The 576,716-nt window shown below is 38.7% G+C and overlaps 1 protein-coding gene and 1 long non-coding RNA gene across 8 annotated transcripts; one reads left to right on the forward strand and one right to left on the reverse strand.

Moving 5' to 3' along the window:
* The first annotated feature begins 9,372 nt into the window (after positions 1–9,372).
* MYO16 (myosin XVI) lies at positions 9,373–395,496 on the forward strand. Of its 7 annotated transcripts, XM_062619175.1 has the most exons (36): positions 49,006–49,023; positions 62,057–62,132; positions 124,060–124,320; positions 148,763–148,833; positions 152,233–152,376; positions 178,184–178,292; positions 190,930–191,054; positions 194,090–194,215; positions 210,001–210,076; positions 211,418–211,571; positions 218,264–218,414; positions 225,620–225,730; positions 227,886–227,951; positions 231,365–231,492; positions 240,848–240,953; positions 244,467–244,584; positions 252,091–252,238; positions 278,719–278,830; positions 282,329–282,446; positions 283,267–283,338; positions 283,946–284,087; positions 292,616–292,688; positions 299,123–299,275; positions 299,872–300,072; positions 310,258–310,333; positions 312,001–312,170; positions 317,018–317,098; positions 317,350–317,555; positions 337,343–337,445; positions 349,429–349,525; positions 354,439–354,685; positions 356,512–356,819; positions 358,608–359,807; positions 375,966–376,124; positions 381,108–381,199; positions 395,109–395,496. In XM_062619175.1, exons 3-36 carry the CDS (start codon positions 124,098–124,100, stop codon positions 395,340–395,342), a joined length of 5,700 nt encoding a protein of 1,899 aa, XP_062475159.1. In that variant the 5' UTR covers positions 49,006–49,023; positions 62,057–62,132; positions 124,060–124,097; the 3' UTR covers positions 395,343–395,496. The 7 variants fall into 7 exon arrangements, with proteins under 7 accessions (XP_062475178.1, XP_062475159.1, XP_062475200.1 ...); XM_062619194.1 differs by lacking the exons at positions 49,006–49,023; positions 62,057–62,132 and adding an exon at positions 9,373–9,420; XM_062619202.1 differs by lacking the exons at positions 49,006–49,023; positions 62,057–62,132; positions 395,109–395,496 and adding exons at positions 98,219–98,718; positions 382,810–383,036.
* LOC134163921 (uncharacterized) lies at positions 387,319–389,207 on the reverse strand. Its single transcript, XR_009964912.1, has 2 exons — positions 388,661–389,207; positions 387,319–388,332 (listed from the first exon to the last, which is right to left on the reverse strand). It is a non-coding gene; the product is annotated as an uncharacterized LOC134163921 (long non-coding RNA).
* Positions 395,497–576,716: the final 181,220 nt, after the last annotated feature.

Below are 576,716 nucleotides of genomic sequence, written 5' to 3' on the forward strand. Positions count from 1 at the left end.
GCTTTAGACTGAATGCAAGATGCGGTGAATAAGTTGAATTCAGCCTCATACATTATTCACAGGGTCTGAGCTAACATGATCATTTTTTTCGTTAAAGCCACTCTAAATAGCACAGCTATTCATTTTAGCACTGTTAATACAATAAAGATATGTTAATATGGAACATCAGTGTCTTAAATGTCTGTTACTATTCTATCAAATCTGTATGTTTAAATTATTTTTTCTGTATAACCTCTTTTCCAAAGTCTGATACTTTCTACTTAATTTTTTAATGATTCAAAATACATGCAAATGCAGCACAAACTGGAATAGTTTGTTGCACATTAAACCCTGTTGCACATTAAACCCAGCTCTTTATTTCTTACGTCAGTCTTGTATTGAGAGGAAATAATTAATGGTGAAATCCTTGTTAATGGATGGCCTGCTGACAGGTCTCCTGAGTTCACCTCTGCTTGCTTGCAGGCCAAAAACCTCTCATTTTTAATGTCTGTAGCCTTCCTGACCAATTTGGATACTACAGATCTGATTAATTATTTGGTATGCAGTAACCCTGGAGGGTCTAATCAGACATGAATGTTGTGGTAGGACAAGTATATTCCTTTTTTCTTGCACATCATAGTGGCTGTACATATAATTGTTGTGGTTTAAGCCCAGCCGGTAACTCAGAACCACACAGCTGCTGACTCACTCCCTCCCTGCTTCCCCCCTCCTGCTTCTGGAGGGATGGGAGGACAATCGAAAGAATGTAACTCCCATGGGTTGAGATAAGAACAGTCCAGTAACTAAGGTGTAACACAAACCACTACTGCTGCCACCAATAATAATAATGATAAGGGAAATAACAAGGGAAGAGAATATAAAAACAAAAGAGGAAAATGAAAAGAAAACAATAAATGCAAGTGGTGCACAATACAATTGGTCACCACCTGCCAACTGATACCCAGCCCGACCTGAGCAGCAGTCTGGGCCTTCTGGGTCACTCCCCCCAGTCTACATACTGGGCATGACATACTGGGGTATGGAATACGCCTTTGGCTAGTTTGGGTTAGGTGTCCTGTCTGTGCTCTCCTCCCCGGCTTTCTGTGCCCTTCCTCAGTGGCAGAGCATGAGACTGAAAAGTCCTTGATCAGAGTAAGCATTACTTAGCAACAACTAAAAACATTTGTGTTATCAGCACTGTTCTCAGACTCAAGTCGAAAATACAGCACTGCAGTAGCTACTAAGAAGGAGAAAAACAACTGTTACAGCTAAACCCAGGACACCAACCCATTTCTGTTTTTTCCTCTTGCCCAACTTTTGCCTTTTCTTTGAACTCTGCTCTGTTGAACACTTGTGTGCCAACCTTTCAGGATTAAGCCCTTCCTACTTTGAAGTCCATTCATAATTCTGCTCTCTGCATACAATCTGCAGAGTGTATCCATCTGGCCTGCTGTGGGTTACTTGTAATGTAAGCACTGGTCTCAAGAAACATTCAGAAACTGATTCCCACATTCATCTTTGCTTTTCTCTCTGTTGCTCTAATACACAACGATTTGTCTTCTGCTGGAGGCACAAACTCTGTATGAAATACTGTGAGATTTCACAGGCAGTGTCTGTTGTCTCTCTTTCTCCCCAGCTATTCACTTATCTATTACCTTGTTCATCTAATGTCAGTTCATCTAATGTCAAGTCATCCTGTTTGTGAAGTACTTCAACTGGAAAAGTGGATTTGGAAGCGAGATGACAGTATCTGAGGTCTGTATGCATTTGTGTGTATGGCTTAAGAATGTAGTTGCATTTCTTGGGTTAGGGTAGAGGAAGGGTCTATGAGCACAAAGGGTGAGATACAGAAATAATGCAACAGGTGTGAATGAAATATGTGAATGTGTTCCGATTGTAAGGTCTTTAATGCAACGGTAGGTTCATAAGCATCCGAACAAATCAGATACAAATCAGATGCTTGCAACTGAATGATAAGGGCTAAAGCAGGGTAAGGAGAGTCAAAGATGACTCAAAATCATCTCTGAAATTCCAGGCCTAGGACAGTCACTTCCATAGCTAGCTTACAGTGGTGTCTAAGCTACATAACATCACATCTGTAGTCATCAAAGAACTGTTTTGGTTGGTGTGAGGAAAGCTGAGGGGTGTGAAAATTGTGATGGCCTCAACTGACTAAATTCAAAACTGACTCAGGATTCCCAGCACCCAAAAAATCTATTAGGCCACCTTTCCAGATGTCTTGTACTATGGAAATTGAAGAGATTAAAAAGTGTGGTTTCATAACTGGAAGTAGTAGAAAAATAACTGAATGCAATAAGAGATTATCATCATTATCACTGTTACATTTTGTCACCTGTGTGTAGTGGTGAATGAGACTGATTCTATGTGCTCAGGCAACATAAATAATACATGTTTGCAAAGCTGATGAGTAAACAACAAAAAATGATGTATTTGATACTATTACTTCTGCTCATTCATCTTAATTCTGTTAAAGTAGAGGTAGAGTCACTCTGTTTTGAACTTGTCTTGTTAAGAGATATAAATTATGGTAGCCCTCAGTAGTATAACTACAACTGCATATATATATGTATCAGACAGTATCTTAATACTTAAAAAAAGATACAGCTCTCTATATATATTGTTGTGGGTTTTTTTTTTAAACCATAACAGTTCTAAGCAATAGGTTGTAGAATATCTGAAACACCTCTGTATTTGCAGTAGACCCAGCGCAGAGAAGTTTGAAAAGAACCTGAGGTCTACCTTTGATTTTAAACAAAGTAGGAAAAATTGTATTTTAGCCTTTAAGCCAGACAACCAGATGTTACAAATAGTGCCATTGATAAATAACCAGCATGGCAGGGTAGAATGATGGAGTGTGAAGAACTATTCTTTGTATTCTTCATTGAAACAATCCTAAAGTTTGAATTATTATTTTGATCAGGTTTGTTTCTTTCTGTATAAATACAACAAAGACTTGCCAAGTGAAACTAAAATTATTGTCAACATTCTTTGAAGAACAGGAAAATAATTTATCTTTCATAATCCTTTGTGGCAGCTGTTGGTGAATAGCTATTTTCACTGCCAGGTACTCAATTCATCATAATTTAAATCTTTGTACTTAACCTACTGAAACTTGTGAAGCATAGAGCTTAAAATCGCATGTCTTGATTCTGCTGCATCTCTAAAATGTAGCTTGCAACTCAGTGGAGATCCCACTGAAGCTGATCTCTGTGTGAAGAATTTGTGGATCCAAAGCTGTGGTCAGTTCACCTACCCCAGCTTTCTAACATCATAACCAGGAAAGCATGTGAGACACAGAATAATTTGAAGGTTTCAAGATTTTCTGGCTTTTGCATTGTAGTAAATATGCTGCATTCTTTTGCGGATTAAACCCTTATGGAAAAGGTAGTGAGCAAATAAAAATGAAAGCGCTACCTGACAAAGAAGCCATCTGTTCTTCTGCCACAATTAAAAAAAGGAAAAAGTTTGAGTTACTTGGATGGCTTGGACACCGTGTCTTCTCAGTGTGCATATATAGTGCATTTAAGCTCACATCAGAGACCTTCCTGGTTGGCACTGGCTAAAGACTCTGTGAATATGCTGAAGATATGGGCTCCAAGAGGCAAAAAAGAAAACGCAAGCTGCTGAAAACAAAATGTTAACGCTTTTGTAAATCTGCCAAGTTTTTCAATATAACTGCCAACAGTTTGATGTTCAGAGGAACTCGGCAGAATTGCTAACATGCATGCTGCATAAATGGCTATTCATTAGAAAGATGGTGTAGTTTATATGTGGCTGCTTTCTTTGGCTGGCTAATATATCAAGTATGGTACTTGTTTTGTACTGTGAAAAACTTTCTCCATTACCATAGTAACCTCTTGCATGTTGGCGGAAGCTGATGTCATTCATGGTATTGTTCATTCTTAGTGAATTGGTCCTCAAAGTGCTAACAAGTTCCAGGGAGATAAAGAACACTAAGTATGCATTCTGGTTAAACATGCTCTAACCCTTTCAACTTACCAGGTCCTGGAGATACATAGGTCCATATATCTGATATACACACATACACATATTTAGTTTCTTTAGTATTGCTAAAGAAAAGGTTAGAATGTCACATTTGGCTAGCATGATTCTGGAGTTAAAGAGTGAAGGCATGAGTCCTCTGTCACTCCCTTTTTATTCTCTACTATCTCAGCATTACAGGTAAGCTCATTTAAGGAAAAACAGTTTAGTCTCTTTTTTTTTCTATTTATCTATTCACCTAAAGTTACTCCATTCTTCATTTTAGTTGTTTCATGTACCATGGTGCAGTTTTCTCTAGTTGGTTCACTCAGCTATCTCTACCTCAGGACAGCCATTGAAAATGGCTTTGGGAAGTCTGTGCTAGAGTTCTTGGGGCACAATAGTGATGTGGTTCACCTGGACTATGTCAGACCATTGTAAGAGTTATGTATTTTTGGCATTTGACCCATGTTTTTCCAAGAGCATGGCCCAGAAAAAGCCTCAAACAAAACAATGTAAACATTCAAGGAATGTGACCTGCAGAGTGCTGCCATGTGCCATGTGGCAGGAGAGCACAGATGATTTTAAATACACTGGTTTTGCTGAGTAAGCTGCTTGATTAGGGCTCATATTTGTAATACAGTTTGATATTTTCATTACAAAATAATATACTTACAAGTAACACAATGGAAAAAACGTGGCAAGTGAGGTCAGACTTAAAGTTTTATAAATTAGGATCATGACTTTTTTGGTCTGAAAGCATTTATAACCTGTATTAAACTGATGAAATATATAAGGAAAGGAATATCATGAACACATTTTTAAAGATTCAGTATTTCTGAAAGGCCTAGGGAATGAAAAATACCATACTACAGACTTCTTGAGACATTAGAAACACTCCCTTTTCTCACCAGGATGTAAATAAAACCTTTGGAAAAAGTGGAAACAGTGAAGTAAAAGATTAGCTGGCTGACCCATGGAGAAAAAGAAGCATGTAGGACACTTGCTATGTGTATCAGAAACACACATCTAGTTTGTAAGTCTGCCTCATTCAGGATAGGGGTTAATCCTCATTGGAGTAGTGAGGAATAGATCTTTTTGCTTTAACTGGCTACACTATCCATTTATCATCTCTGGTAGTATAAGAACGTGCAGGTTATTATTCACTAGAATTCACTGATTGCATGCTTCTTGTCCTCTTGAGAAAGCCTTTCCTGACAAAATGTGGTTTTGAACTGGTAGTATTAAAGAACTGCTTTGGACTCCAATGAATAAAAAGTTCCTCTAAAAATGCCAGTTTCTAAAAATGATTGACTAAGAATTTAAAATAGATGGAGCCACAATGTAACTGAATAAAAGCTAAATGCAAATATCCAGTACCTTGCATTGCTACAACAGTCATGGAGCTAATGTTTTTCAATCTTAAAAGCAAATACTTCTGTGACCTCATCCAGTATGTAAATCACTCAAACAGTCATAAAAATGGTAAGAATCTATAGAAGAGTTGTCTGAAAGCAGTATTTCAGACACAAGTCTATAGAATACCTAAATGTAAGTTTTCTGAATGATTACTCCTGCCAATTCTCAGTTCCCTTTTTTCCTGATGTTTCTGTGGCACTGCATGACCTCTCCTTTAAAGATAATAGCATATCATGTAGGTATTCCACAGCAAGCAGTAGAGAGCAATCCTTTGATGTGTATATCCTAGGTCACTTTCTTCTCTTCACTTACTTCATCTTTTTGCATCACCTACTATGTCTGTAGCCATTAGTAGATCATTTATTTATCTGTCAGTTTATTTTCTTTGACTTAACCCATTCACTTGTGTCTATGCAGCAAAATGGGAATGCCTTCAAAGCTAGAAAACTTTGTGTGGGTTCATGCCATTGTTTGTCATGATTAAAAATATGCCCTCTTCCTTTCCTTGACTCTAATCTTCTCTTATCCAGCTTCCCCACTTCTTTCTGAGAAAAACAACAGTTTTAGATGTCTGTCCTCACTTCACCCGATGCAATCTGCATGAACAAAGTGTCTCCCAGCTTTCAGGCAATGATTCACACCTCCTACCTAAGCTTCTAGCTGTCAAACTACAGAAGCTTTCCTTCCACAAATGACTATTCTGCTAAATAAGCAGCCAACACAACTAAGTAGCAGGTGTTGTAGCTGCATGGGACAAGCAAAGACAATGTCATACCCTTATGTCACCAAGGTACATAGCTGAAATTATATTTCTGAAAATAAATATTAAGTCTAAAACAAATACACATTGAATATATCCCAAAGAAAGTGTAGGATTAGCATGGTCCTTAGTTTGAATTGATCTGGAGAAAATATTAATCAATTTAATAAAGCTGAAAGAGTGAAAGTCAATCCACTTGAACAGGAAGGCAGCCTCAAAACAACCACAAAGATTCAGTTCCTTTTCCTATCAAACAGAAACTTCTGAGCTGCAAGGGGGAATGCTGTTCATATTAATGCCATTCCAGTGGCATGTTTAGCATTTTGTAAAGCTCATGCCATGGGAATTTCTATGTCTTCTTATAGATGCTCTCTGGTCTTTTACTTGTTAAAATACCCAGTGGACCCACATGAGAATTTCCCACCAGTTGTAGGTTACAGAAAGGAACTGATTGACAACAACTCCAAATTATTTCAAATTCCTTCTGATTTGGATGTTCATTCCCTGAACTTACATATAATGACATGCTCTAGGTGAGAAGCAAGGAGCAGTGGTTTGTTTGAAGGTGACAAATCTGATAGCAATTTACATTCATAACTATCAATAAAAGAATGAATGAATGAATGAATGAATGAATGAATGAATGAATGAATGAATGAATGAATTGCAATAGCATGCTTGGTAGACTGCACACAGGTTGGAAATGATACTTAAGTCACATTCTGCTCATTTTGGAGTTTGAATAGATGCAATTAGCACCAGTGGGTGATCTTAGCTCACCATTACAAAGGTTTCACCCAAAATTAATACTTTTTGTTCCAAGTCACACAGAGTTATTTCTACAGTGAACATTACTAATGCAAAATATCTGTGGTGGAGAAATTTTTTGTTGCCTTCTAATTTGTGGCTTTACAAAAGTTGAGTTGTAAATGTTTTTACGTCAGCAAACTAATGAAAAGTAAAAAAAAAAATCTTCATATACATTGGATATAATGGTAAACTAACCTTTTAGGTCTTTTAATAGAGGAAGAATCAGCTTCAGAAGCAAAAGCAATATTAATATTTTAATTAAATATTGCCACTTTAGTGGAATAATTCAGCATTTTATTAAATTTTAGAATGACATTTTAATATGGGCTGCCTGCTGGAAGATGGTATGCTGACACAGGACAGTGCTGTGTCCTGCAAAGACACCTGGGCTAGCTTGGGTACAGGAACCACCACAGACCCAGCACTCCTGCTGAGACTACACTGCAATACAGATGTACACTGCACATGCTGTCAGTGCTAACGTTGAGAGCTTGGTACATATTTCTCCCTGGCACTGAAGTTTGGAGCTAGAGAATCAGGTGCAGAAGGAATGATCTGGGACACTGGGGGAATAGGAAGTTTAATGCCTTGCTCCAGCAGCTAGCATGACTTCTTCAAACAAGAAGTGAGGTCTTCCCTTTGCCTGGCAGCGTGTCCTAACCACAAAATAACAAAATGTTTCTTTCTCTAACAGTTCATTTATGCCATGCAAAGTAGGGTAGTATACATAGGCAAAGCAGATTTAAGGTCCACTCTCTTCCGAGTTCTTCCTATGTAGGTGAATTCCACCAGACAGTTAAGTCAAATCTGTGGCTGCCTGCTGCAGCCCAGGGGCACTCCCCATCTTCTCTCACTGGCACCACAGCTGCTCTCTGCTTCTTTCTCATATACCCAGCACTGACTCAGAAAGCCTGTTCAAGCAACTGAACTAGCTATGAAAAAAAGGTTTTGTTTCTTTCTATTTTGCTCCAACAGAAGAAGTGTCAGTAGCTGGACTTCCACCTTTAGGACCACAGATACCTCCAAAACCAGCTTAGCTGCACTGTAAAAGTACACTCTTAGGGAACGAAGTCTCCTTCTGTGGCATCTAAACCTTTCTGTGCTTTGTGTAAGTCACTTAGGCATGTTAAGATTTAGGGGCTTTTTTATCATAGCAGTGCTCCTGGTTCTCTTCTTCCAAAAGCTAAAAAAATTAATTGATCGTTCATTTCACAGTAACGTAGTTCTTAATGTTTTGTAACTTATTCAGCTTTCTCACTCTTGAGAAAGTCTTGCAGCTTGCAGAGATTTTACTGTACGTTTTGTCTCAGGTGAATCTCCACGACTTGCAACACAATTAGCCTTGTAAATAAACTTTTGGATGTCAGTGTTTGCAAGAGTGAGGCTTACCTCAGTACTACAGGCAACAATTTCCATTTGACTTGAAATGGTTGCTTTTAAGTAATAGTCTGATGTGTAAGATAGAATTAAGATACTTCAGTTTTGAAAAATGAACTGTAAAGAGATATGGATCTAGTAACTGAGGTGCTTTATACAGCTACTGTTTCATTTCCATTTCCGATGCCTAGCCTCTAGTCCCTTAAGGAAGGTGACTTTACAATAAAAATCCAGATGACACAGAAGTCAAAGGAAAAAAATACGCATCACAGAAGACTTCTAGGAAGTCCTTTCTACCTGAGACATCACTCTTTCTGGACTGAATGAAAATCAATAGGAAATGACAGATCTTACATATGAAAGTTGCTTACAGAGCTCAAGTTACCTATCTTGTAACAACTGATTATTTAGTGTTTTATCAACAAGCAAAGAGCCATAACAGGCCTGCCTCAGCCCCAGAGAGTTTCAGACCACTTTCTAAGAAAGCTCTTCAGCAAGACACTAAGGCGTGCACTGAGGCTTGAGGAAAAAGGAAATTGGATACTCCGTCACTGTTAGGCCAGAGGGCAGCCAGAATTCAAAGTCAAAGAGCCAGAAGACACCCTCTAGGCATTTAACATGCAGGAGGCTGAATGAGGGTCTAAATTTTGCTTCCTATATTACATGTCCCTAGAATAAAGCTATTCTGTGAGTACATTTCCTAAACAAGCACCTCAATCACAAAGCTAGACTAGGTTCTCCTTTTCTTTAGTCCTCATAGTTCCTTCACTCCTGCTTGTATGGCTTCAGCTTCCAGGCCCAGGAAAGAGTAGGCACTGCTCCCAACCTCCCCACCTGAATTTAATCTGCCTACAGGGACACTGAACGTTCAGACATTGGGTACTGAGACCCTAAAACTTCAGGTGAAGCTCATTGTGGTCAGGTTCATGATTGGCAGCTTGGGGTTCTCTGAAAAACTTGAGTGAATTCCAGAAGTGGGCTACTTGCACTTTGAGCTTTAAATGAGGCACAGGTAACCAACACTAAGTTGGTGAAGGTATCATCATCAGGAACTGTTCAAGACTCAGTGAGAGGTAAGCTAATACAGAGTTTATAGTCATTCATCAGTCTCAGAAAATAAATGCATTGGTGTGAATCAATAGATGTGTATGTTAGCTAAAAGTTAAGCAGGATTCTCACCTGTTCACACATGCCTTACCAGCCAGTCTCATTATTTGATAAGATGGCAAAAGACTTTTCCGTCACCAGGATTTGTGGCTTTGCTGCCTTTAAGGTTCTTTTGCAAGATTTCTTCTTGCAGTGCCAGCAAATACAGCACTGAAGCAGCAGAGTGTGAGCAAGCTGCTTATAGTACTGAGAAACAGATGCATGCAAGCTGCATGTAGTTTCCTAACTACAAACCTTGTAAGAAGTGCAGGTTTTGCCTCTATCTCACCGGGTGATAATTACGACGTTGCTAGCGTCTCTCTTTTGTTGGGTATTACGTGCCAGCAGATAATCAAGTGGGCCTTTGTTGTGCTGAGCTACATCCAGACTACTCCAATCCACACGCCTCCCCTCTTTCTTAGGGCAGTTCACCGAAGGGGAGGGAGAGGGGCGGACAACGAAGGTCGAAACCCAAAAGAGCCGCGGCGTGTCCCGCGGGGCTGCGTGAACACCGGGCGCGGCTGGTGGGGGCTGGAAAGGGCGGCACAGGGAGGGGTACGAGAGGTGCTCTGCGGTGTGCCCGGACGGGGAGTTGGTGCAAAGGGAGGGCGAACCTCGCTTGGACGACCCCTCCGCCCTCGGGGCGCCCCGCCAGGTAGTGGGGCGGGGCGGCGCAGTGAGAGCCGTCCCCCGGCTGCCCTGGCGCGGCCGGCAGCTGGGCAGCGCACCGCATCGCGGGGAGGCGTCTGTGAGAGGCAAGTAGGGAGGAGTGCCAGGGAGGCAGGCGGAGGCAGCACGGCGTGGCTCTGCACGGCGGAGCTGGGCGCACCGTGCTGCGAAGATAGACCACAGAGAGAGACTGCAAGTGTGCCGCGGCGCCGGGCCACGCCGCAGCCTCCTGTCGCCTCGCTTCGTCGTGCCTGGCACCAGCGGAAAGGAGACAAGAGGCGGTTCCCCCCGCCGTCTGCCCACGGGCCGCGTCCTCCGCGGTAAGAGCCGCCCTGGGAGGGGTTTCTGCGGAGCTGTCGGCACATTCTGCGGAGGGTGGTTTTTTGTTTTGTTTTGTTTTGTTTTTTTTTTTTTACTTCCCCCCCTCCTCTTTGTTTTCTCTCTCTGTCTGTGTCCTGCCCGGGGAGAGGCAGGAGCTGCCAGTGTTGCGGGTGGGGAAAGGTTGATCCAGTGGGTCACCGAGGTGCTTGGTTCAGTCCGCTCTTACTGTGCGCGGAAGTGAGAAAACTAACACAGGGTATGTGAGGTTTGCACTTTTCCTCACACCCAGCTCCTTTGTGGGTACACTATGGCGCTCCCCGAGCCTCCCGTTCGGGCGGAGAGGCTGATGCAAGCCGCCACCCCGTCGGTGGAAATCAGCGTTGACAGGATGAGAATTTTCAGCTAAACATTTTATTTCATTGGCCGTGTCAGTCGGTTAAATCCCGGTGTTGTGTGGGAGAGCGCCCACCGAATAGGTAAAGGAAGGGTGAAGGGCAATGCCGTGTGCTACGCTGGTTTCCATCAGCCCTCCTCAGGTGGGTCCTCGGCCCGTGTCCTCCTTAGCTGGAGGGATCCTCGAGCCCGCGTTTCACAGCAGGCGGGTGAGAGCCTGTGGGTCTTGCGTAAGGCTGGATACAAAAAAACCTTGGTTTGAAAGGGCTGCGGTTGTTGGCTTTTGGGAGCTTGATGGCTTCAGAGGCTTGCTATGGGGAGAGATTACTTTTTCTCCTCTCTGGGAAGGTACTGACTAACGTGCCAGAATAATGCAGGAAGAGGGGAGCAATGCAATTTAAGTTCTTGCACAGTGAGTTTATGAACTTTCTGTGGGAAACTTTGAAACAGGAAAAGTGAGAACATCAACCTGCAAAACACAAAGGTCAGCCCTGGAGCAGTGCAGGGGCGGAGTGTGATCACAGACCAGAGTATCCTGCCGTGGGTTGTATTTGGGCAGAATCCCAGGTAGATCATGGTTTCTTGTCTCCTTTTCCCACATCTTTGTAAGAGAGCATTTCTCCTGTTGAGCTCTGTATTCTCCATATATTCTGCTTATAGAGCCCTGTCTATACCAGTGTTATCAGTGTGTTGTACCAAAACCAAGCAGGCAGTGCTGTATTAGTAGTTTCTTAGGTGGTGCTTTACTTTGGGAATAGTGTTGTGGATGTAAAACCATTCCCTTTTGTGGAGAACAGACTAAATTTAGACTTCATTGCCAGCATCTGAGATGTGACCCAAGGGTAAAAAATCCCAAAAGGCCAGGGAAGTTCATTACGTATGTATGTATACAGATGTGTGTACAGTAGGTTCAAAGCAGTGGGACAAGTTCCCTTGGTTGGACTGTCGTTGCACAACAGCAGGGGTGCCATTAAAAGTATTGGTAAAAACCGGGATTAGGGTGATTGGTAGAGCAGAGCTCTGAACAGTTGCTGTGATTTTGTGTTGGAGCAGCTGTAAATCACATTATACAAAGAGAAAGCCAGTCCTTGGCCTCAAGAGATGACACAGGTACAGCAAGCAGTAACAGGAAGGAACAGAGGGCAAGCCGTTTGTCTAGTATTATGTAGGTTAGGCCAGAACTGAAAGTTTCCAGACTGAAACTGGCTTTATATATTCTGTCTTTGTTAGAATACTTTTTCATAATGAACTTTTTTTTTTTCCAATAATGGAGTAATTTTGCAATTACTAGCAATAATGTTTGATGTACAGTATGCAGAGCACGTATTTAATGTGGAAAATGAATAAATGTTGAAGATCTTCAAACTGGGAGATCAAAATGCTTCTAACTGGAAGTGCACAAAATTACTTGAATAAATCTACCTATGGTATAGTGTATTCTTTAATTGTACGGTGGTGATTAAATGCAGCTTGAGTTCCTTGGGATTTGTAATGCTGGTTGACGAAACTGACCATCATGAAACACTGGTTTATTGTGCTGCTTAGAAATAGCTCTTGCATTTTGTGCTAGCATGATGTTACTTTAAGTAGTACCATTATTTCAAACCAGTTTAATAAGATGAAAAGCATTTGGCGTTCACTCCTCTAAAACAACATTTTAGTGCTAAATTCATATCCTTGCTCAAAGGTACCTATAAAATACCATGCTTATGTAGGGTGTTGAACCAAGAAAAATAGACATCTGGATTAAAGCTGTCTTAAAACATTTTTGTCATGAAGCGACAATAGAACAGCAGTTTAAACCACACTTTTCCGCTTTTGGAGGGGAATGATTTCTTCACCTTAGACATGGAAACTGACCATGTAATCGTGAGGTAAGTGGCCGTAATAAATGGGATGCTTTCATGAGATGAATTACGGGTTTGAACATGAGCCTCTTCATCTCACCTGATTGTCCTAACGAGTTGTTTTAGAGTGATTCCCACGTGTTTCTTTCACAAAAAGATGTGCTGAAATACACAGTTTGAATATATGTGTTCACACACAGAGTGTTGTCTTGTTCTATTTTGAGATACAGCAGAAAATATTCTTCCAATCTGAATAATGCTTTTATCCAGATTTTCATGAACATGACTTTATCTAGTTCTGTAAAAAAGGTCACAATAGCAAATTTCTCATCTGCCTTAAAAACCCAACCAAACAAAAAATCCCAAACAACAGCCCACAACAAAACAAACCCCAAACAAGCAGTATGGTCCAAAGACACTTTGTACAGTCAGTACTATCTCAAGTAAAGCCTGCATGTTGGCTTGTTACTGTCTTGCTGATCATAGCCTAGCAAACCTCACTTTCATGTTCTCGTTTTTTTTTCCACATGGTCTTCTTTGTGCTATAAACTGTTAAGGTAATTATAGCTAATGAACACGGGAAAATGCTGTCATCCAGCACAAAATTAGCAATAACAGGGAATGCAGTTGATGATGTCTGGAAATACCGTGTTGTCTCATGCTGTCAACAACAACAGCTGCTGGAGATACTTGCCATTTTGTGGGCCAGACCTGCTGGCTTACGACTCTGCCAAGTTCATGTGAAATGCAGCTTGTTGCATCTTTCTGAAAAGGACAGCAGATACTTTTTCAGCTCAGTAAGGTGAAAGAACCTTCCTAGCAGACAGCTAACTCTAACCTTTGCACTTAGATTTGTTAATTTTCCCTAAGGTGTGCGCTTCATGTGGTGCCAAGCCTAGCTCTTCATTTGAATTGTTTAGCTTCTTATGAAACATGTCACAGCAGTCAAATAAACATCAATATGTGTGTGTGTGTGTATATATCTGGCTAGTCACACAGCCTTTTTGTGGAGTAATTGTTAATACATCATGCTGTGTTTCATGCCTGAAAGTGTGTATATTCCTGGCCTGTTTTATTGCACATACAGAAGAGGAAGGTTAGATAATGGATTTTTGGTTTTGTTCCTTCTTTCTGAATGTTTCACTTTAGAATGTCACTCTTGCTAATTCTGGGAACTGTTAATGCAAACATTATGTCTGTTTGGTCAGACAAAGTTTTTTTTTTTTTCTTCCCTAAAGTATTTGAAAACATGGAAGTAAGCTGTGAAACCTGAAGTGTATGACCAGATCTTTATTGTTCCAGTGCTAGGTCTTGGCTAGTGGGTAAGCTGGTATCTGTGGTCGTCATGTTTTCCCCTAAATTACATCCTAAATTCACAATACCATTCAGAGAAAGGCTTTTATTTTGACAAAACTTGATCTTTCTGTCAAAACACCCAGGACAGCTCTGGATATCTCCAGTATGAATGAATATTTGAATACAGAGGGTTGGATGTATCCACTGGAAGAGAACTGAGGTTATTGTAAGTTGCAGTAGGGGAAAAATAATAGATACATAAAAAATCATTACTGTGTGGTGCTTCAGGAAGAGAATGACTGTGTTTCTTGTTTTGTTTTGTTTTCCTAATGGATATAGCAAATACATATGTTTTTCAGGGGTAGTTGCTGTGGTATAAAACAAAAGGGGACATTAAAAGGTGGACTAAATGAAAACTAAATGATACCAACAATGAGGCCTCAGGTAAATGGCTTCAGGGTGTTTGAAATAACTGTGAGTTTTGAATCATACATAGAGAAGTAGCTGGTTATTTCCAGACATGCTAAAAATGCGTTGTCCCTCTTTGGAATAAATGTATGTCTAGGGTAAGGTATCAAATCTTAACTTCTAATGCCCTTAAAAAGATGGGAGAGCAGCACATGCATTTTCAGCAGCGCAAGGGTGACACCTGTGTTGACTCAGAGATACGGGCACTACGGTAACCAAGTTGGTATTTCTGTTGCTTTTAGGCATAAACTGCTCTCATCTGAGCTGGTGGGAGAAATAGTAGGTTCTGAAGAGAAAATACAAAGTCTTTCAAAATGCAGCCTTTCCTTTAGCAGCTGAAAGGTATTTGAGGTTACCCAGCAAATCACTTAAATCTTTTTCTTCCTCCCTTGGTGAAAACTGCTAAGATGGCACAACTGGGTTTGTTGTGGAATATGTCTGGCAATGAGGGGCTGCTGCTCAAAGATTGTCTAAAGGTAACTGGGCAATGTGATCTGAGTCCGTAGAGAGATACTGGAAGCTAGCTCTGTCTCAGAGGCATGCATGCAAGTATTCCTTGTAGGCATCTAAAGTATGTTGCAGCCCTGGCACAAGCGTGTAACAACCATACCAGGTAGTAAATTGAGGTGACTGAGAAGATGCTGTTTGTGGTTCAGAAGACAGTTTTTGTGATGGTTGATGTCATAGTGGGAGTGAGATGTTCCATACAAATAGAAATTCTTTTGTCACATGAAGCAGCGTTCAGTGGACTTGAAATAAACTGGTGCAGTGCTGCCAGAAAAACAAACAGAAAAAAACACCCCAAACAAAACGCACCTAAAAACCCCAAAATAAAAGTGGTTTTTGTTTTGTTACGTAAAGAGCATTGCATCTGCTCTTCTGAGATCACAGGTGACTCTGGTTTGACATTAGAGTAAGATACAAAATGTTTGGAAAGATTATGGGATGCATGAAATATCAATATAGTTGTGGTGGGTTTTTTTGAAGAAGTATGTGTCAAGTAAATGGGCTATAAAGGAATTGTAACTGTTGCTGTTTGTAGCAGTAGTTTACTGTGGAGCAATTCTCAATTGAAATGCCTTTTGTGTCAGGTGCTGTTTTATTAGGTGTAATAAACAAAAGCATCTATTAATTTATTTTAGGGGCTTAGAAATACCATGTAGGAGGAGGGAAGACAGGATAGTGTTGATAGTTTTATATTTTTATGGCATCAGCAGCTAAATCCCATCATGGGAGCTTAATTTGAGCAAGTGCCCAGGCTGCCTATGTAATCAAAGGAGAGAGATGAAATGACCTGCTTGTGGTAAGTATCTGAGTGTATGGCCACGACTCTCTGCTATGCCTCTCTGATGTCGAAGAAGATGGGCATAGGAGTCCTTGCCTGTACCTGCACAAATCAAATGAGGTCTCTTTCCAGAAGAGAGTACTGTGGGTGCTTAATGTTTCCCTGGTAGTGTCCTGGATGTCAGCTGGAAGGGAAAGTTTGGGCAGTCTGTCTGATCTAGCTTATAGATAAAAATGCAGTGTGTCCTAATTAGGAGGTTTATTTAAGGAACATTAGTGATTTAACAGCCTGACCTAATTGCTCGTAAGCTTCTTGCTAATTTTGTAGTTGGCACTGGAGCAAGACTTTTTACGGAAAATACACCCTTAAGGAAATCAGAACCACTAGCTCCCAGTACTCAGAGAACTTTATTTCTGTGACAATGTTCTATAGACAACACCTATAAGGAAATATTGCTATTTGTTCTATTCTTACATGATGGCAAGCATGGATAATGTGCCAAGTGTTTGCAAAAACCTATTATAGTCAGTTCTCACAACCAAAATGACTCTGGCTTTAGAACATCCATCTGTAGGATTGCGTTCTGCTCAGGTATTACCTAATAGAGAAAGTGTGCTTGAATCACTTCATACCACAGTTATCTCTGGCCTTCTAAGGGTGAGGAGAAGGGCTTGGGGTGTAGCCAGGGTGTGCTGGCTGTGTGCTCTTGCACTTTATAGCAGTCAAGACAGCTTTGTATAAACATAGATGGTAAGGTGCAACTTGAAGCAGCCATAAGCCCACTCTAAAATGTAGCATGGCCTTACTGTTCTTGTAGCTTGCTTCCAGGTAATCTATATAGCATGTTTCAGTGGAACAGAGAACTTGGTAGAGAATATCCTGGCGCATGAAGCAGGTGGTCATAGAAGTTCGCTTCTCAGAGAAGGTCTCTCAAGTATTCGCTTAATTTTGATAAGCAGACTTGATTTTTCCAGGGACTGATAAATCTGACTGATCTTTAGCTCTGGAAGGTAGTTTATGTTTTGCAGAACTAAAACCTAATAATTTTGCTGTTTTTTAAATACTAGGGTTTTGATGGTTGTGAAGATAGGGAGCTTTGTAGCCAGTCTGGAGTAATGTAATATAAAAAAGGTCTGGAGAGAGAGATCTGTTCATTAGTTTAATAGATGCAGCTGGAAAAGAAACAAACAAGCTCTCAGGCTCAGAATACCTTATTCCCTTGTTGAACTGATGACACAGTTGAGCCTAAAAGCTTGTAACTTGTTTTTATTGCACAACAATTGCGGTAGGCTTTTAAACTAATCTTTTTTGTAAAAGAAAATGGCTTGCCTATAGGCGGAGCTGCTGTGTGCTTGGGGGCCACTGGGCATGGATATGTGTGTTTTAATGCAAAAACAGTTGGAGTTGCTTCAGCATGTGAGATTGTGTCCTGGGCTCATGATTCCTCAGTCCTGTCACATTTCTTCCTTTCTCAGCAGGAAATGCTTGTCTACATCCCAGTGTGCCAACACAGCCATATAAAGAAAAGGATACAAAAACACTGCAAGCTACTCTGCTTCCACTTCCTTCCACAGATGCTGTTTTTGATGTCAAGTGGTCCAGTACTTCCTTGACCCTTTTCACTGAATGTATTTTAGTGTCAAATAAGTTGGCTCTCACTTTAGTCCCAGGTTCAAGTCTCCTGATTGTTCGCACTGCATATATGCTAATTAATTCAGTATCCCTACCAGAGATAGAGAAGTATTTTCTTCTGAAGAGGGGTGGGTGGGAGGGGAAAAAGGCATTGTTGGCTGTCTAATTTGTTTCAAGGTCTGCTCTGGACTAACAGTATGGGTACAGACCTTGCCAAGTTTGGCTTCCTCTGCCTGGGACGTTTCTCTAGCACTCTCCCAGGAGGTCTTCTGACCTTAACTGCCCTCTCATGCCTGTGATAGAAAGAGCTTGGAAATACTACTGAGTGTCAGATCTAGCTGGGTTTTAATACAAGCACTGCCAGAGGAGAGATCCTAACCCCAGTGGTGGCTGTTCCTTACTATGCAGAGGAGTAAGTGGGTAGTGACAGCATCAGTAGTTTTATTCCCATTCAGTATCAAGTGAGATTTTGGCATTAAATCATCTTTTCTTTGCTTACAGACATGTTCTTTTCCTTCATGTGAAAGGACATGTGGGCACATGCAGCACACAGGAGCTGAAGGGTACTCTAATAGTCAAGTATTTAGAGATCAAACCTGTTCATCAGGGTGGGGAATACTCTCTCAGTGAATAAAGGCTGAGGAAGCAAAGATGGTTTGTGGTAACTTTCACCCACAGAGACTTTATAGCTTCACAATATGAGCAATTTTTATTTCTATATTTTGTCTGTTGGTGTAACTACTACCCAGGCCTTCTGAATTTATGCTTGTGTTCGTACTTCTTTGTTGCAGCTACTGCCTTCCAGAATGCTGAGGGGTTTTTGTTCTCTCTAAAAAAGTGCTGTTTTATTCCTTGGTATGGGACTTCTGGATTTGTGGTTGTTTTCTGCCCTCCCTTATAGTCTAACAGAGGATGTTTGAGGACAATGTTACATCTACTTTACAAAGCTTTAATAAAAGGCATTGGATTGGGGTAACTGTGCAGTTGTTGAAGAAAGAGGAATGCTGGGCATGCAGAAGAAGAGCCTGCACCAGCTGCACAGCATCACTGTGGCTGCTGCTGCTGAAGCTGTCCATGGGCTGCAGCACCCCTGTGTTTCTCTGCCCCATGGAAGTTGTGTTCCAGAAGACCTGAATACCCGATCAGTAAGTATCTAGTTACCAACAGTGCAAACAGGCAGATTAAGGTGGTTTTACTACGTTGTTTGTATAGTTTTCTAAAAGTGGAAACTACCACTTTCAAGCTTTTTCTCCTCATTAGTTTTAAATGCAGCTAATGCAAGTAATGTCTGACAGAGCAGTCAAATGTCCTCATTATTTGATGAGGATGTTGGAATGCAGTAGCACTTCAAAGCCTTCAGGGTTTGGTGGCCTAGGTCCTGTACAGATGTGTAATAAATAACAGTCCCTGCTCCCCAAAAAGCTTTCTATCAGATGATGAGAGAAGAGCAAGGGCAAATTAGGTACTGTCTACAGGGACAAATGAGATAGCAAATACAACTTAAGCCGGAGGTGTTTCATTAGCGAAGAACACATTTCATTTCTGTTTTTCTGCTGTATATAGTAAGCTGTTGTCGTGGTTTAAACCCAGTCAGGTAACTCGTTCGCTCACTTCCCCCCCTTTTCTTGCCCTCCCCCTGCTCTCGGAGGGACGGAGAGGAGAATCGAAAAGAATGCAACTCCCACGGGTTGAGATAAGAACAGTTTAGTAACTAAGGTATAACACAAATCACTACTGCTACCACCAATGATAATAATGATAAAGGAAATAACAAGGGAAGAGAATACATCATCTCACCACCAGCCGACCGATAACTCGCCCCCCAAGCCCGACCAAGCTCTGACCGATACCTCCTCCAACCCTGCAGTCCCCCAGCCCTTCCGGCTAACTCCCCGTTACATCCTGGGCATGACGTGCTGTGGTATGGAATACCTCTTTGGCTAACTTGGGTCAGGTGTCCTGTCTCTGCTTCCTCCTGGCTCCCCCTCCTCCCTGGCAGAGCATGAGGCTCACAAAGTCCTTGGCCAAACCAAAACATCGCTTGTTATCAGCTCTGTTCCCGAACTGAAAGTCAAAACATTGCACTGCACCAGCTACCAAGAAGGGGAAAAATGACTGCTACTGCTGAACCCAGGACATTATCCACCCCTTATTCCATACCATTCACGTCATGCTCAGATCCCACATTTTCAATATACCATCACTCTTATCTCGGTGCACTCTTAACTTAGTGCATGGACCAGTCCCTATAAAGCTGCTGAGTCCATCTGGTCCATGATGTCAGGCTCCATCTCTTGTAACAGTCTTCCAGAGCAGGAGAGACTGTGTACAGTGTTCACACTCGTGAATAACCTGGGCAATAGTGTCCATTGCTAAGTCCACCCCTCGATCATGAGTCCATCTCTGTGTTGCATCTCTGCTCTGATGGCCTGAAGTGCATTGGGCCCACCAGGCTCAAAATAATTCACTGTCCCCTTCAGCAGTTTCTGCAGCTTGTTGCTGGGGACTCCATACAGCTGCCTTCCATCTCCGATGCTTCCAAAGCACTGGAGGGGCCCAGTGGACTAGATACTTGCCCATACTGTCCCACACGCCCTGCCACTCATCACTGTCCAGCCTTGGAGAAAACCTCTTGGTCCCCCTATATCCTCGTCTAACCCCAGACAAGACCCAAACCTGACTCTGCTTAACTTTTGAGATCAGACAAAATGGTTGTGGGTAGCACACAGTCTGTGTGTGTGCCAACATGCTGATCCCCATCACAATCAGCAGGCAGGTCCCAAGGACACCCAAAGGCCATTCAAAACCTTCAGAACTCTCACACGATGCTGCTGTACTTGTCACTGGGGCTGGTGTAGCTGCTGTGCTTGCCGGCTCTCCCACCGCCAGCTTCTCTTTTCCTGAGTTCAGCTCTTCCTCCTCTGCCTTGCTGGGAAATGCTGCGTGGTCTCCTGCATCCTCCTGGGGCTCGGCGGGCGGCTTCCGGGAAATGCTCTCGGCCGTCGCGGGGCTCGGCTCGGCCGCGGGGCTGGGCTCCTCCGCGGGGCTGGGCTCCTCCGCGGGGCTCGGTTCCTCCGCGGGGCTGGGCTCTTCCGCGGGGCTCGGCTCTTCCGCGGGGCTCGGCTCCTCCGCGGGGCTCGGTTCTTCCGCGGGGCTCGGCTCGGCCGCGGGGCTGGGCTCCTCCGCGGGGCTCGGCTCCTCCGCCGCCTTCTCCCGCTGCTCGGCAGCCGCCTCCTTCTGCTCCTCGACCGCCCCGACCTCCTCCACCGGCAGCCGTCCCCTCGCGGCCTCCGGCCCCGCTCCCGCCGCCGCTTGGTCCCCGGGGCCGCTCTCCCGGGCCGGTTCGGCTGCCGCCGGCTCCCGGGGCCGCTCCCCCTCGGCTCCCCGCAGCCTCACGAAGATGGAGAGTAGGGCGAGGGCCAGGGCGGTGAAGAGCAGCCGGACGGCCAGGTACAAGTCCACGGCCACGTCCGTCCCGCCCTGCTGCTGGAGCCCGCCCGTATTACAAGCCATTGCCATAAAGCACAGTGAGACAAGAACCTTAGCCCAGGCCCCATACTTGATAAACACTATCACAGCAAATACCGGCTCTACGTAAGTTACAACATTCTGAAGCTGTGAGATCAAGCGAAACAACTCTGAGACCCAATAAATCAGCATTGTGACGAGTGACTATTAATCCAGTCAAATCTGTCGTTATCTCAACCCTTCGTGCCCCACGTTGGGCGCCAAAAAGAATTGTCGTGGTTTAAACCCAGTCAGGTAACTCGTTCGCTCACTTCCCCCCCTTTTCTTGCCCTCCCCCTGCTCTCGGAGGGACGGAGAGGAGAATCGAAAAGAATGCAACTCCCACGGGTTGAGATAAGAACAGTTTAGTAACTAAGGTATAACACAAATCACTACTGCTACCACCAATGATAATAATGATAAAGGAAATAACAAGGGAAGAGAATACATCATCTCACCACCAGCCGACCGATAACTCGCCCCCAAAGCCCGACCAAGCTCTGACCGATACCTCCTCCAACCCTGCAGTCCCCCAGCCCTTCCGGCTAACTCCCCGTTACATCCTGGGCATGACGTGCTGTGGTATGGAATACCTCTTTGGCTAACTTGGGTCAGGTGTCCTGTCTCTGCTTCCTCCTGGCTCCCCCTCCTCCCTGGCAGAGCATGAGGCTCACAAAGTCCTTGGCCAAACCAAAACATCGCTTGTTATCAGCTCTGTTCCCGAACTGAAAGTCAAAACATTGCACTGCACCAGCTACCAAGAAGGGGAAAAATGACTGCTACTGCTGAACCCAGGACAGCTGTAATTAAACTAAATAGATCTTAATGTTTTAAATGCTATAAATATATAGGATTTTTAAGGTCAGTTCAGTGCCAGTGAGTAGGACAGAATTTCGCAGCTATCCAAGAGCAAGGGCCACAGAACATACAGTGCCCTGGGAGTGGAGAAGGGAAGGGTAATGTTGGTCTACTTTTAAGGGACAAAGCAGTGATTCTGGTCAGGTTGTCTGCTGATCTGTCAAGTTGTGCATGACCCTTTCATGAAATATAGTGACTTGCATGGCAGATTTGTCCTCCCTAGTTTAAGCACAATGAGGGTGACGGGCCACAGCAGCTTTGCATCATTTTGTCAGATCTAGCAATCACAGAAACCTGCATGCTGCCAAGACAAGCACTATGGGCCCTTTTATCACCTACCCTTGAGTCTTGATTCAGTGCAGCGTCCTCTTCTTCACTGTGGATGAGAAAGTCTGAAAGGGCAGTGTGAGGTTGTGGGGTGCTGTGGCTTGCTGTGCACATTCCAGAACGGTTATTTGTGGTGTTAAACAGGCTGGCAATTTGGAATGGTGAAGGATGGGCCTGGATGTTTTCCTGTATCCATGCTTAAGTGTTAGCTGATCTTGTTGGAAAGGAAGGACAGCAACGTTGTGTGTCTGCTGTTGCAGCATATTTGCTGAGCTCAGTTATGGATGAAGCTGTTTCTCTTTTATTTGGTCCTGCCTGTGGGCTGGCTGCGCACATGTGAATTCCTTCTCAGTTCAAACACATCAGTTCTCACAGAGCTTGCTGCTTAGGAGAGGCACATCTAGTTCACAAAAGATACAGTTTTGGTTATAGAACATGAGGTTGGACCCAAAGCCCCATGTTGGTGGGGCTAGAAAATATTTGTGTAGTTCTGCTGCTTTCTGCATCTTTCTTCTATTGTTTCTGCATTTTTGGCTTTATTCCTTGTTGGTAAGGTGTCAGCAATTCATGGATACACCTGTAAGAATAAGTTAGCAATGACTATTATTTGGTCTCGTTTTGTTGTCACTCCCTACTTTCACAAAAGCTTATCAAAAGAGGTCAGGGAATTTTATCAGGATCAAGTATAATACAAAATAGCCTTTTGCTTTGGTGTTTAAGCACAGAACATGGTGGGAGTTCTGCTAACCTGGGAACTGGCGAGACTGAACAATTTGTGACACTCTATGTATAGTATAATAACAGATTTCAAATTGCTCTCAAACCCCTTCATTTATTCTTGCTAGTTTAAAAAAATCTCTGGGTTTGCAGATTGTTTCATATTGGCACTTGTTAAATTTCAGCCAATGTCTGACAGCTGAAAACTGCAAGTGCTGTTTCCAGCTCCCAGCTGATGCAGCCACTGGCTACTGATGACCTTTCCTCTTCCACAGACATAATGGTTCGGGAGTGAGATAAGGTATATTAAAGGAAAACAGAAAGAAAACCAATCCCGGTCCGTACTGCCCATCCTTCATTTTGCAACTTCTGTGGCTGTTTTTGTGAAAATGAAGGCAGTGACCAGTTGTGGTTCTTTGCTTTCAAACCACATTTAAATGTCTTTTCAGTATTGTTCTTTTAAAGTGCTGTCATGACTGCTGAAAATGAAGACATGAATGAAGGCTAAAGTGCCTGTCAATACAACAAAAATAAATAATTGTAACTGAGATAAATGGCTAAACTTATTCCTGTTAAAAGTTATTTCTAGTATGATTTTTAGTATTATTCCAGTAACTAGTGTTGGATCAAGGATTTCCTTGGATTAGTATATTGTGATCTTTCTTCTTTCCCTCACCCCCTTAAATGGTGTGGCTTCTTCCTGCAGGGACTTGATGGCAAATCATCTCAAGTCAATTTGTTAGTTTCCTAAGCAGTGCTGAGCAGACTGTAGCTGTTCTCATTAGCTTTCTTATTGCCTAATTGTCAGCACAAACCTCTTGAGGACCTGTTTGTAACATGAGTATGTCTTGATTTGTTTAATATACATTTTTATCTAGTCGTGGGGATGGCATTTAACTGTGCTCTGGTTTGTGAATCCTTTGTGAATTAGGCTTAAGTGACCAAAATCAATTGAAAATGTCTAAAGACTTAGTGTGATTGACGGACATGGCTCTGTTTACAGACTGACTAGGTTTTAAAAGAGTTCAAGGTTTGCTCAAGCAGCAGGCTACAGGGTTATTTACTTCTAAGGAAAGAATTTCTGTTATCTGTTCTTTATCAGCACATGCTGAAGCACACTTTTGTTCTTTCTTCGTTTGTGAATTTAATGATACTGACATAGCAGTTCAGAGCAGCTTACATGATGGAAGACTGATACTGTAGCATTCTCTGATGTTGCTTTGGTAGCTAATTTCTTCTGGATTTTCTTTCAAAAGGGTTCTCATTCTGACAGCTGATACTGAGGTCTGACCTGTTTAGTTGTTCTGGAAGATGCTGGAAATTGCCTTTTTTTGGCTTTTTTTGTTGTTGTTGTTTCTTTTGCACACCCACCCCCCCCCCCCTTTTTTTTTCCCCTTGGTGTAGTCACAGCTGTAGAAACTTGCTAGATATTTCTCAACAAATTGGGAATTAAGCACACTAATTTCCATGGACTGGGTATTCTTGGGGAAAAAAGTAATGTAATCCAAGAAATGAGAATCCCTTAAAAGGACTGACAGTCCTTTTAAACAAAGAGTACTTTCTTTGTTTATTTTCCCTACAAAGGGCAATAGCTTATATTGCTGCAAACGTGTTTTAAGGTGTTCACAAAATCAATTTAAGGGGTGAAAAATCCTGAGATTATCTATGGAATTGCTTGAGCATGTAATAGTCAAAATCTGCTTTAAATATTTTATCAAGGTAGCACTGATAGTTTCACTGTGAATTGTGTATATCCTGGGAAGGTGAGAGGATTGTTTATTGATAAGTTCACTGAACCATGCTTAGTTAATGCACCAGTGGTGCATCAGAGTCAAAGATGTATTTAGGCTATATTTTAACTTAAAATGAAAGTATCAATACTATAAATATGACTAATGTACTCTGGGATGAGGTTGGCCATCTTCTCTCAATTCTACCTTATGGCATGGGAAGAGAGCAAGTGAAAAATGTGTGTATGTGGCTTTTTTTGTTTTGTTTCAATCACAACATTGACCAGCAGCACTTTGAGCCTTTGTGCTCCAGAAAATGAAAGCATAAGCAGTCTATACTTGTGACATGACAAATGGAGCCACCATTTCAATCTCCCCTAACATGCTAATCACAGAGCTCAGTCAGTGCTGGAGTGCATTATACCCCCATCACATAAGTTAAAGCATTCATTGGTGCTGGATATGGCTTCCCCCAGTGCTGCTTAAGACTTTTCCCCATTTGTAACTGTGACAATATAGATTTGGGTTGGAAGGGACCTTAAAGCTCATCTACTTGCAAACCCCCTGTCAGGGGCAAAGGACTCCTTCCACTAGGCCACGTTACTCACAGCCTTGTGTTTATCATCCTCAAACACTGAAAGGTCACAAAAGTCCGAGTATAATTCTTAAATGTAGCAGTATATTTTTAGTGTGTGCATCTGTGTTGTGTGTACACATATAGATGTGTGTGTGTATGTTTCAGATTAATATTTCCCAAGAAGCTGGAAGTTATCCTGTAATACAAGTAAGTTTTCTTAATTTTAAGAAGCAGGTGATTCTTAAACCTTAGCAAGAGTACCATCTGCAGTCAAACTTTGTAAAGTCTGCACTTTTCTGGCACATTCATATCCAGTAGGAAAAGGTACTGGCTAATGCTGTCTAGAAGGCAGAGTGACCACCTTGCATAAATATTGCTGTCTTGTATCTGGAGCTGCAGCATTCAGTTAGACATGCTGATTTGGAAAAAAACAAACCCCAGAAAAATCTTGTGCATGCACTTTCCCAATTTGTCCTTGCTTTTCAAGCTTATTAACTCATTAAGTAGCATTTAATGAGGATAACCACAAAGTAATTAATTTATACAGTATGTTTATTGCTTACCTAATGAATTTATGTATTAAATTTAGAGTTCCTTAATGAATATGTTAATCTGTTTTTATACTTTGTATACATTTTGCTCTTCAAACAAAAATATTTCTTCAAGGACTTTATTCTAGTCTATGGATTGTCTGTAAGAATTCCACCTGGTTTAAGCATGGTATAGAGTTAAGTTTTCTTAGAATGCATCCTGCCAAACATCAAAGCTTGTGAAGGTTTTTGTCCTGCTTTAAGTGTTTGGCAGTGTGTTGCACCAGGGAAAAGCTGTCCTCAGTTACACTGGGAATTGTTGTTTTTCCTAGTAAATGGTAGTTGTTTGACGTTATGTTCCTGCTTTGGGAGGCTGAGGAATTGGGTACTCTGGTATGATACAGAAACAATCTATTTGTCAGTAAATAGTTGTATTGGTTGTACGTATCTACGTGTTGTTAGTGGTGGGACTGCAGGGTTGGCCTCTATGGAAAGAGACCAGGAGCTGCCCTGTGCTGAAGACAGCTGGCTCCCATGGACTAGCTGCACCCACAGCTGAGCGCCTCAGCCAAATTGGTGGTATCTCTATGAACCTAAAGTTAAGAACCTCTGCATACTTGAGAAAGGCCAATATGCTGCACAGCAGAGTGAGGAGGAAAAAAAGTGTGAGACCCAGGTCAGAGAAGAAGGGGGAGGAGGTGCACAGCATTGGAGCAGAGACTCCAGTGGGAGGGACACTGGTGGAGCAGGTATTTTCCTGCAGCCCATGGAGATCCATGCCAGAGGAGATACCCACACTGCAGCTGTTTAGGACCCCACATTGGAGCAGGTTGATAAAGCCTGAAGGAACTGTGACCAGTGGAGCACCCCTGCAGGAGCAGGTTTATCCTGAAGGACTTCAGCTTGTGAGAAGGACCCAAGCTGGAGCAGGGAAAAACCATGAAGAGGAAGGAGTGACATAGAATCATAGAATAGTTAGGGTTGGAAAGGATCTTAAGATCAAGTTCCAACCCCCCTGCCATGGGCAGGGACACCTCACACTAAACGATATCACCCAAGGCCTCATCCAACCTGGTCTTGAACACTGCCAGGGATGGAGCATTCATAATGGAACTGCTATTGATGACCACAACCCTGCATTCCCCATCTCCTTGCAGAAGTGGGTGAAGGAAGCAGAAAAGTCTTAATGAAGGAATAAAATGGAGCCTGGGAAGAAGGGATGTGGGGAGGTGTTATTGTCCGTTTCTCACCATTCTACTCTAATTTACAAGGAATTAAATTAATCTTCCCTGAGTCAAATCTGTTTTGCCCATGTTGATAACTGGTAAACAATCTTCCTGTCGTGACCCTTGACCTGTTGAGGAGGGAGGATGAGAGAGTGGCTGGGTGGGTGGCTGCCAGGTGGCTGAGATCAACATTGAGCAGTAGTCTATACAATAATTAAATCATAAATACATCATAAATACAAAATCCCCTAATCTACAACTGAACTATCACATTAGGAATCTATTAAATTTTATAGTTTGTCGATCCACAATATTTAAGGAAATAATAAGTTGAAGTGAATACAGGGTTTTTTTTTTTTTTTCTGATTTTCACAGGCTTAATACTAAGAGTACTTAGCCCATGCTAATATGCAGTCATTCAATTCTTGGACTTAGCTTTTAAAGAATTAATTGTACTAATTTGTGGTTATAAGTGACATGCTTAATTCAAAAAGGAATAAAATTATTTTAAGAACATAGAGTACAATAAAGCTAAGTGTACTATATATATAATCATGACAAAAATAACTGGTTTAGTGTTGAGAAGAAAAATGTGTGAATTTGCAGCATAAATGTATTGGTGGCTGGTTTTGCAATTGAGGTAATCCTGTATTTTGCCTCCAGATTGTAACCTCTCTAAAAATAGGAGCTGAAGTCTCTGGTACTGAAGACAGTACAACCAAAATACTCCTGTGTATTTGTGGACATGTGTTTAATGCATCTTTTTCCCTTGAAGGAACTTGTTGCTACATATACAAATTGTGTGATAAATTGATGTGCAGCATTAAAACATTGTTCTGGAAAAAGGGTACATTTTACTTGATGTAGTCTCACTTTTGAGGTATTATTTGTAGTAGTTTCAGAATAAATGGGAACCTCAGCTATGTGGTCAGAGAGAAGTTTTCTGCAGCCCTGTGTTTTTTGCATATTGCAGCTAAGACTTAATTATTCATCCTTTGAGGGGCATCATACTGATCTTGACTTAGTCTATTATGTTGTCTGTGAATATCTGATGTTAATTGAGTCCATCAAAAAAGCACATTAACTAGTATAATTTATTCAATATCTCCTTAACAAAGAAAATTGTATTTATTTAAAGTAATTTAAAAGAAGCAAAGGCTTCCCCCTCATTAAGGAAGGTATTTGCAGAATCTTGGTTCTTCTCTAAGCACACAGAAGACTGTGGTTTATCATTTAATACCTTATTTTGTTGCTGTGTAGAAATACTGCTTTGTTTTAATTGCAAGCACTGTAACACAATAAATGCTGTTCATTTTCTGCGAAAGGACTGTATGAATGGTTTCATAATGTACTATACGGCAGAAAGTAACAAGTAAAATCCATTAAAAATAGGATGAACTGCAGAATTAAATTCTGTAGCAAAACCTTTTCAATTGAGGGAAGTCTGTCCTTTTTTCATGTATAAATTATATAGGATGCAGATACTAACATTTTAATTGCCAAATTACTCCCTCTTCCCATCTTTCCTGTATGCAGAACATCCCCCTGTACTGTGCCGTTCCTACTAAAACTAGCAGAGTTGACAAACGTTTATGTAAACACAGGCACAACTGGCTTTCATGTTATGGCTTTGGCTCCTAGTGACAGCGCTCTCCATTTTGACCAGATTTTGTAGCCAATACATTAACCTTTACAGGTTTCCTTTCATGATTTTCTTTTCATGCCAGTGATGGGATTAAGCCATTCATTCTCAGTTTGGATGCAAAGTAAATACTGTTAGTATCACCTCTGTGAATCTAGAATGAATGGCATTGCTCCTAGTGCAGTTTTGTTTCACTCCAGTATAAATCAACGTTGTACCAGTTTAGAGAAGCAAAAGCATTATCTCAAAAGTGCTTTTACTTGTAATACTCGTTATGTAATAAATAGTAATATTATTAATAATTCTATAATTAGAAGTCTTGTAGGAGTGCACTGAACTTGAGATAAATGTTTTCTTGGTATGTACATAAAAAAACTTATGTTTAGTTTAAAAGTATAAAAATCTACTGGAAGTGTAAAGATCCATTTATAGGTAAAAGAAGCTGTATCTTGGGCGTGCAGAATTGAGATGGGCTCCTTCCTTCTGCCTCGTATGTAGCTCACCATACTTTTACAGAATTCCCAGTTAGAGCATTGACCAGAGAATTTATTGATTAATGTTTATACACCTCTCTTGTGATGTACTTTAGGGGTAAAAGAGGATAGACACTTTAACTTGGGAGGGGTAGCAAAATAGGAGTACTGAAGAAGCAGAAGTTGTATGAATAGATACCTAATCACAGCAAAGCTGTCATACCAGTGGTTCTCATAGACAAAATTTTAGTCATACTTTTTTTGTGAGCAAGGAATTTTGTCCTCAGAAATGGAAGCAAACTAAATATCATAAAATACCAAGTGTTTGCTGTAAAATAAGTGTCTTGTCTTTAATGTGAGAAACATGAATTAGGAAAACTCTGTTCAAAGTGGATCAGTTGCACCTCCTTAAAAACGGTGTACAGAAGGAAGAACCATGTCTTTTCTTCATTTGAGCTCTGCTTTGTTTCATAAGTCACTATTTCCTAATATTTCCTTTTGTGTATACCTAAAATAGAAAATAGTGACTATTTCATTAAAGATTTGTAATAATGAATAAATTCACTTTGTAGAAGTATGGAAGAGATTTTCTGTCTCTGGAACAGACATCTTAAGAGCTATTTACCAGTATTCTGTATGCATGTGTGCTTCAATCTTTGATTATTCACAGTTATTAGCAATACATACTTGAAGCCTGATGAAGTACTATGCAAAAAGACAATCTTACACTTCCAGAGCAATGACTTTATCTGCTTAATGAAGGCAGGGTGTAATCTTAGCATGTATTTTAGCACTGTTGCTATCTCAGCATTTCAAAGTGCTAGTCGTTTAATTGTCATATGTTCAGTCTTTCAGTCCCTGAATTAATATTTTCAAAATCTGAAAGATGTTTCTATGTGTCTGTGTATATAAAAAGTAAAATATGTACATGTATATATAGCATATGAGTGTTAGTCATTTTGATTGCATGAGATGTTTCACAGAAACTTTCAAGAAAGAATCCTTTTTTTAGCTACTAGTTTTCTGAGGGCTGCTTGCATATTTTTCGTAGGGGCACTTGCTGCCTGTCTTTTGAAAGTACGGTGTTGACCTTTGATACCATACTTAAGGAACATAGGGCTGGGTTGTATCAGTGTTACTGATGCATCACATGGTAAATCAAAAATTAGCACCCACAGCTGTTGCACTATGTTTTGCTTGCTTATGTTCATAATATGCATGTAATATGCAATATAAAAGGATTAAGAACAGAGCTGTACTGAGCTTGCTTGGGTTCCTTGTTGAACATTGTAGGAAAGTATTTTTTCCATCCTGCGTATGCTGTAAGAGACTGAAAAAAAAAAAAAAAAACCATGAGGAAGAGAATTCTTCAGCTAAAGTGTCATTTTGTGTGGTGCCAAATAATCAATTGGAAAACCTAGTACAGTTCTCTTGTTTGTGGGTTTGGCTTTTGCACCCAATGGTTTATGAAAATGTTGATGTGAGGTTTAAAGGGGACGTCATGCATGTGGGGCCTCGGCATGGAAAGAGAGATAGCATTTGCAAGCTGATGAAATATATTCCTGTGGACAGCTTAAGTGATGCCACCTGTCAAGGTAATGAATGGAGTATTGTACTTAGCAGGAATATTACAATGGCTACTGTATGCAGGGATGATGTTTCCTAAATTGAAAACCAGGTTTATTAATGGTGTTCTTATAAAGACAGAACTAATCTAGGATTCTGTTACCGTATTTAATTAACAAGTCAACCATTAAGGATCCATGCAGTTCAGCTTCCAAAGTGAGTGATGATCAATTTTTTTGCTGTGTTCGCAGCTATGAAAAAGGTGGTTGCAAACCTCAGAAAGCTAATTCGGAAACATAGATCAATATTTCATTCTGCCTTTTGCCGATGTTAAATTTGTAGAAAGAAATGTTCACATATTCCTAAATCTTGTTTATGATTTAAGCATCCTGCTTATTTATTTCTTTGAAAATATTATTCTCTGCCAGAAAGACTGTTTAACCTGATAATCTTGTGTCTGGGAAATTTCTTGGAAGTAACGGGCCATTCAAAATGCGACATGTTGTCTCTCAAGTCTTGAAATCTGTAATTCATAAATTCCACGGTATGAACCAGGGAATTGATTGCCAGTTTTCCTGAGGAGAAGGGCACCTGTAGTGCTAGGAGCTCAGCTGTGTGGCTCTGGTTTAGGTGACTGGAAGCTCTCTCCACAGACAAGCATGTGAAGGGAGACAGTAGAAGTGTACTGGACTGTGACAAGTACAACAGCAGAGACCAGTGGCTGGAGTGTGGTGTGTGACCCGTGCAACATTGTCTTGAAACATATGTAGTGCCATGACAGCCAGCACAGATGGCAGGAGTGCAGAAGGGAAACCTGATGGGTAGTCTGATTTATCCACAATTGCCTCCTGTCCTTTTGTTGTGTTATTAGTGGTATACCCAGGAAATGGAACAATAAAGACACGCACTGGGAGGATATAATGGTTCAGCATTGAAAAATGTTAATGAAGTGCTGAAAAAAAAGCTTTTGGGAGTGAAGTGTTCGCATATCAATAAATTGCCTGTTTAATAGGAAGGGTTCCCTAATGTTAATGGGTCTGGTCATGATTTAGTGCAAAAGGTGCTGTCTTTGAGCTATAAAAGCAGGAAGGGAAATGAGAAGGAAAACATCCATTTCTTCTGTATTTAAAGTAGATGTTAATAGACTTTATGAGCTGTGAATGCAGTGGACAAAAGAAGGATGTATGAAGTGCTATAAAATAGATCCCAATAGATAAATCTAATGTTTAAAGCCCAGGGGAAAAAAAAAAAAAACTGCATAAGTTGCAAAATTTCCTGTTAAGTGACTCAAAGAAAAGATAGGGAGAAATGTCTGTAGAGCTGTATGAAGCCCTGTTTGTGCTGGAGCTGTTGTACAAGGCTGGTGCCTGGCCAGCTTTAGTCAAAGCAGACTAAAAGCTCTGACATTTGGCCAGAGTTCATTGTTGGGTAGCTGAGATTATCCCAGCTACGTTATCACTAGTTATCCAATGAGCTGCTTTAGGATCCTAAATATTGTAATAGCTTCTAAAAGATCATCCTTTTACCCATGGTAGTAGCTTAATGTAGTAGACAATTTCTTCTGCAAGAAGAGACCTCAAACCTGTTCACTTAGCTGGCAAGTTCTTCTTCTGTCCTCCTGCATCACAGTCTGAACTGTCCATCTTTCCCTGCAAAGCTAACCTTATATACAACATTGCTATCCTGTTTTGCTGGACCATATATGCAAGAACAAATGTATGATGGTGCAGCAGAGAAGAGTTACTGCATGGCCTGAAGTTACATATCTTTCTTCAGTCTCTTTGTTAATTTGTAATGGCATATAAGTACAAATTCTTTAACGTGCTTTTCCCGTAACAGCGGCTGTTTCCTTCCAGCGTGTATTAAGTTATTCTGGAGATCAGACACTTGTTATTTGGTTCTCCTATTTTGTTTTTTATTTTAAGCGCCCCATCATCATGTGGTTATGCCTCTAGCTGTAGGCAAAACCACAGAGCTTGCTTGGGGAAAGGAACCGTAGCTGCCTTGCTTCTTTCTCTTTTCCATTATACACTGTATTAAAGAAATCACACCCTTCACTATCTATCCTCTTGTGGAAATACCTCTGAATGGAGATGATACTGAATCCTGGAATAGAACTTTGAGCGTACATCTTTATGATGCACAGGGGTATCTCATACTGTGGAACTCGGCTGATAGAGGAAGAAGGCTGTGTATTATTTATTTTAGAAGATAATGGGCTATAGCAGCTAAAGGGGAAAATCCTTACTACATGGTGTATTCAGATGTAATATTCTCCTTATCGTCATTCTGAGCATTGAATAGTTCAGCTAAGCATATGGAACTTGCAGTGAAATGCCACCCAAAATAATCTACAAATATTTTATGATGCCTCCTGGCCAACTCTTAGACAAATAGAAATGGGTGCAGCTGCAGCAACATCTGTTCTTATGGCTGTGAAGTGCTCTGATGCAGATTCAATCCAAAAAGCTGTCCCCCAGCAAGGTACCGCATACAGTAATGCAGCATATGCATATTAGCCTTCAGTCAAAACAGAGCTGCTCTTCATGCTGGAAAATGATTTGATTAATAGCTTAATTTTGTGCAAGTTAAATACGTACTGACTGACTGTCACTGACCCTAGCTCTAAATATCAATCCGTTTCTTAGGTTAGATCTCCCTTGTAAAAGGTCAGGTTTTGCTGGCTGACTGGTTGCTTCCTTCCAGGATTAACTACCAGTGCCTAGGGAGAAATGCAAGAAAGCTGAATCCCAACTTTTCTGGTCTCTCCAATGTGGAATAATAAATAGGTTTGGAAAACCCAGAGAACTTCTGTAGTTTGTCTCCCTGCTCCAAGGAAAATAAAATCTCTTCTTATTTTTTTCTCAGCTGATATTTGTCTAATTGTGCAGAAGCTGTGAACTTCAAAGCAGGACTTCTAGGAACAGAAGCTCACTGAGACAAACTGTAAATCTGGATGGATGTGACTGCATGTGGTGCTTTGGGAAACATGGGCCAAGGGAAACTCATGGGGCCACTGAGGGACTGCTGAGGGGGAGCTCAGTGTGTTGGTTTTGGCTGGGGTAAAGTTCATTTTCTTCACAGTAGCTAGTATGGGGCCATGTTTTGGATTTGTGCTGGAAATGCTGTTGGTAACACAGGGATGTTTTAGTTACTGCTGAGCAGTGCTTGCACAGAATCAAGACCTTTTCTGCCTCTCACCCCACCAGCAAGCGGGATGGGGGGTGCACAAGAGTTTTGGAGGTGATATAGTTGACAGTTGACCCCAGCTGACCAGAAGGATATTCATACTATGTGATGTCATGCTCAGCAATAACACTGTGGGACAGTTGGGTGGGACATCAGTTGCTGAGGGACAGGCTGGGCATTGGTCATTTAGTAGTGAGCAGTTATTTTCGTTTGCATCGCTTGTCTTTTTATTTCTCTGTTATTTTCCTTTTCATTACAATTTATTATTATTATTTCAATTATGAAGCTGTTCTTATCTCAACTGATGGGTTTTCTTACTTTTACCCTTCCAATTCTCTTCCCCTCATCCCATTGTGGGGGGAGTGAGCAAGCCAGCTGTGTGGTTCTTAGTTGCCAGCTGGGGTTAAACCACTCTACTTGGGGGCTGAACTTTGGTGCTTGCCTTGCTCCCTGTCAGCATGGTTAGGGGTTACCTGAGATGTAGATCCAGTTGAAAGGATTTGAGGTGGGTGAAGCTTTAACCAGACATTGAGGTGTTTTTAAAGTCTTCTTGTGATGAAAGCTTCACCTCCTTATGCTAGTGATTTTCTGGACCTTTTTGCTGGTAATTTAATTTAAAAAATTACAATACACTTGGTTGTCTTTTTGAATAATAGGCCTGCCAGCAAGCAGGTGTGAAAAGGCTGTAAAGGATGTAGATCTGAAGCTGTTAACTTCTTGTTAGCACTTATTAGGTCAACAGGAGCAAGAAGGATATGCAGTTAGCAGCAGGGTTAGTACAAGAATTTGGTGGTTAGTACAAGAATTTGGTAGATAGTACTGTGGATTAGTTGTCAAACTGATGCTCTGACTCAGTGTTAGCATTTGTTGTGTAGGAGGTTCCTGTGTCAAGTTGTGTCACCAGCAATGGGCTTAGAGTTAGCATTATTAGCAGTTGCCATCAGCTTGGTGTCAAGACTGTGTGTGCATCTGTTACTGTCTCCATCCAGTGGTAAAACTCTCCCACAGGATAAGCAATCCTGTCTCTCTCATCTCTTACTTTCACCCATGCCTCCCTTGGGTAGGGAAGCTGAGCTGATAGATTTGCCTTGCCTTGCCTTTAACCCCATGCTAGAAGTACGAGTTCTGCCTTGGCGGGTTTCATGCGCCAGGTTCTGCATGTGGGATAAACTTGGAGAATCTGAACCTGCAAGTTTTGGAAATCCACTGCAAAATCAGCACATCAACTCAGCATCAACAGTTCTGCAGAGGGAGTCTCTTCTTTTGCTTAGTTAAGCATCACCATGTATTCAGTGGAAGAGTTATTGTGCAGGTGCATGCTGTTCTTTGAGTAAATTCATTTCCTGCTAGTTCTGTGAATACTACATCTCGGAATGTGAAGAATTATATTAATTTGGGAATTTCTTTTGCTTTTCCAGTCTCTTATGGCAGGTAATGTTTGACTATGGAATCCTGTTCCATTTGCATTTTTTAATTTGTGCACTCTTTGATTACCAAAAATTTTATTATTGTTTGTATATCTAATCCTTTTTTGCTGTTTCCAGAATATGTTCACGTAACTGAATTTGCACATATTAGTACTAAAGCAGGAGCCACTAATTTAACAGTTACATTTGTTGTCTTGTTTTCTATTCCAAGATACTTGGTTTTAGTACTCAGAAATTTGCTTCTTGGACTTCTGATGTGCTGCTCTTACCTTAAGGTTTTTGGACGAGAAGGAAAATTGAGGAGAGGAGTTTCAAATAGGTCTTCTGTAATTTTGAAAAACAGAAGGGTGAACTCTGTAATATTTTTTTGGTCATTCCAGTTGTGCACAAAGGTGTATAAAGACAGAAATGGAGGCAGCAATAGGCAGGACAAACCCTTAAAAGATTTGCAATATATAGTCTTGTTTCACTAACTGTAGCATCTTTTATGAAGCTTTTTCTCATAGGGCTTAAAGTCCTAAGGAGTGATGAACTACCCTTAACGCTAGGTAACCTTTTTGGGAAACAATGGTGATCAGCACCTTTCAGCATTGTTACTCAAGAATTTTTATGTGGTGTCGAGACAGCAAGGTAGGACAGCTCATATTTCCTGACTTAATGCTCCTCTAATCTGTCTACTACCATTTTTATCTAATGGGAAACCCTCCCTGCTGCCAAAAATGACAAGCTTGCCCATTCTTCTTCCCTTAATAACTGCTCTAGGTTTATGCTTGAGCTCTGTTTTTAAGTATCTGACTTATTTCTTGTGGAATCTTGATCTGATTTTATTCTATTATTTTAAAATAACTGTTTTCCATCATCATTGGATCTCAGAACACCATGCTATTGGCTAGCTTCCTTTCTTAGTGCATTTTAATGATACTTTTGTTGCCAGAAACAGAGCAATACTATGTTCTCATCTAACTGAATTTAAAACATCTTTTCACTGAAGGTGTTACTGTGCTTTCAGTGTTGTATAGAGCCTCATGCCAAATCTAAGCTCATGTCCTCTTAGCCTGAGGAAACCCTATAAATTCAATGTTAAACCTCCTACTGATTTCAGCACTAGCAGGATAAACTGATGTGTTGAAGAGTAATGAATGAAAATGCACAAACATATCCACAGTGTTTCTGTTTGATTAGCTTAATAACCTACTAATGAATGGTTTGCAGACATGTTTTATTCCAAAAGGTCATATGTCACAGTTAATTTTTGCTCAAGGTGATAAATGATTGTCATGAAAAATCACCATTGTCTGTGTTTTTCTTGAGAGCAGTTTTGTTCCATTCTTGTAAGTATTTGCAATTAAATAAATGTCTCCATGCAGATTAAAAATTGTGATAATCCTAGATGAATTTGGGACTGGCCTTTTCTCCAGCTCCTATGCTGCATTTAAAGTAATGTCATATTGATGTGAATCCTTCAGTAACTTCTTACAAATATATTTGTCTTTTCCATTCCAAATTTATTAACAGTACTTCTCCAGAATCAGTGAAGTTACTGTTTTGAGGAAGGTAGGACCTGGGTAACAGACACATGTATATAGTAGGGGGGCATATACCCATATATAGGTAGAATGCGGGCAAGAGAAACCCAGAAGGCATTTATGGAGCTCTTCCTTCAATTTGTTTTACCTGCATATAGTATCATATGCTTGGGCTATCCTGGTCTCTAAAAACTTAGAACAAGGCAGTTCTTCAGTACACTCTCTTACAAGATTCCTTGAAGGAAAAGAGTAGTTTATTCATACAAAACAAAATTTTTAATAGTGAGGTCTAGATGATGATGAGCTGTATGAGTTGCCTTGGTAACATAGTGCCTTTGAAGTCTTATGCCTACCTTTAAGACTTTAGGGGAGAGGGAAGGAAATCGAAAAGTTATCATTATGCAGAGAAATGTCCATGTCTTTCAAAGGGAAAGAACTTGCAGGGAACTTTTTGTTTCTCTGAATTCTAGGAGATCTTCCCCTCCCTGCCTGAAGTGGACAATAAAAGCTATGGTGATGCTGGATCCAACTCTTGTGAAATGAGGTGCTTGTTTTCTTTTGGACAAACCAAAATCTGTCCCTACTTAGAACAAAAAAATACAGTAAAAAATGTGATCGCTTTTGGTTACCATTTAACGGACAGATCAGGAATCATGATCTAGTATTTCTTTTTTGTAGTTGAGGTGTAGAAGGAGAATCACCAGCTCTACTGTATTTCCTTTCTTTTACGAGGAGCCCTGTTGTGTTTAAAGCACAAGAATCAGTGGTTCACCCGTGGCAAAAAATGCTATATTTTGTGAAATTTGGGTGATTTAGTTTGTGGTGACCAGCTGTGTGCTCAGATTTATTAGCAATTCAGGAGTGTTTTCCCAAGGAGAGCCTGTGTGCATGGTTTCCCGAAAAACTTTTCAGTTCATTGGTGATGAATTGTTAGGAAGACAGATAGAAACACAAGGCTTTTGTGGAGCTTTCACTGTCTTCTCAAGAAGCCTAGCAATTTAAAAAGTTTAGGAGACTGACTTCAAAACCAGCATTTCTTCACTCCCTCTTGTGCAAATAATTGTGTATTAAGGATCTCCTTTTGTGTTAAATTGTGGAGTGTAGCTTTAAAAACTTTAGCAAGGTTTATTCTTGTCATGAGGTTGGAATATAAAGAGTTGGCTATGGCTAACAGCAGGATATGGTTTCTGAATATGTGAAACTATACACAAGAATGAAAGAGTTTAGTTAAATCCAAGTTTGCATTTTAAATTACAGTTGTGCAATAGAGGGAATGTGAATTTTGTTTCTTTTGTCAGCATTGCCTTCTCAGTGTTAGAAGATAAGGAAACAATGGAAAAAATAGAACTTTTCACTTAAATGGAAAATAGAGATGAGACCGCAGAAGAACATGTCTTGCTTAATGCCATGGAGATAGAATGCAGCAGTTGACAACCACATCTCAGTGACTACACAAGTCACAGCCAGTTCACTGTGTTGTGAATTTGATAGGCTGTCTAATGTTTCCACGAAGTGCCTGACCTTTCAGTAAAAACAGATTCTTTTGTTGCTCTTCAGGAAGGACTTGAGTCAATATGTCTAATCAATTTTTGGTATTTATAGGTATCAGATAAGGAAGGCTGTTATCAGTAAAGTGCTAAAAGCTGTCTGTAGTGCAAGGAATTTGGCTTGGTAAGCCTTCCTGTTTCTAGTTTTGGGGACTTTCTGCTGTGTAGAAGACAAACCCCAAACCAGCTGGATATGTTAAATAAAGAACTATGGAGGATTTAAGTTGCTCATGTGTGTTGCAATGCAGTCACAAAGTTAGTTGGACCCTAGTGTTAAAAAAAACCCACCGTCAAAATTAAACTCTAATGAAAATGCATGTGCAAAAGCATCCTATTGCTTTTGTGTTTTTTTTCTTTTCTCTTAGAAAAGAATGAATACTGTACAATAGTAGGAGACAATTATAACGATCTTTGATTTATTGGCATCTTGCTGAAACAGATAGTGAAAAAGAGAATTGGTGTAAACTGCTTATGTTTTACGATGCCTCACTTTTTATTAACTGATCTGTAGGTTCACTCCTGCAGAGAGGATACCTTCTGAGTTGGGAATTAATCTGATATAATTTGATTGCTCAGTACTCTTATCAGTCTTTCCAATTGCTCAGCTGCTGCTGTATATTAACAATTGCTTCCTAGCCGTGTCCGTTATTCACCTCCTGGCTTTGCTGCCTGGCTTTCAGCTGTCTGCCACTACAAGGGCTAAATGGGTCTATTATGTAATACGAATGCCAATTTGCTCATCTCCCCAGAGCAACTGCAAACAATATATGGGCTTAGTGTTGGTATAGCTATTTCCAAGCAATTATTATGTATTAGTAAAATCATCTTTATGGGCTGAATTTGTTTATGGAGTAAAGTTGAATTCAACTGTTGCCCATCCTGGTTAGATACTTCACAATTAAACTCCTTATTTTTTTTTTATATATAACTGTGCTCAGAGCAGATTTGTTACTTAAAATCAGAGGGGGTGTCAGATGTGATTTTTTTGCAAAATTATTTGAATAATATTTTCACCATATTTCATCTGTGGATATTGATTAAGGTAGATTAAAGAGATGCCAGACATACTAAGCACATCATAAGGTACAATCAAAATCCTGCAGCTTTAGCATGGTGAATCAAATCATACTACCTTTGCTATAGCAAAGCTGGATGAGCTTATATCAGTGTGTTGGAATCAAAGTAACAACTTTACTACATGAAAGCACAAATAAAAATATATATTTGATAAAATTCTAAACAGTCTTTGACAGAAACACAAGGAATGAAGCTGTAGGGAAAACCAGTAACCATACAGACGAGACAGCCCATTACATTATCTATTTCAGTCGTATTGAATGCCATGTATTAAGACTCCTGAAGAAAATAAGGCTTGGTTGTGACAGCTCTTGGTTTTCATAGATGTTTTCATAATTGTAACAGCAACTGATAACTCTTCTGTGTTTAGTGAGCACTAGATGCCAAATATACTCGTCATTTTCAAATATATGAGGAAGTAAGTTTTCTCAGACTCAAATTAATTTGACATATAAATAAATTTCCTAAAACAAGCAGTGTAAAAAAAATACTCTCTCATTTTAAAGGCCTGTTGTGAATTGCCAAACAAATGTAAAGCAGTGTTCCCGTTTCTTCGGGTGTTTTGTGAAGACGTGAAAGTGAAGTTTTGAAGGACCTGATCAAGGAAGGATCAGCGTGACTTTGCGTAGTAGCTTCTAAAGCTAACATGATTGTAGTTGGAAATATGAAAGTAAGCGCTGTGTGCTCATTCAAATTTGTTAACCCGTTCATATGAATGAAGTCATACAGATACATAACTGTTTTGACTGTGTCCCAGACAAGCTGTTCTTTAATATTTAGTATTATATAACTCGCTAAATGTATGTAATGTAGTCATTAAAACTAACAATGTGATGGGTACAGGATCTTCCTAATCTGAAGAAGCCAGAGGTGCCACAACCCTTGTAAAAGTTGTTCCTGTTTCACTGAATTGAGCTGTTTTAAAAATTCTCATTAGAAGTCTTACCTAGTCCTTGTTATGAAATAGAAATCTGAATCCCTCTTTTGTAATGTCTTTCTTCCCTCTGATTTTTTTACCGTAACAGAGTGTATTAAAAATAAAGTTATTAGATATTTAAAAGACTACACTATGCAGTGATAGTAATCTTTGATAATATAATAAATACCTGTTTGCCATTAAAGGCAGTCTGCTATCTATCTGTGTTGGCTCATCTTAAGGAAGAGAGAAGGGTACAATCAATCAAAAATAATATAATGTCATAGCAATACATGTCAAGCCTAAAGTAGCAACTCTAATAAAGATCTCTAAAAACAAGTAAAGATATCGCCAATTGTTTTACTGGGCTTATTGACTTGCAGTCCCTCCATTTTCTGCTTGCACAGCTTGCCTGATGAGACCTGATGATTGCTTATGTTGGCATCATTTTATTTGCTGACAATCCATTTGTCTGTCTGAATCACCCATTTTATCAAGGTAATTTTCTGTTGTTGCAGTGCTGCCTGCTGATTTATTTATTTTATTTGATTTTTAAAGACTGTTTTGAATGCTTTTATTCCAGAGTGTTTTACAGGTCTCAAGGGATATTTGCTGGTTTTTACAGACTAAACTCCTGAGTCTTAGCAAGCCAAAATTCCATTTGTACAGAGCTGAGCCTCTGCTGTGAGAATATAAAGGTGCATTTTAAAGGAATTATACATAAGGACTGGAATCTTTATGTAAAACTGGAGCTGTCATTCCTCTCATTTGGATTAAATTAGCATAACTAAAGTTGAAGCTAAAACCATGTTGTATGACCTTTTTGTTTTAATTCAGAGCAATCCGACTGGCAGCGCATGTGGCAAATATGACTGGATATAAAATGCTTCTTGAGATGTGGCCTTGCTCAGAGGAGGAGAAATGATTCCTGGCACTGCATGAAGTCCAAAGCTGTGACTGTGTAGCACTTGACAGTAAGGTCTGTGAAGTACCCACTATATCTTTGGATTTCTGGCCCTGGGAAATGCCCAGTCTGGAGAGGAGACCATGATAGTTCCCAGAAGGTGATTTCTGACCCTTAGGAAAAAAAACAATGTGCTATTGCAACTCAGTGGCTGTGTGTGTTGGCTATGTGTGACTTGTTACAGTTGAATAAGTAACTAACATATTGCTTTTATTCTGGAAGTTGAATTGGTTTTGCATGGCAAGGTTTTGATAGCAGTGGGTGCTGCAAGAGTGGCTTCTGTGAGAAGTTGCTAGAAGCTTCCCCCCTGTCTGATGGAGCCAATGCCAGCTGGCTCCAAGATGGACCCACTGCTAACCAAGGCCAAGCCCATCAGTGATGGTGATTGTGCCTTTGGGATATCATGTTTAGAAGGTTAAAAAACTGCATGTGGAGAGAGAGGAATGGGACTCTGTGCAAACTGAAGTTGCACCTTTGTTCATGTGACTGCAACTTTGATGTTTACTAAGAACTTTTTGCCCTGATTTCCATATTGGTGAAATGGAGGACTAGGTTCAGGTTCAGACCTGTAATAAAATTCCTGTACCATGATCAGTTGCAATTTCCTTGTTTAACTTTCATAATAACACTTAGGAGTAAAGTAATTCTTACTCAGTTTGCTCAGTAATTCAGTTTAGTGCAGTTGCTGAGACCTAGGGAACAAAAGGGAAGTGAGGGTGGGTATTTCAGTGTCTTTTCTAAACCTTCATGTAGATTTAGTTTAGGCTGTTAGTGATATTTAGATTTGGTTATTGTTGAGTTGTTTTTTGTTTTGTTTGCACATTTATAGTTTTGGGATTATTTAAAGGTTAAGTATTTACATAGAAACTGTACTGCTACTGTACTATTCCATGTTTTCCAAAATGAGTCCATGGGACACATGCCTATGGGAATGATGCTGAATATTTTCACATATTCATGCCCCGTTTTTGGCCATGAATTCGTAGTCTGTGTATGCACAGATAGCTCCCATCTGGCCCCTACTTGAAGTCCTTCAGAGGAAAGCAGATAACTGTGCTGGTATTTGAAGATTAAGATTCTTTACTGAGAGGATGAAGGGGATGGCAGACAGCAGACCAGTTGCTAATGTTTCATTTTGCATAGATGCCATTGCAGTGTACTAACCAAGAGTTCCAGCAAAGGTCTATACATTGATTTTGTACCCAGATGAAATAACCTCTCACACTGGGCAGAATGTAATTTTTCTTTCAACACCTTTTTACAGCTTTTTACATTTGTCAAAGAGAAAGCTAAATAAGAGAATTAATATTGCAAATTACCCAAAAGCATAGAGCCATCTCAGATTTTGCTAGAAGACAACCACTGCCTAGCTACTTGCACTACTGTAAGCATGGTCCATAAGCAAAAAGGCACGGTTTCCTAGTGGTATGTACAGGTGGTATGAATTCATTTTCTTCTTTAGTCCCTCCCCCTATTCCCCATCTCCCCTGTTTCTCCTGCAGCCCCTCCCTCACAAATGAAAACCAACAACAAAACAACAAACCAACAGCTGGCATCTTAATGCTGTCATTTGAAACTATTTTTGTAGAATCATTACTGAATGCAGAGTACTTGCATCTCCTGGAATTTGGGATAACTTGTTTTGGTTGAGAACAAATCTAAGCCAAGTTATAGGAAATAGTAACAGAAAACCTTTTGCCTGTTCTGCACAATAAATGCTGCTGTTGCTGTGCTGGAGCACAACAGAATTCACCTTATAGCAGTTTCATAACTTGTGTTTGCTTGTTGGAGCTCATAGTCAGGAACGGAAACGGCTTTTAGTCAAAAATACTTTTCTCCATGTCCCTTCTGATCCACATCTTTTCCTTTATATAACCTAAGGAAATCCCAGACCAAAACGCTGGTTTCAGCTCCACTGGAGAGGGAAATTAAAGCCCTTGGTTGCTAGTCCATGCAGTAGTTTTGTACTACATTTAGTACTTTTGTGGTACATCTCTGATCACCAACCTTAGTGTTTTACAGCAACGTGGCAGTAACTGGAATTCTGACTGTGAGGCTCGTGCTGTCTCACTGATGTGTTTTGCACTTAGCCTAAGGCAGAGAACAGCATTTAACCTTTGAGTTTATGCACAGTGGTTTGAAACAGGGGGGATGTAATTAGGTTGTAGAAGGAAGTGTCCTGGGATGTTACTGCATTCGGATTTCAGTCCTAAGGTATCACTGATCTCCATTCTGCTTTCCTGTATTACCTGGGATCAGACCTTCTGTGTTCTATGTGACTTGTCCAGGAGTGTCTGAGGGCAAATAAACTGCTTTTCACAAAAACCTTTTTTTTGGTCAAGCCGTGGTGCAGCCTAGGTCAAACATAAGGATATTTCCGCCATGAGTAAGCACGGTTGTGAAGCAGTTAGCAACTTGTGAAGATAAAAGAGTCAGTCAATGAGAGTTTCAGCTCCCACTCATACTACTGCCCTGGATGGTTGCCTGCTCTCCTTGCTGTGATGCAGATCTGTGTTTGGGGAAGCCCTGATTTGCATAGTATAGATGTGATAGACTTTAGAGGCTTTAAGGTCTCTGTTGTTTGCTGCAACAGAGATCCTGCTTTTGTTCTGACACTTTTTTTTTTTTTGTTTCGGGTTTTGTTTCATACAAATGGAGGAGACACTGCCTCCAGTTAGTAACTCACAGCTGCTGTGACCCCCCACTGTTTGGGGGGAGGTTGTGGAGGCAGAAGCTGCTGGAGGATCTCTCCCTGCTATCTGACTGGCTCAGCCATCACTGCACCTCTTCCAGGGACAAAGCACCATCCTTCTCCCTTACCAGTCACCAGCCAGTTTGCTGGTGGGTTCCTGGGATGGCATGGATCGCCATTCCTGAGGGGAGAGAGGGCCTCCAATCCCTCCAGGCCACATGTTCCAATGGGAAAGCTTCTTAAATTGAGTGCGTGCTAGCACAGTCTGATCTTTGATTTGCATATGTTTGCTTGCAATGGGCAAGAATGCTAGTGAAGCCCTGAATTTTTGCTGTGTGAGTAGTACTGTTTGTTTTTTCTGGTTGTTCAAAAACGCCCAGATGCATTAGCTGGAATTTATAATAAAATATAGCCTGGTTTTAAATTTGCGGCAGTAGCTAATTTTTACGATTAAGCTAAGACCACTACAAATTATATACTCTGAGGGTCATGATGAAAGATTGTTAAATGCAGAGATAAAAATGGTGATGTTACACCGGTGGCTTACTCGTAGGGAGCCGAGATCAATACACATTGAAAAATTACTCTGTATGTACCAGGCAGCTATTCACCATACACTGGGAGGTGAGCAGCATTGCTTGGCTAACATGTTACCATGTTGCAGAGTTGCTATGGCAATATCAAACCAATGAATAAACCACATCACAGAGACAGGGAGGTGAGTAAGTGTGAAATTGATTCTGTGGAACACAGGAATATGTGGGAGCCAAATTGGTCAAGATAAAATTTCTGGTAGGAAAAATCTATTTCTTTTCACACTTCCAATATTTTATTATAGTGACTTAAAAAAAAAAAAATCTGAATTATAAGTATTTTTCATTTGATGTTACGTGTTTCAGCATACATAAAGCATTTAAGAAATGTATCTATGCATAATGGATATAGCTAAATGCTAAAAAGTGCATGTTTTTAAACAATAAAAATAATTGGCAGTCATAATTCTAGGTAAGTTAAATTAACTTGAGTGTAAGTTCTGTAATCAGCTGGAAGCTAATACTGGAGCATGCTTTCAAATACATAAGGCTTAAACTTGTTCTTTATTTGTTAATGTGCAATATAGTGATACAAGCCACAGAAATGGTCTAGAAATAGTATGCATTTTGAATAGCACATAGATATAACAAAAGACGTATCTATGCTTATAAATGGATTGCACAAATACTGATCATGCTTCATTGCCCTATTTTGTCAATTAATGTGACCAGTATTTGGAATGTTTTTGGAAGAGTGTAATTTCTTCTTTCCAATTATTTTAAAACATTCTGTGAAAAGACAATTATACCAAAATGTGCTATCAGCAGTATATTTGTGTTACCTAGGGAAAATAAAATGCATATCAGACATTTTTAATTAGGATTTCTGTTTTACTAATTCATCTCAGCTCAGTTGGACAATCAAGTGATGGTAAAGCTTTTAGTCCTGAAAGGTCCTGTTGTAGAGGACTAGGAAGTTGTTTTGTTGTGTGTGAGTTATAAAATGTCACACATTGATATTTGTTTGTGTAAGACATAAATCTGTTTTTAGAACACTTTTTAGGCCATCTGCTAGTTTTAGGCAGGAAGAGTAAGTACTTCTGTGAGGTTCAGGGCTTGTAGTTCATATGCTATTAATTTGATCTAAACTTGCTGTTTGTTTATAGCTTAAAAAAAATGTGATGCCTTGCATGAACATTTTTGTTTCATCTGCATCCCCCCAGTAAGTGTATTTTCCTGTCCAAGCCCTTTTTATTTTATTTGTTCATGGAGAAAGATATGTATGGTGGCAATGCTAAATTAAACAGCATTAAGTTAAATTTAATTTTATTTTTTAAGATGCCAGAATGATTTTCTCAGACACATTCAAGAAAACTAAGAATGTAGTTTGTCCAAAGTGCTATCGTGTCACATAAAAGCCACTTTGCTGCTGCTTTGGTTTTTTTAGTTTGAAGCAGAACTAATTATCTTAATTTATTTACAGAGCAGAAACCAATATTTGTTTGTGTTAACCCTTTTGTCTTAGATTTTAGAGAACAGTATTTGCCAAATTACTGGCAAAGAAGTTGCTGACCAGTGCTTTGTCCATTGGGATGGAACAATAAGGCAATGACAAACACAGGGTGAATGTTGGCTGAAAATGGAAGATTTTGTGATTTGGAGTTTTTAAGATAGGAATAAAGCTCTTCTGTGGCACAGTAACATCTTGAAGTCTTTCAGTTCAAAGAAGTGGCATGTTTTCCTGCATTTCCCTGCAAGTGTTAAGCTCTGACTAAAGAATGTTCCTAAACTCAGTTAATGTGATGGCAAGCAGCTGCATCTCCAGAGATTGTTCATTTGTATTGTTTTCAGATGTGAGCAGAATCCTCAAATTAAGCAAACCTGGATAGATCAAGGTTAAACGTGGAAATAAAATTAAAAAAAAAAAGGGGGGGGCCCAGGAGCTAGTTCATGCTGTAAACCATATATGCATGAATTCTCTGTCTTCATTTGGCACTTACTGTTCTAGCTGCATGAGACTGGCCACGCATCAATACCCAGCATGGGCTTTGCAGAGCAAAGTTGTCATGGTTGAAGCTCTTGCCCACTGTGTGGCTCAGCTCTCCTCTGGCTATGCTTATTGGGGAGGGACTCTTTATTAGGGACTCTAGTGATAGGACAAGGGGTAACAGATTAAAACTTAAACAGGGGAAGTTTAGGTTGGATATAACAAAGAAATTCTTTACTGTAAGGGTGGTGAGGCACTGGAATGGGTTGCCCAGGGAAGCTGTGAATGCTCCATCCCTGTCGGTGTTCAAGGCCAGGTTGGACAGAGCCTTGGGTTGACATGGTTTAGTGTGAGGTGTCCCTGCCCATGGCAGGGGGGGGTTGGAACTAGATGATCTTGAGGTCCTTTCCAACCCTAACTGTTCTGTGATTCTGTGATTGCAAGGCTGGTCTGCATGAGATCAGGCACGCAACTGTGGCATAGTGGAAATGTTATCTTTGAGACAATGTGCTTTCAGAAGAGGCCTGTTTTCCACCTACTGCTTTGACTTCCTCAATTTTAGTGCATGTGGTGCCAAATGTGCAGAAGATCTGTTGTTGGTTTGAAAGCAAAGGAATGTGTATTCCCAGGCCTGTCTTTTAGAAAGCCTGCTTATTAGCAGATCTTGGTAAGTAGCCCAGTGTGTGCACAACCACTGTGTCACTGCAAACAGTGGTTTATTTCCAAAATCCTTAGAAGCTGTTTTTAAAACCCAAGTTCTTAGCGAGACAGATGTAGCTAAGAAAAAAGCCTTTGGGGCAGGGAAGGAAGAAGTATCTCTTTAAGTAGGCCAGAAATATACCCCAGATCAAGTGGGTTTCTTTTCTCAGCAAAACATATTGTTTCCCCTTCAGCTTTTTATTTCAGCATTTTCTCCTGTAAGATGAAGTTACTTAGGTTGGCTGCCCTGAGTGAGCTAGCCAAGGTAGCTTTCTATCCCCATCTGTGAGTGGAAAAAACTATATCAAACAGTGGTACCTCCTCTTCCTGCCCTCTGAAGCAGATGGTGACAGGAGTTCATTTTGGCAGAAGTGTGTATCCAGTCTTGTATCATCTTAAGTGCTGTCTAAAGTGACAAGTGCCATATGTTTCCTCAGCAGCATTAGTGTTCCTGGCTGGCAGCTCTCACCATTGCAGTGCAGTGCTCAGAAGTGTAATGTAACAGCACGCACAGAAATTAAAGGATGCAGGTTAGGAGAAATGCAGCAGGCATCCACTTTAGGTAACCAGTAGGGCTAGACACCATATGGCACTGGAAATCTATGTCTCCCTGGACTGCTTTCAGGTGTGTGATACCCTACACTGTGTAATTTCATGCCAGCCCTTCCAGTAAAACTCCCAGGTATGTGCGTAATGAAAGAATGGGAAAAAGTGCTGACTTTAACCCAGTAGCTAACGACATACAGAGTCCAGAAAATCCTGATTCGTACACTCTGCAAGGTTCAACAGAAGGGAAGTGTCATTTTCAGTAAATTTCTGTTTGCTTTCTTTTATACAGATATTGACACTTGCGTAGTCTTGTCCCAGTCTCTTTTCTTTTCCACTCACTGTGTCTGACCTTTCTTCAAAAAATCCCATGGGCTGGCAAGGTGCCACTGGGAACAGCATGGATAGTGCAGTACAGCCCAGGGAGGATAAAAAAATGGGAGCATGTTCAGGGCAAGTGGAATGTTTTATAATTCTTCTGAATAATATGGCTGTATATGCCGAAATATTTTCATAAGGTTGTAACCTCACTGGATAGGTAGCTTTGTGCAATAACAAAACTGGTTTGTTTTGTCATAAGGCAACATCAGGTTTGCTAGAAGCCCTTGCTTATGTGTAAGTCATTGCTTCTTACACCGTCAATCCTTGTATTTTCACTCGATTTTACTTTTTGGTGTACAGAGAAGGGAAACAAAGGTTAAGTCTGACCATGAGAGTTGTTTTTGGTTGGTTGGTTTGTTTGTTTTTGTTTTTTTTTTTTTTCCCCATAGAAATGGTACTATCTCAACCTGTGTAAGTCAACAGGCTGAAATCAGAATTATAATAGTGTGCTGTCGCTTTTTATTTACCTTACCTTAAGGGTAAGGGACCCAAGCTTTATATATTACAAACATGGGAGAGGTTTACCATACAAATGTGGTGGACTCCAGTAGACCAAAAAGCAGAAAATAAATAAATTGGTCTCCATATTCATTGTTAGTTTGATTCAAAAACCCTAAAACAGTAGAACAAATACTGTGTCCTTTAGGGTTATGTTCTTACGCGTTTGCTATGCCTGTAGTTAGCAGTGAAGTTGAGGTTTTAACTGTCTTCCTCTGCTACCTAAACATTTTGTGCCTGGTTGTCTGTGAGAAAGTCACTGTTTCCTTTCAATGCTGATGAAAATAGATGCTACAATATCTTTTCCAAGAGTACACCAAGATCTAGGTAGAAAGGTCCCAGAGAGTGCTTCACCAGGGCAGAAGCCAGTGTTTGACCTGTTTTGGGTTTTTTGTTTTTTTTTGTTTTTTTTTTTTCAGCTTTCCTGACTCTTCACTATACTGAGCATTAGGGGAGTCTGTCTTTTTGGTGAATGGTGTAGCAGGTATGACCAGGATTACTTGACATTAGAAAAATTGCAGGATATGCCTTTGCCAGATCAGGAGTCTTGACTCTAATCCTGTATGATTATCAACTGTTTTAATTACATGCTGATTACATTTTCACTTTACCATTTACATTAACTATAGCAGAATTTACTTCTTGCTTTTAAAGTGCTATGAAGTTTTGCTGTTGCGCTTAAAACCTTGCCATATTCCACATAATTGCTTGGCTGAATCTGTCTCCAGTAAAAATCATATGGGATTTTTGGATTTCTATGCAAATTAAGTGAATGTGAGCAGAGCTTTTCCTAGGAGATTCAATTTGTCATCTATAGGCTTTAATATTTATATATACTGAACACTCCAGTCTGTGAACAAAGCTGTGTCAGTTGAAATATATTCTATTCAGTAGAACAGGTCATTGCTTCTAGTATAGGTCACTGGTGAGAAGTTGCTTTCACCACAGAATATGTATATACTTTTTAGAAGCATGTACTAATAGGTTAGTTGGCATCTTTTTAATTGGAGTAGGCAGTTTTCTTTGTGGTATTGATCAGAATTTCTAGGATTATTTCCCTCTAACAGAACTTCTGGCTGCTTTCTATCTACTGTAACTTCTGAGTTTACAGCTTATGCATGAAGTCCTGTCCAGATAAAGATGCTGTAATGAGCTGTAAATCTCTGGAAGATGAAACTTTATGATGAATTTCTTATATTGACGGTTTCACTGTAGCATGTGGAATTGCAATTTTAAACCTTAGGTTAAACAAGATGTCCATAGATGTTCATTGACCTATGCACTTCACTGCTGGGACAGAAAGTTATGGCTAATTAGAGCATCTTAAATTTTGAGCATGTTGTAATTCTTTCAGAAGCAGCTGGGCATTATAGTCCCTTCCTTGTGCACCTAAATAGGATTTTGAAATACACAAACATTTCATAGAAGAGTTTTTATGGAAATTACTGTTGCTGTTTTTAAGGCTTCACAGAGTTTTCCAAATTCTGTGCATTCTTACTAGTACTTTGGACACGAGCTGGAAATGTGCACTTGCAGACCAGAAGGCCAACTGTATGCTGAGCTGCATCAAAAGAAGCGTGGCCATCAGGCCAAGGGTGGTGATTCTGCCCCTGTACTCCACTCCAGTGAGACCCCACCTGGAACACTGCATCCAGCTGTGGGATGCACAGTACAAGACAGACGTGGGCTTGTTTGGGGAGGTCTAGAGAAGGTTCATAAGAATGTTCAGAGGGATGAAACACCTCCCTGTGAAGGAAGGCTGAGAGAGTTGGGGTTGTTCAGCAAGGAGAAGAGAAAGTTCCAGGGTACACTTTATTGAAGTCTTTTAATATATAAAGAAGGCTTGTAAGCAAGATAGAGACTTTTTGTCAAGGCCTGTAGTGACAGAACAAGGGGCAGCGGTTTTAAACTGAAGGAGTTTAGATTAAAATTGGACAGAAGTAGGACACTTTTTACAATGAGGATGGCGAGACACTGGAACAGATTGCCCAGAGAAGTTGTGGATACCTTATTCCTGGACCTGTTGAGGTTAGGTTGGGTGGGGGATTGAGCAACCTGACTGAGTGAAAGATGTCCCTGCCTCTGGCAGGTGGATTGCTCTATATGATCTCTTAAGGTACCTTCCAACCCAAACTGTTCTGTGGTTCTATGATTCTGTGACCCCCTAGTCCTGATTATTTTAGCTATGGAAAAAGCAAAATAGTTACTTCTAACCCTTGTGAAAGGTATTAACAATGTAGTTCAGTAATTTGGACAACTGAATCGGCTACTATGTAAGTTGGTCACTGCATCTGGGGAAGAAGTGCCTCTGGAAGTTGCAGTACTAGAGCAGAGTAGCTTAAGAGAGCAAGTACTCACTGAGGTTGTTCATCAGTGATTTATGTTCATCTGGAGGTATGAAAGGGAAGTTCCTTTGTAAGATAACTTTTGTTGTTGATGGTGAAGAAAAATATTATTTTATTGTGTAAATATACTTTAGGTGCTTTTTTTTTGTATTCTCCCTTGTCCTTTTGTTTTCTTAGGGCATTGAGTCTGCATCCTTCTGCACAAACTGACTGTAGATATTGTGAAAAATCAAAGGATGGGGATTGATAAAGAAGGTAGGCAAACTAGTTCTGAGGCTGAAATAATGTAGCAGAACACAATTCCCCCCCAGGCAAATCAAAATCAGTGCCAGTTTTTCTTTCTGAAAGTTGAATGGTGAGACACTCAGGAGCTCTTCTACTTCCTCCATCTCCCCTCTCCCTCCAATAGAAAAAGCTCTTCATGAACCCTTCCCTAGATCTTGCATCCTGGGAGATCTAGTTTAAATAGGAAACTTTAATCAGAACTGAGTAAAATGCAAGATAGTAATCATATTTTCCTACAACCTTTCCTTAAGGATAGTAAGATTGTGCCTTCTTAAAATGAGAGAATCAATACTCATTTTTCACAGAGATGCTCATCAGGAGAAATCTGTTGTGGCTTAGAAGCATAGTCTGGCAGCCTGCCCTCTGAACTCGAGAAGGCATGGCACCATGCCCAGACTCTTTTTCTCAGGGCTTCAGCTTTTTCACATGGCTGTGCAAAGCCAGTCAATGCTTTCTGCTAACCTTGGTTCTCCTGCTGAAGACCCAACTGTACTACCTAGAGATTTCTGTTCTTTTCAATTTAGAATTCACTCCTGCTTCTCATTGTCAGCTTGCTTCTGTAGCCAATGCATCTTAGCATCTTAACCTTCTTAGAGAGGCTGATGTTCTTAGCTCATCTGTTGGATGGCTTTTCTAACCTTGTACTGCTTTTTGATGAGCCTCAGGTAGGGAGTAGCTGATCCTTGTGTAATTGCTGTAGTGGTGGTCTCACTCGCCTTATTATAAGCTCAGCCATTCTGGAAAATGTTAAATGATTGGGTGCTTTGGTAATGCATGCTGTCTGAGTACTTTGAATCAGATATTTTAGATGGATTTAGTTTGCTATTAAGTGACTGGATTACCAAAAGTTTTAATCATGCTACAAAGGTGACCTTTCAAAAATATTATTTTTTAATTCTTGTAAAAGGAATTAAGCTTTCTTGGGATTCTGTTGCTAATGAAGAAAAGGATTAACAGCAAGCAAGGAGATGACACTAAATAGTAGGGAGAATACCATACTACGGGCATTTTGGAATGATCCAATGTGGATAGTCAGACAGAAGACAGAACTTTTAAATGTAGCTGTGTTAGTTGTGTTAATTTCATTTTCAAAACAAAACACTGAAAAGATGCTATAATATTGGAATTTTTAATAGTAGTATATTCTCAATCTCTATAGATGGTAACTTTAAAAGTAGCAAAATATATACTATGTGGTATGAGCTCTGCTCAGTAATTCCAAGAGGAAAATATGCAGAGTTGATGTCAGCTAACAAAAGGTTTGTCATGGACTCTTAAGCCTGCCTGATGCTGCCAATCCTGAAGTATTTTGTCTTGTCTTTTTGCAGTACTTGTGTGATATATCTTGTGAGTTCTAGGCAGGACGCAAAGGCAGGTGGCAGATACGTTACTTGACAACATTCATATATCATATTTTCATTTGCCATATTTCATATGGCAACAGAAAGTGGAATCAAATAGAACAAAGACTTCAATTCCACTTACAGGCTACAACAAACAAGAACTATCTCATGCATGTCACCCTGGGAGAGTACAACATGAATTTTGTCTGGTCTGCACTAGTAAAGGTCTTGGAGTCACCATCAACAATTCCCTGGTATTATCATCTTAGTGTAGCAGCACCAGCCAAAAAGGCTGTTAGAATGTTGGGTATCATTAGGAAGGGTATTGAGAACAAGACAGAGAATGCCTTCTCTGTATTTTGCTGAGGTGTACAACTCTGGTGTGCCAAAATTGGGAGTTACCAGGATTTGAACAAATTCCTAGTTAATGCTGAGCATTGTATGCTAGAAGGGAACCTGGAAGGAGCAGCTTCAAAGTCCTTCGGCTGTGGAGCTACTTAATAATTGACTGTCCCATAGATGCTTTTTAGGAATCAGCTGACAGCATGGACTTGAGCACCAGCAATGTGGAAACTAAACAAGGGTTCTTTGCCCTGTGTGTGATACAACACTCATTTGCTTGGTTGAATCAATGTTATTGGCATCTTATTATTAATAAAACTAATTTTATAAATGGAGGAGAGATGCTTGAAACTAAATACACAGGTGTTATGGGTGGGAGACAAGAAAGGGGTTTTGCAGCATTTTCATTCATGGCATCTTCCTTCAAGTGGAAGACATAGCTCCAAAAAAGTGACTGAGTATGATTAGCTGAAATATCTGCCTTTATTAGTATAAGCTGTTACAAATGTCTCAGACGAGCAGCTACCCTCTCTGGTTCTTCGAGACTTCTGCAACCATATTGAGATATTGATACTAATGTTGCTTCTTGGTTTGGACGCAGGCCGTACAAGAGACTTTATGCCTTTAGGATGAATGTGATAGCTGAGCGTATCCACTGTATAACATTATTTTGTTCAACAAACTTGAAATCTGGTGTCAACAAGCTTGTCTGTATCAGAGACAGAACTTGTGGGGTGATGTAAACTACCTAGAGATCTCATAGCTGTCACAAACTAGGGATCATCTTTCTCAGTCTGTGTTTGTGAGATCTTGTTCAGCATAAAATGTGGAGGGCAGTCAAGAGCTGTCCTTACCTCCCCTTCAGTCGCTTAAAAAGCAGCAGGCTATTGAGACTGCTGTTCTTTTTGCTATATCACTAAGGCAATTTGCTTATTACTGCCTCCTTTCTACACTCTTGGCACACACAGCGCAAGTTCTGTTACGACAGGGTTGTAAGCAATATCTGCATATTTTCCCAATGTGATCATTTGAGTCTATTGAGATCTGTTTTTTACTTCTGAGTTTTTAGGAAAGACAATAAATATATTTTTAAAAACCTAAATAAATCCCAATTTTACCTATGGGACATAGAACTGGAATTCTGTCCCTCACAGTTTCATTTTTCTTGCTCTTTTGGGACCTGTTTCAAGATACTAACAATCCATCGGGGTTGCATACACAGTAAAAGAATAAAATCTCTAGTATCCACTGAACAATGAGATTATAACTTTATCTACTTGCTTTAAACCATGTGTAAATGAAGCCAGTGTTTTGCCGACACTATTCACTTACTGCATTGCTATCTCATTACAGAGACTAATGACGTTAGAGTCTTTTTTGCTTGTTTTGATGGAGATTTGCCTAATGATTGTTTTCTAACTTTTCTGTGTTTTATTCACCAATAAATTATTACTTGGTTGCTGTAGACAAACAGAATCCTTATTCCTCATTTGAAAAGGACAGTTTTAAAATCATTCTTCTTTCTGTATCTGTGTTGGTTTTTTAATTTGTTTAAAAGGAAGTACAAGAGGAAGGGCATACATTACATAAGAACATGACTGAAAGCATGCAATGCTCATGTGAAGAAAGCACGGAGAACTAAACTAGATTGTCACTCAAGCACAGGCTACTTTTGAACACTGAAGCTGCCACGGCAAACAACAGAGGATGTATTTAGGGCATTGCAGTGGTCCATGACTGCAGTTCTCAAAAGAAACTGTGAAAAGGAGAGATGCATAAAGCTAGTGAGCAACTGTTTTCAGTAAGGACTAAGTAAGTATAAATGCAAGAAAAACAAGGTTTATTTTAGTATTAGCATGAGTAGTTTTCATTAACATGCACTTCCAAGTAATATACAGGTACCATCACTAGGCATATTTCTCAGCTGGGAGATCGTAAAGTGTCCTGTGTGGAAGCTAGAAAAGGGGAAGTTTGATGCTCATGTGGTTGTGGGGAAAAGGAGCTGACTGAAACTGGCTTATGGCTACATTTTTTCTCCTGACTTTACCCCTTCATGGTAAATGAACATTATCACAAAACAAGTTTTTCAGGGACAGGGTCAAGCTGGTGGCCAAAGGAATCATTGGAACTTTGGCAGCCCGTAGCTCCAGGTCTTGGTCTCCCCTACCCTGGTGCGCACAGGCTGTGCACAGCTGGTGGTGTTCTCTGCGTATGTGCTCCCACCAGTGAAAGCAAATGGCAGCGGGCTCCTGTTCTGGCCTGGTATAGCTGCTGTCCACACGCTTCACTGAAGGTCTGTGCTAGCATTCCTCTTTTTGCCTTTCACCTGCATAAAATCTGTTTGCTCACGTGTCCTGGAGGTGGGTTTTTTCCTGCAGAACAGAAAAACGACTGCATGTGCTCCTGTAGTTCACAGAATTTGGGACATGACTTTCCTGCTATGCCAGCCAGTGCTCGCTACCAAAATGCCAGCTGAAAGGCACATAGCCAGTTGTTTGCTGAAGTCTGTCAAAGTCATCTAGGACCAGTTTTGTGACTTTCTGACAAAATCTTTATATGGTCTGACTTTGATAACTTTGGATGAGAGGCACCAGCCCCTCAGTTACGTTGGCTGAGCATATAATGATGAAAATCTAGGAAAGCATCAGTAGAAGCTGGTGGAGCATGCCTGCACAGTCCAATAAAGGTACCAGCAGAACAAATGCCAGATTTTGCATGTGCAGGATGTCATAGCACATGTAGTGTCCATGCTGTTTTTCCAACTGTCTATTATTTTGGTATCTTTACTTTGTGCTGAGACTTTAAAGGTCATAAAGAATGGCTAAATCCTTTTAGACAGCTGTGTACACATCTGGTGCTAGAGAAGTAATTGAAGTCATAGCTACCTTTCCTTAGAGCTGTTAGCTGAGCTGTGTGGTTTTATATAAGCTTTGGGGGAATACCTTGTGTTGTGCTAGAAATTGATTCTAAATCTTTATCATCTGTTTTCTGCAAAACGTAAAATCTTAAAAGCAGCCAATACTATTTTGTAAATGTTAATTACAAAGAGTTATCGCTCCTTTTTCTGTTCTGTCTCTGAAGGAGGAGCTGTAAGCACATTTAGTGTAAATAACGTAGGCTCACAAGAAAAGGAATTTTTCAAAATCTGTCTTTATTCTCCATCTCTTAACAATTAAGTGGCTTTAAATTAGAAACTTTGTGCAACTGCAGCACAATGCAGTTGTTGGGGGAGGGACAGTGAAGGATTGTGAATTGTTTTGTGTTTTATACTTCTTCCTGCACTTCTGAAAAATGATATGAAATTTGCTTATCCTAGGTTTCAGTGCTTGCAAGGTGGCCTGGTCCTTGCACTGAAATTTAGCATAACATAATCCTAGTCATAAACAGATCAATTTCTTCCTCAAGCAGGAGCCTTATATTTGTAGAATTACAGTATAAAATTTTGCATGGGTCAAATGTTCTGACTTGCCTGTTATTGTTTCTGTTTTAAACCTCTGAACTTCTTACCTCAGTTACATGTACATGGACATGTCTTAAATGAGTTTTCTCTCTTTTTTTTTTTATGTTGTTCATTGAAATTTCTATTTTCTGTTTTGTAGAAGTAACTGGTATTTGGAGACAAACATGGTTAAATGTGACATAGGTTACTTCAGAAAATTATCACCATCTTTCAAAGGATCCAGAGTACCTCACACTGGAAAAGTCTTTCCATTCTGAGAAACGCAATATACATGTGATTTTAAAGTAGGCATTCAGCATGGCACTTATATTGCAAATTGTATATCCCTAGAGTTTGTCATCTTTATTGAGATGAAAATTCCAGTTGATAACAGTTCCCAAAATTAATTCAATATTTTTGATACAAAGGTTATTGTATCAATTTATTTTGGAATTGCAAATGTCATTCGATTAGATTGAATACCTGGATAGTTTCGTATTTTCGTATGTTCAATTTTCCAGTTTCACTGTACATTTCCTAGCTTTTTATTGCCCTGTGCTTACTCGTATATTTTAGACATCCATGTAGGTTTTGTGACAAGAAAGCAACTGTTTTGAAAATACTTGAATTTTTTTCAGGCCATTTAAATATGCATACCCAACAGCATTTGTGTGTGTGTGTGTGTGTGTCCACCTGTGTGAAAGAACTCCTGCGTGGAATACAGCCTAAGATGTATTAGTTGCTGCTCCTATCTCCAGCAATGGTATGAAGTTGCTATTTAAGAAGGGAATATAAAACCAGGGCATATGTCCAGTGATTACTTTTCTAGGGCTCCATACAGGTCATAGTACCTGGATACCTAAAAGCTAATCATTGACATATTTTTTTTTTAATCCCTCTTAGAAATATTTCTTTAATCTCATTTACTTTTAGCATGTACAAAATCCTGTGACAGAAGTTTCCAAAATTTAATAACATGACATGGAAAAAACACAGTTTAACTTCCTATGTGATACTTAAGGGCACTGCTTGTTTTTTATTGTAGGAGAAACAGTAAACAATATTGTCTTTTTTTACTGGTATGTGCATATTCATAGAATCATAGAACTGTTAGGGTTGGAAAGGACCTTAAGATCATCTAGTTCCAATCCCCCTGCCGTGGGCAGGGACACCTTATGCTAAATCATATCACCCAAGGCCTCGTCCAGCCTGGCCCTGAACACGGCCAGGGATGGAGCATTCACAACCTCCCTGGGCAAACTATTCCAGTGCCTCACCACCCTCACAGGAAAGAATTTCCTTCTTATATCCAACCTAAACTTCCCCTGTTTAAGTTTTAACCCTTTACCCCTGGTCCTGTCACTACAGTCTCTAATGAAGAGTTGCTCCCCAGCATCCCTATAGGCCCCCTTCAGATACTGGAAGGCTGCTATGAGGTCTCCACACAGCCTTCTCTTCTCCAGGCTGAACAGCCCCAACTTCCTCAGCCCATCTTCATACGGGAGGTGCTCCAGTCCCCTGATCATCCTCGTGGCTGTTCTCTGGACTTGTTCCAACAGTTCCATGTCCTTTTTATGTTGAGGACACCAGAACTGCACACAATACTCCAGGTGAGGTCTCACAAGAGCAGAGGAGAGGGGCAGGATCACCTCCTTTGACCTGCTGGTCACACTCCTTTTGATGCAGTCCAGGATACGGTTGGCTTTCTGGGCTGCAAGCGCACACTGAAGCCAGCTCATGTTCATTTTCTCATCAACCAACACCCCCAAGTCCTCCTCCTCAGGGCTGCTCTGAATCTCTTCTTTGCCCAACCTGTAGCTGTGCCTGGGATTGCTCTGACCCAGGTGTAGGACCTTGCACTTGGCATGGTTAAACTTCATGATGTTGGCATCAGCCCACCTCACAAGCGTGTCAGGGTCCCTCTGGGTGGCATTCCTTCCCTCCAGCCTATCAACTGAACCACACAGCTTGGTGTCATCGGCAAACTTGCTGAGGGCGCACTCAATCCCACTGTCCATGTCAGCAGCAAAGATGTTGAACAAGACTGGTCCCAACACCGATCCCTGAGGGACACCACTTGTTACTGGTCTCCAGCTGGACATTGAGCCATTGACCCCAACTCTTTGTGTGTGGCCATCCAGCCAGTTCTTTATCCACCGAGTGGTCCATCCATCGAATTGATGTCACTCCAATTTAGAGGCAAGGATGTCGTGTGGGACAGTGTCGAACGCTTTACACAAGTTCAGGTAGATGACATCAACTGCTCTATTGCTGTCCATCAGTTCTCTAGCGCCATCATAGAAAGCCACCAAATTGATGAGGCAGGATTTCCCTTTAGTGAAGCCATGCTGGCTTTCACCAAGCACCTTGTTGATTTTCATGTGCCTTAGCATGCCTTCCAGGAGAATCTGCTCCAAGATTTTGCCAGGCACAGAGGTGAGACTGACTGGTCTGTAATTCCCCGGGTCATCCATTTTCCCCTTCTTGAAAATGGGGGTTATATTTCCCTTTTTCCAGTCATTGGGAACTTCACCTGACTGCCATGATTTTTCAAATATGATGGCCAGTGGCTTAGCAACTTCATTTGCCAGCTCCTTCAGGACCCGCGGATGGATCTCATCAGGTCCCATGGACTTGTGCATGTTCAGATTTTTAAGATGGTCTCGAACCAGTTCCTCTCCTACAGTGGGCTCAAGGTCTTCATTCCCACAGTCCCTGCATCTGCCTTCCAAGACTTGGGTGGTTTTGTCAGAGCCTTTGCCAGTGAAGACTGAGGCAAAGAAGTCATTCAGAACCTCAGCCTTCTCCAAATCCTGCGTAGCCAGTTCTCCTGAGAGCCTCCTGAGGGGGCCTACATTCTCCCTTGTCTGTTTTTTTTTATTTGCTATGTACCTGTAGAATCCCTTCCTGTTATCTTTAATACCTCTAGCTAAGTTTAATTCTAACTGAGCCTTAGCTTTCCTAACCTGGTCCCTAGCTTCCTGGACAACATCCCTGTACTCTTCCCATGCCACCTGTCCTTGCTTCCACTTATTATAAGCCTCTTTTTTCAATTGAATTTTCCTCAGGAGCTCCTCATCCATCCAAGGAGGTCTCCTGGCCCTCCTGCTGCACTTCCTTCTGGTTGGGATGCAACACTGCTGAGCTTGCAGCAGGTGATTCTTGAATATGAACCAACAGTCTTGGGCCCCCCTGCCCTCTAGGGCTGTATCCCATGGAACCTTACTAAGCAGGTTCCTGAAGAGGCCAAAGTCTGCTCTTTTGCAGTCCAGGGCAGTGAGCTTGCTCCACGCTCTTCTCACTGTCCTGAGGATCTCAAATTCGAGCATCTCATGATCGCTGCATCCAAGGCTGCCCTGGAGCATCACATTTCCAACCAGCCCTTCCCTGTTGGTGAGCACGAGGTCAAGCATGGCACCTCTCCTTGTCGGCTCCTCTATGACTTGCAGAAGGAAGTTGTCTTCTACACAACTGAGGAACCTCCTGGATTGTTTGTGCTGGGCCGTACCGTCCTTCCAACAGATGCCAGGGTGGTTGAAGTCACCCCTGAGAACAAGGGCCTGCGAGCGTGAGGCTTCTGCTATCTGTCTATGGAGTGCTTCATCCACAGGTTCTCCTTGATCAGGCGGTCTGTAACAGATCCCCACAGTAATGTCTCCCATAACTATATTCCCTTTAACTCTGACCCACAAACTCTCTGTGGGCTGCTCACCTGTCCCCAGACAGAGTTCCATACTCTCCAGCCTATCCCTAACATAAAGGGCAACTCCCCCTCCCCGATTGCCAGGCCTGTCTTTCCTAAAGAGCCTGTAACCTTCCATTCCAACACTCCAGTCATAGGAGCCATCCCACCATGTTTCTGTGATGCCTATTATATCATACCCCCGTAGACGTGCACACATCTCTAATTCCTCTTGTTTGTTCCCCATGCTACGGGCGTTTGTATAGAGGCATCTGAGCCGAGCTCTAAATGAAGCCAGCTCATTGGCTGGAGTGGCTGGGATATCTCTACATTGCTCCAAGCATTTATTATAGGTTCTGGTAACTGACTGGGTGTGTTGGAATGGAATGATGCCCCCCTCCCCCAACACATCTAGTTTAAAGCCTCCTTGACCAGTCTGGCAAGCCTCCTACCAAAACTGCTCTTTCCCTTCTTTATCATCAGACCAGCTCCACCAGCCCCCATTAGACCCGGCCTACAAGCTTGGCTCCGGTGTTCAAGACACCCAAACCCCTGACTATGACACCACCCTTTTAACCATTTATTAACCTGGCTAATCCTCCTAGCTTTTTTTAGGTCCTCCCCTGTATCCTGGAGAATTGACAAAAAGACTACCTGAGCTCCAGAGCCCCTAACCACCTCTCCCAGGGCTCTGTAGTCCTTCTTTATGTTCCCCAGGCTACTACTATCTATATCCCTAGCACCCACATGTATCACCAGGAGTGGGTAACAGTCCATGGGACTTACTAGAGGAGGCAGCCTCTCTGCCACATCCCTGATCCGTGCCCCCGGTAGGCAACACACCTCCCTTGAGACGGGGTCTGGCCGGCAGACGAGTGTTTCTGTCCCTTTCATTGTAGAGTCCCCTACTACTATGACCCACCGCTTTTTCCTAGCAGCACCAGTAGAGATCTTCTTTACCAGGGCATCAGCCGGCTGTTTCTGGCTCGAGTGCGCTTCCTCATTAGCCCCCTGCAGGACAGCAAAGCGGTCCTGCGTAGGGACAGGGGATTTAGGGGGAAGCCCCTTGCTTTTGGTTGTCCTTTTCCTTCTTTTGTTGTTTCTTTCGTCACTAATTCCCAGCTTCCCAGGTTAACAGCCTCCTCCTTTCCTTCACGAGGTAGAGGTGAAGCTCGAGGCCCCTGCACAGTTTGGGCCGGGAGCAAGCATTCCTGCTTACTCTCAGCTTCCCTGACATCTCGCAGTCTATTAACAGCATCCCGCAGCTCAGCCACCTGCTGCAGGAGGGCCTCCACCAGGGCGCGCCGAATGCAGCCCTGCCCATTGTGCACCATTCCCTCACCAGACCAGTGCAGGCGCCCTCTACACCCTGAGCTCTGCACTGCAGCCTCCCCTCTCATCGGCTCTGCCTGGGTGCCTACGCTGGCCACCGCCGGGGCAGCCAGCGCAGAGCTCCCGGACCGGGCCCTGGTCGTACGACGGGCGCTCACCATCCCGCTCGCCTGCCCGCGCAAACTGCTGTGACCCGCTCTGGTCGCTCGCGTTCCCTGGGGCAGGTTTTTACCCAGTCAGGGCTGGTGCCGCTGCTCCTGGCTCCGCCCCGTGTGAGTCAGCTGCTCCCGTCAGCTGAGCTGCCGGCTCCTGGGCAGGTCCTGTCGAGGACTCGAGGCTCCCTCGGTGGCTCTTGTTGCTCTGAGTTGAGGCTCCTGGACGCGGATCTCCCCCCCGCTCCGGTGTTGAAGGCATCCTCTCTCGAGCCACTCACCTCAGCAATTCACAGTGTCTTTCTCAAAACAGGTATCTTACCCTGTTTTATTCTCAGTATTGAAGTTACATTATACTTGGTTCATATGCACCTTTCCTTTACTTTCTGTAGTTATGCTATATTTGTGTGTTTGGAGTGATCCAAGCTGCATAGAGTAAAAAAGATGTGAATGTATTCTGAATTTATGAGTGTGTACTACTAAAACCCACAATATTAACACAAATGTAAGTACATTATTAGCAGAAAATAGTGACTTAGGTACAAGAGCCTAAATAAGCATGAGTAAAGCTCTGATCCTGTGATTATGTCCACACAGTCTCCCCCAGAAAGACTTGGTGGTTCTCAGTCAGTGGATGGCAGAAGCTGGACCCAATTACGCTTAAGAGGCCAGAGTGAGTTATGGCTTTTGAATCTCTGTATCTAAGTCTGGCCTGATCTAGGACTACACTTAAGGAAACATTCAGTAGTCTAAATTTGATATTGTTGTGGGGGCCCATTTCAAAATGAATAAAGAGTATTGCACTAGGTGTATAATTTATGTGAGGTTCCATATGCATTAAAATTTTTAAATTTATGTGTTAGAAACTAGGTTTTCCAAGCAACTGTGGCCACCTTGTGGATTCTGCAAAAGAAAATTATAGTTTATTTTGTAAGAGAGTATCTAGGTCAGTTTTGATAGTTACAGACTATTCTTAGTGTCTTATTGGTCCTGGTTAATAACTTTCATTCAACACTTCTTTCCTGTTAGAAGTGTATTGTTGTTAGTAGGTGTAGTAGTAGTAGTACTGCTGCTGTTACTTCTACTACTAAAACTGTGAAATACCTGTTTTCCATTATAAAGCTACCATTTTTTCATCTAAAGATTCTTGAAATTGGTAAAGTTCTGCTGGGAAGGGGGAGGAAGGAATTATTTCCTGATGCTGTAGGTGTTCATATTACGTTTTTCTAGTATCTCCTTCAACTTCTTAAAAATAGATTTCTGGGCAAGAACACAGTGAAGGTGTGGTGAATTAACCTTGTCTGTCTGCCAGATGCCCACCCAGCTGCTCTTTCACTTGCCTTTTTTGACAGAAAAGGGAGAAAATGAAACAAAAATTCTTGTGGTTCCAGATAAGGACAGGGAGATAACTTACCAGTTACCATCATAGGCAAAACAGACCTTGATGCCAGCAGCCTGCCCCTCTGCCAGCACCTTGCTATGTAAATCCAATAAAGGAGGCAAAAGAAGCTTTTAAAATAAAGCATAGAGCTGACATAAAAATAGTTATGAATTAGCATTAACATATAAAAGCTTGAAATGAAAGATTTCCAAACTCAGTTGGTTAAAAGCTGGTATTGTCAGTCTATGAAAAAAAATCGTTTTTTTTTTTTAAATAAATTATGTTCTAGACAAGCCATGTAAAATATATATGCGTTTTTGTCACCCTAGATCCAATTTGGAAATGCTTATGTACAAAGTTTTTATTTATTTTGAAAACATATACCCTACTGAGATTCCACATGGTTGCAATCTTTTTCCCATAGCCACTGCTTGGGTTAAGAGCATCCCTTTGAGAGGCTCTGCTCTGAGACTCATTTCTGAGCCAAGGAGCCTGCAGGGAGCCCTGAGCAGAGACTCTCTACTCAGAAATCAGAACGTGTATATCAGAAAGTATGTGGGTCCTGCAGGAGAATAGTTCTGTGGGAAAATTAAACACAAATGGTAACCTTTAATAGCTAGCTAAATAAAAGCTAGAGTGAAGTTCTTCTCTGGAAGAAGAAGAAGAAGAACTTCTTCTAGAAGAAGGGAGAAGTTTTTCAGAAGACAGAGGGAAGATTCTGTAGTTCATCTGATCAGGCAGAAGAAGCCTGCAAAAGGACAGAGGCTTTCTGTTTTTGCAGACCAGATGGTTTCCCTGTTTGGTCTTGACATTTGCTTGACTGGATGTAGAAGGCTGTTTACTGAGTCAGTTCAACTCACCAAACTGGTGGTTAGCTAGCTGGTCCTAACCCCTTAACCCTAGGACAAAAACCACAACAATTTTCTGTGGTATGAGGACAGTGTGTTGAATCACTTCAGTAGAAGCTCAGTAAGCATCTGAAATGGTCCAGTGTGATACTACATTACTGGGATAGGGAACAGGGATTGTGAAAAGCAAGGGAAATGAGGCAAACCAGGATATTCCACTTCCAGTGACAGTCTACTTGGCAGGTGTGGTCTCTTGCAGCATTTAACTCTATACCAAGAGGGGCACAAGCATGTGTGAAACTTCACTTGAATAATGGATCCTCAAGTGTCTCAGGTTGTGCAGCCAGAACAGGTTCCTCCTCATGTGTGGGGCTCTCGGAGATGAAAGGCCTCTGGACAGTCAAGATAACTAAAAGCTTCAGGATCTCTGGCACTGGTCTGGTACAGGATACATAGTGGGGATGTCCAAATTCTCTGCTCATGGCTAGGTACCTGAGCTTAAGAGATGTTGGTACTCCAGGCTTCCAGCCACCTACTGGCAAGTCAGGCAAGATTTCACTTCAGTTCTTAAAAAATCCAGAATGGTTTATTAAGTCAGATCAGATTCAGATGATTGCTGTTTCAATTGTGACTCTTGTTTTGCCAGAGGATTGGAGTGGCTCCATTTCTAACAATAAAAGTGGGTATTCATAAAGCCACTGTGAAGTGGCAGCCAAACTGGAATAGTGGGGCAAAAAATAGGTTGAAGATGTAATCTGAAATGATTATAAAAGCTGTTACCCAAAAGAAATTGAACAAGGTGACACATGTATCATGTATCTTACTTCCCTGTGTGATATACTTCTGTCAGTGGTGTACCACAGTGGTGGGCTGTTATCAGATAACGCTTTAGTAATGGAGATCTGTGTCTTGGTAAGGGCAGACAGATACAAAGCAACTCATCAACGACTCAAATAGGATGCTACATTAGGGGTATACCAGGAAAGGACATTTAGGGTGGGTTGTTTTTTCATGGTTTTTTTTAAACTTGCAGTATACTGTAAATTGAAAATCTCAACCCCAACCATTTTTTTTATCAAGTTGTTCCTTTTGTCATTATCTGGAGTCTTGTTTGTAAAACCTGTATATTTTTGCTGTTTCTTAATTTTATTCCTTTATGTCCTGCTGTTATTAATTTAAATGATTATTAATTCAGACTCACTTGTGGTGTAGAGGCTTTTCTATTAAAAGTTAACTGTATAAACATGCCTAGATCCAGATCCTTCTGGATGCAGCAGACATCATTTTCCTTGAATTAAAACCTACAGTGTAGAAACAGCATTATCAATAGAAACTGATGTGGTAGATTCGTCTTTATTGGTTCCTTCCTTGTGGTAGATCAGAGGCCTACATGAAACATTCAACATATACGCAAAATTCCGTTAATACTAAGAGAGTTTTTTGGTACAATATGACCTTTCAGAAAGTTTGTTATAAATGCAGTGGCAAGCAGTGTTAGGAAGAACATTGAAAGAACGGTGTGAGATAGTAATCACAAATAATCGTAGGGTCGTAGAAAGGTTAGAGTTGGAAGGGACCTGAAAGATCATCTAGTTCTAACCTCCCTGCCACAGGCAGGGACACCTTCCAGTAGATCAGATTGCTCAAGGCCCCATCCAGCCTGGCCTTAAACACTTCCAGTGACGGGGCAGCCACAGCTTCTCTCGGCAACCTGTTCAGGTGCCTCATCACTCTCACAGTGAAGAATTTCTTCCTAGTATCTAATCTAAATGTAGTCTCTTTCCATTTAAAGCCATTCATCCTTGTTCTGTCACTACATGCCCTTGTAAAAAGTCTCCCTACAGATTTCTTGTAGGCTACGTTTAGGCACTGGAAGCTGCTCTGTGGTCTCCCTGGAGACTTCTCCAGGCTGAACAAGCCCATCTCTCTCAGCCTGTCTCTGTAGGAGAGGTGCTCCAGACCTTGGATCCTCTTCATGTCTCTCCTCTGAAACTTGCTCAGGCAGGTCTGGAATCTGCTTCACAAACAAGCTATCATTTGTTGGTATGCTTTTGTTCCCAGTGTTTAATGCTGCAGGCATGCTTTCTGCTCCTTCTTTATTGTACTTGTGATAAACATAAATGTATTGGCTTTCGGAAATCATAGGTGTGGTTATGTGGATATAACTGTACGAGTTTACAATAACAGAAACAAAACATGCTAAAGACACAAGACAAGTTAAAAAGGTTCAGATCTCTTGATCAAAATGGAGTCACATAGCAAAAGAATTTGTAAAGGTAAAAGGGGGGGGTGTGAAGCTTGATATAAAGAAAGCTAGTGCCTGGAAAACATAGAGTTAAAGTACTTTTTAGCTTAACTTAGGTTGCAGAAAGAGAACAGTGTTTATGTTGTAAGTCTGTGGAATGTAGTGGCCCCGCTAAACATGAGTTAATTGTTTCACACTAGTCTTCTAAAGTAGTTTTAAAGAGCAATGTTTGTGTTGTAAGTCTGTGGTGAGATAACAGGATTTAGTGGCCCCACTAAACATGAATGAGTTATTTCACACCATCCTTCTACTTACCAGTTAGTTTAGAGACACAGCCTCCCAAGCACCTGCTAGCTTGGGATACTCCTTGTCTGCCCATCCTGCAATAAATTTTGCAGGAAGGTCACGCTGTTTAAAATCTTTGCTAGTTATCAGAATAATTACAGATATAGCTGGTTGTGTGATTACTGGGGGGTCCGACTGTGCCAACGGTGAAAAGTACACAGTGAGGAAGACTGCTTACTTCATCTTGAAGACCCCTACTCACAAGAGGAAGACTGTTTACTTCATCCTCAAGATGCCTGCCCACAATCACTGCAGAGCAGTGTGCAGACGCCAAGAGGAGGAGACTTATGATAATAAATTCTTGAAGCTAGTTACAATATCCTCTGCCTATATGCGGGAATTATGAGTATGTATGTAACTAATGTAATAGTGAAAGTATATAAACATGTAACAAATGCTAATCACTCGCGCCTCTGGCTACGGTCATGCGCCCAGCGCTGTTGCTTTTGCTTTATTGACTTTGTCCCTTAATAAAACCTTGTTATCTCGTTTAGAGGTGTGAGTTCATATTTCACATACTTTAGTATTATGCCAAGTTTTCTTTCTTAATGGTAGTGTGTTTCTAATGATTTACCACAGTTTTAACTATGGCATGATTGTCTTTTATTCAGGAGGTTTGGGAATTTTGCGCCCAGCACTGGATATTTGTGTCTTCAGTTTTATCTTTCGATCACTATGGACAGGAGCCTATAAATGTTGCCAGTTAAGTGGAAGATCTGAAAACAGTCTGAGGCAGGATGTATGCTAGCACAATGCATTTGGAATCACCTTTGGAGGGGAAGGGGAGAGTATATCCTTTCCAGCTTTGCATTACATGGGATCAAAGGGAGACTCTGAAGAGGAATCCATTAGGTCCTACTCAGTAGAGAGACCATATAAGGCTCAGTAAATGCTATGAAAATAGCTGAAGGCTAAGTGAGTAACAGGGGAAGAAAGAATGCTTGCCCTGCTTTTACTTTTTCCTAGACTGATGGCCCCAGTTTGAGCTAGGTAGGGGCTAAGTAGCTCAGTACAGTGGCAGTGACATACCTTTGTGTCCCCAAAAGAAGCAAGGTCAATTATGAAAGGGTAGGGATAATGATTCTTCTTATTCCTTAGAGCATGCTTTGTCTTCCATGGGTTGTTCAAAATGCAAATTTTTGATTAAAATTATCCACTAAAGTTGTTCTTTGTTAGAACTTTCTCAGAAATCTTGTTAAAATAATGTCTGCGACTCTGCCTACCTTTGAGCATTTCACTCTAAGCTTCCCCTGCATAAAATCCCTGTGTAATTATTTCATTTTGTTAAAGGTGACTGAGGTACAGTGAAATAACACGTCTGAAGTCATGCAGGAAGTTTGTAGCAGAGTGAAGGAATTAAGGAATTGAAGGAGTATTTAAAATAGTTGGAACTCGCTCTGTTAGGCATATGCTTATGCTGTACATAGCTGTTAGTCTGCAGTTCAGATGCTCGCTGAAGCAGGCTTCTGGAAAGAAATACTGATGAATGAAGTGAAGATGCCTAATTTAGTCTCAGGCAGAACAGGAACTGCAATTAGTAGAATTAAAACTTTAGATGACATTTTCTGAAAAAGCAAGTGGTATGGAAAATATACTCCCAAACCTGAAATTATTTTAAAGGGGAGCTTTCAAACAAATGGAACCTTACTTAAAAGCATCAATCCCTAAGATACTGTCCAGGACGACTGATCTTAAAGGATGCATTCAAATATAGAGGAGTGCAAAAATGCCCACTTTTATTTTTTTTTTCATGCTAGCCTTGAGAGAAGTCTTTTGCTGAAAGATTGAAGTCCTCCCTCCAAAAAATATATGCTTGTTGGTTGTAAGACAAATACCAGCCTGGAAGCAAAGCAGTTTTCTATAAAAATGTTGGTGGAGAAGAAAAAGTGTGTAATATATTATACATAAATGGCTTACATTCCTGCACACTGAAATGTAGCTCAAGATGAGACATGAAGCAGTTTGGAAGCTCAGGTGTACTCATGTCTCTTCAGATTCTTATTCTTTGCAGCAGACCTGTTCAGTGGAAAACAGGATGACAGTAATAAGGATCTCAGACTGTGGAGTCCAATGTTTATCCTTACTTATCACTGTTAAATAAGAGAATGGAAGCAGTGAAGCACAAATTCTCAGCTGATTACATCTTTATTGACAGCTGAAGAGAAAGATGCCTGTGCCATTAGGAATTGATGCTGTAGTCCCTAGAAACTTTAAGTTTGTTGTGAAAAACAGCAAAGGGAAAAATAAAAGCTGACTGTGGCTTGGAATTCCAGACATTGGCACCAGATGATGAAAATGATACTATGCTTAATTACAAAACTGGCAGTGAACCAACACTAAGATGCCATTAAGTCATCTTTATGTCTCGGTACTCTAGACCTTTGTCTCACCTGCGTGTTCCTACAAGTCTTTGGATGTAGTTATCTGCACAAATACTTTGGCAGTGAGGTAAGCTTGGGTGGTAGGAAATGGAGGTTGAATGAGGCACGGCTTGTCAAGCTGTTGGTATTATGCTTGACTGAATAATTCTGTGTTGTAGCATTCCCACAGTCCTGCTCTCTTAATTGCTTAGGTTAGCAACCTGGCTAGAATACTCTTGTCATTCCTTTGGTAAGCAATATAGTTGAGTTTATTCCTGTTGGGAATGGTTATCGTAGACTCAGGTTTTATCCCATTGCATAGTAAGGTTGTAGCAGAGTTGCTTACCCAGACCCAAGTGCAAGCACATGCTTCTATGATCTGCAGTTCTGACATAGTCTCTCTATTTGCCTTGATAATTTAATCATTCCTTCACATATGAATCTTGTCTTTTGCCTAGGATTAAGAAAGGAACAGACAATAGTAACTGTGGACAAGAGGCACAGACAGTAAGGCTCGTGTTCTTTTGCTGGGTTCTTTCTCTGGAGCAGTTGTGAAAAGGTTTTCCATGAGAGTTTTGGATGATTGCACAATAGAAGCTAATTCTGGGGGAGAGGAGGGGCAAATTACAGTGTACTGTTAAATCAAAATGAAAACTCTCAGGAAAGTGGATTTTTAAGTTGCTCCCTCCAACTTTCTTTTTAGCAACCCTGTCAAAGTGTTAGGCTGTTTCTTTACTAATTGGGCTAGTTTATATCCCAGGTCATTAGCTTTTCCTTGTCACTGACATTCATGTACCCCATGTTCTTCTGGCTAGCTAAACATTTAATCAACTATGTTTCATTAGTTTAATGTTACCTTGCTTTTGCTATTACTGTTTTGCAATCATTTTATCAAAATGTCCAGGGTTAGGTAAACTTGAGACCCAGACCTCATGTCGCCATTCAAGAAGCAGTCAATCTTTATACCTCATTTAACAATTATGCAAGGTCAATCTCTATTTTCCCAATTTAGACAAAGCTGTTTTATACTATTTTGGTAGAAAGTAAACAATTTGTCTTGTAGTTAATTTCTTTCCAGTGTTCATGTTCTCTTCTGTTCGCCCAGAAGTCAGAAGAGGACTATGAAGAGCTATGCCTTTGAAGAGGCTTTTATTAGAGCTAATTAGGATTTGTTCTTGCATTGTACAGGGGCTTTTGAGTGCATCAGCTATAATCCAGGCACTGTGTGAAGTTAGGTTCTGTAAGGCTTGCTGTCTCAAAGTGACTGTTGGCACATAGAAAATGATAATAAATGCTCTTTCCTGTTGCATGTAGTTTTCTTTTAAGAACCTGTATTGGATACTATGAAATGCTGCCTATGTGTATTTTTCTACCAATTGATTTTTTTTTTTTTAGCTGAGCAGTACTTTTCCTCTTTGTTTTTTTCTTTCTATATATGACAAATGAATATCACTTTCGTGATTTTTCTGAAAGATACACTAGGATTCTTGCTGTCTTCACTTGGAGCCAACAGGGCATGTTTCATTCTTAAGTGTAGAGCTTAGGCTCATACTTTAAAAAGAACAAAAACAGATTTAAAGATGTTTCCCATAAGCTTGCCTGCTGCCATTTTCCATGGCAATTCATTAGCTGCTAGGAAAATGTAAATGGGCCCTTTGGAGCTATTATTTTGACAGCCTTATGCTGGAATTTTGTCTTAACTTTGCATTTTGTAGCACTTTTATCTTACACGGATGTGGTTTGGCGTATTTTAAGGTTTTGTGGTTGCTTTTTGTTTCAGTAATACTTCTAGAAAAATAGAAAACAGCCATTTGTCACATCTTTCACAAACCCTTCCCTCCCTTTTCTTTGTTTTAGATAGCAAGCTAAAGAGCTTGTTTTCTTACTCTGGCTTACAACATTCACTCAGTTGTTGTTTAATAAAGTTGCATCTAGATGATTTTTTCTGTATGTAACCAGAACTTTAAACTCGCTAAATGTAATTGGAAAAGCTTTGGAGTAAGATTGTTTCTGCAAAAGTATTTTTAATGAGGGAAAGGATTTTTTAAAAAAATATTTATTTATTTATTTAAAATTCTAAATAAAAACTATTTTACCTGTTCTATTTTTTTAACTTTCTGTAATGGCACTTATCAAAGAAGATGTGGGATTTTATGTATTTGTGATTCTTTAAATAGATTTTTAATACAGGTATAATAGCGTTAGCAGTGGTGTTTGTGCTGCAGCTCAGTTTAGAACTTGCAACTCTTTCAAAGCCAAAACTGCTTTCTCTTCTTCTTTTGGCATGGTTGTACAGACCTAGTATTTTTTTGTTGATAAAAAGTGTTAGAAATGTGCCACGGGGTGATTGTAGAATGCTGTGGAACTGTCACTGGGGCAGTCTGGGGGTCATGCTGTGTTTCTTTGTTTTGGTTTTAATTTTCTGTTCTTTTGAGTACTCTCTGACTTTGGCCCGTCGTATTTTTTTTTTAAACAAGATGCAGGCACTAGGCTCTTTCAAGCCAAGCCAGGAAAGTGGTTCCCAATGGGAATATATGTGTTCTGTTTAAACCTACTCCTCCAGAACACAGTAAGAAGATCACTTCTACTACAATATTTCTTTCAAAGTGCTAGGAAGTTCATAGTAGGCTCATACCAGTGCTTCAACATTATCTAAAAAAAACCCCAAACCCCAAAAAACCCACAAAATCAAAAACCCGAAAAAAAAAACCTAACCAACCAAACAAAAAAGACCCACTCAGAACTCCACCCAAGCTAAAATAAACCAACCACAAACCCATACAAGCCCACAAACCCAGAATCACAGAATTGTTAGGGTTGGAAGAGACCTTTGGAGGTCATCTAGTCCAACCCCCTGCCAAGGCAGGACCACCTAGAGTAGGTTATGCAGGAAGGTGCCCAGGAGGGTTTTGAATGTCTTCAGGGAGGGAGACCCCACAATCTCCCAGTTTCTTCCTCATGCTTAGGTGAAACTTCTTGTGCTTTATTTTATGCCCTCTGCCCTTGGTCCTGTCGCTGGGGACCGCTGAAAAGTGTGGCACCAACCTCCTGGCACCTGTTTTTGAGATATTTATATGCATTAATGAGATCCCCTCTCAATCTTCTCTAGACTAAACAGGCTCAGCTCCCACAGTCTTTCCTCATAAGAGAGATGCTTCAGACCCTTGATCATCCCTGTGGCCCTCTGTTTACCCTCTCCAGTAACTCCTTGTCTTTTTAATGTATTTTTAAATGCATGAACATTTGTTGGAGAAGGGGGAGCTATTGAAGCTTGCCATTCTCATACAGCTTCATTGTGATTAGAGTTGTACCTTGCTGCTGAAATTGCATTTAAAAAGAAATCACTCACCTTGGTTGCTTAGTTGATGTATTTCCTTCCTGCCACGTACTTATGCAACATTTGAGTTATGAGGTGTTAAATCAGTATGGCTTTCCCTTTCGTATTCAATCTTGTCAGGAGAAAATTTTGCTAATCTGGGGAGTATCCCAAAGGGAGAGAAGAACAAAGCACTGATTATTTGAAACACAGAATCAACAAGGCTGGAAAAGACATTCAAGATCATCAAGTCCAACCATTACCCTCAGGACTGCCAAGTCCACCACTGAACAATGTCACTAAAGGCCTTAACTACATGTTTTTTGAACACTTCCAAGAAAGAGTGATCCCACCACTTCCATGGGCAGCCTGTTCTAATATCTGATCAGCCTCTTGGTGAAGAAATTTTTCCTAATATCCAGTCTAAATCTTCCCTGGCTCAGCTTGAGGCTGTTACCTCTTGTCCTGTTGCTTGTTACTTAGGAGAAGAGGCTGACTGCTACCTCACTACAACCTCCTTTCAGATACTTGTAGAGAGCAGTAAGGACCCCCTGAGCCTTCTGTTCTCCAGACTAAACAGCCCCAGTTCCCTCAGTCATTCTTCATGAGATTCATTCTCCAGGCCAGCTTCCTTGCCCTTTTCTGGACCTGCTCCAGCAACTCAGTGTATTTCTCGTTTATTTTCCCCACTTTTTTCCACTCTTTGTCCTTCAGTGTTACTATTTTCCATCTATGATGCAGGAAAATGTAGTATGGTTAAAAGATATTTGTGGACTTTGAAGCACTGTGTTTTTTTTCTAATTAATTTCCAAAACAACCTTTTGAACCTTTAGGAGTGACTTTCCTGCTGTGGGAGACAGTGCAGCACTGGGCAAGGGAAGGGAGATGGGTTGGGGTCCAGGGATGCCCAGGGAAGGCAGGATGCACCAGGATTGTTGAGCATCAGCTTGAGGTGTGAGGGCTGGAAGACTGAGTTGTGTGAGGGGAGGTGTGGACAGCTGTGATGCCAGTGCAGGTGCCGAGGCAGCTCATAATGTAGGAACGTAAAACCCACCTAGCAATCTTCTTGCATACATACATAGGCAGAAAGCATTTAGATGAATCTTATAAAATATATGAGCCCTAAGAGGCCTCGGTATTGCATATATATGCATCTGGATATTTCTACGATCAAATTCAAAATTGGCTAGTTATAGGTATGAACTCGATTCTTCCCTCCAGTATCATGTTTTCTGTTTGGTCCACCTGAACAGGAAGACAAGTCTTGGTATTTACATTGTTAAGGAATAAAAACAGTAGAGCAAATTCACTCTACCTCTTTACTTGTATAAATGTAGACTAAGTGGAATTAGAAGTATATAATGAGGTGAATTGAAGCTTACAGCTACATTATATCATAATCTTCTGGTGGCCGAGATAATTGGAGGACTTTTCCCCAAGAACTCAGGATTTCAGCGTTTATTTCTGTGCTGCTATAGTGTTCCCAAGGTGCCCTTGTGGGCAGTCATCTATACATGTAACCTGCCTCCTAGGAACTGGGTTTAGGGAGATTATTTAGCATGTCTCAGGGAAAATTTTCAGTGCACCTCTAGTTTACAGCACCTTGTAGAGGGCACTTGACAGAAGAATCTTTCCTGCTGCACCCAGTTGTCTGATGTGTCAGGATAGGGATGGTGGTAATAGTGTAAAGAAGCAGCTCACAATTTTTTTCTGTCAGGATTGTCGCTGCACAGGCTATCATGGCTTTTGCACCAGGGAATTAGGGATTTAAGAGTGCACAGTAAAAGCAGTACGATCACTGGGTACTAAGTGATTGTATTATTACTGGGCACTGCTGTGAAATACGGAGCAGTCGCAAGAGCACTCTAAAAGTAAATATGAAGCAGGTCATGCTAGGAATACTTTCATAAGGTAATCCCATTGGGTTTTCTCCTGCTGGTAATATTTTGGAGAGGAGTACAAAAGGAGACTGTTTCTCAGTATCCTAGATGTGTTGAACAGAATTTACCTGCTGTGAAGCCAAATATTCAATATATGCCTTAATGGTCCTCTAATTTGAGCATAATGACTGTAATACTGACAGCAGCTTAAGTAGGTAACCCAAAGGAACTTCTGTAAAGATTTCATCATTATTAACTCATTTCTCATTAGCCATTGTGTTGAATTATTGTGGATTGAGATTTGCATTGCAATTTACAAAATACAAATGGAAAATAGCTAGCAAGCCATCTGACAAGGAAGATCTATCACTGCATGAGAATTAAAATCAGCAAAGCAAATGACATGACTTGATGTAGCTGCTGACCTAATGTTCCTTCAAGCATCTGAGAAGCATGATAATTCCAGAGCAAACACAAGTGTGTGGCGGTCTACATTATGCATAGTTTTAGATCACCCCTCCCACATTTTAAAAATACTTGACTGGTTAACTTGCTGGCAGCAGAGTTTCAAACACTGTTTGCCATGACAGCTGTTTGGAAGCTGTCTCTGTGGCAGGGATGAAACAGCCGGCTTCTGGCAGGTTGGCAGTAGGTCCTGGCAATGAAAATGAACTAACAAAGGGGAATGACCACTCAGCTCACAGGATCCCACGTGCTAAACCCTCATAGCTGTGTGGTAGTTAACACTTGGTGCTGCATTGTCTGCTAGCTGAAGAACGTGGAAAATGCAGGTTAAATTTTAGAAGCAGGCAGAAGCCCAGAGTTGATTGGATTTGGACATGTAGCAGTTGTAAGCAGCTGGTCTGCTGTGGTTTAAGCTTATTATGTTCACTTTAGTTTAGCTGATGCTTTGTCCTTTTTTCGTTTGACTTCATTGTGTTACCTAGCCCACTGTCTGTCTTTGGACTCTTAGATTTCACAGCACTTCGGGGCAGAGGCTGCTCTTCTCTCAATGCTTTCAATCCCTGATAGATCCAGGTTTTGATCACTTAAGGCCCCATTTAAAATGGATATAACTAATGATGTTTAATAATAACCAGCTTCTGTAGTGCTTAAGTGTATTTTTCTCATTCTTCTGCCATGTTGTGTTTGTTCCTATGAATATTCTTTCACTGAAAGCACTAGGATCTTTTTATAACCTAGAGCATACCTTTGGAGGCTCACAGGTGTGGAGAAGTCATTACCAGGCAAAAGTTAAAATCTAATGGATGTGTAAACAGACTGCAAGCTTAAACATCTGATGGGATACAGTGGGGGAAAAAAGGCTGCAGGTGGCTTGTAAAAGGGGCATGTTCATAGTCCCAAGTTTCAGTTAAACCCTATCTCAAATTTTGCAGTGATTTTCATTTGAATGTGTGATTTCACTTGCATCTGAAAATGATATAAATCAGAAAATAAGCATGTCAGCTTGCATTTTGAACAGACTTTTATATTGTGTGAGAGAATGCCGCAGGCTTTAACACCCTGATAATCCTGTTCAGGGAGTGAGGAAGGGTAGGGAAAATCAGCAGTCTGGAATGAATTTGTAAGAACACAAAGTGACTCCTGCAGCTTTTAGTTTAAGTAAGCATGAAAGCTAAAAGGCTGGGTTTGGGATGCTTTAGAAAAAGCAATAAGTAGATTCTAAAAAAGAAGTGAAACCCAAGCCACACTAATGTGGAAACCTGACAATTTTGTAGCCATCTTGCAGACACTGCTCCCAGGAAAATATCCTTTGACTGTAATGCTTGTACCCTAAATGGGAAGAACGGTGCTAATGGTAGGCTGTATTGAACTCTAATATAAAGTAAGCTCTTGACTGGCAAACTGTTTTCTACATTGTATTTTTATATTGGTCTTGGGATAATTTCCTATTGTTGCATTGCATGAGGAGCCTAGGTATTATTCATACAAATAGAATTTCCTTGTCTGTCTGTCATGGTCCATCATCTTTTTCACAGTAATACTGGAAGGGATACAATGTCTAATGTCATATTTCACTTGTATTTGTTTTAATTAGAAGAATCCATTGGAATTTCTATTTTGCAGGAAATCGTTCTAAAGAAACTACACCTTTTAGGAACAAGCACTCCACAGAAGGGATAAAATTATTTATGAATAAATTAATTTGTTCAGTTTCTATAGGAAGTAGCAGACCCAAGATTAAGGTTCTTGGCTCAGCCCTTGTCTCCTGACTATCCCAGGCCACTTGTCCATTGTCATCTCTAGCAGGAGTCAAGCAGTCCTGGGAGCCGGGGCCTCGAGCACAGGGAACTTCTTGAGATAGTGACCTACAAGTCGCTTCTGTGGCAGGGCTTTCCTGGAACTGCAGTCCCTAAAGACCTCAGGATTCATGATGTGGAGGCAGTCCAGATGGCAGGACTGCCTGGAGACACTGCAGGCTTTGTTCCCTTTCAGGTCACCAGCCAAGCTGGCAGGAAACCTGGCAGACTTTTGATAGGACCTGCTTCTCTTGCAGCCAAGTCACATGTTGGTGCCCACGCTGTTGTGTTCTCGTGTTTTATTGTGTTTTGACCAGAAATTATATTTCAGATCTGAAAACCTTCCCCAAAAAAAAGGTTCACTCAAATATGTAAATTTCCAAAAAAATTTTCTGATACCAGTGAATTAGCATTGTGCCCCAGTCCCTATCCTACTCATTTTTATCCTGTTGCTAGCATGGCCTGCTTCATGACAATCAGCTACAGTACTCCATAGGGAAATGCCAGTTCCACAAAATCCCTTTAGGTCTATTTGGAAATTAAGCAGGACATAAAAGCTGAGTCTTATGCTCACTGTACAGACTTACATCTGTCTAACATCAAAATACTGTCCCTTCATGGTAAGGCTGAGGTAGGTATGGCTTCTTTTTTACTCTACCTTAAATTTTCATACAAAAGCTAACCCTCATTTTTCTCATTTAACTTACATGTGTACTTTTTTCCCTCTTCCCTATATTTATTTTTTTTTTGATTCTTGAGACATGAAACTACCTCCACTTGAAGTTAGATGTCAGCCCTTTACTTGTATAAACAGGCTGCAAGACATGGATTTCTGGAAACGTAAAAATTTGTTTATTTGTTTATTTTCCTGAATGCTAATGCAATTGTAGAGGTGATACAGTAATCATGCAGTTTTGTTTTTCTTGCAAAGAAATATGAGGTTGCCAGAGACTGGTAGTTTCCTTTTGTGAAGTTGTATTTATAGAGCTATTCATGTTGCTTGGTGGTGCTGGGATGGTTTGCCAGAATGGATGTTGGAAATGGATTTTATTCATTGATAAAGAGTTGAAATAGCCAACTAACTTTTGACTAAAACCTATACTGCAAAAAGAGGTGATTGGCAACATGTTTTAAATAAACTTCAGAAAGATGACATTGGTGATGACTATTTGACAAAGAAAAGGATTGTTTTATGCAGCGTGATTCTTTAGTCTTTGCTATGTCAGAGACATTATAAATTGTCATGGCAGCTATATTTGAAATCCATTCTTACTTGCTTCTTAATCTTTATCTTATGTAAACTTTGTAACCAGGCATCAGGATTCTGGGTACTTTTTTTATACTACACTATTTAGAGAATATGTGATGATATACCAGGGGTTTAAGCACAGGTCTTGTTTCTGTCTTAACTTTTATATTATTTAGAAATCCTTGCTTGAGAACCACTTTCTTGCTGACATGGGCAGTGAAAATGCAGTTTCATAAACTAGTTTGTAAACTGTTTTGAAATTGGGCAGGTGAACCTTATTGGCAGCTTCTCTGGTCAGACTTAAAGAAACACATCTGACACGCTCCTGGAAAAAATGCCCAGGTGCTGCAAGTTCCCCCTCACACTGTTTTTATTCATATCCTTAGTATCCCTGGACTCAGGAGAACACCCATATGTGAGCCCACCTGCCAGTAGCTTCAGTCTGATAAGGAAGTCTTGGTCTGCCTTGGGAATACTGAAGTAGTCTTCAGAGCACCCTGCAATCTACCCAGAAATACTGAAGTGTAGCACAGCATCTCTTTACTGATTTGGCAGGTCTCCTGCTTTGAAGGGAAGACTCGCTCTCCCAGTCCCTGTCCCATTTTCCTTCCTTTGGTGCCTGTATTTCAGATTTTAGCAGCATCATAGCCTCCCTCCTGTCCTAGGAGTAGATTTCCTCTACCAGACCTTGCTGGTATGGTTCCATTTCCCAGATTTGCCTGGCACACAGGATCCCAGAGTTGAGGACAGGCTATGACTTACGGCATGTTCCACAAGGTAAAACACATCGTGTCACTGCTGCCTCAGTCCTTTCATCACCAATTTTGTGGGATCTCTGGGTGCACATCTTCATTTACTTGGAAAGATGAGGAGTTTGATATTCCTTCTGAGTTTACCCCACCTTTAGCAACACATTCTCTGTCATTTAGCATGGTCATTTCTATCTTCCTCACTGAGCCAATGTTACTGATCAAGAAAGATGATGGTAAAGGACGTGGGGGGGTGTGTGGTGAATAAAGCACTAAATGACACCAGAAGGTTCTGCAAGATAATAGGCCATAAGAAAGCCATCTCCTCATCATCTCTCTTGTACCCTAGGTGTGAAACACATTTTAGGTATCATCTGCAGACACTCACATAGTCTGGAAAGGTGCTTTCAGAATTTGCTGTAGGTGGCTGTCACATGCACTAATCGTACCAAGTGGAAGATTGTGACTGCTATGAATACACATTGTCCATGTTGTGAAATGTCAAAGTTGTGCCCTGTACAGATCTGGTCAGCTAGTCCACTAATCCCAAAGGTTTCCATATTTTCAGAGCAAGTTTAGTAGTTTCTCCATCTCAGAAGTGCATTTGTCTGCCTACTTTGATCCCAGTTTCCTAATCCAAGGGATGTCTGTCCCTGTACCTTCTAGTTCTCCTACTCTGTGTTAGTTCTCAGCATCTTGGTCTTCACATAGCTTTTGCTTTTACATAATGACATTGTCTGCGCTTGCTAGGTTTGAATAACATAATGGAACTATCTTCAGTAAGCCATTTTAGAAACCTTGCACTGGATCTAAAACCCACTAGTCAGGGCAAACCTTTTCATGGCTCTTTAGTTAACACTGAATCGGGCTTTTAGTAATTATGTTCTTAAATTAAATGTGTATTTGAAAAGTCAGAAAGCCACAAGGTTATGTTATAGGAGTTGCTGTTTGTATCACCAAAAAGTTAAATAACTTATTCAGTTTAAGACTAGTTATCTAATATAGTTTACACAGAGCATAACTGGTGTCCTGGTAATATCTTTACCCCTTTGATTACAGAGCCTGACTTTGCTGTCCTCACATACCCAGATCTCCCATTACATCTGAGGGAATTTCACAAAAGAGACCTCATAAAATAAGGGCATTCTTAAATATATATTCTGCTGTAATACTTTGGTTATAAGATGACTTTGATTTAAAAAACTATTTGATAGAAATAAAAACCTGATTTTATAAGAACAAACATTGAAGGTTAATTTCATCTATAAAGAAACCGCACAAAGTCTTACATGTAACACAAGATCCACCTAATCCTATCAGCAGTCCATGTTAGCATTGTTGCCTTATGTTTAGTGCTATAACTTATTTGATTTAGTATTTTCCTAACTCCAGTCTACTGTGCGTAATACTTCCAGGCATGCTTTCCATGATGATATACTCTAATGAAATAATTGCCCATGTATTTTCAGTATATCAGATTTTCCTTTCTTTAAAATTATTTATTACATATCTATTAACAAGATTGTCTTACACAGAACAAAACCTAAAAATGACTTCTCTGATTTTTACAAAAACGGCATCCTAAAAAGTATGAGTTTAGTGATCTAAAGTACAAAATCCAGACTGGATTACTGCAGTCACTTATTTGCTACCCATCTAAAATACTAGCTGCATTTTCTTTGTTACTGAAAAAATCGAAGAGTTTTTAAACAAAGAATGTAAGTTGTTCTGCATGTCCTATTTTACAGAGGAAGCACAGGGTGTGACTTGATAACACAAGCAAGTTTCCTTCCAGGTTATTTGACACTTTCAGCTCTGCCCTCTAAGTGTCCTCAGCCCTACTTTATAACCCGAAGAGCTGAAGCCACCTATTTCAAGAAACACAGCTCTTTCATTCAGCATTTACCTCTGCTGCTTTCTCACATGCTTAGCTCCCTTCAATTCACAGAGACTAGGAGAAAAAAGGTCAAAACACTATAAACCAACACATTTGCATTTCATTTCTTTGCACTTCCTGACTGACACTGGTGATATCTTTAAACCTGCATAATGTAGTTGGATTTCATGAATTACTATTGTTCAGTGTGAAGGAAGAATGTTTTATCTCATGAGTTACAACTGCATGAACATTGGAAGGTTGCACAGGGCAATGATGTCAGAGGAAGAATTGTCTACCTGACTAGAAGATTATTAATGGCCTCTGATAAGAATCACAAATGATGCCCAGATATCATTAGGAGAAATCTAAGAAGGAAAGAAAGACATGGAAAAATCTGGAGTAAAGGAGAAAAAAACATGTATGAGCGAGAACTGATCTTCAACATGTTGGATCAGAATCAAAATGAGTTTGTGGTGGTGTATTTTAGGGCAGAGATGTACTGTTTGGTGGGACTCTGAATTCATCAAGCACTTGGGGCACCAAGGTAGGACGGGTTGCAGCGCTGATACGCTTTAAAAGCTATCAGCTTCAGAGTTCTGCTAAAGCTCTGGCAGCATGACAGCATAACTCATTCTTTCTTGCTCTTCAGAGGCTGCAGATACTTGTCTGCACACATACAACAGTATTGGTGACAGTGAGGCAGAAGGACTATAGCACGACAGCACCGACTACAATCTCCACAAGTTCTCAGTACAATTCCCCTAACCGTTTGCACTGTATTCCTTAAGGAAAGAAAGAATAGAAAACCAGAAATTTCACAATGAATTTCAGGAAAGATGTGCGCTCACATAGAAGGTTGAATGCTTCAGAGCAAGGGCTAGAAAGGTGATACTGTCAAGTGTTTCAAGCCCAGTATGCTTTTCCTGTCGATTCAGATCATATCCATGAAATGGAAAATACCCGTTATAGAAAAGGAGGCAAATAATATTTTATAATTCCACTTCAATTCTGAATAATTTTTTTTTTTTTCAGTCATGTGGCTGGTTCAGAAGGGAAGTTTTCAGTAGATTAACAGCATCACAATCTTTGTACACCTAATTCATTTATGTATATTATGCCTGCTAGAAGTAGTTCCCTATTCATTGATTGCTTTCAACATCTTGCAAATAATGTCTTATTGATAAATTATGATCTCTGTATAATGTGATGTTAGTTCTTCAGTGCTCTTGACATTTTCACGTGAACATATACCTTCAAACTATTTTCACATGAAACTTTGGTGTCAGTTATGTATCTATTTTACTACCAAGCCTTGACATGTAAATCTTATTTGTGAAACATCTGTCCTTCTCAGCTGCAGTTGAGTAGCAGGGATCATCTGAAATAGCTAAGCTTTCCTCACTTAGTTTATCAACAAAGCTGCAAGGCTGTAGAGAGTTAGTCAGTCTTTTGTGCTGCCTTTCAAAACTTCAGTATTAACATAGTTAAAATGTCTTCCTTGATGGTTATTATTTCTTTCACAAGTAGATCTGAACAGCAACTGGAAGGAATATAGTGTAGCTCTCACACTGATTTTCTTCTTGAATACTTTGTACTCTATAAAAAAGAACACTGATGTTCTTTGTGGTGTTCCTGCAAAGGAATAAGTACAATTGGGTCATCCAAGAGCAGTAGATGGACCATGACATTACCTATTCAAACAGTAGCCTCTGTGTGTTTGCCAGCAAATCCTCTCTGTGCACAACAAACCTACTGTTTTAGCAAGTTACACAACAGATTTTGTCCTCAGAATTTGTTTAAAAGTTTCCTTGAGAAGTATGAATATTTATAAAAAGGCCCAAAGAAATACAGAAAATCAATTGTAGAGATGCTCACTGTTAGAAGAAGAGCGTGTTATTAACTTAATGTACTAATCAGCAGGAATATTTCACAAGCGCCCCTCTTGGTACACAACCACACAGTGAGAGGTCAAAACAGCTAGGCAGAAGGGCTGTGTTTCTGAGCAGGGAGGAGCTGCCTTCTTCTTTGGGCTAAGAGGTATAGTAGGATGCGAATAAATATACAACTTAGTAAAGCTGGTATAAGATCAGAGTGGGACCATCATCGTTTGGATTCCCTGCTTTATTCTGGAAGATTTTTAAGAGAGATTTTATAAAATGAAGCTTGGGAAAGAAAAAGGCTATTACCATGTGTAAGGAAATATCATGCAAATAGTAAAAGTCGACATTTAGTTTCAGACTAATGCATGTTAAAGCAGCATTATCTTCACCTCACTGTTATCAAAACTGTGGTCTTCTCTTCCATAGATTTTCATTAGAGAGAGGAAAAACAATGTTTTTCAATCAGGACAGACACTGATGCTTCAGCTCAGCAGCTGCAGCACTCCTGTCCTGTCCATCACCAGTCTTATTTCAATTAGGCACAGCTCTGCCCCTCTTACCCACTAAGGCTTTTCCTGGCTGGTCAGTCCTGCCTTCTGTGTTCCAGCCTGCCACTGCTCTAGGAGGTATCTGATAACAATGCACCTACATCTTACAGCAAGATTTCCATCAAACATCATCATCAGGGACTGATAAGCTATCACCTGCCTACAATACAGAGAGTAGGACTGTGAGGCAAGGGCCTAGAGATCTCTATAGAATCATAGAAATAGCTAGGTTGGAAAGCACCTTCAAGATCAAGTCCAAACGTTACCCCAGGACTGACAATGCCACCACTAAACCATTTCACTGAGGGCCTCATCTACACTGTTTTTGAACGCTTCCAGGAACAGTGATTCCACCACTTCCCTGAGCAGGCTCTTTGTGAAGACATTTTTCCTAACATCCAGTCTAAACCTCCCCTGGAGCAGCTTGAGGCCATTTCCTCTTGTCCTCTTGCTACCTGGGAAAAGAGACCAGTCACCTCCTTGCTCCATCCTCCTTTCAGGTAGTTGCAGAGAGCGATAAAGTTCCCCCTGAGTCTTCTCCTCTCCAGAATAAGCACCCTCAGTTCTCTCAGCCATTCCTCATCAGACTTGTTTTCCAGGCCCTTCACCAGCTTCACTGCCTTTCTCTGGACCTGCTCGAGCACCTCAATGTCTCTCTTGTAGTGAAGAGCCCAGAGCTGAGTACAGGATTCGAGGTGCGGCCTCACCAGTGCTGAGTGCAGGGAGATGTACTGATTTTCTTCTTGAATACTGCTGTCCACACTGTTTCTGAAACAGGCTGGGATGCTGTTGGCCTTCCTGGCTGCCTGGGCCCAGGATGGCTCATGCTCAGCAGCTGTCAAATCAGCACCCTCAGATCCTTTTCTGCCAAGCAGCTTTCCAGCCACTCTTCCCCAAGCCTATAGCATTGCATGGGGTTGTTGTAGCCCAAGTGCAGGACCTGGCATCCTCTCTGCCTGCCCCTACTCTGCTTCTGCTCTGCTGGGAGTCCCTGTGGGTGGGCTGAGCCAGTACCTGGGGGCTGCCATCCCCTACTCTTCTCTCCCCATGGCAGCTGCCCCAGCCCATGAGCAGCAGGGAAGTGGCCAACTGGAGCTGGACTGATGGATGTGCTCATGAGATCCTTACAGCTGTCAGCCGGCCGTTCACCCTTCTCTCTGGTTTCTCTACCCTTGATATGTCTGGAGCAGCTGGCGGAGGCACAGAGTGAACAGCTGCAGATTTGCCTTTCTCTTCCATCATGGCATCTCAGGGTGTATTCATCAGAGCAGGACTGGAAGTGTTAGCGTCGAGACAAACACATAACCACCGGGATGGTTATATGAGGTGCTTTATTGAGGTGCCGGGAACCAGGGGTACGCACCCAAATCTGGTTCCGATTCCCGTCACATCGCGTTCGCAATTTATAGACTAAAAATTTCGTAACTAATACATATTCAACACAGATTACATCATTGACTAATACATATGCATCAAAGATTGCTACATCAATCTATTACGACATCAGCCTCTTCTGTGCTTGCGCCGCCCCCTCTGGTGGTCGCCCTGATGAAGTAAGGAGTCTTCCTCAGGTTGTCCTTTTCACCTTTCCTTTACTTGGCCAGGTCCCAATCGTCTTCTGGACGTTAACATTCTCTTATCTTCACCAGGATGCTTCTGGTATGCCTTTTTTGGCTATCTTAAACTTAGATTCTGCTTGGGTAGAGTTTTACAATACATACACCTATACTCCCCTCACCATATGCAGTTATGTTAGCTCTTGCCACCAAGACTACCATTGTATCATGTAGTTACAGAGTAACTATGATACAAAACGGCAAAGTTACAATGTCTTCTATTATACAAAGCCTCACTATTGATTTATAAATTTCTCAAATATAATCACTTTACTATTTTATATGATTATTTTATTGTAAAAACTTCACTCTCTCTAACAGAAGCGGTACACTTCGAGTGCCTTCTCTCTCTTACCTTCACTTCTTTGATACTGTCATCCGCACTGCTGATTGTGTTCTCTAACACCATTTCTTGGCCATCCTGCCAGTAAGATAGGAAAAAAGGTGCTATCAATTCTCTAGGACATAATATGAAGAAGAGCCATAAGAGTACAATACAAACTGCCTTAGATCAGAGATTAACTATAAATGACCAACATTTGTTGCTTAAAAACTGGACTTTAAAAAGCCACTATTGGAAAGGAATGCATTTCTTTGTCCATTGTCTACCTCTGAGGGTATGGAAAAGAATTAAGAGAAAGAAAAAGGTCTGTGAATAAGGTGGCAGCTTCCAGCTGTTTATCTCTGTCAGTGGGCTATGGATTATTTATTGCAGAGAAGTAACTAGTAACTCTGCTTTTAATAGCTGAAATGAGAGTGCACCTTGCTCCCTTCATGTAAAAAAGAGCATTTTAAACTATTCAGTCTGTTTTCCACTCATCGTCATTGTTTATGGTATCTCAGAGAGCATCTTGGTGAGCGGCAGGACTCTTTAAGTTTACAGGTGCAGAATCGCTGCGGAGCCGGGGGGTGCCAGCTCATCTGAGAAATAACGTGAGGTAGCTATTGTACAGCTATGGCTTGTAGCAATATATTAGCTTATGCTGTAACTCAGATGCTCAGTACAGAGTCCTTTTACCTCCTGTATTAAGGTAAATGTCATTTTTACTAAAGTGTTTCAGTGTTGGCTAACTACCTTGAAATCATTTGTAGTTTAAGATAATTGTAAATAAAAATATTTAAAACATACAAAATAGGTTATAGTTTCAAATATTTATGCAAAAGGAGAACAACAGCAGCAAAAGCAAAAATAGCCATTTATTTTGTTGCTAGAAAGTTGAAGTCTGAAAAACCTATTTTCTTCTGTCCAGCTGAATTGCTGCAGACCTCCTGCGCTGTGTGATCAGGGGCACTGTTTTTTGGCCTTATGTTTCAGATTGTATTAATTGGATTGCACCCTTCCTGGTGAGAAATACCAACTTTTAGTGCCTGTTTCTTTTAAGGTCCGCAGGGATCACAGTTACGTTTATACCTGTTTGGAGTATGACATTTATCCAGGATGTAGGTCCTGAACTCTCCTGAGATAGAGTGTCCCTTTGGCACATCAAGAGCTGTACACTTTGCTCCATAGGTCTATTATCAGTAGCTTAACTCAGTGGGGAAAATCTTCTTGCCAGTCTTGTCACCCCCAGTCTCATTGTGAAACATCTGCATCCACAGAGTCTTATTTTTCTATCACCTTTTAAAGTGATGAACATATTTGATGCCAACACTGAAGTGGGATTTTTGCACACAGCTAATTTACCACATGTTGACTGAGACCAGGTACAAAGATGTTTAACTGCTGTAAGATGAGATACCTACAGGTTAACTGGTCTCCCAAGTTACTTATTGAAGGACCCTGTTTACTTACTCATCAACCTGTGCAACCTTTGAGGTATTCTAATTATACATTTTGGACTGAACCATGGAAAACTACTTACTACTTCTGTGTTATGTATGGTATCCTGATCAAAAGGAGAAAGAAGCTAGAGGCACACCAGAAAAAAAAAAAAAAGTTCTTCATATCACAAAGCTTTGGACCTTTCCATATTATTAATAAAGCTGTGTGCTCAGCCTTTATAGCTTTTTTCATGTTTAAAAAATGTTTTTGAAATTTGCTTCTGATGATTAAATGCATCCTAATATGAAATTGTCTTTAGCAAACACTCTAAATATGTGTTAGTTTCAGACACTATAATTAGGTTCAACAAATGCCAACATTTTTTAGCAGATGTGATTTTTTTTCTCCTTAAAACATAAGGAACTGAATTCAGTAAACCCATGTTAATGCAATATTCAATTTACATAGACAGAAGACCCAGAAGAACTGATAGTAAAAAGTGATGAGCCATATCCACTCTTGACTTCAGCCAAGGCCATAAGATTAGACCTAGAGCTGGCGACATTAATCCCACTAATTTCTCTAGTCAAATTAGCATTACCTATTGCTATGTTGTCCTTGAATTTGACAAAAATATGTTGATAATGATAAGGGAAAGAGGTTTTGAAATGGCAAAAATATTGAAAAATGGGTAAATGCATAGTCTCCAGTTAACACCAGGTTCAGCGGAAGCATTTGAAACATGTTATGCAAATTAGTCTTGGTGTGCTATGCATAATTGCCAATTCTTTTTTTCCAAGATAGCTCACTTACATCATTTTCCAGTAATCTTAGGTCATTCACTTTAAAGGATTTAGCTTTGAAGGCAGTGACAGAGCTGCCGATTTTTGAGGTTAAGATCTAAGAATTCTGAAAGAATGGTTTATAGTCAGTGCCAACTTGTGTGGCTTTCTTTTCTAAGAATTTACAGCTTCGAGTGGCAATCCTTGGAGATTTCAACGTTATGTGTTTTGGCTAAATGGTGAAGGAAATAACTTCTCATGCAGTTTGTCCTCTGCTGGGATAGCAAGGTGCCGAGGAAAACTCTGCTATAAATGAAAGCAAAATCACCCCACCTTATAGATTGATTGGAGTGGTGTGATTTACCCTGCTGGATAATTCTTCTTTATAGACATGTTTTACCACATTATGTTTTTGCATTTCTGTTTTGCTACCTTCTCTGTTGTCCCTTGCTATTTGAAATAAAAGGTAATTACTATTGTATTTCTAAGAAAAGAATATTAGAATAGTAACTACTTTTCTAATGCAGTGTTTGATTGAAAGAAGTGTTCATTTGAAAGCAAAGAAGTGAATCTTCTGTTTCTTACAAACATCCAGCCATTCCAAGTAAGAAAAGAAATATATTATTCTGTAAGAATAAGTTCCATGGGTTTTCAGATCATTGGGGAATGAAATAAAGCATGACATACATTATTATAAAAAAGCTGGGTACCAGCTATCAGAATTTTCAGCAAACTTAGACAGCATACTGACAGTATAGCTGCTCCAGTGGTATGTGCAGTAACTGTGCAAGGCTGCCTTACTCTCTTCTTGCTCATGTGTAAATCAGGTGCTCACTGAGTTGAGGAATTTTGTCTTTGTTTTTCATGTTTGTACAAAACACAAATCTGACCTGAATATTTTTTTTTTTTTTTTTTGTATGAAGGAGCTGATTATCAGGGCATCTTGTATTTATTGATTAATCCTTAGCACTCTCCACATGATTCTTAGTCTATGTTTGCAGATCCTCCTTTATTTCTGTTCTTACTGGCATCTCAGCTGTGTCCTGTTCACTGCCTGTATGGAAGAAGTTCTTTTCCTTCTTTCCACCATCTTTGACTTCTTTTGTTTGTAACCTCACTGTCCTTAATTTGACCTCAAATAATTTTAATTATGTTGATTTACTGCTTTTTCAGTGTTGCTTGGATATCCCTATAAATCAGTGCCTTTAACAGTCATGTCACTGTGCCTGTTTTCCTGTCTTCTTTATATACCTCTCTCCTTTTCCATCTCCTTCCCCTAACAGCTGCCTAATTCTTGTCAGCTCCTTATTTATTTTCTGCTAATTTGAGAATGAGGTGTAATTCTTTTATGGTCATGCTGAGTGCAGTAAATTCTGCATCTCTTTTGTGTTCACTGGTTTATCTACTTGTCCATGTCATCTTCAAGCTGAATAATAGTCTCTTGTATCAAAAGTTCTTACTATAATACACTTTGATTTGGTTATCATTTGCATCAGTTCATACTCTCATCTGGTCCTTGTGGTCAGAATGACGAATTCCTGAAACACTGATGCAAACAAAATAAAAAGGAGGAAATAAATAAATAAATGCAGCCATCGGAGACTGGAGAAGGTGTAGAGTCAGAGAGGCTGTCCCAGCTGCATGTTGCTACACTGTGCACATCTGTCAGCACTGTCAGTTTATTTAAATGGCATGTATTTTTGCACCCCTTTCCTCTCTGAAGTCCCAGTTTTGTTCTGTTCTTCATTTATAAGAAAAAATTGGAAGCCAAGTATGCATTAACAAGTTAACATGTAGGATTGAGTGCAGAAAGGCTCTGAAAAGGAAGCAATACTGTATTTAGTATGAGATAAAAAGGACAGTAGAAAGATCAGAAAACAAAACAGGTCTTGGGTAGCCCTTTTGCTTAATTTTAATCTTTGCATTTCAGATTGTTTCTTATAATTTAATAATATGCCATTTTGATTACAGTGTATAATTGAAACTATTATGTACATCAGAGTACTTAAGCTACCTAAGGAGGGCCTACAGGAAAGCTGGATAGGGGCTTTTTATGTACACACACAGTACACATACAGTATGCTAGAGATTGGAAGGGACCTCAAAAGATCATCTAGTCCAATCCCCCTGCCGGAGCAGGAACACCTAGATAATGTTACACAGGAATGTGTCCAGGCGGGTTTTGAATGTCTCCAGGGAAGGAGACTCCACAACCTCCCTGGGCAGCCTGTTCCAGTGTTCCGTCACCCTCACTGAGAAGAAGTTTCTTCTCAAGTTTAAGTGGAACCTCTTGTGTTGCAGTTTGTACCCATTACCCCTTGTCCTATCATTGTTTGCCACTGAGTAGAGCCTGGCTCCATCCTCGTGACACTCCCCCTTTATATATTTATATACACTAATAAGGGCACCCCTCAGTCTCCTCCAAACTATAGAGACCCAGCTCCCTCAGTCTTTCCTCATAAGGGAGATGCTCCACTCCCTTAATCATCTTTGTTGCCCTGCGCTGGACTCTCTCCAGCAGGTCCCTGTCCTTCTTGAACTGAGGGGCCCAGAACTGGACACAATATTCCAGATGGGGTCTCACCAGGGCAGAGTAGAGGGGAAGGAGGACCTCTCTCGACCTACTAACCACCCCCCTTCTAATACCCCCCAGGATGCCATTGGCCTTCTTGGCCAACAATTCCCTATTTAGCCAGTGGAAGAGGAGAGTTTACAGGTCATGGAAGGAGGGGCTGGCCACTTGGAAGGAATATAAGGCTTCTGCTAGAGGATGTAGGAAGGCAGCTAGGATGACTAAGGCCTCCTTAGAATTAAACCTGGTGAGAAGGGTCAAGGACAGCAAAAAGAGCTTTTTCAAATACATGGCAGACAAAACTAACACCAGAGGCAATGTAGGCCCACTGATGAACGGGATGGGTGCCCTGGTGACAGAAGATACAGAGATGGCAGAGTTACTGAATGCCTTCTTTGTCTCTGTCTACTCTGCTGCAGGCAGTCCTGAAGAGCCCTGTACCCCTGAGACCTTAGATGAAGTCAGGTCGACGGAGCGGTTTGCCTTAGTCGATGAGGAATGGGTTAGAGACCAGTTGAGCAATCTGGACATCCATAAATCCATGGGTCCAGATGGGATGCACCCGCGGGTGCTGAGGGAACTGGCGGAAGTCATTGCTAGACCACTCTCCATCATCTTTACCAAGTCTTGGGAAATGGGAGAGGTGCCTGAGGACTGGAGGAAAGCAAATGTCACTCCAGTCTTCAAAAAGGGCAAGAAGGACGACCCGGGTAACTATAGGCCGGTCAGCCTCACCTCCATCCCTGGGAAAGTGATGGAACACCTTATCCTTGGTGCCATCTTAAGGCATATCAAGGATAAGAGGGTTATGAGGGGCAGTCAACATGGCTCCACCAAGGGGAAATCATGCTTGACCAATCTCTTAGCCTTTTATGAGGAAATAACACGGTGGATGGATGATGGCAGAGCGGTGGATGTGGTCTACCTTGACTTCAGCAAAGCATTTGACACAGTCTCCCACAGCATCCTCACAGCTAAATTGAGGAAGTGTGGTCTGGATGATCAGGTAGTGAGGTGGACTGTGAACTGGCTGAAGGAGAGAAGCCAGAGAGTTGTAGTTTATGGGGCAGAGTCTAGTTGGAGGCCTGTAACTAGTGGAGTGCCTCAGGGGTCAGTACTGGGACCAGTATTATTTAATATATTCATCAATGATGAGGGAATTGAGTGTACTATCAGCAAGTTTGCTGATGACACTAAGCTGGGAGGAGTGGCTGACACGCCAGAGGACTGTGCTGCCATCCAGCGAGACCTGGACAGGCTGGAGAGTTGAGCAGGGAATAACTTGATGAAATACAACAAGGGAAAGTGTAGAGTCCTGCATCTGGGCAGGAACAACCCCAGGTTCCAGTATAGGTTGGGGAACGACCTGTTAGAGAGTAGTGTAGGGGAGAGGGACCTGGGGGTCCTAGTGGACGACAGGATGACCATGAGCCAACACTGTGCCCTTGTGGCCAAGAAGGCCAGTGACATCCTGGGGTGTGTTAGAAGGGGGGTGGTTAGTAGGTCGAGAGAGGTCCTCCTTCCCCTCTACTCTGCCCTGGTGAGACCCCGTCTGGAATATTGTGTCCAGTTCTGGGCCCCTCAGTTCAAGAAGGACAGGGAGCTGCTGGAGAGAGTCCAGCGCAGGGCAACAAAGATGATTAAGGGAGTGGAGCATCTCCCTTATGAGAAAAGACTGAGGGAGCTGGGTCTCTATAGTTTGGAGGAGACTGAGGGGTGACCTTATTAGTGTATATAAATATATAAAGGGGGAGTGTCACGAGGATGGAGCCAGGCTCTACTCAGTGGCAAACAATGATAGGACAAGGGGTAATGGGTACAAACTGGAACACAAGAGGTTCCACTTAAACTTGAGAAGAAACTTCTTCTTAGTGAGGGTGACGGAACACTGGAACAGGCTGCCCAGGGAGGTTGTGGAGTCTCCTTCCCTGGAGACATTCAAAACCCGCCTGGACACATTCCTGTGTAACATTATCTAGGTGTTCCTGCTCCGGCAGGGGGATTGGACTAGATGATCTTTCGAGGTCCCTTCCAATCTCTAGCATACTGTGATACTGTGATACTTGAGCATACCCAGCAATTCCCTATTTAGCCACACAGGTCTCCTGGCCCTCTTCCTTGACTTCCTACGTGTCGGGATGCTCCGATCTTGAGCTCGGAAAAAGCAATCTTTGAATGCCAACCAACTATCTTGGGCCCCTTTACCTTCAAATGGCCTTGCACATGGGATTTCCCCTAGCAGTTGCTTGAAAAGGCCAAAGTTTGCCCTGCTAAAGTCCAGGGTTGCAATTCTACTTGGTATTCTCCTAGTCCTACCACACAAGATCCTGAACTCCACCATCTCGTGGTCGCTGCAACCAAGGCAGCCCTCAACCCTTACTGCTTCAACCAGATCCTCCTTGTTAGTGAGGATGAGATCCAGCAGCGCTCCTCTCCTGGTCGGCTCATCCACCATTTGCAGGAGGAAGTTATCATCCATACACTGGAGGAACCTCCTGGACTGTGGCTGGGTTGCCGAGTGGTCCTTCCAGCAAACATCAGGGAAATGAAAATCCCCCACGACGACCACAGCCTGTGACTGTGAGACCGCTCTCAGCTGCCTCTAGAAGGCCTCGTCAACTTCCTCACCCTGATCTGGTGGTCTGTAACAGACACCCACAACAGTATCCCCCCTGCCTGCCTGCCCCTTAATTCTCACCCACAGACTCTCAACTCGCTCGTCATCTGTCCCTGGACAGAACTCGGTGCATTGTAGCTGCTCTCGCACATAAAGAGCAACCCCACCACCTCAGCTGGCTGGCCTGTCTTTCCTGAAAAGGACATAGCCCTCCATGACTATATTCCAGTCATGTGAGCTGTCCCACCACGTCTCTGTAGTTGCCACCAGATCATAGTCTCCTGACTTAACACAGGTTTCCAACTCCTCCTGCTTATTTCCCATGCTGCGCACATTGGTGTAAAGACATTCCAGGGAGCGAGCTGAGCACACCGATTTCACCCTAGGATTATAGGAAGCCTCCCAGTCTTTGTCAGTTCTGGAGTGCTGAGGCACTTGTAGAGCAAGTAGTGATAGGACAAGGGGGAATAGCTTTAAACCAAAAGAGAACAGATTTAGGAAGAAATTCTTTCCTGTGAGGGTGGTGAGGCACTGGCACAGGTTGCCCAGAGAAGCTGTGGCTGCCCCACCCCTGGCAGCGTTCAAGTCCAGGTTGGATGAGGCTTTGAGCAACCTGGTCTATTGGAAGGCATCCCTTCCAACCCAAACCATTCTATGCTTCTGTGGTTCTATGATTGTAATTGTCAGCACAATAAAAAATGTCCAATATTCATCCTGTGTCTACAGAACTCCCCTCAGTATCTTGTAAATCCAGTTAAAACTTAGATCTAAGGTTTATTCTATGCTTGGTCTGCAGAATGTAGTGCAAATGTTTTTATTTGGGTTGGATTTCTTGGATGTCATGATTGGCTAATTTAAAATACAGTTACTTCACCACCCTTTACAAATCTTCAACATCAATTCTTAGTTTTTGTTGTTCTTTTTTGTTTCATTTATTTGTTTGCCTTTTGAACACCTACTAGTAGAGTTATCTCTGAGATTACTAATTGCCACACCATCCTTTTTGTTATCTGACAGTTGCAGAAGAGTCTAATTCGGTCACTGCATTCTTCAGCTTTTTCAGCTGTTTGGGTTACTTTTTTCTAAATTAGGAACACGCTTTATCTTAACTTCCACAGTCCTTTCAAGATTTCTGTAATTATACTTCAAGATTTACATCGTTGTAATAACATTTGCTCCTATAAAGGATGTACAAATTCCTCTGTTTTATTCTTAGATTTTTATCCATCCTCTAGAGTGGTCATTATTTGTCTCCTGGTTTTAAAATTATCAAAGAAATTAGGAAAGAAAAAAAAAAAGGATACAGTGCAGTGAGTCATGGTGTTTGATAATTGTCAGGAGAATAACAATGCACTTTTCATGTTAAACTGAATTTTTACCATTGTCTATTTCTTTACTAAATATTGTAAACTTAAAAACCACAGCCTTATATTATCGTGTAACAACTCTTTATATGGAAATTCATGGTTGTTTTTTCATTCTCTCTTGTGTCTGGAGTTTGCGATGACTGTCATGTTTTTCTGTTTATCATTTTAACATGTGTCTTGATAGTTTCTTTTCAGTCCCCTAAGGAGCTTTTTATATAAAAAGTCTGCAGCTCCTCTTTGACATCCTTCCATCAAGTCTAGTAAGAAATCTAATTTTTTTTTAAAAAGTATATACAGATTGTAATGAAGAAATTCATTATTGAGTCACTTCCAATTCCCAAGATGGGACTAACCATATATGAAGCTATTGGGATTTCTTTCTTGTATTTAGCCTTGTTATTACGCAGTTATGGGCTGTCCTACCACAAGTGGTAGCTGCTTCATCTTGTCCAGTTAAGAAACTTCTAGAGAGATTTACACCCAGCCTAAAAAGCGATATTTTTGGGTATGGGAGGAAGCAGGTGGTGCTCTCAGATGGCACATACCTTCTCCTGGTTATTTTGCAAACTTCATCAATGCTGGGTAATAATGTCCTGTGATTTTAATTTACTGTTTCCAAGCCATTAAAAAGTCCACCCATATGCATTTAGTTATAACATAAATGGAAGAAAAAGGATTTTTTCACTTTCCTTATTCTTTAAGGGTTTGATCCAGTGGTAGAAGAGTGGGAGGAAGATCACCTTCTTCATGAAAAATCAAGGCATTTGCAGTGAAATGGGAAAGAAGGAAAGTGGGCAAAGGTTGGAGGAAGAGAAGAGGAAAAGTCATCTGGTTCTCTGGGAGTCAACCATACTCTGAGTGGTTGAGTGATTAGATTTGGTTTGTTGCTGCTATAGATAGAACCAAACTCATCCATTTTACAGGTCAGCTAATCTGAAAATTTATTTGGAAAAACTGCTATGTCTTTTTTCTGTTGTGATGCGTGTAGAAAACGTTAGTCTAGAATCCTTCTTGCTAAGTATCTACATATGCTATGGTTCATCCTTAGCTTCCTGACGAGCATACAACTACCAGGTGTTATTTGAAGAGTGGCCTGTTGACATCTGGATAGCATGTCCAAGGATTGATTGCTAAGCAGTATCATTTGTCAAAATATGTGAGTAATGTTAATGTTACTCTGCATCCCATTCTTTTCATCTGCAGTCTTAAAACCATAAGTAATGCAATAAAAGTGTAACATCTGAAGGAATATAGCAAGCTTTGTTGTACTGAATGAAAAAGGCATAAACAGGGAGCATCTGTCATGTTTTTAAACCCCATCGTTACGGTGTTTTTCTCATTATTCAAATTGCTGGCAGATAGTTCTGCATTTCTCTGTCAAATCGCACAGTTACATGTGAATTATAAAATACTAAGATGATAAAAATATTAGCTGTTCAGTTGCTTGTGACACCCGAAGACACTGGCAGAGCAACAGAATACTTACATGACATAAATACAATACAGCGTGTCAGTTCTTGGCAGCAAGACCTTATTTTAAGCAGTGGGGTTTTTTTTGTAAGTCATTGTAGGTTATTTCATAGGTGATCTTTCTGAGACAAGTTTTGAGCCTTGAAAATTGAGGTGTGAAAGCAGTGTCTACCTTGAGATGATGATCCATAAATGTATGTTTATCATAAGGCAAATAGCTATCCTAGTGATGGTTGACCAATTCCAAGATTCCGTTGGATGCTGGATTTGTACATAGCATGAAAATGGCTGTTTTCTTTCTGTAGGGAGAGGTGGCAAGGAATTTTTCCAGAAGAGGTAAATGTATCTGCTTTTCTGACCTTGGTTCTGTTTCCTCTCTGGTTTTGGTAGGCTGTACAAAATCAAATACATTATTAAGTGTTTTATCACCAGGTTTAATACTAGCTCAGTCTTTTTTCACCAGGCCAAGTACGCTTGTACCTTATTGTAGACTTAAACACTGGTGTGTTCTTGAAGCCAGTGGGGTTGTGAATGAAAATGTTTCTATGTTCCCTAATGTTCAGATAAAGCAGTATTATAATGTACTTGGGGCTTGTCCAGATATACATCCATAGTTTACATGGTTGGATTTTAAGTGTTGTGTATATCTTCTGGTGTTTGGGTTTTGTTTTTTTTTTTCCCAGAATTCCTTTCTCGTTGCTGGAGTTCAATCAGGAGAAAATATGTAACCATGACTAATATCAGTTTTCTTGTGAATAAGCAAATTGTATTATTTGCCTTGTAAAATCACTGACAGCAAAATATTCCCTCCTTTGGGCTCGTATCAGAAACCTAAATTTTTCTTTTTGTTCTCATACTTGAAATCTTTGTTTATGGCATGGACATCTGCCACTGTGAGTGCAGCAATTTCTTTCTCTGTTCTTTCTCTCTTTCCATCCTAGCAAAAGGTTGCGGTTGAAGTAGTTTGTCTTTCCAACATGTAGACCAGATTTCTTCCTTTTCAGTATTCCTATTCTGGCTTCCAAAATTTTGCTTCAAGTTCAGCTGCTACTTTTCTCAAGGTTCATCCCATCTCTGCAGTCACAGATATCCCTTGTTCTCATTTCTCTTTATTCTCCATTTCATGCTACTTACTCTGCCTAATGTTTTCATTTGACCATAGGTTTATCTGGCACCTTTCCTCCCTCCTCATTTTTGTGCTGCTTTAATGCTGCCCTCCAATGTGTCAAAACTTCCTGCTGACAGCAGTATACAGTGCTGCTTTAAATGCATCATAAAAAATTTCTTCCTTATATCCTTTTTGAGTTTAAAACCATTACCCCTTATCCTAGTTCAGCGGACCCTACTAAAGTATTTTCCCAATCTTTGTTATAAGCCCTCTTTAAATACTGAAAGGCTGCAATAACGTCTCCCTGGAACTTTCTCTTCTGCAGGCAGAACAACCCTGACTCTCTCAGCCTTTTTTCATAGAAGAGGTGTTCCATTCCTCTGATCGTTTTTGCAGTCCTCCTCTGGACCCACTCAAACAAGTCTGTGTCTGTCGTGTACTGGACACACCAGAGCTCAATGCAGTGCTCCAGATGGGGACTCACCAGAGCAGAGTAGAGGTGGAGAATCAGCTCCCTCAACTGGCTCATTCTGATGCAGCCCCGGACAGTTGGCTTTCTGGTCTGCAAGTGCACACTGCTGGCTCATGTCTAGCTTTTCATCCACCAGTACCCCTAAGTCCTTCTCTGCAGGGCTGTTCTCAATCCCTTCATCCCCCAGCCTTTATGGATACCGGGAGTTGCCCTGACCCAGGTTCAGCACCTTATACTTGGCCTTATTGAATTTTCTCTCATTTCTTGCAGGATGAAGTATGCAGTCTAACTCGTCATATAAGTACTAAGTTTCATCATCCTAAATTTTCACTATGGCAGTTCAGTAGATAAACACATATATTATGATCTCAAACGAGACATCCAAATACCTTTTCTCTGCATTTTGTTCAAGCCATAATCATATATACTTCCGTTTCTCTTTATCTCTCTTCAGCAAAGCATCCTTTGTCCATTACTTCCATTCACCAGTGTTTACCAAGAGTCCTCCTAGTTCTAACCATTGTGGGCTGGTGGAAGCGTGATGGTATTAGACATGGCAGTTTGTCTGCCTGACAGTACCACCAGAGATGAACCTGTCAGGAATGTCTACACCGAAAAGTATTGCTCAAAGGGCTTTTTGTGACATTACTTGACACTTGCTCATGAACTATGACTAACATTGCCTGTTAAAACACTGTGTATGTTTATTTTATAAGTCATATGGCCCATACTGGCCTAGTGTTGTACAGTTGTGAAAGAAAATCTGGATAGATTTAATTACTTTGGACTTCTGAGCTTTAGAGTGAAAAGTTTCCCTGGTAATGTAATTACTGTATCATGGTTTATAGAATTTATCTCTATGTCTCCTGGTTATTTCTAGTTTTTTTCCGTCTTTCTTTTGAAAAACGATGTTTTTAGGGAAAAAAAAAACAAATAACCTACCTAAATAATTAGTTTTGCAAAACTATTACTGTGAATATTATACCTAAAATCAGATTTTAAATATGTGGCTGTTTGGAGCTGAGAATTTTCACCTAAGGGTTTTGATAATAGATCACTGGAAGCCTGTGAATATATATCTTTCTACTATTGTGGGAACTTTGCAGAGTAGTTAATAGAATCTGAATTAGTAATCTTTACTAATGAGTTAGACCCTTTTCCCTTTGTAGTCCCTTTAACACTTTGTAGCTGTTAAAAATTGTATGTGTACAAAACAGTAGGTAAGAACCTTTCAGACAAGTAAAAAATTTAAATATGGCTAGGCTATCAGTTTCCCTTCACAAGAGTTCTCAGTGAATGTGGTAAGCATGACACATAGTAAACAACATAAATTTTCTCTGAGCACAATTTTCCTAATTTCTAAATTCTATTTTATAAAAATATTTCACTGCAGTTCTGTGGTAGTTTCTCAAAGAAGTAGCAACTAAATTCCTGGGTGACTGTTTTTGGAAAATTAATGCATGAATTGTTCTCGGAGGGTAATACAGCCTGGGTATTTAAAATACAATGCAGGTCTGTCTTTTGTGTGCCCTTAATCTGAAACTGGGTAATGCATCAGTATACATTGTCTCGTTATTCTGCGATCTGATAAATAATTGTATGGACTTGTTCTTAGTGATGCATTTTCATAAGCTTTTTGTCTGACAATCAGTGATTAAAATATCATTAGATAACATGCACGTAATCATCATATAAACCATGCAGAGCTTGCACATTCTTTCTTCTGGCATAAGCATTCCATCTGTGAAAAAGATGCAAATGTAATACAAATAAATGACAAAACAAGAACATATCAAGGAATGTACACACAAGCATGTTTCCTAGCTTAATTTAAATGAACCCATGCATGAACCAGGAGAATCTGAAGATGGCTGTGGGCTCTGTCCTGATTTTTACCTTTCAACATACTGAAAAAATGGTCTGTGATGCTAAAAGGTGGTTATTTTTGGCAACCTGTATCAATTTCCTATTCACACAGCAACTGGTGGCAACTAAAAATAATCCTGGTTTAGTACAAGCTAAGAATCTGGTCACATTTGGCACACGCACAACATGCACACATAAAATTTAAGATCCCCTGTTCTGCTATTTCATTCGAGCCTCTCATCAAGCTTAGTTTGCTGCCATTTGAAAGCTATTGAAAAGCCATTAACTGGCAGGATTGTGAGAGCCGCAGTGCAGCTGCACACCTCAGTGCTGGAAGAACGTGGCTGCAAGTGCACACCAATTAAATCTTTCTATTCCTGGTGATGTGGGATTAGGAGCTGTGTCAATCAATTGTGCTACAATAGCACGTGCAGTAGTCATGGTTCAAGACGCACAGAGGTTTATCTTAACGCCAGCAGACGGGTGAGGATGACTTGGAAGCCTTTGCAAGATCCTGGAACGGAAACTACATTGAATAATGTATTCTGAGGTATACTGGATACCTGAGGAAGGGCTCTAAATAATGCATTTTCTGGGCATGACAGTTGCAGCAGAAAATGCTGAAACCTGTAGCAAGACTACAGCCTGAGGTGAAAGAATGTCTCATTACCATTTTATCAAATGCTGTAAGTAACAAAATGGCTATTTTGATTTTAAAACTGTCTTTTTCATTTTCTGAGATGTGTCTTTTCAATGCATATGCAAAAAGTCGAAGGCAGATGCTGCATGATGTCAATGTGGTAGTCGGAAAGGGGAGTTGTTACTTTGCATGTGAAAATGCAGGCAGAGCACAGCGTGTCTTTTTCTCCTCTGTTCAGAGGCAACTTCATTGTGTGATAAAGCTCTCATTCTGAAGTTCATACTGATCAGCTTTTAAAACTTTTGTTTAAATTAATCACTGAAGAAAATTATATTAAAAAAGAAGTAACATGTCATCCATAGCATTATGTTACAGGCGCCTGTCAGGACAACCTTGGTCATGGCTCTTATACTTTAAAAGGGTAACACAAATGAAGATAGCCTCATAATTATGAGCACATCTCATCATCTGTTGTAAATCAAATGTTTGTATCCTTTCCTTAGCATAATATTTAGCTATTTGGTGTGACAGACTTAAAAGATAATAATGAGCTTTTAACCTTGAATCATTCAAGCTACCTCCTTAAAGAATGACATTGGATCTATGCTACATTTATTTGCAGAGCAAATTGTTAGCAGCATTTTCTTTTTCTTTTGGCTTGCCTATCACAGCAGTCTTCCTAGCTGCACATTTTTCAAGCTTTCTGGGTTTGCCTTTTAAAGAAAGCATCCAGGGTCTGAGTGGAAATTGATCGTTTTACATCAGCTAATTAAATTATTATGTAGGTACTTGTTTTGGGCAGTGAGTAGCAGTTTGTTAACCATGATTATTTTTACTGCAGGACTTGGAAAACTTCATATTTCTAGTGATTATGTCACTGTTTTTACATGACAAATAGCGATTGCTGTAAAAGGTTTTCTTTAATGACTGAGGTGTACCAAGGACATTTCTGAAACTATTTTTTGAATACTGTGTTACATTTAAGAAACAAGTTCCTTGATGTTTTAATGTGACATTAAGGTGCCCTGGAGGTATTTTAGTAATTCAAGGAAAAATAATTTATGAGGGTTTCCTCTTTTTTTGGGTTCAATGGGACTTGTGCATGGAACTGCTTTTGATACTGGTGAGAGTTACAAGCCTAAATTCCCTGTTCATGCAGAGAAGCACAGTTTAGCTTTACTGCATAGTTTTAAAGGTGCATTCTAAGAAGTCTTTGAACTTGTCATGAGGTTTGTTAACTGCAAATGAGGAATTTGGTGCATAATAAATATCTTGAAGATATCAGAAAAGTATTGTTCAGTCTTTATTTGCTTTGGAATTACTTCCTTAAAGTGAAACTGCAGCAAATCTGTATAGGCATATGTGTGTCTGGTAACATATTAAACATGTAACTCTACAATGAAACTATAGGTTCCTTAATTGGAAAGAGATGAGAATGACTGTGAGTTTCTCTTGTTAAAAGGATGCAAATGATGACTAATTGGAGTGTTCATTGCATTGGTTAGAGGGCATGAATGAAGGACTGAGACATAGCAGAAGGAAAGGTGAATGCACGACCTTATCTTTGGTAATATTATTTCCTTTTTTCCAAATTTGGAATTTTGTAATTGGTGATTTCTCACTAAATCAGGGTATTTTACCACATAGCACTTTTCCTTCCAAGTAGTGTGCTTTAGAAGACAATGGTGCTTGTTGGCTGTAGCTTGCCAGAAGGGCTTTTTACTGCCTGTGCTTCTCCATATAGAATAGGCAAAAGTGCTTACACATCCACATATAATTAGTGACAAAGAAATACTTCCTCTGTGATCCTCCTGAGTGTTACCATTTGACTTAACATGCCAGTAGTGTTGCTGATGTTTGTGTCTGGCAGACAGCTGGGATCAGATATTGGGGTTTATGCAGGATGACTGCACCAGTGATGTTCTGAGAGAAACTGAACCTCATAGAGGTTGGGATTTGACTCTTCACACCCCACTTTGTTCTTAATTCATTTCACTGATGATTTCTGTATCAGAAAGGAAAGACTTGGAACCAGAGGATGTGTGTTTGCAGAGCACTGTCTCTTGGTCCGCTCTGGGGAGAGAAGCATCTAAAAGATATAAATTAATGGCACTTTAAAGCTAGCATTTTATGAACTGTAGTGCTGTGTGCCTGGCCTTTGAAAGCGCTTTCACTTTGGTTTTAATCTCTGCAGAGATTAACTATGGAGATCTGAGTTTAGAAAGGCTGTAGCTTTCTCCTGTGTTTTTAGTACAGTTTTACTAATATTTCATCTTTTCAGTGCACTGCTCCCACAAGGAGGCTGCAAAAATGAGATATACTGTCACCATCTTGTTGTAGGATATTTCAGGTTGGAAAGTTCCAACCTTGAGAGGTTTTCTGTCCACCCTCTTGCTCTAAGCAGGGGCAGCTGTGTAGTCAGGCCAGATTGTCTGGGATCATGCCCAGTAAGGTCTTTCATCCCAGTTACACCCTGGAATAAGGTAAGGCCTGTTGCAGCCATCGTCATGTAGTCTTCCGCTGGCAGCAATTAAAGCACAAGTTGTACACATGTCTGCCTGTTTGAGCAGCTCATCTTGTCACTGCTAGTGCCCATCTCCTTTTAGCAGCCAGGTATCTCTGCCAAGAGCTTTCCTTGTCTGTGCTTAGTAGCTCCTCCTTGTCAGACAACTAGTGCATGTCATTTAGAAGAGAGAACAGTGGTACATAGGAGAATACCACATTATCTGCCAGCTGCTGGGTACCATTTTATTTCAGTGATTTGTGTGACAGACTGTACAAGTGAATGTAATTTTGCAAATTAGGCAGCACCTTGCTGCTGTCTTCTCTCCCTTGTATATCTAGTTATGACATAAATAGCATCGTTTACATGTTATGGCTGTGCTTTTCCAACTGTGCTCTGGACTTCCTCTGAGTGATCTGCAGAGTTAACTAAGAAAAATAGTACTTCAATCAGGAGGCTTATATTCTTTACTCTAGAGTCTGATTTCTGCTGCAAATGCCGTAGAGGTGCATAAATGCAAACAGAATTAAAACCTTGCTAAGGAGTTATAGTCATGCCAGCTGCAAGTCTGAGCCAAATAAATTTATCCATATATTAGGATCATCAAATCTGAACATCAGAGTCTACCTCCATTCTTTCTGGATTATCTCCATTTCTGATTCCTTTATCTCCTTTGTATGAATTATGAAACACTGAATTGTGCTTTGTTAGAGAGCAATGCTTACAGAGATCTGGGATTGAAATACTAATTAGGTGTTTATTGGTGAATTTAATTCAGGATTTGAAACAATATGAAAGAAATACAATGTTCTCTCCAGCATCTAGCCCTTGTTACCTTCAGCATCTGAATACATGGGAAGGATTGTTCACGAAGAAAATTAATTAAGGCAGGAGATGCACTGAAAGATTTAAATTTTGGTATATCCCTTTTTGATATCTTGTCATCTGTACTGATTTATTCCCTCTTTGCTCCCTCCTAACCATAGTAATAAAAAAAGGTCCTTATATGATGGGGGTCTTTCCTTACACTAAAAAAACTCAGTCTTGACTTTAGTCTGCAATGCCAGAGACTTTAATCATACACGTCTTGAAGGGCCAAAGCCAGCAGTAACGTGCTTGCAGATGTCATCTTGAGTATTTTTCACACTAATTCACAGATTTTAAATAAAATTACTGTAATATTTATGAATGAAATAAGAGTAAATTCTATGGATTATTATGATTTCCATTTTATTTAATTTTATCCCATTTTTCTGTAGCTTGCCATTTCATTGGATTTTTTTTTTTTTTTTTAATAAGATTATTAACCACTAGAGCTCTCAGCATAGTTGGATGAGTGTTTCACCCATGGTAGTGTCTATCCCTTTTCAACAGGCATTAGTATGTTGTAGGATACTTTGGAGGAAAGAAAAATACCATCCTAAACCCTTGTTTAGCAGATTAAATTCAGTCTATGTCCTTTTCCCGAGGGATTCAGCCCTTCTCACATCATCCAGTCTTCTGAGGCTCCAGACGTGCTAAAGCGATTGCTCTACCTGAACCTCGTACAGCTTGGAAAGGTGTCGGGGGATACATTAGTTTTAGTTTACAGAGGATGGGGACTTGAACTTGATTCTCCCATGGATGCAGGGGCAATACTGTGGGTGAAACATCACAGTATCACAGTATCACAGTATGCTAGAGATTGGAAGGGACCTCGAAAGATCATCTAGTCCAATCCGCCTGCCGGAGCAGGAACACCTAGATAATGTTACACAGGAATGTGTCCAGGCGGGCTTTGAATGTCTCCATGGAAGGAGACTCCACAACCTCCCTGGGCAGCCTGTTCCAGTGTTCCGTCACCCTCACTAAGAAGAAGTTTCTTCTCAAGTTTAAGTGGAACCTCTTGTGTTGCAGTTTGTACCCATTACCCCTTGTCCTATCATTGTTTGCCACTGAGTAGAGCCTGGCTCCATCCTCGTGACGCTCCCCCTTTATATATTTATATACACTAATAAGGGCACCCCTCAGTCTCCTCTTCTCCAAACTAGAGAGACCCAGCTCCCTCAGTCTTTCCTCATAAGGGAGATGCTCCACTCCCTTAATCATCTTTGTTGCCCTGCGCTGGACTCTCTCCAGCAGCTCCCTGTCCTTCTTGAACTGAGGGGCCCAGAACTGGACACAATATTCCAGATGGGGTCTCACCAGGGCAGAGTAGAGGGGAAGGAGGACCTCTCTCGACCTACTAACCACCCCCCTTCTAATACACCCCAGGATGCCATTGGCTTTCTTGGCCACAAGGGCACAGTGTTGGCTCATGGTCATCCTGTCGTCCACTAGGACCCCCAGGTCCCTCTCCCCTACACTGCTCTCTAACAGGTTGTTCCCCAACCTATACTGGAACCTGGGGTTGTTCCTGCCCAGATGCAGGACTCTACACTTTCCCTTGTTGTATTTCATCAAGTTATTCCCTGCCCAACTCTCCAGCCTGTCCAGGTCTCGCTGGATGGCAGCACAGCCTTCTGGCGTGTCAGCCACTCCTCCCAGCTTAGTGTCATCAGCAAACTTGCTGATAGTACACTCAATTCCCTCATCATTGATGAATATATTAAATAATACTGGTCCCAGTACTGACCCTTGAGGCACTCCACTAGTTACAGGCCTCCAACTAGACTCAGCCCCATAAACTACAACTCTCTGGATTCTCTCCTTCAGCCAGTTCACAGTCCACCTCACTACCTGATCATCCAGACCACACTTCCTCAATTTAGCCGTGAGGATGCTGTGGGAGACTGTGTCAAATGCTTTGCTGAAGTCAAGGTAGACCACATCCACCGCTCTGCCATCATCCATCCAACGTGTTATTTCCTCATAAAAGGCTAAGAGATTGGTCAAGCATGATTTCCCCTTGGTGAAGCCATGTTGACTGCCCCTCATAACCCTCTTATCCTTGATATGCCTTAAGATGGCACCAAGGATAAGGTGTTCCATCACTTTCCCAGGGATGGAGGTGAGGCTGACCGGTCTATAGTTACCCGGGTCCTCCTTCTTGCCCTTTTTGAAGACTGGAGTGACATTTGCTTTCCTCCAGTCCTCAGGCACCTCTCCCGTTTCCCAAGACTTGGTAAAGATAATGGAGAGTGGTCTAGCAATGACTTCCGCCAGTTCCCTCAGCACCCGCGGGTGCATCCCATCTGGACCCATGGATTTATGGATGTCCAGATTGCTCAACTGGCCTCTAACCCATTCTTCTTCGACTAAGGCAAACCGCTCCATTGACCTGACTTCATCTAAGGTCTCAGGGGTACAGGGCTCTTCAGGACTGCCTGCAGCAGAGTAGACAGAGACAAAGAAGGCATTCAGTAACTCTGCCATCTCTGTATCTTCTGTCACCAGGGCACCCATCCCGTTCATCAGTGGGCCTACATTGCCTCTGGTGTTAGTTTTATCGGCCATGTATTTGAAAAAGCTCTTTTTGCTGTCCTCGACCCTTCTCACCAGGTTTAATTCTAAGGAGGCCTTAGTCATCCTAGCTGCCTTCCTACATCCTCTAGCAGCAGCCTTATATTCCTCCCAAGTGGCCAGCCCCTCCTTCCATGACCTGTAAACTCTCCTCTTCCACTTGAGCATACCCAGCAATTCCCTATTTAGCCACACAGGTCTCCTGGCCCTCTTCCTTGACTTCCTACGTGTCGGGATGCTCCGATCTTGAGCTCGGAAAAAGCAATCCTTGAATGCCAACCAACTATCTTGGGCCCCTTTACCTTCAAGCAGCCTTGCCCATGGGATTTCCCCTAGGAATTGCTTGAAAAGGCCAAAGTTTGCCCTGCTAAAGTCCAGGGTTGCAATTCTACTTGGTATTCTCCTAGTCCTACCACACAAGATCCTGAGCTCCACCATCTCGTGGTCGCTGCAACCAAGGCAGCCCTCAACCCTTACTTCTTCGACCAGATCCTCCTTGTTAGTGAGGATGAGATCCAGCAGCGCTCCTCTCCTGGTTGGCTCATCCACCATTTGCAGGAGGAAGTTATCATCCATACACTGGAGGAACCTCCTGGACTGCGGCTGGGTTGCCGAGTGGTCCTTCCAGCAAACATCAGGGAAATGAAAATCCCCCACGATGACCACAGCCTGTGACTGTGAGGCCGCTCTCAGCTGCCTGTAGAAGGCCTCGTCAACTTCCTCACCCTGATCTGGTGGTCTGTAACAGACACCCACAACAGTATCCCCCCTGCCTGCCTGCCCCTTAATTCTCACCCACAGACTCTCAACTCGCTCGTCATCTGTCCCTGGACAGAACTCGGTGCATTGTAGTTCCTCCCACACATAAAGAGCAACCCCACCACCTCAGCTGGCTGGCCTGTCTTTCCTGAAAAGGACATAGCCCTCCATGACTATATTCCCATCATGTGAGCTGTCCCACCACGTCTGTGTAATTGCCACCAGATCACAGTCTCCTGACTTAACACAGGTTTCCAACTCCTCCTGCTTATTTCCCATGCTGCGCGCATTGGTGTACAGACATTCCAGGGAGCGAGCTGAGCACACCGATTTCACCCTAGGATTATAGGAGGCCTCCCTGTCTTCATTAATTCTGGAGCGCTGCCCCACTGGGGCAAGCCCAGCTACAACCCCATCCCCCTTCGAATCTAGTTTAAAGCTCTCCAAATGAGCCCTGCTAATTCGTGCCCCAGCATCCTTTTGCCTCTGTGAGACAAACCTTACTCACTTGTCATTGTCCAGACTGGTGCCCTATAAAACCAGCTGTTATCAAAGAATCCAAAGCCCTGCCTGTAGCACCAGTCTCGAAGCCAATTGTTTATGAACTGAATCTTCCCATTCCTTCCCACATCATCAGTGGAAGATGGAAGGAGTGAGGAGAAGATCAGCGATACTTTCGTGTCAGCTTTTGTATTGTGAGACAGCCTGTGAAAATTTCATCTGTATTTCAGCACAGTGAGTTGCTGTAGATTACATTGAAGAAGAAGAGAAGAAGAGCCTGATAAGAAAAACCGGAGACCCCTACTTGGTCTGCAGTACAGGAATCTTTGGCGTCTATGGCAGTGTGTGTTTATGATGTCCCATGTAACAGTGGCACATAGCTGCTCTGTCACACAGGACAGTTAGTAATGACAGGACTAGCAAAGTCTTCAAAGTGTTTTCTGCTTTACATGAACAGGATTTCTTTTATTCCAGAATTGAGCAGGAGGTAGTATTCATTTATTTAGTTCATTTTATGGTGTTCCAGAGAATTCTTATATCCTCTTGGACATGCCTCCTGCCTTAAGGCGCAACAAAGTAAAAGTTATTCAGGTGGTAGGAGGAGAGATGTAAATAGAAGCAGGATATCTGTGCCAGTTGTTATTCAACAGCCATCCCTTTAGTTTAAGTTCGTATTTCATAATGGTGTCAGCTAACTCTTCGTGTCATGATTTATTTCTGCAATAAGAGAGCTAAGTACAACATGGCTGTAGGGAAAACTTCTTTTTCCTTGTGTGTTCTTGTGACTCTTTGAACTATGGCATGAGGTTAAAAGATTATTACTGACATGAGATGCCCAGCATGACTGAGAGACACTGCCTGTTGAAAATGAGGCTGTGAGGAAAAAGCAGGAATCATCTTTCCTGGGAGTCCAGAAAGAGAAAAGAAGCATCTATGTGTGATGAGCCACTGCTTGGGAGTTTTTAGATCCTGTGAAAATCCATAAAGCAGTTCTGGGGGAATAAATAGATTTTTGAGGAAAGGTGTTTGTTTGAGAAGCTTATACCATAAAATACAGAAAAAGAATGCTAATACAGTGCACAGTATTTCTTATTCCATTTTACAGACTGAATCTGATGTATCAGTAATATATAATGCAGACTTTAAAAAGAAATTAGTATGATTATTCAGATGTTATGAAGAATATCTAAAAAATTAGGCAAAACTGCTTTTTAATTCTGCAGTCAAAACCAAATGGCTTTTATCTTACCAACCTTGATACAAGTAGAGACACTGATAAAACATTTTTGATTCTGTTAAACTTTTTATGTCATAGAGTCATAGAATAGTTATGATTGGAAAGGACCTTAAGATCATTTAGTTCCAACCCTCCTGCCATGGGCAGGGACATCTTACACTAAACCATGTTACCCAAGGCTCTGTCCAACCTGGCCTTGAATACCGCCAGGGATGGAGCATTCACAGCTTCCTTGGACAACCCATTCCAGTGCCTCACCACCCTCACAGGAAAGAACTTCTTCCTTATATCCAATCTAAACTTCCCCTGTATAAGTTTAAACCCATTACCCCTTGTCCTATCACTACAGTCTCTAATGAAGAGTCCCTCTCCAGCATCCTTGTAGGCCCCCTTCAGATACTGGAAGGCTGCTAGGAGGTCTCCATGCAGCCTTCTCTTCTCCAGGCTGAACAGCCCCAGCTTTCTCATCCTGTCTTCATATGGGAGGTGCTCCAGTCCCCTGATCATCCTGGTGGCCCTCCTCTGGACTTGTTCCAACAGTTCCATGTCCTTTTTATGTTGAGGACACCAGAACTGCACACAATACTCCAGGTGAGGTCTCACAAGAGCAAAGGGGCAGGATCACCTCCTTTGACCTGCTGGTCGCACTCCTTCTGATGCAACCCAGGATACGGTTGGCTTTCTGGGCTACAAGCGCACACTGAAGCCGGCTCATGTTCATTTTCTCATCAACCAACACCCCCAAGTCCTTCTCCGCAGGGCTGCTCTGAATCTCTTCTCTGCCCAACCTGGGATTGCTCTGACCCAGGTGTACACCTTGCACTTGGCATGGTTAAACTTCATGAGGTTGGCATCAGCCCACCTCACAAGTGTGTCGAGGTCCCTCTGGATGTCATTACAGTATCACAGTATCACAGTATGCTGGAGATTGGAAGGGACCTCAAAAGATCATCTAGTCCAATCCCCCTGCCAGAGCAGGAACACCTAGATAACGTTACACAGGAATGTGTCCAGGCGGGCTTTGAATGTCTCCAGGGAAGGAGACTCCACAACCTCCCTGGGCAGCCTGTTCCAGTGTTCCGTCACCCTCACTGAGAAGAAGTTCCTTCTCAAGTTTAAGTGGAACCTCTTGTGTTCCAGTTTGCACCCATTACCCCTTGTCCTATCATTGTTTGCCACTGAGTAGAGCCTGGCTCCATCCTCGTGACACTCCCCCTTTATATATTTATAGACACTTATAAGGTCACCCCTCAGTCTCCTCTTCTCTAAACTATAAAGACCCAGCTCCCTCAGTCTTTCCTCATAAGGGAGATGCTCCACTCCCTTAATCATCTTGGTTGCCCTGCGCTGGACTCTCTCCAGCAGCTCCCTGTCCTTCTTGAACTGAGGGGCCCAGAACTGGACACAATATTCCAGATGGGGTCTCACCAGGGCAGAGTAGAGGGGAAGGAGGACCTCTCTCGACCTACTAACCACCGCCCTTCTAATACATCCCAGGATGCCATTGGCTTTCTTAGCCACAAGGGCACAGTGTTGGCTCATGGTCATCCTGTCGTCCACTAGGACCCCCAGGTCCCTCTCCCCTACACTGCTCTCTAGCAGGTCGTTCCCCAACCTATACTGGAACCTGGGGTTGTTCCTGCCCAGATGCAGGACTCTACACTTTCCCTTGTTGTATTTCATCAAGTTATTCCCTGCCCAACTCTCCAGCCTGTCCAGGTCTCGCTGGATGGCAGCACAGTCCTCTGGCATGTCAGCCACTCCTCCCAGCTTAGTGTCATCAGCAAACTTGCTGATAGTACACTCAATTCCCTCATCTAAATCATTGATGAATATATTAAATAATACCGGTCCCAGTACTGACCCTTGAGGCACTCCACTAGTTACAGGCCTCCAACTACACTCAGCCCCATAGACTACAACTCTCTGGCTTCTCTCCTTCAGCCAGTTCGCAGTCCACCTCACTACCTGGTCATCCAGTCCACACTTCCTCAATTTAGCCGTGAGGATGCTGTGGGAGACTGTGTCAAAGGCTTTGCTGAAGTCAAGGTAGACCACATCCACCGCTCTGCCATCATCCATCCACCGCGTTATTTCCTCATAAAAGGCTAAGAGATTGGTCAAACATGATTTCCCCCTGGTGAAGCCATGTTGACTGCCCCTCATAACCCTCTTATCCTTGATATGCTTTAAGATGGCACCAAGGACAAGGTGTTCCATCACTTTCCCAGGGATGGAGGTGAGGCTGACCGGCCTATAGTTACCCGGGTCCTCCTTCTTGCCCTTTTTGAAGACCGGAGTGACATTTGCCTTCCTCCAGTCCTCAGGCACCTCTCCCGTTTCCCAAGACTTGGTAAAGATGATGGCGAGTGGTCTAGCAATGACTTCCGCCAGTTCCCTCAGCACCAGTCTCGTAGCCAATTGTTCATGAACTGAATCTTCCCATTCCTTCCCACATCATCAGTGGAAGATGGAAGGAGTGCGGAGAAGATCACTTGAGCCCCAGACTCTTTCACCATCCTCCCCAAGGCCCTGTAGTCATTCTTTCCCTCCAGCCTATCAACCGAACCATACAGCTTGGTATCATCAGCAAACTTGCTGAGGGCGCACTCAATCCCACTGTCCATGTCAGCGACAAAGATGTTGAACAAGACCGGTCCCAACACTGATCCCTGAGGGCCACCACTTGTTACTGGTCTCCAGCCGGACATTGAGCCACTGACTACAACTCTTTGTGTGCAGCTGTCCAGCCAGTTCTTTATCCACTGAGTGGTCCATCCATCAAATTGATGTCTCTCCAATTTAGAGACAATGTTGTGTGGGACAGTGTTGAATGTCTCTCTCTCTCGCTCGCTGCTTCACAGTATAGGTGCAGGCCAGCAGGAAAGAAAGGAAATAATTTGCAACCTGTGAATGCTAGAACTTCTGTACCAGCTATCATACTAGATTTATTTATTTTTTTTCTCCAGTTTCTGGGTTCATGTGGCAATGACAGAAACTCAATGTTAATTTTTCTTAATTTGACCTAATGTTAAACCTTGTCTAAATATAAAAATGTTAGAAATCACGATCCTGGCACTGGATGCCAAGAAAGAATTAAAAAATCCTTTAAATTAACAACTGTTTTTAGACATAGGAAGTGATATTTAGAAAAATGTATTTTGGGCTGGCAGTAGCCCAGTCACCTTTGCACTCTTGTAATACTGGTTGTGTACTAATTTGTCAAGTATGCCTCCAAGTAAATAAAACTTTCTTAGCAGTAAGAACTGACAACAATTTTCCTAACAGTAACAACTATTTAGAATTATTTTCAGTATATTATTATTATTATATTAAATTGGTATTTGGAAAAATACATTTTGAAATAACAGCAAGAGGAGCAATATTAACTTGGAAGATTGGGAGCTGTAAGATTTCCAGTGTTGTATTCAACCAAAAATAGTTTCTATTTATAATATTTTTGATGGAAATTACAGTTATCCCAAAAATAATGTTTATGTCAGCATTTTGTTTCCCACTGTAAAAGTCTGTCATGAGAGAGAAGCATCAGCGATTTTTGTGGAAAACTTTACTGTGAACTTGTAAGGAAATTGTAAAGAAATCTCTTCAGCTTCTGTTATTTGGAGTGTTTTTTTTTTTCTAATATAGGGATTCTGACAACAATAGAGAGGTCTAGCCACCCTGAAAATAAGATGAACAAGATTGTAAAGCTCAAGGTATCATATTTTCTTACCATATTGGCACAGCATGGGTGAAGCTTCAGAATTCTGATACTGTATTTTTGAGAATAGAGAGCAGCAAACAGTCCCCAAGCATCTCTATTTCCATATGTGGAAATGTAGTAATATATCCACTTTTCCACACAAAGTTTGTGAAATTTTGAGGCTAAGGAACATATTTTCGCGCCTGAAGTAACATCAGCTCCAAATAATCACAATTCCTTTTCTTTCTTTAATTTTAGACAAATTAACATGCTGCATCATGGTAAATTTTGCACAGTTCATAAGTTGTAAAATCAAAGAAAAAATATTTGTGGATAATGAAATGAATACCTGCATCAAAATTAACATGGTTATTTTGAAGCAAGTCAGATTTTAAGTTGAAGTAATTCTAATTTGTTCTCTAACAAATGGAAATAAAGTCAACACAAGCTTAGTTTGATTTGGAACAAATAAAGAGTAATCCTAATGCAAGTTTTTAATATGTCATAAAGGAGAACCACCAATTAAAAGAAGTGTGATTGTTTATTTTGAGTTATATTTTCCAGTTGTTTACTTCCAAGCAGCTGCCTTGAGTGCAAACAACAGCAAAATAAGACCTGCTAGACAAAAATCTTCAAGTTCTAATATTTTAACTGCTGCACATACCCTGAGGTAACAGTCTGTCATAACTTGCAGAAACACAATGCAATTAGTATTGCCAAATCTGTTTGCCTTTCCAGTGCTATTGTACACTGAAACGCGGCTGTCCATGACAAGTTCCCCCCATGTCTAAGGTGATTTCAGAGAGCTGGGATGTAGTCATTTTAATCTCTTTTAGGCCCATGAGAATGGTAACTGGCAAGGATTGTGGGCAGGAGGGCATAGGGCAGAGGTGAAAGAGCGTTTGGTCATTCATTACCAGTTTTTTATGCCTCTAGAATACAGATCTTCCTGAAGGATTTCCATTTGGAGGTGTGCTTTACTTTTACTTCATAGTTGATTTTAAAACAGAAAATGTTATTCTTGGGAAGAAGAAAAATGTTGAGTCTGATATCTTTGGCCATAAATCCTATTATGAATGTCCCTCTATGCAGTATGACTTTTCAGAAGAGATTGAAGTGATATTCAGAACATGTATACAGGCAACAGATCTGGGCCATAACACCTCAGGCTGGTGGAGTATTGCAGTGGTCCCATTCAGTGCAAATCCTGTTATGAAGTATGACATATAAAATATATATGGGACCTTGTGAAGACATTACAGAAAATTGAGCAATTTATTAAGGTCATATTCTGAAAGCTAATAGACTGCTTTTAAATGTTATTCTTTTACTATATAAGGAATCCAAGCTTTGTCCTGTAAAGGTTATGTGAATGTTGTCATCTAAGTTGAGGAGAAGGAAGGAGGGAGGCAGACATGTAGAAATTTCCTCTTTTTTCAGTCTTTGTGGAAAGTGTAGTGTTGTCTTCCAGTAGTTTATTGCAGGAGACTCTAGGAAAACAATATATACCTCATACGTTTATGTGAAACAAGAAGTTTTATATTCAGATTGTAGAGGAAATGAGTACCTTGCTCTTCAGGTGCTTTGTTCTGAACCCAGTTACTTGATTTTGTTAGATGCAGTGCTAATAATGTTAGTTACAGCAGTAGTATGTGTAAATCATATAGACAGTTGTGAAAAGTAAAGCTCTTAAGGCAGTCTAAATGATATACTTAATTCCTCCTAATATCCAGTGAATATATAGATTTATTGTGGTTTTGAGAGACGCTTTTTCTGTCTTATGAACAGTAATGTTGGAGCTGCGATAATTTGTTTGATTTCTGCTTTCAGGTCTTCAGCAGCTTTGAAGTATCTTTTATGTTTGTGTAGTTATTTCTCAGTGAAGGAACTTGAACTGTCATGTAGACAGGGAGTCCATCCATTGACACTGCTATTTTCAGCTTGTCAGGTGAAATGAAGCTGTTCAGTTTCTTCTTAAGACAAACGGATCTCCCCATTTTAATTTAACCTAGAAGTGATATTACTGTACATGTTCACAAGCGTTACAGTGATTCTCTGCACCCTTTTTATGTTCTGTGAGCCCATACAGCTGTGCTATAGTGTTACATGACCCCAGCTATAATGGTAGATGGTAGATTGTGAAAGATGACCTTAACAGACTGTTGTAAACTCTGCTGTCAGGACAGCTGCTCAGCTTGCTTGTGTTTCACTTATCCATGAAGCTCCAGCTCAGACTAATCAGCCATCCTTGCTAATCTAACTGTAGCTCAGGCTTACTTAGGACGTACCCAGTAATTGTACCCCCAACAGAAGGGAGAGAAGTCTTTCAGATGCCAGTGGTGTATTCTTCCCAGTTGGTTCTCCACTTTACTGGAGGGTTGTCTTTGCAGGGCCATTCAGAGGTGCCAGAGCTCAGTGAGTGAGCTGCCCTGAGTGCCAGAAACATTGAACTGCTTTTGGTGGTGCTTTTGTGTGGCTATCCATCCAGTACACCAAACAAGGAATCTTGCGGTCTTACCTGTTAATGCCATCCGTGTGTGTTATTTTTGTCTTGGTACTCTGCCTAAATTTACACTATATTAAATTCATTTTAATTGTTCCAAATTCCCTTCCTTTTTGTGCTATATAACCTTTCTTTTGCCTTTTCACCCTTCAAATTTCTGTTAACTTGTCTTTCCTTAGTCACTGCTTAGCTAAGCTATGCATGTTTAATTCTTTTCATCTTTCTTCATAAATCAGTCCCTCAGGCCCCAGAATCATTTGTGATATTTTCTTTTGAACTGCTCCAATTTGACTGTCTAGAATTGAATGCAGTATTCCAGATAAGTTGCCTTTCTGCATAAAGGAGGAGGGCCTGTTTCCAGTCCTTTTGCTATTTGAAAACTGAGATGACAATCCCTTAATGTACACTGAACAGTGACCAAAGGCCTATATATTAGCTCTGCTGCAGAATTTTTGTTAGTGCTGTACCGTAAACTAGTTTTCCATTTGCTTTTACTTTACATTAATCTCTGTAAAGTATTAGATTGCCTGTAGAACCACAGTCCACTTGGCACAGGATTTCCTTTCCTATGTGCTTGACAGTCCTTATGTTTAGGTCTGTGAACCACTGTTTCCCTTTTGGCTTTTGACTATTTGTGATGCATGATACTGAATATCCTCTTTGTCTTTTTTTTTTTTTTCAACTAACTTTGCTGCAAGAAGGCTTTTGCATATTTTGGTTTATGTATTTTTCTTTTGGGTTTTGTGTAATTCTCATCTGGTGTATGCATCATGATCCCTGGCATATTTACATCCTAAATAGTGATACCTGAGAATGTCTGTGATGAAAAAACTGCCCCAGGTTTTGAAACAACCTGGTTATTTTTTTTGTTTCTATGTTCAGACCTTAATTTATAGTAAAATGGTTGGTTGGTTCTCCTGCTGTTCCAACTTTCTCAACACCTTTGAGGTGCAATGACTGTGATTTTTGGCTTCTTCTCACTGTGCACCTGAGTGTTAATTCACCCTTCAAAGTTGTTGGTGTTTTTCATTGCTTATTGTGATCTCACTGTCTTTGCTCTGTGTAACAAACCCTTTATATTACAGTGTCATGGCATGAAGAATTTTCCACTGCATCTATTCCTAGATCACGTCCTCCCCTGCTCTCTGTCCTGTATGTGAAAGTGTGGACTAGAGATGAATGTATGACTACCTCTCCATTTACTGCCCCGTGAGGAAATAAGTCTTATCTTCACAGCTTAGTTGAAACTTCAGAAGTTTTGCATTGCAGCCAAATAGACAGCCAGGTCTGTGCAAGGACTGAAAGGAGAAATTATTTCTTTTTTAGAGCTCTTCCTTCTTGTCTCTTTTGTTGTCATTTGGCAAACCTAGATCTCCTTTGCTCTCATTGTACCTTCTGATTTTGAGCTTCTTGAGTTTTATTTGGTGTTGATGTGATTTATAGCAATTTGGATTATTAAAATATGACCACATATGCTAATGTTATTTTCTCAGGCTTTGTGAGTGACAAGCCTTAATAGGTGCTTTGTATTAATCTAAGAGATATACATTATTGCTTCTGGAAATCCTAAATAATGAGTGACATAAATACATACATCCAGAAGTGAACAAAACACTATGAGGTTTAGCTCAAACAGCCAATTTTGGTTTTCTTCTAACTGCTGTCTATATATATATTAAAAAAAAAAAAGTGTTATTTTGACTCAGATGACTGCTGCTTTCTGATTACTATAAACTTGCTCTTCAGATCTTGACATGGAGGCTTAAAACTTTTCTTAAAAAAATAAATACATGCTTTAGGAACAGTATGTTTTGGACCCACACACACATATAAGCATATTTTGCTTTGATTTTCCTAAGAAAACAGTGTCTAATTGTTACTTGTGTGTGTGCACGCATATCTTTTAATTTTATTTCCTCTCATAATTTCCTGACCCGCTACCTGATTGTTATTTAGCTTGCCGGTTCATTTTTTAACAGTTCTGACTAGCTCTCTCTATGGCAAAGGCTACAGATGGTATCTAGAGACCTCTCCCAGTAGGGTGGTTGAAACTCATCCAAATTATGTGCTCTGTGTCCTGCCCGATCTTCAGTCTATTTCAAAAGACTTTGTAGCCTCAAATATTGTTTCCTGCCTACGCCTACTCTACTACTACTTACTAGAAGAAATACGAACACCTTTGGTTTTATATTGTAAAATTCCTTTCTGCTGTGTTGGGAGTGTAGTCTCCAGTTCAGACACTGAAATTTAGAAGGCATAAAAGAAGTTAATTATGTCTTAGAGCACAACAGCATAGCATGACAATCACAGGAGGATCAGGACCATGTGCTATGCAGTCTAGATATGTTTTTTTGCTCTGCATGAACCTTCACCAAGCAAACATGATCCAGTATATAACATTTAACTGGTGAGCCAGAGATTGCTTCTTGCCCTTCTTCTATGCACTAGAATAGAGGTATCCAAAAGAAACTTTTTTAAAATTATTTTTTTAAATTTTTTTTTAATTATATTTTTGATCTTTTCTTTTCTTTTTTTTTTTTTTTTTTGGTAGGGGCATATTGGATCCCAAGTTTCATGGACCAGTTCCTCAAAAGCATTCCTTATAGTTGAGAAAAGCAGTAGGTAGTGATTTTTGGCTTATTGTCTGGACATTGGGAGTATGTGGAGATGGTACAGTACAGCCCTGAATCCACATTGAGAGTAGACTTTCATGTCCTAAAGGCTCAATTATCTTGTATATTAGAAGAGATGAATGAGTTAATGTGTTTTACTAATCGTGGATGGTATGCAGTCTTTTCAGTTAGAAACTCCAGTGCTCCAGAGCAAACAATGGTGGTTTAGTTTTGGGTTTTGATGTTTGTGGGAGAGCTTATTTGAATTATGCTGTGGTTTGTGGGAATCCAGGCTGCACCTGTCTCATCCTCCAAGGGAGTATAGGAGGATGACAGCAGTGTAGATAATATAGAGTTAGCAGCTTTACCAAAAGAAACAGTATGAAATGGAGCAGTGTCTGTTCATTTTGCTTACATTCTTGTAGTTTCTAGATGTGATACACAGATTAGGACTCTGGGATATGTACAGCTCCTCTCAGACCATTCAGACCAGTGAGTTCCCTGTGCTTCAAGGCAGGCAAAAGAAAATGATATTTTTTTTTTTTCTTTTTGTAAAAAATGGGGAGAACCCCTTATGCATGTACTTGAAACCTGTGTTTTATTACTCTGAAGGCCAATGCGTGGGTAGGCAGTTTATTATTGAATAGGCTGGCACACAGTTAATTACTTTTACCTAGAACATAAAATATCCGTATGTTACAGACTGCTACATGACATAAATCACAAATGACAATGCAGAGCCCTCTGTTATATTGAATTCATTATTATTCAGGCTCTCTTCTATCACTCTGAAGACAAGATCCCAAATTGGTAGATTCTTTGATTTAAATATAATATATTTTTAGAGAATGCTGCTGTAACTTCACTGAATTGCTGATAGATAGATAATAAAGTCTATTGGAAGGCCTGTAGAGTTGATTAATAGTGTCTGATAAGTAACTTTTCCTTGGTATCAAGCTGGAAATTGATTGCAGTTGTGACTGCTTACCAGTCTAGTCACATAGAAAGGCTCTCAAAGAGCAGCATACAGGAGTAGGGCTTTATAAGAGGATGGCTGCTTGAATGTGCTTAGGATGTCTCTTCAGTACAGAGTTGGATGTTAAACAGGAAATGAGGAAGCTTTGTGTATCCTGTCATTTAAGAGCCCCACCTTTGTAATTACACCCAAAAGAAGCTTTCTGGAGCCAGGAACAGGAGAAGCACATCAGCTCCTTTATTGAAATGTAACTTGTTCTCAGAAGACTTGGCATCAATTGAATTCTTTGCATTCTTTACAAGGTAAATAGTTTACATTTATATTGTTCCCTTATGATTATTTGCCTGTGGGGTGGGGAACCAAGAAAAAAAGAAAGGATTAGGTCCATCACTACAGTAAGCAGACCACTGCTGACCTGATGAAAATGCTTTAGCTGTTAAAATCAGGCTGAGTAGTTAGAAGCATTGCACTTCAGTTACAGCTTAATAAATGTAATGGAGATGCTGTTCAAATGGTAAGTAATTTTTCCTGTGCTGAACAAACGATTTTCAAATCTAAGTATTTTGATACAGACCTTAATGCTGCAATTTGAGATGGATTTAAATTAATCTAGTCCTTTCTATGGGTAAGAAATACTTCTTTTTGAAACTGGAAGATCAGTAGACAATACATAATAACTTGATTTCTGAAGAAGGCACCTCTAAAAAATGCATTGATCTGTGGGCCAGACACTGTAATTTCAGTTAGCCTATTGTATTTGTATCGCTGATTTCATATGGCATTCATTTCAGCTGCATAAATACTAATAAATTAATATTTGTAATGAAATATATTTAAATAATATGCATTGTTGGTAGCAGAAAATCATCATGTATAGTAAAGTAATTGCATACAACAGCAAAGCACATTATTAAAGGGTCAGGGCTCTAGTTTCTGGTCTGATTTCTGTTATCAAACTTGTGGTGTAAATTAATGCTGTCTTTGGAGCTGGATGAAGCTGCACTGATTTCACCCTCCGTGTGTCTGGGTCTGTAAGTGCCAAAGCACTTGCTGCTCACTGCATTCTTTTCCCACATATCTTTGTTAGTGCTGTGAATATGTTTAGATACCCAGCTTTGAAAGTGTTGTGTAATAGTACAGTATTTATTAAAAAGATTTTGGTTTTTGTTTTTATCTTTTTTCTTTTTTTTTTTTTTCCATTTAATGAATGCTAATCTATTTAACAGTTTGCTGAAGTTGTTGAAACCTTCAAATACTTTATCTTTCTGAAATTCAGGATGATTTCAGGCATCTTAATTAGACTGTAGGTGTTTAATTGTAGGTATGAAGAGGGACTGATACCATATGTTTAGCAAGAACAGACCAAGATTGGAGCTGAAGTGTCAGAGGACCCAGGCTAAAGACAGTGTATGTTTAGAGAGTTTTTTGCCCTTTTTCCTTTATTATGATCAAGATGCTTAAAGAGTATTGTTTAGGTAGCAGTCTCAAGTAGATACATTCTCAGAATCTTAAATTGCCATTTTTCCAGGTAATTTAAGCCTCATACGTTTTTTTTCTATGCTCTTAAAGACCGTAGTCCTTCAAATACCTAGAAGTTTAATTATTGATTGTTTAAAATATCATCAAAATCAACATGAAAGTTTACAAAACTAGAGGTAAGCATGTGTCTTGTGTTTGCAAATTTGTAGTTTTAAACATTATGCACCATAATTCCATGTCACCTTATTTGAGATGCTTGCTGCATTAGGCAGCGTCAGCAGTTTGGTTGTGTGTGTGCCTGCCTTTGATGAAGAGACAAGCGTTTTAACTTGCCATATTTTGCAAAACACACTATTCCCAGGGTCCAGGAGTACTTCTCTGACTCACAACATATATCACATGAGAAGTCAAAACACAGTACGTATGAGCACAGTTGCAAACTTTTTTGTAGTGCCTGTGTGCACATGTATATAGGCATCCAGCTTTACATTGTGGAAATGCCTCCTTGACATGTGATCCAGATTAGACAGAAGTGTAATTACCCCCAGGCAATGTGAATTATTCTCTGAAGTGTGTTTTTAGGATAACTAGACTTCCAATTTAAATGCTAGAGCAAGTGACTAAAGTGACATAAGCCATAAAGAGATGGAAGTATAAAGTTCTAACAGTGTGGTTTCTGAAGAGAGGTATGGCAAAATATTTTTACATACTGTAAAGTTACTTGGGCGCAAATCACCTGCAGGATATGGAAGAAAATGCCTGTAGTAATCACATTCTTCTTCTCTGTTTATGTCCCATCATCCTTTCCAAGCTCTTCATGTTGTTCAGGATCTAGTGCTTGTAGTGCCACAAAACAGTCCTTCTCACCTTCACAGTGAGAACCAGTGACAACTCAAAGTGAGCAGTTCCTTTTTACTCAGAAATTTCTTATACTGAAATCAAGCTCATAATTTATGTTGTAATGCAATTGGCACTATGTCCAGTTGTGAGTAAATTGCTACAATTTTATGAACAGGGTGTTTTGTAGCAATTCTTTTTCTAGTGATCCTGGGTGGACCCAGTCAGTGAAGCAGCAAGCATCCTTGAAATATTTTTTTTCCCTTTCAGTTGCAGTGGTAGTGACTTCCTTCGTCCTATGCTAGTTAATAAGTAACATGATAAAGGGATCTCTGGTTTTGATATTTCAGTGTTTCATAAGGGCTTTTATATTGTGTACTTACACAGAAGATGCAGACCTTAAAACCAGATGCATACCTACAGTTGTGTTTATTCTAGTCATTTTGGTCCAGGGCATCTCATAAAATAAATACCCTTGTAAGCTTTTTCAGTGTTTTGATGGAGACACTACTAATCGATTATCCAGTCACAGTGACCTTATCAAATCACTGTACATAACTGTAATTTATCATAGACTGAAGCAAGAACCACGTGAAATAATCTTCAAATATGATATCTTAAGTAATGAGATATAAACTCTTATGCAGATTGTTTCAGAAGGCAACCTTTTTCCCTACCCGCAAACCTTTTCTCATGTTAACACACTGCCTCCTGTGAGCATACTCAAAACTAGGTCTGGCTGAGATAGTGTTTTCTATATATCTTCTGAATGGGTCCCATACAAGGTTCTTGTATAAGTTCAATATGCTGGTTTGTGCTGGTTTTCTCATACGTGGGAAAGAAAAGGATGGACAGACCTGCTACACGTTACCCCTTAGGAGGCTTTTAACAGCTTTTCTTTCAAGCCTGGCTGTAGCTGAGTTGTCAGTCTCTATACAGCAACAGTTTACATCTGCCTAATAAAGTTGTGGATTTTAGCAGCTATTTTTTACTGGAGGTCGTCTTTACAGTTGAAGCTGTGGCTGCTTGTTGGCAGTGCTCAATTAGGACAGAGTGGTTGGCGTACTTTGAATGATACAGTTTAATCCTGAGGATTGGGCTAACAGAAACTTTGGGCAATTCAGCAGAGGAAGTGCATATTTTCATGCCTGAGACAGACTAATCCTACGCATTCTTACAGGCTGGGAACTGACTGACTTGATCTGCAGCCCTGCTGAAGAGGATGCAGGGGTTACAGTGGACACAAAGTTGAATCGGAGCCAGCCCTGCATGCTGGTTGTAAACAAGGCAAACTCCATAGTGGGCTATATTAGGAGGACTGTGGCCAATAGACTTAGGGAAGTCATTGTCTGCTTGTACTCAGGACTAGTGAAACTACACCTGCAAGTATGTGTGTAGTCTTGCCCCCCCCCCCCCCCCCCAGCATAAGATAGACATTGAGGAAGTGGAGTGGGGGCAGCAGAAGGCTACCAGGAACATCACGTAAATGACAAAGCTGAACTCTTCTTGGTAGTGACAGTAGTAACCAGGGATAAGGGCCACTGAAAAAAAAACAAGTCATTTTTGGTAGGAGGCAACAGTGGAACAGGTTACCCAGAGAACTTGGAGAATCAGTTGACAAGAGATTTTCAAGTCTCTGATAGATAAGACGTGGTTACCTGATCGGATGTCACTGATTAACCCCCTGCTCAAAGTGGCACTAAGTGATCCCCAAAATTTCCTCCAGAAGCATGTCTATAACCCTTCTGGGTTTGAGTCCGTCTCTCTTGGGGTAATAACCACGTAACTCTGCCTCTTGTGCCACTGGCAGTTCCCCATGCTCAGTAGGTCGCCACTCAGAGCAGAGATCTGCCTGGTTCTAAAACTGGGACTGAATGTTACATGCTTTAATGATTAGCATCTGAAATATTAATTCAGAGTTTGCCTTTGTCTGCATCTGTACTATGTTGTTTAATCCAGGCTTAAACAAACAAGGCTGCTGACCTGCAGCTATTGTATCTGTAGTCAGGTACAGATCTCATCTGAGATGTATCAGGTTCCAGATTTTCTGAGAGAAAAAAATCCCATCTGCAGCTCAGTGCTTCTCATCTGAGACCAGTGTCCAAGTGCATTAAGAGTCTTCAATCTGCCTGAATTGTTTGACCTTTCAAGTCTGTTGTCAGGGAACAACATCGATTTATGGCTAAGACTAGAAGAACAGCTACAATTTTCACCCTCAGTTGAGTTTTCCAGGTATAGACAGCAACTTCAGTTGTAGCCTGTCAGAGCTCAAGTATATGGCTGCTGCTTCTTCCCTTCATATAAGAGAAGGAGGGGACAGAGCTCTTGTAAAACTCTTGTACAGCTTAGCTTTATTGTCAAACATGGTGTAATGCAGCAAGTTGGTTTTCCCTCTTGAGACTGTGAGCCTGACTGACAGGCGCTATACACAGAAGTGTTGGGGTATAGTCTTACAAGCTGGAAGTACTGTGTGGGCTTAAGGGATGGGTACTGACATATCTTATACAAACCAGAACAATTCTGATAAGGAAGATTTGAAGTTTGTTCATTCCCTAGTCCTGTTGTGAGAGAAAGGAGATGCAGTCACAAACTGCCTTGGCCTGAGGAGGGTCTGAGTGTACATCTTCTATTTGATTGAATTCTCTGAACACTGGGACTGAAGTGCAGCATAAAGTTACATCTTCTGCAGCTTTACGGAGCTACCCTTTCATTTTGTTGTCTTTTCTGACATGTGCTCAGAAATGAAAGATATCATTTAAGGTCAAATGGAAAATCTTGTTACACAGAAGGAGTTGTTGGCTTTTGACATGCAAAAAGAAAGGGTTTGTGTTTTGGCTTAGTGCAAGCCAATACTTGTTTCCATTTTTTTTTAGTTTGACAACTTTTTTTTTTTTCCTAAGAAAAGAACAGAAATTATAGGGAGGGAAAGGATAGCCTATGTTGAAAGAAGTTGGCTGAATATGACATCTGGAACTGTATTTTTTGCCTGCTTCTGTCATGGGAGTTTCTCAAGAAGACACTCTGGCACTTTCTGTATAGATGTATGCTCCTCAATTTTGGGAAGTCTGGTTTGAGAACTTGGGTTCTAATCCGTAGTGAGTACAAATATAATAGAATACAATATATAATTTATAATAAAATCATGTAACAATATAATGAATAAAAAGATAATGTAATAGATATAACTTACAGAGCGATGGACATTCAGACCTAGGAGTACCACTTTCCCAATATTTTATTATGGTATTATGATACATAATAGTTTATAGAATACCATGCCTTTAAAGCAAAACAAAAACATTTAAGAAAAGAATATAGAATTCTTGGACACCCAGAACTAGTGATTTAAAAAGAAAATAATTATCTTTCAGTTCTTCAGTACAGAATGTAGATAAGAATGCCCCTTTATCCCTTGCTTTTTAATAAAAATAAATAAATATTTTTGAAGCTTTTATGCACTGTGATAATGTGAGCTTTACAAAAGACTGTCAAGTTATTAATTATGCCTTCAGAGCATGGTTTGAATGGTATTCAGTAGATTAAACATATGTTAAGCATCAAGCAGAAAAGAAAGTGGTCATTTAGTCAAGACTGCTCTGCTAGTTCCCTGAATGAGGTAGAGGTCCTTTGGCGGTATAATTACACACTTGGAATTGCACTTGCAAAATAAGTAAACAAAAGCAGGCCTAATTAAAATTGCACAGTAGTGCTTAATTTGGTATTTAGTGCCCAAGGTGACTTGAGTCTACATCCCCTTCAAGAGCTTTTCCATCGAACTAAGAGAAAAAAACCTCATCTGGACTGCTGACAGTCCTTAGAAATTACAAATTTGGGCACCTGGCTCCCACATGAAGAAAATTTAAGTATGTAGATAAAGTAGAACATGAGAATCAGAAGTGATCTGGTACCCCGTCAAAGGGTCTTAGGGCAGGTTAGTGGGTACATCATCAATTGATGTGGATTCACATCCAAGGACTCTAGCAATAAAATTATCTAACAATACACTAGTCCTCTTTTGTAAGAGAACTGTCTCCTGAAAAGCAGCTAGCAGCATGTTATGGTCGTCTTTCTCAGTGGAAAAGTGAACATATTAGAGAAAAAAGATGTTACTGCATCATCAGTAAATATACCAGATTTAACAGTAACAACAAAAGAGGAATCTAACTTCAAGGTAATGCTACTAATGTTAGGATTAACTGAATCAAAGACACATTTGTGATTGTTTTCCACATGAAGATTTCAGTATCTGACAGTTTCATCAGAAGATTGCATTTGGTTGGCTCTAAACAATGCAAAAAAAAAAGAAAGAAAAATAATCTGAATCTGAAATGACTTTGATGTTTTTAATAGATAGTTGCCTGAGTACCCAGTGCATGCTAATGAGCTCATTATAATTATGATGATTTTTCTTCTCACTGAATAACAGGAATTTTATAGCCTAAAGCAAGATGAAAATTAATAAAAAGGAAGGGTGGGCATCAGCAGTGGCATTTCCCTGCAAAATAGTCTCTTGTTTGTAACCAAATGCAAGCCACTTGAATTACATTATTTAGATATTTTGCCCATCCCACAGCTGAACTTTTGCACTTCTTTCTATTCACATTTGTTTACATGAACTGAGTTAGATTTTTAAAAAGCATCAGTGGTTTAATGAAATTAGTTATGTGTTGTTTCTAAAAACTAAATTATAATGGTATATACTTTGTAGTCAGCATTGGTCAAGTAGGAGGAGCTCACATGATAGACTTACATGTAGTTAGGACAAAAAAATTGGTGGAGGTTTCATGTCACATGCTGTTGCATGAAATAAATGTGTTCATCTTTAATTTCTTTCAGGCTGTTTCCAGCTATGTAATGTTTTTCGGTCCCATGAGATGGAAATTGAGCAGTGCTTGCTGGAGTCCCTCCCTCTCGGCCAGCGGCAGCGGCTGGTGAAGCGGATGCGCTGTGACCAAATAAAGGCATATTATGAGCGAGAAAAAGCTTTCCAGAAATGGGCGGGCTACGTGAAGAAACTGAAACATGGAAAGAATCGAGTTCATTTTAATCTTGCTGATATGATACGGGATGCAATCATACGTCATGATGATAAAGAAGGTACTCTAGTACTTTTGAACTGATACATTCTTTCTGAATAGTAAAAGTTTCAGAGGAAAAGCTCACCTGTCTTTAGGAAAAATACTATTTCATGTGATAGCAGTCACTCTTGTAATAGAATATACAGGCATGTATTGCATACACAGTTTTAGATTGTTACTGAAATGAATAAGGTGTGGAGAATAACCAGAAACCTAATGAATTTATTCTGAGGTTACTGTATGTATAAACGAATATATTTCAAAAGCAGTAAGGGCTATGATCATCATTACGAGTGGCCTCTTATAAACCTACATGAGCCATAGAAAATTAGTTTCTCAATTTTAGCCAAAATCTGGAGTAATGAATGCTACTAGTGGCACTGGCCTGGATAGAGCAATGAGACGGTGTTGACCCATAGTCACACCAGATGGTGATTTATCTTTCTGGTGGTGAAATGATGTTTGTCCTTTTGAAACGTGTACCCAGATTTTAGGGGTTCTGGTTTTATCTTCCTGGTGGTGGTTGAATTCCTGGGGCAGCTGATAGTAATCTTGCGAAAATCTGATTTATTCCTCAAAAGGAAACCAAGCCTTGCAGTGAGGATCTCTCAAGTTTTAGAAGTCCCCAAGAATCCCCATACTGTTGTGTGTGAGGGAGGTAAGAAAAGAGCTGATTCAATGCTTTTAGCAACCCCTGTGCAAACAGATTTCATGCCAGCTCTTTGTAATCACATTAACACAAAACTGTCTGAATATAGGAGGCTCTGAAATGGAGTCACATCTCACAAATGAATTGGCAAGTTTATGCTAATTTTTTATCAGTTTGATAAGGTATGTTTTTTTTTTTTACTCACTCCTGAACCTTAATTTTAATGGGCATTTGCTCTAACTGTGACTGCTTATCATTGAGGTATAGTCCTATACATTTAGATCTACCCAGGAAATGAATCAAAGACTTCATCCAGTGAGTGCCCAGGGCATCATTTATAACTAAGTTACAAATAAGCTTCACAACCTTTTCTTCTCTCTCCAGTGTGTAGAAGTACAGGGATTATAAGTGAAGATATTCTTCCTCCTTGTTCCCATAGCTCCCAACATTCTGTAAAGCCCAAGCATAGTACTAGCTGTAACTCCTAGCATGCTATAAAAGTCAGATATTTGAAAAATGAATTATGAAAAAATGTAGCTTTGTCGTGGTTTGAACAACACGCGTTTAAGCAATGTGTTTAGAAAACAAAAATTAAAAAAAAAAATTGAAACTCATCGATATAAAAGCTGCTCTCCTACTATTGTTTTTGAGTGGAACATCCAACCATGATTCTTCAGTGAATACATCTACATTAGGATTTCAGCTTAAATTAGACGTATGCTTTTGTAGTAAATATCATATCCATTTACTGTGTTTGGACTTGTTTTATGGAGCATGCAAACTAGTTTTTTTTCAGAGAGAACTGAACTGGAAGATGTGATCTGGAAGCACACCTAGTGCCTCTGAACAGTAATGGGTTTTCAATCCGTACATCCAGGCTAGACATAGGCTGACGTAACCTCTGCAACAGCTGTAGCTGGGGAAGTTGGGCTTTTGGCACTATCTGTTTCTCTTTTTTATTTATTCATATTTCAGCCATTCATTCAACATTCATCATTCACATTACACATCACTATTTCCTAATGGGTATATAAAGCCAGTAAGCTACTTGTGATAGATCCTGGTAATTGTGCAGAGTATCCTCCATCTCACTGCAACTTCACATCAGCTTTATCGGTACAACTTGAGTAAATACAGCTCTGATGTGAAAAAGATCTGAATCCTTCCCTTCACTGGGTCCTAAGGCAGAAATGACTGCGATATAAGGCTGCAGAGGGGAATGAGCACACATTTGCTCACTCTTTGAATGTCACACCATTGAATGTCACCCCCTGCTTTTGGTGAAACACCCTGGGGGACTGAGAAAAAGAGATTGTAATACTGGGTTAAGCAAACAGAGGTGGGAGACAGGTTTTAACAGCCTGTCAGCCTTCCTCTCGTCTTAAAAATCCTTGTCTGGTCTTCAGGATCTGTCTTTTACTGTACAGTGTGCTCAGTAATCAAGAGCATTCCCAAATACAGTCAGTCTGAATATAGGGAACAAAGTCAGTAATAAATATGTAAAAAATGCTTCTCCTGGAAAAGCTGAGCATTGAACAAACATTTTAAACCATAGCTCAATATAAGTTAGTAGCAAAGAAGTATCTTAACACGAATTAATAATAATAATTTAATGCCTTAGCGTAAACCCCTCTCTGCTATAAGAGATGAGTTATCCTGTGGAAAAAAATGGGGTTCAGACTGATCTAAATATTGTGTATTTTGTAATAAATGATGAAAGTGATCAAGATGAGAACTCAGCAAATCTTAAAAAATTCAGGTTTTTCTAGTCAACATTATCAGCAGCAGGGTATTTTAATGCAGTTTGAATGTCTTTAATTTTTCAGAGATAATTTACTTTTGAAACTAGACATTCTGTTTCGAATAAGATATTTGACAAGAAGTATAAAGGTGTGGTACAACATATTCAGCACTCAAATAGACTAAATTCTATTAGGTGACACATTTCCTTATGGGCAGTTAATTTTGTGAGCTTGAAGTGCAATGGCTGTAAAGAGATTAATTCCACTCAAAGTGTAATATAATTCACCTGGCTGTGAGTAAGCCTGATGCTGCTGTTCAGGATGTATGGGCAAACTGTAGTGTCCAAGAAGAGAACCGTGCTATGTGGATACTTTAAACAGCTGGATACACATAGTCAATTTTGTGATGAGACTGTAAATGTTATTGTACTGTTTTTGTGATCCTTTGGTTCAAAGTGGTTTTAATTCCTCAAGCTTCACAGCTTTCAGGATGAGGGGGTTTTGTAAAAGAAACCAAAAATCTCAAGGCTAAAATTCAGGAATTCATACAATTTTCTTCCAGTTTTACCCTTGGAATAGGGTATACAGAAACAAAATCACAAAAGAGTAGACTCATCCACAACGAACTGCCACTGGGCCATTTTCTTCCATTTTTAGATGTATGTAGGAATTGCTTGCAGATCTTGGGCTCTTAAATGCAGTTCTGTGCTTCCCACAGTCTTTAAATTGAAGCACTTCCAAAGTCAGCTTGACTGCCTTGTGCTCCTCTGAGACTGTTAAGCAGAGTCCTGTTTGCTTATGAATCCTGGAGTAGTTTTACTTGGTTTGGGGTCTGATCACAAATAAATCTGTCACATACACTGCTTAAGTAGAAACTATGAATACATTGCATGAGCTCATGGACGAACAACATAACCAGGAGTAATTATAAAAAGAGATTAAAAAGGTGGAGATGAAGACCTCTGAGAGTGATAAAGCAATGCTTACATCTGAACAGGTTTGAATGTAGCTGGCAATAATTCAACAAGAAAAAAACGTCCATTCTATAGGCGTAAAATACTGCTAGAGAGATCTTTTACAGTTCTATGAAAGGAATCCAAAAAGTGTAATATGGAAAGTGGAAAGAGGACACAACAGTAGAAGGGGATAGAAGTAGCTTCCAAAGTCAAGTTCAGGGGCTCATTTCTCATGGTGTATCATAAAAGATATAGACTGGACAGCACATTTTGAAATGGTAAGAAGCAGTGGGGTTTGGTAGGTGTGATAAATTGGATACCATGACTATCTATAAAGATAAATTTATAATGTGGCTACTGCAGACACGTTTCACACCTGAGTCTGATTGGAATTTCACTCTTACAAATTCATTGTCTTTGTTATGAATGAAGAATGCAATATGTCTTCTCCAAGATTACTATAGCAGCTGCTACGGGGCACAAAATACATCTCTGATAATGCATGCTGATAGATGTGATCATTAGTTTGCATTAAAATTTATTTTAAAATAGGCTTTTAGAAATTTTTGCCAGTAACCTGCTTTGTCTCAAGTTTAGAAATTAAATATATGCTCATCATATTTCTAAAATATAAAAGCTAGCAAAGTGCTGCATCTTTGCTTTGCTTGGAGGCATTTAAAATTATTAATTAATAATTATATTTTTTTAATTAGTGTTCCTAACTAATACTTAGTCTTATATCTGACCCAGGGAGATTGAAGAGAAAACTTTCTTTTCCTTGCAGTTTCCTGCAGTTCCTCTTTTTAAAGCTTTTTAGTGCTTTGGTGGGGCACATTCACCCACAGTACTAACAGTGAAGATTTTGAGAGATTCTGCAATATCACTCTGTGTCGTCATGTATAGAAGCAGAAGCTGGTGAATAAATGAGTGTACTGTGTTCTGATGCTGGTTTTGTATATCTCTACTGCTGGCAAGGGGATACATGTAGTTCATTTCCCTTTAAATCCTGTATAGCTTTGTTACGTGAGATGTTAAATCCCTATTAATAATGGGCAGCAGGATATTTGTCCCCCTGACATCAGTCATATAATTTTACTGCAAACTGGGAGATGTAGCCAAGCAGACTTCTGCATCGCATTTCTTGCCATTATGAAATAGGCATGCTTGCATCTACACTTTGCATGGACATGGACTCTAATAATCTTCCCTGATGCGCATGCTCTAGTATTTGCTGAGCCTGCACATCAGCTTAGACGCCTGTACAAGCAATTAGGAAATGAACTGAGTGAATCTGAGCCTGAGTTTCCGATTCAAATATGAGGTAGTCGTGCTGAACAGATCTTGGTATTTTGGCCTCTTGACAATAAGGGATAAGCATCCTTCCTGAAGTAATGATGGAGTTCTTGCCACTGACAACAAAGAGAAAAGGTGGCTGCTTTGAAAGATGTAGTTTTTTTTGACCATGAACTGACAAATAAATTTGCCATAATGAAAAGAGTAGCAAAAAGTGAATGTGACAATCCTGTATCTAGCACGGGGGAAACTAAAGCACTGGGTTTAGTTTCAGTCATTTTTTGGTATATACTCTAACCCAGCCTTTCAGACATCCTGCAACATTACCCAGATCACATGACTTTCAGGAATTCTGCATATGTAGTATCTTTTGTTCTGAAAACTCTTAAACTGTAATGTAGTCATGATGTATACCAAAAGGTCTGCTATGCTGACAGTGTGGAAGGTGAGGGTAGGAAGTCCAGAGATCCATCAACTCAGTCTTGAAACAAAAGGGGTACTCCTGTGAAAATCAGCATTTTAAAAGGGAAATGGAGATTTCCTAAACCAAACTTAAGCCTGCTTCCTCCTCTTGAATGGCAATACGCTGATTCTGTGGCAGCATTGTGATTCTAAATGGCCACAATAACAAAGTGAGTATTAGCACTAATGCTGTATCTGTAATAGTGATTCTTGGTCCTTTCAGTGGAGGTTGAGCCTGATTCTGTTTTACTCAGTCCTCTGCAACTCTGTCTGAGCTTCTTCCTACCCCTGCAGAACTACCGGGCTGACCCTTTCCCTTTAGTCTTACTTTGCCTTCTCTCATCAAGGGATGCCTTGAAAAGGTGGTTTAAAAAGCAGAAGATACCCGTATTGTACCTTCTCTGTAGGTACTTCCTCTTCTGAGGAAGACCTCCCAGGACTGGGGCCTAGGCCCAGCAGATTGACTGCAGAGTAGCTGCTTAGCGCAGGTTAAAAGCCATGGATCCCATCTCACTCTCCAGCCTGTGATGTCAATCTCTCCAGCTATTTAAAAGATTTAATGCTATTGTGAGATTTGGTAGTATCATGATATTTGAGAGGATTGGAGTATTCAATATAAAGTATTATTAGTTATTTTTCATAAGCACTGTATAATGTATAATATTATGATAAATTTCAGTTACATTAGTTAAAGGGTTTGTAAGGAAGCATAAAAGGGGGTACAGGTGGGGCTGGTGCTGAAGTGCAATTTGCATCTTAACTTTGGGTTATAAAAAAGGCGCAGGGGAAGGCAAAATCTGTTCAAAAGAAGAATGTGTCTTTAATTTGGGGTGGCAAATGAACTGACCATTAGCTTTCAATAGTTAGGAGAATGTGTCAAAGATGTAATAGTGACTGTTCCTATTCACAGAAATATATATAAAAACCATTTGAAATAGAACTGAAGCTGAAACTGAGCTGAAATAAACCACGTTTGTTATTATTTCCTTGCAGTTTCTGAATCTTCTAACTGACTTCTTATTTACAATAGGCTTGCTTATGCTTTAGTGTTCTTCTTCCAGTACAAACAGCTTGGTTGGTTAAGACAAGTTGTTCTGGAAGAAAGTGGGTTACACTGTCTGTGTCTGGCAAACATATATCAGGGCAAACTTTCTGATTCTCAGATCAGGTTTAAGAGATGCCAGCAGTCTTTTTAAAGAGATGGAAGAACTACAACACAGGCAGTAGTGGCAGGTTTGTGAAGGTAGGACTCCATTAATGTGAAGCCTGTTGTCAGGTAGCGGGAAACTGGAGAAAGAGGCAGAGACCACCATGAGTATGTGAGGTAGACTAGTCATCGCAAACATTTGTATAATTTAAGACGAGTGGGAATATATTCAGTTAATCTGTGTGCCCTTGGGATTCTGACTTTCAACCTACCTTTTTAGATGTTCAGTGACACCTCTTTTTCCTCAAATTGATTGAAGGCAGCTTTTATGATTTTGCCTGTTGCATGTGCTGGGATAAATGGTTAGAAAGCAAGGCTCTGAGAAAGCACAGCAATACCTTGTTTTTAAAATTCACTAAAGCCTTGGATGAGGATTGGCTTTGTGTGTGTGTCAGTATTTCAGAGGCATCTTTGCTACTAAACAGAAATGAAATATATATATATAAGTTTACTAAAGACAGACAACTGCAGTAATAGAACAGATTTACAGAAAGATAATAAAACACATTATTATGCTTAATATTTTGGGAAAAGGTGAAAAATAGGTGTAGCATAAAATCTCCCAAGTTGGGTCTTTATCATTAAATCAGAGTTTCCTTAAATTAGTCGAAAACCAAAACAATCTTGAGTTAAAAAAGGGTGACTCTTGAAAAGAGAAGGACCTCTGTGTGAAAGTTCAAATCAATTCTATGGCATCCCAAATGACAAGAACCCACTCTTGTTTACTTCCACCTTTAAAAATCTGCATGCCTTGCTTAAGATTAATATTTAATGTCTCTGTCTTTTCATTCCCTTTTCCTCCCTAAGGTACTTTAATTAGCATTTCTTTTGTATAATATTTGTCTCATCTAGAGCCTTCTGAAGAGACAGGTGAAATTTTATCAGTGATATCATGAGAAAAATTAAATGCATAGGGTATTTTTACTAGATGTATAACCTTGTTATATGTGTATTACACCAAGAGCATAAAGGCCAGAAATATAAATGCAACTGGTGAATCAAGATTAGGTTGTGTAATCTGAGTAGTTTTTCTCAGTTTTCTGTGCACTCTTTCTTAGGAAACCTTCTCACTTTCACCCATCATTCCAACCCTGAGCAGGATAAAATGCCAAACAGTTGCAGCATTTTTGCATCCACATGTAAACCTTCATGAGAAAAGAAAGATGCCTAAATGGAAAATTGAAATCGTGGGTCAATCCTCGTATTAACAGGAAATAAGATGAATTACACCAATTAGTAATTTGCTGCATAGTGATATCATGAAGAGGGACCAAAAAAAAAAAAATAATCAGTTTAACCTTAGTTCAGTTTGAGGAATTTAAAACAGCATAGTCAAGAACATTTGAAACAAAACTACAGGACAGTTAAAATGTATCTGAGGGATTGCATATTCTCTGTTTCCTTACTTTAGCATGCTTAGTCCTTTCTTAGAATTTAAACCACAAATAGGTTTCTCAGGTTTTATAGTGCTTTGTTTCAGGATTGTGTTGCTATTATTTAATATAGTTTAGTTTAAGATTGCTATTTACTGTCACTCTAAACTTCACATAAACCTCTTTTCCCTCTCAACCCTCCCCCACCCCAGGAAAGTGCATACATATAATAATAGGTTGGTTTGCCCATACAGAGCTATTTTGGATTTTACAATTAGTTTCCTTTGAATTGGAGGAGAAATCTGTACGTTAGATGATAATATAAATTTGACTGTTGGCAAATGTTTATTTACTAGGAACTACTGTAAAAGAAATCACAATACATATGTATGATAATTTGTACTATTTAATATTTATTGTCCAGTCCTTAAGAGACATGAACACTAGGCACTGAATAGTGAAGTCAAGAGACTATTCAGAGCATATGAAATAAATGAAGTACATAAAACTTTGCCCAGTCAAGGCTCTTGGAAAGAATGAAAAATGTATATTATAAATTAATACATCCACAAGACGGACAAAAACATGCATTCTGTATTGGGGATTCCTGTGTCTGTAACACTGGAAGACACTAAAAGCTGACTGTCAGACTTGCTGCTAGTGATTCAATCAGCTCTGTATATAGAAAAATGAAGCATCACTCAACCATCTTAATCTACCCAGTGATGAAGAATCTGTTTCAAAGGCCTGGAAGATAGAGGCACATTTCAAACCAGAGCAAGCCTTCAATTCTATAGGTTCAGCATGGTCGTTAACCTTGTTTAGCTCCATGTGTGCTGAATTCAGCAACACAAGGCGTCTTTTTGTTATGATGCAGGGAAACATAATGCCTTTAGTTATTGGGTAACAGATGTTAAGTAATTAAAGCATCCCATTTCAAAAGCAATCATAAAATCACAGGGAGATGAAATTTGAATATATTTGAATCCCTACAGGATCCATATGTGCTTTTAGATTTTTTTGTCCATGTGTTACATTTTTAGTAATTTGGTAAAGCTGACATGAGAACTGGATGTTAAACTGGTTTTTGGTGATAGAAGTGTGTATGATTCCTAGTATGCAACACTTATTTTTTTGGAAAAAAAAATAAAACTCACAGAAAAAGATATCAAAAAAGCAAAGAATAGGCTTGATAGTGTAGATTTTATTCTCCCTTTTGTTCTCCCTGTGAGCTGCCTAACTGCAGGAGTGCCTCTGTTCCCTGGCTGCTTTTCTCTTAGCACTGTAGTCCTCCTGCATTGTTTCAGCTGCAGTTTTTGGTTTTGTACATGCCCACAACTAACTGATTTGAACAGATATCCTCTACCAAGTAGGAAAGGAAAGAGAAAGCATTCCTCCATTTTGGGTCTCCTCCTAAGAAGTGCTGTTCACACCAAATGTAATTAATCTGTCTTACCATCAAATGGAGTTAGAGCTTCCTCCTTTTCTCCATAAAACTGAGGTTGGAGCTGTCACTCACCCATTTCTGTTACCCTACAGGTTGTTTTGATAGCCTTTTTAGGTCTATGCATTTCTCTTTCTCACTGCTTCTTCTGTTTTCTGCTCTCCCTGGCCCCAAACCTTAAGTTTCTCAAGCAGCATCTGGCCTGGCATAGCTTTCTCCTGGAGAAGGGGCCTGAAAGCCAAGTTGAACCTAGGTGGTCTTGCTTATAGTATAATAACCTGTAGAAAGTTGACTGTATAGTAAGCTGCTGTATGAAAACCTTGATGTCATCGTCTCTGCTGCTGTGTCTTGAAAACAGGAGTATATACTAGACTATTTGCAGTCCTGTTTCACATATTTAAGCTCTGAATAAATCAGGGTGTGTTTAAAGTTAGCAATTCCCATTTGTTGGTTTTGGGTATCTCAGAGTTTACCCTGGAGGATTTGTTGATCACCTGTCTGAAAAGTATGTCTTTTTCTTACTAATAAACAGAGTTTCTAGAAGCTTAGCTTTTGGATTTTTCTTTAAAGCACAGGTTTTTAAAATGTAGGTGCCAAAATGCTTGCTTTGTATGTAGGTAAGTGAATCCTTGAGTTCCTGTTGCAGGCAAGAACACATTTGGCTAACTAGAAGTCATAGTTTTAAACAATGCCTCAATTATAAGTGTAAAACATAATATTTATGAGGAAATCTTTGTAAAAATGCACAATTTTTCCTAAGAATTTTATGTATTTGCTTTTGGTCACATTTTCAAAATTCTCAACTATTTATTTTGGTGAACTATGATACAAAACTTCTCTTCAGTGGGACAAGTCTGTATGCAAATTATTCAAGACTTTGCATGATCAGGGTCTAATTCGAAAGGATTTCACAAACTAAAATGTCAAGAAAAAATATTCAGAAGGGTGTTACCCCCACACAAGAATCCAGCTCTTTAAGAGTATAATCTGGTCTGAAGAGATAACCTTTGTAGACATATAGAATCATGTATCTGTCCTTTTTTTCATTTGAAGCCTATCAGGCTCCTTCGTAGTTCCATGTTTGTGTTTTTCTCCATAAGCCCTTTCTTTCCATGCTATAGTAAAAAGTTTTCCACTTAACCATGCTCTGGCACCCAAAAGCAGCAAAAGATACAGCGACCCTTCACTCATAAAATCACTACCATGCCAATATAGGATTGTTTAGCCATTAACAACCAACAAATTGGCACCTGGCATTCTCCCTATTCATTTCAAAGGGGATCCACAGTGGGATGCAAGGCTATAAATTGGCAGCATTTACAAGCCTATTCTCTCAATGAAAGATGGTGTCCACTGAGAGGCAGGTACTGCTGATATTCCCTGAATATTATTATAAGTCGCACTGATTAAAAAGGAAGATTGCTGAGATGGCAGAAGATCCTAGTATATACTTGTGAAATAAATAGATTGCAAGAACAGGATCTTTTCTGTCCAATTTGTAGTTGATTTGTTCTTCAATGTATTTATTGTACTTCAGATCAATTTCCAATAATATTTCAGTACAAAGGGGAAACTTCTCTGTATTCATCTTTCAGCATCACTTTAAAATGTTTTCAGTTCAGTCAGAGCTTATCATGGCAATTAAGCTGTGAAACTACAGAAATCAATAGAGAATAGCCTTTTCTATTTTCTTTAAAGTGTCTTGGATTTTTCATTTCAATTTTAGAAGCCTTTTTCCAGCAGCATATATGCTTACTTTGTCACGCTGGAGGAACATTAATAAAATGGAATATTTTAGCATAAGGGGAAAGACATTATTTTGTGATTCCGCAATGTATGGACTTGATCACAGTTTATCACTGTGATATTAATTGCTGGATTGAGAAGAATGCTCAGAGGTTTGAAGTGGAATAACTAAGTGGAGTAACTTCCTCTAGAAGCTCTGAAGGTAGAACTAAATTAATATAGCCGATATAGCCAAATGCAGCAAATTATTTTTAACTGCTAAGTCTGTCTCTTTAGCATTTTTCTGTCACTCTGTTCTTTCCTTCTGCCTGAATTGTTGTACCTTTCCCAGTAAAAATACCAATATGTCAGAGGCAGAGCCAAGTTTATTCGTATAGTGCCCACCGTTTTTTCTTAAAAATTCTTAACAAAGTGTATATTCTGCTTAGTATTTCACTCATCTTTCTATTCTCTGAGACATGAATTGGAAGATTGTTTTTTTCTCAGTATACTGAGGTGTCTTCTTAAGTCAGTACGCAAGGCTTTTTAGCTGTTAAAACCTTTTGCACTTCAAGCTGACAGTGAACAAGCTCTATAGGTGTGAGAGAAATGAGTAAAATGGTTATATGGAATAATGAATAGGCAATTGATTTTTCTTGATTATTGTTAATCACAGCCATCACTGTAACAGGGTATCATAGCAGAGGAACTGAACCTTGTAAGAATACTATTAATGAATCTAAGGGAATGGATATTTTAGCTTGTGTTTCTGTGTGAATTGCATCCAGGAATGGAGGTGGGAAGATGAACCGTTAAGGTGAAATTGACAATATTTCTAAATGTCCAGCTTTACACAAGGATTTTAAACGTATGTAAAAGGTTCAAGGTAGAATGCAGCCCCAGACAGTCAGCCTGGGGCTGCATTCTGCTTTTTTACTATGTTTCTTTCCTATGACTCTCTATCACAATGTAGTGGATATGTGACCATGAAGCAGTACACATCATTTTACAGGGCAGTGAGATGGTTGCAGTGGGCAATTTCTTACAGTGTGCACCGTTTAGGGTTTGTTACATTCAGAGTCTAAAGGCAAACATAACAGTTGCAGAATTCAATTACTGAGCTCCAGATTTTAGCAGTCACATACTGTTGGCATATAGTGGTAGATTGTTCTAGACTTCCACATGTACCCCTTGATAGTACAGAAAATATGACTTGAAGTGTTCTTAAAGCTGGAAGCATCTGTGTGAAACTGAAACTACTGCTTTGCTTCTTAGTCTGCTAAAAGGGGCATCCTATAAGAGGGCACTAGCTATCAAACCTTTTAATAATCACCTTCTGAACTTCACTGGCTTCCTGTATGGGATGAATTTTAGATGATGCTTGCTTTTAAACCTTTCCCTAAAAATTCTATGGTATAAATATTTAGAATTATATAAGTTAGAGAAATTGTGGCTGCTTCATCCTGGAAATGTTTAAGGCCAGACTGGACAGGGGTTTGAACAACCTGGTCTAGTGGAAGGTGTTGCTGCCCATGGCAGAGGGTTTGGAGCTAGATGGTCTCTAAGGTCCCTTCAAACCCAAGCTATTCTATGACTATGGTAAGTTGGACAGAAAAAGATGTAAAGGTGCTGACGTGAGCATTAGTTTATCATCTCACTCTATCTCTGTATATGTTATATACATTCATGTTCTCCTGGATTAGTCCACGTCTCTGTCTGTATTGGTAACTTAGGTAACTTTCTCTATTAGTAACTTAGGAGCTTCTAGAGCAGGGTTCTCCCTGGCTTCTGCCTGGTTTATGTGTCAGGTGTGTAGATTGAGTGAACGAGAAAATGTGGCATTGTGTATCACTTGAGAAGCTTGAGCCTCTGTACTTGTAGCTCATCACCACAGCCCAAACCTACTGTGTGGCTCCATATGGACATGGGCTCAATGGTATTACTCAGAACTCGGAGGCACTCTTCTGTCAGGCGTTGTGGTATTGGTCGCTCCTTTTCCTTGTTCCCTTGTTCACATCAAGACTGCTGAATTCAAGAAGTTGCAAAATCAGTCAGGCTAGAAGGAACCTCAGAAGGTCCATAGTCCAACACCATTCTGAGTTTTGGAGAGGACTGAGCTAACTGGGGTATTGAATTAAGGCAGCTGTTATTATGGTAGTGCAAAAACAAACTAGGCAAAGCAGTTGTTCTCCACAGAGAGGTTTCTGTGGGGAACAATTGATAATTCTACTTCAAAGCCAAATAAAAATATCAACTTGTATGTCAGACTTTTGCTTTCCGTAAGCTATGAAAAACACATGATTATACCATGTGCTGTGTGAGTATAATTTTGTCCTCTCCATGCTGGCCTGTAACTGCAATCCATACCTGTAAAATCTTAAATAAAGCATAAATAAAGCAAAATTTGCTTTGTGGTTTACTAGTTGCACCAGCTTTGGCATGATAATTTGGCCCTTGTAGACACTTACTGGTGTCAAAGAAGAGGTGTTGAGTATTAAATATGAGGCAGAGGGTCTGTTTCTCCTACATCTCATCCTAGGTTCCCCAGATCCTCAAATGCTTCACAGGTAACCAAGTGTAGGTTTACCCTACATAAAATTGGTGTGCAGGCTTAGCCATCTGTGAGCATGGTGATACTGAATGCAGAACTGTTTTTGCTTCACATTTGTCTCTTTGCTTGGAAGCTGCATTTAGATGAACAATTACAAATTGTCATTTCAGTCCTCTGTGTCCTTGAATGATTTTTGTATTTCAACTACTGAACATTGAAATTGTGTGAAGTCTATATTGCTGCAATAGCCTTACCTCAAAGCAGACATATAGAAATGTTTTTCTTTGCTTATTCTGAGGTGTTTTAAGAAAGTGGTAGTCACAGGCTTCACTTTTCTGCTGTGCTGGCTTTATATACGTGATCTGTCATCCTTAGCATGATTATATGGTCATAGCTAATTTTTTAGTCTTTTTGTTGTTGTTGGCGTATTGGTAGTGGTGGTGGTTGCTGTCACTGGTGTGGGGAAATGAAGCCAGAATGCAATGAACTTGCAAGCATACCGAAACAGCTATAGGATGAGTGACAGAAGAATGATTTCCAGGAGGCTGAGCTTGTGCAATCAGCAGCACTGACTGGAGGAGATTATATGGACCTGTCTGTGGGCAATTTGTGCTTCTTGCTGGTCATCCGGGTCATCCATCAGATATAAAGGAGACTAATAAAGATTCTAGTATCTATTAAAACAAATTTAGTTCAGACAAGACCCTTATTAGTGTTATTTAGACGCTTCATAGTTGCCTTACAGTTGCACCTTTGTTGTAGTCACCACTGATAAAGGCACCTGTGCAAAGAACACACATCAGTCAAGAGTAAATGACAGAATTTGGGCTATCCTGTCAGAAATGGACCAAGCCTACAAAAGTTGTGTTTTATTATGAAATGTGACAAGCCAGCCCTTTGCCAAGTGTGAAAGAATTCCTTGAAGTTTGGGAGTTTGGAAACCAAGATGTGAGAGAAAGTCTAGCTGTATGCCTCAGACCCTTCATGTCCCTGTACTTTGGATAGAAAGAGCTGACTCAAAATTAGAGAAGAATAAAGATTTGGAGACTATCAGATATAAACTGCTTGTATTACCACTAAGGAAAGTATAATGCATGTCAAGAGTGCAGCTCCCTATACCAGCCCATGTAAGGCTGAGGGCAGGAGTGTGTGTATGGAGGCATGAACCAGAGGAAAGCAGCTCCGATTTTGACTATGTAAACATCCTGTGAAAGGTGGTGCCTGAGCTGAATATGTCAAGTACTGAGATATTCCTGGAACCAGACATTTCCTACATAGCTCTGGTCACTCATATGCCACATAGAATCATAGAATCAACTAGGCTGGAAAAGACCTTTATGATCATCAAGTCCAACTGTTACCCCAGGACTGCCAAGTCCAACTGTGTCACTAAGGGACACACCCACATGGTTTTTGACACTTCCAGGGATGGTGATTCCACTACAACCCTAGGAAGCCTGTTCCAATGCCTGATCATCCTTTCAATAAAGAATTTTTTTCTTAATACCTGATCTAAACCTCCCCTGGCATGCACGATAATTTTTGATTAATGCACAGATAGCTGGTGTCCCTAGTTTATTCTATACTGCCTGGTTTAAGTTTGTGCCCTTGTGCACACACTAGGATTTCTGCTATACACACAGAATCCAACAGCCAGTGGCCTACAGCTGGTAATTAGTACCATTTAGCAGCTGCTAAGCAGGATAATAGCCTGTTGTCCTTGAATATCTCTAAGTTGTATTGACTTGCTTACAGGGCTACTAAACCAGCTGGCTAAAAGTTGCTCTTCATGGTGTGAGAGATAAGAGGACTGAGTCTTGCTTCATATGGAATATAAGTCAGCAGTAAGTTGATTTATGCCAATTAAGTAACGTTGGCATAGATAGGATCAACACACATGATGGGTGAAACAGAGGGAGTGTACAGTCTATTCAGCAGAGTATTTGTGATATATGCTAATTCTTTAACTTTTGCTGTTACATTAGGGAAAAGCATGGAATGGCAATTGTTTTTAAATGAAGCTGCTGACCACAGAATGAGTCATTTTGCTGATGTGTGTTTTAGTGTTTACCATTTAATGACTATCAGACTGGAATCTTGCAAAGTCTCAAGTGAATTTAACATATGTAGTAAAGTATTATAAAGATCTGAAACATTCAGTTCTACAAACATTCTAACACAGTCAGGATGTCTGTAGCAGATAAATTAGCTTTAGAATTGCACCAGTAATTTAAAGAGTTTTCAGATTTACATATATTCCTAAAGTGAACGATGTGGGGTGTGAGCTTTTGTAAAAACTGACTGCAGCTTGCTGATGATGTTCTTGGTGGTTTTAGTCACCTTTGTCAGGACCACCAGGAGAGCCCACACATGGGAGACAGATAAAATATATGTACAGAATGCAGTAGATGACCTAAATGCTAAGATATTAGGTTCCTTTTTTTGGTCTTTTAAAACTTGAAATAAATAACCCACATGAGCTAGCTGGAAGTGAAAGCTGTGAGAAAAGCCATATTTAAGTTTACTGTATGATCAACTACTTTCCACTAAGGTTAATTTTAGAGTGTTCATCTTATGGTATATTTTAAAAAGCTTTGTTTTTTATTGTAATTTTATCCCACTACCGGAAATTTAGAATTCAGTCAGCTCTGTGCTGCCGGTTTTTGATGACACAGCTATTTTGGCCTGGGAAGTAGCTATGCTGGCAAAACCCCTGCTGTGCTATCAGCTTTGATGATAGAAGCAATATTTTTAGCTAAGCATATGTTTTTTTTGTGAGGTGGTAGTGAATCATTTGAGCAACAGGTCTAATAGATACAAGTCTGAGTTACAGTGAGGTAAAATCAAAGCTTTGTAAGCAAGTAAGACAGACCTTACTACAGCTGGCCAAAGCTCTAGCTCTGGAAGAGTTAATTCAAAACAGGGGCAAAACAAGAGGTCACCACCATTGCCTAGTGACTTGGGCTTTCCCTTTGCAAGCAGTATCTTTGGGCCATAGAAATGAAGGGCTGTTTCCACTCCTCTCTAAATTACTTTGATTTACATCACTGTTTACAAATACACTGCAATGTATTTGCAGGTAAATTATATAAATTAGGGCTCTTCTATTTGAAAGAGTAGCTATACAGCAGGAAGGAGTTGGAATGCTGTGAACTGAAAAAAGAAATAAAAGAAGACTTTAGGAATAAATATCTGTCCTGGGAACAACGCTGATAGCACCAACGTTTTTAGTTGCTGCTCAGTCATGTTTACTCTGACCAAGGACTTTGTGAGTCTCATGCTCTGCCAGGGAGGAGGGGAAGCCGGGAGGAAGCAGAGACAGGACACCTGACCCAAACTAACCAAAGAGGTATTCCACACCACGGCACGTCATGCCCACTATATGAACTGGGGGCAGTTACCTGGAAGGGGTTAGATCTCTGCTCGGTTGGCTGGATATCGGTCAGCGGGTGGTGAGCAGTTGTATTCTCTTCCCTTGTTATTTCCTTTATCATTATTATTATTGGTGGTAGCAGTAGTGATTTTGTGTTATACCTTAGTTACTGAACTGTTCTTATCTCAACCTGTGGGAGTTACATTCTTTTGATTCCTCTCCCCATCCCTCTGGGAATGGGGGGGAAGAAGGGGGGAGGAGTGAGCAAGCAGCTGCGTGGTACTGAGTTACCAACTGGGCTTAAACCATGACAATATCGCACAGAAAAAGAGAAATCAGATGTAGCTGTTAGGTAATGTGACCCACTTATTTTAAAATCGTGTTCCTCTGAAATAATTTCAGAGTCTACACTGTTTTCCATGTGAATACCTGTCTTTTCAGTGTCTTAAAAAAAGATGCTTTTCCTGCTGTTTCTGAGCTTAACTCAGGTGTGCCACACTGGGCTGTTGGTCATTGTCACTTTTTCATGTGATATAAGGCTATAAATTAATTTGTATCACTGTGCTTTGGCACTGTAAGAGGCACACATTAGCATTATTTAGGCTATTAGATTTGTGGCCTTAGTATTTTCTAGTGTAGGCAAAGACTACATTAAAGTTCATGTATATAAAAATTAAACTGAATGAAAGCAGGCGAATGTGCTTGAAGGAGTTTTAAATTTAGCAGTTCCTAAATAATCATAGTCCCTAAACTCATAAATTATTCTGGTTGTCTCTACAGTGCTAGAAATATCTGCCTCACTGAGGGAGCTGTGACCCTCTCTAGAGATCTCACTGAAGTTTGACTTAGTGTCTGTGTGGCCTGGAGACACAACCGTTATTTTCTGTGTGGTTTCCCAGTTCAAGTTCATCAGATAGCAGGAGGGCTGTGTCCTTGCCCTCCAGAGTGACTGTGCTTAGGCAGGAAGCTGCCAGGGTTGGTGGATGCCTGGGCATGGACATATAATAGTTGAGGGTGCAGGGCCTGGTGGGAAAGTAGCAGAGGACTGGGCAGAAAGTTAAGGGACCTGTCTTGTCATGTGCTTACGTGTGCTGCCTGAAATTCACTTCCACAGAGGAGTGATGAAGCCTCTCAACAGCTTCCAAGCCTGGGGTCTGATAAATTTCTGCACAAAGAGAATATTGGATAGGACTAACAGGTATTTTGATCTGGGCCTAACATTAAAGCTGGGAGAGGTGTCTTCTGGACCTGTCGCACTACCTCTGTCAGTCTGTTTCTTTGGTGACTTGGTTTGTTTCTTTTAAAGGTAACACTGAGTTGACTGGAGCTCAGGAATCAGCCTGACAGTTCACATCACACTTTTAAATGCAGCAGAGAATCAGTGGGCTTGATTGCTCTGGGGTCATGATAATCTGATTCCTGGGTGCCTGAAAAAATTATGAACTAGGGGAGCTCTGCCAGGGAAGATGTCAGCCCTATCCTGATCAGTGTTTTGTTCAGACGGTGATGAGTATAGCTTGGATATGTGAGGCTAACATTCTCAAATTCTGCCAGTATGGATAAAGTAATTTTCCTTTCTTCATTTCTGCATTCTGTGAATGGTGCACTGAGCTGTCCAAATGGTGTGCATATTTCGTTTATGGTTTGTTGTCTTTAATCTTTATGCAGCAAAGTTGGGAATTTATTTCCAAGAATTCTTCAGAAAATGAGAAGATAAGGTTTGAACGTGTTTGACAGATGTTGCCAGTGATAACTGGAAATATCTGAAGGATGGTAAAAGAAGTAGGATTACAAATTAGTTTTTTGAGAAGTGCATTAAGGGCATGACTTCTCTGAATAACCACTCTCAACCGATGGGTAGAGCTTGCTTTGACAGGAAACAGCAGCTATTATACTAGAAATGATGTGGTAACAGTATTGCTACTACAAATGTGTTTGTTAGGTGAACAAGACAACTTAAAAGAATGATTAAGTTATCAACAGTGGTACTTGGAATTTTAAAATTTAATTTTAAACTAATCATAGCAAAAGTGCAAGGTAAATATTTTTCTAAAACTGCATTAAACAAAAATTTATGACATTTTACTTGACTTCATTTGCTTTTCTGATTAAGAATAACTTACCGGAGACTGGCACTCATCTGTTCTTATACACAACTGAGTTGAATAGCCGGTTCCTCATAAGTGCCTTCGGTACAAGCTGAAAGTACAGTGACGACTGAAGAATAAGAAACAGCTACTAATGAGACATGAAGATGGCAAGAATTCTTAGTGGGACATCTATACAGAGTTTAAGATGTCAGCATTGGACAAAAGGTCTGACTGTGGAGGGAGTAAAGGGCAAAACATGACGCTTCTGTAATTGGTGGAAGTGGAGACTAGAAGTATGCATCACTTCTGTTGTCCAGTGGTTAATTTCATGGTCAGTTTATGCCTGAACTGCTTTCAGCTGTTGCTGAAAGTGGTATCTACCCTGTTCTCCCTATTCATACCCATTGCCCAGTGCCAAATTCCCAGATTGTTGATCTAGTTGAAAACTAATCTTTGCCTTATGCCAGCGACAGGCAGGCAGCGGAGTTATGCAGCCTGAGGCAGGAGAACAGGATAATCCATTACAGCAGCAGCACAGTCTTAGCTAGGCTTCTGCAGTAAGTCATGTTTCTGCATATAATGAACAATTCTACCAGTTACAGTTATTCATGCTAAGCTAAAGAGAACAAAAATAGATATTAAGAGGAACAAAGTTTACACTAGCTAGCTGCTACTCCCCAGAGGAATGATTAATAGAAACATATACTGGTACTGTATATCCAGCATAGCAGATGGCCAGTGATTAAGTTTTACGTATGCTTGGTACTTTTTTTTCTTCCCCTTCTGTTTCTACTAAGCCTGGGTTTGCTGTGAATGCAGCATTGCCCTGATCCTAAGTTTGCATTAGCATCAGTAGCTGATCACTGGTGAGTTATTGATAGCCCTGCATCCTCTGAATTCACCTTCCAGGGTCTGCTGTCACTTCAGATCTTTACTTGCAACATACAAGGTTTGGATAGCTGTGGATGCCAGTGTAGCTAAATGCTATTCAACATAGCACAGCTAAGTACTAGTTATTCTGTATATATCGAAATTGTTAACAGCACAGTTACACAAAGCTAAATGAAACTAAAACATGCCAGGTTAATTGTCACTTTGTCATTAGCCAGTTGCTATAACAGCTAAACAAGCCAAGACAATCCCAGACTTACAGCCCAAGTCCCACATGTAAAGTAAGTGCAAGACCTGTGGCTGGTAACAGGCACCATACTGCCTTTACTGGATTATAAGGCTACATAGTAAATTGTAATGTAGTCAATACAGTCAGTGAAGTGTGGAAAGCTATTCAGCTCACAGGAATCATTTAGTCAAAATTGTAAAATCAGGCATACGTAAGAAGCTACTTTGATTATTATCTTTTTTAATGATGAGAGTTTATAACTCCAGTGCTTCCTAAAACACCTTTTATGAGATTAGGTGTGAATTTCTACTGTAAGTAGTTGAATGTTTTGTGTGTCAAATCTAAAAGTCATCAGAGAATGTATGGACCTGTTCATACACACATAGGAAGGGCTTGAGAATTTACTGGAAATTCCACTTTTTTATTTTTTCCTAAGTAAATGTCAGCTTCCTGCCTTCAAGCTTCTTTACAGACTCCTCGTCTTTTCTGGAGAATTCTTTTCCATGAAAGAGTACAAATAAATAAAAATTTTAAAAGAAAGTCTTGTCAGAACTGTAAAAATTGCATTAACTAAGAGCTACAGCATTTCTGGAGACCTGTGACAATCTATCCTCATTAGGCAATTCATCCCAACTGCTAGCATTAACTAGAATAGTTCTATCAGAAGGAAAACATGAACATAAGGTGAAGATTTTCTCGCTGACTAGTAAAGTCTTAAGTGAATGACCCAAGTGAGTTGCATAGTAGTGTGCGGGATTCTGCTTCTGTGATCTTCTTTTCTTTATTTTCTTTTCTTACTGTGTTTTGGGGTGGGGGGTGGGGGGGGCGTGGGGGTGGTGGATTCAAAAAAAGAGAAATGTTTTTTACTTTATATACAGAGGAATGTAGCACATAATCTTGATTCAGAACAAAGACTCTTGCCCATTGAAACGAGTTTGCGTATCTTGTCCTGGTAGTCTGTGTGACATGAATTTCCTTGAAGCAGGGACTAAGCTACATGCAATAATGAGGAAAAATAAACCAAAGAGAACAGAGCTTTTATCCATGTGCCCTAAGTTTTTATGATAATTTATGATCATAATTATTTAATATTCTACTTTAAGATTGCAGTTTTCATATTCTTTATGCTGCAATCTTGGTCTGCATTTCTGCTAAGGGGAAAAGAAGTAAAGTGAAAACATTCTTAACAAATTTCTATCTCAGATCTAGAAATGGTCTGTCATTTTTTAGTTTCAACAGTAAGGTTGCAAAATGGATCCAAAAGGCGTTACTTCATTTTGTACAAGTTCTCTATAAGAACCAAGTCTCTGGGGGTTTGGTGGGAGGAAGAGATTCAGTAAATAGTCTGTGTTTTCTATACCCTTTCTGTCACTTGGTTGCTATTTTAGGCTTCAGATTAAATTATTTTGGAATATTTTTAGAAATGCAGTTTCCCAATCCTATGACCTTCCTTTGTGTCCTAGTCCTGCCAAAAGAGAGGTCTACCCAGAAGCTGGATTTGGTGATCCCAGGACTTTCAATGAATGAGTTTTTCTCCATGATCCAACAGGAAACTCTGCATTTTATTTTTTTATTTTTTTGCTGGGGTTATTTTGTGCCATTAGAGTCAGTTCCAAGTTGCAGAAGCAGCCAGAGGAAAATGATGTGCAAGTCCTTTTGTTAATGAGGGAAGGGAATAGACTCTTCATTCACTCCTTAATCAGCTTATCCCACCTTGTAGAAGCACAGACTGAGGATGTTATTTAATTATCAGCCTTAGTCAATCTAAGACTTCTTCCACCCAAACGCACTGTGCTTGCTCTGCCTCCACATGATGTGTGCATTTCTATCCTCTGTGCTGGTGCTTAAGGAGCTGTGCAGTCAGCCACCTTGACTGGGTTGAAAACTGACCTTGCCAGGAGAAAGAAAAAATAATAATAATAGTAAAAAAGATTAGACTTATTGGTCCAGTTGAATGTGTGCTGCATAGGTTGAGAGAGATGGCAAAAGAGAAGAATAAGCCATGCAGTGGATAACATGCCTTCCGCCTTTTCACAGCAGTGCAGTCTGTGAGAATACACTATAAGGACAGTGTTTTCAGAGAGTCAAATGCTTTCACTGATGTAAACAGTTAAAGCCAGAATTATGGCAGTTTAGTAATTTCTGAAAATTACACCTTTAAGGACTATCTGCCTTGATTCCCATGTTTGCAAATGAGACTACTGCTGCAGGTGGAACCAAGCCATAGTAATTTTTATTTTTTTTTTTAATCCCTGAAAAACAGGAATGGAGGAAGGGGAAAAATTCGGGGTGTTAATTTGGTCAGGTGAAATCCTGATGTGATTGGCAGAATGAAATTACTTTTGGAGCCTTAAGAAATCTTATGTGATACAGCATTCATCTTTTGTGGCCTGCTAAAAAAATGGCATAACAGGGGAATATTGAAAATATTAACTCTTGAGGTGGATGTAGTTGCACACTTACTTAGGGAGGAAGGATTTACAATAAGATCTTTACTCACTAAAACCTGAGGTAGAGGAAGCATGTCCATATGTGTTCAGCAATTTAATTATTAGAAGAAGGAAAGAACTTAGTTCTGAACTTCTGTTTTTACCAGTCTTTGTCTGGATGAAGTCAGTTGTGTACTTTAGTATTGGATTTGTGGATCTGAGAGCAGAAAGAAATACTTGCTTTTTTTGTTGTTCATTCATTTTTCCAAGGTAGTGAAAATTTGTAAATATTTCTCCACCCTCCCGCTCTTCTTCAGTACTTTTCATCTTGGTTGGCAGATGTTGTACAGTTCATTTATGTCATGTTACTTAATGTTCCACTTCTACTTTTGGAGGACAACAGTGACTTCTAATAGTATTTATTTTTCAAAGTGGCATTTGCCAGAACATTCAAGTCTTTTACAGTTGTGTAAATGAAAAGTTGCAAAACTTTCTGTGAGGAGAAATAGGTACTATGGAACTATGTATAAAGTATGAATTTATACAATACTTTAGATTGATGTTTGATTTTCAAAGTTTTAAAAAGAGCAAAAGATTAAATTATTTAACTATTATAAGTATTTGTCCAATATACCAGTGTGTTAATTATGTGTGAATTATTTAGTAATGGTGATGACAACACTTTCACTTAAATTTTACAGGCTTGCAACCGTTTAGCCATATTTTATTTCTTAGGCTGAATTTTTTTAGGGCACCTGGTCAACATTGCTTGTGTAAATTGACAATATTTGAAAAGAAAACTGACTCCTTTCAAATAGGTCAGCTGAATGTTTGAATGCTGGAAGAAGTTTAAATGTATAGTGAAAAATGGAGTTGCAAGATATTTCTAGAGAGAACAAAAACACATAGAAAAAATGCATGGATAAGGAGGACATGGTGTACATGAGTCTCTTGACAGATTCACAGAAGTCAGAAGAGACTTGAGACAGATTTGTGGCCCTCCTGTAGGACAGACACTGCAGTGGAACACATTTCTAGGGAACTCTGAACTTAAACTTTCTTTGCAGACCTTTGCACAACTCCATCCAGGAATTTTAATTAGAAATTAAAACCAGGATTTCCAGATGTTGGAGGTAAAACCACCTGTGTTCTTACGCAGGAAACATTATTGGCAGTTATTTTCCTGGAGGGAGGCCTTTTGAAAGGGTCCTTCGTACCACTTTAGTGAAGACAGAGTTGCAATGCTGGTGCTGATTCCCCTGATAACATCTGGCATTGCTACTGTGCAATTTTGTTCCAGGAATGAACGCTGGTAGCATGAGTCAGTTCATGCTTTGATTCCAAGTGAGAAGGTTATAAAGGCAATAAAGACCATGGGGAAAAAGTGCTGATTTTTCACACTTGAGTGAGCACCCGTATGAAGAGTAGTGGTTTTGCTTGCCTTTATAAGCCTGTTTTGATTTCAAAGGGGTTTAATACATGTAACTGGGAGTGGAGTTTGATTCAAATATAATTTTAAGAATTATGCTGCATCAGTGATCTGACAATGAACTAGAAAGGTGAAATTGAGTGCAGATCATTTAGGTTTGGCATTATGATTAATTTCAAGGGATTTAGATTATGAACACTGGTTTCAGTTATTTACTAAAAAAGCCAACAAACCTCATGGGAACTCTGCAAAGTAAGATAAAACCAGTTGACTGTGATTTTGCTGCAAAATGGATTAGTCAGGTGATTGTGACCTTGAGACAGGGTCTCTTCTCCAGCTATCCCCTATGTACAAACTGACAAGCTCATCTGTCCGCTTGAGAAGTCCTCGATACTGTTCATATTTAGCATCATTATAAACGGTTCTTTGCTTCCAGGCTTAGCCATTAAAATAGACGAGATGGGAAATGCTGACATGATAGTTTTGCAAATGTTATCTGGGAGGTTTGCATAGTTATTAAGTCTCTTAATGAAGATGATGAAGAATCATCCTATTAACAGCTCAGAATAAGGTATATTGCTGCATTAATTCTTGTTTCTCTTTTCTTTGATATTTCAGTGCTACGGCTATTGAAGGATGGTGCTGACCCTCATATGCTTGTTTCCTCAGGAGGCTCCTTGCTCCATCTGGTAAGAGTGATTGAAGATTGGTGTTAGTGACTACGGATAAATATGGTGGGATGCTCAGTAACATGTTGGGCACATTAACAAAAGGCTTAGCAATAACTTCTTTATCTACAATGCCCTCCACAGTCGTTATGACTGCATCCAGCTATGCATGTGGAATACGTGGTCATTTTCAAATTGCTTATGAAAGGATGGATCATGTCATAGGAATGGTAACAAAGCAGAATGAAATGTTTTATTTAAAAATTATCTGTGCAGTAAGAATAAAGGCAATATTGCTTGATTCTGAAGATAGAATTATGTGGTGCAGAGATTCACAGGTCCTGTTTGAAAAACACCACATTGTAACATTTTTCCTTTTTCTTTTTTATTTCATATTTTATTGCACCAGTTTCCTACATGTGGATACTTAACACATCTGCATTTAGTTTATCATTATTTGCATAGCAATTTAGATAAAGTAACTGTATGATAAAAGGAAAATGGTTTGTATACAATGACCAAAAGAGAAGCAAGATGTAAGGGCATGGGGAGAAAAGACTGACAGGCAGAGAGAAAGAAATACTGCAGAGGTAAAATTCTGGCTTTGCTGAAGCCAGTGGCAAAACTCATCAAAAATTCTTAAGTCTTATGATCCTTTATTTTGGTCTATGATGCTTCATTTGCAGACATGTTTTCTATTTGATGTGAAATTATTTCAAGATATTTGGATCCGACTTTGTGTCACAGTGCCGCTAAAATAGATGTGACTTCTGAAATGTGAGCATATAACAGATCCAGTGAAAAGTCTGCTGGCAGAGTGTTTTAGAACAGTAGGATTAAGTTTCTCATAGCATGTACACAAAATAGCGCCATTTCTTGATGAAAAAAAGAGATCCTAGAGTATTACTGGACTTCAGCACACCTGTAACCATGCTCTTGCCAGATGTTGCATTTCCCTTATGTAATTAATCTGTGTTTTCCGTATTCCGTGGCTGTCCTACTTACCAAGGACTTTTTGGCAAGTAGAGGCTTAGGTAAGGGAAGGGGGCAGAAATTAGTTGGAACAGAGAAAATTTAAGTTCTCTTTTCCCTAATTATTTGCCTACTGCAAAAATACTCACTCTTTAAAAATGTAGCCCATATGAGCTGTTATCTTTGGGATTCCTGAAACTGAGGCATCCCAAGTCTTAATCTGTGCTGAAAGCCCTAGGAAACAATTCTTATCTTCAGTGTGGCTGATGTGACATCTGTCTCACAGGCATTTTAAAACAGAAGAAGGAAAATTCCATCTGCAGGGATTTTAAGTTGCTTTGTTGTAGATCAGTTGATTACACTCTTTAACTGCAGGTAAAACCTGCAGTGGAACTGTCCTTTTTTAGGTTTCTTGATCTGCATCACTGTGACAATCAGTATCTATCTGCTGGTACCTGCTGCTTCCCAGGCATGCACATGCTTCAAAAGGAGGGGAAACTTCCTGCAGTAGAAATACGCAATAGAGAACTCTGTGTAATCTACTACCTCAGTTTAGTCAGAGTTACTTGTAAGTACACATAATTGCAGGTAAATGCTGGTCCTATTGGAGGTAGGGGCAAACCTGGTTTCAATGAAACTTGGATTTGACCCCAGTTTGAGAGCAATACAGATAGAAGAAGAGAGTCATGATACAGGGAAACAGATAAGCCAAATCTGGTTTTCTGCAAGGACTGAAAATAGTAATTTAGCGTGCATCTTAATTATATTTTTAAAGCCCACTCAGATCCATTCTAAGTACTAGTTTTACCACTGTAATTCTATACATACATACATACAGCTGCTTTTGCAAAGGGGAGCTTAATCCGTGTTGTAGTATGAATGTTTTTATCTTAGAATTAATGGAAAATAACATTTATCCTCACATTTTACTTAAAATCTGATTCATTATATAATTCCTTTTTCTTTTTCAATTTCTGTTAACTTCCAAAATGTGAACTATTTCTATTAGAAAAAAGAAAAAAGTGCACTTTATAAAGATTCTATTGCAGTCACTTGTAGATAAGTATGGTTGAATCTCAGGGAGGCCGTGAAAGCTTCAAAGGTGTTTACTGAACTCTCTTTGCACTCCATGAGAGAAGTAAAAAAAAAAGATGCCATGGTGTAGTTCCACCTGTGATACAGACATAACCACATAGTTGGTGAACCGTCACTTGCAAGTTATCTGCACATTTCAGTATTAATTGAAAGAAATCATTGTTAACACCTCGGCATTTTTGGTGCAAATAATGCCACTTAAGTCTCTTGATCTCTCAAAGGGCTGTAAGGTAGAGCTCAATGCTCAGCTCCCAGCTCTCAGCAGACATCTTTAACAGCAAGCTGTGACACTGCTGACCAAAGCTCAGGATGCTGAAGCTGCCCCAGGTCTATCTCCTTCAATTTTAGACATATTTGAAATTCCAGGTGTTGGATGCTGAGGTTTACAGGTGTGCAAAGGTTGGAACAGATGACCCTTGAGATCCCTTCCAACCTACTATTCTGTGATTTGTGCAGTGTATATTGGTGCTTTCTGGGGCATGGAAATATTACACAGCTTTAAATATTGGAAGAAGCACAAGCATTAAAGATTGTATTCAAAGCATCTAAGTATCTAATACAGAAAATTAGTCTCCCTGTAACCTCTCCCCAGTGGGAAAATGGAGAGGATCTTTCTCTAAAGAGTTACTGAGTTTTTATGTTAGGCCAGAGTTAGGATCTTAATTTAGGTGCCCTGATTGTGTTTTGAATTATCTGTAAGTGCATCCATAAAAAAGTTCAGATGTGACACAGGAGTTAAGCTCGAAGCAGTGGCTAAACCAGTTTATTCTCTGCCAAAATTAGTGACCTCCATTGTCAAAACAAAGTACAGACACACATATGTGTGCAACCACCCTGCCTCCAACACCCTTAAGCGTGCAGCATATTTATCTGTTAGAGAGACTCGGGTAAGAATCAGTGCATTTAGAGGACTGAAAAAAAGAGTATGGAAAGGTGTGTTTTATTGCTGTCATCTGGAAAAAGGCGGAAGTTCTCATATGTGGATATATGTATGTGTGGGTATACTTAGATGCTACTGCTCATTATGTGATCATCAGGCACTGATGCCTGTGCACTGATTTGGAATTAGAATATTGAACAGAAAGACTCATTTTTACCGTCGATTTCGGCAAATTTCACACAGTGCTTTTTCAGAGGGAATAAGGGATTCTGTGAATCATGCACATGGAACTTGTAGTCTCCATAAAAGTATTTCTATAGATTCATCAGCTGTTGTCCCCTACAAACACAGAAGTTTAACGACAATGCGTCATCTCCTCAATATAAATGTTATATGGAGCAAAAGTTGTATCTGATAAATTCAGTTGTACACTGAATAAAATGCCATCCCTAATTTGCTCTTCTTTCTTCTAGTGTGCCCGCTATGATAATGCATTTGCTGCTGAAATTCTAATTGACAGAGGAGTAAATGTGAATCATCAAGATGAGGATTTTTGGACATCAATGCATGTGGCCTGTGCCTGCGATAATCCTGATATTGTCCTGCTACTGCTAATAGTAAGTGAAGCAATCCAGTGCATTGTGTGCTTGAAAAGAAAACAGAATGTAACACTGTAGGGTCTGAAATCGCTGTATAAATGCAATATATTGCTACTAATGATATCAGGGAAAGCATATATTGTGTTTCTTTGTTCTTTTGACATTGTTTTGGTTTTCAGGATATTTAGAAGGAATTTTTAGGCCTTCAGTGAGAATTAGAATATAAATGTCAGTGTCAGGTATCTCATGTCTCTTCCCTGTAGTCAGGAACTTATATGTCCGCTAAACACTTAGTCCCAAATGAGTATTCGGATAACTTCTTTTCTCCTTGTCACTTTCTGTTAAGGATTGAGTTTGTAGACTTAAAAAATTTTCCTTCATAAAAGCGAGTATTCATTGAAATACACTGTGTATTCATAAAGAAGCATTTGTGGACATGGTCAAAATGAGGCCAGTTTAATATTTATCAGAACAACTTTGACTTTTTGAGGCAGAGTTTACCCAATATAGTAATAGTTACGGCATTCAGCCTTTGTAGAGAGCAGCTTTGTTGATGCTGCGTTTCCATTCCCAGGATCACAGCCTCTAGTTTTATACCATGATAGGAATGAAGCTCTTTCTCCCAGTTCATTTTGTATTGCTCTTTAAAACAGTAGTTGCAGAAACAGCTCACAATCTGATTGATGGTTTTCTGATCTATAATTTTTAAATTTATATGTTTTTAATCCTTTTAGTCCTTGCAAGTAGATTGGCATTTCTTAGCATGCTTATGATGGTATTTCAATGATACAGGTAAAATGGAGAAACATTTTAAAAGATTGTATACTTGATAATAGCTTTCTTGAAGTCACTTTGGGAGATTATCTAGTCTAGTCCCTTGTTCAGACCAGAGCCAGCCATAGCAGCCTGCCTAGGACTATATTGCCAAGGATATGAGGCAAACTCACTTGACAGCCTGCTCAGAATTTAAACAGAATTTCCTGTGTTTCAGTTTGTGCCTATTTTGTTTTGTTTTTTCACTGAGTACCATCTTCTTTACTCTCCTGGTCAGGTATTTAAACACATTGATAAGACCCACCTGAACCCTCTCTTCTCAAGGCTGAAGATTCCCAGCTCCCTTAGCCTCTCCTTGTATGACACATGCTCCAGTCCCTTCATCATCTTTCTAGCCCGTTTGCCGGACTCCAATATGTCCATATCTTTCCTTTACTGGGGAGCCTGCAACTGGTACCTCTCCAGTGGTGGGCTCTCACCAGTGTCTAGGCCTGCTGGCAATGCAGTGCGAGAAATCTGTAGCCCTCTTTGAAGCACAGGCATGCTGTTGGTTCATGCTCAACTTGTCCTCTAGGTCAAGTCCCCAGACGTATTTTGTGTGGGAAGCTGTCTAGCTAGATAGTAGAAATTACTAATATCTTCCATGATATCTGGATTTTATGCCTAAGAGTTTTCTCACATCCATTTGATTGAATAGTAGAGGTCCAGCCTTGGAAGATAATTTTCTTAGCTTTTTTGTTAGAATTATAATTAGGTCCAGTAAATGTACAATGTAATATGTATAAATCTGATTTTCTGTTCTTAGTGCTTAAAATAGTATTATTGACCTAACCACAGTCATCAGGTATGTTTGGTAGGAGTATCCCATTCTAATCATTGTCACTACTCTTGGCAAATAAAGGATAAATTTCCAGAAGGTGTGTCCTGGGTTCCGCAGTAGCAGTCATGTTTTTCCTTTGTGTTAACTGGTACAGTGCTGTGTTTTGACTTCCAGTTTGAGAACAGTGTTGGTGAAGCCGAGCTGACAACAATCGAGGTCCGTGTCCGTCTTCCCCCCCTGCCTCCCCGCACCGGGGCTCTCCCCTTCCCCGCTCCCGGAGGAACGGGGAGGAGGATCGAGAGAGTGCAACTCCTACGGGTTGAGACAAAAACAGTCCAGCAACAAATCACCACCGCTACTATCAGCTACAACAACGATAAGGGAAAATAACAAGGGAAGAGAATACGATACCACCGGCCAAGAGAAACGAGCTCCACCCGGAAACCCCTGTCCTTCCGGGTCACTTTACCCCTCACCCCGGGCATGACGTGCTGTGGTATGGAATACCTCCCCGGCTGTGTCTCTGCTTCCTCACAGCCTCCCCTCCTCCCTGGCAGAGCATGAGCCTCACAAGTCCTTGGATAAATCAAGCAATTCGGCTTCACCAACACTGTTCTCAAACTGGAAGTCAAAACACAGCACTGTACCAGTTAACACAAAGGAAAAACATGACTGCTACTGCGGAACCCAGGACAAAGGTGATATTTTATCTCTTTTTATTCCCTTGATCTGTTCAATGTACATACTTTAGAAGCCTGAGTATCCTTTGGATTCTGTGTGTATTCCTAAATGATAAACAAATTGAAACAAAGAGATTCATCTATAAAAATTCTTGTAATGTCAGGAATTTTCCGAAATACTGAATGCTGTGTTGTTGTTGACATTAATAGGAACAGTAGGGGCTATACAGGACACTTTCTAAAATTTTTCCTGCTTGTTATTTGCATGAAACCCAATCTAATGAAAACTTATTAAGCATTTGAACCTACGGTTATATCCAAAATTATTTTCCAGCCCCCATCATTTGAATGTTGTTAGATTTAGTCCCTGTTTATTACATGCTGACTTCTGAGGGTTCTGAGTATCTTTGGATAATTTGGGATAAATAGGTCATCTGATGTATTGAAGGTTCAGTAAGCAGGGATACATCCATATGGATTTTTGCAGCTAGTGTTTGAATTATCTGTATTATTTGCAATAACTTCTGATAAATTTGCCCACATTTTAGGTGATCAGCACTTTTTAAGGTAGAATTTCCTTGACTACATAAAAAATAACTTTATGTTTTCCCTTCTGGAGTGCGAATAATAAATAGAGTTCTGTGGCAGAGAAAGGAAATATTCTTAGGTAAGCAGTAGTTTTGGAACCATAACATTAATGCAATCTTTAATAACATTTGACAAAGTGAAGATGGAAATTGAGGTTGGAGGGAAGTATTTTTCACAACTGTGAACTGTCTTTGTGTGAGCGTTTAATATTAGGAATTACTTTGCTTTGAGGTTAGAGTGTTTCATGGGCCATGTCTAATGTGTAGCATCATCCTGGGTAACGCTACTATGTGCTACAGGCAGTTTCTATTATACCACAGTTTTTAGTAGGAAGACAAAATACTTCATGTACCCTCATGAATTACTTTTAAATCTTTCTTCTGGACTGACTTTAGAACATAGGCCATATTACCTGTTTTTAAAGATGTGAGCTAAAAGGCAGTAATATGGTCCTTTAATTGAGACATGTGCAAAGTCTGATTCCTGGAAAACTGTCACAGAGGCCAGTGGAGGTTTCCTCAGTAAGGACTTCCAAATATTTCCTGAGTTAAAAAAAAAAATAAAAAATATAGGGTGCATGTAGGTCCCAGAAGCCTATGAATGAACTTAATTAAGCATGCCCGTTTTCCGGTTTTATCCCACTTTTGGTGATCTTTACATTTCTCTGGCTGAGACAAGATGGTGACTTGTCAGTCATGAGTTTAGCTGTGGTAACTCACTATTTCTGTCCTCTGGTAGACAGCAAAGACAAAAGTAGAGCTTGTAAGCTGAAATGCTTTTCACTGAGAGCTAGGAGGGGCTGTAGCTGTTTGTATTGTGGTAATCTGCTATTGTGTCCTGTTGGAAGACTGTTGGATTTATAAGCACTGTTTTTGGAATAAATGCACAATGAAAGGCTTGAAGCTATTTCTTTCCATTGCAACATTTTACCCAAGGTGGTACAGCTTTACAGGGACATACTTACACCTTCTACTTTTTATAGCTGTCAGCAAGATGGGAGGACATTTGAACAGTACAGCAGGAAATGCGTCCCATGTCTGCTAAATAGAGAGCCAGTGAAGAATTTGCCCCCAAGGCAGCAGCTAGCACATGAGGAAATGTAGAGATCAGAAGTAATCCATAGAGTTCTGGTTGCCATACATGCAAATGAGGTGGTAAAGGTCAGATTCATCAATCCTTGCCTGACTGCATCAGTATTGGGGGTCTTCCTCTTGGAATAGGGGACTGCTTCTGTGGATATTGTATGAAGAAGGCTCCTGTAGCCCATTGAGAAGAGTGCTAAAGTGTTTTTAGTTTAAGGGCAAAGATGATGGGCTTGTGTATATTTGTACCCACATGAAATCTTCAAAAGAGGGTGAAAAGCAACCAGATTTATTAGAAGTATCTTCTCTGTATTGCCTCACTGTCTTTTGAAGGTTCAGGACTAAATGCACTGTCAGCAGTTCTTTCTGCTTGGGCTGTGTTCCTTTTCCATCATCTCTGGACACATTTCACCATCATATTTTGCATTAAATGCCTGTACTTGTTTTTATATTGAATTGAAATGCTAGATAAGATTCGTAACTTCACATTTAAAGTGCTTTGTCCTGTTGAAAACACTACCTGAGTTACAGAATGCCTAAGCACTGGTACTTCGATGCTGCTCCTGCTTTGTTAGCTGGAGGAAAGTGTTTAGTCCACTCTGTATCACTTCAAATGGTTGTAGCTTTAAACTGGTACAAACTACAGGCTTCTTTATGACTTGTTATACTATAATTTCAATGTCACAGGTAGTTCATCACTGAGATCTAGTGCTGGGCTCACATATAGCAAGTTAATAGTTGCAAGTTTTCTTTTCTAATCTCTTTGGTTTTTTTTTTTGGGGGGGGTGATTCTTTTCCCTCTTCCCCACTCCATAATAGTCATGGATACTTTCGATGTTGATTGACCTAAGGTTGAAAGCAGCAAGGAAAAAGAAAGCAGGTGAGAATGCATTTTTATAGTGTAATTCACTTTATTTTACAGCATCTGGAAGCACCTTTTAGTGGGCAACATGAATGTAATGTTCGCACCATATGTAATGCAGATCCTGTCAAATGAAAGTAGGAAGGTGGAGACAGTATTCTAAGTGTTTGTATAGCACTTATCATAGTGGAGATTTATTCTTTCATAGACCTGAAAGCAAGACTGTAATAAAAATGGCAGTTAATTAACTGGAATGGCAGAGAGCAGTACTGTCCTCGGGAATTTTTACATGTAGATAAAGGAAAACTGTGGAGTAGAAAGACATTCTTAATATATTCTTTTTACTGACCTTACTGGGAAAAGCAAATGTAACCACTGTTTGCCAGCCAATTAAATGTGTTTCATTATGTGCTTTTTGGAACCTAGATTTGAAGCACAAAATCTGATTCTGTCACAGAAGGCTAAAAGTACAATACTTAGCAAAATTCAGGCTGAATATTTTTTCTCTTCCCTTTTTAAGAACGTAAGAAGATCTGTGCTCAGAATTGTACAAAAGGGAGTTATACTCAAATCATTTATTAGATTTACAGTTGCCAAAAGTAGATGAGTAGTGTTAGATTATTTGAACAGTATAACACTATCCACTGTATGTGTAGTCCAGATTTTTTGATCCACCTTTGCAGAATTTTTTATGCCACTAGGATAAACCCTGTGGCATGACATTGATGGAACATTAAAATTCAAATAGGAGGAAAATAGGAGGAATATAGAGAATACCAGATACTTTCAGTAAGACTGAAATATCATTTGCCCTTTAAAGACCTCAATATATTATTACTTAATATTTCTTCAATTTAGGGGATAACTTTTACAAAAATGGTAGCATCATGGTATAGACCCATCACAATTTCATATAGAGAGATTTGAAAACAAAAGAAGCTTATTATAGGAGTTGGTTTTGCATAACATTAAAAGGCCATCTCTAAGTGTTTCTATGATATTTGAGTTAGTTTTAGAAGTGTTTTTGTATTTTGTATGACACGTCTGCTGTTGATTTTAATGTACAATCCCTTTTCCAAAACCAGATGTAGTTTTATTGGAAAAAATTACAGGAACAGATTTACTGGTGGGAGTTGAAGTCTTTGGGTCTGTAACTCTCAGTTGTATATCTGTTTTGTTGTTGTTGTTTGCAACTGCATCAGACTATTTTAGCAAGCAGAGATGAATCATCAAAAGGCCGTTATCTTTAGAATTTAATGAAAGCTCTTTAACTTTCTCAGTTTCAAAAACGATTGAAGCAAAATTAACAATTGATTCCTCAAAGAAAGTAATTCTGCCCTCCCACTCCATCTGGCTCAATATGACTTCCTCTATTGAGTCAATGTAAGAGGAAGTGGTAAAGGGGAGAGAATGAAGAGCAGTTAGAGGTCAGCAGAGGTCAGTGGATAGCAGTTTTAAGTACAGAGGAACACGTGGCCTGAAAAAAAAGCAAATTCTTCCTCTTTCTAGAGGCAGTTACTGATGTCTGGTTGTTGTAAGAAACTTTAAATAGAAGTTTTTGTATGAAAGCTGTGGGTATCTATTTTAACTCACTCTCAGTTTGCAGAGGCTGGTGGATGTGTGATGAGTGTAAGAGGGGCCTTCCAGAAAGTGTGTACTACTGCCTTACATCCTTTCATCATTGCTGACTGAGCTAAGATAGAACCAATCTAGGTTAAAGCTGTTAATGAGTTGCTGAACACCAGATGTCAACACTCAGAGGAAATTATAGATTATTAGTCTTTCTCCTTTAAGACTGGAAAAAAAGGATGAAGCTAGCTAATGATGCAGCACTAAAGGTGGTCCAAGGAGAGATAAGAACAGAAGCCTAAGTGGGTACAGCGGCTTTGGAAAGCATTTTGTCTTTGAGGACTATCATGAGAGTAATGAGGTAGCCTAGTAAACAAATAAGTATAATACGAAGAGGAAAGAACAAACGTTGGAAACTTCAGCTTTGCAAACTTGACAAAAGAAATAACCAATGAAATGAAATCTGCAGTTCACAGTACAAAGAATTCTAAATCATGGGATGAATCAGTCTTTTTGCACAGCAAGTAGTCACAGAAAATAAAATATTCAGGCATAAGACAGTGATTTTTGCCTGAAAAGTTTGTAAATACTTCTTGGATGGCTAGAAATCACCAAGAACTCTCTGATAACAATGGGAGAATTTAATCTTTCTGGCCTCACAAAGAGAAGTTAAGCTTGCTAGTAGAAACATTATGAACTGTAGGAACTGGCTAACAGTAGCACTACTCAGTACTAATTTAAGATGAAATATAGCATATTTACAAGAAGATAGAACTTAAAAGGTTTATCTTGTTAAAGAGGAGGAAAGTGAACATGAACAATAATCAAAACATTTACTTGCCAATAAAAATTAGAGGTTGTTAGCCTGGACTATAAGTTGGTGGCCTGGCTATTCTTTAATACATTTCACTGATGGGAATAAGGAATCAGTCTAAGAGGAGACATGATTTTAAACAACAGCAGTAAAAACTACACACAAACACTCCTCCAGGTGGTGGCAGGAAGTACTTGGATTTTGATTTTGGAAAACGTTTGGGGTTTGGGGAGAGTCTTATGACATACAGCAGTGCTAGTACCAGCAGATGTGTGTAATTTGGAGTGCTTAGTACCAGAGGATTTCCAGAAAATAAATAATTCCTGGAGGTAAAAGGGAGTTACACCTGTTAGGAAAAATAACACCCCCAGTTTTTGCTTGAGCAGGACAGGACAGATATGCCAAGAGGTGGACTACATGTGCAAAGATGGGGAATATTGAATCAGATTCACTTCAATTCTCTCAATCCCTGGAGAAAAAGGATGAAGGAATGACAAGGTAATGAAAATCTGGGTTTTGATCTTCAGTAAGCATAGTTTTGTAGTAAGATGATGATGACGGTCTGGGTATGTTCCGCTACTGGAGGATATTTGTAGAAGTTGAGATTCATTCCTTATGCCAGGTGGTCTCTGCTTGAATCAGTGACACAATTACTCTGTGAGTTGCTCTTTGGAGTAGCTAGAGAATATGAGGAAACCTGTTAATTAAATTAGAGAAGTGGAAATCTGCTTTATAGCTAAGAACTTAGAAACAAGAAGACAAAAGCCTACCTAGTAAGAGAGAAACTATGGGCCTGGGAGTTACTGGGGTTTCTTCAGGACTGGTGTTAACAATGCTGTTTCATTTAGAGTTTTCAGTGGTAACCTTAGGAGGAAAAATGGGAATATGATAATGAAATATGCCGATGACAAAACTGCAATGCCTTGTTAATTCTGGTGAGGATTAGAATGTTGTGCAGAAAGAACAGGGAATCTTTGAAGACTTCAGTAATAAAAAATGGGTTGAAATTAAGTGTACAAAGTACAAGGTCATGTCTGAATTCTGAGTAACAGGCATTTCTGTGATACAGTCAGGACTAATCAGTCGGAAATAAGGAAAAAGACCTTGGAGCTTTAGTCAATTGTAAAATGATTGTATGCTACAAACGTGCAGCTGTCAGTAGGGAAAAGACATTCTTGGATTTGTCAGAATGAAAATGTTTTTGGTAGAGAGGGAAAAGTGTTTCTACTGTACAAGGAATGACAGCCTGCAGTTAACTACATACAGCCATGTTCAAGAATGGTAAATTGTACCAAGGAAAATTGCAATTATAAACAGGAGAATAGAAAATCTGTCCTATGAGAAGGGGCTAAAAGTATGTTTAATGTTAAAAAAAAAAAAAATCAAAGCAGAGAAGTTGTAAAAATTTCTGTAAATATATCTGGATAGAGAAGGAGGTAAAGAGAGCTATCAAAGTCTGAAGTTAGTTCCGGCATGAAAACAAATGATTACAAAATGTCCAGGAATATACTTCAGATGGAAATTAAACTAACTTTTCTGAATGATAGGAGGCATAGTTTGGAAAACAGTGTTTGATGCAGGAGTAATAGGGGACAAAAACCCCAAACCCCTAATTGGCTTTAAAATTGATCTTAATGTTGTGAATAAGATTATATGTTATGTGGTTACCTGCATTATCAAAGTAATGCCTCAGGAGATTCATTCTAGTATTACATTCTCACATGACATCTGTTCAGAGGGCTGAGTAGATATAATTATCCTGGTTGTGTGCTTATGATAATAAAGTAACATGCGGAGGATATTAAAAACTATATGTTTGTGGAAAAACAGCAAATAGTGTTCTGTGGGGTATATTTGATGCCTATCAGATTACAGCTAAATTTCTATGCCTGAAAACAAGCAGAGAAAAGTTTATGGAATAAAAGAATTCAGAAAGATAAGTTAGACATATTAACTATGAGGAAAACATTAGTGGTTTTCAAGTTTTTGAAATAGTTTTGTTCTTATTAATATGATGTTTTCAGATATTTGAAAAGAAAATGCATAATGAGTAGTATGAACTCAAGGGGGAAAAAAAAAAAAAGGCCTGTTTGTTTTTTTTTTTCCCTCAGGAAAAGAAACCCTAAGGCCACAAAAAATCTGGTAGTAAGTTGAGAAAGGTACTTAGAGCTGTAATTAATTGTGTGCCTCAGCAGTATTTGTAAGAGAAACTGCAGACTGGTTCATAAACCTGAATGTTATCTCAATAAGGGGTATGAAAAGGCTGATGCATGAGAAATATGAAGGAGCTTGATGACTCAGGGAAACAATTAAAAGAATTACAAAAAGAAAATAAAAATGCTGTAAGACAATCTTTTGGTGACATTTGCTTGAAATTACTTAACATTTCCTATTGAGTTCCTCATTCTTACTGGCTTTCAGATTTTGCCAGGAGCTATACAAATATAAGAAATAATTGGAAATAAGGAAATTGTAAGGTCTAGTGCAGTGGTCTTCAAAGTGGATGCACACATGAGGACGTGCACAAGATAATTCATTTAAGGTGTTAGAACTTTTATTGTTATTTTGTATTAAAAAAAATAGTAAGAAGTTAAGCTTTATTAATATTTAATATACATACTGTTGCTGGCAACCCTTACTTCATCCATAGGTCAGAGGATCCCATATTATGAACAGTAGATGAGGTGTCCTGTGGGAAGAGTGGGTGCTTCAGAATGAAAAGGTATTGGCAGTGGTGCTCTCACTTGTGCATCCACTTGCAACGTATGCATAGAATCATAGAATGATTCATAGAATAGTTTGGGTTGGAAGGGACCTTAAAGATCATGGGGACATTTGCCTAGCCAGATCTATGTCACTATATCAACTGAAGGGGAAGGTTGCATTCCTCTTTATTTAGGCGCCCTTGGAAGTTATGGAATGTTCACTTCAGATGAGACTCCTTCAGTTGTTTCTCTTATCTTCTTTCCTTAATTTATCATGTTATTCACAGCAACTATAATAAGCCAGAAATGCACATCTTGCCTTTTGAGGTCTGTCACCATCACCCTTTCCTTGAGGCTAAGAAAAGTTAGTATGTCACAGAAAATTGCAACATGTCCAAATTTCTAGTAAAACAGAACTATGGCAAGGGAGGAAGGGTGGTATGAGTGATTCCCAGACTGCAGACAAATCTTGTCAGCTTCTGTCTTATAAAAAAACCCAAACAAACCACCAAACCCAAACCACCAAACCAACCAAACCCCAGAAACACAACCAACAATAAAAAAGGACAGAAGGGTATTTTTTCCAGGTAAGTCAATACCATATTATTTATTTGAGTAAAGCTGGCTTGCAGTGTTCAGAACCTCATACCAACAGCCCCTCCTCCTCAGTCTTATATGGCTTCTTGTGTGATTTCATTTGGGAAACACTGAAATGAAATATCATATTTTGTAATGCATAATTTAGAAAGGCTTGGGTGCATGAACTTATGAAAATGGAACCATCAAATAAATCTTCATGATTTCTTGAATTTCTGGATGAGCTAGTAGGGGAAAATGCAGCACTGATACAATTTATCAAAAATTCAAGGACAACTTATCTTGATATGCCACCATAGAGATAGATGTGTAAAGTCATTGAAAAGAAAACGGCTGCAGGAAAAAACTGGCTTACATACTGAAAGCAGATGGTTTAGGTAAATGTATCAGTGCAGAGTTAGTGGAGGTAATAAATGAGGTGACATGAGGGTCAGTAAAAGACTTATGTTTGCATGTGTTTATGAAGACTTTTCAATTAGAATAGGAAAGCTGGAGAAAAACATTGACTTCCCAAATCTATAATTGGTGTAGACAATGTGTGAAAAGGCAGGTAATTCAGTTCATTGCAGAACAATGTAAGATAATGAGACTGTGATGCATAATAAGTGTAGGAGTTAAAGATAGGAAATGAAAAATAGTGGAAAGTTGAATGTAGGGGATTTTGTTTGGTTTGTGTTTGATAATGACCTTGAGAAAAATGTGATTGCTGTATGCAAGGGTGAAAGGCTAAGAGGATGTTGGAAGATGTGTATAAAAGCTGGAATATGAAACCACAGGAAAAAAAGTAGCTTTTTATACAAGTTCTGAATAGCAGTTGCACTTCTAGCTGTGTAGAAATCAAATCAGACTTGCCTTTATCTCAAACGACTCTCATTAGAACTGTAATATATTGCATCCTTTCAAAACACAGTACATCGTTTACCCAAAATGTTAAAAGATGGGGAATATTTGTTGAATTAAAATAAATATTGCAAGATTACAAATATTGCATTTATTGAGAAGAAGGATGTTCATTAAAATTCTGAGAATTGGAAGTTGGGAAAATTTATCTTTTGGGATGAAGACGAGAGAATAGTAAGGGAAGGATTATGGACAAATGTTTCTGAGCAAGGTGATAGGAAGACGACAGGTGTCTATCACCACATCATTTACTGCTAATATTACACTATATGAACAGGAATAAAAAAAATCTGTCTGATAAACAGATGAATGCTTGATGGGCTAGCATAGCATTATGCCTTTAGAGTATGTTTCAATTAGTCTAAAATTCTGATGCTTTTCCAATATATGTATTAATTGATTGAGAGCATTTTATGTAAATAAACCTGGAATCATATGTTTGAATAATAGATAAATGTTGTCTGTAGTTATTCTTGCATTGGTAGGATTTATACGTGTACATTTTCCTTTTCATATAATAAATGAGAAAATTTCTCATGAGGTTTGGATTTCCCTCATAGCTGTTTTAGGGAGTAATCTGTTTCAGTCCCACACAGCAAGTTACTACTTTTTATGGCTGGAATTTTTTGATATCTGCTGCACTTCACCCAAGCACAAGAAAATAATAAGGTAATCTGCTTGTCTGGCAAGTTCTGGAATTGCACACTGGTGTTATGAGAAGCCAGTTCGGTACTAAGATGACTGGCGCACTAAACTTCCTAAATACATTTGGTATTTCAGAAGATGACTTATTTGTAGAGTGTATAGATTTAATTACCAACCAGCAGGGCAGTGTCACCCTGTGTGCAGATTAAGCTGCTATGTGGTCCCTTCCCTGTACACTAGGAATATGCTGATGTCAATCAACACAATGAATCTGTCTCATAACAAAAATGCAAATTAACTGAGTTAAATTAGCAGTTCTATACCCTTTAGTTCCTTGCATGAAATTAATGCATTTATCTTTGCAGAAACGGTACAGTGTACACAGCTGTCATTTATTAGGTACTGTTTAATCTTTTGCTTTTTATACCAGAGACGTAGTACAGGCTATTCTTTATTTATACTGTACATATATATACATTAATGTAGGCTTTAAATTTTTCTCTGCATTAGTAAAATGGTAATATCGAATGTCATGCCTGAAGTAGTGCTATACTTCTGTGTACCATATATAGTGCTTTACTTCCATGTGCCATTTGAAGCACATTTAATTTGCATATCTATATATCTCTATATCTATATATTTGTGTGTATGTAATCTCAAGATAGACTGGAGAATGAAAATTCAGACATTCAGCATCTGTATTTTCCAGGTTGCACAAATACAGTCATGGATGTGACAGTGTGCACAGATGGTAAGAAAAGAGCAGCTTCCCACAGAGAGGGAGTAAGAAGACCATCATGTTAAATGGCATCTTCACTTTTGCCCCTGGTTAGATTTTCCACCATTTATGTTCTTTCACATTGAGCCTGGAAGCTACCAGCTCCTCAAAATCAGCTTCTGATCTTTACTGAGCCATCAAAATCATCTACCTTTCTTTGCTGCTCCATGTGGTTGTTTTGTTTGTCCTGCTTTCAACAGTAGTGGGTCAGGGTCGGAAACCCTTTGTGTGAAGCTACTAGGCAGAACTTTCTTCAGATGTTTTGTTTGCAGAGCGTATGTGTATGACTGCCTCCCCATGTATATAAACCTGCATATATACCTCCACGCACAACTTAGTAGGAAACATTATAGTAAAATATGTTGTCCTGTTTTCCTGTTTGTGCCCTGTACTTAGCATACTATAGTTGATAGTCAGAGGATGTTTCCCATCCCCGTTTTGCCTGCAGTAAACTGTTTCTTACTAACTGTCCAATATTGTACACAAATTACAGTTCTTACTAGCCCTAGGGAGTGATCTTTTCATTTCCTAAAATATGAGATTCGGGTGACCGTATGTAATTACAAGCTTTATCACTGGTTGTAAAGTAACTTTTAACTCTAACTGTAGCGTCAGATTTAAAGATTTTTTGACAGGGAATTCTAAAGGCTTATTCCTTGCTGTGTGAAGGAGGATTTTCTTCTATTTGTTCTAAAATTAAAAGGCAGTAATTTCATAAAGTGACCTTTTGTTGCAGCATTATAAGACAGGGACTGATCATTTTTCTGTGTGTCATAATTTTTAATGATTACAATTAAAATAAAAATGAAAAGAAAGTGTGTTCCTATACTGTTATCAGAGGCATTCAGTGCTTGAAAAATTTAATTTTTTTTTCCTTAAGCTGTGCTAACGATGGGAAGTATGCAAGTCCCATGTGCACAAGCAGATGGGGAAATTGTAGTCTTTAGTCATCAGTGCTCTTTGAAGTTTCCTTTCTAATTCCCTTTTCTTGCCAAATAACTTGAGAGCTGGCAGTATCAAGTCAAATAGCCATCCTTCTGTACTTCAACCACCCTTTTTGTTGACCTCGTTCGGATCTTTTGCATTTTTGCTGCAGTTTCTTAAAAAATAGAACTGAATGCTGTTGTAGGCAAAGAAGAACTTTTCTTTGTGCTATAATGTCACACACATAGGTTTTGCTATAATTTCTTTATTGTCACCTCTTTAGTCTACCTCAATTTTCATTATAACTTTCTCATTTCGGTGAGAAAATATATTCTGAGATTTCATCTGATTCTTTTTCTTGATTTAAAAGAAAATGTTTTGGTTAGAAAAAGTTAAAAGTATGTCTTAGCTTATTTTTGTGATGAACCGGTCCATTTGATTTGTATAATTATCCCAATTAAACTTCTTTTTTTCGTTTTCTGCATTCTAAGCATAAATAAGCAAGAATAAATTCATGCTTTTAGCACCATCCTGATAACACTAATGCCTCATCTTTTTGTCTCTTTTCTGAGAAGCCCTCACTCAAACTATGCAACAGGTATTTATACCCAGGAGGGACCTCCAGAAAGAAACACAGATACTGGTTTTTTTTCTCATGTTTGGCTTTGGAGATAAGAATCATAGATATGTAAATTCTTGAATAATTGCTCTGTAATATAATACTTTTTTATTAATACAAGGCAATTTTTTGGCAGGTAGACTATTAAAATATTAATTTAAGTTAAGCTAAGTGTGTATCTTCAGTGCAAGATTGGTTTCTGTAATTTCTGTTTCAATAAAGCTTATGTGCAGAGACTGGAGAACTTGATGTTTAAACTCATGACTATGTGGGAACCCACGTACTGAACTTGAACATGTTTTGCCCATGGTCCAAGCTTGCTTATGGAAACCAGTGTCGCATCAAAAGAACTGTTGGCTCATTTGCCCTACATTGTGGCTAACCTCAGGTGTCCCATCATTCAACTCATATCTAGCCAAGAAGAGTAAGAGAAAAGGTGTTCTTATAGCCTCTTTCCTCACATTTAAAAACGGAAGTGATTGCATATGAAGAAAATACAACAAATTGTACGGCGAAATTTGGTCATGTATTTGAGCTACAGATCTTGATTGTGTTAAGAATGATTACCTTAAGTTGCTGGAAAAATACAGAATGAAGTATGGAAGTAAAGAAACAAAATGAGTATAACAAAAATAATTCTGTCCTTCCAATTTCTAATCAGTCTAGCTGGATGATTCTGTGTGTTTTCATATATTTAGGCAGGACAAGAGGGGAAAAAAAATAATTTTCTTGAGGTAAAGCTAGGTCAAGGAAAGCAGACTTTTGCTTAGAAATTAATATCTAAAATTCCAAGAAACCTTGGCAATATATGCTAGGAATCAGAATATGAAGAACCACCATTAAAGTTGACTCGCCAACTAATTAAGATCCAATTTAATACCTGTATGCATTTAGAATTCATAGAATTTATGAAGTTCCCAACTCTTGAAGAGTATTGTAGTGCTAGGGCATGGAAATTGTAGTAACTTGGGAAATGTGCATTATTTTTTATTTGATAGCTTCGTGGTTAGTAGTTTTTAACTTTTCATCTTCTATCTGTATGTTTTGTTGTAATTTATTTTAAAAGATGTTACTGAGAACATACTATGTTCCTGCAGTGTTATCAGAAGTGTTCAGTACTGGAACTGAGTGGGATTTTATTTGCCTTTTACATGCCTTCAAGCTGATGGGTTAGGGGAATTCAAGTCCTATGGTGCACAAACAGATGGCAAAATGTTGGTCTTAGTTTTCAGTCATCAGTGCTAATTCTTTTATCTTCTGGATGCATCAGTCGAACAGACTATGCCTGTCAAGGAATCTGTAATATGTGCCATGACAGCCTTTATTTTTTTTTTTTTTTTAACTACTGAAAATCTTTTGCATGCACTGACATTGCCTACTGTCTATTAGTTTAAGGAAAAAATGCCTTATTCATGAATTAAATGGTTGTCAAAATGGTTTTGGATTTTAATGATTTTGATGATTTTAAAGTACAATTTTTATTATTTGTGTGAAGTAATTCAACAACCAAGAAGTATGTTTTCAAATACGTTTGGGTATTTCTGTAGGCATTGGTGATCTTACATGTGTATATCTATATGATGCTATTTATAAACAGCCACTATACTGATGGATTTCTTTATCCTTTCTTGACCAATGTGTCACAGAGGCTAAGATGGCTGTGATTTTTGGAATACTATAATGTTCTTATTGCACATTGGCATGTGTCCATAAATCTCTTTGACCATGAGTTGCATATTCAGATTTTGGTGCCTGTTTCCGCAACATGGAACCCAGAAGTGCTATGAATTAAAGAACTTGTATCTACATGGCACCTCAAATACTTTACTTACATAAGGATGAGTGAATTTCCAGCTCTCTTTGTATGAAGGTTCCTTGACTGGTGTAGCATGTAGCCATGAGGGGAAAAAAGCAGTAATATTAATACAAATGCATATATTTTAGCAATTATATAAGGGTATTGACATAAAATTTTCAGCACTGAGTTACCTCCTGATTTCCTTTAAAATATCTTTTTGAAGATATGCGATCTTTCCTCTTCAGTTTATTTTATGTGCCTGGAGAGCACTTACAAGGCTCTGAATTCAGCTTTGGTTCTGTAGACTGTGTTGTCACAGACATAAGGGATTGAGCTTTGTGTTTGTGTTTTTATGATGTGGGATCAGGCGTACCAAAATGAATTCAAACCTTTACTTGTATCAAAAGTTAAGCTCATCCAGATGGCAGACAGTTCCTGCTTCTTGTGAAAAAACAATTTTGGTAATGTGACAGGCATGGGTTTATAGACAGTAGCAACTCCTACAGAGTTTAAAGCCCTGAAATATGATAAAGGTTGCAGACAGATAATCATCAGTATCTTTCCTCTGTGAAAGGTGGGAACTCCTGCTTCAAATCATTTCCAGGTATCCATTGCCTCAAGGTTATGGAAGATGTCCTGTACCTGTTGCACTGGGCCAACCCAGTTTACAGAAACTGTGCTCTCAGCAAGTCCATTTAAAAGGAAGTGAGAAGTTTTTCCGTTTGTTTTAAGGAAAATTTTGTTTTCATGAATATTCCTTACTATTATGCCCTACTATGGAGGAAATCAGCTAAGCAGGAGGATTTGTTCCCTGAATTTTCCCTGTAGCTACACAAGCCCGTGTAAGGCATGCATGGAACATTTGTTAGTGTATCAAATTGCAACCGTGATAGGTGCAGTTGTTATTTTGATTCGTGATCCACAGATTTTGCTTCTAAACTGATGTATGGAGTTTGGTTTTTTTTTCAGATTGTTTTGCAAGGAGACACTCTGGAAAGAAAGAAACACGGTGTTTTCAATTTGGAAACTTTGCATTATGAGACTGCTGTTTGCATTTCTTCAATACTTCTGAAAGTTCATGTTTCAATAAACAAGAATTCACTGAGAAAAGCCTATTATTTTGGAAAAGATATGTCTAGGTCTTGTATCCATTATGGAGGTTCATGGGGTAGTGGTGTTTGGAAGTGGAACTTAACTACCTGCGAGTAACTCGAGTGCCTGGGAGAAGTTATTGTTTATTATTTATAAAACATAGTACTTTGAAGCTCAAGTCATTGTCTTGACTTACTGAAATTCCCACTTAGTCAAACATCAGGCGTCTCCCCTCAGGCTGCAGTGGTGGAAACTGCCCTGAAAGGGATGAAGAAATTAAAAGCGGCTTTTGTACAGCTGAAATTTCTATTTATTTGTTTTCTTTGAGATATATAAAAGAAAAGAGGCTGCTAGGATCAACAGTATAGCAAGTGTCCCTATTTGGGGAATTGTTTTCTATCAGTCCCACTCCTGTTTTCTATAAAGAGAATTTGTTGTCTTTTTTTTTTTTTTTCCTTTTCTTTTGGCAGGCTACATTAAGGGTCATTAAAGCCAAAACAGAAGCTAGAGCAGCTTTGAGGTGATTGTACTGTTTGCCATGGACTCTACTGGAACATACATATCTTTATAGATGGCTTATAAACATTTGTGGTCACTCTTCCATTCTCAGTCAAGCCCAGGGAGAGGAGGAATAAAAGTAAAAATTTAGAAATAGGTAAGGTATATGACAGACTCTTAGTCCTGAATCTGCTTGGGGGATAGCTAGCTTTTCATGGGCTTCTTTTGACCTTTTGTTCTGAAAAAGGAATCCTTACTTTACTCTGGAGTTGACAGAAATAGATTGGCTGTATCCCAAATACCTGCAAGAATCTGCATTGTCATGGGGAAGGGGCTTCCTTAAAGATTTATGTGGAAAAAGTTAAAATGAAAGTATCAGGACTGCAATCAGCATTCTGAGAGACAATCTGTAGATTTAGTAAAATAGTTTCTAGATCATTCTGTACAAAAAAAGAAAAAATAAAAAGAGGTAACTCGGCATTTGTCTTCTCAGTTTCCTTCTTAGTAACCTGGATTACAACCTGAACGGGTAGGAGAACTGTCAATGGAGAATCTGTAATTGTAATCACTAAAAACCTCATTTATTTTTTTTTTTCCTCCAGCTCTTCTAGTAACTAAATTGTTATTTCTGTGAACCGATTTTCTGCCTACAGAAAATCTGTTGTTGAAATGAGTTGGAAGGAAAACATGCTTTTGAACTTAGAGCAGCTGTTCAATCTCATTTAATCTTTTATTTTGTTGCCTGTGGTTTGCTAATGTGTAGAAGTCTTTAACTTTTTTGAGCCCCACCTTGAGAACTGTTCCTATTCTGCTTAGCATCGTAAAATTGTGAAAAGTGAAATCCAGTGCTGATGACCTAAACCCCAATATTATGTAGAGCAGTTTTACCCTTTGTCCTGGGTTCAGCAGTAGCAGTCATTTTTCTCCTTCCTGGTAGTTGGTGCAGTGCTGTGTTTTGACTTTCGGCCTAGGGAAAAGAGCTGATAACAATGATGTTTTGGTTTGGCCAAGGACTTTGTGAGTCTCATGCTCTGCCAGGGAGGAGGGGAAGCCGGGAGGAAGCAGAGATAGGACACCTGACCCAAACTGACCAAAGAGGTATTCCATACCACAGCACGTCATGCCCAGGAGGTAACTGAGAGTTACCCGGAAGGGCTGGGACTGGAGGGTTGGAGGAGGTATCGGTCGGTGCTTGGTCAGGCTGGGGGGGGCGAGTTATCAGTTGGCTGGTGATGAGGTGTTGTGTTCTCTTCCCTTGTTATTTCCTTTATCATTATTATTATCGGTGGTAGTAGTAGTGATTTGTGTTATACCTGAGTTACTAAACTGTTCTTATCTCAACCCGTGGGAGTTGCATTCTTTTTAATTCTCCTCTCCATTCCTCCGGGAGTGGGGGGAGGGCAAGAAGGGGGGGAGTGAGTGAACGAGCTGTCTGCCTGGGTTTAAACCACGACACCCTTTCACTTCATTAATTAATGAGAGACAAGTCCAAGAGGAGCCAGAAAAAGAGGGGCCAGATTTCTGGGGTTTGGTATATTGAATGAAAATTTATGTAAGCCTTTGAGGTTAGTGAGCAGGATTGTGTGGCACCATGAAGCTCAGGAGCACGTGATTTTCTGTGTTTCCTTGTTCACCAGCAAATAGAGCATTATATTTCTTTTTAGTTGATAATATATAAGGGCTTTTGGAAGAAGGTACCATTTGCACAGTAACCATGGTATACATGAGAGCATGCACATGTATGCGTGTAAACCTTGGACATCCTTCCGTGAGCAAAACCTGATGTGAAGAAATAGGTAACAAATGGGGGAAAACAGTAAGTGAAATGCCACAAATGTTTGGTGAAGAACTACGTTTAGTCATGGTATACTTACATGGTTAACATCGTCTTATAGAAAGGAACAGTTGGTAAATCATGTGGTTATATTTAAAAAATGACGCAGAAGTGAATTGTCCAATCTGTTACTGAAAAGAAATGGTACCCTTTCCCTTTTGGAAACAGTGGTTAACATAAAAGAGAGAAATACTGTGTCAATCTTGGTACATTTACATATGTAGAATATTTTTTTATTTTTATATATATATATGTGTGTGTGTATGGAGTATGTGGAATGGAATAAAAATAGATTATGATTCTATGATTACTAATACAAATGTAAATAAGAGTAGAAATAAATACCCAAAAGTCGGGGGGGGGGTGGGGGGGTGGGGGGAGTTTGAAAGGTGACTGCACAAATTGCACATGACTAGCATACTATGGAGCACTCAAGCCACAATAACAACTGTGCGAAAGCCTGTTACTAGGAGAAGACTTGTTTTTTTTGCATAGCAACGAGTACATTAACAAGACGGTTATTTCTATCACTGTTTGTTGGGGAGGGGTTATGTTATCCACACATTCCTTGTGCTGTATTTTGTTTCTGATTTCCTTCATTAAGCAATAGATCATACTCAGATTTCTGGATTCTCCCTGGCTTCCACCCAAGACATATAGATGCTGACTGCTTCAGAAAGCAGTTCAACCAGCTGCCCCTTGTGAGCGCAAAGTTCCCTGGGTGCATAAACTGTAGCATCCTAGCTGGGGAGCTAAGCAAGTGGTGTTATCTAGGTAGAGACATGCCCAAATCCTTCCCAAGTCTTTGGGATACCTCAGTAAGTTAGATGTCTTCTAAGAATGTCTGAATCAGTTTGCATTGCAGTCCAAACAGCTGTGATGGTGTTATGTTTCTGGACGTACAACCAAGTGATTAGAACTCTGTCCATGAATGTAAGAGTGGTTTGAGTTGGCTGGAGAAAGTCTAAACCCACAGCCTCAAAATGCCTTCAATTATGTTCTTAAAGTGTTGAGAGAATGCGTTTTTTACCTATCCTGATGAAGTTAGGGTGCTGATACATAAAATAATTTGAAATTCAGTGGGACAGAAGGAAAGGTACAATTTTAAATTTGTAAAGAAGGACACATTCTTCAGAATGGAGATTCCTGGGTCCTTATTCTTTTTCTAGTAATGGTAGGTAGATATATTTCTCCTTTGGGAATCATGAGATAAGATGTATAAGAAGCACTGGGAATAAGAAACAGCAACAAGGATTATAAGCCAATTAGTAAATAGCACTGATAAAGCTACATCTGTTGTATAGAAGAAGAAAGTTTTAAGACTTTTTAAAAAATCAAATATTTAATTAAAGGTTTTCCCCTTTACATGTTAGAGTGATTTTTAGATTTCAGTTAATTCTTAAAAAGAGGAGCAATTTATGGAGAAAATAAAATATAAATTGTTTGCTTGTGAGTTAACAGTATTATTAGGCTTCCCAAATGTATAAAGGACATATAAATGTATATAGGATATAGCTACAGAAACATAGTCTTTAGAGTTTGTAACTGCATTTATAATACTCTTGCACTTGAGCAAAGTTGCAGTGGTGGCTTATATAGGGACAGAGCACTGTAAAGGACACTTGCTATGCTAACAGCTAGAGTCCTCTAATCACAGTTCACATATGATTAGATGATGAAATTACTATTTGTTTGTGAATTCTCACAAATCAGAATTTCCAGTAATACTCAGACTTCAAAAGCTATTTGGTTCTGTCCCCACCTTCTGGAACATTATTTAGAAAGAAAATGTTCAGCTCCTACTGTATCCTCATATGCAAAGTGATGTTCTTCCCTGTACTATTCCAAATTAGCTAAAACTTTAGCTATACAAAGATCTGATCATGGGAAAAGTTACAGTGAGCATGTACGTTGTATCATACACTTTACAGTGAATCTGAACTTATTCATTACTCTTCCGCTGAATGGGAAGTCACCTCAAACTACTTCAATTTTGGCAGCAAATGGGGGTATGCACTAGATTGGTACTTTGAAATTGTTCGCGTATAACCTACCTGATGTTATGTTGCTCCTGAGCTCAGTACCTAACCTGTAACATGACCAGTTTTACATGTATGTGAAATTAAGTTTGTCTAAAATGAAAAAGTTTGACTCAGTTTGTCTAAAATGAGAAAGTGTTAGAAATTCTACAAATAGGTAGGCAGAAATTAGAACAGGATTAAAAAATGTACAGTAAAGTGATCCTAAGACAAATTGAAGTATTTTGAATCATCATTTCTGGAATCAGAAGGGAAATCTTACCTCCTTTAACTAGCCAAAGGTATTTTCTCTTTGGCAGCAGGCTCTGATTTCTGGTTATATGGGGACAGTGTGCAAATCTGGCACTGTCCACTCAGTTATTATTGATCACCAGAGTTCACTCTCATATGCTTTCTCTATGTATGGATGTTGTTCTGCATAGCAGAGGTGCACATTTTGCATTCTGTGTATTAAGCTCTGGGAACATTTTTAATAATATATTTAAAGATATTATTTCTGCAGTCTTTCTAAAATGGGAGCAATTTATCATTGCAGACATATTTTTCTCAAATATACTTTTGTATTTATGGGATATATTGGGTAAACTTTTGCAATATATCTATCTTTTTATTAAGAAATGTCTTGAGAATGAGGGTGTGTTGAGAATAGGTAAGCCAGTAACTTTTCATGTACACTGAGCACTGCATGCAGAATTCAAGCGGGTGGATAAAACATTTGAATTGCAATTGAACAAATACAGAATTGCATTTTGAATATAAGCAAGGTATGCATTAGATTTTGAAACTCTAATATCAGTAGCCTGGGGACAGTATTCCTCATATCTTCTTCAAGAACTATGAACAGAAACCTAAAAACAAAGTAGGACTATAGTCAGATAATCTGAATTCCATCTGCATTTCTATTTGTATGTGGGCTTCTTATTTTCTGGTGTACAAGGCCATATATGTAACAGTAGCACTTAATTTGTTTAGCGCAGTTTTGACCATCTGAATTTGAACTAGTGCTGTAATATTTGTGACATTTGTTACCTATGACATATTCTACATCTTTGTCATGCTCTGTTTGTACTCTTGGTTGAACCTGCTGTTTTTCTGCCTCTCTTTTCTGCCTCTCTTTTTCTGCCTCTCTTTCATTTATTCTGTTCTGACCTCTACCAGTTACCTGTGTGAGCTTCTGCCATGTCTTCTGCCACCTGTGGGATTGCTGTCTTGTCTTTAATTATACAAGTAGATAAATGGGGAGTTTGCATTATAATTAGAAAAGAAGATTTCAGCTCAGCTTCCATGACTGGCTGTAACTAGCTGAGAGATGCCTGGGAATAAAAGAAATCCTGAGCAACTGAAAAGTGTGTGTCACATTTATTATCAAGTAACTTCCCATATATCACAGGCAAATGTCTTGTGTAATATACTAAGGAAGGGAAATGCAGTGGAATTTCCCACTTTTCTATACCTAGAATGACTTGCTTTCTAAAGGGCACTGGAGTTTGGTACTGGGCATAACCTGCATAATGCTGGCAGCAGGTGGCTGCAGGCAGGGCTGGAGTGAAAGAACAGCTGATGCAGAAACTGAGCAGAGGGCCTGGGGGTAGTTATGACTCTGGAAAGACTGTAGTGAGTGAAAGAGCCCATGCCAGAACAGTGGAGGAAGAAACAAGCTGGTGCCAAAGAAAAGGAACCTTGATGTGCTGACCCCAATCTCCCACATTGCCCAGTGCAGGTGTAGTGTGCTGGAGACAATGGGATTGGAGATGGGAATGGGAGGAACAGGGTCTGGAGAGGAGTCCAAGTGTAATTCTCCAAATGTTTGCTTGTTTCTATTTCTTGGTAGAAGAACCTGTAATTAGAAGTTTGTTAGTTGGCCAATAAATTAAGTAAAATTCCCCAACTCAAAACTTGTTTAATAACCACCGACAGACTTTACAAATCACAGTGTTTGTGGCTATTCTCATAACATTTGGTAGAATTCTTAAAATTAGGTTTGCTGAAGTCAGATGGGTCAAACAGCCTTCTCCAATGAGGTGGCTGGCTTAGTGGGTCAGGCATGAACTGTGGATGTAATTTACATCTGTTTAGTAAGGCTTTTGACACTGCCTTCCATGGCATCCTCATAGACAAAGCATGTGTTAGGTAACTAGGCAGTGAGATGGATTGAAAACTGGCTGAGTGGATGGGCCCAGAAGTTTCTGATCAGCAGCACAAAGTCTAGCTGGAGGTGATTCACTAGTGGTGTACCCAGTGGGTTAATAGTGGGTCCAGTCGTGTTCAAGGTCTTCATTAATGGATCTGAACAGTGAGATAGAGCACACCTTGGGGTAAGTTCACAGATGATATAAACCTGGGAGGCAGGGATGGTACACTGTATTAAAAATGCTTATTATTAAAACCCAAATATTTATTTTAAAGCAAGAATATACTTTTAAACATCCACCATTGTCCAGAATTGTTTTCCTATCTGAATTCTGAGAGTATTCTCTGCTGCCACAGCTTTCACCAACCTTGACCTTCTGTTTGGGAGCATCGTGAACATTTCGTAAGAAATCAGTTAATGTAGAACTACCCAATAAAAATGACTTGGAGATTAGTAATTTGAAGTTATATCCTTCTTCCAGTGACATTACAACTTACAAGGGAATGAAAAGTGTGATCACGGCCAAGTTAATTATCCTACTTTTCCTGAATTTAATATGTCAAAGGTCTGTTGGTTTCTTAACAAGGAAGAAAATGTATGTAGGTTTGTCTTACTATTATCACCATGACCTTCTTCTCGCATTGCCTGGAGATAATTTACATGCAGTGAAGGATAGGTACCTTCAAGACTTTGTGTTTTTTTATTGCATGCAAGTCAGCTACATGTGAAAATGTGTTACTTCCTTGATTCTACATTCTTTGATGTCTGTCTGTCCCCTCATCATTGTGATGGGAACCTAGGAGATCACCTCAGACTAGTAGTCCAGCTTCAACATCTTAAGTTTTATGACATGAAGCCTACATGAATTACTAGTTTTTCACGTCACATTTCACTCTGAGCCAGGAGCTGAGCCCATTATGACTTTTTCTTTGATACAGTACTTAACAAGTAAGCTCCTGAAAGAAGCAGTCATACCTTCTTATTAATAATTCCTTATTACAGTTGACCTCCGATGCAGTGGTTTTAAGAAAGGCTGTCCTCAGTACTCATTTTTATTAGCTGAACTTTTTATCATACAAGCTGGTAAGAAAAGTAATTAAATTTACCAGAGGTCACTCCTATTTCATAATTCCTTGCAGTTAAAAGCCATAGAGAGACCACTTGAAATAAAGTTATGGCCTCTTAAATAAGATACATGGCATTTCACTGTAATGTAAGCTTTTATGACTACCAGACATTTATAATTTCAAGGATGAAAGCTTTCTTACAAAAAAAAAAAAAAAAATTGCCTTTCATAGTGCAAATTCTTGCACTAACAATATTTAACATAGAAAATACAAGTTTTCTTATCATGCTGGTGGTTTATTTTCAAGCTTCTCATGATTCTGTCCCCCAACTCCTGATGGCTCCTTTCAGTTGACTGTCCTTTATATTGAATTTTGAATGAAACTGATAGAAATGTCAGCCTGGCTCCTTAAGGGACTACAGTTAAAATCATCAAGCTCACTTTCATTGTCTCCAGTTGGTGACAAATGACAATCTTATTTCACAAGGGATGGTTCTCTTTGAGGTTGAATAGATGGATGAGGCCATAAGAGGTTGGCCCAGCTGACAAGGTTACCCTTACCAGCTGTCCACGCATCCCTGCTGCATGGGTGTCTGTGTTGCTTGTCAGTCAGCTTTTGAACCACTGCTGTTTACTGTGTAGTGTTTTAAGGCAAGCTGTAATCAGTGACAACTTACTTTACTTTAAAATGCTGTGCTGCAAGCGGTGGTTGTTCCAAAACTCACTGGTGAGCAGCTCAGACATCTGTGTGGTAAATGCAGGCTGAACAGCGAGGGTGGAAACAGTGTCAGCTGTCCCAAGCAAAGCCAGCTTTTTGACATTAAAGAGTCCTTTATTTTTTCTTTGCCTTTTTTGTGTGTGTTTTGGTTTATTTTGTTTTGTTTCAGATTATAATCAGCCTGCTAAGAATCTCAGCTTTGAAATGTTTCTGAATGGGAAAGCACAAGAACCCAGTAGTGTTTTGAGATTTCACTTCAAAATCCTAAAATATTTTAATTCTTGTTTGTAGGCTGGAGCAAATGTGCTTCTGCAAGACGTTAATGGAAACATTGCCCTTGATTATGCTATAGAAGGGACTGAATCTAGCAGCATCCTTCTGATGTACTTGGAAGAAAACGGTAAGTCAGCTCTTTAGTTTCTGGAATGTTTTTATTGAACATGACATAAAAATGAACAGGGTGGATATTGATTTGATGTAAGTCAACACTGAAGCCAGTGAAACTATATTAGTGTGGAGATAAAGGGAGGAAGATGACTTGGAGTCACAAAAATATTCAGTGTGTTTAGATTGGAACAATTAACAGAGGGAAGTGGCAGTGGTCAGTGTCAGATCTGCTTCTGCCCATTCATATGGAGATGTAAGGAAGTGAATTCAAAGCAGAACCGCAGCAGTGCAAAAGCTTTCAAAACAATTCATTTATTAGTGTGAATACCGGGTTTCACCTTTTGTTTCATTGCACATATGAGTTATGCCTAGCCTCAGAGTCTATTTTTTTCCAGTGATAGACTGTTAAATAAATAAATCTCTGCAAATCATGTGAAAGAAAATGCATATAAAACTTTATCACTTATTCAAAACTATTAATACAGGTTTTGTTTTGTATTGAGAAAACACTTTGGCTAGATTTGTGTGATGAAGTACGTTTAATATGTTATGCATGACAGGACCTGTATTGAAAAAAAGGGTTCATTATTCGCCAGTTCCAAACTTAGATAAGGGTTCTGAAGTGAGATTTCTGACATTGCTATTGACTATAATAGGTTGCCTTAATATTGTATGTGGCTTATCATAACACTGAGGAAAATATATTAAGCAGAAATAATGAGCAATAACATAAAAATGTGTAATTTCAACATTGTCTCCATATAAGAAGTCTGTTTTAACATAAAGTAAGTTATATCCTGTTAATGAACACCTGAAAGAGAAGTTAAGTTGGGCTCTCAGTGATACCCGGTATCACATCCTATGCTGTTAGTCCATAGCACATTCAGTGTATTACACAGATATATTTCATAATTTTGCTGCCTTGGTGTCTGGCAATGTCTTCACAGCTCATGAACTCTGGGTTTGGACTTTTCTAATGGCAAGAAAGGTATTAGCTTCTAAAAACTTAATTGCCTTGCAAAATGCAGATATTTGGAGTCTAAATGCTCCAAAACCTTTGAAGCGGTGTTTAACATGTAGCATACAAGATGTAGTCTGCTTGCAACTATTAATGCAGATCTATCAGAAAATGCTTCCTTTTTTCTTGGTTTGTCTCTCTTTTTGTGTGGTTGTTCCTTGGCAAAGTGTCTACATCAAAGGAACTTCTATGGAACATCAGATGACTCTAGTTATCAGTGTTACTTCTTTTCCAGTAGATAGGAGAGGCACTGTTCCTCATTAAATAATGATTCTGTGAATGTAGGAAGTTTCCGAAGAGAAAAAGGTAAACATGATGAAGATGAGATCTGCCTCTACTAACTTTAGTTAAGCCTGAGCTAAAAATCCAAACCTTTTGTTTTGGTCAGTAGAGAGAAACAGGAAACACATGCATTGTTTCAGCTCTTCCTAAACCCAGCTAAATGAGGAGAACTGACTGCCAGGACTGTTTCTTTCTTCTGACTAATAAGAACTTAATTTGACAGGTTAGTCTCAGACTGTTAGGGTAGATCAGTCCTACCCCTTAATTGCAGCACTGCATGAAATACTGGCCTTTGGGTGATCAATGACAAAATGCTATGAACTTTGCTTGGTCTGTTGCTATTCTTCTTGTAACAATAGGCAGCTCAAAGTACCCCTATTTCACACTTAATCTTTAAAATTTAATTAGTATCTTCAGAAATATTTGTACAGCCTGGTATATAACCTTTGTACAACCATGGTCAGTAGTAACTGAAGAGGGAATCCTTTAAGGCAATAAAGCTGTCTGTATATGAGTTAGTTTGCCAGACAAAACTTTCTCTGTGGACTGTTTTGCAGTGATGCCCATACACACCTGCATATGCATACCCCAACACAGAGCAATTTCATGGCCAAAAATCTAATTGTACAAGAGCATTAGCTGATACTATAGTAAATACCATCTTCAGCCTGCAGTGTTGTGAAACACCCGCCTATAGCCTCACCCTTGAAATACAATGTATAAGGCATATTTCCCCATTCTTTGTATTTCCCTGCATTCCTAAAAAATGTCCTTACTATCAGCAGCCTAAAACCAGCAGCTTGGTTTACAGATTGCTGTGTGAAATAGACTATACTCTAATCATTGCTTCTTACTACAGAGTTCAGAGGAAAATACAAAATCAAGTGCCTTATGGCTCAGCTAGCAAGAGAAAAATAAGCTATTAATTTACTTCCATGAAACAAAGCAAGGCTGGAACAAGTAGCTTTGGTGCTACAGAAAACTTGGTTAATTGGGGATGTTTTTAGAAACCTTGTGTGTTTATAATTGTTGCAGATTTCATTACTGTGGTAGATCACTGTATCTGTTTAATTGCACTGCAGATCTTAGTGAATGAACTCCCTCTTCATTGTCAAAGTTAACCTGATTTATTCTGTGGAAGGCCTGGAGCCATAGGTGATAATGATAGCCTTAGATGCACTTAATGATTTATATATTTTAAATATATTTATTTACTGAAGTTAGTCCTTTGAGTTCTGTTTGTAAATGATCTGTTAGGGCACAGGAGTATCACAAGTGCAGAGTAAAGTTGATCTTCTAGTAACTGCCTGAAAGCTTTCATGTATAGATTATAGTTGTTAGGGAATATAACTCATCAAGACATTATATGGAGATCATATTACTGAAGTCTACATGAAATTCTACGTATTTCATTTCATGTACAGAAACCAGCTTTCTTTGATGTTACATTATGTAACTAGTGTTACATTGTATACTAAACTAATTACTGATTGAAAAAAGCAATAAGCAGACTTTACTTACCTAAGAAAAAACAAGTTGAAGTACATATCCTCTGTATAAGAGCATCCTTTGTGTTGGGTAGTATTTCTAGTATTCTATAAGCTTCATTTAAGATACCCCTAATTGAGGATGGAAGGGAAAATGCAGCATTCGGTTTCATATTTAGGAAAGTGGTGGAGATAGTTTAAGTGTGTGATATTTGATCAGGTCCTAAGAGCACTCAGGAGCCTAGTGTGCTCCTGAGCTCCAGGAACTTATTGGCATCAATTTATTGAATTACAGCAGAAGAGTTGTTTCAAAGGTAGGTATCTGTAATGGGCACTCTGAATTTCAATCTGAACTGTATGTTTCTTTCCAGGTGACATAAAGGGAGCCCAGAACGGCTAGCTGAGATGTAGTAAATTTTCTACATAGGATGGGATTACATTTAAGGTTATAACAGTTAACTTTACAGGTCTATATATAGGTGCTTAAACATTAGCTTTGGTGTCTCAATTCCTGCTACCATTAGTGGAGTTTTAGGACATACTGTCACTAGAGAGCAGAAATGTTATTCATTTGACCAGTCACTAAGGAAAATACTGGTAAACACTGATAAATTTGTTCTGCACCAAGATATTACTGGTTTTGCATGTTACTAGTCTTCTTGTTTTGCTGTGAAAAGAAAGTCATGACATTTAAGGATGGGGAGACCATCTGTGGCAGTGTCCTGCCAAGGCAAGGCCAACTGAGAGTAGCCCAGGTTACCCAGGGCCATCTTGGATTGGAGGTTCTGCACTCTGGGCTCCCATTCTACTGCTGAGCCATCTTCCTGTCATTCTTTTTCTTCTTATTTTCATTTGAAATTTTCTTTGTTGCAGTTTACACATATAGCCTCTTGTCCTTTCATTGTTTACTTCCAGGAAATGTCTCTCTTCAGAGATGAAATTAAAATATTAGGAAGTGTAAAAGGTTGTGTATTTCCCCCCAGCTATTTGTCCTGTTTTATTCTGAACCTATATGATTACTGGAATCATTGAGAAAGTCCACATGGTGCCTTTTATAAGCTTTATTTAGATTATTACCAGCTTTATGTTTTAAATCAAAGCTTTTGTTGCATTAATGCCATTTAAAAAAATATCAAATTTTAAATGACTGCTAGCATGTTCTCATTGTTTTTAGGCAAAACAGAAACTTTTTTTTAGGCAGAATAGTCTACTGTCGGAGTGTGTCAGTGAAATTCTGATTGTGTCATAAGATCCTTTAGGCTGTTTTAAATATTTAATACTTTGAATAATGCAACATTTTTGTTTACTTCCTTTCTTGGTATTTCAATGCATAGTGGATTAGATGACTCAGATACAAACTACAAATGAGTGACAGATATTTCTTGGTTCCATATTTGGCTGGTGATAGGAGGTGAGATATTTACAGTATAATTTCTTTCCAAAAGAGAGATGCTCCTATTTGTCATCCAAGATCTCAGGCTTCAGCTTTCAGTAGTATAACTGTGCATTCCAAGAACAGCCTTGTTATTTCATCTGAGAAAACGATACCTGGATATTTGCTTCTTTTTTTTTTAAAGAGCTGTCTAGGTATCCTACACATCTGAAAAGAAAATAATACGTTTATTGTCTACTGTATAGTGAGAGTTTATGCACAACAGATTATTAGAAAACCAAAAGAAAATGATCTGTTGTAATTTTCTATTTTTTTATTTTTTTTAAAGAATGACTGTATTTGAATAACATATCTACCAAAAGCATAGATGGCTTTTCTTTTCCTACAATGACACAGGTAAAGTAAATGGTTGTTGCTTTTCTACAGAGCATTCCTTTTAGTTTTTAACAGTTTTCTTTTTGTGGGGTAGATGAATTTTAAGATAGCTGGTTAAAGGACCTTTGATGGTAATAGAGATTTCATAAACTTAATCAAAATCTTTTCTAGTATTCCAAGCCGTGTGAATAATGGATCTGTTTTGTTCTCTGAATATTAAGGGGATCATATTCAAGTGTTTCAGAAAACTATATATATAACCAAAATCATGTGCAAGTCCTGTCCACTTAGGTAGATTTTTATTATTAAAATTAGTTAAAATATTTTCAGATTGCACAAAAAACAGGCCATGGTTTATTAAATTCTTACTAGCAAATGGATTAAGCCTTACTTTTTAGCTGCAAAGTAGAAGGTGTAAGTTTCTTTTTCTGCCTTGTAGCAGTAGGTAGAATCAATAAAATTTTAAGCTAAGAGTTAGTACAGAATCCTACACCGAACATGGTCTTTAACGTTACCCAGAAACTGTCAACTCATAAATTACTACAATAAGGAGAATTTCCCTGTAGCTGAAAGTTAACAACATAAGGAAAATAACATGTGCAGGAAAAGCTGATTCAGAAAAGCAGTGGACAAGGGATTAAGGAAAAATTTACTGTATTTACAGTAATTTAGATTATTTACAGTAATCTAGAATGTGACAGGAAGATACATCCAAAAACTTATTTTGGTTTAAAATTTAATGTAATTTGAAATTATTCATAAAAACTGCTGTGGTTGGACTAAAAGCCTAACTCCCACCTGGCTGCGCATTCATTCCATCTCCTGAGCAGGACATAGGGAGGAAACAGGATGAGAAAACTCTTGGGTCCAGATGAAGACAGGGAGATTGCTTACCAGTTACTGTCACAGGCAAAACAGGCTTCACTTGGGGAAAATTGCTAATTGGAATAGATTCAGGTATTGAGAAACGGAAAGGCAGACATCAACACCTTTCCTCCCCCTTTCCCAGGCTTGACTTCACTGCTTCACTCCAGACTCCTCTACCCCCACAAACAGCGCAGGGGGGTGGGGCAGCTACAGACAGTACACAGCAGTTTCTCTCTGTCACTTCCTCCTCTTCACGCTTTTCCTCTGCTCCAATATGGGTATTTCACAGGTATGCAAATCCTTTGAAAATGACTGTCTGCTTTCCCATGGGCTGCAGGGAATCTCTACACGATCCCTCCTTTTTCTCCGACCTTGGTGTTCCTTCATCTGTTTCTCCCTCTTTTTGTTCCCTCTGTGTCTTTCTGTTCGCTATTTTCTGGCCTTCATTAAGTATGTTTTCAGAGGTGTCACACTTGGCTTACAGACTCCACTGTGTCCTGCACTGGGTCTGCTGGAGCTGATTAGAACCATTTGTGATCCACATGGGACAGAGCCTGACTTCTTCCCACAGAAGCCCCCCCGGCAGCCCCACAACTGCCAACACCTGGGCAACACATCTGGGCATGTATTTCTAAACAGTCTGGCACTTACGAGAATAAGATCAAAATGAAACTCTCAGTTACGTGTATTTTTAATCAGTTTTGATTATTACTAATAAAAAAGCGGTCAGAATACATATGTCAGAATATGCACACTAGAATGTTCTAACACTCAGATTTTGCTACAGAAACCCTTAAAACAGATCTAATAATCTAACAAGGGGAAAAAATATCATATACTGTTTCTTCAGTTGCACTGAAGAAAAGCAAGTGATACAGCTTCATATGATTTCAGAAAAATACCGCTTTAGACTTTCATATATAAAGCTACGTAAGTCTTTTCATAGACATTAAGGAATTATTGCTAACATGTTACAGTGAGAACTGACTAAAATGTCAACACATACAGATTGTTAGCACTAAAGATCAGTGAACTTAAGATAAAACTAAATCCTCTGATGCATTTTCCTCTTTAGAACCATATGCAATGTGATCTTGAGCTCTACTACAAATTTTCTGTTAAAAATATTGATGCAGTAGATTAACAGAAAAACAGGCAATCAAAACCAAACAGCCTCGGGATGGTTCAAAGTTTTTCACTCTGATTCTTCTTGATTGGGAAATACCTACCCATAAGATTAGCATACACAAAGAAACCCTGTTTTCTGCAGAGAAATTGGTTAATTGATGAGAGGGGTTAGATGATGGTGTTGCAAGTGAGAACAGGGGGCCAAATGAGATGCTTCAGTAAGTCCCTTTGAGTCCTAAAAGTGTGAAAATGTGACACATTGAAAATCATAGAATCATAGAATAGTTAGGGTTGGAAAGGACCTTAAGATCATGTAGTTCCACCCCCCCTGCCATGGGCAGGAACACCTCACACTAAACCATGTCACCCAAGGCTTTGTCCAACCTGGCCTTGAACACCGCCAGAGATGGAGCATTCACAACCTCCCTAGGCAACCCATTCAAGTGCCTCACCACCCTTACAGTAAAGAACTTCCTCCTTATATCCAATCTAAACTTCCCCTGTTTAAGTTTTAACCCATTACCCCTTGTCCTGTCACTACAGTCCCTAATGAAGAGTATCTCCCCAGCATCCTTATAGGCTCCCTTCAGACACTTGAAGGCTGCTATGGGGTCTCCACACAGCCTTCTCTTCTCCAGGCTGAACAGCCCCCGCTTTCTCATCCTGTCTTCATATGGGATGTTGCAGTTGACAATGCTCATCTGGCTTCTTTTGCCCATTGTATTTTCTAATATAAGCTTGAATAAGCTACCTTTATACTTTCTAACTCTTGGGGAACTGACTTGGAAGTCTTGGACTCTTCTTAATATTTGTGTGTTTCCAGTATGTTACCCATATGTTTCTATCAAAGGGAAAACCTTTAAACTCACTGTGCAGACTTTTGGCACATGAATTATCATTGTAAATTATAACCAGTAGTTTATGATCTACTTTTTAACTGGCAGTAGAAGAAAACCAGGCATCTCCTTAACTAACTGGCTTTGCAAAGATTTGAAAAGAGATTGTGAAGAACATCAGAAACTGGGGATGCCCTTTTCCGTATTGTTTCAAACCACTTAACCAGTGAATAACTCAGTTGCCGTCAGGAGTAAATTATGTTTTATAGATTTCCTAAAACTATAAGCTTGAGCAGGTTAGGAAAAAAAAAGGCAGTTGGCAGTTCCCAGAGTGCATCCACAGGCCCTGTGACCTGTCACCCTCACAATCCCAGGGGCTTGACTGCCTGTGCTCAAAGCTAGCTCGGAGATGGTACAGCTGTGTAACCTGGGAGCAGTCAGCTGAGAAAAGAGCTAAGTTGTGAGGCAGAGCTGGGAGAAGCTTTGTCATGATCTTTCACCCATCCTTTGGCTCAGCAGCCACATTTAGACCCAGGTTTCTGCTCTTGGTCCTTGCTTGAGATATTCCTATGCCCAGCCATGAACCTTGGTGATTCCAACCCTGAACCACTGACTTGAGTTCCTGGCTTCACCTGATTTTCTGTATTTGTTGCTAGAGGCTTTTCTTGCAATCACAGGACTGTTGGTTGGCCCAGATTCCTATCACCAGACCTGCTTTAAGTTCTTGTTTTGGCTATTGTAGGGATGTGCTCCTGCCAGCAAGGCTACTGCCCTGCCTACCTTGTGTTTGCCATCAGCGCCTGGCTTCCTGGCACATATTGAGTAGCCTGCTTTTACGGCTCTCTCGCAAAAAAACATCTAACCATAACATATTGAGAACCTGCAGAGAAATCCTGAGTATAGAAATACCATATGTGAAGAAGTCATTTCAGACGTGATACTTATCACAAGTAACCAGACACAATGATGCACTTATTTTGCTTCTGTGTTCTAGTGTTAATATTACAAATAAAATAATAAACATGCAAGACATATCCACAGATGATTGTTTTAGTACTAAGCCTTGAGATTTTTCCAGTCTGTTAAAATAAATTACAAAAATTACTTTTGTTATCATACAAGTAAAGAAGAGACAGAGTTCATTTAAGTAATTTTAGCTGGAAGGATCAACTTCCTTATTATAGAAAAGAGAGCTAAAACCCCCTTGTTTCGCTGAAGTGGCAGAATTGTCACTGATGTCTACATGCGGAGGAGTTTAATTTCTGATAGCAGTTTCAGACTAGAAGAAAATAAACTACATCCTTCACTAAGCATGTGTAATGGTATCTTTAGAGGCAAAGAGGTAAAACCCACCAAGAACAATCACTAGGTACTTCTGCAGTGAATTACAGCTATAGGCCTTGGTTTTGCAAGTATACATTCTTTTGCAGATATTGAAAATACTGGTTTCCCTTCTCACATAATAAATGTTGCTGGTATGTATCTGTTCATATGCTAACCTTCGAAATCATGCTGACCTTTGAAATCAGATGCACATAATGCCAAGCAATACGCACAAGAGCTACTGAAAAATGTAACTTAACAAAAATAATGCTCTTTACAAAGCTATCTAGTAAGCAGCCAGAAAAGGCCTTCTAAAACTTTAAGCGAATAAAGCTGAATAAAGTAACAGCTACATATAAAATCTATACCTTGTTGCACAGGAGAAAAATAAAAATTCTAAACCATGAATTACAGAAGAGTACCAACAGGCTCATCACACTTGGGGTGAAAAGGGCCTCTCTGTGTTTACAGCTCTGCAGGAAGGGCAGATATAGACAGGGTGAGAGAAGACTCAAGTAAGAGGAGAGGAGAGAGGAGGCTTTTGAAACTGGTTGCAGGTTTTTAGTGTACATTTGTGTTTGAACCACAAGATGATATTGACCTCTCCTCCTAAAGATGGTTAAGCCCATTGGAGAACGAGGTGTGCAAGTTTCAGAGAGTGGCAGCTGGGTGTGTACCATGGGTATTTCGCATAGAGTGCTTGGGTGATTTGCTTTGTACTGGTTACAGGAACAGGTGTTCCACCTGCAGGTGGAGAGGCTTATTAATACTTGACATTTCTGAGGAAAATATTTTTTTATAGCAATTCTCAGTTCTGTTTGCTGTGTAATTCTTTACCACTGCAAATTTTTGAAAGTTTTTATCTGAGGTTTCTATATTCTTTTGGAGTGTCAGTTCTATAACCATATGCCAGAGAGGGTGGGACAGCCAAAGTGCATGAAATGGCCTTTTCAGGTGTTTTCCTTAAACAGTGAGAAGTAATATATTTTGTAGCTCTTAGGTTATGCTCCTGTCATCAGCACTGATGCTCACCACCAAATGCTGTGCCCTGTGGGTCACTTATGTTTTAACTGTTCCTTTTCCATCTCATCTCATGCAGAATTTGTGAGCATGTGGCTCTTACTCTGATTTTACAGGGTATTTGAAGCATATTTTCCATCTTACGCCTTTCTTTTTGACTTTCCATTTTTTTCAAATGTGAATCTGTGCCTATAGTACAGGCCAATTTGGTTTTCTTCCTCTATTTATTTGTGCTGGCTGTTGTCCCGTTTCATCTGGATATCTAAACCACATTTCCCCTTTGAAAAGCAATGTGAAGGTCATTCTTTGATTCAGGCATCAATAGTTGCTTACTGTATGAATAACATTTTGTTACTCATGCATCTAAACTCATGAAAATATCACTCCCTCAGGAGGGAGAGAGGACTCTTCAGAATTACGAGGAATAAGGGAAGGCAGCTTATTGACCAGGTCTCCTTGTCTGATCCTCAGAGAATGATACATGTGCACACTTTGTAAATCTGCTTCTCAGTTCCCTGCTAGAGAATTCTTTACTTTGAAGCCTAGTTCCTGAGTTCCTGGAATTCAAAACTGCAATTCTAGGATTGCAATTTAGATTTTATTTTTATTTTTTTTTCATGTTTTCATTCTATTTTCTATAGAGGCAGAGGGAGGGAATCTGGTATTTCTATAGCATTTTTGAAAGTCCTTTGTATATTTAAAAAATGAAGCCTGAGGAACCACGTCACTGTAGGAGCTCACTTGCCAGGCTGTTTACTGCTGCTTGTTTTATGAAATGTGTATCATATCCTTCCATGCAGCTAGTAGTTTAAAAGTTATATTGAGATTCATATAGACTCTGCCTTCTGTTGCTGTGTAGCATTGTTTATGCATTTTCTCTGAGCTTATGGGTGTAATTATATTTGTGATAGAACATATATAGCAATTGATGCAGCTGAACTTTTCTTTGATTTCTTCTTCAGGATGAGCAAAGTTAATCTTTCAACAGCTAGGCCCAGACAGGATGTGCCAAGGTTCTATAAAATGTTATTTACAAGGAGTTATAAGGATTAATATTTCACTGTTAGTATAAGAACATAGTGATAAGTTAATTCTCTGACCATGCTGAGTGCGAGTCAGTAGTAAATTGCTAGAAAAGGCTGTAATTTACATGAAACATGATGAACCAAACAAGCTGATAATAACTTTTTCAGTATTTTTTTTTCTTCTTTTTTCTTCTTCCTGTGGAAATCAGTAATCTGTAAATGTCATCAGGTGGTTTTAAATCGTTACTGTGAAATGTGATGAAGGCTTAAAAACTTCAAAACTGACAAAATGAATACACTGATTGTTAGGAGATGCTCAGAACATCCTATGAAATCCACACTGTGTTCTAGTCTAGCAAGTGTCAGGCAATAGGATGTTAGCACTTTCTGCTTTTGTGTGGTTCTCTAATTTAACAATATTGTGTATATATATGTGTGTGTTTGTCTGAATTACATGTATGTGAAAGGTCACAGGGTTTAGTCCAGATACAGAAAATGTGTAATTTTCTCCAGCTTAGGTTTAGATCTGTGTTTCACATTTGGTGTCGTTTAGTATCATTTACGTGATGTTTGAAAATATGAGAATAAATAAATATGGCCAGTGAGACAGTGCTCACACTGAACATTTCACTTCAGAGATGAAACTTTTAGAAGTGCATCAGGCAAATAAAATTCAGAAAATTTCAGTGTGTATAGTAGCGTGTTAGAGAATGAAAATGGTTTGGATTCTTTGCTGAACTACATATGGTATACCCATTTATATGAGCTCCAGGGCAGATTAAAACTAAGGAACTTAAAATACGCATTTACCATTCAATTTGCTTCAATTGTTTTAGTAATGTAAAAACCTGAAAGAGTGATTGAGATAAAATTTTACGTTAAATACGTATTAATTAATTCAATATTTGTCACATGTAGAAGAGAACCAGTAAATCATTTATTCATATGCTTTTTGTTGTGTCATGGGCAGGGCAGAAAGGAAGCACTTTCATACTCAACTTGCATTTTCTATGTACGGATGTAAGTGGCCACGTGAACCTAGGAGCAGAACGATCAAGCCCTGAATTTTGGTTAGATATTCCAATCTAGCCACAGACAGATGCTAATTTAACCACTGAACAATTTTGTTGTACCTTTGTTTCTAACTTTAAATCTCTTTAGATGGAGGACGTGATTTCATTTGGTTGTAGAGTATCTTGCTTATCTTGCATTTAAAACTGTACTTTGACAACCGTTTCTTTCTGTAGCAGTACTGACATAAACAATCCTGTGCCCGTCATTCTTTTCATCCCCTCCCATTTGTTCCTGCATCCATACCACATTTTCTGCTAGTTTGGGCCTTGCAATAGTATAGGCTCAGCTGGAGAACTAATCCCAGTTAAAAATAACCCAGGCAGATAAAAAAATGTTGAGTTTTAATGTCATTTGTTTCGCTTCATAATCTCTCAAGCAGTTGAGCTTAAGGGACAGGTCTGAGCACTGTGATATATACACAGGGTTGAAAGAATACGGCCAAAAATAATTTTCATTAAATAAGTCCCAAACACTTGAGTGGCTTCCTTAGAGCGTGTAATTCTTTTCCCATTCCTGTTATATTCGCAATCCCAGTGGACTTAATGATGTTACAACTGCTTTACCTAAAACTGCTCTTGCCAGTCGATAGGAGATCAGTCCCATTTATTTAATATTACTGACTGACATTAAATCATCCATGTAGTGACTAATAAATAAAGATATTAAACTTGTTGGTAAATATAAATTAACATGTTCTATAAATATACACTCGTCTGATTAAACATTGATCAAACTTTTACAAACGCAGAATACAAAATCATATATCTGTTCTTTCTTGATGAATGAAATAGCAGAAGGTTTTAACCTTTTTCTTTTTTCCAGGAGTAGAGCTGAATTCATTGCGCCAAATGAAGATGCAGAGATCTATGACAATGCTTACAGATGTCCAACAGCTTATATCAAGTGGAGGGAGTGTGAATCAAAAGAATGATGAAGGAGTGACCCTGGTGAGTGGGAATATGTAATCATCAGCCTGTGAATATGCATGTACTGCAACTGTGCGCTGATGAGCATGTTTGCAAGGCAATTCTTTAAGACTCGACATGAGGTTATGCAAGAATCTGGTGCTCATCTGGCTTTTTGAAAATAGCGATATGTCAGTACCATGTATAGATAATGAACTAGGCTAGTGCAACATCCATGTCTTAATGACAACTTTCTCACTCTTAGCCTCCGAATAGCCAACAATAGGAAAAAAAAAAAAAAAAGGAAATTGACATTGTAGTTTAGAACTGCAGCATATACTTGTGGTCTCTGACATTCTGAGGGAGCCTGAAACTTCATTCAGTGATTCCTGGTTTAGGTTCATGTTTTCTGGCTGAGCCAGGCTAAAACAGTGTTTCATGAAGCTATCCTGTCTTGATTCAGTGTAATGAAGCATCCACCATATCAGTGGATAAATATTCCTTCTCCCAAATGTGCATGTTATTTATAGTCATTGGGTCTCAGTATACTTTTTTTCTGCTGACAGACCTCCTATCCCTTTGTTTTATTCAGGAACGCTACTTCTTCTGCCATCATAATTTTAAAATAATGAAATAAAATATTTTTGAAATGAATATATTTTTCCCTAGATAGCATGTCAGTGGGATGTTCTCTTTGGATATAAAATCTTCAATATTATTATTAATCAGTAAATGGTCATTAGCAGCATTATGATACTGAATAACTTAAAAATTCTTTTGTGATTTTCTGCAAATACTGTACTAAAATTTGAAAGGCGCATATTACTGAACATTGTTATTATTATTAACATTTATGCTGAATTGCGTTGCATGATAATGAATTGATACACTGAATAATTAGCATTTAATTCCATATTTTAATACCTGTGGAGTGTTTAAACTATAACAGTAAGAAGCCTCATATCTGGAATTGTTGAATCCAGCCAGTGGCTCTGCTTATACTGAACTTTTGGGGTGGCCAGTCCAAGGCAGTTAGCTGCAGTTAAAAACAGGAGGAAGCAGGGGAGGGGTAGGAAGAAACAACACAACTTTTAATTTAATTCATGAAAGCATTTATTTAACTTCCAGTTTTCTGATACAATAAAGCTGAACTGCTAAATCACAGTATAATGCAAAGTTGTTTCTACTGTACTTTTATTGCTACTTTAGTCTGAATTGGCTTAGTTAAACTGAGTTTTGAACTTAACTATCACAGTATAAAAACTTTTCCGTAGTTAGCTGGAAGAGCTGAAATGCATGTTGGAAATCTGTTCAACAGTACTGCAAATACTAGGAGGAAAGCACTGTGGATAGCTTGATTTTGTGTTGTTTTCTTGGTAGGATGTTGACAAAGGGTTTATTTTTTGCATTAACAGTTTTTGTCTTGAGCTTTGATTTTTTGAACTTTTTCATAGCCTTGCAACTAGTAGCTGCAGAGTGGATTGTGTTGCTTTTGTTTGAGTTTTCTATTATGTGAAACTTTAGACTGACAAATGGCTGGGAAGTCCAGATTTTGTTAAACTGCTCTGTGTCTGTTCATGGTTGCGGTGTCAGCCAGTCTGTGCTAGCTGTACGTGTATCAAAGGATTCTAGGGATAGTTTTTTGTTGATCTACATCTATCTGTACAGAGAAAACAACAAATATCTCAGTTGTAAGTAGCAAATAAGATTTGGTTTCTCTTGACATATTAAATATAAATTAACATGTAAGTTAGGGTGAATCAGCAAAAGATTGATGCCATAAATACATAAATGCATACATTTTCATAGATTCATAGCATCTGCATATATGCACATGCAATACAGTTACAAAATGACATATGGCAAAATCACTTTTTCTGCTAAATTCTCCTATAATATTTTTTTCTTTGAAAGATTTCAGTCATAAATTATTTCCTTTGTCCTATGAGCTTTTAAACTACTTTTAAATAGCACATGTCAAATTGATCTCTGAATAAAAAAATGTAATTTCTTCTGGTAAACCAGCAGAAAAGCTGAAGCTATATCAAATTATGGGAAAAATTTGAGGGGGTTGTACATTTAAAATTAGAGCATTTAAGGTGTACATAATTAGTCTTCTGCCTCCAGGGCAAAGGTATCCTTGCCCCCTTTCTAGGGGAGGATTTTTGATGAGTTGTAATGCATTTCATCCCTCTACATCAAGCATGTTCATAGAGAAAACTTTACATACTCTGCATGCGTAGCTGAACCAGAAATAGGAAATAGTAAATATTACAGTAGTTTTCAGTATCTTATTACTCATACTGTATTATCTACTTGGAATGACACGTCATGAACAAATACAGCTACCTTTAAGTAGCTTCATTCGTGCTTTAGCAGCAAGTTGCCCTACTTGACCTGCTGAAGTGCCTGCTGACCTGAGTTTCTGTCATTCTGTTGCTGCATTTTCTGCCCTCTCTCTGTTCCATTCTACTCTGAAATTAAGCAAACTGATACAGAAAATCAACTAAAATCATTAAAAGAAATACCACTCAATCAAGTACATAGGGAAGGAGTACAAGTGATAAGTAAAATCTTTATGCTTTAATATTGAAAAATATTTTTGGGACTGATTTTGTGCTTCAGACTCCATTTGCTTGATTTGATTGAGTGTTAATGAATTAATTTCAGAGTAAAATAGTGTCAGCTTGCATCTAGCATATTTGAACTGCCACAAAAGAAAGTTAGGTCTAAGTCAAGCTCTGTTGAAATGCATCAATCTACCTGGGCTCATGAAGTTTGTGAATGTGTTAGAAGGGATATTTGCTTGAAATTGTATGAAAAGTATCTAGTGAGACTAGATTGTGTAAGTAGTTCTCAGTAAGCTAACATTCTTATTTCTTGGTGGATTTTTTTTTATAAATGCTAACATAGGTTCTGCAGGTTTTCTAAAAAGGTTTTTTTAACTGTTCTTATTACATGTATATTTTGTATTCGTTGTTATTGTGATTTAGGTCTGTGAGGCAGCCGAAATATGGAGTAGCACATCTGAGGTTCTTCTGAATTCTTTAAACTATTAAGATTCTTTTATATTGCAGCTTCATGTGGCCTGTGCTAATGGGTACAAGAATGTTGCATCTCTGATACTGGATCATGGGGCTGATATCAATGCAGTGGATAATCAGTGCTTGACACCCCTACATTTAGCTGCAAAGTATGGACAGGTAAAGCATAATGTTTTCACCGGTTTCTCTTTTCTTTGTGGTAGGTTTCTGTAGCAATAGCAAATACTTTCAAGTCAGTGAGACTATTCTGGTTTTAATATGAAAAGCTTACACATTTCTGTACAGTAGTTGGCACCTCATATGGCAGGTGAAGTTTGTCATTGAGTGACTAATCGAACAAAATTCAGTGAGAAGCCAGGGGCCAGTTGTGCTAGTCACCGCACAAGCACAGTAACTACACATGTAGGACAATAAGTGAACTTAACATTGCACTTTTCCTCACTAAAATTATCAAAATACAGAGCAAATATCTTCCCTTTGTAGTGTTAATGAATAATACAATTTGGAGGTACCTTATTATCATTATAGATAATTTGCCATCCTTATTTAGGAGGTTAATACAGCTTTCATATGGATTCTGTTTGCAAGAAACAAGTAAATAAATTAAATTCCAATGATCTTAAGGTCCTTTCCAACTCTAACTATTCTATGATTCTGTCATTAGATATCAGTGAAAATATCTCATCTAGCAGTGTAGCCATCAGGGTGCTTTTAAAATTTCCTTTCTTACAATAATAATTTTGAAACAGCTTTTAGCCCTTTTATGAATTTGTGTGCATGAATGTTTGCAAATACAAAGAATGCAAAAAATTGAAAAAAATTACACAAAATGAAAAAAACCCACAATATTTGCCTATTTGTAAGAACATAACAGTAATAGAGAAGGTACTAATTTATTTTACCTGGAAAAAGAAAAGAATAATCTACTGAAATTTTAAATTTATAATGAGAAAATTCAGTTTGCATCTGTACAGGAGGAAACTTCTAAAGAATAAAGGTACTGAAAGCTTGCTGTTACAAAGCTCAAAACACATGCTGTAAGTGGATTACAATAAGCTTACAATTGCTCCCATTTTCTACAGTAAATTAGATGAGAAAATATAGGTGCAAAGATACATTATCAAGAGTGAGCTAAGCATGTGAAAGACATCACACCCACACCTTATAATCAAATATGGCTTGTAGAAACACATTGATAATAGCAAACCCAATTTTATTTAGGATGGCATTCTTCTCAGGCAAGTTTAGCCAACTACAACTTAAATGCAAAGTCAAAGCGATGTCTTGTTTAATGTGACAAATTGCCTCTAGAGTGCAATTCAGATAAATCTAGGAGGTTCATTTAAAATAGGTGGAATGAATCATAGCTGCCCCCCCCCCCCCCCGCCGATTACAGGGGTCATGAGCAACTAGCATATGTTAGAGGTCTTAAACATTTTAACATTTTACAGGAGGAGTCTAGATCAAAGTGTGGGGCAAATGGGCCAAAGGATGGGTCAATTGCCCACTGTATTTGCCAGTTCTCCCCCAGTCATCATGAAGGGGACATGTAGTTGATGCCTTATTCTTAGACAGCATAAAGCAGCACAGAATGAATCCTGCAGAGGAAGGCGAGTTAAGTACTCATAGCAATACCTAACTTATCAGAAGCAAAACATAGCAGTAGGTTGTTGCGTTGTTTCCAAACAGGAAATAACTAAGAGTTTTAAGTGTCAGTAGGTATTAGCTGGTGTTTAAAAATAAATAAATGAATAAATAGATCTGTACCTGTGTTTAGATGTGTTTGTAAAGAAAAGCAGTCTCAAGATAAGTTTGATGGAATGGTATTACTCCAGATATTGAAAAAGAGCATGGGTGAATAATACATGAATTGTTCTATTAGTGACAAAATGTGTAGATCCAGAGAATATTACTAGTGAGTTTGAAGTTTATGTACAGGATATGGCTACTGAGTACAAGATAAAGCCGAGGCTACTGCCTGAAGGTCAGTTTTCCTGTTTATAAGATAAAGATCTGCCTTGCAGGAGCAGATTAGGTTACCTGTAAGTGCAGTATCTACTGAAGTACTACCAGCTGCAAACATGAAAAAGATAATGGTTATAGCATCAAAAAAACAGCATAATTTAAAGCAAGGTTATTCAGAGTTTCTAGGACTGCAGTCATTTTTCTCTCTTCAACTATTAAGGCTAAAAGCAAGTCTTAATTTTTAATGCACACTGCAGTTCTAACATTGTACCAAAATGGATATTATTGAGGTAATAAGGTCAGGGCTGCTTACCTTAATAATTTTACATTAATGAAATGATGGAATATAATAACCTCTTCAACACACATGTAAATCTGTATCAATGACACACAAAAGCTTCTTCAAAATAATACTATGAGGGGACTAAAAGTAGCCTCAAGAAATTACAGTATGCCAGGGTTGACTACAGAAATTTAACAGGGCCTTTTGGACATATCTATTCTATTATTGTTACATTGTTGCATATCATTGCATTCTGTTATTAAACGCCGTTACTGATGGCAGTTTAAACTCCTTTGTCTCATTCACATGCAGCATGGGGAGTGCTGGTGTCTCTTGCCTGTGCACACCAGAGTGGGATGCACATCATCATTTGGGTACCACACTGCCCGTGCTGGCACTAACACCAACTGCACAAGGGCAACTGGTATTTCTAAGGGGGGCCCTCTAATTTGAATTTAGCACACCAATCACTTTGTGAACAGCTGGTAATCTGGCATTGGTAGTGCTGTCCCCTCTGGACATCTTCCAGGCTGCTGTGATCAGGAGAAAATACACCCGCCCTCCCCGTGGTGGGAATAGGCAGCAGCTCTGACATTTGCTTTGGGTACTTTGGCACGGTTCCCAGGCACAAGCTGTTTCTTTGTTGTTTATCACAGAAATGTCTCCTTTCAAACCAGCTATCAGAGGCATGCAGGTCAGAGCTGGCTCCCCAGTAGCTTAAACACTACCTCTCCCAAAATGTCATCCTTGGGGGATGCTGACTGTGTCTAAACTGTTAAAAATTGCAAAATAAAAGAAGTCTGGGGTTTAAGCCAGGCAAGAGTCTGGCTCACATTCATATTGTTTAGAGCTAGTTTCCTCTATAGGAGATTAGTCTTGTTTGTAGAGAGGTGGTTGGAGTGGTCCAAAGCAGTCAGGAACAGAGCTAACAGTTAAGCAGTGTGGATTATAAGGGATACTTGAGCTTGCTCCATTGCACTCTCTTACTTAGTGAGACAGATTTAGCCTCTGGCTTTGAGATTTAACAATTTCATAATGTCAAAAAAAAAAGGTAAGAGAACCGTCAAACTGCTGACTGTAGCTCTCCAAGAGTAACTCCTGCACTAGCAAGGATTTCTTCCCATCAATGAATTGAAAATATCCCAAATAAAAAAAAAAACATTTTGAGAGCTCAGATGCCTACCTTATGTTTCTGAGCATGGTATGTATATACATCCTGTATAATTTCAAAATTTATGTGGAAATTTGTTGGCTTATAACTACATTCTTCCTTAACACACATTTGGTTGACTTGTGTGCTTGGGCTGAATCATACCCCTCTGTCTAGTTAGTTCATCCAAAGACAGTATTTCTTTCATATCATAGAAGGGACTTTGTGTTTCTTGTTGATGTCTGAGAGAACACACCTTCTTATTATGTGATCTACTTAGCTCCTTGTTACCAAAACACATTAGTCATTTGACTCAACTGCAGTTTTGTTTTCCTTTAAGTGCATGTTGGCCTCAAAATAGAAAAAAAATACATACCCATCACTGGAATATGCTTCGATGTATATGGGGTATCTGAACTAATTGTAGGAAGTGGTGTTTAATCTCATTCATGTTTAGCCATTGCCACAGCAATTCTCTTGAATGCAGTTTCTGGACTTCGGCAAACACATTCCACAAATGTTTTCAATGAGAAGAGCCTAAAGAAGGGAATGCTTGTTCAGTATTTCAAAAAGAATATAGTTGCACAGGGAATACGTATCTTGCCTGTCAAACGGTTGGAAGCTTTCATTTATTATCAGAAAATTCTCTAGGGAATGTTTTATCCGGACATATCTCAGCCTTGTTTCTTTAGTCTTTTTATTCATCTTCGTCATGTGTGATTGTACTCAGGTAGAAGAGCAGCATTTTCCTTCAGATCAAGTTACACTCATTTTCTTCAAGCAGAGAGACCACTTTGGGATTTCTGCCTGGGATACCTTTCTTTCACTCTCAGTATATGTAGACAGTTTCTGTAAATGATTCAAATGCTAATTGTGGGTACAGACCACTAAGGCCAAAAAAAGCTAAATTCACACAGTACCAAGTTATAAAAAAATAGATTTACAAGTCTGAGTTTCATATACAGGCTAGGGACAACCTCAATTAACAAAATTACTATAAAATTCTCAGCGCTTACATGTATGTTTTTAAAGCTGAGATGTACACAGACTACACTGTATACTTATTTGGTTATTGGGGATCTCAGTGATCAATATAAATTTCATTTTCCTTGAAATACCAGCTATAGTGACTTCCTCTCATATACGAGAAGCATATATGAAAAGAAGTCTAATAAGACTGTTCAGGCACAAATTTTGAGAAATCCCAGATTATGATCCTCTCTGTGGTATTATTATATAACTTGTAGGAAGATAACGTATAAGTGTCTTCAATCACAAGATCACATAATATTTTTTCCTGATTTATTTTATTTTTTTCTCTAATTTCTGTAATTATAATGAATTATAAAATAGAAATGTAGGTTATCAGTCTTGAAGTAAAGACTGCTAAAGCTTTTACTTCCGCTGTAGAAAATATTTGAAGTAACCTTTGTCACTTATATCGCTAACAACAGTATTAGGTTGTCCTTCTTTACTTGAACTATATCCAGAGGTTTAAAAATCATACTATTAGGTCATATAGGTTAAACATGTTAACTGCAGAAAAGTAGTGGTGACATTCTGGGGACCTGGGTTCCATGCCAAGCTCTGTGTATAAACAGTCTTTAACAGTTCCTTCCTCCCACATGTAACCTTATTTGTCCCATTGCCTCCAGCCTGTTTCATTCTTTGCTTTATTCTGTCATTCATTTGCCTGGCTTCATGTTCTTTCCTTACACATTTTATCCCAACACTAATCTCTTTGCACAGCCAGCATCTTCCCCTCCTTCTCGTCTTCTCATCCAGGCTTTCCCTTTTCTGTACTTGGCTTCATGCCAGCCTTCCTGCCCTTGTGTTATCCCTTTTTCCCACTTGCTCACTGTCCCAGTCTCCCTTGTTCAATCTCACTGTTTTTTCCATGCTATGTAACGTCTTTAATTTTCTTTTCTGCTTAGGCTGTCTCTACCTACATCCTGTCTCCTTGCCACGTCTCTCTTCTTCCCTTTCACTTCATTTATTTCATGCTGTTAGTTCCAAAGTCCATAATTTTATCCATGCTGTGCTCCGGTGTTCCCCCTCCACTTCTTCTATCCTGCTGCTAGTCTCATTCCCGCAGCCTAGTTTTTCTAATCTGTTCCACTTTGCTGACCACAGGTGGTTATGGTCCTCTTTTTTCTGCACTCAAATAGGAAAAAAATATCTTCCTCGTCTATAGTGTATTAAGAAGGGAGATTGGTAATGAGTTTCAGGCATCATTTTCTGTTTCTAGAGCAGTACTGTGGATCACATTAGCAGTCACAGAGAAAACGCTATTTAGTCTCTAAACAGTATTGCTCTTATTTAAGGGCTTGCATATGAGACTTGGGGTACAATGGATACTCAGTCTTGTAAGGCATGCTATTGTGTAGTGGAGAACAAGTATATGATCCTCAAAACTCAATCCACAGTGACTCTTAATAATTACCTTACTACCTAATGTTGAGAGTCTCTGTCTTGGGCTTTGTTTGTTTCACTCCCCAGTAGCTTAAAGTTGCTAATCTACACTCTTCTCAATGTCCTTGGTGCTTAGTGAAATGCCTACTATTACCACATTCCATTAGTTAGTCTCCAGTGTTTTTCTCAGGAGTTTTATTACTCCATGACTTACCTGATAAGTTTTTTTACCCCATGACTTATCTGATCTTATTTATTCAATCTGCTGAATATATAACTAGCATGAAGTTACTGTGCTTCTGTTTCAGAGGCTTAGTAATGATAATAATAGTAGTAGTAATAATAGAATTGAAACTACTTCTCTGATTTATTTTTTTTTTTTAATTTTTAATCTGTAGATGGATTGCAAATTCAAGTGGATGTTTAAACAGGGCCACTAATACTGGTTAGACTAGCATTTAGGCCTACAGTGGACCATACTAACAAAAGCAATCTCTGATTTATCCATTATAATAAAAAACTGTTTTGTAGGAATCTGGTGGCTTTTTTTTTAAAGGTTTGACACTTGGCTATGTGTTGTCAATTTTTCAAATAGACAAGAAAAGGAATATTCTCAGCCCACAGAATTTATCTTCTGTCTAATACAATATCTTCAAATCATACAAATACTAGAGCTCACAAGGGTCAAGCAATGTATTTTCCCATACCCTGCTTCCAGAAGTGCTTAATTTTTGGTTAATTTATTTTTCTGCTTAATTAAGAGAAAACAAATAAATAAAACAACACCCCAAAAAATCAAACCCCAAAATTCCTCCAAACTCAGGCACTCACAGGCAGCAATCCTAGCAAATTGGCCAACAAAAATCACACACTGAGTTAAGCATTTTTCCAACTGTCGTGGTTTAAACCCTAGCCAGACAGCTTGTTCACTCACTCCCAGTGAGTGGTGCCGGGCTGAGAGGAATCGAGGCCCCCCCAGGGCTCTCCCCTTCCCCGCTCCCAGAGGAACGGGGAGGAGGATCGAAAGAGTGCAACTCCCATGGATTGAGACAAGAACAGTCCAGCAACCAATGTACAACACAAATCACCACTGCTACCACCACCACCAACAATGATAAGGGAAAATAACAAGGGAAGAGAATACAATACCACCGGCCAAGAAACGAGTCTGACCTAGAAGCCCGTGTCCTTCTGGGGTAACTCCCAGTTACCCCCACCCCCCAGGCATGACGTGCTGTGGTATGGAATACTTCTTTGGCTAGTGTCCTGGGTTCAGCAGTAGCAGTCATTTTTCTCCTCCTTGGTAGCTGGTGCAGTGCTGTGTTTTGACTTTCGGCTCGGGAACAGAGCTGATAACAAGGATGTTTTGGTTTGGCCAAGGACTTTGTGAGGCTCATGCTCTGCCAGGGAGGAGGGGAAGCTGGGAGGAAGCAGAGACAGGACACCTGACCCAAGCTAGCCAAAGAGGTATTCCATACCACAGCACGTCATGCCCAGGATGTAACTGGGAGTTACCCAGAAGGACACGGGCTTCTGTGTGGGACTCGTTTCTTGGCCAGTGGTATTGTACGCTCTTCCCTTGTTATTTTCTCTTATCATTGTTGTCATTGATAGAAGCGGTGGTGATTTGTGTTGTACATTGGTTGCTGGACTGTTCTTGTCTCAACCCGTAGGAGTTGCACTCTTTCGATCCTCCTCCCCGTTCCTCTGGGAGCTGGGAAGGGGAGAGCCCCAGGGGAGGGGGGAGGGGGGGGCCTTGATTGCTCTCAGCCCGGCACCACTCACTGGGAGTGAGTGAACGAGTTGCCTGACTGGGTTTAAACCACGACAGCTAGCTTGGATCAGGTGTCCTGTCTCTGCTTCCTCTCGGCTTCCCCTCCTCCCTGGCAGAGCATGAGCCTCACAAAGTCCTTGGTCTGGGTAAACATTACTTAGTAACAACTGAAAACATCAGTATTATCAGCACTGTTCCCAGGCTGGAAGTCAAACACAGCGCTGCACCAGCTACCAAGAAGGAGAAGAATTGACTGCTACTGCTGAACCCAGGACAGTATCCACCCCTTATTCCATACCATTCACATCATGCTCAGATCCCACATTTTCAGTATACCATCGCTCTCCCACATATGTACATCCATATACACACAGACCAAGAGAAAAAGATCATTTTCTTAGTGCATGGACCAAACCCTATAATGCTGCCGAGTCCATTCGGTCCATGATGTCAGGTTCCATCTCTTGTAACAATCTTTCAGGGCAGGAAAGGCTGCGTGCAGTATTGGATCGTTGCCTGCTGATGCTGATTGTTCCTTTACTGCGGAACTCATCCGGTTCTATCAAAGTTCATTCTCTGTTGGGATGATGGTTGGAGGGAAGTCAGGGCTAGTCGCTGGTGACCTGAAGATATCCAGTTGATGGGCTATCAAAGTATTACACAGCAGGCAACAGCATACAATTAAGTTCATTGGCTGTTTTCCCCTAAAATCAAATCCCCTTGAGGTATACATTGGACTTCCCCATCTCCCCGCATTACCCGCCAAGTATATCCAGGTCCCTGAGCAAAAGCAGTCCCACGAGTGGGCCTGAAGCAGGAATAACCCAGACTGTCTTCCCCAGCAAATTCTTCATATGCACCAGGGGAACTTTGTCCCCCTCTACAATATGTAAAAGTTCTGACTGGGCTGGGCCAGCCCTGTTGGCAGATCCTCTGGTGTTGACCAACCAGGTGGCCTTTGGTAAGTGTGTATCCCAGTGCTTGAAAGTTCCCCCACCCCTTGCTCTGAGTGTAGTTTTTAACAGCCCATTGTACCGTTCGATTTTCCCAGAGACTGGTGCGTGGTAGGGGATGTGATATACCCACTCAATGCCATGCTCTTTGGCCCAAATATCTATAAGGTTATTCCAGAAATGAGTCCCATTGTCTGACTCAATTCTCTCTGGGGTGCCGTGTCGCCACAAAATCTGTTTCTCAAGGCCCAGGATGGTGTTCCGGGCAGTGGCATGGGGCACAGCGTATGTTTCCAGCCACCTGGTGGTTTCTTCCACCATGGTAAGCACATGACGCTTGCCTTGGCGGGTTTTCGGCAGTGTGATATAGTCAATCTGCCAGGCCTCCCTATATTTATACTTCAACCATCACCCTCCATACCAAAGAGGCTTTAACCGTTTGGCTTATTTAATTGCAGCACATGTTTCACACTCATGAATAACCTGGGCAAATTATACAGATTTAGGTCTACGGCTGTTGATCCACTAGAGATAATGGAGTGGGAACCTGAGAAGTGACAGCAGGTGGAAGGAGTTGCAGGCTCTGACTGCACCACCCAAGTCTTGGAAGGCAGATGCAGGGACAGTGAGAATGAGGACCTTAGGCCCACTGTAGGAGAGGATCTGGTTCGAGATCATCTTAAAAACCTGAACATGCACAAGTCCATGGGACCTGATGAAATCCATCTGCGGGTCCTGAAGGAGCTGGCAAATGAAGTTGCTAAGCCACTGGCCATCATATTTGAAAAGTTTGAAGTTGTCCATCATATTTGAAAAATCGTGGCAGTCAGGTGAAGCTCCCGACAACTGGAAAAACGGAAATATAACCCCCATTTTCAAGAAGGGAAAAATGGATGACCCAGGGAATTACAGACCAGTCAGTCTCACCTCTGTGCCTGGCAAAATCTTGGGGCAGATTCTCCTGGAAGGCATGCTAAGGCATATGAAAATCAACAAGGTGCTTGGTGACAGCCAGCATGGCTTCACTAAGGGGAAATCCTGCCTGACCAATTTGGTGGCCTTCTATGATGGGGCTACAGAACTGATGGACAGGGGTAGAGCAGTTAATGTCATCTACCTGGACTTGTGCAAAGTGTTTGACACTATCCTACACGACATCCTTGTCTCTAAACTGGAGCGACATCAATTTGATGGATGGACCACTCGGTGGATAAAGAACTGGCTGGATGGCCACACACAAAGAGTTGTGGGCAATGGCTCAATGTCCGGCTGGACACCAGTAACGAGTGGTGTTCCTCAGGGATCGGTGTTGGGACCAGTTTTGTTCAACATCTTTGTCGCTGACGTGGACAGTGGGATTGAGTGCACCCTCAGCAAGTTTGCCGATGACACCAAGCTGTGTGGTTCAGTTGATACGCTGGAGGGAAGGAATGCCATCCAGAGGGACTTCAACACACTTGTGAGGTGGGCTGATGCCAACCTCATGAAGTTTAACCATGCCAAGTGCAAGGTCCTACACCTGGGTCAGAGCAATCCCAGGCACAGCTACAGGTTGGGCAGAGAAGAGATTCAGAGCAGCCCTGCGGAGAAGGACTTGGGGGTGTTGGTTGATGAGAAAATGAACATGAGCAGGCAGTGTGCACTTGCAGCCCAGAAAGCCAACCATATCCTGGGCTGCATCAAAAGGAGTGTGACCAGCAGGTCGAAGGAGGTGATCCTGCCCCTCTCCTCTGCTCTTGTGAGACCTCACCTGGAGTATTGTGTGCAGTTCTGGTGTCCTCAACATAAAAAGGACATGGAACTGTTGGAACAAGTCCAGAGAACAGCCACGAGGATGATCAGGGGACAGGAGCACCTCCTGTATGAAGACAGGCTGAGAAAGTTGGGGCTGTTCAGCCTGGAGAAGAGAAGGCTGCATGGAGACCTCATAGCAGCCTTCCAGTATCTGAAGGGGGCCTATAGGGATGCTGGGGAGGGACTCTTCATTAGGGACTGTAGTGACAGGACAAGGGGTAAAGGGTTAAAACTTACACAGGGGAAGTTTAGATTGGATATAAGGAGGAAATTCTTTCCTGTTAGGGTGATGAGGCACTGGAATAGGTTGCCCAGGGAAGTTGTGAATGCTCCATCCCTGGCAGTGTTCAAGGCCAGGCTGGACGAAACCTTGGGTGACATGGTTTAGTGGGAGGTGTCCCTGCCCATGGTAGGGGGATTGGTCTTAAGGTCCTTTCCAACCCTAACTATTCTATGATTCTGTGATTCTAAGAGGGTGGGGAAGTTTTAATCAAAGAGAAAGGAGGAATAGATGTCAAGAAGGAAAAAAAATAGTGTGTGTCTCAAAAAAGGGATCAGAGCACCAATAAAGGAGTGGAAGAAGACAAGTTTGGGAGATACATGCTGGGAGTCTCAGATACAGGGAATAGAGAAAAACGACCAGAGGAATAAGAAATTATGGTGGGGGCTGAGCAAAAGGTTGGTGAACCAGGTCACTTAGGATGGTAGGAAATGTCAAATGGTGAAACAGAAAGTCAGGAGTGGAGAACTGGAGAGAAATGTTGGTTTTGACAGAGAAAAAAAGTAAGACTGAAGGAATTTACTGTTGGAAGTGCATGCAAATTGGGTGATGCATATTCATTGCTGTGCAAAATAGCACATCAAGACATTTGCATAAAACCTTCAGCTTTTTGAATGTACAGCTTAAGCAGATATTTCTCCAATGGTAAAGAAAAGGGAGTAGAGGATTTGAAGAAGTGGCCCTGGGGCTTGGATAGTAAGAGTTCAAAGCTCAGTCAGAGTGAGCAGCTTAAGCTTTGCAGGTGCCGGCAGAGATGTAGCATCTTGTGCATAGTTTCAGAGGGAAATATTTGATGAGGTAGGTGTGGAGGACACTTTTCAGGAGCACTGATTCTTCTCCCCAGCTAATTCACTAGCAGTAAAACTAATACTGTTTGAGAGCACTTTGGAGTTGCTTTGCAGTCTCTAGTGCTTAGGGAGATTCTTGAGGAATCTCTATTACTCCTTCATGCCCCAGATTTTCTACCTAATCACTTATCTGTGGCAGCAGGCCTCACAGTCTGTTGGCTGGCCAACACTGGTGCTCCTAAGCCTGTCATTTATGAAACTGAGGATGGGGCTAACATTTAATGTGGGGGAAAAACCCATTTTTGGCATGGGGAGATTGTATTTGAGGGATTTATAATTTCCCTATTCCAGTAAATTTATTTATGCTGCCTTTTGTCATCTTAGCAGCTTTTTATCTTCAGTGTTGCATTACATGATTCACCAGTTTTAAAGAATCCCATGCTTCCCTGTCCAGTCAGTGTTTTCTCTGTTCCTTTGTGCATGTTTTCTCACTACTTATATCATGTGTTGCTTCTATTGATGTGAGTTGCGCTTCATTTCCTTGTAATATTTCCTTTGAGGACTAAAACTCAATTCACAGTAAGCAAGCAGCCTTCTCTCCCTCTTTGCTATTTTGGAAAAAAAACAGTGTATCTCCTTTTGGTGTAACCGTGATGGTCTGCTTCCACATCTGATCCTGTATTCTGTCTGGTTTCAAGCTCAGTTTCTACATGCACAAACCCCCTTTTAATTTCATCTTGCATCTGTAAAGCTGTAATTAGTATAAGCTTTCTTTATGTGTTTTCACCAAGAATTTTTCATGTCCATCAGTATTCAAGCTGTTCAAAGTTTATCAACAGATTGATTATGACGAAGAAAATAATGTCTTTTCTGGAAAAGTCATAGGTGACCTTTTCCATATTGCACAGAATCATGGCATGTTTGAGGTTGGAAGGGACCTCTGAAGCTCATGTAGTCCAGCCCTTCTGGTCAAGCAGGGTCAATAGATAAAAATTCCTAGGACCATGTCCAGACAGCTTTTGCATGTTGCCAGGGATGGAGACTATGCACCTCTCTAGGCAACCTCTGCCAGTGCTAGGCCACCATCACAGTGAAACAGTATTTCCTGATGTTCAGGCGGAACCTCTTGTCCTTCAGTTTGTGCCTGTTCCCTCTTGTCCCATCACTTGGCACCACTGCAAAAAGTGCCTGACTCTTGTCTTGTTTGCACCCTCCCTTCAGGTATTTATCTGCATGGATGAGATCTCCCTGAGCCTTCACTTCTCCAGGTTGAATAATTCCAGCTCTCTCAGCCTTTCCTCATATGTGAGGTGCCCCAGTATCTTATGTCATCTTAGTGGCCTTTTTCTGGATTCTCCTTGTCTGTTTTGTATTGAGGAGCCCAGAACTCAAGACAGTACTCCAGGTGTGCCCTCACCAGTGTTGAGGTGAAGGATCACTGCCCTCAAGCTGCTGGCACCACTCTTCCTAATGGCAGCTCAGGAGAACATTAAGCTTCTCTGCAGCCAGAGTATGTTGCTTGCTCATGTTCAACTTGGTATCTACCAGAAACTTCAGGTCCTTTTCTGCAAAGCTCCTTTCAAGCCAGGTAGCCTTCAGCATGTTGCTGGAATTTGCACTTTCCCGTGTTGAAATTTCTCCAGCCTGTTGAGGTCGCTCTGGATGGCAGTGTGATGTCGATATGCCTCTGGCATATCAACCACTATTCCCAGTTTGTTGTCATCTGCAAACTTGCTGATGGTGCAGTCTAGCACATTGTCCAGATCACTAATGAAGATGCTGAACAGGATTGGACCCAGTACTGATCCCTGGGGTACACCACTAGATACTGGCCTCCATCTAGACTTGTTGCCACTGATCACTACCCCCTGGGCCCAGGCATTAGGATAATTTTCAGTTCACCTGAATGATACAACAGTAGTGCATTACCTGCTTCTTTGCTTGGTGAGCATCACATCAAAACAGGCTGTGAATGGAGGTTTACCATGTAGCTTTGCAGATAATTTGAAAACTTCCTTATGAATGTAAGGTGCAGCCTAGAAAAAGCAGGGAAATAGGTATTTCAAAATATATTAATGAAGGCCAAAGTCACAGACTGATATGAGGTGGGTACTGGAGTCTGAATGCTGAATGAATGGGAACAGGTAAAGTCCAGAGGGTCTATGAAGGCCTTTGAAAATGAGGGTAAGCAGCTTTTGGCTTGGTGAGAAAACAAAGAGCTGGGAGGAATCTAAAAAGTAGGGCTTTTAGATTAAAGGATGGAGGTGAGAAGATACTCCTTGGCATTCTCAACAGTCAAAGGGTAAGATATCTAGTAAGAGATGTCAGAGAAAGAGAGAAAAATTTCAGTTTGGACAGAACACCAAGAAGAGATAGAGAGACATGCTGTATTTGTACAGAAAAGGTAACTAAGTTTGTGTTTCATGAAGGAGGGTACTCAGACGTAAGTTCTGTAAAGAGAAGAGTAAGGTCTAAGGGATTTCCTGATGCCCTGTCAAAAGGCACTGAATGAGTAATTAAGGGCATAAGAGTAGAAGCGAGACAAGTGATATTTCGTAAGTAGATGTTTTAAAAAATGCCGTTACTTTCTGTGCAGTGAGTCATCACATTCACTTTTTCTTTTTAACATGAATTGGCAAAGACAACAGTGGAACCTACGAGTCTATATATATCTCTTACCATAGTTATAGTCTATATATGTCTCTTGCCACAGTCATATCTACTTTGTTTGTAACTCAGCAAATGAAATGTGTTTGGATAGTGGTAATTTGCTGTAGTTATTCTACAAATATTTCTACTGTTAGGCACAGTTCTGAAGATACAACAACTGGATTTTAAAGTACTCCATCTAAACCATAAATTAATGAGGTTAAAACTAGCACAGACAGTTTTGTGTATGCAAAAGCAGGTAATTGAAATTGCCAGTGATCTGAATATCTTGGTGATGTGCATCAATGATTCCTAGCTGGAGATATTTCATTGGCAGCAGGAAGCATTGGTATTGGAGCCTGGGATTTCTTGTGGCACAAATCCAAAACTTTGGTAGCCCAAAAAGCTGTGTATTGTTACTAAACTGAAAGTGCATTTAAACCACCCATCCTTTCATACAACCACTACCACTTTTCAGAATGGCTGTTAACAAGATCATGCAACTGCTGCTGATTTAGTGAGCTCAACGATTAAGCAGGTTCCAGTTTTTTTCATAATGAAAAAACACAGGAATATATATGTTGCAAGTTTTCAGTTGAAAGCAGGGCTAATTGGATTTGGAAATAAACCTGTTATGGCTTCCTCCCTGCTTCCACAGTTTGTTCAGTTTTCTGCTGTCACTGCCAGAATGGAAAGCCAGCATTAGAAAGCTGAGGAGAGCAAGATTTTTTTTATTTCTATATAGAAATTTGTAACAATATTTTTCTGGCTTTCTGTGATTAGACATTTGGGGGGGTTTGTTTGGGGTTTTTTTTTTTTTTTGCATTTAGCTCATTCCTTCTTATCCTGGTCTTTTGTAGTAAGTCACCTCCTGTGTACTGAATCCATACTGAATTTTATTATTTTTATTATAATTTCTTTTCCAGTTAGTCTTTACTTATTTATTTAGTGCTTGGTTTTGTGCCAAATTTCTATCCTTTCCCTTAGCTGCCTTCCAGTTCAGGTCTCATTTATCTGTTGCTCTCTTCTGCTCTGAATAATCCTTCTTTCTCTGAACAGCTTATTTTCCCCTGTGCTCATCCTGTCCTTCCCTGTTTGTCAATTGATACTTGCATATATACAAAACTGAAAACAGTTCTCTCATTTAGTTGAGCTCTATATTCACAATCTAAATGTATTTTTTGCTCCTTGTGCAGTTTCTTACTTCTTTCTGACCAACCAGTTTATCGGGGTAGATAGACATTACTACAGCCTTTGATAAAGAAATATCTCTGAAGTCTTTAGTTCAGTTGATAGAAGAGTTCACTAAAAACAGTTGCTAGCAGCATTCTTGTAGGAATTGAAAAATGCATTTTAGACTTTTTCATTATATGATACTCTACCTTAATCTGCTGTACTATAATTGCTACCATTACTAATACATTAAATGGATTTGGTAAGCATAAAATAAATGTGCCAATTTCTGCTACTGACAGAAAACAGACTTCCTTCCATGATGGTTCTCAGTCAGGTCCCTTTGGCAGTGATGGTACATGGTTGTTGAATTAGTTAGGCATAAAGAAATATTTGTGATCTAAGTGATGACAGGAGGTGATGGAGGGTGAAGTTTTTTCTGTACTGTTAAGGATCTCTTTACATGTGTAAAGGTGGAGGGAGACTTTGGGAGTGGAGTTATGCTGAGGGCACACTGAAGTAATACAAGAACTGTATTTTATTCTGCCTCATGATTTACATAAATGTGTGCAGTAGCTACATAAGGTGGAATTTTGGAGGTGTTGTCTGTGGTTTATTATATGATTTCAGCTAGTACAGGAAGGAATTAATAAATTGAATGATAGGTATACTGCTCCTGTCCTGCTTCTGCCACTCGAACACCTCTGATTTTGCTCATTTTAGACCAACCTTGTGAACCTGCTTTTGATGCACTGGGCAAATCCCAATCTTCTTAACTTCAATGATGAAAAGCCTTCAGGTAGGTGAAAAATTATGTATATTATGTATGTACTGGTTACTGTGACACTGTTTTCTTCCCTTCTTGCTTTCTTATACACACAGAGGAACACATGTGTATATATATCATTTATGTAGTGTATAGGGTTATAGACACATATCCATGTGTGTATATATGTTTTTCTATTAATTGCTAGTCATGAACATGCAGGACATCATATCAAGTGATAGCATGTTCTTCCACTTGTTGCATTCCCTGTTTATTTTTAGCTATGTTTCTTTCTTGTAAATTCTTCAGTGCCTTGGTGGTAGCTGCATTTATACTTCCTTGGTGACTTCTTCCTGACTTCCTTTCTCTGTCTCAACTGATGATAGTACGTAGCTTCATGAACTGGAATCTCTGTAGCTGTTGAGTCAAAACAAATTCACCATCCAGTTTTGAAGCGTAACCCCTGTTTCCACAGAAGAACGCACCTTCTTAGACGAGATTACCACAGGGAGCTGAAGTGTTGTCTCTAGAGATAATGGAATTATAGACTACATTAGGTTGGAAGGTTCAGATCAACTGGTCTAATCCAGTAACCAAGGCAGAGTTGATGTCAGTAATGCTACATACTGTGAAAAAGAAGAAACATGGTTGTTCAACCTTCTGTGCGTAGGATAAAATGAAGAAGGAACCCGGTAATACAGAAAATAGAATCTGAGAGATTGTGAGAAGAAACTTTCTTTGTATAATAAAGCAAAATATGTTGTGCTTCAAATACTGTACCACCTATGAATACATTCACAGGGATCTTCATGACACTTAACCTCAGAGAAGTTGTTTGTGGTTAGATATATTCCAGTTTGTATTTGTATAAAAGGCTATGGACCAAACTGACATCATCTAACAATATAGCTAACTAACCACTTTTAGTATGTGTTTAATACAGTGGAGTTAACTGTATTTCTGGTCTCAAACACAACTGATTTCAGCACTTCTGTATGTGCAAGACATACAAATCTATTTTGTAGAAATGTAAAAGGTTCTAAAAGTATTTAAGTACATGTTTTCACTGAAATGCAGAGTTGGAAACAGTTGTGGGGTTTTTTTTCCCTGAAGTCCTATGAATTATTGAGCAATAATTCAATAGGTTCATTACACAGGGAGAATAGTTTTGATATTTTACAAATGACAGCTTAATTTCATACTGAATTTACTTCGCCTTTGCTTTCCCATTAATTTCAAGTGTTATTTTAGGATCAATATCTGAGCACTCCATTTTATCTAGCTGGATGCTTAATCTTGTCTAGTGAGTTGAGTTTAAAGGATCTTTTCTGCACTGTTTTCTTTGTCTGATATCTTGGTGTTTCAATATTTTAGATGTTGCAGCTTCTGAGTTCATTGAGGAAATGCTTCTGAAGGCTGAAATTGTTTGGGAGGAGAAAATAAAAGACCCCTTAGCTGTTTCTACTTTATCTCAAGAAGAGCCATATGAAGAGATTATCCATGATCTGCCCACAATTTCCAATAAACTGTAAGTATTTCTGTTGTTAAAGACTAATGCACTGAGGACAGATTATAATTTGAACTGTGTTTGTCAATCTGTGAATCTGGTCTGTATGTACTTAGAACCCACACAGAAATGGTCCTGGGCAACCACTTCTGATTGTCCCTGCTTGAGCAGGGAGTTTGGACCACATTCCTTCTAGAGGTCCCTTCCAACCACAACCATTCTGATTCTGTAATTCTGTGCCATTTGATTGGTTAAGTAACTCTTTTATCTTGGAAATCTACTGAATAATCTTCTGTGTTTGTATCTTCCACCTCTTTTTGCCAACCTTAATTCTATGAATATGGTGTATTCATTCGTAGTAAAATGCATTGTTGTAATTGCCAGTAAAATTATCTGGGGTTGCCTTAGGAGATTTATTACGGGTTAATACTCTAGACCCAAACCACCTTTTCTTAAGGTGGATAGGAGTATTGTAATAAAGCTGCCATTGCCTATGAGAGAAGCAACGATAACCCCTGAAAATCAAAATTATATGTGCAGTCACAGATAAAATGATGCAGCTCCAAGCAGTTACAAATTTGTAGTTAGAGTTGTACTTCTTAAAATCCAAGTGGAATTAAGTAGAATTTAGCAGTGTGAACTTAGAATTTGGTATTGAATTGAAGAGTCCATCTGTTTCTTAAACTGTAAATTTTGATCTTTTTGTATTTTCTTGTGATTCTTGAGAAGACTTTCATGTGTGTGAGAAAAGAGGTGTAAAATAGATATGAAGCATTAATGGCAGTTTTATGGTTGTGCAAGATACTGATTCATCATATTCTCATTTCAAGATACTGTCATCCATGAGAATTTTGAAAGGTACAGATAATGTCTTTATACAGTATGCAGTTGCTATTTTTGGCCAAATTTGAAGCATGTTGGTTGCATAAGCTTCTCAAATATTGACATTAATTTTTCTGAATCAATCACTGGATGATGATTTAAAAAAGGCCCCAAACAAATCAACAAAAACCAAACCCAAACTCTTATAAAGGGACAGATAAGATATATATCTGTTTTTCCAGTTCATAAGAGTTGTAATTTATGGTCTGCAGGATATATTTGTATACATTAAAACCTGGAAGAAAGGAGCAATTGTCACAAAATGAGCAATCTGTTTAATTCATAATTCCGTGGAATATATTTACATTTAGTAAGGATTGAATATTTCATGAATGGTAAACACAATGTGTTGTTTCTACTTCATGATTTGTAGTCACTATCATGCGTGGTTGGGTTTAGAACACTAATGCTTACAGAATTACAAATTTCTTATTAATTCATTAATTCCTTATGAAATAAACAGTTCTCTAACTCACTGTTTCAGTAACTTGGATCATACTCCAGAAATTTATGTGGCCTTCAACTGTCTTTTAAGTGAAAAATATGAATTTTGAGGTATGAAACTAAGTTTCTAGATTCTCAAACATAAAGGAAACCTTTATATTATTGATAGAAGTTGTAATACCAGGAGTAGAAGGTAGGTCACTCCTGTAACTCTGCAGTGATGCCTCTTTAAAGAGTTATTCTTAAAGATTTTAGAGAACTTTTTTAGGAACTTTATTTTTTGTTGTTCTTGCATCTAGATGATGCATTTCCATGTGTTTTGTGTGCTAGAAGTTTATGCCATGGTGCACATACTGTACTGTTCTTTGGTGGTAAAACCCATCAGCCTCTGGAATACATGAGGTCTAAAGATCTTTCTCTGCTTCTTCCTTCCTGAAATACATGGATAAAGAGAGCTACTTTTTGAGAGTTTTCTATATAGTGACCCTGTATATGACAATAATACAAACCTGCTGTATGTGAAGAACTTCACTGGAAGTTTTCAAAAAGCAAAGTTCTCTAAACAAAGAAAATGGATTTACGTATGGAATTGGGCTGAGTAACCTCTTTAACATCTATTGTCAATAAGTGTGTGACCACAGCTAGTTTTGTGGTGCCTACATGAGAACACAGTACTAGGTCAAAGCAAAGATCTGTTTAGCCCTGTGCACTGACTTTGCAAATAGCTCAGGTGCAATTAAAAGATTACAGTAAGCTTGAAGTAATGCCACATTGGCACACTTTCAAGACCTTCAGCAATCTTAGATTTAGAGGCTTCCTAAGCTAGAGCTTTGCATTCTCTAGCTGTCAGTGCAGGAGAGTATCAGCAAACCTGCCGGCCAGGTAGGAATTCTGAGATGGGAGAGCTCTTGGAAGGCAGAAGTGTTAGTCTATTTGCCCATGCATGACTCAGCTATCACTTCTGAAAATACAGAATTTTTAAAGTGAAATATACCACACTGTTTGCAGAGTTCTGTTTTGCTAAAAAATCCACAGCCTTTACAGTCACCTAAAAATCAGGTGTCATTTCAAAGCTATTGTCTCAGCTCCATAGCAGCGTGTTTGTTCCACAGTGAAAAACAAAACCTTACAGAGGGCTGTTCTTCCAAATTATAGTAGACATACTCTTAAGATATACTGAATCATCCTCTAGAGTGTCTCCAGGCTACCTATCAGAGAGGCAGCCTAGATGATTAGTTTCAACAAAGTTTTTACCTTTTCAATGGCTGGTGTTGAAAGCAAACAGTTTCATCCTTCATGTTCTGTCAGAGGAGTCTATGGAGAAATGTATAATATGCTAAGATGAAGATAAATGTCTGTGCTATTCTTATGTACCAAACCAATTTTTTTTATTGCTGGAAAGAGGAGTGCACAGCAATAACCCACATTTACTGTTGGTTTATTCTACATTGTGTCCATTCTCCATGAACTCTCCTGACATAAGGAAGCATGTTTAACCTGAGGTGGTAACTTTGACAAGAGTTTATGTAACTCTGTTGTGGCCATATTGCTTTGTGGCCATCTCTCAGAAGAGAACAATGTTAAAAAACAGACTCAAAAAATATGTACAAACAAGTGTGAATAGCATGTGCTCTGGCAACAAACCTAATTTTGCTGGTTCTCGATTAAATTACAATGTTGATTTCTGGAAGAACGCTATGAAGAGATGAGTGGAAGGTCAGTATCTTAGGCAGAAAAAAGTTTAGCAGTCAGTATGTTTGTGTTATGCTAGGTTATCAAGCAGACCTGGTTTCCTTTAGGCAAGTGTTGGGTTAATTCAAATGAATTCCTGTTATTGTGAAGCAGTAATTGTATTAGAATATCTTTTCCTAGTTTTTCTACCGAGCTACTGAGTGCTTTTTTCTAATTTAGGAGGTGTGGACTAGGAAGGTAACTGTTGTTGGTTGGCCCTAGATGGCACTCGCTGAGCTGCCTTTCTCACTCTCAATAAGGAATTTATTGTCAAAGTAATGCTAAATTAATCACAGTATATATTTTCTGATACATATATAAGTAAACACTAATTATAGAAACGGATGTTTCAAAATCGGTGGGAGAAAGTGAAATAAAATATACATAAACATGTTTGAGACAACAAAACAGAAAAGAGACTACATTTTTCTTTTTGCAGAGCATTTCTATGTATGTAACAACTTGTATTTCAATTATTATAGTGCTTGCAAACACTATTCTAGTGTTTAATCCATCCTGAATGTTCTGTTATGTACCTGTCAAAAGTTTTTTAGACTGAAATTTCTGAAATTATGCATTTTACAGATGTTAACTGGTTTAGAAATTGTTTGGAGGATCTCAGAATTGCCTGTGGAAGGATTACAGTAATGGAAGTTCTCTCCAACAAAAGCTATAAGCTCAAAGAGCCCATGAAAATGTCTTTGATATATATTGTCTGCTTTGATATAATTCTTTTTATAAAGTCTACCTATTTAGAAGCTGCAGCAGTGTCACAAATATTGATGATAAAACTACCAGTTATTTAATCATCATTACCCAGTATTTTTGTACTAGATCTTTTTTTCTCAAAAAACAAGGACATGCTAAAGGATATCAGCCATCTCAGTTTACCTAAAAACCAAAACAAAACCAACCAACCCTCCACAAAATTTCAAATTAATTCAATATATGATAGTGTATACACATTAAAATGAAAATTATTATTCCTCTATATAAAATGTAGGATTTTTTCCCTGTTACATGTGCCAGTAGCAGCAGTCCTACCTTGTTTAAATAAGATTACCCTAGATAACTCTCTTTCCTGTCTATTATGCAGCATTATTTTGGCTTAAGTCTCCCTTTGTGGTTAATTATCTATTAAGTATCCATTAATTTTCATTAAAGAAGACAGTTCATGCTAATCTACTTGCCTACATTAACATAAACTCTTCCCTTAACACTGTCTTATAGTTCAATTTCAATGATATTGCTTGACTTCCTATCGTGACTAATAGAAATACATATAAATGTGTATAGAAATATTTCTCTAAAAAGCCACTGTTTTCTGGAAACATTGTACTTTGGTTTGTTTTATTTTTCATAGTGTCTTCTTGCACCTGAATCATAATGAACTGTTGGAGTAGTTTTAGTATGTTTTACATTTCTTGTAATCATTCACATTTTTGTTGTAATGTGAATTATGTGTCAGCATTTCCATAACATAAAGTCCTATTAATATCTTGCAAATGCACATGATCTATAGGCTATCATCTTGTACATCAACACATGCAACATGCCTGTTAAGTCCTCTTAAGATCAAAATGCATCTGTGGCTATAGTAGGCAACATTTTTCCCCGCACTTTACTCTTTGTTGTGATTTACAATCTACTTCTCTTTTGTGACATCCGAAAAGTTTAGTTGGTTGTGAGGAGTTTATAGCTGAATTTCAAGAAGTATTTCTAAGTTGTGTTGTATATTTAACACAGAAGTGGTAAATTAAATGGGTAAGGTTTAACTTTGCAGCAAAAAAATCAATCTTCACAATTTAAAATAGATATCACATAAATAATAAAAAGTTGTAAATGGCGCTGCATCGGTTTTTAATATTTGAATTCACTTTTCTTATGCTTTTCTTTGATTTTTTTTCTTCTCTTTGTCTGTGATTAGATCTTTAAAATAATTCAGACCTGAGGGTTTTGAACAGTTTTGGACAATAGCAAAAGACTACTCAAAAAGAAAAAAAAATATTTAATTATATATTGTTTGATTCTGAGTCTGGATAAAATGCTAATCAGTATTAGTTATTTCTGCTTGTGGGTGCTACAGCTATTTAATTTCTTCTGCAGCCTAATTACTGTCGCAGCTTATTCTATGACATCTAATTGCCAAGTTCACAAAAATAGTTGGATAATGGCTTTTCTGTCCAAAGCAGGAAAAAAGGCAAAACCAGTTGGTTCTTAAATCTTTTGTCCATGTGACATAAACAGATACATGACAAGACAATCTTATCTCAATCAAAGCAGTAATGAGAAATTTTTGTTCTTACAAGTGTTCCTTTAGACATTTTATATTAAAATGTCTGAAGCAAAACATAATTAGAAAGAATATTGTGTATATTCCTTTACAAAATGTTGAAACTAATACTTTCTTTGCCAACAGGGGGTTTCCACAAAAGAAAGGTTTTGTTCCTGTATCTTTTATTCAATGGGAAACTACTTTGACTTGTTTTCCAATGAATTCTGCTTAGAAGGTGCTTTGCCTCTGCTTAGAACTGTACCTTTCTAAAGCTATGTGTTTTGGAAATGTACTGTTTGAAACAAAACTGTGTTCATTTCTGTTTCCAACAGTTCTTATCCTCTACTGAAATCAGTGCTAGCTATGGGTCCTCCATAGCTTGATTTGAGTTAACTGTGTGTATAATCCTGGCTTTATTATAATCAGTGATCAAACTCAAGTAATTTTAGAGTAAAAATGAGATTTTTTTAAACTAAGTTTGACATCTGGATTTTATTCCATAGTGGAATACATTATTCCTGCATTCACACATTGAGCCCACATTTCTTTTCAAAGAAATTATATGCACATTTTGGCAAGGAGCTGTGGTACACTCCATGGGATCGTCTCATTTGCACTGTCAGAGTCCAGACAGTTCTAATTCCCAGCTTCTGGGGCTCATTCCTTGCTAATTCCTCTGGATATACAATGCTGCCAAAATCATCCAAAATTCTGGCATTGTTGTTTTTCAGAAGTATGATGTGGTCTGAAGTGTCTGTAGGGAATGTGTGCAAGAATAGGCTTAATTTATATGTGAATGAAGAGTATTCTGTATCGTTTCAGTAGTTTCAGGAGTTGGTTGCTTGCTTGTTTGATTTTTTTATTTAGCATATCATAAATTCAGAGCACCTTTGGGTCATAAAATATGTCTTGGATATTGCCTGATTAAAAATAAGCTAAAAAGTGGTGTAATTTAAAAATATTAACTGCAATGGCAGTGTCTATATTGAATTATTTTAAAATGTAAGATTTTTCAGGACAGTGTTGTGTAAGTTAATTGTATATTTTAAATTCAGTTTCAAAATTGCTATTGATTTGCAGCCTAGTGCTGTCAAAAGCAAACTCATGCATATTCTCTTTAGCTGTCTCAGTTCTGCTTCAGAAAAGATATGCACAAAGGTGAATTTTACATCAAAGTGTTTTGCTCTGTGCCTTTGGCAACAGACCAACTTATGTGAACAGTTTATTTCTCACCAGTTTCTTTTCTGTACTTGAACCGGGAACTCATGTCCCAGCCCTGAATTGTTTCTCAGTTCTGTGTTTGTGCATGCACATTTGGCAACGTTTTGTTTGCCTGACATCTTCAGGAGGAGTCTAATTGCTTTATTGATTCTCTTTGTAGCAATCCCCTGGCTTTACCGATTGCCAAGCAAGACAGTTTGCTGGAGAAAGACATCATGTTTAAAGATGCAGCTAAAGGCTTATGTAAGCAGCAGTCTCAGGACAGTGCATCTGAAAATGTCACTGTGAACATTACTACCAAACTTGAACAGGTAACAGCATGCAGTTTCTTGAACTATTCATCAGTGCTTAGGTCTGGAAATTGTAAACTTAATGAAGTCAAAGGCCACAGTAAATTTTTTTCCCCTTCACTACACAGCAATATCATTTGCACTGTGAAGCCTTGTCTCCTTGATCACTCCCTGCAATCAGTCTGGCCCTGCAGAGTTCCCTCTGCAAATTGAACAGCTGCTTCCTGCCAGCTACTGGTGGCAGGTCTGGGGCTGTGGCAGTCAGAGGGCTCCTCAAATTCTATTCATGGTTCACAACAGAGGAGGAACAACTGTTAATGCTGCCCAAAGTGTGCTCTTATCCCCAACTTCAGATTAAAAAAAAAAAAACAAAATGAAACACAACCTAGAATACTGCAAAACAGAAAGAATGTCTAAGGAATATTAAGTTGCAAAGTAAGTGACTGTAATTTAAAGATAGGAATTGACAGATCTACAGCTGCAGTGTAAACTCCCTTTCTTTTGCTAATGCATTATGGTACAGGCACTGATTATTTTGATACCCTTTACAGTTTTCTCCACAGGATCACAATCTCATTCAGTATATAGGTTGAATGAAGAATGCAAAAGGAGGCAATTTTCTGTTGCTTGTAAAACTAGTATGCCCTAACTTTGAATGTTTAGGACTTAAATTTTATTTTCTTTTGTTGTTTTTTTTTTGGTTTTTTTTTTTTTTCTTTTTGGTTGGTTGGTTGGTTGGTTTTTGTTCAAGAGATTTTATTTTCTTTTACATGCATTTGGGAAACATATTCCAGAAGTGTTTAGGTATTAAAAAAACCCAACCAAAAAACCCCAAACCCTTGTTTTCAAAAAGCCACAAAACAACCCTCTCTTTCCCCTCTCCACCTTTAGAATCGGGGGGTGGAGGAGAGAATTTCCATCTAAATTTACTGTGGATTTGAAGCATAACAAAGGAGCAAAATACTGATTACATTTAAACCATGTTAATTTAAAAAACCTGCATAACTAACTACCTTGGCAGAAGCATGCACACTCCATGGCTTTTTTTTCTGAATGTGTTTCAGAGGAGTATGCTGGTTGTATGAGATCAATCAGTGAGTTCATATGTCAATCATATGAGTCAGTCTCTGAAATTCCTCAGCTTTGGGATCCCATAGAGCACTGAGTTCCCTATTCAGTCAGAAGATACCACAACATGTTTTGCACTTGGCTTACATCTTGTTTTCATGTCATACAATTTCTGGCCTTGCTGACTGTGCAGTGATATGATGAAATCACAGTCAATCTGAAAGAAAAGCACTGCTGGTCAAAAAAGTAAACGGTTGCAACCCTGTTAAGAGGAATATAACTGTAGGAAAAGGGGCATTTAGCCTAGGGTCTTGCTGAGACTGTTGCTTGCTTCTAGATGTTCAACAGAAGAGTGGACAGGAACACATATACTTTCTTCTGCTTGATTCTGTTTTGGTGCAGACCTACCTAAGTTATTCAGATTTTCATAATCCTGAAACTAAACTTTTGCCTTATAGTTTTGTGTAGTAAAACACATGCAGAAACTGACTGGGAGAGGAACAGCTGATGTAACAGGTGACAAGTAGCAACCAGAGGCTGTGTGAATAGTTTTGTCCTCCACCATGATCTGGAGTCACTGCAGGGTCCCAGGGCAGATTTCCAAGAATTTTACTTCTGCTGTTTCACCATACTGCAGTGGAACTTCCCACAGTAGTTACAATTCAAAGACAGGACAGCAGAATTAATAGTGAATCACTTTTAGCTCTATTAGCTGAGAAATTTCTGCAGAAAACACTGTGAAATTCTGCTCTGTGTGAGCTAGAAGGAATGCATATCTTGTGGTCTTTTAGAAGCAGTAAAAACTACAAACCTTGCCCAGTATCTGCAGTTGCTGAATAAGGAGTGATGCTCCTGTGGAAAAGAATAAGCAGGAACAGTCCTACCTGGGAAATCGGCACTAACAGGGGATAAGTTAGAAACTGTGCTATTTCAGTGTGTTTTTAAATGACTGGTTGCATTAAAAAAAAAAAAATAAAAATTATAGCACTCACTTGCTGAGGGCGTAATGAGCTTTGGCTCTTACAGACAAAAGAGGGTAAAACAGTTTAATCACTTCAGGAAACAGTTTAATTTTAGTAAACTAAAGAATTCCCATATTTTGACAAATGAAAGTATGAACTTCTTTCTTTTCTGAAGTGACATAATTGTGACCCTGGGAATATGGGGATTGTGTTCTATACCATGTGCCATGCATTACAAACTGTAGATATATAGATGTATCTGTATTTGTGTACATAATACGTGCATACTACTTTTCAGAGATGATACTTCCAATTAACACATTTCTTTTTTTATTTCACAACTTGGGAATTAAATTTTTTATTTAGTGCTGCTACCAAAGGAAAGCTTTGAATAACCCCTTTCCACTAACCCTGCCATTGGGTATGCTAATTCCAATGAATTTCATGATCTTTTACCAGTTGTGTTCCAAACTACACTAAAAGTAATCATGTTCTGTTTAATTTTTCAGTAGGATATGTGGAGTCATTACTTGGATTTTATGTTCATATATTATTAAAATAGATCAGCATGATATTTCATACGCTTTGTGTCAGAAAAATCATACATTCTTAGGCAATATGACATGTAGATTAAGCCTTTTTTGAGGGATCAGAGGGAAAAATTTCATCTTATTACCTCTAAAAGATGCATTTTTAATAGAGAAAGCTTGTAACTTTTTTGGCTTTGGGAAAACTAACAGCTCAAATTTATATGTAGCCTCAAGGTTTTTTAATTGCAAAAGTGATGAAAAAGAGCCTTAACAAAATAGTATTTCTCATGAAGTAATATTTTTATTACATGAAGCATAGAGATGGGGATCAAATAACTACATCGATAAAGCATTAGGGGTCTCTTGGCTTGTATTAGCTTTTGCTTTTCCTAGGTAAAAGATGTTCTTTGATCATCTCTAATGTCAAGGTCTGTGCTGTCAAACAAAGAAAGCAATATGAATAATTTCCAGAATTTTATCATAGCTGGCAGTTTCTCTTCCCCTCATCTGGGAAGGATATTTTTCTGATAGCAGATTGAAATTACTGGCCTGGAATTGAATTGCGTGCTTCGTGCTGCAAATAAATGTAGATTAAACCTTTTCTTTTTCTTAATTGGGTCTTTTTAAAAAAATATTTTGTCTTTTGTCTTACAATTCTTGTTTACATATTGTTGGCTATATGAACTGGGTGATAGGGTATCCCCTGATGCCCCTATGATTGTTTTAGTATCATTTACCACATACACAAGGGACAGCTATGTATATCATAGTATTATACAAGAGCTAGAATACTTACTTATTTCAGTGACATAAGTACATAAAAAAATAAAAATCATTAGAGAATGTTATATGAGCAGATAGTGAATGCTGTTCATGTAATTAAATGAGTAAATGGGAATCCTCATTGATAGCATTACAAAAATCTCAAAACCTAATAACTTGAACAGGCATAGTTATATTGGAACTTATGTTGTATTTATGGTTATTTCTCTGTCTCATAAAATATGCATCATGCAATCAGGATGATAGCCAGATGCCTGCATGCACTGAGGTGAAAAAATGGAGAAAACTCATCTGTATGCTCAGAAAAACAGAAGAACAGAATTTGAAAGTGCCCACAAATAAGTTATTATTAACCAAGTAAAATAGGTTGTTGTGAGTTTAATGCATTTAGAAGTGGGTTTTTTTCTGTGTGATTTGTTTGCTCATTGAATTTTGATGCAGAGTCTGATAGAAAATGCTGAATCACTAAATCCTAAACTTCATGGGGAAAAAAAAAGTTGATGGAGAAAGATTTCAATTACCTTCCTTGGGAGTTTAATTGAGCACTTTGCATTTCTAACTGTCTATAGTGTCAGTATCTTTGGCTATACCTGGATTATGAAATTAAAAGAAGCCAGGGCCTGTTCTCTGGCAAAAGGCTATGGGGGGGTGGGTCAGTGCACATCCATAAGACAAAAAATGAGGCCATGCCCAAACAGCCTGTGGGAAATAACTGTTGACATATGACCTGAATGATACCTAATGCAAGAGTGTTAGCTGGCATGAGTCAAGAATGTACAACAAAGTCTGCTAACAATTCAGAAAACACGGAGTATCCCAAGCAGTGCTCAAATCCAAACCTTTCTTTTATTTACAAATTAAGACGTTTGTGTTCAGTTTAGGATAAGTTTAATCTTTACAAATTAAGAAAAGCTACCTGGCAAGAAGGAACCTGGGAGTTCTGATTTACACTGCTGAACATGAGCCAGTGTGTACCCAGGCAGTCAAGAAGGCCAACAGCATTCTGGCCTTTATCAGCAATCATGTGGCCAGCAGGGTCAGGGGAGTGATCCCGCTATACTCAGCACTTGTGAGGCCACACCTGGAATACTGTGTGTTCAGTTCTCGGCCCCTCACTACAGGAAAGACATTGAGGTGCTGGAGCAGGTCCAGAAAAGGGCAACAAAGCTGGTGAAGGGTCTTGAGAACAAGTCTTACGAGGAGCAGCTGAGAGAACTGGGGTTGTTTAGTCTGGAGAAGAGAAGGCTTGGAGACCTTACTACTCTCTATAACTACCTGAAAGGAGGATGAAGCAAGGAGGTGGCTGATCTCTCAAGTAACAAGTGATAGGACAAGAGGAAATGTCCTCAAGCTGCACCAGAGGAGATTTAGACTGGATATTAGGAAGAAATTATTCACTGAGAGGGTGACTAGGTATTGGAATAGAGTGCCCAGGGAAGTGGTGGAATCTCTATCCCTGGAAGTGTTCAGAAACCATGTAGATGAAGCCCTCAGTGACATGGTTTAGTGATGACCTTGGCAGTCCTGGGGTAGCAGTTGGACTTGGTGATCTTAAAGGTCTTTTCCAACCTAACTGATTCTGTGATTCTAAGAGAAGCTCAGTCTCTGGCTCAGGTGTTCTGAGTTTTGGTAGCACACAAGGGAATATAGGGAAGACCTTTGCCTGCTTTGTTCCTGCAAATCAGGTGAGCACACTATAAGAGAAAGAGGCCACAGTTCTGTCTTTCATCTGCTTTCCCTCTACAAGACACTTAAGTAAGTTATTGGAATTCTTTTGTTCATTTTGTTCTATTCAGGTGTGCATCATCAAAAACAAATGTCAAAATGTAATTTATTTTTTTGCCAAGTGGAATTCTTATTTTCTAGACAGGCTTACATCCAACTGCCACGATTAAAACCAAAAAGAGCAAGAAATGCCATGCTGTGTGTGACAAAACATCTGTGTTCACTTTAATGTGGTGGGAAGTAAACCTCTAAGCTAGGTAGACAGAAAGACACAGACAGATATGGCGGGCAAGCTGTGTATTTGTCTTGTTTTCTTGTTTGAAATGTATGTTCTGAAAATTTAAATATTTTAAGAAAGTATTTTAATTAGAAAGGAAAAAGGAGAATAGTCGCAGTAACATTTTGATAGAATCCACCATTTTAGAATACATGTCTTTTGGAAAAAAGAAAAAATTGGTGAGATGAGGACTGTGGAAGGTAAAGCTGATGAAATATTTAGACAGAAAACCCCAACAAGGTTCTGTTCTATGTCACAAGGGCAAGTGATATCCAGTGTTGTGATGTCTGGTCTGCATTTTTGTTTCTTCTTGGTAAAACAGAAGAGTAAGAAATGACATCTGGTTCATAACTGTTCAATGAATATTTTCATACTGGTATTCAGTACTCCTGTTTTTAGGAGAAACATACTGGCACGGTCAAAGATATATGATATAGAAAAGATACAAAATTGTATGTAATTAATCCTGCTCTTTTTTTTGGACTCCAAACTTCTCAGGGTTTGCTCCTGGTCATCTAAAAATTTTATGTGAATGAGTATGTGCATGTTTCAAGAATCTTGAAACATTGAGACAAAGAGATATTGATAGTCTTATTGCATTAAGATTAAATTCTTCAGCAAGATTGCACAGTGCAGCTCTGACAAAGAGAGCCCAGAGCATCATGATTTCTGCCCTAGACCTTGAACGTATGGAAACAATAGAAATTCAGTTGTTTGGGACCAGAACCCCAGTATTAAGCACCAGTATCCATAATCTTTGGGGCCTTCTCCTCGCCAGAAGCAAACTCCATGTTTCCGCCCAAATCTCCCAGTCTGCTCACTACTTCTGCTGCTGACTTTCTGCCACTGCCAGAGGTTGAGGGTGCTGAGTTGTTGTCAAAGAAAGGGCAGTATCTGCTTTTCTCCCAAGCCTTTATTTTAAGCAGAACAGTAGAAAGAACAAATTCCATCTTCTTTGTCCATTCTCAAAATAGGCACTGAGAGAGTATTTTAGTTACTGCTGAACAAACAATTCAGATAATTCTACCATCATTCACATGGTAGTTTCTGTTTCTCGGTATTCTTTTAGCATGCTCACATTTCTTTCAGCTGACATAAGAAAGGAAACAGCCTACATTTTAAGTGTAGATAATAATTTATAAGCACACAGTTTAATGTATGAGTGTTTATTTTGTCTTTAATCAGATTTCCATTATCACAGATTGTTTTTTCCTCCTATTCTGTCATTTGGATTTTTTTTTTTTCCCCTTGGCATTTATTTTGCCTCACAGTGCTTTTATTATTCCTTCTAAATCTCAAAAAAGTTTAACTCATTTTATTCATCAGTTTTGGCTAAAGTAGCTGCTTCTAAATCTCTTCTGGTCTCCTTGACAACATGATACCCAGTTCTTATTAACTTCCTTCTATCCTACAGGAAAAATGGTAATAGAATTTTAAATCTGATATGACGAAGAGTAGTATAAGAGCTATGTTAAATGGTGGACAATAAATAGTTTACAAGTGCACTAACTAGTCTTGATTTCTTTTGCCATAAACATTTAATGAAGAGAGCAGGAGAATTGCATTTAAGCTGGGAATCTTTATGGGTTCAGGAGTTTCAAATGGCACTGTACTAGGGTCTGTGTTCTTAAGAGCCCATCAGATTCATGCTGTTATTCACCTTAACATTGATAATATTTTTTTATGTTCTTCTCTTGCTTAAGAATAATGATGTGTGATTGTCTGGGAGGAGTGACAACTTTCCAGTTTCCTAATTCTCTTTTTTTTCCCCACAAATTCTAGTAATCAAAGTTTATACTTTTTTGGGGGGTTAGAACATTACACTATGTATGGAATGATCAGTTGTGAAGTTACTTTATTTCTCTAATTTGTGTTTTCTAGATCAAGCTAATGCCTCCAGCTCCAAATGATGACCTGGCTTCTCTGAGTGAGCTAACAGACAGCAGCCTGCTTTATGAGATTCAGAAGCGTTTCAATAATAATCAGATATATGTGAGTTTTTATTCATCTATAAACAATAAGATTTCAAAAAAGAACAAATGATAGAATAGGAAAGATAGGTTTAGTGTCATAATTACTAGACAGTAACCTGGACTCATGACTAATATTTTAATGGATGATGACGTGTGTGTAAGCCCCACAATTTCTCAAGTTTATATAGGGAAGCAGAAATAAAAATGGATTAACACTTCAGATAAATTTGGGTACAATTTATGTGTGTTTATTTACAAAGGAAGTATATTGTTAAAAATCTATGGGTACATGTAATCTTCTTCCTCAAACCACCAAAAGATCCTTCCATCTTTATCATCTTAATTTTAATAGCGAATATGATTACTGGAAATTTTAAAGAAATTTAGATTTTAAAAGCTGAGAATTCAGCATGGGAAATTTATCTCTTCTTGTATTACAGAAATTTTTTTCTATATTGTAATATTAATTATCTAAATACCAAATGAAATAATTATAACAAGATTTTATAAATAAGATTTTATTACAAAAAGCAGGTTTTCTGGGTTATGCCATAACAAACTGGGGAGGCATGTGGCTAAGCATAGATTACTTCTGGAGAAAAATCTGCACTTGGAAATTTTTGTATCCCTGTTCATATCTTATTCATAATTTATTTCTAAATTACTGAACAGCTGAGTGACACATTAATGTGAAACATGCAAATAGTTTTTAAATGTGTAAGTTGATTGCACTGTTTAGACTAAAGGGTATGGGGAATTGGCATGTTGCTGTGAATACCTTTGAAATTATGGGAACTGTAATTCTAGGTGTTCAGCATTCAATGATAACAAAAATTCTGGGTTTTAGAATCATGGATAAAATTCTATTTTATTATGAGTATTTATTTTTCTTTATCCCACTTTCAAATATGTCAAACACAGATAACTTTAACTGAATTTGGGAGGATCCACATAAAGTTAGTACTTATAAAAACAAAGTCTTATTTTATGTTAAAATACTAAATATTTCACCTAAGGGGATCTCATACCCTGGTTGGACATTATTCTTAACTTCTGGAAATTTATAGGCAAGGATTCTCAATATTCTGCTCAACAGCAGCCATCGTACTTTGGCAGTGTCAGTATCAGTGCTAGAAATGCTTGCATCTTTGGGTGAGTTGGTTCTCAGACTTAGAAGGAAAAGTCCTTGGACTCCAATTCCAAACCAAAATTCTGCTTATCACTGAACATTTCCTGTTTCATGTTTTATGAAGCTTAATCAAGTTCTATCCAGCAGAAAAGGCCAACAGTGAAGTCAGGTAGGTGAGAGAGAAATTAGAGCATTTCAGAAGAAAAATACTACATTTACTGTGAAAAGCAATATTTTCCACTTCCCCAAATCAAGATACTTCATTTTGAAAAAGGCAGCATGACTGGGACTGTTCACATGATGGTTTGCTGTTTGACCTCTTCAGAGTCAGAGATCTGGCATTTTTGCATTCTAAGAGCATAATAAAGCAGCAACTACTTATCTGAAGTGAGAAGTGTATCAGCAGGGGTGACCTACAATCTTATGCTCACATATGAATGTTTAAATATGAAATAATAAAATCTTGGCACCTTTGCAAGTAGTTGATGGTTCACTAATTTTAATATAGCCACGATTGTTTTTTTCCATATGCATGTACATATGGTCATATACACATACATATGCAGAAATACTTTCATATATATCAATTGCTCTGTGTTATTTCACAAGCAACAAATTTTAATGTATCAGTTCTGGGTAATCAATATAGTATTTATAAATTATGTCATCTATCCCATAAAAAATTGCATTTGGAACTTGTTTATGTGGTAGGCATGTCACATTTTTGTAGTTTAACAAATGGTAAATGACAAATTAACTTTCAAATAATCCACCAGTAATATATGCAGTGCAATTCTGTGCATAATTTTCCATTATGAATAAATCAGTTTTATTACAAAAAGAATAATTAATGCTGTCTGAACTGTAATTTTAGACCTCAATTTAAAGTTATGAAATTAAAAGCTCTGATTTTGCAAATTATGTTTAACATGTTGATAGCTGGATTTAAGAGGTTTTGCCAAAAATCCTTTCTGGAAGAAAGTCATTAGTGTCCTTAAAGATTTAATTTATTACTTAGTAAACCAATTATATCTTCTTTTTTCAGACTTACATTGGTGATATACTGTTGCTTGTTAACCCATTTAAAGAACTTCCTATTTATTCTGCCATGGTAAGCATCCTATCTTTAAAATGTTACAGTGTGGATCTTTTTCAGTGAATTTGTAAAATCCATCTGGCAGTCCAAACCCATGAAATTAATTAACATGCATGCCATTTTTATGTTGAGAACGTATTAGTTTTAATTTTTTTACCTTTTTTTTTTATTTCTTCCAAGATACCACCATTTTTTGCTGTGTCTTATTTGTAAAACAGCCATTTTGATAATGTTTTGTATGAGCAGTAGCACTTCCTATTGTTTGAAAATCATTCTTGGTGTATAACATGACTTTGGTGGTTTCTGTCACAGCTAAACTTGCAAAACTGAGATGCATACTTCATGCATTGGTTGTTTGAGTTCACACACCCCCCCCCCCCCTTGCCCAAAACACGATTATGGAGATAGCAACCCTGAATAGTACAGAAAGGCTCAAAATGTCTGTCTGTGCTCCACACCAGACCACTCTGTTCAGACACGCTACAGGCAATGAGTGTGAAGTGCTCATCATGAGCTTAGCAGTACACTGGGGCTGTCATAAAGAGGTGTTTTGTGTTGGGCACAGGCAGTGTATGGGCAAGAGGGATTTGAGTCCATGTGTGCACAGTCATATGCATAAAGCCATATAAGAAGTGCTTCAGATGTTTCTCTCCTGAGTAACAGTACTCTTAGATTTCTAATCTTTCACTTATGAGACAGACTTAATTATGCTATGATTTACAAGAGGCTTATTATTTCAGTACCTAGACATTGACACTAACTTAAGTAGATGCTGTAGATCAGTGGGAGTAACATAAATTCAAATGTTTCATCTCTACTTCATCCTCAGCCATTTTAGAGACATAGCATTAGCATGTTAGCGTAACTGTTAATTAGTGTGTAGGTGTGTTGTGTCTGTCCTCCCCCCTTCTTTCCCTCCCCCCCCCCCCAAGTTATTTTCTTGTTGATGCACTGGGATCACATTACTGCACAGAGATCAGGCTCCCTGTTGTGTTAGGGAATGTTCAAATATGTTCATTCAGCTTACAAGAATTGTAGAGGATGCAAAGTTTGGGAAGTAAATTGTAATCTGTGTCTGTTTGCCATGTCATGTGGCTTTGTGTGTATTGGTACGAAATTTGAGAGAAAGAAACACTGTGACATTCAATGGCAGGAGCAGCAGATTTCAAGTTGGGAGACTAAATTTAGTTTCTTGAAATGGAAATCATCCATCATCCCCAAGGTTTTAGATGACGGCATTGTTTCCTGTCACTGTGTATTTTGCATTAGTGGCATGGTTTTGTGCACCAAAAGAAAACTGTAAAGAGTTTATGTGGCAAGTTTGCATGTTAAAATGTTTCCTGAGTGTTTTCTGCATCTTCTCTTGAGCTCTCCATAATAGATCTATTTTAGCAAGTTTAGCATGAGACACTTTTTGTCCTGTAATTGTTTTGGTCACCTTGCAATATCACTTTTTTTTTATTCCAGCATTACTATCTGCATGGTATTGTGCATTAGGTAGGTGTTTCCCAGGTGACCAGAAGAACATGGTTGTAAAATAGCTCTTTTCCATGATTTTTTAAATGCTCAAATGCACTGCAGCAGCTTAGCTGGTATTATATTGAAGTCTGTAAGTGTTTGATGGTCTGTATGTTAACATAATAACAATATATGATGTCAGTTCCTTAGTAGACACTGACATGCTATACGATGTGGCTCATTAGTTAGCCTTTTTTTTTTTCAGGTGTGTGGTTTGTTAGCTGTCCATAAAAGAACGCAAAGACGTATTGGGCATGATACTACTTTTAAAACCAGGATGAAGCAATGAAAAGTTTATAATGTACATTTTTCAATAACAGCAACACTTTAGTTTTTTTCCCTCTCTTTTTCAAAAACACTTTCATAAGTCCTCAGCAATCTTTATTTTACCCTACACTAATCTTCCACACTTATTTCCAATAGAATTCTACTGAAATATTTTTCTAAGCAATTATTCACTCAGAAATGCCATAAAGGATCCTATGTTAATGGGCACTTATATGTGTTGCTTCGTATGCAATTCAGTGCAGTTGCAAGGTGATAATATTAATGCATTTTTACACATAAATAGAGTGTACTACTACACTGTACATTACAGTACCACTATTCTACCAGGAACACACAGATGTCACTTCAAAATTAACTGTTGGTAGAAGTGCTTGTGCTATGGCCATCCTGCTTTGTTACATTTGTGCAGAATTTACTTGTGTCCAAATATATGCTTGAAGTTGGTATACAGGCAAATATCGAAGCATGCAAAGCTTTTGCAACATTATATAATGAGCATTAAGTGTGTGAAGGTTTTTCTTTCTTTGTGATATGCCAAAAGGTTTCTTGAGAATCGGTGTGTATTTAATCTTGTTTAGTTGAGTAGCTCAAAGGCCTGAATGAGAAAAGGGATGTATTCTGGAGGATTCATTCAGCCACATCATTGTAGATGCCTCAAGATTCAATAGTTTAGTATCTAAATAAATGACAGGCATGGGATGGGAAGGAGTGGTAAGCACCTGATTAGTTTGGAGAAAGGAGCAAATATGTGATGGCACTGTAGTGGAAAGGATGTTAGAATAGTTACAGAAAACAAGACATGATGGAAAGGAAGTGATTTGGTTAAGTGACAGCAACCAGTATAATTCTAAATACTTCATAGTGTTCCAGTTGTCCCCCAGCAGCCATGGGTTTCTGTAGAGCCTGTGTTAATTTTCTAAACCCATGAAAGGGTTTGAAAAAAGCCATATAAAAAGGTAGGTAAAATATTTATTTAAGAATATTTGTAAAATGGTGTGGTGTTTCTGCTCACAATCTTATCTAAATCACGGTCTGTATTTTCTTTATATGTATTTATTCTGAAAGAGCAGAATTGTAAATATTAGGAATTTATGTAATTTTTCTAAAATCTACTTGATATGAGCTTGAAGAACATCAGGATATCCTCAGAAAAAAATTAGTGTTTTAAGTAGCAGATTATCATTTCTACTCAGTAAGCTTTAAGGACTGTACATGTTGTCTCCTATGTGTACCACAAGAGTTATTCTATACTGCAGGGAGCTCCTTTGTGGGAGACTGCTCCGACATGTAATAAATGAATTTGAAGTTAAGGCATTGAAGAGCTATAAACATGAGGTATAAACAACTAACTTACTTACTAGGTTTTGTTTTACTCAGTGCACAGACCAGTATTGTTGAGCCCTCTAGTTATGTTTATGTTATATCTCTATTAGATAACCAGATCTGTGCTTACAGCTCTGTTTAATTAAAATCTTCATAGATACTGTAATGGTACCTCTTATACACGTACAGAGATTCTGTTCATAATGCTTAGTGAGCTTTACAAAAGGCCCAGGATTAGGAGGGTGAAATATAATCAGTTTGAAATGTATTGATTGTGTTAATTTTCTGCAATTTTTCAGGTCACTCAGCTTTATTTAAGTAACTCTGGAAAACTGTGTTCCTCACTTCCCCCACATATATTTTCCTGTGCTGAAAGAGCTTACCACATGCTATTCAAGGAGCAACGTCCTCAGTGCTTTATCCTCAGGTGAAAATTTATCTTTCTATTAACTAATTTGTAACTCCTGCCTTTCAGCTGTTTCCCCTGGGCCTCAGCAGTTAAGATTTTAATTTTATTTTTTCCTCCAACTGATTTCTTTCTGCATACTGTTCTTTGTACCGTACATTAGAGCAAAGTAGAACTGAAAAAGGTTTAATTACTTCTGAAGTTCATAAATCCTCTTGAGGAATTGCCACTCTATGGAGTTGCATCTAATTAGGAACAAAGAGTTAATAGTAAGGAATTCAAAACTGCTGTGTGTGCCTGCTGTTGTATGGATCAGTATTAGAATCTCATAACAATAAAAATGGGAAGTGCTTGACTAGATTATAAACCTCGGTGTTGGGGCACCTGTATTGGAGCATCTGCTGTGCCTCACATGTTTATGTGGCCATGAGCTTATTAAGGTTTCCAACTTCAGAAAGGACTTTAACCAGTTCCTTTATTCACAGTGTTGTTTCAAGGATAAATAACTTCAAGACTGTGAATAAATGTATGAGAAATCTCCAGTGAAACCCAAATATGCCAGGACAAATTTTGATTTCATTTGGAACTTTTCACCCCAAATCTGTTACTCCTTTTTCCTCTTCCACCCCACCTGAAAGCAATGAGTCTGGTGGATTTAAAATAGTTGCTCAAAGAAATTTTTTACTCAGTCTTGTCACTTTGACAGTTGCAATGTTCTGAAATATTGGCAAGGTTTTGCAGAACTTCATGGGAGACACGAAAAAAAAAACCCAACAGGTTGATTTTGCTATGGCCAGGAATAAAGGCTTATCCATTTGATAAATATTGTTATTGCTCTTGAGTTACCTCTAATTATAAGAAAATTTAATAACATGAAATGTTGAGGATATGATAATGAAAAGCAGCTAAAAATGCTGCTTTAAAGTTTCAGTAGTAAAAATGAACACATAAATACAATCCAATTATGTTGCATTCTGTTTATGTGGATACAAGACAACTGTGAGCATTGAAGTTCTCTGTATTAAGTCTTCAAATACATATGAATATTGTAATTAAATGTTTCCTTTAAAAGCATAGTTCATAAAACAACATAGGTTAAAAATTTCTAAATTGGAAATGTATAAACTATTCATTTGTGGAACTAACTGTCAATTGGTTGAAACAAATGGTAACTTTTTTATAACCTAATCAGAATGGAATAGTTACTTTTTTATCCAGAGAGCATTCACATTTAAGCCAGAAGTACAAGCAATATTAGGAAGTTGCTACTGTATGTTCCTGTTATCTTGTGGTAAGTATCAATTCTTGTTTAGGTATAATAATTTTGATTAAAAAAAGAAATATCCAAAGGCACTGTTTTCAGCATTTTCTTCAAAGGAGGAATTTGAGACACTTGCTAATTGGTTAATATGTTGGTGAAGTTGCCTGTAAGTGTAGACAGAGAGGAAGCAGAAAATAATATTTACTAACACTTCAAGAAAAAGGCCCACTGCCAAGTTAAGTATTGGTAGTAGTACACAAAAAATATTGTACTTAATAATGAATGCTTTGATATTGGGGGATACTGATAAAGCTACTCATAATTTCATATGAGGATGTCAAGGCATGTGTTAAGCCCCACTGTCTTCACCCCTGCCCAGCCCCCTGTATCTTGTTATAAATCAGTCACTTGATGGAGAATTTGACAAGAGAATGCTCTGTCGATAGCATCAGCATTTGTCATTTGTATATCTAGACATCTAGGCATATCATAGATACACTGTCCTAAAGTATTCCTTATGTGGATAATTAATTAGAGCAAAACTGTGAAAATGAAAGCTGAAAAGAAAGCATCTGGTAATTTAGAATAGGAGATAAGTATAGCTGCAACTCAACAGAAACAGCTAGGAACAGGTCTTTTTAAATAACTTTCTTCTGCGAGCACTAAATGAGAAAGTAATTGGGATCTTTCAGAAGTTAATAAGGAGGAAATAAAAATGAGATATTCTCATTATAGGAGAATTGAGTCCATTGCTATAATCTAAATAATATCTGAAAAGTAAAGCTGATATAGGAAGTTTTCATTGGCTCTCTGACAACAAAAATGACAATAATCATCTGAAAAATATCCATAACGTAACTCAAGTTATTCATCTACCCCCTTGCTATCGCCTGATCATGTGTGTGTGCATGTGTGTGATCAAAATGGATTTCTGCTTTCTTGCTATTTCAGCTGTAAACCAACATTAGCTGTCAACAAGAGAAGATTTTTCCACCACTGTGGGGAAATGATTCGTCGCATACATCTATGCTAATAAACAGCATGGAGTAGGCCCTGAGGGCATGTGGTATAGCATTCAGTCAGCTTTTCCTTAATTTTTTTCTTGAAGAGGGTTATATGGAGAAATTTTCAAGATCTCAATTTTATTTCCTATAAGAACCAAATAACCACAATTCTGCAGTCCTGCAATACTCCAAAATACCTTCAGTTACAAAGCTGAGTTGTGGATACTTTTCTGTGCATGCATATATATAGTGCGATGAATGCACACAGTAGCAAACTTTAAAAGTTAGAAACATACACTTCCCTCTAATGTGGAATAACAGGATTGAACAAAGATGGGACAGCTTAGAAAAGCACTCTGCAGCTAGAAAGGCCATTTCATATAACTGCTGAGAAAGAAGGAGACAGTGGGTAAACAAATAAAAAGGACTCATAGATCCATGAGAACGTTACACTGGAATAAGCTGTCTAGTATTGCGTTTGTCTTTATACCTTTGGCTGCTTGTTTCCTCATTTTCATGCCATCCTTTGTGTCAACACAGATGTTGAGGTAGTGGCATGGTGAACTGGGGTAGAGGAACACTCATTCTAAGGTCAAAATTATACCTGCGAAGGTGGTGGTGACATTAGGAGCTATTTTAACCGAAATCCATTCCAAACCCAAATTCCCTAGAAGGGCAGTGAGTTGCCAGAGCAGGGCTGGCAGGGCCCACCAGTTTCTGCAGTGGTTTTGGTTTAGACTGAATAGTTTCCAGAATCCCAATACCATGTTTGCTGTTGCTGTAATATTGTAATGGTTGATGTGACACTGTCCAAGTCAGGGCTCTTACAATGAGGCTTATCGGTATGCCAAGAGGAAAATAGCCACACCAAATTGGAAGGGTGTTAGTTTTATTTGTTTTTACTAGTAGTAAATCCAGTGAAAGTAAATTAACCCTGTGTCTATGCACTTATCTCAAGATTAAATTTCCTTGATGTATGCAAGATAACACCATTTTGGCATATGAGCACACTTGGAGCTGCACACTGAGAGCACACTTTCGCCTTCTGTTGTCATTAGCAAGTGAAACAAGATGCAGTTATAGAAGAAGACCCTCAAATCTGTTTTTATGTTTAGGCCTACTTTCCTTTTAATCATAATAATACTTTAATAGTATAAGTAATTTGTTAGTATAATTTATAAACATAATTATGCTTCAGTTTTATAGTAAAAATTTTCCATGAGGAGAGGCTAGTGTTTTGATGTGCATGTTGTGATTTGATATGGAGCAGTGAGATTTAATACCATACCAGTATTTTACTTCTCATGTGCAATTCTCAAAATGCATCTAGTTTTAACTATTAACAACCAGAGAAAAGCCACATGATAATAGTATATATAACTCTCATCTTAGTTCTTCCTGAAAAATTTGAGTTTGTTATAAACAATAATATCTTTACAAAAGACTTATTTTGAGTGCATCAAGCTATCCATATGTCTTTTCAAAAGGACTGGAAAGAATACCAAAAAATATACCCATATTCATGTTAATCCTGCCATCTTCATCAAGCTTTGTAGCTTATTTATTTACTTTCTTCTCTTCTGAAGCTTTACTCTTGATTTCCTCCATGAGGTTACCATGTTACAAGCTTTATTATTATTATTATTTTTTTTTTTTTTAATTTATTTTTTTTTTTAATCTGGTCACTTCACAGCTGGTCAAGTGTTCACTCACTGAAATCTGGTGTTTTACAACAGGAGAGCATTTGGCCAAATTATTTAAAAATTTACTGCCAGTTATTTAGAATTGCTTTTAGTTTATACTAAGCAGTCATCACTCATAATGCTTAACACAAAGAGTTGGCTTTGTATAAACTACAAAAAAAGTTACAGAATAAAAGAACATGATGTTACGATCTTGTATAGCCAAAAGATAGACTTTTTGTAATTATCTTCCATCGACTGCGTTTTGCTCCTGCTATTCAGGATATGAAAATGCATTAAGCACTGACAAGGTAAGTGGGAAGCTGTCTAAGAAGCTTAAGGATAGTTTATAGGCTTGTTAAAACCTAAGGATCCTTAGTTAAGCCAATGGTTTATGGGATGGTGATGGCTGATTTGGTGAATAAAAAAGTCATAATTAATATATCAAATGAAATGTTACAATTTTGTATATGTTAGCAGCCAGGAGTATCAATATCTAATTGTTTTCTTGTGATATAAATCATATTTTTAAGCCAAATAATCTGGAACAGAGAGAAATCCTTGTCTTCTAAAGTGTAACTCCTTTTGAAAGCTTATTATTTCCTCATTTTTCCTCCACAGGCATTCTGTTCAAGTTAATACTTTTTTTTTTAAATTATAATCAAATATATTATACATGCAGTGAGCTACTGCAGTACACATTATATTTAGCAGTCTTTCTTGCATATTTATTTTTAAATCTTGAAACCGCAGTCCTAGATTAAGACCAAGTGGCTCACCTATATACTCTGCAAATTAAGAAGAAATTATTCTGGCCCACTAAAATTTTGTAAGTTTATTCTCTCTTCCCTGGATATATCATACTGTCAGAACGGAAGTTTTAGGTAGTAATGATCACCATTTAGGGTGTTAGAATGAGATTGGTTTCAGAAGTTCATACAAAATAGCATGCATATCTATGTTCATGTTTTAAAAATTGGTGGAAATCTTATCTGAACAAATTCTGTCAGAAGTTTTCCATCATTTCTGATTATAATTTAAGTACTGAAGAAGTAGAGCTTTTTGTTTGTTTTGTTAAGTATTCCTGCACTTCTGAATGTGATACCTTTGGTCAGTATTGAAAATGGAACACAGACAAATAAACCGCTGTCACTTTTATTGTCTGAAATGGCAGGTACATTCCTCCTTACATGTTTTATGTCTTGTTATGTTTTTCCATAAACAGATGATTTATAGGATTCGTTTATACTGAAATTGACACTTGCTCAAACAATAATGAGCCAGTTATCTGAATTCATAAAAATTTAGAGAAGCCTGACTAATATGCAGAAAGTTAGAGTAAGCAAGATGTACTTTTCAGTGCTTGCAGGAATTATTTCTTAAAATTTTGTCTGGGGTTTGCTATTTTTCTGACTATTTTAGCTGGGCTTCCTTTGTTAACTAGCTGTGCATGATGGTTCTGTCTTTCTACATCCTAGTCACCCTCCAGCCAGTAACTTTTGAACATACTGGCCGCTAATAGCTATGGTGTTCTCAGAGCCGGGGTATTCACACAGGCTTTGTGGTTTTGGGGAGCCGTCACTTAGTCATTGTAGCTCCAACCACAGCTATTCTGAAAGGGAACAGCAAAGCAGTTTGGCAAGCACATGATTAGCTCTGAGCTCACTGCATGAGTGGCCCAGTGACCCAGTTAGACTGGCACAAGATAACAGAAGAGCTGGATGATAATCCAAGTGCAGTGGATTTACAGGGTTTAGCTTCTTTAGTTCCCCAGCTTTGTAGAACGTCTTGTGGTCTTTGCTTCATGTCTTTCTATTTCCATACTTCTAACTGGATGTTTTCATAAGAATTATTGTTATGAATGTTTTATTTCAAAACAGAGGGTGGGTTTTTTTTCCCCACTAGTCATATTATTTTAAGATTTGGAGACCAGAGCTGTAATTAAGGTTGTATTAACAAAATATTAATAAAGAAATAGTAGGAACCAGGCCCTCCCTCTGGTAGTTATATAAGAAAGCTAGAAAGCCAAAGAAGAGACAAAATGAGAAAGCTTACTGGAACTCACCTGAAGCCCATGGTGGGCACAGGATTTAAAATTCTCTTTGCCTTCTTTGCTTTGCCTGTTTTGTAATTCCTTCTAAGGCAGTTTTATTGTGGAAGAATGCTTCTCTGCTGTGATTCTAACTTGTCCTTCACCTCCAAACAAAAGTTCTAAGGAACTAATGAATTTTGTTCATATAGTAAATTACATTTTGAAAAATACAGTGGTGAAAAACAATATTTAAAATAGAGAAGAGGAATTGTTTTCTAAACAGAATTAAGTTATTAAAGCAAAGACATTGTGGGCAATGGAAACTTTACAAAAATTTTTATTCAGCCTCAAAGGAAATGGAATAAACAAGATGTGGTTCAAGGTGCTCAATTACTTTTTCATTTATTGCCCCAAATGTTCCAAACGATGATATCAATAATTAAAACTTCACCTAACATTGCATTTCTTTCTCAGTGCTTCAATCTGTATTTCACTGGGAGTGAAATGCACACAGCAAGTAAGCGACATTGAGTTTCGCTTTCAGCAGCCAAGTTCTAGTGAATTCTGACCCCTGAACTGTACTCTAGAAACCAGTTTACTCATCAAGCTCCCAGTACACTGCTGGACAAAATGTCACACTGTAAAATTAACAGTTGAGCTGAGAGTGTCAAGTCTTTGTAGCTGTGTCACTGCAATGTTTAGGAAACAGTAATCTTGAGAAGAAATATTGAAGAAGGAACAGAATCTGTCCATTTTGTATACACTGACATGGTCTTGTGTTTTCTGAGCCACAGTTAGTTTGCAGTGAAAAACAAAGCATAGCTTTATTTAAAAAGTGAAACAAATTAATTATTAAGTGGGGAAACCTATGGCGAACACTCCAGTTTCTTTGTGTAAGAAGCATTCTTTGCATTTTTCTATTTTTAATTATAGTTTGCATGCCTGCTTTGTAATAATAATAACGCGTCAAATGTTATTTTAGCTTATCTTCCCCCTCCAAATTTCTCCAATTGTGAGAAAGTTTTATTGAAAAATAACTCCAGCCTGATAACTGTGGAAAAGCCTCATGCTGTAGAAGCATAAGATGAGGTTGGGCCTAAACAAACAAAATATAAAATGCTACAATTTGTTAAATATCAAGTCTTGTTCAGACCTCAGAATCCACAGAAATATCTATCTGCAGTATAGAAAGGGCTGTACACATTGGGCAAACTGTGAGCTGTTGCAAACTATGAATTAGTTCAGGTCTGATTTTCAAACATACATAAATACTTCTGCTCAGTGGCTCTGTTTGTTTTAACTTCAGAGATGTTCCTTAACAGCTGAAATAACCAAAGAGCCACTGTACCTAATCTTGATGATAACCTGTGGTATACTGATAGCAGGTTGCAGCTGTGATTTTGGATTAACTATGTTGTGGAGGGACAAAATTATTTCATCATCATGACACACAGGTGCCAGTAAGACTGGCCTGTGTGAGTGGGTAGTAGGAGAGGTGGTGCAAGATGGATTTATATCTGTCTGTAAACTCACTGACTTCTGGGGTAATACAGGCATAAGATCTATAATTTGCAAAGGTGTGAAATATCTAGGGGAAAAGTATCACAGGACTAATGTCCTGCTTCACTTTTTTTCTGTTCCTGTCACTGATAAAAGGCAAAGGATCTTGTAATTTGGATACTATTAAAAAAAGAGAAGGCTAATGCTGCATAAGAACAGAGGCAGCCATGGTACAATTAGCATTTGGAGAGTGAAGTCATTGTTAAAAGGGCAAAGATGCATGCAGATTTTAGAGGGTGACCTCAAGTATCATCTGACTTTTGAAACTCTTTCAGAAAGTCAGAAGCTGAAGATACGAGCAAGGGATACAACACCTACAAAGCACCCTGCCAATTTTGTAGATCTTCTGTAGAGATACTAGTTTCATATTAGCTATGACAGTGACCTTTCACATGATTTCTTTCATTCTAAGATCTGGGTTAAATATGGCTTTGTGAGCTATTATTTGAGGTCTTTGCATAACATATATCCAGGTTGCAAACCTTTGCTGTCTTGGATGACAAACTTCCTACTGATACCAATAGGAGCCTGTAGTTCTGGGTCAGACTTGAACTCATTATAGACACATGAATGACATAGATAAAAGCAGTTTTACACATCGCATATAGTAATGAGACATCTGTCTTGTTACCTAAGACTAGAGTTTACTAGGCAAACAAATAAGATATTCACCAGATCGGCATGTATGTCCCATGAGAATTGAATGAGCTTAAATAGTGCAGAGATCCTGTCTGCGTATGAAGACCTTTTTGTCCTTCCCTCTTTTGTTTCTTCATTTAATTGATTTCTCCTCTGACGTGAGATCTGAATATCTAAAACAATGGCCAGACAGATACTATATTTTGCTGCCCTCTCATATTCAGAAACTAAACTATACAGATAATAAAACTGACAAGCCCAAGGCAGTTGTACTTGTGAAAAATCTAGCTGGCTGTTGTTGAAACAGCCACTTAAATTTAATCAAGCAGATAAATGAAGGAGCATTAAATCACATTTTGTTTGTTTCAGTTGTCTATAAAGAAAACAACTTCTTACAATTCAAGTAAGAAATTCTTGCATGAATTTCTTGATCAGGCTTCACTAGCTTCATCCTTTCCATCTCTTTTGTTTCTTCTCCTTCCTTCTCCATGCTTAAAGTGCACCACTAAGTTTGCTCCTTTCCTCCATTCCCTTTCTCTCATCTCCATTGTTCATATTGCCTTTTACCTTGTTTTCTTTGCTCATTTCCCCCCTCAGAGATTCTCATTCTTTGGAATGTTTATTCCACATCATGAACAAGAAATTAAGTGAAACAGTATCACTGAAGAGTGTATTGCACTGCAGAAACTGGGCAGGTTGTAAAATCAATCATCTTTTTCGTTTCTTTCCTTCTGGTTCCTTTCCTATTTCCTTTCCCTTCTTCCTGTTGCATTCTGTGCTTTTGTTTCCTTCTGAACCCCATCATTACCACAGTAGTATCTTCCCATTTACAAGGACAGCTAGGCAGCATAAGCAGGCTACTTTGCTGCACAGAAGGTAAAGGAGGAGATAAAATCTTAGCTATAAATACCTTCCAAGTGGCTTGAAAACTTTAGATTTGAATGGCATGGCTTTTGGTACAAGACAATATACCTTGACAGTTCTGACAGCTCTCATGAACATACAAAGTCAGCCAGCCTATCTCCTACATTCTGTTCTTTATTATTTGCCATCCATAAACCTTCTGTTATTTTAAATGAAAGTTTGACTGTGGTATCTTAAACCCATTAAAACAGAGCTAGCAGAGAATATAAATAACATATCAAATGTGAAACTAACAGTGATTCCCCCTCTCTTTCTTGCCTTGTCATTTTTTTAGTGGAGAAAGTGGTTCTGGGAAGACTGAAGCCTGCAAACATATAGTGAAGCACCTCACTTGCAGAGCCAGCTCCAGCAGAAATATCTTTGATACAAAGATAAAACATGTAAGTAGCATTCTGATCACTGAGTAGAACAAGGAAAACATGTGGCCTCTTGCATAGTCAAAGACATTTAAACTGTAAGGAAAAAGACACCTGGGTTTACTTTCACTGCTGAAGTCAAATGAGGTTTCTTTCTTGAATTGACCTGAATGGGAACATAATCAAGCTCACATTGATGTGATGGGAGGACTCTGAAAATTGGAGGCCAGTTTTCTTTCTAAATGTTTTGGTGACTTTGGACAGCAGTGTTTCAGTGAATAAGAAACATTTGTGTGGTAAGGTACTCTCTCCTAAGTGTGTACTAACTGCCTTCAGTAAGTAAATAAATTTATCTGTGTGGCTGTGGTGATGCTTCTCTGGACAGTGTTAAGAACTGTGGAGGCATCTGAAGTAATAGTATGTGAGACAGAAAATAGAAAGTTTCAGGAAGACTGCAAGGTCTGAACAGTTATATAGCCCAGTATTTGCATACGAAATATATTTATGAAATAGAAAAGAGTTCTGATTATTTGCTCAGTCATATTTGACTCTAGTAGCAGAACCAAATTCTGCCCCATGTGTATATCACAAAATCCTGACAACCTGTTTCACATATCAGATATATGTGTGTCCTTGCTAGTACATTGTAAAGTTTCTTTTGACTAAACACTGCAACTCGTGTTTCATTGTTATAGCTGTAAAGGTTCATACTGGCATTTTCAATGATACTGAACCCTCAATTGCTGATTCAAGTTCTTTTAAAAAGTTGCCTTTCCTGCTGAAACTTCTCATCTGAGATCCCAGCTCTGAGACAGTTTTAGCAGTCTGCATTGCCATAGCTCAGTTCTGGGTTTCAGGTTTAAAAAGAGAAATGTTTAGACTCACCTACTCTGGTGACTTTCCTCTATAAAAGCACTTACAGTCAACCCAAGATACTTTCATTTTAGCTTTCATCAGCCACATGTGCGATATTCAACAGAACTCTAGAAATCATTCAGGGTGTTTTGGGTTTTTTTAATAGCATCACATGCATCATTCAAAACACACTGCCTTCTTACTGAATTATGTATTCAGTCCATAAGGATGATAGAAGTATGTCGGAAGTAACAGCTGACACTAACAGGCAACCTACAAAGCAGGATTACTGGGATGTGGGAAAGACACACTGGTTCATATTTTATACATTCCAGCTGATAAGATAATAAAAGTCTGATGGATTTTGGGTGGCTTTTAGAAAACCGTGTTGCATTTCTGGTTTTTGAATACGTCGAAAAAGCCTGATGACACTGAAAAAAACGCGACTGAGTAAGCTATAGCTTTATTTTACTTCATGTAGTCATACAATTGCTATGTTAAAGTGTTTTGCACAGTGTTATCTGATTCATTGATGAACTAAACTGACACATTTAATCTAGGTTTCATGTGACAATGTTAAGAAAACCCTTGTTATTTTTTCACTTTCATTGATTTAAATTTTAAAGCCTAGTGTCACAATAATACCATTCTATAGGGACAGTAAACTTTATTTTAAACCCAGAAGACAGATCTACAAGAGATATCTATTTCTGCTATGTATTTTTTTTTATTTACTACCTACACAGTTTTGAACTGATCAGGCCATAGATGTCATTGAAAGTAGAACTGCAAAATTCAGGTCAGATTCTCCATGGCCTTTTCTTTCCTGAAGTTCAGATTAAGTGATGAGTAAAACTAAGGAAATAAGTAACTTTGTGAATAAGCAACTGGAAACTGTGTGCTTTAGATACTAATATGGCAGCAGTGGGAATCAGGAGGTGTGGCAAGTAGTATTGTCTCTGCTGCATCTTCTCTTGACCAGAGGAAAATTCCCAGGGACAGCTGTCATGATCCAATGCAAATGAAACAAGTTGTTGTCCTCCATTAAGAAGAGGTATCAGTGTGGGATAATTGAGAAAATTAGGCCTAATTGAGAAAACTAGTTAACTTTAGTCTACAAAGTCTACTCTACATCTATGCAGTAAACAGAACAGTCCCTAACATGCAGTTGTTAACCTGCTCTCTGACACATTTTAAGTCACCAACAGGTCCTCTGGGCACAGTTCAGAGGACAGCACATGCCAGGGACCATTCACAGCAGTATGTCCACCCTATTCTTCAAAAAACCCAGGTGTTAATTAGGTCTCTGGATGTGAACCTTACCATGCCACTTGCCATTGAAGTTAGAGAGTCCTGATCCTGGTCTTGTTTTGTTTAAGAGTGTAGATGTAGCCATACGTGTCAATGAGACTCAGGTCAGTGCAGGTGGAAGAGAATTACAGTGTTTTAAGAAAGATCCCTTGTAACTAGCATAGATGACACCTGCTGTCAGACAGTGAAGGTAGATGTAGCAGATCCCGCCTATGAGGAATCAAGTAGAAATTTTGAGTTAGTTGTCTTTTAAGGTGTTTTAAGATAGCCTGGATACATTCCTGTTGCAGTTGTGCATAGCACCGTTAAAGCTAATAAAACTGCACAGATAAAACAAGTGCTGAATTAGCCCAATCAGCAAATACATCCCAAGCAACACTACTGGAGTGGAACCAAACCAGGCTGGCTAGTTTTCTGCTGCCACCTACTGCACAAATAGCTGGTTCAACAAAGAGTTCTGAAAGGTCTGATTTTTAGAACTTCTGTCTTTGTGATTGGAACTACATATTATCTGTGTCTCCTCACGGTCCCCTCCCCCCACCCCAGCTAGGTCATCAAGCTTCAGCAAAACACTGTTACATGAGAACAGTCGTGTATTTGGGCCATACTGAAATCAGTACCTTAGGATGCAAAAGAGGAAAGTGCTGAAATAAATTCTTCAGGATGTAAGGGGTTTAAGAAACCAATTATACACAAAAAAGCTAAAAACAGAGAACACATGGAATAAAGATGGCGTATGTAATTCTTTTTTAAAAAAAATTATCTTTTAAAAATAATTGCTGTGACCATGAAGATGTAACATGGAAATACATTAGTGAGAGATGCCATAAAAAAAAGTCTGAATCTATTTTTTTCATCAGTTTTTCACTTAAGTAGTTCTATTTGAAATCAATAATTTATGCCATTTCTGGCGTCACATAAAGCTTGTAAATTCCTTTAGTTGGTTATTAGTATCAACTGACTGTAACTTCACAAGCATAACTGCCTTCCAAGATTCTGATCTTTTTCTAAGCATGCCATGTCTGGGCATATGACTCCCATCACTTGTATCCAAACTATGGTAAGGACACAACTCACCTGTGAGCCATTATCTTCCCTCTTGCTTTTAGAACTTCCGCTGTTCTGACAGTACTTTTTCCTTTTTTCTTTTGAGCTATCTTATTTTTATTTCTATTTAGAAGAAAAATTCAAGGAATTTGTTAAATTCTAACTAAAAAATGTTGTTTTGCTTGGGGTTTTTTGGGTGGTTTTTTTGTTGTTGTTGTTGGTTTTTTCACCCGGTTTTTGATAGCAAGCCAACCTCGCTCATGTTTATTGAAGTATCTTCCTGTTTATTTCCCCTCTTATTATTTCTTTACTGTTGTCTTGCAGGTAAACTGTATCTTGGAAGCCTTTGGACATGCTAAGACACCCTTGAATGATTTTTCCAGCTGTTTTATTAAGTATTTTGAGCTACACTTTTGTGAGAAGCAAAAAACATTAACTGGAGGTAAGAATCATTTAATCTGTTTATTTTGATATCACCCAGAGATCAGGGATCCCAGTGTGCCATACAAAGAGTTAGGCTTCAGAATATGTGACAGAGGCAGGGATGTTTTAAGGAGTCTCAAAGGAACATGTTTAATAGCATGTGAGTTCAGTTTGTCAAGGGCAGTGCAGCATTAAGAGGGAGAGCTCAGTTCTGTGCAACCACTAGATGGCAGAGAAAGACAAGAAAACAGATTAACACTACTGTTTCCTGTCATATTGCCCAGGAAATCTTATTTTCCTTTATGTCCGTGATCAGTGAACTGTGACAGCTGTCTGTCACTTTACTGTGAAATAAAAGTAACAAAGAGATTAATTTTTTGCACTTTTATCTAATACTGTATTCGGTATTTGAAGTATCCCTTAAATAAGTAATAAAATCTGTTTAGGGCAAATAAAATACAAACATACTCTGTAATACTTAAATTAGAAGTAATTTATTACAGCTTTGAGCTTCTTCTAAAGGAACTAGGAATCATACTGATGTTTGTTTGTCTCAGAGGTAAGATGGTGTGCAATTTGTGCCTGATTTTACAGTAAGAGGGAGTTTGTTAGTCTCTAGTAAGAGTTCATTAGTGAAAAATAAATAAATAAATAAGTAAATATTGGGCAAAACTTCAGTTTGATTCTGAAAACTCTGATCTTCAGAGGCAGTCAGGGAGAAGTTTCATTTCTGGTCTGAATAGGTCATCTTAAAGTTACTCTGTGCTGAAGTGAGAGGTGTGTACAGAAATAATTGTACAGACAGTTTACTACTTGCATTGATCTTACTGGGTGAAAAAAATCTGTGGTGATACACATTTTTGATCCAAGTAAATTAAATTCCATTGAATAAGTATTTCGTAAACTACTAGTTTTTTTATAATTTTAGATGTGTTTAGGCTTTCTGAAGTTTCCTAAAAATGTTCGTTGGAAGTATTTCATAGTAGGAATCACAATCCATTTTCTTGAGAGAGTTCACTGCACCCTAGCAAATATGATAGTTTCTTCAGTGAAAATGGCACTGCGTGGGAAATTACTATCATTTTTTCCTAGTTTGTTTTGCCATAGAGATAGGATATTTTTAAAAAAAATGTAAAACTATAAAGTGCGATCCTTTGCTTTTAATTCATCTATAAGATGTTGTGGAAGGAATATAAAGATAGTGATGTTAACATTAGAATGGACCAAGTAGCTTCTGAATTGGACTTGTAAAAATAAAGTTCAATCCCTAAAACTGTCATTTTATAAATCCTTTGTATTGTATATACTTAATTTCAATATACTTAGTTCAACGCAATTACTCTGTGTGCACACTTTATTTCTTTTTGTTGCACAAACGCAAACAGATGAAAATTATACTAATTTTGAAAAGTAAAAATATGAACATTAGGAAATGCCAGAACTGAAGCTGTTTGAAATATTTTTGGGTTGCCTTGTGCATGCAAATATAATGTTGCCATTTTTCCACCCCTCTTCAGCGTCATTCAGTGCAGACTATATTTCTTCAGTGATCAGCTACTAAATAGTTTGGATTTCCTTCATTGATTCATGTGTGGGTTATGCCATTGTATTCTGTTATAAAAGCAGAATTCTAGTTTTTCTGTAGATTTTCTGTGTTCTGCATCAACGTTTTTTCACTGTATGAGCATTTCAGATACATAAATGGTTTAATTTTCATAGTACTTCTGAACTAAGGTTATTTCATTCCATTCCTCAGATGAGGAATGGAAGCCTCAAGGCCATGTATTCCCCCAGTTTTTGGGTGCCTTGCTTGATATTGAAGGGGTTGAGTTTTCAAGCAGCTTTACTGATTCTTGCCAATTTAATTCACAGCCCTTGTCTATGAATCATATAAATGTGGAACCAGTTAACCAGGCTTTCATGTCAATTTTCTGGTACACTAATGCTGTGTTTTTATCACTTCAATCTATAGGCATTAAATGAGAAAACCTGGGGGTAGTCAAGTCCATTAACAAATATCTGCCCTACTATTCCCCAAATATTTAGGATCAATATCTGAATCAATTACTCTTACCAAATCTAAGGTAGCCGAAAGTTCTATAATTTGTAGTCAAGAGTGAGAAGCCCCAGTACAGCAGAAAAGGTGGGGTTTATATTTTTGAAAGTTGCCCTTGTTCATGCTGTTTGATTTGTATTGTAGATGTTACCTTTTCTATGCCATTGCTAATCATCACTTCTGAGTAAAATGGTCCCAGATTTATACCACCATAAATGAGAATCAGGGGTGTTATCTTTGGCTGGTGTGAATCTCACCCAGGGATTGTCTGTATCTGTTTGCAAGATCATTTGCAGCAGTATTTACTGTCTTGCACTGTTTAAGCATGAATGAAGAGTGTAAGTATGCAAAGCACCTCAGATTCTGCTCAGATGTGACTTTATAGCTCATTGAGATAAACTGGGCTAAATATGTCTGGTTTATAAACAAAAATCCAAATGACACTAGACTGCCCGCATCAAAAGGTTTAGGTTGTTTTAACTCCTTAACAGACAGATCTTAAGGGTGGAGATACAGAATGCTTTTCTAAGGAAAGGGCATGCAAAGTAGATGCATATATTTTTATTATAGAGGACAAGATCAAGGTAGCATTCCTTGCATTTTGACAATGGACATCTGTGAAATCCTGGACAGTTTTTTCTCATGCTAAAGTTCTTTTATGCCTAGACCCTGGAAGTGCTCTGACTTCTGTCACATGCAGTTTATTCTTCTACCGAAAGTCCAATCTACCTAAATAACAAAAATATTTGCATAATTTTCATCTACAGGCATTTTGCGGTCTTTCTCATAAACTGGATCTTTACCACGAAGTTTTCTAAACAAGGATGAGGGTCTAGAGTGTCATTCTACTCAAAGCCAGTATAGATATCTGTAGAGGTTTTCTGTGTGTTCTCTGACTCTTGTTTCTGATGAGGCATGCTGCACTGTTGGGTTTAAATGAGAGTTTTTCTGTGACAAGCAGCTTTGTGCTCAGGTACCTTTCATTGCTTTATTTGAATCCAACAAGTAGAGAAGGTATAACCCGGGTTAAATAATTTTTCTTTGTGACTGGATAAAATAAATCAGTGGGAACTAGTAAAACGTCTTACAACAGAACAAACACAGAATAAACTACAGGACAGTGATTTGATGAAGTTTGAAAAATAAATTCATACCTAACAGAACTCAAAGACTGTTCTTCTATTAAAAAAAAAAATACCATAATCATCGGTAGATGATGATCACACCCACTGTATAGTAATAAAAGACTGATTATTTATTTATTTCCAGAAGTAAAATTACTGCATTTATTTGCTTATTTATTTATTTGTTTATTTATTTGGGGTTTTCCTTTGGAATGGTAGAGAGTAAATGGTTTTTCAGGGAAGTTGACAAAATTCCATAGAGGAAAGGTAAGGCTTCTGTCAGTTTCCTCAAGTTACTAAAAAAGAAGCTTAGGAAGAAAAAATCAGTCCTGCCAAACTTATTCTAAAGATTTCTGCCTTGCTTTTCAGGTCTTGCTTTTCTAAGTCCTCACTTTTAAAAAAGCAAGGCTTGACTTTTCTTTTGCACTCAAATTGCAGGATCTAATTTGATTTGTAAAAAGAAGCAGATTGCATATTAGCCTGTGTGTAGACATGCTTGAAGACATTCCTGAAGACATTCAAAGCCAGGCTGGATGTGATTCTTAGTGACCTATCTAATTGAAGATGTCCCTGTTCATTGGAGGTGGGGTTGGACTAGATGAGCTTTGAAGGTCTCTTCCAACCCAAACTATTCTATGATTCTATGTGTGTTCCAAACATTTTTTATCAGTTGAAAAGTTTCAGACATTAATTTCCCATTTTGTATAAGAAAGACTGCAGCCAGCTAAACTCTTTGATGTGGTTTTGTACTGTGTTTCAGCACTGAACTTTCAGATCTTTAGCAAAAGCTGTGTTTAGGACAGCATGGTTTTTGAGAAAGGGCAGTGTAGCTTCAAAGATGCATAGCTGGAATAAAGATTTCACTGGCCACACTTTCAATAGAGTCCACTTGCTGACTTTGTAGCTGCTCAGGAGATTGAGTGGTCTGTAAAAGGAAGTAGAAATGACCTTGTGCCTGTAAGCACAGTTAACATTGCACTAAAATGGCAGACTTTGCTCTGGAACTCCATTATTTTTCACTTTTATTTGACACAGAAATTAATGAACATAGAATTTCACTTTGTAGAAAATTTTATTACAGTGATAGTTTTCTTTATGAGTTACTTTAGCTCCATTAAGAGTGTGCTGTGTTTGATTCTTGCTGATTAGAAGCTCGACTTTTCTTAACAGCTCTTACCCTTGCTGGAGATGTTAACTGAGATGAACTATATTTAGCCTTATTAAGGTGGGTGACTCAAAGTACTTGGAAAAGGCTGAATCAATTTGTGTCATCTAAATAAGTGGTGTTGCCCATCATTAAAGTTAAATGTATTAATTAATCAGATAGGTGACCACCAGTAACATTTTTCTCATGTTTATTAATCAATAAATTTTAAAAATACCTGCATGATAGTTATGAAAGCCTTAGTGAAGATCATTGCACACAAAAAAGTGATTCAGTAATGGCTTCTTTATAAAGTAATTGATGGTAAGGTTAGTTTTACTGAGAAGTAAGTTACAAGCACGGTAAAAGATGGAAATCATCCTTCAGGTTCATCTCTTATGTTTTACTCTGTAGGAATGGCAGCCAAGTAATGATTGATTCTTATGAAAGTGTGAATCTGGGCCAGTCCTGCCATGATGGGTTAAGATTGCATTGCTTCAATTTGTAGTTTGCTTCAAAGTTACTGGAGCCAGGAACATATCCTGCTACCAGCTTAATGATTTCCCAGGTGTGCCCTTTTACTTCCAGCACAGCTCTTTTTTCTGTACTGTAGCAACAGGAAGCTAGATGGCTGATAACACTATTTCTCATCATACAGGTTCCATAACATCAGGAGCTCACTTGTAGGATAATTAAATCGGCCAGATCATGTCTCCTTGGTTCAGCAGGTCAGCTGCGCAGCTCTTCCTCTTCTCAGTCTCTTCTGTAGCTAGAGTCTCAGGCATGGTTTTGGTTGCCAGCAGATGTGGCAGGCCATGCCTGTGCTATTAAATAAAATAAAGGGTAGAAGATGCCTCTGGGTAGTGTACCACTGTCCTTATGCCCTGCTTAAGTGGGATGTGTTTGGAATGGACTGGCCTGTGCAAAGCAGCACTTTGGGAGGCTGTGCATAGTTATACTTAGTTCAGTATAACTGATGAGACCTCTCTCAAAACGATACATTCAATATTCACAGATTTTGTTTCCCTCCATTCTACGCTGTCTTTCAACAATATTCTCACAGGCTGCGTTCCCTCATACACACAACTTCAAGTAACTTTGCTGTACTTAATTTGACAGTGTAGACAGAAACTTGGAGCTCTGCAAAAGATAGGAAGTTAATTAAATGAAATTTAAAATACAATTACCAGACAAATACAGATGATAAAGCAGTAACCAAGCTAGTTCTGAATGGGTTGCCCAAGGAAGTTGTGAATGCTCCATCCCTGGCTGTGTTCAAGGCCAGGTTGGACAGAGCCTTGGGTGACATGGTTTAGTGCAAGGTGTCCCTGCCCGTGACATTCAGGCTTCTAGCCTAGCCGTTATGCTTATGCAGCTACTGTGCTTCTGGTACGCACTCTCACATGCTGAGATCTAACCTGCATAACTTTGCTAAGCATTGCATTGGGCAATACCTTTGAGTCCAAAACTGATTCTGAAAATAACTGGTTCAACTAGCCTCATCTTTAGAAGTCTTTACCATATGTCTTCAGACTTCAGGTCTGTGAGGCACCTGAAGCTGTGCATCTGCATATGCCTGTAAATGCAACAGTTCTGAATGCAGCAAATAACTCAGTACTGTTTTATGCTTAATCCCAGCTTGCTTCGATAAAGTAAAAAGAAAAAAAAAAAATCTAAAAACCATAAGCAGCTGAAAAATTGTGTGTGTTTGGAGAACATACTTACTGTGCTACAGAATGCAAATGCATGTATCAGTATTTTCTATTACTGTTCTATCACTGTATGTTCAAGAACTACTTCCAGTTGATAAAGGAAGGAGTCTTAGATGAGTTGGTTGTCATCCAGACTGTGGGAAGCTCTGGTTTAATATCCTCCTCTGCTTGCGGGGTTTCAAAAATATAGCTCCTACATTGCTAAGAAGTGCGTTTTATCCTCTGAACTTAACAGTTTTTTCCAGGTCAAGGTCAGGTTAAGGATAAGACCTTATGAAAGCTCTGCCATATTGTGGAGATTGAAAAGCAAAAAGCTGCAGCAGAATGTCCTGCATCCCAGTGGTAGGAGTGCTCAGTTGTACGTGAAGGGACATGCTTCTAATCTTTGCACCGCAGCTAGTATTTAAGCAATGATGAGATAAAGTATACAAACAGTGGGGTAAGTGGGAACTGGAATCAAGTCCCTGCTCACAAGGAGGGCTCTGACGCCTAGCTGCAGTTAGGTGTTCCCTTGTTCTCTTCAGCCTGCTGCATTTGGAACTGCATGGTGGTGTACGCTCAGTGGAGGGCTGAAGAGTAAACTTCGCAAAACAGTGTATCTCCCTCTGTCTCTTCACATATACCTCTGAAATGCCTGTAATTTGGTGAAGCAGGTGAATGGTTCTGAAGGTCCAATATTTCCTTTGCTTCTGTGCTTTGCCTTTTTCAGAACTTAGTGGGCCTGAGGTTTTGTATGATCCTGTAATCAGCATTTCTGTAGGCAAATCGTGGTCAGGTTCATCCTCCTTGGCCTTCTTCCCAGATGTGCTGATTCACATGGCTTCTCATTTGGCCAGCTCATCGCAGCCCTTCTGAGATGCCCGTGTTTCCCAGGCACAGGTTAGTGAGCTTGTTGATGACCAGTTCTGCAGAGGATTTGTCTCTTTGTAGCCATCTAGAAGTAGCCATGTATATGTTAGGTGGTTAATCTAAAATATTAATCTGAGTGTTCTTGATTACCAACAGAGAAGGAGGAAGTGGTACCAAGGGTGGTTTTCCCAAGATGTCTTGAATCTCTCTTATATCTTTCCATTAAGAAGAAGCTTAGAATAGATGCCAATGCTCAGATGGCTACACTTCAGTGGGATGACTAATAGCTTGTCTCTTAGAAAATCTTGCCAAATATGACAACTAGTTGCTCAAATAAGTAAAACAGAGTACAAATCTGTACAAAAGAATGATAATTATCTTTAAAACTGAGTAATTTTAAAGGTAATGTGAGACAGTAAGGTAAGACGTTTGTTCCACTAATTTTAATGGAATTACGGCTTTGTATGTGATTTATACAGAAAACCATGGTAGAATTAATGGTAATATTTTTTTTATATGCTCAGACTGTTTTATAAGAAACATTGTTTATTCTTCATTGTTGCAATGGTGAATGGCTTAAAATATTTAAGTTTAGAGCAATCATTATAATGATGTATTTATTTGTTTGTTTCTCAATCAGCTAGGATTTACACATACATGTTGGAGAAGTCGCGTGTCATTATGCAGCCTCTCAACCAGAGTAATTTTCATGTTTTTTACTGGATGATGGATGGGCTGTCTGCTGAAGAAAAGTACACCCTGTACCTCAGTAATTTGTCTGCACACAGGTAGGAAAGCAACTTTATATCTAGTATTAATATTTTCCTTATTTTAGTGCCTCTTTGCTGTTGCAGTCCTTCCTCCAATAGTTAACATTTGTGTCCTAACTTTTCAATGTGCTCTGAAATTATTACTGAGTACTTGCTCATAAGGATTTAATTCTGCAACGCATGTACACTATCTTAACAACACTGGAGTATTATATTAATCAGGATTATTTCCTTAAAGGAGAAAAAGGAAAAAAAATAAAATCTCAGTTATTTTTCCATCTTCTGTGGACTAGAGTAGGTCTGTTCTTATTTATTTATTTTTTCCCCTGATGGAACATTCTGTCTTCAGGAAAAACTTTTATTAAAATTAGTTTTCTTAACATGGAATATGTTGATTTTGATGAAATGTCACTATATGTAACTGATGATATTTCCATTTTGATTTTGATATTTACTTCATATTATTAAGGAAAACAGAAAGTTTTGACTACGTTGAAACTAAGGATAGGATTTAACACCCAACTGAACCACTTTTTTTGCTTCATAAACTCTTCTGACTAAATCCCCTTTAATAGCTTAAATATAAAGAGCTGTATATGGGCACCTAAATCTAGTGTGTTTTAGGCTGAATGCACTCCAAATGTTTAATGTAAGTGGAAGTTTTTGGTTTATCAGGAAACTTTGGAAGTATCTCAAAATTTAATTCATATTCTTTTGAAAAGAAAACATATTTCTGATTTGGATAATTTGCTTTTTTTTCTTTAGTCTTTCCTAACAAGAATCACTGAAATGAGAGAAGCCTATTTGGCATTAATGATTTTCTCTTAAATTGGCTAAGATTATAATGAGTATAGGAGGTAACTTTAAAAAGACTGATAGTAATTAAAGTTAGGTAAAATGAGTGGTTTAAGTTTTTGTATCTAAGTCTTTTTCCCATGGATTTTTCTCCCAGCTTTTCTGTCTTGCACTCTAGGTAGTACTTGAATAAAGTAGTAGTTCCATATTTCCCATTCTTTACTAATGTTAACAGTTCTGGTATTATACAGAATAGTGCAATGCACTAGCTCTGAAGAAACCTGAGGCTAAATTGCTTTATTAAAAATGATCCACTTCGGGGGGGGAAGGGAAGCGTTAGATTCTGTATTTTAAATCTTTTGAAGGATTTGAGACCAAAAGAATTCTGAGCTCCCAATTATTAATTTATTCCTCTTCTTCTAGTGAAAGTTTATTCAGAAAATGAAACAGTTTGAAGTTACTTTGCAAGAAGCTCCAACAGGAAGGAACTTAGAAGCCTGAATAATTAGAACATGAACAAAGCTTTATCTGATAAGATACCTGATAAGCATCCAAAAAGAACAAAATAGTATTTCTGAATAGATGTCTGAATACTGCAGTGCCAAAGCTTTAGAAGTAACTTATAGCTGAATATTTGCATAAAGCTGCTTTATCAATAAAGCTTTGTTATGGCTACATAGTTTAGATTGTATCTTGCATTACTGAGAGAGAGTTTGAGCCAAATATTTCTTACCTTAAACTCCTAAGTGTAGTGGTTCACTGGACTAGATCTTTCTTGGTGGATAAACTAGGGGTGAATTTCTACTGCACCAAACTCATACATGAATCAGGAAGGCAGGATTTGGCCTCTTACAAATTCATAATTTCTGGGCTAGTCAGATTTTCTAGAGATCATATCATCCTGTCAATATCAGTAAGTGAGTTTGTCATGTTTTCTTTAAACAAGTGTAATCTTGACTCTAATAATAAAATCAATCAGATAACAGCCCGGTTGAAATGATAGGTGGCTCAAGCCCAACTGCTTTTTGAATAATTATTCTGTTCCTCTTTGCGCTATTTAATATTGCACTTTTATGTAGAAGATTGAACAATCTTAAAAAATAATGGCTCTTAGGATCCCAACATACCCCTATTTTTTCACTGTTCACATAAGCTATTGCAGTATGGGAAATAAGACATATCATTGGGGTTTTTATTCTCATTTTATATAAAAGTACCTTCAAAAGTCAAAGTAGTATTGTCAATAGTGGTTATTGTTAGACTTTATGCTGTAAAAGGTGAGAGATTGTTTATGTATTAAGTACCATATAATCCTGGATTAAGAATGAATGTAAATAACTAAAAAAGGGAAATCCCTCCCCTTTGGAGTCACCGAGAGTTTCAGTAAGGCGTGGGTTTCACCCTGATGTATAGGGGGAGTTGTTAAAGTTGTAATTCTGTGGTGTTTGGCGCCGTCCTGGTAGAGAGCTTTTGCTCAGAAACTTAAATGTATGTTCTTGCAAGCATTGTGACTGTGGAGGCATTGAATGAAGACAAATGGCGGGCTACTTTATATTGAAGTTATATACAACTAGGATCTTGAAGTAGCAAGCCACCTAAATCTAGGAAGGAAGGGATCTGAATTACTACATCTGCTACTGTATCTGCATGTGGATCATGATGGATAAAGACAGAAGCAATTCCTGAAAGGTACGATCATTTTTCAAGATTGAGCAAGGGAAGCATGTCAGAAATAGGAGGTCTCGAAAGGGCAAGTCCAGGCTTTTTGATTGACAACAACTACTCTCATGTGTTCACTACATTCAGAAGCTGATTTTTATCAGCACATCCTTGATTGAAATTTCAGAAATTTCTACGACTTTGGTGTGTTTGAAAAAAGCCTGCAGAATTTTGTTTATCTTAATAATGATGTGTAATACAGAGAGAATAAAGATTTGAAGTTATATTCTCAATTTGTTCTTGATTTTTTTTTATTTTATTTTCTATCTTTCTGGGTACAGATACAGTCCATTATTGGAAGCATTGCTTTTCTGGCATGCGAAGTTTAATCTTATAGTAAGAACTATATACTACCTTTTCCAGCACATTAAGTTTAGCTTCATAGTTATAGTAGGTAATAACATAGTGATGTATTTGCAACCAAAGTGAAGCAGAGAGCAAAGAAAAGAGGTAACAGTGGTGACAGACCAGGTTCAGAAAGACAAGAAAGGAAAAATGAGGGCAAAACCTTACAGAAAAAAAATGGAAAGACCCGCTTGTATTGCTTTGGGCCAGTTGCTTCGTATTAGCATTGATATTGCAAAGCTGTAATATATATAACAATATAGGAATGTCTTTGTGTAATATGTATATGCAAGGTACTCATACTTTCATTAATAATCATGTCATTACATTTGTATATGTATATAAGAAATATAGCTTAAGGCTACTTAACTATAGATAGTGGTTTCAGAAATGATGGTGGGTTTGGCAGCTGTTCAACTTGATGTCATCATTTTCAGTTTAAACAAGGTTGCTAGCTCTCCTAATTGATTGCACTTTTTGGTAGCATAGGCAAACTGATACAATGCTCTCAATATTGCAAGGTGGTTCTGACAGACAGTTTTTAGTCCTCCCTTGTAATGTCGGATCTCTGTCACCCAGCGTTTATCACTTGAAATATACTGCTTGTAAATAAGCTGTATGTTTAAAACTAAATAACTTCAAGCTGGGGAAAATGTTCATATACATGTTCATGCAGAAGCTGGCATGTGGTCAGGGTGCGTTGTCAGACTGCTGTTCCCAAATGTGTAAAACTTTCCTTCCTCCCACAGAACAATTAAGTGCACTGCAGTGTATGCTCTCTCTGCCTGTTTCGTTTCCCCCACCCCCTAAAAAGCAGTGAAACTCTTCTGCAACAATAGTTATAGGTCAGTTCACAGAACTGATGTGTCTTCTTTTACAGTTTTTCAGTACAGGTGTCCACTGTCAGTGAGAAAACTTGCCATTAATTTCATGTATAAAGTACTAATTTAGTGTCTGATTGAATTTTTTATTAAAGTCTAAGCTGATCAGAACCTCTTTGCTTGATCACTGAGGAAATTGTTCCCTACTCTATAAATTATAAGGTTGTCCTTCAAAAAAAAAGGCTTAAAAATCACATTGCTGTCCCAGTAGACAATTTTCATAGGCATGAAGTGTGAAGCCTTACATGTGATTTTTTTGTGTGTTTCTAATTATCATCTCTTCTAATAATCACAACATGTGGAAAAATGTGATTATTCTAGTGTCGTCCATACTGATTCCCACTCTTACTTTCCCCCACACACAAGAGCTTAAGATGGGAATTTTCAATACAATGAGTGACCAGTTACCACAGCTTTTCCTAATTTAACATATTTAGGAATTAGCTTCATTGTTTTCTTACTGCTATATATAAAAAGGCAGGAAGACATTTCATCTTTCTATGCCCTTTCTGTTTCTTTTATTTCCTTTTATCTTTGTATGCCTTTTTTTCTTTCAGATTTTTTGATTATTGTCTCATTTAAAATGTAACAGAAAGAAATATCAATCTTGAAAATAACAGTTTTTCATACGTGTGTCATTTGTTCAAAAAGTTTAATGATAAAAGGTAAATTCATAGACAAAACTTGGGAGGTTTTAAATTAGTCCCACATAATTGGAAAAATAAACATTTTCTAGTCCTCTGATGTACCGTGCTCTTTCCTTGTACACAAGCCTGATAGATCACTTTTTCCTCATAGATGTTCACTTTAATTTAAACTTTTAGTACCCCCATAAAATCCAGCTGTGTCCAAAAATTCACAGAGGTGGTTACACAGTACTGTCTTGATCCCTTGCTTCTTAGATTACCTGTTACTGGTATCTGTGTCTGATGATTAGAGAAAAATCCAAACAACTATTAGACATGTCTTACAAAATTGGTTGGATCTGAATACTGTGAATGAAATAACTAGATCTGGAAGGATTACACCAGATTTTCCCACAGGTGGTAGTCCTGCTAGAGTAATAGTTTCTATATGAAATGCCAAGTTACATCACTTTATCAAATTGCTGTTAGACTTCGTGGGCTAAAACTCGGCGTAAGTTAGTTCTACCAGAATTCCCAGTCTCACCCCAGTAAAATACAGTGTTGAGGCTCTGTGAATTTCCCTGTTGGGGTCAACTTTGTTTTAAAATCCTGTTGACAAATAAAGCTGTAGGCAATGAGAGTGGCATTCATTGTATTTAAATTTAGGAGGAAGGTAAATATCAGACTCAGAGTTCCTCAGCTGTGTTTCACTTTTCCATTTGGGGAGTTATTGGCACAGGAAGAGAGAAAAGTTGTGATAGGAGGTGTTAGGCTTGCCATCCCTACAGCTGAATGGCCATGAGGGTCAAGTCCCTCTAATTCTTCTTGGCTAAAACCTCTTCCTAATTCTACAGTGCAGGTGGGGAAATCATACTGGGCAAGACTTTCGAACCCTGAAAACATTCTCAAATGCCAGCAACATTTTTGCTAGGGCTGCTTTGAGTTGTGAGTTTCCAGTACGATTTCCAGAAATTAGGCAGTTCTGTGTAATGGCCAGAGAGGAGTTGGAGCATGTACTGCCCCATGTGGGAATGGGAGACTGGGTGGAGGGATGTGTAGGGCCCCCACCTTCTTGGCACAGCAGGTACCTGGATGGTCACTGTGGTCAGACACAGCCCTGGAAGGCTGGAAAGGGCCATGGCAGTTGCAATGGGCCAAGGCCAGGCTGGGATGTTGGCCCACATCAGGAAGGTCAGAGGTGTCTATGGCTGATCACAGCTCAGGCCAGCACCAATGCCTGAGCTCAAAAGCTGTTCCTGAACCAAGAAGGCTTTTTGCACAGCGCAGGCAGCTAAACCCTTGAGAGGGGCAAGAGGCATTCAAGGCACGTTCAGAAACATAAAAGATTCATCAACTTTTAATGAGAGTTAAGAAATATCTAATTTCCCCCCTCATTATCAATAAGCAGCTAAATCTTCAAAATTCTCTATTAATTGCTCTCTTTTGCACATGTATATTTTCTAAACTATGTGTATTTTCTTTAGCATATTGCCTGTAAACTTGTACTTAATTAACAGTTTTATACAAGCACCTTGTGGCAACTATCAAGCTCCTGATTTGTAGTTTGTCTGTCACTCCTTAGGCTTTTTTTTTTTTCATAGATCTTTTAGCAAAAAGTTAAGTTCTTAGTAAAGATGTGAGTTAAGAAGAGGAAGAACCTGAATGAGTCTTCCACTTCTTTTTCCTTTCCCAATCTATTTTTTTACCTTGCATTAAATCATACAGATAAATTATCACTCATTTCTACTTTCTTTATGTTCATTTTCCTGAACTTAGCATTGGCCACCCTACTAAGACACGAACTAAGACCTTAAAAAATCAGAAGTGCACTTGATATTTTACAGAGAATAATGAATGTTAAAGACTGGATGACTACATTTGGGTGATTCTCAAAGACTGTGTCTGAAATTTATCATCTTGCTATTTTCTTACTCCAACAGAGTTCTTTTGTAATGAATGCGGAGTAGAAAGTTAACTTTCAAATTATTATACTGGAATTATTTGAAAAAAAAATTTACTTTGCCAAAAGTAACTCTGGTGCACTTTGAGAAAAAGTGATTTGTCTTAGGGTATCCAACCTAAATTCAGTTTCATATCTTCATATCTAATGCAGTTGAATTCCCCTCCTTCCCCCCCTCCCCGCCTGTAAACATTTTGTATAGAAGCTTGGTGGTTTAGATGCAGAGCTTAGATTATTGTGAAATAAGATTTTCTGTCATCATTAGAAATTTAGAAGATATTTCTTAGAAGTTAACATATATTTTCTTTACTTTCTTATGCTTCGGGTGTCTCAAAGTAATATACCTTGAACTGTGTGCTCTTGCACATATATAGATGTAACAAATGTTATTTATGTTCAAGTTGGGTTCTTTTTCCATTGCTCTACTTTTCCCATGTTTGTTCTTCCCTTCTAAAAGTCTTTTGAAATGGAAGTTTTGGTTGAACAAGTAAAGCTGTACTTTTTTGGTACCGTGCAAGTTTTCCTGTCCTAACTTGATTACATACAGTGCATTCCTTTTCTCCAAAAAGCTTGCATTTTAAATACATTAACGCTTGTAAGACAATGCAGTGATACATGTAGCACAAGCTATGTGTATGAGCATGCCTGGACAGCAAAGGACCATTGCGGTATAAAGACTTTTCAAGCATGCTTGACAAAATTTTTAAATAATGTGAAGATGCAGTTTCAAACAGATTTCAAAAACTAAGGGAGTTAACTCTCAGTTAATCTTGCTGGAATCTGTTTTGGCAGAATAAGTGAATATGGTTAGATGAAGCCCTGAGTAAAAGTGAAAACAGTTTGGTGGTTGGAATTTTTTTTTTTCCACACTTTTTTTTTTTTTTTGGTGGGGGGTGAGTGGGGGTGTCTTTTAAACTGCATGGTAGCAAATAACATACAAATTATGCATTTCCATAAGTTTATATCTTCCTCAAATGATTTACTTACATTGCAGCTGTCTAATGAAAAGCTTTCACTGTGAATGTTTATTTCTTAGCTATCCTTGTACAGTACTACTGTGAAAACCTGATTTGCCATCAGTAGTACTATTTCAAGGACAAGATCTGTAGATTCTGAATGAAATGAGGCAATTCCATTTACTTAGATTCCAGCAAGGTCTTACAGCTGAACTATACCAGCTAGTTATTAGAAAGGTAATAGAGAGAGGAGAAGCAGATATATTTGTCTGAGATTCTGGAGCAGGTTTAAACTTGCTTCAGTGAGTTTTATATCTATGTAACCTGGAATAATTTCAGCATCAAAAGAATTGCTTAAATTTTCTTGGTTGTCTTTTGCACTTTGTTTGTTTGTTTTGGGGTTTGTTTGTTTAGTTGTGGGGGGTTATTTTTTATGTTTGCTTGGTTTTGTTTTATTTTTGCTGAACACCATTTATTCTTTTCCTGTTTACTCTGTATTTACTGATGTCTGAATTTTTTTTACTGATATTTTTCTTGAGGTTGAACCTTCTTTACTGCATGTATAACTTCTGTTCAGCTAAGCTTTTAGGCTTAGTCTTGTATTTTAGACCTAGTCTCTCATATTTTAGGCTTATACTCTCAAATTTTAATAAAAATTAATTGGAACCCTAGTGTAACCCTGTTAGTGTACAGGAGGTAAGAGATTTTTCAGTTTTTTTTAACAGGGTAGATATGATGATCTTTGTCCCTAAGATCATCATTTTGCTCCTTAATATTCAGGAAATAGATAACAATAGTGACAGTGTTAAAATTAATATTATACACTATCTTTCTGAAAACTGACTACATTTTAAGACACATTTAAATGTCTTAAACATCATCTTTCTGGAGATACTTGTGGGTGGTTGTGTTCAACAAGATACATTACTAGGAGGTTAGCACTGCAATTACAGAAGATGTAATCAAGATCACAGCTTAGGTTTTCAAAACAAAGGTGAAATATTCATTTGTGTCATCTGCTTTATTTTGCAAATTAAGTGGTTATTTTAGTATCTGCAGATACCTGCACCTCATGCATAAGGTATACCTCTCTGTTACTAACTTTATTTCACAATATTGAGTATCTGGCTGTGAATTTGTTTTGAGTGGTTCATCCTGAATTCAGGGTTAAGTACATACACACCTGCACACTTGCATTCTAACTACAAGATATCCAAAACAATAGTTTTGTACTTGAAAGGAGAGGTACATTAGCTTTGGATTTTGATGTATAATTTATTTATTCCAGTTTTGACATAGCTGCTTTTGACATTACTGTTTAATTCTCAAAGGATCTTTTAAGAAAATATAGCTCCAATGATCTTCAATAGTAATTAATTTACATTAAATTCAAGAGTATTTTTTATTTAACAAAGTAAAGGTAGTAAAATAAGCTTGAAACTTAGCTCAGTGTCTGTCTTAGGTCCCAGGAGGACTTGTTACTTGTCTGGCTTTCAGAATAAATGTTATAGAAATTCTGCTTTGTTAGAGAGAGTAAATCTGGAACTCATATTCCTCTGGGTATGTTCTTTAATTTGAAGTTTAAAAGCCTATCTTTGTTGTATTATTCTTCATACATATTGATTGAATAGTGGCAGAGGAGATACAGCACTCTGTTAGCAGACTGAGGTAAAGCAGTCATTCAGTAGAATTATCTTTCTTTTCAACAACTGTTTTTCTCTCCATCATAATTCTAACAGGCCAAAGGTTTAGAACTAACTACATGCAAACAAGCATGTTTACATTTTTTTTTTCATGAATAAATTGTATGTTCACAGTGGTATGGTAGAGGCAAGGCACACCTTGTATTTCTGTATTTCTGTCCTAAAGGAACTCAGATATCTAGTAGTCTTTGGTATTTTACATTCTTTCAGTGACAGAGAAAATTTTGGAACATAAAAAGTAGCATCAGACCAGATAAAAACACTTTTAACTTTTGCCTTTTTGTAGCTCTAGTCAGCTTACTTCTGCATGTGTACTTTTATTCCAGAAACTTGCATTTACTTCATTTGACTTGGCATGATACCATTTGCTATTTCTTTGATTGAGAGGCTTTGTCTTTCTTGTCTCCTTTGGGGTAAGCATGATATGGAAACACATACAGAAAATAAGAGGATAAAAATCTATCTGTGGCAAAAAAGATAAAGATTGGGAAGCAACAAAAATGAAATCTGTTTAATCCAAGGGAAAGAAACAAACTTGGTAATTAAGAGCACTGGGATCTATAGTTTAATGAAGACAGAACATACATCTGTCTTAGTTTTAACAGAAAACTAAACATACAATAAAGCATTGTTTGGAACAAATTCCTTGAAATGGAGAAAGAAAATGCAAAAAATAAATATAACATGAACCATATGACTTTCTAATTTTTTTTGCAAATTCTGTTGATGAGAGTCTTAACATCTTAGTTTCTGGCCTGAATTCAGCATTTTGTTAGAAAAAAAAGAAATTTCCAGAGACCCGTAGATGTCATATAGATATTGAAGTTATATTTGGTCTTCTTTTGAAGAAATTAAGTGCTGACTGTTTAGGCAGCCCACCGATATTTCATGTTGGACTGAAAATGGATATAGCTTCAAGGGATAAAACTGCCATATAAATCCTATTTTAAAAGTAGATGTGATTACTCATAAATATCATAGAGGAGCTCGTTTGGCTTTTAGTTTAAGTACAAAATACGTGTCTGCGCTTTACTAGAATGCTAATCATCTCATATATGGGGGTATATTCCCTGGATCCAGCCCCTGAAACCACTTAGCTATTACATTGCATAAATCTAGAGCGATAATATAGTTCTGCAATTTGTATTTCAAAAGTCACTGTTAGAATCTTCCTGATACAATTACTGTAGATGAATTTCCAGTCAGGAATGGGTCATTAAAGAAACTGTTATTGGCGTATGGAAGCCCCAGTCATTGAACCCAGCTCATCTCAGTGCTAGATCTAAGAGAGACAATAACCCCTCTCTGTTATTTGAAATACTGTCTTCACTGAGCTCCCTGGGCTAGCTTGGATTTTTCACTGCTCTTGGTGATACAGTACTCCGATGGTACAGTAACTTTAGTTACTGTAGCCAACTCTTTGGGAAAGTCAGGCAAGGTCAGCCCAAAACGTAGCAGTTTTCTTCCCATAGTTCTTTTATTAATCATAACTGAAAATGACCTCTACACTGAGGTTAAACCTCATTGTGTCACGTTAATGCTATTCACAGTTTCCTTTGATTCCTGTTGGATTTGCGTATGGATTTATAGTTAAAATATAACTGCTCAAACTGTGTTTTGTTTAAAGCCTAAAAGTTACCAGTCAAGTCTTCTGAAAATGAGAATTGAGTACTAATCATAGAATAGTTTGGGTTGGAAAGGACCTTAAGACCATCTAGTTCCAACCTCCCTGCCATGGGCAGGGACACCTCACACTAAACTTTGTCACTCAAGGCTCTGTCCAAACTGGACTTGAACACCGCCAGGGATGGAGCATTCACAATATTCCACTACCTCACCACCCTCACAGTAAAGAACTTCTTCCTTAGATCTAATCTAAATTCCCCCTGTTTTAAGTTTAAACCCCTTACCCCTTGTCCTGTCACTACCGTCCCTAATGAAGAGTCCCTCTCCAGCGTCCTTGTAGGCCCCCTTCAGATACTGAAAGGCTGCTATGAGGTCTCCATGAAGCCTTCTCTTCTCCAGGCTGAACAGCCCCAACTTTCTCAGCCTGTCTTCATACGGGAGGTGCTTCAGCCCTCGTGGCCCTCCTCTGGACTTGTTCCAACAGTTCCATGTCCTTTTTATGTTGAGGACACCAGAACTGTACACAGTGCTCCAAGTGAGGTCTCACAAGAGCAGAGTAGAGGGGCAGGATCACCTCCTTCAAGGAAGGTGTTAGGATAACAGTTTTATACAGCTCCTAAAAATGTCAGCTCCATAAGCCTGGCTTCTAAAATTATTTTATGCAGTATAATGCAGGAGCGAATGGTGCATGAATATCTTGTACTGAATCACCCATCACCCAGATGATTGTTGGAACTTCTTTATTCAGTGTATAGGTCTTGTCTAGCTCCAGTTAGTTTATGACACATCACTTGGAATCATGGCACAAAATGTTATTGCTGCAGCTTAGTACAGTACAACATAAATTATATGAAACTTGATGTACTCAGTGGTTGGTATCAAAAGTAAACAAAAATAGTTTCAAGTATAGTTTCTGTAGTTTCAAGTCACCTTTGATTGTCAGCCAACGGATGTAAAATAGTACAGAGGCTTTGGAGATGCTTAATAATTTTCACAAGTATCTAACCAGGGAAAGCTGTATTTTTATCAGATCTGTGCAAACAGCACTCGGGGAACAGCTCAATGGATGTTTAGTAATTAAGAAACATGTATGAGGTTCTGTGCTTCCTAACACACCAGTTTGGACTCAGTGTTCTTAAAAAGGTCTTAAAGGTATTTTCCGACATAAACAATTCCATGATTCTATGATTTTGGTCTGTGGTGTGTCTGTGCTAATAAGGCCTCTGCTTACCTGAAGTTTTAACATTTCTTGAATAGCAGTAGTATGGGTGAGAAAAATTGTTAAATCCAGTTTGCAGAAAGAACTATGCAAAGGAAGTAGTCTGAAATAAAATCTCAGTAGAAATTTTCTGCTGACTGAAATGATGGAAAAGGGCACTGAAACAATGCAGAAATACTATTTGACAAACTGCATTTATAACCATAATACAGAGAACCATAATTACAGAGAAGCATAATTTACGTCTTATGCCACAAATGCTGGCACCTTCTAATTTCTGCTTTAACCTTTTATGAAATTTTAACATAACTGAATCATGAAATCGGTAAAAATCAGTTTACCAAGCTGGTGTTGCAGCTTAATATTAAGCTTACACAGTAATTGGAGTGTTTGACACTAGTACACTGATGCCAATTTCGTGATCTGTTTTGTTCACCCAAGAAGAGGCTTACAGAGACAAAACCAGTCCTAATCACATGTAAAAAAAAAAATAAATCTGTGGCCTTTCTCAGTAAAAATGAATAATGAAAATGATATTGTTAAACAGGAAAATATTTAGTAGAATGATTTGTTGGAAAACAATTGGAGACTGTCCTATGACATTAAATTTTTCCAGCAATGAATAAAACACAGAGAACACCTCTATGACCCTTCTCTGATATGTTCTTCTGTTGAAATCATTGTTTGTTTGGCCTTTGTTTTCTGTCACTTTCCTGCCCCACACCAGATGGGTTAAAACTGCCACTGCTAGAGACTTTACATTTTTATCCTAATATTTCTTAGTATTTCTTTGCGCTTCTGTATACGTCATGCCTTTAGTTTTACATGCAGCTACAGGAATCAGATTTGCCTATAAGAGATGCATCTGTACTTTCTCATACCTGTAGTCCATCCTATTTGCTATATTTCCAGACCTAATCCCTTGTTTAAACAGAACTCCTCAATCAGGTAGCAATTAAGAGGAATAGAGCAGCATCTAATAAAATAAGTACTACGATGAGCTTCAGTGTGTGTACAGAGTTAGGTTGCACCTTAAGTGAAAGCTAGATCAAACTGGAGCATCAGATCAAGTTCTATGGTTCTGTAGTTCATTCTGGACCTGTTTTTTTAAGCATACAATTATAATCATAGAATCATAGAATAGTTGGGGTTGGAAAGGACCCGAGGATAATGTAGTTTCAACCCTCCTGCCATGGGCAGGGACACCCCACGTTAAACTATGTCACCCAAGACTCCATCCAAACTGACAGTCCATCTGTCTATGATTCTATGAGACTGGTCTGTAGTTTTCTGGGTCTTCCATCTTCCCCTTCTTGAAAATGGGGTTATATTTCCCTTTTTTCAGTCATCGGGAGCTTCACCTGACTGCCATGATTTTTCAGATATGATGGACAGTGGCTTAGCAACTGTATTTGCCAGCTCCTTCAGGACCCACAGATGGATTTCATCAGGTTCCATTGACTTGTGTATGTTCAGGTTCTTAAGAAGGTCTTGAACCTGATCCTCTCCTACAGTGCACCTAAGGTCTTCATTCTCACAGTCCCTGCCTTCCAAGTCTTGGGTGGTGTGGTTGCATCATTTGCAGGGAAGACTGAGGCAAAGAAGTCATTAAGAACCTCAGCCTTCTCCAAATCCAGGGTAGCCAGTTCTCCTGATAGCTTCCAGAGAGGGCCTACATTATCCTTAGTCTGTCTTTTTTTTGTTATATACCTATAGAATTCCTTCCTGTTATCTTTCACATCCCTTGCCAGATTTAATTCTAACTGGGCCTTAGCTTTCCTGACCTGGTCCCTAGCTTGCCAGACAACATCTCTGTATTTTTCCCAGGCTGCCTGTCCTTGCTTCCAGCAGTCCTGGGTCCCCCTGCCCTCCAGAGCTTTATCCCATGGAACCTTACTAAGCAGGTTCCTGAAGAGGCCAAAGTCTGCTCTCTTGAAGTTCAGGGCAGTGAGCTTGCTGCATGCCTTTCTCACTGCCTGAGGATCTTGAACTCAACCATCTAATGCCTGCTACAGCCAAGGCTGCCCTGAATCATCACATTCCCAACCAGCCCTTCCCTGTTGGTGAGCACAAGGTCAAACATGGCACATTTCCCTGTCAGCTTCTCTATTACTTGCAAGATGAAGTTGTTTTCCACACAGTCGAGGAACCTCCTGGATTGCTTGTGCCAGGCTGTACTGTCCCTCCAACAGATATCAGGATGGTTGAAATCCCCCATAAGGACAAGGGCCTGTGAGTGTGAGGCTGTCTCTATAGAGCCCATCTGTCTCTATAGAGCTTCATCCAGAGAGTCCTCCTGATCTGGCAATCTGTAACAGATCCCCAAAGTAATGTCCCACATCACTATTCTCTCTTGGACTGTGACCCACAAGCTCTCTTGTTGACTGATCACCTGTCCCCAGAGTTCCATACACTCCAGCCTATCATTGACATAAATAGCAACTCCCCCTCCCTCTCTGCCCTGCCTGTCTTTCCTAAAGAGCCTATAACCTTCCTTTCCAACACTCCAGTCATAGCAGCCATCCCACCACGTTTCTGTGATGCCAGTGATATTATATTCCTGTAGACGTGCACACATTGCTAATTCCTTGTTTATTCCCCATACTACAGGCATTTCTATAGAGGCATCTGAGCCAAGCTCCAGATGAAGCCAACTCATTGGCCGGAGCGGGTGAAACAACTCTGCATCGCTCCAAGCATTTATTACAGGTGCTGGCAGCTGGCTAGGAGTGGTGGGATGAATCGATGCCCCAGTCCCCCAACACATCTACTTTAAAGCTGCTTTGACCAGCCTGGCAAATCTCCTACCAAAGCAGCAGTAAGACCTGCTCCAGCAGCTTTCAGTAGACCTGGCCTCCCAAATCGAGTCCCATCTTCTAAATACCCAAACCCCTGACTATGGCACCACCGTTCTAACCATTTATTAACCTGCCAAATCCACCTGGCCTTGTCAAGGTCCTCCCCTTTGACCTGGAGGATTGAGGAAAAAGCTATCTGAACCCCAGAGCCCCTAACCACTTTTCCCAGGGCTCTGTAGTCCTTCCTAATGATTCCCAGGCTGCTGCTGTCAGTATCACTAGCACCCACATAGATCACAAGTGGGTCAGTGGGACTTACTAGAGCACGCAGCCTGTCAGCAATGTCCCTGATCAAGCCCCTGGTAGGCAACACACCTCCCTTGACACTGGGTCAGGCTGACAGATGGGTGCCTCTGTTCCTTTCAAAGCAGAATCCCCTGCTGCTATGACCCCCGCTTTTTCCTGGAGGCACCAGTAGTGACCCTTTTTACTGGTGCTTCCCCTGGTTGTTCATCTGGTGTAGTGCGCCTTTCCTCTTTAGCCCCCCGCAGAGCTGCGAGGCGATTCTGGGCGGGACCGCCCCTCCTGGCGCCTGTGAGTCCTTGCTCGCCTCAGCGGAGCCGCTGGCTCGTGGACACGGCCTGGCGGAGGCCCGAGGGTCCCTCGGTGGCTCTCGCGGGCGGAGCTGAGGCTCCTGAACGCGGGGTTTCCCCGCGCTCCCCGTTTGAAGGCGGTGTCTCTGGAGCTACTCTGCCATTTGCTGAGGTGATCCTCTCTAATCGCTTCCAGCTTCCCATATATCTTAGGGAAAAATAAAGGGCTACTTTGAGGCATACTTTATTTTGCTATTATCTTTCTTCTGTGCATTTTATTTATTTTACTTTATTGTAGTATTTTTTCTGGTTTTATTTTGTAAACTATGTATTTGAATGCAAACTCAGCTTGCCTACAGAATTAAATTGCATAAACTGCATATATCCCTGTGTGTAAACACAGTGTGGATTTTAGCAGGAAGAGTCAACAGGGAGTCTTTTCGTCCTATTCAGATACAGAAACCATAAAAGTACTGAAATAAATCTGCGCATTCTCTTGATTTAGGAAAGCCAAATCCTTTTGTACAGATGCAGCCCTTCAGCTGAGTTTTCAGTGTGCCACCTGTAAAGTTCGCTTCAGGTTTGCTGAGCATACAGGTAATGAGTGTTTAGTACTTTTGGCCTTATGAAAAGCAGTGTAAGATACTATAGAAGATTCAGTGTTAGAAGTAGTTAATTTCTGAGCTTTCATCTGGTGTGATTTTCTTGAGAGGGCTGAGAAGATGTGAGAGGAACACACACACATACATGTATCCATCCTTTTGCCATTTTTGATGTTCCCAGAACATACCTGTGACAGAAACAGGTCCCGGAGCAGGGGGAAGCAAGACAGGTCTTGCATGAATTCTCCATAACTGAACTTGTGTTCAGTGTCATGTTGCTTGCTGGCTGTGTGAAAATCAGGACCCTCTGCTTATGTTAAGGGGATGGCCACTAATGATTGTGGATGGTTAACTGCTAAATAGATAATTTACACAAATACATACATATTTACTCTCTGTAAAGTAGAAAGGAGAATATTCTTTGTCGAAGAAGTGGGTAAAGTTAGGCACTGCACCAACTCATACTCATGTATTCTTTCTTAGCCCATGATAGGTAAATAATTGTTACTGATTAATCAATTAATTATATTACTAATTCCTTAAAATGTCTCATTCTTATGTTAATACTGTATATTTCCCAGTATTTCGAAAGTCACTAGAGTGACTACTATCTGGGGGGGCCATGACTGGTTTTGTTTGGCCAAATTAAAGGTTTTTAAAGGGATCTTTGTGTTCAGCATTACTTGTTTAGTATACACATGGCCACACCTACATGTACAGGAGGAAGAGGGCTTCTTGTACATGAGCTGATCTGAAACTGATACGTGAACTACAGTCAGCAGTTATATAAAATAATTTTGGAGTATATTATCAACATTTTAACTGGCTACACATGAAAGTTGCAAGCAGGTACCCAAAGCACTTTTTAAAGTTTAGATCTGATACTGTGGCTCTTAACCCAGTAAGCTTTATTTAATGAATCAGCATTTCAAAAGTAGTAGATGCTAGTGGAGAAATGCCTTGGGGCTCATAAACTTAATGACATCTGTCAACTAGTGCCAAAGTAAGTCTGAACATAGAAATACAAAATTACTCTTGGTTGCAGGAGCAAAGTTCAAACACAATTTCCAAAGCATTTCAGGACATGGATTGGACCAGTTTGCACTTGCATGCAGATGACTTAGTTTTTTTCCAAGTTCAGCAACACTCAGTATTTGCTACTTCTTTATTACCATCATCATCATTACTATTCTCCTTATTTAATGTATATTCAACTTTAAAATTATGCTTGTCAAGTGTTAGTTCACAGAATTATGACCTGAGTGATTGTGTCATATGAAATTCTTAATTATATGAGTCAGAGAAACAGCACTACAAGGTATACTGCCTTTATTATTTCTTTTAATATCACCAGTAGTGTGGAAAATTCTATTTTGAGTCACTCCTGTTATGCATTCAATTTTTTCTATAATGGAATTATCCTAGATTTACGTATTAGTATACTTTTAGGAACAGAAGGCTTGGGTCTCATTTAAATATATTCCAAAGGAATATCTATATAATTAAAAAAAAAAAAAAGAAGTGTCCTTCAGTGTAGCCTAAAGAGATTTGGCATTTTGAGTTTAAAAACCAAGCTGTATTTCTTCATTTTCCATTTGAGTACATCCACTGTCTGTAAAAATTTACGTACTTCATAGTACAGGTACACTTACAAAATTATCTGAAATTTTGTCTTATGAAAATGTCAAGACAAAATTATTTACTGAGCAACACACAGGCTAATATAAGATTTCTGTGCTGAAACCAGTTTACAAAAGACGTAACAGGTGATTTTTTTTTTAGTTTAGAAAAATAAAAACAAGAGCTGTGTTCTGGCTATCCCCAAATCTGTCTGCAACAGGTTTTTTATTAATATTGTACTGACACCTTACTTCTTGAAATAACAAAGTTATTCATGTTTTCAGAATGCTGGTTTTGGTGCTTTATTGCCATAATCATGGGCAGAAATCTGTGCACTTAAATAATTATCAGAAATTCCATCTCAGTGCTACTACATAATATAGTTCAAAGGATGCAAAATTTATTCAGATTGGAAGAGGTTTAGGAGACAAAAGAAAATGGCAGTAAAATATGCCCCTTTTCCCTCAGGGAAAAAAGCCAGAAGCTACTCATTATCATGTTCTGTAAATGTCGTTTACTTCATTCATGGCAACTGTTTTGCTTTGTCTTTATCTCATTTCTGTTTACATATCAAACATTGCTAAGTGCAAGGCAGCTTTTCCTCACTAAACAGAGTACATTGTCCTCTCATACTCACATGGGAGATCTAAAGAAATAAAAATGTTTGTTGTTATTTCTTATTCTGTGACTTTGTAAATACAGTAGAGATTAATGGAATTTATTTTTGAAAGGTAGTGTCTGGGTTTTAAACACTCAATACCCTTTATCCCTGCAGTTTTGAAAACTTTTTTAGAAGCATGCGTAAAGCTATGAAGTCACTCATTCTTAGCCTTAACCATCCTTAAGTTCAGTGTTTAGTTATCCTTAAATTAAGTCTCAGTATTTAGTGAGTAGTCACAGGAATAGCCCTTTAGAAAAATTTGGTGTATTTCAGAGAAAGACTTCACACATACTTAATATGAGGGCAGTAAACTGACCTAGTTGTAAGAAAATTGGTTTATGAGGGCAGTAAACTGACCTAGTTGTAAGAAAATTGGTTTATAAACAGTTATATTTTGCCTGGGACTAATTCATATCTCAGGTACTATAATTTCCACCTTAGCTTAAAGTAAAAATTAACTGATCTAATAATGTTGAATTTTCAGTGATGGCCATTGTGCTTGATCAGGGTTAATGCTTTGAGCTGTATGGGAAGGAGGATGTGCACTGCAAAGGCAAAAGGCACACACTTTTCACACGATTATGCAGGTACATGGTTCATTGGGCAGCACTAATAAGGGGAAGGAAGGGATTTAGCTTGTTAATCCATGCTTCTTAATACAGTGTCACCTACAATATGCATATTGATTGTGTTAGAGCTGGAACCTGATTATGAAATACTGCTTCATCTGCCTGTGACGTTGGCTCTCTTGAGAATTTTCTAGCAACAAAGCATCAATTAATGAAGATTTTGTAATAAGAAAAGTCCAATTAAAACTGGTTTTGCTTAAGAATTTGTATGAAGACAAATAGAGGCAAAAGGTAAGTCTGTGTGGCTCATTGTGGAGTGTAACAGAGGCACCTCAGATGATGCCATGCAAAAAATGCCATAGCTGTAGGGCAGTGGTCTATCTGAGGTAATTAGCCTCACTTACTGCGCTTTCTGTGCTACACCTAGGACATACAGATATAGTTCAGGAATCTTCATGCAATATGGCATTGCATTGTGTAGTAGTAAATGTCTAGTAAGGTGATACGCCTGAGAATTATGCAAGCAATGCTTAGGGCAGCTTCAAGTCTAGGTCTCCAGTACTGCTTATGTCCTGTCTCACTTAAACACCTCATCTGTCTTTCTTTCTTTCATAGCGAATCAAAGCTCAACATAGAGTGTTAACCTACAACTTCCAGTTGTGCTTCATATCAGCATTTATTGTGATACTGATTCAACTGAAATCAGTGGGATGAAGCACGGATTTGAAGTTAGGTACACATAAATACTTTCCTGAATTGGGGTAACATACAGTGGTGGAATAAATCATTATTCTGCTGCATAGTATATGTAAACCCAGCAATAAAAAATAAATATTTCTTGTTCCTGTGGCCTGAAATCACTAAGTATGATGTCGTGATGTGCATGGTCTATGTTTGTTTTTAGAACTGTTGGTACAGTATTTTATAGAAGCTAGCACTGAGAGGATACTTGTGTGCATTTCTTAATGACACATTTTAGTTAAGGTCAAGCTGTGATAAAAGCCTTTACAACACTAAAAGTGTATGAATGCTCCTAGTGGGCGTTTCTGAATCCATTCAGTCTAAATGACGTGCTCTCCTCTAGGATATAAACACAGTGTTTCCTACCAGTTGCCTCTAAAACTCATGGAAAGCAAGTGACAGGTCCCTTCTATTTCTTGCCTGTCACCACAATTAAAAAGAAAGAACCTGATTTTATTTTTCTGTTATGAATTTCTTTAACTGGACAGCACAAAATGGCTTTGTTGAATTACTGCATGACAGGTTTCCGCATGCTTACAGCATGATATGTTAAAAAAGTGTAGATTTTTTGTTCTTTATGTGAGAACCAAAAAGGTCTGGCTTGTATAAGTAAATGTGAAGTATCGGGATCTCAGTCTTAATAGCTATTTTAAATTATTGAATTCATATTAGGAGTTTATTTGTAAGTCATTTTTATAAAAGAAACAAGGGATATATGGACAAAATCCAGAATTTCTGATTCATAACATGATCTGCAGTGGCTTGTATTGCATAATGAAGTATTGCTAGAGTCCTGTATTTAGTTATTTGTTTATATTAAGTAGTCTTTGCTTCCATGTTCACTGATCTTGAACTCTTTTTAGCAAAATAAATGTACTAGATAGTGTGGTCAATTGTGCTAGAATAGGAGTTGATGCTATTCTGTTTCTCTAGGGGTTAGCTAAGACAAATCCTACTAGTAGCAGGGAAATGACAGAAGTGCAAATGTATCAGAAGCAGAAAGCAGACGATAAAGGTTGTAATTCCTCAAAGAAACTAGATCTCTGAAAGTAACAGATTATGCCATTCATCTCTTCTCGTGCATCTTTTTTCTTTTTCTTTTTTTCCTTTCACCAACTGAAGTCAACTAAAGGAATATAAACAGAGATTTTTTCCTTCGCCTTTGGTTTGAAAGGGGCTTCCAGAGATCTGGTCCAATGCTTTGTATCAAGACAGGATCTACTGTGCAAACAGGTTCTTTGAAAATCTATTAACAACAGCTACACAAAAGAAAGAGAAAACTGATTTGTAAGCTAATGTCAGGACTGTTTTAGCTGTGTTCACATTGATGTTCCTAGTTCTTACCAGGAAGATGGTACTATCATACCTGAATCTTTAAACTTGTGATTTTCTGCCTCAGGATGGTATTTGGAACAAGTAGTTTCTGTAGTGACTTTCAGCCCTATCTTTTTCCCCACTTCATACAACATAAGAACTAACATCTAAATAAAGTAAGATTGAACTCATATAATGTACACCTTTACCTGAAAGCCCAGTAGAATAAAAAAATCCCTGAGTGATTTTGTACAAGAAAGGATTGGTTTTCAGTCATCTTGCTACATTTACGAATAATTTCATGTACGAGGTACAAACTGTTGTTTAGACACAAAATCAAGCTAAGTTGAATTTGCTTGGAAATGTTGGTGGTGGTCATAGCACGTATCCTGGCAATTATTTTGATGCAGCTCACATGGGATATCTTCCTAAATTCTAGGAGTTTGGCTCTGTGCCCCAGGTCCTTCTAAAACAACTAATGGAAGACTTACCAATAATACTATTTGTACAGATATTTTTAAAAGTCCTAAATGAGGTTCTTTTTTGTTTCTAATTCATAAAAAATTATCAAGGTGTCTGGAAATTTCCTGATGGTAAATAGTTCATATCAGTTTTTCTTAAGATGTAAACTTAATTTCTTTCAAATTTAAGTTTTCTAAAATTTTAAAAAAGAAAGATTTTTTTTAGAATTTGGTGTCCAAATCTGAGAAGACATCTTCCTCCTTATAAAATAATAATGCTGTGCTAATAAAAAATTAAAACTTATTTATCCTGAGGTATCTTATCACTTTAGGGGCTGTGTTCAATTTTTGTGTTTTAGAGACTGTTCAAAGGTCAAGGTAAGGTCTCAAACAAATTGAGACCTAGCTTTTCTTGATCTCCCACTTTTCTGGGGTAAAAAATTACTGGGTTTATAGGAGGTTAAAAAAGAACCAAACATATCTGAGAAAAAAATACAATGTGTTTCATAGGATCATAGGATAATTAATTTTGGCAGGGCCTTCAGGAGTTCCTTAGTGTACCACCTGCTCCAAGTGGGGCCAGCTGTAAGATCAGATGAGGTTGTTCAGAGCATTGTCCAGTCAAGTCCTGAAAACCTCCAAGGATGTTTGTGTCTCTGGAGCCTCCACTTCCATGGGCTGAACAAGCCCTGCTTACTCAAGAAGCCTCCCACGTCATGTCTACAGCCGCGACCACTGAGTTGGCCCTCCACTCATCTCACTCCAACTTTAGCAATGTCTTTTGTGTATTGTGCATGTGTGTGCACCCGCAGAGCTGATTTCAATATGTTGTGGTCTAACAGGCAGTGCTGGGCAGAGGGAAAGAGCCCTCAGTCTCCTGGCAGTGCTCCTGGTGATGCAGCCCTGGATGCTGCTCGCCATTTCTGCTGCCCAGGGTCAATGCTAACTCCTTATCCTTGAGGTCCCCATGGCCTTTCCCCCGGAACTGCTCTCCAGCTCATCAGTGTGTATCATTGTAAGGCTTTATTCATTTCCAACTGCACAACTTGCCTTCATGAATTTCATGAAGTTCCTGTTGGCCCATACCTTCAGCCTGTAAAGGTCAGCCCTACCCTCTACCATGTTGGCTGTTCCCCCCAATTTGATGTTCTTTGCAAACTTGATAGGAATGCAGTATCAAAATCCAGAATAAGTGAGTGTTGGAAAGTATCTTCATATCTTAGTTTTAGTACAATGCCTTCATATTTTTTATCTCCTGGAAATAGGCTCATTTCTCTAAGATTTGTTTCATGCTCTACCATGCTGTTCTTGTGTCCTCAGGTCAGCTGGGTAAAGTAGTGGTATTTCTGTCTGTGGTTTTGCACCTAAAGCACTGTTGGGCTGTTTACTTTTCCTCTTTGCAATATCTTTCTCAGCCTTCTGTAAGCTACCTTTAATGAACACTTTTGCTCTACGTAATTTTTTCTGAAATATTTTTCTGTTGCTTTCTCCTGGGTTTTTCTCTAAGTGATCCTGATTTCCGTAAAATGGGATACCTAGAATCACACAGAATACTCCATTTGAAACTTTACCACACTAAATATTTCATGTCTTTTGTATCAGCATACGTAACTAAGGGTGTTACATATGATGATTAATATTTTGCAGTATCAGGGCATGCCTGACTCTCATTTAGTTTATGGTAAATGCTTTTCTGATGATCCACTGCCTAATCAGATTTACCTGTCTTGAATCTGTACATTCAGTTATGCCTTTGTCTCATATTATAATTGTTTGTAGTTTAATTTTATCTTTATAATACTCATTCATGTTTGGCTTAATTTTGTGACAAAATGTGCTTTCATCTAGTCTCTGACACTTTATCTGACCAATAAACTAGCATAAGTAACCTTCATCAGCCCCTTGCTTCTGTGTTTTTCTTCTCTGCATTAAAGTCTTCTCTTCGTAGTTTTGAGTACAGCCCACAAGCTTTAGGATACTCTTAGACCTCAAATGGCTATATTGTTCTGAGCATAAGCAAATAGAAAGTTAAGCTTTTTTGCCTACAACCAGAGATTTTAAACTGTGATCAGTGAAATGCATATTACTACAATCAACATTTATTGCACTGAGTTCCCAGCTATTACAGGTTTCAAGACTAACAACTAATGTTGTATAATGTTTCCCTTATATCATGGCTGCTATATCCCAGAAGGCTTTACAATGTAATGCAGATATGTCAGCACTCATCCTCTATCAGGAAAGGAGTCAAGTAGCAAGCAGCTAGATGCTAACTTAAAAAAAAAAAAAAAAAAAAAAATCAATTCTCTTTCATCATAGGGCTTTATCCTAACTTTTTATAGTGACATAGAACCACTTAATATAATTCCACCAAGATTTCTCTTAATTATTCATGACAGAATGTATTTACTTCAGGAAAGCCCTCTGAAAAGAAGTGTCCATCTGGCAAAACCATGCTTACCCTTTTGCTTAAATTGGAACCTGACTTTAACTGTCCTGACAAAAGGGAATTTTTGATGAAGTGGACACAACCTATTAATCTCTTTCAGACAGCTTCACTGTCAGATATGAGTTGAACCACTGTAATGAACCCAATATTTATATATGATAAGCAGCAATAATGTATATAGATAGGTATGTGGCATAAAGTGGCTGTTCTTATAGAATATTTGAGCATTTCAGTGTCAGATTTTACAAATGAGAAGTGGTTATGTGCTGGATAGTGTTTTGGTAATGCTTTATTTACTCTGTTAGTGAAATACCAGTTTATATCAGTCCCAAGGAAAGCTTGGTATTACAGGGTCCTGTAGAAAGTCTTGGGATCCCTGTGGACAGCATTGAGTAAAAAGGCCTTATTTTTGCAGTTAATAATAATTACAAACAATACAGCTCAAAGTATTTTTTTTTTATTGTAGTTGTCTAAGGAGTTGATTAGTGCAAAATATCTGCTGATTAAATTTTCCGGAGATTTATACTGGAGAAGTCCGATTCTCTTCCAGCAGTCATGCCCCAGCAGATGCTGCAGTTTATGGATGGGTAACTGGAGCCACAGACACCTGGTTTGGCAGGTACCCATTTTGCCCCCTGCTGTATGAGCAAGAAGTGCTTGCTCTGAAGGCAAGAACTGACGTATGTTGTATCATATCACATCTCAGCTCTTTCCTACTGAGTGAGTGCACTAGAGTGCACTACACAAGAGAGTGCACATTCTGGGTCATTTTGCTGTGCCACAGCCTGCTTTGATATGTGTTGGTAGTGTTCACATACCTTTTTGCTATGATACACATTAGCACTTCAACTGTGCTGAAATGAGTTGCTTAAATGGAGTTGCTTTAAATAAGAGAAGCATGCAATATTCTCTGCTAAGTACACAGAGGGGGAGGCAAGGAGTTATTTAAGGAGAGCACCAGTGAGGAGGCTTTTTTCTTTTATTTTTTTATTTTTTCCTTCTCAGAAATGGCCATAAGCTTCCAACTCCCACAGCTGTTCAATAGGATATTTTGACAGCAGAGTATATGCTGATATAGATCTCCTAATTATAGACCAGAAATGCCACCAATACATAATGTATAACACTGAACTGGTGTAAGCTCATGCAGCAATTTGGAACAGTGGAAAATTTTCTGGTGGATTAACCTTTATACCAGTAGGTTCTGTCTGTGCCAGATTCAGTATCGGTTGTATTCCAGCCTCCTTTTGAAACCTGCAGGCGGTATATAAAAACCCCAGAAAACCCCATAAAACTGCCGTATACTTTGCATCATCTGCTTTATCTAATTTGACAGCTGTGCTATCATTTGTATCTACCTGATTTGGACAAAATGAATGCATTTAGTAACCCCATAGAAATGGTGCAGAGCTTTGGCAGTGCTGCTTACAGACCCGAGTTCTCAAAGGTTGTGTTAATTCACCCACTTCTGCCACCGATGTGAGGCTTGTTTGTACTTGAGATACCTGCTGACTGAGTTCTCCTGTGGGTGCAAAAAGTGCTTATGCACCCAGGGATATCTTTTTCCCCATGATTCGTCCTCTGCCCACCTGCTGGGGTAATTTATGCCATTATCACTCTAAGAAAAACTCACACTGGTAAATCTGGTGTCAGTCCACTAAAAATGTGGTCTGCATTATGTTGTGTATACCACATACACCTCATTATCAGTTAAACAAGTGTGAATACTACATTATTTTTCCTGTGTTTCAGAAAGATACACACATGTAAAAGGCCATCCTTACTGGAGTGTGCCAGACTTTCTGTGGCAATAGGAGCTTTATTCTGAAGCTGTGTGCAATCAAAGTATGATTGTGAACAAGAATTGTCAGATATTAAGCCAGTATTGTTTCCCATCTTTATGTGGCAGATCATGAGCATTACTAGAGAGCAGAGTAATTGTGAAGTTTTTGTTGTTGTGGTGAAGGGATAAGGGGTGGAATGAGTGTAAATTGTTCACTTTTGTTGGTATTGTAATGATGTTTTATGTATGGCAATTCTGTTGTTGATGTGACATTTGTGAAGATTGCAGATTGTATGATGAATGTGTATTTTAATTATAATGATAAACCCATTTTTTTTTACATTCTCAGCGTGATGTAATTGAAAATCAGATCCTGTAAAATATTCTTGGACGCCTCATTCTTAGTGATTTCAGCTCTGTGAAGATACCTAATGTGTTTAAAAATCTGGCCCATGGGCATATTTCAAGAGGGTCAAAATACATGGTTGTAATGGTTATATTGCTGCTCTTTTCAGTAGTCTGCTGAAATAGGTTTTGATTAATCTGTTTTGTGTTACTTCTCTTTATGTCAGTTCTGGTTTTACATTCCAGATTTAGCTGCTGCACTAAGTGTCTCTTTTTTCTAATTATGATTTTTCAGAAGGTTTGTAAAATTTTCTTTTGCTTCACATTAGTTAGAGCAGTACAGCTTAAGGGCTGTACACTTACTATTCTATGTTACTAGTTACTACTTTTTTCTAGGAGATGCTGAGTATACCTGTCAACCATTCAGCTGCGAAGGGAGTGAATGATCATCAAGGGATCAGGCGCATAAGAACTGATCTATTCCATAGCTAGCAGAAGGGGAATTTCAAGTAGAGTTATCAGAGGATCTCCTCAAATCTGCCTTCTGGAGGGGAATCTATGCAAGAATTGCCAAGCTGTCAGCAGTAAAAATTAAATCTGTTCCATCTGAAGGCTAAAAAAGAAATCTGTAATAAACCTCTGGTTAGAAGGGCAAAGCTGGCTTTTAACCTCAAAAGGTAGACTGTGCACCAGCCTCATAAATGCTCAATATACTATTTTTCCTCTGTGCAGGTATCTAAGCCAGACTGCAGTGGAAGAGTTGATGTTAACAGCCAACCCTCAAAACAGGGAGAAATTAGCCGTATTAAAACAAGCTCTAGGTGCTATGGGATTCAACAGCCCGGTAAGTTACACAAGCTTATGTTATTTGTGGCTAAAATCACCATATTAGTTAAATACATGTTATTTGTGGCTAAAATCACCATTTTAGTTAAAATAGGCCACAAGGAACTCTCACCAATAACCTTTTGTGGGGAAAAGAAGTGACCGTCTGTCTTTTTTTTTCCTGACCGTTAAGACCTTGAAACAATATACAGTACTATTTCACCCCAGGGAATTTACTGTAATCACTTTTAATTAGACACAGCACCAACAGTGTAAATCTTTTTCGTTCTTAAAGATTCACAAAACAGCTTCAAGGTATAATACTCTGAACAATTAAATTACATAGATAAAAAGAAACAATCAAATCCCATATGACAGAAACATCATAAAACCCACAGGAATTTTTTCCTCTTCCTGATTATCTCCCTGTCCCTTTTAATTTTGTAAAACACACATTCCAAATCCCTTTGATAGCAGCACCTGAAAGAAACAAATACATACTTAGTCAAACAAAATTAAAGCTCGATAACTTGAAAGAGCTAACTTAATCCCCAAAAAGCAACAAGAAGATAGGTCTGATGTTTGTCTTTAATTCTATAAAACTAATAAAGAAGATAATTTGGAAAATTAATAAAGAAAGGGTTCTGGAGGACAGAGGTGTGATAGGAATCAGAAGAAATAGAGGTCTGAGTGTAGGGAATCGTAAACTGAGTAATTGCCTCAGGATACTAGAATATTTAACAAACTCCCTATGTTTCTTAAGTATGTGTATAACACCTAACACTAGCTGGGATACTTCTGCAAAACAAATACACAACAGAAGTTCTAATGGGTAAAATCCTATTCACCCCTAACATGATATTTAGCATCTTCAGAAAAAAGTGGAGGAAAGGTTAATGTAACAGTATGTTAGATTTTCATAAAAGATGGCAGATGGGCAACAGATGTAATAAAAAGGGATCAAAGGCTATCAGCAACAAAAATTTTGAGTCTGTTGGAGCTGTTATTTAGGTATGAGGTTGACTTCTTTAGTGATGGTACGTCATGTAGTTGTTTTGCATTACCTACATAGATAGTAACAATTGTTCTTTGGTAACCTGTGCCACCATTTAATATAAAAAAGAGTGGCTTTTTTTTTCACAGATACTCACATGGCCATGTAAAAATTAAATGTGTATGTGTATCTAGTCTATGCATCTATATACAGAATTGTTCCTTTCTCTTAGTCTCAAGCTCTGCAGCTGCTTGAGCAGCAAAAGTTTCAGGCGTTTCTGCATTTAGCCCACTGTTCACAGATGGGTGAGTTTTTCTAGCTCTTTCATTAATGTTTCTGTTCTGTTAGGGAAGTCCTTCAGCCAATAAATGAATAATTGAATGCATAATGAATCGTGGTTTAGAAGCCTGCAGAAACTGTCTGAGAATACTTTACATACAATATTCTTTGGGATCCAGCACTTCATCTTCTCTTTGCTCAGTGTTCTTGAATGGAAGTAAGTTGCCTCTCAGAAAAATGTAAACTGTCTTCAAGGCTCTTCTATATCCAGGCAGCGTTATAATAATCATTTAGGAGTTTAGAAATCTGTGGAGCTCCAGATTTCCTGTGTTGGAGATTAAAGGAAATATGTACATAGAATGCATCTCCTGAAATTTCTACCCATTACTTTGAGGTACAGTTACTTACCTTACATGAGGTAAGTATTATTCCCTGTTCGTCTGGCTACATTCAATGACACAAAAAAAATCCGTAGCAGTCGTTAATAGTATCTTGCAAAGTATGTTAGTGTTTATTAAAAAATTGTTTTAAAACTGAAGGAACATGCATCTTAGAGCACAATAACAAAGTATTTTGGAATCTGGAATGTGAACTAAACAAGAGGCATTACCAAAATCACCAGAATAAACTGCTATCTCAGCCTGCTGCAATTCAGTGCTGTACAGACATTCCCAAAACAGTTCTAAACAAGCTAACAAACAAGCAAGAAGCATGCTGTTGTCCTAGTGTGCCATTCCATCTTGCCTGAGAAGCCTTCCCAAGAAGTATAGTATAGCACTGTTGTTTGAAGGCCATGTAAGCAGGACAGTTGTGTCATCTTATTCAGACTTCACCTATATTTACTGCCTTTTTAAAATCTTCTACTTTGATACTGTGTAGATAAAAAAATTACACTGTTGCCCTATTTGCATCTCATACAGTAAGAGTTTGAAGTTTTTATTTTAAAATGTAGTTTAAAGTCAAAATTGCTTAAACAGCATCAGAGGTCCTATACTCTGTATTCCAGAAAGACTGTAAGCTTCTTTTAATGTCCTCTGATGATAGGCATATTTATTAAGGAAAGGAACAAGAAGAAAAGCTGCTTTTTTTTTTTTTTTGACCTTTTGCTTTTGAAAACTGACGAAAAGTCATCCAAGCTTGGTTTCAGTGTGTATTCTGAATTTATTTTAGTTACCTGAGAATAAAGGGGATATTTTGGCTAAGTATTTCATTTATAGTGTATTTTTTGATCTTATTCTGCACATTCCAGTGAGACTTCTTACTGTCACTTCTACTGTTTCTGTAGAACAGGTTCCAAATATTATTTTTCAAAAATATTTCAAGAATTAGCAATCAACTTTACTGTGCATAATGCCATATAATGCTATAGCGGGTATCAGGTTTCCTGTTTTGTAATTTTAAAGGAGCACCGTTGTTATATAACTGACCTTAAAAGAAGCTTCCAAACCTATACTGTGTTTTCCATGTCTTAACATTCTTGGTGCATATTTAATGGATCATTTTTTTGTTTGCTTAATTGAAAAACATTTAAAAACAAACAAGAAAATTATTTCTCTTCTTGATGAGGTAAAAGTGAAGCCAGGAAAAATCTAGCCCTAAAGACAACTGCTTCACAGCCTTAGAGACATCAGAACATAGCATGCAGTTACAGGTGCAAAGTGTGTGGGTAGGAGAGGTTGCTTTTGTTTCTTTTAGACCCTAAATGCAGCTTTTACTACCAGAAACCTGTTATAATTTAGAACTAGACACTTTGTTTGTGAATGCAATTGGCTGAAGAAAAAACAAACCTTAGTATTCTCTGAAACAGAAACTATCTTGATGGAAATTCTCTGTGGACGAGATACGTTTATTTCTTGCAGAAATAATACATCCATTAAAGATATTTCAGTATTTTTTATCACCTGCTGAAAAACTTTCTTAACTCAGTAGTTAATGTGATTTACATTGAAACAGGAAAAAAAAAAAAGTACTCTTGTTGGTTTACGTCCTAAATAAGTTCCAGTTTGATTTCTAAATCCAAATTTCCTGTTAATAGTTTACATGTGAATAGTTTTTATACTTAGCTAATGCCAATGATATAAACCAATAAAGTTTGTATTTTTATAAAGCATTGCTGTTCACTGGTGTGCCCAACAGATCTCTTCTTTATCTTTAATTCTTTTGTATTTTCATAAAGCATTGCCGCTCACTGGTGTGCTCAACAGATCTCTTCTTTATCTTTAATTCTGTATAAAATACGTGCAGGAGGTGGAGAACATGTTTGTAATTCTCTCAGCAATCCTGCATCTTGGAGACATTCGCTTTACGACTTTGACAGATGCTGAGACAGCATTTGTGTCAGACCTGCAGCTACTGGAACGAGGTCAGTAGGATGTGCCTTTGGAGCGTCTCCTGCTTGGTCCCACAGCAGGACAGTTAACGCTGATCCACGACAGATGGGAACACAGTTCCAGGGAGACAAAAAAATGACTTCTGAAAATTCATAAGTTACTCTGGGAACACAGTCTAGTTAACTTGGTCTAGGACTTCAGTCTAGGAGCCAGGTCTAGTTGACTTGGTTGTTTTTATAAACTACAGATTTTTATGTAATGAAATAAAATGCTGTATTTATTTATGTGCAGTTGCAAGTTATCTAAATAAATGACACATTTAGTGTGTCATTTGCCAAAAGATATTGTACAGTGTACTTTATGCAGTCTTCTTTTAGAATGCTCTTGAACTGCTTGTCAACAGCCGAACAATTTGCATTGAATTGAATTTCTTACATTTAGAAATCTATGTCTTAAAAGGGTCTCTTGTTTCCATGCTTTGAAGTTTGCCCTCTTGGTCACTAACAAATCTCCTCACAGTGGCTTATGAATACAGAATGTCAATAAAAAGCATACCTTAACTCTAATACAGGAGAAAGTCTGCCAAGCCCTGGAGAAAGTCCTGAGTAATCTTTAAAGGGGAAAGAAAGCTGTAATGTAATACAGATACGCTAAAACTTCACAAAGTGCTGATTATAGTAATCCAATTTTACCTGTTCATTAATTTTGATTACTTCTGTGACAGCACTCTTTAATGTGTGAGTTCTTTCGCTATTCAAAAATAACATTTACAGAAGAAAAGCTGTTACAAAAAAATGAAACGGGCAGTAGAGCACAAATCAGGCTTTCTTTAAGTTAATTTTTTCATTTCAGTGGCAGGGATGCTGCAGGTTTCACCAGATGAGCTTGCTTCAGCCTTAACAACTGATGTTCAGTATTTTAAAGGTAATCTTTTCCTTTCAAGCTTACATTTTCATAGATCACACCTTGTGGCATTTTGATCATTCCAATTTGAGAATTTAAAAAGCAGATAAGTTTTATTTCTAATTTCTTGTATGGTCTTGTAAAATTTGCTCTCTGAGGAAGAGGTAGGAATATCTGCCATGCAGTAAGTCAGGCTGCCACTGATTTAGAAATGTCTTTGTAATATGAAGCAAAGCAGTTTTGCTCTCTGATGCTGATGGACTCCTAACTTGATGAATCTTACAAATGTGTGTCAAGATAACAGATTAGATACTAAGAACTGAATTCAGCAGGGGTGTCTTTTAAAAAAGAGAATTTTTAAAGAAGTTCTTTTCAGTAAAATGCTACTTCTTTGTGGTATTCATACTCTTTTCTAATGAAACAAGTGCAATGTACATGTTTCCAAACTGAAGATCTTGTGAGAGTTGACAGTCTTATCTTTCACTGGAGGCTTCAGAAAAAAAACCACCTAACACCATGTATAGGTTTGGCAAATGAGAGGTAACTGTAACTAAATTTACTGTAAGTAAAATTATTAAGAAGAGCTTTACAAAACTCTTTCATCTCCAGTTTCTGCTTTCTCTCTTAGGAGACATGATTGTAAGGAGGCACACTATAGAGATTGCAGAATTTTACCGGGATCTCTTGGCAAAAACTCTCTATGGTCGTTTATTCAGCTTTTTAGTCAACACAGTCAACTTCTACCTTCAAAATCAAGATGAGACTGGCAGGTAGGAACTACAAACTATTGGGTGTGCCATTATCTGTTCAAATCCAGATCCACAAAAGAAATGTAATTCCATCATTTAAAGCATTTTATGGTAGCATGGCAGTTATACTTGGATCTTTAAATCACTGTCCATTCCTTCAAAGTTGTTTCCTTGGTAACATATTTGTTTATTTATTTGCTTGTGTAGGGGGACATGCAGGCAACTAGATGGGTGGTTTGAATTAATAAGCTTTTAAAAGCTGACAATGGGCTCAATCTTTCAACAAGCAAAAAGTGGCTTGGTGTTTTTTTTAGTGCAGAGAACACTTGCTCTTTCTCCCCAGAAATATGACCAGGGTATGAGCACAGGATATTAAAACCAGAATTTTGTTCAAAGGCCTTTAAATAAATGTTTAAACATGAATTAAACATGAGTAAAACACTGAATTAAATGTTCTAAGAATGTTCTGATGTATCTAGGTTATCATCTGCTAAATCTAATGCTGTTGGTATCCAGTGTGGTTTCTTAGAAAAAAAATGAATGGTAATTAATGTGCATCAGTGGAGCATTCACAAAACAAACAAAAAACAAAAAAAGAAATTTCAGTAGAACCAAAGTAGCAAACTAAGCATATCTAATCAGATGATCATATGCATGTGATTCAGCCAAGGCTCAACATCTCACATGCTCAGGTAAATTTTCTTATGAACAAAAGGTGCCTTGGCATTACTGGTAAATAGAAATCCACAAGCGACAGATGTGAAACTTCCAAAAATAATGAGTATTTTTGCCTTGTATGATATCTGCATTGACTTTGTAGGACAAATATTTTCAGTTGCTCTCGTCTAGAGTCTGAAGAATTCACAATCTTATTTTTATAACTCTCCTAATTCTAGACCAATTAGTAATAAATCACATTTGTCTTCTATGGGTGTAGCTAACAGAAAATGCTACCATATCTGAATAACTCAGAGCTTTCTGCACATAAAAGCTTTATGTTGCTACATAAACCACCAGAGTGCCTAGCTTCCTGCTGGAGGCAAAGGAAAGTTTTGCCAGTAAGAGGGAAAGGTTTTACTTGTCCGTTTCTGATTGTACAGCCCTTTACAATTGCAGACAACTGGATAAGCAGGTTAGAGCCATGTTAGAGTCCATGTCCTAATTTGAAATACTGTTTATAACAAGGAAGGACAGTGTCACATTTCATTCTTCCACTTTCTTTCCTGGGACTTGTGGAACATTGGCTTAACTCAGTACATGTCTGTGACAAACAACAATCCAGCTCAGATATTCCTAGTTAGAGTAAGCTCATTTACAGTAGTCATTGAGGAAGAAATCTAAAATCAGTATATTAAAAAATCTGTTAAAACTGTTTGAAATGATTTTTCAATGTGTGATTTTGGAGTTTTGCAATTTGATATCTCAAAATCTTTCAGAATAGGGTGCTGTGTGTCTCTGTTGTTCAGTAATGTAAAATTATGATTTCTAGGTGTCATAGGATCTTCAAATAATGAAAGTCAAAGCTGTTTGTATGGTTTTTACCTTGTAGACTCCTTTTAGCGCAATATATGCCTGAGGTGACTTCTGCCTTTTGGAAATAATTCTCAATGAAATTATTTCTACCTGTGTGGTAAATTGAAGACTATGTGATGTTGTAAACCCTAGCTAAAACAGGGCAGATGTTTGATGTTTCAACCTCAATTGGGTTAGACATCTTAGGAAAAGAAAATACCTCCCCCACACCCAGCTTTTTTTGGTCCAGCCTAATCATGTTCCATAACCTATAGTAGTAAATCAAGCACAGTTCAAGATGCAAGTTGGATTAATGCAAGTCATGTCATCAATCTATGATTTGTGTCTCAGATTTACTTCATATACATCTGAGCAATTCTACCAATCAGCAGCGTTATGCCGCCAGTTTGGTGCTGTTTTAATAAACCTCTTCTAAAAGATGCACCAAAGACATTTACTAATGTGACTAAATAAGGCTGATACATTTCAGGCCATACTTCATTCCCTTATCAGAAACTTGCAGTTACTACTTGTCAGATAGGATGAAGCCTTCATCAGAAGCCTGGAATAAGGTTTCTAACTCTTTTCGCTTGTTTTCTTGTGAGGTAGCTTAACTGTACTTCCATCCTACTTCAGTGAGAATTTATGAAGCAAAAAACTTAGATTTATTGACATAGTAACTCTTAAGAAAAATATTTGATTTTGGCATTTTTGAGCAAACCAGTTACCCCTGTTTAACTTCTATGGTGAAGCTACTTGATTTTGGTCATTAATACTCATTTATATTTACCATGAAATAGCTTGTGGCTGGTTACAGGCAAAGTAAAAGTGATGATTGCCGTTAGATCTACAGGAAGGGTGGGTGATTCTGTGAAAAACTGCAAAGACCAAGCTCTAGTGGCATGAAAAATAAAGGATAAAAGTGTTACCAGAATCCAGCAAATTCATTACTTTATAATACTATCCAATAAATATAAAAGTTTTAATGACAGTGTTATATGAGATAATACAACTTCAGAAATGTTGTTCTCCTTCACAAAAAGTTACTTATGATTTTGTCAAGTTAAAACTGAATTATAACCATGGATGCTAGTTTGGACTGGTTGCAAGGTACTTTTGAGGTTCATAAGTTTATTCATCTTGGTATTGTTTCAAAGAAATTCATTGGGAAAAATCTGTTTTTCTGTAATTGGCCTCTAGAATGGGATTAGAAGAAAGCTATTAAAATAACTATGGGTGCATATAATTATTTTTAAAAATTATATTTATTTTCACTCATTTGTATAATGATTTTCTATTCTAGTGATTTTATTATTATAAAAATTGGCTAGATGAACTTATTTCCAAGACTCTTAACTCTTCAAAGTTTACTACTGTTTTACTTTCATTCAAATAAGTATGCTAATTTTCAGTTTTGTAGATAAAAGAGACTAGAGTATTCATGATTGCCTGTTTCAAGGTACTTGACCGTATGTTGTCAAAGTTGAAATTAGTGATCTAAATATTAGTAATTAAATGTCTTAAGATGATTTTTTAAGAACTCTTGACTCAGTCTGCACGAGGACTTCACATTTATGGGGATTTAAGAATGTCTGTGAGCTCTTGTGAAATGCTGGTTTTCTTTTCAAATGGAAAACAAGCTAATTAGGCATATATGCTTGAGGAAATCTTGATATTGTTTTCCCTGCCTACTAGTAAGTAAAAAGTGTGATGTTTGATCAGCTAGTTAGTAAGATGTTCTCTCTTACATGGCCTGAAGATGGGGCTAATACCAATACGCCTGCTGTCTTTCAGACAATAAGCGCAAGTTAGCATTCAGTTATACCCTCTGTTTCTATCAGCAGTCAGCCATAGAAGATACCTGTTTCAAATATTCAGATAGAGCATACAGAATATTTCTAAATAAGTATTTTCTGAAAGCTTGTGTATTCTGACTGTGCAACCTTATTCCCAGTGAAATTTGGATATCACCAGAGAGTAACAGTGGCAACAGTTATTTGGGCAAAAGAATGTCTGAGTAGTCTTATTTACAAAATTCTTAATACACATCATCTGATTCAAGGCCAGGTTAGACAGAGCCTTGAGTGACATGGTCTAGTGTGAGGTGTCCCTGCCCATAGCAGGGGGGTTGGAACTAGATGATCTTAAAGTCCTTTCCCAGCCAAACCATTCTGTGATTATGTGATTTATTGAGATATTTTGAAATAGAATTCTTCCCATCTTAATTAAAAAAGCAGAGCATATACTAAAACTTTTATTTATCTGTTATTTAACCCAGTAGAGCAGTGCTGAGAGTACAGGAAGGAAAGAGAGCTCCTGTTCAGAACATGAACCTACAGCATGAGAATTGTTTCTATGTGTGAAGGTAGGGAAATCTTTAAAACACACAAACGATGCAAAGCATTGAATACAATATGGCGCATAATATCATATTTTGAGATCTGTATGGATCAGTTCCAGTGTTTCATTAAACAAGACTGTAATTTTTTAAAGCATAAAACAGGTTGTGCTTTAAAGAGTTGGGGAGGGGTATATGATGAGAGGGCTTAGATCTTAGTTCTATTAGCAAATATGTTTCTCTCTTCTTGCCATACCTGTCAAGTCACTCAAAGAAATGTTTGTCAGATACGGAGCCAGTGTCTCTTTCCACTGTGTCTGACCACTGTTTTTATCTGTACCACTAACATCTGGGTAAGGTAATTAATAGTAAAAGAAAAATGACAGTTGCTGAGCAACATGACTGAGAGATGTGGCAGTGACACCAAGTCTCACCAAAAATCTCAGTCTTCAAAAAAAAAGAAAAATCTTTCTCAAAAGTCTCAGAAACATGTTTGGTTTAGTAACTGAGATGGAGAACATCTCCAACAAGGAGTATTCTGCCTGTTCCCTTCAAGAACTGTATTATGACAACAGGTGTATTCTGTCCCCCTGGGAGAACTGAGGTAGTCTTAATTAGAATTCTGAGGGTCCTTATTTGAAGGCTAATTTATATACTTCATCTAATCCTAGAAATATTTCCTCATTAATCAGTATCACTTCTAGTTTATCCAGATCAGACATAAGCCTACTGGCTTACTTCCTGGTTACTGGCAGCAGTTGAAGGAAGAGCAAGAAATGTTATATCTGGGACAGATGAAAAGACATGTTAGATCATCTGGCCTCAACAGATTCACTTCACTGCTTTATATAGGCCAGTGGGAATGAAATGTGTGGATTTTGGAGCTGAAAACCATGTGAGATGAAAAAAAAAGAGCAAATAACATCCTATAGCTTTGTCTGAAGCAGTGAGTTAGAAGTGTTGTAAGGGGAATTTTGTTCACTTTGCCAGGAATGGCAAGTGGATCAAGAGCATCTCCTGATGAACAGCAAGATGTCTGCAAAGACAGTAGATCATCATACAGGGTTTCTTTTGTATGTGTATGTGTATTGTTTTTTAGGAGTTGCCAAGAATTTATATGTAGTTTCTTTATAATGTAGTTGTGTCCTGGCTTAAACCACAAGTGTATAAGATTAAGAGTTTTTCTAGTCTGTAAGGACATCTTTACAGAGATATCATTCTGAGGAAAAAGGTGAAACTGGAGACATTGTAAAATATCAGTTGAAATGCTGTTTTGTAAATCACAAAAATCAAATGAGTTATGGTTAATATTCATGACTAGTTTTAACTATTCACATCTATGCGCTGGTCTAAGAGATAAAAATATTTGTTAAATACTCAGAATTTGCTGATTTTCCAATTTCTGTGCTAGGAAATGTTGTCGAACTTGACATACAAAGTCTCCACTAAAACTGCAACTGTTTTCTTTATACAAAGTAAACACTGAGTATCTGAAACATAATGAGGAAAAGTGTCAGTAATGATTAGTAACCATAAAAGAATAAAGTAAAATAAGGGGATTTTTCAGAACAAAAGTGCTCTTTTCTAATCCTTGTTCTTTTAGATACTAGTGACATGTGCTGTCATTTGTAAACATGACATCATTCATGCTTTATTTTGCCTTGGGAATCTCTGCTATCAGTAATTTAAAGAAAGTAATTTTGCTGGAATTAATATGATTGACAACTAGCAAGGAAAAACATATATGGAGCCTCCCTTTATACCCAAAAGTGGTATAAAACAAAGGAAGAAGAAAAAGGAGAGGAAGAAGAAAGAAAAAAAAACACCCCCAAAGTAATTCTTAGCAACATACAAAACAGTGACTTTAATTTTGGTGTTGTGCTATCTGTTGCTATTTAATTCTCAAATTCTGAGCAATAATTTAATACAGAAAATTAATATCATGGTTGGTGAGATTTAGCAGATAAATGCCATAATGTACTAATAAGTTGTCAGTATTGCAGAGGATACAGAGCCTTGTTCTCTCATACTTGCCCTGTAGGCAAGATATTAATTATGGAAAACCTCCAGCTCTTTTCATGTAGTGTGCGCATCTTCTGTTATTACAAGACCAATATTATCAAATGGAGTTCATAAAAATCTGGGATTACATGTTTTCCTGTCAACAAATGCATCTTCAGCAAATAATGCTATTTCTTGGAAATATCACAGTTTTGATACGGAATGTTATTTGAGGTAGGCAATAGGCTGGCAGATAAGGCTTTTACCTGGAGTTTTAGAAAATAGGTCCAAGTTCCTGTTTTGTCTGTTTTGTAATAATTCATTAAGTCAGTTTATTTTGGTCTTAATGCAAATATTTTTAAATTCCTTGAGAGAAAGTAAGACAGACTAACAAAATCAGTGATGGCAATCAACTGGGATGTAAAGAATCCAGCCTCAAGTCTATTCGTTGAATCAGACACAGAAGGGATAAGCTGATCCATCCATGTTAAGTGGCTCTTAATAATTGTGAAATATAATGCAGTATTTCAGCTGTTGTGTAGTATTACATGGTAGTTCATGTTTTGCCTTGCTAGAAGGAAGAGTACAGATAAATGACCAAGAAAAAAAAAAAAAATGAAAACTTATTAAGTATTCTGTAATTCCAAACTAGGGGCAGGATTTGGGGGTTTGTTTGTGTTTTGTTTTTTATGTTTATTTGTTTATTTTTTGGTATTGTGGTTTGGTTTTTTTTTGTTGTTGTTCGGTTGGGGTTTTTTGTTTGGTTTTGTTTTTTTTTTTGTTGGGGGTGTCCAAAACTTACTTCAAAAACAAAATTATGATGGTTTTTCGGTGTTAGTCTAAGGTAGTTCATTTTTCAAGCATCAAATTCTTCGTTATAGAAATCACCTGGTTTTGTTGAAAACACATTGTGACAAGGAATGTACACGCATCTCTACTCAGAAACACTTGAGAACAAGGCTTACATTTTAAAACGCAATTTAAATTGCACTTGTTGCTAGAGATGGAGATGGTGATATATCTTTATGCTTTTTATTGTAGAAATTCCCTTGGAGGCTAATCAACCTCACGATAACCTCTCCTGCCCAAGAAAATCATTCTAGACTAGATTTATTACATAACTCTCGATGGCTGACATTTACGCACATAGCCAGTCTTGTGATGATTAGTAGTGCATTGAACTAGTATGCGTTAGAAATGAAGACAAACTTCTTGGGTATGATTTCTGAAGAAGGCTCTGCTTGCTTCTGTGGATTGTTTTTCCTAGCTTCTTTTGTAGTACTCAGTTTTTCTATGATTTTACTTTTTTTGTTTGTTATCAAATGGAGTTCATTTTCAGGGCTGCATCCTCACGTAATTAAATGGTACTGTTTATAATGACTATAATAGAGCTAGCTAAAGTACTTCAGTGGTGGATCACCTTTTTTCTCCTTTTGTCTCTATCTTGATATACACATGGATTTAGACATAGAGAAAACATGAAACATGGAGGGAAAATGTGGTAGGAAAAGTAGGTTTCAGAAACAGCAGGCTGCGATATTATTTGTATGCATATAAACCTATACATTTACAAATTGTGTTGGTAAAGAGAAGAGAAAACTCATCTGCTTTAGAAACTATCCATCTTCTTTCTTAGGAAGCTGAATGATTTTTCCTGTTCTGGAAAGCTGTTGGCTATAGTGCAGTCTTCCATCCTGCTGGGCAATCATTTCACTCTGGAGAAAGTTCCACTGCATTCACACAGGCAAACTGAAACAAATTTTTTACTACAACCTACTCATAATGTTCTCTGTCTAATAACACTGTGAAAAAAATAAAGGAAAACCCAGCTTCTGTGAGCCCAGACCTTTCATACAGAGTTCTCAAATCCTTCCAAAGCAGGCAGCAGGATAATTAGGAACATTAATTTTGCTCCCCGTAGTGAACTTAATTTCTTCTCCGGACCAGGTTTACAATGAGTTAGTCTCAAGTAAGTACAGAATAGCAGCACTGCCCCTTTGCCATTTCTCCTGTAAAAATCCTGGGTGACTGCTCTGCCTTAATCCTTCCACTGGGCCAAAATAAAAGCTCTTCCCTGAATGCAGACAGTGGCACATGACAAATTAGGTGCACTGCCAACAAGTATTCTTTTATATGCACAGAGAAGGAACATCTGCATTTTGCATGCCCAAATCCTCACTGTTCTTTCCCCTGAGAGATGTAACCTGGTGTGCAGCCAGAGCTCACAGCCTCTGCTTGATGCTGGAAGAGAGAGGACTTTGGCTTAACAGGTTTCCTTTGAAGTGCATTTAGTAGAAGCAGTTCTGGCTTCGAAGTAGAAACTGGAAGATACAACTGAGTGCAACCAAGAAGTTTTGAAGCTTCCACAAAATGGCTATCCTTCATCTGAGTGAATAAATACCTATGCCTTTAGAAACTGGGCTTCAAAGAAGCTAAGATTTTTTTTTTCCTTCTCTTACATGTTTAGTTTTTAAAGTTTCTGCTAAAACAATTTCAGACCCTTTATTTATGTTTGATATAATAGGTTGCTGGTTAGAATTTTAATTCTGTTGTATACATGGTCTGCTTGTGTATTTTGAACTGTGTTTTTGAAATACAGCCTGCTTTCATCCTAGAACAGAAATCCTTTTGTCCGAAACAAGTGTATTATTCTCTTGCTTGAATTCTTATTATTGGCAATATCTTTTTTTTTTCCCAGTGACCAAGTATTTGAAATTGGAGTGCTAGATATTTTTGGATTTGAAGAATTTCAAAAGAATACTTTTGAACAGGTATGTGGTTATATTTTGCTGAATTTACTGTAGTTGTTAATGTTAATTCCTCTATTAAGGTTTTGGGGTTTAGCCAAAATGAGTGTTTTGATCAGAATATAAACATACATGGAGACTAAAATTTGCTTTTATAATATTTTTTCCCCATTCTGTTTACATGGGGGTGAATTAAAGCCCAGGCTTTGGACAGTTGTATAATTATCCAAAGAATCTAGTAAACATCTACCATGATGATTTGGAAGAGGGGTAGTATCAGCACTGAAAGATTATCAGAGGAAAATACTTAGTGTTGTCTGTTTCCGTGCTTGTGGAAGTGATATTTCAACTAGGTCAGTGAGGACAATACAGTGGGCTGGAAGGAAGATCAAAAGGTTTTAAGATGCCTTGGAGAAAAAAATGAATGAAAATACTACATTATGCTAAGTTCCATTACTGGCAGATTCACCTTTGTGGGACTTTTTAACATGTGACTTTTTAAAAAATTGAATTACATCCACAGAAAATAAAAAACTTTAGCTCACTGAATGCTTAAAATAAATTTAAATATAAAACATTTTTTGATAATTATGGAACTTTTTGCCCACCTTCAACATTACTGTCTGAACACCAAAGCTCTTGGAAATTACATATTTCTGAAAGCATTAGTAACTCATCTAAGTTATTGTTCAGTTTTCATTCATTCTGTAATGCAGCAGAAGAAAAATGAAAGCATGCAGCAGAAGAAAAATGAAAGCATACAACAGAATAGAAAATCAAAGCATAGAAAAGAATAGAAATGGCATCAGCAACAACAAAGGGCCTGTTTTTGCCCTTTCATCTCAGAATTTGCCCCTTCATCTCAGCAATCCATTGGTTTATGGCTCAGCTTTCTAGTGAACTGAAAGTCATAGAGCCACATTACTTTAGTTTGTGTAGCATGTTTACATCGCTACCTAGTTTCCAAATGTTTGAAAGTACAAACAAGGCAAGCTTACCTCTGCCTTCAAAAAAGCATGTAAGAATTAAATAAAACATATTCCAGTTCTCCTCTCACAGAACCCTTTTTGTTCTTACCATTCTACCTTGCTTAAACAGGTACGTTGCTGGATTAAGGAGTATCGATGTGTGCTAATATCCACAGTCATTTACTCCATGTGAATGTCTGCTTTGGGGGAGAATATCAAGTGAAAAATAAAAAACATTTTAGCAGACTGAATATCTGTGGAAAAAATCATAAACCCTACTGATTAATAAGGAAAAAGTATTCTATGCATCTCGAAAGAGAAGGGTGCATCTTGGGGTTTACTGGTTATTTTCTTTTGACTCTGTTCTGCATTGTTTTTGTCACAAAACTCATAAGTTCTGCAACTGACATCATGAAATACCATGAATTCCAATTTCTAGGGTAGGTAATTCTGCGTAGTGACTGCATAGGATGCTGAAAGAGAAAATATGAGACTGAAAGAGAAAAAAGTAAAAAGTAATTTATGATTTCTGCATAGCAAACATGATAATTTCAAAGCTTGGCTTTTTTTTCTAAATTAGTATTTTTCAAGAAACACTTAACTGGCCTTCCACCTGGACTGAATGCATTTTGTTGAGTATTACCGAGTAATACTCTGAGTCATTACCTCAGAAACTACTGAAATGCGTTTCTGAAAAGATAGAATAGAGGTAAAGGATTTACCAAGTTCATTTTTATGTGAACATTATAATGTGACTCCCGAAGTGATAGGTTGCAGTATTGATGAAGAGGAGCAGTTTGTATCTCTATGTGGCACAATGTAAACATGCAGACAAACCCAAACCAGCCCGCACTTAAAAGCTTGAGCTGTCTAGCAGCTTAGCCTAGTTCAGTACTCTGCCTGGGCTTGTTAACCCTCATGATAAATAAGCTTGTTAGCCCAGATAGGGTCCTCCTGCAAAACATTGCGTCATGTCTGCAAACATGCCCAGTGTTAAGGCCTGTGATTGCAGAGCATTAACTTTGAATGTTCCAGCCAAACAGTGGAGAAGCCATAAAAAATACTTTTTCATCACATTTAGATGAATGTATTTTAATATGGCATAAAAAAAGTAATTTGGGGAAAATGAACCTTTTGTTTCAAATTCGTGTAAGACAAGGCATTCTTTGTGATATCTGACTCCTTGCTTGGAAAAAAAATACAGCTGTTTTCAAAAAGATTAAAACCTCCTGATTGCCCAAATCTGGGGACATTCTAAGCAGCTGCATGATTTTTTCAGGTTCTTCAAATCAGGTCAGTTGATAGTTTTATATCATCATTAAGAGAATAACGTGATACTAAATCACATGTCAATTTAAGTAATTTATTTTAATAGACTGTGTTTGAAGACAGTTCAAGAGGAGAGATCTGGATAAACCAGGTAGAATAACTTGTGCAATCTACTGAGTGTGTTGGAATGACAAAGCATTAGAGTATTGAAATGTCAAAGGCAAACGAGAATTGGTCTAGGAATGCTTCATGAACAATGCATAGGACAATAGATGTCAAAGAACTAGACAAGTAAGGTTAATTATGTCTGCACTACAAATCTGGTAACTTCTGAGGCAAAATGATGTGACTGACAGCTTGCAAGGAGAAAAGTTTTATAGACGATTACAAAGAAGGCATTAAAAGTTAAAAACAGTATTAATTAAGTGCTCAGTTTTCCTTGTATTTGGTGAACATTGGTAAGCCTTCATTTTATAGAACGTGTACTACGTTATATAACAAGAATAGGACATATAATTGTAAAATAACTGTAAGTGTATGGAATAAGTGAGCAGAGTTATGATTGGTATGAAATATGGTATGAAATTGATATGAAAATTGGTATGAAATTCAGGTATGTAATGTAAAGCTGAAATAGAGGGGGCAGTGTTTTGGAAGTCACACTCTGAGGGAGTCATTGGTTAATACAGATTAAAAGCTTCTGATTTACCAGGAATAGGTGAGTTACTGCTCATCAGCTGAGCTATGTTAAATGACTGCAGAACACTTTTAGCTCACCCCAGTTGCAACCTACAGTAATTTCCTAGCAGTAATCATTAGCTTGCGAACAGCATTTTCATAGAGCAGCTGCTTACCTGCTGTGCCAGAACAGCTTTGCATGCAGCCACACTGGAACATGATCAGAAGTAAGCACAGATTTGACTATCCTATTATATGCAGAAATGGCCTTCATTTGGTGACCATTTCAGGCAATGTGAGTGCTCTACCAAAAATAGCAATGACAGCTTTAAATGTTAGTTTTCAGTGTTTTCTTAGGTTTCTTTGTTTATTTTTTCACAGTTTAATCTGCACTCCTTTAAAAGTAGAAAATGTCAGCTTCTCTTCTGGTGGAGTTTTAAACTAGGTTAGATCTTATTCATGGTTCCTTCACAGCAGAAGTCCAAATAGTGCAGTCACGAAATGCTGCTATCTTCATTATACCTTTATGCTTTGTATTCTTTAACCACAAGCTCATGCAATGCAACTGGGAAGACCTCATAGCCAAGGAACATCATAGTGATAAGCAAGAAGGGAGGTTAACAGAGTGTCCTGTACCATTTTCCTCTAATTGTTTCTAAGAAACAATTATGTATTACAGCATAAGAACTAGAGATCAGAATAACAAGAGTAGCTTTTCTTCCCCCTGCTGAAAGTTAGGTCATTTCTACAGAAATGAAGGCTTGTAGTTGTGAAAGCATTATAAAGAGCTATCCTGCGGTTAAATAAAATAGTCTAGTAGTCTTTCCTCTCTGATGAGAGTAAATAGTAAAGTGAAATAACATTTAGCTCTTGCTAAACAAATGTGTTTAGCTCTTGCTTGGTATTTTGCCCCTGTGGACCTCTTATGTTTTGCAGAAGAAAGTGTGTGTATATATATATGTATGTATGTATCTCCTTTTTTTAGGAAATATAAGTGACTTATCTGAATTAGGACCACGGGTCACTGGAACAGTCAAGTGTCTCTTGACTCCTATTCAACTGTAAACCTACTAAAGCGTTGCACATTATCAGTGTGATGCAGTTGAGCACTGGGAGAGGCATGGCTCCCATGGCAGCTCTGTGCAGTGCATCTCTGGTGGTAAGAGCTAGCTAGCCCCAAGAACACAGAGTATTGCCTGCCCTGCTCAGGACTTCAGAGTCAGTATGGTGAGGCAGAAGAGCTTCTACAACCCATCTGTGTTCACTGCAGTTTTCGCCAACATTATGATTAGGTGTGGTAGGTTTTCACATCTCAACATGTTATTTGTTTAGTTTACCCTCAGCCCTCTTTGGTTTTGCTTGACGAGATCATAGACAGACTGTCCTGCTTTTCTCTGTAGTAGCCTGTGTAATAGGTGGCTTCTGGTGAAGCCACAGGTTATATTGAGTGATGTTGCAAGGTAAACAAAACGTACAGTGCTTTAATGGTGTCACCACATTTGCTTTAGTTAAAAATTTCATTGTGGCTTTTTTTTTACTGCTACAGCCATATTTCAATCTAGTTTTCATGGGTGCAATTAAATATATGTTTTAAAAATGTAGTTTTCTGAACTTTTCATACCTTTGGTCTGAAAATATGTCAGTGTTTTTTATAATACTTCATAAGACATGGAGCAAAAGGGTTGGGTTAGGAAAACTAGTTTAGTTCATTTTCATCTGATTTCTGCATTTCAGCTGTTTTAATTATGATGTTAACCTGTGTCAAGATTTTAATTTGAAGAGTTCATTTTATTATCATTTCCTAGCAGGTTGTATAAAACATTGAAATGGAGAAAGATATGATCAGAATGTCTTGCTTTTCATCAGTCCCTGGCTGGTCTCCTGGTTCTCGTTTTGCAGAGCTGTTACTCACAACCACTGGCAGAGAGGGCAGCTTTGGAACAGCTGGCAGTCTAGTTTGCAGAACCTTACTGCCATTATGGCAAGTCTGCCAATCTGAATGACATATTGACATATTTGTATTACTTAAAAGCACACCGGTGTATGCCATAATATACTGATCAGTGGAATTTATAAATGTGTTTTTCGATTTACCAGCCCAGCATGTATTATGTATGAATATTTTAGCAAAATACTATGCCTTTTACTTTTGGCAGTTAAAACCAATGTTTTTTATTAGATGTTTTAAAGATATGACTAAAACAGTCTTTCCCTTTGGCTCAAATTGTATAATTTAATAATTTTGCCCTCCAGTCAGGTCCTTGGTACAGGTGCATTTATTGTTTTTATATATTTTAGGAGATTGGCACATGATAAAAAGTAAGCTTGAGTTTATAATGATTTTGCCAACTTTTGTTATAGTAAAATATACCTGCATAAAGTTAAATGACATGGTTCTCTTAATAACCCATTTCCAAACAAAGGTATACAGAACATGCATAATTTTAAGGCTTTACATATCCTGTGAAGTTTAAGCTTGTAATGTTATGTCTGCTTTCTAAAATAATACTAAGAAGTTGCTGAAAAGATTTTGTAATTAGAATTTGAAAAGCGAGCAATAAAACATATTTTGCCTATCACAAAGTTAAAAAACCTGTCTTTTTCCATAAAATAAGTAAATGGTGTTAGTCAATTGTACACTTTCATTGTTAATAAAATGCGATAACAATCTTCAGGAATCCCAATTATAAAAAATAGTGGTTTTGTTCGAGGTTGTCTTTTGTCTGCACTATCATGCATTGGTAAAGACAGTTAATAACAGAACTTTGGTTGTAAAATTAGATCTTGCTTTATTTCTTCTCACTGTTATTCACACTAGTCTATTTCATTGTATAGCGAGTGCAGGTTGACTATACTAGCATGAGGTGTTAATGAAAAATTCAGGCAACTATTATACATTACTTGGGATGTCAAGTGATATAATTTTAGGATGGATCCAAATATTTCATATGTTTGAATATGACTTGCTGGTGAAATTGCTTTTGCACACTTTATTCATGTAAGATACAGTTTATGGCCAGAAAAATATGTGTCTAGTTTAGTCTGAAAGAGACTGCATGCAAGCATTCCTTGCATCATTCCTTGTATAAAGTGTTCTTCCACCCTTTTAGGAGTTTGTTTTCTTCATTTCTTAGTAGTAGAGGAGCTTTAGAATTTTCCACTGAAATTTCCACTTCGATAGGAATCGTAGAATCATAGAAAGGTTTGGGTTGGAAGGGACCTTAGAGATAACCTTGTTCCAACCCCCCTGCCATGGGCAGGGACATTTTCCACTAGACCAGGTTGTTTAGAGCCCTACCTGACCTGTCTTTGAACAATTCCAGGGATGGGGCATCCACAACTTCTCTGGGCAACCTGTGCCTTCCAGTGCCTCACCATGCTCACAGTTTCCCTGGGGTCTTGGTAATCTGTAGTCTGCTTAAAGGCAACATATAATGGATTGGCATTTCATCGAATTCAGTATTAGACATGCAGTAAAGCCTTCACTGATGACACTATCCAATGAAGTTCTAATACTCCTTTTTTTATTGCATTTTACAATAGCTGTGTGTCAACATGACCAACGAGAAGATGCACCACTACATCAATGAAGTGCTTTTCCTACAAGAGCAAGCAGAATGTGTACATGAGGGAGTTGCTATGGAAACTGTGTATTCTCTTAGTAACCATACTGCAGCCTTGGATTTTTTCTTTCAGGTAGTTTTCAGATGAATTTTGCACCATGCATATTTATGCAGTCTCTGTATGTTAGAGTAATATGAACTTCTGCTTTCATTTTCCGATTTATGAATCTGTAGAGAAGGTTTATGGGTCCAAAGAGACTGTAGAGGGGTTGGTCATAATGGTCCTCATACCTTCAGGGCTAACAGAGCTTTCCAACAGTCCAGAGTTGAGGAAAATGTAACAGAAACACCTTGTCTGTACCAAGAAATGTATAGCACTTGTGTATCATGCCATGTCATTAATGCTGCTGTAGGACTGTTGTAAGCCTGAGAGATTTTTTGTGTCTAAAGCTAGTTTCTGGAGTATAACATGTAAGAAGGAAGTAGCCCAATCAGTTTCCTAGAAAATCAGCAATAGTTATTGGTTTTGGTAATTATTCCCTACGTTTCTTGCAGAATTATCTGATGTGCATAGCCTTGGCATTACCAGAATATCTTAACCATTTTTTCTTTCCTTTGAGATGATACATATTTCTGTTTAATAAATTACAAGCTGTATTACTCCACAAGAAACAACTGAAATTCTATTTCTCCTGTGTAAAAAGAGAAAAATCCATTTTTTAATTTCAGAAACCATCAGGCTTTTTGTCAATGCTGGATGAAGAAAGCCAGTCTGTTTGGTCAGTGGAACCGAGTCTTTCTAAACGCATTCAGTCTTACCTGGATGCATCTGACACAAATACAGTATATTCCTCCACAAAAGATGGAAACGGTAACCTTGCCCCAAAGGATCAGGGCTCCACCTTCACTGTTATGCATTATGCTGGGAGGGTAAGTTTTTTGAATGATTGTTTACACAGTTAATGAAAAAGAGTAAACAAAACAAAATTCTGCATGGCTTCTCTGACTCCCTGATGTAAATAACAATTCACTTTATAATGATGAATTTGCAGAGGACAACTTAGAATGTAAATACAGTATCTAATGTATAAAATACATAGTTTGTAATATACTGTACAGGATTTAGGCTAATTCTGGCTCCTGAATTGTATATTCATTCTAAGCACTTCATGCAGTAGGAGGTGATATAGATACCTCAGCATAAATGTTTAATGCCATTTTAGTTGGCTGTTGCTTTGCTTTTAGATGTTGTTCCAGAATGGTACTGGTTCCCTGTAGATCACGTGCCATTTACGTAGATAACTGGGATACCAGCATGCATCTGATAAAAAAAAAAAAAAAACACAGTTTTTTTGTTAGTAGTCATAACCAAAATACATTTTTCTCGAAAATCCCCAATCATGCTGTGTTTCTAAGTATGGCTGTAAGGTGGGATGGAAGTTTTGCTTTTGCCTTCCTGCAGCGTTCACTGCAAAAGTGTAATCAGTTCTGTTAAATGTGTTTCTTACCCTGTCTTTTTACAATGCTCTCTCATTTCTACATTGTCTCCACAACCTCTCACAACCCAAAGCAAGCAAAATAGGTATGTGTTTAAGGGGAAAAAATATATACTTTTTTTAGACAGTCTGAACAGATTGGTCCCTTTGTGATTAATATGACATGCTGACACTTCTTTCTGCTTAGAGCGTGATATTTGAAATGTGCTGATGAAGGTAGATTGTACAGCCAAAATACAATGGGGGCTCTTAGTACCACTTTTGCAAACTTCCACCGAAATCAAGTGAGAATATAGACTGAAGGCTGCAGGAATCAGTCTTTACATCTGAACAACTTGTTCTGTGTCCTTTCATACTTTCTAAGTCTTATGCAGATGAACCCATGAGCTGTCCATCCACAGATGGAGTCCCATATAAACTTTGTATGTAGCACATTTAGAAACTGTTTAGCTGCTGTGCCTCAGGACCACCATATCGTGATCATATGCACTATGTTGTTTATAAAAACCTGAGATCTCAGTAAAGCTTGCTGTTAGACTTCTTCAGGATTTAGTGGCAGCGTGTGATAGGTAGCTAGTCACTTCAAAATCCTCTGTGGAAGACAAGTGGAAAGTGCAGGTGCTTCAGTATAACCAGAAAACTGACGCCTGAATGCTCCTCTCCTTACCGAAGCAACAGGCAGAAGAGGTAAGTTCCATGAGCAAGAAATTGTGCAGCTATGATAAAGTCTTTTCATTGGAATGAATATTATGATTCTAAACCAAATGTAATAACTTCGCTGCTGCTTATTGTGGGAGATAATTAGAGCAACCTTCCCTCATGTAATTTTCTGAGTAGAAAATGCAGGGGGTTTATCTGGTGTGCTGCTAAAAAAAGCAGTTTAGATTCAAAAAAGAGTTTTATGTGCTTCCTAGATGTTGTGGTTTAAACCCAGCCAGCCAGCTTGTTCACTCACTTCCCCCCCCCCCTCTTGCCCTCCCCCTACTCCCGGAGGGACGGAGAGGAGAATCAAAAAGAATGCAACTCCCACAGGTTGAGATAAGAACAGTTTAGTAACTAAGGTATAACACAAATCACTACTGCTACCACCGATAATAATAATGATAGAGGAAATAAAAACGGAAGAGAATACAACACTTCACCGCCAGCCAACTGATAACTCGCCCCCCCACAGCCCAACCAAGCACCGACTGATACCTCCTCCAGCCCTGCAGTCTACCAGCCCTTCCGGCTAACTCCCAGTTACATCCTGGGCATGACGTGCTCTAACTCCCAGTTACATCCTGGGCATGACGTGCTGTGGTATGGAATACCTCTTTGGCTAGCTTGGGTCAGGTGTCCTGTCTTTGCTTCCTCCCGGCTTCCCCTCCTCCCTGGCAGAGCGTGAGGCTCACAAAGTCCTTGGCCAAACCAAAATATCTTTGTTATCAGCTCGTTTCCCGAGCTGAAAGTCAAAACACTGCACTGCACCAGCTACCAAGGAGGAGAAAAAATGACTGCTACTGCTGAACCCAGGACACTAGGGTAAGAACACCAGAAAAATAACCCTAATCTATGCTGCTAAAGATATTAGATGACACACTTTCTCCTATGATGAATATTTTAGGTGGAACAGATTTACACTGTTGAACACCCAGTCAGTTGACTATTGGTAGCGGGTACTCCTATGAGGTATGTTCAAAACTTGTCTCCAAGTCACCAAAATAAGACTTGCCAGGTCTGTCATATCTCAAGGTAACGTTATATGTGCTGAGCTCTCCAGAACAGATGAAAGGTTGGAATGTGCACTCTTAGGCTTCTTTAACCAGACTGGTGTCCTTTACAGCAATATAAATGGAGAAAGAGCTATCTTGTGCCTCCTCATTTGGAAATTAAGTCGATGGAAATGTTGAGTAGTCTTCTGATGCAGGCAGATTTGTTCCTGCCCAATGATAGAAATGTGGTCATTATGGAAAGGATTAAGACTATTTGGGTAGTGCCTAAATTCCTAACCTAAATACTCTGAATAACTCCCTGGAGGCTCTTCTTTCATCATAAGGCCTTCTCTTAGATTCAGATTGTTTGCCTGAGTTAAGTGGTTTGAATGCCTCCACTATTGGGACTTTTCAGTAGGAATGCAGGCACAAAGTGTGTACATAATCATACAATGAAGATTTTGTAAAACTTAGCACTTAAAGAAATAGAGCTAAGAACTGACTGTGGTCTCTTTTCCACATGTCCGTGTGGACTGATGTTTAATTCCATTTATAAACCTGTTTTATACTTCTTAGATAAATAAGTATTCATATTCTATTCTGTTCTGTTGTGATTATACAAATTTATAACAATAGCTTTAAAAGGTTCCACGCACCAAAAAAAGTAGCAAGGCAGCTGTTTCCATGTCAGTTTTCCAAATCACAACCAGAAGAATAAGCACATTTCCTCAAAATGAAAAAAAAAAAAAAAATGTTGTTCTCTGAAGAAGGACTTCAGTAGGAATTATTAAGATCAAAGTTTCAGGTGCCTAGTACTGAAGCTAAACTGTGAATAGTAAGGAGTACGCTTCTCATTAACGTGTGTTTTAGCCTTGTGTGGTTGTTTAGAATATTTTTTTTTTATAACAGACACTTGGTTTGACCTTTTCCTAATAATAGTAATGACATTTAATCTAAAAGTATGAACATCTCTCCAAGTAATGTAAATTCACACATTCTTTTGAAGTCAGTGGAGCTCCTTTGATTTACATTGGCCAAGGAGCTATTCCAGACAGTCAGGTTGTTCTTTGCATCCTTATGACAGTAAAATGCTCGACCCTGCCAAAACAGAAAAGTTCCTATGCAAGTGCTTAGTTCTCCTTACCTTAACAGTGATTGAGCAAAATCCTTATAAGAACTTGCAGTTTTGATATCTCATGCAACTGTTACCTAGAAATCAAATTGAAATTTCCAGTGATTTATGATGTGTATTTACATAAAATCTGATTATAGCATTACTGTACTAAATAATGACACAAATTGAGTTTGTTCTGAGACTAGTATGTCTTCAGAAATAGTTAAGCTGAATATGAAACTCTAGGATTTTAAAACTGCTGATGCCATTCTTTAGACTGTGCTGTTACTACATTTAGTAGCTTTTTATAAAAGTCATTAGTGCTCCATGAAAATTGTGAAAGGATCAGGTTCTAAAATATATCAGGTTTCATTTGCACTCAAAAATAAGAATTTCATAGATAAAGTAACAGTATAGTTCAGGTTTTGAGAGACATTTTTGTAGTCTGATATGTATTAAATTAGTATAAAGTAAATGAATTGTAAAGCAATCTTCCTCTGTGTCATCACTTCAGATATCACCAAATTTAAAACAAGGGGGCTTGATTTTATTCTCACTTACCATGATTTTTCACTGATTGTAACTCCTTTAACTTGGTTAAAGCTTCTCATTATTTACATGAGTATAACTGAAAGATGAATAAGATCCAGAGGGTAGAAAAAGAATTACTGGTGAAATGTGACGAGTAATTGAACCCGGAATTTTTCACCTCTAGGCTTAACCATTTATATTTGGGTGGTGCATCTAGGCTGATGTTTGTGAAAGAAATCACACTGAATGCAGGCTCTGTGTTAGAAGTTGAAGGCAGACATCCTGATAGGTAACAAAAGGTGTAAGTGCAGTGTAGTTCACAGTCAGTATGAAACAGCTGCTACTCTGAGTCATCTAGAGGGGAAAATAAAGGTAATATTCTGTGTTGGCCCTGGTATGAATCTCATCTGGACCCTTGTAATTTGGGCTCTTTCTCATCAGTAGTTTGTGTATGTAGTTCGAAGCCCAGGGAGAACTGGGTTCATATCTTTACTCAGAAACTTACAGTAGCTATTTTAGCAGCTCATAAGTGCAGTTATACTAGAAAATACAGCTATTAAAAATACTGCCTTCCTGAAAAGGTGTACTTTTGTATATTTAATTGAGATTGACAGACAACCTTTTGTGAGCAAAACTGGTATATTTAGCTTTATATTTTGAGAGAATTACGGCTGATACAGACATGTCCATGCAGTTTTAAAGATTTCTACCATGTTCATACCTTAACATTTTGTGTCAGGATACAGAAATTTTTATTTTTTTTTTCCACTATCAAGTCTTTTTGATCGCTTGTAGTCATGCATTGTCTGGTATCACCCATCTCCTTAGATTTTATGGTCACTATTTTTAACTAGGACTACACATGCCGTATTATTGATCCAAGCCTAATGAGCCTTAGACCATTCCAGAAAAAGCAGTTCTGAGAGAAAAAGAGAAGAGATAATGAGTCAGAAATGAAAAAAAGAAAGCATGAGGTCAAAGTGAAAAGAAGAAGGGATATGAGAAGAGGGTCAGAGCAGTGTGTAAAGAAAAAAAACAAACCCAAAACAAAACAACAAAGAATTCGGAATTCTTAGTTGATTTTCTGACAAAAGCAATACTTTTAAGAAAATTTGTATGTATGATATTATTCTGAGAGACCTGTGATTTTTTTCTTACTTTCTTTATGGGTTTGGAATGAAGAAAGTGGAATAAGAGAGGAAAACAATATACACAAGTCATCTCCTGCACATAGAAGAAATCAGTGGAAATCAGTAAGCTTTTCAGTGGAAGCTGAGAGAGAATACTGCATTACACAAATGTGACAATGATCCTGTAGAAGAAAGAAAAAGACTTCATTTTTCTTGAATTTTACTTTTATGCCTGTACACCGCTAAATCTGTCTTTTTTTGCATGAGCAATGTGATATACTGCTGATGAACATACATGAACACGTTTAGCAAAGGCTACTGTGAACATTAGTACTTTATTATATTAAGTGTTTTATCTCCCAGTTTTAATTTGGCAGCTGAACAGAACCCTACAATGTCTTGACACATTATGAGTCTCTTCTAAGAGCTATTTAATGTCTTGGTATCTGAGTGCTGTAAGACAAAAAGCTTATCTGTTCTGCTCAGGCAGAAGAATGATTTAGGTTTTGTGTGACTTAAAAAAAAAATAAAAATAGTGGAAGGCTTTATCTGAAGGTTGTTTAGCACATTTCCTTGAACACTGGCAGTCTGATCTGGAAAAATTCTGCTCATCCTGGGCATTGCTTTGTTTCTGGTGCCTAAATATGAATGTGGGTATTCTCAACTGCTTCTCACAGAGACTGCCTGCCTGGCAGCATGATGAGAGGAGGGGCATGCCAATTCCTTACTGCAGGCTTGCCTTGGGGAAGCAAAGTGGTTTATGGGTGCAGTTGATCAATGCATCTGAACATCAGCTAAAACTATACTAAGAATGTGTAATACTGAATTTCTAGCTACTTCTATTGATAAAATTAACATTGCATTGTGGGCTCTAACATAAATGAAGGGCTTCGCTTGAATTATATTTCTGAAATGCCAGTAGTGATTTTTGAAGAATAACATTCCATAACCAAATTTTGAGTTGTTTTTTAATTTTATGGAAGAATGAACATATCACTAAGTAAATCAGAAATATATTGTCTTAGCATAATGCCAAGAGATACACCTTTACCTGATAGTGATATTTAACATACCAGTGTTCAAGATAATGAGCTATTTGCCCCATTGTTCATATAGTCTGAATAATAGGCTGTCATAATTTAAGCTTTCTGCTTTTAACTTTATACTTGGATTTACAAATCAGATAAGCCACTTGTCACCGTTTGCCTTGCCACTGTTTTGACTTATAGTTCTGTGATAAACCAATCAGACCTAAAGACCAACTTCTTTGCTCTATAAACCGGTGCACATAATGTCCTTTTAGTGCAGATCAGTCTGTTCCATTTCTAAGCTATGTGCATTTCAAAAATACCTCTCAGCTGTCAGCTCACCTTCACAAAGGCAGTCTTCTTTGAAATGCCTTATATATCCCAGGCAGAATCTGAAACTGAACCTCTAAATCAAAAGACAAAAGGAGATGGATTAATCAATAAGGATGCTTTCATTTTCTCTACTTTCTCCCCAGGCTGAATCCCCAGACATAACAATCAAATCAGTCTAGTCTAAGCTATACCAGGGCTTATAAAGGTTACTTGACAAAGATTTTCTTTTTCACACAGACAAGATAGTCGTCCTTTATCTCCCTTTCTCTCTTTCTTTCTTTATGTAGACTTGATTTTGGACTTTCACTTACAGTAGAAATTATTAGAACACTTCCCTCCATCCTCCTGGTTTGTTTCTAAGTATTTGCTGGTTTCGAGATGCTACTACTTCTATCACTGTGTTAAAATAAGACCTTACAGACTATATAACATTATTTGCTTCACTCATTGCTTAACAAGGCTTGATTTTGGAGGGTGACAGGCCCAGTCATCATATAACATTCAAACATTTAAATAACATCACTCACATTTAGTGGCAGGAAATCAACAACTACAAGTGACCCTCTGTGCACTGAAATTGTCCTTGGATATGGTCTCAAAAATTTCTCTTTTAACTATACGAACTAATTAGTTTCTTATTAACTAAATTGAGCAACACATAAAAACCTGTGAATTTCTGAGTTACATTTTGTGATTACAATAGTAAAATTTTCCCTTTCAACTTTGAATACAGCCACATTAACACTCCAAGTGTCATTTTTTTCTGGCTTGTTTAATGTTTCCTGCTGGATCAGCCACTACCCATGGGTGCTTTTGGCCTTTCACAGGATACAAAAACTATTTAAAAAAAGAGAGAATTTAGATGAATTGATGAAAATTATGTGTAAATGTGGCCTGTTGACCAAGTCCCTTACCAAAGTCAGATGTTATGAGAGGATATTTCAGTTAAGAAGAGAAGATGTACAATGAAGTAACATGAGTATAATTAATGAAGAGGCAAGAGTATGTAAGAAGAGGAATGTGCAATTCCAAGATAGCTCTGTGCACATTTGAGGTGTGAGCCTCCTGTTTTCTGGGTGTTGTTTTTTTAACTCGTATCTGCTAGTTCTCATGATAATAAAACCAGCTATACCAACTTAAATGACCAGAAAAGAGGTTCAAAACAAACAAAATTAAGGTTTGGGTATTTTTGTTTGGTTTGTTTGTTTTTTTTTTATTTGCATAGCTAGTAACTAGTGAAACTCATTGCCACAAACTGTTCTACATGCCAAAAATGTTAATGATTTCTGGAAATAGACACTCAAGAAGGAAATGTCAATCAGGAGATACTAAACACAAAGATGAGATACAGCCTGCAGGTCAAGAGCTGCCTCAAGGGGCAGAGCCCTGGAAGCTGAGAGGGGAACTGGTGGGAGGCAGAATCGAAGTATTCCTCAATATTTTTTTCCTAAATATCCAGGACTAGGTGAACATTCATCCTGTCCCACTATCACTGTGCTTAGGTTAAGGTTTCTTCCTGTCTGAAGTTAAATCAAGGATGAAAGCAAATACAGTCACTTTCTTGTTTTAATCTGTTTTGATGAAATAAAAGGCAGTGTGGAATTAACACTTTTCTTTTTGAATAAAAATAGTTCAGATAGTCAGATAATACCTAGAGATCTTGCTTTGTTTGGTTAACACAGACACTTAGGTTTACATAGTCTACCCCAAAGAGTTCATCATGTTAAGCAAGATAGAGCAAACAGCTGCAATAAAGAGAAGTGAGATAAGTAGTATGATTTATTATACTGGAACCATGATCTAAGTGAGTGCACATTTCCTGTCTGAATCATGTAATATTTATTTGGTTTTCTTCTGCTAGGAATAACTATCCACTGTGCTTGAGTGCCAGTCAGTGCAGAACTTTGGCCAGGTTTCCTTTAAAAAAACAGTGCAAGAAAACTGAGGGAAATATATATGCTTTAGGCAAAGTGCTATGTAGGTTGGCATCTCTGATGAGGGCAGGATTAAATTAACAAAACTGGCAGCTAGAAGAGGACTTCTTTCTTTCTCTCTTTTCTGGGACTGGCAGTGAATATGGAACCTTAGAGTGCCATTTCATTGAGTCAGTTTTCATGTCTTTAGGCATTGAATTAATTTGCCAAGTCTGGGGGAAAACTGTCAGAGAATTAGCAATTTCTTCATAAAAGGGAATCCTGCTAACTTTTATGTGTTTATGTGATATGAGAGATATCTTATGAATGTAATTCTAGAAGCTGGTGATGTATTATACCAGCACCAGTACTGAAACTTCTTCCTGTTTCTGTTTAAGTACTTAATCATAGTATAGTGTCTCCCACTGCAGTAGTTGCCTATTCTTCCCACCAATGCTCTCTTCCTCTAATTTAGTCAAAGACACTTAATTAGGAACTGGCATTATGGATTTGTGGAGTAAGTTGTGTTAATTATCTTTTATAGACCACTATGGTAAAACATTTACTTTAAATACACTAAAAGCACTTAATATTATACTTAAATTATTCTGATAGTTTGCTAACTATGTTGTATGTTCTTGGGAGGTGCAATTAGAAATTTGTAGAACATTGCATCCGTCATAGACAAAAACATATTTCTATTGTTATGCCTTTTGTATGTCAGATGTCATAGTAATTACATCATTTGGTAATTACTAACTGTAACAGATTATGCACATCCAAGTCATATAACCACTTTTGTAAGATAGCATTACATAATTGTCAAATGACCCAATGGAAAACAAAATCAATGCACTGATTAGTATTGCTATCTTCATTACTCATTTACAGCTTTATTAAATGTACAAGGATAAAAATTTCCCAGATGTCTAAGGGGCTTAAGATGTAGATCTGTAAAAAACTTTAAAAGGGCTTTAGATAGAAACATGGCACCAAGGTAAATAATACCAAACTGTATTTTAAGAAGTTCCCGTTAAGCATATGCCTAATCCTGGAGGTGCTACAATTATAATTTTCTTCCTTTTTAACTTAAAAATTCCCTTTGGTTTCTCCTAATGTGCAACCCAGAGCTGCTTATATCTAAAGCCTGTGAACAATCTAGTTGTTTGTCTTCCATCCTCATAAAAAGTAGAAAAAAAAACAAACTAGCCTCAGGGTTTCTTAATTTCTTCATCTTATATGTACCCTCAGGAACTCTAGCTAGAGATTTGAATTTTTTCCACTTCTCAGGGTGCTCACTACATGTGTTAATCTACAGTCAGATGACATGGAGTGACAATCCAACTGTTCTTGAAATTGTGACCTCAGGCAACTAAGATGATCCAAAATCCCTTTGTGTGCAGTTGATAGAAAAGTAAATGGGATTTGTATATAACCTATTGACTGAACTTGCCTCCAAGATCTCCATGGCTGGAACTTGGGGTATGAAGTGGGACTGAGAGTGCTTCATGAGTGTTTTATCACGGTCAGTGTGGACAGTTTCCTACTGACAAGGAGAAATTTGCTGATGATCCTACAGGAAAAGTGATGTTTAAGTCACTGTCTTTTGCTCTATTCTACACTTTAATTCAAAGTCTTTCATTGTGGAAATGTTTTAGAGTCAGCCTGTTGAAATTTCTGGATTCTTGCAGAGACAAAATGTTCAGCAACCAGTGTTTCTGGTTAGTATTATTAGCACTAAGGAAGAAACAACAGGCGCTACCTGGTGCTAACCTTTAGCTGTTGAGTGGAAAAAATATAGCTTCATTTCTATTGCTGTAAGATTTTAAAAAGATGTTTTGGTCATTACTAATGATGTCACAATATTTTGTTATAGGTTACTTATGAAATTGCTGGTGCGATAGAAAAAAATAAAGATACCCTTTCACAAAATCTTGTATTTGTAATGAAAAGTAAGTAAATGGTTTTGTGGCTGCTGTTGTTGTTACAAACCAAGATATTATGATTTAACTTTAATTTTGATTTTAGTTTTAAGAGAAAATTATATATATATTACTTCCAGTAAAAAAACAACACATCATCTTTTTGATGATCTTCACCTTTATGCTCTGATTAAGAAAGACTTTAGAATTAATGAACAGAAAGCATCTTCATCATGTGATGTGATGTGAAGAGCAAGAAAGGTATAGTCTGACAGATGAGTATGACTCTAAGAAATTGTTGATATGAATTAAAACAACAGTATAGGAAACAAGATATAGGGAAAGGAAATTAGGCTTTCATAAAGGCTGCAGTGGGACGCACTTCACTGCTTGAGTACCTTTCTAAAAGTAGGAACTTGTGGGCGTTATTATGTTTTTCAGTGAATAGATACAAATGTCCGTTGACATACAAAATTAGATACCTTCCCATGTGCATGTTATATAATTATGCCTAATAATAATAATGCATTCCAGTTAATTAATGATTCATAATTAGATTATTAAAAACCCCTATCATTTACCCTTTCTGTGAAGAAAAACAAAACAGTCCTCAGGGATATGTCAGTGTATCTTGAGGTGTTATCTCTTTTTCCTCCAACCACTGCAGAGTCTTTAATATGTTATATGCTTATGTTTTATTTGTCTTCCAAATCAGCCCCACTGTTACAGTGTGTTGGGTTTTACTTTGAGGTTAGTTAAACTCCCTAGTAAAATAATGAATGCATTTTAAAGGCAAACTGCATAAAGCATGAAGAAATGGAAGAACTTATATTGAATATAATCCTATTGATAATAGTTTTAGAGACATTCTGGTTCTTGCTATTGGAAATTTACATGATAATCTCCCAAATAACGTAAGAAAGTACGGCAACTTCAGGGATGTCCTACAGGAGAGAGCTCTCTTCCATTGTCTCATGTAGTCTCCTTTTACACTTTCATTGCTATTTCTTGTCATATCAGCTATGTAACTGTTAAAAGGGGCTAAAGAAGGATTGCATTGGAAATAAAATATTTGATATGCTGAGAGAGAATGTATACATAATGAAGAAGTCATAATAACAACAATTATAATTAATGGGAAAATTCTGAAGGCAGAATATTTACAAGCATGTAGGTCATCTAAGGGCTACATTCCTTCTTTTTTAAGTGATTTAGGATTAAAACCTATTTCCTTTAGGGTCAGTTTTATAAATTGTATAGGCATATAATTTAAGTGCATGCTTGCTTTGATTTTCATTGAATTTAGTATAATTGGTCAAAACTTAAATATGCTAAAAAAAAGTAATTTGCACATATGTCTAAGGATGTGGAACGTACCTGTTTGACAAATAAATCTGGAGAGACTATTAACATAGGTTTTATTTGTATTAATTCAAAGGCTATTATTTTAATGCTTTTCCTAATGCCACTTATTATATTTATCCATATTTTTAAAGTATGGAGCTTTACTGTGTCCACTGATTGTGATGAAATTGTTTCAAGTATTGGCTTTACTTACCTGACATAATAGTTTATCAGTTTGTCCACTTATTTAATTCTGTCTCCTACTATATGTCTTTTTACTTCCAAATACAATATATATTATTTTCTAACTTGTATTTTATCTTCATGCATTAATTTCTTCTTTTTTTTCCCAGCCAGTGAAAATGTAGTCATCAATCAGTTGTTCCAGTCCAAGCTGACACAAACTGGATCACTTGTTCCTCCATATCATTCCATTAAAGTCAAAGGGTGTAAAACAGCTTTGCTAAAACCATCAGTAACAACTGCAAGTGGAGAAGCAAAGAAATATATTGAGCTCAGCAAGGTAAGAAGATGGCTCTCTCTGCTCTTTGCTCCTTGAAGATTTTTCTGTTACTTTGACATTTCTGAAAGCTCCTTCATTCTCTGTAGTCATTACACTATTAAAATAATTTAATACTAAAGCAATAGTGAGAACTAACAGGTTATAATTTACTAACACTAATAATGCTGGTTCAGGAGTCTCTTTCTTGGACCCGCTGAGCTGAAGGTTGGGCAAGACAGTGAGGTCCCTTCAAGCCTGACTTCATTTGAATCATGATTTTGTGGTTCCAGGATTCAGCAGTGGATGCAATATTACTGATTTTTGACTGTATAGCAACACTTCTTTCTTTTGTCTCCTTTGCTGACTTAATGATGAATAGTTAAGTAAATTAAGACATAGGAAGAGAAAAATAAAACCTCAATGTGTTAATTGTGCTAACCTGAGACAATTTCTGCAAAAGATACTTTGTGTCATTTTGTATGATCAACTCCATACATTTTTGTGAACATTGTTATTTTAAATGGACGCTTTCATGTACTTTTTCTGTCAATTTAAAATCAAATCAAACTCTCCCCATTTCTGAGCTCATCACTTTTTCTGCTAAGTCACCCCCAAAAAAGCTTAAAAGAAAAAAAAACTGGGAGGCTCTAAAGAAATTAGTTGTTCACATCATACGGACTATCTCTCTTGAGGAGCAATAGCATAATTTGCTGAGTCCGTTCTTGACAGAACTTTGGAATTCCTTCTTCTTCTAGAAAAGAAGCAAGCAGTTCTCAGAGTACATCAGCTGCCTCACCAGGCTTCTTGAATCTTCAAACTCTATTTTTGGCTTACAGCTGCATAAAATTGATTCTGTCATGGGATTAAGGAGCCTGCGCTCATGTGTCATTGTAGAAGGCTTTATGCAAGTGCATCCATAGAATAGCCCCCCTGCTGATAGTAGCATAATTCCTGTCTACTGTTCTTGTCAGTAATCTCAGTGGAAAAACTTAAGTTGAAGTGAATAATGTTGGTTTAAGGCTATATTTAGTGAACAGCTGAGGCACCACAAGGTGCCCTTCCACTATAGTAAGAGCTTCCTAGAGGAAGCTTCCTTGGGCTGTGAAATAGGTCCTGGCTCCACACATGGAAGGAAATATGAAAACCACATCTAAGAAGCCTAATAAAGCCAGGGGGAAACACCACACATCTGGGATCTCTGAAACTATGAGGTTTTTAATCACTCCAGAATAGCTTTTAACCTGGAGTTACTCTCTTGAGAGAGAGAAGACATATTCAAATTCCTTTGGGAAGAATGATAAATTAAGTCAGAAATTCCAGATTCAGTGAGAATACTCTAAACGTTTAGTTATTAGATGGAAGGTGGGAAGAAATTCATCCTTTTTCTCTCCACGGAGACAAGGATGGCTTGGCTTCTCAAAGGTAGGCTTTGAGGAGAGCTGTGCAGGTGAGACAAACCACCACGTAATTTGTAGATATTAAATTGGCCTGATCTGGCAAGGAGCTGTGCTGCCATGCAGGAGGGAGGCAGAACTCTTAAGTATCTAAGCTGTTCCTGTGGCAAAAAAGGAGACATTTTTATTTTGGAAGAGGCATCTGATGCAGGAGCTGGGAGTTAGGTAAGTGCTTAAATTATTTTGTGGATCAAGCCCGTATCTATAACTGTGCTGTCCCAAGTAATTTCTTCCCTATTCTGGTATAGCCTGAAAAATCCACTGTGATAGGCTGGAATAATGTTGGTTTTATTGTTTTGTTGTTATTGTAATTGGAAATGAATTGGCATTTTCTTATCAACTTAGAATTCAAATGACTATATATTGGAAAATCATAACCACTGCATTTTTCTTGGAGTTTATCCTGAGGGTATAGGCAATAAGGAAAATGGAAAAAAAAAAAAAAAGGAAACAAAGGGGGAGGAGGAGAAAGAGAGACATAAGGACAAGAATTGTCAACCAGAGACTGGCATTCCCTTTATATCTGAAATTTGAGTCATGACATACATAGAATCATAGAATCAGCTAGGTTGGAAAAGACCTTTAAGATCATCAAGTCCAACCATTACCCCAGGACTAACAAGACTACCACTAAACTGTAGCACCGAGGCCTCATCTACACGTTTTGAACACTTCCAGGGACGGTGATTCCACCACTGTTCCAATACCTAACCACCTTCTCTGTGAAGAAATTTTTCCTAATATCCCATCTAAACCTCCCCTGGCACAGCTTGAGGCTGTTACCTCTTGTCCTAGTGCTTATTGTTACTTGGCAGAAGAGACTGACCCCCGCCTCACTACAACCTCCTTTCAGGTAGTTGTAGGGAGCAGTAAGGTCCCCCCTGAGCCTTCTCTTCTCCAGACTAAACACCCCTAAGTTTCCAACCCAGCAAAGAATACACCTACCCAGGCCATGAACAGCCGATTTCTCCGGCATAATGCCATGGGAGACAGTATCAAATGCTTTACTTAAGTCCTGCCTTTTTCATACCATAGGTAATGAGAAACACAATATGGAACGTATTCATGTTGCTGTGGTTGGGTAGTCATGTAGACTCCACCGTATCCAGGGAAGGGGGCACTTTCAGTGATCAGATAGGAGTTTGTTGTGATCCCCCCCCCCCCCCTTCAGCTTGTCATCTGCAGTCTTATCTGCTTCTGTGTTGTGTATTATATATATTTCTCTGTGTATGATCATGTATCTAGTTGTTTACCTTTCCATAATGACCCTTTCCTTGATTTTTAAGCATGCTGTCACAGGTAACAGTGGGTTGTCTCTTTCAACTCACCATTCTGTTTCTAGTAAGATTCGAGAGAACAGTTCATCCATCCTACGATAGACATGAACAGATCTAATAGTTGGCCAGAATTTTGGAGCACATAAGGAGTCATAGGAATTTGGGGATGCCAGCTCAAGTCTCTGTGACTCTGTCCCTTTTTCAAATAAGATAGAATGTGTCTTCATAGATACTCTTACAATTCTCTTGCTCATATAATCTCTTGCTCCCTTGTTTTTCTGTAATCTTTTCCTAGTGCATAATTTGGCCCTGTTGCCTTCCCCTCACTTCCTTTGGAAGAATCAGTGGGTTTCATAGCTCATGCAGAAGTCTGATCACATGAATGCATATAACTAACAGAAGGCTTTTTTTTCCACTGACTTTACATTGTTTCTCATTATGAATGCTTTGCTTCATTGTCTGTTAGTTTAAGAACCCATCTATTAGAAAAATTCTGGTATGTCTTCTGGTTAAATATTTAAAATATTCTGCTGGTAAAAAGAGATTTTTGGGGGAGGAGATTTTAGCTTCTTAACAGAGATTACAAACTTACATATATGATTTGCTTTATTTTTCTGTAGATTAGAAGTACAAGATTTGCCAATGTAAAGCTGTATATTAGAGGGTAATACAGAAGTAATGCTTCAGTGATATATTCAGCCCATAGCTGAAGATGGGAGAGTTGGAGAGTTTGAATTAAATTAATTTTTTTCTTTGGCTTTTTTCTTGTCTTCTCCCTCATTCTGAACTAAGCTCTTCTTTCCCCTGGGAAGAAGTATGCAACATAGGACGTGAGCATCCAAAGCATTGTTCTAGCTCTTCCACTAACTCAGGAAATGTTTTTGAACTAGTGACTGAATTTGTTTGGAGGAAGGAGTGAATACGTTATCTGTCAAGAGCAGAAAGTTTATTTTTAGTTATATTCCTCAATAATTTTGTAAAATATAACTGAGGAGTGCCATTGGCATGCTAGTGGTTCTTTTATGAGAAGACCTAAAGCAAGCAGAGCTCTTACTTTTCTGTTTTGAAGAGGGGGGTGAATTTGCCTTTAAAATCTTATTGCATCCTAGTAAGTGAGATTTGAGACAAAAAAAAAGCTCCAAATTTTGATATACTGGGTAGAGAACTGTTTCCGCTGCAATATTTTTAATAGAGCTTGGTTGACTGGGCCAAAGTGAGGAAATTTACACTTTTTTGATGGAACTGGAAGAAGACCGGAGTAGGCTAGAACATGCTGACTTGATAGAAAGGGAGTATTATGGGGTAAGTGGACTTGAGAAAGGCAGTGGCAAAGTCAGAGGTGAAAATGCTATCATTGATACACAGGTCTGAATTTAAGCACTTTGCAGAATCCTGGAATGCCAGCCTTCCTGTAAAAAGTTCAAGAAAACCCTCTAATTTCTGGGACCGCTTTTAGGAGGATTCTTGCCATTTTAGTCCCAAAGTTAGGAATTAGAACAGTAAAAAATAAATTTGTTTCCCACTCCCAACTCTATCTACAGGATAACATTTGTTCTAATGAGATATTAAGTCGTAGATAATTTATGCCAATGACAGGTGAAAATAAGTTAAAAGACACACACACACATACAAAAAAGATTAACTGCATTCATGTATTCAGGAAGAAAATAGAAGGGGATTTTTAATATTATTGTTTTGCTTTCAAGATTTTTTGAAATGATCACTGCTTATTTATTCACTTAAGCGTCTGCTAAAGACATAAGGAGCCTTTTCTGAGTAACAGAATTATACTATAGGCAGACTCTGTAGGATACTAATTGCACAAGCCCTGTTTCTACAACAGAGTTGCAGCTCATGTTGCTTTGCCCAGTAACTTTGAAAAGGTGCTTTATCTTTCCAATGGTATACAGCTGCTTTTGAAATCAAACCTTTCTTGCCAGTCATGACTCTGCAGATACGTGAGGATATTTATCCACTTTCCCAATTCTTTCTGAAACTCAAGTAATTGTCTATGACATATATAATATATAGATGTATAAATGCTTGCTTTTGTTAGTAAATTTTGTATCAATGAAAATGAAAGTTTACTGCCCATCTTGACATAAAGGTATTGTGCATATGCTTTTCTCCTACACAGCTGTTGAAAAAGAAAGGAACATCCTCATTTCTTCAGAGACTGGAACGAGGGGGGCCAACCACTGTGGCAGTCCAGCTCAGGGTTAGTGAAAATCTTCTGGACAGAAATTTACAAAAAAACAAACAACTCCAAACTCAAAACATTTTAAAGGCAAAATTAATCTCTCCAGACTGCAATGAAAAAAAGAAAAATTGTATGCTTGAGAAAGCTACTTGCATGGCCAGGTCGAGCCTTTTGAGAAAGTGATGTTAAAAGTTAGGATGAGCATATGTGTTTAGCAGTTGCCTTTGCTGCACAGTAATGATTGATAACTGCTTTTTTTTTCCCTACAGAAATCACTCACAGATATTATTGGGAAGCTGCAGAACTGCACGCCACATTCTGTTCATTGTATAAAGCCTAATAACTCCAGGTTGCCAGATACTTTTGACAATTTTTATGTATCTGCTCAACTGCAGTATATTGGTGTTCTAGACATGGTCAAAATCATACGACATGGGTATCCAGTCCGTCTCTCTTTCACAGATTTCTTGTCAAGGTAAATTCTTTAAGTTTCATAAAACCTTTTTCTTACCTACAGTACAAAGCTTTCTGTCATGTTGTGGTAGTGCCTGTGGTATTGTTTTCCCAATGAGTCTTTCAGACTTTCTTCAGAGAAAAATCATGTCTGCCAGCAAGGGGTATAGGCTTGTTATTTTTCATTTGAAAGAATCATTAATTTCTGAAAATAAATTTGTGAAGATCAGCAAAATGTATTCAATTTAAAAAATTTAACTTCATAAAGTAGTTATATTTTTATAATTTATACTATTTATATGATTTATAAAATACAAAATACTGCAGTTTGTTTCCAGGTCATTAAAAAACAAGGAAAAATAGTCTTAATTTTTCAAATTTATCAGTGTGTGTGTCATGACTTCAGTATTTGTATTTCATATGCTAGGATTTGTTTCTGCAAGGTGATGAGTAATTAATGCTAATACCACAACTTTGTTTTTATTATTGTTGTTAGAAATGAATGAAATTTTGAATTAATGTGACAAGATAAAAGATATATGTGACTGCTGCTGGCTGAGGGCAAAATGTTTTCCTCCATCCCCAACTCAGGTTTGGAGTTCAGGCTCACTTACATTCTCTAATGCTTCAGCAAAAAAAGAGTACCACCTTGTCCAAGAGGCATTCGGTTAGCAGCCTCATACACTCAACATATGTTCCTCCTCTCTGCGTGATCTACTCCTTGACTGATATATCAAACAGTCATAATCTGCTCTATGTATTATTTTGCTTCTGAAAAAAAACATGGGAGTATCAGGTGCCTACCTAAGCTTTCATGTGCCTTCTTAGAAAAAGTTGTGTATATTAAGTTACTTCTTAGACAGAATCATATTAACTCTGCCAATAGTGTAAATATTCAAAAAGTGCAGGAGTATAGTAGTTTATAATCCCTCATGTTTCAAAAGTAAGCCATTTCTCTCCTACCACAATGTTAATCCTGCAGCATGAATCCAGAAGTGCAGGGTGGTTGAGACGATAGTGGGAGATTTGGAAAAAGTGGTCTGCTTTCATATTCAGAAGTGGTAAGGGTAGTCTCTATCTAACCATTTCTATCTTACTGAATTGAACACTTCAAGGGACTATTGCATGAGCACAAACCCACAATCTTCTACTGTTAAATCCTTGCAGTTCCTGGCAGGGATTTGGTCCTTTCCATCTGGCTTTTCTCACTGCAATTCCCAGATACAGGCTAAGGGTTTGCACAGGCCTGTTGAGCAGAGTGGTGGTAGCTTCTCTGTTTTGTCAGATAAAAGAGAGTAACCATATGTTGAAAGGTCATTTTATTCAGTTGGCTTCAGTGCCAGGGAATGGTAGTATGCATGTTCACTCTAACAGGACGCAAGTCTGGAATGTTGTCTTTTTTGGAGAAACTTTTTTTTTAAATATCATTTAAAGAATGTTTGAAGATTCAAATATAATTTCAGTCTTTTTCTTCCACTTCATTAAGTATGTCCAAAAGACAGATTTTAACCTCAAAGTCTAGAGGACATCTGGTGTCTCACAAGAAATATTTATTTGCAGTAGTAATAGTAAAACAAGACTAGCAACAAAACCCAGCAGCAATGTTTAAACTGTTTTTTTTTTAAGTGTTCTAGTTTTGTTGCTGTTTAACTTTATCCTTTTCCTCCACAAGAAATTATAGGTTCTTTGCTGCTGAGCCCGTCTTTTTACCTGTTTGCACCAGGTCCTAATAATTGTATTGTTATACATTAAAAGAATTAGTGTTGGGGCTAGGATCCTGTCACTGAAGATTAAGTCCATTTTATAATAAACCCTGTGAATATGTTGAACCTACTCAAAAGTTAGCAATAATCACTCTGCATATATCTCTTGACACTACTAGATTTGTGCACAAAGAGGAGCACAGAGCTCTTGTCACAGAGAAAGAAACCATCAGTGGTGTAAAGCTTTTTACAGTAGCCATTCCTATCTCTCAGGGAAAGGTTACCTTAATTTGAACAGCAGAACATGCCAATTCTTCACTTTATTCACCCTGACCAGTTAACCTTCATATTCACTTTCAGTGTATTTGGATAATTATTTTCATTTCAAATAGCTCAAGCATGTGGCTATTTATTCTGTTATTGGCTGAAAAGTATGAATTTTTAAAGCAGAAATTAGAGTTACAGATTGCAGTTCAAAAGTACCATCAATTCTTAATGCGGTAATTATTTTTACCCAATAGACAGACTACAGGTAAGAAAGAGTAAAGAGTTACTAAATTCAGAAGTTATGAGGTAACTTTTCGAAAAGTCTTCTAAAAAGCTGCCACTCCTACTACATCTCTTTACTGCCTCAGTGACTGGACAGAATGGTTTTGGAAAGTGGATAATTAGTTTTGGCAGTGTTCTTATAAATTGGATTTGTTTGTTGGCTGCTCAGCCTAACTCATCTTTGTCAGATTTCCATATATGCTTATAGACCTGAAGTTGATGGACTTTCTCACCTTTCAATTTTTTTTTCTTTGGTGTCAAACTGGTATTTCTAGTGTTCTAAAGAGAATTTGTGGCATGTATCCCAGTTTGAATTCCCAAAAGATGGTTAATTTCTACCCTCTTCCACCTTCTCTGCAGTTTTTTTAATCATATAAATAATGTGGTCAGAATAAAAAATTAAATTTAAAAAAAAGTTAATGACTTTTTTTTTTTTTTGCTGGCTAATAAAAAGAATGTTTGAATTAGGGGCCTTTGTGATGAAGAGGTAGAATATCAGAAAACCTGGATATTCCATCAGTAATACAGACAGTACCATTGCTTTCTTAATTGGATGAATTTGAATAAATGTCTATTAATATCTAATTAAGATTAATATGACTGGTCTCTAACACATATTTATAAGTCACATTTGAACTCTTACGGTGGCTAAAAATGACAGTAGCTAAAGAAAGGTCATATTTTGCAAAGAGCACTTCTTCCTGGGCTACAAAGGTTAATCATTATTTCTTTTACTGTCCTTTTTTGCTTTACTGGTTCTGCTTCTGCATTATCAAAGTAAAAGTTGACAGCTGCTAGGTGAACCTGTCAATCACTAAAGTTCATTGATTGGAAGAAAAATCTTGTGGAAATTCTGGTTATTAAGCGGAAGCTGTGACAATTACTGTCAATGAATATATAATAAAAATGGGAATTAATAAGGTCAGATGCTATTAAATGCTGTAGAAACAGGCAGTACCAATGTTACTATGAAATGATATATGTGATTTCAGTGGATTTGCTAACTCCAGCTGCAGTGTTTCTGCTGAATTTGCCTGCAGTGTTGACTCAATTTCTAAGGCTCTTTGAGTAGAGAGACAGAAATCAGTTTTTACCTTATCTTTAAAATAGAAAGCCTTGAGTAATATGCATTTTATGCTCCTGGAAAGGTTTATCTATGCATTTTAGGTTATGTCTTCAGAAGCGCTCTCAGTGGGCTAGATTATGTAATTGTAGCTTTGCTTTTAAGTCAAGGCAGTGGCAGAAACAATTTTGTGAAGAGTTCAAAGTTTTCAATTTGCAGCTGAAATTGTACACATAAGTAAAGTATCCTCAAATATCCTTTTCCTGGAAGAAACAAAACAGTAAAATAATCACAGAATTAGGAACTGTCTGCATATTCCTGTTTCCAGCATTTAGCATTTTGATTTTTTTTTTAAATGAGGATAATTCCACTCAAGATTCATAAAAAGCACCTTAGTAGGAATTTAGTAATTTGTTCTGTTTTTCATATTCAGTGCAGTGGCAAAAAAGTTAAGTGTCAGTGTGTGCTCTATTACCAGTGTAGAACAATAGGGCTCAGAAATGTATTGGGGCACAGACAGAGCCTGGTTGTACACGGTAGAACCTAATCTCTTTGCATTAATTAATAAAATAGATCCTGGCTGACTTTCACATCTTTCACCTCACTTGGTGCTCAAAGAAGACATGTAAAAACCACTTGGGATATAAATTTTTAAAAATAATGATAGTGATCAAGGCTAGAGTAATGAGGTGAGCTTATATTTCTTGCTCAATGCAGTACAAGAATACAGCTGTTTAGGCATATTCAGGTAAAATGAGGCAGTAATATGCTCTGTTTCACTCATTCTGAACAGTTTTATTTTGGTACCGTCCTCCTCTACAAACCACATCTCTACATTAGTGTTTTGTAAATTAGATTAGAGATTAACGTTTTATTTTCTCTTTCTTCTTTAATGTGTTTCACCAACTGTGCTGAACCATACCAAGCACTTTTCTTTGCCTGTGTTTTAGTTGCCTTGGTCAGCGAAGAATTTATGAACTATTGCCTTAGAGATTGAGGTTTGCGTCACATATATTTCTTCAGTCTGTCACTGCTTAGTGATGGAGACTGCAAGGTCCAGTTGCACAGATCCTGAAATAAGGCATCCGACAGTTTTTAGCAAACCTTCAGGGCTGTTGGACCTCAGGATAACCCCTGTGGATTATGTGAACTGATAAGCAAATTTATCCTTTCACTTAGCTGATCAGAATTGCAGGACTTTTATGAGGAAAAACATGTTGTTTAGAAAGCACAAAAAATTGTCTGCTAGTGTACTATTCCTTCTCTTTATTTCTGCATGTTTTGAGGATTTCTTGGAATTTCATTATGTCTCTCAGGTTTCTAGAATGTCTTTTCTGGGTTTCACTTTTTCAACTCAGTCTTGCTGTTTTCCATCATGGAGCTTCCATTATGCCTTCTGTTGCTGCTCAAGGAGCAGCAGAGAAAATTTAATACTGGGAAGAACATGAAGGCTGTATCTAGAAGCATATGGTGGTGTTGCAAGAAGAGTCACAAGAGTGTTGTGTTTCACCATGTCAATTCTCTTTAAAAATGGCTTAGATGCATTAATCTAACCTTTACTTTTACGTATTCATATGCAGACATACAGCTTAGTTTATATGTAGCTGTTTGTGCCAACTGCTAAGACAGTTTCAAGTGCAGTTGTGGAGGTGCAGTATCAGACTAACTCCTTTTTTCCTTTTTTCTTTTTCTTTCTGGTGTTACTTCTTTTTTTCCTCTCTGTCTTTCCTTTCTCCCCTTTTTCCTCTTGAAAGCAGAGAAGTTATAATATTTTGTAATATATAATTTTGAATTAAAAAAGTGCAGCAAAATATTTCAGAGTCTTATAAGCAAGTTAGGGCATTAGTGAGAATGGTGTACTGAGTAGATTGCAAAGTGATGCGTCATCACACTGGCCCTTTTAGGTTTATTGTCTGCTATACAATAATATCATCAGTCTTCTAATAGAGCACTGCAATTGATATATGCTATGACAGCTTAAATCCTTGCAAGGAGAGCAAGACATCATCTGACCGGTGTTAAAAAGCAATATTCCATTAAAGTACATCAATGATATCAGTTTATACCAAATGGCAATCTTGCCATTTTGTAGTTTGTTGCTTTAGAGCTAGAGCTGGAAGTGGTATTTCTGACTGAGAGTAATCATTTTTGTTTGTCTTTCTTTTAGAATGCAAGAAAGGTGGGTAAATGAAGTATTTTGAAGTCATCAGTTCTGAGGGCATCTTAAAACCAAATTCGTGAGCATGGTAATGACTAATTTCCTGTGAAAAATTGAGGTCATCCACGAAGTTGTAAACTGTGATTTTTAAAATTACTGTCTTTGCCAGTTTTCTGTATTCTATAAAGAAGTATTATGTGTTAACCCCAGTGGTCAGTTTAGCCCCACACATCTGCTCATTCATTGCTCCCCAGTAGGGTGGGGAAGAGAATTGGAAGGGCAAAAGTTAGAAAACTCATGGGTTGAGATAAAGACAGTTTAATGGGGAAAGCAAAAGCTATAGGTGCAAGTAATCAAAAATAAAGAATTAATTCTTTACTTCCCGTCAGCAGGCAGGGTTTCAGCCATCTCCAAGAAAGCAGGACTCCTTCATGCATTTGGAGCTATTTACAGCAGTCTCAGAATTATTCTGGATTACTAATCTCTTGTGAAATCTTGTTGATAGGGAGTTGATTATACTGTAAGAGATGACTAGGACCCAGACTGCACTGACATGCTTCCTGGCAAGCCATAGGTATTAGAATTGGTGTACATCATCTGGGGAGTTGTCTAGATGTTAGCAGATACTTGTGACTGTCTTAGAGGCTATAGGCCATTTGAAGCATATTTGTACAATACAAAAGCATAGTGATAGTATCTGGCCTATTCATGTTATGAACAAACTCTAAATAGTTCTGTGCGTTGAGCAGACTCTTTTGGTTTACCCTCTTCGGGGTTGTTTCTTTGTAACTGTTGGGCTTGCTTTCTCCATTTTTCCCCTTAGGCCTTCTTTAATACTCCAAAGAGAAGAAAGGTACCAGATAGCTTGAGATGCCTATAGTAATTCATCTAATTAACTTGGACTTATTTTGTAGCGTAGAGAGAAAAATGGTCACTTTTAAATATGATTCAACTGACTTATTTTAGGCTTATCTATTTTTGCAGGCATTTCACTTTCTCAGTCTGGCTCCTATCTATGGCAAGGGATAAAGTTGGTGGTTTGTAACACTGTAACACTGATGGTTCTGGATCCACAGAATAGGTAGTATTGTACGTGAAAAATATCAGTCCTTATGTTACATGTCTAACATTCGACTATGAGAATGATAAGGCTGATGGTGTTTCTGGAGCTTACTGACAGTGTTTCTTTTTTTGGCTGGAGTTTTCCATGGTAGCTCAGTCATCTAGCTTTAGTATCTATTTAGAAGGCAAAAATAAATTACAGCATTGTTTGCTGGGCATCTTCTGAGTTTTGTAATGAAACTCTCATTTGCTAAAGTGATTACAAATGGGTGTAAACTACTGTGTCATTCCACTGAAGTCAGTTGAATTATTCATGTCATGTACTTAAAGAGTTCTTCAGGATCGACACGAAAAAGGGTCCCTTGAGTGGGAGAGATGTAATTAGGTAATAAAATAAAGGTGGCATGATCAGTTTTAAGTCCAGCAATTTGTAACTTCCAAATGTCTGGTGTGCAATCTTCCAGCATTTTTTTATATTATGTTTAGTATAGAATGTATAAAACTTAGAGGAGCTCCTTACAGGGAGGTTATTGTTGTACGCAGTACAGAATGTCCTGGCTTTTAAGCTGTTTCAAGGAGAATCTCTGTGCTCTTTTGTCTTCTGCCTTTTTTTTTCTTTTTCCCTAGCTATGTTCATTTTATTAGGCAATGATAAATCTATTTGGCACATGCAGTCACAACTGTGGTTGAACTGTTTCAGCAGTCCCAGTGGTTTCCTTTATTTTAAGGAAGGATCTGTGATAGTTTAATATGTGTATTTCATTTCCAGAGTTAAGTCCCACCCATGGTACCTCTGGACTGACATTCAGCTTCTACTAGCATTTGACATTTCTTATCTGTCAGTATTAACTAAACATTTATTAAATCACTAAATAACCCTTTTACTATATGATATCCTTAGAATATCTATATGCATATTTTGCATACACACACGCAGTATGCTAGAGATTGGAAGGGACCTCAAAAGATCATCTAGTCCAATCCCCCTGCTGGAGCAGGAACACCTAGATAATGTTACACAGGAATGTGAATGTAAAAGCTTGTGCTGTTTCTAAACATGGAGACATGTTCCCACAGACTACTAAAATACCTGCCACAGTACTGGATTCCATCTAAAAGTCTGGATTTAGATAAAGTTGCATTTGTTTACAAATGAGGCTATTGAAAGTTCTGTATGCCTATAACAAGCAGCTAATAACATTAAATTATTTCAGAACATTGATGTTTCAATGAACATGATTACTGAATACTTCATAATTTGCTGACATCACATAATGACAAAGATAATGGACATAGATTTATATGTGGTAGTAAGAATTTCAGATAAATGCCTACTATAGAAATAAATCCATTAAAAGAAAATATTATCAACCACTAATATCTTCACTAGTCCTTATACGCTGAAAACCTTTTAAGGAAATGTCTGTTAAAATAATAGACCTCTCAAATTAATACAAACAACCTCTCTTTAAAATAAACATTTTGAAGAATTGAGTATGCAACACATTAGTTTACGCAAATGGCTCTGTGCAGGAACTTTGAATTATCTAATTAAGGTGCAAATTGTCACATGGTTAGGTTAATTTTACTATATAGCTTTAAAATAACTCCTTTGTATTTACTGATTAATTACATATAACTGTGTACTTTCAGTGCCTAGAAAAATATTAGTTGCTCTTGACAGGGTTTTTTTTCTGCTCATAGGACTTGTATAAATGCAGTCCAGCTGCCCCACACTCAAAAGCAATTGTGACCCTCCTGCTGTTTTTTCTTTCTGTGGCTCTGCAGCTGTTGAATTCTTTCCGCTCAACTCAGACATTCATGGCACCCTTTTTCTCCTTATCCACATCTTGATATTCTTTACAACTATTTAATCTTCAGCAGAAGACTTCCTAAAGCTGTATTTCCTAGTCAGACTGAATAATAGTAGGCAGTTAATACTGATGACATCTGAGAATGAACAAAATCCTATGCAAGCATGCATGTAAAATCCTTTTATGTATCTTAATCACTGGATCTTTGTGTTTTTTTTCTTTTTCTTAGACCAACGTGGCATTAATTTAACATCATAAATTTTAGTAGAATTACTCTTGCCGTACTCCATGGTAAATGACAGCAGAATCTTGTCCAGCATTGAGACAGTATGCCAAGGGGCAACCTTAGCCTATCTGGAAAACTGTTGCTTTTATATTTATTTTATTTTATTTTATTTATTTTATTTTTCTTTTTTAAAATGGTTTGTCTAACCATTTATAATGGCTTGTCTAACCATTATGCAGTTCAGAGCCCTTTTACCCAGACTGATATTACTCACAGGGTTCACAGGGCACAAGTGAAGCTCCCACATAAGAGAGGTAAAGGTGATCTTCCAGAGAAGCTGTTTTTCTTGTAGGGTTTAAGAAGCTTCTAAAAACCTTTCCCATAATCCCAGTACACCCTGTCTGAGACACTGGTGAGCCCTGTGGGAATGATGTTATGCATATCCGTTCCTCTTTTGCAAAGTCAGTGTTGCATAGAAAAATAAAAACAAAAGCAAGGAAGAAATAAAGCATCATCTAGGTGGAACATCGAATTCAATCCTATTTCCCTTTGATATAAAATTCTTCATTTTACCCTGGTTTTGCTTTCTGCTTCTGCACTATGGCTCAGTGTCCCTGTCCCTCAGGGATCAGTGTTGGGACTGGTCTTGTTCAACATCTTTGTCGCTGATATGGACAGTGGGATTGAGTGCACCCTCATCAAGTTTGCCAATGACACCAAGCTGTGTGGTTCGGTTGATACGCTGGAGGGAAGGAATGCCATCCAGAGGGACCTCGACTTGCTTGTGAGGTGGGCTGACGCCAACCTTATGAAGGTTAACCATGCCAAGTGCAAGGTCCTACACCTGGGTCAGAGCAATCCCAGGCACAGCTACAGGTTGGGCAGAGAAGAGATTCAGAGCAGCCCTGCGGAGAAGGACTTGGGGGTGTTGGTTAATGAGAAAGTGAACATGAGGCAGCTTCAGTGTGCGCTTGCAGCCCAGAAAGCCAACCGTATCCTGGGCTGCATCAAAAGGAGTGTGACCAGCAGGTCGAAAGAGGTGATCCTGCCTCTCTCCTCTGCTCTTGTGAGATCTCACCTGGAGTATTGTGTGCAGTTCTGGTGTCCTCAACATAAAAAGGACATGGAACTGTTGGAACAAGTTCAGAGAAAGGCCATGAGGATGATCAGGGGACTGGAGCACCTCCCATATGAAGACAGGCTGAGAAAGTTGGGGCTGTTCAGCCTGGAGAAGAGAAGGGTGCATGGAGTCCTCATAGCAGCCTTCCGGTATCTGAATGGGGGGCTATTAGGGATGCTGAGGATGGACTCTTCATTAGGGACTGTAATGACAGGACAAGGGGTAATGGGTTTAAACTTAAACAGGGGAATTTTAGATTGGATATAAGGAAGAAGTTCTTTCCTGTTAGGGTGGTGAGGCACTGGAATGGGTTGCCCAATGAAGTTGTGAATGCTCCATCCCTGGCAGTGTTCAAGGCCAGGTTGGGCAGAGCCTTGAGTGACATGGTTTAGTGTGAGGTGTCCCTGCCCATGGCAGGGGGGTTAGAACTAGATGATCTTAAGGTCTTTTCCAACCCTAACTATTCTATGATTCTATTCTATGATTCTAATATATGTCTTCTTGGATTATTTCGAAATGATCTGGGAAGTGCTTTTTCGACAAACAATGAGCCAATGAAGATGTAGCAACCTCTCCAGGAGACCAAGCAGGAAAGTGTATAAGCCGGCTCTGGTATTTCAACTCAGTATCACATCACATTATGAAAACACCTTGTGTATTTTTCAGAAAAATTCATAAGTCATTTTGTTTTGCACAACCTGTTTGCAGTTATTTTAGGCATCTGATTCCAGGCTTCCAAGCGCTGGGACAGGAGCTGGGCCTAAGCATGTGCTTCTCCAAATACCGTTTAAAAGTCTTCTCTTAATTTCATCCCATTGTAATATCATGCCCACCACTGTGCCTGCAGATCTGCAGACAAGCAATCATAACTTTCTCCTGTGCCCTTTGAAGGATAACTTTCTATCCTGACCTACTCAAGACTGGCCTGCTGGTGAGGCCCAGCTGCAAGTATGCAGGAGACCAAGTGCACAATACCGTGATAATCCCCAAAACTCTTGCCTTCTAGTATAATCTTAAAGAGATGCGTAAGAGATTGAATTCCTTGTAGCTCAAGTAGCGAGATGCGCCTCAGACTCACAAGGTAGGTTTTTCCTCTGTGTTAGGAAAGGGCAAAAATTTCCCTATCTGTTCATTCATTTTTTGTCTCCTGCTCCCAGCCATTCCTTTATTCTGGCCTCTGTTAAAAAAAGAAAAGGGTACCTTTGCAACTTCTGTAATTTTTGACCTTTTAGTTTTGCAGGATGACTTTTAATTTTGAGGCCCTATTTTCACATGGTCATTTCTGTGCAGGGGGACACTAGCTTCATTTCACGCCAGTCCTACATCACACCTGTGTTATACAGAATCAAATTAGCAGGTTGATAAAGCTAGATTTGATCTACAGTCCATATATTCGGTGGACAGCAAAGCATTTAATGCTCTGTGTACATGTTTGTGGAGTACCCAAGCATGAAGAGGCAGTTAGCTATGGAGAAGGTCTACCTATCAAGAGGTAAATGTAAGTATTTACAGAGTTGGAGGCGAGTGTTCATGTAATAGGGCTGCTTGTCTGTTTACTGCTAGCATATTTTTGAGTTAATGTGTCATTTTTTGCCCATTTCTTCAATAAATGTATTTTTACACTGCTTTCTCAAGATGGAATGGGAATGTCAGCTTTAAATAAGATGATGCAAAAGTATTGTAACGCAAATCTTTAGCAGATGTTGTGAATTTATTTTTTTTTGCATAGCTGAATCCCCTAATCCCAAGATCTGAACTATAATTTATATTCAATTTGTTATTCTGCTGCCACATTGTCTGAAATGAGGAAGCCCATACTTAATTACATGAAGTATATGAATAAATATTCTGGGATTAAGAGATGCATATCTTTGTTATTTCTTCTCTCCAGAAACTGAAATTCAGATGTCTAGAAAAGATTAAAGGTGGCAAAAACTAATGCAAAAGCACAGCATTTAGGAAAGACAAAAAACCAAACAAATCCATTCAAGTCATTTGTCTGTCACCCATCACAAAGTAGTATCTTTATCTGAGAAATTTATATTACTTTTTATTCAGTCTAAATTACAGTATCCCAAATGACCAATTCTTATGCAAGGGTATTCCGATCCAGCAGATTTCATAGTCCTGATCCTCCCTCAAAAGTCTGTACTGAGCTCCTCATGAGGCCAGTGGCTGACCCCCATGCAGGTGACTAAAATTTTGTTCTGGGGATTTTATTGGTCTTTTTCACTTTTATTTTATAGTAATTAATTTTTTTCTTTTATCCCAGTTACATACTGTGTATTCAGTCAGTTTGTCTGTTATAATCTGTTACTTATAATAGCATCTTTTTGTTCTCCACATCCAAAGATTTATTCACAGTATCACAGTATGCTAGAGATTGGAAGGGACCTCAAAAGATCATCTAGTCCAATCCCCCTGCCGGAGCAGGAACACCTAGATAATGTTACACAGGAATGTGTCCAGGCGGGTTTTGAATGACTCCAGGGAAGGAGACTCCACAACCTCCCTGGGCAGCCTGTTCCAGTGTTCCGTCACCCTCACTAAGAAGAAGTTTCTTCTCAAGTTTAAGTGGAACCTCTTGTGTTCCAGTTTGTACCCATTACCCCTTGTCCTATCATTGTTTGCCACTGAGTAGAGCCTGGCTCCATCCTCGTGACACTCCCCCTTTATATATTTATATACACTAATAAGGTCACCCCTCAGTCTCCTCTTCTCCAAACTATAGAGACCCAGCTCCCTCAGTCTTTCCTCATAAGGGAGATGCTCCACTCCCTTAATCATCTTTGTTGCCCTGCGCTGGGCTCTCTCCAGCAGGTCCCTGTCCTTCTTGAACTGAGGGGCCCAGAACTGAACACAATATTCCAGATGGGGTCTCACCAGGGCAGAGTAGAGGGGAAGGAGGACCTCTCTCGACCTACTAACCACCCCCCTTCTAATACACCCCAGGATGCCATTGGCCTTCTTGGCCACAAGGGCACAGTGTTGGCTCATGGTCATCCTGTCGTCCACTAGGACCCCCAGGTCCCTCTCCCCTACACGGCTCTCTAACAGGTCGTTTCCCAACCTATACTGGAACCTGGGGTTGTTCCTGCCCAGATGCAGGACTCTACACTTTCCCTTGTTATATTTCATCAAGTTATTCCCTACCCAACTCTCCAGCCTGTCAGGTCTTGCTGGATGGCAGCACAGCCTTCTGGCGTGTCAGCCACTCCTCCCAGCTTAGTGTCATCAGCAAACTTGCTGATAGTACACTCAATTCCCTCATCTAAATCGTTGATGAATATATTAAATAATTTTGGGCCCAGTACTGACCCCTGAGGCACTCCACTAGTTACAGGCCTCCAACTAGACTCCGCCCCATAGACTACAACTCTCTGGCTTCTCTCCTTCTGCCAGTTCACAGTCCACCTCACTAGCTGATCATCCAGTCCACACTTCCTCAATTTAGCTGTGAGGATGCTGTGGGAGACTGTGTCAAATGCTTTGCTGAAGTCAAGGTAGACCACATCCACCGCTCTGCCATCATCCATCCACCGTGTTATTTCCTCATAAAAGGCTAAGAGATTGGTCAAGCATGATTTCCCCTTGGTGAAGCCATATTGACTGCCCCTCATAACCCTCTTATTCTTGATACGCCTTAAGATGGCACCAAGGATAAGGTGTTCCATCACTTTCCCAGGGATGGAGGTGAGGCTGACCAGCCTATAGTTACCCGGGTCCTCCTTCTTGCCCTTTTTGAAGACTGGAGTGACATTTGCTTTCCTCCAGTCCTCAGGCACCTCTCCCGTTTCCCAAGACTTGGTAAAGATGATGGAGAGCGGTCTAGCAATGACTTCCGCCAGTTCCCTCAGCACCCGCGGGTGCATCCCATCTGGACCCATGGATTTATGGATGTCCAGATTGCTCAACTGGCCTCTAACCCATTCCTCATCGACTAAGGCAAACCGCTCCATTGACCTGACTTCATCTAAGGTCTCAGGGGTACAGGGCTCTTCAGGACTGCCTGCAGCAGAGTAGACAGAGACAAAGAAGGCATTCAGTAACTCTGCCATCTCTGTATCTTCTGTCACCAGGGCACCCATCCCGCTCATCAGTGGGCCTACATTGCCTCTGGTGTTAGTTTTATCTGCCATGTATTTGAAAAAGCTCTTTTTGCTGTCCTTGACCCTTCTCGCCAGGTTTAATTCTAAGGAGGCCTTAGTCATCCTAGCTGCCTTCCTACATCCTCTAGCAGCAGCCTTATATTCCTTCCAAGTGGCCAGCCCCTCCTTCCATGACCTGTAAACTCTCCTCTTCCACTTGAGCATACCCAGCAATTCCCTATTTAGCCAATTTTGAATACTTGCTTTTGTTGTTAATATTTATGCTGTATAATGAGATATTTATGTTGTGTATTGTACAGAGATTGGCAGAATCACTTCGTTTCTTTTCTTGGAAACTCTAATAATCTATTTCCCCCTTTCTAATTATATGGAATTTCCCATGTTCCTCATATTTCAAAAATAATTAGGTTATTCCTTCAAGAAAAAAAAAAAGGAAAAAGGAATATAACACAGGGAAGTGGAATATGTATCCATTATATAAGCCTAACATTAATCAAAATTCCACCCTGTTCTTTGCTGCTGACTGCTTTTATAAGGTTTCTATTACTTGAAAAATTTGCAGGCATCTTTTTTCTTTTTTTTTTTTAGTAGGTTTTCTGTCTTCTGTACCTTGTGTAGATAGGTCCTCTAGATATTTCAGCTCTCATTTGATAGATATTTCAAATACAAATTATGCCGAACCCACTCTCTCCTTCCTCCCTAAATCCAAACAAACAAAACTAAAAATCCTGAGTTATGAGCACATAGTGACAAGTTCTGCAAACAAAGTCCATCTCTTTCACATACTTTACAGTTACAATAATACATCAATCTGTTACTGGTTGTCAAAGGAAGAAAAAAGGAAGTTTAGAAAGGGAATAAAGAGAATTTAGCAAATCAACACAACCTGGTTTTGCTCCTTTGTGATGACAATTTTTACATTTCTCCCAGCAGAAATACAGGATACAAGTTAATTTTGATTGCTGCCTTTTATTCATTACCTTTTGAATAGATCTTATTAAATCATGCCATTTTACTTGGCAAACAGAATACATTGTAGTAAACAAAGGAAAGAGAAAAAGAAACTGCAACTTTATAAATTACACTGGCAGGACTGATTATTTTTCCTTTCATAAGTTGTGTTTAGATATTTAAAACTTACAATTATATTACTTGGTACTCCTATAAAGCAGTTACATACCAGCCATATGTGATTTTTATTTTTTAAATAACAAGACAAAGTCTTGGAAAGGAGTTGCTTTCAGGCAAGATTTGAGTTCTGGTGCTAGAAGCTGTCCTCTTACATTGGATTGCAAGTCAGTAGCTACCTCTGACTTTGTCATTTTTGGTCTCTCTTAGCTAAGCAAGAGAGAGACCTGAGAAAAAGAATAGAAAACAAACAAACAAATGGCAAAACCAGTTCTGAGGCTTCAGTTCCATCTGTGCGGGTTGCTTAAGCTGTTGATTTGGAGCTGCTTGTTTTTGTGCCCTTTGTACTTGCCATGTTCTTTCCATCAGTATCTTCTTCACATGTTGATGTGCTCTTGAAATGGAGTGTGTGGTGTTTATTTCAATGCTTAAAGATTTGCTGTGCACACAGAGCTGGGAGTACAGCCCTGCAGCCTATTTGTGCACACTCCGTGTAAATCAAATAGCATGCTGAGCCTTAGAATATTACTGTGCGTTACTGTGCCATAACCTCAACTGGAGAATATTCTGTCTCAGGGAAAAACAGCCTGCTGGGTCTTGTCAGCTGTGCACTTAGGGAAGTGAGGGAGAAAATGATCAGATAACATCCTTATCTGTGAAGATCCAAGAGAACTGAGTTTTCCATATTCACAACCTACCTGAAGGCATTGGCAGCAGTATCTAGTCCAAACAAACAAAAAATCTCCCTGATAAAGAGCATCATTGAGAAGCAAAGGAATAGAGGTCAGAGCACAGCTGCTGCAACACCAGACTATCCTGGCCAGTCTGTACATGTTCACAGTGCTAGCCTGTCTAGCCAAAAGGTCTTTCTTCTGGTTAGGTGTATAAAAATAACAAGTTAGGACAAGGAGAGTGCTAAGGACAAAAAGAAAAAGGAAAGAAAAAAAAAAAAGAGCTTCTCTCACCTTGATTTCCTTTGGAGGGGCAGTGGACAGAGTACCCTAGATGGTAGTGTTCCCTGTCTCAACTTGTAACTGGAAGAGCTCTTGCCTTTGTTTCCTAATCAGCACTACATTAGTCTTTGACACGGTGGTGGAGGGGTGTTGATTCTGTTTAATCCTTTAAATCTCCCTGGTTTGTATTTTGGTTTGAATGCCTTAGTGAATTAGTTGCTCTGGCTGGGCCATGAAATATTGCATTTTATCAGCTATTTGAAACAGCTAGGAGATGATAGTTTCACTTTTTCTAATATTACATGTCCATGCTAGAGTCAAGAGCATAGACTATTTTTATACTCAGTAGAAAGAAATGGAGGTCTTTCAGTGCACAATTCATCTGACCTATTTTAGGCATCAATATTACAGTAGTATGTATGACACCTGAATAGTGTCTTCTACTACCTTTTAGGAAAGTCTAGACAACCAACTCATCAATCCAAGTTCAGCTGAAGTGTATTTCACCTGAAGACATTTTTGGCAAGGTAGCACTTGATGTGCTCACTGACTTCCTCAAAATCCTCTTTAAAGCCTTACAAATACACTCTGCATTATTTACTTGGGGCACAATGTATGACATGTCAGTGAGAAGAAGCCTGGTGGTTAGTTGAGGTTGTTCATTGATTTCAGAGGGAACTAAGACTGCAGTGGTAGGGGAAGAATTCTCAGATGAAGAAAAGTTTCAAAGACTCTCCAGATTGCATTTCCCCAGAAGCAAGCCCTGTTGTTTGCAAGTAACTCTAGTTTACCAGTACAAGCCTGCACCATAAATTCAGTATTTTTATAACTGTTTTCTGTGATACAGTGAATTTGAAAAATAGTAAGCGCTTTTGCTATTCTTGGAGACCATGAAAGGGTTAAATTTAAGAGGACATTAAATTATTGTGTCTACATGGCAACACATACTCAGTTCACAGTAGAAGGGATCTAATGCACTAAAGATATGTCATTTTTCATTTTGATAATAATGTCTCACTTATAAGATTTTATTTCTTTACATGTTAGTTTATTGTCACTTTTGGTTTGCTTTCTTTTTAACATTTTTTTTACTGAAGGTAATTGCAAGTTTAAAATACAAAATAAATTTAAGCCAAAGCTGTAGTGTGTGGTTATCTCCCCAAAAGGAAAAAATACTGAAGAGACTTTAAATATTTTCTCTCATTTAAAATCAAGCACAAAAAAAAGATCAAATAAGCTTATAAATCAAATAAGCTTATGAGCAGACCACCACTTTTGTCCAGAACATATTGGAGATGCTGCTAACAGGTGTGATCTGCTCATTCGCACTTACCCATTCCTATTATTTCCCTGGTGTTAATGCTGGTTGCACAACTGGGCAAAGAATCAAATCAGGGAACCATTCTGGCTGAAAAATGGCTACAAATTTTGTGTTAATTTTGTTTAAGCAGCCTTATACAAGATAAAAATGATTGATCTGTGATAGCAGATAAAGACAGCAGGCCTAAAGGTGCTTTTTCATGCTAGGTGCTTAGATAGCCAGTATATTCAAATGAGAGAAATAGAAGAAATGAGGAAGTTCTGTTAGTTACTCTGCATATGAGTAAGTCGGCCAGAGAAGCAGACCTAAAGATGAGTTTCCTCTCAACCACTCAGAATGCAACAAGCATCCATCCAGCCTGGATTTCTATCTGTGATCAACAGAGAAAGGCACCTCCAGAGGGCAATCTCTTCTCATTTTAATAAAAATATCTAGGATGTATAGAACAAGTCACTCTATGGAAATACCTATCTTCAGACTTGTCTTGAGAACAAGATGACTAACTCAGGCTAGGAGGGTAGCTTTTCAGTGTCTGGCATAGGAAAAGGTAGATCATCTTCCATATAACTTGCTATGTTCACAGAGGAAGTTTGTGGAGGAATTAAATTTCCAGAGGTAGCTCTTTTTCTGCTACCACAACCATTAGCCCTTCTTCCTTTTCTAAGATTGAGCTTGCTTTAATGGTTAAGAGGGAATTGTGAACTCTAATTAGACTTCCAGGATAATATGGTAGAATTTCAGAGACTTTTAAAGCTGGGGAAAAGCAGTGGATCTTTTTTGTCTGGCTTCCTGTATAATACAGATTGTAAAGAATAGTTATCCTTGAGTCCTGTGATTTGCATGGATCTAAAGTAAATCTGATCCAAACTTAGAATTTGACCTTTTAAATTTTAATTTGGCTCTGTTTCAGGAATGAAACACATTTCTTCAGGTTTCTGCTGTGAGTGAGTTTCAGGCTGACCACTTTCTGAGTTACTTCTTCATGCATTGTGATTCAATGCTGAATCATCTTTGTTTCAGTCAGCAGTTGCTAAGCTTTCCAGTAGTTGTCTCTCTAGCACCTCTTGTTCTCCATGATTTCTAAGAAAATTCAGTTGATACAGGCATGGAAGCACGGTAGCCCCAGCCTTAATAGCAGTTGATAAAACAAATGTCTTCATGGCCATACATCTATTTGAAAAATTGGAAAAGTAGGATCCACAGTTTTCTACTGCCAGTATGGAGCGTTAGAGTAACCAAAAGGATCTTTGGTGAAGTTTCAGCATCTTCAAACCAGCATTTCTCCAAACAGTTCCTGGGTACAATTTTTAATATTTAATAAATAGGCTGGTTTTTTTGCCAGATGCCAGAGAAATAATCCCTCTTACATTTCATTTACTAGTGTAGATGTAGCCATGGAGTCCTCAGAAGGACTGCTACAAGACCAGAGAACATTTCCAGACTGCAGGAGCTGAGATTCCCAAAGGTCTGTGCAGGTCCAGAAAACTAGAAGTCTAGGTGAAATCTGGTCTTAGAGCACTTTTCTGCAGATGTTGCTACAGAGTTGCTACAGCTTCAGGGACCATTGAAGTCATTCCAGCCTTGCAGCTTTGCTTGCCGTGGTCTGTGTGAGTGGTCCCAAGACAGCAGAGTTTTGGACTGCAGCAGGGCTATAGGTGAAATCAGCTGTAAAGGAACCAAATAAATAAGATGTCAGGAAATACAGTTAGCATGCAAACTTCAAAACTTACACCTGTTTCATTGGGAGCGTAATCAAAAGTGACACATTTGCAAAATCATTTCAAAAATGGTTTTTTTATACTGAAAAAGCATTCCAGCTCATTACATGCAGTCAGATCTAGACTGAGGAATACCTTCAGGAAAGTATAGTAATAATATGAAGCATCAAGACGTATAAAATCTATCAGTTTCTTTAGTAATATGTTGTTATAAGTCCACAGTTAAAATTTTAATTTTATCCTGTATTTGACTTTGTATGACTGAAGTTTCCTACATTAGTTCTTTTGTCTCATACATCAAAGAGCCCTTTAATATCTAGCATTTTGTCTCTGAAGGTACTTCACGCTGTAATCAAGCCTTCTCTTGATCTTCTTTCCAATAGCATGAACTGATCAAGTTCCTTAAAGTTTCTTTGCTATAAGACTTTCAGTTTGAAATTAAGAAAAGAATTATTTCAGACTGATGGAAAACATTTGTATCAATGTCACTTTCTTATGAATTGCTCCTTACTAGGCACATGTCATATGACACATCCTGAAAAAATATTTTCCTCATTCCAGTGACCTGATTTAGTACCAATGAAATCAGTTGGTGAAGCTTTGCATTCCTTCTGCACTGATTTGCACTGAAGCATCCAAAGAACTGACAGGAAGCAAATCTGGGTTTTAGGCATCACTTGTCCAATACTGTTGTTAACCAAGGTCATGTCGAATAATATACAAGATTTAAAGTGTTTGGCCTTCTTGTTTAATTCATCCTTAGCAGAATCCTAATCTTCCAGTTCAGATACCAAAGATTTGAGAGTCAAAGGAAAACTGATAATTTCTGCAAAGATGTCAACCAGGCCAACATTAGAGTAACTCTACGTCTGTTGATTTTTCTAGGTATAAAGATTTGGCTGATACAGAAGCAGGAGAGAAGAAGAAGTTGTCTGCCAAGGAGAGATGTCGTCTTGTTCTTCAGCAGTGTAAATTACAAGGCTGGCAGGTTTGTGATCTACAAAGCAATTAAAATACCATTCGTTGAACAAGCTAGCTGAGTCATTTTCATTGTGGCAAGCCACCAGCTTCTTTGCACAGAAACATATTCTTTTGACATTTAATATATGCCTTGGGATAGAATTGAACTATTTTCTGAGTTTTCTAGCATATGAGTAGCTGTGATCATTGTGTCGAAAAAGCAGTGTATTCTTGTGGGAAGGAAAAGATTTCAATTAAGCATGTACGTTGTGAAAATTAGCAGCCAGGCTTTTAAAGATATCTGCTGTACATGTTAGTGATTGAATGATTTCTGAATTACAAAAAAAAAACCTGCACCTTTATGTAAAATCCTATACTAAATGCTATACTGTCATAAACAAATAATTAGGACTTCACACCTAGTCAGTGCCTTTGTAGGCACTAGCATGCTGATCCAGAGATAGAACAAAGTACCTAAGGTTATCTGCTTTGGGTAGCTTTGTAATTGAGGAGGAATGATTTTTTTAACGTGCAATTTCTAAAGAAAATAATGATTTTTTTTGCACACTATACAAGCTATTGTACAGAAGGGAAGCTTTCTGGGACTTAATGTGTAGAGCATTTTCCCAGGCATTGTGAGCTTCAGCGGGGCTTTTTCTAACCTAGGACTGAAATCTATTCCACAAGAGAAGCATCCATACCAGTTTCAGGGGCAAGTATGAAGTTTAGGGACTGGGCAGTGGTTAAGAGTCTCCTGTAGGCTTCTTTGAGAATATTAAAGGACAGGGTTAGCACAGGTCTTCTAGTTCAAGTATGACCTCTAAGCATTAAGATGACCAGGACAAGTTTCTGCAACTGTTTATGAAGGTCAAGGAGTATGTTGGACTTTGTGCTATAGGTGTTTCTCAGTGGCCCACATTTCTTAGTTATAATAGGAAAATAGGTAGGTCCCTGCTAAGCTGGAAGCACACTTGCATTATCACATGCACTTGGATGCATAAGATTTCCCTTTGGTCAAAATTTAAGTCTTCTTTTAGTCACTAAAGGAAGTAGTAACCATGTGTAGCCCCGCCCCCTCAATAGCAAAGAGCAAAAGGATGGACCCTGAAAAAGATAGCAGTATTAAGATAGACTTGCTTTCCTTACCCAGGTTTCTTAAGTCATCTCTGGGGTATATTCTGCCTCCTTTTCACAAGGTTCCCTATAAAAATAATCATTAATATCTATAAGCTGTACTTTCACTACAAGTACCTGGAACTGTGAATACCGCTAAGCTTTAGAAGTTGTGTGGTGCTAAAAGAGTGGCATTGGGCAAAAGCTGTGTAACAGTAATTGCATCTTGTGCTTCAGTCACAAAACACAGAGCAGGATGCCTGTGGCGTTTTTTTCCCCAGGAGCCAGTAACAGCATTACAGCATGAGAAAAAAAGCAGTTGGCTATCAGTGAAAGCCTGCAGCTCAAGACTAGTGGTTCTGTAGTGATTGGAGTTTGAAAACAAGCCTGAAACCTTGAAAGACAAAAAATGTAAAAAGGAAATCACAAACCAGAATCCCTCCATCATGCAGAGGACTGAAGCTTGTGGTCTCAACCAGATTTGAGAGGTTCTGACTCCAGAATCTCATTAACATCAGGAGAAGTCAGGTGTGCAAAACTACAGCAGTGCATAATGCATTGTTCTTCAAACCAAAAAGAAACAATTCTGATGAGACACTGGTAAGTTAAATGGAATAGGAAGGTTTGGGGGTGAAAGATACACTGTTGTCACACAGTGAATAAGCAGCACATGGCAACTGACTAAGCTGAAATGAACAGGGTCTGAAAAAATGAGTGACCTTCTCTTTAGACCTTTTTCAAGCCAAAGAGAGCTATGACAAACAGTTGGAAAGATTATAATAATAAAAGAAAAATCTGGGAGAAAATTCACTCTAGGTCCAATTTCTTGAAGACAAATGCCCAGTGAATACAAGCTTGACATAGACACATTTTGTGTAGGTAATACAAACCCATATATCCAACTATCAACAATATGACTAATGTATGTGTCACATAATCGCTCTCTCTCAATTATCTTTTTGATTCATTTGACTAATCATGAAAGTTGAACTTTAAATAACAATCTAAATGAGGAAGCTTATACAATCTGCAGTTGTCAGGAGTGCCCTCCCCAATGCTTTTACAGCAGAGGACTGCGAAAAAAAAAAATAAATAAAAAAAAATTAAAAGTGAGAAGGAGGGGGAAGAAAGGAAAAAAGGAATTAGGAACCCAAGGTGGTGTCAGCTAGTGAAGCCAGAGGAAAAGAGTCATCTGTAGTGCATCACTAAAATCATCCAAGAAGCAAGGGGTTACACATATAACCATTTTATTCAGCCACTGTTGGCAGCCATAACTACTTCAAATGAGTCACTCCTGGAGCTGAATATCTATTTGATGCAGGGGTTCATGAATAAGTCAAAAAATGTCTTCCCAACACTGTTACCTGCACTTACCTGAAGAGCTCTTGCAGATTCAGGTAGATAAATTGACAAAAAAAATAGATAGCCAAAATAGCCTCATCAAAAATGATGAAGTTCAGGAGAAAGCAACTCACATCTGAAATCAACCTCCTGCTTACATGTCATCATCAGAGGATGAGGTTGCCAGTAAATGCCCCAGCAGAGAGGGAAAATGAAAGATCTGGACTTTACAGATGAGTGAATCTGGATGATACTTTATTTAACTTCCTTCTGATAATGTACCCCACCATCCCATTTTGTGAAAGGTGATACCACCTTGGGGGAGGGGAAAGTAAATCTGTGTTCTGAAGTGAGAGCACAACAGTGAGTTAAAAAAATTGTTTCTTTGTATTTATTTCCTGCTTGACAATTCAACTTTTCCTTCTCATGTAAGTTGTGTTTGGAGAGTGTTTTATTAACCAACAAAACAACAAGCCCCAGAGCCTACTTACAGAACAAATTCTTTTTTTCTTTTGTAAACACTGCAGTCAATCTGTTTAGAAATGGAGAACAACTCAAGTTCCAGTACCAGAATCCAATTTTGGTTTATTTTCTACCATTTAGTAGAGCACAAGAGCAAACACTATCAGCCAATGTTTGGTGGTTGAGTCAGCAGCTTCTGTGTGAGAAGAAAGTATTTATTAGGGAAGTGTTGATAGGTTTATGAAATGTTGCTGTTCCTCGGGTAAGCTGAGCTGGAGATAACTGAACAAGGACAATAAAAAAGCTGTTTCATTGAAGCTGGCATACCGTGAAGTTTCAGTCATGCATTTAGCTTAACTGCAGAAATTATGAAAGCACAGAGCTACTGACAAAAGGCAGTTTTTGCATCCCAACTGTGTGCAGCCTAGATAAGGTGTTCTTTCAGCTTAAATACATACTTGATCATGGCAAGTTTAGCTACTTGCTCTGACTTTTAAGCACACCTAATGTGAAAGAAAATAAGATTTCTAAATCAAAACAAACCATTCTGACTCCAGACAGAGTGAACATAATAGACCTTGTTAACCCCTGGAGAGAAGTCAGTGAGTTTTGCTATTAATGTTAGAAGGAACAAGACGATATGTAGTAACTTTAGAGTTAAACTGAGTGGAAGCACTGGCTGCTCCATGTAAAGCAGAAGAATGTCCTACCCTCCAGAACGTCTGAAGGCCTTTACATTAGGAAGCCCACATTTTCAGTACTGTGTTCATTTATTATCATGCAGTGATGTATAAGCAAAGCCTGCAATCCCAATAGCATGACTAGCTTGCAAACATTATCATGCTTCGGGAGAAGTACAAGGCACAAGCAGTCCTTGGCTCTTTTTACTGACATAAGAAAACTTTCATTTGTTTGGATTATCATTCCTCACACTGTTAAGCTTGCAAATATAAATTCAATAAAGGAGAGTTAGCTCATAGCTTAGTGAGCCTTGACATCAAAACTTGGAACTTTACATTTTGTTTCACTAAGGTCAGTGGCCTGCAATTAACCCTTCTCAGTTACTTCAGATGGGGCTTGCTGAAATCCAAACAACTAGTATTATACCTGAAGTAAAACAAAACATCAGTTTAATTTGCACTTGCTATATAGTGCAGCTGTTAAATACAAGCACTGCAAAGTCCAAACTTCACTAAAAGTAAATCTTTCAGCCTTTAGCTGCTAGATATGCTTGTCTGGTTAAAAAATAGCAATCCTTAAAAATGTCTAATAAAAGCTGTGTCTTAGTTTCTCTCTCCAGTTTTTAGCCTGCTTCTTTGAATACACAATGATTCCATCTATATCAGTAGCCTTTAATTCTGAGCACAAGTCACTCATTTTGGAAGGAGTAAGTTTAAATGAGATGAACAAAAAACTCATCAGGTATGAAATAAGCAGTACAGGCAAGTCAGTCAGAATGTTTTTATGAAGTTCCAAAGCAGCATCAGGTGGTTGCATGACGTAGATACTCTGTTAGTGCCAGTTCACATTTGTACAACTGCAGAGACTTCTAAAGTTGTTTGAGGAGCCTGCAGTGTTTCTGGAGAAGTGTTCCTTGCCAGTGTGGAGCTGTATTATTAAACTTCTACTCAAAAGAATGTTAAAGCAGAGAATAAGCCCTCAGTAAAAAGAAATCCCAGAAGTCCATCTAGAGATTTTAAATTCTTCTAGCACATCTAGAACTGGAGAAAGAAAATGAAGTCTGATCCACAGTTCTTACCAATCACAAAGAGAACCAGATTTTATATACTGATCTACAGGTGTTTCATTTGCTGGATTTGATACAGCTGTTTTTTTAAGTATTCTTTTTATTTCAGTGTATTAATATACAATATTAGCATACCAGAGTTCTTTTGGGGAAAGTATATTTATGATTAAATAGAAGACTATAGAACCTGGATGAGGGAACTGAGTGTACCCTCAGCAAGTTTGCTGATGATGCTAAACTGGGAGGAGTGGCTGACACACCAGAGGGCTGTGTTGCCATTCAGCAAGACCTGGACAGGCTGGAGAGTTGGGCGGAGAGGAACTTGATGAAATTCAACAAGGGAAAGTGTAGAGTCTTGCATCTGGGGAAGAACAACCCCATGTACCAGTACAGGTTGGGGGCTGACCTGCTGGATGGTAGTGAAGGGGAAAGGGACCTGGGGGTCCTGGTGGATAGGAGGATGACCATGAGCCAGCAATGTGCCCTTGTGGCCAAGGTGTTCAATGGTGCATTAGAAAGGGTGTGGTTAGTAGGTCGAGAGAGGTTCTCCTCCCCCTCTACTCTGCCTTGGTGAGGCCGCATCTGGAATATTGTGTCCGGTTCTGGGCCCCTCAGTTCAAGAAGGACAGGGACCTGCTGGAGAGATTCCAGCGCAGAGCCACAAAGATGATTAAGGGCATGGAACATCTCCCTTATGAGGAGAGGCTGAGGGAGCTGGGTCTCTTTAGCTTGGAGAAGAGGAGACTGAGGGGTGACCTCATCAATGTTTACAAATATGTAAAGGGTGAGTGTCAGGATGATGGAGCTAGGTTTTTTTCAGTGATGTCCAGTGACAGGACAAGGGGCAATGGGTGTAAACTGGAGCATAGGAGGTTCCATGTGAACATCAGGAAAAATTTCTTTACTGTGAGAGTGACAGATCACTGGAACAGGTTGCCCAGGGGGGTTGTGGAGTCTCCTGCATTGGATATACTCAAGGCCTGCCTGGACAAGTTCCTGTGTGATGTACTCTAGGTTACCCTGCTCTTGCAGGGGGGTTGGACTACATGATCTTTTGAGGTCCCTTCCAACCCGTGGGATTCTGTGATCCTGTTATAAGTGGAATATGATTAAATCAGAGAAATGAGCAGAAGTACATGAAATCAAACATGTAAGTTGTGTGCTTAGTTCAGAGAGACTTTCGTTTTTTAAACAGAACTGTTTATTTTGGCTTAAAATGAAAGTGGTCGTGCTGTATTGAAATAGGAATTGCTTTGTACATGGTATGATAAAGTACTAAAGTACTTTATAAGCAGTGTAATATATAAAGGATTCTTAATTTTTTCCCTCAAGTAGGAAAATTTTGAGTGCTCGTAAATTGTATGCCAATTTATTCATTAGTCATTTAGTAATTTTAACTGTGCTGGAAGTCAATTTCCTCTTTGTTTTGGATAACTTATTTTAAGAGTCAATTTTCTTTTAGGAAATTTTAAAATTATGAAGGTCACATTTAACAAACAAACAAACAAACAGCAATCCCAGAAGGATTTTCCAGGCTAATGGACAGTGATCAAAACACCACTGTCTGTATTTGCCTCATACTTTGGATTATGTCAGCAAACTTATATTGTCCCGTTATATCTTTGTCCCATTATATCATTCCATTATATTTTGGAAATAATTTGTTAGTAGCAGAAAACACCAGAGAGTGAGTTTAGACCTCACCAGTACTGCCAAAAGGCTGGCCTGGGCCAGCCACCACTTGCAGTCTTTCTCAGCAACTATTTTGTGCCACACAGCCCAAGTCCGTCCTGTCCTCTTGGCTAGAGAATGGGATGGATGGTTCACTTTGACCTCAGAATGCTCACAAGCTCTCAGTCTTTAAAAACAGAGCTCTATTTTTGCTTCCTATCTTTTTTCCCCTATAGAATATATTTATCCCTTTCTCCATCCACTTTTCAGGGCTTGCTTATGAGTCTTGCAAACTATTTCATTCTGATATCTTTTGCATGCAGATCTCTCATATCTGCATTCCATCTCTCTCCCTCCCCTTTTCTCCCCTTTATATCTCTTGACACTTTTCTATTGTTTTCTTCCCTTATTTTCTTTCCTAGATACTTTGCTTATTATTTGGTCTCAGTGTTCATCTGTTGTCTGGGTTTAGTTTCCCAATTGCCTAACCTCAGGGTTTATTTTGTTTGTCATTGCTGTCCCTCGTGCCAGTTGCCTGTATTTCTCAGTTCACACAGACAGACACTTTCATATTATTTCTTTTGGTGCTGTGTGTATTTCTAGAACTTTGAAAGACTAAAATGATAGGTCCAGTAAGTACAGAGATCCCATAAGATAAAACTGGGGTAGGGTTTCCTCCACTGAGTATTTCTTACATGTATCTTCTATTTTGTGATCACTTCCTTTCCTCTAAGGCAGTCCTTATTATCACCTCACAGGTCAAAAGAGCCGTGAGGTTCATGCAGCTTTTGGAAAAGGAGCGACTATTTTCATGCCCTTTCCCAAAACTGTGAATGACAGTTTTCCTCCCTAAAGTCCAATGCCTGACAAGCACTTACATAAATCCTTAATGCCATTTGCATGAATACTGGACTACTCAGATACTTTATATTGAGTCTACGTACAATCTATACTAAACTGAAAGTTTATTCAGCATGTACCATGGTGCAAGGTCACTGGTTTGCCAGAGAGAGACAAAGGAGGACTCTTAAAATGTGTGAAAAAAAAAAGGTAACAAATAAAGCAGAGAGAGTAAGCCTTTAAAAATAAAATTTCAGTCCCTGTAAGAGATCCGTACCCTGTAAATGTGTTTGTCGTTATAATATTTTTGCAGACATGTACACTGCAAAAAGACACATTTTACAATAGTTTTAAGGCTTTTTCCTACATTTCATTAATGCACTGTGAAAATGTGTGTCATTGTGTAAAATATCATTAGATTATAGTTCTCTGTCTTTTGTAGGTAGCTATTTTGAAAGTACTGCCAGAAACACACAGCACTCCCACAAATTGCCTTTTTTAAACTAAAGAACAGCTTTACAGATTCCCTTGACACCTATTAAGTATGAGCTAATACTGCCTCCATGCCACCTACACACCATCTCAGCATACATTCCATAGTTTTGAATGTCTGTACTTCTACATCCTACACCTTTTCTGTAAAAAAAAAAAAAAAAAGGGGGGGGGGGGGGGGAGAAAAAGGAGAAAAAAAAAAAAAGATGAGAACGAACAGCTCCCTCCCATCCTTTCTGTTTCCTCCCAGGAAGAAATAGGAGGCCTGTAGCAGTAATTGAAGCTTTGGTAGTCATCAATGACAATTTTACTTAATCTTTAAAAAATGTGTCATTTTGCAAAATAACATTTAAAACCCTAATGCCTTTCTAATTAAAATAACTATGACTGTAATTCACAGATGGTTTACTTCTACAGGAGTCTGAATGACATTAAAATTTCAGACTCAGATGAGAGCACTTTGTAGTCCAGAAAGTATTGAAAAGTGAGTGCCTTAGTGGAAGAACATTTTAACCTTTTTTTCCTCTAGGCAAGCAGGAAACATTTTGTGATTAGAGAAAAGACCAGAATGAAGACAGGTAGCAGCCTCAAAAATATGTTTTGATATCTGACATATGAAATTCTAACGTTCTTCAGCATTATTGTTTTCACTGAACACTAGAACTGTACAAAGGGCAGTGAGACCAGCTTTTACTCCGTCAGCTTTAGAGGGTATCCGATTTAGTTCAAAGACTGAGCAACACAGATCTCCAGCCATACTAACATAATCAAATGGGTTATAGTAGTTCCTGTTGAGACCTCTGTTCTCAATAGACCTGACATATGATGTTAAATCTATAAATAGCTTTTATCTGAAAGTAAAAATGAATTTGTATTGACATTTTCTATTCCTTCATTCCCTTAAAAATTGTAGCAGGCTACTACTAATGAAGTTCATAGCATAAGCAATGCCACTATAACTCCATTTATATTGTTCCTAGGGTGCAGGACAGGAGAAAAGAGCAGTAATGCTTTGCGTGTCCCCTAGCCAGCTTTGTGATTCTATAGTGCCAGACACTTGTAGCTTAACTAACCATAAGCTTAAGTAATTGTCTTGACTGTGATTTTGTGACTGCACACTGCAAAATAAATTGCAACTTAATGTTTAGTTAAGCTACACATTTGCAATATAGCCTAAATGTAGCCAGTGTGTTAATTATGAGACTAATCAAGAATGGGGTTCTTTATTTTGCCATGAGCACTGCTAATAATCCGGGCTTTTTTAATATTTCAGAATGTAACTTTTCTTTCCCTTTTCTATTGTCGGAGTACCATAATATTGCCCTAGTAGAGAGAAATGTTTTAGAGACTTCCAGTGAGGAAGTAAGGGAAGAAACAATCAGTTTGAGGAATGGTGGAAAAGAGGCAGAAATGAGGAAGAAATGTATGATTTGGCATAGTCCTGAAACAGAGGAGGGAAAGAGGGCTTCAAAGTGATGTTGAGGGTTTGTGGAAAGGAAAAGCAGAGTATAAAGAGAAAACATAAACAGGGTAGAAAGTATTTTTAAGTATTTGTATCTAGGCTGTAGTTGCCTGAGAACTACTCAGATGCAAATGTTAATTATAACTACATGATAATTTAATTACAGTTAACCATATGAATAATAATTCATTTATTCTTATAGAATAATAAGATGATGTGAGCAAGAAATGGAGGGTTTAGTAGGCAAAGACAGTAGTAAGAAAAGTTCAATATGTGTTCTGACAAGATGGATGGAAAAAACAGTTGTCTGATGAGCAGTTATTACAGAGTTGTGGTCAATGGCTCAATGTCCAGCTGGAGATCAGTAACGAGTGGTGTCCCTCAGGGATCGGTGTTGGGACTGGTCTTGTTTAACATCTTCGTCGCTGACATGGACAGTGGGATTGAGTGCGCCCTCAGCGAGTTTGCCGATGACACCAAGCTGTGTGGTTCGGTTGATAGGCTGGAGGGAAGGAATGCCATCCAGAGGGACCTTCTCACACTTGTGAGGTGGGCTGATGCCACCCTCATGAGGTTTAACCATGCCAAGTGCAAGGTCCTACACCTGGGTCGGAGCAATCCCAGGCACAGCTACAGGTTGGGCAGAGAAGAGATTCAGAGCAGCCCTGCAGAGAAGGACTTGGGGGTGTTGGTCAATGAGAAAATGAACATGAGCCGGCTTCAGTGTGCGCTTGCAGCCCAGAAAGCCAACCGTATCCTGGACTGCATCAAAAGGAGTGTGACCAGCAGGTCGAAAGAGGTGATCCTGCCCCTCTCCTCTGCTCTTGTGAGACCTCACCTGGAGTATTGTGTGAAGTTCTGGTGTCCTCAACATAAAAGGGACATGGAACTGTTGGAACAAGTCCAGAGAAGGGCCACGAGGGGGCCACGGCAGGGGGGTTGGAACTAGATGATCTTAAGGTCCTTTCCAACCCTAACGATTCTATGATTCTATAATTTGCAGAGTTTAGTGACAGAGTAGATCTGCTAGGAGGAGTCAAGGTTGAGTCATGGTGTCCTAGAAAAAAATGTTGAAGGCATGAAAATGGAATACTTGTTGGGAAGGGAGGAGAAAACTGACACATTTTGCTGGGAAAACATGAAAAGTTTGCTTGTTCGTGATACAGGATTAGATGTCTAAAAGACAATTAAATTTAAACTGAAAAAAAAAGTGATCGACCTCTTTTTCTTAGAACTTTTGAAATAAAAAGAAGTGGGGACAAAAAGAAAGATTCCTAAGGAAATTTAGCAAGCTCTGTGAAAGAAGCAAACTACAGAACAGATAATGAATGAAGAAGGAAGTCAGAGTGCTAAGGCAACCAGACAAAAAGGGAATTTTGAAAGCACAGGAAGAAAAGTGAAAACTGTTGTTGGATGTCACTGCTCAAGAAGATGAGGATGAATGTATATCCGTAAGAAGATTATAAAAGCACAATGAGATATCAGTAAGATTGCCTCAAATTAATGTAAATTTAAAAATTGGAAATCATCAGAATTAGGCTTTTCAAAACATTTGGTTTAAAGTAGTTTCCCTCTAGAGTAGAGTGAAGGGGAACCAAGGGACAGAAATGTGCCCCAGTCATTTCTGAATGTTGTTAATGGAGTTTAGAGATGATGTATATGTTCTGGCTTTCTGTAGTTCATCACTATCAGTGATGTACGTGTGACAGTAGTGTTGGAATTAAAAACGGTTAGTTGAAAAGGTGTGCAAATGTTCCTGCCTGTACTGGTCTCCCAGATCTATCCTAAAAATACAACAGCGGAGCTGAATGGTGCAATAAGAGAATGAGCTTGTGACCTGTAGATAAACAAAGAGTTGGAACCAGTTTCTGCAATTTTAGCCAGACTTGTATTAATTAATCAGTTTCCCTATTAGCCATACAAAATTAATAGCAAGACAGAAATCATAATCTTCATTGGATAGCACAGTGCTCTGATACTGGTCCTTTTATTTCTAAGTAGATTTTGTGTGGTTTGGGGTTTTTTTAAGGCTATTAGAAAGGAATGCTTTTGAGGATTACACAGAAAAGAATTTTTAAGGACTGTTCCAGCATGTTCAGAAGCTATCAAAAGGAAGGTGTTTTCTTTTGTTCTAACTAACTATTTTTTTCTAAGTGGAAGAGCATCTAATGATTGTAATTAAGACCCTCAAAAACTAGATGAGCTAAACCAAGCAACTAGTCAGTACTAGAATAAGCTCAAAATCTGTCAGATACTTAGGAAATTATTTTGCACAAATGAGTCCCTCTGCCTCTGAGTTCTTAAGCTTGATTCTAAAAAGAGACCAGAGGCACAGCTTCACCAGGCAAGGCTGGAAACTAGGCTGGGAACTTGATAATTTTACTGGACATTACGAATCATTCTTACTAATGGCAGTGAGGTTCTCCCATCCTCCAACTTGGGCTAAGTTCTTGCTGTTCCACAGATGGCAGCTATCTGTAATCATTTTCTGTTACACATGGGTTTATGGCTTTTCACATTTTTCCTTGCCCACATCCCCCTGTTTTATAAAAGCTAAACCTTATTTCCTATTATGTTGTCTTAACACTTTAGCATAACTACATTCACAATGCACTTTTTTCCAACCTGAAGATTGTAGTGTTTGTTTTAGATGGTTTTGGAACTGAAGAGAGACTGAGTGTCTGACAATCTGCTCATCCTTTCCAAATACATCTTTCACTCAACCTAGTACCTCTCTATGCAAGTATTAGCATTCTGCTGTTCTTGAATTGCAGATCTCATCTCAACCTTTAGCTGAATTGTATATGTACTGTAGTTATTTACCTGTCATTGTTTTGGCCTTTTTTCTTGATGGTGAAGATTGCCCTGCTGTTTGTATTCTAGATAGGAGTCCGAAAGGTGTTTCTTAAGTACTGGCATGCTGACCATCTCAACGATTTGTGCCTTCAGCTTCAGAAGAAAATTATAACCTGCCAAAAAGGTAACAATTACAGAGTGAGAATTCCTCATCTGTCGCTTTGTACACTGAGCAGAATATTGCATAACACACAAAAAAAATATTCTTGAGTAGTTGTTGGCTTTTATACGTTTCTCTACAGGCGTATTTCCAGCTAACTACTTACACAGATTTTTTTGAGATGATACTAACATTGGTGATGCTTGCACTTTCTGTCTGTCAAATATACTTTTATGACAAACTGTTGCCCATAATTAAAGCTTAGGGGATCTTGAATATTTCAGGTATGCTCATTGATTTTTGAAGGCATCAATATCACCTTTAACTTTTGTTGCAAATCATATAGCATAAAAATAATAAAAAATTACAGTGTGCTCAATATGTTGACAGTGAATACAAAGATAATAGTCAAATGATTTAAAATTAATTGATAATTCAATAATTAATTAATAATTAATTAATAATTCAATAATTTAAACTTTTTGGCACATTTTAAGAGTCCACTGCCTCCTGATTTGCTGTTACTTCTGTTACATTTCCTATCAAAAACTCAACTGCTGAAAATGTGAATATTGCTTTGTTTGAAGAAGCTTCCTTCACATAGTGCATTATTTATCTAATTGGCTGATGTCTGTAACAATTCCCATTACCACCTTTTTGAAGGAAATTAAAAAGACAAAGACTTGGTGGGTTTTTTAGTCATATACATTATATTGCAGACAAGAATATATAAGCCCCTTTCATTTTGACTATAAGCTCTTCACTATGAGCTTATAATGAAGAAGAGGAAACCAAGAAAAAACTTGAAGCAAGCAAAATCAAAATAGAAGCACTGCAGGAATTAATGTGGAGAGTGACAGTTAACACAGGTCACAGTTCATCTGAGTGTGCAACTTGTGCCTATTGTATTCACACATTTAGAAAATCAATAGTGATTTATCCTCTTTCCCTTCTTATCAAGAAATATTTAACTTTTAGAGTCCAATTTGCACGCAGAGAGCTTTAATATAAGCCTACACCAGAATGTAAAACATCCTCAGATGTGTTTTGCATAGGTAAGAGAACATACATCTGCCAAACCCTGCCTAAAGAATGAAGATGGTAGGTCTTCTTGGCTCCTTGAAAAAGTATTTCCTTTGGTTTTACTTCTAGCCCTCTTTAGTTAAGCTCTCTTGAAAAGTAATTTTCATCAAAACTGTGTTCAGTGTTTTTTTAAGCTATGGCTCATCTGCCTGTTTTTTATAGACTGAAAAAATCAGGAACTTGCATAAATAAGGAGTAGCTAGATATCCATTTAATGACATTAGCTCATGAAATAAACTCCCCTTTGTAAATAGGTACAATTGTAAACTTGCAGAATTAGCGTGCCAAAGTTCTCTGGCAAGTTGGGAATAGGCTAGAGTACCTGTGCATTGTTCTTGTATAGTCCTAAAATTGGGATCCATAGACTTTTACACTGGCCTGGTGATGCTTAATGAGTAATGGTATCTGTCCTGCCGCATATCCACATTTTTATCCTGTCATTTTTATCCTTTGCAACCAAAGGACTTTGGAAGCTTTTTCTCTCTTTATAGCATATTGACTAATAACCAGTCCAGTCAATAAGTTCTCTATCAGGCTTAAAATGTAATATGTATCCATGTAAGAACTTAAAAAAAAAACAGGTCTTGCCCAAAATTCTTTTATGGAAATGCTGAAGGGATTGATAGTTAATACTGAAGTAAAAACAGCTTAAATTTGGAAAAAAAACCAAAACAAAACAGATAGGTCTTTTTCTGTTAACCTGCAAGCTTACTTACAGAGGGAAAGAAAGGGATCAAACTAAAATGAAATCATATGTATTAACAATTTTTATTTAAAAATGGATCTGTGAGTTTTGTCATTTTTTTTTTACCTTAATGAGAACTATATATGGGAATTTATGACCTTATTGAATTAGCGAGAAAAATTTTTGTAGCTATAAGAAAGTCCATCATGCTAAAGTTCTTCCATGAGAGTTCATGTAGATTAGGAATTAATTTTAATACATTTCATATACAATGGTTAATACATTTATCACATAACCCACATCCATGGTCTACTTGAATTTGATTATTCTGATCCTTATCCTTAGATGAACTGTAAATAAGTAGATATTTCTCTTCACTGGGGGTGCTAACCTCAATTATTTCAATTTGCATAAATGAGAATTATTTTGGATCTACATAAATGAAGAGCAAGTTCAAAAGAAAATATTAGTATCCATACAGAAGTAGAAGAAACTGAGCAGTAAAGTCTAGGAGATTACAAGTTCATTTCACAGCAGTTTTGGGGGATTATGAAATTGGGGTTTTGTTCTGTGTTGAACTGAAGAGAAAATCTTTCAAATGTTCTCATAGAGAAGGAAATGTGGGGAAATGTCCACCTTCTAATGAAACATGAGATAGTCGGTTCATGAAAATGTGTGCAAAACAAGATGGGGGGGTCTGTCTGCCAACCTTCCCTGCCAAAATTTTGTTGTATGTTTCTTCAAAACATCTCAATTTTGGTAAAAGTGCATAGTTCAGAATAGGTGACAGCTAGCTGCACTGGGTATCATTTTACCGGACCATCCTAGCAGGCTACTCTGCATCGTTCATGCCTGCTAACAGTACTACCAGAGAACTGACCTCTGTATTTCCTTTTCCTAACCAACCTTGGTGGTGTTACCAATATTTTTTAATTTTTTGTGTGTGTGTGTGTGTGTCATGGTAAAAGCACACACTTGTGAAAATGTTACTTCAAAATCCAGGCTTTTTTTCAAAGTCATGCAGGATTTGATCCTTAACCATTTGACAAATACCCTCTGCAGCAGATAAGTTTAAAGAAAAATGCTAGAAGTGGAGGAGCAATTTTTGATCATTAAGCTCTTCTAAATTTTTCATATTTGTGAGCAGTGAGCTCTGATAATGTTCTATGCATGTATTCATTTCCTTTGCAATGGCAACAGTATGGATTCAGACTCAGTAACATGTATATCCATTGTGAATACTCATAGAATTGTCAATAAATAACTGTGCTATTAATTTCCTTTTCAACTGAATTGGGGAAGTACATTTAATATTTTGGGGTTTAAAGAAGGCAGATTTTATAGAATGTAACTCAAAGGATTGAAAATGATTGAAAATGGCATGGTTGGCTGTGATTATAAAAATGTTGTCCATTCAAAGTTGTCCAGTATGAATAATCTCAAAGTACTTGATCTTGAATGTTTTCAAGCCCAGTGAATTTTGTATAGGAGCAGTATTAGTATATCAACCTTTCTTACATTTCATCACTGAGCATCTCTAAAAAATAGCTTCTTTTAAATATCTAAACAGAGGACGTTTCTCTCTTGTTTTAGCTGTATATTTTATTCAGTAACAATTTACATTCACAGAAGACTAATTGTATCTTTCTCCTTTTACATTTTTCTTTTAGATTAATTCAGATTGACTCTCTCTCATAATTTAATGTTGTTCTGCAGTGTCCCTAACACTTCAACTTAATTACATTGTTAAAAGACCTAATTCATTTTAGCCTTTTTTAAACTTATGATCTTAATATTCACATTTTCAGTATTTTCCCCCTAACTCAAAGGAACTTCTTATACAGGCTATTGCCTGCCAACTTCTTCAACCATAATAAGCAATGATAAAGTTTGACTTGGTTTGTTACATGTAAGTTGGTGTACTGAAAATCAGCAATATTTCAGGCAACAGGTGAATAATTCTAAAACAGCTACTTCCCTGTGAAGCATACAGCAATGATTCAAGATCTAAAAAGTGTCAGGATCTTGTTGAACGTACAAAAAAAAAAAAGCACGCACACACAAAATAAACCACCTTTAGTTAGTGTACTTCTGCCTTCTGAGCCAAAGTGTACACTCAGGAGACTACAAAACCACCTGTTGCAGGAAAAGTGATTAAATTGGCACCGAGTTTATTGTGGCTACACAGGTCCCTGTGCCTTGTGTTTCTGATCATCTGGGTACTTCTGAAAATTCAGGGGATTAGGTGGTGCTTAGGTTGGGTAGAATTTGTTGTAATGAATGTACATACTTGGGAAGTAGTAAAAAAAGATACAGGAAATAGATATGCCAAAATCTTCTCCAAACATAGGGCTGACAAAGAGTGTGAAAACCAGGCCTAATAGATGCATAAAACTGATGCAATACAGATGAAAATTTTAAACTGAAAAATGCAGACATGATGTGACAGTTACATTTGAAAAATTTGCATTAAATTAATTCAGTTGTTTTTGCTGAAAGGAAGTGAGCAACACTTCCTTTCAGCAAAAACTCACTTCCTTTCTCCTTTCCAAAAACAACTGGATTAATTTAATGCAAATTTCTCAAATGTAACTGTCACATCATGTCTGCATTTTTCAGTTTAGTTTTTTCAATTTTCTAGTTTTAAGTCAAACTAAAAATTCTTGTGTCAGTTTTAGTTTTGATTGATTTTAGGTACACTGAAATATTTAAAGCATTTTTTTTTAAGCTGACAAAAAGCAAATGGTAATCTAGTTCCTGCTGCATTCAAAGCAGCTATCATTTTTTCTGGGTTTTATTTTGAAATGAATGCTCTTTTGAACTTTGTAATGTAAATGTATGCTTTCACAGTCTGTAGCATACATTAGATTTCCAGCTGTAATGTAATAAAAATAACATTCAATGAAAGTAAACATTTTGAGTTGTGATAGCTCAAGTTTATGAATTAATTTGCTGTCAATACTTTTGGTTTAGCACTGACACTAGAAAACAGAGAGTGACATTTTAGTGTGTTGTTTATATGCCATTTCATTTCTTTAATTTTTTGTGTAAGATGTTGGGTAAACTTGATCTGCTTATGTTTACAGCAGAACCAACAATAATATTTAGTTATTCACCAATTAATTAGTTGTCTTTCATTAGTCCATATTTTCTCCTTCTTTCATGGCAGTCGTAAGAGGATTTCTAGCTCGCCAGCAATTGTTACAGAGGATGAGCATCAAACAGCAAGAGGTCACCTCAGTCAACAGCTTCTTACAGAATGCTGAGGATATGGGATTGAAAACATACGATGCATTGGTTATTCAAAATGCTTCTGACATTGCTCGAGAAAATGACCGGCTCCGCAATGAGATGAACACTGCTTACCACAGGGAAAAGTTAGAGGCCAGAAACAGACCAGAAGAAGGTCACAAAAGGTAAGATGACAAAACATCTACTGTGAAGAATTAAAGTGTTTCTTCAGTTTTAGTGGTTTCCTCCCCTGCTTGGGAAGTCATAGCAACTGAGGAAGTACAAAAGGATTCTCAAGCATACACTCTGCCCAAATCAACGTTAGACCCGATTTTTTCTGTATGTTAGGTAATCAAGTCTAGAAACGTAAGGACACCTCTGATATCCTATTCAGAGGACACTGAGCTTTACAGGAACTTATTCAAGTCTCTGAAGCATTTATTTTTTTGCATAAATATTTTTTAATTCTATGATAAATAGACCACAGTTAAACTTTCATCAAACCAAATTAATAATACTCAAAATACTAACATTGGAGAAGATCACAAAAAACAACTAGAAAGGCATTAAAATACGATGAAATCCAGATTAAGAATTCCTGCTTACGCATCAAACTCAGTAGATTGTGAGGAGGATTCTTCAATTTTATTTAAAAATAGGTAAATGTTTAACTCCCATCAGAATTTTCAAAAGTGCCCATTTTACAAATCCAGTAAATACTGGAGAACCTTTCTTCAGGAACTGAGTCCCTGACCTCTCTTCTCTCAGACAGCTGAACAGGCAGAGGTAGTATTTGCAGTCAATAGGTGTGTGTCTACAGCAGGAAAGTGTCTACAACTTGCTGGACATATAAATGTTTATTTTTCCATAGAAACTTCATTTTCAACCAGAGCCACTCTCTTTGCTTTCATTGCTTTTGTCAGTGACTTTTATTAAAGTGAAAATGGCAGTGCATCTGCTTAATTAGCTTCAAATAACCTAGTGATTACATACTGGAGGAAATGCCTTTGTAGGAAAGACTGTAATTAAACATTGCAGTGAAAACAAATTATCCACTGAGCACCATGCTTTCATCGCTAGCTATTTCATTTACTACATGGGCAGCTGGCTATATCCTGTGCATGAATTCCAGCTCTGCTGGTGATTTACCATGCAGAAATAAAATTAAAAAAAACCAAATGCTTGGGGATTTGATGTAAAATGTCAGTATAGACATCTTGTATCTAATATATTACCACTCTATGTTAAAAGGTTTTCAGTGTTTTGATTTTTGGAGGAATAACATGTTGCAAGAATTTGTTGAAATTTAGTTTTTTGAAAGCAGCTGATAAACATTATTTATCAATACATATTGAATAGTGAAAAACAAGGAAAAAATTGGAATAAGTAAAACTCCAAAACTGTGATTGAAATAATTAATTAAATAACTAAACATATTGTCATAATTAATATTATTAAAATTATAACTAATAATTAAGCTTAAAGGAAGCTTAAAGGAAGATATGTAAGTATCTGGGTGGAATTGTTCGAGCAGCCAATGTAGCTGGTGAAAAAGGTCATCTAATATTTTTAAAATTTGCATTATCTAAATAGAATTTATAGTTGTCTTTTTAGAAAATAATGATAAAGGCTCAGCATTTGCTGCCTCAGTAACTTTCTATTAAAATGGATTTCCCAGAAATTATCATTCAGATTGAAAACCCAGCTTTTGATTGTGTGTAACAATCAAGTGTGAACAATTCATTCAGTGAATGTCTGATCAACAATATGAAACTGCTTAAGGAAGGCTGCATTTGTGTGAAAAGCTAGTGTCCTGATTTATCATGAAACAGGAAATGGAAGAAAGCTAGCAGCTTGATCTGGATTTGTTTGTCAGATTACTACACACATCCCTTTGACACAGCAGGGGAGTCGTGCGATTGTTTACCAGAAAGCTGTTGTTATGTTTGCATGAACAGGTTCATTGTTATCGCTTGAATAATGCATCTGTGCCTCTTTTCTGTGTTTTCAGAGCTGAAGCCAAGGGTGGGAAGGTTTCTGAGGACGTTTTTGCTGACTGTCGAATGCCCAAGCACTTTCATTCCAGCTCTGTCCCTGTCCCCATGGCAGTGGACGGCTTGGTACATTCTGCTGCTGGGTCATCCATCAGATCCCCCTCCCTGCACTCTGTATTCAGCATGGATGATAGCAATAGCCTGCCATCACCAAGGAAACAGCCTCCTCCCAAACCAAAGAGGGATCCCAACACACGACTGAGTGCTTCATACGAGGCTGTTAGTGCTTGCCTGTCAGCAGCTGCTAAGGAAACCACTAATGAAGGTTAGGCATAAAGGGAGAAACAGTTGCAAATGTTACTCTGGGTTATTGATTTATTGTTTTCATTTCAGTCCTTTTACACAGTGAAGTGCCTTTGAAAAGTCCTGCCTCCCTGAAATATTTCAGTGGCAGTAAATAAAATCAGTCAATTTGTAATCTGTTTCCAAATCGGCAGATAATACTTATGTGTTCTAATTGCCTAGTTTGTCAGCAACAAAAACCTATTTGCACAACTTCCTCTAGAGACAAACGATCTGTCAACTTCAGCTGTTCTACCCCACTGACCATAATTTCACCTTTTAAACCATATGCTAGAATATCTTACATCACTAGAACAGAGTGCTTGAAACTTGAATTTCACCAAGTTAAACATTAAACTTTCTCCGACTCTTTCTCTATGTTCACATAAATAACTTACTGCTTGCAGTGGTTTATATTTGTGCTTACAGTGAATTTTTTGTTTAGAAGGAAAGTGCTATGAAAATCCCAAAGCATCTTAGTGCATTATAGTGGATATAGAATAGTTTTGAGTTCAGTTGTTCTATTCTCCTTCAACCTTGAAATGAATGAGTAGGAGATGAAGGGAAGGAATGTATTCTGCTTTTTCTTGATAAGTCTTGACTTGTCATGCTTTCTGTAAAGGATCTTCTAGTCTTATCAGGGACGATCGTTCAGGTTGGGTTTAAAGCTATGTATAACCATTCTCTAATACTGCATACAACAGATGGAAACCTCTGCAGTGCCCTCTTGCAAAATAATTACCGTTCTCATGTGCAGTTCATCAGATGCAAATCCATTTTTCTTAACCTCTTCCCTGGTTATTCAAGCTCTGTGTAAGGACAGATGAACTGTATCCAATAAATTTTAGGATAGTGTGGTTTAAGGAGCTTGGTAGTGGTTTTGGCTTTCTGTGCCTAGCTCTTCAAGAAATTATGGATTTAAGCAAAAAGCTTTAGCAGAGGATTTTGAGAGAATGATAATTCATATATGTATTTGTGGTCTTAACACTAATTCTTGCATACAATCACAAAACAACTTTGGAGTTCTTTTCATATGTATGAAACAATAGGGCCAATTTCCCTGCGTATACTCATTTTCCAAGGATTATGTCAGTTTCCAGAGTCTTTGTCCAAAACCAGCTCTGATTTACACCATCTAATTTTGATCTTAAAAGACCAGTTTCCAGTTTCTCCATTCCATACAAGCCTGGAGGCTATGAAAAGACATGTAGTTCACTATATACTCAGTTGGGGAATTGCCCTTAAACTATGGGATTCCCTAACTTTATAAATTATTTCCACACCCGCAGCACAAAAGGTGATACAGGCATAATATCTGCCTATAATTAGTTTTATAGATATTACATAAAAGGGGGATAATTCAGTTACTGGTAATAATGTGTGTTGAAGTAGCACAGCGTTGAAACTCCTGGTTAAAAGCATGGCATTGTCTCTTGAGGCAAATGGAATAACAAGCAAATATTTCAGTGTGTTACAGATCTCGCAGTGAACATTTGTATTCAAAATATACCTCCTCAGGTGTTAGTTGTCATGTTTTACTAGCCATAGAGGTTACCCAGATTTGTCCAGGTAGCAAAGGCTAGTGGTTAGGAAGCTGCAAGTTCTGCATTTCATTCCTGAAATATTTATGCTTTTGACTGAAACTCTGTGTTTGTGACTGATGCACATTGTCAAATCTGTGGGCAGCATTTAAAGACTTGAAGTATTAAACCTGTGTAAGAAATAACTGACTTTGATCTGTTAATAACACAGACCTTTTTCACTTTCCTAGTACTGACCCGTCCAAGGCCACACAGTGATGATTATAGTACCATGAAAAAAATACCTCCCAGAAAACCAAAACGAAGTCCCAATACAAAACTTAGTGGCTCTTATGAAGAAATACCTGGCCAAAAGCCTGGTGATGTAAAACAGACAAGTACAGTAGCTAAACCAGGTGTCTATGACACTGTGACAGTACAGAGAGCAGGTTCTGCTGATGGGCCGCAACATGGCATGTTGAGTCTCTGTATGTCACAAGAAGAGGAGGAAAATGAGCCTGTCTATATTGAAATGGTAGGGAATGCAATGAAGAGCATTTCTGCTGAAGCAGAAAGTCCAGAACAAGGAGAGTCTGTATATGAAGAAATGAAGTATTTTCTACCAGAAGAAGGAAGCAATGGTAATGGAATAGTTCCAGTAGTGACTGGATCTCCTCCTTTGTTGTTTGAAAGCAAAAAAACCTATAACATTGAAGATGGACTGTTGGATGGAAACAGTCAGGCAGCTTTGATCTATAAAGACTCATGTGACATTCCAGCCCCTTTCCCTAACTTGCTCCCCCACAGGCCACCACTTCTTGTATTTCCTCCAACCCCTGTCACATGTTCACCTGCTTCTGATGAATCACCTCTAACACCACTTGAAGTCAAAAAGCTTCCTGTATTGGAAACCAACCTAAAATACCCCGTGCAGTCAGAAGGATCAAGTCCATTATCACCACAGTACTCCAAAAGCCAGAAGGGGGAGAATGAAAGACCAGCATCTCCAGGCTTGGTTGTGTTCAATGTTTCCAGCAAAGTTACTCCTCCTTCCACACCACCTCCTCCTCTCCCACCACCCCCTCCTCCTGTACCACCTTCTGTTTCCCACCGGGCTTCCACACATTTTGCATTTCCTCCAGATACGTGTGCTAGCTTTCTGATTAATACAGGGAAAACAGGTACAAACTCAGATCTTCCAAAAGTACCTCAGAGACCAAATCCTGCTCAGCTTGGATGTTCATCTCCATTCTCCAAACTGCCTTACTCCCCAAAGGTGGCAAGAGCAGATCACAGGAAATTGAACTCAAATTCATTATCTTCATTTTCATACAGCCCTACAAACTCAAGGTCATTGACCAGTCCCCTTGATGAGTTAACTAGCTTGTTCAACTCAGGACGGAGTGTGCTACGAAAATCTGCAGCAGGACGTAAGATCAGGGAACCAGAAGGTAAGACAGATCTCCGTGCTTCTGTATGGTATGTTTCTTCTGCCCCAAAACTTTATTACATTAGAAGCTGATAGGGTAGGTGAAAATAAAAAACAAATCCTGTTTTTGTTTTTTTGTTGTTTTTTTTTTTTAAGGAAGGTTTGTTGTTGTCATAAGAAACACAGAGAAAATACATTGCATATAAAACATTATAGGTCTTCAGGTTTTCTCTGAGATGTCAACTTTTATTTTACCAAAATGTTTGTATGACACAAATTTAAATGCATTATTTTTAAAACTCCAGAAGCCTCAATAAAATAAACAGGTTTATATTTAATAAATACATCATGTGAAAAATGAGTTTAGGGTATCAATCTGTACAAATACTTTGAACTAAACATATAGCTGGGTGTCTGGTAGATAACATGTACTTTTAATTTGAAGACTTTCTCTTAAGGTTTCATTATTTTATTTCCATGCAATTCTGAATTTGGTGATACAGCCATTAATATTCTCCTAAACAAAGCTGAGACAGAGAGCCGTGCAGCAAACTACATTTATTTCCCCTTTCTATCCTTTTATTCCTACCTTTCCTGCCATTAACATACATTTATGTACATACCCAGAGACTACTTGTTATCCTGGCTTTCCAGCAATTGGGGAACATCTTTTGTATCTAGTGCAACAGCCAACTATACAAAAAAAAAAAAAAAGCTTGCCATTTTGTTAAAGTTTTCTGAGACTGGAGTTCTCAGACATTATCACTTAATTATTTGTCTTGTCCAGGTAATAACGGGTTCAGCATTGTTATTGAGACAAATCTATGCATCTTATGAATGCTGCAAATTCATCCTGATGTTAATAGTTTCAGACGGCTCCTCTGTCAGGGTGAGATGCTTCTGACCTAGCTTTGTCCATCTAAAAGCTTGATATGTAGGCATCAAATCCTCAGCCTATGAAGAGACACTCATTTACAGAAACTAATTCCTATGAGGAATTACAGTCATCTAACTTTCTGTGAGGAAATCATCTAATCATCTAACTTTCCTATGAGGAAGGCCTAGATGATTGAACTAGTAGGCTTTTAACTTCTAAGTGATAAAAGTTGAAGTAAATACTGTCTCTGCATATCAATTACAACAGTGACTCCAGTCATCACATTACTTTTCTGATTTAAAAAAAAAAAATAGTTTTCTATGGAAAATAGTCAGTGTGCTTTATATAGAAACTTCTCTCCCTAGTAGCATCTCCCAAGCACAAGATTTTATGAATTTAAAATTAAGGGTAAGAAAACCTTTAGACTGGTTTCTCTACTTCTTCAATTCTGTTTGTTCAAACAGCTTGTCTTAATCAAGAGCTGTGTGCAGTTTATTCAAAATGGGCAAAATATAATCATACAGTCATTTAGGTTGGAAAAGACCTTTAAAATGAAGTCCAACCATTAACTTACCACTGCCAAGTCTACTACTGAAAACGTACTGAGGGTGCACTTTATCCCATTCACAGATTGTTGCTGAAATTTTTAAACAACTGGCCCCACTATTGAGCCATGGGGAACAGCACAGGTGACCAGTGGCCAACTGGATTTAACTCCATTCACCGCCACTCTTTGGGCCCAGCGGTCCAGCCAGTTTTTTACCCAGTGAAACATACACCTGCCCAAGCCATGAGCAGCCAATTTCTCCAGGAGAATACTGTGGGAAACTGTGCCAAAGGCTTTCCTAAATCTACGTAGGTAACATCCACACCTCATGGGTCACCTTGTTGTAGAAGGAGATCAGGTTGGTCAAGCAGGACCTGCCTTTCATGAGCCCATGCTGACTGGGACTGATTGCTTGTTTGTCCTATGCATGCTGTGTGATTGCATTCAAGGTGATTTGCTGAAAGACCTTCCCTGCCACTGAGGTCAAACTGACAGGCCTGGAGTTGCCCAGATCCTCTTTCTGGCTGTTCTGGTAGATGGGCATCATGGTAGCCTCCAGTCAACGTTCAGTGCCTATAAATATATGTAGAATAGGGTTGTTTGCTTTGTTGGTTTTTTTTTTGTTTTGTTTGGGGGGGGGGGTGTTTGGTTGTTTGGTTTTGGTTTTATTTTTATTTTTAAGTTGGGAGCCTTGTTTTCTTATATAGATAAAACATTTTTATCCACTGGGATAAAACTATTGATGTCACCTCTTTGGATACCTTTTGTCAAAGCTCTCTCAATGTACCTATAATGAGGAAGGGTGGCAGACCTGCCCAAACAAGTCACAAATCTAACCTCTACCTTAAAAAAAAAAAAAAGAAAAAGTTGCTTTGGGATGGTGGTTGTTTGTATGTGCACTTTTCAACTAAAAGTGACCAAGATAGGGTTCAGCTTGGATCTCCTGTGGGTTGAAGCCAGTGCATTAACAGAGGCTACCATAGAAAATCTCTACATTTACTTTTCACGTGGAAAATGTACTTCTAAATATTTCATCAAGGCAGCACTAAGATGAAAAGTCAAAGTTCAAGAAAGATACACAATAAAAAAACCTGAATCAATATTTTATGACCTAGGAAGCTACTGGATACTAAGTGCAGTTACATATGAATAGTTAAATGATGAGCAGATGGATTGAAAGAAAGAAATGCAGGTGAAATATATGTGCATGTTTTTACAATTTGGCTCTTTTCATGTACTTCATGTGTTCAGTTAATTTCCAGGGTAACAGCTGGAAAAATTATTTTTTTTTATTTAACTTCTTTTTTATTTAACTTCTTTATATTAATTCTGATGCAAAGTAATAAGATGGCGATCGGCAAAGTAGACTGTTATGCAAAACTTGAAGTTGTCCATGTCTTACCTTCTGATTTTTTATCACCTATTGCCTAATGCATATTAAGTTCCTGGAAGACTCCTCCCTTTCTTCTTTTTGACATTTTTAGTATTTTATTTTTAGGAAGTGATATGGTTAAAAAAAAATAATTCTAATAAAAATTAATTAAATTTTATGACATGGCCTAGAGCAGCACTTGGTAATGTGCAAGTTCCTTTATTTCCATAAGTTATAACTTACCAACACCCTTAACTAAAACCAGAAAGTAAAAATGTGAGCCATTTTGAAGTCAAGGAGAATAACCTATGGGAATCGATAAGATTCTGTGAGGAATCATCAGCCTTGGAGATAAAAGCCTCCTTGCCAATAAAAGTACAATGAAGACATATTCCTCAACATGCTTTCCCCTTGCCTGGAGGAGTAATTTTAAGGCCTGAGAACACTCATGTCCTCTTGGCTGCTGATCTTTCCATGGGCAATGATCTTCCAGAATTACAGTAGTGCACATTTGTGGATTTCTTATCGTCTGTAGACTTACTATGAACTGAACCGAGCACTCTTCTTTGAGAAAAATACAACAACAACAAAATCAAAAGGGAGCAACTTTCATTACCTGGTGGCCCAATCTGGCTATTTGTTTTATACAAACATATCATCTACTTGTTCAGGCAATGATCAGGATCATATACTATGCAATTTCTTGCATAATACTTTATATTTAATAAGACAAGTTTTCTGCTCTGCGTAACTTGTAGTTTAAATAAGCAAAACTATAACAGGTAAGAACTGAGATAAAGTGGTTTCTCCAAGGCTGAAAAAAGTTAATTGAAGCTACAGCTGTATTGTTAGTCAGGGATTTTCTTTTACTCCATACAAAATGAGACTTGAGTGCAGATAAACGATCATACACACACACACACACACACAATTTTTTTCTATTCTTCTGGATTTCTAGAAGTAGAAACTTTCATTTTCAAGACTGAAAGAAAGTGAATGCTCATGTGCAGAGCCCCTCCTCAGATTTTTCTAGATATTTCTAGATTTTCCTAGATATTTGGGACTGGAATTTATAAAACCAAATTCAATGCCTTAATAACAAAACCACACTCTCTAGAAGAATGTACAAATATTTTTTACTAATCCTTATATAAGGAATATGAAATGTTTAAGCATTTTATATTAAGTATGTGTGGAGTACAGACAGAATTTTCTTTAGAAAAGAACGTTAGATTGTTAACAAAATATTCATACTGTTCAAATGTTTGCCCAATATGTTTGACATCCATTAACTATATGAATCCCTTCTTTACCTATTTCCTAAGTGAGCTGTTTCCAAGACAGGTAGCTACACATATCAGTGAATTATTCCACATTCCACAAGCGCTGGAAGTCACAGCAAGATAGTTGCAACTGACAAATAATACGGGTATTTAGATCACCTAGTTGTGGCTAAAGGTTGCCAAATACTGTTTATTAAAATTGCCTCAGACTTTGAAAATAACAGGATTTAATGTGTATGTTTGGGGAGTACTGTCCTGTCAGAGGCAGGTACCCCTTTGATAGCTGGCAAATAGTTTCCCTCTATCAGCAGATTAAAGCAAGCTATTGTGCAGCTAATGTTCCAGCAGTGGATTTCAAATTAAATCTCCACTGGGGTTTCTGAGATGAAATCCCAGTCCCTTATCCTCTAAGCCACTCAGCTTTTCCTCTTAATCAACTTAGTAAAGATAATATTCATATCTGCATCTCATTATTCCTACATTATGTTGATACAGTATAATAGTTTTACTTTCTTTGTGGCAAAAGCTAACAACTTACAAAACATGAGTAATACTGTGTTTCCACCTATTATCTTTTACCTGTGAATGCTGGAGGAATGATTACATGAGGCATCGGACTTCTGTAACGTCTTTCAAGTGAAATTCTCAAAGCATTAAAACTTTAATGAATTAAGCTTCACAACACTTCTCAGAAAGAGATTAATATCTGTTTATATAATTGCTTTAATTACCAGAGAGTGAGTGTGACTTTTTGTGACTAATTTTCAGATTAGATATCTAAACACAGGAGAATCATCACTCTCTGATTCACTGTGGACTACTTGCAGCTCTCAATCTGAATCTCTTGCAGTAGTTACAGAAAAGTGGGAGGAAGCCAAAGCACTCTAGTAACAGTTTCATGCAAGTCATAAAAAAAGGCCATACATGGCTAGCTGTAGATGCCCTATGCAGAAAATTATAAAGGAGGAGACAGAACTGCTGGCACCACAGTTGCCATCCAGCCTTTCTGGTTTTTTTTTTCTGAAGATATAATTGTATTTTGCATTACTGCAACAGAAAAAAGGGGTTTAGAAGAGTCTAGGGAAAGTACCATCTATTCCTGTTTCCAGAATATGTATGAACTTTTTTACAGCCTGAAAGATACCAGTTTAGCCTGCAGTCTTCTAATCTCTTAAGTCTGCCATTACCTTGATAATTTCTCACAAAAAAATAAAGATCTGGATAAGCAAAATATACCAAGAATAATTTTCCATTTCAGAATCTCTAAAAACCAATATATTTTACTGCTGGAGTTTTTTTGAGTTCTGACAAGTTTGTTTGTTTTTTGGTTTTTTTTTTTGTTGTTGTAGCATTTCTCTCCCTGGTTGATTTTGTTGTTTGCTCTTACAAAGTAAAATCATGTTGTGTAATTTGCCTTGATTTTCTGTCCAGACATGGAAAAGAAGCTTTGTGTGTGATTACCATAAACAATTTTAACCTGAGGATTATTAGAAGAAGAAATCAAGTCTCACTTTCAGGTGAAAAAGAATGGATATTGTCATAAAACTTTATAATATTTATTTTGTATTTTAAATACTTTCACTGAAAATAAAATCCAATTCTTAGCACTCCTCCACACATTTCCAAAGCCTGTATCCAGTGAAATAGATATTGGAGGAGACTGTGCAGTCACAAGAGAACACAGGAAAAATTACTTCATTCCTGACATGATCTTATTCTGTAAGTACCTACAGCTGTGAGAAAAGGATCCTGGAGCAGGGAAACCCTTGCTCCCCTTGCAGGGAAACCCAGTACAGGATCATGTTCATACCTAGTCACTGTTTAACTGGACAGAAACTGAGAAGTAATTGCACCAACTTTTCTGCTCCTTTTACATGGTCCATTTCTGAGACCTGCAGACATTCGTTTTAAGTTACTGATTCTTCTTTGCGTTATTTTCTTCTTTGTGTTATTTTATATGAAGTAAACACATCTAACAAAAAACAAACTGATTTGGATTTGCTTCGTGTTCCCCTCATCCTGTTTGATACTGAAGTACAATAACCACACCGTACTGGTTCAGCGTTGTGCATTTCAAGCCCTGAATTTTAATAATATCCCAGCTTTAATAATGACTTTAATCATTCAAGCAGACATTTACAGGATTAGTATTTTCATAACAATGTCTTCACCATCTGATGCAATGTAATTGTTCCAAATTCGGCAGTGATTTGGGAAGTTGTCTCATTACTAACAGTGTTGTGGGCTTCTTAAACACTAAAGTCTTCAGTATTTTTTATTTGTGATCCGAGATGCAGAACTACAAAGGACTTTGTTTAGGAACTATTGCATTACTGATTGAAAACCAAAGATACATTAATGTGAGAAATTAGCCGTATCTGAGAGAACAAAGAAATTTCATTGTAGCACACGTCCGTTTCTGACACCAACCAAGAATGTGGCTATTTGGCAGTAAATGTAATTTCCCTTGATTTTACAGGACTACAGGCATTTGGAACATAGTGAAATTTGAACACACAGTTAAGTCTCTAATTAAATTCTCAACTTGAGTGAAAAATCTGTTCAGATGCTTTTAACTTATTTACATCCATTTCAACATTAATCATATTTTGCATACAGTCTCAGTAGAGAGTAACAATTCCATGTCACAGGAAATGTCAAGATTGTGACATTTATTTTTGTTTTGCCCTGGAAAGAAAATCAGGCATTCTGAAATTCTGTGCAGAAATAAATATTCTTTCATGTCCAGTCTTTAAAAAATGTTTGGAAAATATTGATATAGTTTGCCTCAAACATAGTAAATTTTTTCTTACTGGAAATGTTAACAATTAAATGTGTTGACTTTTTGTTTTCAGACCTAGTTAAATTCAAGAGTGGCCATTTCAACACTGATTGTCATTTAGGTTGTCATTAGGGGTATGTCTACACAGCAATCAAAGATGGATATAAACAAACCAAGCTAGTGTTCAACTCACTGGCTCAGCTATCTAAGAGCAATGCTGTTGTGACTGCACAAATTCCAGCCCCTTAGTGATGACCCAAAGTTCTTGACAGGACTTGTGCAGCTTGACATGAAACTCTATAGACCTGTGTATGTGGATTGTTTGTCACTTCCAGCACTGGAATTTTGTGGGGCTGAATGGAGAACAAGAGAAGATAATTGGAAAGAGACTGGGAAAAAGACTTGGTTATAAGCATGAGACTTCATGCTCTCTCTACACTACTGCACTCTGCTGTTCAGTGGGTAGGAGAGTGGAAGCAGAGCACTGGTACTAGAAGTAGCGGTTTAGGGCATCTTCCCCCTGGGCCCACTAGTGAGTGGGAAAATAAAGCAATCTTCAAGTTCAGTGCTCTTTGGGTTTTCACTCTATTTTAAAATTGAAAATATAAAAATCAATTTTATCCTTTGTGTGGTGCAATTTAAAAATAAAAATAAAAATTAGACCTGAAGTTCTACATTTTGTTCTTTCTTTTAGCTCTTTCTTTAAGGGCTGGTTGCAGAATGATGCTGACATACTAGTAGTATATAGCGACAATTTTTAGCCACAGATTGGCTGTATTTGTTCACAGTATGCATGCTTATCACACTGAATATATGATAGCCACATGTTCTTTCTTTGAAGTTCACAGACATGTCATTGACCATCACTGTATCCATTCAGAATGAACTTAAAAACAAGCTAAAGAAATACCTAAATTCCATTTTTATTTTAGAAGCTTACTTGGAAAGCAAATTGGGAAGTTTGTTCGAGAGGATTTCCAGACTAGCTGTCCCTTTTTGGTGGGCAGGATTACAGTATAGGTGATAAAAAATATTCCTTGGGTTGTCCCTCAGGATCTACTCAAACAATGTATGTGCCTAATGCAGTCACTTATTCTAAGACTTCTGCGTTGCATAATAACAATTATGCATAATAATTCAAGATTTATAGCTCTTATGAGAGAGATCCTGAAAAATCTCTGTAGAAGTATTCTGTGGAAATAGTAAATAGAACTGATGTTATTCTGTTGGCAGTATCAAATCTGTCTGTTTGCTTGTTTGGGGTTTTTTGTTTGTATATTTTTACAATATTTGCAACTGGATTTGAGAGGGAGGAAGGCTGAGACAGTGTCTCATCACATAATTCCTTTCAAGAGCAGCTAAAGCCCATCAGTAATGGCTGTTCTGTTACTGAGGTAGCACACACACAAATGTAAATAAACTTAAGTATCTGCCTTCAAAAAGAACTATGGCTTCCACATTAGTGAGAAAAAAACAGTTTAAAATAAGGAAGCTGTCTTTCTTACCAAATTGCCTTCTCCATTTCCAGCACACCAGAAGTTTTTTAACCACACAAGTTCAAGAAATAGACTCTTTGGTCAACCAGTCAACACACCTAACAGTCAACAAAACTATTACAGAGTAAAATCAGCTACTTTTTTTCCATATTAGACTTGAAAAGGTGGGGAACATAGGAACATGGAGGGAAGAAATGCTTCATCTAAGGGAAAATTGTCCCAAGCAGTGCTGCCCTCCTTCTTGCCCTCTGTGGTAAGTAATGGACCTCAGAAAGGCCTGCAGAGATCAGTTCCTAGAATAGATGGAGTGAACGAAATCACCAGTCTTTGAAACATGTGCCCTGGCTGCACTCTAGCACACTTGCTGCATTAAAAAGGCATTCCAAGTTATTGCTTAGATACTGTCAAGCAGGGGAGTTGACAGCCTGTCCAGACATTCTTCATCCACTAACAGTATTTAAGAAGGCTATTTTCTCCACATTCAGCAGCAGAAATCTTTGTATCATGTTGGGAACAAGCCTCATCTTCTGAACCCTAGCTTGGTGTCACACTAACACAGTGTTCTACAGAGCATCTCTTTACTTCCAGCAGTGAGTTTTGTCACTTGGTGCTCTTCCTCTCTTTGCTTTCTAGTGTTCCTACAGTTTCCATGAATACAGCTTCCCAGTGCGAAGAAGCAGCAGTCTGGTTTTGTATTTATCTGCTCCATTGAAGAATGCAGCTTCTGGAGTGATTTGTAACATCATCTGGTAGCTCCACTTACGCAGCTTAGAGAGGAAGGGTGCTGGAACTGACAGTGGAATTCATTGCTGCCTATCCTAGGAGCATTATTGCAGGGGGAAATTCTACACAATTGCTTCTGTAAGGGCAAGCTAATAATGAATAATTACTGCCTCTTACAGCAGCACAACTACGAGGGTGAGACAGGCAGTACACACTAATAGGATGGGGGAATCCTGTGTTGACTGTTTTCATCCTGCTCCATTTCTTTCAGCAAGTAAGATGCATCTGTTCAACTCCATCTCTCAGCAGACTAGGTAAATAGTCATGCTGCGGGAGGTCACAGTGTGACTTCATACAGGTAAAGTGACCTACTCTGAAGCAGTATGCGTTTATCCAGTGAAAGGACACCCAAGACAACATGTGCTGAGGGTAGCTAGCAAACACCACAGGCAAGGAATGTCTCCACAGTAAGTCAGAGCAAACCAGGAAACACCCAAGTGCAATTGTCAAAGTACAACAAAACACAGTAGTGAAACAGTGAAGCCAAAATAAAATGGCCTGTTCTTATTTAATCTTCCTCTTCCTTTCCTTCATGAAAAATTATCTGCATAATTTCTGCAGTCACCATCTTTTTTTCTTTCCCCCCTTATTTCACAACATGCACTTCCTACAGTAAATATAGCAAATATTCAGGATTGGCTACTGGGATCCAGTGTATTCCTGAATGTCCCAAGAAAGAGTGAGAGCACAGATCAGGAACACCTTTTGTCTGCAACTTCCTCTCTTTCATGTGCTGGTTAATAGGATTCATCAATTCTCTCTTCTTAACATATATAATGAAAAGCTGATTTGAAGTTACCATTTTTACTGGATGCCAGCCACAGGTTTCAAAGAAATCAAGCTATTGAGCTTTTAGATTCCATGGTGGCCAAGGTACAAAAGCTGCTCCGCCTTTACTACATTGATTTATCTGCCAGAATAGATACATTTTCCAGATTTCATAGTTGCTAATGAAGTGCGAATAGCTGTGGATCTTGATAACTAAAGCCATATATTGATTATTGGTTACAGAAAATCATGTTTTCCGTGAGTGGAGAAATAATGTTTGACATTATCCTGGGATTTATTAAAGACAGTAAATGATAAGAAGGGGAACTATTTCCCCCTTTTTTATATGTTTCTTTCTCTATGTATGTGTTATATATTTCTGTAGGTGGTGTTCCTTTGTGGAAAAGCTTTTAAACTTTTTCCATAATATTTGTGCTTTCTGTTTTATGGAGCTGACATTTTTGTTGACCAGGACAGAGATTGTTTCTACTTTAAGACCTAGATACTGCCTAACAAGACCTAGATGTTGCCTAACTTGTGGCACTAAAATTCCTCATTTGGGAAGTCAGCCTTAGTTCTCTGTGTAATTAATTGAAAAGGAATGTGCGCCTTGAAAGAATGGACCAGGTGCAAGTCAAATCAGATTGAGAGGGCTGTATGTCTTCTGTTTACACTAGGGCAAAACTAAGGAGAACCTGCTCTCTCATACAGTCAAGAAGAAACTTCTAAATTGTCTTCAGCAGAAACTGTACAACGGTTCAGTGCCTCAGTAGCCCCATCTGTTTTGATGTTACTTTTCTTACATATTTTTCTCTCCCCCCCCCCCCCCCCCTTTTTTTTCCTGAAGATGCACTTAATATTGACCACTCATTTCTGATTTGTGGTAACTAGTGTTGTCAAGGTGAAGGGCTACATCTAGTTTAGTAAATGTGCCCTTTTGTATTCCTGCCAAGGAATGTCCTGGGTATGGCAGCTCAGTTGTCTGCATAGCCAAAGTCCTAGAGGAGTCTGTGGGATGGTTTGGGACCTGGCAGGCTGGCTCCCTTCCAGACAGATCTGGGCATGGTTCAGGAAATGGCACTGGCTAGGGACTATTCCCAGTAGTGCAGCCTATCTGCTGTGGAAGGCAAGAAAGTGCAATAGCGTAGACATGGGTCTCTTACCATTTGCCTCAGGGCCACAGAACTGTTTTGATCCCATTTGAATAACCAGGATAGACAAAGCAAGAGGCCCTCTGTATTTATGCTGTATTATGAATCCCTTGGTGTTTTGGCAGTGCCGCACAAAGCATACAAGGTAAGCATGAATCTAATCCAAAATCCACTGAAAGCTGTGGAGGCCTTCTGTTGTTTTTAATGAGTTTTCAGTCAGACTGTAAATGAGCACTAAATGTTAAAAGGAGAAATACTTGAAAAAAGAACACATGGAGACAGATATACATCATGGGTATACCTACTTTTAAAGAAGGAAGAGCAAAACCAAGGGCTTTGGCAGAAAAGAAAAATACAAACCAAGCAGGTGAATTACTCTTGAGCCTTTAACATGATGGTTTTCCGCATCTTGCTGCAAAAAGAGTCTATGGTGATTCCACCAAAATGCTGGTATCAGTCATTGATTTATACTTTGCTTTAGACTTTATTAAATAGGTTACATATATAATTTTCTTACAAAATTAATAGTTCCTCAAAATGTTTCTGTAGTGCACTTTAATCTGTCATCTGAATAGAAGCTATACTGGCCTATTTCATAATTTGGTGATAATATTAATTCAGCCGAAATACTACTTATGAAGTAAATAAGATGTTTGGAATCCTACATTTTATCTTTGAGAAAAAAAAAGAGCTTTATAATAGGATATTTGGAAGTCATAGCTCAATTAAAAGATTTGAAGTTATTCTTTTGACAAAAAGTTATATCCTGTAGACTTTCAGTGCATTGGGTTTCTTTCAAGAGCAAGATAATGACTGAACAAGGAAAATAAAAAGCAGATCTATTAAATGATTTCCATGATTGCCATACTCCTACTTTTCTTTCCAAAAGTAAGTGACAGTTCAGTCTGTCCTGTGCCTTGTAACTTTATTATGAGTCTTAAACTCAGTCTCTTCTAGGGGCTCTGAGAATAACAAGCACATACAGATTTTGTGAGCTGCCTCTTTTGCATACTTTTACACTTTTCAAGTAATGTTGATGTAATTAATTATTGGTTTGTTGGAATACAGAGCTTGCTTGTAAGGAAATAATTGTTACACTTTGATTTGTCATACTCTGATTAAAAGCACTGTACGTGTGATTGCTTCCAGCTAGTAACTGTGCTGCAGTTGAGGGGCAAATTATGCCTCCAGTCCAATCATCCATACATTCTTGTAGTCCATATATATCCTCATTAACTGCAATATTAGAGCAGAATTTGACTGAGTCAGAGGTATCTTTTTGGAAAAGTCAGTTTACCAAAATAATAATCCACATGCTGTTGACTATTGCAGAGTCTGTAAGTTTTCACTTAAAGCTTGTATTCCTTTTATAATCATGAACTCCCACCGTGATTTTACATTTGATACCTCTCCGTAGCAAGCGTCTCACAAGTAGGTATGGATGACTCTTCAAATAACGTTTATTACTAGCTGGGAAGTGTTGAGATGCTGTTACTTTAAAAAAAAACCAAAAAGTTTAAACCTGTTGAAGAATCCATCCATCTGATGAGAACTGCGGAGCACAAGTCTGAACAAAAACATTCAGCTTGTTGGGTGAAGATGCTCAACTGTAGGAACCATGATTTTGTCTTTTCCCATCTCCTAAAGTATTTCTAATAGTTTCAGAAAGTTGATAAAGGGTGAGAGAGCAGTGCACATCTGTCTCTGCAGCGACTCACAGCAGCAGGGGGAATTTAACATGTGTTGCTGAACAGGAGCTGGCAGTGTGCCCTGGCAACAGATGGCCAGCAGAATCTGGGGTTGCATCAGCAAGAGCACAGACAGGAACACGGGCAGGGGCTGTCACCTGTGCCCAGCAGGGCAACAAGTTACATCAGGCATGAGCTGAAATGAGAGGAGTTTAGGCTGGCTATGGAAACCTTTCCCCACAAGGACAGGCAAGGCAGCAGGCAGGCAGAGGGACAGGCTGCCCAGCAGATGGGCAGACTCCATCCTTGAGGGGGTTACACGACTGGCTGGGCAAAGTCCTGAGCAGCCCTGGCTTTACCCCACTGCTAGCCCTGCTTGGAGCAGCAGTGCACAAGGGATCTCCTGGGGTCCCTTACAACATAAATTATCCAGTGATCCTAGGTAAGTTTTGCAATAGTGGGGCAGGATGCTGGTTACACCTGACTAAAGCATCCTCTTGTTACACTATGTATAGAAAAGATTTTCTTAAGAAACTCACCTGTTTTGTAAAAACTGCATAATAAATGAACAGTACTTGTTTGCTAGGGATACACTATGGCTTCTCCAGGGGTCTCTTCGAAGATAGCCAACATGAGCGGTTATATTTTTTCCATAGACTCACATGAGTTGCTCCAGTGAGGAACTGAAGATAACTATATATAGGAAATTAGCACAAGTACCTTTATATAATCCAGATTATTTGGAAAACAAAACAAAACAAAACCCAAAACATAGGCTTCTTTCTCACCCCCAAGATTAATTAAATAAGGCACTGTGAAGTGTATTTTCTCTATCTAGTTTTCTATGTAGAAACTAAAGGTGTAAATTTCTTACAATGACTGAATAAAGCAAGATTTCTACCTAGATAACTGTCTCAAAATATATGCTGCATATCTGTCCATTATTTGTCTCTACCAATTTAAGATGATATTTTAGCTCAATAGTAGCTAGCCACAATTATTTGTAGTATTTTATCTTACACATCTAAAGGAGAAAAGATAACCTATTTTTTTCAGAGCCCTTTATGAATGCCATGAAAAGATATCAATGTACCTATGAAACAAAAGGCTTCTGCAAATAGGAATGCAAGAAAAAGTCTTTCTACTTGCACATTCTCAAATGAATTGCAGATGTCAGGCAAATCAATAAATCTTTCAGCTATCAAGAAAAATAAGGATCCCAGCCACTTTCCCCGAAGACTCTTTATGTAAAAGGTGACACAATAATTATGTAGGTGGATTATGATCTATAGGCAAGCGCACTGACTATTAACATCTAAAAGTGACATTTCCTTTTCAGACAAATTTGAGCTGCAAAGATGCATTTTGCACTCAACTTGCTTGTACAAAAGCTAAATCAGGCATGCTCTTATAATTGTCCTGTATGCATTTTCCAGCTCAGACTCTGATTCTGCCACCTCTCCCAAGTCAGTTGCTGTGGGTAGAGCTGGCCTAATTTTTTTAATGAAGAGACATTTGCCTAAATAGGCAGTTTATGAAACTGCCACTGAAACACTCCAATCACATCTGGCAAAAGATAATGATCAGGGAATGAGGGAGCAAAAAAAAAAATATTGCAGTGTTTTATTCTGACACTGAGGGAATGAAATTTTTAACTTTTCAAGACAGCATTTCTGTTAGAAGAGGAAATGTTAAGAAAGAGTCAGAGTTCGATAACTGAAAGGTAAACAAAAATAAGAAAGCCCTTTTCACTGAAATGAAACCTTTCATGTTAATCAGAATGGATGTATTGGTTTTGTTTCATTAATTCATTTTTTAAATGTTGGTACTTTTTAAACGAGGTGTTGTTTTTTGTTTTTTTTTTTCAGTTCAGGCATAAATACGAAAAATTAACCTTAGAGTTAACATTAGGTTTGAAAATCTGCAGGCAAAGTCCTGTTCCTGGTGAAAAAAACTTTTTTCCTGTTTACTTGAAAAATGCTCATGTGCTCAAGACTCATAAAAATATTCTGTCTCTGGGAGAGCTGACAGTATGGACAAACATTGTAATGTTGGATTTAGTAGCTAGCATTTTGACCTCCATTAGTTATTGCTGTCATTATGACAAAGCTTAAATGGACACAACCAAAATAAAAGAATAGTTCTTTGAGGGCTGTCATGGAAGAAAAAAGTCCATTTTTGAGTGCTAAATGAGGGCCTCTGCACCCAGGCCAGCCATAATATGTCAGTCCCACAGGTAAGGTTAGCTCTCAGAGAGGGTGGACAGAGTTAGAAAAACTGAAATGGAGTTAAAGAGAACTGAATTCAGCTTTGTCTTCAATGAAACAAACCTGATTACGGCAATGAAAGAGTATGCATATGTGTTCATCACTAAATGAAAAAAAACACGGAAAAGAGAGAGAAATCCATCAAACAATGCATAGCCTTGTCAGTGCAGCGTTTCACGCAGTTTCATCAGCCCTGCCACACGGATGGAGTGGGGATAGCCAGAGATACCAGAATTGAAGTTGGGGTCCCTCCTACCATCCTCATCTGCTCCAAACTTGCCTCTGGCCCCCAAACTCCAGTGAGGAACAGTGCTCAGGCACAGCTGATGGCTAAGCCCTGTTTTTCATGGTGCACTGGGCTTACAAAGCCAGGCAAGCTCAAAGCCAGCTCCAGACACTTTGTTGTGAGCTTTTCTGCTCTGCATAGTTGTGCCATCAGTCAGAGGGTGAAGAAGAGAAAGGTTTTGCCCTTCTCTTTGAAGAAATGCCTGTGCATTGTACATCGCTCAGGAACTCCTACAGCATCAGAGCTCCTCTTGATGTCTTGAAGAAATTTAACTAAAAGGCTATGACATGAAAACCTGGAACTTTATAGAAAATGACAATTGGTGGCTGGAGAGCCCTGAGGCAGGGTAAATAATGGCCTCAGGGAGACTCTGCTGGGAGGAATCTTCCTACATAAGGTTTCATATCAAAAGCCATTTTTTTTCTTGTAGGAGGAGGTAAGAGAAAAAAATAAACCCATGTTATAGCTGTTGCTAATATCAACTAATGCAATTGTGAAACGCATTGCAGTGGAGATTGCAGCGGTTACATGAGCCCCTGTGAAATAGGGTGCAAAATAGAGGCAATACAAACGTTTGTTTAGTTTTATTAGCTGATATTTGTGTGAAAAGAAACAGTACAAATGAAATGTTGTTCATGCCTTTCACTTCCATAAACTCTAAATGTCTGTAAGTGGAACACTAGCAAAAAAAAAAAAACAAACCCAAAAACACCCTGGAAAAATCACTGACTTAAGCTTTCTACATTTTCACTGGACTTGTGAATTTAGTCATTTTAATTAAATTAATTTGATAATTTGTTTTTCTCTGTGTTAGTTTTTTCTACTTATATGTGAAAGCCACTAGTTAATAGAAAGCTGACGAGCTTTTTCTCTCTGTCAGGTGCTGAAACTAATCTGAACTTAAGGAGCAGGGAAGAACCAAATACATCAGATACTGGATCAGAAACCCAGGATAAAAATGCAAACAACCATGGAACTCAGTCATCTAATCCACTCTCCAGTTCTGTGACTGCTGAAAATGGAAATTCAGTATCAAATGGTAAGCAGTTTTTAATCCCAAAGCTCTTCTAACATAAAATTGCTGAAGTGTTTCCTTGAAAGAGCCTTTTAAGATATAGTCAAGTTGGAATATTCTGAGTGGTGAAATATGTGTGTTTCTGGAACTGGCTTAACTTAGTATGTGTGAACTGATAAGCCCCTCTCCAATAAAAGGTGAATGTGAAGAAAATGAAACAGCCTCTGTTGAGGATTTTGTAATTACCCCAGCTCCAAGCCTGTAAATAGCCTAAGGCATGGAGGACTGAGACTTGAGATTTCTGATCCTGTAGTCAATACAAATGGGGCAGAAAATGGAAAATCAGGGTCTCTATTTGCTACCAGGTCCTTACTAGTGAATGACAATTTTTTTATAATTGCAACAAGATGATCAAAATGGTGCAAGAGCAGTGACAGAAAGAATGAAAATTTTCAGTGTCCTAAAAACATAGATGCTAAGGATGTAACGCTGCTGTTAGTTTAGAATTTTAATAGAAGTTACTTTTTCATTTCATATAATGTTTTATATAATATTTATATACTGTTTAGTTTAGTTTTCTTTAGTTTAATGTTAGGAGTAACACCTTTCTACATCTCTGTGCTATCTGTGACCTTTTTGACACAAATCTTCCACACTTACCAGAGTTTTTAGTCTGAAAGAAAAAGCTTTTTTGCTGTTTCTTGTCCAAACACAAAGAGTAATAATGATAAAACCTGTAATAACCTTTTATGTTACAATGCTGAAATCTGCAAGACAAACGCAGCAGGTAAAAGTTCAGTGAAATTTGTTGTCATTTCTGACTAGTACCTAATAGAATGTGGATGAATGGGACATTATGTGAAATAATGTATCAATCATTAAGTGAAATACTTCAATATGACAACTATAATCATAGAATCATAGAATGGTTAGGGTTGGAAAGGACCTTAAGATGATCTGACAGAAATGGGGCATGTCACCAGGACACAAGCTACATGCTGTTGAGCACAGAGCCTTACATCTTGCCTTTCATGGTGATGCAAGCCTCTTTCATGCTGTAGCAGCCTGTGCATCAAGTGGAGCTAATTAGTAGATCGAGCCCATGTGTGAATGCAGAATCATGGAGGAAGTTAGAAGGTTTGGGAATGATGTGTCACTACAATTGCAAAGACCCAGAGACTGTGGAGGGTGTGGTGGATGTTGGAGGCCAGGAGGTGCAGGGTCACAAGTTCCTGGGTATCAAAGCCTGTGAGATTGGAGGTTCTCTGGAACCTCAGAACCTCATATAGATGTCCAGTAATCTAGATCTCAGTATCTGAGAGATTTATCTGAGAATAAGGCAGAAATGGGACACAGAAAGTGTAGGAAAAAGATCAGGGATTGACTGTGGGATCTTCCTTTGAAGCAATATAGAGAAGGAATTACAGAGAGTAAGTGATTAAAGGCTTGGGTTTCCAGTTTGAATCCAGATACTGCTTGGGACAAGGCTATATTCTTGATCATGAAAAAAAAAAAAAGTCCAGAATTAATTTCTTTAACCTAACTTTTCCATTTATATTGAATCATATTCATTGCTATGTTTTCAATACTACAGTATCACAGTATCACAGTATGCTAGAGATTGGAAGGGCCCTCGAAAGATCATCTAGTCCAGTCCCCCTGCCGGAGCAGGAACACCTAGATAATGTTACACAGGAATGTGTCCAGGCGGGTTTTGAATGACTCCAGGGAAGGAGACTCCACAACCTCCCTGGGCAGCCTGTTCCAGTGTTCCCTCACCCTCACTGAGAAGAAGTTTCTTCTCAAGTTTAAGTGGAACCTCTTGTGTTGCAGTTTGTACCCATTACCCCTTGTCCTATCATTGTTTGCCACTGAGTAGAGCCTGGCTCCATCCTCGTGACACTCCCCCTTTATATATTTATAGACACTTATAAGGTCACCCCTCAGTCTCCTCTTCTCCAAACTATAGAGACCCAGCTCCCTCAGTCTTTCCTCATAAGGGAGATGCTCCACTCCCTTAATCATCTTCGCTGCCCTGCGCTGGACTCTCTCCAGCAGGTCCCTGTCCTTCTTGAACCGAGGGGCCCAGAACTGGACACAATATTCCAGATGGGGTCTCACCAGGGCAGAGTAGAGGGGAAAGAGGACCTCTGTCGACCTACTAACCACCCCCCTTCTAATACACCCCAGGATGCCATTGGCCTTCTTAGCCACAAGGGCACAGTGTTGGCTCAAAACATAGAATTGCAGTAGTAAGGTTAGCAAGCATAATTTTGAAACCCCCCCAAAAAAAAACAAAAAAAAACCCTAAAGCTCTGAATTAGACTTTTTTGGTAACTTGAGAATAGTTGCAAGAAAGCCCAGTCCAGATGGTGCAACTTGTGCTCCAGCCAGAACCCCTGATTAACTTAATGTTCATGTAGTTCTGCCCTTGCTAAACTGAAGCTTCCAACCTTGTGCTGAATTAAGGAAGGTCTTATTCAGTGCACACCTGTGGTATCCTAATATTTACTTAGGTGCATGTAAAGGAAAACTCTCAGAATGTAATCAGCTGCTCCATTTATCTTTCCAGACTCCACTGAACCTCTGCTTGCCATGTCTGTGGTGATGTGCTGTTGCTGTACATGGAAACTTTACTTATTTGATAAGACCTCTTATCAAAGCACTTTTCATAGAAATAAACAGAAAATCATTGGTAACCTTATTCTTAGTTCAAGGCTGTTATGGACAGTAGATCCTAAAATGTATTAATATAGTGCAAAAGCAATATCTTTTTCAAAACATGCTGCTGGCATAGGAAAGTGTTTTCATTCATTTGTGGTGGTCTAGAATCATGCAAATATTTTACAATATATATTTTATTTGAATTAAATAACGCCTACCTTTTATTGTTTGAAAAAAAAGGGGGGAGGTTGAAACTAGATGATCTTAAGGTCATTTCCAACCCTAACTATTACATGATTCTATGATTCTATTTGTTTTGTTTTGACAATCCTGGATTCTTAGAGGGAAGTTTATTTCAAGCATTCTGCTTGTCCAAAAATATGTGATTTTGCTGAGGGAGAATTTTAAGTTGGAGGACAATTAATTTAATACAGGTAAGAAAGGAATACATATATTTTACAAACCTAGTATACTGGAAACCTTGAACATCAGACCTTGCTCCAGTGCATACCTAATATATCATGGAGCAGCTTCAAAGAGTGGTAACTCCACCACAAAGCAACACATAGTTCAAATCATGGAGAGAACAGGGTCAGACTTCCTCTTTGCACCAGGCAGAAAAGGACTGAAATGCTGGATTCTCACCAGATCTGACCTGGCTCCTGAGTTGCAAGCATGGATTCAATCTTCTTCACTGCCTGTGTGCCTATGTGTCCCCAGAGGAATTTGAGATGATTTGAAGCTGTAGAAAAAGATCATCCATGTTTATGAGTACTTTACGTAAGCTTTATTCAGAGTAACGGAAAACCCAGCTGTCCCTAGTTAGAAAGCTATGGAGATGCATCATTATAAGGGGGGAACTAAAAGCAGAGTAGAGAGGCCAAAAAAGAATAAGGATCATTCATTCTCTTTAAAATTTTTGTTTTATTTCTCTTGCAAAGTTATTTTATGGGATTGTTCATGCAGTCTATATTTTCATGAGTTAAATCAGTAACCATGTAAGAGTTAATGCTCATTTGTCAAAATAAAAAATTATTAAAACCCCTTTTTTAATACAGAAAATAGGAGTTTTGAAGTCAATCCTGTTTCATAGTGTTTCTGTGCCAGTTTCTTGATTGAACAAGAAACTGAACATGAACGTGAAACAGAATTATGTTTTTCATGCAGTACATAATCCCATTAGTAGTTTGTGATTCATTGCATTTGAACTTTATTTCCATTATAATTCTGTGTGTGTTGTGTGTAATACGCAAACAGTAGGGCATGCCTCATTTTTTGTTATCTTAGAGTTACATATCTAGGCTCAGAGTCACCTTACCTAGTTTTAGGTTCTACAGAAGGTAGATGTCTGGTCTAATCAAATTCTTCAGATGTTATCCATTTCTAGTTAGTAAATCTCAGGTGATCTACTGAAAGCACTTCAGCTTGTGTATCTCTTGCTAGGATGAATCCTGTTCTCTTGGTGGCTAGCTTTGTTCAGTTGACTGAAGATAGAGTAGTGATATGCTGTTTATGGATGCTGTAGTAGCGTGAAAATTTTGGATATATGCAATAAAAAGCAATACCAAAATTTCTGGGTATCAGACCTACCATAGTGTCTTTCATTCTCGTTTGTGAGGGGCTTTATAATGCCTGTCATGGACTCACTGTGTTTCTGCTTCTGCCTTTGCTTCTCCTTATCCCACCTTTAAGATCCTTTGTAGTGCTATGAGAATGATCTTCACACTCTGGCAAAAGTTATGGGGGAGCAGTGGCAGTGAGCCTCAGTCTAGGATGACTGTGCAGAGGTGTTTGTTTCTCTTAACAAGAGAAGGAAACTGCATGGCTCTTTTACACTAGATGAATGGTTTTTACACAGCTAAATTTTGGGCAGCTAATTCCCATGGAAAGTGCACAATAAATACAAGAATCACAAAAAACTCTGTACTGAGGAGATGAAGTTGTAAGTCCTGGACCTACTATCAACTTCCTGTGTAACCTAGAGACATTAGAGAGCAGACCACAGGCCTGTTTTTCATTCTGTTTGCTTTGCTTCTGTGATGAAAAGGAGCCAGGAATTTCTGCATTGCAGGAGGAATCCCTGGCCAGCATGGTAGTGTGTTATTTGTAGGCTCTTTCAGTACAGTTGCTCCTTCCGTAAACCAGCATGCATATCTATGAAGCTTTTCATACTTGGTGAACCATAACTGTTCTAGTTTCAGTAAGCATGGAAATAGTAAATATCCAGGCAAACGTGTGATTTTATCACTCCTTTTTAATAAAACATGGAGGACTTTTGACTCTTATGCTGAAATCAGCCAATGCATAAATGACAGATTGTAAATTAGTATTGTTCTTCTTTAGGTTTACCAGAGGAAAATGAATATTCAAGACTGTCAGCCAGCAATACAGCAGGCTCATCAGTTCAAAGACACAGGGAGAGCCACACTAGTCAGGTAAATATTTCATCGATGGTCTACTTGAACCAGTAAAAGAGAAAAATATTATGGTATCTGCATGTTGAAATTTGTGTGTTGGCACTGAAAAATGCAGATTTCTTTTACAGGTTTGTATTGAGCTAAGGACAGTAATGAATTTACTCTTAACTTTCTGCTTGGAGGATAAACACCCTGAAAGGTCCTATAGTAGAGTTCAAATTTTATGAAACTTGCTGGTTGTGAAGATGCTATTTTCAGGCAGGAAATATGTCTCTTCACCCTGAGAGGACCAAGATGTTATCTCTTTCAAGATATTCATTCATACCAGAAAGAGTTGCATGATAATGAGCATCATAGAATAAACGTATCATTATATCATCCTTTTGTATACAAAAGCAGTGAAGACTTAGAGGTGTATTATCTCCACATCAGTATAATGGATGAGGATATGGGATTATGAAGGTGACTGGAGGCAGTGTTTCCAATTGTCTCTGTTAATTTTTTTAATGATCAACCAAATACTTATTAGGCATGAAGGTGCCCAAAGAACACTGTCCAGTGAATGAAAAATCTAAGTCCCAGACCTTGCTCCAGTTTTGTTCCAAACCTCACACATTTTTGTCTCTCACAGTGAGACAGTTTTGTCCTGGAGAACCTTTACAACTCTGTTGCTAAAAATCTTGCAAGGAGGATCATGTTTAAATTACTACATGGAGAGTTAAATGAACTGGGTATAGGGGAGCCATCATCTTCTCATTTTTGCAAATGGAAACTGTATCCTTATGTGAAATTAGTCTGCAAAAATTAAATGCTTTATTTTAGAAACAAGTCTTTAACAATTTACAAACCTGTAATTTTGATTTTTCTAAAACTGCTTGCCAAAAGTTGAACATAATTTCAATTCAGGACTTTGAAATGTCACTTTTCAGTAAACAGATGTTTTGCCAAAGTGCTTCACAAATTTTTAAAATAGATTCTATGCCATGTACTCAAAATTACATGCAGGGACAACCTTTAAATGCAAGCTCAATAAGAACTGTGACAAGTTTAGAGAAGAAACATGCAGTTCTGTGATTTTTGATACAATTGCCTTAATGAATAAACATCTTCCAAAATGGTGTTGCCAAAAGAAAGAGAAACAAATCTTCCTCCCACAAAAAGAAAAAAAAAAAACTTATGTCTGTGCTCACAGGGCTGAATTCTTACTGTAAAAAGCATTCCTCACCATTTCCAAGCATGGCATATATTTGAAAATGATTGGGTTTAATTACAGTTGACATTTCTTAGCATGCTGCTGGTGACTCTAACGGCATACAACCCTATTGTAAAAGGCTTTGCCAGGCTTCACTCCAGTAACCTTATCACTTCAAAGTAATTTTTACACAGATGTATGAAATAGGACAGATTGTTTCACAGATCTGTGAAGGTACTGATTAACTAATTGCTTTTGGGAAAGAAACATAGACTGGGTCCTTGAATTTCTTGGCATACACTCTGTCATTTCAGCTAAAGGAAACTGGTTCATTAGCTTTCAGGGACTTCTAATATTTATGGGTTGGGGTTTTTTTTACTATCTATATGCTAGTTCCTTACTGAAGTGACAGGAGTTAATTTCATTTTTGTCACAGGATCTCAAGGCTCATATACATCCAACTAAAGTTTAGGCATTGTGGCTTACAATGCCGTCATGTTGTCACATCAGGTCATAACTACCTGCATCACTGCTAGATACTTCCTGCACACTGCAAACCTACTCACTTCAGAGAGCAAAGTCTTCAGCTCAATATCTGTCAACATGGATCATAAAGATCAAACTTTTAACAGTTTTGGAAGCAATTATGAAGTATAAAACATCATGCAGATATGAACTCAGCAACTTGACTGATCACCACTACAGTAGTCTGCTGAAAATGAAAAAGGAAGGTTCACCATTGGTGATAAATGCTACATTTAACTGACTTAAAGGTCAGTTTTTATCAGAATGAAAAAGGAAAAAACAATTAAAATACTAAAAAAAAATATTTCTCATTTGGAATTCTCATTTTATTCTCATTCTCATTTTACGGAATAAAATTCTACTTTCTCCTGCTAACAAAAAGGTGAAGAGTATTAAATATAAAGTTTGATTTTTGTCTCATCAGAAATGAATGAACTTACATCAAAAGGAAAAGGTCTTGCATGTAAGAAGAACAACAAAAAATGTTTTTTTTTTAAACTAATACTTTTTCCTTTAAATTGTTCTTTCTCTGTACAGTTGTAGATTTCCAAGTGATTACAATCTGTAGGTTGTAAGTACCACATAAAAATTTAAAGAACCTAACATCTGATACAACACTAGCATGATTTTCATCCTCAATGAAGATGAAAACTGAATCACGAATTTGGGGGTCAAGCCAGTTATCAAGAAGTTTAATGAGCTTTAGTTTGTTTGGATAGTAGATCTTTAAGAATGTTTTGTTAGCAAAGAGCTACACATATTTTCACCAACCCAGCACACCAGCCTCCACACATTTTGTGCTTTCCTTGTAAACCAAAACATTCTAGTCAAGGAAGTCTTCAAAATGTAAACTACGAATGTATGCTAAAATGGTACTGCAAGAAACAATATCCTAATCTACCCTTACAAAATACCCTACTCTGCCCTTAGCAACTCAGCTCACATGCATCAGCTGCAAGGACTGCATCTAACTCAGCTTCTACAAGAAACCTTTTGATAGCTATGCTGCACCTCTTGCTCCCTGAACAGCAGAAAACTAGGAAGCTTAGTTTTCCAAACTTGTTTTAAAATTGCTAATATAAAATTATTTAAATGCTTATTGTTTCAAGTTGCTTCAGGGATTTGTTTAAACAGTTAAGGACTTCCAAATGTGCTCTCGTTTGTAGTCTTGTATTCTTATCCCATCATTTCCTTCCAGAAACAGAGAAACCACCAAAATAGAAGTGATGTTTCTTCTGGTCAATTGTGTCATAATCTTGCTTAGGTAGAAAATTTTATTATGACTGTCATTTCTGTTCAGTCACACTCCAGGAAGTGATCCCAAAGCATATGGGAGAGTCCACAAATGTTGAAATTGCTTAGAGGGGTCTAAAGCCCAAAACCTCCTCTAAAATAAAAAAGCTTTATAAAATAATATCTCTCTGTTGTTTTACATTAAGCATTTCTCACTTCCTTAGTCAGTCCAATGGGCTCTGTTCTCTAGGCGGTATTTATTTCTTTCACTGTTCTTGATAGCTCCTATGTGTATGTTTAACAGGTAGAGCATAAAGGCTGTTGAAATATGTAAGTTGCTTTCAGCAACAGCAGCAAGATGAAATAAAGCCAGCAAAAGCAAGACTGTGTCTTTAGCACCTCACACAAAAGCTAAGTGGCCCTGTCGTATTCTTTTTCAGAGATCCAGGACTGTTGTTTTTTTTTATATTTTTGGTAAAAAATATTTTAAAGTTGTTATTAACATTCACTACAAAGTGGGATGTGGTGTGAGAAAGATAAGAGTGGAATGAAGAAAAGCAGGCCAGCTAAAACATTCCTTGTTTCTTATGTGGGCAGCAAGAAACAACATGGTCTATTTGTAACAGGATGAGATGGACAACCTGGAGATAATGAACAGATGGGAAGTGAGGGGCAGATTAAAGACTAGAGTAATAATAAGTGTGTGTGTGGGGCGCGAGTGGGGAGTGAAACAGGACCAGATAAAGGATGATTCAGAGAAGTAAGGCTGGAGGAAGAATAAAATTACTGAGAGAGAAGGAAAATAATAAAATGGAACAGGGGATCTAGAAAGAGGAAAGAAGACAGAGCCAGAGAGAAGAAAAAAAGTAATACGGAGATGCAAGGAAAGCAACTAAAAGGAAGATTAAAAAAAAAAAAAAAAAACCAAGGCAGAGCATATGATGGTGGAGTAAAAAGCCTAAGGAATAAAAAAGTCTGTGTGATGTTTCAAATATGATATTCATCTTCATACACATATCAATGTGATGGTTTATGTTCCATAAAATACAAATAATTGCAATAATCCACTTACATTTATAAGGTGTTTTCTACGCAAGTTTGTTTGCAACCATAGTCTGAAGATTCAGGCATGTGAGACGAAAAGTATAAAATTTCCCACTAAAAGGTGCAAAGCCTCTTTGTGCAGTTTGGCTTTCTAATGGCTGAATGTTGGCTTATTTGTAATCAGATGATGTCACTACATCCTATGGACAGGACACAAATAAGCGAGCAGCTTGGCATCCTAGTAGGTTAAGTAATATGAGGCATATGGTACACACCCTGACATAAGATTTTGGTTGCCTTCTTTTGAAACATGTTTTATCTGTCACATGCTCAAAGAGGTAAGATAAAAAATGATTGTTACTTTTTCACATATTGTTATATTAAAAAATCTGCACTTACCTCTTCTGTTTTGTTTAAATCCCGTAGTGCAGGTTGGCAGATTACAGTAATATAGAAGCCAACATCTGACAATGAAAAGTTGGAAATGTCTTTTCATATTTGTGAAGAATATATTTATTGTTTCATTACAGCTTAAGCCATAGCTCTTATTTTGTGAAATCTCATTTCTTTCAGCAGCCTCTTCCCTCAGAAAGAGCTGCATATTCATTATAGTTTCAAGGGCTTTCTTTGTTCCTACTTGTTTTAATATTTGTTGCCAATCACTTCTTTTGTTGACTGTTCAAAAGTTTAAAAATTGAATAGTCAAGAATGCAGTGTGTTGCTACCTCCCGCCCATTGTCACAGTTCTAACCACTGTGCTGTAAGAGTCGTTATTAATGTCTGTCATGTTTGCCTATTAGCTGGAAGTAATCTTTGATCATCTTTGAAGCAAAATGTAGCAAACAAGTCTGGTGTTATAAAAAAAATCACTAATGCCATTGTGAACACGTAGCATAAAGAACATAGAATGTTACATACTGTCATTGATCTGAATCAGTATATTCCCCTGAATTGTGTTTTGTTTATTGTTTTGACAGTAGTGTCAAAGAATTCTCTTTGTGATATCACATACAGACAAAAATCAGGTCTTATAAAACAGTGCAGCTTTATTTTTAGAAAACTTACAGTCAAAAACATGTGCCTTACAGATTAACTGGTACAAGGTAGCACATAGCATAAATTCATTGATAGGTGCCATATCTTGTGTTTCTGTATCAAGGGGTCTTGGAGGGGTGATGCCCCTCTCTTCAGCAAGTATGTCCTAGATTGGACTGCTGTGACCTCCAAAAGGAAATGAAGAGATTGTCCTTTTTGAACCAGGAGATGCAACAGTTAGCTCCCTACACATTTGAGGCCCCTTTTCTGCCTCCGCTGCTTCATCCTCACTGCATTTTCTCCTGGTAGAAGGATGCGATTGTTGAGGAGAAGAGAACAAAACCTCCTGGGCATCTCTGTGCACTCCCTAAGCTCAGGTGTTTGGCTAAAGTGTGTTGTTATTCCCCTTGGTGTGCCGCAATCGCCAATGGGTCACCTCAAAAGGCTGGTTCAAATTTGAGTTCAATGGCAATGTGGTCTGCTACCACACTGATAGCACCTGGAGAGTAATTTCACTTACAACTTAGTCTTAAGTGCCTGGTGTGAGAGAGAATAAATTGTTCCCTCTGCCCTTCATTCTCTTGCTGTCACACACTGCCACATACATGTAGATCAGCAGAGATGTAGACTGCTAACAGACTATAAATTAACTGGTGTTTGCCCCTAATATTGTTTGACCATAAATGTAGTGTTTTTAAACAAGAAAGTATAATGCACAACATTAGCAAATATGAGTTCATGATTGTTTTTTGTAATTGCTTCAAAAGCATTGTGGCAAACTTAATCTCTAACTGATCAAGTAAAATATCTCCATTAGTACCACAAAGCAGCAGTGATTAATTAAGTAGAAACATGATTCAGGTTTTTCTGATTTTTTTTAATTAGATTATGCACAAGATGGTATCAGCATTGTTATGTCAGCTACAATAATGATTTGTTTTCAGAATTCTATCTTAAGAAAAGCACAGTTGCTGTCCTGAATATAATCTTTTTGTCAAGTGTCAGAGGTGAATTAGGAGAATGCTCTGAAGGTTTTAAAGAGCATCGTGTTGTCTGTTTTATTTGGAAACAGAAATATTATCTTAGACAAAAAAAACCCAACAGTGTATTTCAATATTCATTGATGTTTTAATCACTCTGAGAGGGTATCATTTTGTAGTTGATATCAGAAATCCAGAGTTGAAAGAAACTCAGTCAAAACAAATAATAAAGAAATAATTGAAACCCACAAGATACAAATAAGTAAATAAAATACACCCTGTTTTGAACGTATAGGCTTGTCCAACTGTATTCCCAGCTCATGTACTCCGTCCCCAATATGTGTGCTGTCATATGTTATTGAGCATTGTCTGCCTTGTTGTAATACTTTGTGACAGATTATACATTACAGCTATACACAGGATTTGTGTACTGATTTTATTTTTAAAAGATATAATATCTTTTTTGATTGCTGAAATACCACCAAGGTGTATGGAAGATGATTAGCCTAACTAATTGAGAATATTGTGGACCCAGGCATGTTACTACTTCACTGAAGGAAAAGTACAAAAGTTCAGAAGACCAAGCTCTGCTTTTGCAATTAAAATGTATTCCTTGAAAAAAAAAAAAAAAAAACACCACAAAAAACAACGCAGAAACAAGCCACCCAGTGGCAGGCTGTGGTGGCAACAGCCTGAACCTGTGGATGCCCCATCACTGGCAGTGTTCTAGGCCAGGCTGGATGGGGCTTTGAGCAACCTGGTATAGCAGAAGGTGTCCCTGCCCATGGCAGGGTGTTCAGAACTAGATGATCTTTAAGGTCCCTTCCAACCCAACCCATTCTATGCTTCTATAAGTACCCCAAGAGCCTGAGAGAAAATCAGACAACTTACACCATAAATAGAATGGCAGTCAGGTGAAGAATATAAGATATTTTTCTGGAAAATGCTTTCAAAAGCCAAACCAAGGCAAAGAGTAGAATTTTTATTTTTTTTTTAGGAGGAAGCTTGGGAGTTTTCCAAATGCCATGTGGTAGCAGAGGGCTGGGCTTGACAATCAAAGATGCCTCTGCCAGTGTGGTCTGACACCAGAATATCCTGCTTCCAGCATTGCCCCATGACTGATGTTTAGAAGAAAATTAAATCTGTCCATCAAAATGAAAAATGCTTGTCAGAAGGGAAAGCATTCATTCCTGATTTCTGTGGTGATCTGATGTTATTCAGAAATGCAGTCACTTTTTAGTTTTATTTTAAATACGAAGTTACTTCTAAGATTATTCACAATTAATAAATATCAGCAGTTATAGCTCTCTTTGGTGTGTCATCTATAGAATACCTGCTCTAAAGGTACTTTATTCTTTTGGTGTAATAAGAAATTTTATCTAAGAAAGAAAAAAATATGTTCTTGTTTAGAACAAAGCTAATGAAATATATATGTATCAGTTATGTTTGACACTATTTAAGATGGCATACCTCCTTCAGAGCAATTCCAGATCTGCACCAGACACAGCACCTGTCTTTTTTGCCAGTTTCCCCTTTCCAGTAAACCAATTTGCCATCTGTTTGGAGAGTTTTATCTTTGGAGACTGTAAGGTTGCTCCAACACAAAGAAAAGCCATCAGCAGTTTAAAAGAACGATTAACTAAAATTCCTTTATTGTTGCATGTTACATATGAAGTTATCATGAGGAGTGAGTGTGCATTTGCAAATAAATGCATATCCCAGCATTCAGAAGACAGTAACATGAATCAGCTTGGATCCCAGTGGTACACTTGTATTTGAAGATTTTTAATTGGAATTTTGAAGCATGTAAACTCATTTATCATAGCTGCTTTCTATTCTCTGCTAGGGTTTTACATGGCCAATGCAGGTTTCCCAGTCAAACAGAAATTTACATATTGATTTGATTTATGTTGAATGCTTGCCTAGGCTTCTTGACACACCCTTGGTTTACTGTGCGCTTTTCCCTTGCATCTTTAAAAGAATATTGTATTGGTAAATAACATGTAGCCTGACATTTTTTTTTCTTGGTTCAGGAGCTGGTGGAAGAGCAGCTTAGATTTATGCTTCTTTGTAACATAGGAAAACCCCCAAATATATCCATTTAAACCTGAGAGGTCAGGGTTTTTAGAGGTTGCATTATGCCTGTCCTGTAGTTTGGAAAAAAGATGTGGTGTGTGTTTGGAAGCAGTCAGTGTAGGGGCTTATCACATGCAAAAAGAAAACGGAGAAGGATGAAGCCTTTAAAATGAGTTAGAAGCGTTTTTGTGGGAGAGATGCCTAGCTGTCACAGGTTGAATCAAAACATGTTGGTCTTGCTAATAATCACTTACAGTAAGAATTATTTCCAGGATTACTGAATGAAATTGTGTCATTAATTTTGCAGCAAGAGGTGAGAACATCCTGATCACTTCTGTATTTAAAACTGATGATATGCAGGTGTCCAACCATCTGAGGTCGGTGAACTGGTTTTGGGGGCTCTGATAAGGATAACTGTGGATCACCTATTGGCTGAAATTTGTTCTGCTTATATTTTTAGGCAGCGTACAAATTGAAAAAGATTAAAACCATGGGTTTTGACAAGGCAGTTCCATTTCTAAAATAATTTATAATCAACATTTTACATTTATTGCATAATTCACTTCTTTAGATCCTGATCAAATTTTAGAAAGGTAAAATCACTGCTGTTCTAGACTTAATCCCCATGGATTCCATGATGGGACCTCAACTTTACTGGCAATTTAAAACACTAACGGAAGAGAAACATAATAATGCTGTAATAATTAATTGTGAGCATCTACTGACAGTTACTTTAAGGCACCAACATTCAGAAATCTATTGAAGAAAATAATTGGCAGTATTTCTCTGAAGTGAAAATACAGACTAGCTACCTCATGCAGATCTCAGGAGCACAGGTTTATACATTACAAATGTACTTAAATTGTGTTGTGTTTTAAAATTCTGCTTTTTTGTTGTGCTTATATGCCTGTATTCAGAAATTTTACTAAAACCTACAGAAGCAAATAAACCAGAACTGTAATAAAACATGCAGAGCTGTCTTTTATGAGAAGCAAATTGTTTGTATGTTTTAGCATCCAAGAATGTAATTAAATATTAATTTTCATGTTCTGGTGAATTGTAGTAGAAAAATTAGTGTGATCACATACGACCAAAAAAAATTACTAATGTACAATGCACATATTTTTGAAAAAATAAACCATACATTTTATGAGGGAGAGGGCAAAGTGAGGTGAAATTCTAAAAAGAATGGACTAATGCAAATTAATAAATCTGTTTGACAGTTTAAAGAGTTCTTCAGACGTAGCTTGATGATTAAGCGTGTGTTCCATTTGACATACAAATAGACAACACAAGCTCCTTGTTACCTCTTAATGTTACAAAATATTCTCTGTGAAGTTATAGCATTTGTTTTTTTTTAATGCAGAATGAATTTCCTGAGATTCTAGAGCCAAATCTCTGAATAACTCAAAATTAATTTTAAATGGGCCTGATAATTTTTTTACCTGGCATACCTTTTGTCACAAATGATTTAAAAATGTGAAACCTTCAACTTTCCATAATTAAAAACTTGGCTGATTTTTAATTAGCCTAAGAAATGAAACTATAATTAAAATTATTTATTGACTTACAGCAACTCATCTTGATTGTAGAACAGAGTTGAAATCCAGGATGTCTGCTTTAGTCTATAAAGTGAAATTTAGGCATAATTTAGAAGCTTAAATCCAGAAGGTAATTCAGGGGCTCTTTCTCAAATGACTATGCAATACTTAAATATGTATAACTCAGCAGGCAAAATCGTGCTCTTAAGATTTTCATGGCCACCAGCATGCAACCAAAATGCTTTATCTCCACTATCTCTTGTGCACTAAACCCACAAGGGACTCACCCCTGAAGGATTTGCTTTAGCATACTAATCACCCATGGGCAGCACAAAGCACAGAAGCCAAAGTCTGTCTTCCTTGCATTTAGAGGCTACCTCTTGCAGTCATAGCACCCTCTCAGAATGTGGGACCTCAGCCTCTTCTTTAACCTGAGAGAAGTCAAATCCACATCTTCTGATTTCCCAATATGCTCTTACCTCTAGGTAATGGTGGAAGTCCTTCCATGCATGTCCTGATGAAACCGAGCCATTGGTACTCTGTCACCAAGCAAAATCCCTAGTGCCAGGAGGAGAGGACTTGCTTCTATGGTCCTTCTGTGGTAGTTTGGGCTGTGAGGTGGGAGGAATGAATTCTGGGATCTCTTCCCTGGTCTGCTCATTACATATTTTTTAATTCATCTTGCCATATTTTGCAGTGGAAAATATGGATCTTGTTAAACTTCTGCAATCCATTGTAATTTCCAGTGAAAGCTTTGGTAACTCTTGCTCTTCTCTTGCACATGCTCTTCCCTTGTGTGTCACTATATTTGACACTTCAGCTTTTTTTGTTTGCACACTAAGGACTCTGGATACCAAACACAGTAGTGGTGTTTCCACCAGATGGCAGGGCTGTTAAATGCTGGGTATTCAAATCCTATGTGCTTGTGTATGTCTAGACCACATGCTGTGTTGTCCATGTACGACCATTGACATCGAGTAGTAAGATCCTGGTCTACAGTTGGTACCATCTCTACTCCTTAATGGTTGAATTTGTTTGTTCAGTGCTCATTGTAGAACTTCAAGGTCAGTAGTCTTAAAGTACTTACTTCCTACACACCTCATTCACGCTTCACAAAATACCTTTTTGGGATATAGAACAATAATGAGGAAGCATAGCTTGCTGTTTTACATTGTGCTTCATGTTAAATTATTCAGCAAACCTTTTCTATAATGAATATGTATAATAAATCTTCAGCTTGTCACAGCTCTAATCATGAATGGAAAAGAGAAAAGATATCATATTATTCAAATAGATCTAATGAAAGGAACTGATTCATTTAAACCTCTGCCATTTCTTGTGCATTTCCCTCAATTTCATTCCCACTGCATTTCCATCATGTTTTTCATCCAGTTTGAAATATAAACTTTTTCCATCTTACTTAGCAGATCAATCTCGTAATGATTAAAGATTTAAGATATGTTTCCATCCTTCTTTAAAAAAAAACAGAATAAAAGATGTACGCTTACTAGTGTACTGAACCAACATTTGTCCACTATACAGTGGAAAATGAGCTCTATAGTAAAACTGCTGACCCAACATTAATTTACAGCTTGCATAAGCAGGGTCAGTATAATAAAGCTTCTTCAGTGCTTATAAGCTATAAATAGGATGCATTTGTCAATTGCCTTGCCTAGGCAAAATGTACTTGCTTTCCACCCTGCACCTGTGTGCATTTATGTTTCTTAGAATAGCAGTGGCAATGTTTCTGTTCAAATACTTTGTCCATCTTTCAAAACTCAAAAGCCCCTCCATACTTCATTAGAGTCATGCTATCAAACTTTTGTCACCTGAGCACATCAATAATACAGTTTCAAAATACCTGTTTTCTTATAAATATACTGATCTACCAGTGGTCAGGCATGTCTTTTGATTATTTATCTCTGAAACTCTTTCATATGAAACTCTTGCAATGACAGTCTAAGACAGCTTGCTTTTTGTATGTTCTGGCACCTCTCTGAGAAGCATGCCTAATACAGGTTCATGAAATGCCTAAAATTAAATGCAAATAAGGTGTCTAAGTTGGGAAGACTGGATTCCAGTTTCCCAGTTTTCTAAACTGGGTTATGCCCATAAGTTAAACCCACAAAAATCTATAGAAATTGGCCACAGTAAGCCCCTGTTCCTCCCAAACTATACACCTGTTCTGCAAGGTAAAATGACCTTACCTGTCTTTCTTGATAAATTATTTCCAGTTACAAATTTTTCATTTTTCTTCTAATTTTTCCTACCCACACTGGGAAAAAAAAAAAAAAAAGGATGATGAAAAAATTCCTCTAACAATATCTGTGGAACATTTGATTCTCCTTTGAGTTGCTGAGATGCCCTGTTGAATTTTGTGTAAATGTAAAAGCAGAGTACAGTGCTGCTGTACTGCATAGGTGCTAACGAGGTCTTAAAGGATAGTGAGATGGACTTCATAGCTGTGTGGACTTGTGCTGTTACAAGGGCTTCAAACTGGCTTGAACAAAAATAATCATTGGAACAGAAAAAATAAATGGGTGAGAACAGTTTCTCCTAGGTGGATTATGGATCTAGTACAGAACTGTTTGGCTGCTTCAAGATGAATTTTTAGTTTCAGGCCAACTGAAACTATATTTTGAGTTGTTAGTGTATTCTCTGAAGGGGCCAGCCACTGGTTCTAAGGATAATACTTATCTGTGACAAGTAGGAATACTAGTTCTAACCAGCAAAAGAGGTTATAGTTTCTTGGTTATGGCTATTTGTGTATTTACATTTAGGGGCAAAATTGTCCTACTCTGGCAGCTGCTGCTTGCTCTGTGTAAAGGAATATTTTGTGAGTATAACAGTATTATACGATGGCATTTTAAGATCAAGTTGTTAGAAACTTGGACTACTGTAGGCAATCTGTTTTGCGTGTTTCAGAGGATTGTGTTCATGTACCCTTTGCTGACATGGGATTTTTTTCCATTTGTTTCATTTTTGGTACCTGCTTCATATTTCAGTTTGGTGCTTTTCAGACATGAGATTGAAATAAAGCAATTCTAAATCATTAATTTTCTTCATTTTCAGTATAAAGAATTATGAATGGGGAGTAGAGTCAGTGACTTCAGCACAGTTTTAAACCCTTTTGGAGACAAGGTTGCTTCAAATTATTAACAGGGTTGTTTGATATGTTTTCTTTCAGCTCTAGTGGAGATAAGAGTATCTTTCCCTCAGCAAAAGTGTAGAACTTGAGTGCTTACCAACATGCATCTATTTATTTCTTTAGTTGTAAATATTAGAATGGGAGCACTCACAGCCACTCACCATCTAACATGGCTAAGCCAGGGCACACTGCAGCAGTCTCAGGGTTTCACACACCATTCTAGAATGTATGGATAAGCTTATAATGCTCCATGCTGCCCTTTGCAAATAATGGATGGAGAAAAGAATGTGGTTCCCTCCTCACAGAGGTCTTGGCAATACAAAACACCTCTCATGAGTTCAAGGGAAGTTTATTTTGCTGACAGTCATTATTGTTTAGACATCATTACACATGTCACTTGAAAAAGGAGATAAGAAAAATGGGACCTGAGTGTGCCCTGCCCATAGGTTTATATACATGAGAAGAAGCAGAGGATCCTGTATGAATTATCATTCAGCATGGATGCTGCCATTTTACACTGCCAGGAGAATAACTTTATCCACCTGTTCTGGAGTTCAAGGATTTCATGTTGAGAGAGAGGCAAGACACAATGGATAAAAAAAACAACTAGTTTATTACTATAGGAAAAGATAAGGAGGAAGAGCCAGCAAAGGGTAAAAGAAACAGTGATGGATATTTTTGGTGACTGTTTATCTTACCAACCCCAAAGACCACATGATGACGATCAGGAAACCAGCTCTGAGAGACATCACCACAGTGCAAGGTGGCAGGCTCAACCTTAGCAGGTGTCCCCACAACATTGACCTGGGTGGTATGAGGATCTGCCTCCCAGCATTCCATGAGGCTCGGGCTTTTATACTAACAAAAATGCACACTCATTCTGACTCGGGGGGCCAGCCTATGCTGGAAGAAGCAGCCAGCAATATCTAGAAAGGTCTCCAAGGGTCAGGACTTTTCTGGGGAGTTCTAAAGTGAAACTTTCCAGATAGAAACTAAAGCTGGACTTTCCAGGGAGCAGCCAAAGCAGGACTCTCCAGGGAGGAGCCAAAGCGGGCAAACAGTGCTTTCCTATCTTTGTTTGTTTCACCATGGACCATTATCTATTGTCCCTGACGCACCACCTTTTTCGTTACTATTTCCTTCTCACTAACAGGTTATTCATCAGCTTAGACTTTCAGAGAATGAGAGTGTGGCTCTGCAAGAGCTTCTAGATTGGAGGAGAAAGCTGTGTGAAGAGAGAGAAGACTGGCAGCAAATCTTGCACAACACTGAGCAAAGAATCACAGCCCCACCTCCACCCCCTTGTAAAAAGCCAACGCTGCTTAAGAAGGTAGAAGATACCTCCTGCAACAGACTCTCTTCGGGCATATGGGATTCCACCATGTGATTCAGATATGTGTGTTTGTGGACTGTTAGGAATGAAACCATCTAAAGACTTCAATCTGCACTATCAGCAAGTTCTCTTCCCTTCACAAAGTGTGCAGGGATTTTTTATAAGCACTCTTTCAAGAGCACAGGATGGAGGAGCTGTTTGTACATGCGTGTGTTTGTTCTTTTCATATATATACACATATACATCTGTGACTTTATATATGTATGCATGTGTGTATATATATATATGGAGACAAACTGCGCTGTAAGTACCTAGTTTAAAAGTACAAGACAGTCACTTAGAGTTTTCCTATGGACAGTGAAGAAACTGTTAAGCAAATGATGATGGGGAGAAGTGTCTGACAGGCATTTTAGAGAGATCAGGAAAGACTATGTGGACACTGTACAGCTGTTTTATATAGTACAAAAATATGATGTTTCTTGTTCCCTAATGAATGGTTTTATTATATTACATGTACACATATATCTATCTTTCTTTGTAGATGTCTGTGTTCTATTGATGTTGCAAACCTGAAGATTATTTACATGTTTATTACTGGTGTTTTATAACTTCATGCAATTGGTGCTGTTGTTATTTCTTCAAAATACAGGTACTACATTCAGTACTTGCATTTTTCTTTCATAGTTTAACAACATACCAAACAGTTTCAACACTGTGTTTTTTTTCTCAGAACTGGCAATATCCTTTCTAAAATCTAATTCTGAAATTCTTGCAAAGCTTCTATATACAGGTGCGATTTGATGCTGTTCACAGCCATGAATTAGAGAGACTGACTTTCTTCTTGTGGACCTATGTTTCTGAATGTGTGCAGCTACATCTCAAATCTTATTTCATTCTGGGTTATGTAAAATAATTAGGCACTTATTTAGATTATAAATATGGTTTGAAATTCATACCTGATTATGCATAAGATCAAGTGTCAGTGGAAAGATACATAATGGTAATGAGGTATGAAAATAAGGCTGTGATTTACTGTTACAAGCCAGAAGGTTTTATGGAGATGGGTATATCAAAGGATTATGTCCTTATGGTGGTACAGTAATGCATTTATACCTCAAATTTCATGTAATGAAATGCATTCAGAAATTGAAGCATTCTGGTGTGCAAACATGAGTTCTGAGTAGTAACATTAATTTATGGAAAACATGATGCTGGAAACTTGTTAGCTACTGCTCAGCAGTCTTTGAAATACTGCTTTGCCACTAAAAGGTGTAATTTATATATATATACGCAGGTATTTTGTCAGGGACTGCTTATTTTAAGTTCTTAAACTATGTAGAGCCAGTGTGAAACACTTTCTTTGGCTGTTTGCCCCATTCCTATTGGGATCCAGGAAAAAGTGCTTGTAATTTTGCAAGTGGATTTAAAAATAATATTTTCAAATGTAAGCTAGGTTTAAAAAAGTGAGCACGTCCTTGTTTGGAAGTTGTTAGGAAACTTAAAAAAAAAAAACAAAAAACAACAAAAAAAAACCTGCTTGGAGATGTAGGTTTTCCCATCATGTTTAGCAGAAGCTTCAGACAGGCTGAATGGCAAAAAACTCAAATTATTCCCATGAGTATCATCAAGCCGTAGCAGAATTAAGCACCTTCACTTGCTGGAGATGAAAAAAGACATTTTGAGTGGAGAAGGAAGGAGAGACACAAGGTTAGCTCAGAATTTTACCTTGTCACTGTTAGCTTCATAGAAATCCTCTCTGTTAAGATTACCCATTTCTATTTCATGGGGAAGCAGGGACTCTGGAATCTGAATTGTACCTTTAGCTGATGTAAATGGTCATAGATCATTACTTTATCTAGGAGGGACAGCTAACCACTGTGAGGTTATGCAGAAAACATCTCTCACCTGTTACACAATTATGTCAAAATAAGGCTTTGCCTGGAAAAATTTGAGGTTTCTGTCTTTTCAGGTAACCAGGGACTCAGAGATCCCTGTGCAAAAGATCCCTGGATGCATGAGAGCTAATTAACATGACCTTGCAACTACATTGCTTCCAGGGTGCAAGTTGTTACCCTTACATGGCACAGCATCACTGTGCATAGCCATAACAGCATCTACCCAGCTAGCTTAGGAATCCTGAACACCTCACTGCACTGTGACATGCAGACATGCCCTCAGGCTTATCACTCCTCAAATGGGCCTGGCAAATGGCCCTCTTATAAGCAAACTTGCGAACTAATGCCCACTACCTGACTTGGCAGCTGGTAGCAATCAGTCCACAGCAGCCTGGCAGTTTAGCGCAAGCTGTAAAAACTGACTGAGAAGCCAGTTTAAATCATGCCAAGATCCTGGCTGCAGCAATGAACTGGCTCTCAGTCACCAAGCTGACTATCTGTAAGGTGAGCTTGTGTATCTCCAGATGACACTGTTACTGCTGCATTTGTAACGTGGGAGTATTTTGAGGGGAGAGAATACATTTGTCAAATGGCGTTTAAAATGGAGTTTTAAATAGGAAATAGTATGAATGCACATTATAGTATTTGCAGTCTTTATTAAAAGTTGTGATAGGGCTGTGATCAGCCTCAGCTGCAGGAGCTCAAATGGGGTCTAAGGAAGGTTTTTACTACTCTTTCACAGTCTGTATTGTGCCCTCTTACAGCAATATGAACCAAGTGTGGAAAAAAAGTATGTAGATTTTCTAGCAGTTTTATCAATACAGTTACACAGGAGAAGCCAGTACAAACCTGATTCAGGCAATCTGAATCTCCAGGCAATAAGCAAAGCAGATTATCCCCACCCCTGTGCAGAAGACCTTTGTTCTATTATTCACAAATTCGGGTAAGACATATTTTTCTGGGGGCCTTCCTTAAAGCATGTTACCAGAGTGCAATACAACAAACTAAATAGCAGAAGATATGAGAACTTTTTTTACAACATAGTTATTAATTCCAGGTTATGTAATGGTTAGTTTTTTACTTGGGAGGATTTTTCAGGATATTCCATTAAAATATAGTACTATAGGAATAAAATATTTGTGTTACAACATGTTTTAAATATGTCTCTAATGGCAGCAAGACACTCCAGAGTGTGACTTACGATGTCATAATTCACACCTAGTGTGTTCATTGGTCCCTTGGCCTTTGGCCTCATGCCTAACAATGCAGTTGGTAGGGAATTATTATACCATAATTCACACCCTACTGTGTCTTATTGCTTAAATAACCATACCCCCAGAGGTATCTTAAAACTACCATTAAAGTTTATATTGTGTATCAAAATGTGTTTACAGGGCTGGGAAAATATACTGTTGACATTTTGAAATGTTGAGAAGTAGTTTTAGCAGAACTGTACAGTGCTTGTAAATTAGTCTCCCCGGTGGAGTATGCACCAGCCAATTGCAGTATTTCTTGAGTATATGAAGTCCTCTCATGCACATTAAAAAATAGCTTATACACAAAAAAATAAGAAAGCCTTATGAATTTAATATTCTAAAGGGAGAGATTAAACTCTGTGAGCATGCTAATGCCCTTAATATCCAATGAACAATCTAAAACATATTTGCAATAAAGCAGTTTCAGGAAGCTGGGATTATCATCAGATAATCACTCCTCCACATTGTGCCTTATTGCTTCATTTTTAATATACAAACAAAACTTCTAACAAATCAGCCTGTCCTTCAGTATAAGGTAAGAAGAATCAAATACATTTTTATACTTTAAAAAGTCACTGGTCTTATAGCCAAGGGAATTCTGAAACCAGATTAAACCACAATAAAAGAAAACAGCTGTTGGCATGAGAAATTTTTAAAGCTTGTAAACCTTACTTGTTACTCCTGAAATAGCACTTGGTGGTTTTTAGTTGCTGTAGTTACATTCCTTTTGAAGATTATAAGCAAAACAGCTTTTAAAAACTGATTTAGATGTTCAGAGAAATACATGCACCAATATTTTACAAAAGAACTGTGTACAGCATGAAGTGATAAGCCTTTTAAAAATTTGTATTGTTTACAAAACAATAGTATGATTGTTGAATAAGTGAATTACCTATTTGCCAGTGATCCTTTTTTTTTTGTTCCTTCTAAAAGGTTGACTTATTTTCATTAATAACTTTATTATACTGCAGATCCTTTGTGTGTGGGACAAAGTTCATTAACTTGCTAAGAAAGCGTAATGGATTGTAGCATAGTTCTGAAGTGATAGTAATAGCCATATTCATTGTAGTCTTTAATTCTGCTCTATAGTATTGACATCCCTAGTAATCCTGTGATTCTTATCTCTATCAAGCCTGCTAATATCTGAAATGCTCTGAGGAACCTAAGATAAGTTTTGCCATTCGCTTGTTAAACAATAAATGTACTTAAACTCTGTATAAGTCAGTTTTACAGAATGATATTAAACATTTCATGGCTTTGTGTTCTAAATATATAGTTTTTCATGAGAAAACACCACTTGAACATAACCATTTGTCAGTAGCTGAACAAAACAGAAGGGTGTATAAGGGATGCTTCTCTTCCAGTTTTGCTGTTCTCTGTATACTCAGGATTTTCATGTTGAGAAGGAAATAAATCCCAGTGCTGGCTTGTACTGTGGCTGTGAAAATTAGATCGTTAGCAAAGACTGTCTGTCCTCCCACTTTTGGTTTGGCCCTTTTCCTGGCCACATGAATGCACATTGGGTCTGGCCGAATCATTGATTTTGCTATGAGGTGTCTTAGGCAAAGATTTTGTCAAGTCATGATTTGACTTTTTGAGGATTTTTTATTTATTACAGTAAACAAGAAAACCCATCTTGAATTAGCTAGAACTATTTACTTCAACCTTAAGTGGCTTGTTTTGGTTCTCATATGTGTGAATAAAATTGCTTCTTACCCTTTCTTATTTCCTTTCCTGTCAACTTAGGCTAATTTTCAAAAAGACTTTTATGCTGAAAAGAAGTGGTGAAATTAAATTATAGAATAACCTTTAGGTTTAACTTTTGAAATGAAATGTTTTCTTTTAAAAATACTGAAATATTCCATTTCAGTATTTTCAACAGATTTTTCACCTTTTCTATCTGAAATTGTTTGTTGAATGCATCTGCATTTACATATAATTTCAGCTCTTCACAGACATATCTTTTTCATAAATCTACTCTTCTCTGAGAAGACCAACGAATGAATATTTAGTTTAAGATGCAGGAGAACTGCTAAAGTCCTTCGAAGCATTAACAGGAAAAACTTCACAAGCATGAATATACTGCTATCGTAGCAAAGTTCATTTGATAACCATTAGCTAATCCTTTTTTGCCCTCATTGTTTTTATTTGGGCTTTAGCCCGTTTTCAGTATACATGGATATATAGTCACCTGTCTCCTGGTATTCATTAGACTGCTGAAAGAAAAGTGGCGGAGCTGTCATACACTCCCAAGGAAAAGGGAGAATTGTGGTCCAGGCTCTTTCTAATTACTCCTAAATATAAATGACTTGAATATTTCTGAAAATTGGAATTGCAATGGAACTTTCTCAACTCTCTAGATGTGAGCAAACCACTAAGCTAGAAAGCTGTGTTAATGAAATAGTCACAGCTATTAAATGAATGGCTATGGAGGTATAGCTCCTTTATCTCACAACATAGTGTTTATTAACTTGGTGGTCAGGAAAATATTCTAAAACCTAGGGGAGATGATTTTACATCCTTTCAGGAAAACAACTCCATGTGGATCATTTGAATTAAAACCACCTTTAGCTGTTTTCAGTGCAGACCCTCCATAATAGAGTGATCTGAGCCTCAAAAATCAGATAAGCAAGGGGATGTCTAGTGTTTCAGTGTGACAAGACTAGGACAGGAGAACAGTTGCCTTGTGAATGGGTAAATTTGGGTAAGTGCTGTGGTAATCTCCAGATGCTGTGACTTCCCTCATGTTTCTGAACAACACTCTGAGGCTAGATTTTGTCTAAATCCTTGTTTTATGAGTCTAGTCCCATCCAGACTGTGCAGTTAAGAATTATCTTGAATAGAAGTTACTCCCCTGATAATCTTTATTATATTTAACATGTCTGCTAAAAGTATTTATTCAACTCTGGCATTTACTGATGTAGCTCTCATGTCTGTAATGTGAACTTAGCTTTTAGGAAAGAAAAAAATTATTTTAAAAGGACAACTTGAAAATAGGTGCATTTGAAACATATATTCTGGGTTCCTGCTGAGGTCTGGGCTCCCTGAGCCTTAGAGTTAGCATAAGTAACATGCTAGATGCCATATCATCAAAGACCAAGACAGCAACACAAAAGTAGCTGTTAAAGACTTTCCTATGCCTTGATTTTCTGCCATTTATAATCACTGTGTGCTCATCAGGTATGAGCAGTTACCAAGATCAGACATCATACAGCTGGAAAAACATGCATCTTTTGTCTCCTGGGGGAGACAAACAGCAACATCCAGAGGTGGAAAAAACATTCTGTTTAGTTGATAAAAGGCATAATGATGGATGCCTTATGTCAGGTATCTCATGTAGATGTTCTTACTTTTCTATACCAGATATCATTCCCTTAGACATTCTGCAGCAGGCTTATTTGTTCAAAAGACACATTGATTTGTAGCTGAGGAATGTGGGTATAGTTTAGGTCCATGATTTTACAAAGATCTTCAGTTCAGTTCAGGATTTGACCTCAGCCTATTTTTAAGGCACACATTTGCTGATTTCTGTATATGTACAGAAGTCCTTCCTCAACATCCAAATAATCTCTGCAAAGATAAAAATAAAAAAAATAAAAAAGCAAAGAATCATTGTAAATCTGTAGATTAGTCTTTCATTTAATCCCTGCATAAGGAAAAAAGAAAAGGGGGGTTAGATTTTGGGGAGGATTTATCTCTAGTAAGGAAGTTAACACAAAAAACAGGAAGTTTGCAAATTGCTGAGCCAGCATAGTAAATTTTCCCAAAGTTCCTAAACTTCCCTGCTCCTTATGTGCTAAAGCACTGGGACACTTTCTTCAAGAGAAGTGGTGCCTGACCTTTAAGAATGAGAGTACAGGCATGTGTAAAGTCAGTGTCCTTGAAAATATTTCCAAAGTAAAAGACCTAGGCAAAGACAAAATAATCCTTGAGGTAAACAGGCGGCTGCCCAGGATTTCACTGACAGTTAGCAATTGTTATCCAGAACTTGTGGAGTATGTGTAAAATTATAAAGGGTAAAGATGAAAAGCGCTGAAAGGGCTGAAGAGGGGGAGGAGTAAGAAACCAGACCTCTAGTAAGCTAGTCAGCTTTATTTATTTTATTTGCTCTGTTTCCTTTTACCCCATTCTAGCAGTAGGAGAAAATACTTAACAAGTGCCTGGAAGATGAGAAGGTTAGTGAACAGCACATATGGTGTTCCCAGAAACAGTATGTATCATTCCACAACATTTTCTTTCTTAATAAGGTAACTGAACTGGCAGAGAGCATCAAAAGCCTTATTAATGTTAAAGGAGAAATCAGCTACTGGGTTGGGTTTTTTTCTGTGTCCTGTCACATTCTATAAACAAGCTGAAGAAATAAGGGCTGTCATAGAGAAACTTAGGTTGGAAAAGACAACTGGAGGATCGGTTCTCTGTGACTGCACTTCTGTGAGCAGAGGCCTGCATGGGGCTGGATTTCTTCTTACGCCTGTGAACCCTCATGTCCTCCCAGCAAAGCTGCTTCCTATCCAGTCAGCCCCCAGCGTGTACTGGTGCACAGGGACTTTCCACTGGGGATGTAAAATTTAAATTTATTTTGGATCAGTGTTAAGTTTCTGCCAGCCCATTCCTTCAGGCTGCCAGCATCCACTGAATATCAGCCCCAGCCTCCAAAGCTTCACTGAAATACTGACTCCTCTTAATCCCAGCACATACACAGAACTTGCTGTCTATTATCCACAAATTTAATGATTTTTCCACTCATTGATAAAGACAGTATTTCCCCCAATACTAACCCTGGAGGAATGCTACTATTTGGCTGACAATTGGTCTTTGTGCCGTTGTCACATGCTTTGAGCCCAATGGCCCAGCCAATTTTTACCCACCTTGAAGTTCACCTACTGGAATCATATCTTCTCAATTTGTCTGTAGGGTGCTGTGGTATACAGCAACCTTGGTTCACAATGAATATAAACAGGTGTTTGAGAATAAGTTTTTAGAAAGTAGTCGCTGGCAAAAGAGCAGGAAAATGAGATTCCTCATGGGATCTCTTCTTACAAGACATCTGAGACCAACTCCTTTTTCCAAATATTTGTTATCTGAGTGGATGGCTGAGCAGGAAGAACATATATAAAACTGAGACCAAACTCAAATGCACTTGTAAGAGCCCTGGAAAAGAAGTCAAAGTGATGATACAAAAACTGCCAAAGGTTTTCCCACCGTGCAGGAAGAGATGCTCATTTCTCTCTCAGTGTAGAAAAGCATGCCCACAAACTCAGAGACAGCAGCGCTTCAAGGCTTACAGCTGTCTAGAAAGGCAGGGGAAAGATGAGTTTTGGAAGACCATGTCTGGGAAGCGGGGGAGTCTGTGTGTAATGCACCAAGTTGGTGAGCTGTGGTACACAGCACTTGGCATGAAAACAACTGTGTTGTCATAATTGTGGTATTCCACAGATATATACTTTGTGAGTGCGTGTGTCTCTTTTGCTGTCTGTGTTTGTAAATTTAACATGTATTACTTAGTAGGTATGACTACAAACAAACCCCTTATAGGAACATTGGGATTCTCCATTCACCCTTGACAAATAACACAGATGTTGTTCCGTTGTATGTCCTCATCATGTTAGAAATGTCCTCTTTTCCCTGTAAAACCCATGCATGATGGCTCTGTAACCTGTTATTTGGAGAAATAATACTTCCCATGTCCCCCTCTCCTTTTCACACAAAGAAATAAAATGTGGGTAGGAGTTCTGTGCAAGTTTTAGCTCTGTTTGGGTACAATCAGAGAACATTTCAAAGGTACCACTGGACAAGGAAGTAGCTTCACAAGACCATGACAGCTGAAGACAAGCAAAAAAGTGATTTTTGTCTCTCCTTTTCAGTGTTATTCTGTTTAGAGAAACAAGACTCTGTTTTCTTATATTTGATACAGACAATGACATACATTATGACAGTAAAAAAGGTCTTGAAACTGCCAACAGCCATGAGTTATCTTTTTTACAGCCACATGCTGCTATCGAAGATCTGTTTCGTTTTGTTGAAGCTTTGACATGAAGATACCACCTTTAAAATACGATAAAGTAAACGTCTGTAATCATTTAGCTTTCAAGGGCTGTGAGATTGCTAGCTAAGGGTGAGCTGTGACAGCTCTCTAGCAGGTGATGAAGCTGTGAACTTCATTTCCCCACAGGATTTCAAACAGCCAAGCTGTAGCAAAAGTGCTCACTTAATTTAAGCATTGAATGTTGTCCCATGTATAGAAGACAAAAGATATGCTGCTGCTTTCATAAATGTTCTTCTGAATTATAAATGGTTACTTAATAGATATGACAATGTCTCTCACCTTTACTGAGATTAGCTGGTCTTGAAGAGGCTACTTCACTATCAGAAACAAGTGGGAACCACCATAGAAAGTCTTTCCCACAGCTTGTCAGGTCAAGTGACTAGCTCTGAGAACTCATTATGGCCTCTAATAAAAGCACAGCTCTTGCTTCTAATCACAGAACCTAGTTTAGCACAATTCCTAATTTAAACACATGTAAACACATTGAGGGATATAAACCCCAGAAGTTATGACCCAAGAGCACTTGCAATTGGAAGGGGTCACTCAGACACATGGAAGTTTTTGATTTTAATCTGATCATTGACCTCCATAGCAGTGAACTTTATGCAAAGTGTGCCCTAAAAACGTATGTAGACAAGATTCTTGTGGTTTTGGAAGTTTTGCTTTTTCTCCTGGTTACAAAGTAAGAGTCAGGAAAATAACCATTTTAAGCATCAAACATTAAAATGTAGTGGTGTAAATGTGGTGAGCAATCAGGTTCAGCACAGATAAAGATTCAGTGGAATCATGAGTGGTTTTGCTGTAGGTTGTTCAAGATGGGGCTGAAAATTATTGCTAAGCACAGTCTGGTTCTGAAAGCTGAACATTCTTATTTGATAGATCTGTTCATTTCATATATTTAGCTTTACCTTCTCTTTTTAATGACAAAAAACAGTTTACCTACTTTTTGTACTCTTTAACACTTAACACATAAACAAATAGCTGTGTATTCATTTTTCCATTTGTGTTTCATCATTTCACTTTAGCTCAGTTGGATCATTGAGACTTTTTGCAGTGGGAATGGAGACAGGTACTCATCAGCAATTTATTCTTCAAAAATTTAAGTCGAATTAGTTGTCTCTCTGCATGTGAAAAACTCTCCTTTTATTTATCAATAATCTGATGCAAGACAACTTGTTTCCCTCATTTGACTCTTACCTCCTAGCCAGGTAGAAATACTCCTACTGTGCTGTTCCTAGTGTACTGAGAAGCATCTACTAACATTTTTGAGGCATCTATTTAACATGCTTGGTGCTTCAGATTCTTTTTCAACATAACAGACATAATTTCTATAGCAACATTAGTAACATTAGTAAATTCGCAGCTCTGTGAATGTTAATGTAATAAACTGTTAGTACACATTATTGTTCTATGCATTGTGGTTAGAATGAAATCTCTTTCCCAGTTACACAGAGCTCCATGTACTCACACTCACCATGATAAGAGGAAGCAGAGATTTACACCTTTCATCTTGTAAATATTATGCCATATTTTCACCTTCAGTTTACTTGTGATCTTTCAAAAGAATCTCCATTAGTTGCCTAAAGGAATTGTGTACTATGAAATAAGGGTAGAAGAACATCAGCCACGAAGTCCTGATGGCTTAATAGGTGCGATCAAATAGGCATGCAAACAAATAAAAGCAACTTGGACCTTTCTGCTTTCATATTTTTATCATCTTTCATTCAAATGGAAGTTTTGGCCTTTCATTATCAGCATAAAATGGAGTCAAAGGCACATTTCTACTTCATTATGTGCAGCAAAAAAGGATTGTACAATAGAGAACTATTTTCCATCTCTCATATGGATACGGTCATTATTTACTGGAGGCTGTTTTGTAACACAATGACCATCTGTCAGTAAGCACTGAAAACACTCAATCATGCTGGCCGTTATTGTTAAAATGCCACAATCAGTGACTGCTATGGGGGATTAATAGATTTTTTTTGCGCTAAGAACAATTACATATTTAGAAGGCCAAATTAGCTCTCATTGGAGTTGGTATAAATCCAGAGCTACTCCACTGGAATCCAGGTGTCATCTCTAGATTTATAGCAGGATAGCAGATGTCAGACTTTGACCCAGACCTTTGATAGGATGATATCAGGGAAGTATCTTTTTTTGAATCAATTTTTTTGAAATATCCATAACTGAAAAAAAAATCTACATTAAATTGTACAAGGAAAAGAACTGAGACCGTGGTTTCTTCCCGCACTGAAGTAATAGTTCAGAATTATGTTCTGCTATTCTGCAGAAAGGTAGGTATAATTATTGATGTTCAATTGCAGTTATGTTCAGTGAGCTTTCCTTTTGAATGTTGTGTCATATTTCTTTGAGCACACTTGGTCAGGAGCATAGATGTCCAAATGAACCACCAGCTACATTACCAAACCCTAGGATTACAACTGGGTATAATTCTGCACAAACCTGTATAATTAAACCCTTTGGGGAAAGTCTGGAATGAGACTTGTTCAAATGCAGCCATGTGATCACAAGTACATCATTAACATTTTTTATATATATATATATAAAGGGAAGTGGTGCCCTCAGGGTAGCAGAATGAGTGAGAAATATGGCCTATACATTGAAGGTCATATGCTATACAGGGGTGGGAAAACATTCCTTAATCAAAAAATCCTCACTCCATATCATATATTATGACCATAGGCTATAATTACTTTGCCTATTAAAATGCTTAACTCAGTTAACAATTTAGTTACTGAGTATTACATATTTCAACTGAAGGAGGAACAGGAAGGCAAAAGGAGGGAGTGATGGGGGGACTCTAGTATTGAAAGAAGTCGAGGATCTCCAAGAAGTCTTTGTAAACCTCAAATCTTTTTGGTGTCACAGGCCACTGAGGAGCTTTCAGGTGCTCAGCATTTCACACAGAAGGCTCTGACATCTGGTGGAGCTGGTCCTTATGGTTGCTACCTCAGAAGCCTCATTCCCTTGTTAAATCCCACCTCCCTCATTTCCTGCTTCTCTTTGGTGCCTTTCTGACAAATGCCATGTGGCACCCAGGCTTTCAAAACAGGAGAGCTGCATGCAAGAAGTCTAATGCTTCCCACTGCTTCATAAGCCCTTATCACCCCATCATGTGCATGAGACAGTGCACAAGGTCTTAGTGTCGCAGGGACAAGGAAAGGAAATATCCCAGCAATGTGGCTTCACAGGAAGGGCACAGCTCTGCATGGTCCTTCCCTCCCTCCCTACCTGGCCAGCATGGAGTGTGAGGGAAGTAAGGGAAGCAGATTAGGATATTTCTGTCATGTGGCCTAAGAAAACCATTCTCATTGGAATGACCCCTGCCTGTACTCACAAGACATGAAAAAATGTAGCTAAATGGACAGTCACAAGCATTTGCTTTGGAACCTCTTAATTCCAGCTCTACACAACTTCTCCATGCCCATAAGCAAACATCTTCTGAAAGCAACTGCACCTTCCCACTCCTCTGCCACTGCCTCAAGAAAGCATGAAAGCCACTCTCCCAAAGGGCCACGAGGTGTCATTTTCCAGCTGCATGTAACTTACCTGTCTTTAGAATATTAAACCTTTACTTTTTAGATTGCTTGCAGTTCTCATGAAAGGCTAGCATTGTGTGGGTTAAGTAGGCCTGGAGAGATCACTCAACTGGTTTGGAGGATGAATGTATACTTTGCCAGCCTTCTACAGTCTGTGAGCTTCCCGTGGACTGATGTTAATTTATGCAAACCTGTGTATTACTCACAGTTTGTTAGCCATCTGACTAAATAAGTTGCATCCTGCGGCAGTCAAGCTCCACAGCCAGTCATTTTTGGCTCTGTGTGACTGGTCCCCTAAGTCACAAGGGATTGTTTCAGTTTCCCACTCAGATGACACAAGCTTTATAAACAGACACAAGCTTGATTAAATTGCTAGGCTTTGACTCATAGGCTGACAGAAAGCTAGGAGCGTGGTAAGTAGGGAAGTCCCACAACAATGCAGAAGGCAAGGACAATTTTATTGCCCAGATGCCCTTAGGTGCCATGCTCTTTCACTTCAAACATGGCAATGATTCAGGGAGCATTAAGCAGCAGATTTTAAGGGCTTGTGGTTCTGAGTTTTGAGAAGAATTGTTCAAAAGACTTATTAACACACAGCAAAATGATTTATGGAAAAAATACTCAGTAAATAAGCCCCAGAGAGGTTCAAATAAATTATGCTCTATCTGTTCATTTGCATGAATATTGCCTTCAACTTCTTATGTGACTGCTAACTGCTAAAATAACCTATGAGATGATGTATTTAGTATGCCTTTGTTACATGATACCTAATCTGAAAACAGTGCAGCTGATGAACTCTCTTTGGTTAAGATGTGACACTGTATGACATTTAGCTTTTGTGGTATGATGAGGTAATTTGACATGACGTGAACATATGCCACAAACCAAAGGTCAGAATAGATTCAAATGGATGCACCTTCTTTTAGCCTGGCCAGTCACTGTCCATTTGTAAGAAAAGCTTCCAGACCACCAAACATTTCCAGCAACAATTGATGGTCATAAAGTAGGTGTATTAATTCATTGGCAGCAAAGCTTACTACCCACTTATCCATGACACCTTTCTATCTAATGGAAGTTGATTAGAAAACACTTCTCCTCAGAAGATTTACTTATATGCATGCTTAATTTTGGGCAGCTGCCTGGTTCAGAGAGACCATGTCTATACTGAAGGGCAGAATACTCCCTTGACATCCACTAATGGTTTGTGGAGGAAGACTAAATATATTGTCTTTATTCATATGGGTTGAGGGATCACTTCTGTATGTCTTCAAAGGTACTCTCCTTTAATCAGTCCTGTCCCTCCCATTCATCTAGGGGACTTGTTGAAACTTGCTGTCCCTGTATTCTTGCTTGTATGCCTGAATATTCTTTGGCTGAAGACTATAGCCTGCTGAGGAAAGGCAGATGGTATGTGTCTAGATTGTGTTTCAGGGATGCAGAAGCTGGCAGGCACTTTCACATCCAACAACATTGGCAGAGCCAAAGTGACTTACCAAAATTGGGACTTGCGCAGAACACATAGAGTCCACAGAACACCCAAGTCCAAAGCTGTGATCCTGCTCAGCTGCTCAAATTTTGCTGAATTCCATTTCAATATTTCAGTTTAAACTTTTCCAGATACATTGAGTAACACCTCAGTTCGTGCACAGCCCTGCTCAAGTCTTCACAGATGGGAACAAGACAGTATCTATTCTGTAGCACTGATGGGGAATTATAAAACATGGCTGGACCTTGGCATAGGCGTTCCCTAGAAACTCAGAGATGTTTCAAATGCGAAGGTTAAGGCTCTTCACAATGTTGAAACATATAAGGTTGGAGGTCAGCAAACCCAATCATCTTTTCATGTACTAAGTCAGGACCAATAGGATCTACTATCTGCAGATCATCACTGACAGGTGAAGTGACTTGCTGTTACACACTGCTAAAACTCCAGTTTGTTTTCCTTTGTTCCACCCTTCTAACAAGTTAGAATTTTTTCCTGGTGCCCAACATAATTGGTTTGTATTGAAAATGAAGATATTTCACGCTGTCTTCACCTGTGACTACACAGATTTGTTGCTTATTTACCCCTTTACAATGCATTTCATATAGTGTGTCATCACACAAGTCTTACTTGAGTGAAAGGATAAAAAAAAAAAAGGAAGAAATCAGAGAGAAAGGATATTTCAGTGGTGCATTTTACAAGAAATGCCCATGGTTTTGCATGCTTTAACAGTGTCCAAAATTACTGAGAGTATGAGCTGTACCATTTTGAAGCCAGATCTCTCAATATATTACCACTGAAATCAGTGGTAATCTGGATGTAGATCTGGATGTCAAGCTGTGATTCCTCTTACTTAACTTTAACTGCCTAACAGTGAGATGAGCACTTCAGGATTTTTACATTGGCTGAGAGGCAGATGAGGAGAAGGGTTTGGGGGTGTTGGTTGATGAGAAAATGAACATGAGCCAGCAGTGTGCACTAGCAACCCAGAAAGCCAACTGTATCCTGGGCTGCATCAAAAGGAGCATGACCAGCAGGTCGAAGGAGGTGATCCTGCCCCTCTACTCTGCTCTTGTGAGACCTCACCTGGAGTATTGTGTGCAGTTCTGGTGTCCTCAACATAAAAAGGACATGGAACTGTTGGAACAAGTCCAGAGAAGGGCCATGAGGATGATCAAGGCACTGGAGCACCTCCCGTATGAAGACAGGCTGAGGAAGCTGGGGCTGTTGAGCCTGGAGAAGAGAAGGCTGCGTGGAGACCTCATAGCAGCCTTCCAGTATCTGAAGGGGGCCTACAAGGATGCTGGAGAGGGACTCTTCATTAGGGACTGTAGTGAGAGGACAAGGGGTAAAGGGTTAAAACTTAAACAGGGGAAGTTTAGACTGGATATGAGGAGGAAATTCTTTCCTGTAAGGGTGGTGAGGCACTGGAATGGGTTGCCCAGGGAAGTCGTGAATACTCCATCCCTGGCAGTGTTCAAGGCCAGGCTGGACAGAGCCTTGGGTGGCATGGTTTAGTGTGAGGTGTTCCTGCCCATGGCAGGGGGGTTGGAACTAGATGATCTTAAGGTCCTTTCCAACCCTAACTATTCTATGATTCGATATTTCTCATTTCCTATGCTTCCTTAGCCGTGCTCAGATATATCACCAAATCTGAAGCAGATTTGAAACTGTCATTTTTGTATTCATTATTACTAATTATTCTTTTAGTTTTTTGATTGTGCTTTTGATGCTTTTATTTCTCAAAACTCAAACTGGTTTTAGTGTCTTCTTATTTTTATTTCGTTCTGACATAAATGACAAATATGGTGTATGGCACATTCTGAGAGGAGAAAGCAGAATATTCAAGGAAACTAATTCTGAGAATTTTTTAAATAAGGAAACTATTCTCAGGATCAAATATTAGAGAGATGAGTCAAAAATGGTTTTGTTTTCCTCTCTATAATCAATGCAAACTTAATTAGATGCAGTATATACCTTTCTTTCCTATTGATTTTTGTGTTCTTATTCCTTTTTGACTGCTGGTTTTCTAGCATGTCCCAGGCTCTTTGGATATTATTTTCCCCCATATGTTTTTTTGGCTTCTTCCTATTTAGCTGCATCTGAATTCTTTTTTAATAAAAAAGTAATCACAGACAACACATTTTATCTAATTTTATAAATACATTTCATTCTGTGGAGCATCAGAATGGTCACTAGGTATGCAACATCTTCCCCTGTTAAGGACCCTCTAGGTCAAACAGGGCTCTGTGGTGAATTAATATGCATGAATTGTACAGATGAAGGTCACTTTAGCCACCAATACAATCACAGAAGAGCTTTCAATGAACACTCAGCTTATATGAAAAAAGAGACACCTGGTAAGCTGAGATCTCTCTTGACTAAACAGTATCTTTAAGTACCCAGGACCAAAGTCTCCAGGAAACCTGAGTGAGTGATGAATAGGTATAAGATTACGTGTTAGCTCTTGATGTGGCTGAAAATCTGAGCCATGGTCCTTTGTACAGACTGTACATGCTCTGAAATCTCTTAAGAGCTGTATTGAGTGTAAGACATTGAGAATGTTCCTGCTCTCCTGCTGTCCTGACCCCTTGCTACCCACCTGCCAGCTACCTTGCATGGGTTTGCTTGCTGCCTTGTTCAGTGGTGTAGAATTTACATTCCAGGCACAGGGAGGTCTGGGAAAAACAGAAGAGAAGGAAACATAGCAAGGATCCTGCATACCCTTTGTTAGGCAAACCCTGATTACTCTGATACCCCAGTGACAGCTTCTGGCTACCAGGGTCTGCACGTTATTAGAATATTTCACATTAGCCTAAATGACAGACAAGCACTCCAGGAAAGTGAGTTAGTTCATCCTATTTCCTTGTCAATTCTCTAGATTAACACTCACTGCAGCTGCTATTCCACAAGTAACTTCCTGATGAGCTCACTGTGTAAGGCTGCACATTGTGTCTTTATTTGCTGGAAAGTAGCATGGCAAAATCTTTATCACAGACCAGTTAGATATTAGAATAAAAATGTATTCGGAGTTCATCACTTCATTTAAAACAAACCCAAAAAGACTCTAAAACAAACAAACTGAAAACCCATGCATGTCATCAACTGGCTGTACAGTCCTGTATACATGCTTCCTTATTTTCATTGTTGTGTTCAGAGAATGTACAAAGTGGAAGAAAGAAAAAAAAAAAAGAAAAAAAGAGGCAATGAGCCTTATTGCAAAATGCTATGCACAAAACCAAATCTTGTAGTACCATTTCACAAATCTTTTTGATGCCTGGATACTTGGTTTATGAGGAAAATAAGTTCATTTCATATCTACCAAGAAAGCATGGCCTCTTGAGGTTAATCTTCTCAATGGGCACCTTTGTCAGCATGTTTTGGAAAGCTTCAGAGTAAGGGAGGTCATTCCTGCCTTTCTCTGTGCTGTGCTGGCAAGGGCTTGGACAACAGTTCTGTAGCCTGATACTTCAAGATGGACCTAATATGATGTTAAACCTGTGCATCAGTTTGTATTTTCATTTTCAAAACTGCCCTGTGGTACCAGGCATCCAAATCACTTGATCAGCAATGCAAAACTCAAGGTTTGGTCTCTGCCTCTGCAAAGAAATCTGAAGTAAGATCCCAAACAGAAACTTTATCAGAGAATTCAGATCCAATTGCATGGCTGGGTTCAACCTCATTCAAGCAGAAAAATGTGTTACTAGTGGAACAATCTTACAGGGGACATAGAAGCATTGATCTATGAAATGAATTGTGAGTTTGATTCTCAGGGTGATTTCACGCTAGAAGCAAATGAAATAACAATGATTAAAAAAAAACTTAATTGCTTTTAGAAAGCTGAACTTTAGCAATTTTAGTACTTTCTGCTGTGCCCAAGACGAAAAAAATACCATCTTCTCTACCTAAATCAAAAGATTTTAGAACGAATAAAACTCCTAAGCAACTGATATTAGGCCCTTAAATCTAGAATTATGAGGAAAGGTCAGAAGGTAAAAAGGACAGGTGAGTCACTATGCACAGGTAAGAACCTGCAGTCTCTACACAGCCACTGTAGGCAGGCAAGAAACTCTGGAGATCTGTAAAGGAAATCTTCCCAGATGACTGTCTCTGTATATGCTTACCTCTTTACACTGACTAACCCAGCTAAGAAAGGTTGGGAAGTTTTGTGTACATGTAGAGATCACTTTCAAAAAGATGAGAAACAGTTTTCAAACACTTAAGCCCACCCCTTGTGTTAAAAAGTCTCCAAAAAAACTGAAGTGCCTGTATCCAGCATCTGTACTGCCAGGTGACTCAAATTTCCTGGTTCACAAACCCTTGTTACCCGTGCTGAATATATACTGTTCAGTCCTCTGGAGCAAACCATTTGATTCTCTCTGAAACAAACCCCAGCTGCTGCTCAGGGGTTATGTGAAGCACCATCTCTAGTAAGCAACACGAACACAACTGCGTCTGGTTTGGTGCCTTAGACTTGCTGCTAAGTGGGCTATACAATTTGAATCTACCTATAGCAAAATCCCCCCATCAAAAATGGCTTTTGTCAAATGGTGTGGGAAGCCTTATCTTGTACCATGTGTCCTGTAGGGAACAGTCCACACATTCTCTGGAGAACAGGAGCTGCTGGTTGTTCTCTATGTCAGAGGAAACTGAAACACTACAAAACTTTACATCCTCCCTCACCCCTGCCACCCCCCATTGCTGATTTATGGTGAGACAGCGTCTGCCTTTCAAAGAGTTACTGTGTTGTAACTAATAACATTGCATGGAAAACTAAAAGGTACTAAGTAAACTATTGAATCCATGTCCTCTGAAATGCAACATTATTTCAACATTTAACAGGCATGATTACCTAAATCTGCAGGTTCTCCTTTCTGGCTGGAGAGCAAGAGAAGCAATCCTTAAGTTTGGGGGGGAAATACAGATTTATCAGCTATTACCATACATCTACAAATTGTCAATGTCCTTTAACACTTCCCCATTGCCTCTAGCTTGAAGTAGTTTTCATTTAGCACATCCTCCAAGCTTACACTGACTGCCATCCACAGAGACTATATATGTCAAGCTTCACTTTTTAAGAAACTGGGATTTTTTCCCAAACCTGCGAGGCTGGGGTCATCAACTAGTAAAATCTTACTTGTTCAGAAAGGAAAAAAAAACAAAAAACCAAACCAAACCAAACCAAACAACAACAAAAGTTCTGCTAAGAAATGTGAACTTGAGAGTGGTTTGTCTTAGCCCATAATTACAAAAATACTTTAACAGCATAAAGCAGCAGTGCTGCAGATGGAGCCAGTTCTGCCCATTTTCCTCCCCCACCCTGCTCACCTCCACCCCACATTGCCCACTACCCTGTGTCTGCACTAGTGTCAACTGGTATGGCTGAATGGTGAACAATAGTGGGAAACAGGCTTGAGCTCTTAAAACAGCTAGTTTCAAACTGGGTCAATTCCTTGATCTGCTTTTCCATGCCACCACGTGGACCCCTGTTCTGGCACAAGACCCAGCATGGTGAAAAGGGCAGGAACACTCGGAGAGGCTAAGAGATGTGGGAAAGAGAGAGCTGCTGCTTTCAGCAGCACCACTAGCTTCCTCCTCCTCTGAGGTGCTAGGAAAGCTGCTGATTTAAAAACCCAGCCTCCAAAACTATAGCTAGACTCTGTCCAGACTAAGGCAGATTAAGAGACACTTGGGTTCCCATTTAGTGATAGAATGGCAGCTTTCAGAAAGAGACCAGCCCTTGCTCTAAGAGGAATGAAGATCTGAACCACTCTTTTCTCTCTGGGCCTTTCTCTTTGCAGTATTTGGCCTGCTCTTAACTGAGTCCTAGATCAAACTCCTGGAAGACACAGTATCATGGACATGTTTAGTGACGTAGAAAATGAAAAGACATTTATCTGAATATGTAATGTTTATTCCTGCACAAATAAGATGAAAAATAATTAAGTTTATCAATGTTTATACCCACTGATATGTACTGATCACTGTCGTAACTCAAAAGGGAAGTAAATTTAAGATTTCATATTTGTCTCTAACACACTATTGACTACTCAGGTCTGTTTTATTTCCAACAGATAGAGACAAAAGCCCAGATTAATGTCCATAATCTGATCCAGAATGGAAATTCCAGTGTTCCTTTTCCTGGGCAAGAAGTGAATCCTTTTTAAAGTGACTGCAAAAGCCCCGAAGTCAGAATGATCTAAGAAGGAGTAAATAAAGTAAAGAGGGCAGCCAGCTCACATAGTTTCCATGTCATATTCTCACAGTCTAACATTCTGTTCTCTCCAAGGAGGAAATAACAATATAATGTACAGCCCTGCCACTACTGCTATTAATATCTTGGAATGCATCCAGAAGCACACGGGTGCAGGAGAATATGCTGTTCCTAGTAATCATATAAATGTTTAGATGGTTTTCTCTATGACGCTGAGCCTGGATCTCTTTAGTATGCTGCACTGCATAGGTCTTTATTTTCCAGCTCCTTGAAGGCTGGGCCAATCAAGCCTCCCATTTTAAAGTCAAGCTGCAGCATAACAGAAGTACTACAAGTTTCCAAGTTCAAAAAAAAAATGTATGATCTTTGCCAGCTATTTTGGTGACAAAAAAAAAAAAAAAAGGAGTGGGGAGGAGGATGGAAAGGAAAAACAGAAGTGCAAACCAGAACATAGTGAAAACAATTCCTAATGTTCAGCAGAATATCATGTGCAGTTACCCTAGGAAAAGCTTTTACGATTTAGAATTACCTTAACAAGGTAAAGCTTCTTCTCGATAAACAAGTACACATCCTTTCGGCATCTGAAATTCTCTCCTCAGAGGTTTGGTATGGTGAACTTCCCCAATGTAGCCTGTGTGGTGGATGCCAGAATAGCCAGACAGGGACTTTCACTCCAGGCTGTACTTGTCCATCGTTAGGTACACCTGAGCCCTAGAATAACAAGTGAAAAGGCTCACTTCTTCACTGTAGAAGTGAAAGTGGCTTCTAAGTACAGGCTATAGTTAGGAGGTACTGCTTTACCCGTACTGTTTGTAATTTTCCTCTTCTACTAGTTTAAAAAACTGAAACCTGATGGAAAAAGTAAGAGAAAGTTGGGGGGACAAAATGTTGCATCCAGTCTCCAAGTGGCCAGGGTATTTGGGCAACACCTGAAATAGTATGGTGGTGAGGCACTGGAATAGGTTGCCCAGGGAGGTTGTGAATGCTCCATCCCTGTCAGTGTTCGAGGCCAGGTTGGACGAGGCCTTGAGTGATATGATTTAGCGTAAGGTGTCCCTGCCCATGGCAGGGGGGTTGGAACTAGATGATCTTAAGGTCCTTTCCAACCCTAACAATTCTATGATTCTATGATCCAAAATTGCCAGCTATTCTGTGTGCAACTGCCAAAGGAGAAACAAAGAATTGAAGAGGGTAGCAGGAAATCCTTGATCAGTGAGTGACAGTAATGCACCTCTTTCCATGTAAGATATACGGGTCAGACCACTTCTCTTTTAAAGCTGTAAAAAGTGGTTGAGCATTCTCTGTGCTACACAACTGTTCATAGGGTTGAGTGATGCAGAACATGGAGAGATTTTCTCTATCCCCTCCTCTGCTTTAAGTGATTCAGACCCACACTCTTACTTTCCTGTACAGCACCCTGGATCCAAGGATGATGGACTGTCAGTGTATAATTGAGTGTAGCTTGTGAGGCTTGTCTGTACTTCCAGAGCACCCACACAAGTAATCTTCCTGCTCAGCCTGGTCATGCATTGATATGTCGCAGATAGATCAGGCCAGTTCTTCTCCAGCAGGATTGATTTTCTCAAATACAGCTTCACACAAATATTGCTTTGGGTAGCAAAGCAACATAGCTGTGTGTGAGTGTAATGTCTGAGGTCTTTAGTCCTGCCAAAGCTGCGCTGGGAGAAGGCAGTGCAGTGTCTCCTGAACTTGCATCCACAGCCATATGGCGCTGGTACGGGACTACAGGGTCATGCTGTGTGGAAGCCCTCCCTGGAGATGTCTCTGGAGCACTGGAGCACTGGGAACTGCAGTGCAGGTAGACCACTGCCAAATCACTGTCCCAGTGAATCTGAACTCATCCCAGGAGATCAGGTGTCTGTGAGCCTATATTACATCCCTTCCACTACCTGAGCAAGCTATTTTGAAGATTCCTTAGGTGTTCCTACAGTAATGCAGACATGCTATTCAGAACAGCCTCCACTCATTTAACTAGGGAACTCCAAGGGTAGGAACTCTTTTTCCACAAATTGTAGAAATGTATTGAAAGGATAGAGTGAAAGCTTTCCTCCCTTCCACCCACCCCCCTACCCCATCCCCAGTACTATTCTTATATCAAAATACCCAAAAACATGAAGAAGACTTTTATGTTCAGATATGAGTTTTCTCTAAGATCTCTAGCTACAGAGATATTAAGCATTTTGACACTTTGGGTTAAATTTTTCATAGAATCATTTCCAGTTTCCAGGCAGTTTTCAGAAACCTCATATTACAGTCTCATGCAGAATGCCTTAAGCATTAATGAGCTGACAAGATGCTTAAAGGTGGTTTTGTATGAAGCAAGGAAGCATTTTTGGTGCTGGAGTGGGGGAGTCCATAAAAGAGAGGGTGCCTGACATAGGCAGGTAGCAAGAGACTGAATTAAACCTCTCAATATACTGACAGTTGTCAAGGATACTGTTTGGGATGTTCATTTTGACCTATGGTTTTGTTTTCTAGATTGGTATGTTAGTTCATTTGTTTCTGGTCTGGTTTAATTTACAGTGACTGGACCTGTAAATTAAACTAGTAAATGCGAGTCAAGTATTCAACATATTCAAACAAGATGCAAAGATATTAATAGATATTAATAGATCCATGATCAGTTCCCAGATCTGTCAGGGAAAGACAGACAGGGAGAAAGCATTGCTTCCAGGACTGTTCAAAGTGACCTTTTCCATTTGCCATTCCTGACATCACAATAATTAGGAAATAATCTGAAGCAATGCTGCTCAAAGAATGTGGCCATGAAAATCTCCATGTAGTTTCCTGGCCTTAATATGAAAAAATGTCTTGTTCCATCCTAGGAAAAAAAAAAAATGCCCTACTTAAATTCATCTTTTTATTTTTGGCCTTTTAAAAGCAGGATTAAAACGTTACAGATTCTGTTATCATTGTATTTCTCTTCATGTGAAGATAAAGGTCCACTATGGACCTGGCCAGACACAGATGCATGAGGGCAGCACAAGGTCAGCATTTCTGACGGAATTTACATAGATCACACAGAGCTGACAGTCTGTGAAAGAATTACATAGACTCCTAGTGCTAACAATAACAGACATGTCAAAAAAATATGTGTAATTAAGCCTAAAAAAAACAGTCTAAGGTATCAAAAATTTTATTTCCATTTAATAAGCGTATTTCAGATTCACATGAAACATGCTTAAATCTGATAGGTCATAGGCTCAAAAATAAATGGAGGGAGAAAAAAAAATAGTCTTCTCTATAAATGCAATCCCACTTCAACAGTCGCCCTTCTACCAAGAGCAAAGGACAGCTCAAGGACACTCCCAAGGGCAGCAGAGAAGAAACTGAAATGTTGATCCCTCCTAAGCTGGCCTGAAGAATTAAAAAAAAAAAATAAATAAATAAAGACAAAACAAAAGAAAAGAAACATTCAAGCAGCAAAGCACTCTTCACACAGAAACCTGAGAACTTGTGTCTGTTTTGACACACTGCCATGTTTTGGAGGGGGATAAAGAAGAGAGGAGCAATTAAATGAAAGCAGCAAATACTTGTGCCTTATTCCACATGCAATTATCTGTTGCAAACACCTTCAAGTGGATAGCGCCCTTAGGACCATCTGTTGTTGCTGTTGAAAGCCTGTGGGCAACACTTTTGCCCACAAAATAACAATACAGCCCAGAGCAAGTCAACAGTCATTAGCAACAAATGCAGATCTGTCACTCCGCTCACCCAGTTTTGAATCTGTCTGGGCAGAAGATAAGAAGCTTTTCCATCGGTTGCTGCTGCTAGGACCCTGTTAGGACACAGCTCAGCAAGCTGAGCTGACCCAAAATTATGGAAATACAGTAAGGTAGAGCTCCAGCCAGCATGAATGTAGCTAGACACATGCAAGGAAAGTGCTCTGTATCAAGTTCAGCCACTGTCTAGCCACAGTATCAAGCAGTTTATACTTGGACCTGAGTCTCTTTCGGTTCTGTGACTCCAAATGGCTGAAATTATCGACTGAAAGAGAAAGCAATATGAGCAGTACTTTTTACAGTGTCCTAGATGTCTGCTTAAGAAGACCAAACCTCTAATACAAAGCACTTAGGATCACTGTGGATGTGAGCTGGAATGAAGATGATCTGTTACATATTTTCACCCTGTTAGAAGTGACCTTCTGCTAGAGAAGCATCCCCTTCAGAAGAGGAGATATACTTGTGATGAGCTGCTCATTTGTTTCCTCAGTGTTATGAATGGGTCACTGTGGACCTATTGAATAAGGTTTAATGCACAACTGTGGTACAGCCACTGCTCTCAATGAAACAGCATCAAGAATTTGGAATTACATTTAAAATAGCTACTCATGGTACGAATGTTCCAGACAGAGCTATGCAAGGTTGGTCAGAAACTACAAAAAAGAAAGGTGTGCACTGAGGCCAAATATGCTCTGGGTGTTGCAGCTACAGCGTTGGTAATAACTACTTACAAATATCTGGATATTTTTTCCAGTTTAGACACATCTCTATATCCACTTCACTGCCAGCTTTTGAAGATCCTTAAGCTATCATTGCAGGGTACTTGTGATTTGTGCAAACAAAATATGAATATGAACCTTATGAGTATCATTTAAAGGAAAGATGGATCAATTCGATATGAAACCTTTATTTCTAATTACAAACACTGAACTAAAATAAAAATCTGTGTATCTGTGAGGTTTGCTGAGGATACTCTGAACAATTTGGAAGAAGAAAAACTGTATTAACTGAAAACATTCAAATAATAGCTTTAATGGCTGTTTAAGTACTTCAGAAGCAGCTGGGAGAAGGAGTCTCTTTGAGGGGTCTTTGTTCTTCCCCAGGCATGGACTGGAGGAATTTGCAAGACAAATTGGAGATCCACTTTTGCCCATGACAATGTGTGCACATATCTGTTCATGCACCAGAAGAGTTCAAAGCTAGACACAGGCACCCCTGTAAGTTAATGCTAACCTAAATTACACCATCCTCTGTGGAAAAAAAAATTATAGACTTTGCCTCAAAGTACCTAACCACAAGCTTCTATTTACCCACAAATATGTATCCTTTTTGCAATGGCTCCAGCTCTACTTCCAGAAGCTTGTGGGCAAGTTAACAGCAACTCCTAGTTAAATGTATCCAGGTTAATAATCTTGTCTAAACTGTTCTTCATTGATAACTGATCACACAGCAGACACCATCAGTCAAAAATCTCAGTGCCATGTTGATATCTAGACACCGTCAACTGAAGACTCCATGCCATAGTGGAAAAAGCTTTCATGGGTAGTTGCTTCAGACTGGATTGTGGTTAGTTATATGATCCTCTATGGAACAGCAGCAGGAAATATGCTATTTTATGTATATATTAACATTATGCAGAAGGAAGCAGTCAGTGAGTTTAAGAGCTGAACTTTAACAGAAGTGATCGAGGAGCTCAGTAGGGTTAGGGTGATTTACATCAGCTGTGTGCCTGATCCTATCTTTGACACTAGTACTAAATGTCCATTTGGTTCACGAAAGATAAAAAGAACCTCCAGATGAATAGCAGTTACTGTGCCAGATGGAATACAGTTCATATAAACATACACATGGAAACCAGTTCAGATACCTGTGTTGAAAAGTAAAGAACAACCTGTGCTCTCTAAATGATCTCAGCATTCTGGATCAGCATAATAACCTATAAAACAAACTTATGGCTCCAACTGTACCCATAGAAGGCAAAATTAAATTTATTTTTCAAATAAAGTGGAACCCATTGCTTAGCAAATAGCAACAAGAGTAAATTCTCTCAGTATTGCTATCAGGTTCAGAGGAAGAACGAAATGGTGCATTTCAGAGCCCCTTACCACTCAACACTATTTGACATTTCTTTGGCTGCTTGAGGAATCCCAGGCAAACTGTCAGGTTACTTAAGTATGGATTTAATTATCAAAGCCAAAGAACCTTATGAAAATGTTATGAAGAGGGAATTGCACCTGCTTTTTTTCTGTCAAGAAACAAGTGAGTTTTGGAATCTGAGAAAAGGAATCCCCACACCTACACCTGAAAAGACAGGTAAATTTGCATGTCTCTAATTCCTCCTTTCTGACAGTATCATTCACTCACATAAAGAAAACAGATAGAGCATGCACCAAAAATAAGTAATAAGGCTCTTGGCAGGACTGAACCAACCAGTGATTGATGATGAAAGGACTCAAGGGTGTCGAGCTCTGATAGAACTCAAGTTCAGGGCGTCGCCAAACTTTTTTTACCATCTCCTATAAGGAAAGGGCGTTCTGACTGTGTATCATTGTACAGCAAAATTCACACTTGCTTATGTGATGGCTTCCGCTTTCTTTGTTGCACCTCCATAGTCAATGATTAACTATGAGTACACATATTGTTAACGCTAACTTAGTCAATACGCCATTACCTTTTAGAACAAAGGGAAAATTCCATTATCTCTTCTGTCATCTAAATGCACCATTTTGTTCTGGTGAGAAGCACTTTGAGCATGTCTACTTTGATACAATATTGGGGTTTTTATTTTTTTTTTGTTTGCTTTGTTTTGTGTTTTTTTTCTTTGCTTGGTTTTTTGTTTGTTTGTTATCAGCTCTGTTCCCAGGTCAAAAGTCAAAACACAGCACTGCACCAGCTACCAAGAAGGAGAAAAAAGACTGCTACTGCTGAACCCAGGACAGTTGGTTGGTTGGAGTTTTTGGGGGTTTTGGTTTTTTTTTTGTTTATATATGTATATATACATATACTGGTACAGTTGGTGCTTAATAAGGAGTGACTATGCATAACTATTTCAAAATCAGTTTTAAACTAAGCTGAGGCATAAGAGCAACTAAACCATGCTGATCAAAACTTCAGGGCAGGATGCCAGCTCTGCTCATGAACCCAGGGGTGTCAGGGAACCTGGTGCAGGGTTAGCCTGCCCTCACCTACTCTTGATTTGGACTGCAACTGTGTATGCTCACTGCTGACTTTAAAGCCAGCCTTGATAATGCCATAGTCACAGTAGTCATAAATCCTAGCTCAGTTTTGGATCAGCTGCAACAAAATAATTTTGATATAACCAATATAACCATATTTTTTAATGAAAGGTGTTTTAGAAAGATGTTAAAGTAAGACTCTTGCCTTGTCGTATCATAAAATGCCATAGAAATGTGACTTGAGAAAATAACATACTTTTTATTTTTCTCAGATCAAAATATGTCTTAAAGGATACTCATGTTTTGCAGCTGAAGCAGAGGATGATTCAAATGTTTGATCTATACTTCTACTCCCTCACACTCTGTAGGAAGAGCTGGAAACACTGTTGTGGTAGGCTGACCCAGGCCAACAGCCGAACACCCACCCAGCTGCTTGCTCACTCTCTTCTCCCACAAGACAGGGAGAAAAAAAAGAAAGAAGACTAGAAGATTCATGGATCAAGATAACAGACTAATAGGGGAAGCAAAAGCTGTGTGCATAAGCCAAGCAAAATAAGAAATTCATTCACTACATCCCATCAGTGGGCAGATGTCCAGACACTTCAGGGCAAGCAGATCCTTATCACACATAATGCTTGCTTGGAAAGTCAAACACCGTCTACAGGAATGCCCCAGCTTCCTCTTCCTTGCCCTGAGCTTTTCCTCCTGAGTATGTCATCTTATGGTGTGAAATACTCTTAAGTACTATGAAACCAAGATTTCCCCTTCCCTTCCCTTTTCCTTCCCTTCCCTTTCCTTTTCCTTTTTTTTTTTTTTTTGTCTGAAACCAAAGGCTATGGCCATTTCATTATCCTGAAACCTGATGTTATGAGATATTGCTGTAATATTAACAGTTTGTTCATTTTGAGAAATCCTTCGGGAGAGACTTGTTTGCCCAATTGTGGGACAAAAGCCAGCTTGATTGAAACATGAAATAAAAGAAGGACAATAATCTATAAGTCTTTTCTCCTTATGGCTTGTTTTGGTGGGTGAATGCTTTAAGCTATAATTTTCTAATTTCAGTTCATAGAAGATTTATTTGCCTAACTTCTGTTCCATTAATAGATGTCATGCTGAATTTTTAAACACGTTGCACAACTATGTTTGGACATTTGCTTTAGTAAAAGTCTATCCCCAGATATCACAGAATATAAAAATACTATAAATGTGGTATTAATAAAAAGAAAAGCAGCATGGTGGGAACGTAATGGGATTTCACAGGAGTTTAAAAATTAGGACTAGGTAGAGTCATAGGAAGAGGTATTGCACCAAGTTGAGAAGTCTTAGTCTTCTTTGTTTATTCATGTTTAAATCACAAACTGAAATGCCTCGTTAACATTTTACCTTTACCAGTTCTGAGCCTAAAAGACTTGGAAGGCTCTTTCAGCAGCCAGCATTACACCCACTGATTTCTTAAGGATTCCCTGGAGCACTAGATCAGATCCTGTATTTGGTAACCAACATTCTTTTTTGTCTCCATAGTGGCTGCATGTTACATGCACACCTGCAGTGTAAGCACTCATTTTAATGTCATAAAACAGTGGGAAAGAAACTAGAGTGAAATAAATCTCACATGTCTGTTCTTCATTGTTGTGAATCCCAAATGTATTTCCTGGGATGAGAGTAACTGAAGCTTCTTTCTGCAATTGTATAAAGTGCTTGCATTAAGGTTGGAATAAAGATTTGGGAAAACAATAACTACACATAAGTTCAGATGCACAAAATTAGTAGAATGAGCTAATGTAATCTCTTTTAGAATTGTACATAACTGAATAGATTTATTCTGTTGGAGATGAATCCACTTTCCAGTAGAGAACTGACACTCTGTATTATTACCCTTTAGAAATAATTCCTCCTTTTGGTTTATTGCATCTAAAAGTTTATACATAAAAGCCTGAGCTAGAAAGTTTTCAGAATGATCATGTAGGAAAGATGAGTGCAACAAAAAAACCCCAACCAACATTGCTGCAGAAAGAATGCTATCTACAAGAGTCACCAGCAAAAGCAACCTCAAAACAAAGACTGCCTCATGCAACCAAGCAAACGAACAGATTACAAGGCCTAAAGTAACCTTTTAAAAAGTTTGTCCTTGAAGCTGCTCAAAATTTAAATACATACATATGTGTATACATGTGTACAAACATTTTAATGAGAAAATCAAAACTAGGGGTGGCAATGGAAAGGAAAGAGCATGTCTACTGACTTCCCACACAAGAATATTGCACAGCCTGATGCCCAGAGCAATTTTGTGGGTCTTTAAGCTGAAAGCTGAGAAGTCAGCTTAAATAAGGGAAGTGATTTGTGCCTTCATCTCAGTGTGAGTGCTCTCTAAGGTGGTATGTTGTTTGCTAAATGAGAATTGTCAAGAGATCATAGCTTTTATGCTGGTGTGGAACAGAAAACATTTTCAAATTTCAAAGATTTCATGGGAGAGGCAATTTGCTTTGCTGCTCTGAGTGATATTCCTGTCTAATTAAACTGTGAATCACATAGTTAAGGTAATAATGCATACAGAAAGCTTTAATATTAATAACAAGTACTATAAAGTTACTAGTGTTTGTCAAGTTTAGCTTCCTGGGGATTTTGTTTGTTTATCCCACTATGGAACTTGAATTCATCTCCATATTATTATCAGCTATTTTCAGTGAATGATTCTATAACAATTTCCATTTTTGTTATTCCATTCTAGAATGAAAAAGAAAAATGGCATTTACAACTATTCAAAGTAAAAATATATTCTTTTTCATGGAGTGGTCGTATCCCAGCTAAGATCTAACCTAACTAAAGAAATTTTATTCCAGAGTCATGTTCTATATGTTCATACATGCAGCATATTGATACTGCCCTAGGCTTGCTACAGTTCAAACCAGCAAATTAAAGTTAAATACATATTGGGATATTGCCACTAACAAGTGGTTAGAATATACTGAGTGAGAATATCAAGATAAAGCATATAATTATCCTAAAGAGGGAAAAAAAAGGATCATGAATAACAGTACAGCAACTTTGTATACTTATAGTAAGCCAATTTCACTGTATTTAGACAGTTATATGTCAAAATCTTTGTTCAGGACCAGAAAAAATGTGTAGGCACCTTCTGTACCCTATGAACCACCCATAGAGAGGACCTCCTTTCTGGCTGATAAGAGGGGTTAGCACCTGAACTCTTCCCAGTACTTGAAGAGACTGTGATGGTTGAAAGAGCATGAGGGCTCAGACCAGCATCCACAAAGGCAGCAGTATACGGAATTCCAGGAATAAACTAGACATTTCTGGCTAGGAAAATGCAGAGGACTATCAACTTGCAGGGAAGTGTAAGGCCCACAGATAGGTGCCTACAGAATTAGATACATCGATAGTTACAATGGCAGCTAAGCAGGTGTTTTCAAAATCCTCACTCTGGACTTAAATCAGATTGTTATAAGCTTTCTGGGCATCGTTCTGTGGACACCAGTGATTAGATCAACATAAATATCAGCGCTACTCAGGTGATTAGGAAGTGGATAACTAAAGAAAAATGTATGGAAGGAAAACAGAGCCGAACACCAATCATGCAGAAAGACAGAAAGAAACAATGGAAATGAGAGGAAAAAGAGATTGAGAGGAAAAGTTGTCTTTCTTGCTGATGCCCTACTCTATCAAATGCCTCATCTCTTGCTCTTACCCCAAATGGGGTTCAAAGTCCTTTTTTTTTTTTTTTATTCTGAAGCTTAAATACACACTTCCCAGTGCTGTCAGGGAAATTGGTCCTGGGCACTCCTGTGAGAATTTACACCATTTAAGTGATCTCTGGCTACTAGAGATCCCAGTCTGTGGCTTACAGTACCTTGCATTACTCTGTCTTGTAATGCAGGGAAGAGGCCTAGTAATGTTAAAAGCTGTACCTTGTGGATTTGTAGGTTTAGGTGTGGTTTAGAAATGCAAGTCGGCTTTCAGTGATAATAATGACTTCTTCCATCATGAATTGCAAAACTGCCCAGTGCATGAAGGAAAAACAATCGCTGCTGCAGAAATTTGTATTTGTAACGAAGAAGCTCATAGGCTTCTCTTTCCTGATGTTTTGTATAACAGTTGTGCTTTTGTCTCCAAGATGCTTTTGTATGCACAACTAAGTTCTCTGAAAGAATGTACTAAATTAATCACAGGAACAGTCAGCAAATATTTTTGCATTTGAATTTAAATGGATAAAATCACAGATCTATTTGGTTTTTACTTGTTTTCTGAAGATGATGAGCATAGTCCCAGTCAACAACTTTCTATAGGTGACACATGTTGTGACATTAATAGCTCATTTCAAATTATATTCAGTAAACTGATCTTTTGTAAACAAGCACTTAGCAATTATCCCTAGAACTAGTTGTTACACATTACAAAAAAATGCATTATTGCCATTTATTTGCTCATATTTTTCAGAAATAGAATGCCTGCTCATTGTTCTTTAGATGGATGTCTTTCAGGGCCCAGTATGTTCTGTCATTCAGTTTGCATTTCAAAGATGTTGTGAATGCTTTCTTTAAAGCTGCTGAAGTGTGGTTCTGCTCCGAACAGTGAGTATGCAAATATAGCACCTCCTCGTATGTCTGATCTCCTCGCTATCTTTACCCCAGGTCATTTTGAGTACCATATTAATACTGACCATGCTTTTTCTGGTTTCTACTGTTTAAAGAGTGGAGGGCCAGGTCAGGCAGGAAGAATAAGGGTATTTCAATTCAGTCTTTGAAATCTTCACCAAACATACTACCAACAAAATGGTTTATCAAATTGAAGCCAATTCTGCTTGTGCAAAACCATTCAAATCAAAGGAGTGAGTCAGCATGAATACATTTTGCAGTCAGTATGATCATAAGCTTTATCTTTTTCTAAGTTAAGTGTTCAAGAAATATCCACCTAATACCAGAAACAAGTGAAATTGCCAGTATCTCGAGTGAGCTCTGACAAGAGAAGTGTAAACAAATATAAAACTCAGAAAAAAATGGATTATTGTTTGTATACTGATTCAGAAACATGCAGAAACAGACCTTTTTTTTAACTTGAAGAAACAGTCATCTCAAATTAAATGCTTCACTTACTTTTAAATGGGGGGTTGATACCTTTTTTAGAATGTAGCACTTCAGCGTCAGATCTGTGAGTAAAAAATACTTTGTTTTACAGAACTCATTTAAGCTAAACCCAGTATCTTTTGTATTGATTTAACTAAAATTGTCAGAATTTAAAAATTTTAGGCAAGTCAAAAGAAGATATTTTATGAAGACAGTGCAGCAATTTTCAAGCTAAATATGTCTACATTTGTGATTTTCTTTAATCTACTAATTAGTAGGTCCAGGTATGTGAGTATGAATATAGTAGCAGACCTTTAGCTTAATGTCTAATTGAAGGTTTTAAAAGGCTTCCCAGTTTCTACCAGATCAGCTCATGATCTTTATGGATTTGGCTGCATATGGTCAATGCTCTTTAGCTTGGTGATTATCATAAACAGGAAGCACAAGTATTAGTTTCCTCTGGCCAAAATTTTCTACTAATGAATGCTCTAATTAGTGTTTTATTAAAGATGTAGGCAGTAAACACTTTTGTTTTCAAATCAAAGCACCTGGTTTTTCTTAGTTGTGTTAGAGTTGCTGGCATAATCTGAGCTTGTCTATTGAACTAGGCACACAAGGAAACCCATATAGAGCAATATTTAGATTTTAAATCCCATGTGACCACACAAGTTAATCAAGATGTCGAAATTTGTAGCAGCCTTGTAAACACCAGACAGGGGAGTTCCATATTGAAAACTTGGGTGTCCAGGTTTATGTCCTTGCAGACATGAGGTGATGGACAGAAGTGTTGGCAAGCAAGCTCTTTCATATGTTTCCTGTCTACTGACTTTTTGGTCCTCACGAGTTGGTTGTCAGCTTCCTTCATCTGTTGACACTCAGAAGCTGAGTTATTTGCTTCTGAAAAGGTGCAATCATATTTTCCTGAAAAATAGGTAATTGTAACTTTTCCAGCTGGATTTGAGAGTGTAAAGAAGTAGAATCTGAGAGATGTGCTGCTGAAGGGGAAATTCAGCATCCTGTTACTGACAAGTCATATTAAATGTGTTTAAACATTGTGGCCTACTGACAGCTCCCTAGACTGCAAACAACTCTGAATCAGCAATTATGCCTTTCTTCTATGTGTAAAAAGCAGCAGTCACTTGACTTCATGTTTTGGTATTTCCTCCCTGTCTTGGAAAATATTCAGGGGTACCGTAAAAATATCTCACATAGACCTTGAGGAAAGGTGGAAATAACGAGTGCCTCTCTTTGCTGAACAGTGAGCTTTAATGTTGCAAAGCCAAAGCCCTCAGAGGGACATTATCCCCAGACTTTCCAAGTATCTGCCCCTGTTTCATGTCAGTCTGCTGAGAAAAGTAAATTATTCTTCAGTTTCTACATTAGCACGCTCAAGTAATCTACCTCATTTCATGTGTAGTCCTCAGTTGCAAAGCAACAAGGCTTGAAAGGGAGGAGACTTCAGAGGACAGTTTTATTCTGAAGTGAATACCTTGTTCAGAAAAGTAAAATTTAGACTTCCTGTGGTAGAGAAATATTTGTTTGAATACCATTTTCTAAAAGATTTCCTCAACAAGCAACTGATGGCAAGCATAAGGTAAATATTCAACAAGTGACACCACTTTAGGAAGATCCAGTATAGCACTGTAGTCTCAAAACAGAAAATTGAAGCAAAACAAAGCCCAGAAAAGACAGGAAAAACTGTAATCCATTAAAAAAGTCATGTTTCTCTACCTTATTGCTCTTTTTCAGATGTACTCGTCTTTGGTTTTGTATCCCCACCTTTCACTGTGTACAGGAGGAAGCATGCAGATTTTAGAGTGTTTAGGTAAATCCACTTTTTCCATAAGGGAACTCCCTATGTTGACTGTAGCAAAGCTGTGGCTGTACTATATTTTATATCACCAAACCAAGACTAGCACACCAACTCACACATACTGACTATATACAATCATATGAATAAAAACAGAATTTGAGGAAAGTAAGGGCTAGAGTTGAAGCTAGATGACCTTGAAAGAAAGAAACATCAGATCTAAGTGAAATGAAATGAAAACTTAGTCTGAAGCTTATTTTAGACTTGTTATTTTGCTAATGGAAAACACTTCAAGAAGGAGGCAGTTTTCCTTTCAATGCACATGCTCAAAATCAAAAAACAAAGCAAAGCAACCAGAAAGAAAATAATACTGTTTCCCATCCGCCTAAGCCTCCTTCTTCCTAATGCTTATGAGCAGATCGTAAGTGTTTGTTATGCAACAGAAATGCTGAGACTGCTTATGAACAGTTTTCTGTATTTATGCAATGCCTGATATTTGTTTTTCTAGTTGTGCTGATTAGTTGTGACTGGTCAGACAAGTCATATGGTGTTGTTTCTGTTCTCAGATTAGAAGAGCGCACAAATACTCTCTCATGTGTCAAATAGTTTTGCTAATACTTAATCTGGCAGCTTCAAGCCCAAGATGCATGGTAACAACCCATACTTTTTTGAAAATGAATGCAAAAGGAGAAAAAGCACTGATGAAAACAAACCCTGAGCAAATAGTCACATAAAACTGCTTGCCATGCTTGCCTGTGGAGCTATACACATGCACATTCTTTTGCTTCTTGTTAAACATGTGCATGTGCTATGAATCCAGGTCATTACTTTTGCTCTTGAAAAAATATTTCAAAGGGATCTTTTGTGTTTACTTTACTTTACATAGTCTGTTGGGTTGGTTTTTGGTTTGGTTTGGGGTTTTTTTTGTTTTTAATGATTATAAATCTACACCAGGTTTTGAGTCCCAAAATCTTTACAGCAGGATTCTGGCCACTTCTCTCTGAAGTGCTAAGACCTTGTACTGCTCAGGGAGAGAGACTTGAACCACAGAAAAAAAGATGAACTTCTTAATCACATCTGAATGCTGAAATCTTTACATCTTAGCTCTGATAAGGAGTGCTGGATTTCCCATAAACACCATTTGTCTCAAATCCTTCACAATTTCAAACTGTTTTTGAAAAGACAACGTTTTCTCTATTACTTTTATGGAGGTTGATTTTGTCCCTGAGCCACAACATCTGTAACAATAAAAGGATATTTTGCAGGATCTCACCAAAGATGAAGATACTTTTCCTCAGAAGGACCAATGAAGTATACATTGCCAGATGCAAAGCAGTGAAGTTTTTGCTCTAATTTTAACTCAACCATTACCCTCTATGACAGATGTTCTGACCAAGGGCAGCACTATATGAACTTTTATAGAAACTTCCTAGTTGCATTCTATTGTCCAGATAGCTGATGATTTCAGGAAAATGTTGGACCATGCTTTTGTATGCAGGCTTCACATAGCCCATGTGGAAGGATAAAGAGAGGCTAGGGGATGGATGATTGTAGCTGACATTGAACTTGTTAGTGAAAAAGAAAGATGGGAAAGTGATCCATGCTACAGAGATCCATAGCAGCTGTACAGTAAATCCTCCTCACATCATGTAATGTGATACACCAGGGGGAGTATGTTGAAGGAAAGCATGAGGATCCACGTTCTCCCTTCTCCATCAATGCTTCCCACAGGCTGTGGGATAATTACAACAGTAATCATTCTCAGTGTTAATATCCAGGTTTTGGTGCTTCTATGAGAACAACACTTCACTGAGCAAGGTGTAAAAGAGAGCAGGCAGAGCAATCTCCAAGTGGGCAAGTGATTAAATTGCAAAGACCAGAAAAAGTTAAAAATGAAGCACTTCACAAAACATATTAAAAGAGATATGAGACTTGGATTAGATACCCTGGGTTGAACCAGATGATCTATAACGGTTCTTTCCAGCACAAATCATTCTATGATTCCATGCTAAAAACTTAAAATTGTGTCCTTGGCACTACACAACTTATTTAAATCCAAAAAAACCAGAAACCTGGGAGGAAAAGCATATTGTGCTGAGAAAATTTTAGCCCAGAAACAATAAGACGTTAAAACATCCTTCCATTGTCACATCCTACTTGTAAGCAGCAGACATTTTTAAGTATTGTGTACCATTATATCATTTTTTCCTTGAAATTTCAGGAATTATTTTTTCCTATCCTAATAAATCCATACTGAAAAGCAGAAAGTGAGTATCTTTAGATCACAGAAAATCTAATGAAGGGTTCGCACTCCTGTTTTTGTCATCACAGGAAGCTTAGTGCTGGGAAGAATTAGAAAAAAAAAAAAAGCAGAAGAAAAAGAAAAAAAGAAGAAAAAGAAACAGAAGAGGAAAAAGAGAAAGAAAAAAGAGAAAGAAAAAGAGAAAAGAGGAAAAAAAAAGAAAAAATACTTCAGAAGACATTGGGGATTTTTCTCTTATTTTTTCCAACTTGGAAACTTTGACACTAAATACTTAAAAGGCTGCTTTTGGGGTGGTATTCTTATATATGAACCATGACCATGGAGTATATGATCCATTCCAATCCCTTCTGATTGTGCTTCCACCAGCTGGCGTTGGATATTCGGCCACTGTGAGTTTTGTGCATTGAAAATTGTTGTGTTACTGATACTGTTACTGATAATTATCTCCAAAATATTTACCTGAATTGTACTCAGTTCCTACTCTGGACACATCAAAAAGTCACAGCATTCTAGCACCATATAAATGCTGTGTGGAAGGGACTTACGGAGTCTCTACTCCAAAGTCACAATGAAAGTGGATTGACACTGGGTCATGTCAGCTGTAGCTTTGCTCAGCCAGGTTATGAAACTGTCTAACAATGGGTATTGCATAAACTGTTCGGGTCACCTGCTTCAGTGCTGTAATACCTTCTTGGTGAGAACTTCTTTCCTAATGTCCAGTCTAAACCTCCAACATCATTTCGTATGGCTGTTGCCTCTTCTGTATCTGTTGATACTACAGAGTAGATCACCTCTCATCTTTTCAATTACCCTTCAGTTATCATCTTTAGCTCACTTTAGTTCACTTTACTGAGGTTATCATCTTTAGTTCACTTTACTGAGGTTAAAGAAGCCAAGCTTCCTCATCTTCTCCTACCTCACATCCTACTTACTAGCCTTCAGTTAGACCCTCTTCAGTTTCACCTTACATCAGAATGGGGACCCAAAACTAGACAAAATATTCCAGATGCTACCTCACCAGCAGCAAGCAGAGTACAAGATCTACAGAGTAGGTCACTATTCCTTGACCATGCATCAGCACAGCACACAAATTGCCTTACTCATGACCCGAGTGAACTGTTGGTTCCCAGTCAATTCAGGCTCCCTGTCAGCATGGCTCTTCTCAATCACCTGGCTGCCAGACTGTAACACTGTACAGAGCTGTTGTTACTGCTACACAAAACTTGATTCTTCTCCCTGTTGAATTTCATAAGTTTTTTGCTGGTCCATTCTTCCACTTTATCAGGGCCTGCTTTTTGATACAGTAATCATGATCTCCAATTTAAATTTCCTGAGGGTACACTCCAAAATAATCTAGATCCTTGATGAACACGCTAATCAGGGACCCCAGTATCAACCTCTCGGGTACTCTGCTAGTTGCTGACCACCAACCAAATATCAAACCATTATTTATTATGTTCTGAACCTGAGCTGCCATTTTCAATTCACCTGACAGTCTGTATTATTTCCTGTATTCTTCAGAGCCTTAAAGGTGAGATTATTTTACTTCAAATTAAAGTGGTGGGGAAAGAAATTACCTGCGGGTGCTTTTCTGCCATACCTAATCTGGATTACATCCTTTTAACAGAAGACAAGTATAACCAGGCCTTTCTTAGTTGAAGTTAATGGAAAATTTGAAAGGAAATGGTGGTAGAATGGAAGCAATCATGTTATTGTGGCTAAACAAGTGACTCCTTCTCTGCAAGCTGTGATAAGTGAAACACATTAGATCAAACCACCAGTTAAACCACAGCTCTTTGGTGGTGATTTTTTTTATTCACAATTTCATAGTGGTTTAAGCTAATGGATTTTACTTACCAAATGGATTCTACTATGGTGTTCACTTTGCCCATTACCACAGCTCAGCTGTTGAGCAGTAATTCAATAAGATAAGGTAATTAAATCACTTTTGACCTTGTAAGTACACCATATATAAGGATACATGTTGATCTCATTATTAAAAACTTTATTCAGAAGATCAGATAGAATCGTTTTTGTTGATGCCTTGGCATGCTGAATTAGGTTTAGAAGAGCCTGAAAATAGAAAAAGTTATCTTTGAAATATATAAAGGGGGAGTGTCACGAGGATGGAGCCAGGCTCTACTCAGTGGCAAACAATGATAGGACAAGGGGTAATGGGTACAAACTGGAACACAAGAGGTTCCACTTAAACTTGAGAAGAAACTTCTTCTCAGTGAGGGTGAGGGAACACTGGAACAGGCTGCCCAGGGAGGTTGTGGAGTCTCCTTCCCTGGAGACATTCAAAACCCGCCTGGACACATTCCTGTGTAACATTATCTAGGTGTTCCTGCTCCGGCAGGGGGATTGGACTAGATGATCTTTTGAGGCCCCTTCCAATCTCCAGCATACTGTGATACTGTGATACTGTGAAGGGTTTTAATAACAAACTTAAATGTTAGAGTTGCCATTTTATAGATTTAGATTACAGACATAATCAGTGCACGGCAGAATTACCGTAATGGCAGAACTTGCATAAAAGTATTTTAAAAAGAAATAGTGTTATTTTCACTCCTTTTACTTAGAATAATATGATCATAGAATTGTAGAATGGTTTGGGTTGGAAAAGACCATAAGATCACCTAGTTCCAATTCCGCTCCCATGGGCAGGGACACCTCACACTATACTATGTTGCCCACGGCTCTGTCCAGCCTGGACTTGGACACTGCCAGGGATGGAGCATTTACCACTTCTCTAGGCAATCTGTTCCGGTGCCTCACCACCTTCACAGTAAAGAACTTTTTCCTTATATCTAACCTGAACTTCCTCTGTTCAAGTTTAAACCCATTACCCCTTGTGCTATCGCTACAGTCCCTGATGAAGAGTCCCTCAACAGCATCCTTTTAGGCCCCTTCAGATACTGGAAGGTTGCTATGAGGTCTCCATGCAGCCTTCTTTTCTCCAGGCTGAACAGCCCCAACTTTCTCAGCCTTTCTTCATATGGGAGGTGCTCAAGCCCTCTTATCATCCTTTTAGCACTCCTCCGGACTTATTCCAACAGTTCCATGTCCTTTTTACATGGAGGACACCAGAATTGCACACAATACTCCAGGTAAGGTCTCACAAGTGCAAAGTAGAGGGGCAGGATCACCTCCTTCAACCTGCTGGTCATGCTCCTTTTGATGCAGCCCAGGATACGGTTGGCTTTCTGGGCTGTGAGTGCACAATGAAGCCGGCTCATATTCAGTTTCTCATCTACCAGCACCCCCAGGCCCTTCTCCACAGGGCTGCTCTGAATCTCTTCTCTGCCCAACCTGTAGTTGTGCCTGGGATTGCCCCAACCCAGGTGTAGGGCCTTGCACTTGGCTTGATAGAACTCCACGATGTTGGCATCAAAAGTGAAATATTCCAATAATATTTCTCTAATAATGAGTGGTGTTTGCCTTTTCTGAGATGTGATTAGGATATCTTTAAGGAGAGCTAACAATGCACTTTTAATATGACCTAAGATGAATAGTGAAAACATGTTCCAGTTTTATACAACTGCTGACTCTAAAAGCTCTCATGCAGGAGTACTGTAATTATGTCGTAGGAGTATAACACTTTTCAGATATTTTGATAATTCCATTCAACAGTGAATGACATGATTGGCTTGCGTACTAGAGATGGAGACATGGAGAAGGGATGTAACTCCAAGACATAATTGCTGGATAGACTTGGCCAAAAGAATAAAGCTGCAGCTATCACAGCACACTTGTCTGGCTTTTAGGTATCCATTTAATCTAACTAAACAGTCAGTAATATCACACACTTATCCTCCCACCCACTCACTTAGAACCAAAAGATGGAAAGGAAGGTAAGAAAGTATTGCATGCATGCTGTGCTTTTGTTCCTGAACAGACTTTTGATTTTTTCTGAAATAATTCTTTCTCTCTAGTTTAAAAGGATTTTTTTTTGGCTCTCACATAAGTGTCTTTTTTATTTTTCTATTTTTAAATAACTACTACTCTATTCTTAAATAAATAGCCTTTAAAATGTTCTTGAGCTACCTTCTTTCTTTCTTTGTATGACTGTTATTGGTATTTTGATGCCTTAGAAATTTTCCCAGTAGAGTTCACAGGGTTCAAGTAAAATTGATTCTTATGCAAAGGGTAGTTTCAGGCAAGTTGGAATGAGCATTGTAACACAAATATTTTGAGCTATAACATTAATCCGGGAATCTCTTGAACAGGCTTCTACATGCAGTCTGCAGGAATTGCTATTGAGACAAAATGATCCGAGTCCATTAGCTATTTTGTAGCACTTTAGCAGAACTAAGAAAATTCACTCAATATAATGAATATTGTGAATATATTCATAATAATAAAATATTATATTAGGAATTATTATATTTCTACTATAATAACAAATATGCATTTGTTATATTAGGGAAAAGATCACTGCTAGTCTTACTGGTTGTACTGTGCCATCTGTGCTTGTAAAAGTAATAATAAGCAATGAATTGCAGCTGCCATCTGCAGTTAGATCTTTAATAACAATTAGGTAATAATAATTCCCAAGATATCACTTGTTAACTGTGATAATTGATTAAATGTAATTATTTTGTATAATAAACTTTAATCAATGCTTTACAATGTTGATAATATCTTACCCTCTTCCTTGCCCCCTCCCCCCCCCCCCCCCCCCATTTTTTCTTCCTAGTAAATGCCCCTGCATGCTTGAGCAGCTGTGCAGGAAAATTACTGATTTTCCTGTGTTAGTGACTGATCTTCTACAGAATCAAAATCCAAGACATGGTCTGCTAGATTTACAACCAGTTTTTACATATTTTTTTCTAGACAAGGTACAATGTAAATATAAAAGAACACTTGGCAAAGTTAATTAATTCAGAGTAGCTCCTTATAAGCTTAAGGATGAACAAAGATTAATTATCAAATAAAATATATACAGTCCTGTGCATTATCAATGGATTGCACTGTAGGAAAGGTGTTTCCCCACAGAACTAATGATAAAAAATAACCCCAAGACATAGAAGGTGGTCTGTTGCTTGTTTGCAACTCCAGTCCTAAGGCCCAGTTTTGCAAAGACTTAGTCCCTAAGCCAGGTGAAGCAGTCTATCATTTGATTAATGCCAATATGTGCCTGAATTAAAGTATGAGTTTCAGTGCTCTAGTAGCCTGAATCTCATGCTTTATTCTGCACAGATCAGTAGGGTCTTGTGCTCCTACAGCATATTTGTTTGCTTAAACTTATGCTCAAGCAACAGCATTTGTGAGATGAAGAACTGCATCTGAACAGCAAACAAAAAACATCCTGGGAAGTGTTCAGACATGCCTCTCCAAGAGCAAAATAAAGTACTGCATTTATATAATACACTATGTCAGTAGAATAGGGGAAAAAAGAAAGTTTAGTTACTATGACAATATGAATCCCTTCTGTAGGATTAATGTAATTAAATCACATACACAGCTGTAAAAAAAAAGCTCTGGAACATTTTTTGTTTGTTTGTTTGTTTTTAATAATAAGAGATGCATTGCAGAAGGAAATGGAAGACTTAAAATCCATCTTACAGTAGTCACCAAACATGCATTAAGTAGAAGCAATCCTGATTCCCTACAATGAGTTCAGACCAGTAGTTCAAAAGAAAACCATTAATCCAGAAGCATGCACTGCTATAAAATTAGAAGATAAATTAGAGATCTGCATGAAATTGCAGAGCTACAGTCTCATTAGAATTGCAGAGATATAACAGGACAGCTCTCATGACTGGAGTGCTGCAATCACAGAAATGTTTAGGTTGGAAGGGATCCCTTCAGATCATCTATTCCAGCTGTACTGCTCAATCAGCATGAAATACAGCCAGTTGCCCAGGACTGTATCCAGTCACGTTTGAAGTATCTCCACAGATGTAGAGTCCACAGCCTCACTGTGTGACCAGTTCCTCTGTTCGACTACCCTCACACTAAAAAGTTTTTTCTTGCTCTCATACTGGATTTCATGGGTTTTGAGGTGGGACCATTGCCCCTTGTCCTATCACTGGGCATCCCTGAAAAAAGCCATGCTCGCTTATCTTCATTTGCTCCACTACCTATGTACACCCTTTGATAAAATCCCCCTGTGTCCTTTGCTCTCCCGGCTGAACAGTCTCAGCCTCTTCTTGCAAGTCTAGGCAGAGAGAGAGAGAGAAGAATTTGTAAAGGGATAGTGATCACAACTGAACCACTTTTTAAAAATTATGTGTCATGGTTTAAGCTCAGCTGTAAATCACGCAGTCACTCTCTCACTTCCCCCCCCCCCCCACCCCCTTTCCTTCTCCCACTCCAGGAGGGATGGGGGGAGAATGGAAAGAATGCAATGCCCATGGGTTGAGATAAGAACAGTTCAGTAACTAAGGACAATTTAGTAACTAAGGTATAACACAAAACCACTACTGCTACCACCAGTAATAATAATGATGAACGAAATAACAAGGGAAGAGACTACAATACCACCCGCCAATTAATACCCACCCCGACCTAGCAGTGATCTAGCCCTTCCAGGTAACTATCCATTTACATCCTGGGCATGACGTACTGTGGTATGGAATGCCTCTTTGTTTAGTTTGGGTCAGGTGTCCTGTCTCTGCTTCCTGCCAGTTTCCCCTCCTTCATGGCAGAGCATGAGACTCAGAAAGTCCTTGGTCAGACTAAACATTTGAGCAGTAACTAAAAACATCAGTGTTATCAGTGCTGTTCCCAGGCCGAAAGTCAAAAACACAGCACTGCACCAACTACTAAGAAGGAGAAAAAAAGACTGCTACTGCTGAACCCAGGACATTATGTTTCTCTAGAATCAATATATTCGTTAAAAGGTTAGATTTATTTTTTTAATTTTGTAAATGAAGATACCTTAACAATCAGTCTAACAGAAATACCTCAAATCAAAACTGAATTTCTTTTGCAAACATATGTTTTTCATTTTTATACGGTCTGTGAAATGAATTTATAGTCTTGCAACTGGCCTTCCTGATTTGCACCAATTGGTTCTTGCACATAGACCAAGAACTAGGTGGGGTAGAAGGAAGACATTACTCTTATGATGCTTAGAATAGAAGCATTTATTCAGAAATGGATCTACACATAAAAGCTTATTCTAGCCTTCTAGGACTTGTAAAGTCCCAAAATAATTTGTTTACTAGGATATTTAATGTTTTTACAATATAAAATTCATATCTTAAAAAGTAAATATTGATTTTGTCATTCAAGACAGATTACTGTCAAAAATGTAAATGAACTATACACATTACTTGCCTGAAATCCTAATGCACTGGAAATTACATTTACTTTTTCTTTTCAATAAGTAAACACTTGATCCTAAAGTTATCCTAAATTTCATTTATGACTGTGCTTGCATTTTGAGTCTGCATCAGGTTGACTTTCAACTCCAGAAACTGACAGAACTTTTGATGCAAAAGCTTGTTCCATGTACATTTAAAAATGATGAGACCTGACATTCTTTAGACTCAAACCTATCTGTTTTGCATTTTTCTGGTATGTCCCATGAGTTTTTTTAACTCATAGGGCTCCCAGTATTACCCTGCATATGCTATTTTCAAGCAAATACTTTGGATATACAGGTGTCATATAAATGCTAATACAATGATATAATTTCCAGCACTTTTCAATTCAGTGCAAATATTTCCTACACTATGTTTAATATTGTTTATAGTTAGTATTATTTATTTCTTCTATTTTCATGGATACACAAAATAAAGGCAGAAGAGGGAAAACATATCAAAGGTTGTATGTAGGCTTCCATTTTTCTCAATATGGTTATTTTTACTTTAAAATATACATGAAGATTATTGCTTGTGGCTTAAATTCCATTTTAGAAATTAAGTACATAATAGGTTTGTTATTGGAGCTTACACTAAACTCTGTCTCAGCATCATTATCCTAAGACAAATAAAACAGAAAACACTCAGAAATAATTATCACCCAAAACAAAGAGAAGACTGCAGACCCACTGTCTGTGTTCTGTGTAATTTTGTTCTTCTCTAGATAATACACAGAATATTGTATTATTATAAGATGGAGGTAGGCACAGAAATACTTGAAAAAGCATGAAGGGGTTTTTTGAGAATTTTCTCAGTTCAGCTGAAAGTAAGATACCAGACCACAGCATGTTATACCAGCATGTTTAAAACAACTTGCCTATTTTTTGTTGTACAGTGAAATGCATTATATATGCTTCCATAAGTGAAAGGAAACAATGGATGCTTTCCTATACTGTAAAACTTGCTGTTTCAGCAATCTGACATGAGAATGTATGAACCCTTCTTTCAAAAGCATAAGCCAGGATAACTACTAGTATACCTGGCAGGACTAGGGGAGGATTAAAACAATCTACTTATTTGTTGAGCATTACCAGTATTAAGAATGATAACATAGACAGCTTGTTACCCTGTTGTAGGCTTGCAGTTCCATCAGCAACTGTATGGTACTTGAAGTTTAATAAATAGAAAGGAGACAATTTACATCATTTTCAGAATAGCCCTTTACCTATCACAGTGACAGCTGATCACTTTACACAGAGACTCAGCTACTTGATTCTCTTGGCCTATAATTGTAATGTGAGGTAGGCATTTTCTCAGGTAGATTCGTAGTTTAGAACAGTATGTGCTGCAAATTATTGCTTTACTTTGCAAGATGGGTAATTTCAGAAGGACCAAACCAGTTCCCAGCAAACATAATTCATCTGGATATTTTCTTATGGTATGATTTATATAGTCGAGAGCATAGACTAGTGATTATGGAGGTTTTCAAGAGGTGGCTGTCTGTTTTGATAGCTTTATTGTTGTTTTACATTAACATATATAACATAAATATTGAAACACTGACAACATTCTCAGACTATAAGGGAAGTGTTACAAAGCAGTGGTTAATAACACTGTGGCTACCTGTCTGGTTTTAATTTTGGAGACTTAAATCTTTATTAATATGGTGGATTGGAAGACATTACAAGTTGCATTTGCTCATTGTTTTTGCTTTAAGTCATTATGAATGTACTGGAATGACTCTTAAACATCTCTCTCTGTGCTGTGAAAGTAAGAAGGTTTTGCGCTCAGAGACAAAAGAGGTGAGTTGTTCTTCAGCACAGAGGGAAGGAGGGGTGAGTAGACTGACCCAGACAGGGTCTTGGCAGAATAAATTTGAATAAACCAGGCAGTGGATGCTACTGGATAATGCTAAGTCCAGTAAGAACCTCTGGCCAGGAACAGTGAAGTTTTTCTACCTTACTTTCCACCATGGAAAAGAGAACAGAAGGAAGAGTTTTCTGTGCTAGCACTAAGAGCTCATTTGACATTGTCAAGCAGGTCAGCACATGCACAAAATCTTTGACTCACTTTTTTGAGTGCCAGGACACCAGCCTAGGCTCTTGGGAAGGGAAAGTAGCTAGCGCTCTGTATTGTTAGAGTGCACAGATGCTAATATGGGTCTTCCACAACCTTTCAAAAAAGAGACAGAGAGATTGTAAGGGAGACAAGTGGCTGAGAGGAAAAAAAAGGGACTCCAGACAGAAGAATCTCTGACAAGTTCAAAAGGAGGATGCCTTCCTTAAAATAAGTGTAAGATGAGTGATGACATAATTCTTCAGAATTGGAAGAAGGGAGAAACAAAAAGTGATTTTCAAAGCTAATTCTTCTGGGCTGTTTTCCTTTTCCTGTTCAGTTTTCAAAACTAGTTCTAAAAATCAAGTAGTGATGCTGAAAAGCTTCCGTAAAATTATGGTGCTGAAATTACAGCATCCATCTTCTTTGGGGAGTAAACTCACAGCCCTTATAGAGGAATGGTAAAACACCAAAGTCAAGATGGCAATCACACTTACAGCTGCCAGGGATCTGTCCCAGATTTCCCCATTGATGTTTAGAACAGAAGTAATGTGTCACTCAGGTGTTGCCACTGGACCACAGAGCAGCTGATAGAGTAGGAGAGAAAACTCTTGTTTTATCCTTGAATGTTCATGCAATTTGCATGAAATACAGTTCTTGGTCGATAACTCAGGTCACAGGGTCACAGGGATGAATCAAAAAACTGACACCCCTGGCAAAAATATTTGCAAGTAAGGCAAAAACAACCAGAGAACCAGGAAGTCTCCAGTCTAAATCATACACTAAAATAACAACCAGTGGAAGGTCAGTTGAAAGCAACTTTTTATGAAATAATCATTAATAAAAGTACTCTTTTCACATATTCCACGTATTCCTGCCCAAGGATTCTCAACAAAGAATGAGGTTTCTTTAGGACAGAATAATAGTATGTAACTGCCCTGAAATTGTCTGATGAAGCTTTAAAAGAGAAACACTTGTCCAAGAAATCTACAGATCCAGATGACCGTTTTCCTTTATTTCTTCCTTTTTCACAAAATCAGACTCTCGCATATTCCTTACACTTTAATTGGAAAAGTAAAGTTTGGGAATAATTTCTAGGAGCTGTGCATGATAATTTATACACAAGTTCTGGGAGAGTTTTGAAAGTAAGTAGAGCATTGCAAAAGATACAGATGTTTTGATTAAAAAATTGAGGGTGCTGAAAATCTCAAAGGCATTTATGAATTTAAGAGCTAGGGTTTCAGTGGAAGTTATGCTTTGAAATCTGGATTACACCAAATCTCAGCTATCTTGTCTCAGAAGAGAGTGGCTTAACAGACAGAGCTGAATCTCTGCAAATGGTGGTGACTCTCAAGGCAACGTGAGAACAGTGGCATACAGAAATGTCTGCCTGTCCCCTGCAGTTAGCCAGTGTTTCAGAGCTCTCTGTGTTAGGAAAAACTGCTGGTGAAGTCATATATTTGTTTTATGCAATCCTTTACATAGTTAGAAAAAGTAGATATGGCCCAATCCCCCTAAACTCTGTAGCAAAGTCGGTAGGATGCAATTGCTTTGCCATTTGTTGCAAGTCTTCACTTCTACCAGGAGACTTGGTTTTCTGGGGGAGTGTGTTAAACTGCTTTTGCACCTTCTGTGCACTGTTTGTGCTGACCTTCTCATGAGCATCCAGTCCCCCTTCTTGCTTTCCTCTTGGTATGCTGTTATTTCTCTGTCTGCACTCAACATGTTTCTGCTGTTTATCTTTCACATTCACATCCAACCAATCCCTCTTACTTCACAGCACCAAGGGGTATTTGTTGAATTGTATTACCTAGTCCCTGCCCACACTTAAGCAGTAGCTTCTTTTGTTTCAGCTATTCTTAACCTAGAGGGAATGTAATTGCCCTCTCAGTTAGCCTGGAAGTATGAAATGGAAGTATAAGCACACAATATGAGTACACTGGCAGATTTGGCATAAATTCTAGGTAAAAGCCGATTATCACAAAAACAAATTATCTAGCTGCAGGGACAGAGTGGAAGGGTTGGATTTCAAATTGAATAGACTCAAAATGTTTTAAAATCTACTGGATTTGCAAACACCAGTGTAAATGTGGGTCTGTACCTACACAAGGAAGAAAGGCATGGGCTTACCTCAAATGCAGATTTTATGTGTTTGGGGAGAAAAAAGTTGTGGCAAAAGATGTGTCAACTGCTCCTGTTCTATGAGAACAGCATATATGAATTTCTTGTAAATTTAGTCCCACTACCCAGCTTTGTGACACACAGTGCTTTCTTCCACTGTACTCAGGGTTTGTGTGGCAGAAAATCAGATCTGGTATGCAGCCTGTTGATCTAGACTTTCCTCACATCTTCCAAAAAAGTCACACTTGCAAATAAATACTTCCCTGTCTCTATGCTGGTTGTAGAGAAATTTCACAGTATTGTTATAGCAAGGAGAAAACAGCTGTTACAGTATGATGGTTGTCTGAAAGACCTTACAGATCACAATCAGGACATTAATTTCACTGATTTGGCAATTTAGGCCAAATTTTCTCCTCTACATTAGTGTTTTGATTTGAAGCAACAATGCAGCTTTGAAGGACTATATCCCTGGTTTTCCCTTTGTATCAGTTTTATTTGAAAGTGGTTCTGTTGTATGAATGACATTTCTTTCAGAAGAATTTCTTTTCTTAGATGTGTGTCTTCATATTAAAACCATGACAGAACAAAGCAGTCCTTGCTGGGGCTGGTCCAGAATGCTAGGGGAGAAAAACAAACCTACAGATGGAGAAGCCTGGAGACTGTCTAGCAACACACCTACAGAATCTGACTTCTCTCTGGAGAGCCTGTACTTCCAGGTGGGCACCGTCACAGTTATCTCCTGCACAGCTGTTTCACAGATTCATCCTCTGAACCCTGCCAGGCATTTTGAGGCCCAGCAAAGAGGATTTCACCATCAGTTTTTTTTGCACTGTGTTTTTCTTTTTCTCTCGACATTTGCTTTTTAATGTTCTGATGTTTGAAATTGCATGTTTCCTTATCCTCTGGAGGAGATAAAATGTTATGCAAAATTCAAATAAGATTGATTATAAGCCTCATCAAGTTTAGGACATTCAGGCCAAGCTGCAAAATAAAATCAATGCCAGTTGCCTCCTTTAATAATCTGTTTACTTCCTGACTGTGTGACACTATTAAAATGCTTCGTCTCCAAGTAATCTTATTGGACTTCACATTTATGCTGTGGCTGACACAATTAGCTCTGAAAAGCACTTACATATTACCTGTGATATACACAAATAGATTAGTAGATGGTGCTTTGGGCTGAAGTTATTATTTTCTTTGTAATTTATGCGCTGGATCCCAGGAGCATAACATATCCTCTTGTACAGGTAAAATACTTGTCACACAGGCACAAGTTCTGCAAAGAACCTACTCCTTTTCTCAAAGGCCTTTTTGAACCTCCTCTTTGAGAAAAATCTCTTCTCCCCTGAATTTTCAGCAACAGACTATTCAAGCACCAGAGCAGCTTCTCCAGCAGCAAGCTCTAGAAAGTGCAAGGAAACAGACACAAACTGACATGGTTTTCACCCACTCCATCTATTTGCCTAGCTGGAATTTGGGGCCATTTCCACATTCTGAACTTTATCCATCTGGTAAGTAAATTTTGCTGGAGACCCTAACTTGCCATGAAGAATCTAGGATTTCAGGAAGCTATTGTATTGCTAAGGATCACAATGAATACTTGCTAAATTCAGGAGATACAACACGTTATATATGTCGTATGTGATACATCGTACATGATACTGTAAATATACACACACAATGAGTCACATCTCCCAAGTATACATTCATGTAGCTAGCTAGATCAGTCTTATATATGTATATACACACAAATATATATGTGTGTGTATATGTATATATACACATATAAACTAGATAGGGGGCTCTGCTAATGGCCTTGTTTCTATTTGTTTAGTTCTCCTTTTAAGCTAGTCTTTCTTTGTAACATAATATGTAAGTTGATATCCTTGAGATTGTCATAATCCATATTCATTAGTCTAAGGGATATACCTCTCACTTCAGTAGTTTTGGTCATACTATTATAGCAAAGGTTCATTAAAAGTTTTCTCTTGTTTTCATTATGCTTACCGGCAGAGGCATATTCTTCAAATTAAGATATGACATGATACACAAGCATCTAGTTCTTGTGACAAGGTCTGTTTTGTAAAATAGGATATTATTTTTTCTGCAGTGGTAGGCATCCACCCTTTTGTCACTTCCTTGGCTTAGATTGCTGAGGTTATTTCGAGATCAATTTTCATCTCCTATTTAAATTATATGGCTGCTTGGGTCAGTAATTCTGCCATATATATGAAACAAGTTCTTGGCCCAAGCTGATTATTCCTGTTGAAGAGGCTGTCATGCTACAGGGAAAAAAATAGCAGTTCCTTTGGCATCCTTCCTACCTGCCTCACTGGAGACACTACTGAAGAGATGTGTAGGGTGATCCCTCCAAGTGAAAACTTAGAATTGCAATACCTTTATACAAGCACTGGGAAAAAAAAAACAACCCAGCAAACCTGCCTTTCACTGCAAAAGTGAGTTAATCTACATACTAATTATGACACAAAATACTTATTTTCTTGCAGATGCAAAATATTTTGAAATTAATCTTTATAAATAAAAATGGTGAGTTGTCAGACATGACAAATCATTAAGGAAAATAACAATTACTGGAAGTTAAAAGGAAGTACTTAAAAGCATCTAACATTAGCAAGATCCTCTCTATTTGAACATTTTTTTTTCCTTGCTTTAAAAATCATCTTTGTTCTACACTGATAGTTTGGCTCCAACCAGGTACAATGGCCAGCAAGATCTGACTGATTTCTGTCATGCAGGTGATTAGGTTAAGTAAATGCTGACAAGCTTTATTGTGTGACTGTTTTTAACCTGGAGGGGTCTCTACTCTCAGGGGAAATTTTAATCTTGGTAGCACTTGCCTAAGCAGCAGGAAGCCCTTTTTTGTCAGATTCATGCCTCAAATTAAACCCGGAGTCTTTTTTCCTTTTTTAACACATGTATTTCCAGTGCATATTGTAACTTCCCATCTGGGTGTGTAGTTTTGCTGTCATGCCATTTAGTACGGGGAATGGAAAGTTGTTAGCCTCTTCCTAAAGGTGAGGCTAATGTCAGGCAGTGATTGCAGCAGTGCAGGGCAAGGGGACAGCTGGCACTTGCCACCCACCCCTCACCCCCTGCAAGTGAGGATATCCTTATGGCAATACGCTAAGCCTCTGCTGAGCTGGGTCGAATCGTGCACCTGGTTCCCACAGCTGCCAGTACAACATGCTTGGGCTGCCACACCAGCCTGGATGACCCCTTGACTAGGGGGCTAATGGCAAGCAGCCAGAATATGAACACCGTGTCTTGACTGGGTGAAAGGGTTTCCTTTCCAGAAAGTGCGTTGCCTGTTTCGTCACACTCCATGATGCAGCGAGGTGCATTCTGTTTGAGATCTGCAAGCCACAGTCATACTGGGGGTTGGAAAGGACAGAGGTTTCCCTGCAGCCACTCATCCCTCAGCTCTCTCCACTCTGAAGGCTGAGGAAGCTTCAGGGCCACCCAAAGATGTCCACATGGGTTGGATCAATTGTACCCCCTCTCCTCCCCAACACAGTTAACGGGGGGGGGGGTGTTCAATACAGAGGGGCAGAAGCAAGTTTCACAGCATCAAGGGTTTCCTGCCATCAGCCAGTCAGCAACCACATACCCAAGAGGGACTTTGAAGCATTTCAGTGAAAACAGCTCCTTCAGAGCTAAGTGGAGCTGATAATTTGCCCTTTTGCATGACACTCCAGAAGTTACCTGGATACTCGCTAACTTGAAAAACAACATGGGTTCCTAATAAATAAATAATGGAATAAGCCTTGTACCATTTATAAGTAATGAAAATGGAATGTGCCTGATAAAGTGAACCCATCAGTAAACAATAATGCTTTAAAAGGACACTGCCAGAGTCAATAGGCCACAAATTTGAATTTTTCTTCTTGTCTTTCTTTGCAGATCTCATAATAGCAACTTACATGTTTTGAGAAACCTTATCTTGCTGTAGCAAATAAAAAGGCTTTTTTTTTTTTCAGGGAAAAAAAGAAAAGTCAATATTAGTATATCTGAAATCATGAGCTTTACTGCAGAAAAATGAATAACACATAAATCAGCAAATGATATAAAAAAAATCATATTCATGCTTTTACTAGAACATTATAAAACACACAAGTAAAATGCCCTTTCATGTTTTGAAAAAGGACTACAGGCTACTCCCTGAAACTGTAATTTCATACTTCAAGCCATATACACATGCCTATTATGAATCTGATTCATGAAAGAAGCACTGGGATTTTGTGTCTTCATGAAAGAAAGACACTCTATTAGCTGTCTTTTTCTGAATTTGATTGCACTGTGTGCAATGGAGTTGATATTCTGAGATCTTTTAAGGGCAGCAGGATCTGTAGATAAAATATAAAGCCTAAAACTATAAACGAGGAGCACTTTGGGAGTATGGATTAATAATTTAGCAGCTGAAGTAAATAACACAAATTTATATTTCTACTAGCAGGTAGCATGAAATATGCTGTAAAGTTGAAATTTAAGACAGAAAATCAGATAAATTTGGATGTGAATGTTGGTTTAAAAGAAAAGGCTAGATTTGTCTTGGGGGTGGGAGTGTGTGTGTGAAGAAATAGAAAGCATCTTATACCATTTTATCTGATTTCCAGAGGTCTATTTGAAAACAGAGGTTTTTTTCATATGTTAAATACTGTAATAGGAGGCCTCAGGGCCAAATAGAATATATTTATTTACTTCTTATTTTAAAGTAGCAACTTAACTATTTAAATTCAAGTGTTGTAGAGTAGTAAGTAAACATATAGTCAGGTATGGGTTTCAAGATGCATTTTCCCTGTTTTTATACCTGGGAAGTATAAAAAGACCAATTCTCCCATCACACTTTGTTGAAAATAAGTATGAATATTTTGTATGCAAAGAATCATTCTTTCTGCTATTCTGCTGAGAAGCAGACGTTTTTAATAGGCATGCTTTGCTGGCTGTAGGGATAGCAAAGCTACCGTTCTGTTAAAACAGGAAATAAAAATTATCACTATTCAATAAAGTTTTAAATCAGTTCACTAATGACAAACAATGTCAAATAGCCATTAAATGTCTAAAAATGAAAACCATCTGTCCATTACCACTTCACTGAGTCTAGCTCAATGTGTCATTTTAAAGTGTTCTGTCAAGCTACATCAGCCACTTTTCATGACAGTACTCCCACAACATCCAGAGACACGGCAGGCACTCCCTGGAATTGTGCCTGCCCTGGCTCAGCCTTTCTACAGCTTTCTGAATGACCAACTTTCCACCAACATTTTTAGTTCATGCTAAATTAGAGGCCTGATTCTGCAAATCTCACAAATGCATTTTGATTTTAAGGGCTCTAACAAACTTCTATTCTGCCATTTCCCAAGCAAACTCCCATCTACTTCCATGAGGTTTACCTGACTGACAGCTGATTAAGCACAGATCAATTTTCAGGGTTTAGTTCATTACTTTCAGATTGACTAATAAGAACTATTTATCTGAATAAGGGAAGGAAATGCACAACATCAGGTCCTGAGTCAGTAGGCATTTTTCACTACACCTACAGCTTACAGCTTTGAATAACTCCAGTGATGAGATTTTCACATCATTCTAGTTGCAAACATTGTTTTCATCTTAAAGTCAGTCCTTTTCATAAATGTTATAGAAGATACATATTTTTCTGCCTTCTTTTCAAAAGAAAAGGGGTTGTTGTGTCAAAAGGTCTCAAATGTCTTGCAAGGCAAAAGGGAAGCAAGTGCCAATGAAAAATGTCTTCTTAGAAAGCTCTAATTGCTAGAAGTATTCTTGTTGCAATATTTTGGTATTTCTATAATATTTCTCTGTTTTAAGCAGAGAAAGAGATACCCTCCTCACTTGTGTGCAACAAGCAAGTTTTATTGTTTCAGATAGATTCTGAAGGGACGAATGAAGGAAAATGAAACTTTTTAAAATATACGTGTATTAAAATGAAAATTGATTGGATTCCAGCTAGAAGCAATATACAGTTACAAGCTTTAAGAAAAAAAGATCCCAAAACCAGCAACTCAAAATGATGTTTTGGCAAGCTTGTTCCAGGTTTGTGGCTAGTAAAGTCATGTGTTTCTGCTCTACTTTTCCTGGGAAGAGAAACCCTGTAATGAATATAAAAGATAAATAGCCAAAATGTTCTTTACTTGTCCAAAATTTGTAGTTCTAGGTTAGACAGTGGTGAGAACGAAATCATTTGATCAGAATACAAGATCAACTATTTTTAAATTGAATGCCAGGATGTTCTGCCAACTTTAACAATTACTTATGAAATTAATTAAAACTCAGGTTGCTCCATTTACATTGCCAGTTTGAACACCACTGACTAGCCTGATTAGCCCAGAACACATTGGATCATTTTAGGTAGTGGTATAATTTAAAACCTTTCAAGATTTAGAAAATAAAATCTTTCTGTGACTAGGAAGTACTTGAAAGGTCAAATACTAGCTGTGGATAAGAAGTCAGTGTAGTCTTTCCAGTAAGAAAGAAAAACTGAAAACTTGAATAGCGTATCTGATAATCTATGTAGATTGGAAACTGTCTTATATATGTCAAGTTTACAAAGGGAACTGCATGAATTTAAGGATAATTAAAATATATTAAAAAGAGTGATTGGTACACATTAAAATGTCAGTTATCTAAAAAAAAAAATGCTGACGATTTACAGAAAACCCTTCCTGTTTTAAGCTTGAAGGCACTGAAATATCTCTCTCTTCTTGCTGTTTTTTCTTTTTTCTCTTTTTTTTTGATTTGCTAACGTATTTCAAGTCCTTGAATAAAAATTATTTACCTCTGTTATTTCCATGTGTAAGGATCTCCTAGTTGAAACACTATGAATTTAATAAAAATAATGCTAGATAATGGAACCTAGTGATGAACAGTTAGATATACATTGAGACATAGTTTTTTTTTATTCTTTTCACTATCTTTTTGCATGTGGTAGTATTAATCTTTATTTTCACTATAAATCAAAGAATTATTATATTATGTTCTCAAAGATAGTTAATCAGGATAAAGGCTGGAAAAGGAGTATGTTGGTCTGCAGATCATAGACCAGCAGGAAGTAGTATTTGAAAAGCCAGCAAAAAATATTGCAAAATCTTTATTTAGTGTCTTTTAAATATTTGACTATTACAAATATTTGTTGAAAACATCTTCTTATTCATGAGGTATGCAGAGGATATATCTTTATAAAGGACCATAGATCAGTACTGAGAATATGAGATTTTTTCTTAGTCTCCCCATCTTTCAATTTCTGGTAGGCTCACCTAACTGACTAGAAACAACTGTCTTTTGCATAAAATGTTTTTTAAAAGTCCAAAAATGGTTTTTCAGACTGAAAAAATCTATTATGGTCATTTAGCCTGAATATCCACATAAAACAGCTTGGATGATCCACAATGGTGTTAATCATAACTTTTGAGTGAACTATTGAATATATTGCTCAAAAAAGAGGTCTGTGGACAATTTGATAAGCAGTGATGGCGAAGCAACTATATCCACACACAAGTTGTGCTTATGATTGATTATCCACACTGTTACAACCCACACAGTAACTCTCATTTGTATTTGCATAATTTCAGCTTCTAAATACAAACCTCAAGACATTACACATGGTAGCAAAATTACCTTTGATTTCCCATCTAGACACTTCACGTTGCAGCTGGCCAGACTATTTGCTCTGAACAATTATCAGGTATGCCTCTTTTCACTGTTTATAGGTGAGCATTGATCATTATATTTATGGATTTGTAGTAACTGCTTCACAAATGAGAACCCTGGACTTGTTTGAGCTGAATGTTACTGTGCAAATGCAGATCTCAGAGTGTTTTTCCTCACTTCACCTTCAGTTGCAGCCTCCCTCTGTCTCACAGTGTGATTGGTCACATCATCAGCTATTTTAACAAAGATGTGACATGCATAAATGCTGTAATTCCTGCTACAATGAGCTTATGAATGAGTCTCCAATGGGAATGTAGCTGGGGGGCTTGGCAGAACAACAGACCAGAGGAAACACCACTAAGATACAGGATACAACAGAATGGGTTATATCTTTGGGTAAATTAGAAAGAATATGTAAAAGACAAGGCTCTTTCAGGACTTTACATACTGATAGCTAGATTTTCCAAGAATAAAGACTCTAGGGGTTGCTTATCATAGAGAAAACCCTATGATTTGGGGAGTGTGGAAGAAAGCTTAGAAATAATTTTCAAAACAGCCAAAAAGAAACACTATGAAAGCTGACATCTTCAGTGCTTACTGTTGCAAGGATGAAAATAGGCTGTCCATCAAAAGGTTCACACAATATATAGCAAAGCAAGCTATGTATACAGATTGCCTACTGGAAGTGCTCATATCTCAGTTAGAGGGGCCCATAGAGGGAGCGTGAAGTGGCTGCATTTCTAATTTAGGCATCCTCGATAATCCCATAATTACACAAGATGAATTCAGAACCTTGTGCCTTTTAATAATGCAGGGCTAGCTGCAATTTCACCCTGCAGGCAGAGATACAGAAGTGTAAAGATCAGTTAAGACCTCAGCACACAATGTCCCCTTCAGCTGTGCTTGGAGGCTGATCCCTCTCCCTAGGTTTTGTCCCACACTACAGGCAGATCTTGCTGCCTTTTGAAACACACTAAATGTATCACTGGGACAGGAAGCTTGCTACTAGGTCACCATCGTCCTTATCTTATACCATCTCTCTTTGCTGCTCCTGCGTGTGTGGGGTGATGTATCTGAGGGTCGTTGGAAAGCCACTGGCACGTGCACTTGTTCCTTTTCCCATCTCTGAATATCTACACCCGTAACTCGTGCAACTAAGGGGTACAGTGTCTAGACGAGACCAACGTGAGTGCAGCATTCTGTTCTTTGCTCAGAAATACTGTCTTCATGCATGAATTTCCATCTCAGTTCCAATAACAGCACTTCTCCAGGTGAATTAAAATCGATTGCATGAATATTCATAGGCAAAGAAAAACATTAGTCTATATGTAACAGGACTGCACATGCTTGTTTGCAAATAGATTTTCCTAAGTATTAACCCAGTTCCTCTTGAGAAGATACAATAATCACTCTTTTTTCTCTCATTTATAATACAAGTCAGCTTATCTTACACTGCCTTCATGTGTTTCCACAGATGTGTCCCCCATCACCATGGTCATGGCTGCAATATGCCATGCAATATTTGCAGAATAGCAGGCATAAAACTGTCCTTATGCTCACGTTTCATACAGGAAAGTGATGTTACATGACTTGTCCTTAGAATGCTCTGAATGTCTGGAGCAGGACAAGGAATTAAACTTATATCTCCCACTCCCCCTGTCAGTGACATCACTAATTTTTCATTGCATCTGGTATGTTTAACAAGACCTCAGCTTTCTCCCTGCTACTTTATTCTGCCAAGGGAAAATAAATAAAGTGCATTTTTAGCCTGCTATCCTGCTAAAGCCAAAGTTATAAAACACTCCAGTTTTCTGTTCAGCAGTCTTCTTCCAGAGCCAGCAAGCCAGAGTTATTGTACTGGGCAATACAAGGAACAAATGTGCAGATATTGTGGTGTGCAATTAAAATAGATGTTGTCTGTGTTGCAAGGAAGGCAAGAGATTCTGAGATTTAAGTGCAGAAGGCAATATAAAAACAACCAGAGGTAACTAAACCAAGAAAAAAGGGGATGCAGCACTGCACTGCTACAGTTGGAAATCAGGCTTCAACCCTTTTGGTGTACACTGAAATATTTTGTTAGTTGGGTGCTTGCATTCTTTTAGGCAAGAGATTGAGAGACACTGATTAACAGGGGTTGCTGATCTACTGCTGATGCATCACTTCTATGAAGAGGAAAGAGAACTAATGGTACATATTCTAAATGCAAATAAATGTAGATTTCTCCCTTTCTTCCTTCCTTCCTTCCCTCCCTCCCTCCCTCCCTCCCTCCCTCCCTCCCTCCCTCCCTCCCTCCCTCCCTCCCTCCCTCCCTCCCTCCCTCCCTCCCTCCCTCCCTCCCTCCCTCCTCCCTCCCTCCCTCCCTCCCTCCCTCCCTCCCTCCCTCCCTCCCTCCCTCCCTCCCTCCCTCCCTCCCTCCCTCCCTCCCTCCCTCCCTCCCTCCCTCCCTCCCTCCCTCCCTCCCTCCCTCCCTCCCTCCTTCCTTCCTTCCTTCCTTCCTTCCTTCCTTCCTTCCTTCCTTCCTTCCTTCCTTCCTTCCTTCCTTCCTTCCTTCCTTCCTTCCTTCCTTCCTTCCTTCCTTCCTTCCTTCCTTCCTTCCTTCCTTCCTTCCTTCCTTCCTTCCTTCCTTCCTTCCTTCCCTCCCTCCTTCCTCCCTTCCTCCATCCCTCCACCCCTTCTCTCTCTTATGTTCTTTCCTTTATTTTTTCATTCCTTCCTCAAAGTCACTCCTACTCAAATGAGCAAGAGTTTGCCCTTAACCTGTAATTAACTGCATTTTTCTTTTCCAGACCACTGGATTTTAGTAAGGTCTGATAGCTATCACTAATTTGTTTCTGACATCTTACTAGCCACTAGTCTGTGACTGAAAAAAGGACATTTATTTTGAAAGAAAGTGTTCTCTAATACTCACAGCTTGTTCACAGTATAGAAGCAGGTTAGGGCAAAAATACATTTCTCATTTATTTTAAGAGTAGGTTTGAAGCCGTATGTATACAAGGCAATAGTAGTGACCTGTACTGTCAATAATAACATACCCAGAACCCTATAAAAGAACTGTTTTAAAATCACAATGTAACCATGTGTGTAAAAAGTTGAAATGTCATATTGCACCATTTTTAATTCTTTTTTCATAAACATGTAGAGACTGCTGCAAATAAATTAGTCACTGAATCCCTAGTTCCTTTATATTAGTTCTTTTATAATAAACCCATCAATTATCCCAAGAAGCACTGTCGCACCAGAGTGCTCCTTCAGATCTCTGACAAGAGACAGGAACTTGGAGATTGATACCTAACAGCTTTTATTTGCAGCAGAAATCATTTTTCCCATGAGCTGACCCAGATAGCAGTTACAGGAATAGTTTGTAGGACAGAAACATCTTACACAAATGGCAATGCTTAATCTAAGACAGTAAAATAGCAGGATTTTTTAAATTATTATTTTTCTTCACCTATAAATTCTTCAAATTATGAACAGTCATTTCAATTCAGCCAAAAGAATAAAGGAATCAATATTATTTCAGGTTTCAGGAAATTATTTTTGAATTCTATAAACACAAAATCTAAACCATATAAAAACTTGCCTTCCCTAGCTTTTATCTTCTTTGATCACTGACTGATTCATTTTTAACATGATGGGCTTAATAGTACATAGATAGTTTTTACAAGCTAATATGAATTCAACTACATGGGCTCCACTGAACAGAATTTTTTACTCTGCAATGTTGATGTAAATGCTCATAAATGATAGATTTATTCCTGAAAAGTGCATTCTCACATCTGTTTTATTAAAAATCATTAAAGCAAGACATTTATTTTAATTTGGGGTTGTTTTCTTCTTCTTTTGTGTCTTTGTTTGTGTGTAAGGTTTAGATGCCATATAAAAGCTGGCTCCCTTTTTCTTGTCATAAATAAATAGTTTTAAACGTGCCTGTCAGACAATGACAAACTATTGCAATATGCTTCTAATGAAGGAGGTAAATACAGTAAATAACTTTCTGACAGATTTTTTATGTTGTTGGTTGGCAGGTATTTGTTCTCTTTTTTTTTTTGCCTATTCAGTTCAAATTGTCAAACAAACAAATTCCGAACCTATTAAATACTAACCCCATGTGAATAGAAACACCCAACTATATCATGTAGGAGAACTAAAAGACAAACAGTGTTTTGAAAGATATTTTTACAAGCAGTCACCTCGACATTTCTTCTTTACTTGATTGAAATAGCCTGGTTTGAATGTATTATGGAAAATGCCTGACCTGTGAACTAAACCAAACATGCTGCAAGATAGTGGGATCTTTATTAATGTAAATTAGCAAGCCCGAGTATTCTGTTGAACAGGGGGTGAGTTGGAAACTGTGTAATCTAATTAATCTTCAGTTTCATTTATGTGCACAGACATTTGCTCCTGTAACAGGGAAGACTGTTTCCTTTGGCAGCAGCCAGGATGTGGAAGCCTCCAGTATTTGCAGGCTGATAATAGGACTAATGTGCTGGCGCCCTGACAGAGGGCACAGGAGGGCATGCTATTAGATAAGTGTTTCTGCTACATTACCCAGACAGCATTGCCCTTCACAGAATGTTCCAGCCATTGTGCAGTTTGATATCACACAGCTATAGAATGTTAATGCCAACGTAATTATGTATTTTGGCTTCCTTTTTGGCTATAGTCTGTACTTAAGCAAAATTTAGTACCATCTTATATGCTCCTACAGCTGGATAATTAAAGGGCATTTCAGTTTTCAGAACAGGGAACTAATGATATGAAGATCAGTGGCTATTTAAAGAGTTATTCACTCTGCCTAGGGAGTCCTGAAAATTAGGTCTGTTTTCAGGCACACAATGTATTTGGTAACAAAAGAATGACAGTTCAGTGCAATTTAGCTAAATTTATTTCTCCTGGGTTAATGCATGTGTCACATAGGTGCCCTCATATTTTCCCTCAGCAAGCAAAACTCTTACTTTTAAGTAGAATTAGCGGGTTCATAGCTTTACTTCGAATGTGTGACAAACACGTGATAGAGCTTCAGGAAATTCAGAATTAAGACTGCATTTTCACAAAGTAACACAGACCGTTAATGCAGGAATAACGATACATTTGCTGCTGTCCCAAAGGAATATGATGTTCTCACTGATATGTCTCTGTTCAGTACAGGATATCTTAAAATGAGATAAATCTGCAAAGAAGGTGAAAGTATTAACTTGATTTATGGATCAGCTTTCTGACTTGTCCTCATGGGCACTCAGCTAGAAAGTTATTTTCAATTCTTATCTATTGGTGAATATCAGCATAGAAATGTACACAGAACACAGCTGTTAACAATGTTCTCTGAGCAAAACATGGTCACTAGAAATTAATTCAGTCCTGATAGCTTACTTGTCCATGAACATGTAAATGAAAGCCTAGGTGAGGTACTTGTATCAAACTAAGCAGTAACCCAAGCAGCAGGACTTGAGTTACCACCACACAATTAGGGCAGTTTTAAGATTAAATTAAAAACATTAAATTACCCAGAGTTTAGTAGCACATGGTGCTCCTGCATGCGAACTGCTGTGTTCCGAAGGAGGAACAGAGGCCATATGTGTTTTGAGCCTGCTTTTTCCGTCATGACGGCAAGGATGAGATGTGTCGGCATCGTATTGCTTGCGAGCATGTGTCATCCGTGGCTGTTCTCAGCGCCAAAGAGGAGCTGCCTGGCAGCTCCCCTCAAGCCTCTCTCCTGAGCCTTGTAAGCTTCCTGGGGAGCCTCTCCGTAGCCTTAGAAGGTTCCCTGGCTTCAAATGAGCTAAGTAAGCTCTGGATGACAGCCTGTCACGCAAAGCAGCTGCTCCTTCCTGCTCCCCTCGGAGGCTGGCTCTTGACCCCAAATTCCTGCATCATTCCAACCCTCTGCTGTTTACATAGAGGGAGGGTTGGGACCATGGGGGCAAGGGCACAACTGTACCCTGCTCTGCCTCTTTGGCACTATGGGCAGCGAGAGGGGTGGCTCTGTGAGTGGGACCAGGTTAGCCACAAAAACATCAGCCTGGTTACATTACGCTCAGCAGCTCAGTGGCTTGGTATCTATTTAGAATGTAAATAGATAACATATTCTCCCTTCCCACCCGCAAACTGTATCTGCAGCATACGGAGGTTCAACTGACAAAGCATTCCACGCCGCAGGGTTTGTATATCCTGGATTTGGATCCATGTATTCACAGCTACATTTCACATGGAGGCTTGGTTGCAACGGTTCTTAAAGTAGCTCTTTCTCATGCAGAACTATTAGAATTAGTATGTTATAGCTGGTGTCCTCAGCTGTTCAGTCCTGCAGAGAAGTGTCTAAAATGACTGCACTTCCGCCTTCTTCGTTCTTACGCTGTACAACTTTTGATACACAGCTTAACAGAAACAGTAAAGTATAACTCAGCAAATAAGGTGTACCTAACCAAAAATTCTTTAATTCTGATACCTAAAGGCTATGCAGCTTATGTAGCACTGACAGATGGAGTAAAATTATGTGGTCAGCTCTAAGAATCAATGATAAATTATTTTATAATTATGTATTCATAACAGGAAGACATGCTCAATAATTCCCTTTGCAAGGGGGAAGCAGTGAGTGATTTATTAGGAAAGCACAACAGAAATGGAAACAAAGTCACCAGCCAGTAAACTCTAATGGAATACTATTTCTGAATATTGTTATATCAATGATTAATTTGCATCATGCTTAATAGCAGTCATCATTAAAAATTGAAATGTGTCAATTACTGTATATATCCATTTACTCACCTATGCTTCTGAGAACATTAAAAAAATGAAGGATGATTAATTAGGAACAACACAGGGTCTCATTTTGTAGGTTTTGTCTCATGATTTTCAAAAGCCATGCTCCCATGCATCTGTTGTCTGAACAGGGGAAGGAGCTCTGCACAGTGATAAGGGCTGCTTCAGTCCTAGCAGCCACAGGAGGGTCTCCTGTTTCCTTCTAACACCTCTCCCACTCCTGTTCTTCCCTGCTCCTCTCCCCCAGTAAATCTGGTAGCAAGTACAACCCTCTGAGCAGATGGGTAGTAAATACAGAGCTGGAGATTCTGTCTGACAATTAAAATAAAAGTGTCTGACTTGTCATTACATTATCTAAAGACCTCATACCATGCTTCTATTTTAAATGCACTTTTTTTCCTGACTAACCTTTTAAGAAAGTGCAGTGTTTAGAGATACCTACGTTTCAGAGTGCCAAACTTGACACCATATAAGGATCTGTTTTATGGACAGAGCCAAGAGCTCTCCTGCTTTGAGAAGCAGGCCCCTTGCAGCAGCCTTGGGGTGGGCATTGTCTCCCTGGTCCCTCACCAACATTCCAGCCCCCAGCTCACACTTCATCTGCTCCAGCAACTGGGTGCACACAAGTGTTAGACAGTACACCTGCAAAACCAGTTGGTCCCTATAAATTTTCCAAGTGCATATTCTAACACTTGCATGCCCTGCTGCACTGTCGGGAGCTTTGGCTCTCACGCACCGTGGGGAGGTTCAAGTGTAAAAACCTGCCATAGCACATTTATGAGTGAATGCCCAACTTGGTGCCAAACACTCTGCAATAATGCCATTATTACAGCACCTTGCACCGTTCTACACTGATGCTAATAGTGCTCGTGCTGAATAGGTCATAAGCAAGGGAAGGCTGGTAGGCTTTTTTCAAGATCTCATAAGATGGAAGTTATCACCACTGATAGAGATTTTGGTTTTGGTTTATGTTTACTGAAAACAAGAAGTCTGCTAACCTTGGCAGAAATCAGTAAGCTTTATCCCCCAGACCAATGAAATGTGATCTGCTTAACTCCCCAAAACTCTTGGCAGTATTTCACAATGAGGTATGTCACAACATTTTAGGTGGACTGTTCTGTCTTGTTTTCTTTACTGACCTCCTGTTCTAATGCTATTTGCAGACGACAACATCAGATAAATTTAAAGGCTATATGACTCAAAAGTTACATGATACAGTTTTCCTGGCCTGATGGCCATAAATAGAACTGAGAATAGGAATAAGCCTTTTATGAAAGTACAATTCATATTTGCCAGCCAGATGAAACTGGGAGCAGTTTATTCCCAGATTTAATTTTAATTGGATACAGTTTGAGCAGATGCTTGTAAAGAGCCATTACATAGTAGCTACTCAGAGGGATCCTGTCAGCCATTGGAGTGCTGGCACAAACAAATTTAAAGGGCTAAGGTCACACTTTTAACAGACAAGATCACTGCAAAAGACTCCATACCTATTCTTTCCTTTTTAAAGTGAAAGTGAAATCTAGAACAAGAACTATAATAAATATGTGCAATACCCAGTTTCCTCTTCTGCCAGATGCTGAGCCAGTGAAAGCATCTGGGAGAAGCTCAGCACCAGATCATTTCCTCTGCTAGAAGTGCCTTTGCATTCCCTTTTTGGCCATATCAATACTTGTCCATCATTCTACCTACAATAGTATTAGCTAACCCCTATTGCCTCTCCCAGTCTCCATAAGCTTCTTTGTTTGCCCTCTTCAGCCTTCTCATTCCTATTTCTCTTTCCCTCTGGCTGGACCTTGGTAACTTCCTGTTAGAAAGTTCAGCATAGACGTGCTGTTACTGTTTTCCTCCTCTTCAACTTCTTTTTTAACTCTCTTGCTGCTCTGCATGCTCTGGTGCCCTGACTTCTCCTTGCTATTCACAGTTCATTTTTCTGCTTTTCACCTCCTAATAGGGTTCAGGCCACCCTGGCACCTATCTTCTATCTGCACTGGTGCCCTCAGTGGTATCTGTGTGTCTCAAGAAGTCTCCAGCTGAAGGAATCATCTGCATATTCGAACACCTTACTGATTTCAGTGGTTGCTTTGTTATAGCCTTCTCCTTGACTTCTGGACCCATATGCTACCTTCTCATTTGAAATCTTGTTGCTTCCCTCCCACCTTCTTTTGGTACTCCATAGGGCTTATACTATGAATGATCATTTTAAATTTAGTCTATTGGCTCAGGTTCCTTACCTAATTGTAAAGATATTTAATTCATATTCCACCTCCATAGTAAAAGATCCCTAACATGGTAATTTCATTTGCAAACCTGATTAGATTTAAAAAACTAGGAGTTTTTTTCCAGAACTGCAAAACTTATCACACAAGTACATACTCGAATATATAACTTATATAGTCTGTTTACTATTGCTCTCTTAGAATAAATCAGAAATGTTCCGGTGCCCGTCACAGGTACCACAGCACTGAATTGCAAACAACAAAGGGTATTCACCTTATCTCAAGCAGCAGAGGTGTGCTATTTGTAATCTATTCCTGCTCTCCCCTCAGTACGCCCTCCTCTCCTGATGATACAGGTTTTAACCCTTGTATGGAAAAAAAAAAACAAACCAACCTTTTATGGAAAAAAGTTTTGAAGACTTTTTTCTTAATAGCTTTTGCACATTTGGATTTTGTGTTTGGCCCAATCTTACCACACTAAAATTAGGATACAGTCAGGCACTGTCTCAGCTGGGAGGCAGAAACCAATAGCTGAGAGCTGGTAAGAAGCAGATTCTTAAACTACCTCCTACCTGCTCCTGGATCAGTAAGCACTATTTCTCTGGTCCATTTCGAAGTCTAACAGCTCTAAACAGCCAATTATTTAAGCTAATCTGTTTGCCTTCCCACTGTATCAGAAGGGACAGAAGGAAAGACCCATCTAGATTTAACACTCCCATGCTCCATGGGGGTGGATGAGTGCCCTCAGGAACATGTCACCATTCCCAGCCAGCTCTCACCCACAGTGTTTCATCCCCATGGGCACGCAGGAGCAGGCTGGAGAAGGCGGCTGTGCAGATCTGGCTTTGGTGCAGAATTAGGAATTAGGATACGCAGGATACAGCCAAAGCACATATTCTCCTCCCTGCTCAGAAACATGGAAATGCTCTCAGATCTGTGAATGCAAGTAATAACTGCAGCCATGAAGTTGTCTCAGTTGAGGTGCAGGTATTCTTGGCAACCCCAGGATTTCGGCTGTTATTTTCCATCTTTCCCTCTAATTTTCTTTCACCAGTTCAGGCGGTTCCAGCTAAACTGCATCATGGGGAGGACAGCCCTTGGCCAGATTGTCTGGCTCCCTTCTGATCACCAACCTCCCAGATGAAGAACTTACTTAGAGAATAAACAGTCAGCAGGTCACTGAAGGTCACCCTGGATATACATAACTAACTATATCTAAGCACCCATGCAATGACAGGGTCACTTGATGACTATCAATTATTACAACATTTAAAGGTCACAAAAGTCCTGAAATACCTGCTTCACTGACTAAAGCACATATTAACAGTCTGAAACCTAACATTCTGTGAAGGCAGTCAGGACTTCTATGACTTTTACAGTTGAACCCTGCCAAAGTGAACCAGACAGCAGTTTAAACACAAAGAGAAAAGAGAAATTCAAACATAATCTTTTTCTGGGAAGAAATAAGCTTCCTTTATTACATTTTGTGCAAGTGACCTTGAAGAACATTTCTGTATTGCACAGGGTAAGATTTTATGTCATAAAAACAGTTAGAAAAGGAACAAAGGAAAAGGGACTAAGTTTTGCGTGGGGTAAACAGTTACTACTGAAGCTGTGCCAGTTCATACAATGACTTTGGTCACGGTTTCTCACGATCCAAAAAAAAACCCCAAACAATACCAAAACTTGGGCTGAAAAAGAACCATCCACAACAGGGAGCCTAATACATCATCAATATAAAGCTGATCTACAGAGCACTCAGATTTATTCTGTAGGGAGCAACCTTTGCTGGCAGAGACACGGACTGCATGACTTAAAATGTCTTTTCCATCTATTTCAGAGTTGCACAGTAATTTTAGCAGCTTCGTTTCTTTTCCCCACTGCAGGGTAATAGTATTAGCGGTGGATCTGCCAGAGGAAACCAGGGCTCTCAGGCAGTTGTAAAAATAGACTGATGCATGCAGAGCACGTGAGCCCAGCACCTTGCTGCCCGGACTCGGAGCAAGCCGGAGGTTAAGAACTTGGGAAAGTCTGGAATGGCAGAGGGCGCTAGGGGTGCAGATCCCGGCCCAAGGAGCGAGGGGCGGTGCTGCAGCCACATGTGCGCTTGTTTACTACAGCTTGAAGGCTGCTGTGCTCCCATTCATTATTTCCCCTGTTTGCTTACTCTGCGGCATTTATGGATATCCCTCTGGAGATCTGAGGAATCGCATTAAGGGCTCGTCGATCTTATCTGGGAGACAAGCTCTGCACCCCGAAGGCTTCATCCGCCGGGGCCCCGGAGCCGGCGGGCGGTTGGGCGGGAGGGGAGGCCCCGCACTGCTGCCGCAGTCCTCGGAACTGCTCGTTTTAACTCTTTCCTTGCGGAACAGTTCTCAGCCAGAGAGGAATAGCCACCCTCCCTCCGATCCGGTAGCACTGAAAAGCTAGGTAGGACTGCTTTAAGGGCAGGTGGATCCGGGTGATTGCCGAAGGCACGATCTTAAAAAGCAGTGGAGGATTGCTTCAGCCATGGATAAGGAAAGCCCTTGCTTCAGGCCCTGCCATTACCCCACATCTCTTCCCAGCTTTGAAAGGAGACAGTCGTTCCTGCACTGATCGCTTATACAAAACTGAAAGAAACGAAACCTGCAAACCTCCCTAGTCCAATGTCACTTCCCAGACCAGAATAAAATCAAGGCTGGGCCTTTTTTATGTTGTAAATCTGCTTATTTCCTTTCAAGTGCCTGTCCTACGCTCAAAGAGAAATGTATATACGGGCTACTGTGCAGACCATCTCATCCTCATACACTGCTTTTATGAGGATGTGTGTGATTATGTGAGCAGTCTACACACACACACACACACAAACATACAGCAATGCAATTACAAGCTAAGAGTGTGTAATGTGAACAGATGGGCCACCAGCAGAACTGGCAGAAGGCAGATACCTGTTTTAGTTGTTGGCTCTTTTCTGAAGCACCAATAGCACAGCAGTCACCCAGCTGAAGCGATGGAAAGAAGTGTGTGATTCACCTCACTGTGTTTCTCATGTGTCACAGATTCTTCCCTATCTGAAATCAGAGGGTCCATAATATCCTAGGAATCCTTCCACAGGTGCTGTCCTTGCATAACAAAAGTTTGTATGTTTGGACCATTAAATAAGTTCCCTGCTTCTACCTGTTGATTTCCTTTGAACATCCCTGCCCTGAAAACTACTGAATTTTCTGCAACAGCTTGCAATGGTTTTAGGGGCACAAGAGAAAAAGATCCTTCAAAAATACTCAAACCTAACAGGTGTTAAAAAAAAAAAAAAAAAGGGGAACATTGAACTATCAGGAGAGAGATGTTTCCACAGAAAACAGAGTTCATTTCTTACTCCGTAATTTGCACAAAGCTAAAATGGCTGGCTTGTTTACAAATGTATTTTATTTGACAAGTAACAAGAAACAGAAAGCCCACTGCAGAAACCAGCAGTGTTGTGTAATGATAGCATGATCAAGACCCTTACAGCTATAACATTAGTGAAGGAAGGACAATTGTCCACATATGGAAACTCTCCACTTTCCAAGTCTGCTTGGAACAAGAGCCCTTGAGATGTTTTGCTTTCTTCCTAAATTGTCTTTTTAGCCAGCATAAAACATGGCATAAGAAGGAAAACTTACTCCAGTTTCAGCTGTGCTGAAGGACGGGCCAGTTCCCAAGCTGTGTGAACAGATACCCTTTACTACTAGAAGAGATAAGGAAGATTGCTGATTTGCAGCCCTTTCCCACTGCAACCTTAAGCAAACAGGGTTTAATTAGATCAATAATGATTAAAGTTACTTTGGCCAGAGAGGACTCTCAGTTCCTTTAATGGTGATGAATCAACTGCCTCAGAAAGGAAAAACAAAAACAAAGCAGAAAAGAGAAAGTCAGGGGATTTTTGCCAGCCCTAATAATTTAAAATAGTTTTGTTGTTCTCCTTAGTTCAAAACGATGGGTACTGTCACAATAGCTCTTTGATATCGGACACTGATATTGATCTGGGTGCATCTGTCTCGCTCAGCAGCTGATAATGACAGCACACGTGATTTCCTGTTATTGAAACCCCGTAGACATTTTTGGATCCAGAGCTTGGCAGCTCCAGGGATCCGTTCCCATCAGCAGTCTAGTGTCCAATGCTCTCATTGCCTTTCAGCCGATGGAAAGAGGATACACTGCAGCCCTGCTGAGTTATAAACAACTTGTTTACCTTCTTCTCCGTGTAATCTGTGCCTGCTTCTGTCGGCTGCTGTGGCATCAACAGAGCATTAAAACACACCAAGCTCATAGGCTGATGTACAGAAAACAGCCCAAGGAGCCTTCCTAGGCTCTTCCTTTGTAGAGCACAGGAGGTTATTTATACCTGTTGTTTCCAGTCAGCCAAAGCAGCCCTGCTTTTTTGCATGTGGTTAGCTTTGAAGAAAACTAGTTTTTGTTGTTCATTCTGCTGGCATGAAAATGTAAGGAGTGTGGGCCTGATGCTGCTCTTTTGGCAAAACTCCATTTGGGTCGTGCAAAAAGAGACACTGTCTTTTTCACATGCTGTTTATGTTTGAATAGAAAAAGTGAAAGATACGTGTGATTTATAGATCCTCAAATGCCAGGGGAGCACCCCTGCAGCAGAAGGCTGGGTTGAGGGGCAAAACCTTTGCAGATTTTAACAGCATGCAAAAGAAGGGGAATCTGAAAACATTTGGAAGGTCATGAGTCTGTCCCCTCCATGCTCCTGACCAGGATTTGGAAACAACTGCATAAGACACTGACCCAGAAAAAAACTTCCCTGGGGTTTAGAGCAATGGGCAGTGAATAGGAATGACAGTGCTCAGGTATGAATGCATGCACTTTGTAGGGGAGGTGCAGAGCAGCTCTCAATCACCCTCAGAAAGTCTGATCCTGCTCCTGTTGAAATCAAGGGCAAATCTGTGATCAGATTTGGGGATTTTAAGAAGTGATGGAAATTTGGGCAGCACAGATTTGAAGCTGACAGTAGTTCACACTGCTGTCTGCCCATGCATCTGAGACACCACCATCCCTGTGCAGGGGGATGCTTTACCTGTCAGCCTCCCATCTGCAGAGCACAGAGGATCGACAATGGGCAACTGTTTTTGGACATGCTCTTTATGAGTGATTTTGAATTACTTTTGAAAACTTCTGGGTAGTTGATCTTAGTACAAAAATACCTTTCCTTGTGTTTTACACTACCTGCTTGCTCAGTTTGGTGAAAAACTTGAGGTGCTGTTGAGTAAAACCCAAGCAGTTACTTTTAGTGCTTGTACCTGAAAATAGGAACTTGATTTTGATAAATACCAGCTTCTGTCTCCCTCAGGCATAATGGAGACTTTTTGATATTCAGATTGAACTGCAGCTGTTGTAAAATCATGACAGTGAATTTAGCAGAATGGAATAGCCTGAACAGGGTGATAATCCAGGCAACCTCATTTAGGCATAGCATATCAGGCAGGAACCCCTGGGAGGGGAGGGCAAGAAACCATCTAATCTGCCTGGACAGAATTGCCAAGCTTCACCAGTCTGCCAAAAAGGGAGAGGTCAAAACCAGCATAGAGAGTGCTGGTGTCCCTCACCTTGGCACATCCCTGTTAGTACCTATGCAAGGAACTTGGATAGCTCAAGGATGGTCCAGCCCATTGTTAGGCACCTGCCTCCTCTGTTGATGAAGAACTTGTACTGGATAAATATTATTTCTACCTCTTCTCTTGAAGCTTGCCCACTGTTTCACTGTTTTGTCAGGTATGCAACTGAAAATGAAAAACATTGAAGGCCTTTCCCTGGTGTCTAGGGAATTTGGCTGTGAATAAGAATAGGTTTAAATCCTTGTCTCGTCTTGTTTCTTATCCTGTGTTCATGCAAAAGTGGTGCCTCCTGATCATTTCAGTCACCTGGCTTCTCAGAGAAAAATGGGCACATTGCTGACTAAATATAGCCAGCAATAGATATGTCACTGATCAGCCCTGCAAAGGAGTGGACTTGACTACTGCCTGGGCATTGGTGACTGTCCTGGGTTCAGCAGTAGCAGTCAATTTTTCTCCTTCTTGGTAGCTGGTGCAGTGCTGTTTCGACTTCCAGCCTGGGAACAATGCTGATAATACCGATGTTTTCAGTTGTTGCTAAGTAATGTTTACCCTGACCAAGGACTTTGTGAGGCTCATGCTCTGCCAGGGAGGAGAGGAAGCCGGGAGGAAGCAGAGACAGGACACCTGATCCAAGCTAGCCAAAGAGGTATTCCGTACCACAGCACGTCATGCCTGGGAGGGTAACTGAGAGTTACCCGGAAGGACACGGGGTCTTCTGGGTCAGACTCGTTTTTCGGCGGGTGGTATCGTATTCTCTTCCCTTGTTATTTTCCCTTATTGTTGTCATTGGTGGTAGCGGTGGTGATTTGTGTTGTACATTGGTTGCTGGACTGTTCTTGTCTCAACCCGTGGGAGGTGCATTCTTTCAGTTCTCCTCCCCATCCCTCTGGGAGCAGGGAAGGGGAGAGCCCCCGGGGACAGGACGGGATGTGGGCCTCGATTGCTTCCAGCCCGGAACCACTCACTGGGAGTGAGTGAACAATCTGGCTAGGTTTAAACCACGACAGTGACTTTTAGACAGCATGGAAAAGGTTTCACTAGAAGTGTAAGAAACCACGCGAACCTCATAAAGTTTAACAAGGCCAAGTGGAATGTCCTGCACCTGGGTTGGGGTAATCCCAAAACCCTGCAAGAAGGACTTGGAGGTCCTGGTGAATGCAAAACTGATTATGACCCAGCAGTGTGCGCTTGCAGCCCAGAAAGCTAACTGTATCATGGGCTGCATCAAAAGGAGCATGACCAGCAGGTCAGGGAAGGTGATTTTCCCTCCTCAGGCAGGTTCAGAGGAGGGCCACAAAGGTGATCAGAGGGCTGGAGCGCAATTCCTGTAAATAAAGGCTGAGAGAGTTGAAGTTATTTAGCCTAGAGAAGATTCTGGAAGACATTACAGCAGCCTTCCAGTACTTAAAGGGGGCCTACAAGAAAGGTGGGGAGGCACACTTTTTCAGATAATGTAGTGATAGAGCAAGTGGTAATAGCTTTAAAAGAAAGGGGGTAGATTTAGACTGGATACAAGGAATAAGTGTTGTGATGAGGCACTGGAGCAGGTTACATAGGGAAGCTGTGGCTGCCCCATCACTGGAAGTGTTCAAGGCCAGGTTGGATGGGGCTTTGAGCAACCTGGTCTATTGGAAGATGACCCTGCCTGAGGCAGGGGAGTTGGAACTACATGAGCTTTAGGGTCTCTTCCAGCCAAAACCATTCTGTGATTCAGCATTCTATGAAACAGCATTTCATAGTTTTTTTCCGTATGTTCATTCAGAACCTGCTCATTATAACTGCCACCAAAACAACGTCTTCAAACTCAACTGAGTGCCCACTGTATGACCTGAAGTACATAGTTAAATTCTGTGTTTTACCTGGCCAATGTAAGAAAAAGTTATTATATTCTTCTGATTGCAGTTTACATAATAAACTGATCTATGACTGACAATGTGATCTATTTAGTTCTTTTAGAAGAACTAAATGTGGTTGGCAAACTTTTTTCACATTGCCTTTTCCCTGTTTTCTTTATGATCATATACTCATGAAGGTATCGCAGAAAACAGCGTGAGGCTAAAGGTAGAAAAGTACAGACAGGAAAAAGATTTTCATACAGTCCGGAGTCATAGGATTCCTAAATGTTTTCTGCAGCTAGTTTCTAGATAGTAAATCATTATTTAGTCAGACTATGAATAATGAAAAGAAATGTTTCCTCATTTGTTATAAACAGTAACTTAAGCTGTTTTGCTCCATGCTAAGTCTGCTTCTTTAAAAGAAAGGAAACACATCCAGCTCTTAAGTTTTGTTTTTCATTGTGGTTTGTAGTGATATTGTTAGGAGAGGTACATAATAAATTAATGATAGGAAATTGCAGAATAGGTCAAGGTCACTTTGTGCATAAATTGGAGGTCTAGAGTTGTACATTTCATGCTATTTGCCTTATACCACTTTATTGATTTTTCACTCTGAAGAAAAAAGAGAGAGAAGGTCCTTAACGGATTTTTATATCCTCAGTCTATTCTAAAGCCACCTTTGTTCTGATGTTCCTGAAGTTCCCACACTTTCATGGAAATAGCAAAGTCCTGCTAAACTGCAGTGCTGATGTAGCACAATGAATCAAGACCCAATGGCAATTTTAATCTTATAAAAAAATTTGCCAGAAGAGTCAGAGACTCTTAGCAGAGTCTTAGCCCACTCAGCTAAGAGAGAATAGACAGGGAAATCTCTTTAACCTTTCATCTGACTCAGAAGCAGAAGCTGACTATCACCTGCTCTTTCCATCTTTCAATATCCTTATGAAGAGAATTGCAGTGCAGTTAGAAGTTTAGTTACTGCACCCACAGTAAAATATAACAATTATGCTATAGAGTGAACTGGTTCAGATAAAATTGAATAATAATTTGCAGTGAGATCAAGGTAGAAATAGATCCCTATGAGTTGATTACAGTTTCTGAAGGGGCAGAAAACAACCCTGTCATTGATCATTGATGGACAGGAGTAAGCCTTTATACTTCTGCAGGAGTGTCTGACTCATGGAGGGAACAGCTAGCATCAGGGAGCTGATGCAGAAGGAAAGCCGTCAATGATGCTTGGTTACATGGGAAACGGAAGAGACCATCTAATGAGAATTAGATGATCAGATTTCAGGGAAAGAACACAAAAGCTGTATACCTGAGGATGGATTTACCTAGAGTACCGCCAGTCTACCAGCAGGGATCAGTAACAAATGCTTAAGAGCATTCATAGCTGGTTTCACTTTATCTCAGTTTTCTCCACCCATCCAGCAACTTCAAGATACTACAAAGGGGACACAGTGGAGAAACTGGCCAGTGGAGAGCCAGACCATACCATGCCATCCAGAGACATCTGTGTAGTTTCCTGAAGCTGTTCAGATATATTGGCAGAGTACTATGTTTAAGCTAATCAGCCTGTCTCTCAGTTCCACTGGTGACAGATGGGCCACTGGTTATCTAGTCCTTCATGCAGCATTCCAAACTGTGAATACACTAGGGTAATACAGGATTATACTAACTGAAGAACTTGAGTTTATAGGCTCAGCTGACTTCTTCAGATAAAATAGAAACAAACTTTTCCAGTCCCTGGAGCCAAATACAAACTCAGAATTAAGAACTGAACATCTTTGGCTAATGGCTCACCATCCTACACAATACTGTTCTCTCAGTGTCTTTATACTAGTGAGGAAACAACTGTCTGTCCCCTTCTGCAGACAAGTTTTCTCCTACACAAAATGCTTTCAAAGCTGTTTATTCCTCCTCTAAAACTGGTCTTCAAGACTGCTTATTTATTTTGCATTCTGCAGCCTGCTGCTAAAATTTATATTATGTCAGGCTCTAACAAGTGGATGTCTTGAGATCCAACCATGCTTCTTCCAGCTTGCTCTGTCCCTTTCCCAGGGGGATGATGGACACACTGCAGTAACAGTGGTGGAGCATTTATGTATGTACCTGAGCCTTGTTCACCGCTTCATGGTTGGGACATCTCCATAAGAAACCAGTGTCTCCAGGGATGGCAGATCCACCACCTCTCTGGGCAACCTGTTCCACTATTTTACCACCTTCATTGTAAAGAATTTCTTACTCAAGCACTGGGGATGAACTGAGCAGCTAAGTTTTCTGGTAGCATAGACATAACCTCACTTTAGGCTTTTTTTTTCTTTATGTCGGGACCATAAGCATTAGTGTTTAAACCCCAGATATCCTCAATGCTTACTTATGCAGGTGACATTCCAGTAGAAAGTACTTTGCCTTTTCTGGACTAAATTTTATTGAGGTTACCCAAAAGTACGATGGTACTTACCTGCCTTCTAGTTTCTCTAATTAGCTGGTCAAAGCTAGTCAAAGTACTCAAGATTACTTTGAGAGCAACATTATCTCAACCACTCTTTTTTTTTTTTGGCTGATAAACAGAATGACTGCAAAAACTTCACAGAGGAAAAATGTCTTTAGCACCAAATTGGTTTTAAGACTGACGTAACTGCACTGACTTTGCTGGAATTTGTCCAGGACTTCATCATAGTCTGAGTTAAACCAAATAACTCTCAGAGCGTGTTTTATTTGGAAGAAGAGTCTAATCCTAGTTTTAAATTCACTGTGTTCAACTGTACAAATTCCACTCCAGGAATTGTAAAAGATGTTGAGTTATTACAGGATTTTTTAGATAGGTTTATTTTTCAATTTTCTTTAAAAACAAATATTCTTTTTATACAGGAGAGATTTCTAAGGTTAACAGGAGTCTGGTAAACCACTGCATCTATCTACACATTGCTTAGACATAACTACAATGCACATTGTAATTCTGGTACAAAAACTACCACAAGAAAAAGCAGTTGAGTTGTGGTGTAGATTCACTCCTACACAGTTAAAGGATTTCACCAAAGCTAGTTTAAGGTGGGGAGATCAAATAGATCTAGCATGTTTTTATGTGAAACATAGCTAAGATGTAGTTCTGGGGTGAAATATGTCAGTGCAAAATTGACATTGCATTTACCTGTTTTGATAGGTCTATCAGTAAAAAATGGTGTTACCATCTTCTGATTTTCCAAATGAGATCTAGGATGATTAAGTAAAATCTTGACATTTTGATCTTCTTATGTAATCACTTATAAAATTCTTACAGTAAAAATTTTAGTTAAACCCTTATACTGGAGCCTTTATTTGAGTTGTAGAAGTTAGCTCCTGTAATACGAGATGTACAAGAAAATAGGTCCACTGAGTACAAAGTACTGTTCTAAAGCTTTAATTCAAAACAGAGCCAGCAGGGATTTTTAACTACATGTTTTTAACTTTCATGAACAAGTAAAAAAATACAAGCACTAAAAATATGAAAGCTTGTTTGTTCTGCATTCTTCATCTACTCTCTCACATTACCAGACTATTTTTGCAATAGATACTGTAACTATAGCAACATTCTTTAATGGATAAATAGCATATTAGCAACTGGGCTGAGATGGCTTTTGCAGAAATAAGCTCAAGTAGAATAATTCATCAATTTATTTTCTCCTTATATAAACATATATCCGTGTTTTGTAGTAGAATAATTCAGGACTTGAAGTCATTATGTGTCATTTCATGTCCATAATAAGTATATTTTAGTTGTTTTCAGTGTTCACAGCTATATTTCTGTAACATTATTAAAGAGCATATGCTTTACTGGGGGGGGGGGGGGAGAGGAGGAAAAAAAGAAATTTATTGAGTCTCCATTTACAGAATATTTTTGTTCTATATTTTGTCCTAGTTGAAAGCCACTTTTTTACTAGCTTTAATAAATATGAACCAGTTTTACATGCACATTTTTATTAGCTACTTAAATATCACAGATAACAACTGTTAAAATATTTACTTTCTGCAGATTATGCAAACTAAGTGGCTGCTTTTGTTGCCATTGAAGTTAGTGGGAGTTTTGCCACAGACACCAGTGGGAACAGGATCTGGCCTTCAGGAACTCAAAAATTTAATCAAAGTGAATATGTGTTCTTCTTTTTCAAATAAAACTGTGATTAAGCTACAGTTGTTTCTGTGCTGATAGGAGTCTTCAAAGTAAGTCAGAGCGGCAGTTTTTCAAGTGATCGGTATTATTTGACTCTAAAAGCATCTGAGGTGAAAATTCTGCAGCAATTTTTAAATGCTGAAAGGACTGAGACCGCAACAGCAAACGATCTCATTAAACAGCCGCAGGACAGGAGTCTTACATCAACCTACTGCAGAATCTGAAAGAAGGAAGAGAAAATGACTTTTCAGGAATCACAGATATCACATTGCCCCTAACTGTAGTTAGATCCAAGATAATTAGCACAGAATAGTCTGCTATAGTACTAAATTACCGTTTCCTTAGGGAGGCATCCAAGTTGCTAGGGATTTAGTCTTTGTCACATCACCCATAATTAGCTTCCTGAAGTTGTCTTTTACAAGGTAATGGTGCCTCTGGCAATCAGTAGTATGGTGTAAAATAAAATAATGGGTGAACCCATCCCTGATGTCCTGAGCTGGACAGTGGAAAGTAGATAAAAAATATTTTGTCAAAAATTTCAAAAATGACACTTTTGTTTACTCTTACCTTCACCATTGGCAAAAATGGCATGCCAGATACTGAATCTGAACCGCACTTTGCCCTTTTCCAATGGAGCCATTTCCAGATGTTATATGGGAAAACATATAGGCTTTTGGCTACTTTAAGATGTTGTCAGCCAGTAACTCGGAACCACACAGCTTCTCTCTCACTCCCACCTCCCCTTCTTCCTCTCCCTGCTCCGAGACGGATGGGAAGGAGAATGGAAAGAACGTAACTCCCACGGGTTGAGATAAGAGCAGTCCAGAAACTACGGTATAACACAAACTACTGCTGCTACCACCAGTAATAATAATGATAAGGGAAATAACAAGGGAAGAAAATACAGCCGCTCACAACCCACTGACCAATACGCAGCCCAACCGAACAGTAATCTGGGCCTTCTGGGTAACTGCCCCAGTTTATATAGTGGGCATGACGCGCTGTGGTGTGGAATACCCCTTTGGCTAGTTTGGATCAGGTGTCCTGTCTCTGCTTCCTCCTGGCTTTCCCTCCTCCCTGGCAGAGCATGAGACTCAAAAAGTCCTTGGTCAGAGTAAACATTACTGAGCAACAACTAAAACCATGGGTGTTATCAGCATTGTTCTCAGGCTGAAAGTCAAAACACAGCACTGCACCAGCTACTAAGAAGAAGAAAAATGACTGCTACCGCTGAACCCAGGACAGATTTAAATACCAAAATCTAAAACGGATGTGATTTGGTTACAGTGGAAAGCTGCCTTAATATATATTGTATCCAACAGTTGTTGATGTATTTTATGACCATCAAGTCTCCATGGAAGATGGACGAGGGGACCTGAAAATGCCCATGTTTCATCAGACTCGTTATGACAGATTTTTCTCAGATTCTTTTGCAGACATGTTTCATATAGCATGAGTAAATACAGACCAGTTTCTGTCACTGTAGCCTGTGCCACAGAACCTCTGATTAGGAAATGCAGCTTCTAACTCAGTCCTGGAGGGAGGGAGTGGAGGAGTGGCTAGACCAGGCAAGAAATAAGAAGTGACATGAAGTTGTGCTGAGTCAGTATATTCCCACAGCAATTTAAACCAGACATTTTCCCTTTTCTCTTTGGGAGGTTCTGAGTCACAAAGAACCTACTCATCTATTTCATCTATTGTGTATCATATTGCTTGGAGGAGGATGAAAAGATGAAGATGAGAGGTAATTTGGAAGAGAGGAACCATATCAAAATATTTCCTCCACATGCTTAACATCTAACCCTTCTCTTTGTGCTACTCTAATTGACTTAATTTCTTACAATATGTTAAGATAAAAGAAAATGTTCTTGAACAAAAATACTTACTGGGAGTAGAGGTGGCAGGAGGATGGCATGGCAGTCGATTAACTCAAAAAAGCCTATTTAGACCATGAGTTGAGTTACCCATCCATCAACCTTACAGGGGGCAATTTGACTTCAAGTATCCAGAGTAGGTGTTGTAAAGAAGTAAAAAAGATTTGTTCTTTGAGAGTGTGTATGTTTAAGGGAAAAGGTGTAGCCTAAAATGAAAAGTCACACTTAGTATATGTGGTGTCACCACATGATATGGCTGTTATTGGCAAGGTATTATTCATTGACAGCGTAGCTGGTACAGGTAACTGAATGGGCATAACATAATTTCTCTAGTTTCTTGGGAGTTTGATTTAGCTTTAGAATGACACAATATTCTGATTAAAAATTAGCACTTCATAAAATATGTATGTATGAAATTAATTAAAAACCAGCTGAGACATCACAGAACATATTAGTGAGAGAAAAATATTAATGAGTAGAATTGCTTATCTCTTGCTGGTCAATTTTCAGCCTAATTTCTCTTTTAATGTTTTTATGAATGACTTAGACATTAAATTGCAACCTGTAAAAAAAAAGTGGAATAATAGTTTATTAAATACTAATTTACAACCCATTACAATTGCAGAACACCCTGCTTGCTTATGAGGTAGAGACAGACAGTGAGGACTTCAACACTCTTCAAAGACTGCAGAACAGAGGGACTTAGATCTTCTTTCTTTGCATTTACATTCATAAAGTTAGAAAAACTCCAGGGAAACATCCAGTCGTTATTCCCAAACCCAGCTCCAGGAAAATATCTAGTCATTATTCCCAGTCCCTTGGTAGGAAGAATGATACGTGAAAGTACCTGTCAGGTGTAGTGGAGTGAGTCTTTCCTAGGCTCCTGTCCAGCTCCCAGGGTCCTTATGGCCCTTTCCTCAGAGTTGCTCCCCATGTAGTCTCTTCCCCAGCTTTTATTATTTCAAGAGATTCTTCCCTCTCAGGTGCACAACCTGTCCTTAATGAATTGTACAAGGTAGGCATTCCCACCCCACCCTCCCCCGGTCCCTCTGGATAGCAGCTTTACCACTGGGCATCTTGAATAGTCTCCTTAATTTAATGTAATCTGCAGATTTAATGAAGATGCCCTGTGTCACCGCCTTCAGGTCATTGATATTTAAGCAGCACAGGTCCAAGGATAGACCCTGCAGGCGGAGTGCAACCCATTGGTTGTGACCTTCTGAGCCAGACAGTTACTTCTGGGGATTTCTCTACCAGGAAAGTGATCTTGGTGCAGGATCAGACAAGCTGCAGAGCCAGCGTGACTCTGATGGAGAAGGGCAGCCCAGCGTCAATCAGCCAGCTGGTCCTGTCATCTTAACCCTGTGAACCTGCCCTTATGCAGACATACAACACTTAATACTTTTATAATATTTTGTCACACTAAGATGTTTGGCTTCTGAACATCAGTTTGGCTGATTTTTCAAAAAGACTTCCCATTTTGCCTCCCCACTGAAGGTGATGGAGGCCAAGCCTTAACTGGGGTAAATATTGAGATAATCAGATAATTTGGAGCAATTTATTCCCCATGGGTCATAGAAACCAAATGAAGCAGATGAAATCTGCAATGTCATGAAGGGCCAAATTCGGAGAGTTGCCAAATATTGTTGGATATCCAAGGAAGTCAATTGTGGTTTAAGTTATAAATCACCAAAAAAAGTCTTTATATGTAAATGTCTATATAAACTTCTGCATATGCATGTATGCATGTATTTAGCATATATATTATTTATATATAAATATATATAAATAAATGTATTCATGTATTTAGCATATATATTATTTAGTAGGATTATTTTCTTAGGTTGGTTTGGTTCCTTCAGTCTGCAAAGCTTTTATTGTAAGTGTGTATATAGGGTAGTAATGGTTAGCAAGGCTTAAAGATTATAAAAGGTGAAAGCTTTTAAAGACTAAGAAACCCATCGTAAGAATGCTTTAAACTATTCTTGATCACAGTAAATTTAAGATGATCTCTTTGTTTATATTAACCAGAAGTAAAAATACAGTCCTCTGCACAAAATGTGGAATAAAATAATAAAGGAGAGAACACAGTTGGGTAATCTGTATGACAGGAAAATCATGAATAACAGAGTGTGAGGGGGTGAGGAAAAACAGGAGAATTATTATAGTTTTCCAGATTGGAATACCACTAAAATAATCCAAATTAGAATTAAGGAGCCACTTCTTATATACATGATCTTTCATGATGATAAAAAATCTCTTTTCCCTTTTGAAAAAATTATGTGCCTTCTCAGGCATGTTACTAAGGGATGTGTTACTAAGGGTGGTTACAAGCCATTCCTATTCCTCTTCAGCATGAAGATATATATATTGATTATTCCTGCTGGTTTTACTTGCAGTGATGTGCATAAAACCCCATACATCAACTTGCGGTGCTATCCTGAAAAATGTTTCTATTACTGACACACTGGAGAATATTCCATTAATTCGATTACATCTGCTGTCTTTGGTGTTCTCATTTATAGGGATTGTTAAATCTGATAAAATGAATCTTTTGGTCAAAGAAGAACAAGTGCAATAGTGGTCTTCATAAATGATACAGAGAAAGTGTTACAAATAAACTGCCTGAAAAAAAAGAGAAAGGCACTCAGACACAGCTAGGGAACTCAGTGAATTTATTCACCCATTTATTTAGCAAATGATTTTGAATATTCTATAAAGCAAAATAATAAACCACATTTTTATGTCTTTACAAAATAACTTGGGAGAAAGACTGACTTGCTGCCTCATCTTTTTTTATTCATGATTCATTCTGAACTCTTGAAATATTGTTTTATGTAGTCCTATTTCTTTCTCTTTTTTTCCTCCTATTTCTTTGTCTTTTCTTTCTTTCTTTTGCTTCTTTTTCTTTCTCCCTCCCCCTCCCCCTTTTCTCTCTTCCTCCCTTTCTGTCTCTCTTCAGGACAAGCAAGAAAAGTCAATCTGTATCACGCTAATTATCATGCGGGCACTGCAGTTGTTTCCCTGGTTTTGCTCCCTGTCCCTGCCATAGCTTGGTACTCCCAGCAGCCTGGTGTTACATGAATAGCTTGGCCTATGGGGACCTTTCTGTCTGGGACAGTACCATTTCATCCAGACAGGGAGAGATGAAGTTTTTTGTTCTTTAGATAAAAAGGGAAGGAGAGGGGAAAAAAAACAACAACAAAAAAAAAAAATGGAAAGAAAAAGACAGACCTTGCTGCAGCCCTCCGCTTAGGATTCCTCCTCAGGAATTCTAATTCCAGCTGCATGCTCCAGAGAGGCTCATGGAACTGATTATTCCAGGCATAAATCATCATTCAGTAGCTTCATGTTCACACACCAGTTCTGTAGGGATTTCTTTTTTCTTTTTTTTTTTTTTTACTTTCATATACTGTACTGGACTATTTGCTTGCAAATCATAACCTGACACAGCAACTGTGAGGGAAGAGCAGAAGTAGTAAACACTTTTGTTTTTAAATAATTGCTGATTTGAGAAGTACCTTTGAGAAACTGTGATGGCACAGCTGTCAGTAATAACAATTATTTACATACTGAATGAATGCATTTGTGTTTACCTATGTGGAAGGGTATTTTACTTCCCACTGTTACCCTTCTCCCTGAACGTTCCCATCTGCAGTTTTACAACTATGCTGTGACCATTTCTGTGAGAACAATTTTGTTTTATAAAAAAAGCTTATTTCTTAATTATCAAAATATGTCCCCTAATTTCTGAAAAACAAAGCCAAAGGTGGGCTAGAACTCATTGCTTTGCCTGATAAGAGATTAACACAGAGCATGCACTAATCTCTCTGTTTTGTTGCAGGGCTGGATCCAGATGCCTCAGCTCAGACACTTAATAATTACTATTTCTCGAGCACCTCTACTTTGTGCCATCTATATAAAATGGACACCAAGAGCTTCATCATGTGGATGTTTTGCCTAATCAGCATGTTAAAGCTGCAATTTTTCTGTAACCAAAGATTATTTTCTTGAATTAAAATATTTCATCTCCATAATTATCATACATATATCCTGGATATACTGCATGGTCTTCATTTGCCTATAATCAAATATCCGTAAAACTAAAAATAAAATCCTGGGCTAAGCACTTTTGCCAACTGCATTTCACAGATTAAAACCCAAAAAGCAGATAATTCTTGTGTTGCTATTTATTAAACTGAAAAAAAATCACTGTACCTTGAATAGTCCACTGGCCTGTCTGTGTAAGTGTTGTAATAGAAGTATCAGTTTTTCTGAATAGCAATGCAGGGTACCACACCTCTGATTAAAAAAAAAAAAAAAAAAGTGACCTATAAACATATTCAGCTCACTCTAAACTAAAAGCACACTCAGGGAGGCAACTATCGTTTTCATACTCATGTTTTAAAGCCTATTAAAATGAGGTAAGTATTCCTATAGAAGCAAACAGATGTACTTTACCCCCCTTCCTTTTCCTCTTTCCCTCTCCATGACCACTGTCCACTCTGCAGTCTGTACTCCTACAGGAGGGAAGCAGTGGAGCTGCCCCAGAACCCCTCCTGTTCAAGGCTGCTCCCAGCTCTGTATTAATGTGTTGCCCCTTTAGACAAAGACAGGTACCCTCTGATTCACTGTTGACTGGCTAAGAACTTTTATTAGAGCTAACACTACACATGCAAGCTGCCAGGCTTCCAAAGTATCAACTGTGTTTACCTGATGGTCCAGCCAGGACTGGAGCTCAGTGAAGGTAAAGTATATAAAAAATTTGGAGGGTTTTGGCCTCAAATGACACACTGGATGTCACAGAGGAGGTCTGTGGCAGAACAGCTAATGGTATGTAGATCTCCAAAGTGTGAGGATGCCTAATTACTGGAGTATCCTGTTTTCTGCTTTGTCTGTGCAGTAGCAGAAAAGCTTCACAGACCAGAGAAACCTGCAGTCTAGTTTTATTTCTATATAACAATGTGTATGTAGAAATAAAATATTAGGAGAAGTCAGCACCAGGAAAGCAATGAAAGATCTGTGTGTACAGTACCTGACACCTGCTGCTGACAATGCAAGCACTCATTAGTTGATAATATTCGTTTACGTCGCTACTTACTTTTCCAGCTGACAGAAAATTATAAGGACTTCTTCAGGTAGTAGCTACCCTTTCCAGGAGTGCACTTGGGTCTCCAGGTGCCTTTAGCAGTTCCTTAAAGATTTGTGTGCCAACAATAGCCTTCTAGATTCCAAAGCAAGATACTACAGTACCGTAATCCCAGAGAATTGCAGACATATTTATTGTAGCTGGTTTTCAATATACAGAAATGTCAGGAAAAAAAAAAATAAAATAATCCAAGCATGCTCTTCTAACACTACAGTTTGTTCCCCATACTGTGGCTAAATCATTATTTGCACTTTAAATATTAGCATGGGCCTAAACTTGTCATGCAGTGATGCTGTTTGGTGGTAAACCCAACCAGGTCTTGAGGCAATGCTCATCCCAGCTGAGGAATCTCAGGAATTTTTTGCCTTTAAGCGTGAACCTACTTAGCAGATGGACCAGCAGGACCTTCCAATGCTTTCCTAGTGTCCCTCCGTGCTCCTCCTGCTTTTGGAAGCTGTCACGATATCAGAGTGTGCTGGACAGTGCAGGTCTCTGGCGCTGCATCTGGGGTCATGCTGAAATCAAATTGGTTTTCTAGCGCCGCAGACTGTTAGCTATAATTTGGAAGTGACATGGTAACTGTCTCTGATATTTCTACTTTTCATATTATATAGAGAGACTAAACATGAGAAAAAAAGAAAGAGATGGCTGCTGTTTTTGACTGCCTCTTCCCACCAACTGCTGACTCCATGCACACCCACTATGGTCTGCAATAGATTGCATCACACAGTGGTGCCAGCTGTGAGGTGAAGTCCTCACACTGTGCCACAGATCTATTAATGACACTGCCAGTAAACAAGAGTGGCTCATTTTTTCCATGTCTGCATTCAGAGAGTGATGTGATGTGCAGAGAGTGAAATTTAGGACAGATAAGCAGCATGCTCCCCATGAGAAGAGAGTGGAAAAATAAGGCAGAGTTTAGAAAAGAAGGCATATGATATCTCAGGAATATAAAGCTGGTAATAGCATCAGAAAAAGTGTACTGTTACCCAACTCTACCCCCTCTTTCCTGAAAAAATCCAGACTTTGAGTGATTCTTGTAACTTCTGAGTTTCATGAAGACACTAAGTGTCAGGATCCCCATAGCATAAAGAAAACCAAGTGAAGCAGCTGAGTTAGGAGGAGCTCTTGGCTGAATCAGTAAGAGAATCACAGAACCACAAAACGGTCAGTGTTGGAAGGGACCTCTGGAGGTCATATTGTCCAACCCTCCTGCTCAAGCAGGGCCACCTACAGCCTGTTGCCCAGAACCACATCCAGACAAGTTTTTATTTATCTCCCTCTTTGGGCAGACTGCCAGTGCTTGGTCACCTTCACAGTGAAAAAGTGTTTCCTGATGTTAAGAAGGAACCTCCTGAGTTTCAGCTAGTGCCCATTGCCTCTTGTCCTGTCACTGGGCACCATTGAAAAATGTCTGGCTCTGCCCTTCATTGGACCGTCTCCAGTATGTTCATGTCTGTCTTGTACTGGGAGACTAGAACCGAACACACTACCCCAGGTGTGGCTTCACCAGTGCTAAGCAGAGGAAAGGGATCACCTCCCTTCACCTGCTGGCAGTACTTTGTCTAACGCAGCCGTGACACCATGTGCTTTCTTTTGCAGCAAGGGCACATTGCTGGCTTAAGTTCAACTTGATGTCCACTGGGACACACAGAGCCTTTTCTGCCAAGCTAATTTGCAGCTGAGTGGCCCCCAGCATGTAGTGGTGCCCTGGGGTTGTTTCTCGCCAGATGCAGGACTTTACAGTTCCCCTTGAACTTCAAAAGGTTCCTGTCAGCCCATTTCTCCAGCCTGTCAAGTTTACTTGGGAGTGACCCTCTCATGTATTGGCCACTCTTCCTATTTTTATGCAATCCGCAAACTACTGAAGGTACACTCTGCCCCATCATCTAGACCATTAATGGAGATGCTAAGAAGGACTGGAGCCCTGGGATATATGGGTAGTTACTGGTCTCCAGATATCACTGCTGTGAGTGCAGTGCTGACTCCTGACTTATACACTCTGGAACAGTTGTGCAAATTCCTATGTGAACAGAGTCCATCTGAGATTTGAAGTACTGTACACCCACCATAGTGCTGTATAAACCGTTGTGAGGATGTGGTACAAAATGGTACTAAAGTTCACTGTGTTCCAGACCCCTTCCATTCCCTTATCCCCCTTTCCACAACAAGCCTGGACACCCTCACTTTCTGCTGGGAGTTGACTACAATAAATTCTGGCTGCCTGCTTTACTTTCCTGCCTCTGGCATTGGAAAACCTCCCACTTCCCTTTCTTTCTGTAATAGGAGGTCTTCCACACAACCCTGAAAAGCTGTGAGTCTTTTTTTCTGTCATTTCCTGCCCTATCCGCTTGCTGGAGAAAACAGCGCAATACTAATTCAGAGACGGTGGTGGTAATCACAGATCCTATGGATCTTTGCAAGTAGTTGAAATGGAGTCACAGTCTTCAAGGAAATGGCCTGGATGCTGGTTTGTCCTCTTTTTTCATTCTACTGGCTCAGGAAAAATGCATCAATGAAGGCAATGGTAACAATAAGAGCAATAATAACAAGAATAACCTAAGTTTTACTTAAAAGAGAGTATTCTTTGTATATTTGTCAAATTACTGTCTTTAATACTTTTTCCAGGCAGGTCTACTGTTTCTTGTACTGTTCATGGTTATGGTAACATTCTGTTGGTATAAATGTAAAGGAGGTTTTCAGAAACAGTAAGAAAAGACAATAAATGTCATATCACCTTTAGGAACTTACTGTTTTCAGGCAGCTAAACCTGTCCAAATCGTACTTTTCTTATGAAAGCTGCTAGAAATTTTAAATGAGGAAAATTCAGCATGCTTTTCTGATTGCAAATTGAATAACCATCGTAGGTCTAATAACTGCAAGTTTATTTCAAGATCCTGATAATTTGTTGATCATCTGTCTTTTAAAAGGAAAAGGAAGTAACCATGATCTGTGAGGAAGGTGTGAGTTTTAAGCAGTTCTGGTTCAACTATTTTGAAGTCAATATTATCTTATTTCAACTTTACTTTAAATGCTGAGTTTAAAAACTCAGTTTACAGCAGCTAGAAATAGATATCTTACTAGAAGTCTGTTGGTAAACTAACCCTGAGCTATGAATTCTCACACAGAATTGCAATGCAAACCTGGCAACTGTTTTGCATTCAAAAGTCCTATTTACTAGAATAGAAGTGTTTCTGCCCATAAGCTTTGCTGTCTACTGCAGCAGCTCTTAATAATGTCTTCATAATAATCATAAGGTCAAAAAGCCAGTAGCACAAGAGGCTACTGACTAGTCCTACTGCATTCTGCAAAGTGTTCTCTGATGGCCATGTGCCAGTTTCAGTGCAAGGCATGCAGATGTTGCTTCCCCACTCTGATGCACTCACCTACTCCTGCTACACAGGAGTTTGAAGACTCTAAGTCTTGAATTTTATTTGACTTCCATTTGCTGACATACTCCCATCCACTAGAGTCACATAGAGTCACAACAGTGTTTTCTTTCAGCAATTAGAAATGCTTTTTACATGCTTGCTTCCAGCTGAAGTTATCCACTACTTAACAATGAAGTGGCATTGAAGTCATGTGTTCAAAAAGGAGAATCCACTTTTGTATTTATTGCTTCAAAATAAACTCCCAAATCTGGACATTTCAACCACAAGTGTTAAATTCCTTGCAATAAATAATGGGGGAAAATAGTGAATTGTAATAAACCACAGAGCCAAATCCCTGCTACCCTGTAATTCCATAAAGGTGTTGCTAATCACATTCATTACTGTAACCTTCTTGGTAGAAATTAGAGTCTTAATCACTACAGCTATGTAAATCTTTATTTTATTTTGATAAACATAATACTGGGCTGATACAATATGGGAAATTATTATTCTTGGTTTTTATTTTGATACAAGGAGAGAACTTAAAAATACCATATAAGTTTTTCCTGTGGGAAGCAAGATGTTAAAGCTAAAGAAACCATGCACATGATGGACTGCTTAAAGACCAGTTTTCTGTTTTCAATTAAAATAAGAAATCTCTCTTTTTCCCTACCCCAAGGAAATTTGCATATTAAAAAGCTACAGAAATAAGGTTTATATTTATTCTTTATGGCTATGAGGTGGAGGAGAGGTCAGTTATTGTTCAACATTTACATCAGCCTTAAAACTGCAGACTGCAGACCTTTACAATAGAATTAGACTTTTGTGTTGCATAATGAGATTCATTATAATTGACATGCATAATTCCAATCATGTTCTGTGTTGATTCAGCCTTTTGTTGTCAAGACAGCCTGTTATTACACACTGAACTAACCTTACTCACATAAAATGATTAAAACAAAACGTCTTCAAAGGTTGTTGGTTTGGGGTTTTCTTGTTCTTAGATGAATGCAAGGTACCCCTTCCCTCCCCACACCCGCCTCCCCTGCAGCATTTTCTCTGAAGCCAGAAAATTCAGTGTGTAGCACAGAACAGTCTTTCCTCAGTGAGAAAAGCTATTCTCAAAAGATGATCCCACAGAACAGTTTCATGAGTGTTCTCTCTACATCATAGTGTAGAAAACAATACTATAATAAATAAATAAATTAATAAAGGCAGAAAGGGGCCTCCAGTATTTCCAGAGTTGAGAAGCATGGCAAGTAGTAAAGACTGTCAAGGCTGTTAACGTTTCTAAAGTGTCCATCAGGGTCACTCGGGGTACTAATTCACTGGCAAAATCAGAAGGCTTGAACTTTTCAGCTGCTCTGCTGATTTTTGTTTTGGGTTTGTTGTTTGTTTGTTTGTTTGTTGTTTTTGGGGGTTTTGTTTTGGTTTGGTTTGTTTTTTTGAGGAGAAATAATAAAAAGAAACAGAAGATCAGAGGATCAGAATGGTTGATGTTGGAAGGGACCTCTTGATGTCATGTTGTCCTGAGCATGTCCAGACAACTTGAATATTTTCAAGGACAGAGATTCCACAACCTTCCTGGGCAACCTCTGCTAGTGTTTGGTAACCTTTACAGGGAAAAGGTGTTTCCTGATGCTCAGAGAGAACTTCCTGGGTTTCAGGTGGAGCTTATTGCCTCTGTCCTGTATTTCAGTACCTACCAGAACACTCACAAAAAACTCATTCACCCCATCTTTAAAACCAACGGAGGGAGCATTCATCTGGTCAAAGACATCTGTGATGGAAACATCAACATCTGGGTTGGTCAGCACCCTTCATAATTAATAGAGATAAATAGGTATTCCTAAGGAGCATTCATCTAATTTTAAAAAACATCAAAAATAGGTCAGGTTAATTCCATCCTTAAAATATGCATTAGTTCCACTGACTTTGAGGGAAGTCTAAGCTGATTTATTGTAGCTCTGTATAGGAGCACTGTCTGGTGCTCCTTCAAGACCATATGTACACTGGCAAGGTCATGGGGACATGTGAACAACCAGGGACGTTCAGATTTTTTCAGAAAAGCAACCTCATTTCCCCTACTATTTGGCAGGATTCACAAATTAGATGTACCTTCATTTGTCCCGTGTCCCACAATATGCAGACTGCTCTGGTCATAGCAGAGCATACACCTTGGAATTATAGTCTGTCTCAAAAGCATAAATGTCCACATAATTGTCACTGTGCCTGTCACTTAAGAAACACTAACGAAAGGAAATCAGGCTGGAAGCAGAAGGGTCACATGCGAGTACTTAACTTTTCCCACAAAACAGTTGAAACTATTTCCTTTCTCTGAGCTACAAATGGAAATTGGCTTGAAAGGAAACACCAGCATCACGCAAAGTTCAATCAACAGCTCTGGCAGCTCTGGAGAGGCATACCAGGGAGATTTCAATGAGACCTGTATTGACCATTACTATAAAATGAAAATGTAGCTGCCAGTAAAGCAGTCTGTCTGATTGCCAGTTAAGGAAATTAATCACGCGTCGCTTTCCCTTGCCATGGGTGTACTACCCAAGAAATAACCTCCAGGTCTGAGGGAATGCCCTTGAGGAGGCAGATCAGGAGCTTGGCTTTCAGCTCAAAGGCCAGGTGAGACTCAGGCCTGGAGAGGGGGAGGAAAAGGGTGAATTGAAGGCAGGTAGGAGGGGGCTGGTACCTGTGAGAGGCCAGTTTTCATTAATCTCTTGCAAAAAGCAAAGGATGGTACTTGCTAGTGGCCAGTTCAACTGAACTGAGGCAGACAGCCTCCTGTGTAGCTGTGGTGCTTGCTGAAGTGATTTCCAGTAGTTGCTAAAAGAGCAACCCCTTCCTTAGGTGTTTGCTAGGGGCTGGGGACTCAGTCTAGGCGATACATACAAATGGAAAGTCCTAACCCAGAATGTCATTGTCCCTCACGTGTTGATTGTCCTGACTGAATAGTCTGAATGTACAGTTCATCCATGAGTTTGGGGAAAAATTCAAAACTAAGGCTTAAATAAATAAAGCCTGAAGACTGTAAAGAAAAGTTTTCTTGGTGAGTTCTGTGATCGACAAATCACAGTACCTTCTGCATGGGGGCCTCGCTGTTGGTTGAAAACTTTTACTTTCCTGAGTTGGGACATTTATGATTCTTCTTTCAGTCACAGATTTCAAAGCCCATGAAATGACATTGCGGCTTTCCTTTAGTCAAGAAGACAAATGAAAGAGAACAGGGTCAGCAGACACAATTTATAGTACCTACACACTTCTAGAGCTGCAGTGAGGAGACAGTGTCTACCAATGGTAGTGACATAAGGCAACTGCACCCCCCACTTGGGCTGGGATGTAGTACAAATTCAGGAAGTCAAACTCAGCCATCTAAGTGACCACTGTATTCAGTGGAGATCCAGATCTTGATTTAGTTGCTCTTTGTAATTCATAAGGTATTTGAACTATCCTCATGGTATGATAAAGGCCTAATTCTCGGTCTTCTGAAATGGCAGTTGGAGGCTAGGAGAAGCACATTAGGGCATCTCATGTGGCACTAAATGCCTATATTTAGACAGGTGACTACCACTTCAGATTGTCCTAGACTGTAGTCTCAGACAGTGGCTGGCGGACAAACACATAACACATATTGCAAGCTTCTAAATGAAGGTGTTTGAAATTAAGCTAATCTTACATTTAGGGCATCTATCTTCAAATTACCCTTTCTTGTTTTTTTTATGAGACTTCTAGAAAAAAAAAAAAATTTTGAGATTGTCATGTCTGTGCCAAATATGAAAAAAATCAGTCGACAGATGTTAAAGTTAACACAGTGTGAATAAGGTATTGCCTTGGTATTAAAGTAATACCCAAGGAAGAGCAGACATTACTACAGCTAGTTTTCAGTCATTCCACAACGTCCAAGATGTCCATCCCCTTTCTGACTATGGCAGACTGTTCAGAAGTCCAGAAAGCTATGTAACATGTGACCATCTCTGCCTGACTAGTGATACAGGTATAAGCACAGCTACTGCTGCCACAAAAATGGTTCAAAGACTAGCACAAAATAAATAGCAGGACAACTAATAAAAATAACTGAAAGTACATGGTAATTAGTGAAAAAAAGGGAAAAAAACCCAACAAACCCAAATATTTTCATGAGCTTGACAATACATTGGCAATAAAAAGCAGTCGTCTGCTTATTAGGTACCACAGGCAACCATACTGATTTGTGGAGCCATAGAACTATTGAAGGTTACGTTACTACAGGTAAACAAGCACCTGCTTCTTCTAGTTTTGTCTGACAGAAGATTTTTTTTATGCAGCAAAGAAGGTACTCCTGGTAGTCACTTTTCTTCACAAACAGCACCACTCATTTCTGCATAAGACTACATAAGCTTCTTGGCTGCTATAGAAAAAATGTTTCTCTTTAAGTTCTCTCATAGATAAATGTGTGTGTGAAATGAGACCCAGGTACATATTTTCATTGTCACTTTAGAAAATGGGAAAACTTCTTTTTTATATACAAATTAATCAAAAGATGATGTGCATAAGAAATATTTAAGGGGTTAGATTTCTGAGCTAATTTCATGTTCAGTAAACTAGCTATACCTCAGAGGCATCCAGATTTGTAATATGAGGTGCTATGTACAGAAATTCATATGCCTCTGAATGAAGATTTATGGAAAAAGAAGTTATTGCAAAGTCTTATTTAGAAGAAAGCCATCAGAAAATTCACTATCACTAGGTAAATTTGGAAAGATTAGAGAAATTTATTTGTGGGGAAAAGGAGAAAGGCAAGGGGGAAAAAGAAGAAACAAGGCATGATTTTGCTGCTATAGTTGAGGTACTCTGGCACCCTAAGGCAAATGTTAAATCATACCTATTTATAGACTTGTATTTTCTCCAACTAATATTACCTAAAGCCTGTATTAAAAAAAAAAAAAAAAAAAAAGCTGTGTTTATGTCTGCAGTTTTATCTATTAGATTAATAAATCAAGGGTTTTGGTACCTTTGTTGATCCATTATTTTTCAGTTTCAACTCTGAGTAAAACTATTTTAAACCTCCATGTTCAACTTGTCATCAAAAATCCATCCCTGTGTTTATATTTTTTAGCTTTAATACAGATCTTGAAATTCACAGTTTGCTTCCTTGTTCTAACTAAATATTCTCAAGTGCTGGAGAAGAGTTTGAACTATCATGAAAACCTGCTAGCAGATTAATAGTAGAAAAGTGTGAACAAATGCCTTGACTGACGAAAGTCATCATCTTCTGCTGACTATGATATGTATCCATGTGCATATGTGTGAGTAGCATTCTCTGCTGACACTATTTTCTTCTTTGCTCCCAGTGCTACTCCTATCAAGCAATGGTAATTCTTCAGTCTAAGACTCTTGAATATTACATATCATCATAGAAACATAGAATGGCTTGGGTTGGAAAGGACCTTAAAGATCACCTAGTTACAACCCCTCCAGCAACCTGTTTCAAATGCTTCACCACTCTCATAGTGAAGAATGTCTTCCTTATATCTAATCTAAATTTACCTTTTTCCAGTTTAAAGCCATTCCTCCTTGTGCTGTCACTATATGCCCTAGTAAAAATTCCTTCTCCAGATTTCTGTTAGACCAACTTTAAGTACTGGAAAACTGTTCCAAGGTCTTCCAAGAGCCTTCTCTTCTCCAGGCTGAACAGTTCTCTCAGCCTGTTGTCTCCAGCCTCCTCTGGATGTGCTCCAACAGGTCCACGTCCCGCTTATGTTGGGGGCCCCAGAGCTTGATGCAGTACTCGAGGTGGGGTCTCATGAGAACAGATTAGAGGGGTAGAATCCCGTCCCTCAACCTGCTGGCCATGCTCCTTTGATGCAACCCAGCATATGGTTGTCTTTCTGGGCTGCAAGTGGACATTGCCAGCTCATGTTGAGCTTCTCATCATCCAACACCCCCAAGTCCTCAGGACTACTCTCAATCCAATCACCATTCAGCCTGTATTTGTGCTTGGGATTGCCCCGACTCAGGTACAGGACCTTGCATTTGGCCTCGTTCAACCTCATGAAGTCTGCACATGCCCACCTCTCAAGCCTATCAAGGTCCCTCTGGATAGCATCACTTCCCTCCAGTGTGTCTACCTCACCACACAGCTTGGTGTTGTCAGCAAATTTGATGAGGGCACCTCAATCCCACTGTCCATGTCACTGAAAAAGATGTCCAACAGTGCTAGTCCCGATACTGACCCCTGAGGGATACCACTCATCACTATTCTCTACTTGGACATCAAGCTGTTGACCACAACTCTCTGAGTTTGACCACCCATCAATTTCTTATCCACCGAGTGGTCCATCCTTCAATTCCATGTCTCTCCAATTTAGAGACAAGAGTATTATGCAGGACAGTATCAAATGTTTTGCATGAGTCCAGGTAGAAGATTTCAGTTGCTCTTCCCTTCCTCACCAGTGCTGAGAAACTGCTGTAGAAGGCTACCAAATTTGTGAGGCATGATTCATCTTAGTGAAGCCAAGCTGGCTGTCATCCACAACCTCCTAATTTTCTGTTTGCCTTACCAGAGTTTCCAAGAGTATCTGCCCCATCAGAGTGCTGAGGTGAGACTGACTGGCCTGTAGTTCCCCGAGTCCTCCTTTTTGCCGTTTTTAAAAATAGAGTTATGTTTCCCCCTTTCCAATCAGGGGAACTTCACCAGACTGCCATGATTTCTCAAGTATGATGAACAGTGGATTAGTAAAGGACACCCTTGATCTTCACATTCCCCTCCAGCCCCTCCTTGTTGGTAAGAACAAAGTCCAGCAGGTCCTCTCTTTGATGGTTCCTCTAGCACTCAGAGAACAAAGCTATGATCAGCTGTCCTGGGTTCAGCAGTAGCAGTCATGTTTCTCCTTCGTGGTAGCTGGTGCAGTGCTGTGTTTTGACTTCCAGCCTGGGAACAGTGCTGGTGATACCGATGTTTTCGGTTGTTGCTAAGTGATGTTTACCCTGACCAAGGACTTTGTGAGGCTCATGCTCTGCCAGGGAGGAGGGGAAGCCGAGAGGAAGCAGAGACGGGGCACCTGACCCAGGCTAGCCAAAGAGGTATTCCATACCACAGCACGTCATGCCCAAGGTGGGGGGTAACTGGGAGTTACATGGAAGGACACGGGCTTCCGGGTGGGACTCGTTTCTTGTCCGGTGGTATTGTATTCTCTTCCCTTGTTATTTTCCCTTATCATTGTTGTCATTGGTGGTAGCAGTGGTGATTTGTGTTGTACATTGGTTGCTGGACTGTTCTTGTTTCAACCCGTGGGAGTTGCACTCTTTCAATCCTCCTCCCCGTTTCTCTGGGAGTGGGGAAGGGGAAAGCCCCAGGGCGGGGGGGCCTCGATTGCTGTCAGCCCGGCACCACTCACTGGGAGTGAGTGAACAAGCTGTCTGGCTAGGGTTTAAACCATGACATCAACACATTCCAGGAACCTCCTGGATTGCTTATGCCCTGCTGTGTTGTCCTTCCAACAGATATTGGCATGGGTGAAGTCCCCCATGAGGACCAGGACTTGTGAACAAACACCTGAGTTCTGCAAGGTCATGGATACCTTTAAAAGGTACTAATGGAAATTGAGACCATATAGCACATTATAGGTTTTTCTCTTCATTTAAATGCATGCCTTTTATGAAGATGTAGTTTTGGAACCCAACAAATTTTGTCTGACAAGGAGCTTTCTGCAGGAGGTAGTATGCATGAATGGTTTGAATCTTCAAACCAAAAATGCATATCTATGAACACATAAAACCATATATACACCCAAAAAAAGTACTATAATTCCTGCTGAACACACAAACAGCTTTTAAAGCTTAGGATTGTGCTTTCCCTAATGACTTTCTAAAATATGAACAGCATTCATTGCTGCTCGATGATAATAGTGACCTTATAATAGTTACCATGGAAAGAATTCTGAGACCATAAACAGTGACAAAGTGAGTTTGCTAGTTACCAAACATACACATTCCAAAGGTACATGACATTTAATTCTGATCTATTTTTAGAAATCATAGGAAAAATGAAGACAAATTAACTTTTTCCAGCAGAAGCACTTACATTGCATTTCCAAATACAATTACAGAGGAGAACTTCTAATTGACTATTATTAGAAATCAAGTCACTTCTGTTGGACACTCTAAGCTCTTCTCCAAAACAGGGTGTTTAAAAGGGAGCATTTATGATGGACTCAGTGAACTGAGTGTCTGAGTCAGATGACCTAAATTCCTCTAAGCCCCTGTGCCTAATATTTTGTGTTAGATGACACTAGGCTGATACTCGTTCAGCACCTTACTTAGGCTTTCTTCATTCCACTTCATATTATGGTGCTATGTGTCCTCACATAGCACTGAGTCTGAGACTCTCATCTTTGGTATAAAGGGGTATTCACCATTTATTGCAGGTTCACTGATCCCTGTATTGTGACCTTATAGATCAGCCTGCTCTGGTCCACAGAGAGTACCTGAAGCAAAAGAAATGTGTCAATTTCAGATGAAACCTTGGCACCAAAGAGAACAATATTTTTCATGCACCTGTCCTTATAGACAGTGGGAACACACAAATGGGGCTCTCTCCTTTTTACTGTGGAGCTCTCCAGCTATTTCTCCAAGAAATCCTCACATCTCCCAAGGTTTTGTCAGTAGCAGCTGATAAAGGCTGACACCAACAACTGAGCTTATCCAGTGCTTTGCTTTAGAACACAGAGCAAATACATTTCGTACCCAAAGAAACAGAACTCTGGTTTTGGGTTGTTTTTTTTGTTACTGTTTTTGGTTTTTGTTTGGTTTGGTTTTTTTTATGCCCTTTCTTTACATCCATGGATAAATCTCTCTGACTTTGGTGTTTGTACACTTAGAAGTTTTTCCAGTTTAACCCTACTCATTAGAAGGATGAGGTGAAAAAAGACAGTCCTTTACTGACATGGCTATAGGGTGAAATACTATTATGTAGAAGCAATTACACCAGAAAAAATTTCTTTAGGAAAGATAGGTTATTTCATTTAGAGGGGACTGTTAAAACTACCTCTGCAGAAGCATATAGTTTTGCCTCTGTCAACATCTTCCTCTTAGAGTGGAAGAGGAAGGTAATGGTTAGGAGAGGGACACAATGTGAAATTTAGGAAGTACTAACAAGCCTGCTATGGCTTCCCTACTGGCTGGAAGGTAATAATTTTTGGCCTGGTCGGCTATTGTAAGGCTAAATAAATGTAAGGGGAACATGTTAGATAATGAGAGACTCATAAATCAGTGAAAAGGGCCATATATGTATCTAGAGAGCAGAAACTATCATGGAGAGGAACGTTTAGTGTGTAAAAGCTGAAAATAGCTTTTATGGAGACAAAACTGCATGGGGTATGTATTTTCATAATGGTGTATAAACTGCAGCCTCTACATAATGCACGAAAGCACTGACAATCCAGTGAAACCAGTACTAGTTCTGAACCACAAAGAATAAGTTTAAGGGGGGAGGTACATCCCCCATGAATTCTAGAATTGTACACAGGTGGGGAAACCATCAAAATTTGCATTACGATATAGTGGCAGAGATCAACAGCTGGTAAGGTAAGAACAGTGGTGTAGGAAAAGAAAGACATCGGATTGGAACCTCTTCTGAGTGAAAGCTGGAGATCTTTTCTGCCACCTTTCGTTTGCTTCCACTTGTATGTGGGATATAGAAACTCCTGCTGTATCCTCCAGACAGTGCCCAGGAATATTGTGTATGCTTTCTCTAACACACTGAGAAAATCCTACCTCTGCTACTGAACCCAGGCACTTCTTCTTTCAGGCTTATGTCCTCTTTCAGACAATGTTTAATGGTAGAGACTTCAAAGAAAATCTCTAGCACCCCATCAATGGACAGACAGGGATAAAGTGCTTCCTCCTAGTTTTGGCCAGATAGAGGCTGGTTTCTTTTCTGTAGATTAGTGTTTTGGTGCACTCATATTTGTATAAGGGACAATGAAGGCAGATTTCTTTGTGTTTCAGAGGGCATTCAGTTTACACAATGATAGCTATTGTAGTGCAACTGCTTTACAGTAGGATGACATGCTATGATTGCAGAATGATTTGTTGCTAGTATTAATAAACACATTGTATTTAATTTCCAAAATAGACACTGTAAATCAGCTGTTTGAATTAACTGCTGGATTTTTCCAAGAGTGGGATTATTTCTCATCTGTGGATGCCTCTTTTACTACAATGATGTTCTTGATACATTCAAATGAGCTTAAAGTGCACAGCAGAAGAGCTCATAAAAGGAAGGAAAGTTGTTGTTTTGAAGCAGTAGAAGCCCTGCAACATTTGGCTGCTAGCTTTATAAATAGTGCAGTAAACCCTGATGCTCACTCTACTCTGGAACATCTATAATTAAAGGGTGATGGGCCAGATCATGAATGCCTTATTCAAAGTGAGACTGCTAGTGGTACAAAGTACTCTCTAGAGTGAGTAAGTGCATCATAATTTGGGCTGCTGTTGTCAGAGTTTAGTAATAGACTGCTATATAAATAGGTCCTTGGAAAGTACTGAAGTGTTCAAGCCATTGTAATTGCATTAATATAGCTGACAATAATCACTGGGGAATAGTCTGGTGTCTTCCAGTAAATTCTGATTGTATCTATGCAAAGGTAACTTTTGTAAGTCTGTGTTGGCATTGAGAAGTGTGTGTGGTTTGCATTAGTGTTTATACTCAGAGGCAGTTGTATAGACACAAAAAGCCCTTTGTATTGCTCACAAGCCTGAGAATCCAAAGTCTTAATTTATTGGCATCCTTCTGATGAATATTAGAGACTAAACTTTAAAGTCTCTTGTTTGACTTTTTTGTTGCATATATGTTTACTAGGCATCACATTTTCAAGGTATTTATACTCCTAACGATGTAGAGAGATGCCTTACAAGTTTTTCACCAGACGCTTTATCTCTACTGAATCTGTGGGATTTGATCTCCACATAAACTGAAAATTATCTCTTTCCGTGTAGATCTTGAGAATTTGACTGTACAAAGCTCTTTATCCCAAAATGTTTTCTCTCTTCTAGCTTCATTTCCTCGTAAAAAACAAACCAACCAACCAAAGCAAACAAACCAACCAAAGCAAGCAAACAAACAAACCCTTAAATTTGTTACTTTTTTTGCACATTGTAAACATTTGCAATATTTCTGGGCTATTGCAATAAATAATGGAACTTCATAATAAACACTTAGCTTTCAAGATTAATGATTAATACTCCTTTTTAAAAATATCAAGAAAAGTAAATTCCATTGGATACATTCATGCTAATTCTCTGTCGTTCTCCGCCTTTGAATTATGTATTCTCAAGCCTCCTTTAGTTGACATCTCTCTGATCCAGTGGTCTCTCTGGTACTCATATTCTGGTACTCTTTTTTAGCTTTTCACATAAATACAATGCCACAGCACAGTTGCCCTAGATCATTATAATAGTTTTAAGCGGCTGGTTTACAAGTAGTTTAAGCCTACCCACTCCCATACATGTGAGATGAAGGATTGTGTGGCAGCAGATACAGTCTCTGAACATACAAAGATCCCAAACTCTGCCTTTAGTGAAGTCTTTACTTCGGCTAGTACACTAAGTGTGTTGATCTACACAGTGCAGTAAAATACTGGCATCCATTTGCTTCTCCCAGTTTCAACAGTATTCTTAAAAATAATTTACATGAATTCTGTGCTTTGTCAGGAATTTATAATCCCTCTTCCTTTCTCTGACTTCTTTTCTTAATTATGATGTGTATCTGCCTCCGCTTTGCAATCTGTTTCCTTCCTTCCTAGCTAATGTAAAAGTTTCCTTCTGCTACAAGCACATCCTTTCCATTTTTATGAATCTCTTCCTCACTTCTCTACTCCTGATCTCTTTTGCTCTCAGTCTGTCAGGTGCCATGTTTTGTGTGTTCCAGTGCTAGTATCTTGAATATTTGTTCTTCTGGCTAATCTGTCCATGTCACTAAATTAAAGAGCTTTAGTCCATAGGCCCAAGGCTAACTGAAGGGGAGAGGTTCACTCTACTGGTTAGGGCTATCTCAGCCAGAGAGAACGGCCACATCTTCAGCGTATGCCTTATCCCTTGGTCTTCTTTTGCTCCTCTGGCCTCTGACACAATTGTTATCTTTTGCTATGAAATGGGAGAAGGTTCTGTTCAAACTCACTAAAATAATGTCAGGATTATGCTGTAAACAACTGGAACAGTATTTGTATAGCATGAGACCAAGTGTATATGCTCCAACTTTGGGATGCATGAGAGCACATGAGAAGTCACAAAGCCCAACAGTTTTAGAAGATTAGGTAAGGCAAGGAAGACAAACCTGTGGCAAACTTCCCTTCCCTTCCCTTCCCTTCCCTTCCCTTCCCTTCCCTTCCCTTCCCTTCCCTTCCCTTCCCTTCCCTTCCCTTCCCTTCCCTTCCCTTCCCTTCCCTTCCCTTCCCTTCCCTTCCCTTCCCTTCCCTTCCCTTCCCTTCCCTTCCCTTCCCTTCCCTTCCCTTCCCTTTTCCCTTCCCTTCCCATTTTCACTTGAAAGCTTTAAAGATGACAAAGTAACCAATAGAAGAGGGCTGATGAGTCATCAGTGTAGAAAGTTCATATTTGATTTTCTTCCAGACACAGCTTTTATGATAGTCATGTAAGCCTATGCAAACATAAAATAAAATTGGACAATTTTTATGTGGATTACATGCTAATTACCATCTCCACTAACAAAAGGTTGGGGTTTTTTTTGTCTGTTTTGAAAGACGAGTTGATATTTGATTACTACTTAAAACCCAGGACAATCCTACATCCAATAAAGCAAATCTATTCCAAAAATATATTAGCGTAAAGAAAATCTTTACCTGTTTTGAGGCTTGCTAAAATTGCAGAAAACTTGGTGCTTTGACTAGCTTGCAAACATAGGTCATAAATTAGTAGAAGGACATGCGTAAGCACTATTCAATGGCAATGAGAACAGCTAAGAAACTCTTTCACTGTGAATCTATAAATGAATGTAGAAATTCAAAGCCTCAGCAGTAGTGCTCTCAATTGTTCTGGTCATCAAACTATTAGAAAGTTTTAGCAAGAGGGATTCTGCCCTTGTTATATCACTCTTGTTCTGTTATCTGTCCATTGTTTGAAATGAAACAGTGATGCAGGAGAGAAAAGAAAAACAGCTTATTGGAGGAACTGTAAAAAAAACGTATGTATAGGCTCTTCTGAGAAAAAAAGTCTCTGTTCTTACAGGTGGATTTTCCATGAGGATGAAGTCTGAGTTAGCACAAAAATGAACTCTTCTTATAAGTGGCAAATAAATCCCTACTGTCTGCAGATCAGAAACAGTGAGGAAGTCAGAATCACTGCTACAAATAATAACTTTCCCACCAGGTTTTTCACTGGATTTGGGGTTTTGACATTTTTCTGTTGTTGGTGGTTTGGTTTTTGTTTCGGTGTGTTATTCTTATTTTCAGGAAGGAGTGATAAATTTGTCAGCCTGTTCATTGTGCTGAAGTAATTAAAAGCAAACAAACAAAAATCCAAGAAAACCTTTAAACTAAATTGCCTTCCTTCCCCCCCCCCACCCCTACATCTAGGTCACAGTCTTTCTTGCTTTTTTTTTTTTCTCCAGGACCTAATTTCATGGGCCACTTTTATATCTTAGTGTGATTATATTTGAATGAAGTTCCTGTCACATAGATAGGACAAGGTCAGTACAGATGAAAAATAGACACAACAATAATCTTTTTATAAAGGAATAATGGCATTCATATTCATAATGGTAAATTTTAACCAAATAGCACAAAAAGGTCCAGGAACACAAAGGCTAGATAGCTAGTGAAGTACTCCTTACTCAGTTAATCTTGGTAATAATAATGACAGCATTCATCATTTGTTTTTAAATGTCAGAATGAAACAAGTTCACACAACCATCTTCAGGGGGGAAAAAAAAACAGTAAAATAAATGGACTGAGTTTCATTTGAGGCTCTTGAAGGTTGGAGGGGGGAAAAGGAAGGGGACAAAGACCTTTAGAAAGAGACAAGTCAGAGAATAGGAATGCATTGCTGTGAAAAGCGTTTTTTGGGACACTGGCGTCAGTCTGTCTTCCTTTGAAATATACTGCATGTTCTGCAATGGTGAAAGCCTGTTACATCCGTGTGGTGTCACTGGACTTTCAGGTGGCTGCATGGGGTAAACTGAAAACAGATCTTAGGTGGCAGACTACATTTTTAACATCAGCTTTTGCTGGGCCTAGTGTTTTTTCTCATAGTATTTATAGTGAACAGAAGAGAGTGTCAGTGTGAGCTGAGCTTTTACTATTGTTTTGATTTTCTCCACCAGGAAAAAAAAGACCTCTTACAGCCCTCAGCAAGTCTGGCTTATGTTTACATGGATGATCAACTACATTTCAATTTAAGTGAAAATAGCTTTATGCAGAAATAGGTTGAGGGCCAGCATGCTGGACATGCAGGGAAGGAAGAACTAAACAGTCCCTCATCCCATTACACGGTCAGCATAAAAGGAGATCGTGAGAACAGTCCTTGCCTTCAAGAAAGGAAGATTGTTTCCCCTGTAGAGAGGCTCACCAGCAAAATGGTGTGGGGAAGGAGTGCAATAGGAAAAGCAATCGCTCTTTTGCTTCTGCCTTTAGGCTGACACTGTGCCTGGTTTGCTGAGAAGGAGAGTGTGACACATTCATTAGGAAACTGTAGGAAAGAAATGCCCAGCACATATAAGAAATCTGAAGGGGCTTTGAGCTTCCCTCATGAGCACCATCTCTTGATGATCCCTCAAGGACCATGTATGTTCTGCACCTCCTAACCAGATGCCATCCTTCTGAAAGGCAGCTGTGTTTGTGAAGTGATAAATACAGAAAACAGTACATAAACCAGTACATAAACCTAAAGGAATTTTATATAAACCCGGGCAAAAGACATTATTTGCCTTTCCTTATTCATATTGTCTACTAATTTACTGTATGAGACACAAGTCTCTGCAAGAAACAAACCCAAAATCACAAGAACTTTCACAAACAACCTCAAAAGAAAAATAAATATACCCTGCCAATACCTGAAACACTGTTGTGGTTTAAGCAAATGTTAGGAGACAAAGGAATGAAGCATAGTCTCCTCAAAAATGAAATTAAACTGATACACCAACAGATTGCTGTTACAGTTCTGCAGTGTCTAATCAGAAAACATGCTCAGAATATAATTATACAGTGCCATCCACAGCTGAAACAACTTTGACGTAGCCTGTTAGCTCATGATCACATTTTTGTGGACAAGGTAAACCTGAATGTAAGACAGGACAGTGAATATATTCATGCACAAAAACCAAATGAGCAGTATTGAGAACACAGGGAAATTATTTCCATAAATGCATGTTAACTAGTCCCACTGACTCTTGCATGAGGAACCAAAATGGATTCTTCAGGCAGGCAAATTTTCTTGCAAACAATCGTCTCATTTCTCTTCAGACATTTGAAGGAAAAATGATGCTACAGGACTGCAGGGTTAAAATCTAAGAAAACGTCTTGATTCAGATTCAAACAAATAAGAAAATAAAAGAACTCCCCAAAACCAACTGTTTATTTTGCCGCAGCTTTAAACTCTTAATAGCTACAATTAATTGCTTTTTATTTTGAAAAAAAAAAAAAAACTCAAACCCAAACAAAAAACCCTGAATTCTCACCAAGGCCATATGCTTTGTTGCCAAGCTTTCGTGTCCAGTCAAACTATAAAGCAAATTTATAAGCCATGTAATATGTTAGGTTTTAACAGGTCTGCTGACACAGCAGCTTGAGATGGTGCTCACCACAGCAATAAATACGCTTTGCACTTTTGATTTATGGTAGCATAAGAGCCTGATCTACATTCCATCAAACTCAATGGGAGTCTCTCCACTGACTTCAGTAGAAGATGAATCAGGCATATAAATGAGATGGGAGATACTCTTGGAGAGCTTAATTCAGAGCCGAGACCAAAGAGGATCCAAATAGATGGGAAGGTGTTTTGCTTATTCTTTCTCCTTCTTACCTTCCAACAGGTCATCTGCAAGCAGCATGAAAATTTGATGAGGCTCACATTTGTGTGCATGGTACATGAATCAATCTTGGACTCTGCCTTTGTTCAGAAGCGCTTACTGGGATTTTGTAGTCAGGAAGCCATTTCCGTGTGGCATCAAAGGATTCCTACCATCCTCTAAAGCATACAGAGACTGTGAAAGAAAATAAAATTGTGGCAGTTTAGGTCATGAATGAATCACAATTGCCAACAGAGGCCTCCAGCAGCTTATCTTCTCTGTAAAATCCAGGTCAAGGCCAAGAAGGACAAGATAATTGATGCCATTGTCATCACAGGATGTAGAGGAAAGTAAGTGAAAACTGAATCATCAAACAGCAGACTTCTCTTGTCATAGTAGATGCTAAAACTCAACTGACTGCCTGATGTAAAGGAGACCTGTTTTCATAAAAATAATGAAAGTAGGTTGGCCAGTTACTTCCCTGCAGCCAAATTCCAGTTACGAATGTGTAAAGCTAAGGTTGCCTGGCACTGAAACTTCAAAATTGAGTTGATTAGTAAAAATGACAGAATAAATTATTTCCTCCTTCTTCTAACTTTTACATCACAAGCTGGAGCACAGTGGTTATGTAATAGATGCCTTAGGGTAAAAGTATCACCCCTCTGTTAAGTTGACCAGGAACTTCAAAGCACTTTAAAAAGCCTATAAATTCTATACAATCTTCACACCAAAAGTTACAATGGACTATGTTTGTTACTTTTGCAGTTAGGCTTTTATGGCTTGGTTTAATCTCCTACTCTTTCTGTGTCATCTAATACAAAGTTCCTTGCTATTATTCACCTATATGTTTGTCAGAGCAGTCCGACATTCTGCTGCTGCATTTGATTTTAAAATTATTGTAGCTGTTCAGGCTTTGTTGTTAAAAAGCCACTTGGGCTTAAATTTGTATCATAGAACTGCAGCCATTTAAAAGGTCATGCAATGACTGTGACAGCATGGATTTCTTTGCTATCTGACAAATAGGTTTCCCATCAAATTCACATCAACTGCAGATGAGGTTGTGCAAACGGATGGTAAGGGAATCATAGAATCATAGAATTGTTGGGGTTGGGAAGGACCTTAAGATCATCTGGTTCCAACCCCTTGCCATGGGCAGGGACACCTCACACTAAACCATGTCACCAAAGGCTTTGTCCAACCTGGCCTTGAATACCGCCAGGGATGGAGCATTCACAGCTTCCTTGGGCAACCCATTCCAGTGCCTCACCACCCTCACAGTAAAGAACTTCTTCCTTATATCCAGTCTATGGAATCTGTGGAATGCATGTGATGTGCACAATGAAAGCCAATCCTGTATTTCATACCTAACTTCATAGAATCAAAGAATGGTTTGGGCTGGAAGAAATCTTCAAGTATCTAATTCAACCACTCTGCCATGGGCAGGCACATCTTTCACCAAATTAGGTTGCTCAAAGCCCTGTCCATTTTAACACAAGCAAATATGAAAAATTAGATTGGAATGGATCTAACTCCTAGACTGAAAAAAAGGCTCATTTGCAACTCTAAAAGTCTGTAACTAGGTTGATGGCTGTCTAGTTTTATTTGCCAAAGAAATTCACCTGAAATTACAACTGGGTGTAGGTCTGCCACGGAAGACTTCATACAAAATCTGAAACCAAAAAGTCATGCTAAGAAAAATGGCTGTTTAAAGGTATTACTGCACACATGGATTTCTTTTTTTCAATGAAAATGTCCAATTCAATTTGCTAATTGTAGAACATTTTTTGTGTGCATTTGAAGGTTGTAATTTTAACAGCTTTCCACTAATTTACCTCTTTTATGACCAGATGAAAGATATGCTTTTCTGTTCTATGAAATGAGCGCTCAGTTGTTGGCCAAAAGCTAAATGTCTATTAAATTTAACTAATAACAACATGTGCTTTGGTAGATAGAGTATGCTGGGAATAACTCCCGGAATGCAGAACTTCCCTCTCACCTTTTTTTTTTTTTCCCTTTGGAAGCTACTTTATTTACTTGTAAGATTCTCATAGGAATGCAAATGACTGTTCCATCACTTTGCCTCCACCATTAATTTTCTTCAGTTTGGTGAGTGCCTAATAAAATATTAACTTAGTTTGTGCCTAAGGTAAAATATACAATACGGACATGACAGTGACCTGTGTAATCAACCTGAGGCTCCCGTTCTTATGCCAGAAAGAGTGCAGACTTAGCAATTCTTTAGACTTTTCTTCAGGTGACTAGTGAAGAATTGTCTTTCCCCTTCATTCCGTTATGAATGTTGTCCACTACTTTTGGTACTGGACTTTTTTCAAATAAAAAGAAGAGCAAAAAAGTACATGCCATTTTTATCCTGCATAAACTAAATGATCATGTTTATTATTTACTCAGATTACAACTAGATATCCATATTTCCATGATTAATATTAAGAAGCTATTTCCTTATATGCTTGACTGATTTCCAGTTGTGTTCAATAACCAAATCTCCTAATGGAGAGAACAGAAACTGAGAGTTCTCTGCAACTCTGGAAATATCAAGCCGTTTTTGCTTGAGAGTCACAAGATGCATGGATTTAACTGCCTGCTTGCAAAGTTGCAAACACTATACATAGCAACTACAAGAAACTGTCCAGTTGCAAAGCACCTATGTCTTTTTACTAACCAACACCTCTGATTACCGTTTCCCACACTCTACCTTATGGCAAAACCAGTATGCTCTCAAGCATTTGGTAGATACCAAATTCACCAAAGATAGATGGCAAAAATGAAGCCACTAGGATTTGAGCATTCTTGGTTTCTGGTCCTGCATGCAGACTATTAGGAAATATCTTTTTAGAGAAGAATACCAACTATAGACCTCAGAACTTGGTTAGAAGGCTATTCTGAATTAAGATACAGATGTCTTCATTTCCATTACTTGAACAAATACTGCAATCCACTCAGCATCCACTCAGAACTAACGCAGAATTTAATGTCATTGTTGGTTTCACTCACACCCGTACATAAAATTCACTCAACTTCCAGGACACTTTTATTCCAATTTTCATTGTGTGTTTCTGTATGTGAATCAAAATTGGGTTACGGATTCCACTCAGCCTGATCATTCCCTGTCCTCTCATGCTCACATAGCTTCATTCATGTGCTTAAGGGGACAGTGAGATCCACTGGCAAAAGACCACAGGGAGTGTGAGTACATGCTGAGAAGTCCAGCAAGATAGGACTTCTAGGGATCCAGGGACCCCTGCATCAATGAGAGAGCAACAACTTAACAGGTACTCCTTCCCCTGTGCTGGGCTCAAGTACGTGCCTCTCTTCAGCTGCTTTTGTAAGACATGCTGCTGCCCAGGGGTATGAACCTCATTCCTTACTTGTTCTAATTCTACCAGAGCCTTCAAGAACCAACTTGTTTTCTCCTCCCTCAGGCCTCCACTTCATGCTGTGATGACATTTTTCCATCATCTAGAGCTTTATGTGGACTGTCAAAGAAAGGAGGGTATTTTCATTTACCTGTACAGGACAAGATGGCACATAACTATAAACTTACCTAAATTTATGTCTGAGAAGAAAGTACCATAGGAGGCTGCAAAACAGCCTTGGAATTTGGCCATATGTTCATCCATACAATCTTTGGCCTAGACTCAAATTCATCTCTTGCAGAAATGAAAACCAGTAGCTGCAGAGCAGTATCCAGGAATCCACTCCAACGGTTCAGTCCAGGAAGCATAGAAAATTGTATTGAGTTAAAACTGCAGATGACATTGAATTGCCAATATATAATAACCCATTCTACTATCTCCAAACTATAATTTGGCCATGATTAACGAGTCTAACTCCTGCAAAAGTATGAGTGGACCATGCAGACAAACCCTCAGCTTCACATCTGCTACCACATATTGTTAATAATGCTTTTTATCATGATTCGGTTCTATTTATACAAACCCACCACCACTCTATTCTGAATCCTTAGCAAGGCAATCAGCAGAAGAGATTCCTTTAGCTGTGAAGAAATTGTTAATATAAGCAAATACTTTCCTTTTAATGAAGACAGATACGTTAATTTTCATTGACATGACTATGTCATGGAACAAATTGAGTAAATGACTGTATTCAGATTTGGCCCCAAAAGATGTCAGCTTTTGTTTAGCTAGAGGAGGAGTGCACCAATCAGTCCCTCTAGGCCAGTAGTGAACTCTTTACTGTAATTATTGAGCCATTGTTCACCTTAGTAATCCTATTACTAAATAATCATTAAGTCCACCCACATTTGGACCACAGCAGTGGTATTCTTAGGCAAAAAATGGGTGTGAGCAAGATTTTCACACTCTGGTCCTTTGACATCTATATTTCATGTATGTGGTAGGAATCTTTCCTGTAAGCAGCCCACACACATATCAGTGCCTAAGCATGCAAAGCCCATGGGTGAGTCAATTGCAACTGCCATTAAAGTACAGTCATCTTCTATTTTATGCAATTACCTTTCTTACTGATTGTAAGACAACAAATGTTTAGTTTAAAATGCTACAGCACAGTAGAAACCCTTAGTATTTCCTACCACTTACATTTTTAGATTTCTGCATAACTGTCACAAACCTTATGGACAGAATATACCATGGAGTATATATTTAAATAGCCAGCCACAAAATTGACTGATCCATTTAGACCTGCATGCATTGCCAGTGTGTATGTTGTTGGAAAGATGCATAGCGTAACAACCAAGGACGGCATGGGGTGTGAGTCTGATACAGTTTTGTGTGGATTATCTGCACCTGAAAATGTTTTCCATCTGTGTTTATCTGCAGAACTGTAAGAAGATGTTACTGTGTCAGGTCTGTGCCCACTGCCCTGTTCCGGATATGGCTCACTCAGATGCTTTCCTCCTCCACTCTCAGTATGAGTGTCCCCTCTGCCAGGCTCATTTCAGCTACTCCCACACTATTTCCAGCTTATGTTGATACTGTGTCCCTTCCCACAGTCTCGCATGATCCCAGCTGAGCATTGTCACGACCATGTTTGTGTGTGTTGGTATGAAACAGAGACTTGGAGCTGCATGTACTGACAGTAAGAGGGTAATTTAGCTGGTGGCGGGGATCTGTGCTAGACCTCTGCAAAGGAGTGGCCTTTTTTCCACACAGATGTGCTGGGTTTGGTAACACTCCAGTTTTACCCAGGGAGTAATTCCAGCATGGATAAAAATGTTTATGGTTGTCATAGGAAACAATTCCTTATAAAATAATGTTTGCATTGGTTTCAGACTATCATTTCAGAAATTGTAAGGTCTTGAAGAAATGGAAAATAAAGGGACCATGATAAAAATAATAAACACATAAAGAATTGGTTTTGAAAACATACTGGTACATAATGGTGCTCAGCAGCACTTTTATTATTATTATAAGTTGCTCAAAGTTTCCACTTACAATCACTTTATACAGAATGCAATGTTCTGGGTGTTTCAAAACATAGTTTGGTCAGACTTTATATACAAGACACCTATAATTTCAGTGAGGCACTATTAATATATCTTATCTGCTTACACCCAAAACCTTCTTGACCTTTTGTAAAGCAAAATACTCCTCTCACTGAAAAGGAGAGAGACCTGACCAAAACAGACTCAGAGCAAATGAAGGCTTGGGTTTTTTTCTCAGCTTTTACATTGATAGGTTTGCTTACCTGCAACGAGTAGCAATTCACAGAGAGTTGCAGAAAAGGCAATGAAAGGTTTGGGATCTGAAAGGCACTACTAAATATAATTAAATGGTTACTGTGTTGGAGGAGCTGCACCCTCCTACCAAGAAACAAGCAGCACCAGATCATTAGTCTGCCTGAAGGAGGTGTGTGGAAAGAATTAAGTATAGCTGTTTGATTTTTGACTGGTGGGAGGTTTGGGGTGGATTGCAGAATGAAGTAGATGAGACACATGAAGCTTTAGAAACCCACTCTGTAGATGGAGATCGCAAGCCACATACTAATTGCCTGCCCACACAGCACCAGTGGCAAAGCAGAAACGTGGGTGCTGCAAGTGGGGGTGGCTGCCAGCACCGAAGGATAAGTGATCTTCCCCAGGCTCTGCACACTGGCAAGAGGTGGTCGAAGCTGAGATGGTTTCTGGGACAGGTGAAAAGAATAAACTGCAGTTAACATATTCTTTAATCCTGAAGGCGTCCCATGAAAAGATGTTCTGTGACTAAATACACCAATGCTAAAAAGGATTTCAATGGATTTAATCAAACAAGATGTGGTGAGTGGCAGAAAATTGGATCTCTAATAACAAGATAGTCGTAATCTTTGCTTTATATACTGTGGATGATGCAGAAACACCCCCTAATTCTAAAGTCCTTTGCCATGGAATTTGTTCTTAAAAACATCAACATCTTAACAGGAGGTAGAGGAACTGAGGAACCATAATAGGATGTCTGGATTTTAATCTATGAATGTGTATTTTCGAATGGCATAATATAAAAGAGCAGACTGAATGGAACAATGCTTCAGTCTGTGGCCCTTGAATCCTCGCATTAAGTTTTGGATGAATGGCCAAGATCCTGACATGTCTCAAGGTTTCATTTAAAACATCATCTGGGCTTTCTGCTTCTTTAAGGTTGTACAGTTGCTTGCATTTTGCATCTTATCACTTTGCTGTCTTCTAAGAATCAGCATTATAAAGGAGTAGATTTTTTTTTCCTGTAGCATTATTTTTGAGGTGGCAGAAGGGCAACTTGTCAGTGCAGTTAAATTCACCACTGTCATAATTTCTGTTGTTTACAACTGGCCCAATGATGAACCTAAAGTCTTTGCTTTTTTCATATTTTGAATTTTAGGCATCAGCAAACAATTTGACCCATTTTTTACAAGAACTTTTGAAATTTGTGTATTCTCCACTTCTGAAGAATTGAGCTGGTTCATAATCATTCCTTGTTTTCATCCTCAAAAAAAAAAAATCTCTATTATGGTAGTATGGGACCCCTCTGATTTACATATAGGGAATGGAGATACAGTGAGATTAAATTTAGCATAATATCATATAGAAAGATGACAATTAAGTGCTAACACCCTGGGACACCTGTCCAATTACACAATTCTCTAGAATTCTCCTTTTCAGGACACACACATATTGAAACAAGCAATTATTTTTATCCTGCTTTAACTCTGAGGCACACAACTGGTTTATTTATCCATGCAAGAACACTTCAACGAAAAGTAATGTATGCAGAATTTAGCAGTGATCTAGCTGCTTTGCCATATCTTGATTATAATTTCTTCAGAGTGTGACAACAAGGGCTGTAGGCCACATCTGATGTCCTTGGTATCTTACACCCTCTAAAAAAAAAATTCTAGAGAGCTGATCCTTCTTGTACTCAGTGTTATTTCACTAATGGTATTGGTATTCCCCATTTTGCTGCAGGCAGTTTTGAGCATTCGATGCCCTTGAGGGCTGGAGAAAAATTCTCATGTTTTTTTTCTGCAGATATTTGGAGCCTCATCCAAGTCAATTGGATCACACCCCAGTCCACACTTTTGTGTATTCTCATAGAAAGCTTTTCTCTGTTAATTGATGCCACATCTGTCTCTCTTTAAAATTTGTTGTAACAGTTGTTGAGTCCCTAATAAAATAAAGCACATATTATATTTGTTTCTTTTTTTATTCAGCTCTAATGACTTACATATTGACTATTTTTTTGTTTTCTGTTGGGAATTTTGTTGATTTGTTGTTTGTTTGGAGGTTTTTTTATTATTTCTGCTGGAAATCCATCTTTCTGGAAAGGCACATGAAAAATCACCCCAGCACTGAGTTGCTTGAATTTTTACAGCCAGTTTTTATTAAAATTATATAGCCACTTATTAAATTTTAAAATCTTAATCCATAATGACCAGCTTTAGCTTTTGGCCAGCTTGACAGCGTCTGCTCCCCTTGGCTGTGTGTTAGACTGTTTGCTTTTTCTTTTGGCTTTAATTTTTGTATTACACTTACCTAGTGAGATTAGCCTGAGGGCTTTGCTTTTGGGTACTTCAAAATGTTGTGGGGCAGTAATTTCAATACATTCTTCTTCTTAAGTAGCCTAAAATAGACCATGTTCTTCTAGCTTCAGAGGTATTCTCATTTCTGTCACTACCAGAGAGGATCTTTAAAAGTCTTGTTCACTATTTACAATCTGTGGCTGCAACTTCACTCAAGAAGATGAAGACTCTTCAGTCAAATCTTCTTGGCACCAGAAGCTGAATCAATTTGTTTTTAGACTCTTGTCTTTTGACAGACACTTATTCCTGTGGCATTCTTCTTATGAACTCCCTTGGAAATGTGCCCAGGATTATTTTTGTTTATTCCTTTCAAATTCCATTCCACCCGCACTAACAGAGAATTTTAATCTTTCCCTGCTGGCGGTGAGGGGGTTTTTACAATACTGGAGAAATATGCTAAAGAAATCTTTTTTTTTTCATCCCACCCTCCAAATTCTTCGTCTGCACAAGTAGTTTGAAGGGACACTGTCTTCATGATGCGTTCCAAGCTGACCGAGACAGACATCATTCTGCCTCCCTGGATGCTCAAGTCCAGAGACAATGGAAGAGTGTAGGTGTCCCCTCTCTCTTGACGCAGGCTGGCTCCAAAGCACAAGGAAAACTCAAGATGTGTAGAGCCCGTTTTTTGTTAGCATGCACACATGGCTGGGATGTTTCTAACTCTTTGCAATTAAAGCTTGGTTTTTTAGCTAATCTAATTCAGGTTGGCATTCATAACAGTTTCTTCAAGATGGGTTCTCAGTGCCACATGTAAGAACACAGGCAGCCTGTGCCTTCCACTCCCTCACTTGTTTATGCCAGTTTATGCCTTGGATTACCTCTGAGGGAAATAGTGCTAAACCCTTCTGTAAACAAACACAGCTATTACAAGGCACTTGCACAAAGAAGTGAACCTGATATTTTGTCTCAATGGTGGCAAACTGAAAATGTGCCTTGAGCTCTGGGATTAAGCAGTGCCACAGCTGAGGGTGATGTGCCATGTGTGGCTGACAGCTTCTCTGGGGGCTCCCTCAGCTGCAGCATCCCTATTAATCCCAGCTGCCTTGGGGGGCACAGGAAAGGATTCGTTATAGTTTTGGAACCAACATCTTGAAGCAATTTTGAGCTACCAGCAGGAGCCAGGAAAAGGAGCAGAGCTCTGGTGTGATGTTCTGCTAGCATCTAATCCTTTTAGGAGGCAAGCTGCTGCAGGCTGAACCAGTTACTGCTTTCATGTGGCTTCCCACTTCATTTCCCATAAAAGCCAATTATATCGGGCTTGATTCTTCACCTGGTTTTACCTGGCACCTCTCTTGCATCTACCCTTTTTGATGATGAAACATCTGTTACTCAGATGCTTCACTGCATTATTATCATTATTACTAGCTATCCTCCTCCCCTATTCCAAATAATAGTAAAAGTGCAGGACACTAAGTTTATCAGATGGAAAATCTGGTCCTTTTTGATAAGTTCTTCATGATGTATCACACAAATAAATGCATTAGACTACCATACAGTTCTTTGGCAGTGGTGCCCATCAGCTAATCTAGGTAGCAAGGAAGGTCCCTATCAGTATCAATGATGGTGCAGAAGAATTTTGGGTGTTCCAGTTTGCCCTATGTAGGTTTTTGATTTGATGATTTAACTAAGGTGATAGTGATATTTAGTGATGATCTTTCTATTTACAGAGATTTATTGGATGTCTTTATCATTACCATCCTTACCTTGGGTCTCTAAGATAGACTTACACCTACTTCTTTGTGTGTTATTAATCTACAGAAATGTGTAGGCACTTTCTCACTAGTGACATTGAATTCTGGCCCTTTTCCTAATGTACACCAGGAAGCATGCATTTCTCACAGTCAGAAATGCTCAACAAACACGATTCCTGTCACCTTCACTCACAGAGCAAATGTCATGTAGAAATGTCTGCCTTTTATAATATAGGATTTTATTTCTTCATCAACAAAGCACAGCTTGTACTCCTGGAAACTTCACCGTATTAAGGAAATGTCCCTTTTAAGGATCTGGATTATGCATAATATTCTTAGTCTTCTGTAGAATGGGCCTAGATAACATTTCCACTAAGTGGAACAAAACATAGAAAAGGAGTTTAGCTGTGTCTTGATTTGTTATACAATATGATAAAGGACAAACAGTGGTTGCCTTGACAGTAGCTGTTTATCAGATCACTTGTTCTTTTCACTTTTACTTTAGTGTTGAAAAAATGTAATATGCCTTGAAGAGCCTTATAAAAGCTGTGGCATTTACATAACCTCTTAGTGATCCTGCCTAAAAATTCAGAACATGGGAAGCAGGGAAGTTGTATTCAGGCAATGTCTTGGTGCACCATCTATATGCTTCAGGTCAGACTCATTAGCTACCAAAATCTACTGCCTGGAGTACCCATATCCTTATTACTCAATAGATAATAAGTAGGATTTCTCGTGATGTCAGTCTTAGAGAATCTTGAAGCTTTATCTTGTATGTTGTTCTAGAAATCAGACTCTACCTAAAACTGATGCTGAATTTCATAAATTATGTGTAAATATGAAAAGATAGAATTGGGTTCTGAGACTGACTGATCTTTGATTTTCAGACTATATTTATTGTTGCTCCTCATGGCTTATTTCTGTTCTCTTTTGGCTCAAAATAATTGTTTGGTTTAAAGCTGTGGAATGGGTAACCATGATCCTGAACTATTTAGCTTCTTATCTGTGGGTTTGGTGTTTTTTTTTCTAGTTAGTTGCTTGATTAAAGGATGTGTTTCTTTAAAATGAAATTAGCCATAAATTTCTTGAGTCTGTAAATCTGTTTGCTACTCTTGTCAAATATTAATGCCCTTTTTCAGGCAATAGTTTAATATAGTATCTAGTGCCATTGTTTTTTTCAGGCAACCCTGCAACTTGCTCAATATCTACCTACTGCTTTGGTTGTGCTGGCTTTTGTACTCTACTACAATGCAGTTGCATCTTCCAGCTGTACAGAAGGATACAAGATGTCTCTAGTGAAAAGTTGTTTTTCTAGGGATGAGATAGAGATGAGATAGATGCTCAGACTGTGAGCAGCAGTGCAGATCATCGCTTGCTTCCTTTTTGTTTTTTCTTTTTTATTTTTATAGTGTCTGACTGTCTCACATAAGCCTGGAGTAAAGGTTAGGTACATGAAAAATTATCTTAATACTAGTATCACTTCTTCATGAAATGATGCGTAACAGTCCTGCAAAGAGAAGGACACCTAGCTCCCCTGACTGAGGTACTTCACTCTCCCCTCCTTTTGAAGTGTCTCATGCTACATACCTCAAGAAGGAAGTTTCAATTTAGTTCAGTAGATGTAACGTCAAGAAAATCAACAAAAGGAGGCTAAGGGGAATCTTCATCATCTATTGGAAGTGGGGGGAAATACAGTGATACAATATGAGGAAAAGGCTGAGGTACTTAATGCCTTCTTTGCCTCAGTCTTTAATAGTAAGAACAGTTCTCTGCGTACCCAGCCCTCTGAGCTGGAAGACAGGGATAGGGAGCAGAATGAAGCTCCCATAATCAAAGGGGAAATGGTCAATGACCTGTTACACTGCTTAGGCACACACAGGTCTATGGGGCCATGTGGGATCCACTCAACAGGTGGGATCCACTCAAAGGTACTTAGGGAGCTGGCAGAAGTGCTCACTGAGGCACTTTCCATAATTTATCAGCAGTCCCAGCTAACCAAGGAGGACTCAGATAAACGCAAATGAGCAAATGTGATGTCCACCTACAAGAAGGGCTTGAAGAAGAATCTCAAGAACTGTCTGTCAGTCTGACATCAGTGTTGGGAAACATCAATGAAGCTGGTGAAGGGTCAAGAACACGAGTCTTAGAAGGAGTGGCTGAGGGAAATGGGGTTGTTTAGCTTGGAGGAAAGGAGGCTCAGGGGAGACCCTATCATCCTCTACAACTGCCTGAAAGGAGGTTGGAGTAAGGTGGACGTTAGTCTCTTCTCCGAAGTAACAAATAGTAGAAGAAGAGGAAATGGCCTCAAATAGCACCAGGGAACGTTTAGATTGTATATTAGGAAATAAAAAATTCCCTGAAACTGGTGTCAAGCACTGAAACAGGCTGCCTAGAGAAGTGTGGAGTCACTATTTCTGGAGTTATTCAAAAGACATGTAGATGTGGCACTCAGGGACATGGATAGTGATAGACTTTGCAGTGTTAAGTTAATGGTTTGACTTGATCTTAAAGGTCTTTTCCAATCTAAATGAGTCTATGATTCAACTGCATCCAGAGGGACATCTTATTCACCTAATGCAAGTGTGTATCTAACCTTAAGTAGATATCTTTCTCTACCTTCCACCTTTGACTTTTGATTTTATCAATCAATTACATAAAGGCACCTTTCTGTCTGTATGAACAGCATTGTGAACTTTGGTACTTCCTGGAGGCACAGTTTCATCAGACAGCTAAGCTAAGCACATCCAGGTCTGATCCTCCCCAAAAGCACTCCTATGAAACTAGGATTTCTTTACATTTAGTTTAAATTTTGTGAGTAGGCTTCTCAAAAAGATAAACCCCATTTAGTTCTGTGGAAACGTGACTGTTATTCATTTGGTCATCACTAACAACATAGAAAGTGCAGTCCAGGTTACAAAAAATAACCCACCCTCAATTTGCTTACAATTAATTAACACAGGCAGGCAAATAACTTCCAAAGTTTTTCCACCTTTTACTTGGGGATGGATCTCTTGTTCTCCTCTTTTCTGTTTCATTTTAAATATATGCTCATTATTGACTACAGGCTATACCAAGTTTTAAAAGAATGAAGATACAGTTCAGTATGTTAAGTATTTAGGGGTGGGGGAGAAAAAAATGCTAAGGTAGATGGCACAATAAAGAGTCTAGCAAAAGGAAAGGAAGTTGTTAGTAGATTGAAAGAGATAAGGGAAGAGTGGCTGGAAATAAAGAAATAGCACATTTGCCTCTGAAAGAAAAAGAGAACCCTACAACAGTATTTGACCATTCATATTGGAACTTGCTAGCTTTGAACTATGACTTTATATCCTGGGAGATTTTACTATAAAATGTGTGAACACAGAAGCTTTCTAATATTCCTACGAGATGCTCTTTAAAGATAGTAATCACAATGAAGTTGTCCTGGGTTCAGCAGTAGCAGTCATTTTTCCCCTTCTTGGTAGCTGGTGCAGTGCAGTGTTTTGGCTTTCAGCTCGGGAACAGAGCTGATAACAAGCGATGTTTTGGTTTGGCCAAGGACTTTGTGAGCCTCATGCTCTGCCAGGGAGGAGGGGGAGCCAGGAGGAAGCAGAGACAGGACACCTGACCCAAGTTAGCCAAAGAGGTATTCCATACCACAGCACGTCATGCCCAGGATGCAACTGGGAGTGAGCCGGAAGGGCTGGGAGACTGCAGGGTTGGAGGAGGTATCGGTCGGTGCTTGGTCGGGCTGAGGGGGCAAGTTATCGGTCGGCTGGTGCTGAGGTGTTGTATTCTCTTCCCTTGTTATTTCCTTTATCATTGTTATCATTGGTGGTAGCAGTAGTGATCTGTGTTATACCTTAGTTACTAAACTGTTCTTATCTCAACCCGTGGGAGTTGCATTCTTTTCGATTCTCCTCTCTGTCCCTCCGGGAGCAGGGGGAAGGCAAGAAAGGGGGGGAAGTGAGCGAACGAGTTACCTGACTGGGTTTAAACCACGACAGTTCTTTTTGGCGCCCAACGTGGGGCACGAAGGGTTGAGATAACAACAGATCTGACCAGATTAATAGTCACTCGTCACAATGCTGATTTATTGGCTCTCAGAGTTGTTTCGCTTGATCTCACAGCTTCAGAATGTTGTAACTTACGTAGAGCCGGTATTTGCTGTGATAGTGTTTATCAAGTATGGGGCCTGGGCTAAGGTTCTTGTCTCACTGTGCTTTATGGCAATGGCTTGTAATACGGACGGGCTCCAGCAGCAGGGCGGGACGGATGTGGCCGTGGACTTGTACCTGGCCGTCCGGCTGCTCTTCACCGTCCTGGCCCTCACCCTACTCTCCATCTTCGTGAGGCTGCGGGGAGCCGAGGGGGAGCGGCCCCGGGAGCCGGCGGCAGCCGAACCGGCCCGGGAGAGCGGCCCCGGGGACCAAGCGGCGGCGGGAGCGGGGCCGGAGGCCGCGAGGGGACGGCTGCTGGTGGAGGAGGTCGGGGCGGTCGAGGAGAGGAAGGAGGCGGCTGCCGAGCAGCGGGAGAAGGCGGCGGAGGAGCCGAGCCCGGCAGAGGAGCCGAGCCCCGCGGAAGAGCCCAGCCCCGCGACGGCCGAGAGCATTCCCCGGCAGCCGCCCACCGAGCCCCAGGAGGATGCAGGAGACCACGCAGCATTTCCCAGCAAGGCAGAGGAGGAAGAGCTGGACTCAGGAAAAGAGAAGCTGGTGGTGGGAGAGCCGGCAAGCACAGCAGCTACACCAGCCCCAGTGACAAGTACAGCAGCTACACCAGGCCCAGTGACAAGTACAGCAGCATCAACTGAGAGTTCTGAAGGTTTTGAATGGCCTTTGGGCATCCTTGGGACCTGCCTGCTGATTGTGATGGGGATCAGCATGTTGGCACACACACAGACTGCGTGCTACCCACAACCATTTTGTCTGATCTCAAAAGTTAAGCAGAGTCAGATTTGGGTCTTGTCTGGGGTTAGACAACGATATAGTGGGACCAGGAGATTTTCCCCAAGGCTGGACAGTCATGAGTGGCAGGGTGTGTGGGACAGTATGGGGAACTATGTAGTCCACTGGGCCCCTCCAGTGCTTTGGAAGCGTCGGAGATGGAAGGCAGCTGTGTGGAGTCCCCAGCAACAAGCTGCAGAAACTGCTTAAGGGGACAGTGAATTATTTTAAGCCTGGTGGGCCCATGGCACTTCAGGCCATCAGAGCAAAGATGCAACATAGATATGGACTCATGATCGAGGGGTGGACTTAGCAATGGACACTATTGCCCAGGTTATTCACGAGTGTGAACACTGCACGCAGTCTCTCCTGCTCTGGAAGACTGTTACAAGAGATGGAGCCTGACATCATGGACCAGATGGACTCAGCAGCTTTATAGGGACTGGTCCATGCACTAAGATAAGAGTGCACTGAGATAAGAGTGATGGTATATTGAAAATGTGGGATCTGAGCATGACGTGAATGGTATGGAATAAGGGGTGGATAATGTCCTGGGTTCAGCAGTAGCAGTCATTTTTCCCCTTCTTGGTAGCTGGTGCAGTGCAGTGTTTTGGCTTTCAGCTCGGGAACAGAGCTGATAACAAGCGATGTTTTGGTTTGGCCAAGGACTTTGTGAGCCTCATGCTCTGCCAGGGAGGAGGGGGAGCCAGGAGGAAGCAGAGACAGGACACCTGACCCAAGTTAGCCAAAGAGGTATTCCATACCACAGCACGTCATGCCCAGGATGCAACTGGGAGTGAGCCGGAAGGGCTGGGAGACTGCAGGGTTGGAGGAGGTATCGGTCGGTGCTTGGTCGGGCTGAGGGGGCAAGTTATCGGTCGGCTGGTGCTGAGGTGTTGTATTCTCTTCCCTTGTTATTTCCTTTATCATTGTTATCATTGGTGGTAGCAGTAGTGATCTGTGTTATACCTTAGTTACTAAACTGTTCTTATCTCAACCCGTGGGAGTTGCATTCTTTTCGATTCTCCTCTCTGTCCCTCCGGGAGCAGGGGGAAGGCAAGAAAGGGGGGGAAGTGAGCGAACGAGTTACCTGACTGGGTTTAAACCACGACAGAAGTAATCACAAGTAATTAATTATAAAATAAGCAAATGAAATCTCTTCCCTCTATTTTACAGCAAGCTGAAAATGCATAAAAATTGCGGAATACCAGATTAATTTTACTTTATTCTTTACTTACCTGTTAAAATATCAGGAAAAAAAAACCCTGTTATTTTATTTAAAGATGTCTCTGAATGGAAGCTGTATTTCTGAGGTATGCATTTCTGCAGAAATGTAGGGAAAAATGATACTGTTGTGTAACTTGTTCAAATACAGTCCCATGTAGAAAACAAGGTATATTCTTAATGTGGATTGAAAATCACTACCATCACTCCTAATAATATAATACCATAGCAAATTTTATACTAAAAGTAGGATTTCAGAATTAGTTGCTCTTGAAATTATTTATCTAACAGCCACATGCTACCCTCTCTTTTTAAAAATGTTTGTTCCCTAGTAGTATACTTGCTACCTGATTTGCCGGGACTTTCATTATCTCTCTAAAAGTGCAGCAGGAAGGATTATCAGCCCCCAGACTGCCTTGATTAACCTGTTGTAGGTAAGGAAGGGCCATGAATTGAAAGGGAGTGAATTTTTCAGGGGGAGAGGTGATTCTGCATCTATACACTCCTGTAAGAGCATATTCCACAAGCAATTTAACAGTGCGCACAGCTAGCCCACAGCCTGAAAGTCTATGCTTTCTCATTGAAATAAGTGTATATTAGAAACATGAGTACTGTATCAGAAAGGACATTCTATTCTGATAAAGATGTTGTAGTACAGAGAGAGAGGTAGCAGGTTGTTTGGAAAATATTTCTAAAACAAACTAGTATGAAGAAAAGCCAACAAATAATACTGACTAAAATCCTTCATCTCTAATACCAATTAACTTCTCCTGAAGTTGGTCACACATTTTTACATCAATTTTGGAGTATTCTAAAGTATAGACATCTGGCTCTGTCTTGTGACATGCTAGGCATGCTGATCTGATCAAGCAGAGCACTCATGCATTCCTAGGTGTTCTTTTGTAATTAAGTTGCACTCTTCAATACTTTTTGAATCATCCCAGAGCTCTCAACACCTACAACAGAAAACTTTGAGTGAACTTAAATGGCTCCTCCTACAGCCATTATAATGCAAAACAATGTCTGGTTGTGAAATCTTCATCCTGATTTCACCGTATTTCAGGTAATGGCTTCACAATAGATATGCCATCTACCATTTGGAAATACAGAATTGGTGGCTGGCAGATCTCCTGGCTATCCTCCCTGTTTATTTTGTGATCATGTAATGTGAGAGATATAGATGAAAACTTGGCCTTCATTGTCATCTCTTAACAGCAGAGAAGTCCCCTGCCATCCAGATCACTGACCTCTCGCTGTTCTTATGTCTGGCTTTGCCACCCATGAAAAGAGCGGCAAAGAAAGGATGAGGATAATGCATTAGGTGTTTTTGTCAGGACATAAGCAGAAGATGTACAAGACTCCAGAAGTATAAAGTACTCCAGGTTTCCATTTTTCAGCAATAAAGTCAATGTAATTTTTGTCACTGGCTTAATAAAAGCTGGGATTTCACTCTGTTTCATTTATATGTGACTAAACAGGGAATGGTTACAGTTAAGTTTAAAAACTGTAGAGCTGAAGTGAATTTGGTTTGTCCTGTTATGAAATACAAAATAGTAGAATAGTGATAATGACACCTCAAAAAAAAAAAAAAAGAATTAAAACACCCCACTAAACTTGTAGGGATGGACAAGGGGACCAAGTCTCAAAATGCTAAAAAGCTATTTAGGTCTAGCAGGAAGTATGATGGCAGAGTAGACTTGAAGCACAGGGAAGATGCCTAGCCAAGAATCGAATGTAGGAGTTCTCCAACCCCGTGGGCAGTTGCCCCTCAGGTCCAAGTGGTGATGTGCACTTACAATTGAGAGGGAGAGGGGGAAGCACAGAGTCACCATTCTGGCCCCAGCTCAAGGATGGGCACGTTGAGAGCTGCAGTCACCTGAAGGGACACGACTCCAGCTGTGAAGTCCACAGCCATTTTTCACACTGACTTGATGTGACAAAGCACAATGGTCGCACTGTGAAAGATATGGATTGTTTTTTAATAAAACCTTACAAACAGTTTCATCATAATGTCTGGAATACATTACAATGACTACACAGCCCAGGATATCTTGAAGTTGACATATTCATGCTGATGTAACTAATAGCAAAATTTGGTTCCTTATGAACATGTCTTCCATCCATTCACCCTGTTTGCTACTGCTCCCCTCCACCTCCTCTGAAATGATGGATTTTCATTAAATTGAAAACATCTCCTCTCCTGATGGTGTCACCACCAGCACCATAATGTGCGTGTGTTGTATTGCCAAGCACTGCTTAGCAACGGGACCCTGTGTTCTGCCAACTTTCTTTTCACGCTGTCAATCTGAATTTAATTGAACTTGTTGTGTTTCAGAGGACTGACTACATGTCAGTAACGTGACTGATGAATGCTCCAAATATACAAACAAAAACTGGCACTGACCTCTTCTATTTATTAGTGTGTGAATTTCAAGAAGTCACTTTATATTCACATTGTTAAAGATAAATTGCTTACAATCATGATAATTAATCTTGACAAATCATCATAAAACACTAACCAATTGTAAAGTATAATACATTCAATAGGACTCTAAGCCCCAGCCCTCTATGGCATCTACTAGTCAAGCACCAATAAAAGTTACTAGTTATTTATCATGTAGTCAAATTAAGTGTTGAAACTTGTAGTTGAACTTGATGATCTTAAATGTCTTTTCCAACCTAGCTGATTCTATAATTCTATGAAACTTCTGCAGGTTTGCATTTGCAAAATCACCTAATCACTGACAATATTCTCAATTTAATAAGCTATATGGATTTTGACTAAATGGCTCTGGAAAATCCAATGATGGCTTCTCATCATTCTCATTGCATGAGATGGCTCATCTCATCTGCCATGATGAGCAGAAGACTTGGTAATGCTCAGAGCACTATAAAACTGGATGGAAAGGCAGCTATTCTGGTGGTTAGGGTGTCAGCTTTGCAAAACTTGAGTCCACTGCTCATTGCTGCAGTCTGGTTGAAAAGCTCCCTTTCTAGCTCACTACCTCTCAAGTTCAACACATTTGAGATACCAAAATTTCTGTTAATTTAAAATCATGCAGTTGGATCTTCTGCTGGTAAATTGACCTGGTTCAACCTATTCTTAGCCAAATTTCACCTGATTCAACCTATTCTCAGCCAAATTTCATTAGCTGAAGATCTGAATATTTGATTTGAAAGTTTTTATCAGATACATTAAATTACCATTTATATATTTAAATGTTTGCACCACTTAGATTTTTCAACTGATCTGATGGAGAATGCCCTCAAATTCTATTTAGGAGGAAAAATGGGAATTAAAGATGTGTGTAAGACAGGTTTCATTGCAGTCTGGGGCACAGAAAAGAGAAGAAAAAAGAAATAGAAAAAAATAGAAAGGAAGTATTAAAGGAATTGCTTCTACACTAATAACTAAATATTTCTGGATTTTTATTTCATGTGCCACCATTGAAAAAAAGAGGTGGTTGCCACAAAAGAAGAAGGGCATCCAGCGTGCTCACCGAGGTGTCATTTGTCAATTTAATCAGCTAGGCACTGAGGCTGTGTCATCTGGAATGCACTACAGTGTGCAAAACACCCATATAGGGCTGCAAACATGACAAAAGACCCAGGTGAGCCTTGTGGTTTTCTGAAGCACCCAGTGGAGACCAGACAGGATTCCAGAAAGCAGATATTTAGGCTAAAATAAAGGATCCCTAGATAGCTACAGTGAGGATACCTACAATAGACCTACACAATTAAGATTCAGCACTATATTCAGATTCCTGTGTTTGCCTATTTACATTTACCTGTACTTGGTTGTCTATATGCAATCCTGAACCTTTCTATTGTACTAAAGGAACACCTAAAGTGAGGCTTAATTGCCCAAAGGTAGGTGCCTATGGTTATCTTAGCATGCCACTTTTAAAGGATGTGTATCTTCCTCATATCTTGTATAATCCAGCTCCCTGCCACTGTCTTGGATGGCCTCAGATGTCACAAACAGCACTATGTACCTGTGTTTCAGCAACAGAATCCTACCTTCTGTTTCTCAGATGTATTATTCAGCCCATAATATTTGCCTGAAGGCTTTTCTGTGAGTCAGTGAGTATACCCTATTAGCAACATATCTGTGTGAGGTAACAGCTTTTTGTGCCACCTCTGTGCCTCCTTAAAAAATTAAAAATAAAACAATAGTGAAGTTTTGCTAGACTTTGTAAATGTTGGGCCAAAGGTTTGGATAAATCATGAATGGGAATGCTTTTGGCATGTCTTGAAAAACCCTTGTGTTACTGCTGGTTTCCTGTAGTGCTGGCTCCTCAGAGACAATTATTCAACTCTAATTCACCAACCTACTGTAGCACTGATATTTCTGAGAGCACCAGAGGAGACAGTTCAAGAAATCAAATATTCCTGCTGATGCTGCTTCCAACTCAGATCAATTTTAAAGGATTAATAGAGTCATAGAATAGTTAGGGTTGGAAAGGACCTTAAGATCATCTAATTCTAAACCCCCCTGCTATGAGCACCTCCCACTAAACCATGTCACCCAAGGGTCTGTCCAATCTAGCCTTGAACACTGCCAAGAATGGAGCAGTCACAACTTCCCTGGGCAGCCCGTTCCAGTGCCTCACCACCCGAACAGTAAAGAACTTCTTCCTTATATCCAATCTAAACTTCCCCTGTTTAAGTTTTAGCCCATTATCCCTTTTCCTGTCACTACAGTCACTAATGAAGATTTTTAACATAAAGGAGGTTGTTCTCGCCAGGTAGAAAATTTCTTCCCAGAAATGTTCCCAGGACCTGTATTACCTAAGATTGAATTACAGATGAACACTGTTACATGCAAAGCTTATTTCTTGGGAACACATCTAGGTACAGAATAGGAATATGGATAAAGGACTCCTGAGAAAGAATTACTAGAAACCTTCTGCTAGGCCTATCCTTAAACTATCCCTCTCAATAACCACATAGTTATATAGAGGATGGATAAATCTTTTGGGCAGGCATGAATCAGTCTGCAAGCAACATGTTAGTTGTCTATGCTATAACCCACGAGCTTTGGTAAATTCACTGGTATGCTAAAATGTTCCTGTGTCACCCATTATATCAAAATGTGCTAATTTGTTATTTTGGTGATTATACGTTTGTCCTCCATCACCCCTTGCTCACTCTTCCCTTACTGGAGCTTCTTCTGCACATACTACTACTGACAGAATTTTCCCTTTTTCGAGTTATATTTCTCCAGGAGTACTATTTTTTGTGGGTTTCATTTCACTGGAATATGATACTGTCCATTCAAGTGTTATAATGAGAAAGATAATTGTGTATCTGAAGAAAGTCTGTCTGTGTACGAAATGTATGAGTAGCAATACTCAAGTGCTGAGGGCATTGGCTGTTCAGAGGCAAAAATTATAATCTCATTGAATTCCTGAGTTCTTGTCCAGCTTTACAGCTTTCTGGGAATCCAGTATGATATAAACTCATACCTGTATCTCTCCAAAGACCTATATGCAACTCTTAACATAACTTTGCACAAGCCAAACAGTGGTAAGGTAGGAACTGTTTCCTCTTCTGAAAGCAACAGGTGCTTGGAGTGTTTGATGGAGTTTTTTTAATCCTTAGCTGCAAAACACTGGATTATAGCCACTGGATATTCATTAGATTTTCACTTGAGAGCAACCTGAGTCCAAAACTTGCCTTTATGTCCTCCTATGCTGCCTTCTTATTCTAGTTGTGATCACACTTCTGATGACGTAGGGTTTTAGTAAAAAAAATCTCTAGGCACCTAAATGCCTTAAATTGCTTTATATATGCAGGTAGGCACCTAGATCGTGTGTACTTGTCGTGGTTCAAGACCAGCTGGCAACCCAGAGCCATGCAGCCACTCACTCACTCTCCCCCCCTTTCCTCCCCCTGCTCCCAGAGGGATGGGGAGGAGAATCGAAAGAGTGTAACTCCCATGGGTTGAGATAAGAACAGTTCAGTAACTAAGGTATAACACAAACCACTGCTGCTGCCACCAATGATAATAATGATAAGGGAAATAACAAGGGAAGAAAATACAACCGCTCACCGCCCGCTGACCAATACCCAGCCCAACCGAGCAGCGATCTAACCCTTCCGGGTAACTGCCCCCAGTTTATATAGTGGGCATGACGTGCTGTGGTGTGGAATACCTCTTTGGTTAGTTTGGGTTAGGTGTCCTGTCTCTGCTTTCTCCTGGCTGCTCCTCCTCCCTGGCAGAGCGTGAGACTCAGAAAGTCCTTGGTCAGAGTAAACATTACTGAGCAGCAACTAAAAACATTGGTGTTTTATCAGCATTGTTCTCAGGCTGAGAGTCAAAAACACAGCACTGCACCAGCTACTAAGGAGAAAAATGACTGCTACTGCTGAACCCAGGACAGCATTTTAAGAAAGAGAAAATATCTATTTCACACAAAGAGTGTATGAAATGTTTTATGAAACTCATAACACTTGTAGGTATATGATTATTTCTGAGATGTATACCACTTTTTCCAGATTGATTGCAATTGGCCAATTCATTCAGAATTAGGCAGGGACTGACAAGTAGTGTGATCACATAAGCTCTATTTTCTTAGGAAACCAGATTAGATATTTAATAATTCTAGATGTGGACCTGAACAGAACCCTCACATCTTGGGGTTGAACATTCCTGGAACTTGGAAAATTTGGATCTGCATCTGAGATTCACAGCCAGCTCACAGCTTTATAACAAGCTGAACGAAAACTCAGTTTGAATATTTCTTAATTTGGGGAACATTTTTGCTCATGCCAAATGTGTGACTCAGAACCGTTTCTAGTTAATACTGGGGGTGGGAATGTTATCATTTCTTTCTTGCAGTCATGTCATGTCCAGACAGAAGCACAGAGCCTCTTCCTGTAATTGATACATATAGAAATACTTTATTTTTAAAGCGCAGAAGTAATATAAATAGAATCTAACAAATAGATAAAGCTGGATCAATAATCTTAAATGTTGCTTGCTACTGCTGACTTAAGCATATGCCAGTAGGATAACAAAACACTTGCTAATCTGTCAAAAGCTGAATTAAAGAAACATTTATATTGCATGGCAAAGACTCAAAAAAATAAGAAACAAGAAAAAACAGCTAGTCTGTCAAAATTTCACTGTTTCCTCTGGTATGAATGTATCACACATTAAAGGGTGTCCAGTATTCTTCTTCTTAACTCTAATTTAGAGTGACTCCCCAGAACACCTACACTGCAGCCACCACAGTGGCTGAAACACTGTCTCAGCTAGCTCAAATAAAGGAGCTTGCATACCTGTGTCCATCTTCTTGTAGCACCATTGAGCTTTGAACAGCCTAATTTACTCTGATTTTCAACAACAAAGGCAGAAGCTTAAGCTCCAGAAATTAGACTGACTGGAATTTAAATCCATTGTAGAGAGATTGGAATCCCAGGCTAGGGTTAGGTAGGAGTTGCAGTGCTACAACTTCATGCACCACCCTTGAGGGCATAGACTCAGCACGTCTTTGAAGCAGGCCTGCTACAACCATAGGCACGTAAGACCTTCTCCTTACATGCCCCTGGCAGACACTTTCTCTTACACTTTCTTACTGATCCCATAGTTATCAAGGTGCACCTTTTCCTGTTGCTGCTGCCTTGTCAGATGCATTCTGAGAGAAGAGAAAGGAAGAGAAAGGAAGAGAAAGGAGAGGAGAGGTTGAGTTTTGAAAGAAATTCTATGCATGTCTCCTTTCAGCCCTGGTACACGGGTAGAGAGCATTGGAGAGGCAAGATTTAAAACTTGTTCTGCCCTAGTGGGAGGTGATTCCAGAGCTTTCTAAGTATAGGCAGCCCTTAGCTGTCAGTTGTCCACAGACTCTTCCTGAAATGTTCTCCAGGGCCTTAGACAACACTTCTTTCATGACAAAATTTGAAGGTCTTTCAACCTTCGGGTGAAGTTCCCGATGACTGGAAAAAGGGAAATATAACCCCCATTTTCAAGAAGGGGAAAATGGATGACCCGGGGAATTACAGACCAGTCAGTCTCACCTCTGTGCCTGGCAAAATCTTGGGGCAGATTCTCCTGGAAGGCATGCTAAGGCACATGAAAATCAACAAGGTGCTTGGTGACAGCCAGCATGGCTTCACTAAGGGGAAATCCTGCCTGACCAATTTGGTGGCCTTCTATGATGGGGCTACAGAACTGATGGACAGCAATAGAGCAGTTGATGTCATCTACCTGGACTTGTGTAAAGCGTTCGACACTGTCCCACACGACATCCTTGTCTCTAAATTGGAGAGACATCAATTTGACGGATGGACCACTCGGTGGATAAAGAACTGGCTGGATGGCAGCACGCAAAGAGTTGTGGTCAATGGCTCAATGTCCAGCTGGAGACCAGTAACGAGTGGTGTCCCTCAGGGATCGGTGTTGGGACCGGTCTTGTTCAACATCTTTGTTGATGACATGGACAGTGGGATTGAGTGCGCCCTCAGCAAGTTTGCCGATGACACCAAGCTGTGTGGTTCGGTTGATAGGCTGGAGGGAAGGAATGCCATCCAGAGGGACCTTGACACACTTGTGAGGTGGGCTGATGCCAACCTCATGAAGTTTAATCATGCCAAGTGCAAGGTCCTACACCTGTGTCGGAGCAATCCCAGGCAGAGCTACAGGTTGAGCAGAGAAGAGATTCAGAGCAGCCCTGTGGAGAAGGACTTGGGGGTGTTGGTCGATGAGAAAATGAACATGGGCTGGCTTCAGTGTGCGCTTGCAGCCCAGAAAGCCAACTGTATCCTGGGCTGCATCAAAAGGAGCATGACCAGCAGGTCGAAGGAGGTGATCCTGCCCCTCTCCTCTGCTCTTGTGAGACCTCACCTGGAGTATTGTGTGAAGTTCTGGTGTCCTCAACATAAAAAGGACATGGAACTGTTGGAACAAGTCCAGAGAAGGGCCATGAGGATAATCAGGGGACTGGAGCACCTCCCGCATGAAGACAGGCTGAGGAAGTTGGGGCTGTTCAGCCTGGAGAAGGCAAGGCTGCGTGGAGACCTCATAGCAGCCTTCCAGTATCTGAAGGGGGCCTATAGGGATGCTGGAGAGAGACTCTTCATTAGAGACTGTAGTGACAGGACAAGGGGTAAGGGGTTAAAACTTAATCAGGGGAAGTTTAGGTTGGATATAAGAAGGAAATTCTTTCCTGTTAGGGTGGTGAGGCACTGGAATAGGTTGCCCAGGGAGGTTGTGAATGCTCCATCCCTGGCAGTGTTCAAGACCAGTTTGGACGAGGCCTTGGGTGATATGATTTAGCGTAAGGTGTCACTCTCCATGGCAGGGGCATTGGAACTAGATGATCTTAAGGTCCTTTCCAACCCTAACGATTCTATGATTCTATGATTTATTGGATCTTTCCCTAAAATTCTTTTTCTATCCTGAAGAGCTGGTGACTTTGTAAGAACCTTTTTGGACCCTTGATGCATCTGTTTGTGTGACAAATTGGAGTGAATAATTTTTTTTAAAGCACAAGCTAATTGGTACAGGTCTCCTTTACTCTCCTGATTGCATTAGCTGGGTCGGTAGGATGATAGTAGCAGGAGCTAAATAGAGGATTTTTGTTCTGGGGAATGGCTACATTTCAGTAGGAATAAACTAAATATTTTCTATGTCAAAACACAATTCATATTTTATGTTGTTCATCTTCCCATAAATGGCATTCAGATCTATGCATATAATAGCTTACTGGCAAGCCACTAGCAACAATCATCCTTAAAGAGATGAACACATGGGTGAACTTAGCAAACAGCTTAAACAGCCATCATATGCACCCTTAACTGTGTCAGCTCATAAAGAAAAAAACTCATAATGTGGTCGTACAAGAACATTTTGACTTGAGTGGGTTTATATAATCCATGGGAGAGGCAGTCCTTAAACTTTTCTTTTTCACATATAAATATTTCACTAGGTGTTTAAAATGAAGTTGTTGGGCAGAAAAAAAATAATACTACTTAAGAACATACATATAAGCTGATTTGGTATTTGTAGACTTTGCCACAGAACTATAATAAAGCAAAAATTTACCTGAAAAATGGAAGATAGCCAACCTTTTATGGGAATTCATAGATAAGGAATTTGTTTTGATTGTAAATAGACTCAGAGGACTGGAATAGCTCCTTTTGCAACTCTTACAGAAGTTAATAGCTTTGTAAACATTTCTGCAGCAATTAATCTGTTTCAGTAATTTATATCTTGTTCATGTGATAATTTTTTCTGATTTCTACTTTATCTGATCCTAAACTCTATCGCTGGTTGTCCTGACACCTAAAGGGTTTATGGATTTTTCCATGCCTTTTCAAATTAACATGCTTTTCAACTTCTTTAGTGTATTCACTTTAAGCAGTTACCTGCTCAAAGCACCTTTTCTTTTTTCCTTATTATTTCTACTCTGAGATGGCCAAACCTCTGTGGCTAGCCATAGGTATCTAGCAGAAACCTCTGATTCAGAGGCTAGCTCTCTCACCATGCAACAGAAAGAAGCACCTGCCTCAGATGAGACAGACTATAAAAGTCTACTGATTTAATCAGAAGAGTTTTGTCCTTGTTATGCAACCTGCACTTTCTGTTTTCTTTCTCATGGACAAGAGGCGCATTTTTTGTTAGTTCAAGGTCAACTAAAGTGACACCAAAATGTAGAAAATAAATGTACAAATCTCTCCTACTAGAGATTTCCAAATAAAAATAGGATATAATATTTCAGCAGTCACTTGTAGTATCCCTATGGATAGCATCACATGGATGCTGTTCTATAGTTTTTTATAGCATGAAGTGTAGGAGTTATGGAATATGTATGCTTTCAGTAGCCCATTCCTGGGAAGAAGCATTGCACAGGAAAGCTTGGGATTAAACAGAATAAAATAGCTTCAAGAAGTCATGCTTTAAAAAATACTAATGTCATTACTCTTTCCAAAATGCTCATGCATTGACTCACAGTATAAATACAACTAGCTACATGCACATGTAAGTGTAGCATAAAAAAGAAATTTACCATTTAACCCACTAGTTTCTTTTGAGCAGGTGTAATAAACTCAACCTCACAGAAATATGACTGCTTTGTTAATATTTCTGAAAAAAAATATAGAAAAAAAATAGAAATAAAATCACCTAGCGTGATAAAATTTGACATACATGAGGACCATTCCAGTGCTAAGCTATTGAAACTGTTTCATACAAAAGCTATTAACTAAATTAAAGGTATCTGAAGTTCTTGAAATCAGTACAGAAAAAGAATCACCCTAATTTAAAAAATATTTTCAAAGATGTAATAGACATGATGATCTGTGCTAAATTCACTGAATCACCTTTTCATTGCTTTCTCCCAGTCTCATCTTTTAACTGCTTGTCTCTTTTTGTTTGAGCTTGGACCAGTTCTCTTCAAGGCATTGACCAGTGATTACTTCTGACCTCAGTGACATTGGAATAGCTCAGTTTTCTTCAGCAAGTTACTTTTGATTCACAGAACTTTGAGCTCAGCCTGTTATATATTCTAGAAAGCACAAAACTGCACTGACTGAATGAATATTTTTATAACCACATTCCTTCTTAAGGTAAGGGTTGTTTGGCTGGTTTTTTTTAACCTGTGCTCTCCTGTACTAAACTTCAGCACAGATCACAAGTTTAGGGCCATTTTATAATCCTCTGCTCAGTGACCTGACTGCTACTGGCACATGTTGATGTTGTCTGAAAAAGATACGGTAGCAGATGCTACAACATCACTTTGGAATTCTGCTCACGGTCAGGAGCTCCGCATCACTCTGAGCACATATCATGCCCCAGCCAATAACAAACCCTCCATAAGTATGGAGATTGAACAAGGAGCAAAAGCCCTGCTTGAGAAAGAGGGCTTCATTGAAATTCTTCACTGTAGGGGTGGTGAAACACTGGCACAGGTTGCCCAGAGAAGCTGTGGCTGCCCCATCCCTGGCAGTGTTCAAGGCCCAGCTGGATGGGCCTTTGAGCAACCTGGTCTAGTGAAAGGTGTCCCTGCCTGTGGCAGGGGGGTTGGAACTAGATGATCTTTAAGCTCCCTTTCAATCTAAACCCTTCTGTGATTCTATAATTCTTCTCCCGCTAAGCAGCAGCAGTCACTGAATGATAAAATTAACTCAGAAGAGATGAAGCACCAGATTGCATCACAGGAAGGAGAGTCAGGAGAGCTGCGTCAGCTTCTGTATGGAGGTGTCGTAGGTGTCGTGACGGAGAACAAAGTGAGGTCAGAAATGGCTGTGTCATAGCAAAGGATGACTAAGGTAAGTAGGGGAGGAGCTGCCTGTCGCAGATGGCTCAACAGGGAATGAGGACAGCAAGTTTTGATGGTTTTGTGGGGTTTTGCATCTGAGAAAGAAGAAGCCTAGCAACTCCTCACAGAAATCTATAGGAAATGAATGGAGGGAGGTGTGTTTGGCACGTGGGAGGTTATGTGAGGAGCTGTGGGGGAACAAGGAGAAAGGAGTCTGAGGCAGGCAACGTGAGTCACAGCATCCACCACGAAGAACGTGAAAAGGCAGTAAGCAAGACTAAGACTACAGATGAATATTCACAGGGAGGAGGTGGGAGAAAGAAGCTGAATGACTAAACTACAAGTGTTTAAGATTTGCCAAATACAGTGTGCTGTGCCTCAGCCTGAGAATTTATTTTTTGTCATGAGTTTCAACCCCCAACTTCTTAATCTGCCAGCAACTCGCACAGCTGCATGATATTCACGTAGAGCTGCCTAGAGCATGTCCATGCAAGCATTTCCCTGTTTTATTCAATGCATGGCTCCTTTTTAGTGACCTCCAGCATTATTCCCATCTGATGTGTCTTGAAACAGGTTCACTTTCAACAGATATGCAACAGCTGGATGGTCATGTGAGAAAATGCATCTCTTTTAGTGGGCTGTGCCTACGAGGTATGTCCTCACTCACACAGCAGGATGCTCTTAGTTGGACAAACAGCCTAGAAGATCAAAAGTGGGCTTTAAATTCTGGAGGCCTTTACCTTTCTGGTTGCTTATTCATCATCTCAAACAGACGGATGGAAGGTGAAAGCTGCTACAATCTGAATGTTACTGTTCAAGAGGGTTTTATGAAATGAGTTGGGGCATTCAGCCAAGCTCCAAGTGAAAATGTGTCAGCAGTGCAATTGACACCTGTGCTGTTAATCTTAGTTGCCAGTGACTGCAGTGGATTTTGCTTCGTGGTGTTCTTTTTTGCTGTAAAAATATCACTGCAACACAAAAGATCTGTCTACAGAAATCTACAGTTTTCACTGACTCTCAATTCTGTATTTAAAATCAAAACTTAAAATAATAGGCATGTCTATAGGAATTATATTTGTTGCAATATATAGAACAGAAACTTAATGTACTATTTGTTTTTAATAGCAAATAGAAAGAACCACACCTCAGTATCAGGTAACTTTTCTGAAGTATGCATTCATTATTCTTAAATCACGTATTTAAAGGCTGGCACTCTAATATTTAACGTGGCGTAATGCTACATTCCCAGCTGGAATCAGGAAGGAAGTTGGGTGCTTTTCCTTTTACAGGGCTCACAGGTACTCTACTTGTGCTTGCTAAGTGAAATACTACTCAGAATAGGAACATGTCATTGGTGTCGTCTAGTACCAAGTACTGGTACAATCCAGTACCATACTGGTAATTTGATAGGTACTATCCTGCACCTATATAAGACTACGATGTAATGAAGAATCAGACCAAATATTTCTGCGCACACCAATTTTTGAAGTGAAATCTTCAGAAAGCAAAGGAAATATTTGGAGGCAAAAATCGATAGGAGTGAATGCAAGAGATGTTAGAACACCTGATTCCATTCATTAAACCTACATACTTCTGTGTTCTGTGTTGACATACTTTTAGCCATTTTTTAAGTATATGACTTCTGACAGTCATAACTTCAGGATTATCTCGAAACGGTAAGATGTCTGTTTTTACTTCATCTTGTCGAGAACATTGCCAATGGGTGAAACTTACAAGCCTAGTCAAAAAATCACATATCTGTAACAAATGCAATTAGTATACAATGAAAACGTTGCAATTGAGCCAGCCAGCAGTAGATCACTCCCTTATTGATAACTTGTTATTAATAACTCTGTTAACAACATCATCTGACAGGGAAATTGAGGCTTTCATAAAGTAAATCCATTTGCAGAAAGGTAGCAGCATTTATCTCAAATGCCATTGAATTGGATTGGGGCTGCACGGCAGGTAAGCCCGACACCTCAGTTCTCCTTTTCCTTCTAATTGTACTTTGTGTCTCCTTTGCTGCCTGCATGCTAGGGCTTCCCTCACATGGAAGCTGGAGTGCTGGAGGGGTCTGACAAGCACTCAAATCTTACCCTAACAGGAATTTGGGGTGCAGCCAAAGTGACCTCAGAGCTGGGACTCATTCCCAGGTTCCTCAGTACAGGCACAGGCCCTGTTAGCTCCCACTTAGATTCTTTGGTTTCATCTTATTTTCCCCATTCTTCTAGATGCTTTGCTGGTTCATTAAGACATTTCCCTAGGTTGTTTTCGGCATATTCATTGTCCCTTGTGGTAATCTGCTCTAAGACTTTATTTGTTCAACAGTTCAGACTTAACTGTATGTTGCCATTTGCTACAGGAGGAGATATAGATGGGTTCATTCTCCTGTGTGTGTGAGCCTAGTAGCTGTTCTTTCATGTGGGTTCCTCTGAGACTCACTCTGCTTTTTCAAGAGTGAATCATTGTTTGCATAATGATCATAGCTGCCTATTTTGAGTATTTCAGGGCGATTGCAAAATGTGCATGTTGTACGTTGCTGAGCTCTCAGTCCTTCCATTCAGTTCCTTACCTTTCTTTCTGTAACTCCATGTCCCTCCCCTCCTGGAGCCATCTCTTTTTTCATCTCCATGTTGCAGGAGTGTCTAAACTCTTAGCAGAGGAGGACATTAGTGAGCTGAGAATGTCTTACTCTGTACCACATACAAAACACACACTGTGGTTTATTCACCAAGGGGATTAATTCAAAAAGTCAGCATGAACTTGCTACCCGGACAGATCTTAGAATAGTATTTTCTTTTCAGTAAAAATCTCATAAAGGCATATTTCAGTAAAATCCTAGCCAATCTGTTTATGTTTACCATTAATCTTTTTTATTATCTGTAAAACCTATGTCAATGTGATTTTCACATTCTCAAAAAAAATGTATTGCAAGAATATGCAAAGTAGAAGTTGAGCAACATGTTGCCCAGTGCAATTAGCAAGGCACAAACTTTGTAATTCTACACACAGAGGCACACTGCCTTAAAGTAATTACAAAGCAGCATTACTGACTTCATGAAATCTGGGCTAAGAGTAGTTGACACAGAAGGGAATGAGTTCTCTGGTAGGACCCCAGCACTGCAAACAGAGCTACTGCTGTCTCCTCTCTGATTTCCAAAAAAGTGGCTGCATTCTTCCAGATTATTTTAATGACTAGCAACAGAGGTTGCTGGATGCTCTTAGGCATTAGCTTGCTTTATTATCACAGAGGTTACTCTCAAATATTGGGACTCCCTGAAGATAACTATTGCCTGGTTTCATCAGAACTCCTACAGCTTCAGTCCATTTTCAGCCTATTCAAAAAACCAGAGTCAGGATTTGTCTAAAATCTGGAACATGAGAGTTAAGGAAAAAAGAAAGAGGAAACATTTATAGAATTTCTGAAGAGTTCTGCAAGTCATGACTAGGTGATTCAGGGGTAAAAACAATTTGTGCTAAAGAATTAACAGAAAGAGATTTTTGATGAAAGAGAAGACAAATAAGAAGATATATGAAAATGAACTGCCAGCACATGAAGGGAAAAAGAAAATATAGACAGCAGGTGCTGTCTTGGATTTGTCACTCTTTTCCTTCTTCCTCCAATAAAATTTTACATTTGCTTCAGCAAACACAAAATTCACCAGCTCTGACTCATATATGGTGGAAAAATCGCCTGGATAGGGCAAAATTCTTTCCAGTAAGACCCTTGGGACAGCACTTAGGACCCTCCATACTTCAGTGCCAACACTGTGTTTTACCATGCTGGTTTTCAAATAGCTTACCAGGAAGAAATATGTTTGTTCACTGTAGCTCTGAACCAATTCTTGGCTACAAGCTATTGAGTTAAATCTCCCTCATCCTTTAATTTAAACTCTTATTGTTTGCAGTTCTCAGTGTTCTAAATGTTCTCGGTGTTTGCAGTTTTGGCACTGTATGTACTGATCGCACTTTGAAGACAATAAAGTCATGTTTTGTGAAATTAAAGAGCACTGTAATTTTTGCCTAACATCTAAAGCCCTGCTGTGGTACCCACAAACCGCACACAGCAAATAGTCAGCCAAGAACAGACAAACTATTCACTCCTGCAGTCTCAGGTGCCACAATTACATGCCGTTCACTTTAAAGGTCCACAATGCTTAGGATTCGTGAGAGCACACAGACCGCGTACATTTCCTCCTATAGACTGAGATTCCCTTCTACAGCCAAAAATATCCTCAGAGCACATAAAAAAGAAAAAGAAAATCCTACTCTTCTTCAAAGCAGGTGAAAAAGATGTTCTTCAACTGTGTCCCGATAACCAAAATAGTGCTCAGGATGTCTTGATAGCTTCTATTTCCCTTCTTGCAAACCTTTTCCAGCTTTTCCTTCCCTTATTCTCACAGCTGTTGTGTAGAAAACAAATAGTAATCATTTGAAGCTGGTGTTATTCATCTAACTCGAGGTTAATATCTGCCATCTACTTCTGAATTTTTCAAAGGTACACTCCAGTCTCACGCCACCTTTGCCTAGACTATAGATGGAAGCAATTCTTTCCCAAGAAAAATATCTTCAGTAAGTTCTTCACCTACAGTTTTAGATGGTAAAGAGGTTTTCCCAGGTAAAGAAAGAATTGTGACATCAATTATGTTCACATCTTTAACCACACAAGGCAAATCATTTTGTTTCCACTGGATTCCTAGAAAACCCACTATCCTACTATTAGGAATTTCTCCTGTGCATCCTGCCTTCATGTTGATGTCTTACAGAACAACAGGAAAATAAGTCCTTTTTTCTGTACTTTGGGGAAAGCAAATGTTAAGTCCTTGTATTTCCTTTCACACAGTGAGAAACGCTAGTCATGCAAAGCCATCAAGAATTCCCTGAGGACTTTAAACTTCAGATCCTTTTTAATAATGCTGCATATACTCATCTGAACAAGCTCGTGATTAGCATCTAGGGCTGCAAGTTTCCACATGGAGACTTCATCCCTCAGTTGTGAATGGAGATGCTGGTGACAAAGTTGAGAGTACAATTTACTCATGATTGTTGATTGTTTATGGATACTTAAAAACAACAACAACAGGTTTCCAGGAAGAAGTAGATGACAAGAAGAATTATGGAACTTTCTAAAGTGTTTTACTGTACTCTTTTTGGCTAATTTCCGCTAGCTGAAAATGGGACTTCCATAGGTATCTTCCAGCCCCATGAAGACACCTCAGATCAAAGGCACTATGTCCTCTGTTTAGGCAGTTTAGTCAGACTCCTAGGTTTAGAAAAAGAAGGTATATAACACACACACACACACACACACACACGCACACACACTCAAAATGAAAAGTCAGATTTCTTGTATTTAGTCTGTTATTTGTAATTTAAATATAAATAGTTACATATGGAAATAAGGTAGAGAAGAAACATGTTCAGAATATGTATTGTATTTAATTTTTCAAAAAAGCACTACTAACCATCCTGCTTAACGTTAAATAAGGAGCCACTAACAACAGAAATGATGATGCCAATAGGGTATCATTAAGCCTGAAGACTATTTCTGTTGCTGAGCGTCAAGAACCACCTTTGCCCTGAAAGGCAACCTGCTTTCAGTTTTTCATTGTTTTGATCCTTCTAGAACATGCCAGAGTAGCGCTCCCTGAGAATAAAACATTTGCTTCATTTCAAGCCTAAAGGTGAGGTTGAAACCATTTGTTTTTTAACCTCCTGCTGTCATCTATAACTAATGGTATGACCCTGACTACAGAGCTTGAAAGGAGTATATACATTTTCAGCTGCAGTTCTGTTGTTTTTGTTTGGCAACTAGCCAGTTCCTTAAGCTTTCATCTTTGAATACAAAAGGTTATTTCTAGAGATTGAGTGCTCAGTTTATTTTCAGTATTTTTATTGTTTTCATCTGCTAGGACCTGTGAATGGACTTTTGCTATTTCAAGCTGTTTGTTAAGCCAGTGTCTCCCAAATCAGAATAGGAAGATTAATTTTCCTTCAACAAGAATATATGCCAGCAGCTTTTCTGCCATATTACATTTTTTTCTTTGAAATAATTGGTCTGACAAAGTATTACCATTTTGCCAGAAGTGCAAAGGGCCATTTCTCTCATGGTAGATGTACTGACACACCAAAACAATAGCCTTGTCGCTCTGAAAGTCACAGATCTAAAGGAAATTAAGGCCTTGTAACATATGGTAAATATGAGCTATGCAATTAATGTAACACTTGGTGGTTGGAAGGAATTGCACTGCAATTAGATTAGTGTAAGAGTGTTTGAACATGCTGAACTGAGCTGAAAAAACCCCACATGGAGCATGAGCCTATGCTCATGGAAGTCAAAGTTTTGCTGCCTGTAAAAACTAGAAGACAGGATAGATCCTTACTTTAAAAAGTCTTACTTGCAAATATGAGCTTGACCACACAATATTGCACGTATTTCTCAATGTCAGCATTCTCTCCAGTGGAACAGGACTCCTCAGTGCTCCCAGATTGTAAGCTATTAACACAAGAAACTATTTTCCATGTATGGGTCATTCTTCTACTTCTGTAAACCTAGATGTCACAGAGGCGAAAGCCATAGACTTGCATTTTTTAGAATGGCATGTTGTTGTTTTTCCCTGTGTCCAGCTAGTAAACCAGTGACTTAAAAGAGCAAGAACAAGTTCAGACCACAGTTACTAGAGTGAAGCAACAGCACATACGGTCAGGATCACATTGCCCCAGGCATGCTCTTTCCCCCCAACTCTGAAACAATGGTACCACCACCTAGAGCTGCTCAGGGAACCAAACAAAAGTTAAGGGAAAAATGAATCTGTTGTATTCATTTTCATCTGGAAAACTCCATTAAAATTTTGAGGTGCAGTTCATCAGTTTCTAAGGAATGGAAATTTACTTAGAACACCAGAAAGGACCCTGTTTTCCCATGAGGAAGAACACATAGGAGATGTGTGGTTTGAACTTGTTTCAACACCCTAGAAGTGTATTTTCAGACACAGTGTTGAGGCCCTAGTGAAAGACCTGTTTGATCTAGACTCATCTTGCATCTTGCATATAGTAAGATAATCAAGCTGCAGAGAGGAAGAAACAGTTTTGTATTTTTTATCTCTACACACGCCACTCACTGAATTTATACAAGAAATCAACAGATCACAGTAAGATAGCAAAAGCACTTTCACAGACCCCTGATTTACCATGCTGGCTTTTCTTCAAAAGGTCCTTCCAAAACAGCAATTTGTCTTTTCTGGAAACCGACAGCAAAGGGCCAACTGTTTCCTTCCATTAAGAAGCTGAATGTGATTGCTGTCCTGTCTTCACCTGCCAGTAAAGAAGGTCCTGTCCCTATTACAACTAAAATTCAATCAAGGATCATGAGCTTTCACAGCTGCATCACAAGAGATATATGACACTAGTATAAACTTTTAAAATTTATTTCATGGGGGAGGAAAAACTAAGCCCTCATTTATTAAAATACAGATACAGTGAGGGTGATCTTAAATGTCATGCTTGGGCCTTTTCAAATGCTCTTAATTTGACAGAAATAAATTAATGTAATTCTCCAATTTTCATGTAGCCCAAGGGCATTTCAACTCTCAACAAATCTTGAAAAAAATATACCAAAAAATTGCTATCATTATCTCAGTTGCCCTAAGGAAAAGAAATTAAAGGGGACATAATTATTTATTATACATATGAGTATGTAATTAGATATTTAGTGTGATATGTAAACTCTGTCTCCTAATTCTATTGGAAAACAAAACAGTATTTAAAGATGAACATGCAAAGCCAGAAGTTACACACATTTTCTTTCTCACTTAGAGATCAAAGTTTTGATGTGTTTTGAAAGTAAAGATTAAATACATTTTCCCAGTGTTTTATCCAAGATTACTTGAAAACATCAGTAAATACCAACATAGTCATATTTTCAAACGTTTATTAGGGATTTGCTCATGGGATCACTGTCTTCTTATGACTACCAAGACAATAAAATAGGAAATAAATGTTTTGGCTTATGAAACAGAAAACAATTGCATGGAATGTATTTCGTCTCTCATCCAGAAAAAGCTTTCTGCTTTGAACACCAACACCTACAAAGTGAAGGTCAAGCATGAAACATGATCCAGACAATAGCATTGTTCAGTTACTTACAAGGTCATTTAAGTCCAGAAGTTAAGAGAGATTTTTTTCAGTTATACACTGGGGACAAAGAATTATGTAAGGTTGAAACTCATATCTGAAGAAAAAGATAGGAAAAAAAAATAAATTTATTACCAATGTCTATTTTGTATTTCAAAACATGAGGATTCAGATGTCTTTTCATTAAATTTCTGTCACACTTTCATTTCTAGGTGTTCTTACAACACATTCATTATTTGTACTTGCAGAAAACAGACTTAATGATTTTTCAGGTCTGTACAAATTGTTTTAGAGAGGAATGACTAGTCAATAAAAACCAGTGTATTTTGCCAAGTATTTGGTAGTGAACTTTGAAAATTAAAATGCTTAGTTTGACCTCAGTAAATGATGCTCAGCTTCATAAGAGAGCATGATCTGCTGTACCTACATGTTTTGGGGGTCAAATCTTCAGGTTAACTTTCCTGTCTTCTTCAATGCATTAGATTTGCCAGCTGCGGAAGCTCATTAAATCTTTTTTTTTTTTTCAAAAGAGAATAGAAAGTAATACACAGTTTTATGGAAACAGAGGCCCTGTCTGCTTTTCCAAAGACTTATGCTTCTGCTTTCTAAGTCAGTGGGAACATTTTGCAGGCCTAAACAGCACAGATTAAAGCTCAGAGTCATTCTATTCAGAAAATCTCTAACCTGTTCATGCTCTTCCAAGGATTTTTTTTGCTGTTTCTACAGATGTTGTGAAGGGGGAACAAATGGGCAAGAGAGAAAGTTGTGCATGAAAGAGAATGGGTATCAGAGGAGAATGCAGGAAGACAGAAAGATAAGGGAGGAAGGATAGAGAAATAATGAAAATATCAATTTGAAGAAATAAGTGTGGGTTTCGCTTGGCTAATTTTACACTGACTTATTGCTGTCAACTAATTAAGCAATCACAGAATCACAGAATCCCAAGGGTTGGAAGGCACCTCAAAAGATCATCTAGTGCAACCCCCCTGCAAGAGCAGGGCAACCTAGAGTACATCACACAGGAACTTGTCCAGGCGGGCCTTGAATATCTCCAATGTAGGAGACTCCACAACCCCCCTGGGCAACCTGTTACAGTGCTCTGTCACTCTCAATAGTCAGAATATATATATTTCCTTCTAAAGAAATTTAAAATAATTTTGAAATTGTTTCTAACATGTCTTAGTTGGATTTCCTCTTTCTTTTTCCTAATCAAGCTGAAAGTGCTTGGATAGGGGAAGGTTTAGGTAAGCAGATTGTAATTACTCCATTAGATTAATTTTCTTATAGATCCAGTCTTCCCTAAGCAGAACAAAATATGGTTGTGATATCTCATCACAGTCTCTATCCATATCACAATGAATGATCTCATTATACTTGGTATCCAATTTCCTTTCATCCTCAGCTTATGCTGGTTGGTATAATTCTGTTGAAGGATCAGACCTATCCTTCAGACATTAGATTTGTAAATGTCCCATAGAAGAGCTAGGTATAGATTTATAGCATCTTGAAATAGGTATTATAAATTTAAAGCATTAAAAAATGTAATCTCACATATATCACAGCACTGTAACTTCTGTGTCTCCATATAAGTCATTTTGGATTAACACCAATACAAATTAAATGAGAATCAGACCAACACATGGTCAGCACTTGCAGATATGTGGGACTTTAGCTGTATTGGTCATTTTTCTGCCAGGCTCAAACCTGTGTTTTGCGCACAGAGCATGTATTACATTAAAATTTGGGGAACTCAATGCACTTTATGAAAACTAATGGGTGATACTTTACAAGTCTATTGAGTAAGGATTTCTGCTACTGTTATTTGTCATCTGTTGAAGGTTGCAGTGGATTTGGGTTTATTGATTCATGTGCTATACTGCATCTTCTCTTGAACTCAGAAATGGAATGGGTGCCTCTGTTGCCAGTTGATGTGGTTTAAGGAGCATTAAAAAGGCATTCTGTAGTTTCATGTTTCTCTTTTCTATATTTAAACAACAAACATTGGTGGTGTGCTCCCTTACTAAGCACATGAGAATATCACACATGAACAGATGAGAAGCAGCCCCAAAGAAATACAATCTAGGAATAGGTTTTAATGCCTTTCTTTTAGGCCTAACTTCTACCATCCCTATCCATGACATCTGCATTCTTCCCTTATTTTTCTGTTACCTCTCACACAATATCCACAGCATCCGAAGACGTCTTAGCAGCAGCACATGGCTGTAACCCCACTTTGCCTACTAACATCATCATTCACTTAAGAATCACTCTCCTTGTGAGCCTGAAGACATGAAGACACAATAATTTTCTAACCACTGTATGGCTTTGGTACTGGTTTGCAAGTGAGACATTAAGTACTAAGTCTATATTGAATGAACAGTGACAAAAGTGCAGGACTAAAGCTTGCCCTAATGCTGATTGTGGACAACTCATCAGTCAGCTGTGAGCACAATCCCCAGCTTCCCCTTAAGCACGATGATTTCAGCTTGCCTGGTGCACACATCAAAGCCAGCAGCTTTTGAAAATGCAACACTATTTCTTTCACAGCTCTTTCCTTTGAAAATGAATAGATTCATCATGTCATAAAAAGCTAGTGCTTCAGCAAGGGAAGGGATGACAAGTCAGTTCAGCTTGCATCAGTTAGCATCAGCTAACACCCAAGCCCACCCACTGTGACTGATGATGCAAAACATACATCGTACAATCAGATTCCACATTGCGATTTCTTGTGATGGAGGATGACTCCTCATATATGCATGGAGCTTGTAACAAGCCTAGCACCCTATGTGTTTCCAAATGCAAAACTGCCACAGAAATAAGTAGGAGATATCTATGCAGAGGATCAAGATTATTTTTAAACTCTGTGGTGAGTTGACTACAGTAATCAGCTAAGCCCCATACTGCTGCTTATTCACTCCTCTTAACCAGTGGCATGAGGGAGAGAACAGAGGAAACAAAACCAAGGAATCTTTTGGGTCAATATGAAGAAATAAGTGAAGAGGGTAAAATAAATGATGCAAGGGCAATCACTCACTGCCTTCCCCAAGTAGATCAGTGTTCAGCCAGTCTCTGAGCAATGGCTACATCCCACACAAGCCACCCTCCTCTATCCCATTTTTATTGCTGAGCGTGAGATTATGCACTATGGAGTATCCCTTTGGTCAATTCAGGTCAGTTGCCATGACTGTGCTCCCTCCCAGTGCGTGCACATTCCCAGCCAACCTGCTGCGGGGGCAGAGTGGGAAAAAGAAGTCTTGACACTGTGCTGGTACTGCTCAGCAACGGCTAAAATGCTGGAGTGTTATCCATATTTTTTAGTCACAAATCCAAAACATAACACCATACAAGCTGCTGTGAGAAAAACTAACTCCATCCCAGCCAGACTCAGCACACTGCAGTATTACAAAGAAAAAATTCATGTGTGCAAGAAATTACCAAAACCAAAGGAAGAAAATGAGTCTGAAATCTGTTTCTTCAGCCTTGATCAAGGTATCAGGCCATGCACCTAATCACAACCTGCGATAGGTCTCAAAGCAGATTTTTTCTGTAATGATACTGCCACCCACCTACACTCTTGATCCTCTCCTAATTTTCCTCTGCATGTCCCTCTTCACCTTGAACTTTCATTCTCTCTTGAATAGCAACCTGAAAAGCCCTCCATCGTTTTTTGGTTTTTTTTTTAGTGGAGGTCTCAGTCCCACTATTACTGATGCCTGAATAAATCGAATGAGAAGACAAACTGACAGTAAGCAAGAACCCATTTAGTTCACTAGAATTATTCCCACTGTAATGCACTACTGTTAGTCAGACACAACTATGGCTTTATATCATTGGCTTTTCTAAAATTTCAAGCTTTAAGAAATCACTGGTAATTAGGAATTCTCATTAACTTGTCTTTGACTGGAAAACAGAAATAATTGAATTCTATATCTGATTAAGAAATATTACAAATCATTGTATGTTCTTCAGTTAAACATTTTTGTGGAGTAATTTCTCTTCTTAAAGTCCTTTTCAAATACTTTTTAATTTACTATACGAGTGTACACAAATGTTAGGGAAATAATTTTAGTATTTTAAACCAATGTTCTCTATTATAGGACAAGTTTGTTTTCAGTCTGTAGACAAGTCAGTTGAGATTGATTCTCTGTTTCTTGATCTGTTTACACTATGTATGCTACGTTTTACCAGTAAGAAGTAGTAATTTTTTACTTTAATAAAAAAGTAGAATAAATGTTTTTTGGTGGTTTTTTTTTTGGTAACAAATATATGGTTTAAAAAGTTGACAGTCATTGAATCCACAAAAAAGACTCAGCCTTGGAATTTCAAGACATCATGGCAGAGGTGTTGCATTTGCAGGGAGTGGAAAAGAATCAAAAATGACAATTGAGGGAGCTGTGAGTGTGAGTTCAGTGTGACTCTGATATTAACAGTTGTGGAGCTGTAGTTCTGAAATTTTAGCTCCTTTAACGTGCTTTCCACTTTGTTGACACATACACTACAGACTGAAAATCAAAGATTGATGTTTAATCTTTAATGGTGGTCTACTCCAGGGAGGAAAGGATTCTTATTTTCTAGAGGGAAATAACTTTGGGAATGCAAGCTCTTTCCTCAAAGTGTTGAAATGAGAATATTTAAGAGAGTCAATAATCCAGACAAAAACTAAAGCAAAGCTCAAAACTGGACAGGAAAGAAAAGCATCAGGCACATTTTTGCAACAAAATCAACTGGATTTAATTGCAGTGCCATTAAAGGTTACAGGAGGCAAGCTGGTCCACAAGCAATTCACAGGCAAATAAACAAAATCAAGGGATGATAACAAACCATGGCCATATTTTTATAGTAAATATTTTTACAGCAGAGACTCATATCAAGATCTGAGTGATGAGAATATGTGTGTTTAAAACACTGTAAGAGCAGTACTATTTGAACTGTATATCTGGCTGTCACAGGTGGCTGCATGTTTGCAAAATTTACTTTCTGATAATTTCACTGCAGGTTTTAAAGTCATCTCCCAGTATGGAGAATGAAACTAGACATCTAAGAAACATACAAAATGGTAATTCGATGACTGTACTGCTTCTTTGACTGAAGTTTAATTTGGTAATTGTATCATAAAAACACCATCTGCCTTGTGTCCTAGAGGCTACACAGGAAGGAGAATGCTTAATTTGACCATCCATTTATAGCTCATGTCAGGCAGGTTTATAAACTCTTGTAGAGCTCCCTTCATATACACACAGACCACTGAGTACTTCTTCCCAGAGCACTCCTTTTTAGTTCAGATAGAAAACTTCAAAAAAAGAATCACAACTCTATTTTCCACAAAAAATCCTGAGTTAAGACATGACATGACATATGCACCAATCTGTTAATGACCTCTTTCCTACTTTCAGCTTGTGTATGAAAAGAAGGTAACATTTGAAGCCAGGCCACACACATTGAGCAATTAAACTTACTTAACTTATTTCACTTTTGAAATGTAAAAGGTTGTCCATTCTCCAGAAGCACTTGCAAGCATCATGTACCTCCCTGATGCTACCAGAATCCTTCAGACACATATCACCCCCTAAACTTTGGAAAAACTGATGACAGTAGAACAACATGTTAATGACATTTCCATTAATGCAGTTAATGACATTTCCATTCTATCATTTGCTATTAGCATTTGATCAGTGCTTTGGATCTGAATGAGTAATGTCTTTAAAAATCTTGACCATATTACAGATGTCCATCAGCTTCTGCATATGGCATTCTGGGACAAAATACCAGGTGTAACTTACCAGATGGTCCAACCAAGTTTTGCACCACCTCACACTGTTTTATCTGTACTATCCCAAATATGCATTTCCCAGGAGAGGGGAAGTAAGGGGCTTGTGGTCCCCCATGAACACTGTCTCATGTTGCACACATGCTCTAAAATCACTTGATTTGTTTGCAGGTCAGGCTTCTCTCCTTCATAACAGCTTCAGATTGCCTTGGGAACAAAGCTGTGTCTACCCTTAGCCTCTCATTGATTTTCAGAACAAATATCATCAATTTTTTTTCTATTGTTGCAGACACCCCCGGTATAAACAAACCAGAAATAAAAAAAAAAAAAAAAAAAAAAGAAACAACACTTGAATCAGTAAAAATTGCTTCTGTTTGTTATTTTCATTGTTGGACTTTTTAGGTTAAGGAATTCTTGAATATGTTAACTCACATTCTCTCTCCCATCTTCTAGTGATGACATTTGCAAGTCAAGCTTGATGCATGATAAGGTAGAAGCACTGAAAATTTAACTTACTTCTCCAGAGTATTAGTTTGTCTTCAGCTAAATAGAAAATTAAATTTCATAGAGCTGGCAAGTTGGTATATTCTACCAACAAAATAACTAAATGTTTCCTGGATCCACTGAAGTTTGAATATGATTGATTAATTCTTTTTCTGAGCTCTTCTGTGTGCCATTTCCTTAGTTTTGTGGGAGTTTGAGAAGAAAAAAACAAAAAAACAAAGACCAATACCGCTTTTGCGGTCCTACTAATCTTTTCTGTATGTTCACTCAAAAGGAATGCCCTTTGTGAATTCACCAGAGTCTTTATAACCCCAGGGAAGGAGGGATAGTAACTTATTTATGGAAGTCTAGAGAATTCAGGTCTGTGGGATTTTGCACGTTAGCCAATGCCATTTTCCTGAGTTCTAAGTCATATGCTCTTTTGTACAATGTGAGGAAGTTAAGTTAGAAAACTGCCAAACAGCAGACTTCTAAAAGGTTATGTTGTCAAGGGCAAGAGGCAATCTCAGGGACCAGGCAGTAGTGTAATTCTTTTTGCCAAGAACTTTAATGTTTGCACACTCAACTGCAGTGGAAAGCAATGAGGCAAGGAACTGCTTGTTTGAAAGTGGAAGCTGGCTTCTGGATTGTCATCACCATCCTCAGAAGAGTGAATATGACATTCCAAGAAAGTGTGTTTATTAGTGCTTCCCATACCTAGACAACAATTGTCTTATGACAGTGATTTCTGTTTATACGTATGTTTATGTCTATTACCTTCACTCAAGCCTTTACAAGCTATCAGAGACTGTTTTATTCCCAACAGTTCCAGGTTTTACTGCTCTTATGATATAAGTTGTACAATGGAGTTACAGTCCAAACAACGGTGCCCCGGAGATGTAGCTAAGTTCTGTAAATCTCATTTAAAAGTTTGATATTTTGACTTTCAGACCATTTGCAAGTCTAAAGTAATTCTTGTGCTTAAATATGGGTGATGATCCATGTTTGAATCATTTCAGTAAGATTTTTATGTGACCAAGTAGTCTAGTGTACATTCTAACTCTCCTATTGACTATTATGGGATTTTTATGATCATAAACAACTCAGCTTAGGAATTCCCATGAAAAAACTTTTCTTGCTTTTTAAGGGACATGGTTTCATCACAGTTTTTAAAATATATAAAGAATCTCGGATGGGGTCACTTAGAGAAGAGGGATAGATTTTGGGTAGAATTTTCCAAGGTGGCAAACTCCCAGGATATTTTATTGCAAGGTTCACAGTAAATGACATTTTTTTTCCATAGTTTCAGCTGCTGAAATAAAGAAGCATAGGAATGTGTAAGAATCTCACCTTTCATTTTAAAGAAGTTATTTTCTAGAAATCATGATTACAGAAAAGTTGTGAAACTGGAACCATGTTACTTCTCAGCACTTACAAAACCAGAAGGAAATGCAAAGAATAAGGCATTTGCTTAAATTGTAAGATATTTAATCCTTCTCATTACTTTTGCAAGAGTGAAACATGATTTTTTAATAACACTTATTTTCAAAACCAGAGTTTTGAATATCAGAAGTTACTCAGGCACTGCACTTACATACATTTAGTCTAAACTCTTTTTTTGTCTATGGGTTACCTTGGCAAAATTCCTCCTTTTGCCATTAATTTACATAGGAAATTTGTATCTAGATTTTCCAGACTGGTCCGAAGCCTTAGGACACTCCTGTGCTGTTCTGTTATTTTATTCACTTTTAACCCTTTGATTCTCCAATTAGTTAGCTATGGGAAAAGTCACAGATCAAAGGGTCATTGTACCCTCAGAAAACTGACACCCTTTGATCAGTTGAGAGTTGCTTTTCTCAGGCCATCCTCCCCCCCTCCCACATTCTCTCTCACACACATGCAGTTTATTCCAAGCAGATGTTAGCTAGTGCATCTGCCACCTTCCTTCTTAAATGACTTGCAGAACCACATCTGCTCAGTATGAGCTAGCCACCTTTGAGGCCCTCTGCCTGTCCACTTCTTTTTCCTGCGTGTTTTTATCCTTGTCCACTTCCTGCATCCCACACATTCTTCTGCCTCTTCCATTTACTTCCCATCTTCATCTTCCTGTCTTCTGTATCTGTTCTAAGCTGCAATCTTTTTTCTGCTCACTATTTATTCTCATTTTTAAAAATGCTGAGCAAGAAGAAGGCTTAACATTTGGTAATTGTAGATAAAGACAGAGAGATTAAATTATTTGCCCAAGGCCACACAGAAATCCTGTGGCAGAAAGGTAAATAGATTTCCGGACTCTATGACTCAACAGACTCATAAAAGAAGCCTTATTTGAAGAATATATTTTAAACATCAAATCAAAGTTTGAGTCCAAATTAAAACAGCTCAAATTACAGGGCTGTTTTATCTCCTGGCTTCATCTTAGCACTCTTAGGCACACTGGCTGTGTCTTGATTCATCAGGTGGGGCATGCCTCAGTGCCTGTCTGACTCACATGGCTGGCTTTTCTTTCCTTTAGTCTCATTTACTATGGGTGAGGTACACGCCCAGGCCTATGAGCTGAGGGGTGTAGTATAGAGCTAAACATATAGGGGTGAGTGTCAAAGCTCAAGCTGTCCAAGAACCGTCTTGAAAAGTGCAAAGTTCTGAAGGACTTGGTCTCTGTCAAATTAATCAATGAAATATGATCAAAACTTTTTTGTTGTTGTTTAATGAAGAGATTGTGTTTTGAAACATAATAGTTCATTTGTGTTAAGAAAAGCCACCGTATTACCCAAGGTTTCATTGGTATGTCTTTTAGGTAGAGTGTAGGTGTTTGCTTATATCAAATTTCTCAATGTAGTGACAAAGAAAGCTGTCAACTTATGCCCTTCAAAACAGAGTCTATTGTTGCTTTCTGCTAGACCCAAGCCATAATATCATTACCCTTGGCACAAAGCTACTTGAAGATTTTGTCAGCCTGTCCGCAAAAATTAGCTCTGCAATACCATTGAATTCTAGGGGCTAAGCCAGTACTTTGGCCTGACACAGGGCCTCTGTTCTCGCAGCCACCAGAAAAAGTTCTCTTAGAAAAACAACACAAGTTTATGATTCACTTTCAGACTTTGTCCACCTAAATGACTTGTTTGTGCACTATGGAGGAAAAACAAGAGATTCCAGAAACTCGCACACACAGCATGTCCTTGTTTATGCCTTTTAACTATATAATAATTGCACACGTAAATATGTAAGGGAAGAGACAGGTGATTTCAAGGTAGCCATCTTCTATGCTGAAGAGGCGCAGTCTGCTATAAATGAAGGTTCAGTATCTGAATTTAATATGAAACTGTGCAACAGAGGGAAAGTGTTGTGAGGTTAGATTTTTTGGTGGGTTTTTTTTTCAACTTTGCTTTTATTTTTAAATCCCGAAACCTGGTCTGAGCTGAAAGCACAACTAAGACTCATAGCTCAGGGAAGAGTATAAGGGCCAGAAATTCAAGACACTACTTTTTCCTCAGAAGTTTCTAGTTTAAAAAGACTGTACAGTTTACCAAATTTTCAACAGAAGTTGAAGCATCTGCTTATCTCCAATTTCCTACCTACTATGTAAAGAAAGACTCAGGTTTGTATTAAAGTGTTCTATAAATCTGTATACCCTTCTTTAATTCCGATTAGTCTTTTGTTGTGTTCATTTTCTCTTTGACATGTCTTTGCATCTATGGTCTCTTCCCTGCCATATTAACATTTTAATGAGAAATATCCACTCACTCAAAGAAACCAGGTACAGGAAAAGATATTTGAGGATGTACAAAAGACTGAAATCCAGACTAGGAAACAGGACATATTGAACCCTGCCAAAATCCTTTTGATATTTCTAGTGAATTTGAAAGAATCATGATTGGAAAAAACAAACCAAACAACACTTCCCCCCTCCCAAAAACACAACCACCAACCCCCCCAAAAACACCCCCCCCAAAAAAACAAACAAACAAACAAAAAAAAAACAAAAACAAAACCCCACCAGCAATAAAACGGAAACAAACCCCACCAATTTGTTTCTTTTGACAAAGATTCAGGTAGAGATGTGGAAAGTTCACAAGGTTGTTTTTTACTTTACAGTAGCACTTAGAAATTCCAAATCACAAAGGGAATTGTTTCCTGTCTTAATAGGCTGATAATCTGAGATGAAGTAAAATCACATGACATGCTCTTAGAGATACTGTAAGAGCTCTTTGAGGACTTTTATGGATATAAAATAAAAACTAGAAGAAGATATGACTGAGGATCAATGTAGAGGAATAGCAGAGGTATAAACATACAGTCTTTAAGGAAGCCCCTACTAAAGTTGAGGGTACAACAAGAATCAGGAAATATAAGAGGCATGGAAAAGAGTTGTTAGAATCTTGAGCAGACAGAGGAACACATCATTAATGGAGTAAATAGCAGTTGATTTAATCTCTTATCACAAAAAACAGCAGATAACAAAAATATTTAATTTTAAGGAAGGGATAGAAGACGAGGCTGGAACAGAGAAGTAACAAGTTACCAAATACACTGGATATATTTGTGTTGTAGGAGCCTCATGAATTTCACCCAAGAATGCTGAAGAAACCACACAAAGTGATCTCTGAAATGTTAACACAGTCCTTAAGAGCAGAAGACATTCAAAAGAAGTGAAGAAAGGCAAGCAGAGAATGAAATACTGATGAAAAGTGAAAGGAACTTAGAGGAAAATGGGTCAGTTTAATTTCTTTAACTCTTCTGAAATACCAAAAAACCATTATTAGTCAATTTTTTTGTAAGGATTGAAAAATAATCAAGTGATAAACCAATGCTGATTTGTCAGTAAAAACTGTAACCACTAGTGTTTAGGCACAGAGGAACTTCTCCCAGATATTTTCAAAGGCAGCTATTTTGCATCACTAGCTAGTGGAAATATAGGCATGTATTTTAGGAAGACCACTTTAATAAGCATGTAAATTGAGGATGTCTAAATCAGGAAAACTGGATTTAATCCCTTGATAATGAAATTCAGTACATTTCTAGATTTCTCAGATATTTTCAAAAGTGTGAGTTACAAAGCAGTTGGAAGAATAGAAGTTGAATGATCTTAATTAATTACAGACATTACTTGAAATTGCTTGATGAAACTCAATAAATCATGTACAGATTACTCTGAGAAAATATAACTCCATTCTACAAATACAAAATAAGAAACATGTTTAATTCCCATGCTGTAAATAAAGAAGAAAAAAAAGAGTGATTTATAAATTGAATTTATGGCTCTTGAAGAAAAAGCAGCTCTTATTCTGATTTTAATGAGTAGTTAGAGAAATATCTTTCAGGGAGTGTTTCTGTATTGCTGCTCCAAAGGAAGATGCTAGAAGATTTGTTGAGATCTTTTTGACTTCTATACTCCTCTGTTACAGAAAATAAACAAGGAGAAATAAAGGGTAAGAATCAAAAGCTTTATTTTTCACATGTGATAGATGAGAAACGAAGCTATATAAATGGAAAGGAACCTATACATGGCCATGAACTGGGGATGGGATTCAAATCTGCTAAGTCATAGTCAAATTTAGCCACAAAACCATATTCTCTCTGGCTTTTGTATTCAATTTAGATATGCATTCAAACATCTAGGTGCTTATCCAAAGCTTATCAAGAGTAATCTTCCCATTCAAACTACACCCCTTTGCACTACAGGGCACCTCCCCTTCATGAAGGAAGATCTACCAAGTCCCAGCCCCTCACACCCACAACCTCCTTTTAGATACTCAGCGAAGTCTTGCTGTACCCCTTTAAACTTGCCAGGCCTGACTATCTCACAGATTTCTGGGTGATAACAAGGAAATCAGTTAGCATTTTGGACCATATTAGCTCTGAGGTGTGTGTTTCAGGTTAGTTGGAAGAATCAAGGGGGCAGCTCAGGGCACTGGCATGGGCAGGCACAGACCCTGGTGTTCAGAACATACTCTGCTCGTGTTACAAGAAGGCTCTGTGAGATTTAAAAATCTGTGTCTGTCAGAAACTTTCTGTTCAGACAAAAGCTAACCCAGTTATGTAAGAAGGTGTTAAATGTACATGGAAAAAATCTGTTTTTCCAAGAACCCAGGCAGTGATTACATTTGCTAAATCCGCAGTCATTTTCCAGTAACAAATAAATAGTCAAACACAGCACATTCTGTGAAAAAATAATGATGTTGAACTAAAGCAGGCAATTGCCATTTCAAATCAATAAAATGTAGTTCCTTGTATTTTCATGTTAAATAAAAACAAACACTTGCCCAGAGAAAACAACAGCTAAGGTGTTTGTTTTTATATTCACTTGGATCCTCAGATCTCTTCCAGAAAGACTTGTGGATAAACAGGTTTATTTATGCAAAATCTGCTCATTACTGCATCAGCTATACCTATGGCATTTTGGTTTCAGATGAAATTGCTCTTCAGGCATTTGTTTATTTAAAATTGGGGGGTGCACAGACTAATGGACAACAGCAGGGGGCTAAAGTGACTAATATGGGGTTCTCAAGTATTTTTTTTTCAAATCTGTAGGCTCATCTTGAAGCAATTCATCTTAAAGACCAACCTGACAAAAAAGTCAATAAACATTAAATATGTAAACCCATTTTGTCTTTCTTCTTCCTGTTGTGTTTGACACTATTCCAAATGAAGGTTGCTAATATTGTTTACACAGAATTCCAGAGAACTGGTAAAGACTACCTCTAAATAACACCCTACTTCTCACCTCTTTTCAATAAACTTCATTTATTCCACAGCACACAATTCCTCTGTAACACTGGCCTTCCTCTGTGTCATGTTTGTGTGAGATGGTGGATAATTTAACTATTTTTGCTTAGTCTCTAGAGCTGCATCCATCTTTGAGAGCTTCCTGCCCCTCTACTTCCAGGTAAATACTGAATCACTTTGCATAATGATTCTGTATTTTTATTTCCACCCTCTCAATAAGGAAGTTAATTGGGCAGGAGAGAGGAGACTTAGCAGACAACAGTACACAGCCATCTACACCCAACTGACAACTGTGTTAATAGGCTTTTTTAAAAATGTGTTACACGTCACTGGCTTGACATAGAACAGCTGTGTCCAGACAGAGAACACTAAAAAATACCACCTGGCAAGTGATATATTCTTTATGGATAACAACTAGTCTTTGGAAGACCAGAGACATCACTTTTTCTGCTTTGTTGAAGATTGATGGCCACCTATTGAATGAGAATGTACTTTTAAATTGGAAGGCATCTTACTCAACTAACGAATACTCTTACCCTCATGTATGGCACAGGTAGAATTAAAATTCAGAGGATGTTCTTAAATTACAGTTCTCTGAATAACCAGTATAGTTTGGAAGGATTCTTTTGTTTTTTTTTTTTTTTCCTCAGTGGGCTTCTTTTTACCACACCTTATAAGCAAATATTTCCTTCTTGCAAATGGATTAATGCAAATTACCCCTTCTCCATGGGGTATTCCTCAGCAATTATAATGACAAGAGAGAAAAAGATCAAAATATTGCTGAAAAGGATGTGAGGTTGGCCTGAAAAACAAAAGACCTGATGATTTCCAATTAATGTCCTCTCCTCATGACAGGAGGCTTACAGGTTTTAATTCTGGACAAGTTGCTTTTGTGGACTGCAGTGAACAACCTCAGTGGAAAAAGAAGTTCAGCTGAAATCCAGTCTTACGAAACCTGCAGTCATGAGCTGACACAGAGAAGCAGCTAATCATGACCAAACATCCTCAGATTGTGCAGCCTATATAAAAATCCTCTTTTTAATGCATAATAAAGATCCCATTATTATTTACCCCTTTCCTCTTGCATTCATATTTCCCTGTGCTAGAGGAGCACTATTATTATTTCCCCTTTTCCCACTCTCTTTACTGTTTCTGTTGCATTGACTACCGGGAATGTCTTTTTAATTACTTTTCTTCAACATGGGCTACAAAACAGACCACTGCTTTGACTTTCTTTTCACTATTCATTTACAGCTTTGTGTGTTTCATAGTGCAAACTTTAATTAGAATGCACTGTCCTTTTTTAAATAGCAAGGGTGAAAGATAATCCGTTTTCAGTGCACTAGCTCACCCCTATGCTAGAAGCACAGTGAGTGTTTATCTAGTGACACTGCATAGTCCAGTAAGAAGCACGTAAATATTCTTTCATTTTACTTTTTATTCTCAGAAAGGAACAAGGGAAGTGTACAAGGAAAGAAGAATAATTTCTTTTCCTAGAACTCCGAGATTTGCCAGTTTCCCGAGGGCTGTATTTTTGTCTCAGGAATAAATGTATTACATGTTATAGGGCCCAGATACTTAATAACTACAATTAGCAATTCTTTTCATTAATTTGAAAGTATAATCACATTTATAAATATCCAGCTTGTATAGGAAAAGGCTGATGCTGAACTCAACTAGAGTCATACTATTAGCTAGTATAACATTACAGTGGGGTCACCACAAGTCTTGAGAGCATATTGCTATGTTTGCATGAGAACAAACCATCGAAACAGAACCGCTGTATGATTTAAGGTTGCAAAAACACCCATTCCAGTACTTATACTAACTTTATTTTGCTAGAAAAATAATGTGGCCTTCTCTCATGATTCACTGCCTTTTTGGTTTCATTTAAAGGGGCTTTTTGTTGGTTTGTTAAAAGAACTGTATTGTAAGCTGTGGTTTATATTTTATATGTTATGCTTCTCAGTTATGTAAAATCATTACAGATTGATATTGCCACTGCAGTTCAACTACAAAACAAACAAACAAGTAACAGAAACAAAACCTCAATATAAACAGAAGTTGAATAGTACTAATAGGAGAAGACTTGAGAAGGGTCTGTTTGTTTAAGGAACAAATCACCTTTTGACTATTAAAACTAAATATGGCATTCTTAGAAGTTTTTCATTTAAAAGAGGAGGCTTGGGCCAAAAAACAGGTATAAAGTTCAAACATCCGCACACTGAGTTTTCTATTCACACATTCACATACTGCAAATACACACACAGTAAGATTGAAGGAAACATTCTCATGTGCAACCTCTGCAAAAAGGCTCCAGATAGCAGACACAGCCTTGCTTGTCCAGGCAATCAGATTAGTTTAGACCTAGTAAAGACCAACCCAGGAGTTACTAGGCTTTATAACTTACCTGTGTCTTGCTGGAAAACTGTAAAAATAGTGTGGAAAATCACAGAATAATAGAATAGTTAGGGTTGGAAAGGACCTTAAGATCATCTAGTTCCAATGCCCCTGCCATGGGCAGGGACACCTCACACTAAACCATGCCACCCAAGGCTCTGTCCAGCCTGGCCTTGAGCACTGCCAGTGATGGAGCATTCACAACGTCCTTGGGCAGCCCATTCCAGTGCCTCCCTACCCTTACAGTAAAGAATTTCTTCCTTATATCTAATCTAAACTTCCCCTATTTAAGTTTTAACTTATTACCCCTTGTCCTATCACTACAATCCCTAATGAATAGTCCCTCCCCAGCATCCCTATAGCCCCCCTCCAGATACTGGAAGGTCTCCACGCAGCCTTGCCTTCTCCAGGCTGAACAGCCCCAATTTTCTCAGCCTTTAAATGGAAAAAGTGGGCATATCCATAGATAGTTGGATAATTCTCCATGTGAAGATAAAAACTTTCTTTGGTTATAAATTAAGTACAAACAAATCAAAACATTATTGTAATCACGTGTTGATGAAGTTAGCTTCAATGACCACATCACTGTGACAGGCATGTTCAAGTTGTCATCACACATTAATGACTTCAAAAAAAGAGGAGGAATCTGTGTAAAGTGTTTCTATCTGTGGGCCTGAAGAAGCTAAAGAGTAAGAGGATTAGAGAAAACAAGTAGGATGTTGGGAACAGAGCAGAGTGAGGGCACTAACTCTTGGCTCTGGTGTCCTAACTGAAGGATATGCAGGAACAGAGATCACCCATTAAAATTTTTTTTTTTTTTTAATATTTTCTTAGTTATCTTAATCTACAAGTTTACTAAAAGATATGTTCATAAATATGTGAATAATATACCAAAGGAAGACTATCGCTTTTACTGTAGTGGGTAGAGTATTCTGACAGGAAAAAAAAAAGAATAAAAATTGGATTACTCTCTGTGCTTTGGTAGTAGCAATCTTTTGTGTGGTATTGGTATGTCTGGGGTAGAATATAGACAGGAGAGCTGTCATGCCTGTGAGAGTTATACATTTAACAGCCTCTCAAGACCAGAGTTCATTATGCTCCTCAAGGGCACATGAGGATCCCTGAGCAGCTTGAATTTAGCTACTAAAACAAGCAGATCTCATGCAGACACCATTTCTTTGAGAGATCAGCAAATGGCAACAATGACAAAAAAGAAAACCAGTCTATATTTGTGACCTCTGATAAGCAGAAGGCCACAACATACGATTTTGCTGACTCCTTTAAGCCTTGACTTATGTGGATGTGAATGCGGCAGGAACATTTTGACCAAGGGAATTAGCGCAAACCTCTAGTTCAAAAATACTGAGCTGTATCCATACCACTGAACTAAGTAGTGTGAGCTGTCATTTCTGTATGTGGGAGGAACTGCTTGGAGACCTGTGTCCACCTGGAAACTTTTGGTGCCAGATATGCAGATATGGGCACAGGATCTCACCTGTGCCAGGGTAAGCACCTCTGTATCTAGATAGTATGGGATTGGAGAAGATGCAATAGAATGCCTTCATGCTGAATATATAGTAGAAGTCTTAGCTCCTGTGCTTGCTCCCTAATATGTGCTCAAGTCAAGGCAACACTGGCACCATCTCATATTCAGAAACGGGGCAAAAGCAGGATAGGAATGGAGTATTGGGTGATAAGGTAATCAAATAAATGGCACTGAGGTGCTAGTTTTTCTGAGCTATATGGAGTTTATAATTAGGAGGCTGAGGACTTACTTGTAGAGGTGGGAAAATACAGACGAGGCAGACCTGGTTGTGGTGGAGAGTCTATAAAAGAGGGATCATAATCAGAAACTTAGTGAACTTAAGCTGTGCTGAGGTTGAAGAGTCACAAAGGAATGTAATTTTTTAAGTCTTGAAAGGGAAATAATCACAGTTGAAAGATGATATACCTCAACTGTTGTACACACATGTATTGGTGGACTAGACATTAGACGTGCACACATGTGCAATGAGCAGGGACATCTTCAACTAGATCAGGTAGCTCAGAAGCACATCTAGCCTGGCCTTGAATGTCTCCAGGGATGGTACATCTACCTACCAACTCTCTTTTAGCAGCTTCTTCTAAAAAGTCTCATCCCATTTTTCTTATAGGCCCCTTTCAAGTTCTGAAAAGCTGCAGTAAGGTCTCCCCGGACTCTTTCCCAGGCTGAACAACCCAACTCTCTCAGTCATTCCTCATAGGTGAAAAAAATTACCATTGCTTTGGTAATATTTGTGGCAGTCCTCTGGACCCTCGCCGACAGGTCCATATCTTTCCTGTACTGAGAACTCCAGAGCTGGACACAGTACTCCAGGTGGGGTCTCACCAAGGCAGAGTAGAGGGGCAGAATCACCTCCCCCAACCTTGATCAGATACCTTCCCCCAGCCATTACCCCTGACAGCAGCATGTTTTCCAGCAGCCATTCCTAGCAACAATGCCTGTCTCACTGCCACTGATCGTGGTGGTGGCTGACGCTGCCAGCGCACCAGACATGAGGCTTGCACAGACCATAGTTGCCAGGACTGCATCATACAGTTTGGAAATTTCTCATCTAGTTTATTGACAGTAATTTGGGATTTCTGATGTCTACTCTAGTCCACCAGTACATGCATGTACAATAGTTGAGGTACATCATCTTTCAACTATAATTATTTACCTTTCAAGACTTAAAAATTCACATTTCTTTGTGATTCTCGAACCTTAGCACAGTTATTGAAGGTGGTGTCTAAATGGCACTGCTGCAATTGCCTACTATGACTTGCCATGGGTTCAGTTTCCTGCTCAGTTATGCTCCCTAGTGAAAGGACTTGATGCAATATGGGTTGCCTATCAGCCATGGGCCACACCTCTGGACTCTGCCATTTCTTCTTCGTATGTCCTGGGAGGGTAGTTAGCCAGGTGTACTCAGAAGCATAGATCGTTCTTTCTGTGCAAACAAACCTGCAGGAGTAAACACCGTATCCTTGGCTCAGGGTGCTTGTGAGTCATCCTTTGTTGATGGGTGGTGGTTTCAAGTGTGGGATCATAGCAAGGGAACTGCTTTGTTTTTGCTTTGCTTTTATTCCATGAAAAGAATATAACTACCAACCATACTTGGCATTCTCAAAGCTCTGTACATTCTAATCCTTGCAACATTCCCATGAGGTAGGCAAACATCATTAACCCTGTTTCAAAAGATGTGGAAGCCAGGACATAAAAGGATAAGTCATTTGCCCAGGTCCTATTTCCCCAGGTAACTCAGGATCTGAATCCAGAAGTATATCTTATGCTAGACAAATTGGTAATGGACTAGACAAACTGCTTCTGAAGCCCTTTCTCAAAAGGTTAAAAACTCGTAGGACAGTTAAAATAGCAGTAGTACAGGCTGTGTCTCTAACTGAAGCTCCAAATTCAAAAGCAGTGCCTACTGTCACATTAGAAGAAGTTTGGGTTCAGAGCACAGAGCACAGTACAGCTCAGCTTTATGCCTTGCTCTGATTTTACAGTAATATGTTGTTAAAATCTAGCAAGGACCTAATGTAATAAAACTGTATCAAACAGCTTACAATTTTTTCATTGTTTTTTTCATTGGTGCCTTGGTTTCCACCCACCACCTTCACCCTTGACTTCTTTCCTCAGGTATCCTGTATCCTCCTTCCCTGTTATTTGCACCACCCTTAAAATCTCTCAGCTACTTACCTTTTCCCTTATCCAAGAAACTCTTGACATCACCCACCTCCTTTAAGTCACTTAACTGACCTTGCATGTGCCTCTCCCCCTTTCCTCCCCGAAAACATCCAAGGTGCTTTCCTGTGTGAGGCACCATACCATAGACCTCTCCCACCCTTGCTGCTCACTCTGCAAGAACCTGAGAGTACAAAGGCACACTCTGCTGACCCCAAGGGCTGCATGATCCTTCTGCTCAGTTGTCTGCCTGCTTGTCAGCATGTCTTTCCACTTGTACTCCTACAAATAGGGTCAGATTATCTGGAGAAAGTTGGGGAAGGGAACCACTGATTTTGTCTGAAATTGTGGTCTGAAATAAGAGGAAGTTGGGAATAATTGTCTGAAATAAGAGGAAGTTGGGAAAAGCAAAGCAGACCATACTGCATCCTAGGAAAAACTGAGGTGGCTTTGATTTTGCCAGGAAAAAGGCAAGTGAGGTCAATCAAAAGGAAAACTTGACCATCCTGACCTATTTTTAATTAAAACTGATACTATCTTGCTCTGCAGCATGACTCTGCATACTTGTTCCATTTTAGAACCAAAGAAGATAATTTTGTCCTTACAACTACTTTAAGTTTGTTTATATATTTAATGCCAAAGCAGATGTATTTAAATTTTCTATTTAGCTGCACACTAATCTTGACAAATTGTAATACATCGGACACATAAGAAAACATCAAGCAAAGGTTAAAACCCATGATAAGATTACACAGAATTCTGATGAGTGTTTTGGAGTTTTCCCCTTTTTTTCATACACTTAAGAATGACTGTTTCACTTTTTTTAGAGGACAAAAATATGCAACATACAAAATATCTTTACAAAACCATGTACATGTGTATGCATGCATGATTGTACATCTGCATCTATATGTGTGTATTTCTCTTTGTGTGTGTAAAAATAGATTTAGATAGACATGACATTTGCAGAAAGTATCCCGTTTCCATGGTATACATTGTTAGTATTGAATAATTCATTCTAGAAACATGTCTTTCACAAAAAAAGTAAAGTAATTTATCTTTCAGTAGAGTCTTTTAAGTTTTCACATTTAATTATGAAACTTCTCTCTTTCCAGATATTATCCTTGCAAAGAATATCTATTCACCAGTTCCCAGGTAAACACCCTATGCCTGAATCAACAAACAGGTTTGGAAGGGAATGATTACTAAGGAAAGGTCAATGTATCCTTTGACAGCTGGGTTACTGGCTTTTGCCTAGCTGAGTTTGTTAGCCACTGAATGACGTACCATATTGCCAAAGCAGCAGCTTTCACTGGCACTAAATACAATTTTTTTTAAATACTGTTAAGAATAAAACAGGTTTCTGAATTCTGTCCTATTTTATACTATTTCAAGGAAACCATTCTGATGATCTCAGCTTTTATTATTTTCGTGTTTTCTTTCTCTTTCAGTAATCTCTTAATTAATGGTATCTTTGGCCTATCTTTGCAAGGCATTTGAAAATGGAAAACCAAACAGGTCAAAAAAAAAATAATTCAGCAGAAACTAACTTCACAACACCATCTGTGAAATGCTTCTCAGGAAAGAAACAAACTGACATTGTAAATGTGAAAAATCCCAAAATACAGATATTTTCACCTGAACCTAAATTGATGAGGACTGATCTAGGAAGAGATCTAAGTATGACTATGAACCTCAATCAAAAAAAGCAAACACACAGCTTAACACATCAATCAAAAAAGCAAACACACAGCTGAACTGCAAAATCCCTTGCATGGAAATGGTTGTAAATACTACATTATAGATCAGGGAGATGTCCAGGCCCAGGGTACATGTGGTAGTAGGAACATACAATGCTGAGAGAGAGAAGATGCTTACACAGACAGGCCACACAACTGCTGCCATATTAAGTGACCTGAATGCAAGCCACTGATGCTCCAGTAACCTGAGGAAGAACAGCAGCTCGCCTTTGAAGGAAACAGACTGGAGAAAGAAAGACAAAAAGGAAGGGTGGATAAAATATGCCACAGAGAAAAGCAGAAAGATCGGGGAACTATAAAGATGAGCTGGCGATGAGGGCATGGAAGGGAGCTGGAAAAAAAAAAAAAGTGTCTGGCCAAGTTTCAAGGAATTATTTTAACTCCACTGTCAGATTTAGGTGACTCAAATAATTCAAAGTTTCTTGCTCTGGTTTCCAGAATGCTCCCTGGAACTGCAGGCTCGTTTGTTCAGAGGACTGGCTTTTATTCTCCATATATCAAATCTGTAATAAACAGAAAAACCTTTTGCATAGTAAGGAGTTATTTAATTGCAACATATCTGTAACAGATAAGAGCCTACACAGAGATTACCATGCTCAAAACACTGTGGAAGCATTAAGTAATTGTGTTAAGTATTATTACCTCTATGTTTCACATGAAGACACTGGGTAGAGAGAGGAAATACCACGCCCAAGATGACAAAGTTCAAAAGGTTTGTAAGCCTTTTGACTGTACTACCTCTGCGTTTTACTGTTTACTAAAAATACAGAACATTTTTGTTTATGAAAGATGAGGATTAATAATTTACCTGGGGCATTAGGCCCTTTGTACCTGGTGTACAGTAGCATGCATTGGAAGTATTTGAACTTTTTACAGAGAACTGGCAAAGTTTAAATTGGCACGCGATGCCTCAGGCTGTGCTGGAGTCATGCGTGACCTCCAACTGTTACATGCACGTATGTGTTGAGGGTACTTGCTGGGCAACATTAAAGACAGAGAGAAAATTTCAGTGTGTTTCCTGTCTCAAGTAGTAATGGTGATTGCACGCTAAGCCACCCAGTGGGTAAAGAGGATTATAAATTTAAACATGCAGCATCCTTTTGCTTTATTTTCCTTTTTTTTTTTTACTGAAATACATGCAGATACCAATACCTATGTCTAGCTGTCTGGTTTAAAAGTGCGCTTGAATTGTGCATCAACTATCTTGAAACAAACTGCTTTATTTCATTACCACAGGCTTTTCTAGCAATAAATTGTAGCTTAGATCAAAAGAACAGGGTTCCCTTCTGTTTTCTAATTCATCTACTTGGTTCAAGCATTTGTTTTCCTGAAGTCTTAAAGGAATCTGATATGGTAAATGATTTGTGTATTATTCACTCTTAAATATGCCAATATATTCAAGGCAAACAAGGACTTTATATGTGTGTATATATGTATTTGTGCATGTGGTTGAATGTACGTTCGAAATAATAGTATTTTTGTGACTAACAAGTGATTCTAAAGAAAAAAAAAGCATTATGGAAAGAAAAAGTCAAGCATGTGCTTAATCATCTGCTTTTCTCATCGTATTAAAAACATGATTTCTCTAAATGTTTGGTTGCTTCTGTTCAGAAATTCCTTTTTCCCTACAATATGGAATTTTCCATCTCACCTGAACTCAGCTGCCCCAAATCAGTCTGTTTAAAGTCACTCTTGAGTCCTAGGTGCTTTCCAAAATCAATAGCTTTTAATAGACCTTCTTGCATATTCTAGACTATGTTTCTTGACCTCTAAAAACCAAAGAAGAAGTGCTACAGACATCTATTATTATATTGCATGTGGGCATTTTCAACAGGCTCACTCTTTCTCTATACCCTACGTGATTTTTTTTCTCCTTCTCTGATTTTTTCTAAGAGTTAGAAATATAGAGATGACTGCTGACCTCCTGTATTGTAGCAGTTAGAAAACAAGCACTGGAAAGTTGCTGGTTCTATTTTGTTACAGATCCAATAGCTGCACTGTACTTTGGCTATCCTCAGGGAAATAACTTCATTTGCCCTTCTGCATATATTTTTCACATACAGCCAGCCAGCTCCAATGTGCTTGTACACTGGAGAGAAATCTTGGTTGTTCTTACTGTCACAGGGATGAAGAGCCAGAGAAAATCCTTGAAAACCAAGGCTTTTTTCCACTAATCATGTTGAGAATAGGGAAGGAGGCAAACAATTGCTAGTGATGCTGCTGACAGCCACCCCATAACAGCAACTGCTGTGCTGCACATCCTGTTCTCAATCTCAGCAGCAGCAAAAGAAAAGCTTCAGATAGGCAGAGAAGGGAGATGAGTAGTTAAGGGTAAAACAAATGTTTCCGGTCTCCATCAGAGTAGGCAGGCTTAAATATACTTGGAATTTGCTTTCCTGAACAAGCATATACCTCTGGCAAAAGCACAGATGGGAAATGAGAAAATTTTTTATTACCTGCTACTCTGTACGGGCGCAGCCCAAATGTGACTGGCTAAGAATCAGATAGAGGAGTATGTGACACATCAGTGGTGATACTGTGGGTGTTACGAGGAAAACAAGGCATCTCAGCTTATTGGATTTCCTCAGTAAATCTGGGCTTGTGATTTACCTCTGTCAATGGTTGCATCAGGAGGGGAACTTCAGACATCTGCATTGTCAACATCTGTACCTGAGATAGACATTGTAGGCTTCCCTTCTATCTAATTAAATGCAGTGAATTCTGTGGGCACCCCTAGGCCACAGTTCCTTTCATCATATACTGATGTGTCCTGGTCAGATGAATTGCATCCGAAATTCCCTTTTACTGTCTAGTAGTTATTTAGTGTATCAAAGCAGAAAGTCAAATTATAAGCACAGAAGCTCAAGACACATGGCAGGTAGGGGGAAAAGGGTGCCTCACTGGAGAGGGAACCAAATCAAAACATGATGGTGGTGTCCCATCCCACCCTCCTGTTTGTCACAGGAGTTACATGACTCTGTGTGTATGCACCATGAAGTCACTAAGGAGTCCTCTACTGCATACTGGAAAGAGGGTCCTAGAGTGTATTGTAAAAAAATGGGTAGGAAGAAAAGCCAAAATGTCCCAGGATCTACAGTGTCTTAGCTATAGCCTTCAAAATGCACACAGGATAGTACCTAACCTTTAGTAATGCTTTAACTGCAGCAATACTTGTTTGACGGGTCTCAATGTTTTATCCCACAGAGTAAACAGTGAGTTTGTGACAACAACCTAGAAGCACGTTGTAACCTGCAGTGAGATGATGGAGCTCAGAGCAGACCAACCTCAGATGCAACTGAAGTTCATACTGTGCATTAGGAAATTATATGTGCTGGCTGTTAACAGGAATAAAATGAGAAGGAATAAATGTGCTGGCTGGTAGAAGAAATCAAATGAAAGAATAAAATATTACTAATTGCAAGCCAGGGACTCACAAGGGGAGCTAGCCGAATACTGAAGTAAATGTTTGTTTGTAGTTTGTGATCAGATGAAAAGAGTACAAAATTCCTACCTGAATCTTCATAAAAAAAGTCAAATAACTACCTACACTAAGGTAGTTGTATATGACTGCCTCTGATGATAAATTGGTGCAGTTACCTGAACTTTATAGTTTTACAGATGATTTCTGAGGAAATAATGGAAATGTATTCATGTTCATAATATTTTCCACTATACTTTATTTTTAAATTTAAATCTAATTCATAGTGGCAGAAAATATGCCTAATAAAAAATAAAAGCATGTAATTAATCTCTCAGCTATTATAAAGTGAAATTCACTGAATTGATGCTATTTTTAACCATGAGATATACTCCTAATTACTTAATGGTCTGTATTACAAAAATTATACTCAACCCCTTTAACAGGGTTTTGCTCACAGTACTCCAGTAAATACAAATATAACTAAACCTCAGCTGCTTAGTGTACATAGGAAGTGAGTAAACTCTGTGATACACAGACTTACAAGTCACTCACTTTTTAATGATCTGTGTATATGATGGAGAGATGCTATCTGAAAACAATGACATTCTTAAGCCTCGGCAACAGCATATTGATGCTCTGTACTAGCTACACATGCTGGTTGTTTTAAATGACCGTCTCCTCTCATCCTGGAAGCAAGTGGTCTTGAATCCAGGGGACTTATATGGAAAAGGAAAAACGTTAGCCTTTAGTTTTTCCATCTATATATGTACATATTTTAGTGGACTCTCACTGATCTTTGTGCAAAGGTTTTCTTTCCACAAGCAGCTGTAGTAATCTTTGCTCAAGAAACTGATCTGAGAATAATAAAGGGAAATACAGTGTTACAGAATGGCATTAATGGAGCTGTATCAAAAGTAGGTAAGCAATGGATCAATGCAAAAAAGACTTGGCTCCTAATTTTGAATTTTCACCTGAAGCAGATTGAATGCAAGTTCACTTTAGAAGTTTGCAAAAAAAAGTCATTGCTTTCCTGAAATACTTGGAACATCTCAAACACACTGTATTTTATGTTCTGCATCTCAGCAAACCACGTCATTTTTTACAAAAAATTATTTTCTCTTCTCAAGTAAGGTGGTTCAGAAGGAGATGTGAAAACAGAAGCGAATCAAGATTTAGATGATTCTAGTGAATTCCAGTGCCCTTGCACATGAACACAAAAAATGGAGAACTGCAATGAATAAACCATATTACGAGCCTCTCTGAATGATGCACAAGCTGCAATTGCAGCTGGATTTTTTTCACCTGAATTATTAATATAATTAAGCTCATTTGAATTAATCAATATTCATGCAAAGATTATCAATGTCAAGTGTCCTTTTCATTGCAGTCAGGTTTGGCCTAGACAGGTCTGCCCAAATATAAAATCAGGCTTTCAATTCTAAGCCATTCACTACTGGCCATTTTTTAGAGAACAAGTTCTATTCCAGCACTTACACAGGTTTATAACACAAAACTTCCTTCAAGACTCTACAATGTATATTTCAGCTCTCAGACTGAAGGTTCCCAACCTCCGGTGTATGTGAGGATCTCAAGTGAGGAAAAGGCTATAAACAAATGCAATTAGCATTTGCTACTCAGATGAAAGCGTAGTTAAGTGAATGCAGCCTATGGATGCTGAATTCCTGAGAAGCAGCAGAAAGAACAGGGGCTCTTTGAGGCCACAGAAGGAAATGAATTAATCTGCTTTATCTGAGGGGACTTGCAAGTGAGAGAAAAAAAAATCTGCATAGCAGGCCACCACAGCCCAGCAAAACAAGACATAATATGTATAGTACAAGGGTCCAGATAAATACCAGCCCTAAGAAACAGACTATTACTGAAAAATATGCAAGACCAATCACACTGCTGCAGGTATCCTCCTGTTCCCACACATCTGCTGCATACCATACCTACAAAATATGCGTCTCTATATCTATGAAGCCACTCATAAAGGCTTTTGCTTGGCTGATTTTTCAAGTTAATGATAGTCAAGGCACTTGGGAGAAAGATTTATGTCAGTGGTACACAGGTTCAGCAAATTGTCAGAGTTCTGCTGTGCAATTAATCATCTTTTCTCCATTACAATTTGTCAGTGCCAAGCATATATATAGAACCATTTTTATAATACAGATATCAGGGATATGTAAGTACTATATAAATCTGCTATTAAAAAAAAAATACAGTGAGTACTTGCTACCACACAGATTTGTAAATCTTTCTCTGCATGAGACACCCCTCCAAAAATTGTGGAGGCTGTCGCATTGAACTGTCATCATTTTTATGACAGTACTTTAAGAGGATCTGCATCTCAGCTATATTTGTGTTCCCTAAGATGCTTCATCTAGAATTATGTAGATTAGGGGGTTTGGTTTTTTTTCTGGAGGCAAGCCAGTCCTAGTGAAACAAACAAACAAGCAATCAAACAAACAAAACAAAACAAAAACAACACAAGAAAGAGGATCACCCAAGAGTACTGGCTTGTTGCTGTCTTTTTTACCTATGTTTTTTATAGAAGTGGGATTGAGGGAAGAGTCTACATAGATTACAAGAGTGATGGTGCCTGTTAGGCCATTAACAGTGGCTCACTCAGTTTTCTTCAGGTCATCCAGCCGACATGCTATCTCCCAGGGTCACTTGAAGAGGCAGGAGGTTGTCTTCTTCGTGGTAGAGGTGTTGCATTACCAGCTACTGCATTAGAGATGCTGTTGCGGTAGGGTGAGGAATAATAGTTTTAAACTAAAAGAGGAGAGATTCAGGCTGGATGTGTGGAAAATATTCTTTATAATGAGGGTGATAAAATAGTGGAACAGGTTGCCCACAGAAGTGGCAGATGCACCACCCCTGAAGACATTCAAGACCAGGCTGGATGGGCAATCTGATCTAATTGAAGATGTCCCTGCTCATTGCAGAGGGGTTGTAATAGATGACATTTGAAGGTCCCTTCCAACCCAAACTATTCTGTGATTCTATCAGCAGCAGACCTGAAAGATGCTATGATTCAAAAGGGCTGAGGGTAAACTTTTTTAGTGGTTTCTGTGAGATGCTTTGGTGATTCAGACTTTTCTTTGAGATACAAAAGTAGTTTTCCCTCTTTCCCCAAAGTAGGCTTCTGAGTGATGCAGATATAGATTCCTAGGTCAGCCTAAGCCACTTTCCTGCCTCTGTTTCCCCCTCTTTTAAATATCCTCAAAGTCAAGCTCCTTACTTGTCTGCATCAGTTTAGACTCGCATGCAGATTCTGATGAAGTGTATTAATGAGTAAGTAAAACTGCAGTCTGGATGTCTGGACAGTCACAGAGGAATTCCAGGGGAAGCAAGCTCACCTGTGAAGGCATTGGTGCCATGAGTGCTCATGTCCTTCACCCTCTGGTCACTTTCCCACCTCAGGGAATTCTGTAAGAATTGTGTTAGTTTTAAAAGTCACACCCTGGATAACCTATTGCAACTCTTATGTGCAATTTTTTTTTTGGAACTCAAGAACAGAAAATGTCCAGATTATTAGTGTTTATTACCACAATAACTTTTAGAAGTCAGTTTTATAACATGTACACTACAGCATTCCACACAGATCAAAGCAAACAAACTGCTCTAATTGGGTTTGAGATCAAATACACAAGCTTTACATTCACTGAGGTACACATGTCTTACATTACCTATATTGTACAATCCTGGACTGCATATTTCATGCTGTACAGTAAATAGAGAACATGTGGTTTGGAATGTATCTACCGTATGTGTTAGTTAGCATACTAGCCAACAGGATCACCTAAATGCACTGTCAGGAGCCTCATGAAAGTTGATTGTGATATCCAGATTCAGACCTCATGCAGACAGACACCAATTCCTTATTTCAGTGGGGTCTGCAGGTGCTAAAATTGATGTTGAGCCTTTCATGTGAGGTTTCAAACACACATAGACAAAGAATCAACACAGCACAGAGCAAATTCTTGCTTCTCTCTCATTAATGTATTGAATTACTGGGTTTACATGGTCAGAATATGCATCAGAATATATGCATGCATGGGTATTTATATTATAGATTTCCAACCCTTTTTGATTTAGCCTTTTTCCTCTTTGTACACAAAATGCAGCTTTCACACCAAGATATAAGTGAGTTTTTATATTAATGCCAATAAAATAAATACATTCAAACTCCACTTCTAAAGACTATGAAAACTTTTGTTGATTTGAAGGAATGAATAGAAAGAGAGAGACCAAAAAATTATTTTATTGTGTTTCACTGACATTTTTAAAACGTGTTTCAAGAAGATACAAAGACATCAATTTCAGGGAATGTGGGTAACAAAAGATGCTTGAACTGCCTAAATAAACTATTTCAGTATTTTTTGTAGCTATCTGTGCTCTTCCAGAAACATATAAATTTTCCCACAAAGTTGCAAGGGCATTATCAAATACTCCAAATGAGTAATATTTCAAATATTACAGGAAATTGTTGATTACTAAAGTGCAGCAGAATGCAAAGTCTGGCATAGTCAGAATACGTGAGTGCATTTAACCAGTTTTCTCACTTTGCAGCACTTTTGGCACCAATAAACCTGAAGGCACACTTGCTAGAGAGCTGTCACTAACTTGTCTCACAGTAACAACCTTCACAGCTGACTATACTGAAATCTTTGTCAAAGCTTCTACAGTTTCTTAATGCTGTATTGTTTGGAAAAAAGTGTAATAGCAACAGAAAGGCTTAGGATGTTTTTATGGAGGGAATGCAGAGGGATACACAGCTGTAACTGGACATCTGCTAGTGCAGCAGGGTAACATGAATGTGAGAGATGAATTCCTTGTTTTACCATGGTGCATTATGCAGCAATTAACTGTATGATCAGCAATGCTAAAGGACAAAATAATAGTCTATAACCCATTCTGCTACTATTTAAAAAAAAAAAAAGCCAGAAAAGTGGTGAAATCTGTCCTGGAATGAGGATATTTTTCATGTGTTCTTATTCCTGAGCTGGGGAAAAAAAAATGGCAAATGCCAATTTTCCAGTACTTTCTGCAATTTGCGATGAAGGCTGATATTATGTAAGAGGTTGGTGTCTGAAAGAAGTACAGATACACTCACCAGCAAACCGGCTTGATTTTTCAGTCAAGGTGATCATTACCAATATCTACTGATTTCAGCAGAGACAGAGGTGAAATAATATCTGAATACCCTGCAAACAGCTGAACCTTTTTGTGCCCTTGGACCTGAACTGAGGGAGCACTTCAGCATTACTGCAGAGCCTAAGGGATTCACCTGGAGAGAAGAGATATAAGCACCTGACCAAAGCAAGTACTTAACCAGCTTCATGAATTAGAACTGTGCTACCTGACTGCAGTACTGGTTTCACTTAAGATAACCTGCTGATTCCTTCTCTCCTCTTCTGACAAAACTGAGATAAATCATCCTTTCAAACCATGTGGACATTTAAGAGTCAATAATAAACTGCAGGCTGGGAAAAGGGAAATGGCAGTTGTTTTTTTGTGGCTATCTCCATGCTGCCACATGAAGGAGGGAGAAATCCATGGCTCTAAAATCAAATGGCATGGGCTGACTCGTGCCCTTGCTGTGTAAGGCTCCTAAGTGGGTGTGGCCCAGCATCCGTTCCGGCTCCTAAGTGGTGTCCCTGTGACCCAAAGGCATGAATACAATTCTAAATGTGTTTATTAATTCCAAGGTTTCGAAAACAGTGTGAGGGCTGTGTTACAGCCTACCAGGTTGAGTGACGCTCAGGGAGGTGTTGCATGATCCAGGGCGTGACAGGAGGACATATAGAGTTGTTTGAGACTTCTGAGATGGTGTTGAAGCACAGACTGATATAAAGTGATTTTTTAGAGCAACCCTTGGAGTGCACTGTCTTATGAAAGCTAGCTGGAGTAGTCCAAACCAGAGCCAAGAAGTGAGCTGATAATTAAGCCATCTGGATGTTCAAAAGGTCCGTGCTCTAGCACACTGTTTAGCCTACTGTATTCAGTAAATATACTTATTCAGTAAAGAGCTATATGTAGTAGGGAACTATATGCCAAACATCATTTAACAGCTATAATGCTAAATGAGGAGGGCAGAACAGCTTTTCAGTGGCAGGCAGGTAGAAGCATTTGGAATCTACATCCCAAGAATGCAGGCAGAAAGTTGAGGCTAAATGATGTAGCCTTTTTCTGCTGCTTGCTCACAAGGAATTTATTCTGTCTCTGGAAACACTTATGTTAATACATTCTTCTGTAATTCATTTTTTTCTATATTTTCCATATTTTTCCCCCTATTTGATTTTGTTACCAAAGGTGACCTACATGAAACAGAAATATTTTGAGGGTTTCTATTTAATTTTTTCCTGCTTTTTGTACGTCAGTTTTTCTGCTTAAACTCTTTGGCTATCCAAGCTGGATTGCTTCTGAGACAAGAACATTCCTCACAGACAGCTGTCCAGCAAAGAACAATGTGGCTCAGCTCCGACAGGAATTAGTACAATTGTACAATTAGCAACAGCCACATCAATCCCCATATCAGCTTGGCTTTTCCTGTATGTGTCTGAAGCCTTAGAGCTCAAAGGGCACTTGAAATTCAGAATTTGTCCAACCAGTTTCAGCAGATACAGACTTACCAGGCAGTGCAGACAGGTTTGGGATTCCTTCATTTCTGCTCCCTTCTGCTGCAGCTGGAGAGAGGCCAAAGCAATACACAGTCAGGTAAGGTGCATGAGGGAAAGGAGAGAGGGAGAGTCTGCAGGTCCACAGAGTTAATTTTGTATACCATTAGCAGGCTTTTCCAGCCTCATTTCCCTGCTCAGGTAAAACTACATCAGCCCCTCATTTCTCTTGTGCCTTAGCAAAAGCCAAGAAAAATGGAAATGTTCTTTTCCTGGTACCTGCCTCTTGGCTTGTATTGTATTACAACTCTGTCTTAATATATGTATTGCGTTTTCTTTGCTCTTTTCTAAAGTGAATATTGAAAGCAGTAAGTGTACTAGGTCAAACATGGTTGGGAACAAACAGCAGTGCAGATATGGGTGGCATCCAGAAAAGCTGCAGGAGTCATATTCAGACCACCTACCTACCTTATGCGTCAAGACTGCTGCAGCATATAAATTCAAGACAGCAGAGTGCAGTTCCTACAGCTGCCATCCAGAGCTGACTACTGTAGGTCACTCTTGCATATAATTCTAGGCTAGGCTTAATACAGCTAGGTTTCATACAGCCCTCTGAATTTTTACTGGTGTTGAATTTGTCTTCACTTCTGCACAAGATAAAACACACTAATCCTTGATTTCTTTGCTCCACTTTATCTTTTCATTTGATTGCTTTATTCTTTCTGAAGGAAAAATCAAGAAATGAAAATCACCCCTTAGCTAGTTTATTGCAATGAAAACTAAGAGATGATGAGTTTTCTTTTTTTTTCTGTTAGATAAACTTTAAGCTTGTCTCTTTAACTTTTTAATAGTATTTTTTTACTTAAACCCCTTGTTTTCTGCTTGAAGAGGTTTACTTTTTTTCAGTTTTAGAAGTGCGACCAGGATGACCCGGAGTTTAGTTTAGGAACTCTAAAACACAAGTCTCTCCAGTGGATCCTGCTACTTCTGTAGTCAAATGGCTTAAAAAGATTAATTTTACCTAAAAGCTATGCATTTGATCTAAGCAACTTGAACCAACTCCCTTTACAGTCAACTAAAAAAAAAAGCATGTCCAAGAGACAGTCCATGTCTGTCTGTAATCAGCAGATTAGAAGCAGAAGAGTCTCTACTAGACTACAAAAAAACCAAATTTTTAGTTGCCTAAAATACATCCTTCACTTCATAAAAATCAGGTGCTGCAGTCATTTTGAGAACAAAGATTAGGAAAAAAGGATTTTTTTTTTCTGAAGAAAGGCTTTGATTTAAAACAGTTGCACAGGATCTGACTGCAGTATTACTATTCATGCATATGCATTTCATTAGAAATAAATGATTTTGTAGGAAGAAAGAGTTTCAGGAAAGAGATATATGCAAAAGCTCTATGAACCTCTCTTGTATTCCTGAAATATTTGACTACACACAGAGTATTTTCTCCCAGAATATATACCTCATCTTCTATTTCTTCTCACAATACAAAACATCAGTCCTAAATGCGATCATGACAGTTTGGAAGGTAGCAAGATTGACCTGGGATGTTTCACACAACAGTTATCCTGGTATTTGGAGGTTATGCCAGATGATCAATTTTCTCTGTGTGTCCCTACCAGAAGCATTTCGGAATTGCTGGAGCAGTTCATTACCCACATGAGCAGTACAATCAGAGAGACTTTTCACAGAGTAAAAGGCTGTGCAGCAAGTGCAAGAGTTTGTTTACTGTTATTACTTTCTTGTCATTGTCGTGGTTTAAACCCAGTCAGGTAACTCGTTCACTCACTTCCCCCCCTTTCTTGCCTTCCCCCTGCTCCCGGAGGGACAGAGAGGAGAATCGAAAAGAATGCAACTCCCACGGGTTGAGATAAGAACAGTTTAGTAACTAAGGTATAACACAAATCACTACTGCTACCACCAATGATAATAATGATAAAGGAAATAACAAGGGAAGAGAATACAGCACCTCACCACCAGCCGACCGATAACTTGCCCCCCTCAGCCCGACCAAGCACCGACCGATACCTCCTCCAACCCTGCAGTCTCCCAGCCCTTCCGGCTAACTCCCAGTTACCTCCTGGGCATGACGTGCTGTGGTATGGAATACCTCTTTGGTCAGTTTGGGTCAGGTGTCCTGTCTCTGCTTCCTCCTGGCTTCCCCTCCTCCCTGGCAGAGCATAAGGCTCACAAAGTCCTTGGCCAAACCAAAACATTACTATCAGCTCTGTTCCCAGGCCGAAAGTCAAAACACTGCACTGCACCAGCTACCAAGAAGGGGAAAAATGGCTGCTATTGCTGAACCCAGGACAGTCATCCATCTGATTTTGACCCTAACTTCCTTCATATCCTTCTCTCTCCATTTTACCATAGAAACTAGGTCCCTGACTGTAAAGCTTTTGGGCCTAGCTCCTGAGCACTGTGGTGAGAAGATCTCTCCGTGCCATCCTCTAGCCCATCCGTCTCTGTGCTCTGTGCACTGCATCTTTCATTGTGCAGATGACACGTAGAAATGACAAATTATGCTTCAGGAAAAACTTGACACTCAAAAAATCTGCCTATTTATTTATACTCAGTTCAGTGTTAATTCTTAGGCTGTTCTTGCCTACTCCTCCATCATGCCTTCTGACTCCAGAAGCCCTAAATGTACTGAAGCATTATTAGTCTTTCTTTAACCCAACCTACACAATAGCAATGTAACTTTTTCCAGTAGTGCTATGGGATGTACCTCATTCACGATACTTTGCTTCACATACAACATTAAGCATTAATAAGAGGGCAGTGTCCTTAAATACCAGAGAGTGGACATTCTAGAGTCAAATAAACAGAAAGTGCCAAAAGAAATCATATAAATGGCATGTGCTTTTGTATTTGAATGCTAATGATTTCATTTCCAGTAGAGGAATTGATTCTGCAGATTTGATTTATTGTTAGCTCAGCTCAATAGCATCGATTTGGGTATGGAGCACGGTATGCACCACTGCAGTTATTGTTTCCCTGAAATAATTTGTTCTGATATATATATATAGATGAAATTTTTACTGTTTTAATTCAACTAGACATTATGATACCGGCATGACACATGCAAGCTCTATAATAGGTCTTCATTTCCTGAGCCAGTTATACGACATGGGTGAGGGTTACTAGATGCTGTGCTTTTTACTGTTCTGTATCATGGCAGCATCCACTGCTACACCATCTCATTATTTTTGGAAATCACATTCATTGCCACCTGATGCAACCAGTTAATACAACCTGATTGAGCAGGGAAGAAAACAGTCTTAAAAAGGAAAGTGTTCTCTCCATCTTGTAGGACACATCAGGTAACTAACACTTCAAAATCCCAATTCTCCTCTGATCCTCTAGTGAAAATTTCCCCCTTCCCTGCCTGACTACTGTCAGGGGCCCACACTTTGAACCTTCAGGTGTTGTGTTTTCATGTCCCTTTTATTCATGTCCCTTTGCTTTCTCATGGACTGTGATGGAGGTGTGGTTTTCACAGCTTTCCAGACAGTACCAACAAGCAAACTCTCAACGTCAGTATCTTTTCATTGTCTTCTCATTATTGTATCTGTGAAAGGAGAATACACACCAGTTATACACACGTTTGTGGTACAGCTGAGAGAGGTATTATCTTAATAGATTGCCAATTACTGTGCCTTTGAAAAATTGTATTAGTTCTAGATGATCTAGAACTGTTCGTTCTAGCAAGCATGAAGGGCAACCAGCTTGTCCAGATATTCCTTGACTCCTAATTTCCTCACATCATCAGCTTTTGCTGTCACTTTCCTCACAGAGTGGGGAATTGTCACATACCTTTTCTTTTCAGACAAGTCTCTGAAGTGATGATCTTTGTGATATTCTGCGTATGGCTCTCTGGCAATTTGCTATGTCTTTTCCTCTTTTAAGAGTAAGAGTCTAAAGAGTTTGTTTTGCATTTGCTGGTATTTGCTTTGCAAAATTTCAGGTTTTATTCAAAATGGAATCACTTCCCCTTGACGGTGTTGTGCAGCTCCCCTCATATTTGCTGCAAGCAGGTATTTGCCTTTGTTATCTGACTCTCTTTCTGTGTAGTTTTCATCAGATGCACCTTACCTGTTCTTAAGCACTTTCTCTTTAAAGAATACAATCTTCACTGCAAATCTTCACTTCTACCTGTTCTGAGAAACACTGTGTCCATTTCTCACAGGGGATGTTTTGCTTTGATCTTGTTGCCAGTTCTAATGCTCTTAATTTGATCTCTAATTATTCCCTATAATAACTGTTTCAGTTCATGTGTCTCAGCTTTAATATAAGGGTGATTAAGCACTCAGTGATCCTGCTTGGCAGCCACCTTCTAGTAAAGAAACATACCATACCCTGACAACATTCCAACAGGAGTCCAAGTGCTCTTAAATTTTATAATCATGTTAGGAATATATATCCTTCTTCATGTTCCCAGGGTCTAATGCATAGCTTGCTGCTGTGCTGAGACTGCTACAAATAGCCATGTGAAATACTTCTAGGCTTTATAGTTGCACTTGCTTTGCAGTGTAACTACTTTTTCATGATCTGCTTTTCTAAGTTGTTTTTAAACATTAAGGAATGATTGTGTAACACATGAGAGTGCCCATTTAGAGATAACTTTATATCCCGTTTTTCCCAGCCTTCGATGGACTGAGATTGCAGAAGGTTATGGCCCTCTCACATGGCATGAAAAACTCTACTTGTAACACTATGAAACATTGAACTACATACATTGTTATAGATGGGAATACCATAATGAATTGAATTAATTATAGCTTGCTCATTTTGTCAGTGCACATTTCTAGAGCTGTAGCTAATACTTTACTTCAGACACAGAATAAACAATTGTAAGTTACAAGTGGGAATTAAATTTATGCAGCTGTTGGAAGGCACAGAACTGTAATTTAGAGACAAAACTGACTCCCGCTTTTTTTTCTTCTTTATCTAGAAAGTGGTTTAATCTTTCAAAAACAGAGACTTTCAACTTAAGGATGTTGTCTTTTGCAAGATTTGAGAAAATATAAAATTATTTTACTTTAAGTTACAAATTTCAAATGTGTAAATCAAATACATACCTATGCAAATCACACATACCTTTACGCAGAGCTGTGTCAAAGATATAGGTAAGAGTATTGATACACATACATATAAGAAATCAGTTTGTCTTTATAATCATTCTAAGGCATATCTCACTGGATTTATGTTAACTCTGTACTCTTTCCAAAGAAGTTTCTTTTCCAAAAGCTGCAGATCTTTTCCTAAATATTTTCAAACAACATCAAAGGAAAAATATATGCATTCCAACTTTGATACACTTTTATTTTTTCCTGCTCAGCTGCAGCTTTTAATTCCCTCTGTTGATAAACCCTTTTGTCAAATAGTCCCAATGGGAATTGAAACAAGTATTTGTTTCAGTATAGGTTTATGAGGATGTGATAGGTTAAGACAAATAGATTATAACAAAAAATAATATTGGATTAATGGCACCTGTTCTCATAGATGAATTCCATGTTTGCCTCTCAGGGATCAAGATAAATTAATCACCCCTTATACATTCTAGATATTTCTACTTGTACCCTTCAAGGGAAGACAAAAACCAGCATTTGTCAACATTTGTTTCATTCTTGCTGGATATTTCGCACTGTGAAGACTCTACAGCAGGAAAGTTTTAAACACCTGCTGCTTTACCAAAACTCTTTATTGCTTTTACCCTTGGACCTATGGATAACAGACCCTGTACCCTTGTGGGGCTTCTGTCTATAAACCCTCTCCATAGCCAGATGATCTTCTCAAAAGGCAATGTACCCTTTCACACACCCCACCACATTCAAGATCGGGCAGAAGTGTCAGCATTGGGTATGTGCTTTTGGATCAAAGACCTGGGGTACTTGAGAAGTTGCAGCAAATCCTGACCCTCTTTCCCAGGCAGCCTCTGGAGGAAAGCTACATCCCAAAGAACAAATACAGGTTTCAGTCTCTTGTCAAGAAAAGCAAAAAACAAAAAATCAGAATTAGAGCCCAGCCCAGCTATTGAAATGCTGGGACACATACTTGTTTTTAAGAGGCATTTAGATTATAACTGCTGGGTTATGACGACCATCTCTTTGTTCTGTGTTTGTATGGCTCACAGTACAGCAAAGTCACAGTCCATATTAGGAGCCTGTAGATGTACAGTCTACATCTGAAGTAGACAGGTAATTTTTGTCTTAATGACAAGCATCTGAAATGCCCCATTCACCTTCCTTAGAGCAAATACACAGATAATCTGCTTCTACAGACATATGGAATCTAGGGTAGTCAGCACTTGATAAAGGAACACCAAAATTAGTCCAAGAGGAAAAAAGTGTGTAAAAGGAGATGCACAGGCCAATTAAAAGAGCAGGTAAAGATCACATCTTGGCCTTGCTTTTACAAGCCTATTCTACATGTATGAGCAGGTACGATGACCACAGACTTAGCACAGTATTGTAAAAGAGTGGCAGCCATATAAATGTTTCCAGAGAAGATCTCACAGACCAAACAATAGCAGCTGCTTAAAGGAATCCTCATTTAATCTTTAAACTTCACTTTCACAGTAGCTGACTGGAAATGTTCCTGTATCCACTTTGTCGGTGAATAACTGGATTTATAAGAGCAAACTCATCCACTTTCTTGGGAATTTTCTGCCTGGGCAGGAAACTTTCAGACCCATCATGTTGGGATATGTCTATTATTCTGACTAGTTTTTCTCTTTGTGCTAATCTCTTTCCCATTCTTCTGCCTTCCACTCTTTTATAAATGTTATGAAGCACATCTTCTTTCCAATGGAAAAGAAAGGCATTAAGTTCTATCTCACAATTTGTGTTTCTGCAGTCATTTTGTCCCAAACTCCTGCGCCTCACCTTCCCATTTATGTCCTGTTGCTAGTGCCATAGGGGAGCCTATCCACCTATTTTCTATACTAACATGAAGGTTGCTTTCCCAGCGTTTTTATGACCTTCCGTCTTTCCACATCAGATTCAGGCTCCTGGCTTCTGTCTTTGAGGTCATATCATTCTGTCCTGTGGCAATCCTGGTTTTATTTTTCCTCTCCCTTTCCCACTATTTCACTTCTTAATCTCCTTTTGATCCACTTTTCAGCTTCTGCATGTTATTTTCTCATGTGTTACAAATTCTTTTAAATTCAGCCGGGTATGAATTTTATCTTTCTACAGTTGTAAACTGCTCTTTACAGATGGATAAAAAAGCAGTCTTAATATTAATAATATTAGCTGTTACTTAATCATCACCTGCATGACCAGGTTGGACGAGGCCTTGGGTGATATGATTTAGTGTAAGGTGTCCCTGCCCATGGCAGGGAGGTTGGAACTAGATGATCTTAAGGTCCTTTCCAACCCTAATTATTCTATGATTCTATGATTCTATGACCAAAGTCTTCTGTATTAACAATACCAGTAAGTCTTGTTCCTCTTACAAGTTGCAAATAAAAAAAGATCATAATCAAAATTTTTGTTTTACACACATCTTGAAAATTTTAACTTCTGATTTTGTCCTAAATGACACCCTGTATTTTAAAACCATCTTTGCAAAATTCAAACCATGGTCGCATTCATACACAGCCTGACTTGTTTCACTTGTAGTGAATATTTTTGTGTTCTAAATTCATCCAAAGAATATGGCTTTTCTAAGCAACCCAGCAACAGATATCTTTCAAGTGATGCCTAATTGCTATTGAAGTAAAAACTCCAAAATCCTTTTTACAGTAGCTAATGTCAATGTCCTGAATTTAAATGGGAGATAGGTATCAGAAAGAGCTACTTCTTTTAAAAAGACAGTAATTCATTTGTTTACAATGGTTGGGTTTTGAAAAGGAGCTTTCCTTATGTCTGAGCCAGTTTTTCGGAAAAAATGAATATGTAGACATTTTCTAGTTAATGATATTTGTTTACCTTTGTATATATGTGTATGAACAGACATGTTTGAGATAAGATTATAATGTGCCTACAAGGCTTATTCTGAAATGTATGGACCCAATTTAGGATTGCCTAACAGCCAGAGGAATAGCCTTGCAGCTAAAAATAACATGCCTAGAATTTTGCTAGCTATCTTTCTAAATCTATATTTGAGTGATACCTATGCCCTCTTGAAACTGGCAGAGAGTTTTTCTGAGTGGGCATGATGCCACCCTAACAGATGGTCATAGGCAAAGGCATGCCAGAGAACCAGTATGTGCATCATGTTTGAGTATTAAGTAAGTGATGGATTTCCATCCAAGAATGTCAAAACAGCAGTCAATGCAGAACATTTGAGCCCATGGTTAAGAGGATATGCTCACTATTCCTGCTCAGAGCTAGTTTAACTTGTAGAATCATTAATTTATTTTCTTTTTTTAAAGACTAAGAAGACAAAAAACCTTCTCCAGCTGTGAGATTTTGTCACTAACAAATCAAGAATAGAAGGAATAGGAGGCATTTAATGAAATACCTACCTCTAACAGTTCCCTATACATCAATCACCTGAAATCTTTCCAAGTAAGTAAAAATAAGCTTCCATGGCATGGTTCAATTTCCTGGTGAGTAGTCTGACTGATGGCAGAATTGCACATCATGGTAGCACAGGTCTGCTTTCTGTTAAACACAGCCTCTTGCTCAGGGTATGTCACACATCATGTCAATTAAAATTGGAACACACTGGTGAATAGTACTATGTTTGTGCCAAGAAGGTTTTGTATAGCTATAACTGGCAATACTATTTTCCCAGGAAATATTAAAATACTAGTGTAAAAAGATTAATTCTAAATTGTATATTCTATATCTTTCTGTTAATTTCTCATACTGATCTAGATTAGAAGTAAAGCAGAAGTAAAGCACTGAAAGAAAATAAAGGAACATATTCAATAGTTTCAGTTGGATTGGCATTAACAATATTTTCGGTAAATAGAGACTTTGCTAATAAGTTGTATGGTTCTAAGATTTGTACTATGGAGGTAAAAGCTAATACTGTTAGGGGAGAAAAATATTAAGAAAGTTTGCATATTTTTCTTCTAGGACTTGAAAATGAAAGATTTTTTTTAATTTATTTTAAACTCAAATCAAATCTGTGGACAGGAGAAGACACTGAGTACCAGGATGAGAAAAAGCTGCCATTAACTACTATGGTGGCTTATGGTCACTGTGAAGGGGAAGCACTGTACATCCTCTCATGATACCAACCCTGCATTTTGCCTGATATCTCTGACATTTTAGGATATATCTACAGAGGAATATCATGTTGACCTATTTATGTCAATCTAGCTGTGGCAGCTCAACTCTAGTAAACAATTTGCTACCTGACTTGATTTAATTTCCTTGTAAATCACAGTGTCAATGAAGCTCTGTAATTATGCTTCTTAACTGCAAGGCCTTTGCTAAATAAAAAATCAAAAGTGAAACTATTTGGTTCTGCCAAAAATCACTGTTCTTATTTTTCTTAGCATTGGCCATAGCATGGGTACCAAAAGTAATGTAAAATCTTAGGTAGGACATCAGGCTAGCAAACTGCCTGATTGCAATTATTTTTGCCACTATCATTTCTGAACTCCTAAAGCATAGTGGAAAACAACAGAGATGTATGTCATCATCAGCATAATCACCGTTAAGAATTCGATAGAACATTTAGGTCTGCTGAGAGCAGATTTTTTTGCTAACAGAAAGCAGAGGTAAAGTATTGCTTTCTCTATACTAGCCTAAACTATTACACAAGAACAGAATTCAGGGTTTAAAGCATAGGACGACTATGAAAATAAAACCAACCAAACAAAACAAAACCCAAAAACCAAAAGCACTCACAAGGCCCTGTATGTAATGATCTTTCCCATTACCTACGGGGCTAATGTTTGGGGTTGAGAATAAAATAGACATCCTATAGGACAGTTCTATGAGGAGTGATTGCAGTACCACACAGGTTAAGTGAAAAGTAACATGAGGATTTGTCCCTAGCAAGAAAAGGTGCTCCAAACCTTTACATAAGGTTTGTAATGTTGTTTACATAAGTCTTTTCTTCCTCCTGTTCACTGGAACAGTACCCCTTCACAACTCTGCTTTCACAGTTGCCAGCAAACACAGCCACCTAAGTTACTAGAGCAGCTCTTCAGCTGCTTTTCTTCCGCCCCTCTTTCTCTCCCCTACTCTTACGAAGTTTTAGATGCTGTTTACATGTTGACTCTCCTCTTTGCACTGGCTGAGAAATGGCAAGTAAAATGGCAAAGACACTGGAAAATCAATTATCCATTCTAACGTTTAGGGACCATTTGCATTACAGTTTAAAGATGCATTTACAGATACACGGGAAGGCAGATAATACAGGTACCTATTTCACTGAAGCAATTCATCCCCAGTCACTGTAGGAAGGAGACTGACTTTTAGCCAGAGTGCAGATAGATAAGATTTTCATTTGAGCTCTGTCCTGCTGCACAGCACAATGTTAGCCATGCCTATGTTAGCTAGGTTACACAAGCTGCTTGAGTGCAGGCATCTCCCTCATCTTTTTGCTGTGAAGACAGTTTTCATTTCTATAGATTCAGAATGATATTTCCTACAACTCCAGATGTGATAATTTCCATATTAATTCTCCCAGGATAAATTAAACATTTGGGAAGTTCTGTTGATTTTAGGTAGATAGATAGCAGCAAGACAGTAATTGCATACATAAACACGTAAGCTGTCTTTCTGCAGGGAGATATTTATTACCCAGAAAACATAAAAATGTTCAAACAAGGCTTTCAACTCTCCCCAAAACAGTCTGAATGCTTAACAGAAGTAGTTTTGTTTGCAGTTATATCGTAGAATAGCACATAAATAATGTTCAAAATTTTCCTTTGCAGCAGTTTCTACAGAAATTTACATTTTCGTATTCACATTATATGAATACCAGGGACCAGGTAGCATTTGTCCACTGGCCTACTGTAGAGGAAAGGGTGAGAACTGCTGTGTGATGAATGTCTTCTAGGAGAAGAGCGCAAAAGAAGTGAGATGAATATGAAGCCATGGGAACTGAGCTGCAAGAAGTCCACTATGGGTTGAGCGCAATTGCCTGTATTACTGTACCATCCAGAGTTGCTGGGCATGTAGTTTTGATTGCCCTGACAAATTCCATCCTGTTAGATCCCCATATCAAATAACATTGAGAAAGTTCTGGGCAGCTTGTTGAAGCCAGGCATTTTGCATGGGGTACTGACTACAGTCTCTGTGTCCCTGCCACAGCACTGCAAGCATGTCTTGCAGACGGCAGTGTTTGTGAAAGAAAGGTCTCCTGTTTCCCGTAATAGGCATGTTACCACAACTCCTTGTCAGCCCTCTTCTTTCCTAATACTCTTTTAGCCTTTCTTTGCTCCTTTCAAGCATTGCCCAGCTCCAGGGGTGCTTCTTCATCTAGATTTGCTTTATTGTACCAACATACACATCTTACTGACTCTGACCTAGAAAGGACTGAAGGAACAACTCCCAGAAGCCCAGGACTTCTGAAATAGCCTAGGCCAAAGCACACAGGAACTCATTATGGCATTATATCAAAAAAGGGGGCTCTGGGAAGTAGTTGGCAGTTGTATTTTGTTACCTGTAAGTATTCCTAGTTCTTTTCTTTCTCACT

The sequence above is a fragment of the Pezoporus occidentalis genome, unplaced genomic scaffold (assembly GCF_034315485.1).
Source record: "Pezoporus occidentalis ecotype Australia unplaced genomic scaffold, CSIRO_AGI_Poc_V1 ctg105, whole genome shotgun sequence".
Classification (NCBI taxonomy): domain Eukaryota; kingdom Metazoa; phylum Chordata; class Aves; order Psittaciformes; family Psittacidae; genus Pezoporus; species Pezoporus occidentalis.

Coding starts and splice junctions, on each gene's coding strand:
- MYO16 (XM_062619165.1), top strand. CDS start 98,691: ATGTCTCATTACCATTTTATCAAATGCT. Junction 148,834..152,232: donor GAGGCTCCTTGCTCCATCTG/GTAAGAGTGATT, acceptor TCTTTCTTCTAG/TGTGCCCGCTATGATAATGC. Junction 225,731..227,885: donor TCAATAATAATCAGATATAT/GTGAGTTTTTAT, acceptor TTCTTTTTTCAG/ACTTACATTGGTGATATACT.